The sequence below is a fragment of the Sorex fumeus genome, unplaced genomic scaffold (assembly GCF_029834395.1).
Source record: "Sorex fumeus unplaced genomic scaffold, SorFum_2.1 ptg000128l, whole genome shotgun sequence".
NCBI lineage: Eukaryota > Metazoa > Chordata > Mammalia > Eulipotyphla > Soricidae > Sorex > Sorex fumeus.
The window spans coordinates 9,779,926-10,356,641 of record NW_026606185.1 but is presented as its reverse complement, the minus strand read 5'-3'; the positions used below and the strand labels follow the sequence as shown (position 1 = coordinate 10,356,641).

Genomic DNA, 576,716 nt, shown 5'->3' with positions numbered 1-576,716 from the left:
CTGGTGGGACTTTATGGGGTAGGGAAAAATCCAATGCCATAACAAAATGAGGGGTTCTATGAGCAGAAGCTTCCTCAAAGAAAACAGACAAATGGCCAAAAAGCATATGAAAAGATGTTCTACATCACTTATCATCAGGGAAATGAAAATCAAAACCACTTTGAGGTATCCCGACACACGAGTGAGATGGCAACAACATAAAAATCAGACACAACCAGAGTTGGCATGAATTTATTGCTGGTGCAAGTGTTAACTGGTTGAGCCTTTTTGTAAAAGATTATGAATATGTTTCAGAAGGTAGGAATTGAGTTTGCATATGTCCCAGAAATTCCACTTCTTGACATCTACCCTAAATACCCAAAAACTCAACACAGAAATAACATTTTCATTCCTTTGATTGTTGCAGCACTATTCTCATTAGCCAAAATCTGGATATAACCAGTTTTCATGAACAGTTGACTAGATAAACTCTAGTACATATATACAGTACAATACTACTTGACTTAAAGGATGGAATCTGGAAATTTTCTGCAATATGGTTTTATCTGAATAGTATCATGCTGAAGGAAGTTAGAAAGGTCAGATAGACACAGAATGATGTATTTATATGTGGAATATAAAGAAAAAATGGAGAAAATGTCTGAGGAAGCAATAGTAATGAATATCTGATCTTCAATAGGAAACTTACCACGAGATTATGGGATGGGGGCATGGTAAGGCGGATTGAAGAGAACCCTGGTATAATGGTGGAGGGAAGCAGACACTCTGATGGAGGTTGTAGTGCTGGAATGATATACTTATGAAACCATACCAATAACAGTTTTGTAAATCATGTTTCCTAAAACAATTTCTTAAAAGAACTATTCATTAAATTCTTTACCAGAAACTCATTCAAATTCCCTTAAGTAAAAAATTGTGCTTTAGTTTTTGTCTTTCATAATGAATAATGAAGAGTATCTTGCGATATAAAGACAGAGAGGCATCCAAGCTATCAGAACCTGTAACTAGAAGGGAGGTCCAATTTGAGACCAATCAGAAACATAGACTTCCTTGCCCATCTTTAGCAGGCCATGTAGTCTGACCTATACCTCAAAATGTCTCCCTCATTTTTGAACCATGCAGAATGTCTGGCCCTTTTCTGGCATGGATATGACCAAATATGATTAACTTGGACTCAGTTTGTATAGCAAAGAAAATATTAAGTAACAATTCCAAATTGGGAATAAAAATCAAACTGACCTACATGGGTTAGCAAGCAAATTGTGCCCAGAAAACACGGGACTTACTGATATAAAGTGTCTTAATCAGTGTGTGTGTGTGTGTGTGTGTGTGTGTGTGTGTGTATGTTGGCAGGGAGGATGCCATATGGACTGCCAATAACTATCAAATATAGATTGCATTTAGTAACTTCAATGCACTGTCCACTGTATCACTGTCCTCCCATTGTTCATCAATTTGCTCAAGCGGGCACCAGTAATGTCTCCACTGTGAGACTTGTTGCTGTTTTTGGCATATCAAATATGCCATGGGGAGCTTGCCAGGCATTGCCGTGCGGGCGGGATACTCTTGATAGCTTGCTGAGCTCTCCAAGAGGGACGGAGGAACCCCGGTCGACCTCGTGCAAGGCAAATGCCCTACCTGCTGTGCTATCGCTCAGCCCAGTAACTTCAATAGCTTATAGTAATTAACAAATTTTTCCTTGCAACTCCACATAAGAAAGAACAGCTCTGAAATACGGGGGGAGAAATCACTTATAGACTTTTCCTTATTCTCTGATATTCTCTACTTTTGTTAGAAATTCAACTTAATAGGTGAGAAAATATTAAATGGCCCAAGGCCCTCTCTGATTATGGGCAATATTAGTCCACAAATATTAGATGATCATATGGATATGTTTAAAAATCATGATTTAGATCACTGAGGGATGCCTAGATACAGACTTACACTTTACACTAAGCCTACACCCAGGTGTGTCTCTGACCTCAAGAAAACTTATGCAAGAAGGTGAGGACAGCTGACCATGCCTGCCCCTTAGGAAGAAAGTACAAAATCCCCAATACTCTCTATCCCTCTTATTTGTAAAAGTTAATTTCATGATTTCATGGAAGCATTATTATGTATAATACTTGCTGGAGCGATAGCACAGCGGGTAGGGCGTTCGCCTTACAAGCGGCCAACATGGCCGACCCGAGTTCGATTCCTCTGCCCCTCTCGGAGAGCCCGGCAAGCTACCGAGAGTATTCGATATGCCAGACACAGTAACAACAAAGTCTCCAATGGAGACGTTACTGGGCCCGCTCGAGCAAATCGACGATCAACGGGAGGGCCTTTACCTTTACCTTTACCTTTACCTTTACCTTTACTTATGTAACTGGACTATGAAGTCATATTTATGTCTAGGTTTTATTAGCATCTTAACTCAACAAATACATTGTCTTAATCTCTTTGGTATGTTTATTTTTTAAAGTAGCCTCTTAGTTTACAAGAAGAAGATATTTGTTTCTCTCAATTCTGGGAACTAAAGGTTTATGATCAAATGCCAACATAGTTAGGTGAGAGTTCACTTCAAAGTTTCAAAATTCTAATAGAATGTTCACATAGCAGGAAGTCTCTGGAGCCTTTTTAATCATGTAATGCCATTTGTAGATATGGCCTTTGGAAGATGCTGAAGTCATGAGGCTAGCATTTTCTGTCATCACAGGCTGTAAGTCTTTGTATCACATTGATGCTCCAACTTAATTACTCAATCAATGCCTAGAGACCTCATTTAAAATAACATTATACTTGGCATTATGGTTGTGAATTTTAGGGGAACACAAGCATTTAGAGCAGAGCATTGACTTATGAAGAAATTCCTAAATTCTTTAGGAATTTCAATGTAATTCATCTCTTCCTCTATTTAGTGTTTACCATCATGATGGCATTAGATTTTATTTGTAATCCTCATTTAATATTGGAATTCTGGAATAACAGTCTTTGTTATATCTTGATATCTGGGTCTCATTAATAATGTACATAATACATATATACACACATATATGTATAGACACACATGCCCACAAATTCTTACACATATATATTCACATGCCCTATTCACATACAACTGTGTGCATACCCACACACGTGCATTCACAAACACTGGCCATTACACAAAACAGTAAAAAATTATTGCCTCAGGGTAATGGGATATCATTAACTGTTGATATGAATCAATGGATAAAACACCCAACTTTCTTGTTCCACAGGGTGATAGAAAAGTGTGAAGAAAAAGTGTCATGTCAACATAGTTGGAAATGATCACTCTGGATAGGAACTGTGTGCTCAAAGTAGGTAAATAAACAAACATGATAACCCTTCAGTATCTGTGTTAAATACTGTAGTGTCCAGAAAGAGAAAGAGAAAGAGTGGGAGAGAGGGAAAGAAAGGAAAGTGTCTATCAGAGAGCCAGAAAGGCAGGCTGGGCAGGAGGTAGGGTAGCAGAAGGGTCATTAGTGGTGGGAAATGGATGGAGGGATGGATATTGGATCATTGTATGACCGAAACCTGATCATGAACAGCTTTGTAACTGTGTATCTCAATTGAAAAAAAAATGCAATTAAAAAAAAATCGGAGAGCCCGGCAAGCTACCGAGAGTATTCGATATGCCAGACACAGTAACAACAAAAAAATGAGAAAAGAAAAAATGTCATGTCATTTCTCAGAGGTGTCTTAAGATTAATCTCTGGCTTAATAACCTGCTTATTGATACACAATGTTATCTTCTTTCCGTCATAATTTGTCATATCCATTACCAGGATTTTCTGACACCATCTTCATATGCATCCCTTTTTTATGGTGAATTTCTATAGAAACACAGTGTAACACAAGAAGTAATGAGAACTTTAAATTATATGATTAAACAGAATCAGACTTTATAACAAGCTCAAGAAATCTGAAACTTAATTGTAGTCCTCAGTATCTGACTTCCTGAGGATAACGGGAAATGGGTTCCAGCTGAGTATCATCTTCTTCGAGGAGAGTTCACTTGAGAATACCTAGTGGTGTGGTACTGATGGGGAGCAAGGTGTGTCACTATTCATTTCTCACATTCATGAGGACTGGAAATATATCAGTAAGGTTTGGGAAGTTTAAGTTACAAATGAGAACCCACTTTCTGCTCAGAACCTTCTAGTTGTATTCTTATTTTGAAGAAGAGTTCTGATATCTCTCTGTTTTTCTATTCTAGGTCACTAATTTTATTATAGGGTTCCCACTTTCAAAACCTAACCTAAACCTTTGTCATATAGTTTTTATCTCCTAACATTATGGGAGATAAGAGTCTCAACTTTAGAATTTGGTAGATCATTTAGTCTATAACCTATATTTTGTTAGTTTGTTTTAAATTTTTATACCCTTTTCATTTATCACTTAACCATGTTTTGAGGTGCTGTTTGCCACTATTTGAAGCAATTATGCTACATATTCAATTTTTAATTGTATCAACTCATTTCTTCAGGGCCATCAACCATTCTAGTGATGTGTCTTGAGAAAAGACAGGCTGTACTCCGAGAAAGTCCAAAAAAATTGAAAGAAGGGTGGACCAGAAAGATAAAATCAAAGGTCTGTTGATAGCTAGTCTGGATGTCTCTTACTGTTAGGGTTTCATCTTTAAATTCTAAAGGGGCAGTTCTCAAAGAAACTTGCTACTTGATAGACACGCAAAGTATTGAATCCCATCAACCTACTTCAGCAGAAATTCTTGAGTTGGTATGTGCAGTGCCTGTTTAGCTGAGCCTTCTGAGAAATGTGACAATATGCATTCTTCAGACAACATACAACGATGTGAGAATCTCTCATTAAGATTGAGTGAATTCTGGGGTCCTCATGGATATACATTTTTAGGTCTGGATATGCGGGATCACACAAACTATGATGACATGCCTGTTTGTCGTCTGCCTTGAGAGTTTTCACTAAAGTCTTGAGTCTTAGTTTTCTAGAAAATTGAACCTTTGATTGATATTCTAAACAGAGTGTTTTTTAAAATTCCTATATTTTTAGAGTATTTTTTCACAGAAAATTTGAGCAGGAGACACAGAGAATTCCAAAATAGTCTGTCCCGCCCCATGACTTAACCCCACTATAATTATCCTGCATCACAGTAAAGTTTTACATATAGACCATGAACTTTACACTGAGGAAATCATTACTCTAAGTCTATACTTACTCATATTTTACTCATGGTTATATGTCCTATGGGTTTTGACAAATACATACGCATATGTGTCCACCATTATATTATCAGAAAATCATTTACCTGTCTAAAAATTTTGAGTGCTCTTTCTTCCCTCAATTACCCCTTATCCTCTGGCAAGTCCTGATCATTTTTATTGTCTCTAGTTTCACCTTTTTCAAAATATCATGCAGTTGTGATCATGAAGTGTAACAATTTTTCAGATTTTCTTCTTTTATGTTAATATGAATTTAAGTTTCCTTCATGCTTTTATATTGCTTGGTAACTCATTTCTTTTTAGAGCTAAATAATATTCCATTGTCTGGATGTATCAAAATATTTTACTTACTTATTTTTAACATGTTTTTATTTTAATCATCACTAGTTAAAGAGTTACAAAGTTATTAATTATTGTTTCAGGCACACACTGTTCCCATACCCAACCTTTCAGAAGTGTCCACTTCCCTCCATCCCGGCCCCCATCTTCCAGCCTGCCTCTAGAGCACGTACTTCTTCTCCTACTCTATACAGTCATTGTATTGTAGGGTTTTTGTGTTGCCTTATGAAGTTTCTTTATCTCCCATACATCAGAGAGATCATTCTATGTCTGTTCCTCTCCCGCTCGCTAACTTCGCTCTATGTGATTCTCACCATATCCATCCCTGCAGCAGGAAATTGAATGGCTTTGCGTTTTCCTACTGCCAAGTAGCATTCCATTGTGCATAGTTTCTTTATTCAGTCATTCATTTTTGGACATTTGTGTTGTTTCCAGATTTTGACTATTGTGACTAATACTCCAATGAGCATAGGCGTGCAAATATCTATTCTGGATTGTGCTTTTGGACACTTGGGATATATTCCAAGGACTGGGATTACTGGGTTTTATGGAATCTCTGCCTGCTCCCAGCAGTCCGGCAGACCTCCATTACCTCCACTATCTCTACTACCCAGGCACAGATGCCCTCCAGGATGCTTTCCAGACCACGCGGCCGCAACCACATCATAATACACTTAATACAAATTACGGCACAATATTTGAATGCGTTGAAATATGGTTTGAAGCATGGGAACACCTGTAAGCATGATTAGAGGCCACACTAAAAGCCTCTCTCCCTCTCAGAGAGCCTGGCAAGCTACTGAGAGTGTTCCGCCCACATGGCAGAGCCTGGCAACCTATTCGTGGTGTATTCAATAGGTCAAAACCAGTAAATACAATGGGTCCCATTCTACTGACCCTGAAAGAGGCACCAATATGGCAGCGTTAAGAAGGATGAGGAAGGAGAGGCTCATAAAATCTCAGGGCCGACCTAGGCTGCCAAAACAAAGAAAGACAAAAATGACTGTCTGTACTTTCAATGCACGAATGATGGCATCGGATGCATCCAATGAGGACCAGATGGTGCAAGTGCGAAAGATCAATTATGACATTATTAGTCTAACTGAGATGAGAAGACGTCAATCACATCACGCCGTTTTCGACACTGGAGAAGAACTCTTCCTCGGAACATGCGACAAAAGAGGTGTCAGTGGTGTCGGTGTCCTTGTCAACACAAACTTGGCCATATACATTGATTCATTCGAATGCCTAACAAACCAAATTGGATGATTACACTTGAATAGATGTGGCTCACTGCCGGCAGTTTCTATCTTCGTTGTCTATGCACCAACATCCAATTATGATGAAGGAGAAATTGAGAAGTTCTACATGGAGCTGGAGAAGTTCTATAAAGAAGACCACACCTTCTACAAGATCATTGTCAGTGATTTTAATGTCAAGATAGGACCGAGAAGATCAGCCGAAGAACTCCATATCGGGACCCATGACCTAGAATGGAATGAACAGGATGAGACACTGTCTGAGTTCATCTTGTTGACCAAGACCATCCATGATAATTCACAATTCCAGAAGGCGAAATCTAAACATTGGACATGGGAGTCTCCTGGTGGATGGTTCCACAATGAAACTGACCACATCATATTCAATTGCCGGTCTTTCCTGACTGATGTCGTTGTTGTCCCAAAATTCCAAAATTCCACCTTTCCCTTCGTGCAAAATTCTACTTCACAGAGTAGGAAGAAAGGGCTGCAAAGTTTAAGAATAGAACTCCCAGAATGACCACCAACTAAGGAGCTCTTTGGCACTATTGCAGCAACATGGGAAGATGCCATCGTTGACAACATTGATGAGGAATACAATCGACTTTTTCAACACTGCTATGAGTGTGCAAGGAACGCCGAGAGAGATAGCCCCAAAAAGATGACTGTCTTCGAAAACTATCAAGCTCATTTGCCATCGTGGCTTGGCACAAGCCTCAGGCAACCACAAGCAAATGTCCGAGCTCACAAAGCAGTGCAGAGAAGCAATAAAAGAAGACCTCAAAAGAGAAGAGCAGCAATGCTGGCAGATGCGGCAGAAACTGGGAAAAGAATTCGCAACGCTTGCCTGTCCTTCGCCAACTACAAGACCGAGATGACTGCCCTCCGACATCCTGATGGATCTAACACATCTTCCAGAAAGGCAATGAAGATTATCCATGACTTCTACTCCGATCTCTTTGATAGCCACATCCACCTGTCCACATACCAATATCCACAGGATAGATATGTCATTCCAACATTCTCCCTTCCGAAATCTGACACACCGTTTCGTCAGTAAAGAAGTGAATAGCACCTGACCCAGACAAGGTCAGACCTGAACACCTGAAGAACCTGCCGAAAGTACTTATCAATACACTGGCTCAGCTCTTCACACACTACCTGTCTGAATGCAAGGTTCCGTCCCAGTGGAAAACCAGCAGGACTGTACTACTGTACAATAAGGGAAACATCCATGACATAGGCAACTATCTGCCCAATCTGCCTATTATCTTTCATCTATAAGCTGTTCACTCGAGTCATCCAAAATATAATTGAAAGAACACTAGATGAAGGACAACCATGCAAGCAAGCCGGGTTCCAAAAAGGATTCAGCACAATCGACCATATCTACACGATAACCAAGGTCATTGAGGTATCTCAGGAGTTCAAGATGCCGCTCTGTCTAACGTTAATTGATTTAAAGAAGGCCTTTGATTCTGTTGAGACAGAAGCAGTCATCTAGGCCCTAGCCAAACAGGGCGTTCAAAGTCAATACATCAGGATCCTCCACGAGCTGTATTGCGGATTCACTACCAGGATCTCACCATTCTACAGGGAGGTGATCATTGACCTCAAGAGAGGGGTTCGGCAGGGTGATACCATTTCACCGAAACTCTTCAGTGCCATCTTCAAGAACTTCATGCGATAACTGGAATGGGAAGAAATGGGATTGAAGATAGACGGTCAGCAACTACACCACCTCCGCTTCACTGATGACATTGTTCTTATAACACCAAGTATCAGCCAAGTGGCACAAATGCTGGCCGACTTCAACCATGAGTGTGGAAAGGTCATACTACAGCTGAATCTAACACAGACAATGTTTATGAGAAATGTTCTTCTTCCTGACATTCCATTCACTCTCAATGAGACAAACATCTCCAAATGCAACAGTTATGTGTACCTAGGTTAAGAAGCCAACATTACGAATGACCTGGTACCTGAGTTGCACAGGAGGAAGAGAGTGGCTTGGAACGCCTTCACGAACATCGAAGAAATAGCTAAGAGGACAAAGAACCTCCGGCTCTGGGCACATCTCTTCAATTCCACTGTTCTTCCTGCATTAACATACGCCTCAGAGACCTGGGCCCTATGAAAACAGGATGAGAATGCTATTCGGGTCTCCCAAAGAGGAATGGAAAGAACTATGCTTGGAGTAACCCGCTTCACTCAAATGAAAGAATCCGGAGTTCCAACCTTCGTCGATGGTCAAGAATCAGGGACACTATCTCGTTTGCCAAGGCATCGAAAATCAGATGGGCTGGACACGTAATGAGATTTGGAGACAACTGCTGGACTAGAGCCGTTACCGACTGGATTCCATGGAACATCAAAAGACCACGTGGCCACCCACCTACAAGATGGTCAGACTTCTTTGTCAAAACCCTGAACAATCTTTGTGTTCCTAGAACGAGCAGATGCCATTGGACTACATTCGCACTAGACAGGGATGAATGGAGATGTTGCTGGCGCCCGCTCGAGCTAATTGATGAGTAACGGGATGTCAAGTGATCAAGTGATGGAATCTCAATTGCTAGTTTTTTGAGAAATGACCATATTAGCTTCCAAAATGGCTGGATCATTTACTTACTGAAGGACTTATTGTTTGCTTCCAAGTTTATACAATTATGTATAAAATTTGGTATAAACATTCATGTGCAACACCCAAAAGGAGAGAGAGAACAAAAGGGAATGCCCTGCCACAGAGGCAGGGTGGGATGGGGGGGGTGGGAGGGATATTATCCATGGTGGTGGAAAGTGGGCACTGATGGAGGGATGGGTATTTGATCATTGTATAATCGAAACCCAAGCACAAAAAATTGTAAATCTACAACTGTACTTCATGGTGTTTCACTAATAAAAAGAAAAAAAAGAAAAATAAATAAATAAATAAAATTCAAGTGCAGTGGGCTGGAACGATAGCACGGCAGGTAGGGCGTTTGCCTTGCAAGCAGCCAACATAGCAGACTTGAGTTTGATTCCTCCACCCCTCTTGGAAAGCCCAGCAAGCTACCGAGAGTATCTTGCCCGCACGGCAAAGCCTGGTAAGCTTACCCGTGACGTATTCGATATGTCAAACACAGTAACAATTGTCACAATGGAGACGTTACTGGGCCCGCTAGAGCAAATCGATGAACAATGGGAGGACAGTGTCCATGACAGTGCAGTATTTTGTTTTTACATGTGCAGTATTTAGTTTTCATCTAACTTAGAATAATACCATACACAATTTCTGAGTCATAAAATATGCTTAGTTTTGTTTTTCTTCCAAAGCATATCATTTTGCGCTTTATTAGCAAGGAATCGCTGAGCGATAGCACAGCGGGTAGGGCGTTCGCCTTACAAGCAGCCAACATGGCCGACCCGAGTTCGATTCCTCCGCCCCTCTCGGAGAGCCCGGCAAGCTACCGAGAGTATTTGATATGCCAAACACAGTAACAACAAAGTCTCCAATGGAGACGTTACTGGGCCCGCTCGAGCAAATCGACGATCAACGGGAGGGCCTTTACCTTTACCTTTACCTAGCAAGGAATGAGTCTCTGTTGTTCCCCACCTTCACCATAATTGGTGGTGTTCCAAATTTAGGTTACTCTAATATGTGTAAAGTGGTATCTCACTATTTCATTAACTTTCAATTCCCTAATGACATATTATGTTTAGTGTCTCTTTATTATGCTCACTTACCATCTGTAGTTCTTCTTTAGAAAGGTATCTGTACTCCCATACTTTTTATTCTGTTAGTAATAAAGTTTTCACAGAAGGAAATTTCATTTAAGAAGGTCTGTATGGAATTATTGTAATATTTACTTGTTGTTCATTTGCATCCATGTTTTCCAAAACTAAAATTACACACAATTTTAGAAAACTAAATTAAAAATGAGCTCTTATTTGTCACTGACAATCTATTTGGTTATTGCTTTATACTCTATTAATTAAATTGTTAACCATGTTTTCACTTTACTTTCATCCTGAACTCCTGATGAAAGCTGTAAATTATATTTTATTTATTTTAATTAGTAAGTTTTAGCATTAGTTCTATTTTTTAGGTATGAGAGAATGTAAGCCATTGGATTGTAATGCACCCATACAAGCATCTTTCACTCTCCAAAATACTTTTTAATCACTTTTTAACTTAAGTTCTGCTTTCCCAAAGAGAAACATGTGGTGTTTCAACTTTTTAAAAAATGAAACCTACGAAAAGTTTCCAAATTTTTAATTTTATACTTATGTTCAACTTCACCAACTAGATGAGGAATATACATTTTATTTTTATTTTTTATGTAGGAGTACTGCTATTTATTCAGCCACTGATTAGCTGATTGAATTGGGCATGAACTCCACCTTACTTTTTTTTCATTTTTTATAATTTTATTTATTGAAACACCATGAGAGCAGTTACAAAGCTTTCAGGTTTAAGTCTCGGTCATAACAATGAAACACCCGTACCTTCACCAATGCCCATTCTCCACCACCAAAAACCCCAGTATACCCACATTCCACATCCTCCCCCTACCTGTGGGGACAGATGATTTCCACATTCCTCTCTCTATCTATACTTTGATTACATTCAATATTTTGACACCAGACCCACTATTATTGTTTGGGATTTTACCCCCACACTCAGATATGCTGAAAAGTTAACAGTAAACAATTTGTTTTCTATTGCTGGTTATGAATAAATAACATAGGATATCGCGTGGCTGCAGTAGTGGCTGCGTGATTTTGAAATTCCAAAATTTTAACACTTAAATCTGGAGGGATTTCTGCCAAAATCTGCTGGGTTCCAAGATTTGTTCCTGAGTCTCTAGGATCATGGCTGTTAAGTAGCTTGATCAGGAGGCAGCGGCGACTCGGGGTCTCTTTGGGATAGGGAGGAAAGGGCTGGTTCTACCCCCATCCCGTGAGGCCCTGCGTGTTTCATCACTGAGGGCCCAAACCTGACTGCCCAATGGTCTCTGGAGGATGGTGGTCACTGAGCCACCTAGGGGGAGGAGGTGGAGGAACAACACCCTTTCCCTCCTGGGATGACTTGGCAACAGAAATGTATTGCAGGGTCCGGACGCATTTCTGCCAAAAGCTGCTGGGTTTTGAGATTTGTTTCTGAGTCTCTGGGATCATGGCCATTAAATTGCTTGATCAGGAGCCAGAGAGGCCGTTCATGGGCAGCAACTCGGGGTCACCGGGCCGCCAGGGGGAACAGGTCAAGGCACAAAACCTATTCCCACCTGGGGTGGCCCCAAGCCAGTAACCTACTGTAGGAACAGGACGCATTTCTGCCAAAAGCCGTTGGGTTCTGAGATTCGTTTCTGAGTTTCTGGCATCATAGCCATTAAGCGGCTTGATCATAAGGCAGAGAGGCCCTTTGTGGGTGGTGACCTGGGATCTCGTTGGGGTGGGGTGGAAAGGGCCGGCTCCACTCCCACCTCACGAGGCCCCATGTGTCTCGTCACTGCGGGCCCAAACCTGACTGTCCAATGGCCTCTGGAAGATGGCGCTCACCAAGCCGCCTAGGAGGAGCAGTCGGAGGGACAGAATCCTTCCTCCCCTGGGGTGGCCTGATGACAGTAACCTACTGCAGCATCCAGATGCATTTCTGCCAAAAGCCGCTGGGTTTCAAGATTTGTTTCTGAGTCTCTGGGATCATAGCCATTAAACAGCTTGATCAGGAGCCAGAGAGACCGTTCAGGGCAGCAACTCGGGGTCTCATTGGGATGGGGAGGAAAGGGCCAGCTCCACTCACATCCCATGAGGCCCTGTGTGTCTCATCACTCAGAGCCCAAACCTGACTGTCCAATGGCCTCTGGCAGATGGCAGCCACCAAGCTGCCAAGGGGAAGCAGGTGGAGCACCCTTTTCCCCCTGGGGTGACCTGGTGACAGTAACCTACTGTGGGGTCTGGACGCATTTCTGTCAAAAGCCACTGGGTTTTGAGATTTCTTTATGAGTCTCTGGGATCATGGCCGTTAAGCAGCTTGATCAGGAGCCAGAGAGGCCGTTCGTGGGCAGTGACCTGGGATCTCCTTGGGGTGGGGAGAAAAGGGCCAGCAATACCACCATCCCATGAGGCCCCGCGTATCTCATCACTGTGGGCCCAAACCTGACTGTCCAGTGGCCTCTGGAGGATGGCGGTCACCAGGCTGCCAGGAGGAACAGGTCAAGTCTCGAAACCCATTCCCACCTTGGGTGGCCTGGCTCTAGTAACCTACTACAGGGACTAGATGCATTTTTGGCAAAAGCTGTTGGGTTTCAAGATTTGTTTCTGAGTCTCTGGGATCATCACCGTTAAGCAGTTTGATCAGGAACCAAAGAGGCCATGCCTCTAATTATATAGCTGAGCTGGAGGTGGTTTGTGGGTGTGTCTCCCACATACCTAACTTTTGGCCTTTTACTTTCTTGGTAAACTTTGCCCCAAGTTTTTGGGGTCTGGTCAAAGGCACAGCAGCAATTTTGGGGTATCTGGAAGTCTGAAGGCATCATCAGGCTGCTGATGCACTCACCTCACAGGTACAGATTGACCTGCTGGCAGCACCATACCCCCTTACATTTCATTATAAAATGAAAATGGAATTTTTAAAATTTATTTATTTTTAAATTTTGAGGTTCCAGGTGGTGCTCAGGAGATCCAGGGGCCTATTCTCCAACACTGTTTCCTGCATTCAGTGCAAGGACCACAGAATATGATACAATCTGGTCCCTACCAGTGACGATGTTGAGAAATTGGAACTCTCATATATAGAGAAAACTCATATATATCAAGGTAGGAATTTAAACTGATTCTGTTGCTATAGGAAATTGTTTGGAAATTCCTCAAGAAGTAAATAAATTGGGGCTAATGACCTAATACAGCAGAGAGGACACTTCCCTTACATGTGATTGATTTAGATTTGATCCCCTCCACCACATATGTCCCCTGAATAGCCCAGAATAGTTTCCTGAGCTCTGAGCCAGAAATAACCCCTGAACACTGCCAGTGTGGTTCTCCAACAAAGAAGAATTAACACATAACTAATTAATTTTATAGGTAAGTATATAAAAGTATACATTTATACATCCCCTTATCTGTAGGGGCTATCTTCCAAGATTGGGGATGTCTGAAGCTCTATATAAATTTTTTCCCCTGTATTTGCATACCTATAATAATGTTTATTTTTAATTAAGCATAGTAAGAGATTAATAAAAATATCAAATAATAAATAGAACAAAAGTTATAATAATGCATCGTAATCAAAATTATGTAAGGGCATTTTATATATCTCTCTTCTCTCCTCAAAGTGTCTTATTATGTGCTATATTTTCAGGCTGAGATTGAGTACAGTATACAGAACTTAAAGAGGGCACAACAGTTTTTACTACAATCTGCTAGTATCAAACAGAATATAGAAACAATCTAAATTTTCAAGATTTTAATATGAAATAAATAGATTAAATATCCATAAAATGGATTACATTTCAACTACAAGAGGAAACAAAATTCTAATACATGCTACAACATAGATGAACTACACATACACACACACCACACTGTGCTAAGTGAAAAAAAATCAGACATAATATCATGTATTGAATAGCTCCATTTGTATGAAATATCTAGAGTAGGTCAGTCAGTCAAGATAGAAAGCAGGTTAGGAGTTCTTGGGGGCTGTGCAGGAGTCGACAGGAATGGGAGTGACTGTTCAATGGGTACAGGGCTTCCTGTCGGGGTGATGAAAAAGTTCTGGAAATAGTGGTAATATTGCACAACATTGTGAATGTTCTTACTGCCACTGAATTGTGCACTTCAGCTATGATGTAATTTCTATTTTATGCATACTCTGCTACAACATTTAAAAAAAAGACAGATTCTTCAAACACTCCATTTAAATCTGTTTTTGTTAGACAATTTTATATTAGGTACTACAGCTTCCATTCTGGAAAAAATATTTTTCTGTGTTTTAGGATTTTCTGTAAGAGCATGGAGTTACAATGTTTCTCAGCTAATGTTCTTAAGAATTTTTTTTATGTGGTTGAAATTATGTTTTTCTTTCTTTTACCCTTTTTTTTAATGTGGTTGAAATTATGTTTTTCTTTCTTTTACCCTTTTTTTATGACATCTTATTGTCTTATTCCTACTTTGGACAAACTTGCAGGCTATCGAATGTAGCCTGTCCACAGGGCAGAGTCTGGCAAACTCCCCGTGGCGTACCAAATATGCCAAATACCAGTAACAATGATGGGTCTCATTCTCCTAAATAGCCTTGAATATAATCTCAGGGCTAGGATTAAAGAGATGTTACTGGGGCCTGCTCGAAGCAATCGACGAATAACAGGATGATGAAATGAAATGAATGAAAATTTCTTTTACCCAGTTATTTTAGTCCCCATAAGTGTGTGTTATGTAATTGGGCTCAAGATACGGAATGAATTCATTGTAAATGATTTTGAAGACTTAAGTATCTTTTAAAACTTCAAATGTGGGTTTTTTTTATTTTGATGCATTCCATTTTTCCCCTGTAAATTTAAGAATTAGTTCATTAAAATTCCTTCACCCAATATTTTTACTCATATATTTCTTAGAATTAAATTACTTTTTTCAAGATATTTTTCTTTTTTATATACTTTTTCTCTTAAGAATGCATCAATTATCATATAGTTTCCAATATAAGTTTAACCCAACTTGAATTCTTCTTAACACTTATTATTCTATGAAGCAAATAAATAAGTTACATCAATTACACTTTTAAAATGTGTGTGATTTCCATTAGTGATATAAGTTATTGCTAGTAAATTTTAATATAATACAGTCATAGACTATGTAAAATTATAAAAAATCTTTCCACTACAGGTGACACTTATACTGAATAAAACTCTACTTGATATAATATGTAAAATACCTATTAAATGTTTAAAACTACCTTGTAATTAGAATTTTTATTTAACAATGGATAAAGAATAGAATGCCATCTCAGAAAATAGACATATATCATAAACCTTAACTTATTCAAAATATTCTCATTTCTTTGAGCATATGTACTTGTTATCTTGTTTGACTTATTTTAAAATTTCAATTCTAAAAATCTATTTTAAAGCAAAATATAAGGAGACATGCACACTAATTTCTTAAGCATTTTTTATTTTATACTTAAAGTTAAAAAGTAAAAGTTCTTACACATTTTATGTTTAAAAATTAAATTCATATCTATATGTGACATTAAAGTGTCCTCTAAACAGTCCATTGATATCACCAGTGAATCCCAGTTTTTCTTAATGATCATCTCTGAGCTGAAATAGTCACGGTGTATTTATTTGAAATTTCAGTTTCTAAACTTTGATAAACTTGAAGGAATTTTTATATTTGGTGATCTTTCATATTAATTTTTGTACTAATTGTATAATTAAGTCATTTGTCCATTGTGCAATTTTTTAATCCATAAGAGCCCTTTGTATAGTAGCAATTGAACCCTTTTCTCATAGACTCCACAGAGACTCATTTGTACTGAAATAAATCTCTTTGTTCATTTTGTACCTTTCTTTTAAAATATCACAAGGTGTTAGAGAGAAAGTATAGTGGCAAAGCACTTTTCTGGCACATGGAAGACTCAGTTTTGGTCTCCAGTATCCCATACAGTCCTCCAAGCACCCTCAGAGGCATTCACTCCCTGAGTGTAGAGCCAGGAGAAAACCCTGATCATTGCTGGATGTTCCATCTGCCAAAAAAAAAAAATCACAAAGAAGATTGTAAGTATAAATGAATAAATCAAAAATAATCATATAATAAACCCACATCTAACCATCACCCAACACAAACAGTTAGTAAATCTTTTAGTAATTGTCAAGTCTTCTTGACATCCTCTTTTTCTTCAAAAATAAATTATAGAGGCTAGAGCGATAGCACAGCAGGTAGGGCATTTGCCTTGCAAGCAGCCAACCTGAGTTCAATTCCCAGCATCTCATATGGTCCCCTGAGCACCGCCAGGAGTAATTCCTGAGTGCAAAGCCAGGAGTAACTCCTGTGTATTGCCGGGTGTGGCCCAAAAAGAAAAAAAAATTACAGAAATTTTCCAATATAATGAATCCACAGTTAACCATCATCAATATCAGCAACCTGGTCCCATGTGTTAACTGACCATTTTATTTGTTGTTGCTCTTATCGCTGCTTTGTTGGCATAATTTAAAGCATATCCATTTTATTCTTAAATACATTAATAAACATCTCTAATTAACAAAGACATTATGATACATAGCCATGTATCATGTTTTTCACGTCATGTTTTTCAACTTATCTCTTTTAATACTAAGAACATTTTATCTGGCATTTTAAACCTTTTGGAATGTTACAGGTACATTTGAAAGGCCTCTTCCTCCCCCCAGGTAATTTTCTTTAGGTTGCTTTTTTTATCTAGAAAATCTTTTTCTCATAGCTTCTTTAACACATTTCTACAAGTGTATCAGATTTTCTTTTTTACAAAGAAGTTTAGCTTTATGGAGACATTCTGTACGGATACATTATATTCTTTCTCAAATATCAGTTGGAACATCAGAAGTCTTCAAATCTAAGAAACTTATTATCGTTTTAATTTTTATTGCCTTTCTTCAGATTAATAGTTCCAATCTTAAATATTGTGTTTGCTGGATCTCGGCTCTTCCTGTTAATTTTCCATGTTGTAGGCATTTACATAGTCATTGGGGGGAAGTTATGGGTTTTCCCCAAAGCATTTCCCACTTACAGAGATTATCTAACAGCAGGGTTCAGGATTTCCCCAAAATCAATACACTTATTTCAGTCTAATATTAACTCATCTTCCCTAAATCTTCCATTGCTTATGTAGTAAGTATCTATTCCCGAAAGTCATGCTCTTCACCAGGTGTCTCATATTTTACCCAGTAGGGCTTTCTAAAGGAAACTCTACCAGCAGCAAGAAATATCTAATATCTCTTTTAAGGGCATTGAAAGTCAGTTGGATACTTACCTCCAACACACATCTGTTTCACTTATGTTTCAGGCTAGGAGAATTTTTAATATTTCCACTCCTACTCACATAACCCTACAGCCCAGCATTTCATATTTGGCCAAACGAGTTTAATCACAATAAGGTAGTAAACGACAACACTACTGGTTGTCTTTGTGCATGCTTCATGATAGATTGGTTCTAAATGATTTTAGTAGAGCTGTTTTCTAAAAAGACAGGTTGATATATTTAGAGCTAACCCGGTAGACTTTTGGAACTACTGGAAAGCAAGCAGAGCCTTTCCCCTAAAGTGGTCATAGAGAATATCTTGTCAACTATCATCATCTGCTAAATTTAAAACCCAAGTTTAGGATAATGGACTGAATGATTTGCCAAAGGTTAGAGATAAAAGTATGACCTTAACCAGGATTCCAGGTTCTTTCTATTGGACACTCTCCCTCTATCAACAACCCAAACTATCCGGTGAGTTACCCCAATCCTACCAAAGCTCAGGAGGACAACAATGACCCTTTGAAACATTTTCTGTTATGGAAGAGTTTCAGATCAAATCAGAGGGGTTGTTACTGTCAAACTATTTCAAGTGACAAGACTATAACTTGCTTAATTGAAAGTTTCATTACATTCAATTCCAAACTCCTCATCATGGACATCAGATAAACAGAATTATATATGACTATGTTGGTTGACTTAAAGTCTATCATAAGAAAGTGGAATGCTGTGAATATGATTAAGATAAAATATTTATATTATAAGAATCTAACCTTGGTGTCCTCTGGACATCCCAATGCAATGTTTCTAACCATTCTCCCCTTGACCTTAGTCCTTAAAGCACTTGGTCCTTTGTCTGTGAAAGACAACAGGATCGGATCTTTAAGTGAAGAAATAAATAGTAAGTACTTATTCACGTTTTCTGCTGCTATGTCTCATATTTGACAATCTTACACTCACCAATTTGACAGTCTGCTTTCACTAATCCATATGCATATAAGGTGTATATTACCCCCATGTCTACGAGATTCTCACTTAGCCAACGACATCTGTCTTTGAACTGTCACGAACTGCTAGAATGATTCTTTTTCTTTTGTGGTGTCAATTCCTCTTTCTGTCATTATTAACCTTGTTAAATACCCTCTTCCCTCCCCTTATGAAAGGCATGAACTGAGTGCTAAGTTTCAAACATACCCCCTTAACACATCCAGATGGGGAGAAAAAAGCACATCCCGCTATCTACTTAATCAAACATCTACTTTCACTCCATCAACGGGGAGTAGGCCCTTTTGTACATTTAACAAATTCAAGCAATTTAGCAACTGGGTTAAAGTCTATGTAAAGTACTTCAACAACATGGGAAATAAAGACACTGGTCTTCTGTCTTAGAATTGGTTAATGGAAGATGTGAAGTCTCAAAACGCGCACAACAGTGGGTTCTTACAGAGCTGCCTAATGCACTGCTGGGAAAACCTTGAGAAGTTTTCCATCACAGGGGGGGAGGTAAGTTGACAGTTTTTGCCTTTGCTGTCAGTTCCACTGTGGGAGGCTCCTAAATTTATTATACCTAGGAAATGAGTCTGGTGCAAACCTATCCTGGAAGAAGCATAGAAGCAAGACATGCAGTAGGATATTCTTGCATTCTGAATTTCTACTACAAAGACAGAGGCCGAATTTTGGCAACTTCATAATCAGTGACCATGAACCACTAATCTAACTCAAGGGAGGCAGAGCAAGTGAACAGTCCTGTTTGTCTTTCTACATGAATTAGCTTTCCAAGTTTTAACTAAAATAAATATTCAGAATTAAATATAATTATCATAGTGGAGTAGCAATATTTTCCACTGGCATTAAAATGCCCATAATGTGCTTTCTGCTGAACAATCAGAATGCTCAATACTACCTGTTATAAGATGAGATGAGTTTACTTGGGTTACCAAGAAACAGTTTTTTCTAACTCCTTACTTCTTGAGCCCCTTTTACCTCAGCTTCCTTATCCACAAAATAAGATAATAAGGAAATCTAATTTTCTAGGGAAAATATTAATGATCATTTTTTTTACTAATAGACTCAAAAATCTACGAAAATAGAAATCATTGAGTAAAGTGCACACCATATGCTGCTGCTCTAGATGCCTGGATGTCTTGCTAAAACCAACAGGAGTTCTAGGAATATACAAAAAATATGTGCTCAGATAGATGGGTCCAGAGTCTTTGGTGGAGACTATTGAAGCACTGAATAGTAGAGTGGCAACTACTAAATGTATGATTATCGACCGCTGCACTCGGATTTGCTCTGAGAGGACTGCTACATCAGGAGTCGAGCTCAAAGGCATCAATCATTTGGTGCAACACTCTGTCTCTCACAGCTTAATGGTATTGGAATCCAAAGGGCTGAGAGCTGCCCTCAGAAGTGAACAAAAGCTCTTCATAGACTGGAGGAGTAATAGCAAGATAGAACTTTTACTTCACAAATGCTCATTGAATGATAGAATAATTAAGCTATCATGTAGATTCCATTGATCTGTAAATTTATTTTATAAAACAACATATACACATCTTTTATGGAACCATATTCCTGGGTTTTTCTCTGAAGTTAGTCACTTTTCTTGTATCATTTGATGACTATGCACTATATCCCCCATTATTCTAGGTTGTCTTACAAACATATTCCCTATTTCAATTTGTACCAAATAATGGGATTTTCATCCTGGATCTTCTCTTTGCAAAGTAGCCTTTGCTTTCATCTTTAAATAAAGACAATGTTATTTCTTTTCCCAAAATTGTGGGTAATTCAACACAATATATTGAAAACATGCTTCTTGGCAGAAATGTTTATGAGATATAATCATAGAAAATAAAGGAATGGTATAATGAGAAATAAACCCTTCAGTTTAATTGCAAAGCACTGTTAAAGCTAAAGAAAATTGTGTATTTGAGCTCTGAAGTGGAAATAAAGTTACCAGGTTCTGAGAGGCACATCATAGAAAATGAGTTCTTTTTCTTCATTAGAAAAGAAGATCTGAAAGTAATAAAATATTATGAGTAAATATTAAAAGAATATATGACTATTGGACTGTGATAAGTTGCAGAATACATTATATATTTAAGTAAATTCTAAATTACAAACTTAAAACTAATGCCTGATCTTCCTCAATAATAAGCTGATGTGTTATGATACAGTGAAAAAAAAATGGTGTCAATTCATAGGATAATTATTCTTTGCAACCAGGAAAGGATTGTAGAAAAGTATACTATGATTCTGAGATTTTCTGTTTTAAAGGTGTTTGTTTGCTTTTTAGAAATATGAAAATGAACTGAATACTATAAAGTATGAACTAAATTGTTGCCTTTCTTATACACCAAAGAAAAAAGAAGGAACAGTGTCACTTCTACTTGTTGGAAAGTGACTCCAGGAAGAGACATAGTAGCTTCCACTGATCAGGTAAGAAAATCACAGTTCCTCTGCAGACTAGAAATATATGGCAGCTGGTTGTTCCTCTAATATTATATAAAGAAACATTTTTTCTGATTCATAAAAGTCAGATAAACCTGTCAAAAGCAGTGACTCATATATGGAAGTATATATGTTGAATGTTTTAGACATTGTTTCAGACACTGAAATCCCTGACATTTCTCTACACTCTTGGAGAGTAAGCAAAAACGAGTTTTAAAAAAGGTAAAATACATACAGTACATCAAAAGATGACCAGTGCTGTGAAAAATGTCAAAAAAGGGAAAGCAGGAGAGTTTGGGCAGGAGCACATGTTGCAATTTGTGAAGTGATCAATGATGGTCTCTGAACGAAAGTGACATTTGAGACTTCAAATTGGCAAGGATCAGATCTTCAGGAGTCCAGGGGAAAGTCAGTTGAGTGAGAAAGTTCAGAACTCTTTATTAGGGGTAAAACATACTAATAGTAACAGGATTGGAACAAAAAAAAAAGGAGTAATTGGGCACACAAAATAATGAGAAAAAAGACATAAAGAAAAGAAAACTGCAGGTCCTCTATAGGACCCTATCTGATACCCAGAGAGAGCTGGTATATATCCAGAAAAGAAGCAGCACCACTTAACTTGGTTTTCTTCTAGTGCTTCCTGAGTTTCTATGAGGCACCAAAAAGAAGGGAGAATAAAAAGTCCTACCGTATCTAGGTGAAAGGAATGATAGTTTGGACCAATGTCTTGGTAGCAGAAGGGAGCAAGATGGATCATGAATACCTCTTAGCAACAGAATCAAAAGGAAATTTGGGGACAGTGAGAGAAAGAGAGACTTCCAAGCTTCCCCAGGATTTGACCCCAGCAATTTCTGGTTGTTGATGAGATGAAAGTGACAAGTAACTGCCATGAAATAGCTTGGCAGGAGGATTGAGGTTCAGTTTGCAGACATGGTAAGTAGCAGAATTCCTTCTACTTATCCTAAGAACCAAGGAGCTGGAAACATTTTTAGAGAAATATCTTGCTCCGACATACAAGTATAGGATGACTCTGTCTGGGTCTTGATCTGGTGAACTCCAGCAGAAGATTCATATGAAATGTTTGTGATAGATTTTGTGAATGTTAAAGCACTAGGTAAATTCCCCAATACCTTGAGATAACTCTCCCTAATTCTTCTTAGATAAAGAAATCATTTATTTGCAGCCTAGCCAAGAGTAGTGCTGTGAACATTCGTAAACATCTCTTAGATACTCTTCCACCTGCTTTCTTCTGGATACCAGCTTATAGGAATCTTCTTAAGAACTCTAGTCACCAGAAGAAAGTAGGATCAAACACTTATTACAGGTATTCTAAGTAAAGATATATATTCATACTCTCATTTCATCTTTATGCTTTATCCGTAAAGCGAATTTATTTTTCCTGAGGTAGGAATAATAAGATGATGCTCAGAGTTGTGAAGTAACATAACTAACTTTCTATAGTGACCATTGCAAAACACTGGAATACACATACCTCGAAGTTTAGGACTCCAAATATGACTCTCACCGTTCAACTCCCTCTCCAAGACTATTCCACATACTCTAATGACTTGGATGGAAAATATTTTCAATTTACTAACACATATAAAAGAAAGTTGTTACAACAGTTCAAAAATTACTAGACCATATTTTTTTTGTTTTTCGTATATTGAAAAAGGCACTTTTTAACCAAAATCTTTTCTAAATGCCCCGATCCAATTCTTCTATCAAGAGAAATACTGCCAAGATTGTCAACTTGGACTTAGGGGAAGTAAAAACAAATGAAAAAATAAACTGGAGAGGTCCACTTTTCTACCAATTGGAGTAACATGAAACAACTTTGGAGGACTCATAGTTCTCTCCTGTCTGGGCAGAGTCTGGGCATGAAGGAACTACACAAACTAGTCCTAGCCCAGCCACTTAGAACCGGACTATTTCAAAATATCCAATAGTCATACCATACTTAACATCTGCTAGGAATATGTCTGTGTGTTACATACTCTAACTCCTAAGTATTTAAATTGTGGATTGTGACCCCCACATGTGGTCATATAACTGAAGGTGGGATTGCCAAGAATATAATGACAGTAAAATTTTTCTAAACATGGCAATGATCAAAAATCTATTCAAAATAAAAACTATTATAAACTTGAATTTAAGGTGTTTTCTTGCACTGCTCACTCAGTTTGCATTCTTCTGGTTGAAAAAAAAATGAAATGAAAATGTTTAAGAAATTCCATGCTAGCTTTTTCCCCTCTAGGGAAACTTGTTTTCTCTTTTGAATAACGCTCCCCTCTGTGTCTTTGTCTCTATCTTTCTCAGTCTCTCTCTCTCTCTCTCTCTCTGTTTCTCTCTCTCTGTTTCCTGCTCCTCCTTACATGTATCTAACTACATGTTAGATTTATATAAAACTACTTTACTAGTACTTAGAGAGAGATGGCTTTAGGAGCTGGCCTTGCATGTGACCAACCCTGGTTTGATTCCCAGCACCTCATATGGTCCCCCTGAGAACTGCCAGGAGTCATCTCTGAGCACAGAGCCAGAAGTAAGCTATGAGTAGAGCCAAATTTAGCCACAAAGTAAAATAAAACAAAACAAATTTCTTTGCTTCATTTTTAAAAATCTTCTATAATTCATTCAAACTATATACACTTTTGAGGGAGGTATTGTTTTTTCTTTAGTGCAGTAGCATTTTCAGTCACTTGCACTCTATTTTACAGAAGGAGAAACTGAGGCATAAGCACTTGAAACTTGCCAGATCTGCCACTCTAGAGTTGACCTCAAGATTAATTTTCTCTCCTGATGTAAGCAGCCTTTTAAATTTTTTAAATTTAAGAGCTATGATTTACCAAGTTCTTGGTAGTTGAGGCTTAGGCATTTAATATCTCAACACCAATTCCACCACCAGTGTTCCCATGCTCCCTCCTGACTTCCCACTTCTACCTTTGGTTGGCCCCTTGACATTTCAAAGTTTAATCGTTATAGTTTAGCCCTCATGTTTTCAGTGTTGATGAATCTATATTTTGGATGTATAGCTACACTATTCTCTCAATTTACCAGTAGACACGAGGCCTCTGATCCCTATATCTCCATTATTTTCTTTTCTTGTCTTCCTTCTCCTATCAATTTCTTTCCTTTCTGAGTGTTGTGTCCATTATGATGTTTGGGCAACAAAGCCCGTCTTTGCTGCCTATTTATTTAAATGATAGATATGGTCTAATATTGTCCTTCCAGACTGGATACAGAATGAGTTATTACTAAAGAATTTTTGTGTATCTTCAATTGAATATTATGCAACTGCAAGGAATGATAATATCGTGCAATGCTAAAATTTGGAACTGGAAGATATGTTGAGTGACAGAAGCCAGAAGAAAGACAAATGCAGTGTGATCTCACTTATCTGCGGTATATAAAATAACTAGATGAAAAAGCACATTATAGTAAAGGAGGGATGCCTAGATTACATCCAAAACACAGACTCAACAACACTGAAAACCTGATATCTAAGCTGCAACCACAGGGATTTGTAATGTGCCTGTTAAGTTGCCAGGAGAATGGGGCAGGATGAGGGGATCAGGGGTGGAAGGGGAAGGACATGGGGTAGGGATAAAATATTCGGGAACATTGTTAGAAGGAAGATGGCATGGGTTCTGGGGTTGGTATTGGAATAATATATATCTAAACTCAACTATCAATAACTTTATAAATCATAGATCTTTAAATAATAATATTCTTAAAATTTTTAGAAAAAGAATTAGTGTGTCTGTTTAATTATCTTTTGAGGAAAATATGTTAACACTCCACTGCCATCACTACCAATGTAGAGAAGATACAGTTTTCCTTACACTGACCCTACATTATATTTTCCTTTGTCCCTTCAGATGTTCACAGAATATTTTGCCATTCTGACACTGCAAGCAACTGCCCAATGGCTTGCCCTTTTGAACTCTACAAAGCTTTGAATCTTAATTTAAGAAAATACATGTGAATTGCTTCTACCTCACTAGTTAGGAGTCCATGAAAGGATAATATCATATTTACATTCAATTGGAACTACTTGTTTCTTATATTCTAAGCATAATGGCGGACTCTCATTGAATATGTGCAGGTTGAATAAATGAGTGAATACATGCCACAATGAAATTTTATTCCTTCAAAATGATTCAGTTCTATTCCTACACAGCAGAATCCATGAAAGGTTAATATCTTCTTACTTTCTTATTTATTTTTATCTGTTTATGTAAAATCAACATCCAAAGTATTTTTTTAAAAAATTATAAGAAAGCTTTTGGGCTAAATGTATGTTCTCCAACTTTATGTTCTCTACATCACTGTTTATCAGTGTCTTGTAAACACATGGAAATGATAACAGTTTGGCATTTTTCAGAATCTAAGTATTTTCTTCTTACAAATACGAGAAGAATCATCGTGAACAATTTATTATAAAATGGGAGATTTTGGTATGTCAGCTGAAGCACATCTTTGGGGCAAAATATATAGGAAGAGGTGAATGAACAAAAAGCTATTGAATTTCAGTGGCTTTCAAACCCAGGAGCCTCTGCTGCTCCATGGAGGAAAAGCAGCCTCTGGGGCTCTCGAAGACTTCACAAGGGTTTTATCCATCCACCACTTCTGCATGGAGAATCTGGGTAGCCTGACTCCCTGTATAGCTTCCACTCTTTTCTCAAAGCTGTATTCTGCTCCTTTGCCTCCTTAAGTAGGTAGGAGCCAAAGTCTATTCACACAAAGACCCAACCTGAAAGAATAAACCCCAGGAGAAAGATCAAGAACTGTGCTCAAGTCAGAAACAGATCATCTTCAAAAGCAGCAGAAGCAGAAGCAGTCAATTTTGAAAGCTAGAAAAAAGAAATCAAAGAATTAGGGTCTGTACTACAAAAGTTTCATCCAGCTTTTAAGTCTTTCTCCTCCTTTTGGCTTTTCAAAAGAAAGTACTTTATTATTTCAACACTTTAAAATGGAATCTTTTATAAAATCCTTGCATTATCTAAAAACATACTTGGAACACAGATATAGTACAATGGTAAAGGCACTTAGTTACATGTGGCCATCTCTAGTTTAATCACCAACACCATGTGTTGATTGCCAGAACCCTGATTTGATTCCAAGACTACCATCCAGGGTGACCTCTGAGCACAGATCCAAAAGTAAATTTTAAGGACCACCAGGCATGGCCCAAATTCTCCTCCCCAAATATTCTTCTTGTTTTACAACTACTAGAGGAAAATAACGATGTTAATTTGGTTGCTGTTTAACAAATTATTTCAATGGATTAAAATGCAGTTATCTCGTGGCAGAGCCTGACAAGCTCCCCATGGCATATTCAATATGCCAAAAACAGTAACAATAATGGGTCTCATTCCCCTGACTCTGCAAGTGCCTTCAATATGGCACCATTGGGAAGGACGAGTAAGGAGAGGCTGCTAAAATCTCAGGGCTAGGACGAATGGAGACGTTACTGGCTCCTGGCCAAGTAAATCGATGAACAAGGGGATGACAGTGATATAGTGATACAGTGAAAATTCAGTTATAATGTAATTATAATGAATTAAAATGCAATTATAATTCACAATCCTCAATTTCATCTAATTCTACCAATAGTATTGTAGATATGTACAATAGATGGTAAAGTGAAGCTCAGAAAAGTTACATAACTTTCTAAGACACACAATACTAGTAAGAAATTAAACTATTAAATAAGACCAGAGTGTTAGTATAGCAGGTAGGGTGTTTGCTTTGTATGAAGCCAACCCAGATTAGATCCTTGATCTAAAGACCACAATCACCAGCAAGACACACACACACACACACACACACACACATATATACATATATATATTTGGGCCACACCAACTTCAAACTGTACTACAAAACTGTAATAATTTAAACAGCATCGTCTTGGAATAAAGATACACCCTCAAATCAGGTGTATAGAGTTGAATATACTGACACAGACCCTCAAATATGTGATTACTTAATATTTGATAAAGGAGCAAGAAATATGAAGTGGAGCAATAAAAACATCTTAAACAAGTGCAGGGGAAACTGGGCAGCTAAAGGAAAGAAAATGAACTCAGACTTCTTTTTAAACCCAAGCACAAAAGTCAGATTAAAATAGATTAAAGACCTCAAAATCATTCCCAAATCCATAACGTACTTAGAGGAAAGTATAGGCAGAACCCTCCATGACATTGAAGCTAAAGGCATCATCAAAGATGAAGCACCACTGATCAAGAAAGTGGAAGCGAAGATAAACAAATGGGACTACATTAACGTAAGAAGCTTCTACACCGCAGAAGAAACAATGACCAAGATAGAAAGACAGCCCATGAATGGGAAAAATTATTTATCCACTTCCCATCTAATAATGGGTTATTATCAAAGATACCTAAGGCACAGGTAGAACTTTACAAGAAAAAAATCCAACCCTGTTAAAAAAAAATGAGGAGAAGAAATAAACAGAAAGTTGCTCAAAGAAGAAATTTAAATGGTGAAAAGGTTCATGAAAAATGCTCTACATCACTAATCATCATGAGGATGCAAATCAAACAACAATGAGATATCATCTCACACCACAGAGATTGGCACACATGAAAAAGAATAAGAACAACCACTAATGGCTCAGATGTGGGGAGAAAAGGACTCTCATTCATTGATGTTGGGAATGCTCATTGGGCCAACATTTTTGGAAAACAAAATGATCATCACTCAAAAAACTAGAAATTGAGCCAGCAATGTGACCCATTGTGATCCATGTGACCCAGCAATACCACTGGGAATATACCCTGATGGCCCAAAAGCACACTGCAGAAAAAAATCTGCACTTCTATTTTCATTTTTTTTCAATAAGAATAGCCAGAATCTGGAAACAATCCAAGTGCCCAAGGACAGATAAACTATGGGAACCTGCACAATGGAATACTATACAGCCACCAAGAAAAATGAAGTCATGAAATTTTCTTATAAGTGCATGGGAAAGGAGAGTATCATGCTGACTCAAATAAGCATGGTTGAAAAATTAAGTCAAAAGGAGAAGAACAGGCATAAAATGATTGCTCTCCTTTGTGGGATATTAAAAAAAAAGATTGTATTTAATGGTCTTGGCCGTTGATGGGATTACATGGTGCCGGGGGCAGTTGGTGGGTGTAACGCCTACATACTGGGAAGATGGGGCATTTGGGTGGAGGAGGCCCCAGTCCCAATCCAAGCAGGTTTGGAGATCTACGCCCTGGGTCCCGCACACCTGGGTTCCTCTGCCGGCTTCTTCATGTGGGAGGCTCATCCGAATGGCGCCGTATAATACCATCAACTGCCAAGACCCAGAGACTACAAAACCCTGCTCCCAGAAGAGAAAAGTGCAGAGTCTCCTGCATCCATGCCTGGCTGTCCTCACCAGGGCCCCTTGGAGGAGGGTGGGTTGAGTTTCCCTCCCCACCCCGAGCAGAACCCCAGCAGCTGAAGACCTCCAGTTCCAGCCACAGCCATGCTTAAGACCACTCTCCACACGTTTGGACGAGCCTCATGCATGAAGGAACCGGCAGAGGAACCGGCAGGACCAGTTGCATAGATCTCCAAGCCTCCTCGGATTTGGACTGGGGCCTCCTCCACCCAGATCCCCCATCTTCCAGTATGTAGGCATTACACCCACCAATGCCTCCGGCGCCATGTAATCCCATCAACGGCCAAGACCCAGCAACTATAAAACCCTGCTCCAGGAAGCACGTGGCCACATTTGCAGCTGTACGACATCTTATTATCTTACTCTGGAGAACCTGACAGGCTACCAAAAGTATCCTGCCCACATGGCAGAGTCTGGCAAACTCCCCGTGGCATATTCAATATGCCAAAAACCAGTAACAATGATGGGTCTCATTCTCCTGACCCAGAAAGAGCCTCAAATGTGGCACTTTTTAAAATCTCGGGGCTAGGACGAAGGAGACGTTACTGGGGCCTGCTCAAGGCAATTGTTGAACAACAGGATGACAGTGATACAGTGATTTAATGGTCATGATCCAGAGACTCACAAATAAAACTTAGAAGAGATCAACAGGCTGCAGAGATGCTTTCAGACCCCGTGCCAGTCTGTCTCAGCAAGGGCACCCCAGAGGGGCAGGTGAGCCCACCACATGCCCTAACAGCAGCACAGCAGTCAAAAATCTCCATAACCCAACTGCCACCATGTTGACAGCTGATCTCCACAGGCTTGGGACAGCCACATCCATTAGTTGAAAACTTAGTAATCTCCAGACTCTCACGGAGTCAGGAATGGGTGGCTTTCCCCCATCTCTTTGTTCTTCCAGTAGCCTGGCAGTCATGCCCACAAACTACCTCTGTCACCATATATACTCACTAATAGCCATGATCCAGAGACTCAAAAATAAATCTTGGAATACAGCAACACACTGCAGAGATTCCTTGGGACCCCAAAGTCACCATACAGTTAAAATTTAACTCCGGTTCTATCACTCTCTTCAAAATTTTAGAAATCCTGAAGCAACATTTTATACTCTATATCACTGATGTGCCAGGAGTAGCACAACATATTGAATGGACTGTAAAATAAAGGCAATTGATCTGGATCAAAAAAAATATTAGCACAAAAGTCTCAACCTGTAACAACATGTTATGTTATACTCTTATACAAGTGCTTAATGATTCCAGGGTGAGATAGAACAATCTTCACACACTTTCTTCTAAGGAAATTTTTGAATAATTTTTAGCAGATTATTCATAACAAGCAAAACAAAATAAATTATTTAGGGCCTGCTATTGGGTCAGGCTTGGATGGTGGTTAGAAAATTCAAAATAATGGTGGTAAGAAGATGCAATGGTGGTGGGATTGGTGTTGGACTATTGAATGTAATAAATTATTATTAACAACTTTATGAAAATAAATTTAAATTAAAAAAAAACAGAGAATGAGATGAATACCGATGGAGATAGTAGAAACAAGGGTTAGGAAGATTAGTCCATGGTTGGAAGTGCTGTCTCAAGTGCTAGAGATAGAAGGAATTGGTGTACATTCTAGATAAGAATGGAGTGCTGAAAGTAGGTAAAGGAACAAACATGATAACTCCTCAGCACCTGTATTATGAAACATAACGCCCAAAAGGAGTGATAGAGAGAGAGGAAGAGAGATAGAGACAAAGAGAGAGAGAGAGAGAGAGAAAGAGAGAAAGAGAGAAAGAGAGAGAGAGAGAGAGAGAGAGAGAGAGAGAGAGAGAAGTGCCTGCCATAGACGCAGACTCGGGTGGAGGCTGGAGGCTGGCGAAAGGGAAACTGGGGACATTGGTAATGGGAAACGTACACAGCTGGAGGTATGGGTCTTGGAACATTGTATGACTGAAACCCAACCATGAACAACCTTGTAACAGTATACCTCATGGTTATCTGATGGTTATTAAAAAAAAATAGATTGGGGGCCAGAGAGATAGTACAGCAGATAGAACACTCACTTGCCTTGCATGCAGTAGACTCATCTTTAATCCCTGACACCACATATGTCCCCTGATCCTGCCATAAGTGATCTCTGAGTGCAGAGCAAGGATTGTGACCCTCAAAACTAAAATAAATATACAAAATCAAACTATCAACTATATCACTTCACACTGAACGTAAGTTTTACTCTGTAGAACTCACTTTCTCTTTAGGTCCCTTCCAGTTTCTGCTAAAACAGAAGTTTTGGTAGCCTACTCCCTTACTGAATGAGGTGAGCTCTGAGTGAGATCTTTGAGTATTCTATAGGAGCTCTTTATTTTTTGATAATGTTAACAATCATCATCTGAATAAGCTTTATTTTATACATAACATAACTAAAACAAAAACTGAATGACTTTAGTTGTATAGTTTTATTTTACTGAGAGCTTTAAAAACTTTTTTTTGCTTTATGGGTCACACCTGGTGATGCACAGGGGTTACTCCTCGCTCTGCACTCAGGAGTTACTCCTGGCAGTGCTCAGGGGACCATATAGGATGCTGGGAATCGAACCTGGGTCAGCCGCGTGCAAGGCAAATGCCCTACCCGCTGTGCCCCAGAGCTTTAAAAATTTTTATAGGGGCCACAGTGAGCAGTGCTTGGGAACTCTGTGGTGCTTGATTTTAATTCGGGCCTCACATATCTCAGGCACATTTCTCGGAACTCCAAAACTTAAACCATGCTCCTTGCCCTATATTTTATTTTCTGACGAAAGGTATCACATATGCTACCATTTTCCTTGCAAGGCTTTCCCTTCAATATAAGTCTATTGATTTTTGTTTTTGTTTGTCTGTGGCCATACTTGACTGTGCTCAGGGATTACTCCTGGCTTTGTGTTCAAGGATCTCTTCTGGTAGGATCAGGTGACCATATGTGGTGCTGAGGATTATACCTGGGTATGACATGTGCATGGCCAGTGAGAGGTAATGGGGAAATAGCGGGCAAAGATCTCAGGTAATTGGTAATGTGGGCGGTGGTTTAGTTATGTATTCAGACCACCAACTCAACAACAATGAAAACACACAATCAAAACTACAACCAGCATTGGGAAAATTGGAGGCAATGGTGGAGGGAAGGTGTAATGGTGGTGAGATTGGTGTTGAACTACTGAATGCCTGCAATAAATAATCATGCATCACTTTTAAACTACAGTGTGTATATAAAGTTTAGGGAGGAAATTTAGATATGTAGGTCTTACGCCAAACACAGTAACAACAAAGTCTCCAATGGAGACGTTACTGGACCCGCTCCAGCAAATCGATGATCAACGGGAGGGCCTTTACCTACCTTTACCTAGGTCTTACTTATCCCATGTAGCACTGTAGCACTGTCCTCCCGTTGTTCATCGATTTGCTCAAGCGGGCACTAGTAACGTCTCATAACAAATTGTGGGACTTGTTGTTACTGTTTTTGGCATGTTGAATACATCACAGGGAACTTTCCAGGCTTTGCTGTGTGAGTGAGATACTAGTAGCTTGCTGGACTCTCTGAGAGGGGCAGAGGAATCAAATCCAGTAGTCTGTGTGCAAGGCAAACACCCTACCTGCTGTGCTATCGCTCCAGCCCTATCCCATGTATCCCATGTAAACTTCAAAATATATAAAGTAGAATTGCTTTAAAAGCTTTATTAATGACAGATGAAGCATGATTATTACCATAATAAAATCCAAGTATAAAATAAAATTTAATGTAATATATTTTATATTCCAGAGTTGAAAACATATATGTGTAAATGAGAATAGTCCGATAGATAGCACAGCGGTAGGGCATTTGCTTTGCACGCAGCCAACATGGCCAACCTGAGTTCAATTCCTCCGCCCCTCTCAGAGAGCCCGGCAAGCTACCAAGAGTATCTCGCCCGCATGGCAGAGCCTGGCAAGCTCCCCGTGATGTATTCGATATGCCAAACACAGTAACAACAAAGTCTCCAATGGAGACGTTACTGGGCCTGCTCGAGCAAATCGATGATCAACGGGAGGGCCTTTACCTTATTAAATCGTTTAAATTTTCTTATATGCATAGGTCAAAATCAGATAGTAATCACAAATTAGCTCTTACTGATTTAATTTCTGATCATTCTATTTGCCATTTCTTTAAGTTTTGTTGGAAGCAGTCAATTTATTATGTGCCAAAGGGGACACATAGGGATTGGGAGGGAGACTGGGGATATTAGTGGAGAGAGGTCACACGAGCAATGCTGAAACACTAAATGCTCAAAACAATTGTATATTGGACGCTTTGTAAATCATGCTGTTTTTAATAAAAATTCACGATCATGGTCCTCCCATTGTTCATCGATTTGCTCAAGCAAGCCGAGTAACATTGTGAGACTTGTTACTGTGTTTGGCATATCGAATACGTCACGGGTAGCTTGCCAGGCTTTGCCGTGTGGGCGAGATACTCTCGGTAACTTGCTGGACTCTCTGAGAGGGACAGAGGAATCGAACTCAGGTCGGCCATGTTTGCTGCGTGCAAGGCAAATGCCCTACCCACTGTGCTATTGCTCCAGTCTTAATAAAAATTAACTTTAAAAAAAGGAATTAAAATGTTTGAAAGCTTCTTTGCTGTTCTTCATGGAAATAAAACCTGGATCAACCATTAAAAATAAACAAACCCTACAATCACCAAACTTTTTTATGTGCCCATCAATGTAGCATGCTGGTGGAAGGGACCGGGGTGGGGTCTGGGAGGGAACATCGGAACACTGGTGGAAACTAGCTCTCTAGTTTTCTAGGATTGTTGCTAGAACATTATATACATTATATACCTCAACTCTCAATAACTTTGAAAATCACGATTTTTTAAACAAAAATATTACTTAAAAGAAAGAAGAAACATTCAGGAACCAAGTCAAATTCATACAAGTCTAAATTTTCTGACCTTTCCTTATACTGATGCTCAGTCCTTGATTTTCATTCCCCTGGTGCCAACACCCATTTAAAGAGAGAATTTGGGGCAAAGAGTACTGGGTGCATCTAATAACCAGTGGTGTCACATGACTCAACTATATTTTGATATATCGTTATTTTGAACAACTATATATTTAAAAACTATAAATCTTCTTTGGACTTTGTACCTTATGTTTATTGCTTCAATCATTCTGACAAGAATAAAGAGTAAAGAATAAAGCAGCATCTACTGCCCCACCATACATACACACACACGCATACACACACACACACTTAATTTATTTTTCCATTTTTTTATTGAATCACCGTGAGGTACAGTTACAAAACTTTCATGTTTGAGATTCAGTCAAACAATGATCAAACACCCATCCCTCTACCAGTGTACACTTTCCACCACCAATGTCCCCAGTATCTCTCCTGTCCCCCCCGCCTCTATGTCAGACAATTTCCTTCTTACTCTCTCTCTCTACTTGGGGGCATTATGGTTTGCAATACAGATACTGAAAGGTTATCACATTTGGTCCTTTATCTACTTTCAGCACACATCTCCCATCCCGGATGATCCCTCCAACCACCATTGACTTAGTGATCCCTTCTCTATTCCAGCTGCCTTCTCCCCCAGCTTATGAGACAGGCTTCCCATGGAGCAATCTTCCTGTCCCTTGTGTCTACTGTCATTGGGTGTCAGTCTAATATTATGTTAATTTACATTCCAAGATGAGTGCAGGAATTCTATGTCTGTCCCTCTCTTTCTGACTCTTTAGAGACACTTTATTTCAACACCATGGTTTTCAAAGTTGTTCATGATGTTTTGTTATAGGCTTTCAATATTCCAAAACCAGGCCCACCACCAAAAATTTTCATTAAGTTGCCCATGGTACTACAGATAAGGAAAGTAACGAACCTTCTCTGGTGTTTAACCCAGGAGTTAACTACCTCACATTCAGAATAACAGAATGTCTGAGTGTGAGGAGTGGGGTGTAGGAGCTGGGTTCAGGAAGAGTTGGGCAGATTCTGTTTGTGGTTCACAGGGGTTAGAAGAACGTCCTCCCAGGAGAGCGAGGCGAAGCGAACCAACTGACCTTCTGGGTCTGCCCACAGCCTCCCAAGCCTTCCCTGGCAGCTGCCTTTCATGGCCACGCTGAGCTGTCCGAAAGTGGCACATCTTGCCTGCTCCCTTGCAGACTGCTCTCTCCACCTGGAAGGCTGACAGCCTCCTCCCATAGAGGGCCACAATACCCTTTCTCCTACCCAGGCGCGTCATCCTGCCTTCCTTTGAGTTCCCTGAAGAACTTATCTGTTCCACTAACAGGGGCCCTGGTGCTTTTTCTGTGTCGCAGCGCCTTACAGGGACCAAGGCCCTTTCCCGCAGTCCTTGTCCAGCTCCCTTCAGGGATCCATGCTGACCCCTTGCACTGGGGCTCCCTCTTCTCAGAGTGAGTACTCTCAGGGCCCTCTCAGGTGGGCCTGGCTGATGCGCGATGGGTCCCTGCTGGCGTGCCCCATCCCCGCTCCCCGGAGTGCGCGGGTCGCGGTGCTCAACCCCTGGCAGCCGTGCCCGCTTCTCCTGCGACCGCGCTCCCACGCTCGCGGGATGGAACGCGCGATCCTAACTTCTGCGAGTAGGTGGGAGGGAGGGAAGGCGAGAGGTATTCCATTGGTTGTCTGGGAAAATGCACTGCACCTTCCCTCTGTGCGGAGAGCCAACTTCACCCACAACCCGGGCCACCGCGGAGCCCGCGAGCCCCGCGGCTTCGGTCCCCTGGCGCTGGGCGGGCGTGGGTGGCTCCCGAGCTGTCCCGTGCGCCCCCGCCGCGGCGGCGGCCGGGCCTGAGAGTGACCTGGCCGGACGGCGGGGTCCCTCGGGGCCGCCAGCACCGTGGCCTGCCCCGGGCCGCCGAGGGTTAAGCGCGGAGCACTGAGCGGAGAGCGATGCGGGCGCGGGACGGGGCGGGGGTGGGCGCGGCTGTCCCCCGCGACGTGCCGGCGGGTCCGGCCGGGGCGCGGGGCGCGGGCGGGGGTCAGCGGCTGGGGGACGCGTGGCCGCTACCCGGCCCGAGAGCCGCCGAGGGGACGCGCGGGCGCAGGGGCCGCTCGGGAGCGAGGCGGCGGGTCGGAGCCGCGGGCGGGGCGGCGGGAAACGGGGAAGCGCGCGGGGCGCAACTTGAGGAAGTCATTGTGCAAGGGCCGCGGCCGGGCGCGCTGACAGGTGCCCGCGGGCCGCTCCCGCCGCGCACAGCCCGGGGGCCCCAGCGCCTCGCGCCCCGCGCCCAGAGTCCCCGCCCCGCCGAGCGCCCCGAGCCCGGCCCCGTCGCACGCACAGCCCGGGTGCCGCCAACGCCCGCGCCCGGTGCCGGCGACGCCCCAGCCCGGTGCCCGCCCGCTCCCCGAGCCCGGCCCCGCCAGCGCCCCGAGTCCCAGCGCCCGCCGGCGCCCCGCGCGCCCCGAGGCTGCTCTTCGCACCTACGGAGCAAGCTGAGCCCCCAACGCGCGACGCGCCGAGCCACGTGAGTGTGTCTAGATCGAGTTTCAGCGGGAAAGTCGGGCGCCGGCGGGTGCGGGAAGGGGCTCGGCCGCTGGTGCGCACGGACGCGCCCCCCAAGCCGGGCACGGCGCCCTCGCCCCAGCCCCGCGGACGGGCGCGGAGCTCACAGGGGAGAGCTGCCGGCTCCTGCCGGGGATGCGCAGTTCCCTCCCCAACTCGCCTTCTGCAAAGTCGGACCCCGGCGTGGCAAAGTTGGCGGCGCTCTGGCTGGAGGCGGTTCTGGCTCTCGGCTACCCAGCCCCGGGGTGCTAAGGCGGCGGTTCACTTGTGGCTGTGTCTGATACGTGATTTTCAAACTGGCAAGGAGCGTTGGTGATTCCTGAAGTTCGGAAGGTGTGCTTAATTTTCCCTCTTCTAATTTGGAGGCAGAGTAGGGGGCGAGAGATTGAATAGGGTCTGATGAGCACGCTGCGCTTGCCGCGCAGGCTTCTTTCTTTTGAGGTCCCTTGCCCAGGGCGAGCGTTGGCGAGGCGCGGCTCTGCACGGTGCAGGCGCAAAGCTCCCACCCGCATCCCGACTTCGCAGCTCAGCCTCCAGGAACCTGGCTTTAAACTTGGAGACGAAATGGTGTGAAGAAATCACTGCTTACTAGTCCTGTCCGTCTCCATTAGAAAAGAAAAATCTCGTGTATGTTAGAGATAACTCATATGTATAGTATCCATAATGGACAGTTAAATCATTTTAAGGATTTAAAATATTAATTCAAGGAGTAATTCGCATTGGTTATGAGTTGAAAGGAGAAAAAATCTCCAGGAAGCAGTTAGAACTTTTGGAGGTTACCTTTTTGTTGATAGATACTTCTTTGATGAGGTTAACTCATCTTTTATATGGGATTTTATCAGTAATGATTGAAGTGTTATTTGTATTGTGTCAGAATTTTTTCAGCACCAATAAAATTATTTGGTGCAAGATTAAAAGTGTCAAAAATCTATGCGAGGAAGATTGCCTGCCTATATCATAGGATATGTGGGATATTAAGAATAATTTGTACATTAAGTATAAAAATAATGATGTCACATTTTCAAATCCTATGCAATTCTGGTTTGCTATAGTGTATCTGGCTTCAGAATTTTCCACAAACATCTCTGCTCATACCTCTTTCACATGGAAAAATGTGTTTTCCAATCTTGAAATCCTTAGAAGCTAAACAACAAGACATTTTCTTGAGTTATGTCTTTATTTTTAATTTCCCTTTTGTTTTTGAGGATAGTTGAAGGCAGGAGTTTCAGAAAATCTACCGTTCTTGTTCACTTAATTCGTCAGTGTTTTAAGTAAAGTGCTACATCTTGCAGAGACTGCATCCTCTGAAATTCCGGAGCACTTTGGTAATAATAAATAGTCCAATATGTTCTCACAGGGTGAGTTCAGAAGCTCTGCAAGTAGAAATGTGCATGTGTTATACCTGACCCTTTGGATAAATTTGTCTGCAGTGTCCTAACCATTTTCCTTCATGAAAAATTAAGATTTGAGTAAATTTCCTAACCCTGAGACTTGAATGCTAGCAGTATCTGAGGCTTCTCTGTTTCAGTCACTTAACAAAGACTTAGAGTTTGAGGACACTGTTTCTTTGGTTTGGGGATTTTTCCTCCCAGGACTTCGTGTTGAGTCAACACCAAGTTATGTTTGGTCAACATCTTATCAATATAAATTTATCAATATAAATTTGAAGTATGAGAAAACCTTGTGTATGAACCTATTATCACCATGTAAACTATGCTAAGAATTCATCGCCCAGCCCCACATACACACATCATGTGTAGCCCTCAAATTTATGTGAGTATTAGTTAGATATGAGAAATGACATGAACATCCATATGACCAGAGCATGAATATAGCACTGAGACAGGTATATGGACAAAGAGGGTAAAGGGTTCTACATCAAACACCCAAGCAAAGTAAGAGAGTCCCTTATTTTTGCTTGTTACCTTTTACTAAAGAAATGAATTTTCCTATTTATAGTGATGACTTTGAGTCTCCATACATATTAGGAAACTGCTGTCATTCCAGAATTATATGTAAGGATTTACATATATTTAGTGGTTTAGTGGCATTTTGGTAATTTTCCCTTTCTAGAACTAAGCTTTGATTATGAAATTATTTCTGTAAGTGTTGATTTCTGTTACTTTATTCCAAAGGACATTCACAAGAATTTTTATTCCGGGGACTGTAATTCTTGTCTTTAATCAGGAGATCTACTGGTTAGCAGATCTGGGCTACTACTAACCAACCCTCCTGCTTTACATGTAAACATCATTCTTTGCTGTCTCTCTACACACTCATATTCCCAGAAAACTCAGACAGGTATACATAATCATTTCGTTTCAGAGGAGAAAGCATGACATTTTAAAGTGCCTAAGTGACCCAGTCTTTCAGTTTCTAAGAGAACTGTTGGTCCAGTTTACACCCTGAGACAGATAATTGTGTTTTGCGCAAAACAGGCCCATGTGTATGTGTGGTCCAGGTGTAAGGCACGTTGGATTTCAGTGGATCACTATCACAAATGTTTAGATTAGGAGAGAAAACAGGAACAGGGTTTTGAGGAACATTGCACCCCAGCCTGCACTGGGACAATAGCAAAACTACTCTTATTGTGTTGACGAGACACTGACACTGGGTTCTCCATGTAGTTCCATGGCCTTTGGGGTTTGGGTTTTTTTTTTTCTGAATTTGAAGAATGATTTCACATCTCTGGATATCTTCCTGCATTATCTTGTTACCCTGTAATATCTATTGTTAGTAATCCTTCTATTTTCAGAGCGACAGTTTCAGCAGGTTTAATTTTAGTGGGTTTATAGTTTTTAAATGTTTGATAATGTTCTAAGACATTGGAAAACATCACAAGTGAGTGTTGCTGAAGTGTCGCAAACACTTCTGAAGCCTACAAATGCCTAACCGAGCAAGCGTGGCCATAAGTGTCTAAATGAAGTTGATTTTGTGGAAGGCCCACCCTGCTGGAGCAGGTGGTTACACTGAGAGAAGAGCCTGCAGAGAAGGCAGCGAGGCTGAAGCCACAGGCCATTGCTGAATCATTTTAGTTGACTTCTTTTGTCATATTTTACTGTAATAAATAGGTGAGTGATCTGTTTTCCATGAACCACCTGTGAAATTCTTTTTTTAATGGTGAAACCCAGTCCAAGCCTAGAGGCCACTTGTCTCCCCTCCAGCCTCTGCCCTGTCTCCCGTCCAGCCCCTGCCTTGTCTCCCCTCCAGCCCCTGACCTGTCTTCCCTCAAACCCCCACCCTGTCTCCCCATTAGCCCCCACCCTGTTTCCCTTCTCCCATGGCCATTTTTGCCTTTGGGGAACTCACAATTCCTGTTGACTAAGAGAGCTCCCTCTGCCACCACAAGACTGTCAAATCAGACGTCTTAATAATCTCTGAACCCGTTTTGGTCAGGACAGGAAACACACGCTCCCTTCCTGCCTCTGTTGTCCTGAGAGAACACTCTCTTCCCTCCATTTTTGCATATTTGGCAAATGGTTCCACCTTGCTCCCCGCCTTGTGGAGTGTGAAGGAGCCAGCTATTGTAGAGTCGCTTCCAGGTGCCTGAGTAAGGAGCCCCCAAGCACCAGCTCTCAAGAGCCCAGTGCTCCAGGTCAGAGTTGGTGTAGAAAGGCGTGTGGGAGGTGCAGACTCACTGGTGAGTGTTGCACTGTTTCTTTGCTGTGCTTGCAGAGCTGGGAATAACCTGTGGGCTTCTCTTCCCAGGGCTGTACCCTGGCACCTGCTGGCCCCATCCTGCCGGATGTCTCAGGTGATGGAGAGTACCATCAAGCTCCATTTGCACACTTTGCTTTCAGCTTGTCCCATGCTCCATTTCCTGATGGCTTGGGGGCTTGGGGTCATGGCTTAAGGAATTGCTTAAAATGGGCCCTAATTAGTGGGAAAATGCCTTCTTCATATTTTCTCATTCAAGTGTGCAATGATTCATTTTTCTTCAGCAATCAGCTTAGTGTTAAAGCAAATCTGACTGTCTTCCTGCCATTTTCGCGCCAAAACTGAATTAAAATGGAGGTGCCCTGTACGACTCAGAGCATTACAAGGCAACACAATATAAAGGTGGCCCAAGTTGATTCATTGATTCCTCATCCCTGTCTCTGTCTCTCTATCTCTCTGTGTCTCAGTCTCTGTCTCTGTCTCTCTCTCTCTCTCTCTCTCTCTCTCTCTCTCTCTCTCTCTCTCTCTTTCTCTCTCCTCCCCCCTTGTTTTTACTCTCCTCTTGTCTTTTTTCTGTCTTCCTTTTTTATTTGTAAAGTTTTTCCAGAGACTAAACAACAAAGATGGTATACAATATTCTTTAATGGCCTTATACATACTAAAAGACATTTTAGTGCTCCAGTTTTTTAAATCACATACCAAAATTGATGTGCCAGAGCGTTTTCTGGCAGTTTGAAACTGTTTGTATTCGAGCAGTATGGGCTTGGATATGAGTCCTTTTCTAAAGCTATGAGTTCCACTATGAAGATCAATATGTCCATTTTTGGTAATTTTTTTTAAATATCAGATTTTCACTAACAAATCCAAACAAATGAACTGGCATATAAGATTTCCCATAAGCAAGTGGGAAAATGTTTAATTTAGAATCTCTAGGAGAAATGAAAATGAGGAATTGATCTTTTATAAGCTTACTTCTGTGGCACTCTGAAATGTCCTCCAGGCCTTTAATGGAACCCAGAAAGCCATTGGCCCCCTGTTGAGAGCCCCACTTCTAGTCTGAAAAGTGACCTTTTCCTACTTCTCTGTGCCTTTTTGTAGAGAAGAAAATTAAGGTGATATTCAGAAGATACACAGGAAAATCATTGACAAATTGTGTATTCCACTTCACTAAAATCATAAAGCTAATTCTCTCAAATTTTTATGATAAAGCAACTAGTTATCATTTTGAATATTTGTGAATTTTCTAGAACTTTTCTATGTGTGTTTTACCATTTCTCTCTGAGATTGTATATGTTTCCTTCAATTTAAAGGTTTTTAAGTTTAATGAGTGTCAGATAAGGCTTTTTATAAAGGAAATGTAATTTGCTTTAACTAAACAATACAGAGTAAAATGTTGGAAGTAAATAATTTAAACCCATTTAAAGGTCACAAAGAAACTTAACTTTTTGGTTTATAAAATTATTTTTCTATGTTTTCATAGATATGAGCATTTTTGGAAAGATTATAAATAAAAGACAGGCTTATTTCTATAGTCCTACAAATGAGGAAGTTGTAAGCTGCTTTGAGGTTCTACTAATGACATCCCCTGTCTCTCCCTGTTTATGCATGAGGACAGTGTAGGCTAAAGGTTGTGAGTTACAGAGTCTGTTCCAAGCAATCCTCATTGAGCCTGATTTCCACTCCAAGTCACATTCATGAGATATTTTTCTATGTTCCACAGTTTGGGGCACTTACATCTTCAGAAAAATCAAAAGCAGGATTATAGGATAGTTAGTGATAAACAGTTATCACAGAATAAAATGGAAACATAACATTTTTTGCTAATTGTATTCAATAAAAATGTCATAATATCAAGCAATATTCTTTTCTGTAATCATTTGAGTCTTTTCTTGGTAGCAATTATTGCTGTGAAATAATAGATATTCCTATTCTTCTCTGTGCTCTTCTCAGACACAGCTTAATTTAACTTCATTTGAAGATGGGATGAAAAAGGTAAAACTATTAAGAGATCCAGCTATGATTTAAAGAGCCTAATTTTTCAAATCCACAGTATACACATTCTGTATACTGTGAGCAGAGTTTAAAAAGATGAACAGGGATGATCCTTCAGTAATCTCTAAAAAGCTACCTCACATTAATAGATCAGAACTAATAAATATGTGGGTATTATAAACAGAACTGATTTTAGAATGAAGATCCTCCGGGGAGAATTTATAGTTAGCCTGGAACCCATGTTATCTTGTAGTGGGGAGTCAGAGAGAGCTCTCAAACAGTCTGAACCTCTTTATTCTGGAACTGGACTAAAACACCACATTCCATTTTGAAGTTTGAACCAAAGTTCCCATTTCTGTTTTAGTGGGTAAGAGGTAAATAGCTACCTGGGAAGCATGTGCCTGCTCTCAAACACATTTTTTTTCTCTCTTGCTTGTATCCCTGCCACCTAGGCAGTAGGCTTTTCTCTAAAAGAAATGAAAAGGGAAAAACTTGACTGTCCTAAAACAATGTCCTCACTGGGCAAATCAACAACAGCTTTCATTGACTGTTTATAAGTATCTTTATAAAATGTATAAAGAAATGGAGACTTTTGTGAGGATTTAAATAGTTTTATTTTCTTTGATTCAAATTAAATACAGCTTTTAACGAAGACTCTTTCACTGTTAAGTATAAGCTAAATAGTCTTATAAAAACATTAAATGTTCTTTGTTTTTAATATAGGTATCCAAGTGGATTTTCCACTACAAGTGATTTTCATTTTGAATTTTAACATATCTGCATAAAAGAATCTACTGGTTTGTTAAGATAACTTACTGCTAAGAAGAGAAGACAAGATTCTGTATTCTTTTTAACATGTATTGCCTCATTCAGTTAAAAGAGAGAACTTTTGCAACTTTTTTTTAAAACTTAGGGAAAATACTTTGGTAATAGGAACACAAATGTGCACCTGACATTGCACTGTCTTAAGTTTATAATTCTAATTAGTGATAAGACATCAGTACTTTTGGAACTATCTGTGGAAAACATTCTTTACTGCCAGTTCTTGCATTTTTTTTAATGTAGGTCTCATTAAAGTTGTATATAGTTTTGTTGTTGGCCATGCATGATGTCTTATAAAATTTGGATTCAGGAAGAAGTTAAATTAAACATATAGTATTTTAATTAAGTGATGAAGTGTAAAATGTCACTTATGTTTGAAGTTACTTAGTAAGTGGCATAGGATGAGAGTCCGTGTGAGGAAAAGTCTTGTAACAGCATATGTGGCTTTTGAGTGTGTGTGTATTTCTCCCAGAGCTGCTGAATGAATAGCAGTCACTTGTAGTATGGAAGCTGAAAGAATATTAGCATAAGTCTTCCCTAAGAAGCTTCTCCTCTACACGTGAGAGGTGGAGGTTAGATAAGAGAATGTAAATGGACTAGGCCTTGCCAAAACATTTCCTGGGCCACTTTGAATACAGTTCTCAACTTGTTAAGAACAACCTGGATACAGAAAAGTGTCTCCCAGCTACATGTTATCTCTTTAAAAACATCCAATGACTTAAATAACTTGTCTTTTCTACCTCAGTTGGAGATGTATGGCACTACTATGACATTCAGAAATACTACTGTGATTCTTTTCCTTCTGTTTTGAATACTTCTTTGCTAAGAATGTTTTTAAACCACACGGTTTCACCTTTATTTTGCAAAGGCTGCCTCTATTCCCTTTGACCCTTCCTCTTTTGCATATATCAGTTCCTACCCATGGAAAAAAAATATGTGCAGACAGAATTGCATATCTGAACTAATTTGCCCCCCAAAAGAAGGTTCCAGTAGAACACACAGCTGGAGGCATTTTTTGTGACTCAGTTAAATATGTGGGTTTGGGGGCGTTGACAGGAGGGTGTAGGATCCAAACTGAATTTTCTGCTGTCCTGTCCAAATCGTATTTTTCATATTATTTGAGCCACTAATATGTTGTAGAGTAATGAAACTATGTAGATTGGCAGCTAATTTTTGAAGAATGAAAATACTTAGGAATGAAGTATGAGTACTCTTAAGATTTTATGTTCTCCCAACCTCTTTTGTCAAGTCATTAGGAAGACTTAGAGCTTCCCCTGATTAGACACAGACCAGGCTTGATTTCCATAGCTTTCTCTTGGAACATTTCTTTTTCCTAAGGTGCAGTGTAATTCATGTGATAGATCTCCAAACTAAAAAAATAAATTGGTCAATAAATAAAATCTGCCAGCCTAAGATGAAATGATAGCCCTCTCAGCAGGAAAAATGAGCTAAGGTATTTTTTTTAATTTTTTATTTTTTATTTATTTTTTTTGCCTTCTGGGTAATACCCGGCAATGCACAGGGGTTACTCCTGGATCTGCACTCAGGAATTACCCCTGGCAGTGCTCAAGGGACCATATGGGATGCTGGGAATTGAACCCAGGTCGGCCACGTGCAAGGCAAATGCCCTACCCGCTGTGCTATTGCTCCAGTCCCAAGCTAAGGTTTTTAAATAGGTTATAGGCATGACTTGTATTTGCCCTACTCAAAAGTCACTGTCATTGAGTACATAAGGAAATTACTGTAAACATAACTACACACACACGTAAATACCCAGAATTTTGCTCTATTGTAAAGTTTGATAATGAACTTTTCCTTAATTGCAGAGGAATGTGTGATTTCTGTAAAGCATATTTCATGTGCATGTCTTTTTTATTGTTCCCTTGAAGTGAAGGTATACTGGACTCTGAAATTCTGACATGTAAGGACAGGATGACAGACATCATTGTGGGACCTCCGTTGTTCATATCTCAACTCCACTGTGTGGTTGTGTAAATTGGAAAGCTAATTCTTTCTTAGCTCAGTTTTTCATCCATAAAAATAGGAATAGTATTTATTTCACATATAGTAATATTAATAATACAGGATACACATCTTACAAATAGGTATAGAATGCATTGTACACAAAATGAAAATATCAAATAATTTTATTTGCTGGGGAAGGGCATTCATGGCTCTGTGAAACTTAGAGATTCCCTTTAAAAATGTCAGATACATGATAGGTTATATAAAGTTTTCTATAAAGTTCTTCTTACTTTTAAACTGTCTTAGAAAATAATCTACATTATATCAGGAATGGGGAGTAACTTATTTTTTTTTAAGGATAGTATTATATTGTTCAAACATAGAGAACACAGAGTTTTAAAGCTTGTAAAAGTATCCCATGCTTTTGAATGAACTAATTCTGAGTGTCCTTCAATGGTTCATTACGGTATTTTTGGCATGCTGTTTGCTTAACAGTTCCTTAATAGCTACTGCTTTGTCTGGCTTGAAAAGCAATCAAACAATGCTTCTTGTCAGGCATCTGTGTCTAAATTCTGGTTTCATTCATACAGATTCTCATTTTCATGGAAGAACCACAATATTTCAGAGCAAATGCTTTAGGGAAAAGGGGTCTTTCTCAGAGAGAAAAAAAGGAATATGGGGAATTTACTGACACTCCCCCCCCCCCCCCCCCGTGCCCTTAACCTTCTCACAGCCCCACTGGATCCTGGGCTCTCTGGTGTATTCTCCAGGTCACACACTCACTGGCAGTAGGAATAAGGGCAATGCCTGTATAGGTCTGCCCAGGCTCCCCACTAGGGAGCTACATCTGTCCTGCGCTGTTGGGTGCTTATCCACAGGACACAGGTGGGTCCATTCCCATAATTAACTGAAAGAAAAAAAGAAGGCAGGGTCAGGTATGGTGTTTTTAGACTATCACTACCTGGCAGGATGTCCCAAGGTTCCAATGTTCCGGAACAAGAAGGGAGTAGAAATTTTCTTGGTCTTGGCCCTTCACCAGAGGTGCTGTGGGTCTGCTCTGCTCTTGTTGGTTCATTTTTTTTTGCTTGATCTTCAATTTTCCCTGCTCTTTGAAGTCATTGATATGCTAACTCCATTGAAATGGACTTAGGAAAATTCTGTTTAACTAGGTTTGGTCTGAAGAACTAAAAAGAGACACAGAGAAGGAGAGGCAAGCGAGGAGAGTCAGATGGTGCTGAGGGGGGAGGTGCAGACAGGAGGTGATGCAGAGTCTGTCCCTTCCAGATGGGTGAGAGTCTGGGAGCAGAAGCTGCTGTACTTTAGGATCACAGGTTTAGGCCCTTGTTGAGGGATGGCCATTGACTGTCTGTCAAGTTGGCCCTCACTTATCTCTGCATCTATTTCCCCTTGTGCAAGATTCAGAACTGCTTGCTCCAGAGAAACAATAAAAGCATTCACATTTATAAAAACTGCACAGGGAAAATTTGTCTTAATGTTATATTTTCTACTATTGATAGTTTGAATTCTGTCCTGAATTTATGTTGTCCCTATACAGAGAAGAGACTTTCTGTGTTTCTGTGAAAAGGGATTCTGATTTCTTTCTTGAAAAATTTCTGGTATTAGTTTTCCTTCAGGTGACAGTTGACAAAAGCAGTTTATTGATTCACTTTGGGGTTGATCTCTTACTAATTGCAAGCTCCTTTGCTGCAAAACTCAATTCAACCCTGAATTCCATCTTCCATTTGGCACTACTTTCTGCTTCAGTGTGGGAGAACAGAGTCCAGTAAGTTCTAGCTAAAATAAATACAAGTTTTTGGTAGCACATGTGTAATGGGATAAGATGGTTTCCCAGGCCCCTTTGGAGATTTCCAATGCTGCCCTTTTCAAGCTCTGCCTTTGGAAGGTGCATTTCCTCAGTTTCTCATTACTGAGTTATTATTTCAGTCTTTAACTACAATTAAAGTCTCGTGGAGAAAACAGTGGAAGAAAGAAATAAAAGTTACTCCTTTTATCATCCTGAGCTGTAGATTAGGAATTTTGAGGAGTTTAAGGGAGCCCCATGTTACAGACAAGAAAGGTCATGGAATTCATAGGGCTTCATCCACACTGAAAATATCCATGCTGGCTTTATTCCTAGCTCTTTAAGAATATTAAAAATTGGTCACAGCAATTTCACTCGATACATGCCCAAGTGAAAACTCTGGTATCAGTAGGATTCCCGGAAGTGTGTCTGAGTGGGGCTGATCACCTAACAAAGTCCTTAGTGATATTGGTAGGAAAATAGCTATAGACAGTTAGTACCAATGTATAAAAACTTTCTTCACACAAATCCAGAGTCCTCTGGCCCCATGTTGCTGCTCTGTACAATAGCACTAGCCTGCCCAGTGAACAGGCTGGTTCCAGGAAAATCCTCACCCAATTCCCTTCTTTCAGTCCCTGTCCAGAGTGAGGGCTGTGCTGCACAGCAAGCCTCACTCATGGGCAAAGGTCCTCGGCTTCTTTCTGTGCAGGGTCTGAAGCTCTGGGAAGGAGCACCAATCTGTTCCATACCCTGCAGTGTTTTGGTGAAAGACATTTCTGAGATTGAATAAAGCACAAACTCTAAAATGAAGATGTTGAATCTATTTGTAAAATAAATGTGTGTTGTAGTAAATCAAAAGCATTTATAATAGTACACTTACAATATTCTTAGTAACTCATTTTTGACTTAAAGATAAAGGAAAAACTTGTGGATGGAGATGAACACATGCACACACATGAATATTTTAATTACCATAAAGTGAAGATAGTATGGATGTTTTCTTCTACATATTTTTAAAATATTAAGAAATATTTATATGAAAAATATTCAAAATGAACAGTAGCATAAAAGTTTTTTATCCAAGTAGTATTTGTTGTAAAATTATTTGAGTCCTGCTGTATATCTAATAAATACATTTTAGGATTTTTAAAATTATCACAAAAAATACTGCATCAATATTCAGAAAACAGAATCACACATCAAAGCTGCACATATTTCTCTCATTTGAGTGCATCTTATTTCCTTATAATAATTTTGACTGTTTCCAAAGCATTACACATTTCTGTCTTTTTCATAGTTAAAGGCTCTGAGACTGGGTACACTGCTCTGATTCTGTGTTTGCTTTAAGCTGCTTTGTCAGTCCTTGCCTGCCTGTGAACCCTTGCTCCTGGGTGTGAGACAATGTGAGTAACAGAAAGAGCAGTTTTTCTGCCACCCCAGTCACTGACTGTAAACCACACATCAGTCGTGAAAATTTATGTCCCAACTCACACTAGAGAGGTGGCTTTCAGAGAGGTTTGCAGACCTTTCACCATCCACATAAACTGACAGTCATCTGTGTCTTCTTCATAACTAATGCCCATTTTACTGAAGTTAAAATACATATTTCATAGGCAAAAAGTGATTGTCTACATATATATGACCTTTTCCTACAAGGCTTTAAAACTCTGGTTGAAGAGGGCAAGAACTCTCTGAGCCCTCCCTCAGTGTCCAGATATCTCAGGCCTACATGTCTGAACCAGCGGTAGACGAATCCCCCACAGGGAAGCAAAGTGTTTGGGTTTAATGGTTGGTTCAGTCAGGTTAGAGAAGGATCCCATCTAGAAGTTTTCTGCCAAGCTTAACTTAATAAATATTGCTGAGGTCACCTTCTGGTGGCCACACATTTCCCATGCACAGAGTTCCCCCGACGTCCTTTATTGGAGACACCTGTAACTTTCAAGGTATAGGCCAGGACCCCAACTACTAGGCAAACACAGCCTCTGCCTGATTCTGTGGGCATCTCTCTGGGGTTGTGATAGTGGGCACTGATGTGCAGAGAATTTACTGTCCCACTCACGGGCAAACCTTTCCAGTTGCTTTGCTCTTTTTCTCCCATTCTGAGGAGCCAACCAAAAGAAGAAGTTTTGAGGCCTCTCCTGGACTTGTTCTGCTGCTATCACGAGCTTGACTTTTTTCTGTGTAAGAGCACTGGAAAAGTCTGAGAAAAGGCTCCAAAGAGTGGGGGACAAAGACAGAAGCACCCGCATTACCCATCTGCCAGGCTGGAGGTGTATTCATTATTGATGGAGGTAGTGCAGTTGCTGCTCATATATGCAGCCCTGCCTGGGTAAATGAGACATTCTTCAGCAAATTGCTTCGTTTTTTGATTGCTGATTGTACGCGTGTCACCAAGCTGACTCAAGGTTCATCGATGCATGCTCAGTAAATTAGAAAGAACATAACTATGGATCAGCCAAGAGAATGAATTCTGTGCCTACAATGACCCAGGGCCATTTAATTTTCTGCTTAATTTTGTTGCAGTCAGTTTGCATTTTGGGTTATTATGCAGTAGGAAATTAACAATAAATAACAAATTTGGTCCTCCTGTGCTTGTAATGATATTTTTATAAATCTTTGTAATGCTGTTTTTAAAAGGATCAAGGTCTGTGCCAGTCTGATACTCCAGCAAGTATGTAGAAAGGAAAATGCATTATTCTCGCTAGATAACATTGTTGTTAAATAGCATAAGGTTTCTTTAACTCTCTCTTTCTCTCTCCTATCTCATTAGCCATTTGCTTTAAACTAAAATTCCTTCCTCTCTTTTTCAGATAACCTGAGGACAATGAATGCTGAGGAAGGTCAAGATTTGTCCCAAGTTTCAGGTGAGAACATTTTAAGATGACCTACTTGGGCAGTGGGGGAGGGGTGGCTCCTGAGGACTGTCTGTTGTAATCCAGCAATTAGGTGCCCATTTTTACATTCATGGGGAGAAATAAAAAGGTCTGTCCTGCAAAAGGGAAAACCAAGGTAGAACTTACATTATCCTTTAACTTCAACTCTTAAATTTTCCCAATTTGAGAATCTGAACAGAAAAATCTCAAAGATAAAATTGGCTTCACTATTAAATATGAAATAAACTTGCAGAGAATTAAGTATATGTACTACTCATGGGGGTAGAGGGTTATCTTCTCTAAATCCCAAATGCATGCCAACAATTGTGTTTAAAATAAAAAGAGGGAACAAGAGGGAGTTTGGAAGGAAGGAGGGAGAAAGGAGAAAGGAGTTTCAGAAGCATAGTTTGGGGACTCAGTTTAACATTTTTAGAATGTTTATTAAGCTTAGTTTTTTTGGTTCTTGAATTTTGTAATCTGCAGGAAATTTTTTTTAGGTAAGCTTTGATGGAACCTTTCATCCTAGCAATTGTTTGTATTTGCTTCAGCCAGCCACTTTAGGGTCTTTCAGCCCAGAACTCTCCAACCTGAAGCTGTTGGCTTGATGTTCAAGTGGTGTGGACCAAGCCTACAAAAATGACTCCAACTTCCCTGCTATTTTTTTCATCCTCTTTAAATTTTTATTCTTTCTTTGTTTAGCACCACAATAAGTTTTACTATGACTTTTGGAGAGGGTGATAGAATTGCCAATAAATCACTATAGCACTGTAGCACTGTCCTCCCATTGTTCATCAATTTGGTTGAGTGGGCCCAGTAATGTCTCCATTGTGAGACTTGCTGTTACTTTGTTTGGTGTATAGAATATGTCACAGGTAGCTTGCCAGGTTTTGCTGTGCAGGCGAGATACTCTCGGTAGCTTGCCGGGCTCTCTAAGAGGGGTGGAGGAATCAAAACCCGGGTCAGCTGGGCCAGCTACATGCAAGGCAAATGCCCTACTGCTGTGCTATTGCTCCAAAACTACACCAATAAATCAAGGCCTCTAATTTTCCTTCCCTGTCTTGAGCATAGCACAGTTAGTAGGGCGTCTGCCTTGCATGTGGCCAATCTGGGTTCAATTCCTCCATCCCTCTCAGAGAGCCTGGCAAGCTACCAAGAGTGTCCCGCGCGCAAGGCAAAGCCTGGCAAGCTACCCGTGATGTATTCGATATGCCAAACACAGTAACAACAAGTCTCACAGTGGAGATGTTACTGGTCCCCGCTCAAGCAAATCGATGAACAGCAAGAGGACAGTGCTACAGTGCTATTAAGCTTAGAAACAGCAGTGTTTCCCTTCAAATATATTAATTAAGACTTATTGGATGTTGCCCTTCTCACCAGGGAGAGTAGAAGTACAATAGGAAATGGCAGAAGACAAGGCCTTGGGATGCATCACGGACTATCCCATTGAGCAACAGGGGAAGGATGACCCTCCACTGTGTGTAGGAAGATCTCCACAGCTCCCCTGTGCAGGACAGTCAGGAGACAGACCCCCTGCTGTGGGCTGTTGGGCTTTAGTATATAACACCTGGCGGTTTTTAGACTCCTGTTCCATGAGGCTAGACTCTGGGTGAGCATGTCTTTCCTTTGACCTCTGGGCCCCCTGCTCATCACTGATGCAACTGTCCCCACTTGTTTTCAAGTTTTTATTGAGCCATGATGTTCCTAAGTCAGATCACGTAATAGAGACCAGGCCTGAGAGTGGCAGCTGGTACTTGGTTGCCACTCATTGGAGAGTGTGTTGGAGAACTACTCAAATTTCATCAGAAGGAGACCAACCTACAGTTGCACCCATATCCTTCCTCCCCTGCCCAAGATTCTGTTAAAAAGTTCAAAAGTTTGAATTTGACTCCTGAATTCGAAGAACAAGCAAAAGATCAGATTTTCAACTGTGTCATTTACATTTGAAGCCATTTAGTCCTAAAACCATTTAGGCAGGACCTTTGGTGGAAGTGAAAAATCTATCAGCAAGTTTGATATTACCTATACTAATGAAAGTCTACATTTAAAATGTATTGAAGAAGTTGATCCTAAAGATACTCTCACAAATGCAGAGTATTTAATCAGAGATTCTCTGAAGCACTGGCACCTGAAAACTTTGATATATCCATCCTTTTTTTCATCCAGTGCCTAAAAATGATGATAGTAATAACGAAAATAATGCTTAAAAATAAACATGATAGGAATAGTATGAAAAGGTGTCAAAAAAATACAAATACAAAAGAAAGGTTTTTTAGGATGGTGTGCAAAGTATTCTGTTTTTTAAAATGCCTGCAAATCACACACTTTCTATATGCTTGTGTATACATCTAGGAAAATTATAGAATAATTTATAAATCGATGAACAATGGGAGGACAGTGTTTTGTTTTTGTTTTTCTATAAATTATATATATCTGTCATTGTCCTCCCATTAATCATGGATTTGCTCAAATGGGCACCAGTAACATCTCCATTGTGAGACTTGTTGTTACAGTTTTTGGCATATTGAATACATCACGGGTAGCTTTCCAGGCTTTGCCTTGCGAGCTGAGTACTCTCTGTAGCTTGGTGAGTTCTCCGAGAGGGGTGGAGGAATCGAACCCGGATCAGCTGCGTATAAAGTGAATGCCCTACCTGCTATGCTATCGCTCTATAATATAATAATAATAATAAAATCTATCAGTTTGTGATCTTTACTCTTGATCCTAATAGCAATACTGAATGCCTTCACTTAGGCAGGCCTTTCTAAAATGTTTTGTCTGAAGAACAGCTGGTCAGTTTTCTTATTCTATACCATGGTAACAAAAACAACAAAAGCCCGAGGCTGAGTTATAGTATAGTGGGTACATTGCCTTGTATGTGACCAACCTGGGTTGATCTCCAGAGTCCTTTATGGTCCCCTGAACACCACCAAGAGTAATTCCTGAGTGCAGAGACAGAAGTAAACCCTGAGCAACGCTGGATATAGCACCGACATCCTCCCAAAAAAGTCTCATTTTCTTCTCATATTTGTTTTCTTGACATTATGCTACACATTCCATTTGTTCCAGGAGCTGGATGTTTAGAGGAAATGATAGTGTTGTAGAGGTTTTGACATGAGGGGATGACAAGAAAGCAGATGTATTACATGTGACTTTCTTAAAAAGAAAAACCCTTGGGTTTGAAATGATGTAAGATTTGGTCTGAATTTTAGTTGGTAAACACTTAGCAAAGGAAATTATATTTTTAAAACACTAACAGCGCTTTGGGGTTTATGTGGGGTGGGGAGGGGCTTATAGGGTAGAGATTATACCCTGCTGTGCTCAGGGCTTTTCCTGGTTGTGCTCATGATACTATATACAGAGGCATAGTTCAAGTCATGCCAGGTAAGTGTGCTATCTCTCGAGCCCTAGTTCTTTTGATTTATGTTAAACGTGGAATATTTTAAATAGTGATTAAAGCATTTAGAGAATAGTGACATATTTACTGAAAATTTGAGGTTTTTTCTATTTCTTAGAATTTTATTGCAACTTCAGTTAAAACAAAGATAATTACATTTTTATATCCAAAATTATTAGTTATGGAATAAGGTTGGCCATTTAGACAAATAGGTGTTGATGTTCTTGATATGAATGTGAACAATTCTGAGGAACATGTTACTGACTCCTATATTCTCATGAAATTATTCAGTTCTATGTTTTTTCCACAGGAAAGAAAACATTAGCTTTCTAAGTTTAACCCTAGGAAATTGACAACTATTTAAGCAAAACATGCTCTAGGGTCAAAGAGAAAGTATAGGGGTCAAAACAATAGTGCAGTGGATAGGGTGCTTGCCTGACTTGCGGCCAACCTGGGCTCAATCCCCAGTGTCCCATATGATCCCCAGGACCCTAAAAGAAGTGATCTTTGAGCTCAGGCCAGGAATAAGACTAAAGCAACACTGGTGTGGCCAAAAGAGAGAGAGAGACAGAGAGACAAAGACAGAGAGAGAAACTGCAGAGATTAAGGTGTTCGCCTTGCACATAGTCAACCCAAATTCAATCCCTGCATGGCACCACATATGGCACCCTGAGCACTCCCAACAGTGATTTCTGAGCACAGAATCAGGAGTAAGCCCTGAACACAGCCAGGCCCAAATACTCCCTCGAAAAGCATGTTCTGTTATCAGCAATTTTATAGTCAACCTTATGTAAAATTACTTTCAAAAACAAAAACAATTATAATTCCAGCTTTTTTTATGAATGACATGATTATTTCTTCCCTGGAATTTATACTAAATGTGATCTGGACTTCAGTTTATACAATCTTGCTGATAACAGACCGTATTAAATGCTTAGTGATCTGTCTTTACTTAAAATATTGTTGAATGTGGAAAATGTTGTTGAATAGGCTTGGAGGAAGGTCTCCAAAACAACATAAACTTTTCTTTAGGGAACATCTCATTAACTCCTTTGGTAAAATAGTTTTTTCTTTTCTTAATGAAGATTGCCAAAAGACGATCTTAACAAACTGTATTATATATATATATGTAATATATATATATGTATATAGTACACATATATATACACATTAGATCCTTAGTTAGCTTTTTAAAATTTTTTAAAGTAGACAAAAACCATAACTGTTGATACAATTCTAGAGTTGAAATGTATTAGAAGATAAATCTCCAATATTAAAATTGATAAGCTTAAAAAATCAGTTTTGATGTGAAAATTGTTATATCTCACCACGTGGTTGTTACAGTTTTGTCTAAGGATTTACTAAGTTATTTATCGCAGCTGACCCATCTGTGTTATTGTTTGGTTTGCTTTCTAAGGTAAGGATTGGCCTAGGATAGAATAGAAGATGCAAGAGTTGAGGTCTGTATCAGCAGTAGGGTTACCTTTCATCATAACTATAGAAACTGACAGTTTTCCTTGCCTGAGATACTGTAGTCTCATTTGCAAAGTGTGAGACTTGTGCTTTTGGATTCTCTGGCTCTTATAGCCCTGTAGCTAATGGCACCATTTTTTCCCCCTTGGGAGTAGGGATGCTTCTCTCAAGTGATGCTAAGAAATTGCACCTTCTCCCCCACGGAAATTTTTTGTTTTGTATGACAGGCACTAATGGGGCAATGCTTTTGGTGTTCAAGGTTTATTCCTGACTTTGTGCTTAGGGATCACTCCTGCCAGTGTTTGGGAGAGCATAAGTCCAGAGATCAAACCCTGGTCAACTGCATGCCAAGCAACAGCATGGCTCTTGGCAATTCAAAGTCAAGTAGGTGGCAATTCAAAGTCAAGTAGGCTAATGATGCACTGTGAGAGTCTTCCTTTACAGTGCTACTCAGATCCTGTGGTGCTATAGATTACCTGGGCCACCCTGCAGTGCTCAGAGGATTCTAGAGTCATACCCTGTGGTGCTTTGTGCTTTGGGGGATATGCCTCATGATACCAGGAATCTAACCAGATTAGCTGCATTCTCACGAAAGACATGAACCATAACCCCTATAGTCTATCTCTAGTGCTATATAATGACTGTTTCTTAATGATGTTTATAATATTTTCAGAACATCAGAATAATAAATAGGCTCTGTTAAAAAGATGTTTAGTGAAATTAGGCTCATTTGTATTGAAATATCAACAAAAATACTAGTTTCTCTAGTTAATCATGGTTAAGTACTTTATGGAATACTTTTTATTTGTCAAAGACTCCTCTAAGCACTTTTCTTATTTAAACTTGATAAGACTCCAATGAATAAGGTAGAATTGCCATCTTTGTTTGTGGGTCTATAGATTCAATAGAGTTTCAAAACCTGATTCTGAGTCCCCAGGGTTGACTTACTTCACTTGGATACTAGATTGCAAACTTCTCCATTACTCTATGGAGTTGAAATTTTGTATTCTAATTTCTGTTTGGTTCCAGAAATTATGTTCACCTGGTTACCTAAGATTTTGTATAATAAAACTCATATATTTGGAAAGATGTAAAATTACAGAAGTCTATTGCATGAATTATAAACTAATTAAAATTATTTTATTGCTGCTGAAAAGCCAATTATATACTTTTCTCATCTAATTTGTCAAAATATTTCTCATTAGGTAATAGTTTACTTGAAACATAGACATTCAGTAAATTGCATATTAGCAAAAGATTTGTTTCATTTCTCAAAATAAATGAAATTATATTATACCTCCCCTTTAAATACTTTATTTCTTGCCATTTACAACTCTGTGTGTTTATGTGCCATTGTATAAGCACTTAGCGAAAATATGAGCATTGATGTTATACATGTTTCTGTAGTACATTATAGTTTACAAAACAGTCTCATGAACTCATTTAGCTTATCAGCATTCAGACATATCATTATTTTATCTTATCTAAATAATAACTTTATGAGATAAGTAATAATCATGATCTTAAGCCTAATTTTGCTGTTGAGGTAAGAATCTTTAAGGAATTACTTTTTTCAAATTCCCTAAAAATATTACTTTTTCAAAATGCCTATCAGCCTTATATTAGTCAAACTGTAAATGGACTTGAATCAACTAATTTTCAGATGCAGTGTGTTAATAACTCTGTTTGTTTTATATTTAAAATGATTACCAAGAAAAATTTGTTTAGAATCAGCATGAAAAGATATTTTTGCTTCTCGTGAAGATTTTTTACCTAACAGTATATTTTATTGTGGAAAACTCCAGTAATGAAAATACCTGAGGGTCATTGGATACAAAACTTATGGGAATGATTTCAGCTTCTTAATCACAGCTGCCACTTCGAAAACTCTGGGGGCTTTTAGGCAAATCAGATGACTCTTAAAAACCATCGCTGAGTGAAGGTAAGCAAGACTGCCTTACAATGGAGCCCTTGGAGAGAACAGGAATAGATCTAACTTTGCTCTTTTCCAGTTCTGACTTCTTTCTAGATGCCACTGAACATGCCGAGGTTGATTTCGTATTCTCCTTTCTCCCCATGTGTTTCTTCTGCATAGAGAGTGCCTATTGATCAATCTCACCCATGGTATTTTAGCACCATAACCCCTGCTGCTTTCATTATTCCCTCTTCTCCCCCACATGGGACATTATAAAGTGAGATACGAGATGAAGGACACTGGTGAGCCAGCATTTAGTCCAGGCAGCCCTGACATGCTGGGGTACTATTAAGGAGCATGTTCATTATTAAAAGGATCAACAGTTTTTAGTTGACTTTGCACTCTGAAAAATATACCTGATAATTTCTAAGCAATCAAGGGTTATTTGGGTATATTTTGGCATGAATTCAGAAGAGTAGTATTATTTCATGGAAGTCTTGAGTCTTTGTGGTTCTCCCTGAGCAGTATACCATGGTGTTTAGATACGTTCAAGAGAGTTGTGTAGTACTGCAAAGTCATTATAAGCAAAATAACAATAATATAATGTGCTAATAAAGCTTAGCAGCAGCTCAAATTTTTATCCTATAATAATTGCCACTAGCTGGTTGATTACAATGATTCACCATTCCATGTTCATTTAATCCTAAATGTATGAACAAGATAGGTTCAACACTCATTTCTATGGAAGGTATTCTAGAAAGTAAGCAGTCTGGGACTTTGATCCATGATTCTTACCTCTCTACACAGAAAGATAGTTTTAATTGTTGAAGTTCTCTATATGATTATTCTAACTAAAATGATGAAAGTGACCATGTCTTTGGTCCTTAAAATGTGAAAATACTTATTAGTCATCATTAAAAATACAGATTAATGAATTGCTTACTTATGTCCTTGTTTCTTTTATTCAGAGTTTCCCTCCCTTATAAATTAGGTGAAAATAGTTAAATATTTACTTATTGATACTCTAAGCTCTTCTATTTAGGGCCATGAAAGCATTGCTGCTATAAAGGCTTGGATGAAACATGAGCACTTTAATCAATTTCTCTCTGCCCTTTTGTTTTTCCTTGAGAAATTCTTATAATCCTACATCATTGTCTTTAACTATTTATCTTGTATTGGCTATCCAAATATACCCAATAATGTTCTTTCTGAAGATATGCCAGTGGTAATTAAGCTGGAATAACGAACTGCAATGTCTGTTTCCTAGAGAACGCGAATATTCCCTAAAGCTTTACCTGGTGTCTGTGCAGGTTCTATTTTAAAGTATTCCAGTAAGAGTTATTTCATACATTGGAGATCCTTTTTTTCTGGTCTCGCCAATTCTCTGAAGTACTAATATTGCTCCTACAGGTAGTTCATTAAAAAAAAAAAAAAACTTGAAAATTCTATTGTGCCATGTTTTCTTGTACTTTCCTGACTATTTAAATTTTCTCCCTCAAGTCTGGGTTTGTCTGTGGGAAAATCCTTTGCCCGTTAATCAAGGTGCAAACCCAGCCCTCAAGCATGCATCTCAGACTTAATTGATTCTCTGTTAATCTTCCTTTACATTCTTATTCTTAACTGTTATTCCACCATAGCCTGAATGAGTCATTTGCTTCGACTGGGACCTCCCCAGCTATTTCTTGCATGTATTTTACACCTCCTACCTCAATTTTCAGGCATATCTGGAAGGGTAGAAGGTTGTGGGTTTTTTTTTTGGGGGGGGGGGTTGTTCCAAAGAGAGAGCTTTCGATCAGCCATGTATTCTCACTAAAATTTTCAAAGTGGTAGTATTTTTTTATTGTGAGAGACTTAATTTTCTGTTGTTGGTGGTGGGGTGGGGGGCACACTTTTTGGTGCATACAATTTACTTTTGGCTCTGCATTCAAGTACTACTCCTACTGGGTTCAAGGGACTGTATGGGATGCCGGGGATCAAACCCAGGTCAGCCATGTGCAAACCAAGCTCCCTACCTGCAGTACTATCTATCCAGTGCTGGATACACTTAATTCTAATTCAGTCTAATTGTGCAGAAGACATATTAAAATTCACAATATTATTGAAAACTTCTACTTTGTGAAGTTGAATTTAAGTTGTTTTAAGGTTTTTTATTTACTACAGTTAAAAAAGTTATAATGGTGTTAGGTAATTTAAGTAGCAATTATAGTAAGGTTAAATTTTAAAGTGTTAAAATTTATGACATTCAGACCAGAGAGCTGATACAAGCAGATAGGGAAATTGCCTTGGGTCTTCTTCCTCTGTCTTTCCCTCCTCCTTCTGTTTCATAATTGGATTGTATTCCAGTTTTTATGAATTCTATTGTATTTTATTTTCATACTTCAAAGATATGAATCCTGTTGTTTGAGTATCTCCTGATGTGAGGAGCGAATTGTGTTCTGGTATTACCCGTTTATTTTTTGACCCACCTTTCTGATTCCACCAATTTGAATCAGCTTAAAACAACTAGAAAAACATTCCTTGGCTCCTGAAAGCAAAATGAACAAAATGAGGGTGCTTAGAATGACCATTCTGATAATGAAAAATCAGGTAAGTATGAGGGTGTAATATGATGAAAACTTCAGGAAGATAATTGGGGCAGCTATATAATGGAAGCATTTGGCATACTGTCATGAAGAGTTATATAATATGCAGATGCCTTTTGACCCTACCATAAACCTTCTGGAAATGTATTTATTCTGGTGATCATTAAGAAATGTGCAGAGGATTAGCTGGTAGGATATTCCCCAGAGTGTTTAACAACAACAACAATAGTAATAATAATATTGAAAACAAGATAGGTCAAAATTAAAAGGGTACAAATGCATACTATGTACCCAAACAGTGGAGTATTACATAGATATTGTAAATTAAGTGCTAGCAATATGATTACATGTCAGGGAATGAAATTTGCAAGAATGCAAAAAAGCTTGTTTATTTTGATTGAAAAATATATATTATCACATACTATCTATGTTTATTTGAACGTAATGATCTTAATAGTGGTTCTCTAGGATTATAGTCTATTTTTAATGTTTTCATTATGTATCTACTCTCTTTTTTTAAATAAAATATTGTGTTAGTTGGGCTGCAGCAATAGCAGAGCAGGTAGGGCTCTTGCCTTGCACGCAGCTGACCTGAGCCGATCCCGGTTCAATTCCTCTACCCATCTCAGAGAGCCCAGCAAGCTACCAAGACTATATCGCCCACAAAGTAAGCCTGGCAAGCTAACCTTGACGTATTCGATATGCCAAAACCAGTAACAAGTCTCACAATGGAGATGTTACTGGTGTCCGCTCGAGCAAATCAGTGAACAACGGGAGGACAGTGCTATAGTGCTATTGTGGTAATTATATTCCTTTGTAAAAAGGAGACTATTGGAACTGGAATAGTGGTACAAGGTATAAGGCTTGCACTCAACCAATCATGGTTCAATTGCTGGCAATGCAGATGGTCCCCTGAGCACCTCCAAAAGTGACTCTTGAACAAAAACTCAGGAGTAAGCCCAGCCCACAGCTGAATGTGGCCCAAAAAAAGAAATAGGGGAATAAATTTTAAACCCTACACGGAGGCAATAATTCAATCCAGTAACTTCCTCATGTACTCTTCTCAAAGTCTGCAAGGGCTCTCTGTTGCCCTGCCCCCAGCCACAGAGACTCATGCTTCTTCTTGTCTCCTCAGGGAAAGAAAGTCCTCCAGTAAGTGATACTCCAGATGATGGTGATGAGCCCATGCCTATCCCTGAAGACCTTTCCACCACATCTGGAGGACCACAGAACACCAAGAGTGAGAGAGGAGTGGGTGAGTTGGGTCTGACAATCAGACAGTTGACCATATGTGTGTTCGTATTAACTCTTTGTCTCTATATCCTTCCAAAGAGACTGATCATATGACATGTCTCATGCTGTCTGGCTTGCTTTCAACCTCATGTTAAGGAAATTTGGATTAAAGATGAGCAAAAGGGAATCTTCATGTATGAAGAAGGAAAAACACTCATGGATTAACCCTACTGGGAGATCCACTCGTAGAGCAAATAACAGCTGAAGAATATGATGCCACAAGGGAATTGTTGCTATCTCTGTCCTCAGTTCTCAGTTTCCTTGAAGGAACTTCAAATTGCTTTGGCAAATAAGGCTGTTTCTCTTTAGAGCTTTAGGTTAGAAGAATTCTCTCATCTCCATTTTACATGTAAAATTTCACTTTAATTTTTATAAATTGGAATATTTTAATGTTAAAAATACACAGATAATATTAGAATATCCTTATCTGATTTTTCCACAAAAGGTTGTTGAAGAAGTTTCCATTCTTTTCCCTGGATAACATGCTTGTTCCTTAGACCAACCTCTTCATTGTAAGAAAGAAGCAAAGGCCCAGAAAATTTTGTAGAATTACTCAAAATCAAATAGCAGAGTCATAATTAGACTCAATTTCTTATTCAAATACTAGTTTTTACTGCCATTATATCTTGTTCTTGTGAGAGAAAAAAAGTGAAAGATTAAAATATCTATTTTATCTTAAAAATTTTTTAAACCTGATATATGGAAAAACACTTTCACAAAGATTACCATAAAGGATATACACGTAGAAATGAAATAAAATGGATTACATCATGATTGGTTACATATGCCCTCACAGCCAACAGAGCAATGTCTGCAAAATTTTTTGAGTTAAGAAAAACATCACATTGCTTCTTTCAATAGGACATACAAATGTAATAACTAAGAACAATATGCTGTTGTCTATATGTGTGTTAGAAACTAAGTAGTCTTTATGTACAAATATATTTTAAATTTAGCTACAGTGTATAAGCAGACAATAAATGAGGTTCCAGCCATTTGATTTAGATGAACAAAGAAACAAAGACATTCATAAATCATTTTCTTTATTAGAAAATGTTACTATAAATGGAAGAGTAGATGGAAAATAAACACAACAGTGAGCTAGCCTCTCCTTTCTACATTTTTCAGGATTTTTTTCAAAGGTATCACACAAAAGAGTATGCTTTGTTGTTGTGCATTTGTTTTTGAGATTGATTTCTATCTTCTGTAAGAGATACTGGTTTAATACACTTAGTATTGCTACAATGTTCCTTCAAAACACACATAAATCAAAAGTAAATGTAAGCAAAAGCATTAGGCCAATGACAACTCATATGTAAGAGAAATACCAGAAATAATAAAATATCCAGCTAATCTATATTGTCACACATGTTTTGTCTCTGGTATGTATGCTGTTCTTACCCTTTCACACATGAACGAATACCTGTTCATATTAATTGGACACAGAGGAAAGGTTTAGGAACCAAAAACTACTGGAGGTCTTGCATGTATGTATCCACTGGCATTTAAATATCAACTGAAAACTCACACATCAAAATTAGGACTCATGGTGATTGCAGGGAAACCAAGGAGTTCTCCCTGATACCTTACAGCTATACAGTCTTCAGTCATTTCCCTCTAACATCTTTAGAGAACTGAAAGTGGAGCTTATTCCTGGAGAGTAAAGAACAATTCAGAGTTCACAACTGTTATTATAAATGCCTTCACAGCCTCCTGTATTTATCATCCCCTGTGCACTTTCTATTGTGGTTATGACTCTTTGTTAGAGGTCACCACACTCCTGATGGTCATTTCCAACTGGCCTTCAAACTTTGTTCTAGTTGCAGTTTACAACTTCTCTTCCTAACACAAACCAGGTCAGGTGTCACTGTGGAAAAGAGGAAAGTTAGTAATTTCTCCAGGGTCTGTTCCCAATGGTCTTCTCACATGTGATACGATTTTCATTCTGTTTCTCCTGCTAAGGGAAAGTTTATAAAGAAAAAGTTCAGTGTTGTAAAATTCAAAAACCCCATCAATCTCATTACTTACTTTGTTTATTTGTCATGGCAATTGTTGCCATAGCCATTTGACAGACAGGGAAAGCCACTAAAGTCAAACAGAAGCTTTACAGCTCTCAGGTGAGGGCTAAAAGCCAAGGGGCTGCTCTTCGAAACAGAAGCAAGAACTAAAAATGACATTATGACACCAGAGCAAAAGGGGGAGGAGGTAGGAGTAGAAAGTCAGTGAACAAGTTGGTCTTAAAAACCAAAAGCAGGAAGAGGCACAAATAGGATCAGTGACTCTTCGTGGCCAGCAAGGTTTAGATATATCCTTGATAGTTCTTAAGGAAATAATCTAGCGTTGAAATGAGTGATAGATTATTTATTCATTCACAATCTTTATCATCAAACCAATTAAGTGTGTATTAGAAGAAAATATAGTGTAATAGCAGTATTATCAGATGAAAGCAAAAGAAATACATTTGAAATTACATTTCCTCAGCTACATGGGAAGGAGTCAAAAGAGCAAGAGTGTCAGGGGCAGAACACAGGAAGTGAAAAAGAGCTCCTCCCTGCACAAAAGCACTGGAGCAAGAAGAGGAAGTTGCTGGAGGAGGCAGGACAGAAACACAGTAGTTAAGGAGGGGTAAAGGTAGAGCCGGCCAGCCTGGGAAGATGCCTCTGAGACATGGAGGCGCCAAATCCACACTCCCTCTCTGCTTTGTGTTTAGAATTCTCATTCACTTTTACTCCTCTGCGCGTCAATTTCTTCTTTCTAAAGTGGCAGTTAGAATAAAGCTCATCTCAGAATGTCTTCAGGGGTTTTACTAAGTATCCGACAGCCAAAGCAGTGGTTTCACATCTCACTGCTTGCTGTAGCCAAGGTTGAAAGGACACTCTAGTAGACAATTACTAGAATTTTTCTCATGAGTGAAAACAAACATTACAGAGAAACAGATATCAGAGAAATAAGTCCAATTTGGACCTAGCACTATTTGGACTCCATTATATTCCAGGTCTAAATAAGAGGAAATGAATTTAAAGCCCAGCTTGAAGAATCCTAGTTAGACATGCAGGGTAACTTTTTAAAAATCTAATAGTCACTCATTCTTCTTAAGTAGTCTCTCTAAAAATGAGAGAAATTTTGCATCTCTGAAGTGGTTGTGTCTGAAACTGCTTGAAGCAGAGGATGTACTTGGTGACCTCTTAAGGCAACCCCAAATTTACTCACTCAACCACTGCACGCATATAGACAGTGGAAAATAATTTGAGATTTCTACTGACAATTGTTGACCAGGATCTCTTAAAAGTGAGGTGGAGGGGGGAATAGGGTTGTTTGTTTATTTGTTTGATAGCAACTATGTCAGAATAGGTAAGCCTCTAATGAAAAAAAAAAAAGGTCCTTTGTACAAATTAAAGTCTAGAAGCTTCTTTTCAGTTGCTTTGTTCCTGTAGTCAATGATATTTACATTTCTTCTTTCCTTCTACCTTGATTATTTACCCATTACCATGTTGATCTCCCTTCACCTATTTGTATTTCCATAACCTACAGTTGACCAAGGCTCCTAAACTTCTAACACACTACTGATGAACAAAGGAGATATGTCTTCCACCCTATGTGAGAGGCTGTAGCTGGAGGGTCAGCTAGTCTCAGACATGAGACAAGTGACAATAATAGAGAAATCCCCTCCCCTATGAGTAGGGTCCTTATATAGTTCTCTCCTTCTGGAGGTAGCTGGAGATAGTAGAAACAAAGTAGCAGAAACCAAAGATAGAAAAGAAGGATGAGAGGCAATAAAATGAGATGACCACATTAGTGGGAAAGGGCCACAAACTTAGGGGTTGAATGGGATAAATGGGTTTTCAATAAGAGTGGAGGACTGAATTTGACAGTTTGGTTACACAAGCACAAAGGATGAAGTTGGATCAGGAAAGCCAAAAGAATGTGACTTTTGTGGTCTTAGAGGAGCCTTAGCAAATGAACTTACAGTGAAAACCACTTTCTACAGATGTAGTGCAAGGCACAAGGCAGAGTAAAGGTTTGTGTGAATTGGAGCATGTAAAGTGGTGATGTACACATAGTATATGCTTTTTTCAGACCTATATGGCCCCTGCCAAACCTGAGAAGTTATACCATTGTGTATAACTTCTCACAACTTGGAGATGCAAAATTTCTCTCATTTTTAGAGAGACTACTTAAGAAGAATGAGTGACTATTAGATTTTTAAAAAGTTACCCTGCATGTCTAACTAGGATTCTTCAAGCTGGGCTTTAAATTCATTTCCTCTTATTTAGACCTGGAATATAATGGAGTCCAATGGGTGGGTTTTACTAGAATTTAGTTACAAGAGTCCAATGGGTGGGTTTTACTAGAATTTAGTTACAAGATCTCACAAGTTGTGCTTAGAAGACATAGTTCTACACTGCCAGCATACTTTTCTCAAATTTGAGTTCGCACCTTAGGACTTTTCTCTTTAATAGATTGACCAACATGTGTTTCACCCTGACCAAAAAAAAAAAGAAGAAAAGAAAAAAGAAAAGAAAAGAAACAGAAAAATATCTATATTTCTCTTTCTCCCTCTTTCTTTCTCTCATTCTCTAATCTCTCTCATACACACATACACACACAGAGAGAGAAAGAGACAGAGACAGAGGGAGAGAGAGAATACAAGAAAATGAGTAGGTGTATAAAAACTTATTTTTTTCTCTTTTATCCAAAGCAACATTTCTCTACTGTCATCGATTGGGAGATTAAAATTTAAGAGGATTCACATATTTATGTCTGTTTTATTTAGGAGTCATACCTGATGGTGCCCAGGGTTTACTCCTGGCTCTCCTCAGGAATCATCCCTGGTAGTGCTTAGGTATATGGTGCTAGATATCAGCCGTGAACAAGGCAAGCCTTAAGCCCTGTGCAGTCTTTTCTACCCAGTTTACATATTTTTAAGTCTCACCTTCATTTTAGATGTTAGGCACAATACCAAGACAGTCCTGAGCATGGGCTGTCAAGTTCTCCACAGCCTGAGAGGGAAGTGTTTCAGGATGGAAAGAGAAAGCAGTGGCTTTGGTCTAATTGGAGGTTGGGCAGCAACCTTTTGAGCACGGATGCTAAGCTGCTTATCTAATCAGCAGTTAGAGGAAGTTGTCTTTATCTGTGAAATGCATCTCTTTTGAAAGATAAACCCCATGTTAGCTGGGGAGGAATATTATCTAGCAGCATCTGAGCAGTAGCTGCAGTTGAGCTCAGATCTGTTCAGAGGGGATATGTGTAAGAGACAAAGAGCGAATACAGTTTGCTAAGAATCAAGTGGTTGGGTGACTTTGTTTTCAGAGGTTTTTGTTGTTGTTGTTCTTTCCCTATAAAGAATAATTTGGATTCTTTTTTACCTTTATGCTGAAGTTTCTCTGTTTTTCATAGTTGAAGTTATGTATAGTAGTTTTGGTGATCAGGTTTTCTGTTTGTTTTTTATTTATTATGCAAGTCACTGTTTTCAATAACACTGTCCTGTGAAGACAGAGTTAATGCGACCATGACACATCCATTCAAAACAAGTTGATTTCTGTTGTAAAATAATAATTGTTTTTAGGTATCCCAAACATAAGACATAACATTAAAAATATATTTTGCCTACCATCTAAGTGTTTTAAGTTTTAAAGAATAGTTCATAGCTTCCAATTTAAAAGTATTGTATTGCCTCTACTTTGTAGGTTAATAACAATTAGAAAGTCATAGTCTGTATAGAACCCCATGCTGAGAAAGCAAGTTAAAATAGTGATTTCATGTTGTATTAGGTGAGACAATTGGAATAAAACTCAATTGTACAAGTGTGATATAGACATATGCTGCACAGAGTAAAGAACATTCCTAAAGAACATAACTAAACCTGGTGTTTGTGTGTGTATGTGTGTGTGTGATATCTGTGGTATAAGTGTGCATTTAGAAGATGTGGTATGTATATATATTTTTAGTTTGTGAGCTTGATGTATGTAGGAGTAATTTTCTGTATCTTTGGTATATGTGTGCATACTTAATAAACATGCCTGATGTATGTCTGTACATATAGAGAAATGTGTGCATGCATGTGTGCCATGTACGCTATTCATATATGTGTCATGCATAGGCCTCTGTGGTTTTTATTACTGTGTCCATGTATACATGTATGATGTGCATGGTGTCTGTGTGTATATGTGTATGCAGGTGTCTGTGTAGTATATGTTAGTGTGGCATAAGTATGTATGGATGCGGATATGTGTTGTGTGTGCAAATGAACACAAGTGTGTGTGATGTTTTGTCATTGACCAGAGACTATAACTGCCCTGAAGAAGACTTTTGCTTAGAATCAGGCTTCAAAGTGTCACTAACAATTTGGTACCCTAGCTTGCTAGTCCTGCAGACCGTTCTGTCCCTAAGAGATGACTTACTTACTGTCACTATAGTACATGAAAAACACCAATAAGTGTGAATTACAAGAATGATTCCTAAGAAACATGCACATGCAGCGAATAGAAGTTGGTTGGTCAGCAAGACCAATAGTGTCTCAACAAACATTAGGTTCTCACCAACCACAGGAAGACTAGCTGCATAGGTCAGCCAAAGCAAGATGGTGGAGAAACCTCATGCAGGCTTGGTGAGGGTATACCATCCCTCAGGAGAGTAGTTTGCAAGGGAATGTGGATTCTACCCTTTCTGTCAAGAAAGATCCAGTATGTTAGTAACTGCTTATGTGGGGCTGAAGCATGGTTGTGTGATGAAAGCATCTTTGCCTTAACCCTCCCCTCCCCACGGCCCCTGCTAGTATCACTTTAGGACTTAAACAAATAACTTTGATGATGATTTAGTTATTTATTCATATGTTGGATTCTTAAACTCTAATTTAGGAAATTCTAGTAATTAACATAAATTGATAGACCCTTGGCTGAGTCAGACAGTCAAGACCTTAGAGCTAAAGGTTTGAGACTGGTGGATGAATAACCACCATTCAAAGCAAAATTTACTTACAAGAACTTTGAGTTTTTTTCCGAGAATGTAGAAGAGGAAGGATTGTTCCTAGCTGGATTGGGAAGTTGGGAGAAGGCAATGGGGGAAGGACAGCTTGGCTGAAGTTTGAGGAGGAGTGTGACAAATAAATCATATTTAAACTCAGGGAAAGAGCTATCAGTAGATAGAAAGAACCTCTCCCCCCCCAAAAAAGGACTTGGAGGAGAGTCTTCCTCATGTTTTAACCTAAAGAATTATCCTTCAGATCTGTATAGTGCTGACAGTTCATTCTGGTGACAGTTAACAGGGAGAGTGTTCCTTATCTCTGCCTGTACTGGGAGGTGGAACTAGGAAATATCCCTTGTGGTAAATTCCTATCTATTAATATCTATTACTTACTAGTTGGGCACTTTAAATCAGAGGATTACCTTCTAGTAAGTGGGGCAACAATAAGTTTGTTGAACAAAATGGGAAGTATATAATGAGTTTTGTTGAACATAAACTCTAAAAAAATGTTCATAGCTGGAAAGGCAAAACTTGTAAGAATTCAAAAGAGTGTGTTCTAGCTGTTTTATGATGTCAGCTAGGAAGAACAAGGAAGCATCCCAGACCTTGAGGGATAAATAAATGTGATTGTCTAGTGAAAAAAAAAAGATAGAAATAAAGTGTTTAATTTGGATAAAATCTCAAAAAAAAAGGCAGTGAATTGAGGCAAAATGGGAAATGAAAACAGAAGATATTAAAGAAAGGCAACTTCAGGACTCAGGAGTGTATTTTCTCCAGGTGGTACAATATGGTTGTGGCTCAGGTTGTAGTGTAGAACAAGAGTGATCAGTAAGACCAAGAAAATAACACTGTGGCTGATAGAAAAATTAGGCATGAAAAAGTGCTAGAAGCAGATTGAATGGGTTAGGAAAGAATTTCCTGGTTGATATTTATAAGGGCAGTATATGCAACAATGTTTGAAGACTAATAGGAAGACACAACTTAAGAGAAAGTTTTTAAATATAAAAACCTAGGTGGTATCCCAGAAAACTGTCTTAGCTTTCCAGAAGTTGGGCATGGGAGCTCTATCTTGACAATTCTCCCACCTGGAATAACTCCCAGCCTGAATGTTCCTCTTTCTCAAGGTCTACTCAGACTTCACATGAAAGATACCATTTTTACCCTACAACCTAAAATAACACTGCCTTTGTCTCTGTTCTCATCCTGTATGTCACCATTTACACAGAAAATCACTGTCACTGTCACTGTCCTCCCGTTGTTCATCGATTTGCTCAAGCGGGACCAGTAACGTCTCCATTGTGACAATTGTTACTGTGTTTGGCATATCGAATACATCATGGGCAGCTTTCCAGGCTTTGCCATGCGGGCGAGATACTCTCAGTAACTTACCGGGCTCTCTGAGAGGGGCAGAAGAATCCAACTCGGGTCAGCCATGTTGTCCGCTTGCAAAGCAAATGCCCTGTCCGCTGTGCTATCGCTCCAGCCCACACAGAAAATATTCCCCTTAAATGAACTTATCACCATTCCTCTAACACCAGTAGCTGGGCATACTCAGCTTTTCAAGACATATGTACATCAAAAACAAAGTACTGGATGGATGGATGGATGGATGGATGGATGGATGGATGGATGGATGGATAAAATTTTTGGTGGGAAAACTGGTAAGAAAATAGAACTTTGAAGGGAATATAAATTTTAGGTTCATCTTTGAGATTCCTATAAAACATATTCTTAATTGTAAAAATTGGTATTTAGGCGTAGAGCTCTTTATTTACTGAGACTGTTATCCCATTGTGAGATATTTAGCCACCCAAGTCAGAATTTGTCCCAAAAATGTCTCCATATAATTCCCACGTGAGAATCCTGTTTGAAGCCCTACCATTTAATCTGATCATTTTCATCCTTACCTGGTTCAGTGTATCCTGCTCATGAGAGCCTTCAGAACAGGTAATTTGGGGCTCACAATTTGAAACTGTTTTAAAATATGCACAGTAGTGCTCAAGAACCTGATGTATGAATTAAAAGAACAGAAACACCTGTGGAAAAACTGAACTAGAAAAAGTGGAAAAACTAAAGTTTTTTCAATGACACTTCATTTCTCCAAAAGTAACTTTTGAAAATAATTTCGAAAAGTTAATTATTTTGATAAAAAGGAACCAATATTATTTTCAGTTTATTCTAAAAATTAAATTTAGGAACATATAATACTTGATTATTTTATAAAATTGATGAATCATATATGTATATCAAGTTAAAAATAATATATCAGACAATATATCAATTAAGTTAGATAAACAATTAGATAAACAATTTATCAGTCATTAGAAAAAAAACATTTTGGTACCAAAGTTTATAGTTCCAGTTCTGTTTTCTGCTTTGTCCCACCTGTGTTAAAAGAATTGTTCTGTGTATAAAACAACCAATTGATATTTTGTTAACTTTCCTTCTACATGGGGTTTCAGAAAACAATGGGGAAAAAAGGCTTTGAGCTGTGGTTGCCAGTTGCCACCTGTGCTCCTATCTGGTTAGGACATTTTCTGATTTGGGAAGTGTAAATATAACCCAGAAAAAAAAGCTTCCCCTCCTTTTTATGCAAAAGCAGAAAGAGCAGAGCCCTAACCATTGCCCTAAAAAATTTTCCTCAGAACTAAATAATGTGAAGGTAGATGGAAACCCTCAACTAGAAGTTGCCCTCTCTTCTAAAGTGTGGTTAGGTCTGATAAGCCTCATATTCCTCAAGTTCTCATCAGGAACAGCAATTTGCTACTGACTATCTGCTCAAAATTCTTAATGCTCTCTCTGTTAGGACCTTGGAGGTAACAGAAACTTACAGGGAACATAAAAGTGTGTTTGAGTTCATGGTGTGCTGGAGCCAGCAAGGGTCACCCGTATTTACATGTCCAGAAAGGCTACTAGATTCTTGATCAACTCTTGGCATCTTGAAGTCAACCTTAGTTGGAAGATTTACTCCACAGAAATCAGCATAATGCTGAAAAGTTGGGGTTTTGGAGTTTTATTTTTGACAATTGGTTTTTTTACTGCACCTCACTGGCCTAAGAAAAGTTTTAAAATCTTTTCAACCACAATAAAATTTGAAGGAAGGGGTTATTATGTGAATATTGCACACAGCTCTGGGGAAGATTGTGGGCAATAAGGGGTAAATATAGGTTGTCTGTCCAAGTGACTCTTTGCTGTTGGTATGACTTTAAAAATAAGGTAGAATATTATAGTGTTGAGGGCTCACACTTCATTAGGAAATCATTAGAAAATGATTCTGTATTTTATTTATGAGATACTTTTTATTACTATTGTTATTTTGGCTTAAAGAACTCTTTTTGGTTTAATGAACTTTAAAATGCAAAATATGGTCTGCATTACACTAACATATTAGAGTGATTTTTCAGAAAGTCATCAGATATCTTATATCCTTCAAAACATGGGATTGAACAGGTCTTCTCAAAGTATTTTTTAGGTTTGGGATTAAATACAACTTTCAGGTTTTTGTGTCAGTGTCGGAGTGACCTCTTAATTATCCTCATGTATGCTGTAGTTTCGTTTCTCAGCGGGGATTTAGTGATAATCCAGGAACTGGGGAATCCAAAGGCAGAGTGGAATGCCATGTTCCATGTTTCTTCTTCAAAGCACCTGAAACTTGCAGAAACCTGATTAACCCAAGAGCCATGTGGCACTTTCAGGAGTTGAGCTGCAAAAAGTCTCAGCACAGAGGGCCCCTTGCCAGGAGGGCACTTCCCCTACCAGGGAAGTGGCTGCAGGCTGTCAATTTCCACTGAAGTCACCCCGGCAGGATTCCGGTGAAGCCCTGAACATCCGGTGTCTTTCCCCACCACATTGGTTGATCAATGGAAAACCACCAACCTGGGGTCCTTGCTACAGTTACCGGGCTCTTAGCAAATCAGCCATTTTCCTTTTAAGACAAAAGCTTGCCACATGAAAAGTAAAATCCTGTTGAAATGAGGGGAAAATGAACTTTTAATATAAATCCAGAGGCCATTGAATGACTAGTTTTATTTTTATTCTTAGAATCTGGCGGCAAATACTTTCACAATATCTCTATACTCTGGTTAAACCTGCAGTATTCGGCAATTAAATTGTTCCTGTAGAACATTCCCAGAATGCTTCTATTGGCTTCTAAAGCTTCTATCTGCTCCCACCAGAATATTAAATAATGACAATTATCTATTACCCAGAACAATGACCCCCTCTGTAATCTTAGTGTTTCAGTTGAAACAGTTTTGACTGAAATTCATGTTCAGTAGTAAATACTGTCATTTTAAGTGAAGCAGTTATAACCCCAAGAAAAATTATTTTGTCATTATAAATATGGCATTTACAACTTTTTTAAGTTGTATTTACTATTATTAACATATGGTATCATTACTAAAATTTTATTTTTACTTTTAGAGCTCAAGGTGATAAAAATTCTGTTTCCACATTTGCTTTACCCTTTTCACTCAGAAATTATTTGTTATTATTGATTAAATACCTCCTGAAAAGAAATCCTTTAAAGCAGCCTGCTCTGTATGTGTGCAGACACTCTCTAAAATCTTTCCAGTAGGTCCTAGGAATATGACATTTGCTTCTCAAGAAACATGCCAGCCTTGATTAGGGACAGAGGTTTCATAGATGAATGATAGCTAGCATTTCTGGAACATGTTGTGAAATATGGGACTCAAAAGTTCCTAGGTAGCATTGTCCAGTGAAGTTATAATGAGTTTCCATATATCATTTTTCTGGCAGCCACAGTCAATAAGAAAAATAGCACAGAAGGAATTCATTTTCATATATTTTGCTATTTATGAAAATATTAGCATATATACCCAAAATATTATTGTTTAGACTATTGTTAAACAGTATTATTAAACAATATTGAGAATTTTGTCTTTTTTTACTGAGTTTTCTTTTTAATCCAGTGTGTATTTTGTACTTTAAACACATCACAGTTTGGATTAAATCCATTTCATGGACTCAGTAGCTATGTGTGACTATATATATGTATATATGTATTTATGTGTGTGACACACATGTATAGTTCTCTACAGGAGTGTAATTTTATATTTTGGAAAATATTTTTAAATTAATTCTTGCTGAAATTTATCACCTCTCCAATTATCTATCAACTCTCTAAAGTTGCTTTTATGTCATTCTTCTCCAAACGTTTTCTTAATTGTTATCAAAAGTTAATGCAAAAATTTATTATTAGTTATTCCATTTGGGGTCACATATTATTTAGAAAAACTAGGTACAGCCCAAAATGTATACATGTAGGAGGATGGAGTGATAGAACAGCAGGGAGGGCTCTTGCCTTGTAGGAATCTGACCAGCTTCAACCCCTGACATCCCATATGGTCACCTGAGCACCACCAGGAGTAATTCACGAGTGCAGAGCCAGGAGTAATTCCTGAGAATCTCTGGGTATGTGACCCCCCAAAAACAGAGTGCATGTGAAAAATCAGTTTTCCAAAAGCATGGTAATTAAATACTTCAATACATCATGTTTGGATTTAGCTTTTATCTTTTAATTTAAATCTCATATGCTCTTTATTATCATTTGAGGGAGTTATAAATCTTTTAGAGACTTGTTGAATGAAGCAATTGCCTTATAGCCACAATGTAAATTAATGTAAGGGAAATGTAAGGGAAGGAGGTGTGGGAACTAGAAGAACCAGTCTTTAAAACTCTACACCAATTTTACTGCAAAAAATAAATAAATAAATAAATAAATAAATAGTGGAGATGCAGCATCTTGTTAACTTCCTAAAAGATGCTGCTGCAACCTGATGAAGCAATGGGCAGAGGTGATGAAGGAAAGGCTTTTTAAATTTTTTTCATAGTGCAAAAGAGATGTAGCAAGCTACCCAAACAGCAGCCTGACAGAACAAACATGTTTCACATCAGCACCCACGTCCCACAAGCCCATGCAGTGGACACTTACCACTTGATCCAGTTTCATTGTGTACACCCCAGAACTCAACCTTCCTGTGTGAAGGACACAGCGTGCTTACCAACTGGTGCTCTTGCGTTTCAGGAGACAGCATGTGCTTAGGTTGCGGCTACGTTTCCTGAGCACTCTGTGACCCAGAGACGCAAATCCAGCAGCACAACTCAGGTTGTGCTCTTAACAGCCTTTGATCTTTCCCCTTTTGCTCCCTCTGTATTTCCTTCTTTTCTTTGCTTCTTTCTCTCCCCTTGTCTCTCCCCATTTTTATTCCTTTTAATTCTTCATTCTTATTTTTCTTATTTTTCCTTTTCTTTTTCCCCTCATTTACTCCTTTGTCTCTCCCGTCCATTTTTCCTTCTTTCCTCTCTTCCGCCTTTGTGCCTTAATTTCCTGCTTACTATTTGTTTTTCTTTTACCACTGCTTTTGATAGTTTTATCAAGATTATTTTATTTGGGTTCATGAAATAATGACTAAAGCCATTTTCCACCAAACAGGCTATTTTAGGAGACAAGATTTCCTAGATCCTACATACCTGTGTTTTGAGTAAAAGTAGTGGTGTAGCTGACAGTGACACAATGAAGTAACAACTCCTGTGGTTTTGATAATTGGGAACTTAATTAGATAGGGATTACCTGGCTCAGAAGTTGTTGATAAATAGAATTACTTCTTTACACAAAATGTTTGCATCAGAGTTTTGGGAAAAGGTCATGGTGAAAAGGTTTCTGCCTCTATCTCTAAGGCTCAGTGTATTGTTTTAAGGGTAGAGTGGTCAGAATCAATGCACTGGACAGTGTGGAACCTCTATCCTTGAACAAAGCATTGAATTGACCTGAAAATACTATTTTTTTTGTTCAGAATGTAATTGTAAGATATTAAGCATTGTTTTCTGGTATGACTTTCTAAATTTTTCATAATGAAACAAACCTGAAGGATATGAGTCCAGTTGTTCACAGTTCAATCTTTACCCAATCTGTGCTCTGGCAAATCTATTCTACAGCTCAAAACATTTACCTCAGACCATCTGAGCACATTTAGAAATTGCTAACTCATGCATGATCACCAAAAGGTAAAATCAGTGTTTTTTCTAGAGAACTAGAATGCATTCATCTAACATTTGTATGTAAACTACCCTGGAGGAATGTTGGATGTTTGTATCTGAACTTGAGATACAGGCAGTAACTAAACCTTCTCCTTCTTTGGCTTCTTCATTATATAGTATAATATGGGGAAAGCAGAAATATAAAGAACATCCTCATTAACATACTTTTGAATAGTTTTGAATTATGAGGGTACACTTACACAATAATTTTTTAAATTTTTATCTTCAGTTCTGCACTCAACTCGGGTGTTCAGTGGTTGATCCCATGGATGAATCTGCTTATAGGGAGGCAGGGCCAACTCCAATTTATTTTTGATTTGGCAGGGTGAGATGAGGAGGATTTTGTGCTCCTATTTCCCCTGATGTTCAGATATAAAGTGCATTGAAAAAATACTCTGTTATTTTTATAAGAATAACTATAGGAAGAGATAAAAACATATCGGGATAGAGTTAAAAGTCCAAAGATTCAGCCATCAGAATAAAATAGCACAGGAGAAAAGGGAGCAATATTTAGACAGCTAAGGAGAAAAGTAAAATCATCTAAAAATCAAATCAGGGAACCAGAGAGAGAGAGAGTACAGAAGCTTGCCTGGCATGTGACCGATGCATGGTACCTCGAACCTGCCAAAAGTGATTTCTGAGTCAGAGCCAGTAAGTCCTGAGCACAGCAGGGAGTCATCCCAAAATTTTAAAAAATAGTAAATCATGGTGGTAGGACTGTTGAAACATTGAATGGTTAAAGCTCAACTACAAGTAACTTTGTAAACTATGATGTCCTAATAAAAATAATTTTTTAAACAAAAAAAAATAGTAAATCAAATATAGATGGAAAAAATAATGGAAATGAGTATTTTTAGTTTTCCTGTAAAAATGGGAACCTCTTCATTCTCGAGTTAATTTTAGGTCACCTCTTGATCTTTCTCTCTTCTTTTTTCTTATCTTTGTCTTTTCCTAACCCTTAAGGAAACAAATAATCCAAAGTAATTGCACCCTGGTATCTCAGGAATTATAGTATGTCCTGCATTAAATTATTTTTAAATTTTATTATTATTTTTAAATTTTCAAAAACATGCTATGAATTTTTTCCTATGAAGTCCTATAAACTGAGATGAAATCAAATTATTGATGACATGTTGCTCAAAATTATATTGCCTTCAAAGGTTAATAACAGAATCACAAGCCCTACTAGATGCGGTGGGGAATCGAGTATAGGAACAAGTTCCCTCTTGTTCCTAATAGATGCATATACTGCAAGTAACCAAAGAACTACACTCTTCAGTTGGAAGCGAAGTAGCTCATACAGTTTGGGAGTGGTATCAACATTTCAGAATGCAGGAGAAGATAGTGGAGATGGCAGTTGAGCTAGTTTTGCAGAATCAATCAATTAAACCAAAATTTGTTTTATTTTGTTTTGTTTTGCTTTTTGGGTCACACCCGGCGATGCACAGGGGTTACTCCTGGCTCTGCACTCAGAAATCACTCCTGGCGGTGCTCAGGGGACCATATGGGATGCTGGGAATCGAACCTGGGTCAGCTGTGTGCAAGGCAAATGCTCTACCCACTGTGCTATCTCTCCAGCCCCCAGACCAAAATTTGTTAAACAACTACTTTATCCAGCCATCCTACTAGCAAGGGATGACTAAAAAAGATGTTTCAGAGGTCAGAGAGTTTGCTTGATCTTTGGATAGAGAAAAGATACAGGTGATCAAAGACAAAAATAGTGAAGAGAGAACATACAGAATACATTTTCTTTCTGTCCCATGGACAACTCTGTGTTTTTGAACATCTGTTTGTTTTAATTAAACCAACATTTAGTTTGATGCCTTAAGATGCATGGCTGGTTCTTAATAAATGTGGACTAAATTATCACTATTTCATTCCCCTGAAATATTAACTGGTTCTTCTGTCTCCATTTGAATGAAACAAGTAAAACTTAGGAAACCTAATGGTGTTGACACCTTCCTTTATCACTAACATCTATATCAGCCGTACACATTTTGTTTGATTAATGCTATGTTGTCACTGTAAGGGTAAATAAAAATCCCAAGTTCATAGAACATCCCAGATGCAATGCCAGTGAGAATCACTATCCCTAACACTCAGTATTCTAGGCAGATTATGGACCAGTTTGGAAGCCTAATAAGACAGCCTGCTTTAGTTTGCAGACACACTGGTTATTTAGAGAAGTCTAAATAACATGCATTATTTAGAATATCTTCATAGCCATCTGCAATATAAGTACCTTCCCTTAAGTATGACAATCCTTCATGTCATTGTAATAGTTATACCCGTTCTCTAAAAGTCTTCTCCTCATGTTTCTATTCCTTTTATAAACAATGAAATGAACATGGCAATGCACTTGTTTTTCTCCTCCTTACTCCTCTCTCACTTAAACACTGTTCAGTGGACCCAGATGTCTCCTAAAATATCACACCCCAGGTATCTCAATTTGTCTTGGAAGGGGGAGTGAATAAAGCAGAATAACTCAACCCTACCTCTGAAGGAACCAGGCTTCTTAATATACCTTCCCTCTCACATATTATAGAAGATAAACTGTCTAAACTAACTCTAATCCCAAGGATTCACCACTGTTATTTTATAAAAGCATGGATATTTAATATCCATGTAAGTTCCTGCACTTTTGACTTTATCTAATATTCTAGTTCTGTAGAGTAAGAATAGACTAAGAATAGAGTCTTTTCTCGACTCCTCCAGATGTATCTCATCCTTGCCATGTCTTAGACCTGTGTCACCACGACCCATTTTCACTGTTAGCTAAGGACTCAGGCATTGGTTTCTCAGTGGTCTCTTAAAAAGTAGCCCTCCTCAGCTGGTCTTTTTGCCTTTGTTATTTGGATCTCAGGATACACTCTAGAAATCATCATTGTCAACATTGGTATACTGTGTTTCATTTCAACCCATTAGATAGACATTCCTTCTTTGGCGATGTTTATTTCCACAGCAACTTCAAGAAGTGGCTGACTAAAAACATGGCCTTGAGGTCATTTAATTTTTGAGGTCCGCAGTCTCACTGTTGGTACAAACATGTGCAAAGACAACCAGTGTCTGATGGTTTATCAGGATCTCTTATTAAAGTCAATGTCTTACTTTTAATCATTGAAAACAAAGTTTTAGCAAGTTTCATAAAAGGAGTAAATCTTAGATCACGGATAAGAGTTAAAGCAGAAAAATTTGATTCCACTGCTTGGAAATCACTTCAGTTCCGATTTATTCTGGGTGAAGTTATTTTGCAAGGAGGTATTTCCATTCAGTTGGGAATTTTTTGGTTTTTTTTTGTTTGTTTGTTTGTTTGTTTTTTGCCTTTTTGGGTAACATGCCACGGTGCTCAGGGATTAATCCTGCCTCTGCACTCAGGAATTATTCCTGGCATAGCCCTTTGCCCAGGGACTATATGGGATTCTGGAGGTCAAACCCAGAATAGCCGCGTGCAAGACAAAAGCCTTACCCATTGTTCTATCACTCTGACCCTCCATTCAATTTTTAACTGAATTTATTATTCACATTTGTGAGTAAAGATTATCTTTACCCAACTCAGCTCATTCTTCCAATCCACAATTATCAGAATTTGGGTGCCAGAGTGATAGTACAGGGGGTAAGGTATTTGCCTTGCACTTGGTCAACCTGGATTCAATTCCTTGCATTCCCAAGCACTACCAGGAGTGATCCCTGAATGCAGAGACAAGAGTCATCTCTGAACACCACTGAGAGTGATCCCTGTCTCAAAAAAAAAAAAAAAAAAACCAAAGCATCGCCAAAGCATTTCAAACCTCTCACTCTACAAAAATAAGAAAACCTGAGCTATCAGAATTCACTATAAGTATCAAGTGAGTCTTATAATTTCATGAATCATTTAAGTACAAGTGCTTGACAATAGATATGGAGAGAATTCTTAGAAAGCTTAGTAAGAAGGAAATCAAAATAGAAATATGTTTTACAGTAATAATCTGCAGGAATTTTTCTCTGTGACAATTTGTGTTATACTTATGATTTTTGCTTCCCTTCATTCTCCTTTTGCATACTTTGGATCAGGAAGATTGCATCTCTAGATCCACAGAGAAATGAGAAGCATTTTATTGTAATTTAAGTGTTATATATTTTTTATTTTAATTGGAAATAATAATAAAAATTATGTTATTTTCAGGGTCATTTCCAAGAGAATTCCCATTTCAAAGAAACTTAGCCTGTTGGTTTCTCATCACTCAGTCATGCCTTCCAAAAAGCTAAATAGGAGATTAGAAAAAAACCGCATTACATGAGTTAGTCAGAAAAAATTATTAGTTCTTTGCTGACACTAATAGTGACATAGCTAACTTAGCAGAAGTCATAGAAAAACATGAAATCTTGTTGAGAAAGAAAAATAACATTTTAAATAAGTTATTTAAAATTTTTCCTACAAATTAGCTGTTAGCAAAATTCTCATTTTAAAAATAAGAATTTTGGATATATACAGTGAGAAACAGTTATTTTGGGCACATTCTTTGAGGTAAAACACCTCTGTGAGGTGCTGTTTCCTCTTTACTGTGGTAGCAAAATTAGAACAAGAGAGCAGCATTCTTTAAACAATGGACATCATTTGTAGCAGCTACCAAGATGCCATGCACTGAAAACTTAGCTCAACAACCATTTTGTTTTGTGAATGAACTAATGGAGTTGCTATGCCAGATGTTACTAAAAGCAGATACCTCTTGTGTAGAAGAATAAATAGATCTTAAGATAGGACCAAAAAAAATCAATGAGTGAATTGTTATTTTTTGTCATTTATTTATTTAATTTACTTACAACCCATGTAAGAAAATATACCAAAATCATATGCTAATGATGTGAAGAGCCTGTGAAAATAGGCTTACCACCAAAGAGACAGAAACAAAGTTCACTTGTCCTGGCAACATGATTTATCTAATTAGTTCTCAATAGTGTGGTTTGAATAAATATTTCTCTCTCTGTTTTTTACAGATGAGAAACTTTCCTAGCACATAACCAGCCTCCGCCACTTTAGAAGAGGCAGTAGAGTTGTTGCCCACCTTCTTGGGTGCATAGTTGATTATAATGAGGTTAATTAACCAATCTTTAAACTAGTCCATACGATGTATATATATTTTTATATATATACATATATATATATGAACCCAGGTTTTCTGATTCTAAGTCTCCTGTTAGATGTCACCATTTTGCATTTTAACCCTGTATGTCTATAATCTTTGTTATCATCCAAGGCGAAGAACATACTAAAAATACTGATATTCGAAATGATACTAGAAAACTGGTAGAAAAATATTTTCAAGATGTATACCAAGTCCAACTCTTCCTGTGTCTTAATTGAACATGTAATGAGAAGAGAAATAAGGAGCTTAGCAGACACAGCCCAGGTCTTCCCAGTGAGGAAGGATTTAACCAGACTACTGGGGAAGTCTAAAGAAAACAAAGCAAACAGAAGTGGAATCTGTTCTGTAGGAATCGTGTAGGCTTTTTAAAAGACATGACATATAATCTCCTTAAGAATCGTAGAATTTGGGGGAGTATTAGATAGTATGAACAAAATTTTTACATTGGTTTCTGTGGGGGCAAGAAAAAGATTTGGGGAAATCTGATGTCAGTGAATGTCACTGTAGGCATTCCTCAGATGCCTATGAATGATGTGAGGAGTTATTACACAACGACCACTAGTTTGAAGAGTTTCTTCTTCTTTATCCTCCTCTCCCACCTCTTCCTCTTCCTCCTCCTCTTACTCCTCCTCCTCCTCCCCTTTCTCCTTCTTCTTCTCTCTTTTGGGCTACACCCAGTGGCGCGTAGACCTTACTCCTGGCTCTGTACTCAGAAACTACTGCTGGCAGGACTCAGGGGGCCATATGGGAGCCTGGGCATGGAATCAGATTGGCTGTGTGTAAGTAAGTTCCCTACCAACTCTACTATCCTAAAGCATTTCTTCTTATTTAAGAAAAATTAATTACAGTTTGAGAAAAACAGTTTAAGTAATGTTTAAGATTATAGTATTGATATACATTTACCACATCCCATTACTACCAATATTTGAAGCATTTCTCCTATTACCTTTTGTAATAGAACATTCAACATATCTCCCTAAATGGAAATCTTATCACATATAGGTCATTAAACCTAATCTTTTCATTCATATTAAAGGATCTGTGAGTAATGAACATTGGATATTCCATACAAAGTTTGAGTCAAGGCTTTGGCAATAAAGGGAGTCTTATTTTTCTACTTTATTCAGAAATGTCATTTGAAAATACCACACTTATGCAGCCTAATCAAAATCAGTTGTGATGGGAAATATGCATATGATGTAATAATGAGCAGCTGTAGCTTTGGGATGATTCCTGACACCAGGCAGACCTAGGTTGCAATTCTTATGGGCAGCCATGTGGCTTTGAGCCAGCTCCCTTCCCAAGGCAATTGCACCAGTAGGACCATGGGTGGAAATCCTATGGATACGTATCATAATGAACCCAAATGACATTCCCTGTACTGTTTCTCAGTAAGGTGTTCTTCACCACTGTTGCCATCTTTGAGGCTACAAATGCCTGGTGTTTTTGAGGCTCATCTAGGAACTGAGTATCCTGAACCGATTAGATTTTTATACACATCAGTAGTTCATGAATGATCCTCCCTGCCCCCACCTGAATTTGAGAGTATTCAATTGCAAATGATTTTTTTCAGCTGGATAGAGAATTCTCAGGAAGGACTTGAGGCAGGTGGATAGAAGATAGATAAATTGGGTTCTGATAGTAGGTTGCATCAATAGACTTTGCCGGTGGCCTAACATCATGAACAAATAACTGCCTCCTTCTTTACCGTTAGAAATGTGTCACTGAAGTGTGAAAATATTTATGCTGTTAGATTTCCCATCATTTTCTGTTCTTTCATTCCCTCTCATTTGCATTGGTTACTCATAAATGGAGATCTTTGGTATGATTTGTACAACCGTTCTGTGAGCTGATCTGTAAAACGAAATCTCCTGACAAACTAAGCAGTTGGTGCCACTTTGTCCCGACATGCTGGTTTCAGTGGTTAGCTCAAAGACAGTGCCACAGTGGGTCTTGCCTGGGTCACCCCAGATTAGCAAGTAGATAACAGTGTGGGCTTCTAACTTAAAGACCTGCTTGAAAAAGCACTAGTTGTGCTTTTAATATAAATTCATTGTCTTAGCACAATGCCTTTAGTTGTTAAATTCAATCTGTGTGAATATAATCAACCAATTTAAACTTTCCAAATTTTAATTGAGTTCATTGAGATATTCACATCATAGTGACCATCATGACTTTTCTCTTAATATGTATTAAAAGGGCTGCTAGCTCTTTTTTATACAGAAGAGGGATGGACTTAGCCATATACTAGTTTTAAATTTTAAAACATTATTATCTATACAAGAAATCATATACCTTAGTAACCTTGATAAACTAACTTTTGCATGAGTATACTTTCAAGGTTGAAACACATTTTATTTCATCATTTCCTAGAAGGGGCACTGAATTTACCCATTTCCTGTTTTTAATCTCAAAATGTTGTGTATTTCCTCCAGATCTTCTTTCCTGGCACTAGGACCCTGGAAACGACTGACTATAAACCCTTTACCTTTACCTATAGTACATGAACAGTGCACAGAATTATAATCATATCCACAAAATCTTTGCACAGAAATGAAATTATAATGAAAAATTTGCTATCTCAATCATGTATGAAATCATTCCACAATCTGGTCAATGAGTCATTCATTGCAGCAAAGGTTGCTTGAGACCCTCTGATACCTGTGGCTGCAGCTGGGGCTGAAATTAGGTTCAGCATTCAGTTGATAATTCATGTCGGATGCCATCTTACCAATATCTTTATGTGAGAAGAGGGCTTGTCTTTTAAATTCTAAGCTTTCAGATGAATATTCTTTTCTAGAATCTTCTGGAACCTCTGAGATTCTTTTAAGAATGTGTAGGAGGGGGCTGGAGCAATAACACAGCAGATAGGGCATTTGCCTTGCATACAGCGCACCCAGGTTCAATTCCCAGTATCCCACATGGTCCCCCGAGCACTGCCAGGAGTAATTCCTAAATGCATGAGCCAGTAGTAACCCTGTGCATTGCTGGGTGTGACCCAAAAAGAAAACAAAAAGAATGTGTAGGAAATATTTCACCTTTTCTTCTGAGCTCAACTAAAGACTAACTCTAACACTGCAGAGAGATCATGTGTGAGCAAACATTGTGTAGGTTATAACCCCTTTAATAGGATGGATTGATTATCAGTTCATTGCTCATTACCTCAGTAAATATTCTATATGCCTCCAGCACAGTAGGGATATTGCATGCTATGCTAGATTGTGCATCCTGCTAGAGAGGCATACATAGTCCTCCCGCAGCCAAAACGTACACATTTGCCTGACTTTTCCTGAACTTTCAGAAAAAAAAAATAGTGGATATAATAAGTTTATTGTTGTTCCATAATGACCCTGGATTCAAAATTTTATTAATCTGTTTGGATAATATTTTCAGTCTCTTCCTATACCTTCAAATTTTCAACATATATTCTTCTGTATAAGAAGAAAGAATCATTTAATTATTCTTACTAGTGTGTAAGGTAAGGACACAGAGCTCCCAACAGCATCCAGGGAATCACCCATGAGTAAACTTGTGAATTTTAGTTCAGAGGTTTTTTACTTCTGTTTAGGTTGGTTGCCTCAGAGGTCAGTTTTACTTTCTTTCTCGTGCTTGACTTATTGCCACCAGTTGGTGCAGATGAATGTACAACTTCTGAGTAAATATAATGTCAATGGATCAGCCAAAGATGCTCTTGATTTTTCCCATTTACGTTTCAGTTTATCAGTTAAGAATGGCACCAAGTACAGATTTTAAATCTCCTTGATCTTTTTTTTAATCTCATTGATCTTTATTCAGATTTTCAATTTAAATTTTTATTGTCTTTTATTATGTAAACCTGAAGATTCCAAGTTGTTTGGGCAGATATATTTTATCAGTGCTTAGTTAGAAATTTTCTTTTAATTTTTTTTTTTACTTTTATAATGTAAAATGTGATGTGAGGGCTTGAATCATGTGAGCTACATCCACTGAACTATATCTCCAGCTCTGAAAAAATGGCTTGCAGGCATGACACACATGTATGAATAACATATGTATGAATATCTTATCTTGTGGAAGGTAAAATCTTCTGAGTGTTTTTCGTGGTGTTTGTTTTTCCTCTTAAATATATATTTAATTCTATACTTTGTTTTCTAAAAATAAAATATATTTATCATAAGCAAGATTATGGCTTCCTTACTAATATCTTTTGATGGAGTTTCATCATAAAGACCGAATTGGAAGAATGGGAGATAAAAGGTCAACAGGATTAATTGGTGGTTATGCCAGCCCTGATCAAGAGTTTTGCATAATTTGCAGTTCCACTTTTCCCAGACTTAAATGACACTGAGCAAAAGAAAAAAAATGATAAGGAGAGAGGAAGATGGGGAAGAGTAGTCACGGATGATACCAAGTCCTTCAATCCTACCAGCTACCACTCTCCCTTTGGAACTACTCAGAAGACCCCGATGTATGGCCCATCTGTCAGGAATGTCTTTGGGCATTTATCTATCCTCAGTATTTGTACTTGAAGCTTAATTTCTTCAATAATTGATTGAAAGTTATTGAGTGAAGTAGAAAAGAAAGTTTTTCATGTTCCTGTCTGGAGCCACCAGTGCAGAGTCTGGCCATCAGAGCTGGTCTAGCAATGGAGACACAGAGGTCAGAGGTATCAGGGCTCTTATGATCCCTGCTATCTCTGCCTGAGGGTGTGAGGAGCAGAGCAAAGTCAATTTGGCTTATACTTCAGTGCTTGTGAGTTTATGAAATGCCTCTTTATTACCAAATCCCCAGATCTACAAACAAGCTACTAAAAGGTCGTGTACTAAAATATCAGCTTTTTTCATGCATTTCTCCCTATATCTCTTACAAAGTATAAGATTATACAGTTCCTTGATCCAGTATGTCCCAAAACCAGGGATCCATGACTATATTAAAATTGTCTATGACAAAATAATTAAATGACAGAATCTTCACACAGTGCTAATTTGTGACTACGTCTGTGTGTATCTACAACACGATAACAAACACTAATGTTACATTTTGAACATGCTAAGAGCTTCTTGGCCTGTTCTTCCTCCTGTGGAAGGGCTAGTGTGACCCTCTGCTCCTGCCTCCAGCCTTGCTGCCTTCTCAAGCAAATCAACATGCATTGAGAGCAGACCTTCACTTATATTAAAAGCTACTTTTGGGAGACAGGGCATGGATAGGGGAGGAAGGGAAAGAGAAATTTAGAGCGAAGGCACACAGCCACTGCTACCGCTGATTCAAGGGTGTGGCAGGGGGACGAGCTGGGATCTATACCATAGAGCCCCCTAGGTTGCAGGGTGTAATCGTCCATGACCAAACACTCCCTAGTACTTGTACCTTTGCACTGACCACACTTGAGCAGAATCCTGCTTATGGTCTTAAAACCCAAGTTGCAACTTCTGGGAATGTATCCCGAGGGTGAAAAAAAGCACATCTTCACCTGCATGTTTATTGCAGCACTGTTCACAATAGCCAGAATCAGGAAACAACCCAAGTGCCCAAGAACCGACAGCTGGTTGAAGAAACTTTGGTTCATCTACACAATGGAATACTATACAGCTGTTAGGAATGATGAAGTCATGAAATTTGCTTATAAGTGGATAGTCATAGAGAGTATCATGCTAAGTGAAATGAGTCAGAAAGAGAGGGACAGATATAGAAGGACTGCACTCATTTGTGGAATATAAAATAACATAATATGAGACTGACACCCAAGGACAGTAGACACGAGGGCCAGGAAGATTGCACCATGTTTGGAAACCTGCCTCATGAGCTGGAGTAGAAGGCAGCTGGAATAGAGAGGAGATCACTAAGTAAATGATGGTTGAAGAGATTACTTGGGATAGGAGATGTGTGCTGAAAGTAGATAAGAGAGCAAATGTGATAGTCTCTCAGTATCTGTATTACAAACCATAATTCCTTAAAGTAGAGAGAGGGTATGGGGGAAATTGTCTGCCATAGAGCAGGGAGAGTTGGGATGGGGGGGGGGGGGGGGACTGGAGCCATTTGTGGTGGAATATGTGCACTGGTGAAGAGATGGGTATTTGATCATTTTATGACTGAAATTCTAACATTAAAGATTTTTTTAACTGCATCTCATGGTGATTTAATTAAAAAAAACAGGTTGCAGAGGGACAGAAAGTGTCTAACTTACAGCTGCTACACACATGGTGGGGATGGGATTCATAAGCAGGTCAGTGAGAAAGAAAAGGGCTTTGTTCTTATGTAGTTTGTTTAAGTAAGAAAAAAAGTCAACGTTCAGAAATGAAAAGCCAACTATTCAAAGGACTGTAAGTAAGTACTCAGACATTGTGGAATCCTAACAAGAGTATCTCGCCCGCACGGCAAAGCCTGGCAAACTACCTGTGACGTATTCAATATGCCAAAAAACAGTAACAACAAGTCTCACAATTTGTTGTGAGGCGTTACTGGTGCCTGCTTGAGCAAATTGATGAACAATGGGAGGACAGTGCTACAGTGACAGTGTTCTTCTTTTCTGCCTAATCAGCTGGTTCAGTCTCTCTCCTCTCAGGTTGAAGGCCAGTGCCAAGTGGTCAGTTTGCAGTGACTCAATGACAGAAAGCAATGCACTCCAAGTGAAGTGCCATGAGCTCATTAGATTTTTATATAAGCATGGTAGGAATTCCTGGAATAGCCAGTGTTTCTTTTGGCAAATAAGGAAGAGGGAGAATGAACCACTAACCATACAACATGCAGTTGTCAAGAACTTTCCATCTGAATTCAGAGACCCCAGAGCTCCCTCTGGGCCAGGCCGGAAGGTCTCCTTCACTGGGCCCTGGCCCTGCCCTGTGTCTGTGAAAGTGCTAGATAAGGTTATTTTCCTAAGCACCCCAGAGTCCCCAGTGGCTGCCTAGACTCAGCCCTGCTGCTGTTATCTCCACCAACAGAAAATGCTGCTTGCCCGTTACCTCAGTGTCTTTTTTGTTTTTCCCTAGATTTCAGGTTTTTCCCTCTTGGCCTGTTTTTGTGTTTTAAAAAAATTGCTATCTGGAAGTCCCAAAGATCATCTACGTGAATGAATGAACCTTTTTCTGCTCCATTTGCTCTTTTGTCTGAGCCCAAATTTAAAATTCTTACTAAAATGCAAGGAAATTTTACCATATTTATTTACTCTGGATTTCTAAAACAAGAGAAAAGTAACAAAATGATTTCTTAGAATTCTCAGGAATTTCAGAATCTTGTACCACTCAGACATACTGATCGCTTGGGCTTCTACCTCTCCTCACCTGCATCGCTGAGTCTAGGTGTGTCCTCCAGTGGGTTGAAAACTAAGCACTGGTTCCCACTCTTCAGTTAAATTGGAAGAAAGATAGAAAGAAAGAAAGAAAGAAAGAAAGAAAGAAAGAAAGAAAGAAAGAAAGAAAGAAAGAGTATATAAGAGGATATGTGTACATGTGTGAGCATGTATATATCACAGGGTTTCATGTCAGTAGGTGTGAGAATCTTGTATATGCATTTACAAGTATGGGGTGTATGTTTCCCTATGTGTGCTACCATGTGTTCACGTGTTAGTATATCCATTTGCATGGCTGTGTATATGTGTATGTGTTAGTGTACTTTTTGTCTGTGTGACTCTGCTATGTGAATATCTCATGTATATTTATGTTAATGTGTGTATGTTGTGACAATGTGTGTGAGTGTGTCTCTGAGAGTGTGCATCTGTGTGTCCTGTGAAAGTGTGAGTGTGTGTACATCTGAGTGAGAGCATGCTTGTGTGTGTGTGCTAAGCCACCAGTGCAATTCCTTACTCTTGCTTCCCTTTCTGTCACTTCTCCATAATTCTTTGTATTTCGGTTGGGCTGCAGTCTCACAGTGGCTTCCTCTTTTCCTGCATTCCTATATTTCATTATTCGTCTTGTTCCTCTTCTTGAGCTTTTAAACACAGCCAGAAGGATGTGGAAACCCAGTTACAGTATGACACACAAGCTATAGTGTCACAATCACTGTGGACCCTGTCTCCTGCAGGCATCTGGAGAAGGAGGAAGATGGATGTGTGGAGAGGGAAGAGAATGGAATGCAGAAGTGAGGCTCTGGAAACCCATATTCTGGCAAGAACAGGACCATTTTCCTCTAAAGCCCGGATTTTCCCACTAAGGGCCCAGTGTAGACTGAATAGCAAAATCTCCAAGACTGTGTGTATGAAGTCAGCTGCTGTTACTTCAGAAGTGGGGTCTTCAAGGTGACTGCTTCTCAAGTGTGAACCTTAATCCTCCCTTTCCCTAGACCAGTGTCACAGAGCCCCCTTTTCAGGTATCAGAATGGTCTCCTCTTAGTCTCCCTTCTGAGGCAAAATCCAGGATCCCCCGACAAGCTCAGATTCCCTTTGATGATGTGATTCCCTTCAATAGGACTGAAGTTTTACTGAATACATTTCTCCTCCTGCCCTAAAGGCCACTCTATCTGTAGTCAGAGACTGTTTTCCTGCCTTCCTTTATCTTGTAACGTCCTGAGGGCTTTAGAGCCACACGTGTGCAATCCTGAAGTAGAAGTCACTCCTTGGATCATGTGTAATATGGTTTGTTGATGAGCCTCATTTCATAAACTCGTTAGCTGCTAGAATGAACTGGAAGCAAAAGTTGGCTCATCCCTAGCAGAATGGTTATTGGAATCTAGTCCATTAGATCCCTTCTGATTTTAAAATCCTAATTTCAGCCAATAAGTCTCATTTAGTTTTCAAATATGTGTGAAATTTGTGACAGTCAGGAATGACAAGGGGTGACAGAATAAGCGTTGGACTCTTTTAGGTCTTACTCCCTGCTTTGTGTGGTCCTTGTAGATGACCTTGGCCAGTTCATTAACCGCTCTAAACCTTGCTGTTATCATTTATGAAGATCTTTCCCTACAATACTCCTTTTCCCTATAAGACTCCTTAAAGAATGAAAAAGTGGGACCAGATATATAGCACAGAATATACAGCCCTTGCCTTGCAGGAGACCTACCTGAGTTCAGTCCCATATGGTCTCCTGAGCCCCACTACATGTGATCCCTAAGTATAGAGTTAGCTCTAGCACTGCCAGGAGTGACCCTCAATTATTTACAATAGTGACAATGACAACAACAACAAATTATAATTAAAAGTGGAGTGGAAAGATAGACCAATAGTCTGGGTATCAATGCTTTGCACATCCCTGGCACTGTGTGGACCCCAGAGCACTACAGAGACCAAACCCCAAGCACAGAGCTGTGTGTAGAAACTTGCCTTGCATGTGGTATAGACTTCCAGGAGTACAGAACCCCCAAAATTTATTTATAGAATGATAAAAAGAGAATGTGCAGAAAGAATTTATTGTTTTAGCTGGTACTATAACAGCTGATATACACTGTATTAGAGCTTTTAAGGCTGCCTAGATGTGACATAGATATCAACACTTAATAGCCTAGATTTCATATAAGAAGAGTGCAGGATGTAGACTTGCCTATTTCACATGTTTCCCAGTAAGTCATGAATCATAACACTAGAGAGAGTTTGCTAGAGAAAGAGAAGATTCTCCTTATTTCAGAGAAATCATGCTTAAGTGAAGAACAGGTCACTTTTTTTTCAGGACAGCACTTTTTGAGATGCTACGATCCTAATAAACAGTTGATGTCTGCTAGAAACAAAAAAATAGGTGTTTGTAGGTTCTTCCCAGATGTTGTTATATTTGACAGAAGTTGGGAAGTTCAGAGACTGCTGAGTAAAGACGGAAACTCAGAAGAAGGCTTGGAATGGAGTAGAAGATGTATTTCCGGGCTTCTGCTCTGGGACTGATATACCCTGATCCTCTCCGTGTTTTATAGCACAAATTCTGGAGCAACACATGGGATCTCTCAGGTCCCAGAGCTTCTCAGAGTTACAGAGTTAATGAACACCTCTTTCTTTCTGAATCCATGCGCTACTCCTAGTGATCTGAGCTTCTGCCCCAAAACCTGCATTCCAGAGCTTTTGTGTGAGGACTGCTGAAATAACTAATACTTAGCAGTACTACTATAAATCAGGAAATAATGAAATTGAGAGACAGGAAGACAAAGACAGAGAAATGGAAACAGAAAGAAAGAGAAAGGGACTAGTAAGAGCGAAAATTGTTTAAAGAGTTCCTTAAAAAAGAAAAGAGTTTAAGGAATTTCTTAAAATGCACCTGTAAGGATAGAGGCATCTAGCCAACTTTGTTTCCGTCCCTGGCACTACATATGGTCCCCTGAGTTCTACCAAGCATTATTCCTGGGCACAGAACCAGAATTAGCCCCTGAGCACTGCATGTTGTAGTCTAACCTCTTCAAATAAATAAAAAATGCAAAGTATTCATAGTTGCTTTTACAGTTAGGCAATGCATTCACCCTAAATACTAAAGATCTTAGATCAGAAAGAGCTCAACGGGTTGAGCCATGCTTTGCATGCAGGAGGCTTGGGTTCTGGAATGACTGCCTAAGTAGAGAGCAGCAGCAACCCCACACACTGCATGTGTGGCTCCCAACCAATGGTTAAAGTAGCCACGTCACCTGCCTAGGCTTCCTCACAGCCTCTGTGAGTTGTCAGGATATAGAACGTAGTGTGAGGCCACAACCTTCCCAGAAGTGCCCTCAGTTAAGAAATAAGTGAACATAAACTTCATCATGACCCAGTATGATGAGAGCCTGTCTGAGCCCCACTGCCCCAGTCATCTGGAACTAGTCACAGACTAAGGAGGGGCCAGTGATTATCTGCTCAACTGTATAACCTCCCTTTGTCTCATATAAGCCGCTGGGGGTGGAATCTCTACCTTCCCTCCTCCCCACATCCCTACCGTACTCTGAGAAGCCTTTATAAATACTGACCAGGAAGATGAATGATTGTCATTTACACATGCAACCGTCACATGCATCAGTGCACATGCATACACACAAAGCATACAGGCCATGTATGCACACTGCCACACACACACCAGTGCACAGGCATGAACACATACCATCACACACAGCAATGCACATGGACACACACAAAGTACACAGGCCACATTTTGTTTTCAGCTACTGCTCACAAACTGTCTTTTCTCATTTGCTGACAGCCCAGCCAGGTCATAAATATACCAAGAAATCTGCTTTCTGCTCTTTCCCCTGAATTCGTTCCTTGTACTTGTGGCATCTCTGCGAGGTGACTTTTTAATGGAGACCTGAAGGACTGGAAATGTAGGAATAGAGACTTTGTTGTCACCATGTGGAATCATCACTGAGCCTTGCTGAAGTCTCCACATAATGGGAACAAGAACACTGTCCCTTGGAGGTCAGCCCACCTGGCTATAGATTTTTCTCCTGTGGTCTCAGAGACAAGAGCTCATAAGACCAGAGTTTATTTTCCTGACTTGTCTTTTTCTGTGCTGAGTCATCTTTTGCTTGGAATTCAAAGGGACCCTTTGAACTTATGGAAGGGAGGGACAACAGGGGCCCACCCTCCATGTGTCCTGGGGGAGATTGTTTTATCTCTGGACTCCCTGACACCAAACCCAGGCTCCTGGGATCTTTGGGGTTTGACGCAAAGCCAACTGTGGGGACAGGCAGGAATAGAATATGCAGACAAGACCTGGATTGCTGGCGCAAGGCAAGAGCATGACCCTCTCTTGCAAGAGGGTCATGCCACACTGCCACACTGCCAAAAGGAGCAGCATGACCAGTGACTCCTGGTTGTCACAGGGCACACACAGCAACACTCTGCATAGTACACCCTAGTCACTCAGAAGACCCTGTGACCTCCTTAGAGCTTCTTTTGTCAAATTCCAGTTGACACTGGCAATGACAGTTCACTGTGGCTTTGTAAGAATATACTGCCAGGAAACCACATGCAAATTGTATGTGTGTAGTCACATCAGTAAAGCACATGCCCAGACAGGTGAGGGTTCCCTGGCAAGGTAGCCCCTGCTGTAGACATACCCGCCGCTGCTTGGCTCTGGCATCCAGATGCCCTCACTGCCCCTTTTTCTCTCTCAGTATTCTCTGATGGCCATCTGTCCCCAGGGGGAGACTGCCTGATCTGTCCTTGGACAGGTACCTGCTGTTCCAGAAATATCTGTGTGAAGTGCAGTCTGGGTTACAATAGAATTTTCTGCTTACCTATATGATTTGTCATATATTTCTCTGGAATAATATTTGGAATTAAAAATAAAATATAATTTAATTTTTCTCCTATATGCAGGACTCACATTACTCCAGCCCTCCAGTATAAGCTGTTTCTGAATTGTCATTACTTATCCAACCATCTTCCTTTCTTTGCTTGTTCTCTGAAAATATTCCTTATCTTCTTTCTTTCTGAGTATTGGACTAAGATTTCTCACTATTTTTATTAAGTTTTTATTTTTTTTAATTTTCCTGAATTTTTAGAATATAGAAGCTTGAGTTGAATTTTAGAAAATGTATTATGGTACTTATATATGGTTTTATCTTTATACTAGGAAAATATCTTTTTAAAATGAGGTTCTTTTCATCAAAAATATGAAAAGTTGAGGGGTAGGGTAGTGAGAGAGACTAGACACAGTGATGGAGGAATGAATGCTGATAGTCTGTTGGTACATGCTGTATTTCTGGAACATTAATATTGACAGTATTGTAAAATCATGGCGCCTTAATGTAAATCATGTTGCCTTAATTGTATAATATGCATATACGTGAGTGCATAAGAAAGCAAGGACTTAACCTTCAGAAAATAACCTTAACCAATTTTTAAACTTCTTGACAATTCCAGCCCAAATTCAAACTGTAGCAAAATGCCTAAGAGAGAAATTGAGAAAAATTACTACAAGTGACTTCAAAAACAATGACTTGAATATAATTTCATATGGGGGCAGAGAGATAGTCCAATGGGTAAGGCATTTGCCTTGCGTTCTGCCAACCTGGGTTTGATCCCCGGGTGGTCTCACACCACCAGGAGTGATTCTCGAGTGTAGAGCCAGGAGTAACTCTTGAGTATCTCCAGATGTGGCCCAAAAGTAAAACAAAATTTAAAAATTAAAATAAAAGTTTCATAAATAGAATCAGCATTGTTCCACCTCCTCATTTTCGGTTGTGTTCCTAAGAAAAGTCTGCTTATCTATTGCTTTTTGAAAAATTGTAGACTTATCAATCAGAGATTTGTCTCCCTTTACTTAGTTCATCATGAATAATTAAAATTATATTAAGAAAACATAAACAAAATTGGACAGGCCCTCAGGATCATGAGGGTCAGAAACTGATTTATTCCAACCTGTTCATGGATAGTCAGTTTAGTTCTATACATTGTCTACTCTTAAGGCAGATCTCACAGTTGTGATTTCAAATAAAACCAAGTTGACTTTATTTTTTTTTCTGTCACAAATCAACAAAAATTTCCCCAGGACATGATGGTTAACCTGAAAGTAACCTGTCAACAATTGAGCATCCAGTTAACAAATTGCTGAAATATAATGAAACACATACAGGGAATTCAGAGGACTTATTTGAAAAGAAAACCAACCCCCAAATGCTTGGCTGAGTGTGCCAATGAGTGAGAACTGGCAATAATAATGATTTTCCTGCATTAACTTGATCTCAATGCACCAAGTTTCTGGACCTCACTCAGTCAGCATAGAAAATGCAGTCCATTTTGCCATATACTTTTCAATATATCACTTAAAGTATTTCTGAAAATGTTCAACTACTATGACTGTGTTTAGAAAGTAAAAATAAAACACACATCAATTCAGTGCATGTTTTACTTTCTATATAATGAGTCTTATATAGAACTACAAGAGCAAGAGAAGAACTTAACTATTGGTAGGTCACAATTCTTCATTCTGGACTCCAGACTCATATTGAATTCCAGAGCTGATTATGTTTTTCAAGCATTTGGGAATAGAGATAGCAGGACCACATTAATCTAAAGCAAAACTTCTCGAAGTTAGTTGACCTACTGCCCCTGTTCCAGAAAAAAAAAAATCACTCAGCATCTCCTTTATAAATTTTAAGTGAACGAAAAAAAGTGTCCTCCAATTGCACCCCAGGTTATTACTCCTCCCCAACATTCTTCTTGCACCCCCAAACATGTCATACCACCCAATTTGGGAAATACTGGGAAGGTTTGGTTTCGACAGGATGTTCCAAGGACCACCCTGTATGATGCACCATTCTGGGAGAGGTGGAAATAAACTGCTATCTGAGCAGGGGAGTGAATTGAGCTTGAATGGGATTTTCCCTGTCTCCATACAGGAGATGGAGATATGCCATAACTAGTAATACATTTTAAACTGCACTGATGTTAGTTGGCAAATAATTTCATGCCGCACTGAATGAAAATCACAGGGTATGTATAAATAGGATATAGCTCGGCATCCTTGCATTTTTTTCTGTAAGATTCCTCCATTTGATTATATAAATAGCATTGCTTGTTGAGAGCTTTGCTGTGAGGGGATTTTTGACTCAGAACATGTCATTTTTACCTGATCGTAACAGTCACAGTGAAAAAATTCAAAGTGATGCAACCCAGTAAGAGGAGTCTAGAGAAAATCACCCTAAGGTAATGGGCAAATGCAGTGAGAGGGAGAGTAGAATGCATTTGCAGGCTCAGGCAAGAAGTGCTGAAAGCATTAGGGGCTGACTGGGAAGATGCACTGGGCAAGGTAGCCACAGCGGCAGGTAGTTGAGAACAGATATGCTGGGTGTGGTGCATGGAAAATACAAAGAAAGAAGTCTCTAAAGAATGAGATTTGGGTTGTGGTGACTGGAAGTAGAGAAATCCAGATGAAGATCTATGCTTCACTGGCACCTGTGGAGTGGAAAGCAGAAAGAAGTAGTGAGAAAGTAATGATATGAATGTTAAAAGATGTTGATCTAGTCAGAAAGAGAGGGACAGACATAGAAGAACTGCACTCATTTTTGGAATATAAAATAACATGATACTGACACCTAAGGACAGTAGACACAAGGGCCAGGAATATTGCTTCATAGTTGGAAGCCTGTTTCCTGAGCTGGGGAAGAAGGCAGCTGGAATAGAGAAGGGATCACTAAGTCAATGGTGGTTGGAGGAATCACTTGGGATGGGAGATGTGTGCTGAAAGTAGATAAAGAACTAAACGTGATAGCCTCTCAGTATCTATATTGCAAACCATAGTGCCCCAAAGTAGAGAGAGGGTATGGGGGAAATTGTTTGCCATAGAGGCGGGGTGGGGGGGAGTGGAATACTGGGGACATTGGTGGTGGAAAATGTGTACTAGTGGAGGGATGGGTGTTCCATCGTTGTATGACCAGAACTCAAACATGAAAGCTTTGTAACTATATCTCACAGTGATTCAATAAAAAAAAAGATGATCATAATTTGACCAGAGGGAAGAAAGGCATGGCCCAGGTAGAGCTTCACACCTGAAAGGCATGTTTTCTTTCATAGACACTTAATGTATCCCTAGGCACATGGCATTTCACTAAGGCCAGCAGGATTTAGAGATAATTTAAACCACTGTAACTATACCAAGGATCATAAAATCTGAAGAACTGGTGGAGTAGGAAGGTGCAAATAGAACAGAAGCAGCAGCTCTCGTGTAACATCTTCCACCAGTGCTCCTTGGCTCTGTGACTGTAGATCAGCGTAGTTTGCAGATACGGAAGAGGGGACCAGATGCTTCCCTCGACCCCTGACCCACCCCTAGTAGGAAACAAGCAGAACTAAGGTCATATCACTGCTGGAGAAACTAGCTCTGTACTGAATAGGTACCAAGTCCAGATCTTTGTCAATTCTCCCATACTGAGACACTTCTGGATAGACATTTGTTCTTTGGTGCGGGGAGGGTGAGTGGGGACAGGGGACAGGATACATCCAGAAGTGTTTAGAGCTTACTTCTAGTTTTGCACTCATGAGCTCAGGGATCAATCCCGTTAGGGCTTGAGAACTCTCTTGGTGCTGGGGATTAAACCCAGGTCAGCCGTGTACAAGACAGTTACCCTGCAAACTCTACTGTCACTCTGGCACTGCAGATCCTTGTTCTTAAACAATCCTCTAACTTAGGGAACTTTTGTTAATACAGGGAAGGTAATATCTAATCTAAAAATAATATTCTGACCATTCACTTCAAGACAGTGCTGTTTCAGAAGAGCATGATTTTAAAAATACAGATAAGAGTCATACTATAGTATATTTCTGAATTTTCCTGAAAATATAAATCTGAATGTGTTTACTCTCACCAGAAAAGTGTCAGAGTCATTTTCTCCTTCTGACATTGAAAATCTTATGGATGTTTCCACCTTTCCCTAAGGTAGCAACAGCATGAGTTTATATGTTCATTATGAGTTTATATGTGTTAATTATATCAACTAAATGCAAAACAAGTGTAGTTTCTGTCTTTTCAGGTTTTTTCTTTCTAGAAAATTTATCATTTGGTAGTCTGGATAGAATTCAGTATCAGAGGGGTTCACAATATTTTATGTGAAAACGTTACCAGATATTTGCTCTTGTTTATAAGAATGTTTTATGTTTAGAAAACTTGACAAGATATGGAAATACTCTTCTACCAGTACCCTTCTGTAGAAAAATGACTTGAAATATAAGATGGATTTACTAAAGTGAAGTTGAGTCTGAGAGTCAGTTCCACAGCTTAACTGCGCCCGTTTCAGAAAACAAAGTCTGTATATACAAGCAGAGCTGTGATAGGACACAGCAGGTATTCACCTGAATGTTTCTCCAGATGAATAAGAAGAGAGGTTCTTGTGAACCTGTCAGACCCCTGGCACTGAGGCTCTGGGAGTCCAGGTGCTCTCAGAAACTGCCAGTGTCACTGTGCATGAGGAAGGACAGGATTGTAGGTCCACACAGTGGGTAGCACCAGGAAGGACACACTTTCCAAATCATTGGTTGGCAATCATTTTGTTGTTTTGGGGCACTCTGTTGGTACATGCACTGTAACTCCAATGTAGGGTGTGTGTGTGTGTGTGTGTGTGTGTGTGTGTCTGTGTCTGTGTCTGTGTCTGTGTCTGTGTCTGTGTGTGAGCGTGCACGCACGCGTGCGTGCGCCCATGCACTTGCTCACATGCATGCACATCAACAACTTTCATAATTCGGGTTACATGAACATAGCTACAGTTCACACATGCTTACACAAATACTGACATAGAACACTACAAGCACTTCAGAAGTATAAAGAGAAAACTGCTTTTTAAAGACACGTGCTGCACAGCAGAATGTGGAATACTGGTTGCAGCCTTAGATTTCTACATTTTCATGCTAACAATGAAAAAAAATTGCCTTTTAGAACCACTTTGCCCTCATCTCCTTATTAGACAATGGCTCTACCTCATAGGCTCATAGAAACACAGTGAGGGTGAATGGTAATTGATAGAAAGACCTTTACAAGTGACTGGAATTCACAAAACTTCCCAAGAGTGACTTCCATGGGTGCTAAATTGAATAGAACAGAATAGTATACGTTACACCAGGCCAAAGTGTGTCTTCACCTTTTTCCGTTTTGCATATAAAATGATATATTTTCCTTTTTCTGAAGTCAGAAGTTGATCTGTGCCTGAGCAAGAGTATAATTTTACTCAATTCAGCATTCTTAGAGGGGAGTAAAGTCATTCTGTAGGTGTAGCTTTGTTTCATTTTTTTTAACTTTGCAGTTTTTTAGGAATCAAATAGGACTAAATTCTAAGTTATACCAAGCACAAAACTCATTTTCTTTAAAATTATTATGTGTTTCATTTACTGATGTAATTTTTATAATGAGTGGTAGTTATTAAATGGAAAGCATTCTGACAAAAAAAATTCAAGGCTTACACTTGGATTATTCACGATCTGCACAGAACTGAGCTTAGTACCAGTAAAACAGTTTTTAGATTTATCTTTTTCACTTCCAGACCAATGGCCCCTTCTTTCAACTGTTTGCCAGCGAACATGAAGACAGTGGTTAGGAGGCTCAATTCCAATTGTCAAATTCCAAATCAGCATATCAGTCATAGCCAAACTCCAAGTCAGCAGGATCTTAGGGTAAGGTCACTTAGTCAGAAAATATGATAGTGTATCACCTATAGCAATGTCCCCTTTTAAAAACAATAATGCTAACTTTAAAGCATCTTTGATATTCTTCATATCTGTGTGGCCCCACACCAAGTCACTGGGGAGAGGCTGTGACTCCAGCGGTGGTCACCAAGCATAAGCACCAGGTCCCTGAGGAAAGCTGCTTTGATCAGGACACACAATGGTGACTTTCTTCCTTAGAGTTAGATGACCACAAAATGACAGAAGACTAAGGAATTGTTATGAAGAAATTAAGCTAGTTGCTCCTAGTCACATCTTAGAAGTTTTCCCATCATCGCAATAGTTCAATAAAATTTTTATGGGGAAAAAGGACGGTCTGTGGTCAGATAAGTTTGAAAATACTTTTAAGAAAATTTGGTAAGTCAGTTTCCTGCAGAACATCATAACCTTTTTCTGTGCTAATACTAATTCAGTAGTTCATGCAATAAGTTTGATTCAACAACTACACTGTATACATCACTCCTAGAGTCCCTGGATTCCACTGCTGAAGAGAAAAACGTGTCGTTCCCTATGTGCATGGCTGTCTACTGTCCTCAAACATGTTACACTTTGGGAAGCTCTGGCCTATTACACAGAATAGGAATTACAGATTTGGTACAAGAAAAATATATGAAATCAACTCACAGGAAAGCACACCAAAAATGGCAGCTTATTTTTTAGTCAGGGAAACACTGATTTTCTCCAATGAGTTACATGAATGTGTTCTAATCCTCTACGACCTTTCCTAAGAGAAAAACTGAATCAAGAATGTTGGCTCTGCCATCGGCCCATTGGAAAACACAGCACATTGTGATGTGATAGTCCTTCTAGGGGAACCCCCAACAAGAACTGTCTCTGCCAATTCTGCTGATGTTCTCACAGTTCCAGAATACTTTAGGTCACTACCCCTAAGGTGTTTCACATACCAGGGGTCACTACAGAATACTCCATGTGATGAATTGCCTCAAGCTCAGACCTCTGGGCATTGCAGAAGTGTGTCAGTACTCCACAACTTTTAGTTGCCTTGGGGGTTGAATATAGGCAGATATATAGATAAAGAATAGTTTTAAGCAATAAGACTTTTTAAAAATAATTCTTTCTTTTGAACTCTTGCTGTGTCTCTCAAATATATCACAACCTAGCTTTCTTTTCCTTCTTTATTGCAGTTACATATGGGGCTGATGGCTTTAGGGATTTTCATGCAATAATTCCCAAATCTTTCTCTCGTAAGTATATGCTTTGCTTCTAGAAAATGGAAACATGGTTTTTAGAACCTCTTTTATATGCAGTTTATGTAGTAAAATATTGCATGATTCTTTGCCTCCTTCCTTCATACTTATAAGCATGAGAAAAACTAATTGTTGACCATTTTATTTGATAAACATCCATCATCAGAAATATCATTACCATAGTAAGCCTATAAGTAAGGTTTCATACTGTTAAACAATGTTCTGAAGAGCGAGCATGCCACTGCAGTAGCAAAAGAGCAAAAGTAAGGTAGAATCAACAATGGTATTAATGGAATTGTAATTCTGGTTTCATTATTAATGTGATCATTTCCTTTTTATTGAATATCATGAAAAATTTCCAGATTCAGTCATCATTAAACACTTAACACATTTTTAAATTGTTTCACAATTTAGTAAGTCAACATATTCTCCTGTTGTTCTAAAATATTAATTTCAGAACTGAGAAGAGAAAACTCACAGGCGTCAAGGCCGTTGGTCCATAGCACCTGCTGTCTGAGCAGACACACTTACTGCTTTGACTTCCTGATGAGTTGTTAAACTTAAAGTAGAGTGAATTTTATTTTTTAAGGTTCTGAGAGATGATAAACGATAAGTGTATTTGGGCAGCTTCATTAGAGAAGTATTTCAAAGAATGGAAAGTGCTTTTTAAAAATGTACGGATAGTTGAATATTTGATGTGATGCAAGTTGGTAGCTCATCTTAGAACTTAAGTTTTCAGAACCTGAATTAGCAAATTCTTTAATATTACAAGGCAACAGAAAACAGGCTGTATGCATTAATGTTGCAGTAATTACTTGTATAGATTCTAACTTTAAAAGTGCCAGTAACAGTTAAAGATAAATTTCTGATATTCTGGTTATCAAATGACTTAGATGCTTAGCATTTAGTATTTAGCATAATAATCCCCTTCCTTTCAGCCAAGATTGCCATTTTAGTGTGTAAAAGCTGTCAAGACCATTCTTTACTAAGCATCTTGATTCAACTTTGAAAAAAAATCTTATTTTTATAAAATATATACATATGCATTATATGTGTTTATGTATGTATGTACTTATATTACTGTTTAAAATATTAAAGAATGAGAACAGAAATATTTGTTTTAGATGAACAATCTCATGTTGAGAAATCAAATGCACTTATGAGTTATGCATTGTAAGACATATTCTCAAATGAGAAAATGTTTAGGTTCCACAAAACTACGATTTTCAGACAAATCTTTTGGCGAAGATGTTGGTATACAAAAATTGCATATAAAGATATTTGGAGATTTTATAAGACAAATGATGTATCTTTGAAACACTTAATATTACATAAATAGGTTCACGGGTATTAATCACATGCACACAATTGCCAAGTAACCAAATTATAAATAAAGTATAAATATCCCCTCCTTTTAGAAATGGCTATTGATCCTGAGGCCCTCCCACGGAGTGGGGGACAAGGGGTAGGGAGGGGGGGGGGAAGAGACAAGTAACCAAACTGTACTGGGCCAACATTACCACCTAGTGGTCATGGTAAGAATTGCCCTCATTCTTCATCACTTTTTTTCCTTCAAAATTGAAAACGTTTGTTACTTAGGTAAAATACAGAAAGTATAGCTATGCTTGTAAAATTCCCTCTTTTTTCATCTTCTTCCCCTTTTCTCTCTCCCTAACTTCACTTAAAAATTAAAATATAAAATAAGATAAATATTTCTAATTACTTGTGTTCACTAAAAGAATTAAATAATGTAAGCTATAATAATTGGTTTAATTAATCTTTAAAATATTTGAAGTCTTTATAAATTTTTGGAGAAACTTCTCCATCTCAATTTTTTATTTAGTTACCCTATTTAAAATATATCTGAACTATTTTAATTCCACTTCATTTTACTTATTTTATCTAATTGAGGAATTCCTTTTCCTCTTTACTTAGTTTACTTTACTGCTTTAATTTACAGTACTGAGCTTCATAACCTCATATGGCTTAACTAATACTACAATGATTATTAATAAATATCCTTCCAGTGAGAAAATTCAATCTGAATCCTAAAAATTTACTTTACTAGGAAATATAAAGCTACACTCTAAAAAAAATTTTAAGGATGCATAACTCATTTGTAAGGTACAGACTGCTAGTATACATTATACCTATGCATTAAAACGTTTCAATCATTCATGAGTGTGTGCAATGCTTGGCAACAGATAAGTCTCCTGGTTTATTGTCCTTTGAATTCCCTGGATTCTCCAGCTCTATCACAGCTAAACTAGTGTATATGCTGGAGTTCACTACACATTCAGGAGTCTGGATCTCTATTAGGACTGCACATATATGGCTTCTGAAGAAACTGGAACAAGAAGATCTTAATTTTTTTCTAGTTTAACCGGCATTTTCAGGGTTTAGGTACTTCTATTCTTAATAAAAGACACATTTATTAAATAATAACATTGTCCATTAGCTCTCAGTAGTCGGTGAGAAAGCCATGGGCCAGGCTGCTGAGCCAGAGGTAGGTAGAAAAGCTCGCAGACTCCACTTCATCGTCTATATTTAATCAGCTCAATTCAGAATCTTATTCTGAGTTCAACATTTCTGAAGGGTGGGAGGGATGAAGCTACAAAATATTTATAAATATGGTCTCTATATGAAGGAGGGCATAACATTTCATATAAACAATATCCCAACTAAGCAGTTCCTGCCCCAAAAACATGGAGCAGAAGAGAGTTAGAAATCCAGAGAGAAGTCCACACGACCAACATAAGGCCTTGGTAGCTTCCCATGGGGATATCCCAGGGGAAGGATCAAAGTCCAATAAATGCAAATTATAAGGGGACTGATGAGTTCGTGATTTTGATGTTAGGTGATCTGTTTTATTTTAGGAGTGTCAGTTACCAAGAAAGGCGTTACTCAGTGACATTTTTAATGTAATAAAGCAGGAGTTTTGCATATCCTCAAGTAGATTTCAAAGCAAAGGAATATGAAGGAAGCAAACAGGAAAGGGGTAGTTCAAATAAGTGACACTTACCCATACCCAAGCTCTTCTGTCATTAGCTGAAGCAATCACTTGATGCCATTAACTCTGCAGGACTATAGGATTTAAATAAGGGCCCACAGCAGACACATCCCAGAGTTTACCATAACTGGTGTAAACATAACCTGTGATCCCCAGAGACCTCACAGGGCCAAATATCCCTCTTGGAGAAACCTCTGCTCCCTTCTTCACTCTTAATTGTCTATCATAACAGTACCAGTGCTTCCAGAAGCTCCTCTGAGCTTGTTCTCAGCCTTGTTGTCTGCTTCAGGCATACCCAGTGTCCTCCATTTTCCCTGCAAATATGGTCTCAGTTCCCCACCAACATCTATTCTCCTGACACATTCCAGATTTTACTGGCCCTTGAAAAGACATGTAACTTGGCCAGTGCAGGGTTGCAACCTGACCACTTAAACTTTAGTCTCACAGAACCCAACCCCAGACTACCTCTTCTGTTTTTAACTTCCTCTGGTCAGCATCACTAATCAATTCTACTGTGAACTAAAACCAAGAGTTCACTATTCAAATATATGTCCTTTAAATGTAACTATTTGCACTTACGTAGGCCTCACATTTATGTTTATAATATATGAACTTTGAGGTCCAGTGTTTGTGACTTAAGGTAGTTTCATGTCCTGATTTCCTCATCTGTAAAATAAGTGTATTTCCTGTGTTGTTTTTTTCACTTACAGTGAGACACCCACACCCACACCCACCCACACCCACCCACACCCACCACACACCCCACTTTATGTGTACCTCACTTCCTGAAAATGAGCGGGAGTCTTTCAGGTTCCTTTATGCAAACACCACCTTCTTGGCATTTGTTCCTTGGAAATGAGAACCATTCCCCATATTTAGGGAACATTCACTCATACTGGACTTAATATGCCCAGGGCTGATGTTGTTACCCATTTTATCTTACCCTGATCACTGAGATCATTACCTCCCTCTCTTAGTCTTTCAGACCTTCCTGCTGGAATGTGTCCTATGGTGCCAGCAAGAATCTAGCTCTAAAACAATGACCATGCAGCATTTGCTTTGGGGATGTTATCTGTCAAGATTCCATGATTTAACTCAAGTTTCTTGACCTTGTCTCTATGATCTGAGGTATCGTCTGCTTCTTTCTTGTCAGAAACCTAGAATATAACCTAATTCTGCATTTGATCCTTTGTGCTCTACCTTTTCTGGCTCTAAAAACTTCTATTTATTCTACCTGGGGATGCAGTCACCTCAAGGTAATAGGCTCAAGTGCATTTTGATGAATTGATTGTGCCCCCAATGGTGCTTTGTTACAGTTCTTAGATAAAACATCACAAGGCCTAACTGTCTCATCTTCAAGAACTACTAGCTAAGTTAGTGACTGGTGTTAGGTCTCCTGTTATGAAGGTGGCTATAGCATCCAAGTCAGCAACCTACCACGTCTTACCCCTGTCATGCTGGATCTCTACAAGATGCTGCTAAAAGGGTGCATGTCATGTATTAGAAACCTCATGACCTTCCCCTGTTGAACTGTCCTTCCTTCTGCTCCTCAGCAAAAAGGATTCACACAGGCATCTATACAAGCCTTCAAGCAGGTTAGAAAAATTGCAAAATTACCTGCCTTCTTTAGTAGTTATATAAACAAATTCAAGTGTCTAACTGATAAACACTAATATTCCATGTGTTTTTGAGAAAAAAGTATTTCATTATCTTTAGCTTCTTTCCTGTGAAATTATGAAACTGAGTGAGAGGAGGAGCATGCCAAGGAGAGTATCCTGCTGGTGTTCCCCTGTGTGGTTTTCTTTTCCCACCCAGGGTGCCCTTGGCCCTTCACTGCAGCTGTGTCTCACTACCAACAGTGATGCTTCATTCCACTGTGGTCCATCATGGCCCTAATTTAAAAAAAAATAACTCCCAGAAGAAAGCGTTCTGAGATTTTCGAGACCTTACTGTCAGAGCATTAAACTGTTTCCAGAGCATTGTGGTGCAGAAACAAGTAAGCAGAGAGGTCCTAGAAAATTAGCTTCTACTCAGAGAAATCAATGGCACACGTCGAAGGGTGATTTCAGGGCAGAGAGGTCAGGAAACATCCTGGTCTCATGGTGCTTTGATCTTCCTTGCCTGACATCTTTTCTGTACTTCCATGCTGGTGGGTATAGGGTCTCTTGTCTCTGGTCGTGTGAAAAGGTCAGAAAGGGGCTGCTGAGATGCAAGGGCCTTCTGGGACTGTGGCCTTCAGAATCCTGCAGGGAAAAGCATTGGAGAATCATCCTGACCAGATCTTTCATTCTTGCATAATGTTGGAATGTGATAGGAAGGAGATAGATACTTCCTAATGTCTAGGTTCTCAAAGTTCACAGTGAGGGCTGAAATTCATGTTCAGGCATCTTTTCTATTCACATTTAAGTCTTTTCTCTGAAGGGCTAAGTAACAGGAGCTCCTTGCACTATAAACAGTCATGAGTGCAGGCATCAGAACCTACCAGGCTCCACCTATTTGGCAGCTGAGTTAGGGTAAGCAAATGATTCCACCACTCTGTGCTTGAATTTCTTCAGCTTTAAAATATGACAGTAGTAGCATCTCCTTTATAGGATTGTCCTGACAGGTAAATGCTATAATTCAAGCTAAATGCTACAAGTCAAGACCTGGTACATGATAATTACCATAAACATAATTGGGGTGATATTTAGACCCCCCTCCGCCCCCTCTACAAAAATCACACCTCTAGAGGGTAGGTGCTTCTATTTCCTCTTGCTATTCCAAGCCACAGTCCTAATCTAACTTCTCACATACTCTCAGCTAAATCCCCTGTTATGCTAATATTAATAGATTCCATTTTAACAGAAGGATAAACTAACACACTCAGCAGTTAGCTGGCCTGCATAAAAGGGCACTTAGGAAGAGTCGAACTAATATTCTAAACTAGGGATTTTTCTTTTAGAATCTGGGTTCTAGTCTTCAAATAAAAAGAAATGTATTAAATAAAATAAATTGGCATCAAGTGCTCCTAACTGTTTAGTTGCATTAGACTTGAGTGTGCATTAGCATGTCCTGGAGGATTCATGGAGACAGAGTGCTGAGCCTACTCCCACAGCCTGTAGTATGGTAATCCTGTAGTGTACTGGAGTGCTTTGCTGATGCTAATGCTGTCGGTTCTGGGAGGTCACTTTGAGAGTCCCTCACTCAAAAGATCAGATATTCTGGGATGGTGATGCCATTTGCCTCATTTATTATTTTACTGGGCAGAATTTTTCTACCCATTTTATTTTCCATAGAAAATGTGATGAAAGTGAGGGATCTTTCAGTACATATGCTGATCCCAGCATTAAATTCTTCTACTTATACTCAGGACAGTGTTTCAGAAAAGTATAGAATTTACAGAGGGAAAAACATTCAAATGATATAATTACCCTAAATGTGACATAAAAGAAACAATAGTGCAAAGTAGATTGTAATAATCTAATTAACACTAGTTTTTATCTCTACCCTTCCATCTCACACATGGATTTCTCTTTGCACACCTAGATTCCTTACATTCATCAAATTTTATAAGATTTCAGCATTGTAAAATTATATAACAAATCATATACTTAGCTAGCTTTAGGAAGTTTTATTATCATTATGAAATAAGGATTTAGGATGATTATGGACCAGACAAGGAAATAAAATTATATCAGCTAATCAGATAATTAACATGTTTTTTATTCATTTTGTCCAAAATTTTATTAATAAAGATGATAATTGCATTATAAATAAGAGGAGTGACCCATGTTTGATAATCACTGGAGGGCTTTATGCTCTGGAGCTGGTAGGGAGTCTGTACTCACTTCCAATACAGGTCTTCACCTGTCAGACACCCCCTCCCCCCTTCAGCCTATCCAGAGGTGCCACAAGGCAATGATTGTGAAGCCTTTGACCTCTGGCTAGAGTGAGTACCTGACACAATGTGAGAATAAGTTATTCATTCATTCCCATACATTGCCATTCAGAACTACATAGAGCAACCTCAATTCTTTCTGCTCCCAAAGCCCCAGAGGCCTAAAGATGTTGGGCTGCTGTTCACCTGGTACATGTACAATACTCAGAGTCTTCAAACAGAAGCTCTTTGTTTCTATTTGGTTGTCTTTTTGCTGCTGTGTTGTTTTGTTTTGTTTTTGCATTGACACTGAGTGGCACCCTGTATTGTTTCTTTCAGCCAGTAATGTTAAAATAGAGACTCAGAGTGATGAAGAGAATGGGCGTGCCTGTGAAATGAATGGGGAAGAATGTGCTGAGGATTTACGAATGCTTGATGCCTCAGGAGAGAAAATGAATGGCTCCCACAGTGGCCAAGGCAGCAAAACTTTGTCAGGAGCTGGAGGCATCCGACTTCCTAACGGCAAACTAAAGTGTGATATCTGTGGGATAATTTGCATCGGTCCCAATGTGCTCATGGTCCACAAAAGAAGCCATACTGGTAAGGACTGGTGTAGATTTTCCTTTCATGGCCTAGAAAAGGTCGTGGAGTGTTGCAGGAGAAATCTTGTCTTAGTTGATGTTCTAAGTATGTTTCAGGAAAACTGGCAATTCAGTTCTTATTTTGCAACACCATGGAAAAGCACTTCTGAAATGCATAGATTTGATCCTAAAAGTTAAGGCAACGTACAGAAAGGAAAACTTTGCCTCAAAGTTTGAAAGTTCCATCTAGGGCCTGAGGTTAAGCTTTTCTAAAAGCAGTGGCTGCATCATTTGGCATGTGCCTGTGGGTCTCACCCTGAAAAAGACAAGACAAACAAAGCAAAAAGACAATGATCCACAAAATGACTTCCACCAAGAATCCATGAGGAAAGTACACATTATTTTTGAGCATTCAAACTAACAAGGCTTGATTTTAGAAACTTAGGTGAGTGATTGAATTAGATGAAAATTTAATCTTTAAGAAAAAAGTTTAGATCAGTTTACAAATAGCTTGCCCTCTATAAGTGAGGCCATACAAAATTGTTTGATTGCCACTAGTTTATTTTGTATTAGTCAAGAACATAGTAAAGAAGCTTCCTTATAAAAGCTTTCTTATTAGATGATATTTTGAAGGTTTTTTAAAGTACTCATTTGTATCAAAGAAATGAAGACAATCTGTGTCCAAATACAGATGCTCATACATGCTGGGGTGGGGGAGGGGTGAGGAATAAGGATGTCCATTCTCTTCATGAACCCTGGCGAGTGACCAGTTACCTACTTCTCCACCAAAGCTGTCATTGCTAATGGCAATATAGATATTCAGATATTTTATTTGAAATAAAATATTAATGGGATGCATTTTACCTTTAAATGTATGCATGAGGTATCTTTAGAACTGAACAGAAAATTTTCTGCTGCCCAAGGTGGACAAAATTAAATTCACCAACTAACTATCACTGAAAGTTTGAACATAAACAACATAAACCATGAAAACCCTGGGCTTCTCTGTTGCATGAGAGGTGGTGTCAGTGTCATAAGGTCAGTGTTGACCACTACATTTACAGGGAAACTAAACAAGCAGATGAAAGCAGACTTTGTAAATTGAATTATATTTTATAAGCTACCTCAGAAAACGAAGGAAGGAAACATTCACATCACAGCCTAGTCTGATCTACACTTAGAGCCAAACGAGTATGTGATGATCAGCACTAAGCACAAATTGACCAAAAATTATTTAGCAAGAAAAACTGAATGTGGGGGTTAGAGTGATAGCACAGTGGGGAGGGCATTTGCCTTGCATGCAGCCAACCCAGGTTCAATTCCCAGCATCCTATATGGCCTCCCAAGCACGTCCATGGGTAATTCTTTTTTTATATAATTTATTTATTTATTGAATCACTGTGGGAAAAGTTACAAAGCTTTCAGGTTTAGGTCTCAGTCATGCAAATATCAAATATATTTCCCTTTACCAATACTTATTTTTTACCACGAAGAACCCCTATAAAACCCCACCCCCCACCCCTCCCAATGCCTGTGAGGCAGATGAATTCTAGTTAACAATCTATCTACTTTGACTAGATTCATTGTTTCGATAAAAGATACACCATTATTATTTAGAGTTTATCCCCCCCCCCCACCCAAATCAGACATGCTGAAAAAGCGTTGTGAAATGATTTGTTTTCTACAGCTGGGTTCAAGAATTAAATGTTGTTACGTGGCCGCAATAGCGGCTGCGCGGTTTTGGATTTCTGCTATTTTACTTATTAACTCCATGGGTAATTCTTGAGTGCAGAGACAGGAATAACCTCTGAGCATCGCCGGATATGACCCAAAAAGAAAAAAAAAAGAGAGAAACTGAATGAGGGTCCAGAGAGTTAGTACTGCAGGTACAGAATTTGCCTTGTGTATGTCCAACTTGGGTTTGTTCTCCAACACTACACATGGTCCCTTGAACCGTGCCATGAGTGATATCTGAGAGCTAGAACAATACTACCGTGGTTAGGGCATTTGCCTTGCATGTGGCTGACCTAGGTTCAATCCCTGGCATCCCATATGCTCCCCCAAGCAATTCCAGGAGTAATTCCTAAGTGCAGGCCCTAGGAGGAACCCTTGCACACCTCCAGGTGTAACTCCATACCCCCCCAAAAAGGAATGATATCTGAGAGCAGAGCCAGAAATAATCCCTTCAGCATCACACCACTGACTATGGCCCACAAAGAAAAGCAAACAACAAAAAACTGGATTGTCAGGAAATAACAGACTTTTGTGTGTAGTTCTTATGTTTGAAACAAGAATGTTTAAAAAATTATACCATACATTTCCAATACAAATGGAAAACCACAAAATATGCCTACTTTAAATAATCCTTCATTCTCAAAAAAAAATTACTTATGCAATTAAGCAAACATTGTTTTCCCTAATGTGCCCCTTGATCTTCAAATCATCCAGTGAAATAAATCGTATCACAATCCAGCCCTAAGTAAAGCTTGCAGGAGGATTGTCACGTTCTCCCCTTATATAATGAAGTGAAAATTAAAGTGGAGGTAGGAAGCCTTGTGATGGACACTTAACAAAATATGCCCAGACCCATGTTAATATATTCCTGATGGAGGGAGAGACCTCACAAATGAATAACTTTCCTGCTAATTCATGTAAAGCCTGACTATACAGGGAAAATTCTCTTAAATAAATATTTGATAAATGAATCAAATTCTGGCATACTAAATTGCCAAAATATAATGACTGCCTGCCCTGATAAAAAGAATAATTACATTTAATGAATGAACCTGCTAAGCACAGATATGCAGAGTGTAACCTGCAGTTTGCTGCTTACTCCTCCTCATAAATAGCAGCTCAATACCCAGTACATACCATATGCTGAGTTCTGAATTACAGAACGGGGAAATTCCAGAAAAATGATACACTCACCATCCTTTTTATAGTTCCTGCTTTGACTTTTATTTTATTTTTTAAAAACACCTAAAACAAATGAATTCATAAACTCTCTTCATAATGAATTTCCCCTTTCCTAAATGCAAAGAATGACAGGCAGAGACAGAAAAACACTGATCAACCACCAAAACTGATAACTGCTCATGCTAGCTAGTCTTCAGCTTGCTGGAATCTAGGTGCAATAAGTTCAAAAGCGCTTCCCTGAATTCTTTAAAGTTTACAATGTTTCTGCAGCAGTTTTTTCCAGACTTGAAGTGCATATAAATCACTCTGAGAACCTATAAAAATGCAGCTTCTAATTCAGATCCCAGAAAATAGGTGGGTGATAGAGCACAGACCCCTGATTCATTAATTGGTTGCTTTGGTATGACAAGGAACAAGGACTTCTCCTGACTGGAATTCCCACTTCTTCTTTGGCCATTTCCAGATACAATTTCCCACTGGTAGAAACCTAAATTATTCCTATGTCACCAGCTCAATGAGATATGATTAGCATAATTTTCTCAGCAATTAATTGACATCACCATTTACTTGCCTATCTTTGCTGCTCAGTTTTATATTTTAATTTACAGATTAATGAGATATCCAGGGTTAATGTGAGAATTAGAGAAGATGCTGGTATGGAAGAAGCATTATAAGAAATGAGATTTTTTTAACAATAATTTCAAAGAAAAGAGACTCATTCTTTCAAACTCCCTGTGATGTCTGACCTTTAGAGTTAAGTTTAAAACTTCATTTTGAATAAATAGTAATTAAAATCCTTATCCCTAAAAAAGAAATGCAATATCAGAACCTTGATCTTAGCTATAATAGGCAATCTACTGACCAAGAGAAGGAAGACAGGAGGAGGCAGGTGAGTGGAGTGACCAGCACAAACACACTGAGCACTTGGGCATCACGCTCCTTCTCCTGCTGACACCCCCAGAGGCCAACACTGTCTCAAGTTCAACATTCTGCATTGCACTTCAGAGGATACTCTCTTCCAGATCCTGTGTTGCATAGGCAATCAGAAACAGATAGCTAGATCTCCAGGAATGCTTGTCAGCTAAGAAACTGACACAGAGGATGCAGGAGAGCCACTTAGGTAGACTCCAGTGAGAAAAAATGTCTCCCTACCTTTCCTACCCGGCCTGTTCCAAGGACAGAGAGCATGCTTATCAAGACCTGTGCTTTTCCGTCCCTGGATTGAGATGACTCTTCTATAGAGAGTATTACTGTGCTACAACCTTCCATAGAAGAGTTCCGACTCCTTTTTGAGCACAAAGGTGCTACACTGATGGCTGGTGTTGAGTTGTATCAGAGCACATGTATGTGGCACGAGTGTCACATATACTATCATAAGCATTTCTGTGATAGGCAGTCAGATCTCCTAGCTGACCCAACAGCCTGTGGGCATGACATGTCCAAATTGGAACTGTAACTGAAACACATTTCATTTCACTCTGCCAGAGCCCCTACACAAAACTTTATTGCAGTTCATTCCCCTCTTGGCCGGATACTCTCACAAATATGTGTGTTGTGAAGATCCTGAATGTATTTAATAGACAAATTATCTCACACATTTCTCAGGCCTGCTGGCTACCAGTTAATTTAATTTCCTGATCCAGTGTGAGCTCAAAGATTCCATGGCTGGTTTTGCCATCATCCTCCGCCTCACTTAAATGATTTAAGATCCTTTCTTTGCCCCACCAGGTTTAGTCCCAATAGAGATTTTGGATAGCCTTTTGTACATCCTTGTTAGTATCAGGGTGCCCCGTTAGTCTTTAATAGAATATCATGGTTTCAGTTTTCAATAGTAACACATCTGTTTTGCCCACTTGAAAAAATATGCGATGACATTCATTAAATCCAGATGCAAAAAGACACTTTTGGATTTAATTGTGTGTGATTTTAGCAGTACCAGGTATGCTCCTTCTTAATTGCTTTGTCTTGTTTGCCAAAATTACATTAATAAATTGGGAAATTTGTTAAATATATACTTTAAGACAGTCTTTTTTCCTAGGAAAAATGTTGCTCTGATCTCAGCATCAAAGATTATGGTGACATAGAAATTTTTTAAGAAAAAAATAAAAACTTGTCCTCAAAAGAGCTTTAATATTTACTTAAACATATTTACTCTCATAAGTGTGGTTTAAATTAAATGTTCACCAGTTTAAATCCAAGACCTATGACTACTCAGCAGCATATTTATTTTACTTATATTCTCATATATCCCTTTTGTTAGATCCAGAATATAGAGATTTGAACTGCCACATAGAGCAGAGGGTCAGATGTTTCTTAGACAAATCGAATAATATCACTCCAGAAAGATTTCCCAACAAATCTAAATTACATCTCTTAGAGTATTTTTCCTGAAAATATAATATCTCCCATGGCTATAGATAAATAATATCATAAAGATTTTAGAATTTATGAGAACCAAAAGCAATAAATATCAATGCAGCTCTGATTTTTATGCCCTGGGGGATTTGGGACTTTTCTTTGGACAATATAGAGAGCTTCCTCACAGTTTCTTAACTTCCATTTTATTCAATCTTTCTCCTCTCTCTCTCTCTCTCTCTCTCTCTCTCTCTCTCTCTCCCTCACAGTCTCTGTCTGTCTCTTTCCTGATTTGCCTGCTTAGGGACAGACAGGTAATGGAGAAGAAACTGAAAGGGAAAATACAGGGAAAATGTAAATGAAAAGAAGTTATTATAACTGTTATAATGAAGTGCCTTTCATTTAAATATAAGAATGTAACGCTGAAATGAACTTGTGATCCTGAAATGCATTTTTAATGAGTTTCCTTTTTATTTTGCTGCTTCAGTGGCATATTTTAAAGACCCTTTGAAAAAAGCCACATTAAAAACCCCACCAAATGCCACAACACGCAAAATTGGATATTGGTTTATTCCAAAACTGCTGATCAGGAAGAGTGGCTCTTCATCACAAAATGTTGCAGTCACTTTATTTAAATGAGTTTGAATTTGCATTGTGATGTGCCATTCTGATTTAGGGAAAAAAATTAGATTTTCAGATCAAATTGACCCAACCAGTGAAGCGTTAAGGAGCTGGCAGGTTTAGTCTGAAAGCCTCATGTTCTATCAAACCTGCAGCCGGTGGAAGTCAACGGGCCCCTGTGAGAAACAACTTTCTTGTCCTCCTCTTGTCCCTGAGCTGAGTTCTTTTCTCACCGCCTTTCCTCTCATCCTTCTTGCAGGAGAACGGCCTTTCCAGTGCAACCAGTGTGGGGCCTCTTTCACTCAGAAAGGCAACCTGCTACGGCACATCAAATTACATTCTGGGGAGAAGCCTTTCAAGTGCCACCTCTGCAACTATGCTTGTCGCAGAAGAGATGCCCTCACTGGCCACCTGAGGACACACTCTGGTAGGTCCTCCACATGCAGACCAAGGCTGAGGGGCAAGGAGTCATTTTGATGCTGCAGGGTCTCAAGGATTTTCATGTGTACAAATGTGTGTATGTGTGTGTGACTTTGTTAGCTGGCCTCGTCCTAGGGCAAAGCCTGTCATTAAACCTGGCCATCACTGTCTTTAGTCCCCTTTAACACCCCTTATATTTTCTTATGTCTCAGTAAATCAGAGACGGGAAACACACATACACACCCTCCTCCGTCACACACGCACATATGCACACAAAGTTACACCTGAGGTAGGAAGAGTGCTTCAAAGAGGCTTCCCCTCCCATTTTGTCAGGTAGGAATATTTTCAATATCCCATTATCAGCTATGCTGATAATTCCCAGAGTGTCCCAATTCATTTTATTATGTAATTGTTAAGTCAGATTTATTTAGTATAATTGCAATCATTGGAATGGATTTCTTCACAAAGATGACCGTCATAGGTGTTCCCAAATGTAAATCTCACACCAGAAGCCAGGCAAGGCCAATGTGAAGCTACTACTGGATTGTGTATTTTCCTGAGCATTGCTGTCTTAGAGGAGTTAAGGCTTAAATTATTAATTAGCTTGAATGCTTATACCAGATTTTCTGTCCTTTGAGAAACTTTCCTTAAAGAACAGAGGAACCCCAGATTCTCTTCTGGGGATCTTCAGAGACATCAGTGAGAGCCTGATGTGCAAATATACACAACACCCAATGGGGTTACTTGAAGTGGCAACTTCAGGTACAGTGTATGTCTGTTCCCTGCCCTCAGTTATCTCTTTTCCAAAGATTCTAGACTCTTCTGAGCTGGATAATGTGAAAGTAGGATTCTCCAGAACTCCAAGTATAGTTCTTCTCACTTACCTCCAGCAACAAATGAAGAGAAACCTCCACAAGAGAAGGGACATTGAGTGCTTGGAAAAATATTTCCTTGAGCTCATAATCTCTCCCAGATATCATAAGCCTTTTCCTTCTATTCATGTATCTGTTTTCTGAGCACATCAAGAACCCCTGTCCCACCAGGGGAACGAGTGCAAAGTAGCAATGACCCTGTCACAAGTGTAATAGCATGAGTGTCTGAGAGAATACATAGTGAGGTGACACTCTGTGACAGGCATAAGGAAAGTTTTGAGTCGGGCCAAATGGTGAGTTTCTCTAGTTTATCTTTAGAGGAGTCCCATATGACATGTGGTTCAGTAAACACTCCCAGAAAGCAGGGAGAGGCCTGTTGAAGGAAGTGTTGTGAAATGCCTGCCTTTAAGCTGGTAGAACTTCAGGTGTACTAGAAGTCAGGAGGCTATGTGATTTGAATGGAATTCTTGAAATCAAGAAATGATGAAAAGTTGAGGAGTCACTCTTCTCATAGAATGGGTAGAAGGTAGGGTGACAATGTTACCTGTGCCTGGATCTTCCTATCAGGGCCACGACACATGCCTGGGCTGGAAGGGCTTTGCTGCAGGGGTTAGAGAGAACAGGAGTTTTCCTGAAAGTTGTATGGTGACAACATAACTATAAGCACTTTTTCATGCAAACATGTGTCAATAATAAGGGCCATGTCTTGTCACACTAGAGGTTAAGTGCTGTGGAAAATCTAGGTATATCTAGATAACAGCTATGCCTCAGGTGATCTGAGTACAGTGTCTAACATGCTTTCTAGGCAAAGGAAGCCCTATCTGCATCATATATATGGAGAAAAGTAAACATTACTGAAATGGCAGTGGCACGTAACTGAGGTTGGGAAGAAGCACATCTTCCCAAGTAGGCAGAAAACACAATGACTTATCCTTAGTTTAATAATAACTATGTCATTGTCATCCCTGGATCCCTTGGGTTGGCAACAGGCTTACTCGTTCTTAAAACATAAAGCAATAAAACATAAAGCAAACATTTCTTTCCTTTCTGAACTTAGGGCAGTACTCAGTACTGTTTTACATTTTTTATTTAAATAACCGTGATTTGATACATTATTGATAGTTGAGTTTTAGGCATATAAAATTTCAATACCATTCCCACCACTGCATCAACTTTCTTCCACCAGTCTTCCTATACCCCACCCCCTACACACATACACACACACAAACACACACACACACACACACACACACACACACACACACACACACACCATCCCACCCCCAGTCCCTCCTGCCACGTTGATAGGCACATTACAAAGTCCTGTGGTTGCAACTCAAATCTCATATTTTCAGTGTTGTTATTCTGGCTTGGTGAATGATCTCACTCAGCCTGAGTGTGTCTTCTTCTATACGGCTAAGTAATAACTTTAGAACACACACACACACACACACACACATATATATATCAGGTAGTAGACTTTGGATATTTTGTTTTCTACTATGGATCCACAAACCAGCAAGTGGATAATACTTTAATGAAGAAAACTATATATGATCCACAAATGATTGGTCATTTTACTGGGAATATCTTAAAGTGCCATGTGGCACTTAAAAAATCAATTATCTAGGTTCTGCAAGATGACCTTATTATAATTAAATAAAGACAGACCTCATCCTTTGTCTAAAAGTGCATGTGGACTCACATTCTTTTCCACTATGGGCTGGGTATCCCCCTCTCCCATTTTCATGAAAACATAACCAGAAACTTCTAGGCTCCTCTAACAGCTGGTGGTGGCCTGAGGCTCCAAGTATCATATGTTCTGGTTCTGTAGCTCTGTAATTGGTTACATAGTGATAATTAGGGGGACTGGGTGGTCTGATATAGTGAAGAAGCAGCTCCTCTTCTCTTCATTGCTTTCTTTGTAAGTTGCAAGAATAACTAGAAACTTTCTTTCCTAGAGAATACTAGACTTTCTTCACATTATACTTTGCTTCCATTTATTACAGTAAATGTTTTTCTTAGATACAGAGAGTTAAAATCATATACTCAGAATAAGATATGTTATATGTACTGGAATTTGTTAAAGTTAAAGCTTTTCTGGGATTGGACATTGAGTAGTTTTCTATATTGCATTGCGTTTAGAAAAAGTCATACTTACTAAAATGTTTAATATTAGGCAACGGTATATTTCCACATTACTCAAAAGTGTTAAGGATACAATATTTTATAAAGATGAGGTAAAAATCCCTTTTGTCTATATTAAACATTTCAGAAATAAAATTTTAAATATAATATTGATTTTCTTGAACCATGCCTCTTTAAACTATGTCCACTTTAAAAAGAGATTAATCAATATAAACTTTGGTTGAAATTCAGCATCCGTTTTGAGGTAATATTGGTTTTTATGGTAATGCTTTCAAATATATGAAATATTACAAGAGAAAAAATTTAAAACTCTGTACTCTTTTGGTGAAACTTTATATTCTTACCTAAGGAAATTTAAATCTTTACCTAAGTAATTGAAGATGCCTTGTCTTCTTCATCTAGTAAAATGCTCTCTACTAAAGACTTTTAAATTAATCATGCTGTTAATTGTCTTACTCTTCTTTTTTGAAAATACTACTCAGTGAAATTAGGGAAAAGCTAAAATCATTTTGTAGGATTGCACTGTCCAATGTCCAGCAATCATTAACCATATGAGGTATTAGAATTTTAATCAATTAGAATTAAAATCAACTTTTTATATTAACATCCTCAGTGACACTTGTCATACACAAGCCTTGCTTCTATCTCAGATTTGCTCACCATCCATATTATAACACTTTATAAAACTGTCTCAGTCTGTTCACCATTCTCATTAAGATACAATACAGCACTGCAGTGGTCATTCCCTGTAGTTAAAGGACCAAAATCAGAGACTTTAGAAGGGAGAAGGTGGTACACAGTATGGTAGGAAATTTAAATGAAATAAGAATCACAGGAGTTCCTTGTACAATCAAGAAAAAAATACGGAACATTAACATTTTCAAACTCAGTCATTTTATCCAAATCCATAAACTTCAAGCTCTCAAGAGTAGAGCCATATTTTTTTTAACATTGTGTAATAGTTGTATTGCATGCCTTCCCATTACACATAAGACCAACATTTAATTAGGGTCTTGAACTCAATTGTGTTTTCTGCAGTTGGTAAACCTCACAAATGTGGATATTGTGGCCGAAGCTATAAGCAGCGAAGCTCTTTAGAGGAACATAAAGAGCGTTGCCACAACTACTTGCAAAGCATGGGCCTTCCGGGCACGCTGTACCAAGGTAAGCCTGAGATCAGGAGGCAGGCCTGTCCAGGCTGTGCCTCCCCAGCACGTGTGAAGGGCCCTGTGACAGTTCTGTGAGTGGGGACGTTGGGGATGGCAGGGAGCTACTGACCACAAAAATTCTCTATATTTCACTAGAGACACATGTTATTCCCAACTTTTAGAGTCATAGCTAGTCTGGCAGAGAAAACTTGGGTACCTAATCATTGTATAACTGAAACCCAAGCACAAAAATTTGTAAGTTTACAACTGTACCTCATGGTGTTTCACTAATAAAAATTTTAAAAAATAATAAAATAAAATAAATTTAAAAAAAAAAATTCCTCGCTTAGGCTGGAGCACAGTGGGGAGGGCATTTGCCTTGCACGTAGCCAACCCGGATTTACTTCCCAGCATCTCATGTGGTCCCTGAGCACCACCAGGAGTAATTCCTGAGTGCAGAGCCAGGAGTAACTCCTGTGCATCGCAGGTTTGGCCCAAAAAGCAAAAAAAATAAAAAATTCTCTCTTGAAATCTGGAGAATCTTCCTAAAATAGGAGTAGCCCTTGAAAGTTCAGAGGCCTTCTGGAGGTTTTTTCTCTTAACAAAATTGTTGATTGCTTTTGTGTGTATGTGCTTAGTAGTTAGAATCAGATATAAAATGTTGTTTTAAAGACTTTTTCTCCTAAAGTTGATCAGGTCTGAGCTTGGCTGTGTTTTCTGTCATCAGTTTTGGTGCTGGAACATGGGAGAGGGAACTTGTTGTAAGACTGACAAGTAATAGCAGTGAGGCTGTCCCAAGTTTGAGGGAAGAACACTCTTCTCACGTGCTTTGATGCTTTGTTTCTTACTGCATCTCAAGACAGCACTTAACCCTAATCCCCTAATCTCAGATAATGCAAAGTGAAAAATGTATCTTTACAACTTTAGAGGACATAAGAAATATACTAATAGGTCAACTGAAACTAATCTTTTTATGTGGTACAAGCACAAAAAGTCATCGCGGGGCTAAGAAATAGAACAAAGTTAAATAAATAGTGGAGATTTTTTCCAGTCCCATTCTGTAATTGGCTATTTATATAACAATGCCTATATCATTACATATATCATAATACATATGTTAACTATGGCCTGTGGTCCGAATCCATTTAAAATATTAGCTTATTTCTCTCCATGATTAATAATTAGGAATACAAAATGATGGCTGTCATTCTTCTGCAGTAAGTTGGAGGTATTTGAAGTACCAAAGAAATGGTAAAGAGCTAATGGAAAGTCTTATAAGAATATATCTGGAATTCAGAGAGCGGCCAGTATTCCTAGGCAGAGATTATTAGTCACTTAGCTCTGCTCTACCAGGATGTGTCAAAGCCTGGCTTTCTGCGAGGCTCTCGCTTCTGTCCTTCCTTCAGACCAGTCCCCATCATTGTCTAGGTACTCATAAGATCTCCTAGTTTTCCTGTCCATCATTTAAGATTATGTAAAAATAGAGGTGTAGTTTATACATTGTGGCAAAGATATATTTTAATGTGACTTGTCTGAGTCAAAAACTTTTTGGTCATCTGTTTTAACTTCCTTAGGGGAAAAGTAAGTTTCCCTTGGGCATCATTTAGAAAACTTTTGTTACCAGCTTATATGAAAAGAAATATTTCAAAGGGCAGATCTCCAGGATCTGGGGAAAGAAGCTTGTTTGCATCTCTTGCTTGAATGTCTCTTCTTAGTGTGCTGGTGATCTGATGGGAAAGAAACCTTCCTGATTGTGCATAAGAAACAAGACCTAGACATAGCATCCTCTGTTCAGGGAAGAAGATAGATTGGGAACTGAGTAATCTTATAGGTCAAAAGTATAATCAGTGTACTTATATTTATTGATTTTGTGTGTATATTCTTCATACAAAACAGTGAATGAATATTTACTTTTGTCCACTTACTAAAAAGCCCAGATGTGCAATGTTAAAATCTACTTATACCAGTGGAACTAACAGATTGTAGTATATATATATATATATATATATATATATACATATATATATATATATATTTGGCTTTTTGGTCACACCCAGCGATGCCCAGGAGTTACTCCTAGCTCTGCACTCAGGAATCACTCCTGGCGGCGCTCAGGGGACCATATGGGATGCTGGGACTCGAATCCCGGTTGGCCGCGTGCAAGGCAAACGCCCTACCCGCTGTGCTATTGCTCCAGCCCCTGTAGTATATATTTTCAAAGTGACTTTCATAATAGTACTTTGAAATATAAAATACTTAGAAATAAGCATGACAGGTGATATTCCAGAAATAATAAAGAAAACTACCAAACCATTCTAAGACAAGAAAGGAAACTTCATTCTTCAAGGAAGATTGAAGGGGGAGAGAATCTGGATAATTGAATGTTCTTCCAAATAAAGGCACGATTTTAGCATCAAATTAATATGCAAAAGCTACTGATATTTGGAATACATGACAAAATATATGGAAAAATAGATTACAGAAGTGATGTTTTTAAAAGTAGAGATAACTATTGATATATTAAAAATTAGCTATAACAAGTAATTATGAAGAATAAATAACAAGTAATCAAAATGAAAGAATGGGGGATGGAGAGATAGTACAGTGGATAAGGCACTTGCTTGGATGCTACTGACCTAGGTTCAATCCCTGGCACCTGATATAGTCTCCCCAGCCCCACCTGGAGTGTTCTCCATGCCCAGAGCCAGGAGAAAGCCACGAGTATGGCCAGGCACGGCCCCAAAACAAAAACAAAACAAAATGGAAGAATACCTTCCAGAGATCTACATAAAGCAGCATATCATATAGGAAACCTATTGTAGTAAACTTTAAAATTACTTCATAACTTGTGTTGCAAAAATTGATTAGTTAATTGGAATATAATCAATATACATTTTTTAGTTCCTTATACATTAGGATAAATTTGGAGGATCTTTGTGCAATATAATTTTTGAGAACCAGCCATAAGTTCTACACTATATATAAAACTACTCAGGATATAGAGGTGAATTATTTGTTATAGAAAATATAATATCAAAAAATATAAATTCAGCAGAAAATACCTCCTTTATCAGCCTTTACCTCCATATTCACAAACATTCTGCTACAGGTGCTATTCAGCTTTTAGAATTTTCCATGTGTTTGAGGATAAGAAAGTCTGGGTTGCTCCCCACCCCAACATTCCCAGGATTTCCTATAGCATCTTAGCAGTCACATTTCTTTCTGTTTTGCCATTTGCTCTGCAACGAATGAAGTTTGCTCTAAGATCATTTCTAGCGTTCAGAGATCATTGATTCTCAGAGGCCGGTTGTTAGGACTGACTGAATTAATGGACTTGGGTGTACTTTGAAAACTGAGGAGGGCTTGTCAAAGCAACACAATTACTTAATCTCAGTCCAGTTTCCAGTGACAGAGGTATGACTTGTTTCTTTGGACTCTGCAGCTAGTGTGGGGAGAGCAGTTATCATTAGCAGATGATCCATCTTTGGCATTGCTGTGTTCAGCCTCTGTTTGACAGCATTTCTGGGAAGATTAGAAATAATCTCTACAAAGGGCCTGGTTCTTGTAGGTGCTTAACAAATGTCAGATTTAGCACTAAATTGACGGACGGGACTGAATCTTTTTACCATAAGATTTTCTAAACTGGCCTTTCTGATTGTCTTTGACTTTAGTCACTAAAGAAGAAACTAATCACAGTGAAATGGCAGAAGACTTGTGCAAGATGGGGTCAGAGAGATCCCTTGTGCTGGACAGACTAGCAAGTAACGTCGCCAAACGTAAGAGCTCTATGCCTCAGAAATTTGTTGGTAAGAGTTAAACGTTTGCTGTCTATTAAAAAACAACTCTGTGGGGTTTTAGAATCAGGTGGTAGTTTGTTCAGGATTCACGGTTATTCACGGTCCTCCCATTATTCATCAATTTTCTTGAGTGGGCCCAGTAACATCTCCATTATAAGACTTGTTGTTACTATGTTTGGCATACCGAATACGTCACGGGGAGCTTGCCAGGCTTTGCCGTGTGGGCGAGATACTCTCGGTAGCTTGCCAGGCTCTCCGAGAGGGGTGGAGGAATCGAATTCGGGTCGGCCATGTTGGCTGCGTGCAAGGCAAATGCCCTACCAGCTATGCTATCGCTCCAACCCTTGTTAAGGATACAAGGAAGAAAATATATTAATTTTTAGGGAGCAAAAATCGGTAAGTTCAACATTTCCTAAATAAATTGGGATTATTCCAGTAGGTTTATTTAAAATATTAAATCTGAAATCCAGAGGGATAATACCGAGATTAAAGCATATGCCTTATATGTGGCCTATGCCAGTTCAGTACCCAGAACCACGTGGTCCCCCAAGCATCAATGGGTGCAGTCCTAGAAGCCCCCAAGCTCTTCCAGGGCCACCCAAATAATAACAAGTACCACAGGACATACGAGCAGCACCATAACTTTATTTTTTTTTATTAATGAGGCATCATGAGGTACAGTTGTAGACTTACAAACTTTTGTGCTTGGGTTTCAGTTATACAATGATCAAGTACCCATCCCTCCACCAGTGCCCATTTTCCACCACAAATGATGACAGTAGCCCTTCCACCCCTCCACCTCATCCCCCACCCCCACCCCACCCCACCTCTGTGGCAGGGCATTCCCTTTTGCTCTCTCTTTCCTTTAGAGTGTTGTGGTTTGCAATAGAAGTATTGAGTGGCCATTGTGTTTGGTCTATAGTCTATTTTCAGCACGCATCTTGCATCCCATGCGAATTCTCCAAACATCTTTTACTTGGTGTTCCCTTCTCTATCTGAGCTGCTTTACCCCCATTATGTGCTGCCAGCTTCCAAGCCGTGGAGCAGATCTCCTGGTACTTATCTCAACTATTCTTGGGTGTTCGTCTCCCATTCTGTTACTTTATATTCCCCAAATGATGCAGTCTTTCTATGTTTGTCCCTCTCTTTCTGGCTCATTTCACTTAGCATGATACTTTCCATGTAGAACCACTTATATCTAAATTTCATGACTTCATCTTTTCTAACAGCAGCATAGTATTCCATTGTGTAGATGTAGATGTACCAAAGTTTCTTTAACCAGTCATCTGTTCTTGAGCACTCGGGTTTTTTCCAAATTTTGGCTATTGTGAACAGTGCAGCAATGAACATACAAGTGCAGATGTCATTTCGACTGCACTTTTTTGCCTCTCCGGGATATATTTCCAGAGTAGTATTTCTGGGTCAAATGGGAGCTCAATTTCTAAGTTTTTGAGAACCGTCCATGCTGTTTTCCAAAAGGGCTGAACCAGTCGGCTTTCCCACCAGCAGTGAAAGAGGGTCCCTTTCTCGCCACATCCATGCCAACAACAGTTGCTTTTGTTCTTTTGTATGTGTGCCTGTCTCTGTGGTGTGAGATGATATTTCACTGTTGTTTTGATCTGCATCTCCCTGATGATTAGTGATGTAGAGCATTTTCTCATGTGCCTTTTAGCCATTCAGATTTCTTTTTTGAGAAAGTTTCTGTTCATTTTGTCACCCCATTTTTTGATGGGGTTGGATGTTATCTTCTTGTGGAGTTCAACCAGTGGTTTGTATATCCTTGACATCAACCCCTTATCAGATGGGTTTTGAGTGAATATCCTTTCCCATTCTGTAGACTGTCTTTGTATTTTGGTCACTGTTTCTTTTGAGGTGCAGAAGCTTCTTAGTTTAAGATAGTCCCATTTATGTATCTCTGTTTTCACTTGCTTGGCCAGTGGAGTGTCATCGTTGAAGATACTGTTAGTTTCAATGTCGTGTAGGTTTTTGCCAACCTTGTCTTCAATGTAATTTTGAATTCCGGTCTAATGCTGAGGTCTTTATTTTATTTTTATCTTTTATACATGGTGTTAGGTAGAAATCTGAGCCCATTTTTTGCATGTAGCTGTCCAGTTTTGCCAACACAATTTCTTGGTAGAGGTTTTAGGGTTCTCTAAGTATAGGATCATATCATCTGCAAATAGTGACAGCTTGATTTCTTCCTTTTCTACCTGAATGCCCTTAATATCTTTTTCTTGCCTAACCGCTATTGCAAGTATTTCCAGTACTATATTGAACAGCGAGCACCACAACTTTAGGACCTTGCTTTAAATCACCTTGCTCCACATCACATTCCTTTCTCCCTCATCAAAGATTAGCTGATCATATATTTGGGGGGGGGGGGGGTGTCAGTATATTCAACCCTGTTCGATTGGTCTGTGGCTCTGCCTTTGTTCCAGTACCATGCTGTTTTAATTATTACTGCTTTGTAGTGGACTTTGAACTTAGGGAGGTTGATTCCTCCCATTTTTCTTTTTCCCAAGAATTGCTTTAGCTATTCATGGGGGCTTATTGTTCCATATGAATCTCAGGAGTGTTTGCTCCATTTCTTTGAAGAATGTTATGGGTATCCTTATAGGGATCGCATTGAATTTGTACAATGCTTTGGGGAGTATTGCCATTTTAACAATGTTAATTCTCCTGATACTTGAAAAGGGGATATCTCTCCATTTCCTCGCGTCCTCTTTTATTTCCTGAAATAGCATTTTGTAGTTTTCTTTTTACAGGTCTTTTACATCCTCAGTTAAGCTAATTCCTAGGTACTTGATTTTCTGAGGCACGATTGTGAATGGGATTGTTTTTTTTATGTCACTTTCCTCTCTCTCATTATTTATGTATAGGAAAGCCATCAACTTTTAGGTATTGATTTTATAGCCTGCAAATTTACTGTACAAGTCTATTGTTTCTAGGAGTTTCTTGGTAGAGGTTTTAGGGTTCTCTAAGTATAGGATCATATCATCTGCAAATAGTGACAGCTTGATTTCTTCCTTTTCTACCTGAATGCCCTTAATATCTTTTTCTTGCCTAACCGCTATTGCAAGTACTTCCAGTACTATATTGAAGAGCGAGCACCACAACTTTAGGACCTTGCTTTAAATCACCAGTCTGGGTTGGCTGAAAATCCCTGGGAAGGGCTCCTGGGTCTCCTGAGCACAGAGGCCAAAAAATTACAAATAAAAAAAATTCTCTCCAGACATATTTATTAAACATCATTCTGCTGCTCTGGGCATCTGTAACATTTGCTGTGGGTAATCCCTGGATTTCTGGGGAAGGCTGGGTCGGTGGATGCAGAGTGATGAGTGGGACCTGACCCTGTAGATGATCCCCATCATAATGAGAAATATCTAAGACTTAGATTATTTGCCTTCATGTGAAGCTCATAACACTCTCATTTGGGTTACTTTAAAGATCTAAAAAGCGAGACAGGGGGGATGGGGGGATGGGGGTGGGAGGGATATTATCCATGGTGGTGGAAAATGGGCACTGGTGGAGGGATGGGTATCTGATCATTGTATAATTGAAACCAAAGCACAAAAAATTGTAAATCTACAACTTTAAAAAAAATAAAATAAAATAAAGGGGAAAAAAAAAAAAAAAAAAAAAAGATCTAAAAAGCAGGATTACATTACAGAACAAATAGCTCCAGAGACTTGGATAGTGAAGGCACACAGCTACAATTGGTACTTTAACCATTTCCTATATGTCAGGGATAAAAGGAAGATTAAGGTGACACTTTCTACTGAAAGCTTATGTCAAGGGTAGTTGATAGACAAGTGTGCCAATAACCATCATAAAAGTCAAATACTGTTAAGTGCAAGAAGAGTAACTGTATAGGTGTAAAGTGAAAATTGACTAAGTATAGGGACCTGAAAGTATCAGTAACATTAACACTTTTAATTTGATAAAATTACTTGACCTTTCTAAGCCTTGCTTGCATTTTTTTTTATCTTATAGGAGTTTGTGAATATAAATTAATACTAAGGATATAAGAACATTTAGAAACTCTTCTCTATAGGCCAATTATTAGCAGGGGAAAGGGTAATGTCCAGGGCAGGGAATAATGAGGTCATTTCTAAGACAAGGACTTGGTGAGGTGACTGTCTGAGGTAGACTTTAAGGGAGGAATAAAATGTTAGCCCAATGGAATGGTGGGGGAAAAGATAAGTGTTCTATGCAGATAGATAAAAATGAAGAGAAATAGTGATACTTGTGATGCTAGAAAAGGATGTGTAGGATTTGATCAAGGAGACTGGTCTGTTCTGTTTGGAACTAACTCTTGTACTCACAGGAAAGCAGCAAAAATAATCTTGGTGTGTTTGGTCTTGGAATTAATAGCCTTTTCATGACAAGGTTAAAGATGTATCCTTAATTAAGTATGACGAGGGAAGCATATTTTAATCAAGCAAAACCTTGTGGGAAAAGAGACCAAATGCCAAAAATTGATTGGAAAAGGTAGAGGTATGGGCAGTAAAGAGAAAAGTGGAGGTATGGAGGTAAAGGAGAGATGCAGCATTAGTGCAAGAACCTCATTGATGGAAGTTCACTAGTTCTGGTGAAGACAATATAATATGCATATTAGTTTTGGAATAAAACTATTTCTGGATTAATCTGCTATTTTTCAAGGACCTTTTGGTCTTTGGGAAACTGAAAAATTCTTGTTGGGAGAAAAGATGGATCTGTAAAGGGGTTTCTGGTTAAAATAGCAGGGAGAGGAGAGGACAGAAGAGAAGCCAAGTTGGGTGGACCCCAGCCCCATTCCTAAAGCTTAAGATATACTCAATTTTGACATGGTGTCATTAATATTTGTCTTAGGCTGGGGGTTGGGAGAGATGGTGGAAGAATAAAAGTAATTTTTAGGACCACTGTTTGGAAACGCTGTGTGGGAGTCACCCACATACATGTGAGTATTTTGACTATGTAAGGGAGAATAATTTCCATTTCCTCCACAAGGCAGGACTGCAGCCATGATCATAGAGTAAGCTATTAGTGGTCAGATTTCAAGTAGCACATGCTGAGGTGGAAAAGCAGTCTAGCTCCCTCCCTCAATAGATGCTGGGGGTAGAGAAATTTGCTTGGGTAGGCCAAGAGAGATTAAATGAAGTTGAAGCAGCAAGTAAATCCAAGAATTTAGTTATTAGTCATTGGTCTAGGTAAGACAGGTGCAACTTCCTCCTTCACTTTAGTAAACTGGAGAATGCTACGTACTTTGGTCAATGAGTATGTGCAGCCTGCTCTAGATTTTGGAAACATCAGAACAAATGAGGCAGTCACATCAAGTAAAAGCAAAATTTAGGTGTTGCCTTGAGTTTTAGATCCTTCTGTGTAAAAAATAAATCTGATCAACTCAAAGTAGAATTAAGAAATCCATTGGGGAGCGCTAGGACATACTGAAAAAGTATAACAAAAAGAGTTGGACAGACGTAGCAGAGTTTTGAAAAAAGCTGTATTTAGAAAAGATATAAGGTGTGATACATAAGTGATGGTGTTTCCTGCAGGATTTTGGCACTTTATTTCTAAAAGACTATCTCTTCTTGCCCTTATATGCCCACTATATCCTCACTTCCATTTGATTGGACTTCTATTTGATGGGCTTTCTCAGTCAGCCAATACTATCTCTCATACTTTCTTCATTCCTAAAATTAAAAAGGAAATGCATCTGAAGGTCTTCCAACCTTTAGATTTTGAGTTTATTCTTTGTGCAGATTCAGAAAGTGTGTAAGAATATTAGTATCATTCTTGATATGATATTTTTGATATGTATCATTATCATAATGGATCCATGCTGATGGATGAAAGAGCTCTAGGTTCGGGGGCTGGAGCAATAGCACAGCGGATAGGGCATCTGCCTTGCACACGGCCAACCCGGGTTTGATTCCCAGCATCCCATATGGTCCCCTGAGCACCACCAGGGGTGATTCCTGAGTGCAGAACCAGGAGTAACCCCTGTGCATTGCCAGGTGTGACCCAAAAAGAAAAAAAAAGAGCTCTAGGTTCACATGCAAGAGACCTCAATTTAAGGCTTAGCTCAGGTATTGTTGGTAACCTGGAGCATGAATTCCTTGTCCCATCTGTTAAAGAGATATGAACTACCTCCTGTACTGCCTTCTTCCCAGGGTTGTTCAGAGGATAAAGAGGTAGGTGATGGTTTGGCAGTATCACAACACAGCACCTTAAAATGTATGGTAGTTTTATTTCAATGTTGAATTTTACTTGGAATTGCAAATATTTTGCTTTATTTTATAGGCAATCTCTGATTTGAATTTTTTCAACTAAGTTTGTCATGGGTTTAAATGGCCATCAATCTCCTTCACCTTTATGTCATCAAAAATCTCAAAAGTTCTTTCTTTCATTTTTTTACACTGGTGCTGGGATCAGTGTTGGAACATTGCATGTCTAAAACTCAACTATGAGTAACTTTATGTATTATGGTGCTTTAACCAAATTAAAGAAAAAAATTTAATAATAAAGAATTTTATTTTTTAAACTTTTTTATTGAATCACTATAAGATAGACCCCTACAAAACTATTCATGATTGGATTTCAGTCATACAGCATTCTAACACCCATCCCTCCACTTTGTACATTTCCCAGTACCAGCGTCCCCAGGTTCCCTCCTATCATCACTCCCCACCCCCACCCTTGCCTCTATGGCAGATTCTTTTCTTCTCTCTCTCTCTCTCTCTCTCTCTCTCTCTCTCTCTCTCTCTCTCTCTCTCTCTCTCCTTCTCTCTTCTCTCTTCTCTCTTCTCTCTTCTCTCTTCTCTCTTCTCTCTCTCTCTCTCTCTCTCTCTCTCTCTCTCTCTCTCTCTCTCTCTCTCTCTCTCCCCCCTTTATGGCATTTATGCAGTACTGATACTGAAAGGTTATCAAGAATATCCCTTTACCTACTTTTAACACTCGGTTTTTGACCAGCATGATCATGCCCAGCTATTATTTTCATACAGGTCTCCTGTATCTTACCGACCCTCAGCCCCACACACTGGTGATTATATCCAACCACTGATCAGTTCTCCTAACCCCTGTTTTCCGTAGCCATGGATTTCTACTATATATATTTTTATATACCACAAATGAATGCAGTCATTCTATATCTGTCCCTCTCCTTCAGACTCATTTCAGTCAGCATGACACTCTTCATGTCTATCAATTTATAGGCAAATTTCATTACTTCGTTTTTTCTAGCAGCTGCATTGTATTTCATTGTGTAAATGTGCCATAGTTTCTTTATAATTCATCTGTTCTTGGTCATTCAGGTTGTTTCCAGATTCTGGCTATGATGAATAGTACTGCAACGAACATAGAAGTGCAGATGGTGTTTCTGCTGTGTGGTTTTGGTCCCTAGGGTGTACTCCCAGAAATGGTATTGCTGGGTCAAATAGGAACTCAATTTCTAGTTTTTTGAGACTCTCCATATTGTTTTACAAAAAGGCTGTACCAATCAACATTCCCACCAACAGTGAAGGAGAGTCCCTTTCTCCCCACATCCATGCTAACACTGATAGCATTTGTTCTTTTGGATATGTGCCAGAATCTGGTATGATATGATATCTCATTGTTGTTTTGATCTGCATCTCCCTGATGACTATTGATGAAGAGCATTTTTCATGTGCCTTTGGCCTTTCAAATTTCTTCTTCGATAAAGTTCCTGTTCATTTCATTGCCCCATTTTCTTATGGGATTGGATGTTATTTTTCTCATAAAGTTCAGTCATTCTCATGTATATCTTTGAGTACATCTAAAATTAGAAGTGTTAACTAACATGTATTAGTCTTGAGATTCCCTTTTGTTTTCTTCATTTCTTAGAAGTCCTCTCTTTTTTTTTTATAAGCACATCTTTTATCGCATCAACAACTATTACTCTTAGGGGTATGAGTTGTTCTTATGCGGGATAATTTGTCTTCTACATCCATTAGCATTGTTTTACTAGTTTTTCTTCTAGTGCTGGATACTTTTAGTCCACGTGTTAATTCTGTAATAATATCAAGTAAGACCTTATTTTGTTGACTGGAGTCTGAAATCTTTTTCAGCTCATTCTGGAACTTTAGTATGCTGTCTTTTAGTATATTTTTACTCCATGTTACAAAGCAATTATGAGACATTTAATCTTCCTTGAATTAATATTTTTTTCCTAATATGTGCTTATTGGTCTCTGTGTTACTTCCTTTCTTCTCCTGCTTTGCAAGAAAATATTTTCTCAGTAACCATGACATTTCTTTGATCCTGCTTGTTCTACTTTGGCTGATATAACTTGATTGACATTTCAACTTTCTTCCCACTGTATCTGAGACTTTTTTTCCTATGAGAGCTCTCCACTTTTCTAAATCCTGAAAGAATGCCAAGGATGGGCGATGGGGGATGGGAGGAGGAGCAAATCAGGTAAGGCAAAATGTAGTCTTTGTTAAAGACTTCTCTTTACTCTCTCAGCATACTGTAGAATTTGGTTGCGGGGGAAAAAACAGTTATCAGTGTGCCTGGTTGGAGAGTGCTTCCCAGCCCCTTGGAAGAATACTCTAGAACTTTAGGCTACCTCTTGCAGCACTCAGCATCTAGGACTTTTCCTGCCAGACAGCCAATTTCACTAAACACTTCTGCAGTATTACTTGGTTCTCTTTAGCAGACCTTTCTGCTGCTTTTTAATAAGAAGTGAAAAAAAGACACTTATTGGAATTGATGAAAAAATTAGTAAATTGGGGTCTGAGTAATAGTACAGTGGGTAGGCCATTTGCCTTGCATGCAGCTGACCCAGTTTCTATCCCCAGCTTCTTATATGGTTCTCCGAGCTCTGTCAGGGGTGATTCCTGAATGCAGAGTCAGGAGTAACCCATGAGCATCACCATGTGTGACCCAAAAAGCAAAAAAAAAAAGAGTAAATTACAGAAAATGTAAAGGATTTATTGGTTCATATTGAAGGCTTTGAAAGTGAGATTAATAGTTGAGATTTGCCTTATGTCTCATGCCAGAATTTTCTTTTCTGAGTTATCAATTTTTTAAATATGTATTTCACTAGAATATGTGACCTTTTTGTTAGCTGGCACCAAGGTAAAATTTACAGGTTTTTATTCTCACTTTATGAAGTTTAAGGAAAGACAAATTCTGTATCCACTGACAGTATCCACTTTCAGCATGTGACAATATAATATATTACACTTTTTTCTCCATCCATTTGTTACTGGTTCCAAGTTTTTTTAAACAACTGCCTTCAGTAGTTACTTGGGAAATCATGGACCCAGGGCATTAGGGGGAATGGATGGTCAGGTGGGAAAATAACATTTTGGTTACTGTAAGTGCTTTGTATTTATTAGAATTGGCCACCCTTCCCCTTCCTGCTTCCAAGTTTGATTGAGGGATATACAGGGGTACAAGCCAGGGCAGAGTCATTCTTTTGAGGGGTGAATGAAACAAAACATGTTCTTTTTTGTTTGTTTTTGGTTTTTATTTCTGGCTCCTTGCCCAGGGATCACTCCTGGTGGTGCTCATTGGTGTGAAGGATCAAACCCAGGCCGGCTACTCACAAAATAAGCGCCTTACCTATTGTACTATCCCTCTGGTCCCTCCAACACAAAAGCATATAGTTTCTGTGTTCTCTCTAGTTTCTTCTTTCTAAAACTTAATGGAGGGAAACACCACTTCTGTGTTGACCCCTGCCATTCAGTTTGCAAAGAGATTTTCCTCTGTTCAGTTGCCCTGAAGGGCGTGACTATAATCTAAGTATCACATTGTTTAATTATCAGAACATGTGCCATTTCTGATACAAGGAGATTAAAATGAATGAAGTCAGGCCGTTAGATGATAACAATCTACTACAAGGTTCAGAGTGTAAGAACCATGGGATTTACTTATTTTAGTACAGTTATCAGTGGTCACTATATTTTTTAAGGAAAGGGCAATTAAATTTATAAACTGTGAATTTTTTTTCTTCTGTTCTTACTAAGAACTAGAGAAGTGATGTCAGCCTGGGAGAAATGTGTTCCTCCACTTAAATAGATGCTGAGGAGAGCCACAAGTGATTCCTTTCCCTATGTTCTTCTCCTGTGAATGAGAAGGGAACTTTCACCTATCAGTTTTCCTTTGAACAAAGCATCACTAGGTTTAACCTGACCTGTTGAGAGAATGTTGCCCAGACCCAGGACCCTCACCCTGCCTCCACAGCCCCTCATCTTTCTCCTCTCTGTGTTTTTGAGGTTGTTTTATTTTGTTTTGTTTGCTGCTCTCAGTGCTAGGACCCAAAATTCCACTCACCTACTATATTTTCGTAGGTCAGCAAGTCTTGTAACACTCTGGTATAAAACGATCTCTATCTTTGTGGGAAGAGTTCTCTATCTTCTCAGGCTGGAATGCATTCTTTGTATGATCATACTCTAGTGTCTGTCTTCTCTGTTGGCTGCAGAGTCTATGTTGTTGGGCCCATTTGTACTTGTGAAGCAAGTCAGTGTCATAGTCCTGACAATGACTATGTTAATTCATGAATTTTCTACTTAAGCCAGAGACCATGAATTTAAAAACAGCATAGAGCAAATGCATCTTCAAGGAAACTTGCTTAATTTCTTTGTGAAAATATTTACTTAAAAGGTATTTATGAGAAGTCAAAAGCTTTCTCAATTTTCACCTTTCTCGGGGCAAGAATTTGCTGCTCTTACAAACCCAGGCACCAGCTTATGAATCTCTGAGGCAAAGCTAACTTGCTAGCTTGGGAATTATTGATGTTCAGTAAACTTTTGAATCCATATCTTTATCCCATGTAGTTCCCTTATTTTATTCCCAACTCTTCCCATTTATCTCTATAGCAAACAGTCCTGTGCTGCTAAAGTTTAAAAGTGAGCGCCATTTGAGAAAGTATATGGAGAATGACTTTTAAGTCTAAATATTTATTTTACCCTCACTGCTAGTTGAAGTCCTCTCATTTTATTATAAATTATACAGTTGACCACTGAACAACTTTGAAATCAGAAGCAAATGACCCCCATCCCAATTGCAAATTAGAGTATAATTTAAAGTTGATCCCTTCCATATCCATGAGTCTTTTATCTTCTGATTCAACAAGCTAACCAACAGACACCTGCATTGAATCTGTGAATGCAGACAGAAAAGAATTGCAATTAAGTGGACCCTGAATGTTAAAATGTACGTTGTTTAAGAACCTACTGTATATAGTATGCCTGTATGTTCATTTTATTTTATTCTAAAGTATCAGTGTCACAAATTAAAATATTACATATCTCAAATAAGCATTGTATACAATATTGTGAATAATATAATAATGCAACTTAAATAAATGTATGATATATGATAAATGTAAATAAATATATGATAAATTATGCAGTTATTATAAATTACTTACAAAAATACAGAATTTAACATTAATCTTTAATTAAATGTGATAATGTTGAAATATAAAATAATTTGGTTTAGTTCACTTGAGTAAATGCATTTAAGTTGACCTTTTCCATGTTTCTTACTATTTATTTATTCAAACAAATTTCTTTAAATGCTCACCCTGGGAAGATCCCCAGGTGAGGCACCATAGGCATATAGACTATTTGGCTTCCTGATTTAAGAGGTGTTCATGTTTCATGTCTGCTGAATGTTTCAACATCTAAAATACCCTGAACTTAGGTGCCCTTCCCCACTTGGTGTTCATGTCTTCTGTTGTTCCCATGTGCATAGGTAATCATGTCACACTGATTTCTACTTCTCATAGGGGACAAGTGCCTCCTAGACATGCCCTATGATGGCAGTGCCAGCTATGAGAAGGAGAATGAGCTCATGCAAACCCATGTGATGGACCAAGCCATCAATAATGCCATCAGCTACCTGGGAGCGGAGTCTCTGCGTCCACTGGTACAGACACCGCCTGGAAGCTCCGAGGTGGTCCCGGTTATCAGTCCAATATATCAGCTCCACAAGTCCCACACAGAGGGTCCTCCACGTACCAACCACTCAGCCCAGGACAGCGCTGTGGAAAATCTGCTGCTTCTCTCCAAAACCAAATCAGTGTCTTCTGAAAGAGAAGTGTCCCCCAGCAATAGTTGCCAAGACTCAACAGACACCGAGAGTAATAACGAGGAGCAGCGAAGTGGCCTCATCTACCTGACCAACCCTCATTCCCGCAATGGCCTGTCTATCAAGGAGGAGCACCAGGCCTATGAGATGCTACGGGCAGCCTCTGACGGCTCCCAGGATGCCTTGCGAGTGATCGGCATGAGTGGGGAGCAGATGAAAGTGTACAAATGTGAACACTGCAGGGTGCTCTTCCTGGACCATGTCATGTACACCATCCATATGGGTTGCCATGGTTTCCGAGATCCTTTTGAGTGCAACATGTGTGGCTACCACAGCCAGGACAGGTATGAATTCTCTTCCCACATTACCCGAGGGGAACATCGCTTCCACATGAGCTAAACTCCCCTGTGCTTCATAGACCGCCAAGAAAAGCACAAACAGATGCTGCCTGCCATCGGCCTGAGTACAGACTGAACACTGGATGAGAGCCTTGTGCTTTAATTTTTAGGTGGTTTTCATTTTATTTTGTTTTGTTTATTTGTTTTGTGTTTGATTTTCTTTTGAAAACAAGGAAATTTTTATGGTTAGATGGTAAGTGATATTTGGAACCGTTTCAAATGGCCTTTACTTGATGTTTCTATCGACTGCTATCTGAAATTCCCTCACTTAGCTAGCAAGCATCCCACCATTTTATGAGAGTGTTATAATCAAGACAAAACCTAGGAAAGAATGAGCCAGCCCCTGTACTGAGCAGAGAATTCACACACCTGGGCAGATGTGGGTGGAACCCCTCAGCAGGCTGGGACACTATGTAGAGAGCCCGTGCCAGACTTCATGTATCATGTTAATCTATTATGTATAGTGAAACAAACTATTGGGGGGAAACTATATAGGATCCACTAAATAAAGTAGGTGGGGAATCTTTACAACTTGATCCCAGTTTAGAAACCACTTGAATATTGCTCAAGTGGCTTCACTTTCCTACTATCGGTGGAAAAAGTTTATCTATACCTAAAGATGTCTATTTCCTCTTCTTCATCTCCGTTTCTTCTTCATCTCTTTAATGACCCAAAAGTCTATCACTACATTTCCAACAACAATTCTGTAATTCGGATCTTAATTTCTTCTCAAATGGTAAAACTCCTCAGAAGCCAAAGGTTTAGTCCAAATTCCTTATTCATTTCTTTTTTAAATTTATATTTTTTTATGTTTTCTTTCTCTGAGATTTTCTACTTACCTCAGGAAGACTGTTGCCTGCAAATCCTAGTCCTCATTTTTCTAAGAACATGATTGCTTAGTAGTTGCAGGCCTGTATTTCTGACTGTAGATAAACTTGTTTCTCTATCTTCACTGTGTATTATTCTTGTTTCAAAAACAAAAATGAAAACATTCAGGATAACCATTAATTTCCCAATTAAAAATTACAACTAGAGAGGCCAGCAGATTCTAATACATCGCACCTGTTTTAAACTCAACTTTCAAAGAAAGAGATTAAAACTCTACCATAAGGATAAGGCAGCATCCATATGTCTGCACATAAATAGGACTCTTGACCCCATGTCTTTTGTCACTGGGAGAATTGTAGATTTTTGGTTTATCATGTGGCAAAATCTTCACCAACACATCCCATTCCACTCCCAGGTCTGTTAGGGAAGAAGCAGGTGGTATTAGAGTTGAGAGCACTGCCCCATTGATTGGGGCATCCAGAGTCTCTTCAAGGCCTTACTAACCAACCAGAAAAAATCTCCCTTCATGTTAAGTATGATAATCCCAAACAGAGAATAGTTTACAATTTCAGTTATCATAGAACATGTCTTTTCTGAAACTTTCTGAGGTTAATATGAACATACAGGGAATATCATACACAAGTACCATCTGATAAATACCATCTTTGAACAACTAACAGTTCATAACTTAGATATTTTCTTGTAAGAACTTTCTGTTGCATTGTGGAAGACTTAGCAACATCCCTGGTTACTCTCCCTACATGCCACTTAGCATCCTCAATTAATAATAAAAGATATCTTTAGAATTTTTCAAGTATCCCCTGAGGTTTAATTACCCCCACTTGAGAACTCCTGCTCTAAATGAATTCTAAAACAGTCAAGGATTTGGGAAGCTTACCAGAGATAAACACACTAGAAGTATCATACTGATAGCAGTCTCTGAGGAGACCAATAAGTATATACTTCACTGAAATTATTATAAATTCTATAATTTGTTCTTTAGTCTTCACAAACATATTGTTCATATACATTCAAGTTTTGTTGAAAGTATGTAGTTTTTTAAAATATTCTTGAGTCATGGATTTCTGTGCTTACAGATGATATGGCATTTTGAAATTAGAAATAAATGAAATTATAATGATTTAGGCAGTGGCATATGGATGCACCAAATAAAGGAACAAAGAGAGAAGTGGGTCTATTCACGGATGTAGCTCAATATGCAGTTACAGAGACAGTAACACATTCAAGGTGAGAAACTGCTTAGATTGCGACTGGGCTCGCTTTTTTTTTTTTTTTGCCTACCCTATTCTTTCCATCCTGCAGAGTCAATTGTTTGAAAGGAGATATTTTTCTGAGTGGCTCCATATAAAACTTAACTATAAAGAACTATAAACTTAACTTAAAACTTAACTATAAAGAACTATAAATAGTGGCGTGGGGATTCTTTTCTAAAATTCTTTCCCTTCTACCTGCCATTTGGAGCCAATATAATTATAACACGTATTTTATTGTTTTATAACACCATTTTTTAAGCTATTGTATTTAAAGTAAGGTTTCATATATGGCAACAATTAGTGAAATTATGTTTGAGGCCATGTCCTGTACCAAAAGCTGATCATGGTTTTCTTCTAGATGGTAAAAGTATTTTTGCATGACCTCACTTTTTTTGTTCTGTTGTATTGTTCTCTCGTCTGACAGTGTGTGTGTCATGAGAACTACTGTATACTGAAGTCTGCCTAGGTTTCATGCCTTATTGTTTTTAAAATAAGTACCACAAAATTGTGTGCTATGAGTAGCAGATTTATCTGTGGAATACAACGAGAAATCCCTCTTTAGCATCTCTCTAATTTTTCCATCACCCACCTTCCCTGGATGCAAGAAGTCTGGACACGTCCTTCTACCCAAGACCCTTCTGTTTATGTACCATAAATACATGTACCATAAAATGTATGTACCATAAATCTGGGCTGCCTAGTTAAAGAGTTACTAAAAAGAGTTGTGTTACTATTACTTTATCTCCCAAGGATGTCCTACTACCAGTCACTTCAGATAATAGCTTATTTCATCTCCAAATTAGAGGCTACAAATTATGGAGATGTGGGTTTTCTGTTTTATTTTTTAATTTATCTTGTTTTGTTCTTTATTTTGTTTTGTATTTCCAAAGCAAAATCATGATGAAATGGACTTACTTAGACAAGTCATGAAACAAATATGTTTTCCTCTTCTTCAGTTCCTAAGTTACAGCAATAATTAAGACACAACTTTATTTGAAGCCTAGTATCTCACATTCAGTTCAATGTGTGTATGGGTTTTTTTTACCTTTAAATGAAACCAAACCAGAATTATTTAAAATGTACAGTCACCAGGAAGACAAGCACGTTGGTCGCATTCACTGTGAACACTTGTAACCAGATCTTAATATGCAATATGTTTCCAATTCTTTCTACCACTTTTTTACAATGCTATGTGGAGTGATTCTTAGGGTCCAATCTGTTTCTATACAATGTACCATTAAGTCTTCAGTTACTTTTTCGGCAAATACATGGGCGGGATTGTAAATGAAAAATAATGCAGTTGTATATCCAAACTCGTTGGTGATGATGATAAATTATTTCTGTTTAGCTGTGAACAAGGGTGTGCCCCTTGAGGAATATAGTATCCTTTTGTACTCATTTTGAAATGCTTCTTCTGTAGTGATAGAACAAATAAATGCTATAAACAATCTGTCTGACCTATCCGGTGCTACTCACCTTAATGTAAAAGGAATGATAATGAGTTATACTCCTGGGGGCTTCTGTAACATGAGGAGGGAAACTCTGATGCTCATGACTAAATCACTGAAAGGCTCACAGTCAGAGAGATCAAAGGTAAGCCCAGAGACAAGCAGCACAAATAAGACTCATATGTTATCATATGTACATTGGGTACCTAGGAGGTTCAGTCCACTGGCTTCCTCCTGGCAGAGTAATGCTGGGCTCACAGGACTCAGTTTCAGTGTTTGACTTCAAGGTGTGATTATGAGTGTCAGTGGAGGTAGTTGGCAAAAATAAATCACTCCTGCATCAGAAGGGGCGTACAAAGGGCTAAATCACCTTCCTTATATGTGCGAAACCCTAATTTCCATTCCCTGAATCACATGGCTCCCAAAAAATGCTTCTAGAGAGAATAAGGACAGGGGTCATCCTGATGGTGTTGAGCACCAGAGTTTGAGTAGCACTGCATCACCAGGTTTGAGTACTGAGCCATCCAATCAACTGGACTGAGTGTCACTAGGAGTGGCCCCAGCTCTCCTGATCATTGCTTGAGAGCCTCCTCTCCTTACTTCCACCAAAAAAGACTTTACCAATTCTTTAGGATACATGCACAAAACCAAGAAGCAAATAGTTGGATAGTACAGAGATAGTGGTAGAACTCACTGTCCACCAGCCTCATGGTCACATTGCAAAGTGGCACAGTCAGGCCATGTAAGAAGGACCGGAACCACAGACACTCCCTGTGTGGAAATTCTCTGAGCCTTTGGAAGAGTAGCAGAACATCCTATGGGTTTAGATCTAATAATCAGAGGAATAAAGTTTCTATAGTACATTTGATTCAAAAGAGGCAAAACTTCTCAAGATTTTAGGGAACATCTCTTCACTCTAGGCTTGGTTTCTGCTTTCACAAACTTCCACAATATTGATGTTCACATTGTCTTTTAAAGTATGCCACCTCATATTATATACATATATATTTATCTTCCTAATATGACCAGTGTCTACATTTTGCAAGCAGCAGACTCGGTCTCATTTTTTAATTAAATTTCTTTTATTGAATCACCATGAGCTACACCATCACAAAGCTTTTCATGATAGGGTTTCAATCAAATAATGTTCCAACACTCATTCTCTCCACCAGTGTATACGTTTTCCACCACCAATGTCCCAGTTTTCCTCCTGCCACCACCGCCCTCCCAGCCTACCTCTATGGCAGGCACATTTCTTCTCTCTCTCTCTCTTTCTCTCTCTCTCTCTCTCTCTCTCTCTCTCTCCTTTTGGGCATTATTTTGGGTTTGCAATACAGGCACTGAGAGGTTACAATGTTTTTTTAACATTTTAACATTTTCACAGGTGTGAAAGGTCACAAAAAGGGAAGCAAGAGAAAAGAACTTGAATCTCCACTAGAACACACTGTCCATGAGCTTAGGTTTACCATTGCCACTCAATCCTAAGTATCAGAAGAGTAAGTCACGCTTATGCTTACTATGATCTGAATATATTTGTGTGCCCCCATCCAACTCATAAGTGGGCTTATTAAACCCCAGGATGATGGTTGTTAGGAAGCAGGGCCATCAAGATATAACTGGTTGACAAGTGTGGAACTTACAATGAAAGAAGATGCCTAAGTAGACCTCCCTTTCACTTGAGCTGTGTGATGGACTCAGTGAAGTCTGCAGCCAGGAAGGTCCTAAAAAGCCAGAGCAATACTACAGGAGGTAGGGTGCATACCGATAACCTGGGTTTGATCTCTGACATCCAAATTGTTCCTGAGCCCTTAGGAGTGATCTCTAAGCACAGATTCAGGAGAAGGCCCTGAACACTGACAGATGTTGCCCCCAAAAAGAAAACAAACAAACAAAGAGTGTTCACCCAACCAGGCTCTCAATGTCCAGCCTCTATAGAACTCTAGCGTCTAGAACTAGAGAAACAAATATCTGTTGTTCATAAGCCTCCCTCTCCCTGATATTTTGCAACTGCAGCCCAATGCATTAAGACAATGTTCAATAAATCTGTTTTTATGTAATCATATATTTTAACCATATTAACTGTACAAGATATAGTTAAAATTTCTTATAGATTCATGGAATGTCTTTCTACTTCCTTCTGCTTTAACCATATGCTGTACAGTGGGCTGGACCAATATAGCACAACAGGTAGGGCACTTGCCTTGCATGTGGCCAACGCTGGTTTGAGTCCTATGCCCCTCTCGGAGAGCCTGGAAAGCTACTGAGAATATCTTGCCTGCACAGCAGAGCCTAGCAAGCTCCCCGTGATGTATTCAATATGCCAAAAACAGTAACAACCAGTCTCACTATGGAGACATTACTGGTGCCCGCTCAAGCAAATCGATGAACAATGGGAAGACAGTGCTACAGTGTGCTACAATCATGTATTTTAGATTATTAACTTCATTTGTACATGAAGGAATAATGAGATGCTGGCCCAAATATCAGATTTTGTTTGTGCCACAAATAAGAAAAGGGAAGATGTCAATAACTTGGAGAAAGAAGCTTGGTTTTGTTTAAGCAGTTGCATGAGGAGAATAGGCAGTCTGTACAGGAAAGCTGTGATCTATGAAGGCTCCTAAGGAGAATAGCAGAGGGGAAGAAGAGAAAACAAATGTGGAACAACAGAAGAAAGGGAAGGAGGGCAGACAGTGTAATATTGTGATTTATAGGGAGTATGCATTGGGGATAACTTAGACTCTGAAAAATGCAGTGGTTGCCAGAAAGAAATGGAAAGAGTTGGGGAAGTTATGGGTATATGCACCAAATTTGATAGTGACAGCATTAGAATTTTAATGGTGCAGATGGTGAGACTTAAGCACATATAAATGTATGAAGCCATACCACTAAATTTTATAATATTGTAAATTAATGGAGAATTGACAAGAATCCATTAAAAATAAGTATGTAATATAATACAGGTTTCAAGATCTGTAATTTAATTTAACACCTGTATATATTATGATCACCACCAAAGTCAACACTTTTATTCCTCTCAAGATACATATAAATATGTGATGCACATACATTATATATATACATATGTATATATATATATATATATATAGAGAGAGAGAGAGAGAGAGAGAGAGAGAATCGCCCAAATGATAAAACTATCTGCAATTATTTGAATCGGGTGGCTTTGCAAAGACTGGGGGCTGATTTCCAAGAAAGTCAATTACATAATAAGAGGGTTGGAACTTCTGATCCTATCCCCAAACTTCCGGGAAGTGAGAAGCAGTTGATCGAAACTTTAATAGCCAATAAGTTCATCAATTGTCCATAAATAATAAAACATCCATATAATACCCAAGGGATGAGCTTTCTGAGAGAGTCCTAACTGATGAATGCAAGGTAATTGGAAGAATGTCTCCCCTGAAATATGTATAGAAGCTCCAATACCCATCCTCATTTCTTGAATGTGTCTCTTTCGCCTGACTGTTTCTGATTTTGTCCTCTAATAGTAAGCTAGTCAGTAGAATGTTCCTCTGAGTTCTAAGAGTCATTCAAGAAAATTCAACCAGAGGCAGAAGCGATAAGAATCTATGATTATAGTCAATTAGTTAGAAACACAGGCAACACCCTGCCTGGGCTTGTGACTTGGCATCTGAGAAGGGTGACAGTGTTACGAGATTGAGTTGATAAATTATAGAATCTGCTGTAGTCTCTCAGAGTGTCACAGTTGGTTGAATTTCCAAAATACTGTTAGTGTCTGAGAATGACTTAAACAGAAACCTCTATATACTCACATTAGAATTGGGCAGAGATGCCTAGATTTTCTCTTTGCCAAAGTAAACCCCTGTTTCAGCTGGAAGAATGAGAAGTCATTGACTGTCTTGAAAAACGATAGTGGTTTTCAGAAAGACTCTTCAGAAGACTGGCAAAGGGGTGTAAGGGATGTCATTTATACTAAACTTTTTTGCATCAAAGTATAGTAGAAATGACATCTACACTTATATGTTCTTTGCAGCACTGTTTACAATAGCCAAAATCTGGAAAAAATCCCAAGTGCCCAAGAACAGATGACTGGTTAAAGAAACTTTGGTACATCTACACAATGGAATACTATGCAGCTGTTAGAAAAAATGAAGTCATGAAATTTTCATATAGGTGGATCAACATGGAGAGTATCATGTTAAGTGAAATGAGTCAGGAAGAGAGAGACAGACATAGAAAGATCACAGTCATTTGAGGAATATAAAGTAACAGAATGGGAGACTAACACCCAAGAATAGTATTGATAAGTAACAGAAGGATCACTCCACACCTTAGAAGCCGGTCTCACATGCTAGGGGAAAAGACAGCTCAGATAGAGAAGGGACCACCAAGTAAATGGTGTTAGGAGGACCTGCTCGGGATGGGAGATGTGGGCTGAAATTAGACTATAGATCAAACATGGTGACCACTTAATACCTCTATTGCAAACCACAAAACCCAAAAAGAGAGAGAGCAAGAGGAAATGCCCTGCTACAGAGGTGGGGTAGGGTGGGTGGGAGGGGGTGGGGGTGGTGGGAGGGATGTTGGGACCATTAGTGGTGGGAAATGGGCACTGGTGGAGGGATGGGTACTTGATCATTGTATGACTGAAATGCAAACACTAAAGTTTGTAAGACTGTAACTGTACCTTATGGTGATTGGAGCGATAGCACAGCGGGTAGGGCGTTCGCCTTACAAGCGGCCAACATGGCCGACCCGAGTTCGATTCCTCTGCCCCTCTCGGAGAGCCCGGCAAGCTACCAAGAGTATTCGATATGCCAGACACAGTAACAACAAAGTCTCCAATGGAGACGTTACTGGGCCCGCTCGAGCAAATAAAAAATAAATAAATAAATATCAGTGACAGAAAAGGGGGATTAAGGGATATGATGAGTCACATTGGGTTCAGTCCTAAGAGAAGAGCTGGCAAAAAAAAAAAAAAATATATATATATATAGGAAATTCAAGGCACCATAGTCCCAATCTCAAGTGTAGCCTAAGGTTTTAAAAATATCATTTTTCACTGTAATTTTTAGAAATAAAAAACAGCATCAAATTATTAAGTCCCTTTGCATTTTCTGAGATTAAGGCCAAAAACAGAAATAACTTGAGCTCTTTCTCTGATAACTGAATCCATCTGGAACCAGTGGTTGCCCTAAGGGATCAGTTACTCAATGCTCCCCTGCCCAAGGAGACAGCCTCATACCTTCCTCTTCTTGGCAACAAGCTCAGCAGATGGGCTGCGGCCACTTGGTGAGCTGGCATGACGGGAAGCAAATGCACCCACCATGTCCCTGTGCACAACTGGGAACCAGTCACTTGGAGAGAAAATTTGCATAATAAGGATAATTTGGTACCCAAACTGTCCCCTGAAGTGAACTATATGGATCTTGGTATAGTTAACAAATTTCACTTCTTCTTTCCCATGTTTTGTCAAACCAACTAGACATGATATTGAGGGTGTGAATTGTCCAAAGATACTTTGTTTTTCCCTTTATGGGTCAGTCCCTGCCTCTTCTCTCACCGTTCTTCCATGTCCCTAACCCTCAAGCTCATACCAGGGTTCTTTGCCTGTTTTGCCACCAAACATGCATGCTATGTTAAACTGCTGCTCACCTCTCTTTCAGTTGCACTGCCTCAAGGCTCATGGGGGTGTTCCAATCCCTCCAAATACGACAGTCTTAGGCAGTAGCATCTACTGGGGCACCTGCTACAGCTTCCTCCTCACCACTATTGTGACTACTTCCTGTGGGCCAGGGCGGGCCCTGCCCCAGGGTGAAGAGGGACTGTGGTTCCCCTTTCAGGATCTCCTTCTTCTGGGTATTGCCCTATCTCTCTTTGTCCACACCCAGACGCACCTCTCTAAGCATTCCTGCTTAAAATGACTTTTATCATTCCATGACTAAAATGATTATATCTGTTGATACAAAATTATATATATGTACATATGTATGTATATATATATATATATGTATATATGAGCTCAGGAAATTCTACTCCTACTTCCATAATCTCCTGAGTCCAGAGAATTGGGACTATAGTCAAGCACACACTCTTCAAAAGAACTGACCAATGTTCTCTCCAGCCTCTTTCCAATATTCAGGTCATTTTTGATTTCCAGATTCCCATACATCTTGGGATCTTCTGGGTCTGGAATGTACCTCCTCCCTCAATTGAATGCTAAATTAGTCACATGACAGTACTGAACACCTATACTAATTTTTGAAGCTACCTTTTAAATATAAAGACACATAGAAATTTAAAAAATCAATAGTGTTCCAGGGACAAAACTTTGCATATATATATATATATATATATATATATATATACATATCCATGCATATATTGTCACTGTCACTGTCACTGTCCTCCCGTTGTTTATCGATTTGCTCGAGCAGGCCCAGTAACGTCTCCATTGGAGACTTTGTTGTTACTTTGTTTGGCATATCAAATAATGTCATGGGTAGCTTGCCAGGCTCTGCCATGCAGGCAAGATACTCTCGGTAGCTTGCCGGGCTCTCCAAGAGGGGCGGAAGAATCGAACTTGGGTTGGCCATGTTGGCTGCATGCAAGGCAAATGCCCTACCGCTGTGCTATTGCCATGCATATATATACATATATATATATGTATGTGTGTGTGTGTATATATATATATCACTGAATCATTGACACCAAGATAACATATGTGTCGTTGTGTGCTCATGCCCAAGATAACACGCATGTGGTTGTGCGCTCACTCACTTACTCACTTGGGCTCTGTGCTTGCAAGGAGGTATGCACCCCCTTTTTGAGACACAGTGTGTGGACTTAACCTGGTCTTGACCCTGAGAGATCACAGACTCTATTGCAATACCAGGACCATGAGGAACATGCTCCACAATTGTGGGCAGCACCACTTACTTATACCATAGCCTCATGCTTATAAGCTGTTTGACACTGAGACATCCAAAGGCCAAAATCAGGAATTCTAGGGTTTGAAACTGAGTGCATTCTTCACGTTGAAGGCATGAGTTTGATCTTCAGTATCTCATAGTCCTCTGAGCATCACCACGAAAAACCCCAAGTGTAAAAAACTAAACACGCTGAAGCTTGTTTGTCCATGGGCTCTCTGGACGGCTTTGTCTCACCGCCCGCATTCGGTGCTCTTGAGCCGCTGTGTGTGGCCTGGATCGGGACAGCTGTTGGCCAAGGCAGACGAAGGAAGAGACGAGGACCAGGCTGGTTGGTCTTAGTAGCAGTTTATTCCAATCCTCTCTTCATTCACTCATGTCTCCCTCTGCCTCTCTCTCCAACTCTCTTGCCTCCTACTCCCTTGAAGTTTGGAGGGCTCACACTGCACCCAGTCAGGTAGCCAAATCAACATAAGAAAGCCCTTCCTGAGGGCCCACCTAAAAGGTATTCTAAAGCCCTTCCTGACTGCCCAAGGGCAAAATACCTCCTTTCTCTTTTCCTCAGTCCAATAACTATCAACATATCAATACTAGCAATTTTTGTATGGACACAGTAAGAAATAACATTGAGACTTGTAGGACAGCTCTCCCCGGAACATCTTGCCACAGACTCAAACTACAGCTCTCAGGCCAGATTAATCATTTCTAACCATAGCAGGGTCCATATCTAGATAATACTTTTTGGATCATGACTGCATTTGTCCATGCCCAAGCTTTTTTAACTTATAGTTAAGCATTATGGCGCTTTGGCCAGGCCCATCTCGATGCCAGGGTAGCACATAACTTACCACTTGCCCTGGTTCCATCCAGTCCCTTGTTGGAACCCTGATTTTGGAGGCGCTAGGAAATAAAGGCAGCTGAGACTTAGGTGAGAGAACAGATGCCCAGGAGAGAAATATCACTGAGAGTCTCATTACAAAAGCACACTAGCATATACTGTCTTCTTGTGTCCATACAAAAATGAGATGGCTCTGAATAGACTATGCAAAGGACTTCGGGAGAAGAGAAAAACAATATTTGCACAAAGAAGTTAAAAATAAACACAGAGGAATGGGAGCACTGTGATGGGAGCAACCCAATAAACCTAAACTACCTGAGGCTATGCAGGAAGGACAAAACAGTGTTATCCTACACCCAAGAACAGAGCCAGTAGCAGTGTTCAAGCAGAATAAATCAGGAATAAATCAATATAAAACAATAAATAAAATAGAATATTCTTTTTAAAAGAAAGTTAAGGAATGGAGAATAATAAACTATGCCAATACTAAACCCTCCAAAAATCAGAAATACCTGTATTAGTCCCAGATAAAGTTTACCTCAGAGCAGGGATTGTTATCAGACATAAAGAAATAATACAATAACAAAAAATGAGTCCATTTTCAAATAAGACATAACAATCCTTAACGTGTATGCACCAACAGCAGAGCATCAAAATATTTAAGGACAAAGATGATATACTGAAAGAATATATAGATGAACTCATTATTACAGTTGAAGACTTCAACAACACCCCCTTTAGGAAATAGGCAGATTCGACAGGCAGAAAATCAGTTACAACTTAGTGAAACTGAAACAGAAGAAGTCATTTTTGGGTGGTAAAAGGGGCAAGTGAACCTTAGGCAGAGAGTGTAATTGTTGGACCAGAGTATGGAAAAAGAGTACACTGAGGGCTATGCTTACACACCTGACACACACAGTCTTAGGAGGATTCTATGCCAAGACATAGGCCCCCTGAGGGAGGACCAGCAAGATGAGGCATTTATGATTAACCTCAGAGGATAATCTCAGTATCTGTGCTAACAAAAGGGTGTGGGAGGTGTGGGGGTGAAGGGGGATGTTGAATGAAAAACGAGTCCAGTACAAGTTCTCCTGAATGACAGCTACTGAATGGCAGCTTTAGTCTCTTTGCAGGAAGGGTGGAGATGGGTGTGAACATAAATTCAGGTAGTGAAACTAAGGCCAGAGAAGCAGAGACTTTTTCAAGTTCACAGAGAAACATCCTTGAGCACATTTTCTACATCACATAATACAGACTACAAAACCAGGGATTGAGGCAAGATGGTTGAGGAGATTCAAAATGTCCTCCTATAAGTTAGCATTTGAAGGGTTCAAAAGTATAATATTTAATATTACCACAATTAATTTCCATAAATGAATTTAACCTTAAAACTCCATTCTCCCTTTTTATCAGTATCTAGGAAGAGAAATACCTACAGCATAGGGTCATAGAAGTAGTAACAGTCCTGGGTGTCAGGGAAGAGCTACTGTCTCCTGGCACTGTCTGGTGGTAGTAAACTGACTTGCTCCATTGGTCTGAGCACAGAATCTGGGAGCACTGACTGGAATGGCCTTCCTATGATCCCACACACCAGACTGGGGGTCCTAGTAGTATTTATCTCTCATGTTACTCTCTCTCACCCCACTGAGCCATTAGATATGGGACCTGGTTGAAAACAGAGACTTGTCACAGCAATATAGTGGATATCACACATTCTGGGAGCTCAGTAGAGTTGAGAACACAGGCCCCTTTCTTCAGAGCCTTCTCCTGCTACCCCCAGACCCAATTGGTGTCTAAAAGCCTTTCCACAAGAGCAAAACTGTCTCAGGCCATATGACTATAATTAGGGGTCTCAGAGCTAAGATTTTATGTATTGAAGCATGCTTGGAGTACGAAAAATAGTATAGTAGGTAGGGCACTTGCCTTGCATGCATCTGACTTGGGTTTGATCTCAGACATCCCATATGGTCCTCAAGTCAGCCAGGAGTGATCCTTGAATTCAGAGCTAGGAATAGCTGGATGTGGCCAAACAATAAGTAAGAAAAGAGCCCTAAGACTCAGTATCTTTTTTTTTTCACTTGAGGGACACACCCAGCAGTACTCAGGGGTCACTTTTAGCTCTGTGCTTGGGGGATGCACTTGACAGTGCTCTGAAGACCTAGAAGTGCCAGGATCAAACCTAGTCTACAAGGTCGGCATCAAGGCAAAATGCTAATGTCAAACCAGAATGTTTACCAGCACATAATAGGTGTTCAATAAGCATTTATAAATGGTGTTGACCCCTCACTTGCTCTTTTCAATATCAGGTTTTCTTTGGATATATTCCTTTAATATGAAACATTCCCATAGGATAGGTTTTGATACATAATGAATGTGAGTCTTCAGTTCTGTCCTGCCATTGAAGATGTAGCAAATGATTGCACTGGAAATACCAGCTTTCTCCAGCATTTCCAGTGGTGACTGGTTTTAAAAAGTGTTTCTCCAAGTCTCTGGACCCAGAAATAACAGAGACCTTACCTTGAGGTTGAGTCAGCATTTTCCATGGGTATCCCTGTTAAAAAAGACACAGAAAATAATACACAAAGCTTTATGTACACAAAATCCTATTACAAAGGCGTGATTATCCTTACATTTTGGAAAGAATGTGAAAGCAGCTCAGAGAATCACCTGCCTCATCTTTTGTTAATACATGTGCTGAGATTGTCCTCTGGGGTTAAGCATGCAAACCTCCTCTTGCTGGCCTATGTCCTGGTATCCAGAGGCCCTGAGAATCCTCACAGGACTGTGTGTGTATGGTGTGTAAGCACAGTCCTCTTCACTGTACTTCTTTTCCATACTCACTGTACTCTCCTCCTAAAATTACTTGGACTTCCCAGACTCCATGTCTTTATACACCTCAAATCTAAGTGGACTCCAAGATAAAATATATAGTAGTTGAAAGATGCATACTATTCCTGAGTCCAATTCTCCTTCTTGATTGCTTGCAGCATCCTTGTCCGTTCTGTAATAAGGTGGAACTTACTTCAAAATATTTGTTTCTTTCCCCAAATAGAAGCTTAGGTAATCTTTCCGTAATTGGGCAATACCAACTTCCATTCCCTGGTAGGGGTTGAGAGGTTGGAATAATCCAAGGGGTCGTTAGTATCCTCGGGTGTAACTGGAGCAAGGAAGGGGGGAATTTTCTATTTGTTCACTTAAGATAAAATTCCAGAGCGGTGTCAGCTAACATTTTTTAAAGGGGGAAGTAAACCAAATAAATTTGGGAAACCTTGCTTAGTACAATGTTGTTTTACACAAAATATTCATTAGTCACACCTGGTTATTTAAAGTCATTAAAAGTGAATGAGACTTCCAGATACCCCAAAATTGCTGCTGTGCCTTTGGCCAGACCCCAAAAACTTGGGGCAAAGTTTACCAAGAAGTAAACAGCCAAAAGTTTGGTATGTGGGCGACACACCCACAAACCACCTCCGGCTCAGCTATATAATTGGAGGCATGGCCTTTCTGGTTCCTGACTGAACTGCTTAATGGCCTTGATCCCAGAGACTCAGAAACAAATCTTGAAACCCAATGGCTTTTGGCAGAAACGCATCTAGTCCCTGAGTAGGTTACTGTCACGGGACCACCCCAGGGGGAAAAGGGTGCTGTCCCTCCGCCTGCTCCCCCTTGGCGGCTCGGTGGCCACCATTCTCCAGAGGCCACTGGACAGGTTTATCCCGCAGTGACAAGATCCGCTGGGCCTCATGGTATGGGGGTGGAGCTGACCCTTTCCTCCCCATCCCAATGAGACCCCGAGTCATCTGCCCCACAGGTAGGGGCAGGGTATGGGATGGGGGTAAACTGGGGTTTTTGGTTGTGGAGAATGGACACTGGTGAAAGTATGGGTGTTTCATTGTATGACCGAGACTTAAACCCGAAAGCTTTGTAACTGCTCTCATGGTGATTCAATAAATAAAATTATTGTGAATGAAAAGAGCATTCAGTATTTCCATAACAATATCCCCAAACTTGTTATTCATTAAGCCATGTGCAACAGTAACCACAATATTGGACAGTGCAAAAAAGAGGTGTCCTCACTGCCACATGAGAGAGCAAATTAGACTTGCTTTCCCCTAACGCTCAATGTCTAGCACAAGTCCTTACATAGAGGGTCCCGGGCAAATATTAATTCCCTCAATAAGTAAACCAAATGCTCCTAGTTTGTTCCTGACAAAGTCTGCCCTGGAGTACTGAATCCCGAAGGCTGCCTTCCATATTCAAATTATGCAGCAATTTTCACTTCCTCTTTGGGGATCTGGCCTTTCCCTCTGCAGAAAGGAGACTACATTTGCCTGAAGACATATATATTTCATAAAGCAGAGCCACTGGACAAGTAAAGGTGCAGACAGGGACAGGGATTTCTTTTCCCTCAGAACTGGAGACCCAAGGCTATCTGAGGCTTCTTATCTGATTCTCATAAGGCTGAAACCTGGCTGGGCTTTCCGGTTACCTCCAGTCCCCTCCAGGAAATAGCAACCTGCAAAATAGAAACTGTGAGATGCAGAGCAGGAGGGTGGGATTTCCAGCAAGTAGGGCAGAGCTTGCTACATCCTGCTGATAGATTGTGCAGGATCAGGCTCCTCTCTGGAGTAAAAGAGGAAAAGAAGACAAATCACTTTCCTCTTGCTTCTGCTTCTACTAAATAAAATGCTTGCCTAATTTCCTTTGCAGTTAAAGAAATGTTCCTTGTGAAAGTTCTATTTCCACACATTCACACAATGTTCAGATTCCGGGACCCTAGGAGGATCTTCCCTTTGCCAGGTTCCCCATCTCCCTGGAGTTCAACTCCTGGCATCAATTGGCTTGAGGACAAATGACAACTCAAATCATCTGATTCTTTCTTCAGAGGAGCCTCCTGGTTCCCACTTGCTCCCTGGGCCCAACACAGTCCAACTCTAAAAAGTTCCATATAAGGACTGGGGATCTCCCATACAACCACAACCGTAACAGACCAGGTACATGTAGTGAAAATCCAGGCAGTTCTTTACACCCCTGTGTGTTGAGTGGGGACCTATATAGGAATACTCTTTTAAAAAAGAAGACAGCAAAGGGGTGTGTGAGAGTATAATGAAGAGGAGGATGAGGAGGAGGGCGAGAAGGAATGAGAGGAAAGAAAGAGAAAAGAAAGAAAGAAAGAAAGAAAGAAAGAAAGAAAGAAAGAAAGAAAGAGAGGGAGGGAGGAAGGGGGAGGGAGGGAGGCAGGGAAAGAAAGAAAGAAAGAAAGAAAGAAAGAAAGAAAGAAAGAAAGAAAGAAAGAAAGAAAGAAAGAAAGAGAGAGAAAGAAAGAACAGAAGGAAGGAAGGAAGGAAGGAAGGAAGGAAGGAAGGAAGGAAGGAAGGAAGGAAGGAAAATGAATGAACTGGCTCCAAGTTTTTCCAAAAACAAAACTTTTAACTAATCAGTAATTTTCCTGGTCAGTATTAGTGAAGAAATCTTCATGATTAAACAAATAAGTCAAAGTGGTTTTGCCTGAAATAATCTACTTTTCAATTGCTCATGACCTGTCTCATCCTTTTTACCATAATCTTCCATTTTGTGCAACACTTTGCAGTAACTTATACTTGCTAGAATGAAAGCTGTCCAATTCATAAATTATTTAATTTAGGTCTTTAGAATAGATTAGAGTTTTGTCATTTAACATAACTCAGTTTTACCAAAATCCTGTAAAAACAGAGTAAAAGAAGGTGGATTAAAAGAGATAATATCTGTGCATAAAGTATTTATAAATGTATCTATTCCGTAATTAAAGTAGGACCAAGGATCTTTCCGCGTATAGTTATCTCTTTACTCAAAACTCAGAAATACTCTGAAAGTTCAAAGAAATCCAGAAAGCATGCAGACTACATTTCCCCCAAATATTTTTCCACCTGACCCAGGAAAGAACTTTAAAAGAAATCAGGTTCTTTTGTGTTTTTTTTTTTGCTTTTGTTTTCTCATATATAGAAGCATAAGTGGGTCAATTCTATAGACTCATAAGAGTTGACCCACTTACGCATCTTCCAGCAAGAAATGCAGTACTTTTAAAATATATCCAAAAATTAAAAAAAAACCAAATAGATATTTTAATAAAATTTATTGAAACTCTGCTAACATCTATGGGGAAAAAAAGGGGTACCAAATTCAAGGGGATGTACATACCCAGGAGAGGACCTTCGGGAGCTGAGAAGTCAAGAGAAGCTTGCCACCTAGTGGTAAGCACAAACAATTAACCTTTATTGGATCAGAAAATTGAAGCGATCCTCTTCGCTGCTTACAAGAGACACACTGGAACTATCATGATATACACAAGATTAGGAAAAAAAATCATTCAGGCAAGTAGTAGTCTTCAAAAGATTGGCATGAGGCCAGAGAGATAGTATAGAGGGTAAAGCGCTTGCAAGACTGACTGGCCTGGGTTTGATTCACACTACCCCAGCCCCACCAGCTGTGATCCCTGAGTGTAGAGCCAGAAGTAAGCCCTGAACATAGACAAATGTGGACCAAAAAAAAATTTTTAAATTTTAGAGTCTGGATGATCATAGTTATAACAGACAAAACAAAACGTTAATAAAAGACATTGATGGACATTATTAATTCTCAATGGATCTACACATCAGACGTAACACATTAAAATATATGTACCAAATGAAGAATCAAATATATAGTCACCAATAACAGGCCTAAAGAAAGTTATGATCAGTAAAACAATAATAGATGATTTTAATATCCCTTCTCATTACTAAATAGATCAACCAGACCCCCGCAATAAGAACATATTAGCCTTTAAATTAAAAAATGGGAAAAATTTGTCTGTGTGTGTGTGTGTGTGTGTGTGTGTGTGTTCCTCCAAAATCTGAGTATATATTCTTCTCCAGTGCACAAGTCTATCCAGAGCAAACAAACATTCTGGGACATAAAATAAGTGTGTCAAAAGTCAAGAAAACAGGAATCAGGGCTGGAGCAATAGCACAGCAGTTCCTCCGAGCACCGCAAGGAATAATTCCTGAGTGCAGCATCAGGGGTAACACCTGTGCAAAAATTTGTCAGGTGTGACCCAAAAAGGAAAAAAAAAAAAGAAAACAGGAATCATATCCCAAACCTGATGACCACTTAGTACCCATATTGTGAATCATAGCATCCAAAAGGAGCACTGTAGCACTGTCCTCCCGTTGTTCATCGATTTGCTCAAGCGGGCCCAGTAATGTCTCCATCGTGAGGCTTGTTGTTACTGTGTTTGGCATATTGAATACATCACGGGGAGCTTGCCAGGTTTTGCCGTGCGGGCGAGATACTCTCAGTAGCTTGCCGGGCTCTCTGAGAGGGGCGGAGGAATTGAACCTGGGCAGACCAGGTCAGTCACATGCAAGGCAAACTCCCTACCCGCTGTGCTATCGCTCCAGCCCACATTAACATCAGTAATTAAAAAAATAAAGTGTGTCCCAGGGTGGGGAGACCTTACAAAGGCACTTTGACGTGTACACAGAAGCCCTAGGTTTGATCCCCAGCACTCCATGAGCCTATGTCAGGAGTAGCCCTAGAGCAGTGCTGGGTACATTCACAAAACAAAACTACAAAATATATCCAAAAGGAGAATTTTGAAGTGGGGGGTGGAATGGGGTGGGAGGGATACTCGGAACATTGGTGGTGGAGAATGGGCACTGGTGGAAGGATGGGCACTTGATAATTGTATAACTGAAATGTAATCACAAAAATTTGTAAATCTGTAACTGTATCTCATGGTGATTTATTTAAAAAATACCAAGAAACTGACATATGCAATAATATGAATGAATTAAAAAAAAATTCAGGAATCACATGAAGCTGTGTTGCATCTGCTCCACTGCATCTGGCCTCCCATTTCTCTCATATCAGGTCTGAGGGAACCCAGGATATGCTCTAATTTTGACCCTGGGACCCTGAACTTTGCCCCTAAATTCTAGGGTAAGCTTCTTCTTCCCCAAACTGAATCCCAGAGAACTATCATGCACACGAAAAAAGGCCAGTTCAGCACTTAGCATGAACCATAAAAGAAAGAAGCCTCAGAAACAGAAAAGTTATCATGGCCAGAGAACGAAAGCTGTCCTGGGAAGCACCTTAGAGAGTGGCTTTTGCCCTTATGTGACACCAGACCAAAAGACACCTTTTCACCTCCCCAGGAAGCTTTTAAACTAGGTCCTGATCCATAGCTCTAAGAGCACAACAGACACGACCGGGAAGCACTAAGACCCAACAACCTCCACGAGTAAAGGGAAATTCTACAAGCAACAGTCAGTTCTACAGCCTCCCTAACAGGGACTTAAGAGACTCCATGATGGAGATGTTTAATAGGTTCAAAGAGACAATACTACAGACCACCAATAACGGCAAGGATGATGGGAGGGGAGTGAGAAGGCTGCAATCAGAAGTGATGGTTACTTCCAGGAGGTCTGCTCCACGGCTTGGAAACCAGCCTCACACGCTGGGGAAAAGGCAGCTTAGATAGAGAAGGGAATATCAAGTAAAGGATGTTGGGAGGACCCATTCAGGTTGAAAGATGCATGCCAAAACTATAGACGGAACACAATGGCCACTCAACACCTCTATTGCAAACTACAACACCCAAAAGGAGAGAGAACAAAAGGGAATGCCCTGTCACAGAGGTGGTGTGGGGTTGGAGGAGCCGTGGTGGGAAGGATATTGGAAACATTGGTGGAGGAGAATGGGCACTGGTGGAGGGATGGGAAAATGATTATTGTATGACTGAAATATGAAAGTTCGTAAGTTTGTGACTACCACACAGTGATTTACTAATAAAATTTTCTTTAAAAAAAGAAGTCATGGTCATTTGTAAAACTTTCCATTCAAAAAGCAAGCAACCCCATCAAAAAATGGTGAGAAAATATAGAAACTACCCTCCTTAAAGAAGTCCTACAGATGGCTAATAACTAAATGAAAAAAATTGTCACTTCTCTTTGGGGAAATTCAAAGAAAAACAACAATTGCTATCACCTCATTCCAGTGAAATTGAGACATAAAAAAGAACAAAATAACTCAAGCTGGTGCAAATTGGGATAAAGAAACACTTATACATTTATCCACTTATCCACTGCTTATGAGAATATTGACTGGTTCAACTTCTGGAAAATAACATGGACACTTTTCAAAAAATTAATCTTTAATATTCTATATTACTCAGTCATTTCAATTCTTGCATCTACCCCAAGACTCAAAAACAATATTTTCAAAGTATAGGTGTGCAATATTTTTAAAATATAGATTCCTTGAAGTCCTATTCACAGTAAGCAAGATCTGGATATAATTCAAGTGGCCAGGAATAGATAACTAGATAAAAAATTGTTGAATACACAATGGAATATTATTCAGTCATAAAAAATTAAACCTTGCAGTTTGCCAATACATGGATGGAACTAGAAGGTATCATGATGAAGTCAGTTAGAAGGAGAGAGAAAGATAGCGACTGTTATCTCAGATGTGGGATATAAAGAAATATGGTAATAGAATGGCATAAAACTAAAGGCAATGGAATATGAGAGTTCTGGAGAACTGAGCTTACCAATAGAAGCAGTGGGTGGGGGGGGGGAGACTTGAGACATTGGTGGAGGGAAGCAGACACTCTGGGGGTGGGGATGGTATTGGAATTCTGTATGCATGAAACTACAATGAAAAGTATTGTAAATCACAGTGCCTCCATAAAAATAAAAATAAAATAAATCATATCAAGTGTCTTCTCAAACCATAGTTCTTTGAGAGTGGAAATAAATAAATCACAAGAATAAAACAGAATGAAATAAGAGAGCACTTACACCAGGTCTTTATTTCAAACCCCAATACTGCATGACCCCGTGAGCACCGCTGGGTGTAGTCCTGGAGGCCCTGGAGCTGGGATAGTCATAGTGATCCCCAAAAATGCAGGGCCTGGGTAAGTCTGCATCCTCAGACCCTGGGTCTGAATTTCCAATACGTGAAGAATAATCAAGACACTCTGAGCATCCTTTCCAAAAACAGAAAAAGAAAGCAGGAGGAAACTCAAGCTCTTAAAAACTAAACAACTGTTGTACAACCACTGAGTCAAAGAGAAAATCAAAAAAGAAGAGATTCCTAGAAACAAATGATAATGAAGACACAAGCTAGCAGAATATTTAAGACAGAGCAAAACTACACTACGTGGGAAGTTCATTAGAAATAAAGACTTTTATCAGAAACAAACAAGTGGAGGGTCACTTGGGTGTGTCAAGGACTCTGAACCTCATCATGCACCATTACCTCTGTGCTATGACTGGATTATTTCTCTTGCTACTATTTATTATGTGTTTTACACTTTCTTCCATTCATTTACTATTCTTTTCTTTTATCACTTCATTATTTCTGGGTTACCTGAACTGAGGAAGCCACTGACCACCTCTTAAACCCAGGACACAACCCCTATAGGCTCCAAATGATAAAGCTGGCCTATTTCATCATCAAGATCAATATTTCCACCCCTTCAACATCACCAATTATATGGGTTGTTGATTTTTATATCTTGCCTCAAATATTTCCATAACAACCATCAACCCAAATGGGAATATTAAATGCTGACTTTCATGACTATTGAAGGAGCATTCTAAGGGTACAGAAATTGTAAAATTATCATATTATCAGGACTAATAGTTTGCTGGAAAAATACTAAAACAGATCATATCTCAGATAATTGAGAATCTGAAGCTCAAATCACAGCACCCTAAAATATTTAAGAATCATGGAGAAACAAAAGAATTCACCTGCTCTGGTAGACAGGGACACTTGATCACTTGATGACTTGATTTTCCGTTAATCATCGATTTGCTTGAGCTTGTTTGGAGCGATAGCACAGCGGGTAGGGCGTTCGCCTTACACGCGGCCAACATGGCCGACCCAAGTTCGATTCCTCCACCCCTCTCGGAGAGCCCGGCAAGCTACCGAGAGTATTCGATATGCCAGACACAGTAACAACAAAATCTCCAATGGAGACGTTACTGGGCCCGCTCGAGCAAATCGACGATCAACGGGAGGGCCTTTACCTTTACCTTTACCATCGATTTGCTTAAGCAGGCACCAGTAACGTCTCCATTTGTCCCTGTCGCGTGCTAGTGTAGCCCAATGATGTCTGTTTGTTCTAAGATCACGAAGAGCCTCAAAATGATCATTCAGGGTCTTGACGAAGAAGTCTGACCATCTTGTAGGTGGGCGGCCACAAGGTCTTTTGACGTCCCATGGAATCCAGTTGGTAACAGCCCTAGTCTAGCAGTCGTCTTCAAATCTCATTACGTGTCCAGCCCATCTGATTTTCGACGCCTTGGCAAAAGAGATAGCATCCCTGATTTTTGATCGTCGATGGAGGTCGGAACTCCAGATTCTTTCTCTCATTTGAGTGAAAGGTGATACTCCAAGCATAGCTCTTTCATAGACAGGGACACTAGTGCCGGAAAATCATTACTTCAAGTTAAACCTCATCCCTCGTCAATAAAGGATTTAAATCAATGCTTCATTCAATGACCATGGAAATAAAGCAATCACTGAAAGAAACATTCAACCACCTCAAAAATGAATTGATCCATGATTTTAAAGTCATACAAATGGAATTGAAGGAGTTAAAATTACAATAGCAAGCCACAGAAACAGAATTTAACAGATGAGGACGAAAACAGTGATACTGAAGACAAAATACCATAATGAAGCAATAAAAGAAAAGAATAGTAAACGAATGGAATAAAGAATAAAACACATCATAAATAATAGCAAAAGGAATAATACAGGTATCATAGGAATACTAGAGAAAGAGGAAAAAGCGAAAGGGGAAGAAGGACTGGTGGAAGAAATAGAACTTTCCTGATCTTTGGAGATAGTCACCTACACAAATTCAAACAACATTCATCAAGAACCTAGAAAAGTCAATAATAAAGTTTGTATGGAATGAGAAGAGACCACGAATAGGCAAAGCCATATTGAAAAGTAAGAAATTGGGAAGCATTTTATTACCTAATTTGGAACTGCATGGTACTGGAATAAATATAGGCTTTCTGATCAGTGGATCAGAATCAAATATCCAAGAATAAAATCTCATATATATGGACAGTTAATTTTTGGTAAAAGAGCTGACAACATGAAATGGATTAAAGATATCCTCTTCAACAAATGGTGCTGGGGAAACTGGATAACTACATGTAAGAAATTAAAGCCAGAACCACATCTCATACCTTATGTAAAAGTGTATTGAAAATGGATCAAAGACCTTGAGATTGGTTGAACTGAAAAATATAAAGAACACTGAGAGAAATATGGGCAAAATACTCCAAGATTTGGACCTCAAGGTGTCTTCAGTCATCTGACACCGCTGGCAAAGACCACAAAATCATAAATTAACAAATAGGACTACATCAGATTAGAGTTTTTGTATGGCAAAAGAAACATGAGCTAAAACAAAAAACAACTATTTTAATGGGGGAAAAATATTCACATCCAACACATCAGATAAGAAGTTGATATCCAGGATATATGAAGTACTTTTATTTATAGTCTCTGACTATAAAATCCAGATCCCGGACGAGAACAGTGCAGTCTTCTGCCCCCGCGCCTCGGTGTTCCTTCCCGGAGTCCCTTGGAGGGGAGCGGGTTGAGCTTTCCTCCCCGCCCCGACCAGGGCTCTGGCAGCGGAAGACCTCCAGGACCAGCCACCACCATGCTGAGACCACTCTCCGCACACATGAAGGTACTGGCAGAGGGACAAAGCCACGCGGGTTCCGGGGCCGAGACCTCCAAGCCTACTCGAATTGGAGTCGAGCATCTTCCACCCAGATCCTCCAAATTCCAGTAGGCGGGGGTCACACCCACCACCTGGCCCCCTGGCACCGTGTAATCCCATCAGCGGCCAAGACTCAGAGACTATAAAATCCAGATCCCAGAACCGCGCGGCCACATTCGCGGCCGCGCGACATCTTATCAGAACTTTTTTTTTATGACATCTTATTGTCTCATTCCTACTTTGGACAAACTTGCAGGCTATCGAATGTAGCCTGCCCACAGGGCAGAGTCTGGCAAACTCCCCGTGGCGTACCAAATATGCCAAATACCAGTAACAATGATGGGTCTCATTCTCCTAAATAGCCTTGAATATAATCTCAGGGCTAGGATGAAAGAGACGTTACTGGGGCCTGCTCGAGGCAATCGACGAATAACAGGATGATGAAATGAAAATGAAAAAAATGAAGTACTTAGAAAGATCAACAACACAACAAAAATTCAGAAACACTATCAAAAAAATGGGAAGAAGAAATGATTTGACAAAGCTTGGAGGAAGATGGGCAAAAATAGCCAATACACTGGAAAAAAGTACTCAGCATCACTTATCAGTAACAAATTCAAACCAAGACTATGATATCTATACCCTCACACTCTTGAGAATGGGACATATCAAAAATAATAGGAACAACATGTGCTGGCAGGAATGTGGTAAAAAAAAGAAACTCTCATTCACGGATGATGGGAATGTTGTTTGGTACATCCCGTTTGGAAAATAGTATGGAGAGTTCTCTCTCAGTAAACTTAGACTTGAACTGCCATATGACCCAGCAATTCTGCTTGGGGGCACCTACACCCAGGACTTAAAAGCAGTTTTTCAAAAGGACACATGCGCACCATTATTCATTGCTAAACTACAGCAACTAGTACATGGAATCAAACTAGGTGCCCAGCAACAGATGAATGGTTTATGAAAATATGGTATATATACACAATGGAATACTATGCAGCTTCAAGGAACAATGAAATCATTAATGTGCTGCAATATGGTTGGAACTGGAAGATAACATATTGAGTGCAGTAAGCCAGAAAAAGGCAGACCAACAGATGATGAGCTCATTTTTCTGTGTTATATAGAATAACTGAATGAAGAAATGTAGTAAAGAGAGGATGCCCAGATCACCCTTGGCCCAGAGCTTACGGAGGAGTGGGACAGAGAAAGAAAGAAATCAAGATGAGAAGGAAGGAAAGGGAAGAGATGGGGAATAGGTATCATGGCTTTAGTTATACTGATAATGTGGGAGATTAGTATAGTTATAATTCTAAAGTACAGACCCAACAACACCAAAAGAATGAGGTCTAAGCTGCAACCACCAAACTTTGCAATGTGCCTGTTCAGGAGTAGGGGAGGAGAAAAGGAGTATTGAGACTCTGATGGAGGAAAGTTGACATAGATGGTGGGATTGGTGTTGAAATATTACATGCCTAAAATTCAACTATTACTATGGTTTATAAACCATACTTCTTTAATTAAAAAAATTTAATTTTAATAATTTTTTTAAAAGTAAAAGAAACAAGGGGTCTGGAGTGGTAGTACAGGGGTAGGTTACTTGTTTTGCATCTGGTCAGCTCACATTTGATCTCTGGCACCCCATATGGTCTCCTGAGCAATCCAGGAGTGATCTGAACACAGAACCAGGAGTAAACCCTGAGTGCTTCTGTGTGTGGCCGCAAAACCAAAGTTAAAAATAGAAAGAGAGAAAGGAAAATAAGCAGGAAGTGTCTTTACCAGTAGGTCAAGCTGGTACAGGTCCACATTCATAGCACATCAGGTGTAAGCATTTATTCTTGTGTTTAATGTGCTTAACTGTTGATTTCTGTCTTATTTCACTTAAAAATCTTTTGAAATAATCTTAAATATTTAAGAGGAGAAAAATTATTTGTCCCCATATCAAATATGCAAGAACTTTTCTTTCTCATTATCCTTCTTTCTTATTTTTTCTTCTCCTTCCTTCATTTCCCCAAAACCATAAAGCTATCTTCATTTTAACAATTTAAATTGTTTAAAATGTAAATAAACAAAAAAGAGAGTGTCCCAAATTATCCAACCCCATCGATAAAATGGAAAAAAGAGGTGAATAAGTGCTTCCTCAAATAAAAAATTGAAATGCAAAAAGCATATGAAAACATTATCTATATCACCAATCATCAGGGAATTGCAAATCAAAATAACAATGATATCTCACCTTATACCAAGGAGTCTGTGCTAATCACAAAGAATAACAACAATCAGTATTAACATGGATAGAAGGGAAAAGGTACCCTTCCTTCCTTCCTTCCTTCCTTCCTTCCTTCCTTCCTTCCTTCTTTCCTTCCTTCCTTCCTCACTCCCTCCCTCCCTCACTCCCACCTCCCTCACTTCTTTTCTTCATTCTTTTCTCATTTCTCAAAAACCATCTTTCCACATATACCAGAAAACGCAGCATCCCACACCCCCAACACACACAGTTGTGTTCGGGGCTTACTTTGGCTCTGCACTCAGGGATTATTCCTGGAAGTTTCGAGGTTCATATGAGATCCAGAAGTGGAAATCTGGTCAGCTGCATACAAGACAAATACAGCTCTTTTAAAAAATTCATTTGAAACTAAATATAAATTTTAAAGCATGTTTAAAAGAGAGGGCTGGAGCGATAGCACAGCAATAGGGCATTTGCCTTAAAAGCGGCCAAACCAAGTTCGATTCCTCTGCCCCTCTCAGAGAGCCCGGCAAGCTACCGAGAGTATCTCGCCTGCACGGCAGAGCCTGGCAAGCTACCCATGACGTATTCGATATGCCAAACACAGTAACAACAAGTCTCATGATGGAGACGTTACTGGGCCCGCTTGAGCAAATCGATGAACAACGGGAGGACCGTGACTGTGACCATTTAAAAGAGAGATATACATACATACATACATACATACACACATACATACATACATACAAATCGGACGATTGCACTTGAATAGATGTGGCTCACTGCCAGCAGTTTCTATCTTCGCTGTCTATGTACCAACATCCAATTATGATGAAAAAGAAATTGAAAAGTTCTAAATGGAGCTGGAGAAGTTCTATAAAGAAGACCACACCTTCTACAAGATCATTGTTGGTGATTTTAATGCCAAGATAGGACTGAGAAGATCAGCTGAAGAACTCCACATTGGGACCCATGGCCTAGAATGGAACGAATAGGGTGAGAGACTGTCCGAGTTCATCATGTCGACCAAGACCATCCATGGTAACTCACAGTTCCAGAAGGCTGAATCTAAATGTTGGACTTGGGCGTCTCTTGGTGGATGGTTCCACAATGAAATAGACCACATCATATTCAATCGACGGTTTTGACTGACCGATGTTGCTGTTGTCCCAAAATTCCAAACAGGATCAGACCACCATCTCCTTTGTGCAAAATTCTACTTCATGAAGCGGGGAGAAAGGGCTGCAAAGTTTAAGAAGAGAACTCCCAGAATGACCACAACTGGGAGCTCTTTGGCTCTATTGCAGCAACATAGGAAGATGCCATTGTTGACAACATTGACGAGGAATATGATCGACTGGTTCAGCACCTCCATGATTGTGCGAGGAACGCCAAGAGAGAGATAGCCACAAAAAATACCTGTCTTCGAAAACTCTTGAGCTTATTCCCCAATGTGGCTTGGTGCAAGCCTCAGGCAACCACAAGCGAATGTCCGATCTCACAAAGCAGTGCAGAGAGGCGATAAAGGAAGACCTCAAAGAGAGAAGAGCAGCAGTGCTTGCAGATGCAGCAGAAGCTGGGAAAAGCATTCGCAATGCCTGCCTGTCCTTCGCCAACTACAAGACCAAAATGATTGCCCTCCGATGTTCTGATGGATCTATCACATCTTCCAGAAGGGCAATAGAGATGATTATTCATGACATCTATATGGATCTCTTCGATAGTCACGTCCACCTGCCCACATACCAAATTCCACAGGATGGATATGTGGTTCCCAACGTTCTCCATTCCGAAATCCGACACGCCATTCTGTTGGTAAAGAAGGGAAAAGCACCTGGCCTAGACAGTCAGACCCGAACACCTGAAGAACCTGTCATCTGTACTAATCGATATACTGGCTCAGCTCTTCACATGCTATCTGTCTGAATGCAAGGTTCCATCCCAATGAAAAAACAGCAGGACTGTACTACTGTACAAGAAGGGAGACATCCACGACATTGGCAACTATCGCCCAATCTGACTATTGTCTGTCATCTACAAGATGTTTACTTGAGTCATTCTGAATAGAATTGGCAGAACAATAGATGAAGGACAACCATGCATGCAAGCCAGGTTCCGCAAAGGATTCAGCACGATGGACCATATCCACCAATAACCAAGCTCATTGAGGTTTCTCGGGAGTTCAAGATGTTGCTCTGTCTAACATTCATTGATTTAAAGAAGGCCTTTGATTGTGTTGAGATGAAAATGGTCATCAAAGCCTTAGCCAAACAGGGTGTTAAAACTCAATACATCAGGATCCTCCATGAGCTGTATTACAGATTCACTACCAAGATCTCACCATTCTACAAAGAAGTGATCATCTATGTCAAGAGAGGGGTTCGGCAGGGTGATATCATTTCACTGAAATTTTTCAATGCCACCCTCGAAAACGTCATGTGATGACTGGAATGTGAAGGAATGGGAGTGAAGATAGATGCTCAGCAACTACACCACCTCCGCTTTGCTGATGACATTGTTTTAATAACACCAAACATTAGTCAAGCGGAACAAATGCTGGCTGACTTCGACTGTGAGTGTGGAAACGTCAGACTACAGCTGAATCTTACGAAGACAATGTTTATGAGAAACAGTCTCGTTCCTGATGCCCCATTCGCTCTCAACGGAACGACCATCTCCGAATGCAACAGCTATGTGTACCTAGGTCGAGAAGTCAACATGACAAATGACCTGGCACCTGAGCTGTGCAGGAGGAAGAGAGCGTCTTGGAACGCCTTCAAGAATGTGTAAAAATAGCTAAGAGGACGAAGAAACTCCGGCTCCAGGCACATCTCTTTGATTCCACTGTTCTTCCTGCATTAACATACGCCTCAGAGACCTGGGCCCTATGCAAACAGAATGAGAACGCTATTCGGGTCTCCCAAAGAGAAATCAGAAGAGCTATGCTTGGAATATCACATTTCACTCAAATGAGATAAAGAATCCGGAGTTCCGACCTCCGTCGACGATCAAGAATCAGGGACGCTGTCTCGTTTGCCAAGGTGTCAAAAATCAGATGGGCTGGTCACGTAATGAGATTTAAAGACAACTGCTGGACTAGAGCTGTTACCTACTGGATTCCACAGGATGTCAAAAGACCGTGTGGCCGTCCACCTACCAGATGGTCAGACTTCTTCATCAAGATCATGAATGATCAGTTTGCGGCTCTTCGTGTTCCTAGAGCGAACAGACGCCATTGGGCTACACTAGGACACGGCAGGGACAAATGGAGACATTACTGGCACCTGCTCGAGCAAATCGATGATTAACAGAAAGTCAAGTGATCAAGTGATGCTTGGAGTATCACGCTTCACTCAAATGAGAGAAAGAATCTGGAGTTCCGAGCTTCATCGATGGTCAAGAATCAAGGTTTCTGTCTCATTTTCTGAGGCGTCAAAAAATCAGATGGGCCGGACATGTAATGAGATTTGGAGATGACCACTGGACTAGAGCCGTTACCGACTGCATTACATGGGACGTCAGAAGATCGTGTGGCCACCCACCTACAAGATGGTCAGACTTCTTCATCAAAACCCTGAATGATTGGTTTGAGGCTCTTTGTGTTCCTAGAATGAGCAGGCGCCTTTGGGCTACACTAGCATGCAACAGGGACAAATGGAGACTTACTGGCACCCACTCGAGCAAATCGATGAGTAATGGGATGTCAAATGATCAAGTGATGCATACATATAGTTTAATATTCTAGGATCCTCTGACCAGTTCCAGTGATTTTCATCAATTGAGAATGGCGAGTGATCACTTAAGTGATAAGTGACCCTTGAGCTGTTCAGAGGCTAGACAAATATCCAGAGGCTAGGTAAATAAGTATCAGGTTGATTGATAACAACAACAAAAAGATTATTAATAAGATTTCCATTTTCTATTAATAATATCTCTATTTTCTATAAATATGGAGAGACAAAAAATGCCCTATTAACTCCTAAACCGGGCATCAGATTCTTTTTTTTAATAAAATTTAGTCACAATAAAATTACAAAGATATTCACATCTAAATTTCAGGCATATGGCCATCTCAGCACATTAACGGCCTTGATCCAGAGACTCAGCAGTGAATTCCAAAAGACAGAAGCTCGCTAGAGATCTCTCCTGACCCCGTGTGGAGCCGTTTTCATCAGGATACCTCAGATGGAGCAGGTGTGCTCTCTCTGCCCACTCCAGATGAACCTCTGGTAACCATAAATTTCCAAAAGAAAAACCCAGGTACATGGGACCAGGAACTGAAGACTCCAGGCCACATGGCAGCGGTGGGGAAGAGCCATCCCTTCCCATCTCCCTGTCTGCTCGAGGTCCTGTATGTCACACCCACGAACTGCCTGCAGGCGACATTTAAGAGTGTCATCGGCCTTGATGCAGAGAATCACAAATGGATCTCAAAATGGATAACCCCCCTACAGAGATATCTCTGGATCCCAATCATCAGCAATAGGAAACAAATTATCTAATGATGTCTTTTTGACAAGTTCAATTGATGGGGAAAATTCCAAATAATAATGGTTGTTTTATGTCATAATATTAAATATGATCAACATAGAGAAAGAGTAAAGTGGAAATCTGTCACACAGGCAAGGGGAGAGTTGGGAGGGCGGTATACTGATATTTCACTGTATCACTATATCACAGTCATCACTGTTCATCAATTTACTCCAGCAGACACCAGTAACATCTCCATTCATCCCAGCCCTGAGATTTTAGCAGCCTCTCCTTACTTGTCTTTCCCAATGCTGCTGTATTGAAGACTCTTTCAGGGTCAGGGGAATGAGACCCGTTATTGTTACTGTTTTTGGCATATTGAATACACCATGGAGAGCTTGCCAGACTCTTTCACGTGGGCAGGACACTCTCAGTAGCTTACTGGGCTCTCCGAGAGGTATTTTACATATATATATATATATAATGGAAAATGGGTAGGGAGTGTCTTATGATGTGTCACACAGCTGCAAAAGTAGCCGCACATTTCAGGAATATGTTTCTCATATGTGAGGCTCAGTCCGAACATGTGGAAAGCGGCCTGGAGTGTGATGGCATTTGGGTAGTGTAGGTCAGCTGCCAGGGCTGGGTCCCTTGGGGTGGGGAGGATTCTCACCTGCCCTCCTCCGGGGCATCCTGAGATGAAAGCAGCCTGGCACAGAGTCCAGTGTCATGGTTATGGGGGCCTTATTTTATGCTCCCTTCCGGGAAAAGCAGCCATGAGTTCTGGAGGGTGGCCAAGAAGGGGCTTATCTGGCGACGGCAAATATTTCACTATGAGCGTTAATAAGAAACTAGGTTGCTACTACTTTAGGAAAATCCCTTGATTACCATAAACAAAGTAGTCACAAGTTCTGCTTTTATATATAACGTTAGAAGATTTCTGACACTATAAAACAAGACTGCTCCCTTTTCGAGTTCATAATAAGATGTTCTCCAGACTGGAGAGGTAGTGTGCGGGCTAAGAGGCACTTGCAGATGACACAGGTTCAATCCCTGGCCCTCCATCTGGTTGCTCTGAACTGTTCCAGAAGTGACCCCTTAGTGCAGATCCAGGAGTTAGCCCTAAGCACCTCCAGGTGTGGCTTGAAAACCAAAATAATACTGATAATAAAAATATGCACTGTCCTGTCCTCCCATTGTTCATCAATTTGCTCGAGCAGGCCCAGTAACATCTCCATTGGAGACTTTGTTGTTACTGTGTTTGGCATATCGAATATATCACGGGTAGCTTGCCAGGCTCTGCTGTGCGGGCGAGATACTCTCGGTAGCTTGCTGGGCTCTCCAAGAGGGGCAGAGGAATTGAACTCGGGTCGGCCATGTTGGCTGCATGCAATGCAAACGCCCTACTGCTGTGCTATCGCTCCAGCCTGATAATAAAAATAAAAATAATAAAAATAATGATGTAGTGCTGGGGCTGGGTCCCTTAGGGTAGGGAGGGATCTCACCTGCTCCCCTCCGAAGCACCCCAAGTGAAACAGCCTGGCGCAGTCCGGCAGCATGCTTATGGTGTCATGCTATGCTCCCTTCCAGGAGAGAAGGACATGGAGTGCATAATCTAATAAAATCAACATAAGGCAAAAAATCATATGACATGGAATATATATTTTTATAATAATTCGGAAGAAGATGAATATGTGGAAAATGAAAAACAGTATAACCCAAGGAGACAAACTATGTGCCTTAAAAAGTCAGAGACAGCCACGCTACTCACCATCCTGTGCATTTAGGTTGGACAATTTGAAAACACACCCGAGAGCAATGTCTCATCCCTTCAGACAGTGTTCTTCTTTACAAGGATCAGCATCTACTTTGAAGACCTCAGAAATGCTTTTGTCCCCTTCAGTGACAGCCAAGAGGACAAACAGAGGCTCTTTGTCCTCAGGCACCAGCATAATAAGCTTTTCCATAAACTCCCTGCTAGCCAGTTCTCTGGGGAACTTGAATGCGGCAACTGATGATCCAGAGAACAAAAAATCCTCATCTACCAAGGCGGATTTCATAGCCAGTATCTTCACCAGCCTCTTGAATGGCAGGTCCCAGTTGCCTGACAAAAATTACCCTGAGCTCAATAATAACCAGTATTGTCAAAGCAATAGCAACAGCAGGAGCATCCTGACCAGCCAGCTGAGCCCACTCAGCACCACGACAGAGGAGCACAGCAGCACCATCCTCCCACCCACCTACACTGGATTTTCTTCTTTTTCAGCAAGATTCCTGAGCTATCTATCCCTTCGTTTCAGTCTAAATATGTTCATTACTAAGTCCTTGCCACTCTGGCGAAAACTGTTCCACTCATGCACACAATTTCTTCATCAGGATGAGCATTGCAGATGGGAGGCAACTGCTTGCTGGAAGAATCTCTCTCCTTTTTAAGCTTAAGTTAAAGGGAGCACTAAGATAAGACCTTCAAGAGACTTGAAACCAGAGAACTTTAGCTAATAACTACTAGAAATACACTGAAACTATGTCTTATGGAGATGTCAACACTTTTAAAGACAGTTTTAACATTGAAGTTGGTATTTTGAATGATTGTTTTAAATGTATTTCAGGAATACATTTGTTACTACATTTACATGTATATTATGTATGTATTGTGAACTTTAAATGACTATTTTGGTAAATTTATAAATACATAAAATGATGTAAAAGCTGGATTCTATTTTCACTTATATTTTCTTGCTATTTACTACCAAAATTTGTATTGTGAACTTTAGTCCGCTTTTATCTATGATGAATGAATAGATGACTCTTCTGTATTAAGAAAAAGGGCAAAAGTTTTTAGAAAGTGATTTCTATGTTCCTGCTACTAATATTACAGGTCAGTTTATTCTTTGGGAAAATCATCTAGTTCAGAACATTTGTGCAAATTTATCTTGAGCAGGAGTGTATTAATTTGACATAGTTGATTTAGACCATTTCCTTTCCCTTTGTTTTTGTTGCTGAGCCATTTATGTTTGTAGCCAAGGGGGCTTTCACTAAATTTAACATCCAGTGGAAAATCAGAACTCTCTAAATATTGCCGTGAGCAGCATGGTTCATCTTGAAATGACTCCTCATTCCAAATACATTCACCTACTCTCCTTCCAGAAGAGTTCTTACACAATGAGAATATCTGATTCTGCTCCGAGGTTGTTGCCTGTAATCACATTTAGTCTGGCTCAAATTTTCAATCAGTGAAGAGAAAAAGATGAAAACGTTGCTGCTCACTAGTTCTCTCTATTAAAGAAGATATGATTAAAGCAGATTACCGGGGGTATGGTGCCGCCAGTAGGTCAGTCTGTACCTGTGAGGTGAGTGCATAAGCAGTCTGATGGTGCCTTTAGACTTCCAGATACCCCAAAATTGCTGCTGTGCCTTTGGCCAGACCCCAAAAACTTGGGGCAAAGTTTACCAAGAAAGTAAACAGCCAAAAGTTAGGTATGTGGGAGACACACCAACAAACCACCTCCGGCTCAGCTATATAATTGGAGGCATGGCCTCTCTGCTTAATGGCCATGATCCAAGAGACTCAAAAACAAATCTCGAAATCCAACGGTTTTTGGCAGAAATGTTTTCAGTCCCTGCAGTAGGTTACTGTCGCCGGGCTTCCCCAGGAGGATAGGGTGCTCTCCCTCCGCCTGCTTCCCCTTAACAGCTCTGTGACCGCCACCCTCCAGAGGCCATTGGACAGTCAGGTTTGGGCCCCCCGCAGTGAAAAGACACGTGGGGCCTCACGGGATGGGGGTGGAGCCGGCCCTTTCTTCCCCCTCCCAACGAGATCCCAAGTCGCCGCCCATGAACGGCCTTTCTGGCTCCTGATCAAGCTACTTAATGGCCATGATCCCAGAAACTCAGGAACAAATCTTGGAAGCCAGCAGATTTTGGCAGAAATCCCTCCATATTTAAGTGTAAACATTTCGGAATTTCAAAATCGCGCAGCCACTACTGCAGCCACGCAACATCATATGTTATTCTTAACCAGCAATAGAAAACAAATTGTCTACTGTTGCCTTCTCGGCAGATCTGAGTGTTGGAATAAAATCCCAAATAAAAATGTGGGTCTGGTGTCAAAATATTGAATGTGATCAAAGTAATGTGGAAATCATCTGCCCCACAGGTAGGGGGAGGGTGTGGGATGGGGATATACTGGGGGTTTTGGTGGTGGAGAATGGGCACTGGTGAAAGTATGGGTGTTTTATTGTATGACCGAGACTTAAACCCAAAAGCTTTGTAACTGCTCTCATGGTGATTCAATAAATAAAATTATAAAAATTTTTTAAAAAAGTAAGGTGGTGTTCATACTCAATTCAATCAGCTAATCAGTGGCTGAATAAATAGCAGTACTCATACATTTTAAAAAAGCAGATTACAAGCCCTAGACATACAAACTAGCACATCAGAAACTAACAGAGGTGAAGGGACTCCTTCCACAGGTACTCAGCCCTTTCACTGAGTGTACATTCAGGTTTAGGCCTCTAGAAGCCTGGAGGCTTTTCGTGGAGAGTCTCAGATCCTGATTTTCCTCCTTAAATTTAGCCAGTTACAGTTTAAAACATTCAACCATGAGTTTTTTGTAAAGTATTTATGAGGAAGACGTACCCTGAGATTTTTATGAATGCCCCAGCAAAACATCTTGTCCACATTTTACATTTTTAAATGGCATTTGAATGAATGTTTGACTCAGGTCGGTTACCTTAACCTTCAATAACTACAGTACCAAATAATTGCACTAAACACATGAAAAATAAATTGCATATTTTAAGCAGCAAAAATTAAAACAGAGAATTAAGTTGTAGGCCTTTTCTAAAACTGAAATTGCAAAATATTTTATTACAAGATACTGTAAAAGAGATTGGCTAATTGTACAGGAAGATAAAACTATTTTTTTAAATTATCAGTAAAAGGTAATCCAGATGACATTTTAGAAGTGGGGGAAAGGGAATCATCTTGACAGTTTGAGTATTGACAGTTTGAGTTCTACAAACACTAGTTTGTGTGCAGCTATTAAAATGAATGTAAAGGGGCTGGAGCAATAGCACAGTGAGTAGGGCATTTGCCTTGCATGCAGCTGACCTAGGTTCGATTCCCAGCATCCCATATGGTCCCCCGAGCACTGCCAGGAGTATGCCAGGAGTAATTCCTGAGTGCATGAACCAGGAGTAATTCCTGTGCATCACCAGGTGTGACCCAAAAAGCAAAAAAAAAAAAAAAAGTAAAATTGACTACTGTAAATTTTCTATTATTGTGTGTACATAAGTCATATGTATTTGCATGTGCATGTCTTAATATTATTTATACATATATGGGTACATAAGCAAACCAAGAAATGTATGTATCTAATATAGAAAATATATAGCAAAATAATTCTACTTGCAACAATATTGTTTGACATGTATTTTGTTATGGATAGTTTACCTTCCAAAAGATATTTTGTTCTATTTTAAGATGTAGAAGAATACAGTGCTAATAAATAATAAAAGTTTTATTCAATTAAAAAATACAATGACATACTCCTCACTTCCATTAGAGTTCTTAGTGGCAGTGTCAATTCTGTATCTCTAATAATTGTCTTCCAGGGTTATCTACACTGTCTCTATGTCTCTCTATGCCCCACATTAAGATATTTGAAAGAGCAGCAATCCTTTTCCAGATATCAAAGTTCATATTATTTACAACTGCTACAGAGTAAATTGCCATAAACTTAGCAGCTCTAAATGACAGTGTCTGTAGGTCCAGCATCTAAACACTTTCAACCTAAAATGCAAATGTTAACTGGGCATTCATATGGATTTTTGTCGTTTACTTTGGGGACACATCTGGTTTTTGTCAGATGCTATTCCTGGCTTGGTGCTCAGCATCACTTTTGGCAGTGATCAAACCTGGACTCTAGAACAAAAATAAATCTTTCTAGGGCAATATAAAGTAATCTTGCCTCTACTGAAAGTAGCCTTTCTCAACTATAAAGTGATGACAAACATACATTTGATGAATTAAAAAAAATCCACTTCAAGATAGTAACTACTTTCATATAACTACTTTCATACAAGTCACCTTTTTTCTGAGCTACTTAAAGCCTCACATTATACTTGTTAACTCAAGCCTGATATGTTGCTGAGAGTACTGCTACTGTTAGTTATTTAAAGCACCCTATTCAAAGGCTGCAGTTCAAATATTGCTTAGCAACAACCAGTTACACAATTTCCTGATACACTAATTAAGAGCTTCTAAAATGTTGATTTTGAGCTCTTCTGAAAGAGCTTCTGAATCAACTATCCTGCTGACAAACATTGTATGAATCAATTATACATCCTATCAAAATGCTGATGCTGAATGCTGGAAGTGAGAGTGGGGTCCAGTGATCATGGAGGCAGTTCATATTCCCTAAAAAATCAGGTGCTGAAGAAATTACAATGTAAAATTATACTTGCTAAGAAAATTAGCTTCCTATTTTAATCAACCCATACTCTCATTGTAAGAATTTTCTTGACACACAACAATCTAACTTCTATCTAGTCTGACATTTTGAACTATTGAGTGAAGGCTAGTACACCTATTCAGTGGGAGATTTTATGATCCTGGAGAATTTGGAGCACTGTAGAACTTGATTGTATTTTATTATTGTTTTCTGACAACTGTGTCTGTAGTCTCTGTCAGAGAAATGATTTGCTAGAGACAGAGAGAAAACAAAAATATTGAGAGTTGAAGATTTGTGTATATTTTATTATCTTTTTCTATGATCTGTATTTTTCAATTCTTCAATAAGCACATGTTATAAGAGCTAAATGAGGTAATATATTATTCTAAACTAAGATGGTTCTGACAGTTAGAAATGAGAGCATTTGCAAAAGGAATTTCAATTAGAAATTTACCGTGGAGATTCATAAGGAAAACTTAAATCTCCAAGTGTTCACAAAGGTAACTTTTCTTAATTTTAGTTAGGGCTGGAGCGATAGCACAGCGGGTAGGGCGTTCACCTTACAAGCGGCCAACATGGCTGACCCGAGTTTGATTCCTCTGCCCCTCTCGGAGAGCCCGGCAAGCTACCAAGAGTACTCGATATGCCAAACACAGAAACAACAAAGTCTCCAATGGAGACGTTACTGGGCCTGCTCGAGCAAATCGACGATCAACGGGAGGGCCTTTACCTTTATTTTCAAAATACATTAAAGGGGTCAGATAAACATCTCAGTGGCTTAGAATATCTGCCCTGCAAGTCACAAATTCAATCCCCAGTGCTGCCACATATGTTAAGTATAATCCTGACACCTCTGCTGGGTAGCCTGGCAGCTCTACTGCCTCTATCCCCAGCACCACAAGCAATTTCTGGCCTTTCACAGTCAGATTGTCTATAAGCATCACAAAGAGGTATGACCTCTGATAAATACCACAACCAAAAGATCCATAAGCATCATGGTCAGGAAGTAGAATTCCTGTCAAGCATGGGTATGAACACCACAGTAAGCTTTGGAAGCAAGGCAACTTTTGAATAACAAGTAAAGAGTGCAACACCCAGTGAGTACATGTGCAAGCTTCACAATGGAAAGATCACAGACCTTGGTGAGCACTGCTGTGTGTTAGTCCTGAAAAGCAAAATATTTAACCCCTATCATTCAAACAACATCAACAATAGCGAAGAGAAGGGAGAGCTGGGAAGGATTTTTTTTTTTTAATGACATTTAAACAGGAGAGTGGCATAAACAGAATGATCTCTTCCAGATGTGGGATATAAAGAAAAATGCTAAAATTTAAAAATAACTCAAGAATGCTCAAAGGCAACAGAAACTGAAAACTGTTCCCTAATAGGAAGCTTGTCACAGGAAGGTGGGAGGAAGGTCATTGGGACAATTGTGGAGGGAAGTGAATGCTCTGGTGAAGGGCGTGGTGCTGGAATGGCTCATATATGAAACCCAACTAATAACAGTTTTGTAGACCATGGTGCCCAAAATAAAATTTAAAAAGCAATGACATTAAAACACTGCTCCACCATGCAAATGAGGAATCAAAGATAATGCTTAAAAAAAATCTGGCAAATACATGGAAGAAAGGAAGAGAAAGCAGAAGAAAGAAAAGAATGAAAAACTGTTGTACCTTGTATGGAGCATATTCTCAATAGTTTCAAATGTGTATTTCTCATTTGTGTCTTGCCATGACTTTCAAGTATGCAATAATGAAGCTCAAGGAGGTAGTTGGGAGGGCTGGAATGCATGTTCTGCGTGTAGGAGTCCAGCTCTGGTGCTTTACAGTCCCTGAGAGCAGAGCTCTCCACTCTCTCATACTCTGCCAGATAATAGCTGAGCACCACTAGATGTGATATCACACTCATATGCAGAAAAAAAAAAGCCAACGGAAGGACAGGGATCATTAAAAAGAGATAAAGAACATAAAGATTTCTTAAATTCTATTATCAAGAATTTTATTCTCTATAATTTTTCTTCCAAAGGGCAGGTTTCTATTATTTTACTTTTGGAACATAGGCCTTTACATACTTCTTTATGTTGTTGGAGTTTTTCTCATACAAAATCCAGCTTTGTGCAATGTATTTTCTCCTGATTAAGGTTGATTAGTAATTTTGAAGGAACTTATACTTGAAGCTGATAATAGCGTTTATTAAGTTACTGTAGCACTGCACTGCACTGTCCTCCCGTTGTTCAATGATTTGCTCAAGCGGGCCCAGTAATGTCTCCATTGTGAGACTTGTTGTTACTGTGTTTAGCATATTGAATACGTCACAGGTAGCTTGCCAGGCTTTGCCGTGCGGGCAAAATACTCTCAGTAGCTTGCCGGGCTCTCTGAGAGGAGCAGAGACTTGAACCTGGCTCGGTCGGGCCGGCGCCTTGCAAGGCAAACGCCCTACCACTGCGCTATCACTCTACTTACTAGGGAATTTATTTCTTTACTTTAAAAAGTCATACTTTATCTAGAAAATTATAAGTCATGTGTCTTAGATAAAGTAGTATAGTTAAGAAATCCATGTTTCTTAAAATAACTGTCCATTACTTGAATCCTATTGGGTAGAATTAAGTATGACTAAAATTTTTAAGAGAGCCAAAAGTAATATAAGTTTAGCTTACCTTTCAGTTCCCTTTTTTAATCTGTTGTGGAGGCTGCAAATTAAACCAGACTTGCTTCTTACTTAATGACATTGCTCAATAAACCAAGAATCACCAAGCTGGAAGGTATCAGATCCTTTTGAGGATACCTGGGTGGAGCTCACAGTCACTTGCCCTTTTATGTGGTAGCAAAGTCAGAACTCTCTCTGCAATCCTCACCACCCACCAAAAAAAACTGTGGGGGGAGGGGAGGCTGAATGGAACCACTGACTGACCTTTGGCATCCAAAGAGGCATTTGAGCCAAAGAAGATTAGGGAATTCCATTCACAACAGTTAGGTACTATATTATACAAGGATTGTGCACAGTAGATTATGTAGAATCTAGGAACTGAAAGAGAGAATTAGAAAGAGCCTTTGAAATTAATTATACACCAGGATTGAGTTTTTCCAAGATGCTAAAATGGCTTAGAAAAAACAATTTTGTTTTCATTTCTATGTATACAATTGCAGATTGAAGATCATGTGCATTTTCCATTCTAATTTGGCTGCTTGAAAAGAATAAATAATGAACTACTGACATATTTATTTTGCATCTACTAAACTTATCCATTAAAGTAGATTTATCTGCACCATTTCCCTTAAATTGCAATCATGCCCTAGTTTTACAGCAATTTTCTGTATTTTGTGAAATTATGTCTACATAGTTTATCATACATTTGAGGTTGCATTGTTCCACTGGGTCAGAAGCATACGTGTGGTCATGCCATTTTTTCTAGATGTGAGAGTTGAACATTACCTCTATCCTAAACTCCAATAAGATGAAATGTGGCTCCTATATTCACGGATATAATGGTATGTATATAAGTTTTTTTGCTAAAATATTCCTTCATAAAATGGGTTTCTAGGTATTCAGTTTCTTAACATGAAGATAAAATCTGTATTTCCCTCACAGCTCCTATTTAAAGCAATTTTGATGACTTTGCTCAATTTAGAATGACTATTGAATAAATGACTATTGCTTTGGATTCTGATTCTGAAGAGTTTGCTACTAAATATAATTTTATGCATGTGTAAAACATGGAGTCTTTTCACTTATATTTTTTAAGATTTATCTTTTGTTTGTTCATCAACTGAGAGGAATTTATAATAGATTTTTTCAAATTTTAGTTTTGATATCTCTACACTTTCTAACAAATGTAGACTCATGACTTTAAAATCTACCATTTTATTGTTATTAAATGATTTGAAAATACCATTTTATAGCATTTGCAAATATTACAAAAAGAGAGCTCATTCTTGTTGCCAGCAGTCAAAAGAACTATATTGTGTATGTAAAGTCAAATGGAACAATTCCAATTCTCTCTCAACAATAACTGAAGTGGTGAGTTCCCTAATTTGTTATCGTACATCCTTCTGAAACTTGTTTCCATTCCTTTGCATGAATATGTGTGTATGTATATATACCCATATATATTATTGCAAAACATTTTTTCATTGACCAGCAGAGCTAGGCTCTTTCCATTAATGTAGTATATCGTCTACTCAATTTCTTTCTTTTTTTTTTCTCACTGTTAGGAGCACATCTAGCAATGCTAGGGTGGGAATAAGAACCAAGAAGTATGATCTTGTCTTTTACTGATTGACCTGGGGGACATCAGGACCACACAGTCCATGAGGGCCACCATGATCATACCTTGTCATGCTTGGGACAGAGGAGAAAATCAATACTAGGAATTAACCGTAGGTCCTCACATATGTTAAGTGTGTGCACCACAACTTTGAGCCAATTCCCTAGCTCTCATATTCTTGATTCTTAATTACCTGTATAATTTTTAAATGCTTTTATAAAAGTTCATGAAACAGGACTGACTAATCAGTACTGGGATATTTGGGGCTCTCAGTGAATTAATTTGTAGTATTGTTTCCTAGAAGTAGAATAATTTTTGGTCTACATCAAATTATCTTCCAGGGAAATTAGAAGTACCTGTACTTCTCCCCCCCCACACCACACACACACACACACACATACACACACACACACACACACACACACACACACACACACACACTATGGTCCAAATGCCCCACTCTGCAAATCCTTGTCAACACTGCACCAGATAGAATTAAAATTACTTTTTACTGAATATATGCTTTTTTGTCTCACATTTTGATGTTTTTAGTTATATGTGTATCGGTAACATATGGTAAAAAGCAGCATTATTTTATCTACATAAAATAATTTTCCTCATACAGTTAATTGCTACTCCCTCTTCTGTTGGGACTCCTGGTCCCAACTCCCACTCAACTTTCCTGAAATGTTTTCCTCCATTACTTTATTTTCCTCATTTGTGTTTTTCTTCGGATAATATCACTGAATCAAGCACTTTTGTTTGTTGGGAGGTGGGTGCAACCAGCATTGCTCAGGGCTAATTCTGGCTATGTAAGGATTAAGGATATACTAGTACTGTCAGAAATCAAAGCAGTCAGCCAAGTGCAGGTAAGTACCTTGCCTTAATCCCTGTACCCCCTTCCCCCTTCTTTATTTCCTTACATTTTTTAGAAGCTATTTTTCTCTTTAATTGAATTGATTGAGTTTTGTTTGATATTTTTTCTCTCATGGCCTCGGATTTTTGAGCTCACTTCTGATCTAAATCCTATTTCTATTGTATAAATCATTTGCTCTTGCATGAGACATATATAAACGTGTATATGTTAGTATGAATGTTACAGTGTGCTCATGGTCTTGTCCTCAGGCAGTCAAGATTGAAAACAGTCTAAGACAAGATGGACAAATTCAGCAAAAGCTATATTTGAGAAAAAGAAGGAAAAGGTAGAAAACCTGGGGAAGGGGGCATCCTTAAAAAGCCCCGGGTACTTGGAAAGTTTTGTTTTGTTTTGTGTGTCTCTGCTCAGATGGGTGAGCCTTCTGCACTGGGTGTAAGACATGGGAAAATAGTGGGATGTTTGGAACAATTATCTTCTGTATATCCTGAGCCCATTCAGGAATTTTCCTCTGGGACCATTTTCCCGCTTCTAATCTCACCCTGTCTCTTTTATTCCCAGTCTTATGTAGTTAAATCATTATTACTGATATTACTATTTGTTATTTTTGTTTCAGGGGAAGCAATGTGATTGGTGGTGGTTTGGGGCCACATCCAGCGTGCTCAGAGTTTACTCCTGGCTCTGTGCTCAAGGATCACTTCTCACAAGGCTCAGGAAACACAATGAGGTGTTGGGAATTGAACTGGGGTTGGCTGAGTGCAAAGCAACTTGCCCAGGTTGCCACTATACTGACTTCCGAGTCATAATCTCTTTTATTTATGGGGAATTGGTTCACAGTCCTTTTCAGGCTGGGTTTGGCTCCTGCCAACAGAGAGCAAGACTGTTTGCCAAATGGAGCCTGGAGAGCAGGAAGCAAAACAAAGATGTTTTAAATTCTAATGTTTCTCTTACCAGTTTACCTTAGAAGGTCAAGATTCCAAATCCCATGTCACAGCCTGGAGCCCTTCCCAGAACCAGGAAACAATAAAAGCTCCTAGAAGAATTGCTGTGCTGAGTAACCTGTGTTGCTGTTTTTGAGGTTGGTCAGGTTTCTCCGTGATTGCTTTCCTTACAAACTGTAGAAATAAACAAGTTTTTCACAAGTCCCAGCACTGCCCACTAATTCTTTACATGTCACAAAACAAGAGGTCATTTTCCTGCTAACATACACACACAGACACAGACACATACACAGATACAGACATACACACATATACTATTTTATATACATATAAAACTTAACTCAAATGGATCATATATAGTTATAATATACATATATTTATATATCATACATAAATAAACATTACATGTGAATCAGTCAGTACTGACTCAAAGGAGAGATTTTGTATGAAACATTTGATTATCATTCATTAATATTCAGCATCATCTATCTCAAATAATAAGCAGAAAGTAAAGTTATGACACAGTAAGTTAAAGTACAGTGTTAAACACACTGAAATTTCACAATTCAATATCGACAATTTTAGAAACAGATAAAACTGAAAATTTATGTCAATAATAGCATGATTTCAATCATTTCTACTTTTGTTATTTCAAGAATTTAAATTTTTCTCTCTCAATATGTAATATTTCTAAATTACATAGAGATGAAATATCACTTATCTTTCTCCCTGCGTTTTCTTGCAGGGCAAGTTATTCCTGTCATCTAAGTCATGTGGTATAAATAATATTATAGAATTATGTTAGAGAAAAAGTTAAGTACATTAAAGAATCAGTGGCCAAATTTGTGATACCTTTGGGGCAATTAAGTGAAAGGTGGTGAGGAACATAAGTCCATCTTGTCCCACTCAGTTCACTAATTCCATTACCAGTCAGATTCTCAATTATAACTGAAAAGGTTAGAAATAAAATTCTCTTCCCCTACAGTGCTACATGTGCAATGTAAAGATTTAAGGAAAAATGTTGAACATAATTATAAGCATGGACACTGATAAAAGAATCTCTGGACTCACTCTGTCCAGTGTGACAACCATCTGTGACTGTCCAGCACTTTCCTGTCGTCACTTGACACTTGAGTGAGAGATGGAGTGAATGCAAACTCCACAGTGGACTTTAAGAAGTCAGTGTGAAAAAAATGTCAAATACCTTCTAAATAAATGTAGCACCAACTATAGATTGGAATGCTAATCACTGAGGTATCAATTTCACCTCTCTTTTATTACTTTTCAATGCTGCTGCAGGGCAATTTTAAGTTATTGATGCAGTTACGACCATGTATCTCCTGAAAAGCCTTGTTCTGGATGGCCTGACTAACTCAGAGGATGAGAGTCTGGAGAAATTGACTACTCAAAGGAAGAGTGAAGGAAGGGTAACTAATACTTCTTGGCAGAGCTCATCTGTCACTTATAAGAGAAGTCCTAAGCTGTCCATGTTCCTATGGTGGGGAGTGGAATTGGAGCTAACAACCAGTGCTTAGGGAGTCCTCAGGGCTCACTCCCCAGCGTTACTCGGTTGCCAGCTAGCAGTCTGGTGCTAGGGCTGGGGAATTCTATCCTACAGTGTGGTCACCACCAGGATTATGCTAGTGTATTTGGAGTCCTCCTGGGTTACACCAGCAGTGCTCAAGAGGTGATGTGGTGCTGGAGATGAATAGTACAGGTCCACTCTATTATGCCCACATCCCCTTGTCTTGTCCCTTGACTCTTACATCTACTGAGTAGATTCTCCTCCATTCAGATGAGATATGTCTTTATCATTTTCTTGCGACACCTATAATTCTGCTTGGAAACAATAATGATTGCCTCAGGCTTGCTTATTAGAATTCCATTCCCAGGATTTCAGCAGGCTACAGCATACTGTCGTCATGAGACAGATTGCTCAAAGGTGACTTTCCTGGCACAACAGCACCGTCCACATTACTGTTAACTATTAGCATAGCTTCCCAATTCATCATATGGTCCAAAAATGGGACGTGTCTGAGATCCTAACTCTAGATTTATTTAACTGTGGCAACGTATTATTCCTGTCACCTAAATACTCAGAGCTTTGTAATTTTACACCAAACATTTTACACTGTATGTTATTTAAAATGCTGATTTTCTTTTTCTCTTATCTGGAGTAACATTTCAGTTTCCTGATAATATTTTCCTTTAAGAAAAAAAGAAAGGAAAAAAGGAAAAAAGGCATTATATTTGTTTTCTTTACTCTCCTAAGAGCTTCTTAGAGGAACCCCTGGGTTCAAGCTTCTGTGTCTTGCACTGCCACTCATTCATCAGCCATGATCATTATTTCAATGCCTCTATTGATGGGAGAAAAACGGGGACGTTAGTGGAGAGAATGTCACACTGGTGGTGCTGGAACACCAAATGCCTGAAACAAATGTATTACAAACAACTTTGTAAATCATGGTGTTTTTAATTAAAAAAAAAAATTCAGGTCTTCTCTAGTAACATTAAGACTTAACCAGAGGGGCCATAGAGATAGTAGGTAGAATAGTAGGTAGAGTGTTTGCCTTGCAAGTGGTCAAATTAGGTTTGATACCTGGCACCCTATATGGTACTCCGAGCCCCACCAGGAGTGATCCCTGAGCACAGTGCCAGGAGTCAGCCCTGAGCATCACTGGGTGTGACCTAAAAACAAACAAAAAAGAACCAACCATAAAATATGCCAAGAACCCTTAAAAAATGTAATTATAGTGAACAAGAACTGAGTGTTAAAAGTAGGTAAAGGGATATTCTTTTTTAAAAAATTTATTTTCATAAAGTTGTTCACAATAATGGATTATATTCAATATTTAGACACCAGTCCCACCACCATTACACCTTCCCACCACCATTATTTTGAATTTTCTTCCCACCATTCGAACCTGCCAAAAAGGCAGATGCTAGATAATTTATTTTGTATTGCTTGTTATGAATAGCATAACATTTCATGCAGCCACAAGTGCAGCTGCGTGCTCCTGGAATTCTAAAATTTTAGCTAATTAGGGTCTGAGGTACCCCGGTGAATTTGGCCTGACTTAAAGTCCGGAGGCATCTCTCCAGCGAACTGCTTGATTCTGAGATTCTTTTATGTGTCTCTGGATCATGGCCATTAAGGAGCTCAAATAGCTGCTGGAGGCAGTTTGTGGGTGTGATCTCCAGGGTCCCATAGGGATGAAGAGTTGAGAAGGACTGGCTCATCCCTACCCCTTGAGACCTGGAGTTTGCCATCACTTTAACTTGCGTGCCTCTCTTTGGATTCTATAAATTGGAGGTCACCAGGATTCTTAGGAGGCAGGTGGAGGGATGATGCCTGCTCCCATCTGAAGCACCCCAGTGAAATCGGCCTGGTTTAAAGTCTGGAGGCATCTGCAGTGAGAGGTTCAGTTCAAGATTCTTTTGTGTGTCTCTGAAATGAGACTTTCTTTTTCTCTCCTTTCCTATGCAATGGCCAGCAGCCATAACATATGAGCATGGACTCTTAAAAGTAAATATTGTGAGTATAATAGAACTATTAAAACACATTAAGATATGAGTTTTGAAAAAAGTAGAGCCCCATTTTTTGAGAAAAGCAAAGTTTTAAATAACCCTTTCTGTCTTTGTCATTATGCACTCTTATTCACGCCAGTAATTCTTATACACAGTCCTACATAATGATTTGATTTTCAAGAGGATTTATTATTTAATTTTTATTTATTTATTTTTTATTAGTGAATCACCGTGAGGTACATATTTACAAATTTACATAGTTACAAACTTTTGTGCTTGCATTTCAGTCATACAATGATCGAGTACCCATCCCTCCATTAGTGCCCATTCTCCACCACCAATGATCCCAGTATCCCTTTCACCACCCCACCCCATCCCCACCTCCCCACCTCGCCTCTGTGGCAGGGCATTCCTCTTTTTTCTCTCATTTTGGGTGTTGTATTTTGCTATAGAGGAATTGAGTGGCCATTGTATTTGATCTATAGTCTACATTTGGCACACATCTTCCAACCTGAGCGCGTCCTCCAAACACCAGGTAAAGGAATATTCTTGAAAACCTTTCAGTATCAATATTGCAAACCACAATGCTCAAAAGGAGAGGAGGGGAGTAAAAGGGGGAGAGAGGGAAGGGGAAGAGAGGAGAGAGAGAGAGAGACAGAGACAGAGACAGAGACAGAGACAGAGACAGAGGAAAAGTGCTTGCTATAAAAGCATGAAAGGGGTGAGAAGAGAACCTGTGGACACTGGTACTGGGAAATGTACATTGGTGGAGGGATGGGTGTTGGAATACTGTATGACTGAAATCCAATCATAAACAGCTTTATAAATGTCTCACAGTGATTCAATAAAAAAGTTAATTTTTTAAAATTTAAAACACATAAAAATGATTAGCAGGTGTTTTCTGATTAAAATAAAAATTTATTATAGTAAACTATATTTTATTATAAGTCAATATTTATCAGTTAATATTTACCAAATAGATTTTTACATAGTAAGCTTTTATATAACTATATTTGTTATTGGAACTATTATTGTATCTATTTTTATGGACCTGTATAAAAAATTAAGTGCTTCTCTGATGATCTGAGCTACCCTAATGATTAGTTTGAATAAAAATTCAGGATGTTATTCCAGAGTCTACTAAATTTTTCTGTCACACCTGGTGGTACTCAAGGCAGAAGCTAGCTCAGTGTTTGGAGTCACACTCAGCAGTACTTCAGGTACATTAAATGGTTACTCTCCAGCATACAAAATGTGCACACTGTCTCTCCAGGTCCCAGAATCTGCATTCTTGTTATTTATTTATTACTTTGGGGTCACACCCGGAGGTGCTTAGGGCTTACTTGTGGTGGAGGGCTCAGGAGATTGATATATGTGGTGCTTGGGATTGAACCCAGGTTGGCCACGAGTAAGCCCAGTGCCCTACAAGCTGTACTATCTCTCCATCACCCCTGTGAGCTGGAGTTTTAATTTTTGTTTTGGTGGGCCACATCCAGCAATGCTCAGGGTTTACTTCTGGCTCTGCACTCAGGAATTCCACTTGGTGGTGCCCGTGGGACCATATGGGATGCCTGAGAATGAACCCAGTTTGGCCATGTGCAAGGCAAATGCTACGCTCTCCCCTCTGTACTATCGCTCTGGCCACAGAGTATACTTTCGTGTTTTTTTTTAATTTCAAATTTTATTTTATTTTTATAAAGTTGTTCACAATGATTTATTACATTCAATATTCCAACAGCAATCCCACTACCATTACACCAAACCCACCACCATTATTTCAAATATTCCTTATCACCCCCAAATCTGGGTCAGGCGTGTGCAAAGCAAATGCCTTACCCGCTGTGCTATCGCTCCAGTGATTCCTGAGTGCAAAGTCAGGAGTAACCCCTGTTGCATCGCTGGAGCGATAGCACAGCGGGTAAGGCATTTGCTTTGCACACGCCTGACCCAGATTTGATTCCCAGCATCCCATATGGTCCCCCAAGCACCATCAGGAATAATTCCTGAGTGCAAGAGCTAGGAGTAAGCCCTGTGCATTGTCTGATGTGACTCAAAAAGAAAAAAAAATAAATATTTTTCTCTCTTTTTCCACTTAAATATACGTGATCATTTTTGAGCATGTTGTGGTCTTAAAAGATATTTTAGTCCCACAATGAATGATCTTGGATTGTGAACAGTCCTATTATTTTCTAGTGTTTAGTGCTATTTGAAATTTTAGTGACACAGTTTTATAAATTGGCCACTTAGTTGTTTGTTTTCTGTCTTTCTCTTTTCCTCCCAACACACTCTTTACAAAATTAAGGAATTTCACCTCCTATAATGGTTAATATCCTATCAGTTTGACTAGATTGAGGGATGATCATATAACTAGTAAAATGTTATTTTGGGGTATTTCTGGGAGTGCTAGGAGTGCTACTGGGTGAGATTAGTATTTGAAGGAGAGAATTGAGGGAAAGATATTAAATCCCTCAGAGGGCCTGAATAAATACAGGTTCTCTGAATTCAATTCTTCATAGGTCTGAGTCAGTCTGTTTCTTGGCAGGCTGTTATCAAGCCCTGTCAGTGGAAAGGTCCCTACATCACAGAGCTTCAAAGTCATATCAAAGTCATTCACAAAAAAAAAAATATATATACTTGGAATCTAACTTTCTGTCACATCTAACATCTGTGTCTTCTACTTTCCTTCTTCTCTAATTATCCAGGGAACATTCTTTACTTTTTTTCTCACATGTAATTAGATAAGGTCTGCATAAATAATCTAGAATACCCTCTGTATTCCTATTTTAGGACTTTTCACTATCTTATAGCTGCAAAGTTCTTCCCCAGCAATGCCTAAATTAGTGTTTGATTAATAAACAGGGGTAAGAATTTTGGAGTGCAGCTTTAGAACTCTGCCCGCCACACCTAAATGGAAAGAGGGAAAGAAAAGTAAAAAAAAAAAAAAAAAAAGGAAGGAAGGCAGGAAGGGAGGAAGAGAGGGAGAGAGGAAGGGAGGGAGAATGATTGAAGTAAAATTAAAATTGACTCTCAGATAGAATCTGGATTTTATTTTCATTTTCATTAGAATCTACTAGAGGATTTTTAATGAAGTAATATCACAAAATAAACAGTTAGGGCAAAAGAGAAAGCACAGATGTAAGAAATTTGTCTTTCAGCTGACCTGACCTTGATCCCCAGTACCACATATAGTTGCCTGAGCTGCCAGAAGTGATCCCTGAACACAAAGCCATATATAAGCCCAGAGAAGAGACAGGTATGCAACCCCCCCAGCACAAGCAAAACACAGTCTCAGTACAATAAGTAAAGGAAACTTCTTTACCAGTTGTCTCTTACACAGACCACTGGGTTATTAGATAGCAAGCAATATGACAAGTGTGGACGTGAATTATTCCATGCGCTTACAGCATGTATGCATATATATATATATATATATATATATATATATTGCACCCAGTCACAACTTTAGATGCATGTCTGAGCTATGTCGAAAGAAGATGAAACTTGCCTATGTTTGGCTAGTCAGAGTAGACTTGGATCCCTCAGACTCATTAGTTACAGACACAGATAACACAGCAGGTTGCAGGACTCCAGACCCTGCCATTAATAGCACCACAGTCCACTGTACACTTACTCAGACGTGCTGCCAAACTGAAAACTGCATTCCTTATGCTTTTTATTTTCTGAAAAGATTCATGTATTTCAAAGTGTATATTGGGCACAGCGGGTAAGGGCATTAGCCTTGCACACGGCCGACCTGTGTTCAATTTCCAGCATCCCATATGGTCCCCTGAGCACTGCCAGGAGGAATTCCTGAGTGCATGAGCCAGGAGTAACCGCTGCGCATTGCTGGATGTGACCCAAAAAAGAAAAAAGAAAAAAAGAAAAAAATCAAAGTATATATTATGCTAACTTAACTCCTGACCATGTCTATTCCTCACGTTTTCACAGTTTTGTTACCACTTAAATGGGTATATTGTTTGGGGGGACCTAGCCTTTAGTTCATCTGACAATTATTAAGCACTTTTCAAACTGACAATCAACTTCTGAAAATTGGTGGCAGAACGTTAAAACCATGATATTAAGGATTACCTAATACAACATGTCCACTTGCTAGCTAAGAAATCAGAATGTAGTACTGTCACTGTAGCACTGTCCTCCCATTATTCATTCATTTGCTCAAGCGGGCCCAGTAGCGTCTCCATTGAGACTTGTTGTTACTGTGTTTGGCATATTGAATGTATCACAGGTAGCTTGCCAGGCTTTGATACTCTTGGTGCTTGCCGGACTCTTTGAGAGGGGCAGAGGAATCGAACCCCAGTCGCCCAGGTCAGCCGCTTGCAAGGCAAAAGCCCTACTGCTGTGCTATCGCTCCAGTCCCAAGAAATCAGAATATAAGGGATCAAATACAAGCAGTTCAGTACTAGTAATTTTCTGATATTCTTCAATTTTCTCTATATTTTGTGCTAAGTAAAAGTACTATCTGAGAAGTAGAGTTAAAGTGGTTGGCTACATCTCATCAATTTTCATGACTCACTACCCTTCAGTTTTTGGCTAGGGTAGACATTTAAATAGCTGTTCCACCTGACTCACTCGCCAACAAACTGTGGTCAAAAACTAGAGATCAAAAGATAAACCCTGATTTCCCCTGCCCCCCTGCCTCTTTGCCAGAGATCTGTATAGAATCCTATCAGTCTAATCTATGATGATAAGTTGTATGTAGAATGTCCCTTAAAAGCACAGGGACAGAATATTGAACGTAATGAAAAGTTATACTCAGTGACCAAGAGAAAACTGATAGTTCTTTTGAATTAATTTACTCCACTGAGACCAAGATAAATGTTGATGGATTACTATCTATGAGATAAAAGTACCACAAATAATGTTAATTAGGTAACCATGTGAAATAGCTTAAAACAAGTCTTTAATGCTATGAAAACAGAATGGATTACTGGGAAACCTGAACTTTCAACTTCTCTTTTTTTTTTTTTTTTTGCTTTTTGGGTCACACTCGGAAATGCACAGGGGTTACTCCTGGCTCTGCACTCAGGAATTACTCCGGGTGGTGCCCGGGGGACCATATGGGATGTTGGGAATCAAACCCGGGTTGGCTGTGTGCAAGGCAAACTCCCTACCCACTGTGCTATCACTCCAGCCTCTCAACTTCTCTTTTAACTACTTAATTCTCACACATATAGACCAGGGTTTCCCAAGGTGGGGGATGCTGCCCACTAAGGGGAGTATCTAAGGAATCCAGGGCAGTTGCAGTGCCACTGTGGTGGGGTGCTGCTGTTTCCTCACTGAAATCACTAAAATAAGGTGATTCACGGGAGAGCACTGAGTCAAGTTGGTTTTTTTTTTCTTTTTCTGAAAAGGAGACAGCAGGCCAAATAACTCTGGAACCTCAGGTATATTTTTATTTTAGAATTGATATTAAACAATCAAGTGGTGTGGAGTCACAACTTGTAAATGACAGAACCCAAAAGATCCACTTGTTCCCAAGCCCATGATCTTTATGCAATTCCATTTTGTCAATTTATGCATAGAGGCAGAGTTGCCATTTTATAGTAGAGAAATGAACTGAACTTTCAAAAGAATGGAGGAAAAGAGAAGTATGTAATGAAATTACAAAAAAAATATTAAGTATGTTGTGAACTATAATTAGGTATGTAACAGAAACACTTTAAAACCTGATGTGTGTATTCCTACAAAAAAATTAAGTCTTTCAAAGACAAAAAAAAAAGTTAGTGTTCATTTTCTTAGAGAGAAAATTAAATCCAGATTATCAAAACAAATTAAAAGATATTCATAATGCATAATTCAAATATAGAAAGCTCAAACCTGAGTCTCAGAAAATTTCCTATCCAACTGCCTCTGAAGCACTCAAAAATACTTTTTAGGGAGATGTAGAAACTACCTTGATTTGAATTTTCTTCTTGACAGTCTTTTTTTTAAGCCTTTTAGGTAAAACCATTGTGATGATTCAATGTTTTGACAAACAGCTTCACCTTCACCACCACCTAAATATGCAAGACAGTTTACTACTCTGTGTCATCCCATAATTTGATCCCTGTGCCCCCTCCATGGCTTGATAATGTACATCCTGCATTCAAAAGTCAAGTATGTGTCCTCAGTAGATATTGTATAATACTGATTGTTCCTTTTAGAGGTTAAGACTCTTAAATACAGCAGGAAAATTTTACAGTTGTACTTACACTGTTCATGAACAGTGCCCATAAGGTTTTTCCCTCTTGGACTAAACATACACTATATAATTAGTGGGCCTGGAGTTCAGTATGGAAAGCAACAGCTGCTGTTGAGATATAGTGATGAACATTCTTTATAAATAAAAAGCAACAAGGACTGAAATACATGTACTGTGGAAAATCTTAAGGCTTTAAAACATATAACTCAAAATGAAAGACAAGTAGTTTAATATCCAAATTCTAAGAGACAATGAGATATTTCAAGGGGAAACAAAGTTATAAAAGATATTCCCTGCTTTTTATTTTTGCAGTGCCTAAGATTGAACCAACTACACTGAACCACATTACTGGCCCCCAAAGTTGTAAAAGAAAAGCCTTGGAACAGGCACAAAAATAGAAAGTAGACCAAGAACAAAAACTAAAATATATAAATTCACATATATAAATTCATCTTATTCATCTGTTATTTCTATTCATTCTTATTCATGTTATTTCCAAGAGAAAAGTTAGAATTTAATGTTTTCAAAATAAAACAACCTACAAAAAGTCAAGGATTTGTCTACATTGTCCATCAACAGCAATAACACTAGGATTCAGTGATTTTTTTTTAATAAAGAATTACAAAAAAGAATACTATCAATAATAGCTTAATGTTGGCATGTTAAAGATGCTGTGCTTCAGTGCAAATGGGGAAATCTACATATGCAATACTAAAGGACTATTTTAACCCCATTCCAAAACGTTCAAAATGTTCTTGATCTTTATTTTATTTTGGGTTTTTTTTTTTTGGTCACATCCAGCAATGCTGAGGCTACTCCCAGCTCTGCAGTTAGGAATTACCCCTGGTGGTGCTTGGGGGACCATATGGGATGCCAGGGATCAAACCCAGGTCAGTCGCATGCTAGGAAAATGCCCTCCTCGATGGACTATCACTTCGGTCCCTATTCATGATCTTTTAGATAAGAATTTTAGGGAGCACCAAATAAAGGGTGTTTGGAGGATCCTCCCAGGAGGGGAGATACATGTTGAAAGTAGACTATGGACTGAATATGATTGCCACTCAATGCCTCTCTTGCAGACCACAACACCCAAAAGGAGAGAGAGAACAAAAGGGAATGCCCTGCCACAGAGGCAGGGCGGGATGGGGGGATGGGTGTGGGAGGGATAATGGGATCCATGGTGGTGGAAAATGGGCACTGGTGGAGGGATGGGTACTTGATCATTGAATAATCGAAACCCAAGCACAAAACTTTGTAAATCTACAACTGTACCTCATGGTGTTCCACTAATAAAAAGAAAAAGAATTTTGCTCAAAATATTAGCAAACCAACACCTCTGTTCTAGACACAGTGAGTCCTGTCTCTGGGGCCCAGTTCTGAGCCAACTTCACCGGGGCACTTCAGATGGAGCAGGTGCGCTCCCCCCACCTGCTCCAGATGAAGCTCCAGCAACCCGGGAGCTTCCACAAGCAAGGCCCAGGTATGAGGGTTCCAGAACTGACTCCAGGCCACAAGGTGGTGACAGAGGAGTCAGGCAGTCCCTCTCCAGAACCCTGCCTGCTTGGGATCCTGGCTGTCACACCCACAATCTGCTTCTGGGCACTATTTCAGCTCACCAATGATACTGGTCCAGGGATTCCCAATTGAATCCCAAAATGTAGCACCCTACAGAGATGTCTCTGGACCCCAACCGTTTACAATCTTAGAATTCCAGAAGCACAACCTCTCATGATATTCACAATAAACAATTTCATTTCATTTCATTTCATCATCCTGTTATTCGTCGATTGCCTCGAGCAGGCCCCAATAACGTCTCTTTCATCCTAACCCTGAGATTATATTCAAGGCTCTTTAGGAGAATGAGACCCATCATTGTTACTGGTATTTGGCATATTTGGTACGCCACGGGGAGTTTGCCAGACTCTGCCCTGCGGGCAGGCTACATTCGATAGCCTGCAAGTTTGTCCAAAGTAGGAATGAGATAATAAGATGTCATAAAAAGATGTTCTGATAAGATGTCGTGCGGCCGCAAATACGGCCGCGTGGTTCCGGGAGATGGATTTTATAGTCTGAGTCTTGGCCGTTAATGGGATTACACGGCGCCAGGGGGCCAGGTGGTGGGTGTGACCCCACCTACTGGAATTTGGAGGATCTGGGTGGAGGATTCTCGACTCCAATCCGAGTAGGCTGGGAGATCTCGCCCCTGGAACCCGCGTGGATTTGTCCCTCTGCCAGTACCTTCATGTGTGCGGAGAGTGGTCTCAGCATGGTGGTGGCTGGTCCTGGAGGTCTTCGGCTGCCAGAGCCCTGGTCGGGGCGGGGAGGAAAGCTCAACCCACTCCCCTCCAACGGGCCCCAGCGAGGAACAGCCAGGCGCGGGGGCAGAAGACAATAAACAATAGAAAATATATTATCTAGCATCTGCCCTTGGCAGGCAGCTAGAATGGTGGTGGAAAAATTCGAGCAAACTATAATGCCCAAAAGTAGAGAGTATGGGGGAAATTGTCTGCCACAGAGGCAGGGGGAGGGCTGTTATGGGGGTGGGGGGGATTGTGGGGACATTATTGTATCACTATCATCCCATTGTTCATCAATTTGCTTGAGCGGGCGCCAGTAATGTCTCCATTTGTCCCAGCCCTGAGATTTTAGCAGCCTCTCCTTACTCGTCCTTCCCAACAGTGCCGTAATGGAGGCTTTTTCAGGGTCAGGGGAATGAGATCTGTTATTGTTACTGTTTTTGGCATATCGAATATACCATGGTGAGCTTGCCAGGCTCTGCCATGTGGGCAGGATACTCTCGGTAGCTTGCCGAGCTCTCAAAGAGGGACAGAGAATGTATATGAGAATACAAGCAAGTATGTTAAAAGCAAACACATGTGCTGCTTTAGGTATATTAGTGGGCAAGACTATAAGGGGTGAAGACAGCCTATTTCAGGGGCAGGAGATTCTGTATCACTCTCTTCAGGGAGCGGAGCTTTGTTTTATAGTCTCTGGATCTCGGCCATTGATGGGATTACATGGTGCAGGAGGTAGTTTGTGGTTGTGACTGGCAAGCTATTGGAAAATGGGGGATTTGGATGGAGGAGGCACAGTCCTGATTCGAGCAGGCTTGGAGATCTCAGCCCCAGGTCCCGCATACCTGGGTTCCTCTGCTGGCTCCTTCATGCGCGAGACTTGTCTGAGCATGTGGAGAGTGGTCTTGAGCATGGCTGTGGCTAGGTTCTGGAGGTTTTAGTTGCAGGGGTTCTGCTTGGGGCGGAGAGGGAAACTCAACCCGTCCCCCCTCCGAGGGGCCCCGGTGAAGACAGCCTCGCATGGGGGCAGGAGATTCTGTGGGGACATTGGTGGTGGAAAATGTGTAATGGTAGAGGGATGGGTCTTCCATCATCATGTATGGCTGAAGCTCAAACATGAAAGTTTTGTAACTGTATCACGGTGATTCAATTAAAAAAATTTTTTGCTCAAGTCGTGATATATATATATATATATATACATAATACATACATATATAGACCCAGATTCACACACGTTATCTTTATCACTATTGCATTCAACTTTTACTATAGCAAATAAAAGATAAATCACCTGTCTAGCCTTAAATGTCCCCTAACAGAGGACCAACAGACCATTGCACAACTGAAATAAAGGTATTCTGACAAAGGAAGGTGGTACGTGATGCTAATGTGGGAAATATACTTAACGAAAAAAAGCAGATTATAAAAGGGAATGCAGAGCACAATCCTACTCCTGTATAAAATATTTGAAAAATAAAAACGTAATGACCCACTATAAAATTTTCATTAAAAAAATTTTATTTTTGAAAGAGGATGTGATGTTAGTATTAATGTTAAACATCACTTAACCACTGAACAAAAACAATACTCATCACCGTTCATATCATATAAAGTTTTGAACTTTGTATCTGATGCTAGATTACACTTGCTATTTCTGAATATATTTTATTAGCCCCGTTTACCGCCCCTCTCAGAGAGCCGGGCAAGCTACCGAGAGTATCTTGCCCACCTGGCAAAACCTGGCAAGCTCCCTGTAACATATTCGATATGCCAAACACAGTAACGACAAGTCTCACAATGGAGACGTTACTGGGCCCACTCGAGCAAAATTGATGAACAACGGGAGCACAGTGCTACAGTGCTACATCCCCGTTTAAGGAGAAAACTAAGATAATCAAGACTAGAATGAGTAAAAACTGGCACTTTCACTCTAGGTTTTGATAAGTCTTAAATTTATTCAAACAGTAAGTACAAAGAATAATAGGGTCATCACAAGAAACTCAATGAAAATAAATAAGATATCTTCATTTACAAATAATTCTTTTAATGTTCCATTTGAGCTGATTATTCACATTCTGCAATTAGACAAGCTCTCATAGAAACTAAAAATTTCTCATTGCATGTGAATAGGTTTATTATCAGATAACTGGAAGAAAGCTTACCTTAACAAAGGTGCTGCAATATTTAACCCTTTGTTATAGTATGTCATTATGAGGTATCAAATTGACAGAATACACAAAATACAACGAAGTTTTTCTTTTTAAAAGGTAGAAAAGACTGCACCAAAAAGATAACATCTTTGAATTTCAAGTATCCCAATTTACTTCCCACAGCCATAAGTTTTGTTCCAGTTTTCAAAAAGTTCTAGATCTTTTGGAGACACAGATGGCCGCACAGTTCTAAAAGCATTTTCAAAATCAATATAAGCTATTGGTCGAACTTGATCTGGTGTTATTGTGGCAATGTCAGTAGTCTGTAAGCTCCGAATGGGACCAAGGGAGGCCTCTCTACACAACTGGGTCATATCAGCTCCAGAGAACCCATTAGACTGCTGTACAATGAGCTCAACTTCCTCTTCCTGGAGGCAACACTGCTCCTTGGACATCAAATTAATTACTATCTGTTTCCTGGCTGAAGCTTCTGGGAGGGGAATATAAAGCCTTTTCACCAACCTTCTGCGGGCAGCCTCATCAATTTCTTGTGGCCGATTAGTTGCTCCCACCACTAGAATACGATCTTCAGAAGACGTGGTGGCTCCATCTAACTGAACTAAAAATTCAGTTTTTATCCTTCTAGAAGATTCATGTTCACCATCTCCTCGTTGAGACAACAGGGAATCAATTTCATCAATAAATATCACAGCTGGTTGCTGACACCGTGCAACAGCAAACAATGCACGAACCATTTTCTCTCCCTCACCAACCCATTTAGAAGTCAGAGAGGAAGCAGAGATACTAAAGAATGTTGCCCCAGACTGACTAGCAATGCACTTGCCAATTAGAGTCTTACCAGTTCCAGGAGGACCAAAGAGTAGAATCCCTTTGGGAGGTCCTCGTAAACCAGTAAAAATATCTGGCCTCATCATAGGCCACACAACTATCTCCTTTATTGTAGCTTTGGCAAATTCTACTCCTGCAATATCTTCCCAATTAACTGGCGGTCCATGATCCATAATCTCATTCATAATAAGTTCAATCATCTTTGGTTCTAAGTTCTTCAGACGCTCATCACTTGGCTGCACCAGTTCTACAGATCCTGTGCTGCAAGGCTTGCACTGCATCCCCCCGTTCTGCTCCCCCCCATCTTGCTTAGGTATAGGAGGAACAAACTTCCCAAATATCCCTCGGGATCTACTAGCCCCCAGAGACTTTTTTATTCCACCATATGAAGACCTTATTGTATGCTGGGGTTGGTGTAATTTTTTCTGTTGCTCTATCCATAGTTGCTCTTTTGCAGTTTTAAAAGCAGACAGGTTGCTGTCCTCCCTCTGGCTATTATCTTCTGTTTTACTAAGAACCTTAGGCACTGGGGTAGAAAGGGCATCAATGATACCAGAGCCATAAAAAGCTTTTCTTTTCTGTGAATTTTCACAGTCCAAAGGAAAACAAGACTCACTTGGTAAGTACATATTTAGTCCTACATCGGCTTTTGAAGAGCTCTTATTTTCCTTTTTGATATTTCCAAATAGTGGTGTGGCATGGAGTTTTGCAGTGCGTGGCTCACCAGAAGGTTTTGAAAATGCAAGACAGGTCTTAGTGGCATCAGTCACAATAGGTAGCTGGACATTCTGAGGGCACATAACAGGACTATTATTCTCTGGGAGGCCTGGGATCCTATTTGTATAGTGATCTGAGTTAGATAATGTACCATTCTCCCTAGTACTGCCACAAACACTATGTTGAGGAACATCAAAGACAGCAGTCTCTTTATGAATCACTATGGACGCATCTGCAGATGCCAGGAGAGTATCTCTGCCTCTCTTGCCAGCCTGCATCATTTCCTGCACAGCATTCATTTTGAAGACATTTTGTACTGACAATGCAGATTGCCACTTTTCACTGTCAGTTTGCTGAGATCTTGCTAAACATAAAATGTTTTCTGCATAGTTATTCAAACCAGTTCCAACATTGTCAGAATCAATAATTGCAGAGTACTTTTCTGCGTATTTCTTGAAAAGTGTGGAAGCACAGACCTGGGAGATCTCGGAGTTTGCCCAAGCGTACTGAATGCGCAGTATCTGTGCTCGGTATGCATCAGCATTCTGTCCAGGTGTACACACACCGGATGTAATTGAAAAGTAATTCTTCTGCCATTCACTCAGGTGCACAGATTTAGAGTCGGAGGCCTGCATTTTAGAGGACCTATAATAAACGACAAAAGTGAAAGAATAGATATGAAGAAAACAAAGATGCACTTTAAACATAGCTCTTATAGTTTATTTGGAGGTGCTGGTGAGTAGACACAGAGCCTTATGTACATGAAGCACAGAGTCTACCACTGAGCTTTATCCACGACTAGATGTAATTGTTTGGGGGCCTTGGAGGTGGGAAACAGGTGCCTTCCAAAGCATGCTTAAGAAGTCTGGGGCGCCAACAATGATTTTGAAACTGGCAATTCATTGCAACGATTCAAGTAAGCTGTAGTGCTGGTCTCTGTGATGCCAAATTACCCAGGCCATCCTAGCCGTGCTAAGATGTCCAGGTTCACACCCTGAAATGCATGAAAGACTCAAGGGCTGCACCAAGTGAACCTAGGGGACCATGTTGTTTCAGGGATAAAACTATAGTTGGCCACATATAAGCCATGTGCTCTAAATATATGCTTGTCCAAAAGTACTTTTATGATGTGAACTTGTAGGAATATAATATTTACATGGGAACTATCTAGTTACACACAGACTTTCATGACCGAAGATATGATTTAAGCTAACTTAATAATCTTGGCTATTAAGTTATTTGGTATAGGCTAAACTACCATTATCCCTACAAAAATTTTATCTGCGAACAAGGAAAACATTCATAAAGTTTAAATGGAAAAGTAAAAGTAAAGTAGCACAGCGGGTAGGACGTACACCTTACAAGCGGCCAACATGGCCAACCCGAGTTCGATTCCTCCGCCCCTCTTAGAGAGCCCGGCAAGCTACCGAGAGTATTCGATATGCCAGACACAGTAACAAATGGAAAAGTAATAAAAAAAATACAGAACAGAATTAGAGACAAATAAAACCAACCAACCAGGGAGTTAAATCTGGTCTAAGAAATATTAGATGATTTTTCAAAAAAAATTTTTTAGTGAAGCAAAATAGTTTTTCCTGAAAGAAATTCAGGAAATTGTTAGGGGAGACAATGAGAAAGAGGTATTATATCCAAGAGAGAACATGGGCTGTAGAAAAAGCCTAGATGAAAGATCTTAAGCAAAAATTTTAGTATCAGCGAGCCTTGAGTTTTCTATTCTGCAGTGAGAGAAAACCACTTCTATGAATGAAGTCAAATAATAAATTAAAAATACTTTAAAAACCAGTGCACAAATATGAAAAATAGGCAGAAAGAATTAAGAAATTTACTTGGGATCATAAAGTTCACTTGGCGATAGAGCCAGAAATCATAACACAATTTCAGTTCTTGCTATACACTTCAGTGTATGAAATAACCCTACTACAAATGCTAGAGTAGCATGGAGGATTATTATAAACAACTATCAAATAAACATGTTTCTAAGAACTTATTTGTGAATGAGCATTCAATAGAGGATGCTCAAGAGTCTCTCAAAAGTTCCTAATTTCACATGAAGCATTGAAATTGGAATTGTTATAAAATAAGAAATATATGAACAAGTGTGCTAGCAAAGAAGTTCTTGTTTTATTTTACATTTCTCCTCTCAAGTTATTGTTATGGCCTCCTTGGTCTAAATCAAAATTATTTTAACATAATTACAGATTAATATATCATATTGCTTTGCTAGATATTTAGAACTTCTCTCAGTTCTTAAAAAAATTTAAACTTTTATTTTCATTGAATCAGTAAGATATAGTTACAAAGTTGTTAACGATACTGCGTTTCAATCATATAATGTTCCAACACCTATCCCTTCACTAGTGGTACATTTCCTACAACCAATGTCCAGTTTTCCTCCTGCCCACTGCCCTTTTCTTCTCTGTCACCTCTTGATAAATGAACTAAAGTTCAACAAGGAAATACTTTTTTTGAGGGAAGAAATGGAAGAGAGGGAGATAACAGATATAAGTATGGCTTCTCATCCACCCAAAAGCTGAATATATATTCTTCTCCAGTGCACATGGGATATTCTACAAGATAGACTACATGCTGGACAACAAAACATACCTCCATAAAAAAATCAAGAGGATAGAAAGTGTATCTTTTCAGATTATGATGCAATGAAAAAAGAAGTCAATCAGACACAGAAATGGAGAATCAAATCAAACACTTGTAAATTAAACATCTCACTATTGAACAACCAGTGGTTTAGAGAGGAAATCAAAACATTCCTGAAAACAAATGAGAATGATGAAGACATGAGCTACCAGAACTTGTGCAATATAGCAAAAACAGTGTTAAGAAGAAAGAAGAAGAAAGGTCCCACACAAATAAATTAACTTCACAACCTAAGAACTTGGAAAATGACAATCAAAAGAAGCCCAAACCAGGCAGGAAGAAGGAAATAATAAAACTTTGAGCAGAAATCAGCGAGCTCGAAGCAAAAAAAAAAAAAAAAAAAAATCCAAAAGATCAATGAAACCGGGAGGTGGTTCTTTAGGAGAGAGAGAGACAGACAGACAGACAGAGAGACAGAGAGAGACAGAGACAGAGAGAGAGAGAGACAGAGAGACAGAGATAGGGACAGAGACACAGAGAGAGACAAAGACAGAACCCTAATAAACCAAATCAGAAATGAAAAGGCGGACATCACAACAGAAACCACAAAAATTCAAAAGATCATCAGATTACTTTGAGAAGCTGTATGCCATAAAAACAAGAGAACCTTGAAGAAATGGATAAATTCCTGGATTCCTTATAAACTCTCAGGACTGAACCAAGATTTGGAATACCTGAACAGACTTACCACTATCAAGGAAACTGAAATGGTAATCAAAAGTCTTCCCCAAAACAAAAGCCCAGACAGGGAGGATTCACTTGTAAATTCTTCGAAACCTTTAGAGAAGACCTATCTTTGATCCTTTTCAAGCTTTTCCAGGAATTGAAACAGAAACACTCCCAAACAGTTTCTATGAGGCAAGTATCACCATGACACCAAAAGTAGACTTAGACTTAGAATTTTAAGGATAGCCCTAATGAACACTTGCAAGGAGCCTCAAAAAAATACTCTAGCGGGCCCAGTAACATCTCCATTGGAGACTTTGTTGTTACTGTGTTTGGCATATCGAATACTCTCGGTAGCTTGCCGGGCTCTCCAAGAGGGGCGGAGGAATCGAACTCGGGTCAGCCATGTTGGCCGCTTGTAAGGCAAACACCCTACCGCTGTGCTACTAGCAAATAGAATCTGACTCACCAAAAAGATCATACACCATGACTAAGTAGGATTCGACCCCCCCCATTCAAGAATAGTTTAACATGTGCAAGTTAATCAACATATCAATAAAAGATAAAAACTGTATGATCATATCAATAGACACAGAGAAAGCATTTATTACAAGATCAAGCACTCACTCACCATAAAAACTCTCAACAAAATGAAGTTGATGTAACTTTCCTCAATATAGTCAAAGTCATCTACCACAAGTATAATTCTCCATTGGGAAATACTGAGAGCCTTCCCTCTAAGATCAGGAACAAGGATGCCTACTCTCACCACTTCTATTCAATAAGTACTTGCCATAATAGTCAGGGAAGAAAAAGATATCAAGGGCATCCAGGTAGGTAAAGAACTCAAGCAATCACTATTTGTAGATGACATGGCTGGAGCGATAGCACAGCAGGTAAGGCGTATGCCTTGCAAGCGGCCAATATGGCCGACCGAGTTTGATTCCTCCGCCCCTCTCGGAGAGCCCGGCAAGCTACCGAGAGTATCTCGTCCGCATGGCAAAGCCTGGCAAGCTCCCCGTGACGTATTCAATATGCCAAACACAGTAACAAGTCTCACGATGGAGATGTTACTGGGCCCGCTCGAGCAAATCGATGAATAACGGGAGGACCGTGACCATGATGACACTATACTTAGAAAACCTTAAAGACTATTTTTTAAAAAGCTACTAGAAATAATAGGTTTGTAAAAAGGAAGTTTACAAAATCAATACCCCAAAGTTCTCAGCTTTCCTCTATACAAGTAATAAATAATTCCATTCACAACTGTGCCTCAGAAAATCAAGTGCCTCGAAATCAGCTTAACTAAAGAGTACATAAACAAAGAAAACTAGAAAACACTACTTCAAAAAATAAAGGAGGACACCAGGCAATAGAGACACATCCACTGGTCATGGATCAGGAGGATTAACATGGCCAAAATGGCAATACTCCCCAAAGCATTATACAGATTCAATGTGATCCCTATAAGGATACCATTGAACATTCTTCAAAGAAATATACAAAACACTCCTGAAAATTCATATGGAACAATAAACTCCCACAGATAGCTAAAGCAATCCTTGGGGAAAAGATGGGTGGCATCACCTTCTCCAACTTCAAGCTGTACTACAAAGCAATAGTAATTAAAACAGCATGGTACTGGAATAGAAACAGAGCTGCAGACCAATGGAACAAAGTTGAATATTCTGTGGCAGACTCTCAAACATATGATCACTTATCTTTGATAAAGGAGCAAGAAATGTGAAGTGGAGCAGGGAAAGCCTCTTCAACAAATGATGCTGGGAAAACTGTACAGCTACTTGCAAAAAAATGACCTCGGACCTCTCTCTAATATCGGGCACAAAAATCAGATCAAAATGGATTAAAGACCTCAATATCAGACCTGAATCCATAAGGTACATGGAGGAAAATGTAGGAAGGACCTGCCCTCCTATGACATGGGAAGCTGAAGGCATCTTAGAGATGAAACACTGCTAACCAAGCAATTGGAAGCGAAGATATACAAATGAGACTACATTAAGCTAAGAAGCTTCTGCACCTCAAAAGAAATGATAATCATAATAGAGACATTTCACAGAATGAAAAAAATTATTTACCCAATACCCATCAGAGAAGGGATATGTATCCAACATACATAAGACACTGGTAGAACTTCACAAGAAAAAGAAAATCCAACCCCCTCAAAAAATGGGGAGAAGAAATGAACAGAAACTTCCTCAAAGAAGAAATACAAAGGACAAAAGGGTAAGCAAATCAAAACAACAATGAGATATCATCTCACACCACAGAGACTGGGACACATCAAGAAGAACAAGAATAACCAGTGCTGGCTTGGATGCAGTGAACTCTCATTCATTGCTGGTGGAAAGGCTGACTGGGTCCAGACTTCTGGGAAAACAATGTGGGCATTTCTCAAAAAAAAACCCTAGAAATTGAGTTTCCATTAGACCCAGTAATACCACCTTGGAGAACATACCATGGGGGGGGGCGGGGGGGAGGTGTGTCTAAAAAACATGCCAGAAAAGCCATCTATATACTTCTATGTTCATTGCAGCACTATTCACAATAGCCAGAATCTGGAAACAACACAAGTGACCAAGAATAGATGATTGGTTAAAGAAACTATGAAACATCTACACAATGAAATACTATGCAGCTACCAGGAAAGATGAAGTCGTAAAATTAGCTTATAAATTGATGACATAGATAGTATTAGGCTGAGTAAAATGAATCAGGAGAGAGATAAACATGAATGATTGGACTCATTTGAGGGATAGAAAAAAAAACATAGTATGAGACTAATATCCAAGGGCAGTAGAAACAAGGGCCAGGAGGATTGGTTCATTGTTGGAAGCAGGCTTCAAGTGCTGTGGGAGATGGCGATTAAGATAGAGAAGGGATCATTATGACAATGACAGGTTTGAAATGATCACTCTGAATAATAATGCATGATAACCTCTCAGTACCTGTATTGCAAATGCCCAAAAAGAGAGAGAAAAGAAGAAAAGTGACTGCCATAGAGGAAGGAGGTGGTGATAGGAGGAAAACTGGAGACATTGGTGATTGGAAATGTTGGAGGAATGGGTGTTGACAAACTGTATGACTGAAACCCAATGATGAACAATTTTGTACCTATCTCACAGTGATTTTTTCAACTAAATAAATAAATCCTATACAAATAATGAAAATGGAGTAAATACTCAACCCGAAGCTATAAAATGTGCAACCTGAAGCTATAAAATATTTAAGAGAAAATATAGTTAATATGCTTCTTTCTGGACATTGGTCTGATGTCCTTGGGAACCACCAATAGCAAAAGAAACAAAAGCAAAAACAACTGGAATTACATCAAATTAAAAGGCTTCTGTACAGCAGAAGCAGCTATCATGAAAATGAAAAGACTATCTACTAAACAAATTAAAATATTCACACTCAACGTCCAATAAGAATTAAAATCCAAGATAAAGAACTTGTACAACAACAAAAGTAACCCAATCAAAAATGGGCTGAAGGGGCCATGAGAGATAGTATAGAATTAAGGTGCATGCCTTGCCGACAATCTGGTTTGATCCCCAGCACCACTTACAGAGTATAGCTAGGTCTGACCCATGAGGAATGGTTCTGGAAGCCGTTAAGCACTATTGAAGTGGCCTGGGTGATTCCTGGCATGGCAGAGCCAAAGCAACACCATATTCTCAGGCCTTTGCATTTACAAGCTGGCATGCTTGGCTAAGAATCACTGGAAGGAGGCCACCTTGCCTCCTGAGCACTGCTAGGAAACCAACTTTACCCTACCACAAAACAATTATAGTGGGCAAAAGATCTGAATAGGCACTTCTTCAAAGAAGACATATAGATTAATCGAAGACATTTAAAAAATGCTCACTGGTTATTATTATTAGGAAATTTTAAGCCAAAACCACAAGGCAATTCACACCTTGAGATGGTTTACATTAGAAAAACAAAATACAAGTGTGAAAACAAAGTAGTCTTTATACAAAGGAACCCTAAAATACACTGCATACTGTTGGTGGGACTGTGAGTTATGCCAGCCACAATGGAGCAGTATGGAAGCTCCCCGAATGATTAAAAATAGAAGTACCATATGATCCAGCAATCACACTTCTAGGTACCTGAAGAATTTGATCACACTAATTCAAAATTATCTGAGCACTATGTTTACTGAAGTATTCACGAGTTAATATATGGAAGCATTCTAAATATTAAAAACTGAATCAAGATGTGATAAATACATATATTACACACATGGAATACTCCTCAAATACTTTTTAAAAAGAAATCTGCTATTTGCAGATTTGGCCTTGACGTGAAGATGCCAAGTGAAATAGGTTAGAAATATAAATATGTATGACTGCACTCATAGGAGAAAGAAATAAGCAAATGAATTGATAACAACCTCATTTTTCTTACTCTTACAACAAATGATCTTAACTTGAAGGAAAGAAAGAGGTAGAACAGGTAAAAGAGGTTGGTTAAAGGCAAATGGTTAGCAGCTAAGTGTGAACGGTGTATATTGGATACACACTCAATGAGATGTGAACTCCAAAGATACACATTTTTCAAAAAGTTCTAATAGTCACATTAAAAAAAAATTAAAGCTTTGTATTTCACACAATGCCCAACAAAAATTGTGCCACTGTAGGATTGTAGGTGCCTGCTTAAAAATCTTAGTTGAAAAAGAGTCACTTAAGACTGAGATTCAGGGGCTGGAGCGATACACAGCAGGTAGGCCGATTGCCTTGAACTCGGCCCACCAAGGTTCGAATCCCAGAATTCCATATGGTCCTGTGAGCTTCGCCAGGAGTCATTCCTGAGTGCATGAGCCAGGAGTAACCCCTGCGCATTGCCCGGTATGACCCAAAAAGCAAAAAAAAAAAAAAAAAAAGCTGAGAGAACCTAATCTGCTTACAGTTATTACTATTACTTCAAATTACACAACAGAACTAGAATTGAAATCCTCTGATGGCAAGAGAAAGTGTTTCGACCCAATCTATTACTTTAACTCAATCTTTTATGCAATACCAGAAAAAAGAAAATTAAAATGATGACTTAGAAAACATCACATTTTCACACCCCTAATAACACGCTCTTTCTTCCCGTGCCTCCGTCCCACGTCATCTGAGCCCCGGCTCCGCTCCCAATAACTCTCCTCCCACCCGGGTTTCCCTCAGTCCTCCCCTCACGCGCCTCCAGCCTTCCTCACAATCCGATCGCTCGGCAAATGCCAACCTGGAAAGCTGCGCCTGTCTGGCTAGGGCTCATCAAAGACACAGCCCATCTGGCCTTCCCTGGGCTCTAACTACCGTGGACAGTGAGCGTTGGCGTGTGATCAGCAGTCACGACTTTGTCTGGGCCGTTTTCTGCCCGTTAGGACTTGGCACTCGGCTGCGGCGGGCCGGAGCTGCGTTCTCCCTCAGGAGGGCTGCGCGGGAGAGAGAGGCAGGATAGGGCGCGCCGTTCGCCTCCCTCCGGGGCTCGGCGCGCGCGAGGTGACGACCCGGCGGGGCGCGCTGAGAAGAGCAGGCGGGTCACTGCGGGCGCTTCCTTCAGGGGCTCGGCGCGTGGAGACTCCCAGCCGGCCGGGCGCCGTACCCTGACGTGCCCCGGCTTCCTAGGCGCACGCACCCACTCGCCTCGGAGCGGGCGTCCCAGGGCCACCCCGGAACCCCTGTCCAAGCAGCTCAGGCTGGAGCCTCAACCCGACCGTCCCAACCTCCTGCCACCGACCTGGAGCTTCCGAAAATCGCGGGGAAAGTCTTGCGCCTGCGCGGAGCTGCGGCCCCGCCTCTACGTGCGGCGCGCGGCGTGCGGCGTGCGTGAGGGAGCGCCGTGGGGCGGGGCCGAGATTCGGCTCGCGCGATAAGACGGGCGAGCGGGACTTGGCGTGAGGGCGCCGCGCTCGAGTCGTTTCCCTGGTACGCTCGGGCGGCAGCGGGCTTTGCGTCTCCTCTCCAATCTCTCCTAGAGGAGGTTCCACGCGCGCGGGGAGCTGAGGGGGCTCGTCGGCCCGCGTTCCGCCTAAGTAGGAGTGTAAACTAGGGCGCGTGAGGTAGGACCGTGAACCAGGACGCGGGAGCCAGGGCGCGTGAGTAGGACGCGGGAGCTAGGATGTATGAGGTAGGACGGTGAACTAGGATGCGGGAGCTAGATCGCACCTGGTCGCCCGGACAGGTGTAGGCGCGGGGCAGGTAGCGGTCACTGGCCACAGCGCTGTCTTGCCCACGGCCACTCAGGCTCCTTAAGGCTCCCCTACACGTGCCTTTCCCTGAGCGTACACTGCTTCTGGACAGTTGACTGGAAAACTCTGGCTCACTCTCTTTTGTTACCTTAGATTTTGATGTGCAGAAGGACCGTGCTCAGGTCATTTGATGGAGTGCTGCTTTCCTGATGAAAACCCAGAATTCGCCTCTGTCAGTGACTGTCACGATGACGCACAGTGAGCAGTCTAGAGCAGTCTAGCATTTGGCAGGTTCGTGTCTAAGGATACAACGTAAGCATGTCCTACATTCTCACATGGTGTCTCTTACCTGGATACGGAGTGCAAAGATTGGCAACAGGAGAACGTTTATGAAAAACTAACCAAAAATTAGAGGTGTTTCTGGTCAGTGCTGCATTGCCAGTGTTACATTTTCTGGTAAAAAGATGGTTGCAAGTGAAGGTTTAGACATTTAATCTTTCCATTCTGCTCCCCATGGATTTTCCTTCCTGAGCTAGTCATTCTTTGTGACAGTGTACTCAGTGCTCCAAGGAACAGAGCCGCAAACAACCATGTTAAAGTATGGTTTTCCCGGAGTGTGTCTCTACTGGAAAAAAGATCCCATCTTCCAGAAATCCTCAGCAGCCTTTCTCTAGCTCTTCCAGCTCCCTTGCTCCTCTAATTGTCTCTTTCTGAGAAAGTGAATGATTGGTGCAGGTAATGACTATTAAATAATATAGGACATTTTTTTTTTTTAATTTATTTATTTATTGAATCACTGTGGGAAAAGTTACAGAGCTTTCGGGTTTAGGTCTCAGTCATGTAGATACCGAACACATTTCCCTTTACCAATACTCATTTTTAACCCCGAACCCCAATAGACCCCCACCTCCCACCCCTCCCAATTCTTATGAGGCAGATGAGTTCTAGTTAATACTCTATCTACTTTGACTAGATAGATTATTTCGATAGAAGATGCACAATTATTGTTTAGAGTTTACGACCCACCCCCCCGCCCAATCAGACATGCTGAAACAGCGTTGTGAAATGATTTGCTTTCTAGAACTTGGTTTAAGAACAAAATGATGTCGCGCGGCCGCTATCGCGGCCGCGCGGTTTTGAATTTCTGCTATTTTACTTATTGACCCTGGAAGAATTTCTATTAAAAGTTAGCTAGTTAAGAGATTGATTTCTGTGCCCTGGAGTCGTGGCCGTGCCGGAGAGCCGCTCGTGGGGGGCAGCCGGCGACCTCGGTGGGGCGTGGGGGACGGCCCACAAAGCCCCCCTTCCCATGAGGTCCCCGCCGCTTCCCCGAGCCCGGCTCAAACCCGCTTTCCACAAGGCTCCCGTGCGGCCGCCATCTTTCTTTCCAGAGAGGAGCGGGCGGGCCGGTCAACGCCCTTCCCCCTCCGGGCAGGCTTGGTGGCGCGCATCAACACAAGTCCATTTACTTTTCTGCTCCAAGCGGCTGGTTCTCTGTGCTAAGTCCTTGTGCCTCCGGGGCCGTGGCCGTGCCGGAGAGCCGCTCGTGGGGGGCAGCCGGCGACCCCGGTGGGGCGTGGGGGACGGCCCACAAAGCCCCCCTTCCCATGAGGTCCCCGCCGCTTCCCTGAGCCCGGCTCAAACCCGCTTTCCACAAGGCTCCCGTGCGGCCGCCATCTTTCTTTCCAGAGAGGAGCGGGCGGGCCGGTCAACGCCCTTCCCCCTCCGGGCAGGCTTGGTGGCGCGCATCAACACAAGTCCATTTGCTTTTCTGCTCCAAGCGGCTGGTTCTCTGTGCTAAGTCCTTGTGCCTCCGGGGCCGTGGCCGTGCCGGAGAGCCGCTCGTGGGGAGCAGCCGGCGACCTCGGTGGGGCGTGGGGGACGGCCCACAAAGCCCCCCTTCCCATGAGGTCCCCGCCGCTTCCCCGAGCCCGGCTCAAACCCGCTTTCCACAAGGCTCCCGTGCGGCCGCCATCTTTCTTTCCAGAGAGGAGCGGGCGGGCCGGTCAACGCCCTTCCCCCTCCGGGCAGGCTTGGTGGTGCGCATCAACACAAGTCCATTTGCTTTTCTGCTCCAAGCGGCTGGTTCTCTGTGCTAAGTCCTTGTGCCTCCGGGGCCGTGGCCGTGCCGGAGAGCCGCTCGTGGGGGGCAGCCGGCGACCTCGGTGGGGCGTGGGGGACGGCCCACAAAGCCCCCCTTCCCATGAGGTCCCCGCCGCTTCCCCGAGCCCGGCTCAAACCCGCTTTCCACAAGGCTCCCGTGCGGCCGCCATCTTTCTTTCCAGAGAGGAGCGGGCGGGCCGGTCAACGCCCTTCCCCCTCCGGGCAGGCTTGGTGGCGCGCATCAACACAAGTCCATTTGCTTTTCTGCTCCAAGCGGCTGGTTCTCTGTGCTAAGTCCTTGTGCCTCCGGGGCCGTGGCCGTGCCGGAGAGCCGCTCGTGGGGGGCAGCCGGCGACCTCGGTGGGGCGTGGAATATAGGACATTTAAATGCAAGACAAATATGAGGCAAACAATTTTGAAGACCCTACTTTGGAGTTTTAAAATAGGCCCAAAAAGAAGGAATGGCACAACACATTTTAAAAATAGGAAAGAATTACATGAAAACAACTTACAATTCATTGCCTGATTCAAATACTAGACCCTTTCCTATATTTATTCTTTATTGTTTTGTTTTGGAGGAAACACCCAACAGTACTCAGAACTTAATCCTCACTCAGGTCAGCGATCACTCCTTGTGGAGTTTAAGGGATCGTATAATTTTTTTTAATTTTATAATTTTTTTGTGTTTAACAGCCATGCACTCATTTCTCATCAAATTACCTTATGTGATCAGTCACTGGTTTGTCATATTTTGTTTGTTTATAAATTTTGTAAATTATTTATAAGCTACCGAGAGTATTCGATATGCCAGACACAGTAACAACAAAGTCTCCAATGGAGATGTTACTGGGCCTGCTCGAGCAAATCGATGATCAACGGGAGGGCCTTTACTTACTTTACTTTTACTTGTGTTTTTCCTAAAGACTAATCTCCTCTCACGTAATTGCATTGCATTTCTTTCATCTTGCTCAGAATGGCAAGAGTATCTCGTGGTAGTTGAATAGTATTCCATTATTTCACTGTCAACTGTCCTCCCGTTGTTCATCGATTTGCTCGAGCGGACCCAGTAACGTCTCCATCGTGAGACTTTGTTGTTACTGTGTTTGGCATATCGAATATGTCACGGGGAGCTTGCCAGGCTTTGCCGGGCGGGCTAGATACTCTCGGTAGCTTGCTGGGCTCTCTGAGAGGGGCGGAGGAATCGAACTCGGGTCGGCCATGTTGGCTGCGTGCAAGGCAAACGCCCTACCTGCTGTGCTATCGCTCATGATCCAATCATCTATGTAAGGACACTGAAGTTTCTTCAATATCTTACCCACTGTAAACAGTGATGTTACAAACATTGAGGTTAATATTACTTTTTGTGTTGTTGTTACCATGTTCAATAAGAGTCCCAATGACCCAAGATTCCCTCCCTCTCACCACCATGTGAATTCCTACATTTTTTCATAATTCCTGGTGCTTTGTGGGAATTATGGATGGAACTGTTGAGTTCTGAGAAGCAATCCAGTGTTACTCCATAGGCTAGGACCAATGACTACCATTTCTGGCAGCCATCAGTATCTTGTGATGATTTCTTACGTGCTTTTAAGATCAATCTGGTGCCTGCAAATTTGATTTATGAGTACAGAGTTGACAATGGGGAATTTTGTGGCACCCATGCCCTATCATGATCTAGCTGGCCAGGATGCTGGCCTTAAGGTTCACAGTTGCTGGTGTCTGGCAGTAGATATAGTCTAACAGTTCACCCAGTTTGGGCAGTGACAGAAGGTTGTAGCTGTGTGTACTGAATCATATCTGTTCAAGAAGATGATCTTCACAGCTATGGGGAATTGTTCAAATTTGCCAGTACCACTTTCAGACTTGCTGCTCCTAACCAGGCCTGGCAGGTGGGGCTCAGTTCTGGTTGTCTGCTACCTTTAGTGCCTCTGAGATAATTTACTTTTAATTACAGTAGCCTGGGGACAACTGCACCCTGCTCATGCTGCCCCACTCAGGGGTCTCAGAACTATTTCCAGTGATACTCAGCCTACCCCATGGTTCAGTCAACTGATGTCAACTGGTGTCCACAGTTCTGGGGACACCAGTTCACACTTAGCAGTGCTGGTGGTGAGTAGGAAGTGCCAGAGATTGAACTTGAGGCTTCACATATGTAAGTCATGTGCTCCATGTCATAAATGAGCCCATTGGTTCCTTTATGATGACACGTGGTCCTCCATGTCTTAAAATGGGAATGAATCTATTTGGACCTTAATGATTTGAACACTATTTCAAACTTTTTGCAGTGTGGAGCTACATCCAGGTTGATCTAAAATGGGAGTTCCATTTGTATGAAAGTTTTTTTGTTGGTTTTGTCTTTTTGTTTTTGTTTTGGGACCATTCCTAGTGGTGCTCAAACTTTATTCCTGGCTATAGAGGTCACCCCTGGTAGGCTCAGGGAACCACATGGAGTGCAGGGGATTGAACCTGGGTCAGCAACATGCAAGGCAAATGCCCTACTCACTCAAGTTTCAGAGAGAAGAAATTCCAGATTTCCTAGGTGTCACACAATACAAATTTTATATTTTGTATTTTCCCTGGTACCAGTTCAGTGCTGCTAAATTCCTGGATGTGTTTGGTTGAAAGCATTTTCTTAAGTCCCAAGAAGGTATTCTTGATGCTCCTAGATGGCATCAGGAAGAGTTCTGAACACCACAAAAACCAAGGAAGAAGTAGAAATTTGGCACTTTCTGAATCAGTCCTACTATCAACCAGGGGAGAAGGGAGTGTAGAGGATAAAGTGATTTAATCAAGTGTGCTTCTGTGATGGAAATTCCATAGTATACAGCGGGACTTGAATATCATCAAGTCAATGCAGTGAGATCCTGGGAGGGCAGTGATTTTGAAGATGACTGAAAAGCACCCCCCTTCCACAGACCTTGCCCCATGCTTCTCTTCTACTTGATTGTTTCTTCGTGATGAACCAGTAAACATAAGCAAAGCAAAAAGGTCCTGAGGAGAGAGTCATGGTCATCTCCAATTTAAAGTCGCTTGGTCAGAAGTCTCAAACCTAGGACTTGCAGCTGTTATCTGAAGTAAAAGCAGTTTTGTAGCACTCAGCCCTTAATGTCTGTAATATAACACAAACTTTAGACAAATGGTGTCAGTTACTGGGGGGAGAAGTGTTTTCAGACACTCCTTATTGGTGCCAGCACATAATAATGCCCATCTTATGGAGATCATAAGGGTATCAATAAGTAAGCACGTTCCTCCTTTTATCAGATGTTGATTATTTCCAGATTCCTCTGGAATTTTTCCAGTAATAACTGAAAGCCATTTTTGAGAGATATTAGGGGTCAGTATAAGTCCATGTCTAGTCTAGGGCAGACTGTGCTCTATGGACTGAATCATGACCTACACTGAACATATGTTTTATAAAGAAGCAATGGGTTGGCATGGATTAATATAATTTCATGCACCTTTAATGGTTTCCCCAGATTGGACTATTTGGGGATTGTCTGGGTTGGAATCAAGAGCCAAGATTCTCCTCGGAGGTGAATATGCTTTTTTCTAAAGATAATAATTGTCTTTATTGCCAATGATCTTAAGAAATGATCCATCTGAGGGAAGACAATTTGGCAGCATATATGAGTAGGCAAGAGTAGGGATTCTAGAGTCAGACTTATTTCTGGTATCAGTTCAACAATTAGTGCTATGAACTTGCATTTTCATAGTGAACCACTTCGTGTCTTTTTTCATCAGTAAAATAGGACTATAATTGAGATTTCTGAAGTAAGTTGGTATTTTAAAAACATTTAAGTCAGTGTCTGACACCTGAATATGTTTGCTAGGTACATGTGGAGGTGGTGCTTCTTCCTGCTTTGAGGCCAGGTGATTGTGGTCTTATACTATATTATGAATGTGATTGGTGATGTTAGGAGATTGAGAGAACTGTATAAACCAAATAGGTTTTTCTCTTTGGGGGTCTATAGCCAGGAGTCCCAGACTCTCTACTAAATATGATATTTTCTGGATCGGGGCGGGGGGGATTATCTCTTTAATAAATCCCTGCTCTGTCAGCTCTGTGCATGAATTCTTGCAGCCACACCATAGTCATCTTGCTTCACAGTCTCCTCACTCTCATTTCTCAAAGTATTGTGATGTATATGGCTAGAGGGAGGTGGTACTCCAAAACGCTGAAGGTGGGCAGTAGTGACTTTGGTGATTCTTCTTGCTGTCTTTGCAGCAATATTAAGGCTATACTCAGATACAAACACTTTATATACACATATATATATACTTTATATATCTATACAAACACTTTATGTATACTTTATATATATATACAAACACTTTATATATATCACTTGATCACTTGATCTCCCGTTATTAATCGAATTACTTGAGCGGGCGCCAGTAATGTCTCCATTCATCCCTGTTGCGTGCTAGCGTAGCCCAATGGCATCTGTTCATTCTAGGAACATGCAGAGCCTCAAACCGATCATTCAGGGTCTTGACGAAGAAGTCTGACCATCTTGTAGGTGGGCGTCCACGTGATCTTTTGATGTCCCATGGAATCCAATCTGTAATGGCTCTAGTCCAGCGGTTGTCTGTAAACCTCATTACGTGTCCAGCCCATCTGATTTTTGATGCCTTGGCAAATGAGACAGCGTCCCTGATTCTTGAGCGTTGACGGAGATCAGAACTTCGGATTCTGTCTCTCATTTGAGTGAATCGTGATATTCCAAGCATAGCTCTTTCGATTCCTTTTTGAGAGACCCGAATAGCATTTTCATCCTGTTTACGTAGGGCCCAGGTCTCTGAGGCATATGTTAATGCAGGAAGAACAGTGGAATCAAAGAGATGTGCCTGGAGCCGGAGTTTCTTCGTCCTCTTAGCTATTTTTACACATTCTTGAAGGCGTTCCAAGCCGCTCTCTTCCTCCTGCGCAGCTCGGGTGCCAGGTCATTTGTCATGTTGACTTCTCGACCTAGGTACACATAGCTGTTGTATTTGGAGATGGTCGTTCCGTTGAGAGTGAATGGGGCATCAGGAACGAGGCTGTTTCTCATAAACATTGTCTTCGTAAGGTTCAGCTGTAGTCCTACCTTTCCACACTCACGGTCAAAGTCGTTCAGCATTTGTGCCGCTTGGCTGATGTTTGGTGTTATTAAAACAATGTCATCAGCAAAGCGGAGGTGGTATAGTTGCTGACCATCTATCTTCACTCTCATTCCTTCCCATTCCAGTCATCGCATGATGTTTTCGAGGGTGGCTCTGAAGAGTTTCGGTGAAATGGTATCACCCTGCCGAACCCCTCTCTTGACATCAATGATTACTTCTTTGTAGAATGGTGAGATCCTGGTAGTGAATCCATAATAAAGCTCACGAAGTATCCTGATGTATTGAGTTTGTACGCCCTGATTGGCTAGGGCTTCTATGATCGCTTCCGTCTCAACAGAATCAAAGGCTTTCTTTAAATCAATGAATGTTAGACAGAGCGGCATTTTGAACTCCTAGGAAACCTCAATGAGCGTAGTAATCGTGTGGATATGGTCGATGGTACTGAATCCTTTTCGGAATCCGACTTGTTCACATGGTTGTCCTTCATCTAGTGTTCTGCCAATCCTATTTAGGATGACTCGAGTGAACAGTTTGTAGATGACAGACAATAGGCAGATTGGGCGATAGTTGCCAATGTCGTGGATGTCTCCCTTGTACAGTAGTACAGTCCTGCTGGTTTTCCACTGGGATGGAACCTTGCATTCAGACAGGTAGCATGTGAAGAGCCGAGCCAGTGTATTGATGAGTACTGATGGTAAGTTCTTCAGGTGTTTAGGTCTGATCTTGTCTGGGCCAGGTGCTCTTTGTTCCTTTACCAACGAGATGGCATGTTGGATTTCGGAAGAGAGGACATTGGGAACAACATATCCATCATGCGGAATGTGGTATGTGGGCAAATGGACGTGGCTATTAAAGAGATCTGAGTAGAAGTCATGAATAATCTTCTCCATTGCCCTTCTGGAAGATGTGATAGCTCCATCAGGATGTCGGAGGGCAGTCATCTTGGTCTTGTAGTTGGTGAAGGACAGACAGGCATTACAAATGCTTTTCCCGGCTTCTGCCACATCTACCAGCACCGCTGCTCTCCTGTCTTTGAGGTCATCCTTGATGGCTTCTCTGCATTGTTTTGCCAGCTCGGAAGTTCGCTTGCGATTGCCTGAGGCATGTGCCAAGCCACTTTGGCAAATAAGTTCAAGAGTGTTCGAAGAAAGGCGGTTTTTTGTGGTTATATCTGTCGTGGCATTCCTTGCACAATCATGGAGGTGCTGAGTCATTTGATGTTGTCAATGACGGCATTTTCCCATGTTGCTGCAACAGAGCCAAAGAGCTCCCAGTTGGTGGTCGTTCTGGGAGTTCTCTTCTTAAACTTTGCATTTTTTTCTCCTCGTTCTGTGAGGTAGAATTTTGCACGAAGGAGACGGTGGTCTGATCCCGTTTGGAATTTTGGGACAACAGCAACATCGGTTAGGCAAAACCGCCAATTGAATATGATGTGGTCTGTTTCATTGTGGAACCGTCCACCGGGAGACTCCCATGTCCAACGTTTAGATTCAGCCTTTTGGAACTGTGAGTTACCATGGAAGGTCTTGGTTAACATGATGAACTCAGACAGTCTCTCACCCTAGTATTCTAGGCCATGGGCCCCGATGTGGAGTTCATCGGCTGATCTTTTTGGTCCTATCTTGGCATTAAAATCATTGACAATGATCTTGTAGAAGGTATGATCTTCTTTATAGAACTTCTCCAATAATATATATATATTATTGGATTATTGGGCTGGAGCTATAGCACAACGGGTAAGGTGTTTGCCTTGCAAGTGGCCAACATGGCCAACCCGAATTCGATTCCTCCGCACCTCTCGGAGAGCCCAGCAAGCTACCGAGAGTATCTCGCCCACATGGCAAAGCCTGGCAAGCTCCCCCTGATGTATTCGATATGCCAAACACAGTAACAATTGTCACAATGGAGATGTTACTGAGCCCGCTCGAGCAAATCAGTGAACAACGGGAGGACAGTGACAGTGATATATTTTATTGAATCACCGTGAAATATAGTTATAAGCTTTCATGTTTGAGTTACAGTCACACAATGATCAAACACCCATCCCTCCACCAGTGCACATTCCCCATCACCAATATCCCCAGTATTCCCCCCCTCTTTCCCACCCTCCCACTGCCTCTATGGAAAACAATATTCCCCATACTTTCTCTCTACTTTTGGGCATATGGTTTATAATACAGATACTGAGAGGTTATGTTTGGTCCTTTATCTACTTTCAGCACACCTCTCTCATCCTGACCAATTCTTCCAACCATCATTTTCTTAGTGATCCCTTCTCTATTCCAGCTGCCTTCTCCACCCTCATGAGGCAGGTTTTCAACTATGGAGAAATCTTCCTGGCCCTTGTATCTACTTTCCTTGGGTGTCAGTCTCATGTTAGATACACTTTCAATGTCTATTTAGGCAATCTCAACTTCCACAGTTATTTAAGTGTTCATTGTTCTACAGCTCCCTACATGGTACCCCCAGTGGTTCCCAATGGACTATTCTTTGTCCCCATGCCATTAGTATTATTGTTTACATTGAGAGCTTTCTAACTAATTCATGGCACTACAAGCCAGATAGACTTATAAGGAATTCAAGGCTCTGCAGGTTACTGTCATTCCCATCAAACCAGTAGACCCAGACTCTGGTTGTGTCTTCATTCTGAATTTATTCCTTTAAGTTAGAGTCATCTCCAAGTAACAATTGCTTATGATTAATGCTTCCTAAATAATGCCTGATATATACTGAGAAGTCAGTAAAGCAACTATTAAGGTCACAGGTATAATTTCAAGTGTAATTATAGACTGAACTAGGAAATATTTCTCTAAGACTTTCATACCACTAACAAGCACAAAATACAACTTTTAATCAGCAGAAATTCACAACAAAATAATATAAAAAACTATTAAATACTGGTATTAACTTTTCATACAGGAGGCAATATTCCTTTATTGATGAGGAACTGAACAGATGCAATCACTTTTGGATGGTTTTAGAGAAAGAAACAGACACATGTAGGGTTGGTCACATGGAATCAGGGTGAGATTCGTTTTCATGTCATTCCGTTTTCCAATATGTATCTTTTAAACTTTTGGTCTCTATAGGGGAAAAGTAACAAACATGTATCTGTATTAGAAAAATTAAAGAATCAAGTTTTAATACTTTTATGGTGTTGTAATTTATAAAAATATATTTGTTCTTTCACAGTTTGATTAATAACTCATAAAATCATTGGAATATCCTAAGTAGTGAAATGTATCTATTTTTGTCTCAGTGAGGTTAAACTACCTAAAGATGGGGAACCTTCCATTCTAGCTTTAGACCTCCAGGTAGGGGAGAGGAGCAAGAGGCTGAATCTTCCAGTGGCCAGTTTATTAATAATGATACTGTAATGAAATCTCCATGTAAAACTGAAAAGATGGGTTCAGAGAGATTCCAGTTTTGTGAATGTGTAGATTTATGGTGAGTGGCTGTGGAGAGGACGTGAGCCCTCCATGCCCTTTTCCCTGTGATTTGTCATATGCATCTCTTCCATTGAACTGTTATATACAATTAACATAATAAACGAATGATATACTAAGTATGATGTTTCCCCGAGTTTGCTGAGCCACTCTGACAGATGATTCAAACCAAAAGGAAGGGTTCGTGGAGACCTCAAATTGCCTGTTAGTCAAAAGCATAGGTGACAACCTGGACTTGGCATTGGTGTGTGAAGTTGTGTGGTGGGTGGGAGGGAGAAGAAGGGCAGTCTTTTGGGACTTATCCTGATTCTATTTGGGTGGATTGTCAGGACTGAATTGAATTGTAGGACACCTCTCTGCTGTCCATAGCATTGTTCATTGGTGTTCTGACCTCAGTGACCGAAAATAATACTTCTCATTTCAATGCACAGGATTATACTGTTCCCCAGTGAGACACAGATACCATGCTTCTCTTATAGCACATTTTTATAAATTAGAATCTCTAGCTAGTTTCTACTCTGTGGAAAATGGAAATATTTTTCTTTCTCTTAGAGATGTGACTACATGAATTTGGTGTAATTACCCCAGATAAGCACAAGTAAAGTTTACATTAGCTAATCTAGTACAAACAATTATATATGCATGCATTTCTATTATACATTTAAAACATATTAATACTATTTTTGCCTTTGTATTTGGTATGTATGATTTTTGAACATTGTGACTTCTATCAAAAACATGCCTTACATTTTGATAATTTTTAATGCTACTGTATTTTGCCACGGGTACATGGAAATAAATCTGCATATGATATAGCTGCATAAATGTTCATGTAAATTGTGCATCTGATACAATTTTGCTTTGTATGGATCTCCCCACTCTCATACTTATCCTTGTCTTAGAGCAGTGGCATTGTGTGAAAATAAAAGTTTCTCTCAGTGCCTTGTGGAGATGTTTATAATATTGTCTTAGAGTTGGCTTTACACAGGGTGGGAACCCTCAGCTTAAGAGCAGTGGACCTTTTACAAAGCTTAGAGGAGGAAAGAATGTCTTTCTAGGAAAACTTCAGCGGAGGTGTCTAACATTGGTTAGAAGCCATGAATTGGCTTCTTATAAATAAGTGTATCATTTTAACTTAAAATTTATTTTTGCACCACACCCAGCAGTATTTAAGACTTACTCCTGACGTTTCTCAGGGATCACTCCTAGTGGTGCTCAGAAGAACATATGGGGTGTTAGAGATCAAAACCAGGTCAGCCATGTGTGAGGCAAGCACCCTTCCCATTGTCCCTCTCCCCAACTCCATGGTCTTTAATTTTTTTTCTTGAGGAAGCTGGTATTTCAGATGTTCACAGTTATTAAGGACAAAGAAGTTAACCCTGTTAGTAAAATCAACTGATCAGATATAGACATTGAGCTCTTACATCTTCCATAGGTTATGATAGGTGGGAAATTGGAATGAAAAGGGACAGACATGAGAAATGATTACAAATATCCATAGTCCCTGACCCCCAAATGAGGCAAAAGAGAAAGAAGGTAGACATTATTTCTTTCCCTTTTTTTGGTTAGGTCGTATCTTGTACTCAGGCATTACTCAGGAATTACTCATGGCAGTGCTCAGGGGACTATATGAGACAGGGACTCAAATCCAGGTTAGCCATGTGCAAGGCAAGAGCCTTACTCGGAAAAGCCCCTGAAGGTAGATATTCTTGAAATAATTTGATTAAAAGAATTTTGAGATTATTGTGGTAAAATTGACATCATTTTCCAACTCTCCCTTATCAGTAACCCTACCTTGTTAGCAGGTGTTTCTTACAAGTTTACACTGCTGACTTCGAGGTAGGGCACATCTTTAGCAACCACAAGAAGCTCTGTGGCATACACATTGCTTTTTTTTCCTGCACCAGCAGGAATCATAAGCATCTGTTGCATGAAATTCTTTTTGTAAAGTTTTTACTCTTCATTTTCCTGGGTAAACATATAAGGTTGTTGTGACAGTAAGCTCCCTCTTAAACACATCGATAAAGAAATGAGATAAAGAACGGTAAAGATATGAGATATGAGGATGGATTGCACAGATACACGATTGATCATTTTTTGATTCCCCATCTCAAAGAATACAGTATACAAATATATCTAGGAATTTAAAGGATCATTATGATGTATCATTTTCCTACATCTACAGACTAACAGGGATATAGCTTGATCTTTTTGCCAAAGGAAATTTATCCTGTAACATTCAGTGCAACTCACCTGCTGCCCCTGGCTCATTTTCCCTCCATCTCTGCCCCCAGAACTTCAGTGGCTAGTGCTCTTATGTGCTCCCAGGCAAGGTGTACATGGGCAGACTCCACAGTACGGGAACAAATGGCAAACCGCAGAACAAACTTGTCTCTGAGGTTAGAGGGGACCAGGTGGATCTTTTTGGCGTTGTTAATTCTCTGCAGAAGAGCTTCATTCAGTTTGTTGGATCCCTAAAGGAACAGAGAGAAGGGCTGTGCTCAGGTTTTGGAAGATTCAGTCAGTCGGCTAATGAAGTGAGACCTGGGTTTGGCAGTTCTGCCAGGCATTGGTAGAAGACACAGCAGCACTTTTCACCTAGACACTTGTATAGAAAGTAGTCACAAGAGACTGCAGCTTCTCCAGATAGGACAATGTCTTCATGTTCAAATATGCTTTAAAAAAAAAAAACTTATGGTCTTGAACACTTTGGTGCTATATAGGTGAGGTAACTAGATAACTATATCTTGGTGGGGCATGAGCGGGGCAGGGGCATATGTGGTACCAGGGATTAAACCCATGTCAACCACATGCAAGGTAAGAATCCTCCAAGCTATACTGTCATTTTGGCCCCAGATAACTGCATTTTAAAGAGAATATGCTTTCTACGGAGGTGGGGTCACTGTCACTGTCATTGGCCTCCTGTCGTTCATCAATTTTGCTCGAGCGGGCCCAGTAACATTGTGAGACTTGTTACTGTGTTTGGCATATCGAATACGTCACTGGTAGCTTGCCAGGCTTTGCCGTGGGGGCGAGATACTCTCGGTAGCTTGCTGGGCTCTCTGAGAGGGGCAGAGAAATCGAACTCGGGTCGGCCATGTTGGCTGTGTGCAAGGCAAACGCCCTACGGTACGGAGAGGAAAAGAACCTTTGGTCATTGATGAAGGGATGCTGGCTCTGGTGGTATGCTTGGAGTTGTAACATTGATTCTGTTACTAAAGCTTCATAAATCACAGTGCCTAAATAAACAGTTTTTAAAAAATGGGTTCTTCTAAAGTCTGAGTTGTGGTGGTGTTTTTTTAAGGCAGTTCCTAGAAATGTTATCTACATATAGGAACATAAATGGCAGAACTGAGGTTTCTAATGCCATCAGTGAAGGGGCCTCAGAGATCCAAATCTCAACATAGCAAATGAAGTATGATAGTTTATAACTAGAATCAGGGAAACTGCTCACAAAATAGGCCCAAGGTCTCATATGGGCCTCCCTTTGAAGAGAGCAGCCTATCGAGGACAGAGCCCACCCCTTTCCCTGTCAGGGATGCCAATTCCTCAGGCTATTCATTCTCTATACTGCTTTCTGTCCTTTTCTTACACACAATGATTCCATCCGTTGTCAGCCACAAAGTTGAAGTAAAAGAGGGCTGACAACTGTTTACAATAGCTAGAATCTGGAAAAAACCTGAGTGCCCGAGAAAAGATGACTGGTTAAAGAAACTTTGGTACATCTACACAATGGAGTACTATTTAGCTTTTAGAAAAGATGAAGTCATGAAATGTACATGCAAATAGTACTACATGGAAAGTATCATGCTAAGCGAAATGAGTCAGAAAGAAAGGAACAGACAAAGAAAGATTGCATTCATCTGGGGAACATAAAGTAACAAAACAGGAGACTAACACCCAAGAATAGCTGAGATAAGTACCAGGAGATTTATTCCATGGCTTGGAGGCTAGCCGCACACGCTAGGGGAAAAGGCAGCTCAGATAGAGAAGGGAGCACTGAATAAAGAGTGTTGGGAGGATCCTCCCAGGATGGGAGATGCATGCTGAAAGTAGACTATAGACCAAACATGACTGCCACTCAGTGCCTCTTTTGCAAACCCAAAAGGAGAGAACAAAATGGTATGCCCTGCCACGGGTGGGTGGGGGGGGAATACTGGGATCAGTGGTGGTGGAGAATGGACACTGGTGGAGGGATGGGTACTCGATCATTGTATAACTGAAACCCAAGCACAAAAACTTGTAAGTCCACAACTGTACCTCATGGTGTTTCATTAATAAAAATTTAAATAAATAAATAAACAACAACAAAAAAAAGAGGGCTGACAGGTGCAGCCTTGCATCCTTGATAATGTAACCCATACAGGACTGAACTGTTCTGGTTTTCACTCTGTCCTGAGAATGGAGACAAGGAGAGGAAAAAGAAGAACCCAGTTTGACCCAGACACAAACAGATTTTAGAATCTGACCCATTCATATTCACCTAGCCTCTTGCTATGGAGCTCCCATTGGTCTCACATAGATAGCCTGAATGGTAATTCTACCAGAAAATTACTTCAGAAACTGGTCCATCCACCCGGAAAGACATTCTCCTATTACAGGTGGATGATAAAGAAGAATATGCTACAAAGGAAAGATAGCTACCATAGAGATTTATTATAAAAAGAAACACTTGATAAATATTAAATGTAGAAAATAGTTTTTAAAAAAACTTCCTTCTTATTCCAAATATATTTAATATATTTTATATTTGAGGCAAAACTTTGTGACATTTTCTGTATCCTGAAACATCAGTAAAGAATGCTTCAGTCAGCTTAATCATTGGCTGAATAAATAGCAGTACTCCTACATTTAAAAAAAAAAAATGGTAGTAGACTGAAAAAGAAAATAGAGGTAAGATGCCAGAGAAGATGGTCTTAGTATGAGATGTGAATATGGAAAAGAATGAAAAAGGGGAGGGAGAGAGAGAGGGAGGGGGAGAAAGAGTAGAAGAAGGAAAATAGGTGCAGAATGAAACAACGGGACAGGTTGGGGTGAAGATACAGTGACAGGAAGGCAGTTATGAGATAGTAATAGTATATAGTACTGTTATGCTTTAAGTCAAGTGATATTTCTCTCTGTATTGGGAGTGGTGGTGATGAATGGGACAAAGAAAATTATGACAAGATAAAATTTTAAAACTTCATAGAAATATCCTGAATTTAGGAGTATGATTGAACCTGACAAAGAAGAATAAAGACCATATGCATAGGCAGGTTTGGTCACCATTGATTATGGTGAAAATTATATATAAAATATACAAAATATAATCTTGATAACAAAGTCTTCAACAGAAAGCAGAAAACTTCATAGAAATAGCCTGAACTTAGGAGTATGATTGAACCTGACACAGAAGAATAAAGACCATATGCATAGGTGGGTTTGGTCACCATTGATTATGGTGAAAATTATATATAATATATACAAAATATAATCTTGATGACATTATGCTAAGTGAAAGAAGCCAGTCACAAAAGTCAGTATACTGATAATTTCATTACTAAATGTTCATAACAGTCTTCAACAGAAAGCAGATCAATAACATCTAAGTGACAGATGACTATGATGTGTGAGGGCTTTTATTGAAGGATGGGGTGTTTCCAAATTCATTGCTATAAAAGCTGGGGTAGATACTAAAGTAATTCTAAGTGAAGAAAGTGGTTGGCAAATGATACCCCAATTAAACTAGTAAAATGTGAAAATCAAAATCCTACAAAGGCTAAGCATAATGAAGACACCAAAGTTGACTGGTGCCATGTTTGTTACCCCCCAGTATCTGGAGTAATGTCAGGATAGTTCCACATGTTGCCAAGTACATGTGCTCACAGATCATCTCTGAGTATGATCTCACGGTTCCTCTTTCCCATATCTGTGTTTCCCCCATCGCCTTGTCAGAGCTCTACGATCAGCTGCTTCCAGACTTCCATGACTGGTTCAAATCTCTAGAATCACAAAGAAGCATGTGGTAAGAGAAGCCACATGTCATAACTATGCAGCTGAGCCATGCCTATCTTTCTTCTTGAAATTAAATAGGAACCTGTGGAAAGGGGACATGAAAAGTTAGCTCAAGAGTTACTAGGGCATTAGATTGTCCTCCAGCCTCAAGGGGTCTGTGTCCTCCATCTTGTGGGGCCTTCTGAGAAACTTGGTCATGGATTGCAGTAAAATGGCTTATATCACCAGTGGGTCTAAGGCCAGCACCCTTGTCAGAGGGCAAACACACTTGTCCTTGCCACAGCCACAGCCCATCTTAACCATGTGTGTGTCTACCAACAACCTTGAGGAGAAGTAGGAAGGCATGCTAAAGTGCAGTCCTGGTCAGCTAGGGTCCTAGGCTGGCATTTTTTCAGCATCTCCCAGATGATGTTAACTGTCATCACACTTGGGGATGACACTATGGGAAGTGGTGCTACAGTCAGGCCAGTCCTTAGAGCAACCTATGCAGGTACATAGGGATGGAGATACTGGTGAGTGTCTTAGACCCAAAGGGGTCACACAAACCAGAATTCACAGCTTATGACCAAGGAAGAAAAAAATTCATGGAGAACTGTGTGCAGGTAGGATATAGTTGGTAGTAGGTGGTATGAACAGACTGAGGTGTGATTTAATTGAGTGCCTTGAACACAAAGTTCATGTTCCTCTCTGTCACATTTGAAGAAAAGAAAACAAGAATATTGGAATAAACTTGAACATACCCTGAGCCGAAAGCAGACCAACCCCAGAGTGACTTCCGCACAAATTTCAAAACGAGGATCCTGCTGCACCAGAGACTCAAACTCGTGAGACAGCTGGACATGCTTGAAGGGAAAGAGAGAAACTGTAAGGCTCTTCTCACCACTTAACCACCGAGGTGATTTTCCTTAGATGACATATTTATAATTCATTTACATTGTCTTAGCTACTTTCTTCAAGTGATTTTGTCTCCTGTTCACACACAGGTTTAAAAAAAATCATTCTGGGGAAAATTTCATTCTCTTCAGAAAAACACCAGCCATATATTTCTAGGCTGTTTTTTATCCTACCCCAACAATCTTTCATCGTTTTTGAAATAAACACTGAAGAGGGATTTAAACATTCTGTTGATATGGCTTTTAACTTTGCTGTAGGCTCCTGGTGAGTGCAGTGTGGTTCACCACTGAGTAATCCTCACACAATAGGGGAAATTCACTTATGCCCAGTTTGCAGATAAGAATACTGAGGATTTGATCTGCTGCAAACGCCTAACACCTAACCTTCAGTTCTACAGTTGTCATGGTTGTTATTCCACAGCTTTTGCACCAAGAGGTGTGAATCATGTCACATTCAAGAATTGCCTGTCATAGAATAAACCATCATATTTGATTTTTAAATGTTTGTGGAGCTCAGAAGCATCCAACTAGAGGTCTGAGAAAAATCTCTACAGCTTAGGTGCACATCTTGCTCTTCTAAATACAGACATCCAGCATAGTGCTGTCACTTGGAAGTGCTCAAGAACTATTTGAGTGGTAGTACTTGCTAAGAATGAAAAAACACACAAGCTGGTCCTAGTCATGTAATATGCTTATATCCACTAGAGGGCGCCAAAGAATTCAGGCTCACAATGGTTCCCCACAAGAGCCCAGATATCTACATCTGCCTGGGAAGATATAGCTCTTCAGGTGTGCATTGTTATCCTTTAACTTCCTGGGAAGCCAAAACAGAAACCTGCTCATGGTTATGTGGGGTAGTTTTAATTTTTTTATTTACTTATTTTTGATTTGGAGGTCACACCCAGTGGTGCCCAGGGCTACCGGGCAAACGCCTTACCAGCTGTACTATTTCTCTAGTCCTCAACATGGCACAGATTGGTTTTTTTTTTTTTTTTTTTTTTTTTTTTTTGCTTTTTGGGTCACACCCAGCGACGCTCAGGGGTTACTCCTGGCTCATGCACTCAGGAATTGCTCCTGGCAGCGCTCGGAGGACCATATGGGATGCTGGGAATCGAACCTGTGTTGGCCATGTTGGCTGCGTGCAAGGCAAAGCCCTACCCGCTGTGCTATCGCTCCAGCCCCACAGATTGTTTTTAATATAATAAAAGAAAGTTTTGTGGTGGAGCTTGAGGAGGTTGGAGGTTCTCAAATTTTAACCCTCATATCCTAGCTACTGAATTCACCTGTTAAAATAGGTTGCTTTAGCACTCTTTACAATAGCCAGAATCTGGAAAAAACCTGAGTGCCTGAGAACAGATGATTGGTTAAAGAAACTTTGGTACATTTACACGATGGAGTACTATGTAGCTGTTAGAAAAGATGAAGTTATGAAATTTACATACAAGTGGTACTACATGGAAAGTATCATGTTAAGCGAAATGAGTCAGAAAGAGCGGGATAGACACAGAAAGATTGCATTCATCTGGGGAACATAAAGCAACAAAACGGGAGACTAACACCCAGGAATGGCTGAGATTAGTACCAGGAATTTTGCTCCATGACTTGAAGGCCAGCCACACATGCTAGGTGAAAAGGAAGCTCAGATAAAAAAGAGCACCAAATAAAGGGTGTTGTGAGGACCCTCTCAGGGTGGGAGAAGCATGCCGAAAGTAGTCTATAGACCAAACATGATTGCCACTCAATGCCTCTCTTGCAAAACACAGTACCCAAAAGAAGAGAGAGAGAACAAGGGGGAATGCCCTGCCACAGAGGCAGGGTGGGACGGGGCAGTTGGGGGTTGGGAGGGATGCTGGGACCCGTGGTGGTGGAGGATGGGCACTGGTGGAGGGATGGGTACTTGATCATTGTATAACTGAAACCCAAGCACAAAAATTTATAGTCTATAACTGTACCTCGTGGTGTTTCACTAATAAAAAAATAAAAATAAATTTAAAAAATAGGTTGCTTTAACTGCCCAGGAGGAGGTAGATTGCACAAGCAAGTTCTGCGAGTTAGGGGGCTTGTTTGAGGAACATGGGGCTGGCATGCTTGACATCCATTCCCACCCAAAGTTGCTTTCCTTTTTGTGGAAAACAGTTTTTTCATTCGTTCCACTGTTTTTCATTGTTGACTCGCCCTAGTTGTCTGTGAGACGTGACTAAAGTGCTAGCGATGCATTTTCTTTACTGGATGGTTTCCCACAGGGTACAGCTTTCATGGAATCATCTACAAAATCATCAAGGTGCACTGACCATCTTAGAGATATGCTACTCTCAATAGCCTAGGATGTCCTCTATCATACATTTGATTACTAATGCATCCTAGTTCATTTCTAAAGCCCCTAAATCCTTGATATTCCCTAGATAAATAATGAAAACAAAGTTACCTTGCGGATATAGGCTTGCAGTCCCTTGACTCCATACATCCTAAACACAAACCACATTTTCAAAGAGCGGAATCTTCGACCCAGCGGTAACTGCCAGTGCTGAAATAAAATCCAAAATGGTGTGTCAGGGAGGAATGTTTTAGAGCCTTTACCTCCTCGGTCCGCCTGTTTCTTCTGGAAGCAGCCAATCATCGGGAAGCTGCCTGCTCCAGCTGCCGTGTTTGGCCTTTGACAGCAAAACTGACAGTGCAGTGCAGAGTGTGGACTACAAGAGGCCTTCACTGCAGAGATCTGCATGGGAGTGGGGCCTCCCAAATCCTTCTCTGGCTCCAGGGTTGAGGAATAAAGGAGTGGAATACTGGTGTTTAACTTCATATATTTTTGTGTCCTGAACAATTTTCTAGAGGAGTATTGATTCTTCTTTTGCCCTACCTGCTGACAGCCCAGACATGGCACATGGACCCTCTCACTGGACAAGACATCTGTTACCACCAAAATAGTTCTCAAATAAGCTTGACCTCTTCCCCAGTTTTTTTTCTGAACCCATAAGGTGACTTCACTCTGCAGTCTACGAGACTGCTTTGTGCTTGTTAATGTACTAGCATAAGTAAGAACAGAGAAGAATGATGTATGGGGAAAAACACTGAAACAGTTTGGATTCAGTGTAGAAACTGCTTCTGACTTTTATATTTATTTTTATATATTTTCTGCTTGGGGGTGGCACCTAATAGCTGGAGGCTACTTCTAGGTTGGCTTCGTGCTTGGGAGCAGCCCTCAGAGCTGCTTGGGGGACTATGTGGTGCTGGGAATTGAACCTGGGACTCAGCATGCAAAGCACACATTCAGCCCTCTGATTTATTCCTCTGGTCACTTTCTGTCATATAGCAGCTCATAAAGAAAGCTCACTTTCTGTTCTCTGGGTCTCTCTCTGGAGAACAGGGTTGAGATGGTAGGTTTTCATTAGTGCAGGAGATGATGCCATATAATGGTCCAGCAATGCCCAGGCTATCTGCACTAGAGGGCCTGCCCTCTAGTGGAATGGTAGGTGAGTAATGGTTAGTGATGAATGCATCAACAGCATCCACTTATGACTTCAGTTCAAGCTCCAAAATATATTGCAACAAGACATCAATACAGGTCACCTCCATTTACACCAAGAACTGAGTTAGGCAAAGTCACATCATTCTATCTTTCCAAAGCAGGGATTAGTAGTCTTATTTTCTTTTACTTTATTTTAGTTTTTTGCTTTTGCAGTGCCAGAGTTAGAACTCATGACTTAACACATAGAGGTCATGGACTCTGCTGCTAAGCCACACTCAGCCTGACCTTTGTATGAGAGAAGACAGGCATGTGGAGCTAAGGGATTTGACAAGTTCTCAGTCTTGGCACTGAGTTTTTTGTTTTGTTTTATTTTTTTGTCTTTTATTGTTGTGCAATTTATTGTTGTCTTTTATTTTCCAAGTTGTTAAGGGAGCTTCTTAAAATTTACTAGTCTATTTTTAATATTTAAAAAAATGTTACTTTGGGATCTAGAAGAAATAACACAGTGGCTTACAGCTCCTTCATATGTCATGAGTTTAAACCCCTAGTGTCCCACATACACAGAGCATGGTCCTGGAAGTTCTACTGTTTTCACCTGCAGCTCTGCTCTCTTTGATCTTTGGTGTTGCAAGTGACTTCCTGAAACATACAGATAGGCAAGTGTAACCAACAACAACAAAAAAATGGATATAATAACTAGCACACAGATGGGTGAGTGCCAGGGTCAGGAAGTGACCAATTAGGGAGCATATATTTAATAAACCCAGGAAAGTACCACAGTCATAACTCACATGCCTCAGCTAAACCTGTGCCCACCCCCCAACAAACATGTGTGCAAGCCCTGCAACTTAAGGCATGAAGTCTGAAGTGAGCTCTACAGCCAAGTGTGCAAACACCAAAATCTGATGTGTAATCTAAAAGCTAAGACAGGGCCCAGTTCTGCAGTGCATTATCACAAACCTGGAGCTCTAACGGAGCGTTCTCCCACTTACCCTGTAGTCAGTGATCAGCCCTGGGAAAGTTAAAGAAAACGAAGAAACCATTAGACATGTTTGTTGAGGCCTTCTCCCTGCATCCTTCCCACATCATCCCCTGAGCTACATAAGACCAGTGAGGGCAAGGGCTGGGGCATCTCCCTGATAATCTGTTCAAGAGCAGCCCCTGGAGCAGGATGCCCTGAATTCAAATGGAAGCTACAAAATTGCAAATTATTCCTATTGTTTCAATCTCTACTAATATATCTGCAGCAAAATATGAGATTTTCCAGTTTCATTTAACCTGGAAAATCAGCCCTTACGAGTGTGTAAAGCCATTATCATTCATGTATGGAAAAGTGATTTGTGATATAAAAAGTGGTTAGGATATACAAGAAGTTGTGGTATATGTACAGAGTGGAATACTATACCACCCTAAGAAAGAAAGAAATCATGTAATTTGCCACAACATGGATGGAACTAGAGAATCTCATGGATAGTGAAGTCAGAAGGAAAGAGATAGATACAGAATGATCTCCCTCCTGTGTGGAACATAAAGATACACAGCAAGGTGGCAATAAAGGCACAGAGGTACCCTAATGGAAGAACTGACCCACATAATTGAGTTGGGAGATGAAAGGGAGGAGAACTGGGCCTATGGGGGCAGTGGAGGATGTACATCAGCAGTGGGGATGCATCGCTGCAAACCATCAATGGCAATTCTGTAAATCATAGAACCTCAATTGTAAAAGTTTTTAAGTGTCAGAACATTGCAAATAATAATAAACTGCAGATGGTATTTGTTTTCATACTATGAACTCTTACTTTTCTGGCACAGAGGAGACATAAGTGAGCATCTGTTGAATTCCTTACATCTGTTGAATTCTGCATCATCCAGAATTCAGTGAAAGTGGCTGGTTTGCATTTTGAAATCCCCTCATATCCTCATCAGTAAATTCCAGGCTTGTGTGGGGGAAGTACTCTGTGTGAAAAATCTCACACTATGAGGTTTCCACATGGTGACATTGGTTAAGTAACCACGTGGAGTTGCCAAGATAAGCTGCAGCCTGTTTTAGGCATCTGACCCAGTTAACATAATTCAGATAAGATCGTCTGAGGCTTGAATGTGTTTCCCACTACCCAGGTAAGTGGTTTTAGTGTGGCCATAGCAAGCCTTTGCTTGAGCAACTGAATCAGTGGTCTAGTTAAAGCAACCATCCTTCCGAATGACTTTCCACCATAGGTAGCTGCTTTCTCATTATACTTGCAAGAAAATGTAAAGTCTGCCATCTGAATAGATGAAAACAGGCCTCTTCTCCATTAGGATCACGCTATAGAGAGATGGTCAAACACTCAAAGACATTTTGCCAGGTTCAACTTCTGAGTTCCTGAGTGATGCTAAGGGAGAAACCCAGACTCCCCCTGCCAGGGTCAACTGCAGCCAGTGTTCTCTGCTTTCCATCACACAGAATGGAGTCAAACATCAGCACTAGAGTCACCGAAATTAACCTGGCAGTATTCACAGGTAACAAGAGAAACAGGATAACATCATCCAAAACATACTTGGCTTGTAATAGACCTTCAGGGAGAATTTGTTGAAAATGCAGATGACACTGTTAATGAAGACAAATGAACGACCTTTCCTTTCTGGTTTGTACCACTATACTGACAGAGTAACCACTGGTCATACGTGATTATTCAAATTTTATTGAATAGAAATCTTGTTGGAAACTAAGTTCTTAAGTTAGACTGAACATATTTCAAGTGTTCAGGAATAGCATCTGACTTAATGCCAAGTAGGAACAGCACAGAACAGAAAACATTGTAGAAGTTCTAGTAGATAATGCACATAGAAATGTAAATAAAAAGATTCAGACTAAATCATGACCAAACAACATAATTATTGAAAGAGAGCTTCTGTATGGGCTGGCTGGAAAGCTGGGTTTGGTTGGATGCTTCTTTGCATAACTGTTTACTTATTTGTGTGTGTGTGTGTGTGTGTGTGTGTGTGTGTGTGTGTGTGTGTGTGTAGGAAGTGAGGATGTTGGGGATCAGACCAGGCCTCATACGTGTAATACAGATGTACTGACAGTGAGCTATATCCCTGGCCCCAAGAGTTTAGACTTAATATAAATACCAAAGTCCAGAGATGATGGTCTACTGTGGATTATGTAACATATTCTTATACCCAAAAAGTATTTACAATTATACTAAATATATTTGGGATGAGAAGCTTCTACATCTGCAAATGGAAGATAATAAAAAAAAAACCAAGACTGGTAAGAAATACAACAGCATATTAATACTTATGTTTGGATGGCAGGTCATGGAAACTTTTGAACTCATTGTTTAATCTTTACTATTTTCAAAACGTGATGTTTTCATCACTTAATCACTTAACTTCCCGTTAGTCATTGATTTGCTAGAGCAGGCGCCAGTAACGTCTCCATTTGTCCCTGTCGCGTGCTAGTGTAGCCCAATGGCATCTGTTCGCTCTGGGAACATGAAGAGCCTCAAACCGATCGTTCATGATCTTGATGAAGAAGTCTGACCATCTGGTAGGTGGGCGGCCACATGGTCTTTTGACATCTTGTGGGATCCAGTAGGTAACAGCTCTAGTCCAGCAGTCGTCTTTAAATCTCATACGTGACCAGCCCATCTTATTTTTGACACCTTGGCAAACGAGACAGCGTCACTGATTCTTGATCATCGACGGATGTCAGAACTCCGGATTCTTTCTCTCATTTGAGTGAAACGTGATATTCCAAGCATAGCTCTTTCAATTCCTCTTTGGGAGACCCGAATAGCATTTTCATCCTGTTTACGTAGGGCCCAGGTCTCTGAGGCATATGTTAATGCAGGAAGAACAGTGGAATCAAAGAGATGTGCCCGGAGCCGGAGGTTCTTTGTCCTCTTAGCTATTTCTTCAACGTTCTTGAAGGCATTCCAAGCCACTCTCTTCCTCCTGCGCAGCTCGGGTGCCAGGTCATTTGTCATGTTGACTTCTCGACCTAGGTACACATGGCTGTTGCATTTGGAGATGGTCATTCCGTTGAGAGCAAATGGGGCATCAGGAACAAGGCTGTTTCTCATAAACATTGTCTTCATAAGATTCAGCTGTAGTCCTACCTTTCCACACTCACGGTCAAAGTTGGCCAGCATTTGTGCCGCTTGGCTGATGTTTGGTGTTATTAAAACAATGTCATCAGCAAAGCGGAGGTGGTGTAGTTGCCGACCATCTATCTTCACTCCCATTCCTTCCCATTCCGGTCGTCGCATGATGTTCTCGAGGGTGGCACTGAAGAGTTTCGGTGAAATGGTATCACCCTGCCGAACCCCTCTCTTGACATCAATGATTACTTCTTTGTAGAATGGTGAGATCCTGGTAGTGAATCCACAATACAGCTCACAGAGGATCTTGATGTATTGGGCTTGAATGCCCTGATTGGCTAGGGCTTTAATGACCGCTTCCGTCTCAACAGAATCAAAGGCCTTCTTTAAATCAATGAACGTTAAATAGAGCGGCATCTTGAACTCCCGAGAAACCTCAATGAGCTTGGTTATCGTATGGATATGGTCGATGGTGCTGAATCCTTTGCAGAACCCAGCGTGCTCGCATGGTTGTCCTTCATCTAGTGTTCTGCCATTCCTATTTAGGATGACTCGAGCGAACAACTTGTAGATGACAGACAATAGGCAGATTGGGCAATAGTTGCCAATGTCATGGATGTCTCCCTTCTTGAACAGTAGTATGGTCCTGCTGGTTTTCCATTGGGACGGAACCTTGTATTCAGACAGGTAGCGTGTAAAGAGCCGAGCCAGTGTATTGATGAGTACTGATGGCAGGTTCTTCAGGTATTCAGGTCTGACCTTGTCTGGGCCGGGTGCTGTTCATTTCTTTACTGACGAAATGGCGTGTCGGATTTTGGAAGGGAGAATATTGGGAATGACATATCCATCCTGTGGAATTTGGTATGTCGGCAAGTGGACATGGCTATCGAAGAGATTTGAGTAGAAGTCATGGATAATTTTCTCCATTGCCATTCTGGAGGATGTGATGGATCCATCAGGACGTCGGAGGGCAGTCATCTTGGTCTTATAGTTGGCGAAGGACAGGCGGGCGTTACAAATACTTTCCCCGGCTTTTGCCACATCTACCAGCACTTCTGCTCTTCTCTCTTTGAGGTCTTCCTTGATCGCATCTCTGCACTGCTTTGAGAGCTCGGACGTTAGCTTGCGGTTGCCTGAGGCATGCGCCAAACCACGTTGGTGAATAAGCTCAAGAGTTTTCGAAGACAGGTGTTTTTTTGTGGCTATCTCTCTCAGAGTTCCTCACACAATCATGGAGGTGCTGAACCAGTAGAACGTATTCCTCATCAATGTTGTCAACAATGGCATCTTCCCATGTTGCCGCAATAGTGCCAAAGAGCTCCCAGTTGGCGGTCGTTCTGGGAGTTCTCTTTTTAAACTTTGCAGCCCTTTCTCCCCGCTCTGTGAAGTAGAATTTTGCACGAAGGAGACGGTGGTCCGATCCCGTTTGGAATTTTGGGACAACAGAGCAACATCGGTCAGGCAAAACCGTCAATTGAATATGATGTGGTCTATTTCGTTGTGGAATCGTCCACCGGGAGACTCCCATGTTCAACGTTAGATTCTGCCTTCTGGAACTGTGAGTCACCATGAATGGTCTTGGTCGACATGATGTTTTTATAGTGTAATAATATCTGTGTTTTGGTTATTATATGTCACCTGTATCATTACAGAAAGAAATCCTGAGCTTAGGTTTCTGGATGTGGGGAGAGGGGACAATGTCCATTGCCTCATCGTTTCTCACTGCTGCTTCTACTCCAGTCACTATTAAGAAAACAATGCTATTGTCCATACAGGGCCTGATTCCCCATCAATACACTGAGTGTTTATTGCTAAATTTCCCTGAGTTTATGGTTCTGAGGACTTTTATCCAAGGACACAAAATGCAGCCCATTAGAAACTCTGACAGCTTTTCCTTCCCTTCTGGACCACAAGTCTGGGATCAGTACTAGTGGCGTAAGGGCTTGTAGTGAATAAAGTGTGTGTCTCCAAGGTTTGGGGGAGACTGCCCAGCAGGAGGGTAGATGAGGACACAAAAACAGTGCCAGAGAAAGTCTGCTCATCTCACTCTTTTCCATATACACTTAATTTTTATCAGGATCTAAACTGAGCCTCTGGTACAGAGCGTTTAGAGACACTCCAGACTTTATCAGTACAAGGAGATTCTCAGAAACACCTGGTGCCAGCCTCAGGTATGCCTTGGGGCCTGCCCTGAGGGACTAACTAACAGAGGGCCTACAAGGCAGGAGACCTACTACCAGAGAGAATGGCTTGAGGGAAGAGACCTTTAAGACCTTTAACTTTCATTTTTTTTATTAAAACACCATGATTTACATATTCTTAGTTAAGTTCTAGGCACTGTGTTCCAGCACCAATCCCACCACCAGTGTCCCAGGCTCCCTCCCTCCCTCCCCTCCATGACAGACACTTTGTCAGGTTGGGGGCTGTGCTTTGGCTTTCTTGAGGAGACTGCAGACTGGTATCTTCCAGTGAAATCCCTGCTTTTCCCCAGCCCCACCCATCCTCTGCGGGTTCCTGCTGTCCAGACCAGCTGGGAGTGCATAGCCCCCACAGAGGCAGCCCTCTTCTCATCACAGCGCTTCTCAGGCCACCCCAGATCAGTCTGTCCTATCCAACCAGATTTGCAGGCAGGTGCTGAGTAAACCAGAGAGAACGGGTTTCCAAATCATTGACAACCTCATGCAGTTTCTTTCCACACTTCACACATACACCATCTAGTGAGTATATTCGCACTCTATCCCTTTTGTGTTACAGGGATGAACAAAGGGAAATTCTTAGGAAAACACCAGGGAAGGCACAATGGGAGGGACCCTATGCAGGTGGAAACCAGTATGGATGAGTGCCACACAGCCCCTGCACTTCTGGGGAGGGGGTGTCCAAGATTCTACCCTGAGCCCTTCCCGGGGTCACAAGAGGCCTTTCCTTTGGGAGCTGGACACCCAGTCCCTACATGAAGTTTGCCTGCAATAGAACTCTTCTCTAGCTCCCTGACTCTTCAAATGTAGCTCTGATGAGAACAAAAAGGACTCAGAGTGCAAAGAGCAAAACTGATGGCTTACCTGAATCTTGGTGGCTGTGCTTCAAGTAGAGGGGGTCCAGTTTAAAGGCTCCAGTTAAATCTGTTCTCTTTTTCACCCTGATTTGGACAAAAAAGAAGAAAGTTTAATAGGAGGCTGGGAAGAATCCTGAGAGCTTGGGCCTAGCACACTGGCCAAGGCCCTTCCTGACCTCTGTCTTGCATGCACTACCACTGCCACCTCACTGGACAAAGGGTGATATCCAGGACTTGGCAGAACCCTAAGAGATAGTTTGGAGTCTAGAGCTCATGCTTTGAAAGAGGGAGTCCTGGCACCCAAGCATCACCAGGAGTGATCCTTGAGCACCATGCTGGAAGAACCCAGAAAACTACAAGGTGTTATCCTCCCCCCTCAAACAAACCAAATAATTGGTCTTTATCCTGGGTTCCCCTTGGAATAGCACCACTGATTTAAAAAAATGTTTCTCACACGTAATATGATGACGTGCTTTAGTCTAGATAGTTTTAGAATGAGGTTAGGGGCCAGAAAAACGAAGTTGATTAGAATGGTGGGCTTTTGAGCATTCCCTCCTAACCTGGGAGAAAGTAAGGGTGGAAAAGGAGATCGTGTTCACTGCCAGTTACTGATGAATTAATTATATTTATGTGATATAACCTTTATTACAAAACAAAAACAAACACAAAAAACCAAGCCCAGAAAGACAGGGCTCAGAGAGCCGTGGGGTTGTTGAGTATATCAAGGTGCACACCTAGCGGAGAGAATGTGTCCCTCCACATCACTGTCTTGTGCTCCTTCCATTTGCTTCTTTATTTGCATCTTTTAAAGTAAACTGCCAGTACACAAATTGATCCTGGTCAGCAGATTTCAAAGGACTGAAGACTAATGAAGTAGTTAGTGTAAGGAAAGCACTTTCCTAGGCTCTGTGCATTGCTCTAGTGATTACTGTATGTGAAAAAGTTGGAGGAGCATGGGAACCTCTGACTTTATAACTAAGTTGTACAGATCCTTAGAGGGATGTACTGCTTCAAGCGAGGGTTTGATGTGGGGGATTGCACCATTAAGGGACTGTCAGCATTGAACTCTGTTGTGGGACTCCTATGGTATCTGGAGCTGATGAATTAGTGTTGGAAGGATAAATATACATTTCCAGAACTTGTATGCACCTGCCCCAGTAGACACTGCAAGTACATGCATATAAACAAAGGGCATGGTGAGAGGACATATCCTAAGATGTGGATGCTGTCCCCAGAGCTCGGTCCTTTTAACCTGTATGTCACACAGAACATGCAGGATGATAGTTACTCATCACAATTCTGCTCAAACTCTCCTTTGGACTAGAATTTGGAGTCTAGGCAATTATGGTAATTGCCTCTCTGCCTCGTTTGGCAGCATGAACTCTATCTCAAGGCAATTTTGTGGCAAATAGAAAATCCCTGGGGATAAATTAGAAAAGAAATGTCCATCTAACTATAGCTTGAGCTTAAAAGTAAATATAATGTGAAAGGCCCTAAAAGATAAAACTCAGTGAGCATGAAATAAGGAGTCCAGCATATGACTTATTAGTAAGTGTGGAGGGGAAGAGTAGATTTATTTATTTCTTCAAAGAGTTAAAACACAGACAACATCCATGAGCAGTAATAAGTTGTCTTGTATTTTCTCTTTAACATAAAGTTCTTCTGCTTTATAATGGTTGGCACTGATATGTACGTGCAGCCATTTTAGTGCGTCCTGGGTTGATATGAGGAAGAACTGGAGGAATAGTTTTCAGTTTCTCTGTATCTGGACAGCTCTGAACCCAGTCTTAGAGAGAGGGGGGACAAAGAGCAAGTAAAACTTGAAGATATTTATTGCTCTCAGTAAATGAAGTTCCCACTTCACTTCCATCTGACTGTAAGCAATGTCCCTTGAGTCTTTTTTTACACTAAAAATATTATGTAGAATTAATGCTTTGTTAATACTGAACTCATCTGTGACCTGATACAGTTTGGTAGAGTTTACTATTAGAAGAATTTGGATTTTCCTGTTGAGTCAAAATTTAACTATCAGCATACGATCTTTATTAGGTATGTGATTGCTGTGTTTTCTATTTAATTTTGAGTTAATTGTTGTTACACATGTTATGAGATTATTGAGTATGTATTGAGTATGAAAAGTAGTGAATTGAAGGCAATTTGGGGCAAGATGTAATTCAGAGTATTTTCTTACTAGTTTAAAATTTTCTGTTTTATCTGTGGTTATAACATTTTTCTGTTTCTGATAGAGTTCACCTAGGCCTTTTAAAATTCTGTCCAAGTTTCAATAGATCATCTATTTTATTAGGTAGTTTAAGGACCAACATCTGACTGTATTAATAGATTCTGCTTGCCTCTCTTTTCTATTGCATTACTATATCTTCATATTTGTTCCTTCCCATATAGCCTTGGGAAGTCTATTTTGTTGCTATTTTCAAGCTTACTTTAGCTCATTCTGTTCTGTGGTATGTCTTTCTATTGCAGTCTTCTCTCTACTGCTTTACTCTGCACAGTTTCTGTTGCAGCTTTATATTTAGTTAGTTCTTGGTACTTCTAATATTTTTTGATATTTCTAATATTTAAATACTTTCAGTAATACTTTCCAAGTTGACCTTGAGCTCCAGTGGATCCATGGAAGTCTGTTTTCAATATTCAAATACTAGTTATATTTTCCTTGTAAAGTTTGATACTATAAAGAGAAAGACTATTAAGCCTGGCAAACAAATGGTTCTATATGCATGGATATGTAAACTCTCTTGTTCTCCCCCTCTCCATATCAGACACTGGGATTTATAGTAAGAACAATCTCTCTGTATCAACAGACATTTTCCTGGGGATAACACTGAAGGAGGAGGAAGGGGTGTTCAGTGTTATGTTGAAAGCATGACTTTTTAAGTCTTCTTTTAAAATCATTTGCAATGCTTCCTGTGGCTCTCTAATTGAGTTCATACCACCTCTAGGTGCTACCAGCAGCAAGTATGGATTTCAACTACTAAAAAGTACAAAGACAAAGTGAAAAAAACAGACACATGGAAAATTGTGCATTAATACTTTAAAATAAGTCACAGAATAAAGCCTTATCACAATCAGAGTGATATTTCAATCGAGTCTTTTTATAATTACAATGATTAGGAATATTCCAACGTAGTGCGATTTTTTTAAAGGAGAGGAAATGTAACAGAAGTATACAAAAATCTGTAAAACTATTTAAGATAGAATTTTTTTTATTTGAAAAAACCAGTCTTCTTTTTTAAAGATAGATATAGCTTATTCTTGGTGTATGACAGACTTGCAACTTTCTTTAGAGAATATCAGTTATTAAAGAGACATTTGGATCTGAGAAAATGGATTAAGTCTACATATAAAAGATAAATATCAAATGCACAATGAAAAGCTTATAAAAAGAATAATGAAATCATTATGAGATATTTTATGTGCTTGTAATAATTGCAAATTTTAGAAACTTCAATTATCTTCTCCATTTCAATATTGAGATAATATAACCAATTATGGACTAACCATTTGGTAAAATTTCATTAAGCTAAAAGATGCGCTTCTTATGTTAAGAAATAGAAAAACAGTCAGTGAAGGGAATCCTTAAAATCCATTTATACTTTGTATCCAATAGTCGACTATTTTGGGATCATTCATATAACTGCAATAAATCCTGACTAACAAAATGTATATTTTTGAGTCCATGGATATTCATAATAGTGTAAAATAACCTCTGAGTTGGTTCTCAGATTTCTTCTTTTCCACTATCCCATAGACATACCAGAAACCAAGCAGGACCACAAACACTTAGCACACATACAGATCTATGGGTAGAGAAGCAGTCTCCTTGCAAACAAGAGGAGAATGCTATGGTTTATCCGTTCATATTATTCAGGCTGTTAGGTTATACTCTTCTGGGCAAAAAACTCAGGATTTTTTTAACATTCAACTTATGGAAAATATGGAATTAGTTGCAATTTAGATAAAAGTGGAAATAGAATTGAAGCTTGATTTAAGACAACAACAACAAAAACATGCTCTGGTTTCTTGTGTATTTATATGGAACAATTCCCATGTATATTTCTAAATTTATTCTTTCATTTGCATATATGTTTAGAAGATAAATATGGCTTTAGGTGTATGCATTCTCAGTCTGCATCATATGAGATTTGTGATTCTATACCTGGCTATTTTTACACCGTACTAATTTTTAAAACTTTGCTCTTGTTGCTATTGAATGTTGAATCTGTGGTACTGGTATGGGTAGTGTCCATAGGAAAATCCACGAAACATCTCATTATCCAGCTACCTTCTCCATAAAATCACATGTCAGTAAAGTTATCATGTGATATGACATATGAGAAAGTAAATGCTACCTAACATCAGAAACACAGTATGAAGTATATGAAAGTGTATATCAGTTGATACATAGAAAGCTTTTACTAGATCCAAGTTCCACGCATGATAAGAACCCTCAACAAAATAGAAGAGGAAGGACGTTCCTCAAGATAGTAATGGTCATCTATTATAAATACATATTGTGATTCATTCTTAATGGTGAAACCGAAAGTATTTCTTGGATATCAGACTCAAGACAAGGATGTACTCATATGCAATATGCATTCTTTATGCACTCTTTCCACTTTATGCAATATAGTATTGGAAGTCCTACCAACAGAAATTAGGCAAGATGAAGAACTCAAAAATATATAAATTAGAAAAGAATAAGTCAAGCTAACACTATTTGAAGAAGGTATGATAATGTACATACAACACCCTAAATAGTTCCCTAACAGGCTCCTAGAAACAATGACCCAGTACAGAAAAATGACCGGCTACAGAGTCAACATACAAAAATGCATTGCATTCTATATGCAAATAATGAACTAGAGGAGAAAGCAATCAAAGGGTCTCTTTTATTTAAAATACTGTCCAAAACATCAAGTACCAGAGATTCAATTCAGCAAAAGATGTAAGACATCTATATTTCAAAAACTATGTCATTTAAGAAATAGAAGAAAATGGAAAATTATAGATGTTCATGAACTAGAAGTTCATATGTCAAAATGACAATTCTACCTAGATTATTATATAGATTCAAAGCAATCCCCATCCAAATTCAGATAACAATCTTTAAGTATTTAGAATAGTCGGTAACAAATTTTGCATGGAATCATAAGACACCCCAAATAACCAACACCATACTGAGAAATGAGAAATTGGGAAATATCTCTTTATCTTACTTGAAACTACACCAGAAAGGTGTACTGATCAAAACATCATGGTACTGGAATAAGGATAAGATCTCTTGTGTGCTGAAAGTAGATAATGGACCAAATATGATAAGTATCTCAGTATTTGTATTGCAAATCATAATGCCAAAAAGAAGAGAGAGAGTATGGGGAATATTGTCTGCCATGGAGGCAGGGGGAGGGTGGGAAAGGGGGGGTAAACAGGGGATATTGGTGGTGGGGAATGTGCAATGGTGGAGGGGTGGGTGTTTGGTCATTGTATGATTGTAACCCAAACTTGAAAGCTTGTAATTCTCTCACGGAGATTCAATAAAATTTAAAAAAGAAAACAGCAACAAAAAGGATAAGATCTCTGACCAGTTGGCTAGCATTGAATACCCAAAGACAAATCCCAGGTCTATGGCCAACTAATTTTCACTGGGGAGCTGGGTACATAAAGTGGAGTGAAGATAACCTCTTCAACTAATGGTGCTGGGAAAACTGGATAATCAAATTTTTTTTAAATGAAGAAACTTAATTCATATCACACATCTTCCACAAAAGTCAACTCAAAGTGTATCAAAAGCCTTGAAATTAGACCAGAATCTATAAAGTACATTGATGAAAGTAGTGGCAAAATGCCCATAGATTTGGATCTCAAAGATATTTTCAGTGATAGGCTTCTATTGGCAAAGGCAACAAAATCAAAAATAAATAACTGGAACTACATCATATTAAAAAGGGATTTTTGGTTAAAAAAAAACCACAATCTAAAACTAAAAGACATCCAATTGATTGGGAAAAATATTTGCACTGAACACATCAAATAAAGGGTTATATCCAAGAGATATAAAGAATCTTTAAGAAAAGATTAAGTACAATAAAAAGAAAAAACTATCAAAATGTGTGAAGATAAATGGACAATAAGGCACATGAAAAAGTCCTTATCATCACTTATCAAGGAAATCCAAATCAAGACAATAATGACTTATCATTTCACAACACAGTGTATATAAAAACAAACAAAAACTACTGAACAATCTGTGCCGGCAGGGATGTAATAAAAAATGGAGCTCTCATTCATTTCTGGTGGGAATGTTGTCTGTATTTTCCCATATGGAAAGCAATATGGAGATTTCTGAGTAAAGGTAGAGTTGCCATATGACCCAGAAATTCCATTTCTTGGTATCTACTCCCCAGAACACAAAAACATTCATTCAAAAGGATATATTAACACCATTTTTTTATTGCAACACTTAGCACAGTAGATAGTCTATGGAATCAATCTAGACAGGTGAGTATATAATAAAGATCCTGTATATATACACAATGGAATGCTATGAAGCTGCAAGAAAGGATGAAATTATGCAATTTGTTGCAACTCAGGTGGAAATAGAAAATATGTTAAGCAAAGTAAGTCAGAAGAAAGACAAGCACTGGATAGTCTAACTTATCCGTGGTATCTAAAAGAATAGGTACCTAATAGAAAAGCAGGACAAGGGAGTGGAAGGAAAATACCTAAATTATCCCAGTCCTTTGATTATATAACTGAGAACAAGGAAAGAAATAACCAGAATTACTGATGAGCAGCTAAAATCACTCAAGGAACCAGGTGCTCATACCAGTCTGACTCAAGGATTTTGTCTGAGGCCAGCAAGCCTATGCAGTGTCGCAAAACAAAACAGGTCTTGTGCAGGCCTGCTCACATCTACCAACTGTGGACAATATAATGGCCTAAAACTATTAATTCATTAGAAAGATATACATATGCTGTGGGTGGAGATGTATGTATAAAGTTTCATGTACAAGTGGATTCTTAAAACAAATCTCAATTGACAAGTACCACCCATACCGAGCGATCTTTTAGAAACTTTCAGTTTTGAATTTGTGGCAGGGCACTGCCTTAGGTTGATAGCTCAGGCCCTCACCTCATGCAGCCTCTGGAAAATGCCACTTCACATGAAAGGCTTTACTGAATCTTGATGTTGCCAATAAGGATAAGACAACAGATGCATGGACCAATGGAGACATCTCCTGGCACTTCTGCTCTGTCTTTCACCTCCTGTGTCCCCACTGGAGGGAACACTACCTCACATCATAGATTCAAATCTGCACTAATTCTCAAGCTTACTTTATATTTTACATATTGGAGATGCTGTGCCATGTCTGGGACTCCTAGAAAGCAAAGACACAGCATCAGTTCTCAGTTCCATGGAATTAAAAATCAAACAGTTTCCAATTAATCATAACACTTCATCCAGTCATTGTTCTCATCTAGATGGCTATTTCCTCACCATCAACCCTGAGTGGCTACTCCTGTTCTGGATTCTGGACAGAGAAATGCAGGCCTAGAGCACAAGAAGGTATTCTATGAGCAGAACTAAAGGTGTCCCTGCAAAATAAGAAAGCAACAAATTCTCTGATATAAAACAATGAAGAAAAAATAGGCAAGGGATATTTGAGTATGAAAAGTATAAGCAAAAGAAAAAATATAATTAAAATAATTAAATGAACAAATAATGTCAACAATAAAGATTATAGAGCATGGGAGATAGAACCTAAGCTAGAGTGCATATACATGACCCCAGTTCAATCCCCAGCACCCTGAGCATTCTTGAGTATAGCCTTTGAGGCCTATAAGTACTGAGAACTACAAGTTGTGAATCCAGTCATCTGTAAGCACTATTTGGATGGTGTGGTGGTCCTCAGCACTCCATTCTCAGACCTTAGCACTGAAGTGCCAGCTCATTTGGCCAAGAATTGCTGGGGATGGCTCATGGATCCTCTGGGGACAGCTATGGAGTGCATCTGACTCCCAAGCAAAGTAAGCAAAAGTATAGGGTTCTCAATAAGCTGATCTAATTTAAGTACCTACATACATATTTTCCTTATGACTTTAGCTAGTCTTTGTTTTTTACAAAACATGTGATGCTTAAATATTTTTAAAATTCTTTTGCTTTGTTTGGGGTCACATCCAATGATTCTCAAGGCTTACTTCTAACCCTGTGCTCACGGATTACTCCTGGCAAGTTTGGTGTACCATATATGGCATCAGGGACTGAACCCTGGTCAGCTGCATATATGATAAGTGCCTTATCTGCTGTACTTTCTCTGGCCCCATATTCTTCCAAATTGTTATGATCACTACTACAAGTAATTTAAATTATCTTGAAATTCCTATATTGAAGTTCTAATTCAAAACCTTAAAAAGTGGCTATATTTAGAGAGTGTCTTTAACTAGGTCATAAGTTAAAATGGGGTCCTATGTTTGATACCTAACCCAACAAAATTTATGAACTGATTGGAAAAGTAGATGACAACATGGGCAGACACAGAGATGACAGCTTCAGAGAAGACAGTCACCAGCAGACAAAGGAAAGAGACTTCAAAACAAATCAGCCTTGAAGGACACCTTGATGCAAGGCTGTAAACCCATCCTAATTCTACTTTTCCTCCATCTCTTCCATACATTACCTGCCCTTTAGCATGTTTTCCTTACAGGTTGGTTCTAGAGCTAAACACAGGATGCCCGGAAAACTTCTCTGAGACAGGTCTAGCAGCCTGGTTTTGTCACATCTCCGAAATGTCTTGTTACAGCCTCAGTCACACCTTTGTGGAGTCACGTGAGGGTTCCTGAAAGGCTACAATCTGCCTGCATCCCCAACAGATTTGAGATAGCAAGTTTTTCCTTAGCCCTATTCATTGGCTTTTTCTGGATAAAGAACTAGAGGTTACATTTGGTTACATTCATCCTCATCTTCTCTTCATATTCTATTCTAGATCAGTGCCTATATTACTCTGAGCACCTGAAAGCTTCCACTTGCATCTGGAAGGGGAGACAGCAATGTGGGTGTCCTCCATGCAGATGTGCTTTGGGGTAATGACTCGCATTACATAAAGGGAGTCTGAATAGACAGTGACCATTACCTCTAACATTCTCACTCACTGGGGGACCCCACTGTGGGGTGGCCAGGATCACCTAGGTCCCTGCATGGAATAGGGGAACAATTAGGATTAAGACTTCATACTTGCCCAGGCTGCTTCCTAGATCACAGGCCCTTTCTAGGGTCTCCAACAGCAGACAGAGCTATCAGAATCACCTCAATTTCGGTAGGCAGTTTCAGGGTTTGTACTCACAATTTTGCACTTAGTGCCTAAAGACACTAAGCCCTCTCTGTGCCTGTAAACATCTATTTTTTCAAATTTTATCAAAGTAATTAATATCAGGGCTGGAGCGATAGCACAGCAGGTAGGGCATTTGCCTTGCACGCAGCCAACATGGCCGACCTGAATTCGATTACTCCGCCCCTCTCGGAGAGCCTGGCAAGCTACCAAGAGTATCTCGCCCACATGGAAAAGCCTGGCAAGCTACCCTTGACGTACTCGATATGCTAAACACAGTAACAACCAAGTCTCATAATGGAGACATTACTGGGCCCACTCAAGAAAAATCAATGAACAATGGGAGGACAATGACAGCGACAGAATTTTAATATCAGGGCGTGGACTGAGTCCCAGCGGTCATCACTGCCAGTGGGACTGCAGCTCCCTAGTCATTATCACCCGCCTTCAACAGTCCCAGAGTGATTTTGCAGCTTTCTATGCCCAATACCTCTCTGGCAAGCAGAGTACCACAGCTGCTGTGTGACTCTTAGAAGGGAACTAGTGACCCCAACACAAAACAAAGACACACCAGGACACCTCCTGGTTCTATGATGAGGTCCCCACCTAGGGCCAGATATCTGTCCTCCAACTCCAGTACAGTCTTTTTCATTGACCAAACTCTGCAACTGAATGGAATTACATTCAAACTTAATGAAAGTTTGAGAACGCATATTAAGCAACTGTTTAAATTGAAAAATATTCCACTTGAGGTAATACAGATAACAGTCACAAGAACATAGTGATTTAGAATAAACCACTATTCTAAAGAACAGTGAGGACAAATTGATATTTCAAGAGGAGGAAACTTACCACATAGCAGAACAGTCAAAATTCACCAACAGCCACTTGTGGGGATTAAAATTAAATGAATCTGCAAACTGTCAAGGAAGAATGACAATAACAAAAAGATACTTTAGTTATTAATAGCAGGTATAAAACTATCTCTGATGCATAATAATGAACAATGCATTTTCTCAAATGAAACAAAGTTATCTATACAGAAGAAAAAAAGTGAACCAAAAGTGAAGATGGTGCATGAGAGTGACTGGAGAAGTCTGGACCCTGGAATGTAGTAAAGCTGAGCCCTGACTTGTCTGAACCCCTTTATATGTAAAATTTTCAAGATGGAATATCTAATCATCCTTCCTGAAATATGAATTCAATGTACAAAGAATATATTTTAGAATCAGAAAATCACAGTTCATACCTAGCTCAATTTCTTGTTCCCTATTCAGTAGAATAGGAATATTTGCTTTGTGGATAAGTTGTATAAAATTGCTGCACATATTCTCAGCCTACTTTCTGACAAGGACAAAAGATTCGGTGTGAATGCTCTAAGTTGCTGGTCTGTGGTGGATTAGATCAGTAGGGTAAAATCTCCAGGTATTTGTAGAATAAAATCGTGACTGCTGATGTCCCATGGCTCAAGGATAAGTGGGAGGTCTGGCAAGAGTGCTCATCAAATACAACCGGACAACAGTCAATGGATGGTCAGGTTGTCCTACGCCTGGACGGTCCCTGATTACTGTGGATCAATTATATAATTTTTTACTTTCCAGTTGTTTATGATACATATCTTGCAAGAAATTGGTTATTTCTAAAAACTGAGGGAACGATAGTTATAAAATATTTCATAGACCCAAACAGTACAATTTCTAGGGATTGCAAATATGATTTAATGTTTTGATTATAACAGCTACTTGGTAGTTTCAAGTAGAATATGAATAATTTTGTGTGACTTCAATTTCTGAAAGTTTGAAAATCTGAGCATAGAATATTAGTAATAGCATCATACTTTTTGAAGAAAAGTAAATTTCTGAATTTTTCCAATTAAAAATGAAAAGAAGGAGGAGGAGGAGGAGGAGCAGGGTGAGCAGGGGAGGAGGAGGGGAGGAGAGGAGGAGGAGGAGGAAGAGAAAAAAGGAAAGAAGAAAGAAGGAGGAGGAGGAAGAAGAAGAGGAAGAAGAAGAGGAAGAAATTCCAGAGCAACCTAACAAGAATTTGCCGAGCTCAATTCTGTTCATCTGTCAGATGATGCCTACACCATTAGCAGCTTGAAGCTCCTTGACTCTTTATTTCTTTTACCTCTTTGTTGTATTATGTTTTGGGGCCACACCTGACAGTTCTCAGTTCCTAGCACTGAATTCAGGGATCACTCCTGGTGGGTTCGTGGACCATATAGGTGCCCGTGATACAAACCAGCTAGCCATGTGCGAGGCAAACTCCCTGCCCTCTTGTATATCTGTCTGGCTCCATTTCCTTGACTATGCTATTATTGGTATTCTATGTCTCACGTTTTCAAATTTCCAGAAATTGAAATTATACAAAATTATCCATGTCCTATTTGGAAATACCACAGTAATTGTAATAATCAGAATATTGAATCATATTTGCAGTACCTAGAAATTGTACTGTTGGGTCTATAAAATATTTTATACCTGTCATACCCTAAGTTTTTAGAACTAACCAATTTTTTGCAAGATATGCATCTAGGAAAGTAAAGATTATGGGATGGATCCACAGTAATCAGGGATCATCCATTTTCATCTGTTTGGTTTAATTCTTTTTAAAAATAATAATATACCTACCAACAGCTTTTCCCATTTTTCGAAATATTTTCTTCTTACGGGCTGGAGCGATAGCACAGCGGGTAGGGCGTTCGCCTTACAAGCGGCCAACATGGCCGACCCGAGTTCGATTCCTCCGCCCCTCTCGGAGAGCCCGGCAAGCTACCGAGAGTATTCGATATGCCAAACACAGTAACAACAAAGTCTCCAATGGAGACGTTACTGGGCCCGCTCGAGCAAATCGACGATCAACGGGAGGGCCTTTACCTTTACCTTACCTTTTCTTCTTACACTATCAATAGTACAATAGTATTATCAATAGTACAACAGATAGGAGACTTGACTTGCATGCGACTGACCTGGATTTGATCCCCAGCACCCCATATGGTCCCCCAAGATTGCATGAGTAATCCCTCAGCATAGAACCAGAAGTAAACCCTGAGAGCACTAACAGGTATGGTCCAAAACCTAAAAAATATTTTATTTACTTTCGTATGATATCAAACATTGTGTTCCTAACATATTGTTGGGAGTTGGTAGTAGCAAACAATTGGCTATCTAGCTTCATGCATCAATTTTAAGAACCACCATGTTTTCAAGCAGGAAACAAGGGATTTCATTTAGCAAAGGTGACTGAGATTAACTGTATGCTGTGCTCGTGAGGCTCAGGCTTCAACATCCCCCCCCCACACACACACACACACAAACCAGAAAGACAACTCTATGTTCAGTGAGTTGCCATAGTGCTGAGCTCTTACATTTTTCAAAATGACTCTTTGGTTTATCCTGACAGTCTAGCAATAAGCCACAGGAATAAATGAAGCTAAAATTAAGAACAAGTCTGGCTGAATCTCTTGAAAAAGTTTTTTGCTTTGGTTTTTGGGCCATAGTAGTACTCTGGGGCTACTCCTGACTCAGTGCTTGGAACCTTTTCCTACCAGAGTTCAAGCTATTTCTCTGATACTTAAGGGGAACTTTAAGATGTTCTCAAGTGCTGTTCTCTTCTTCTCTATGCATTCAAGAGGCAGGAAGAAAACAAGACTAGAGAGGGTAACAGTTGGAGGTGGGAAGAGAACAAACACGATGCCCATTTGGTCAGACGATGGCAACCTTGAGTCAACCTGTCCTGGGCAGCAGCTTCATTTCCTTCCAGGTTTCAATAAAAGTAATTTTGAGAAAGAGACAGGAAATTACAAAAAGAACGAGTGTTTGCTGATAAAAGGGAACAAAAGGTTAAAGAAGAACTTTGTTTGCTAGAAATTTTATTAAATCTCTCCTAGAGGGCTAATCTGTTTAAACTTCTTTCATTACCTAACTGTGATATTTTCCTTCTGCTGACAAAGAGAAAAAAGGTTCTTATCTCTAGGGCAGGGCTATAACAGGATATTGCAATACCCTTATCTGACCAGCTGAGCAGCAAGGCCCTTCATTAGGCAAGGAAAGAGTCAGTAATAATAAAAGAAGAATGGAAAGAACTCATTGTTTGGTATGAAATCCTGTCTGCTGATGATATAATCTCCTTTAGTGCTCACTGCAGAAGCCTGAAAATTGGAGTCCCCCTACGAAAGATGAAACCCAGTGGTATAGGTTTATGAGGAATAAATTAGTAGTAGGAAAAGCACATGAAATCCTAAACCTGATAGTTAGAATGTAGCATCTAGCCTTACCAAGCCTTGTGAGAGGGATGGGATGCTTCCCTTCTTCCCTTGGTCTGCAGGGATAAACATTCCTGGTAGTGTGTAGCATCTCCGTAACTATCTATCTATCTATCTATCTATCTATCTATCTATCTATCTATATATATATGTGTGTGTGTGTGTGTGTGTGTGTGTGAAGGTGTGTGTGTGTAAACATATGTTTATGTCTGTGATACAGAGATTTATTCTTTATCAGTACCAAACACAAACACCCACACAGAAGTCAGAAGCTGGAGTATTAACATCAACATCCAATTTTTAGAATTTTTCTCAACTATACTCTTCTCAGTATTTGTGGAAGCCTTCGAAAATGTCTGTATATATATATATATATATATATATATATATATATATCAATGGATCAGAGAGATAGCCCAGTGAGAAATGCTTGCCACTATTTTTAAGTTGCCTTGCATGTAGCCAACGTGCATTTGAACCCTGGCACTGCATATATTCTCCAAGCACTGCTAGGAATGATCCCTGAGAAGAGTGCTAGATGTAAGCCATGAATAAAGCTGTATGCAACTCAAAAACCAAACAACAAAAACAGAAGTATACCAAAACAGATCTAAGCTGTACTGTGTATTCAGAGATTCAAGTAATTATTGAACAAACAAGTGGCTAAATGAATCAATTTAACAGAAATATAAATCAGACTACAACCTAATTAGTAAAAAAAAAACAGTGATTATTCTTTTTCAAACATGGGAGAATTTGTATTCTATATTGCTGACTCATTTTTCTGATATTGCAGCATTATGAAGATTCAAATTAGTAATTTGGAAATCTATTGTTAAGCATACCATGAGAAGAGAGAGAAGTTTTGAGTGACAGATTCTCCAGAGAAAACATAATCACAGCATTTAATGTATGCACAATTCCAACTATACAGCTTACGCCAGACACTATTTTTAAGCTCCTTAAATATGATTAGTTCCTTACAATAATAGCCTCTGAAAAGAGGGATCATTACAGAATTCATTTTTGTAAGGTGCAGAGAGGATGCTTAACCTGCCCAAGGGGACACAGTCAAGCCCAGGGTAATGCTGGATTTGAACAATCAGTTGAATTTGAGATTGAGGACTGAGCTCTCAATTCTTGCATTGCAGATGCACAAGGTCTCATCAGACCCTCCCATCCCCACCCAAATAGAAAACCCAATATTCGGCCTGCATTAAGTCCTGGCCTCTCTGTCAAGGTCAGCCTCTCTGACCTTTTGCATTTACATCAGGGTTCCTGACAAGGAAGAATTCTTGGCCTTGGAGCTGCAATCAGTGGTGTAAAGGGTAGAGTGTTGACTTCCCATTTTCAGACCTCTGATTGAATAATCACCTCCTCAGAGTGCTTAACAAGGAATGTCTTAGTTTGACAATACTGTGCAGAGGTAGAATATTAGTTGAAATATTTGATTGCTTTTTCTCAAAAGAAGTAAGTAATTTAGTGGGCATTGCAGACAACCTCTTACACATTTTGGAAGTGCCATCAGATATTTAAATGAGTTAAGGCTGTCATATTGATTACATTTAAATATCTTCTTTGTTGCATGGTCAGAACATAACTATCAGACAGAGTCAAATTATATAGAATTGCAAGCCTAAATTGCCCTTTAAATTATCCTTTAATCTAAAATGCATTGAGATTTAATCTTGTTCCTAAATATATTTCCAGTTTCATAAGCTAAAATCTATCTTATAGTGCTAGCTAGTCCCAGAATTTGAGCAAATTGGAAAACAGCGTCAAGTATTAAGAGCTAGACTGTATAGCCAGTTTTCAGGATGTTCTAAGGAAGTATAGTATTCAATGATCACTGGAATTGATGTGGAAAAAACTTGCTAAAATAAGTCACAAAGGTGAGTTGACATGAACCATTGAATTGAATACACATACTTATGAGAGTCAATGATAACATAATAATAGCATATAGACAAAAAATAACAAAATCCAATTGTATTAAAGACCAAATATTGCACCCACCTCTACTCCATTCAGAAGATGCCGGAACTCAGGACAGATGAAGGAGCTGCCTGCATAAGCAGCATCAATGTGCAGCCATAGATTCTCCTGGTTACCTAGTGTTCAGAGGGACAGTGAGTCCTCAAATAGTTTACCTCGTCAATTAGCTCTGATAGCTAAATTTATCCTATCCCAGTGTCCTATCACATCAATGGTATTTATTGGCTCTGAATGCTTAAGCAGTGTCTATCCTCAGAAGGCCACAAAGCTGAGGGTAGACTTTGCAGACCGAGGTTCCACAGGGGTGCCTGGAATTTGTGGAATTCAGTGAATTTGTAGAAAGTTAGAAGAAATAGAAAAATTGTACATCTTGATTTTTAAGGCTGGTGTACCTGCTTAGGATGACTCCAAGTAACCGGTATCTCCAACACCAGGCTATCTCTCCATAATACTAATCCAGTTACCCTATCTGTCTTTGTCTTGCCCTTTTTTGCCCCCCATCTGAATTTCCTCCCACCTCTCTCTGCTAACCATCCTGAAGTCCTTCCCACAAGCACCATGGAGGAGGTTCAGTAGAGAATGCACAGGATTCTATTTGCCTGACTCAGTCCCCATGTAATGAAGGTCTTTTATTTTATAGTCTGAATTATCCTCAACTCCTTTTGTGAATAGGATGTTTACTTCCCAAATATATTAGGACCATATTTTTGGGGAAAGTGGCATGGTTTACCATTTATGCGTACTTCCACAAAAGATACTGCATGATAGACATACAATAAGAGACTGCTGTCTGAAGTATAAAAAGAACTCATATAACTCAAAAGAAAGAATATAAAAGTGCCAACAACAACAACAAAAATGGTCAGGGGATTTTAACAGACCTTCTCCAAAGAGGACATAAAGATGACTTACATAGAGCTGGAGCGATAGCACAGCGGCAGGGCATTTGCCTTGCACGCAGCCAACATGGCCGACCCGAGTTCGATTCCTCCGCCCCTCTCAGAGAGCCCGGCAAGCTACCGATCGGTATCTCACCCGCACAGCGATATGCCAAACACAGTAACAACAAAGTCTCTAATGGAGACGTTATTGGGCCCGCTGGAGCAAATCGATGATCAACGGGAGGGCCTTTATCTTTACCTTACCTTTACATATGAAAAGATGTTCAAAGAAATGCAAATGAAAAACACATTGAAATGCTTCTTCACAGCTGTGAGAATGACTTACATTCAAAAAGTAACTTCTAAAACATAAGCAAAACCCTTCACAACATTGAAGCCAAAGGCATCTTCAAAGATGAAATGCTACTGACCAAGCAAGTGGAAGCAAAGATTAACAAACGGGACTACATTAAACTAAGTAGCTTCTATACCTCAAAAGAAACAGTGATCAAGATACAAAGAGAGCCCATGGAATGGGAAAAAACGATTCACTCAATACCCTTCAGATACACTGTAGCACTGTCCTCCCATTGTTCATCGATTTGCTTGAGCGGACAACAGTAATGTCTCCATTGTGAGACTTGTTGTTTCTGTGTTTGGCATATCAAATATGTTACTGGTAGCTTGCCAGACTTTGCCATGCAGGTGCAATACTCTTGGTAGCTTAATATCAAAGATATACAAAGCACTGGTAGAATTATACAAGAAAAAAAGCATCAAACCTCATAAAAAATGGGGAGAAGAAATGAATAGAAACTTCCTCAAAGAAGAAATTCAAATGGTCAGCAGGCACATGAAAAAAATTCTCTTCATCACTAATTATCAGAGAGACACAAATCAAACAAACAGTGATATATCATATCATACCACAGATAGAACACATCCAAAAGAATAAGAATGACAGTGCTGGCTCAGATGAGGGGAGAAAGTGACTCTAATTCATTGTTGGTGGGAATACCAAGTGGCCCAGCGTTTGAGTTCCCATTTGCCATTTGACCCAGAAATATCACTTCTGGGAATATACCCTGGGGGTCCAAAAACACACAGCAGAAACACATCTGCACTTCTATGTTCACTGCAGCACTATTCACAATAGCCAGAATCTGGGAACAATTTGAGTGCCCAAGAACAGACAAATGGATAAAGAAACCATGGTATATCTACAAAATGGAATACTAGGCAGCTGTTAGAAAGAATGAAATAATGAAATCTTCTTATAAATGAATGGACATGGAGAGTATCATGCTGAGTGAAATGAGTTGGAGAGGAACAGACAGAATGACCACATTCATTTGTGGGAAACAAAAAATAGTATGAGACTAATAACTAAGGCCAGAGAAAACAGGGGCCATGAAAACAGGTCAGTGGTTGGAATATACTGCCAAGTGTGTGGGGAGCAGAGGGTAATTAAGATAGAGAAGGGACTGGAATGACAATAATAGCTGGAAATGATCATGCTGGACAAGAACTGAGTATTAAAAGTAGGTAAAGGAATATATACAACAACCTTTCCGTATCTATATTGCAAACCACAGTGCAAGAGAGAGAAAGAGAGAGAGAGAGAGAGAGAGAGAGAGAAGTGCCTGCCATAGGGGTGGGGTGGGGGGGCTGATGGAAGGGCAACTGGGGACACTGGTACTGGGAAATTACACTGGTGGAGGGATGGATGTCAAAACACTGTATGACTGAAACCTAATCATGAGCAGCTTTGTAGGGTCTATCTCACAGTGATTCAATAAAAAAATTCTTAAAAATTGAAAAAATAATAAAATTTAAATGAATCCTGAGTGCACAATCAGCAATGAGCCCTGAGCACCTCCAGTGTGGCCCCAAAACAAACAAAAAGAACTCACTTTCAAAGGAAATCCATAAGGTTTAGCAACAGATTATTAAATAATACTCTATAGGCCAGAAATTAATGGGGAGATCCAGTAAAGAAGCTGAATGAAGGGAACATCTTACCAAGAATACTTTATCCAACAAGATTATCACTCCATGCATGACTTTGTGACTGAGAACTCTGGGTTCAATGGGACCGGAACTGGAGATCCCCTGCCCGTATCTCCCTGTCTCCAGCAACTCAGCAGTCATACCCATAAGCTACCCCTGGCTGGTGCCAGATAATCTCATCATCAGCAACCATCCAGTTTGCATGTCCATCTCTCCCGGAAGGGAGCATAATATGACACCATAACCATGCCACCAGACCCCACACCAGGCTGTTTCACTCAGGCGCCCGGGGGGGAGGGGGTGGGGGGAACCTGCCCCACCCCCAGCGACCCAACCCCAGCAACCAGAAACCTCCAGAACTCAACCATTGCCATACTCACAGCCATTCTCCACTTGCTCGGGCCGAATTTCACCCACAAGTGAATTTTCCTAGACTGCACAGCCACATTTGCGACCACACAATACTTAATAGGACACATGCTACCCCTACTCCAAGAGGGCTGCACCACATTTGATGGGATTCAACTAGTTGTAGGAGGCAACTAACCTTAGAGGGAAATATATGATTTCAGTTCTGCTTTGGGGCAGGGATTGGGGTTTGGGATGGAAACACAAAATATGGTGGTGGGAAGGTATAATGGTGGTGGGATTGGTGTTTGAATATTAAATGTAATCAAATATTGTGAACTACTTTATAAAATAAAAAAATTTTTAAAAAAGATTGTCACCCCAATATGGAACAATGATACAAAATTTCTTGGACAAGCAATAGTTTAGGAAATTCACAACCTAAAAACTAGTTTTAAAGGAAGAATTAAAGAAGTTTATTGGTTTTTTTTATGACTTTGGGGACACAATGGTGATGATCAGGAATTACTCTTGGCTCTGGACTCAGGAATCACTCCTGACAGTGCTCAGGAGATTATATGGGATTCCAGGGATCTGACCCAGGTGTGCATGTGGAAGGGAAGAGCCTTACCTATATTATCTATCTGGTCCCGAAGGAACGTCTTTATTTTTTTAATTAAAAAATTTTTTAACTGAATAAGTGATATACCTGTTACAAAGTTGTACACGATTGTGTTCAGTCATATGATGTTCAAGACCCATCCTTTCACTAGTGTACATTTCCTACAACCAATGTCCCCAGTTTCCCTTGCCTCCCTCCACCTGCCTCTATGGCAGACTCTTCTCTCTCTCTCTCTCTCTCTCTCTCTCTCTCTTCCTCCTTCTCTCTCTCCTCTTTCTCTCCTCTTTATTTTTTGGGAGGGACTTATGGTTTGCAATACAGATAATGAAAGGTTATCATGTATATCCCTTTATCTACTTTCAACACTCAGAGGAACTTCTTTAAAAGTCAAGACAAATTTCACAATGATTTACAAAATTAATTACAAAATTAATTTACAAAATTACATTTACAAAATGATGCAATAAATTCTTTAATCTCAATATAATAGCTCAAAGTCAATAAACAACTTACTAGTCAAAAACAGAGTGTCAGTCTGGATCAGAAGCCTGAATCCATCATTCTGCTGTCAAGAAGAGACACACCTGAACAGTCACGGTAAGCATGGACTCAGATAGAAAGGAGACTAGAAAATAATTCTATAGGCTGACAATTCCTTCAGAGAGGCTCCCATTGTTCATTGATTTGCTCGAGCTGGCCTAGTAACGTCTCCATTTTGAGACTTGTTGTTACTGTGTTTGGCATATTGAATACATCACAGGTAGCTTGCCAGGCTTTGCCGTGTGGGTGAGATATTCTCGGTAGCTTCCCGGGCTCTCTGAGAGGGGTGGAGGAATTGAACCCAGCTTGGCCGGGCTGGCTGCACGCAAGGCAAATGCTCTACCGCTGTGCTATCACTCCAGCCCAGAGACGCTAGAGTGGCCATAATTAAATCAGACAACGTGGACTACTTCAAATTTAAAAAAACAGGGAGGATCATTTCCAAGGATAAATACAATAAGAACTCACACTCCTAAACATATGAAGGTCCATAAAAGTATTTAAAACAACTGGTAACTCACAGGAAGAAAGACACTAACAGTAACATGATTAATAGTAGACTTTAATACTCTTCTTTTACTGCTAGACAGATCATCTGGGGAAAAGAAACTTAAGGAAACAATGACCCTAAAGGAACAATTAGAAGATCTGAGCATAGCAGACATATTGAGGTTAGCCAGAAGAGGGATAGAAATAGAATGATCTCTCAGGTCTTTGCTATTTTGGGGGAAAAAAAAAACATGGTAGGGGAATGACAGGTGGACAAAGGAAAAGGAAAGTGAGAACTGGTTTCCACTACGAAGTTTACCACAGGACAGTTTAAAAGGGTGGGGAAGATGCATACCGGGATGAAGGTGGAGGGAAATAGACACTCTGGTGGAGGGTGTGGTACTTGAATGTTTATATATGAAACCATGCCAATAATACTTTTATAAACAGTAGTGCTTAAAATTCAAAAGAAAATGAAAAGAAAAAATGAGACTACATTAAACTAAAAAGCTTCTATACCTCAAAAGAAATGATGAACAATAAAAAGATAACATAGATGTAGGAAGCATTTTCCCACCATTCATTTGACAAAGGTTGTCCTCCAACATATGTAAAGCATTGACAGAACTTTACAAGTGAGAAACAACAACCTAAAAGATATCACTAACATGTTGTTAAAATGTGGGTGATGTGAGCTTTGGTATATATATCTGAAATTATGTATATATGCATATAATATATATTTCCTTCTATGATTTGTTGCCTACTATCTGAACACCCATCAAACGTGGTATGGTAATTATCATATAGAATGCCTTAATGGCTCCTGCCAAAATAGAACAATCTTCACACTGTTTTCTATATGAACATTTTTGTAAGCATGTTCAGCATTTCTTCATAACAGACAATACAAAATATATTATTTCGGTTGTGTTTTGGGACAGGGATTGGGGTTTGGGATGGAAACATCCTGAATTTGGTGGTGGGAAGGTATAATGGTGGTGGGATTGGTGTTTGATATTGAATGTAATCACACGTTGTGAACTAACTTATAAAATTTTTAAAAAAGTAATGTGGAGTTCATGCCCAATTCAATCACCTTAATCAGTGGCTAAAAAACAGCAGTGATCCTACATATATATATATGTATATATAGATATATATATAGATATATCTATATATATTACCTAAATAAAAATGTAGGGGGAGATTAACAGAAACTTACTCAAAGAAGACATACAGGAATATGGGGGTGGAAGGGAATTCTGCATCATTTATTGTCAGTGAGTGAAAATTAAAACAACAATAAGATATCATCTCACTGGTGAGACTGGCATTCATCACAAAGAACAAAAACAACTGATGTGGATGTGGAGGTAAAGACATTCTCATTCACTATTGGTGGGAATGTCAATTGGCTCTGCATTTTTGGAAAACAATATGGACACTTCTCAACTAGGAATTGAACCAGTATAATCCAGTAATTCCACTTCTTGGCATTTACCTCAAGATAGAAAAACTCTTGTCACATAGGGGGTGGGGGTAGGCTGGAGAGTACAGTTAGGACAGAGAAGGGACCACTATGACAATAAGAGTTGGAAATGACCACTCTGGAAAAGAGCTAAATGCTGAAAAGAGCTAACATGATATGCTTGATAATTCTTTAGTAACAGTATTGTAAGTTACAGTATCTGCTATAGAGGCAGGCTGGTGGTGAGTGGGAAGGAACCTGAGGACACTTGCGGTTGGCGGGTAATGTGTTCTGGTGAAAGGATGGGTGTTGAAACATTGTATGACTGAAACTCAGTCATGAACAATTTTATAATTATTTCATGGTTATTCATAGAAAAAGAAAATAATCAAATGTTAAAAAAAGACAATGGTGAAATATTATGGCCACTTTGGTAGTTTGCAATAACTCTATATCATAACTTAGAATGGTAATACTGCTGTAACCATTTTATTGTTGCTTACGTTACAATAAAAGTTTTGGAAAGTGTGCTGTATGTATCAATGGGTTATTATAAAAGATATAATATAAAAAACAACAGAAACAACAAACACTGTCCTCCTGTTGCTCATCATTTGCTTCAGATTGCCCAGTAATGACTCCATTTTGAGACTTATTGTTACTGTGTTTGTCATATGTGCAGGCAAGATACCCTCAGTAGCTTTCCGGGCTCTCCAAGAGGAGCGGAAGAATCAAACCAGACACAGCTGGGCTGGCTGCGCGCAAGGCAAATGCCCTGCCACTGTGCTATCACTCCAGCCCATAAAAAGATATATAGAAAAAGATATAAAACTATAAAAAAGGTAAAATTCTATCACGTGGTTAGGGACATAACTCAGTGAGCTGACTGTGTACTTTGCATGTGGGGCCCGGGCTTCTAACCCTAGCACAATCAGGAGTAACCCCAGAGCACCACTGGGTGTGGCCGGAAAAAAAAACAAAACAAAGTTTTGTAATTTTCAGGAAAATGTGAGGAACTCAAGGGGATTATGTAAAACAAAATAAATCAGAAAGGAAAAAGTTATTTATTGGATTATCGCATCTATGAATACAAAATTGATATACAGACAAAAAAAATATGCCTGTTGGCATTCACAACATAACTGAGGTTACCTGAGGGCAGGAAGGTGAGTGGTGGGAGAAATGGTGTGGGGTGGGGGGGCGGGTAGAAGAAAAGTTGGTCAGTATGATTCGTAATATTGGTAAATAAATAAAGAGTATACTCCCTCACTTTGGTTATATCTGGCTCAACTCCTGCCTCTCACTGTCAGTAGACACATGGCCTCATTTACCTCCTCTAATTTCCTTATCCTCACAGGATAAGAGACAAAAATAGTACCTGTAACTTGAGGGATAAATTGGGAAATGCTCATAATATGCCAAGCATGACTAGCACGGAGTTAGAGAGAAATCAATGTGATCACCTGCCTTGGCTACGAGCACTTAGTCATAAATCCACAGTCCAAGATCTGTAAGCACAGAGAGCTCAGCCTCAGGGTTCTTCCTTCCAGGTGGGGAGGTGGGACAGGCTGACCAGTCAGGAGTCAGGATATGGAAGCTCCAAGTTTCCAGGCCTATCCCCCTAAAAGCTGTAACTGCAGACACTTGTGCTTTTCTCTGAATCCCTCTGTTAGATTAATGAATGTACATGTTTGAGAACCTCTGCACTTGGAATTGCTATCATAAGCCTGTGCAGTGTTAGAGACGCTATATCACTACAAACTGTTTGGGGAGACAAAACTCCCACAAAAAGAATATGTAGACAAATATAAAGAATGGCTTTGGCGTATGTCTTCTTTCCACAGGAGCTAAGAGCTGTGAATACAGCCCTATATCCATCTCTAGTGTGCGTTCTCAGCACTGAGAACTGCCATCGAACCCCTCAGAATATTGATGAGGTCTCAGGGAGTCAGCAGATGCCCAGGTCTGCGACCTGAGCTCAGGACTTGTGTTCTCCCTGAGGAAGTATACCCAACACTGAGGCAAACACACCTTCGCCTGGAGCTTTTGGCACATCAGGGGCAAAGGCGAGCTCCTACAGGGGTACAGGATGGTAGCAATCACACCCTGGAACCCCGATGTGTGCACCTCTCCCCATCCTGTTCCTACTGGGCAGTTCCCTATACCCCTTCTATGCCTTCAAGGTTCTCTCCAGTTGCTCCTACATCCCCACCTCCACCTGCATGCCTCGAGCTATGTGCTTTCTTGGTGTCATCCACTTCTCAGTAAAACCTTCCAGGAATTTACAAGAATTTCAGTCTTGAAGAAGACTTACTTCTTCTCAGTCCAAGAAGACCCACTAAAATAGTATCCTTGATGAACTGTTTTAGGAAAAACTAAGTAGAAAATGTTTTACCTAAAGCAGCAATTTGGAAAAACCATCTCCTGATACACCTTCTTAAGTCATGGCAAATTTCTTCTCTGAATTAAAAAATGCTTATTACTTGGAGCAGAAAACTGAACGGACTATGCATTAATCCAGGCCATCATGTCTGTCCGGAGGGGAAAAGGTGTTGCCCCAGTCGCCTTCTCCTCTCTGGAAAGAAAGATGGCGGCCGCATGGGAGCCTTGTGGACAGCAGGTATGAGCCGGGGGAGTGGGGGCGACTAAAACCTCATGGAAAGGGCGGCGTTTCGGTCCGCCCTTCACGCCCTACTGAGGCCACCAGTTGCCCCCCACTAGCGGCTCTCCAGCACAGCCACAACTCCAGAGCACAGAAACCAATTTCTTAACTATCTGACTTTCAGTAGAAATACTTCCAGGGTCAATAAGTAAAATAGTAGAAATCCAAAACCAACATTTAATTCTTGAACCCAGCCGTAGAAAGCAAATCACTTCACAATGCTTTTTCAGCATGTCTGATTTGGGGGGGGGGGTAAACTCTAAATAATAGTGGTGAATCTTTTATTGAAACAATGAATCTAATCAAAGCAGATAGAGTTAACTAGAATTCATCTGCCCCACAGGGACTGGGAGGGGTGGGGGGTGGGGTTTTATTGGGGTTCTTCATGGTAAAAAATAAGTATTGGTAAAGGGAAATGTGTTTGATATTTGCATGACTGAGACCTAAACCTGAAAGCTTTGTAACCTTTCCCACGGTGACTCAATAAATAAATAAATAAAAAAGAAAAAAATGCTTATTATAATAATCATAAACAAGATCACTATGTTTATTCTGATCATCATAAACAAGATCCACTATGAGTATTCTAATTATCATAAACAAGATTTGCCAGGCTCTCAGAACAGTCCTGTTTAAAGTGGAAGAACCATAAACAAATGGAGTAATATAGGAGGGAAAATAGTCATCAAAAGGTGCTTTCCTAATTGTGAAGGCCCTACCCATAATTATTACAGTGCCAAGAGTAATATATATATGGTTATAAAAAGTAAACTCCAGTAAACACCTGCACCTTATTGTTATACATTATTAATATAAGATATTGTTATATGCCATTGGTAGTAAACATTGGGATGGTTTTGGCATTTGTTCACAGTGATTTACTCAGTCAAACCTGAACTTTCGTGTTTGTCACCAAACAGAACACACACCTAGCTCTGGCTGGAGTCCCTAGGTCTTGGGGTAGAGGGAGCTGCAGAGTAACGGGACAGCTGAGTTCTCCTTCGAGGTCATCAATTCAAGATGCCACCCTCTGGCTGTCACGTCCCTGGCCTAGCAAGAGGTCAGCCCTGGCTCTTGGGACCAGGACGTGTGGCTTCTGACCTGCAGCAGACCTCGGTCTCTAAATCCAGCAGTCTGGGGATTAAGTCAACCGTCCACTGTCTGGGACAGCCAGTTCCCAGTCTGACATCTGAGTCAGAGGGGATGCCAAGCTGTTGGCCTGCTGATCAGAAGCCAACACAGTGGCCACAGTCCTGAACTGGTCAGCTGGTGCCTTCTTCCTGTCAGACACAATCACCTTTAGTCAGTTGTTTTTATAGTCAATTGCATAGAGGGCAGAGATGGTGGAGCAAACACCTGTGCAAATGAGCAAGTCTATATCCAGCTTCTTGGCACCATGGCTTGCCTTCCTTCATCCTCCACAATGATGGACTCTCTTCTTATTATTAATTTTTTATTGATTGAACTTCTGTGATTTACAAGGCTGTTCTAGGTTGTTTCCCATGAATAGCATTCTAACAATACACCCATCACCAGTACACCTATCTCCTTTTCCCAAAGACTGCATTGCCCCTCTGATCCAACACACCCCTCCACCCTTCCACCCTGACTTAATTGTGTGGATTAATTAGTTCTTCAATTGAGTTGCTTTTGAGCCCCTGTTTCCACCTTGCTGTGTATCATTAGGTCTCACATATGAGTGAGATTAACCTGCATCTATCCATCTGTCTTTCTGTCTGACTTCCTTCAGCATGGTACCCGCTAATTCCAACTCTGTTTCTGAAAACTACATGATGTGCTTTTTGCTTTGTATTTTTCCTGCCATTTCTAATCCTCCAAAGAAGTGTTTCACAACCTTTTTCTCATCATGGATCCCTTCTGACTGTGTTACCTTCCTATGGGCTCCTGTCCTACTAATTGGCATCCTAGTTACATGCCATGCTCTCCCATTTTTGGAATTTTTACCTTTGGTCCCCTTGTAATATCCTGGGGGCCACAAGGGGGCTACATGGTTCCAGCTGGAAAATGTTTTCAGGAATCTAAGGAATTGCACTGCAGAAATAATATCTCAGTCCCCAATGCTGCTGCCCTTCCCACTCTCCAGCTGGGGAAAAGAAGCTCAGGATGAGAACACATGACTTTAAACAGGGAGCTCCAGCACAACTGCTGTGACCCCAGCCAAGCCCAACCTTCGGAAAGGTGAGAAAGTGCTCAGGAGAGGAGATGTGGCAGTGAGCCAAGGCTGAGCAGTGACCATGAGACGTGGCAAAAGCCATAAAGCCACAGTCTAGGGGTCTAGCCAGCCCTCTCATGACACTTGCCACCTTTGTCTCTGAATCCTGTTTTCTGATAGGAAACCTAAGTTCCATGACAAGTGAAAGAGAAAATGAAGTAGCCCCCACAGAAAATAATACTCTTCTTTGGAGAAGCACCCCCACTTTTTATGGTGTGGTGGATCAAACCTCAGACCTCACATAGGCAAGGCTGAGCTACATTTCTAGCCTAACGCCCTATTTAAGGGGGCATTGGTTTGTTTCACCTCTTCAAGTAAGGTGTCTTAGGTTTTTAGTGATTTAAAAGGGCTAAATTAAAAAAAGACACTAGAGATTTACTTCTAACATTGATGGTTCTCATGAACTGCATCTGCATGATCTCCAGGGAAGAACTTGTGGTAAGAATTTGTTCTTGGGACTGAAATGATAGTACAGTGGATAGGGAACTTGTCTTGTACATGGCCAACCTGGGCTGGATCCCCAAGACCCCTGAGTCCACCAGGGGGGATCCCTGAATTCATAGTTAGGAGTTAGCCCTGAGCACAACCAGGTGGGTCCAAAAACAAGAAAAGAAAAACAAAACAAAACAAAACAAAAAATGAATCTCTTTCCAATGAACCAAACTGGTCCTGCAATTTTATATCACTGCTCTTTTAGGGGGAACATTCTTTTCCTTATGACTAGTATGAGCAGCTCAGCTCTGTGGGCCAAATTCTGAGTTTGTGGGGTACAAGTGAATTGTGTTTGTGTTATTACAAATACAACAATAAAACATAATGCTGTGTTAACATATTTTATCACAATGTAATTATATGTTTAATTATAGTTAATATATTCGAGGAGGAGAGAACAGATAGGAAAGTCTGCTAAATTCCTTTTATTATGAGAATATCTTCCCAAAAATGTTCCAAGTCAGGTACTTACAGAGAGGGCCCACTTCTAGGAGATTGTCAAATGAGCAGCAGGAAGTTGTACCCAGTGTAGCTACCACCTGCAGAGTAAGAGTAAACCTTTTATAAAATTTCTAGCTTTTAGTCACTTAATAATACCTCCACATACCACCGCCAACCCAGATCAAGCCCAGGGCCTTCCTTGTACCTGGAACTCAATGAGTCTATGTTAAGTCAATGCTTTTCAGTCATTGGTCCACAGACCTACAGCCCTATCGCAGTGGTTATTAGCCTCTGGTCTTCAGACATAATTTGCAAGTGCTGAATGTTTTTTAAAATCCCTGGATAATTAGATAATGACATTTTATGAATGCATATTGAGTCTCTGGTGAAAGTATGCTAGATTGAGAGAAATAGATTTGCTGACTGGAAAAGAAGGACCAAAGTTAACCTGTGCCCAAGGATAGAAAGAGACGACATTGTCTCTGTCATTAATAATGTTAGGTGACTTTGAAGGACCATGGGATGATTTACTGTCTTATTGTTGCTTGTAATTTATTTTCCTAAATTACTGAGTATCTTAAGAATAACATATTTGTTCAGTAATTCTTTAAATTACATCTATTTTCCTATCAAGGGCATCCAGATAGGAAAGGAAGAGGTCAAGCTATTGGTATTTGTGAATGACATGATACTATACTTAAAAAATCCTAAAGACTCTACAAAAAAGCTCCTAGAAACAATAGTTTTGTATAGTAAAGTGACAGGCTACAAAACCAACACTCAAAAGTCCATGGCTTTCCCATATACAATAATGAAAGAGAGAAAAGAGATATTGAAAAAACAATTCCATTCACATTAGTACCTCACAAAATCAAGTGCCTCAGAATCAGCTTAACTAAAGAGGGGAGGACCTACACACACACACACACACACACACACACACAACTACAAAGCACTGCTTTAAGAAATAAAAGAGAACACCAAGAAATAGATACACATCCCCTGCTCTTGGATCAGGAGGATCAACATGGTCAAAATGGCTATACTCCCCAAAGCATTGTACAGATTCAGTGTGGTCCCTATAAGGATATCCATGACATTCTTCAAAGAAATACACAAAACTCCTGAAATTCATATGGAACAATGAAACCCTACAGATAGCTAAAGTAATCTTTGGGAAAAAAGAAGATGGGTGGCATCACCTTCCCCTCCCTCAAAATGTACTACAAAGCAGCAGTAATGAAAACAGCATAGTATTGGGCTAAAAACAGACCTGCAGACCAATGGAACAGAGTTGAATATTCTATCACAGACTCAAATATATGATCACTTGGGCTGGAGCAATAGCACAGCGGTAGGGCGTTTGCCTTACAAGCGGCCAACATGGCCGACCAGAGTTCAATTCCTCCGCCACTCTTGGAGAGCCCGGCAAGCTACGAGAGTATCTCGCCTGCACGGCAGAGCCTGGCAAGCTCCCCGTGACGTATTCAATATGCCAAACACAGTAACAACAAAGTCTCCAATGGAGACGTTACTGGGCCTGCTCGAGCAAATCGAAGAACAACGGGAGGACCTTTACCTTTACCTTTATCTTTAATTTTTGATAAAGGAGCAAGAACTGTGAAGTGGAGCAAGGAAAGCCTCTTCAACAAATGGTATTGGGAAGACTGGACAGCTACTTGCAAAAAATAAGTAAATAAAATGATTTCAGACCTCTCTCTAACACCAGGCAAAAAAGTCAGATCAAAGTGGATTAAAGACCTCAATGTCATACCTGAATCCATAAGGTACATAGAGGAAAATGTAGGCAGAACCCTCCATGACATTGAAGCTAAAGGCATCTTTAAGGATGAAACACCACTGTCCAAGGAAGTAGAAACAAACATAAACAAATGGGACTACATTAAACTAAAAGTTTCTGCACCTCAAAAGAAAGTGACCAGGTGACCGAAATACAGAAAGAGCCCAATGAATGGAAAAAATTATTTACCCAATAAGCATCAGATAAGGTGTTAGTAACCAGGATATACAAGACATTAGTAGAATTACACAAGAAAAAAACCTCCAACTCCATAAAAAAAATGGGGGAAAGAAATGAACAAAATTGTCCTCAAAAGAAATGCAAATGGTCAAAAGGCACATAAAAAATGCTCTACATCACTAATCACTAACATGAAAATCAAATCAACAATAAGATATCATCTTACACCACAGAGACTGACACACATCAAAAAAAGAACAAGAAGAACCAGTGCTGGCATGGATATAGGCACAAAGTGACTCTCTTTCATTGTTGGTGGGAATGCTGACTGGTCTAGCCTTTCTGGAAAACAATGTGAGAATTCCTTCAAAGACTAGAAATTGAGATTCCATATCACCCAGAAATACCGCTTCCAGAATATATGCCAAGGGTGCAAAAAAGCACAGTAGAAAGGACATCTGCACTTGTATGTTCATTGCAGCACTCTTCACAATAGCCAGAATCTGGAAACAACCTGAGTGCCTGAGAAAAGACGACTGGTTAAAGAAACTTCGGTACATAAGAGAGAGAAAAGAAAAGGGAATGCCCTGCCACAGAGGCAGGGTGGGATGGGGGGAATGGGGGTGAGTGGGTGGGAGGGATACTGGGATCCATGGTGGTGGGAAATGGGCACTGGTGGAGGGATGGGTATTTGATCGTTATATAATTGAAACCCAAGCACAAAAATTTGTAAGTCTACAACTGTACCTCATGGTGTCTCACTAATAAAAACTTTAAAAAAAAACTTTGGTACATCTATACAATGGAATACTATGCAGTTATTAAGAAAGATGAAGTCATGAAATTTGCTTATAAGTGGATGGACATGGAGAGTATCATGCTAAGAGAAATGAGTCAGAAAGAGAGGGACAGACATAGAAGGACTGCACTCATTTGTGGAATATAAAATAACATAATATGAGACTAACACCCAAGGACAGTAGAGACAAGGACCAAGTAGGCTCTGTGGTTGGAAGCCTACTTCAAGAGCTGAGGCAGAAGGCATTTGGGATAGCGAAGGAATCACTAAGTCAATGATGGTTGGAGGGATCACTCGGTATGACAGATATGTGCTGAAAGTAGACAAAGGACCAAACCTGATAGCCTCTCAATATCTTTATTGCAAATCATAATGCTCAAAAGTAGAGAGAGTAAGAAGGAAATTGTCCTCCATATAGGCAGGGGGTGGGGATGGGTGGGGGAGTGGAGGATACTGGTGACATTGGTGACAGGGACATTGGTGGTGGAAAATGTAACTGGTGGAGGAATGGGTGTTCAATTATTGTATGACTGAAAATCATGAAAGCTTTTCAACTATATCTCACAGTGATTCAATAATTTAAAAATTACATCTATTTTCCTCTAATGCAATAAGTTGTTTTTAGAAAAACATGTTAAAATTATTTTTCATATATTCATATGCATACAGAGAATAACTAAAATGAGTTTCATCAAATGCTAATTCTATTTTTGAAGCTATTTATATTTTTACCTTCTACTATGTTTTTGTTTCAAGTGTTGGGGATTGCATATATGGACGTGGTGCACTGACCATTGCACACTTAACGTTGTTGCTGGGGATTACAAGTAACCTGGATCTCCTTGAAGTGTAGAGCAGTGCCAAGGTTTGAACTCATGACGTCCAGCAGGGAAGGCAAGGGCACTACCATTGAGCTATGTCCAGGGCACCTAACTTGTTCCTTAAATGAGATTTTGGTTAACATCAAATTTTATTCTTATATTCTTAGTGTGATTATTACAGAAATTGCCATTTCTGTAAAATAATAAAACCCTACTTGGTTTTGGGTGTGGCTCAGTAGAGAGTAATGGGTAATGCTCTCTGAATATTCACTCTGTGTAGGCTTGTAACTACTCCTGTTTTCGAGTTGATTAAAGTGAGACCCCAGAGGAAGGTCTGGGAACAAAACAGGGGAGGCTCCAACTAGCTGTAAGTCCAGGTATGGACAGATACATCCAGCCAGTTACAAATTGCAGTGCCCTGGCATAAATGATACATTCCAGCGCCCCAAGTCCTTTATAGCTTAAGAGGAAGGCCACAGGGAGCCAGGATTTCATGGATGATGTGCCAGGCTGGCAAGCAGGCAGGGCACAGTGTTCTAGATGGTGACAAATAAACTTATCCTAATTCTCAAGCCACTTTAAAGCCCAGCACCTGCTCCACTCTGAATTCTGACTGCCCAGATCTGCTTAGTGACGCTAACCTGATTTCAGATGCTCTGCAGAGGCGTAATCACATTTGTGCAGGGGGAGAGTGGGAGGGAACACAAGGGTTGTGCAAGATCATCATCTCACAGAGCTCCTGGCCTTTTTGCCATCTGAGGCAGAGCTTCTTCCCCATCCTTCCTACCCATGACAAATAACAGATAGACAGACAGACAGCTACGCCCACAGGCACTTCCTTTGGCATATCAAGCTGTCTTTGGGAAAGGCATACTCTCATGAGGAAGAAATAAAATTTATTTCAGCCCCAGGAAATTTGTTCAAATTTACCCGATTTAAGTCTCCCACATGTGCATCTAGCTCTCTCCCCAACCTGGTAATCACTGATTTTCATTAAGGAATCATGATTTACAAAGTATTATTATTCTTTACATTTGCAGTGCTACTTCACTTTGAGGGTTCTGCATGAATATAAAGAAGAGTCTTCATTTCAGAACGGTGCATATAGGTATTATGTACATACATAACTGTAACAATAGTCTCATGTTTCAGTATGAATAACTGGGCAGTCAATAATCATAGGATGTTTCTTCCCACTTATGAATAATCTCTATCTCTAGTTTTAAGTCCCCTGACTGCCCATCCAAGATAACAAATCAACTGCATATCCTGGAATATTCTAGAACCTCTCTACTGTTGCATACTGGTGTTTCAGTACTCTCTTTTCCAAAATGAGGCATCTGGTATCTGCCTGTCTCTGGGCCACATCTGTGTGATCCCTCAGAAACAGCTGTTTCTGTTTCTTCCAAAATTTCGATCACTCCCTGTCCATGTTCTATTACCCTTCTCATCAAGTAGAGCAAAGATTGGAGAATGTATTATCTTCCTACAGGGTCATTTCATGAAAAATAAAAAGCGATTCCAACTGCTCACAAATTGTAGTGATCATTATGTGGTGATCAAAAGGAAACTAATCCTTCATACATTCACAGAAGCACAGGGAAAGTCTCTCTCCTTCCAAATATAGGAGTGGCCCATGTCTTGGCAGAATATCACAAACGTTCCAAATATTTCCTGGAGTGTTGGGATTGAGAGCAAAGTTTCATTGGGTTCTTCATCCTCCTTTCAGAAAACTGCAATAGAATATGCATGACTCCCAAACAGATTCTATGAAGCCCATATCTCTCTAATACCAAAAGGAAACAAAGACACCACAAGAAAAGAAAACTACAGGCCAATATCCCTGATGAACACGGATGCGAAGATTCTCAACAAAATACTAGCCAATAAAATTCAACAATTCATCAAAAAGATCATACATCATGACCAAGTGGGATTTATCCCAGGGATGCAAGGATGGTTCAACATTCGGAAATCAATCAACATAATCCATCATATCAACAAAAGAAAAGATAAAAATCATGTGATCATATCAATAGATGCAGAGAAAGCATTTGACAAGATCCAGCACCCATTCATGATGAAAACCCTTGCCAAAATGGGGATAGAGGGGACTTTCCTCAATATAGTTAAAGCAAACTATCACAAACCTATAGCAAACATCATCCTCAATGGGGAAAAACTGAGACCCTTCCCCCTAAGGTCAGGGATGAGACAAGGATGCCCACTCTCTCCACTACTGTTCAATATAGTACTGGAAGTACTTGCAATAGCGATTAGGCAAGAAAAAGATATTAAGGGCATCCAGATAGGGAAAGAAGAAATTAAGCTCTCACTATTCGCAGATGATATGATACTATACTTAGAGAACCCCAAAACCTCTGCCAAGAAACTCCTAGAAACAATAGGCTTGTATAGTAAAGTGGCAGGCTATAAAATCAATACCCAAAAATCCATGGCTTTCCTATACGCAAATAGTGAAAGAGAAGAAAGTGACATGAAGAAAACAATCCCATTCACAATTGTGCCCCAGAAAATCAAGTACCTAGGAATCAGCTTAACTAAGGAAGTAAAGGACCTGTACAAAGAAAACTACAAAATGCTACTTCAGGAAATAAAAGCTGACATGAGGAAATGGAAAAATATCCCCTGTTCATGGATGGGCAGAATCAACATTGTTAAAATGGCAATACTCCCCAAAGCACTGTACAAATTCAATGCAATCCCTATAAGGATACCCATGATATTCTTCAAAGAAATGGAGCAAACACTCCTGAAATTTATATGGAACAATAAGCCCCCAAAAATAGCTAAAGCAATTCTTGGGAAAAAGAAAATGAGAGGAATCAACCTCCCTAATTTCAAACTCTACTACAAGGCAGTAATAATTAAAACAGCATGGTACTGGAACAAAGGCAGAGCTGCAGACCAATGGAACAGAGTTGAATATACTGACATTTCCTCCCAAACATATAATCATCTAATCTTTGATAAGGGGGCAAGAAAAGTGAAATGGAGCAGGGAAAGCCTCTTTAATAAACCGTGCTGGCAAAACTGGACAGCTACATGCAAAAAAGTGGGCTCAGATCTCTGCCTAACGCCATGCACAAAAGTAAGATCGAAATGGATTTATGACCTCAACATCAGACCAGAATCCATAATGTTTATTGAAGACAAAGTTGGCAAAACTCTCCATGATATTGAAGCTAATGGTATCTTCAAAGATGTCACGCCACTGGCCGAGCAAGTGAAAACAGAGATAGACAAATGAGACTATCTTAAACTAAGAAGCTTCTGCACCTCAAAAGAAACAGTAACCAAAATACAAAGACAGCCTACAGAATGGAAAAGGATATTCACCAAATACACATCCGACAAGGGGTTGATATCAAGGATATACAAGGTACTGGTTGAACTCCACAAGAAAAAATCACCCAACCCCATCAAAAAATGGGGCAAGGAAATGAACAGAAACTTCCGCAAAGAAGAAATCCGAATGGCAAAAAGGCACATGAGAAAATGCTCTACATCACTAATCATCAGAGAGCTGCAGATCAAAACAGCAATGAGATATCATTTCACAACACAGAGACTGGCCCACATCCACAAGAACAAAAGCAACCGGTACTGGCGCAAATGTGGCAAGAAAGGGACCCTCCTTCACTGCTGGTGGGAATGCCGGCTGGTCCAACCCTTTTGGAAAACAGTGTGGACGATTCTCAAAAAATTAGAATTTGATCTCCCATTTGACCCAGCTATAGCACTCCTGGGAGTATATCCCAGAGAGGCAAAAAGGTATAGTCGAAGTGACATCTGCAATTGTTTGTTCATTGCAGCACTCTTTACAATAGCCAGAATCTGGAAAAAACCTGAGTGCCCAAAACAGATGACTGGTTAAAGAAACTTTGGTACATTTACACAATGTAGTACTATGTAGCTGTTAGAAAAGATGAAGTTATGAAATTTACATACAAGTGGTACTACATGGAAAGTATCATGTTAAGCGAACTGAGGCAGAAAGAGCAGGATAGACACAGAAAGATTGCATTCATCTTGGGAACATAAAGCAACAAAACGGGAGACTAACACCCAGGAATGGCTGAGATTAGTACCAGGAATTTTGCTCCATGACTTGAAGGCCAGCCACATGTGCTAGGTGAAAAGGAAGCTCAGATAGAGAAGAGAGCACCAAATAAAGGGTGTTGTGAGGACCCTCCCAGGGTGGGAGAAGCATGCTAAAAGTAGTCTATAGACCAAACATGATTGCCACTCAATGCCTCTGTTGCAAAACACAGTACCCAAAAGAAGAGAGAGAGAACAAAAGGGAATGCCCTGCCACAGAGGCAGGGTGGGACGGGGGGATGGGGGGGTGGGGGGATGCTGGGACCCGTGGTGGTGGAGGATGGGCACTGGTGGAGGGATGGGTACTTGATCATTGTATAACTGAAACACAAGTGCAAAAATTTATAAGTCTATAACTGTAAAAAAAAATAGATTTGCATGACCCCCTTGGTGTGTTATAAACCTGTTCCTAAGAAAGTCTCAAATTATCTCCTCTGAGTAAAAAAAAGTATGGTATCTCCCATCCTCATGTTTTTATGCAGCACCCAGACTTCTCTACATGGGACTTCACTTGTTTTCTTTTGGGGAATTTGGGGTGGGGTGGGGCACACACCAACAGTGCACATGGGCACATGGGTTTACTCAAAACTCACTCTGAGCAGTGCTCAGAGAACCATATGGGATGCTGGGGATCAACCCAAGTCGGCCACATACAAGGCAAGTGCCTTACCAGTTGTACTATTTCTCCTGTCATTATTGTATTTTCTTGCAGGTTTTCTTTAACTCCAGATTCTCCTCCTCAGTTTTCTTCACAGGCTCCTTTCTCTTTACCCATCGTAAAATGCATCCACCACCCCCACCTCAAACTGCTTCTCTGCTTCCTTTCCCTTGGTTTATAATCCTCCAAGTCCATTGTCCCATAGGGAGATCAAGACTTCCCTGAGACCTGTCCTCCCTGAGATCACTTCTCAGGGAAGTGATTAGTACTCACTTGGATTAAATTTGACTGTTCAGTTAATGTCATCTAGTTCTTGAGGACCCATCATTAGGTAGATGTTGGGCATGTAATAGGCGCTTAATGAACATTTTTGTCAAATGAGTAGATTAATATATGAACATAAATTTTTTCATATTCCATCATGATAAATTTTAAAATATAACTTTTGGGAAAATCTGGGGTCTGTTGCTAAGATCATGCTTAACTTCTGCTGGAAAACTCACTAGTGAAGATCATAAAACCCTCCCCAAACAGTGTCCCAACAAAGTCCTGGTCTGCCCTGAAGAACTCAGAAACATTGTTTCACTTTGAAGTTCTTATAAATACAAGGGTACAAATTAGTAAATAAATAAAATCTGTTTTCTAATATCTCTGAAGAAATTTATAAATTTATAAATATTATTATTTATAAGATAATTTGGGAAGCAAAAATGCACACTTTCCCTGAGCAGTGTTTCAGCAATCATATGATAGGGCATCAAGGGAAGTGCCAGGCGTGGGGAATTTAGAGCCCCTTATGACCTCAGTACAGGTGTTCACACACTGTGGGAGATACATTAAAGTCCAAAATCCTGAGGATTTGGGGTATTGTGCCACCAGCAGGTCAACCTGTACCTGTGAGGCAAGTGCATCAGCAGCCTGATGGTGCCTTCAGACTTCTAGATACCCAAAAATTGTTTCTGTGCCAGACCCCAACCACTTGGGACCAGCTTTACCAAGAAAGTAAACGGCCAAAAGTTAGGTATGGGGGAGACACACCCACAAACCACCTCCAGCTCAGCTATATAATTGGAGGCAAGGCCTCTCTGGTTCCTGATCAAACGGCCATGATCCCAGAGACTCAGAAACAAATCTCAAAACCCAGCAGCTTTTTGCAGAAATGTGCCTGGTCCCTGCAGTAGGTTACCGGCGCCAGGCCACCCCAGGGGGGAAAGGGTGCTGTCCCTGCACCTGCTCCCCCTTGGTGGCTTGGTGGACGCCATCCTCCAGGCGCCATTGGACAGTCAGGGCCCACAGTGATGAGACATGTAGGGCCTCACGGGATGGGGGTGGAGCCAGTCCTCTCCTCCCGGCCCCAACAAGACAGCTTCTCTGGCTCCTGATCAAGCTGCTTAACGGCCATGATCCAAGAGATTCAGAAACAAGTCTTGGAACCCAGTGACTTTAAGCAGAAATGCATCCAGTCTCTGCAGTAGGTTACTGGTGCCAGGCCACCCCAGGTGGAAATAGGTTTCATGCCTTGGCCTGTTCCCCCTGGTGACTTGGTGGCTGCTGTCCTCCAGAGGCCATTGGGCAGTCAGGTTTGGGCCTGCAGTGACGAGACGTGTGAGGCCTCATGGGATGGGGTGGAGCCGGCCCTTTTCTCCCCGCCCCAACGAGACCCCAATTTGCCAGCCACAAACGGACTCTGTGGCTCCTGATCAAGCTGCTTAACGGCCATGATCCCAGAGACTCAGGAACAAGTCTTGAAACCCAGCCACATTTAGCAGAAATCCCTCCAGATTTAATTGTTAAAATTTCAGAATTCCAAAATCACGTGGCCACTACTGCAGCCACACAACATCATATGTTATTCATAATCAGCAATAGTAAACAAATTGTCTACAGTTGCCTTTTCAGCAGATCTGAGTGTTGGGGTAAAATCCCAAATAATAATGGTGGGTCTGGTGTTGAAATATTGAATATAATCAAAGTAGAGAGAGAGTAATGTGGAAATCATCTACCCCACAGGTAGAGGAAGGGTGTGGGATGGGGGGTATACTGCAGTTTTTGGTGGTGGAAAATGGGCACTGGTGAAGGGACAGGTGTTTCATCATTGTATGACTGAGACTTAAACCTGAAAGCTTTGTAACTGCTCTCATTGTGATCCAATAAATAAATTTATATAAAGAAAAAAAAAGTAAGGTGGAGTTCATGCCCAATACAATCATCCTAATCAATGGCTGAATAAATAGCAATACTCCTACATTAAAATAAAAGAAAAAAATTCGAAGGATAAGTAAATTTGGCAACATAGTAGTCCTTGGACACTCAGGAATTAAAACTCTTTGGTCACCATGGCCCAAGACTTGGAACTAGGCACAAAGTACCACTGAAAACACTCAAAATCTACTACCTCAATCATCCCACAGGCCGTTAGAATTTGGTGCCTACCAAAAGAAAACTGTGACTGCACACCCCTGGTCATCATCAAAACCTTATCAGTCATAGTGCATTGGTATAATAGGGCAGCTTCAATTTTGGATATCTGGTTGCAGCACAGGTCCACTCAAGCTCAGTGTCACTCTGCAGCACTGCACAACCAAATATCACCCATGTCTACAGTACTGAGGCACTATAATCACTCTCAGATGTTGGCTAACATAAATTCCCTACTACCTATAAAGGTGAATTTGTTGCTACTGCTATTATTGGGTGCTTGTGACCACAATCCCCAGTCTATGCCCAAGTCTACTAAACTTTGAAACAATTGTCACTTCTAAACCCAGTAATTGAGTCTTGGGTTTGGTTCTTTTGCTGCTATACACCACACAAGCTCAACAGTTGTCCACACAAATTCAGAGACAGATTCACTTCCTAGAATTTGTGACAATGAACCTCTGATTGCTGTCTAGAATGATTTGTGTTGGTTCTTCACCCTTAGATGTTATGAAGAACATGGAATAATAAGAATTAAACAGAGAAATTCACCTATACTAATAGAAGAAGGAAAAGATTTTCATATGCACATCAGAATTTTTAAACTCCAAATTGAGGGGCTGGAGCAATAGCATAGCGGGTTCGATTCCTAGCATCCTGTATGGTCCCCTGATCACTGCCAGGAGTAATTCCTGAATACAGAGCCAGGAGTGACCTCTGTGCATGGCTGGGTGTGACCCAAAAAGCAAAAAACAACAATTTTAAAATAAGGAAACTAATAAAACATAAACTGAATATAAACTTGGAAATTATGAGAGAAAACATGAGAAATATTTTGGTTTTTTTAGTACAGCAGTTGAATTAAAAATATTTAAACAGGTTTCAACAGAACAATGGATAAAGATGAAGACTGAATAAATGAGCTTGAGGATAAGGTAAACTATCAAAAACAGATCAGAAAAAATTAATGTTTTAAAATGAAGAAAATATGAGAGGGACAAACAGAATGATCTTTCTCATATTAAGGATATAAAGAAAAATAACGAATGCCCAAAGAATATGAAAATGAAGAACATTAGAACTGGTATTCAGTAGGAAACATGTCACTTGGGAGTCCAAGGAGTAGGACAAGGAGGGGGCAATGAATCTGATACAGGGAAGCATTTAACCAGGAGGAGGAGGTGGTGCTGAAAGGTGGTAAAGTGTTACACGTGAAAGCTTATCTGCAACCATACTATAAACCACAGAGCAAAAACTTCTTTTAAAAACAATGTCCATCGATTCTCAAAAAATTCGAAATTGAACTCCCATTTGACCCAGCAATACCACTCCTGGGAATATATCCCAGAGAGGCAAAAAAGTATAGTCGAAGTGACATCTGCAATTGTTTGTTCATTGCAACACTCTTTACAATAGCCAGAATCTGGAAGTAAGCTGAGTGCCCAAGAACAGATGACTGGTTAAAGAAACTTTGGTACATTTACACAATGGAGTACTATGTTAGAAAAGACGAAGTCATGAAATTTACATACAAGTGGTACTACATGGAAAGTATCATGTTAAGCGAAATGAGTCAGAAAGAGAGGGATAGACATAAAACGATTGCATTCATCTGGGGAACATAAAGGAGAATAACAATCAAGAATGGCCGAGATTAGTAACAGGAATTTTGCTCCATGGCTTGGAGGCCAGCAACACATGCTAGGGGAAAAGGGAGCTCAGATAGAGAAGGGAGCACCAAATAAAGGGTGTTGGGAGAATCCTCCCAGGATGGGAGAAGCATGCTGAAAGTAGACTATAGACCAAGCATGATTGCCACTCATTGCCTCTTTTGCAAACCACAACACCCAATAGGAGAGAGAACAAAAGGGAATGCCCTGCCACAGAGGCAGAGTGGGATGGGGGTGGGGGGTGGGGGGTGGGGGGTGGGAGGGATACTGGGATCCATGGTGGTGGGAAATGGGCACTGGTGGAGGGATGGGTATTTGATCATTGTATAATTGAAACTCAAGCACAAAAAATTTGTAAGTCTACAACTGTACCTCATGGTGTCTCACTAATAAAAATTAAAAATAAATAAATAAATATTTAACCCTAAATAAATAAAAACGATGTCCATTATGGTGGAGCAAGCACCCATCCAAACAAAGCCTCAGCAGCCACTCACTCCTACATTCCAGAATCGCTGCAGTACCCCTGGTCAAACTCCATCACCTAAGGACTGAGCCTAACAGAGAAATTAACCAGCTGAAAACTCAGATACACGAGTCCCTGTAACTGAAAATTCCAGGATTTTTTGTAATCAGAATGGGCTACTTCCCACACCGATCTTTGCTTCTGGAAGCCCTGGAAGTCATGACATATCCCAAAGCCACCACTTACTGTACTGCCCAGTTAAATATTCTGTATTTCCTAGAGCAACATCTCCAAATTCTACAACACTGACAACCCAGTAGTAGCACACCAGGTTGGATGGGATGTAATGTAGAAGCCAATCAATCACCACTAACAAAAATATTAACACAGAAGGCTTAATTTGTAACATCTTAGTAATCCTTTATACAAAGACTTAATGTCTCTTCTGTGAGATACACTATTTTCATTAATTTTCTCCTAAGGAAATATTTTTGATCATTTTGTGAGCCATTTATTAGTACTAATACCTGTAACTATCATTATGAACAACTTTGTAAACCACAGTGTTTAAATAAAGTGTGTATGAGGTGGTGATGGGTATTTTACACATGTAGTCCTTTCCTGGGCTGGAGACTTCCTCTAAGTGAGGCAAGACTGGCACATTAGGTTTACCTAATGGTTCACCACATGAGAAGAGTTCCAGCACCTGGTCTACCACCCAGCAGACATGAGCATCTGGATCTACACAGTTGTGTGCAACTAGTACAGAAGAACTTACAAAGAAAGGAATCAGGCCAGCAGCCTTGTCTCTCTCGACAGCCTCCCTCAGCGCAGAGGAGCGCATAGCAAACTTGTCATCTGAAGGGACAGTCTTTAACTTCACTCCACCAATTAATCCAGCTCTTTCCACTGAGGAATGTGCCTGGGGAGAGAGGGATGTTAGAGTCACAAATACTGTTCCACTTAGCCATCCAGACCCTGCAGAAGGCGTCCACTGCTTCAACCTCAGAAAACAGATGCTCAGAAGAAAAATCTTTCTAACTCAAAGAGTCAAAGTGCCAATTATTGGACAAACAAGATATATGATCTATATTAAATTATATGATTAAACTATAAAAAAGAAAACTATTGCCATTTGCACCAAAATTGAAGGAACTTGGAGCATTATGTGAAACTAGTAATCTAAGTATAAAAGTGTTGAATACTATAGACTGTATGTGTAATGTAAGAAAGCAAAGTTGATGAATGAACAAAAAAAGTAAGAAAAAGTTATTGAGTATTGAAAACAAACTGCAGTTACCAGCAGATGGAGATGGTGGGTGGTAGAAAAAGGGTAAGGGGTCCAAGAAAACTCTTGTGTGATGAAAGAAGCCAATAGCCTGGACCCATCCTGAATGACAGACTTGTCATTTCTTAGGGATTTTCAAAAACAACGACTCTCTTCAAAGTCACATCCCTCTGGTCTAAACACACCATTGCTATTTCTTGCTTTCTTGCTTGACTCTCCTCATGGCTATTGAATTTTCTAGTGAGAAGCACAGGCTTGGAGTCTTAGGAGCTCGTGTGAACACTAGGTTCCTGCTTTTCCCTTGTGTCTCTGAAAGAGGTGAGCCCCTATTAATGCATATTCTGAGCTCAAGTGTGGGTGTGTTTGGAGGCTGAGAACCGCCTCCCCAGACTGGCTAACTCTTTCCTTTTCAACTTGAAGAAAGTTGAGAATTCCCACCACACTGAATATTTTCACTTACTGCAGAAAATGACTGTTCAGTGACTCCTAAAGATGTGTGCTTGGATTTGCAATGACACAACATAGTTCCATTAGGGATTTGATTTGCTCCAATATGAACCAGACATTCATATCTGAGGCCTGGCCCCACTCACCTGATCTGATGAATAGGCCACCAGCTTCTCCATGATGGCCCCTGCTGTCAGCTCTGGCGAGGCGGCCTGCAGGCGGCGTATCACTTTGGTCCGAGCAGCCAGCAGGGCCACCAAAGTGGCTTCACTGGCACTTCCCTAAATCAAAGAAAGGAGTGAGTGAGCTCCACCATCAAACAGAGGAGTCAGCATTGAAACTAGATGGAGGCAGTTTCCTGCATTGTCATATTCTTCTTAAAGGATGAATCTGAAACTGTAAACATCTGAATCCCTTTGATGCCCCTTTAGCGCTCATGATTATTTTAGCATTATTTGGTCTATTTTAGGTAATATGCAGGATTTCTGAATACTTAGTGTGTATCAGGCACTGTAAGATCTTCTTCATACACATTTTCTATTCAATTTTCAGAGTTTGACCTAGAAGCTACTATTCCTACATCAGAGGAGAAAGGGTTCCTGTATACCAGCACCTAAGCCCAGCATTATGTGCAAAACTACTTGGACAGAGAAATATATCTTTAGGGGAGTACTGACCTTGAGACACAGAAATTGCCTTTGAATATTTCCATTCATCACTAAAATTAAGGATTTCTCCCTGTGTTCTCCTTAAATTTATATGATAAAGCCCTAATTCCAATATCTCTAAATGTAATTGTAATAAGAGATGACATTTTTAAAGTAATTAAGTTAAAATGTGGTCTGAAAGTAGTTTCTATCCCATTCTGATTGGTATCCTTATAAGAAAAAATTTTAAAAATACTTATGTACACACAATATCAGAAAGGCTGTGTGAGGGTATAAAAAGAAAGTGGTCAGGAGGGTACTCAAGAGAAACCAATCCTGTCTGCACTTTAATCTTAGATTTCCAGCATCTGGATGCAAGAAAAAATTAATTTATTTTTTCTAGTAATTATACCTTCTAGTAGTATTTATACCTTATACTGTGGTATTTTATTACTGCAGCCCTGACAAATACATATAACGAATGTTAACAAAGTAGGCATTCTTGGCAAATAGCTTAATTAGTTTTGTAAGGTACTAAAAAGGAGTGCAAAATTCATTCCTCTGGAGTTTGGAGTGGGAGAAAGTATGCAAATTCAGGAGTTACTCTATTACTCATTAAATCTGCAAAATAATCCTACTGTAAAACTGTACCATCATTTGGTGGGAAAATGTTTGTTCAGAGAAGTTAACTGACTTGCCCCACATCTGCAGTCAGTAAGCAGTCTAGATAGGAGAGAGCACTTCTCTGGTGGCAAACTTGCATGCTTACAAAGCTACTTCCCTTTTCTCCTGCTCTAATGACTGAGATGCTAGTAAATCCTGTGTGAGACATTCCACTAACTGAGTATTATTTACATTAGAAATAAAAAATAAAGGAAGGTGGATTTTGTTGTTAACAAGAGACTTAAGATTTAGAGGTTTATAAAAAAAATACTATAAAATAATTAGAGGTCAACCTACTTTATTTCATTCTCTTTTCATTGATCCTAATTTTACCATTTATTTTACCATTTTAAATAGAATGGAACAAACAGGGTTGAGAGACTGTCTGAGTTCATCATGTCAACTAAGACCATCCATGCTAACTCACAGTTCCAGAAGGCCAAATCTAATTCCCCGTTGGACATGGGAGTTTCCCAGTGGACGAATCCACAACGAAATTGACCACATCATATTCAATCAATGGTTTTGCCTGACTGATGTCACTGCTGTCCCCAAATTCCAAACGGGATCATACCACCATCTCCTTCGTGCAAAATTCTACTTCACGGAGTGGGGAGAAAGGGCTGCAAAGTTTAAGAAGAGAACTCCCAGAACAACCACCAACTGGGAGCTCTTTGGTACTATTGTGGCAACATGGGAAGATGCTGTCATTGACAACATTGATAAAGAATATGATTGACTGGTTCAGCACCTCCACGATTGTGCGAGGAATCCCAAGAGAGAGATAGCCACAAAAAGACACCTGTCTTCAAAAACTCTCAAGCTCATTCGCCAACGTGGCTTGGCGCGAGCCTTGGACAACCACAAGAAAATGTCTGAGCTCGCAAAGCAGCACAGAGCAATAAAGGAAGACTTCAAAGAGAGAAGAGCAACAGTGTTGGCTGATGTGGCAGAAGCCAGGCAAAGCACTTGCAACGCCCACCTGTCCTTCGCCAACTACAAGACCAAGATGACTGCCCTCCGACATCCTGATGGATCTATCACATCTTCCAGAAGGGCAATGGAGAAGATTATCCATGACTTCTACTCGGATCTCTTCCATAGCCATGTCCACCTGCCCACATACCAAATTCCGCAGGATGGATATGTCATTCCCAACACACCATTTCATCGGTAAAGAAGCGAACAGCACCCTGCCCAGACAAGGTCAGACTGGAACACCTGAAGAACCTGCCATCAGTACTCATCAATACACTGGCTCGACTCTTCATACACTACCTGTCTGAATGCAAGGTTCCATCCCAGTGGAAAACCAGCAGGACTGTTCTACTATACAAGAAGGGAGACATCCATGACATTGGCAACTATTGCCTGATCTGCCTGTTGTCTGTCATCTACAAGCTGTTCACTCGAATCATCCTGAATAGGATTGGCAGAACACTAGATGAAGGTCAACCATGCAAGCAAGCCGGTTTCTGAAAAGGATTCAGCACGATCAACCATATCCACACAGTAACCAAGATCTTTGAGGTTTCTCGGGAGTTCAAGATGTTGCTCTGTCTAACGTTCATTGATTTAAAGAAGGCCTTTGATTCTATTGAGACAGAAGTAGTCATCAAAGCCTTAGCCAAACAGAGTGTTCAAACTCAATACATCAGGATCCTCTGTGAGCTGTATTACCGATTCACTACCAGGATCTCACCATTCTACAAGGAAGTGATCATCCACGTCAAGAGAGGGGTTCGGCAAGGTGATACCATTTCACTGAAACTCTTCAGTGCCACTCTCGAGACCGTCATTCAACGACTGGAATGGGAAAGAATGGGAGTGAAGATAGACAGTTGGCAACTACACCACTTCCGCTTCACTGATGACATTGTTTTAATAACACCAAACATCAGCCAAGTGGCACAAATGCTGGCCAACTTTGACAGTGAGTGTGGAAAGGTCAACTGCAGCTGAACTCATAAAGACAATGTTCATGAGAAATGGTCTCTTTCCTGACATTCCATTCGCTCTCAACGGAACAAACATCTCTGAATGCAAAAGTTATGTGTATCTAGGTCGAGAACTCAACATGACTAATGACCTGGAACCTGAGTTGCGCAGGAGGAAGAGAGTGGCATGGAATGCCTTCAAGAGCATCGAAGAAATAGCTAAGAGGATGAAGAAACTCCAGCTCCGGGCACATCTCTTCGATTCCACTGTTCTTCCTGCATTAACATACGCCTCAGAGACCTGGGCCCTATGAAAACAGGATAAGAACGCTATTTGGGTCTCCCAAAGAGGAATCGAAAGAGCTATGCTTGGAGTATCACGCTTCACTCAAGTGAGAGAAGGAATCCGGAATTCCGACCTCTGTTGACGATCAAGAATCAGGGATGCTGTCTTATTTGTCAAGGCATCAAAAATCAGATGTGCTGAACAAGTAATGAGATTTGAGACAACCGCTGGACTAAAGCCATTACTGACTGGATTCCACAGGATGTCAAAAGATCGTGTGGCCGCCCACCTACGAGATGGTCAAATTTCTTTGTCAAGACCTTGAACAATTGGTTTGAGGCTCTTCGTGTTCCTGGAGTGAGAGATGCCGTTGGGCTACACTGGTATGCGACAGGGTCAAATGGAGACATTACTGGTGCCCACTTGAGCAAATTGATGAGTAACGGGATGTCAAGTGATCAAGTGATTTTACCATTTTAATGCTTTTCTGGTAAACCAACTCATATATTTTGGTGAAAGGGGCAGAATTAAAGATAAATTCATAGTTCTGTTGCCATGGTTCATCAACTCAAACAAATAAACACCGTCCTCCCATTGTTCATCGATTTGTTCAAGCAGGCCCAGTAACGTCTCCATTTTGAGACTTGTTGTTACTGTGTTTGGCATATTGAATACGTCAAGGGTAGCTTGCCAGACTTTGCTGTGCGGGCGAGATACTCTAGGTAGCTTGTGGGGCTCTTCAAGAGGGGTGGAGAAATTGAACCCGGCTCTGCCAGACTGGCTGCGCACAAGGCAAATGCCCTACCGCTGTGCTATCGCACTCAAATACACACATTTATAATCTTGCTTAAGCTTCTAAAATGAGCTTTACATTCATTTAACAATGATTTTGGATTTAGCTTGGGGTCACGTGATTTTGGTTATGGTAGAGCTGATGTAATCATGCTGTGTCTCCTATGTTGCATGTGTGCTATGCATCTGTCAGCGGCTTCATTCTTTCTCTTTAAAGTAGAGCAGCAACAATAATCCAGTGAAGGGTATTGATGTAGGCAGGCAGATAGGGAAGGTCCCCTCCTCAGGTGATGGCAGTAAATTTCCTAGGAAATAATAGCTCTGAAGTTGTGAAAGCCAACCTTGCAGAAAACAGGAACTAAAAGGCCTGATAAGACCCTTACCTGGTACCAGCAACAGATCCAGAAAAGTTCCAGCAGAAACAAAAGGTCAGGAAAGGAACTTCAAAGAAGACCACCACCACTCCCAACCCTACACCCCTTGACAATCTCCTTAGCAATGGACTTTTACCTAGGAAGAAGACCCATATGGAGGCAGGTTGGAAAAACCCTATAAAAGTCACCATGAACAAAGGAAGGGTGGGCATATGCTGCCTGAATCTATATGCTGCTTATGACCATATGGCCAAGCACATGTGACTCTCCAGCATATGTGTCACCTGCATCTCCTCTCTTGAGATGTGTGCTTTCATGGTCTCATGACTAATGTTGGGATGTGTGTACGGGCTATTTCCGTCCTTGCAGAAGCCCAGGTTCTCTCCTGAGCACATTATTCTCCACTCTCTCCCATTTTTTTCTCCCTCCTTCCCTTCAAAACCTCCATATAAAATCTATTTTACTTCACTGCTTGTCTACTCTCCTGGTGGTGAGGACTATATGGGATGCTGGGGATCGAATCCAAGTTGGCTGCTTGTGAGGCAAGTGCCTTACCTGCTGTGCTATGGCTCCAGCCCCAGAATAAGGATTTGTTTGATAGCCACACTCAGCGATGCTCAGGGCTTACTTCTGGCTCTGCACTCAGGGATAGCTCCTGGCAGGGTTTTGGGGACCATATAGAATATCAGGGATTGAACCTGAGTCAGTCACATGCAAGGCTGCTGCATTACTGCCCACTTTTTAATTTTATTTTTGCTTTTTGAGTCACGCCCTGAGATGCTCCAAGGTTACTCCTGGCTCTGCACTCAGGAATTGCTCCTGGCATTGCTTGGGGGGACCATATGGGATGCCAGGGGCTCAATCAATGAACCTAGGTCGGCTGCATGTAAGGCAAACACCATCCCCGCTGTACTATCGCTCCAGCTCCAATACATTTATTTGTTTATTTTGAGTCAGAAGTGACTCTGGGCATTTATCGAAGGCTTGAACACCACCACCATCACCACCATCACCAGCCCCTCAAAAGTGAATGGGCCAGAGAGAGAATATGGCATTTACCTTACATCAAGGGCTGGAGCGATAGCACAATGGGTAGCACGTTTTGCCTTGCACGCAGCTGACCCGGGTTCAATTCCTCCAGCCCTCTGGGAGAGCCCAGCAAGCTACCGAGAGTTATCTCACCCACATGGAAAAGCCTGGCAAGCTACCCATGATGTATTCAATATGCCAAACACAGTAACAAGTCTCACAACGGAGACATTACTGGGCCTGCTCTAACAAATCAATGAACAACAGGAGGACAGTGCTACAGGACAGTACTTGTCTACTCTTGAAATTCTTTTCTGCAAGATGAAACAAGACCCCAGAAAACCAGGGTTCCAAGTGGCAGTGACAGTCTTTCTCCTCTCTGCTTCACATAAGCCACCTGTGGGGCTCACCAACATCAGTATCATGCTGAGTGAAATAAGGTAGATGCAGAAGGACAAAAAAAGGATGATCACACTTATCTGTGGTAGATAGATGAACAAGAGGGACGGAAAATATGAATCGATAATAAACCTGAGACTGGGACCTCAGAGACCCTAGAGTGCTGGGTTAAGGGAGAAGTGGGGGATCTGCGGAGGGTTGCAGCACATGGGAGGTGCTGAGGGGAAACCATAACCATCAACAAATAATGGGGGCAGAGGTGGGAAGGTGAGCACTGGAGAGGAGTGGACAGAGGGCAGCGGTAAGAGTCCAGGGCTCTTTGGTGGGGGGGGGCAGTATATTTGGGCATCAATACAAGAAACTTGGGAAAAACAAGATATTCAGAAAAGGTAAATTTGCTGATTCTGAGAGTTTGCTTTCTCAGCCATCATTCATGTAGGCGCGTCTATTCCTCTCAAACACCTGCTCTCTGAGACCCAGGCTCCTGCCGCCACCCCCACCCAAGTCCCCTCATACACACAAACACCCATTCTTCTCTGAGTCACACTCAGACTAATGGCTGTGAATCACCACCCTAATTTATTATGGGTTTTCTTTGGGGCTTTTTCTAAGCCCTGAAAAAAAGCTCTCATTCTTCAGTCACAAAAGCAGTCTTTTGGGGAAAAAAAGTGCCTAATGAAATGAATTGTCTGTTGAGCATGCAGAACTCAGTGGCTTGAAGCAGCGTCCGTGGCTTGCGTGAGTGGAACATGAGGACAGTGGACTTCCTCTGGGAAGGGAGACGAGCCTAGGCACATAGGGCCTGGGTGCTCATGTTCAGAGCAGAACCAGCACCTTCCGCTTTATTGAACAGACAAAGGTTGCCATGGTGAGCCCATTGAGAGGGAGGAGGAGACCGATTCTGTGACCAGAAATGTCTTTTCATTTCCTGGGTTTTCAAGTGTCACACCAGACAGAGTGAGAAATTGGCTTTTCTTCCATGAGAGCTTTTAAACCCAATTAAGAGACCATTTTCACAGCCCTGTTTGTCCAACTCAAAGAGCAATTTGCCATTTGACTTAATTGTCCCTGTGCCTGACGCCCAGGAACTGTCATTAGGGCCCTGAGGCTCTGCATCTGCCATCTCAGCCCCGAGGCTGTAACCCATCAGGTGCTCTTGGTGTCTCACACTTTGTCGCTTTGTTGCTGAGAAGACTACCTTCCTGTCCCAGAGCTCCTCACATCCGGGCCCCTCCTCACAGCTCTGTTCTTCCTTTCTCTTACATTTTCTCTTGCTCTTTTGACAAAGGTCTCTTGCTCTGACGGCAGCCAGACAGTGCTTCTGTAAGATCAGGAGCCTGGGAAGGCGCCTAACCTCATCCCAGATAAGGTTCCACTACCACAGCTCGTCCCTCGAGTTTGGAGGCTGTGGCAAGGCTGCAGAAGGTAGCAAGTCAATTCCTGAGGTAGTGTGTAGGTGACACTCTGGGCTCTCAGCCACATCCTCCCAGGACTATTCCTATGGACACAGCTAATTACTCTGCTTTCTTGTTCTGCAGAGGAACCAAGAGACTGCATTCAGACCTCTTTTGATGCCGGCTGTTGCAAGGAAGAAGAACCCTGGGCTGCCCAGGCCTTCTTGCCTTACCTGAATCACTCCACCTCCTTCTCCAGCTTTCCCAGCTAAAAATTCCTCCGGCAGCTGCAGCATCTTTCCCAGCCAGTCCATCATCACAGTCTCCAGCTCTGTGCAGGCTGGACTTGCAGCCTATGATGAAAGGAGCGAGTTTAGGAACCAACCACATGCTACCTACCCTAGCAGCCTACACTTGAGAGAAAAAAGCCATCTCCGAAGGTCTGTTTCTGTGGTGAAGGAGACACAAGCTCTCCCATCACAGCATTCAAGAAACAGAGGCAGCAGTAGGAGCTACACCCACCCACAGGGCACAACACAGAGCATCCACACCCTGGAAGACCTAAGGCATTTCAGTGGGGACAGAAAGTAGCAAAGAACTTGGAGCATGTGAGATTCCCTTCTCCTCTGACCCAGGGCACAAAGGAGCAACCAGCGGCTTGAGGAGTTCCTGTATGAGGGCAGCCTCGCTGGTGCTCCGACATAGGCCTCCCTCTATGACTCGGGAGGCTGCCATCTGGGCATCGGAAAGATGCTGCGTTTCCTCCCAGCCTGCTACCCTTAAGGGGCCTGAGCAGGGGCCAGAACCTTTCAGCTGGAGGCCCCTTTGAGAGCTGACCAAAGGTACGTTCTTCCTGCTCTGTGCTTTGACTGTCAGGTCCATGGAGGGCTCAAGCATGCATCTGTGCAGGGATGCCAAGACACTCATCCCCTGTAGACAGAGCTTGGACCAGTGCCAGGCTCTTGGGGTCTGCAGCTCTTTGATCCTCAGGGAGTCCTCAGCAGCCCTGCAGGCCGGCTGACCCCATGGGCCTTCGGAAGGGCTGCAGAGGCAGGCTCTCCCTTCAGAAGCCTCACAGCCAAGGGCCAGAGGGGATGCAGCTCTGGAGAAGAGAGGCTGGTTCTGGGCATTCTAGGAAATCTGACGCTCACACTCACTGTGTGGGCGCAGAGCTGGGGGTTGGGAAACTGAAAAGCCCGATTCTCTGCTTTCCTCTGCTGGCACAGACACCCGGTACAAACATCCCTCACCTCCACCTGTCTTGTGCCTGTAGCATTTTTGTGCCTGCACTTGTGTCCAGTAGGGGATGCTCTAGCATCCCCCCTCCGCCCCCACACTCTCCTGTACCTGTGTCCAGTGAAGGATGGCTGGAGTATGCCCCCCTCCTCATTCTCTCCTGCACCTCCTGCGTTCAGCAGGGGATGGCCCAATCATGCCCCTCCACACTCTCTCCTGCACTTACCTCCAGCAGGGGAAGACCCAAGCATGCCCCTCCCACTCTCTTTTGCACTTGGCGTCCAGTGGGACAACCCCAAGCATGCCCCCATTCCCCAACTCTCTCTAACTCCTTCTCATGGCTCTTCAAGCTGATTTGTCTTTCCAAAGACTGAAACTGTCTCTACTGTCTGAGCTGACCATCACTGTGGCTGGGCCCACACCCCCTTGTCTCAGTCAAACCCACTCAGAAGAAGTGGGTTTTAGACAGCATGGATTCCCTGGGATTCTGCATGTAAAACTCTCTGCACTTCCTCTTCTGATCCTACAGGACAGGCTGCTGATTTGCCATGAGCTCCATCCAGAGAGGACTCAAACCCTCAACTCCAGGTGGACTTACAGAGGTACTCAAAAGGCCAGGGGACTCTCTGTGCAGGTCAGCTCATGGCACTCTCAGTAGGAAATCAAGGGCTTTCTCACCGCTAGGCAGTGGGACACGAGAACCTTGTCTTGACCAATCCCATTCTGACAAAAAGCCCTGTACTTCCTGTCAGAAATCAAGGTCTCCACAGCCATGGGGACAACAAGGCACCCCTCTAAGCCTGAGAGAAACCAGTCTGTCCCCAGAAAGAACAGACACCAGATGATAAATGTCAAGTTCCCCTGAAGCGACAGGGTGACTTGAGCAGCTGACCTAAATGAGATCCTCTGTAAGAGCTCATCAAGGACAATGCGCTTCAGCTGGAGCTGCACTCAGCAGCAGGAACCGGAAGGTCACTGAGGCCACACAGGTCATTCTTGCTGTTTCCGCAGTGGGTAGACAGTATCCGATAGAGAAGCAGCTCAGCCACTGTAGCAAAATCTGTGGCTGCTCACAGTGAGTCCTTCTGGAGTTGCTAGCCGCAACTTTCCTCCTACAATTCCTGACACACATGCCCCTTCCCAAACCAACAGGGGTCAATGCAGCAGGCAGCATGAAGAGGCCACAGTGGGTGGCAAGCTCAGGCCTCTCAGCGGGCTGATCCATTCAGTTCCAAGGCACAGGGTGCTAACTTTGGGGTCATGACTGGTTTCATTCAGGCTAAGTGCTTCTAATAAAACAATATCACAGCAGGATTGCCTTGGGATGTTTGCACTTTTTCAAACAACACGTTATATTTCCCACAATTTTAAATGTTAATTCCCTTATGAGACACATCTCCAGGGCTGAATTCGCCTTTTATCCATGTGGCACTGTCCCTAGCTCACATCCTATGAAGAGAGGTACTATGTCCCCATCAAGGGCACCCAGGCCCCTCCGCCCCCCAGCCCCCGCCAATACTCACCCAGGAGAAGCCAATGCAGCCAATAGCCCCGCACAGCATGTCTGCAAGCATGGCCGGGTAGGAACTGGCCGTGGGAAAGTAAGCAAAGAAGTAGGGGCTGTGCCAGTGGGTCACCTGTGAAGAGAGGGAGAAGTTGCCAGAGTTCTAGGAAAGCCAATTCTTACTTCTGACAAAACAGTTACGTGTGTAAAGAACAATGTTGAAGATACTTCCCCTCCTGGTGGGAGGGTGTCCAGGGGGGTTGTTCTTTCTCCACAATGGTCATAAGTACTCATTTCAGGCCGAGGGGGCTGGACAGTCTCACCCACTGTCTCCCTTCACACTGCACCATGCCCTCCTGCTGGGAGCTACGTGTGTATTGAACCTCCTATCTAGCATGACAGACACCAAGCTCCTGGCCACCTCGGCACCACTAGCCTCTCTCAGAGCTCCTGCCTCATGATCTTTAGCGGCTGGAGAAATGTTCTGCCCTTAGTCATGTTCTCAGTATGAGGCAGAATGCAAAATTTAATTCCTGGAGAACCTAATTACTGAAGCTTGATGATCTGGGATCTTAGAGATAGTGTAGGGGTGAGGCACTTGCCATGCATGTGGCCAACCCTGGACAGAATTCCTGGCACCATCAGAGCCCCCTGAGCACTCCAGAAGTTACTTCAGAGCTAGGAATAGACCCTGAGCACCACCATGGAGTAATCCCCTAAAATTTCATTGTTTAAGAAGAGACCCACATATTTTGAAGGGTTCCCTATAGCCCAAAGTACTGATGCAATCAGCAGGATTTATGAGCTCCTGGGGCACCACTGCAGGCATAGCCAATACTGAGAGCAAGGGCAGGGAAGGCCCTTTAGAAAACACGGATACTCACAGATGCTGCTGGCGCCCCAGAAATAGAGAGGTGCACATGTGTTAGCGTCCCAGGGAGGTCTGTGGAGGTGTGGGGTGGGGGTGGGAGAGAGGCAGTTGAGGGTTAGGTAAAAGACAGCTGCTATCTCAGCAAGGTGGTGGGACACAGAAGGTGAGGGCCAGGTAGAGACTAGAAGGCTACATAAAGCAGCCAGTGGTAGGGTCAAGGCAATTAGGAAGGATATGCTCAGGATGCAGAGTGTAGACACTCTGAGAGGGGCCTGAAAAGCATTGTGTTTATCATGAGAAGCAAGATAACTTTTGGGTCAAATACTAAAGAATGACCTACAATGTTAATACATTCCTCTTTATGCAAATGCTCCCATACAGCAATTTCCCACATTTCCATGGAGAAAGGGGCCCACAGTAATGAGTGTTCTGTGAATCTGCTCCTCCTCTCGCCTCAGGCACAGGGTTGCCTGACCCTCTTGCAAGGACCTGTACACAAGAGCAGATTCTGCTCCTGTTCTGTAGGTGCCCAAGAGCTTTCCTACCTTCTCTCTGCTCAGAGACCCCCCTGAACTCCCTGCCCAAGGGCTCCCCACCTCAGACACCCTCCCCAAGGGGCTCCTGACTCAGACACCTTGACCAAACTGGGCAATTCCCAGCACTGCTCTGAATCTAATAGAGTGAGAAGATTGTCAGTTCTGACCTAGACATAAGGTCTGTCTCCTTAGATTCACATCTAACCCTTGCCTTCTGATCTAGTGTTGTTTGAAGTCGGGCATTTGGCAGGAAGTTAAGAGGTCTGAGGGCCAGAGACTCTACAGGAAGATCAGACTCTGGAAGAAGAGTGGAGTAGCATCTTCTAATAGACCAGGGGAGAATCCCCACTAGAGGCTCATCTACAAGCCCCTGATTTTGGGTGAGGAGTTTCTGTTGTCTTGGTGAGGCAGCCTGTGGCATCCTTCAGGCAGGCAGAGCAGACAGGGTACCAGAAATCCTGACATTTAGCCACACCTGCCTCAAGAGGGGTTGGTATTGCATGGCAGAGTGTGTTTGTAGAGCCTCGAAGATAACCAGAAGCTTTTCCTCTCTTAGAGAAAATGTCAAGGGAAACTCTCCAGGGAAGGCAGAATGGCAATAACCTGGTGAGAAATCCCTGAATTGTGCAACTGACCAGTGAGGTCTGCCCTGCGCAGTGGCTCTGACCTGGATCCCAGGTCACAAACTTTCAAACTTTCAGGCATTCTGTTAGAAAAAAGAGGGCAAAAACCAAAAACAGAAAGGAAAAAAAAGAGGCAATGAGATTAGAACACAAGATCTCTCCCCACCCCAATAAGGCACATGCTTTTCAGTGAATTTCTTGCAGTGTAAACAATAACTGTAGCAAGTTTCCTTTGAAAGAGAATTATCTACCCCACTTCACCCACCACCTGCCCTCCCCAGGGGCTGTCTCTGAAGAAGACTTCTCCCAGGCTCCTCAGTGTCCCAAATGCTGAGCTGCTCCTCACTGGTCTCAGAGACCTGCTTCAAGGGGAACCTGCAGGTAGCAACTGTACAACAACCTGCTTTCAAGTCAAATAAATTTTCAGGGAAAGCCTCTTATCCCTCGGAGCCATACCTCATAGGCTGAAAACTGGCTCCGTTGCTTACTAACCATGACTTATCCGCTCTGATTTAGCAACTTACCCTCTCGAGATCTCAGTTTCCTCTTCTGTACAATGGAAATTATATTAATTTCACCCAATGTGTTGTCCTGAGAACTGAAATGTCCAGTGCTCAGTAGGTGCCACATTCACCTCAGCCCTCCCGGTCTCCAACCAGAATGCAGACTCACCCCGGGCATGATTATCTTCTCCACATCCTTAATGATATCCTCAAATGTGTCAGGCTCCTGGGGGGCAGAGGCAGGAATCAGGGGCCGCAAGTAGCCAGGCTCCACATCAGGGTACACCTGGCGCTCCTCAATGCCCTCCATGTAGTCAGCCACATAGTCAACCATCTCCTTCCCTCTCCTTCGGAACTCACTTGCATTCATGGTGACCGGGCTTTGTCAAAGAGAGAGCTGCATAGAATGAGAAAAAAACAGACCATCTGGGATATATGGCAGCCTCGGACATGACGTGGGGTTATGCCCATTTCAGAGCTTTCTGGAAGGCAAAAAGCCAAAATTACAGACATATGCAAAACACACAACAGTCACAAAATAAATGCACAATAAATGCTAGTTTATTCACACAAATTCATATTTTGCACTGTTTTATAATAAACTGTTTAAAGGAATGCTAGTTTATTGACACAAATTCATATTTACATTTTGCACTGTTTTATAATAAACTGTTTAAAGGAAAGCACTTTCACCTTGTTTTTTTTTTTTAAACACTTTCTTGCTGTTACATATGCGGAATTGGAGAGTATCATGCTGAATGAATTCAGTCAGGAGAGGGACTCATTCAGAATGACCTCTCTCAAATATGGGATATAAAGAAGCAAAGCAAGGGAATGAAGTGATCCAAAGCAACAGAATCTCTGAACTGGTCTGCAGAACTCAGCTTACCACAGTGGAGAAACAGGGAGGAAGAGGGGAGAGGGAGCGTGAGGAGAGATCCTGAGACAATGGTGGAGGAAAATGGACATGGTGGGAGGGAATGCTGAAAGTTTGGAGTCTTTTCATTGACAGCAGTGCAAATTAAAAAATAAAATAAAAAAATTTTACAGAGATAGTTTAATGTTTGAAATAACACGGCTAAATATATTTCTAGAACTATTTTTATATTAAATTATTCTCTCAGAGGGAACTATAAATACGTGCATTTTGCCATATAATCACCAATACAGGGTTTGAGTGATGATTTTAAGCTTTGTCGGCTGAAAGGCATTAATGATTCCATTCAACTTAACTTAAATCTCTTTGCCATTTTGATTTTTTTCTTTATCTTTTGTTTTTGTTTTTTGGCCACACCCAGCAATGCTCAGTAATGCTCCTGGAAGTCCTCGGGAGATAATGAGGGATGCCAGGGCTTGATCCATGGTTGGCTGCATATAAGCACCCTACCTGCTGTACTAAAAATCCCCAGACTCCTGATTTTTCCTTTGATGAATTGTTTGTTCACTTCACTTATTTCCACTAAGGTCTTAGATATTTTCTTAATTACAACAATCCTAATATCTTGACCATTATTTTTGGGACATATTTTTCAAACATTTTCTCATTTCTGTTTGATTTCATTTTACTTATTTTATTACAGCCTATAATAATTTTAACCTTGTTCTTTGTGATTTGAACTTTGAGAGAGAGTATTTTTTAAAGTCTTTGAAAGTAAATATTCAGTAGACATTTTTCATATTGAGGGGCAGCCTGTGATAGGTACAATCTTACGAAACTGTGAGGAACAGTATAAAAACTAGGAGATATTCACAATAATTCATTACATTTAATGGCTGGTATCAGCCATTCTTCTCCAGAAAGAGTGAATTAGAACGTATGACCAAAACATGTCACCTCTAGAGATACAAACAAAACAAACAAACAAAAAATCAGACAGATCTATACCAACCTGCCCTAGCTCAGAATAAATATTCTATGTTAAACTTTGATATCTGATTATTAGTTTCAAGTCATTCTATTTACTTGTCAATTATTTTCCACAAAGGTCTTGCATGTAGGTTCTTAGTGCAAAACCACAGGGACACTTGCTTTCATTTTGTACCTGTTTAATATTTCCTGCCTGTTCCAGAGCAAATATTGACTGGAAGATGTAGACAATGATAAAAGTGAATGCCTGGGGCCCTTACAGGCCTTTGAAACAGCTTTTATTTACATTATTTGATCCAGCATCAGCCAGCAGCTGCACACCCTGGTACTTTATGTGCAGACCATGCTTTTCTGTATTTACCTGGTGAGCCGGCTCAGCCCTGGACTTTTCACTCAACATATTATTTCAGGCACGGCTCCAGACTGACATGTTCACAAAGACTAAACTCCTACCCCCAGACCCCTCCTGACTGGCAGGGTGGCTATTTGTGTTTTTGCCATTTATTATTCTACTCATTCTGTACCAACTGTGGTCTTCTCCAAGCAGACTCCTTCACTCTTTAAATTTACTTTCTCAGGACCAACCACTGACACAGTAAGCAATGCAAATATACACTGAATAAGAAATGAGAAAATGAAATCATACATGAAGGCAAAAAAAGGAAAAATTTTTGATCATCCAGACATAGATTTCTGAAATAGATTGTGTTAGAATTTCCACTGCACTTTTGAGATGGCAAAAAAAAAAGTCACTAAATAAAAAGCTGACATCTTATTGTCTTATTCCTACTTTGGACACACTTGCAGGCTATCGAATGTAGCCTGCCCACAGGGCAGAGTCTGGCAAACTCCCCGTGGCGTACCAAATATGCCAAATACCAGTAACAATGATGGGTCTCATTCTCCTAAATAGCCTTGAATATAATCTCAGGGCTAGGATGAAAGAGACGTTACTGGGGCCTGCTCGAGGCAATCGACGAATAACAGGATGATGAAATGAAAATGAAATGAAATGAAATAAAAAGCTATGGGAAATGACAATGGCCTTCCTGAATAGATATGTTTTGTTTTGCCTTGTTTTTGTCTCTGTTTTGGGGTCGCACACGGTGATGCTCTGGATTTGCAATTAGGCATCACTCACTGCTGGGCTCTGGGGACCATATGGGGTGCTGCTCTGTAAGGCATACTCCCTGAGGCTGCACTATCTCTGCTGCCTCCCTTTTAGGTCTCAGTCAAGCCTGGCCCATGCTCCAGGCTTCTCACTGACAGTGGTAGCAGTGGGTCTCAGTATTTGTTCGTTCATGATTTCCAGGTTCTTCAATATTTTCGAGAATTAAAATATTGAGTCATAAAGATGCTCTGTCTTAGAGTTGAAAGTTGAAAAGTTTATTGGAAAGTAGGAGAAAGTAAAAAAAACTACCCGGGTAGGAAGGAACTTAGTATAGGACTAAGTTAAAAAGGAGTTTTGTGTAGGTCCTTTTATTTTTATATATTTTGTTTGACTTTTATAAAGCTGTTCACAATAATTCATTACATTTAATATTCAAACACCAATCCCACCACTATTGCACCATCCTACCACTGTATTTCAAACGTTTCCACCCCAAATTCCAAATTGTGCCCCCAAAGCAAAACTGAAACAATTAATTTTGTATCGTTCATTATGAATAATCTGCTAAAAATGGTCCAATAAAGTTTCCTTAGGGGAAAGTGTGTGAAGATTGTTGTATTTCATCCTCGAGTCATTAAGCCCTTGTATGTGCTATTCTTGGTATGTCAGTGTAGAGTATGAGAAGTCTCTCCAGGAATTCTAAAATTTAGAATGATTATACAGCAGATTCACTCATGGGTGAGGCTTGTTCGAGCCTGTGGAGGGTGGTCACGAGCATGGTGGTGATTGAGTTCTGAAGGTTTTCGGCTGCTGGGGAGGCTCTGTGGGGGCGGAAAGTAAAACTCACCTGCCCTCTCTGAGTTGTCCCGGAGAAGACAGTGTGTAGGCTCTTTTAAAGACTCCTTGCATTTCTTGTCAATTGGCAAGTGTTTACAGAGGATGCGGGGAAGTTGCAGGGATGTTTGGTTCATCAAAATCCCTCCAGGTATTGCCCATTATCTCATTCTCCCTGTCAGCTGAGACTTCATGGCAGTGTTATGGTTCTGGGAAATTCCAGAAACCCTAAGACAGGACTTTGGGATGAATTGTGCATTAAGTCAGATCAACAGGGGAGAAATAGATCTGCTGGCAAGGGGAAACCAAAGGTTTCCTCTTTCATCACTAATGTAGTTTTCTCAGTCTAGACTCTGGATATTCCCTCCTTGGACAGAGGTTTCCTCTGGCATTCATTTCCCAAGGTATGATAGATATGGAAATATCTTCCTCCCTCGACTCCTAGAGTCTAGCCTCTGCTATAGCTATTTAATTGGTTCCTAACACAACCCTAGATGATGATTACTGGTATAGGGATGGGTGAGTTGAGCTCCACAGGACCCTGCTGCAGAGCTACTGTGGAGGCTCTACCTCACTGACAGGACCAACCACATTAGACGTTGGAGTGTCCAGGGAGTTAGGTTCTCTTGGAGGCCATGACCATAGGTGCTTTGGATCTGCCTGTCAGTCTGTCCTGTATATAGGTACAATCTACCATGTTCTGTTTTAAACCCCTGGGAATCTAGAGAGCTCACTCAACATGTTATGGTGTATTTTTCTATATAGATAAAAAGGAAATCATTTATGTCTTTATATTATTACAGGAAAAAGTGACTTATAACTTGTAATAAAAAAAAAGTCCTGGGGCTGGAGTGATAGCACAGTGGGTAGGGCGTTTGCCTTGCACACGGCTGACCCGGGTTCAATTCCCAGCATCCCATATGGTTCCCCGAGCACTGCCAGGAGTGATTCCTGAGTGCAGAGCCAGGAGTAACCCCTGAGCATCACCCAAAAAGCAAAACAAACAAACAAACAAACAAACAAAAACAAGTCCTTTCTACAGGACTGTGATGTACTGTCTCTTTCCTCCCTCAAGCATGCATCAATCCACGTACAAGATTAATCTAATTTGTTGTCATCTAAATAGACTGGCTGCAGACTGTCAGAATACTGAAATATAATTGAGAACTCAGAAATAAACTCTATAATACATGAACAACTAATTCATAACAAATGAGTTAGGTGCATTAAGTGAAGAAAAGAAAAGCTTTTCTACAAATGGTCCTAGGAAAACTTGTAGGCACATGCAAAAGAAACAAAATTGAACCCCTACGTCCCACCATATACAAGTTGAACTCAAGCTGAATCAAAGGTCTAAGTATTAGAAAAAATCTGCAAAATATGCCATATATGATAGGATATGACTCTTCATCTTTTTATTATTTATTTTTTTAATTTTTAAGAAGTTTAATTGGAGATACACTTAAAACTTGCATATTACATTTCAGTCACACAATGCTCGAGCACCCATCCCTCCACCAGTGCACATTTTCCACCACCACTGTTCCCAGTGTCCCACCTGCCACTCCCACCCAACCCCAGCCCCTGTCTCTGGCAGATACAATTCATCTTTCTCTCTAATTTTGGGCATATGGTTTGTAATTCAGATACTAAGAGGTCATTGTGTTTGGACCTTGGTCTACTTTCAGCACACATCTCCCATCTCAGGCAATCCATTCAATCATCATTTACTTAGTGGTTCCTTCTCCATCCCAACTGCCTTTTCCCCCAGCATGTCGGGTTGGCTCCCAAACTATGGCGTAATTCTCTTGGCCCTTAGCTTTACTGTCCTTAGGTGTCAGTCTCATCTTATGCTACTTTATATTCCACATATGAGTGCAGTCATTCTGTGTCTGTTCCTCTCTTTCTGACTAATTTCGCTTTGGGGCTTTTTAAATGATTCAACTCCATTTTCAAAGTAAAGATGTCAAGAATAAATAAATGGAATTACATCAACCAAAAAATCTTTTCACTGTGAAAAAAAGGCTAAAAAGATACCCAACTGAATAGGAGAAAGTATTCATCTAGTATATCTGACAAAAAAATATCCAAGATATACAAATGATTACAAAACAAAACTAAAAGTAATGTTGTATGCATCAGAAACTGGGAAGAGGATCTGAACACCATTTCCTCAAAGAAAGCATACAGATGGTCAACAGGCATATGAAAAAGTGTTCATCATTACTAATTACCAGGTAGATGAAAGTAAGAATAAAAATGAAATTTCACCTTTTGTCACTGAGAATGACCTACATCAAACAGTGTGGAATTAATCAGTGTTGGTAATGAGATAGTGGTGAGAAAGGAACCCTAATTTGCTATTGGTTGGAATGCTGTCTGGTTCAGCCTTTCTGGGAAACAGTATGGAAACTTCTCAAAAAAATAAAAGTAGAACTCTTATATGAACCAGTGATTTCACTCCTTTGCATGTTTCCCAAGAACACATAAATATTAATTTTAAAAAATTCACACCTGTTTTTATTGCAGCATTATTTATAATAATAAAGATCAGAAACAACCTAAATGCTTAACAACAAAAAACTAAATAGATAAATAGTAGTGTATGTACATAATTACATACTAGAAACACAAAGAAAAGATGAATGTCCCCCTTTGATACAACTTCGACTAAACCAGAGAGTGTCATGTTAAGTGAAATAAGCAAGATGGAGGACAAAAGCCAATAATCTCATACGTATGTGGTATCTATAAAAAAAACAAAGATATGGACTGGACAAAGTATAATGAAAACAAACCCTTGGACTCTTAACAATATAAATGAATCAAATGATTTGTAGGCCAGGGGTGAAAGTATGATTCATCATATGCAAATAAATTAATGTAGTACATATCAACAAAAGATAAAGTAAAGGTAAAGGCCCTCCCGTTGATCATCGATTTGCTCAAGCGGGCCCAGTAACGTCTCCATTGGAGACTTTGTTGTTACTGTATCTGGCATATCGAATACTCTCTGTAGCTTGCCGGGCTCTCCGAGAGGGGCGGAGGAATCGAACTCGGGTTGGCCATGTTGGCTGCTTGTAAGGCGAACGCCCTACCGCTGTGCTATCGCTCCATATCAACAAAAGAAAATATCAAATTCATATGATTATATTAATCAACACTGAGGAAACTTTTGACAAAATTCAATATCCACTCATTATTACAAAACATAACACTACTTTCATCAAGATAGTAATGTTCATTTACAACAAATCCACATCCAACATCATATTCAATGGTGAAAGAATAAAAAGCCTTCCCCCTGGGACTGAGCATAAGGCTATGATATCCAATTTCTCCACAATTATTTAGTATAGTCTTGGAAATCTCTACTGTGGCAACCAGGAAAGATAAAGAATCAAAGACTTTCACAAAGGAAAAGAAAAAGTAAGAATTTTACTATTTGTGGTAACATGTATATAAAATAATTATAAAATAATTGAAATGATAAAACCATGGAGTTTTCTGCAACCTGGATAGAACTAGACAGTATTGCATTCAGTGAAGTAAGTCACAGGAGAAGGGCGAATATTGTTTTTTTTTAAAATTTTTATTAGTGAGACACCATGAGGTACAGTTGTAGACTTACAAATTTTTGTGCTTGGGTTTCAATTATACAATGATCAAATACCCATCCCTCCACCAGTGCCCATTTCCCACCACCACGGATCCCAGTATCCCTCCCACTCCCCATCCCCCCATCCCACCCTGCCTCTGTGGCAGGGCATTCCCTTTTGTTCTCTCTCTTCTATTGGGTGTTGTGGTTTGCAAAAGAGGCAATGAATGGCAATCATGTTTGGTCTATAGTCTACTTTCAGCATGCTTCTCCCATCCTGGGAGAATCCTCCCAACACCCTTTATTTGGTGCTCCCTTCTCTATCTGAGCTCCCTTTTCCCCTAGCATGTGTGGCTGGCCTCCAAGCCATGGAGTAAAATTCCTGATACTAATCTCAGCCATTCTTTTTTTTTTTAATTTTTATTGGTGAAACACCATGAGGTACATTTGTAGATCCACAAATTTTTGTGCTTGGGTCTCGACTATACAATGATCAAACACTTATCCCTCCACCAGAGCCCATTTCCACCACCATGGATATTATCCCTCCCATCCCCATCCCCCCATCCCACCCTGCCTCTGTGGCAGGGCATTCCCTTTTGTTCTCTCTCTCTCCTTTTGGGTGTTGTGGTCTGCAAAAGAGGCATTCAGTGGCAAACATGTTCAGTCCATAGTCTACTTTCAACATGCATCTCCCCTCCTGGGAGGATCCTCCAAACACCCTTTATTTGGTGTTCCCTTCTCTATCTGAGCTGTCCTTTCCCATAGAACACCCGGCTGGCCTCTAAGCTATGGAGTAATCCTCCTGGTGCTGATCTCAGCTATTCTTGGGTATTAATCTCATATTTTGTTACTTTATATCCCCCAGATGAATGCAATCTTTCTATGTCTATCTTTCTCTTTCTGACTCATTTCGCTTAGCATGATACTTTCCATGTTGTACCACTTGTATGTAAATTTCATGACTTCATCTTTTCTAAGAGCTACATAGTACTCCATTGTGTAGATGTACCAAAGTTTCTTTAACCAGTCATCTGTTCTTGGGCACTCAGGTTTCTTCCAGTTTCTGGCAATCTCGGCCACTCTTGGGTGTTAGTCTCCTATTTTGTTACTTTATGTTCCCCAGATGAATGCAATCTTTCTGTCTATTCCTCTCTTTCTGACTCATTTCGCTTAACATGATACTTTCCATGTAGTACCACTTGTACGTAAATTTCATAACTTCGTCTTTTCTAACAACTACATAGTACTCCATTGTGTAAATGTACCAAAGTTTCTTTAACCAGTCATCTGTTCTCGGGCATTCAGGTTTTTTCCAGAGAAGGGCAAATATTGGATGTTCTCAGTTACCTGTGTTATAAAAGACAGTTGTCCAGGCTGTCACAGAGTCAGGAATGGGGGACCTCCCCCCATTCTCCTGTTCTTCCAGGAGCCTGGTAGCCATGCCCATGAACTACCTCTAGTACCATATAAGCTCATTAACTGCCATGATCCAGAGACTCATAATTTAACTCAAAAATTTAACTCCAGCTGTATCTCCCCATTCAGATTTTAGAATTCCTGGACATTTCATATTCTACATCACTGATATACCAGGAGTAGCACATCACATTGGGTGGGATATAAAGTAGAATGCAACCAATCTCTATTAAGAAAATATTAGAATACAAGACTCAATTCCTAACAACATTTTATTAATCTCTTATATAAGGGGTTAATAGCTCCAGTGTAACATACAACAATCTTCACAGACTTTCTTCTAAGGAAATCTCTTTTTTTGATCATTTTTAGCAAATTGTTTATAACAAGCAATACATTATTTAGTAATAAATTATTTAGAGCCTGATATTAGGGCAGGCTTGGGTGGTAGTTGGGAAAATTGGAAATAATGGTTCTGCAAAGTTGTAATGGTGATGGGATTGGTGTTGGAACAGTGAATGTAATAAATCATCGTGAACAACTTTATAAAAATAAAGGTAAAGGGCCCTCCCGTTGATCGTCGATTTGCTCGAGTGGGCCCAGTAACGTCTCCATTGGAGACTTTGTTGTTACTGTGTCTGGCATATCGAATACTCTTGGTAGCTTGCCGGGCTCTCCGAGAGGGGCGGAGGAATCGAACTTGGGTTGGCCATGTTGGCCGCGTGTAAGGCAAACGCCCTACCCGCTGTGCTATCGCTCCAGCCCCTGGAGCTGGAGCGATAGCACAGTGGTAGGGTGTTCGCCTATAAAAATAAAATTAGATTTAAAAAAGAAACATCAGTTGGAAGTATCAAACAATGGCAAAAGCACTGGGTTACATAAAAGGTAAAGCCAAGGAAGTAGAAGAGTAGAAGGAGGGAGCTGAGGAGGCCAACTGGTGATAACTTGAGGGTATTGGTCAAGAGTCTTGGACATGTTGGTGATAAAAAGGTGAATTAATTACACACACGAAAACCATAAGAGTCTATACTAATTTAAGCATGTGACCAAAACTATAGTAAGTAAATTTATTTTACAAAATTAATTTTGCTAAGAAAATGGAATGAGGAACCAAAGGGAGAAAGAAACTTGGGTTACTGGATAGATGGACACTGACATTGGTGGTTGATTTGAAGTTAGAAGATTAAATATCAAAACTCCATTATTAACAATTTTTTAAAATCATGGTGAATAACTATGAAAAATTTTAAAAATAAAATATTCTCCTCTTGGGGTTTTTGGAAGAGACTCCAGATAGTACATAAGAACTTCATGGGTTTGCTGAAACTTGATAAATTATAGGATAAATGAAGAGGTTGAAGAAGAGAGCTCTCTATACTTTCTACTCTATTTATCAATAAAGTTAGACACTATTAAAATACCTATTTGGATCAGTCCTCCTTGTTCTCATTTCTGCTGTCCTTGGGTATTAGTTTCATACCGGTCTATAGATGGAAGCTTATCATAAGTGGTAGGGGCAGGGTTGAGGGCACTTAGGACAGAGAAGGGGACCACTATGACAATGATAGTTGGAAATGATCACTCTGGCAAGAACTGAGTGCTGAAAGGACGAAAAGGGACAAATATGATGACTTTTCAGTACCTGAGTGCCTGCCATAGAGTTGGACTAGGGGTCTTGGGAGGGGAAACGGGACATTGGTAGTGGAAAATGTACAATGGTGGAGGGACAGGTGTTAAAACAATGTATGAATGAAATCCAATCATGACCTTTTAGCTATGTATCTCACAGAGATTGAACACAAAAATAAATAAAGTATCGAATTGATTAAAAATATTTTTATTAAGCCACCATGATTTACAAGGATATTAATAGTTGAGTTTCAGGCATACAAGTTCTAGCACCAGTACCACCGCCAGTGTCAACTTCCCTTATCAATCTTCCCAGTTTTCTTCCCAGCAGCCCAGCTGCGTCATTGTCAGACACATGTTTAAGTTTGGTTGTTGTTGTTTGGAATTTTGTTTGGGGGAGGTGGGACCCACACTTGGTGATTTACACTGGGCTCTTTGCTCAGGGATTACGCCTGACTCTGCTCTCAGTGATTACTTCTGGTGCTGCTCAGAGGACTAAACGGGATGCCAGCAATCAAACCTGGGTCAATCTTGTACAAGGCAAGTGCCCTACCCCATTCTACAATTGTTCTGGCCCTGACTATTATAGTCTGATCTTGTTCTTTCAGTTTTGTGGCTCTGTGACTTAGATATATAGTTATAAAATTCTCTGCCCCACCAACATACCTGAGGCTCCTGACTACTAATCCTGCTACCTCTTCTCTCCTTCTTACCCCTGCTCAATTTCTTTCCTTGCCTGTCCTTCCCAGACACCAGGGTCAAGTGTGTTGTTGGACACCCAGGTTGATTTTGTAGCTCAGTTACTGTACTAAGTGCTGAGATGAATAATGGTGTGCATATGTCCTTTTGAGTGAATCTTTTTTGTGTACTGGGGTAGATACTCAGAAATGGGACTGCTGTTTCCATGGCAGCTCATTTCTTACTTTTCTAAGAAATCTCCACACTGAGAGGAAAGAAATCAAGTGTGAGGAGAGGGAGGGGAGAGATATTTGAGAAGCGGCAGGGGGCAAGGGTCAAGGTATATTTGAGGTGATACAGAATAATAGAACTAAATATCCAAACCACTGACCCAACAACACCAAAATCATGAGACCCAAATTTTAACAACTAAACTTAAAATGGTGCCTGTCAAGATGATAGGAGTGGGGGTAGAGCGAGAAGTAGGAAAGGGAACCTGGGAACTCTGATGGAGGAAAGTCACAGGGGCGACAGGATTGGGGCTGAAAAACTGTATTTTTAAACTTTGTAAATCACTGTGCTTTGATAAAATTTAAAAAAAAAAAACTTCATACTGTTTCCCATAGATATTGAACCAGAGGACATTCTCACAAGCAGTGGATGAGGGTTCCTTTTTGCACTGTGGACCTGCCAAGAGAGATTGTTCTTAATTTGTTTGATTTGTGCCATTCTCACTGGTATGAGATAATATCTCATCGTCATTCTGATTCAGAGTTCCTTAATAATAAGTGACGATGAGCACTTTTTCATATGCTTTCTTCAGAGAAATACCTATTCATTTTCTCTCCCCATTTTTATGTGGTGAGATGGAGCGATAGCACCGCAGGTAGGGCATTTACCTTGCATGCGGCCTACCCAGTCGGCCCAAGTTCAATTCCTCCACCTCTCTCAGAGAGCCTGGCAAGCTACAGAGAGTATCTTGCCACAGAGCAAAGCTACCCATAACATATTCGATATGCCAGACACAGTAGCAAGTCTCACAAAGTTACCGGGCTCGCTCAAGCAAATTGATGAACAACGGGAGGACAATGCTACAGTGCTATTTTTATGTAGTCCGGGGATTTCTTGGCTGTTGATCTTTGTGAGCACTTTATATATTTTGCATAGTAACCATTATCTGGTTATCTGATGTCTTGAGTGCAAATGCATTCTCCCACTTAATTGAGTGTCTTTTAACTTAAGCCCATGTTTCTTTTGCCATACATGAACTCTTGAGTTTGATGTAGGCGCATTTTTTATTCTGTTGCCCTAACCAATGATTTTTTTAAAAAATAAAAATTAAATGCATTCACTGAACAAATATAGCAATTTTTTAAAGCTCCTTCCTTTTCTCATATGAAGGGAAGAAACTCTTAAAGCCACCTTCTTTTCACATTTTTATCCACATTTCTCTTCAATGGCATGGAAACCCAGATATTTACAAAACTGAATCATATTGTTTCACAACTATTGCTTCTTTTCAATGCCTTTGACACAGACCCTAAGTGCCTATCCTTCATCCTCTTGGGAAGGGTGGGATAATAATTAACCACAGCTGATAATACTAGGGGCTACTCCTGGCTACCCTTGGGGAAACCATACAGTGCCAGCAAAGAATTAAAGTCTCTCACATGCAAAGTATATACTAAAGCCTTACCAACCCTTCTCAGGATCTTGTAAAAAGTTCATAGTCACAGCAGTGACAGGAGCAGAGGTTTAAAATTCAGTTTTTGCCCAGAAATATTTTTCTTACAGACCTTGATTCCTTACCACCATTCATGCTTCATCCCACTCTTTTCCAATATGGGTCATGCCTGAAGATATTATATCAGTAATGTTCTTAACCTTGAGTTTTAAAAGCTACAAGAAGAAACTTCATAGGAAAGACTGATTTTCACAGAAACATCTGTAGGTGATTTTGGTGTGTGTGTGTGGGGGGGGGGGGGGGGGTGGATTGTGTACCAGAAGAGAAATGGATTCTGGATTCAGACTTCAGTATTGGTGTCTGTGTTCCTGGCTTATCGTCTGGGTGTTAAGACTGAGGAAAGTGAATGAAGCTGTGAGCCTCCATGTTGCGCCATATATGGGAGGGGTGGCGTGTGGGGTTCTGGAGCCGGGTTCTGCCCTTGGGTAAAGCTGTGGCTATGTGAAGGAGATGAGGCACTCAGCAGTGGGTAGCTCCCTCCTCCAACATAGCCCCCCAGGGGTATAATTCTACCTAGAGCCAAGGGTCTCAGCAGTCAGGAGGGGGAAACAGGATCAGAGTCCCAGAGGCAGGCTATCTTAACTTCTTCCATGCTCTATTATGTCTGTCTGCACCCCATTACTCTGGTGAGGACTCCCACACAGGGAGGGATGAAGGCCCTTCACAGCGGTGAAGCTGCTTGGTAACAAATAAAAGGCAGTCCTTTCTGCAGGCACTTTGCCCCTTATGCCAAAGTGCCCCCTGTTGTACTTGAAATAATTCCACAGCAAGCACTTCCTGATGTAGGCAGGCAGGTAGATAGAAAAGTGCCCCTATGGCAAAGAAGTACCTAGGATATAATAAAACCACCTCACCCTAAGGCCATAGGGGTCCACCTCGTGAGCACAGGAACTAAGGTCTGCTAAGACCCTCACTTCATACAGTAGCAGACCCAGAGGAGGCTGGACCCCCTCTGAGACAAGCTCCAGCAGGAAGAAAAGGTCAGGAATTTCAAAGAAGGCCATTGATCACTCCCAACTCAATCCACTTGGCAACCACCCTAGCAATACACTCTCACCTAGCTAGAAAGCCCCGTGTGGGGCAGCTTAGAAAAACCCTATGAAAGCTACCTGGAACAAAAGAAAGGCATGCATATGCTTCCCGAGTCCAAGTGCTGCTTGTACCCATGTGGCCGAGTACTTGTGCCTGAGCAAAAGTGTCACTCACCTCTCCCCTCTTGAGATGGGTACGGGGGCTCTCTCCACCTGTGGAGAAGCTCACATTCTCTCTTGAGCATGTTATTCTCTCCCACTTTGTCTCCCTCCTTCCCTTTCCTAAAAACCCTCCACATAAAATCTATTTTTACTTCAGTGCTTGTCTATTCATGAAATTCTTTTCTGTGAGACAGGAGGAAGTACCTGGAAACCCTGGGTAAGGTCTGGGACTGACTTTCCTTTCCTGCAAAGAGCAATTCGTCACTCGGACCTGAGTCTGTGGCTCCCCAAGAAATTGAGTGGTAGAAGACCAAGCGGACATCAGGTGTGGCATGACAGCCCCCTGGTGGGGCAGGGGTGCTCTGGCTTGCAGCACAGGGTCTCATTGCAGACTTTATCAGTTCTAGCTTTCCTACGCTGTCCCAGGGTAAAACCCTGATGGTTGTTTTTCACTCATTTAATTACTTTTGTATAAATTGGAGTGCTCATGATGGAATTTCTGAAAATAGGGATTCTCATGGCTTCAGAAAATTGTCAACAATTATATTCACTTCTAATTCAAGCTGTGGGCATGTTACTGACTTGTCGGCACTATCATCCCATTCACAAAGAAGGCTGGGTCCAGGGGTGGGGCCATTGCCTCACCAGCACCTGACTTCTGACCTGCCACTCTCCTAATGCTCTGGGCTCAAACACACACACCACAAACTGAAAAGCTTTGATGAGATTAGCACTGTAGCACTGTTTCACTGTCCTCCCATTGCTTTATGGATTTGCTCGAGCGGGCACCAATAACATCTTCATTGTGAGACTTGTTACTGTTTTTGTCATATCGAATAAGTCACTGGTGGCTTGCCAGGTTTTGCCGTGCAGGTGGCATACTCTCAGTAGCTTGCCAGGCTCTCCGAGTGGGGTGGAGGAATCAAACCTGGGTCGGCTTCATGCAAGTTAAACGCCCTACCCACTGTGCTATTGCTCTAGCCCTTTGATGAGATTAAGAGTTAACAAATGTTGAGGAAAGCATGGCTAATCCTTTATTGTAGACACTTTCAAAAACAGTTTATCCCTGAGCCCCCTGAAGGGTTTTTCTGAATGCCCCAAAGTCTTCTTAAAGCAATTCCTCTGTGCTTCCTCAGTCCCCCATTACCTGCTCTCCATTTTATTCGGGAGACAGGCCCCAGCTCTGTGTGCCAGTGGCGCCACAGATCATTCTCCTTCCATCTTCAATGGAAAATCCATCAGATTTCTAAGCTTCACATAGATTTTTTTCTCTCCCCCCCCCACCCCTCCCCACGGGAATCATTGTATTATTAGTGAGAAAGTTTGAAAATTTTTGAAAAAACAGACATAAAAACATTGTAAGTTTTATATTACAGTAGGAATATGTTTTATTCACCTTATTATTCAGTTCTCAGACCAAGAGGGTTCCTACCATGTTTTTAAGACAAAGATTTGGTAATATTAATTAACTATTGAACAAGATTCATTTTGAATGCCTGATATCATTTTGGCTAAGAAGAGATCAAGGATGATGGATTTGTGTGTGTGTGTGTGTGTGTGTGTGAGAGAGAGAGAGAGAGAGAGAGAGAGACAGAGAGAGAGACAGAGAAAGAGAGAGAGGGAGGGAGGGAGGGGCAGGGTCAATAGAAATGCTTACTTGTGATTGCTATTAGAAATCAATTTCAGGGAAAATATTAATATAAAGACATTAATATATAATTAATTTCAGGTCAAATGTACCTCTACATGCTTTCAGAATTCTTGCAACTTTTTAATTGGTATCTGTTTAGTGATTACCCAATAGAAATAGTGACTATCTTATAAAATATAAAACTTTAAATATTTTATAGCCACTTGTGTTTGTCCTATTATGTAATTATCATGAGCATGCATTTCTTGCAATGCTCCTGTTTTGGGCCCCTGCCTCCTCTGTTTGCCTTTTGCCTCAATTCATTTCTGAAGAGAGTACAAGATCATTTATATTGTTGACACTTCAAATATGTAAATTCTCTTAACTATCTGCCTTTTTTTTCGAGTGGGGGGAGGGATTTTAAAAAAATTCAAGCATAGTGATTTACAGTTATTCCTAGTTGAGTTTTAGATGTACAATATTACATCAATGCTTCCCTGCACCAATGTTCTCAGGGTTGCTCCCACCTCTGTGCCCCAAATCCCCTCAGCCTGCCCTCTTCACAGGCACCTCTCTAGATTTGACTGTTAAAGTTTGGGTCTGCTGACGCTGTTGTTTGGGTATTTGGTGCTGTCATTCCTACCCCACCTTGGTACCTGGGTGCCCTGCCACATCTGAGAGAAGTGCCCTATCTCCCCTGGGGACTGAGCAGCCGAGCTGACTGCAGAGTGTCTCACGCCCTCTCCCCAGCTTGGTCTGTGTACTCTGCAGTCTCAGTTTCTTTACTACTGCAGTGTTTGTCCGAGACTGCCAGTGGGGACCCAGGGGGAGCAGAAAGAACAGTTTGGGGATCTGATCTTGAGACTGAAGCCTGGGGCATGAGGCAGGAGGTGACTTGGTGGCTTCTCTAGTCCGTTTCCTTCTATGTAAAGGGGCAACTGAGATTCTGCAAGCAGAAGGCAATTATACTATCAAGCTATGTCTGGCATGGTAATTTTGCCTGTTTGTTTGGAGTCCATGCCAGTGCTAAGGGGCTACTCCTGGCTCTGTGCTCAGGGGTCACCTGCAGCAGGGTCCAGGGGACCATTCTGTGCCCTGAATGGCTCAGGGATCAGATAGATAAAGCTTGTATTCACCCCTCTGAGCAAATTCCCTGAAACTAGCATTTTATATTTTATTTATTTATTTTGGTTTTTTGGGTCATACCCAGCAATGCACAGGGGTTACTCCTGGCTCTGTACTCAGATGATGGGGGCTATGTGCTATGGGCTATAATGCTAGGTTGGCCATGTGCAAGGCAAATGCTCTACCTGCTGTGCTATTGCTCCAGCCCTTATATTTATTTTTATTAATTTAATTTAGTTTTAATTTGATTGTAGTTTTAGGGATTGACCAGTGCTTCATACCTGCCAGGTCTCTTATCCTAGCTCTAGTGTTTGTTTTCATTGGTGTTTTAATGGAAAGGTTGAAGCTTCTCCTGACAGGTAAGTCACCTGGCTGTGAGTAGAACACCAGGGAACCAGAGAAAGGGTCTACACAGGCAGGGCTCAAACTTCAGTGAGAGTCCCTTTCCTAAAGGGAAATAGCAAAAAAGTTGCCACCGCTGTATTTCATTCCTTCCCTACTTAATAATTAGTGCTCCATCTAAGTATTTTCCTGGTTGGCAATTTTGTCTGTACAGGGTAAGTGAAGAATGAACGAATGCCATGAATTTCTGCGTCCTCCCATAGGAAAATGCTACTAGTTCTTCTCCCATCCCAATTGTGTTCTGATGGAATATAAAGCTGACCAAATTTTATAGCCTAGTCACTTCAAAAGAACGGGGGTGGGGGTGGGGGGGAATGATGTTAGACTTGTTGAGATTATCTTGAAATTTACTCTTGATCTAAAACATTTCAAATATAATTATATCAGAACCTCTATTTGGTGCCTTCTAATCACTTCTTCCTAACAATACCACCTGTCATTTGCTATATTGCATCTGCAGAATGACAGGACTATGTGACATGGCACACAGTCACCCTTATTGATTTCTAATTAAGGATTTCACCATATTCTTAGACTCCATCCACCTCCCCCCATGCCTCTCTGAGATGACTGGTTTCCTGTGCAAACGGCATAATACCTCAGAGCCATGGTGTCCAGTTGCTGTTTTCCTATTGAATTTATTCCTCAAAGCTGTCAATTTTCCTGGGGCCAGAGAGATAGTACTGTGGGTAGGGTGTTTGCCTTGCACACGGTGAACCCCAGTTTGATCCTGGGCACCTTATACCATCTCCTGAACCCACCAGGAAACTTCTCAGTACAGAGCCAGGAGAAAGACCTGAGCATCATAGGGGGATAGGGCGTGGCATCCCCTCCCCCATCATGTCAATTTCCCTTTGGAAATGAAAGTGTTTCATACTTCCTTTGCATGCTGACAGGTTTCTTCCCTCTCCCCCTTCCCTGTTCCCCCAAAATGCTACAAAAATATCATCTTTCTCAAGCATGGTAAGTATGAAGCTCCCCTATCCATTTTCGCTCATTCAAATCGGATCAGTTCATTGTTGTTATTCTAAGAAGTTTTAATAAGAACCATTCCGTAATTATAATTTTAACTTTCCTCCACTTTTTTAATTTAATTTTTTTAATATTACCCTAGAAGAAACTTTTTCTTAGAGGGGAAAGTACTCTTTTTAAAGCTTTAAAGTACTGCTTTTTCACAGATCTCTACCATCTGCCTTTCTATAGACATAGACATTAAATTATTTTTTATTGATTGCTTCTTTCAGAGCAACCCTAATATCTATATGTGTATGTATATGTCACATGCTGACTTACCCTCATTATAGACACAGCATCTGCCGTGGTGCATCTATGTAGTATACACTCATACACACTTTGGACAGGTCCATTTTTCCCTACATAGAAACTCTGTGGTAAATATTGACTCCTCAATTCACTACTCCTTGAGCACAGTTGCTGGTTTAATTATGCTTTGCTAACAAGCTGTCATCAGAGATGCCCTGAGTCAAATCTTGAGGACATGTTGGCACTCAAATGCCACACCCTATTGCCTAAAAAACCCAAAGAAATCATCTTTGTTCAACCTTCTGAGCCTGTGTAAGACGGAGTCCTTGTGACACCCTCAGCAGCCACTGTTTGAATCTCAAACTTCACCAAAGCCCAAAGAGATGAGGACCAGAGAGTTTTAATATACCCAGGTGAGTCCATACAAGCTGGGAAAATAATGGCAGTGAGAATCTTGATGTGAGGACAGCCTCCTCGCCAACACCCAAGGGAGGGCATCCAGGCACACCTGACGTGGCTGAGGGTAGAAGCCCCCACATTGCAGTGGAGACTCTGATGAGGACTGAGAGGCAGAGTCTAGCTCCAGGGTGTGGTAGGACTCTGCCCCTTGCTCATTGCAGGAGCAGGTGGGGTTGTTCCAGAGGAGAGTGCCGAGCCCCACCTGCGCTCAGCCCGGGAAAGTAGCCCTGGAGGCTTCTGAGCCCTCTTCCCAGGAACCAGTGTAAGCACTTTATCTCTAGGTACTCTACAAAAGCAAAATGGCAATATTCTGCTGTTAGAGATGGCGAATGGCTCAGGGAAGCAGGTGACTGCTTCAAGTCCCCACAGCCCACATGTGATTCCATAGACATTCTGCCATATTTGGAATGTAAGACTGGCTCCTTCTGACACAAGGGCTCCAATATGTTCTTTGCCCCTAGGGGTCTTCCATCCACCTCTCTGAGACCATTTGCTTGGCTCCTGCCCTAAATGCCTTGAGTATCTTTTTCCAGGCATGCCTATGAACATCAGACAAACATCAGGTCATGTCTTCTAAAATAGCATCTTTTTCTAGAACCTTCCTTGCTATTATCACTGGACTAAAATGAAGTTTCTAAGACTACCGGGTAAAAATATTCCAAATCATTAACATGTTGAAATTGACCAGTGGATATAAAGAAACGGTTTTTAACACATATTTGGATCAAACTGACTGGGCAGAGGAACACTCTTTGTACAGAAAAAATGAAAGAGAGAGATTCGCACCATTCTCTTTTAAAAGCAGATTTTAACACTACTGCAACTCCCTACATTGTAATAATTTAATTCAAAACATGCAGACACTGTTTGTCTTTCCCGTCTCCACGGTCCTAGGATGCTGCTCTCTTTGCCAGACTTCACAGCTCCCCCAAGCAAAGATTCTGTTTCTATAGGCACCCCTGAAAACTGCGAGAGGCCAGGTTTTATGCTTTAATTATCCGCTTTGCTTTCAGTTCTCTGTGGAAGGGTAATTGCTGCTGGTCCAAATGAAAAAATCAATTGTAAGAAACCTGGCTCTGGAAACATTTACAAGAGAAATTGACGGAGAGGAAACAAACAGATCACCGCTTGAGTTCCCCTTGGAGATGAAGAACACAGCCATGCCCGGCATGGCGAAGCGTGAGGTAGCATCCCTGACCTCTCCTGCTCTCACCTGTTGGTGAACCATTCATCACATAGCTCCCTGGGGCCAGAATGACAGTGCTGCCGGTAAGGCTTTGCCTTCACACTGCTGACTTGGGTTCGATCCCTGGCACCCCAGAGGGTTCCCTGAGACACCCCAGGAGTGATGACTCAGTGTAGAACTAGGAATATGGTCCCACAACAAAGCAAAAAGGCAAAATCAGTAATAATGTAACTCCCAGGTATAGAGCACCTTCTCTGTGTGTGTCCAGGGAGGATGGTAAAGGCGAGTATCACGGCGATGGTATGAAGATGCTGTTGTTCTCTGCATCCCTTGCAAACTGGGGTTTGTTCCCCAACAGCCTCACCCACCTTTTCCACTTCCTCTCACAGCTTCCCTTGGCTCTAGCTAGATGTACCCTGAGTCTACTGGAAAGTCATTTCTACTCTGCTACACTGCTGTAATGTTTCTGAGGACATAGCTAAAAAACCATCACAAGTTTGAGTTAGAAAGTGATTTTGATTTGCACCTATTTCCTAAAAGAATTTTTCCACCGCGCTTCCCTTAGCAAACAGAAGCAAACAGTCTCAGCAAGAGAAAAACCAACCTCTGGAATCAACAGGCAAACCTCTCACCTCCAAGCCTGAACTCAACAGGCAAACCTCTCACCTCACAGCATCTAGTCGGGGCTCCCCAGCAAGCCTGATCCTCAGCCGACAGGGACAAAGAACAATACTCACGGGTGGCCCAGGGCTGTGTGATCTCTGTCCCTGCTCTCTCTCCTCGGTGACAGTTAAAAGGCACAGAGGATGTGATTGCCATTTATGTAGACACTGTCCGCCTTCCCAAAGCCAATCAGAACAGCTTGCTTCCTTCTTCACCCAGCGGGCTGCCTCTCCCTCCACCCCTGCCGCCAGCAGCCTGCTCCCACCGCCCAACAGGAGGGCTGCTAGGGCACAGCAGGGCTGAGGAGACAGAGAAGCTGGAAGTCGAGGGTCCAGAAATTCAGGAAAAAGAGCCTATGTTCTCAGTGGGCTATGTGGATGCCAGGTACAGACCAGTCCTACTGGAGACTGAAGTCCAGAACTACAATCAATTCTCTGCACTTATTACATTCTCTGATGAGTATTAATAATTTGCTAGTTCAGCTGGATTTTAGCACAATGATATGATCTATAAATTGTAAGAATGTTGCCCTTTGCCCCCCTGATCCAGGGACTGAACCTAGGATCTCATATTGCAAAGTATGTCTGCATTACTGAGCCACATCTCTAGCTCATGGTCCATTTATTTTAATTTCATTTTCCTTAAAAAATTGTTGTTGGGCCATATCTGGCGGTACTCAGGGCCCGTGCATGGCAAGCACCCCATCAGCTCTACTATCTTTTGGCCCTTATTTATTTTTCTTGTTTTGTCATACTGTCTAGACTTGTGCTGGCTGACTACACATCCATGATACACTTGCTACTGTGCCACGCCGGCAACGGCGTCGCCCATGTAGCAACATGCTGCAAGGGGGCTCAGGCAAGGGCCTGGGTCCCTGGGAATGGGAGGTTCGCGACCCACGGGTCTATGCCTCCGGCAGCCCCCTTTCTCTGTTTTCTAGGAGCCTCTGACATGCAGTCTTCACTTGCCATTCTGTGGGAATAAGAGCCTGCTTGTTAGATATCTGGATTTAACTTTTGGCCTTGGAAAGATGCTTGCTAGTAGAGTTAATATTAGTTTTTGTAAAGTCCTGATTTTTATATACCTGCTAGTAAAGTGGAGTTAATATTAGCTTTTGTAAAGTCCTGATTTTTTTTAGTTTATGGGTAAGCGTTTTTAGGGAAATAAAAGCTTAAATGTCAGTAAAAGCAGACAATAAAGGAATTATAAGGACCATAATATTTCACTCAGATATTTTATTGGAACAAGCGGATCTTCTGCCCTAATCTTAAAACAGAACGTGTACATGCCCCTTGATGTCTTGGGAACATGACCCATGGTCTGATGTAATGTGTGCTTTGCCACGTTGTTTCTGTAACTGTATAAGAAGAAGAACTCTGGATGCAATAAACCGCAGCAGCACTCAGCCTCTCTTGTGTTGGTGTCTGTCTGTCCAACGCGCCGAATCTCCTGCTTTCCTGTGCACCTTCGCCTGGTCTCCCCTCTGCGGCACTACTGAGTTTTTAAATATAACCAGTGCAACAGAGGAAATAGTGCTTAATTTCATCACTGAAGTATGAATCTAAAAACCGAAACTGTACAAAAATTTTTTTTGTATAAAATTTTAGCATATTTCATTTGATTTGTTTAACTCAATAAACCAATCCTATTAGAATGAAATACATGTCTGTCCTTGAGTGTTGCCCCTAGCATGCCTGGCACCTAGTCTGCATGTGACTGACACTGTTCGAAGCCTCCAGAACATTGTGAGGCAGCAGCAAAGGGAAAGAATACTCTAATCTGAATTCAAAAGCAGTGTCTCAAATTTATCTCTATTGAAAGTGCAGTTTTATTGAAAATTCTTATAGAATTGGTTTTTTTATTCCTATTTTTTTAAAAAAGAGTTTAATTTCATCAGTTAAATTCTGCATCAGGAGGAACTCATATGGTTTTATTTCACTAAATTACTAGTATTTTTTTGTAGTCATTTTATGCTTGGGATAAAACTATGATGTATCAGCATCAGAAGGGGAGATTTGGGGCAACACCTGAGGGTGTTAAGAGGCTGCTCCTGACTCAGCTCAGCTGGTGTTGAGGGACCATATGTGACACCATGGATAGAACCAGGACTGGCCATGTGCAAAGCAAGTGCCTTAACTCCTGTACAGCTGTCATTCTATGCTTTAACACTTTGTAACATAAATTTTGTCATTATTATATGAGCAAAGTTGCATTTATACAGTTTTAGTGTCAGATTTGATTTGTTAAACTGATTTGAGAAAAAATCCTTCAAAAAGTTCTCTGAAACAGTTTTTTTGGGACTCAGATTTTATGGAGATTTGAAAATATGCAGTCATAAGAGTATTTATTGGAAATCATACATAAAAGTTATTACCTCTTTCCACATATTTGGGTGAATTAAAAATATTTCTCTCACTCTTTAAACCCAATTTGATCTTATTTCATCAAAAATTTAAACTTAATGGTAAGTTTTTTTTTCATAATAAACTCATTATACACTAGCTCGCTGAGATAACAACGATCCTCTCTTTGTGACACTATTATTGATTTATTTCCCATGACTTTTGTCTATAGCTAATATTGTCAAAACTGTGAGTACAGTACCAGTCATAAAAATAGTCCAGTAGTGTATGATTTTGATGATTCTTCTGAATCCATCATTTTTCTCTAATTCCTGATCTTGATCCCTGTTATTGCCTGTATTCGATTTTTTTAATTTATTTACTCAGGTATAACTCCTCGAGGGCATGGAATATGGAAGAATGAACCTGGGTTGACTGCATGTAAGGCAAATGCACTACTTGGCCTATATCCAACTATCTTTAGGTTTATTTTGTTACTATTTTCCAAACATCTTTAATTGAGCAATAGCTTCACTAATTTTGGGCCTTCAATTTTCTATTTAAAAACCATTTAATATTTTATATTTTTTACGCACTGTTTTCTTTTTCCATCTCACATGCTTTATATTTTAAGTGCTTTTTATTGAGGCACCAGGATTCACAATATTAATCATACTTTTCATGCATATATCATTATAGAATCACATTTATCCAGTCAATCCCACCCTTCATGCACTGCTTTCAATGTCTCAACTTTTTTAATGTGACATTTTTCAGTATGATATTATTTAATATTTTCATTTGATTCATTAACTGTGTAGCTTTACAAAACAATTTTACATATAGAAAGCAGTGCTTGTTTAATTTTTTAAAATCCTAATTTAATTTTCTTTAGCTGTAATTTGGGCGATTTTTATGTGATAGCAATTTCCTGATAATGTTCGCACTTACATTATATGTGCTACATCCTCAGCTTTTGTAAATCTTTAATATTCACTTGGGAAAAAATGTGTTCCCTAATTATTGAGTAGTCCCACACGTCCAACAAACCAACTGTTATGCACACTTAGAAAACTTTTATAAACACTTACAGATTTTGATCTTGATATATTTCTAGTTTCCTATAATTATTGAAGATATATTAAAGTGATGCACTATGATGACAAATTCATGGATTCCTTCCCTCGGTTGTGCTAATATTTGTCTTCTATATTTAAGACTCTTCTATCATTAGTTGTATATTTGTTTAAAATTGTGTTATCTACTTGGTGGATTGAAACGCTCCATCACTTTTATGGCAATGAATGATTTCATAGAATACTGCAATGTTCTTGTTAAAATGTGGGTACAGCTGTTTTTCCCTACAGTTCAGCATTTTTGAGTTTTTTCACCTGCCAGGGAGAGTGAAGATGAGAATGACATCATAGCACATTACCGCTTCTTCACAGACTACTTAGTGGTGGTCTAAGTCTGGTGGGTATGGTTTAGCGTTGACGCTGCACCAACACTTTCTGACTTTGAAATAGCACAAACACTCTCTGTGAGTCCACCAGAGTGACAGCTCTGTGGAGTACCTCTGTTCTATATCTTTTCCAACTAAACAGACTGAATTCCACAATGAACTGCTCAGGAATAATAGTCCCCTAGTCATGAACCCATTGCACTGAATCTCTAAGCAAGGCCAAAGACATTCAAAGTTTTGTGGATGGATTCTTATCAGGGAACTGCAGATCTGGGAGCTCTGGACCTCCAATAGTTGACCTGCTTCTGCCCTCTAATTCCCCCTTAGAAACTAGAACCTTTCACCCTTTGTACAGCCACATACTTCCACTTCCCAAGTGTGAGCTGGAGCTTCCTTTGCCATTTCTCACCCCCTTACCCCTGTCCCCTCCTGATCAAGAGCCCTGCCCTTCTGTCTAAAGTCTTTGGAAACTACTCCCTGATCTCCAAAGAATTCTAGTAAGTCCTTGATGAGATACTTAGTATAGTGTCTGGGACATAATATGTATTTTAAGAATATAATTCTTGTCCTTAAGTTGTAAGGAAGTAGGTGACAGACATTGGAGAAAGAACATTTTAAGTGCTTATGTCATGATTACTAGCTGTGAGCTCATATAACATGTTCTTCAATTCTTCTCAATTTTCTCATTTGTGGAATAGGAAACAATCAAAGATCAAGAGTGTGGATCCCAACAAACACTAAACACTCCAAAGTTAATGGTTTATCTCACACTCCGTGGAGAAGCGACAATGTCTATTCAAAATCGTATCTTCTAAATTAGAATGATGAATTAGCAAAGACCTTTAATTTCCTCCAGTTGGTATACAGAGTATACATAGTATACTCTGACTTACCTCTAAGTGGGCTATACCATTTGTCAATGAAGAGAACCCTGCCCAGAGTTGCAGAGGTAATGAAGATAAGAGAAGGGTCGATATTTTAAAATTATCACCCATGTGCTGATATTTCCCATAGATTTTTCTTTTTTTTGGTTTTTGGGTCACACCCGACCTTGCACAGGGGTTACTCCTGGCTCATGAACTCAGGAGTTACTCCTGGCGGTGCTCGGGGGGACCAGATGGGATGCTGGGAATTGAACCCAGGTTGGCCGTGTGCAAGGCAAACACCTTACTCGCTGTGCTATTGCTTCAGCCCTTCCCATAGATTTTTATGTGCTTCAATCTGCACAAAAGATTGACAAGGCTGGCACTTATTGAAATCTTCCTTACATGGAGGAAGAAGTGGAAGCTCAGGAAAATGGAGTCTGTTCTGGTGGTAAGTATTTGGGAGAAGCTGAGTTCCGGCATATCCTGGTTTTGCTACCAAGAAGTTATAAAACCATTGCCAGCACCTCCTGGCCACACACTGGAGCTTACCATGTGAGTCAGTCTCAATCCCTTGCACAGAAAGCTGCTCCTGCTGGATGCAGTGGGGAGAAGGTGGTGGGCCAGTGACAGTCTCCATTGCCAGAGTGAGTTAACCTCTGGCACAGCTTCAGTGCTGAGAGACTGAGAGTCAAAGTACAAGTGTTTCCATTCCCGTCATAACAATTTGCTAAAGCATAAAACTGGGACTTACTTGCTGGAAATTCTAACTCCGTGCAGGCCTATTCCCCTCAGGAGACTCTGGCGCTAGGACTGAAGCAACTGTGGAGAAGCAGCCGGAGCCTTAATGTTCTGACAGGGTTCTCTTCCTGTACCCTTTCTCCTGCACTTGCATCTTCAGCTTCAAATGCAGTTAAACATTAATTTTGATAGTGCTAAAGGTCACGGAAATCTTAAGGCAGTGCTACAGGAATTTGATTATCCCTGGTGCACCAGAGAAAGCTTTTTTAAAACTGATTTTTTATTGAAGTTCTTGGATTTCTAACACTGCTAATTGTACTTTTCATGCACACATCTTTCCAACACGACACACATCACTAGTTTTTACTGGGGTACTGGGATTGACAATACTGTTAATCACAGTTTTTTCATGTAGACATCATTTCAACACCAGCCCATCACCAGTCAGCCTGTTCGCTCCACTAGTGTCCTAAGGGCCCTTCCCAAACCCCCACCCATACAAAGTTAGTTCAATAGACAAAATTTTCAATTCCACTAACTTTGACCATTTGTTTTGCTTTTACTATGTTTCTTCCCCACTGGCCCCATCATCCCAACTAGGAGATCTCTCTCTCTCTCTCTCTCTCTCTCTCTCTCTCTCTCTTGGAATTCTTCATGTAGTGAAATTAATAGAACTTTCTTTTTATGTAGTGACACCTACATAAATAGAGATCACCTTAAATTGTAAATATTTCTTTTTAAAAAGTTAAAATCTTTTTTTAGAGACATAAACTTAAACAATGAATGGAGAACTGTTTTTTTTTTTAAGAGCCTTTTTGTCTCACCACAATACTTAGCAACTTGGAGCTATTACTTCTACTCAGATGGCCAGTAGCTGTAATTCAACCTCCTTTCCATGCATCAAGTTTTCCTTATTCCAATGCTTCCGCCTCATTAGGTGATTCCATAAATATCCCCTCTACACACTGGGAATCTGCCTTGGTGATGTTCTCTATCTTTTCAGTCAGCCCACAAGCATTCAGTATGTATCAGCTTCTTTATTCTCAACCCTTTGAAATGACAATTAAAATGCAGAGAACAATATTGAGGATGGGGGAGGGTTTAAGATAGGTATGCTGGGGAGCAGTGACCACAACGTAGAGTAGCACTGAACTGTAACACTGTCCTCCCGTTGTTCATCGATTTGCTTGAGCGGGCACCAATAACGTCTCCATTGTGAGACTCGTTGTTACTGTTTTTGGCATATCAAACATGCCACTGGGAGCTTGCCAGGCTCTGCCGTGTAGGCAGGATACTCTGGGTAGCTTGCCAGGCTCTCCGAGAGGGACAGAGGAATTGAACCTGGGTCAGCCTCATGCAAGATAAACACCCTACTCGCTGTGCTATCACTCCAGCCCATTGAGGATGGGAACTTGACAAATTCCTAGAAAAACTAAAGATAATAAAAATGTATGTGCATAGAAGACTATGTGGACACGAGAAATCTGATGAGGGTTTGGGAATTGGTCTTCCTGGTGCCTGCGTGCCCAGTGCGGGACTCAGCAGGTGCTAAGGGCCTGGGGCAGGGAGATGAGTTCTAGACAGTTTCCCAGCAAGGGAGGGCGGTGTCTCTAACCAGGGCTTGACAGACTGGATCTTGGGAGGCCTATGGGTCTCTGGGAATGAACGTAGGGACACACTCAGGATTCACAGGAGACAAGAGAGTGACTGAGGAGACTCTAGGAGGAGAGAAAAATCAAAAGAGAAATGGCTGTGGGACTGTGCTGCAGCTGTGGGGGTCAGGGTGGTGGGAAGCCTCTGTGTGGCTGGACTGCAGAGGAGAAATGTCAGGAAATGAGATTTTCCTGGAAAAGCCACTTTGTTTAGGGGCTGGCAAGAAAAGCAATTCTGTGGGTTTTTTTTTTCCAAGTTTTTTTTTTATTTAATTAAGATTCAGATTATCAATTCTTTTCTTTCTTAGATGTTACAGCTAAGAAGTCACTGACAAATCCTACATGCATTTATATATATGTATGTATATTTGTATATACATACATATATATTGTTTGGGACTTTTTCTTCTAGGAGTTTCAATATTTAGGTCTCTGATTCATTTTAAGTTTTGTAAAGGGTAGAAAATTTGTGTCTAGCCTGATGCTTTTATAAGTGCATATCCACTTGTTTTTGTACCACCTCCTTAAGACTCTCTCCTAGCCATTGTACTGCTTTTGCTCCTTTGTCAAAAAACAGTTGATGACTCTAAAATCTCTACTCAGCCCCATTATTTTTTCAGTGCTTTCATTAGCATTACCTTGTCCTGAATACTCCATCTTTACACTGGTTGCTGTCAGTTCTCCAACTTTTTTCTCCAACTCAGTGTTTTTCAAATCAATGTTCTCAATCGATTGATAGGTCATGAAATCAGCTTAGACTGTCTCGTGACCAAAAACTACAGAATAAGAGCAGACTAAGAAAACGTTTTTGTTGTTGGTTTTAGGTATTTGGGTCACATCCAGAAATGCCTAGGGCTTACTCTTGGCTCTGTGCTCAGGAACCACTCCTGGAAAGCTTGGGGGAGCCATATGGGATGCCGGGGATTGAGCCTGGGTTAGCCGCATGCAAGACAATGCCCTATCTGCTGTACTATTACTGCGGCCAGCCTTTTGTCATAAACCACCAGTTTATGACTATGGGGTCACAATACAATATAGCTTGCATACAGTAGATTTCAATCAAAGAATTCAAAAGCCAATATGGACACTTTCAGAAAATCAAAAAGGGGTCAAAACTTGTAGAATAAGAAAGTAAGGATTAAACAATGATTACAGAAAGTAGGAGGTGGCAAGTCTTACTAGAAACTTACTAGATCCCGGATTTCTTTTTCATTTAAGAAGTAATATTCTGATTGCATTCATCTGGGGAATATAAAGTAGCAAAATAGGAGACTAACACCAAGAATAACTGAGATAAGTACTAGGAGGTTCACTCCATGGCTTGGAGGCCAGCTGCACATGCTAGGGTAAAAGGCAGCTCAGACAGAGAAGGGAGCACCAAATAAAGGGTGTTGGGAGGATTCCTCCCAGGATGGGAGATGCTTGGTGAAAGTAGACTCTAGACTGAATATGACTGCCACTCAATGCCTCTTTTGCAAACCACAGCACCCCAAAGGAGAGAGAAAACAAAAGGGAATGCCCTGCCACAGGGCACAGGGGTGAGGTGGGATGGGGGGCTGGGTGGGAGGGATACTGGAGTACTGGAGGTGGAGAATGGGCACTGGTGGAGGGATGGGTTCTCAATAATTGTATAACTGAAACCCAAGCACAAAAAATTGTAAGTCTACAACTGTACCTCATGGTGTTTCACTAATAAAAATTTAAAAAGAAGCAATACTCTGTCCTTTATTATTTGTAATGCTTTGTCTCTGAGTTTCTTGCTTCCAATTCCATTATTATTATTATTTTTAAAATTCAGGAGTGATTAGAACTCTGTCTGGGCAGGGTGATGGGGAGTTACTGACATACCAAATGGGAATAGACCCCTGTGGAGGGGGGCTGTTGTCTGAGTGCTTCTGTCAACTGAATTTGATACAGGATCAAAGACAAAGTGATCCGCTCATCTACTTTTAAACTAATTAAGCTAATGTGCTTCAGTTACACGGCACATGTATTCTCCTGTTTGTGCCTCCCTTGGAAGATGAATAGAGTTAGTTTCATGGTCCTGCTTGGCCAGTGAGAGAGGGTCAAGATAGAAAAGGCTGGCGGGTTGGGGTGTGCGTGTTGGGAAGAGGGAAACCTGGGGCCACAAAAAGCATCCTTTGTGGAAAGCTCTGATCACAGGTTCCACTGGACAGTGTAGGCAGTGAAAGGAGTTCAGAGGGAGTCAGTGCAGATTCCTGATGCAGAGCCTGGAAAGGAGTCCAGGTAGAGACCTGGGGGGCTTGGGTCCTGAACAAGCCTAGCGATTGGTTCCCTTCCTTTCATGAGGGCTGGGGTGCTTGAGGTGTGTGGAAATTGCTGTCAGAGCAGGCCCTGCACTGCCTCCATTATCAGGTGGCAGCAGGTCCCAAGCACTGAGGTCCTTTGCTGCTGTGCAGATTATGCCAGCACTCTGTTCTGAGGCTGCTTTCATCACAGTTGAATGCAATCCTAAGCCTTTCCAATCTCAATCTTCCATTACCACCAAATGGAGAAGCTAAATTTCCTGATGTCTTGAAGAGGTGGTCACATGGCTGCTTAAACTAGTTTAGGCTATGTGGTTTGCTTTTGATACACCGACCTCATCTTGCAACACTGCAGTGCCCAAGAGTCTCATTAGTGTCTGTTACTTCCAGTCCACATGATCATTCCTACCCATTCACTCCAACACATTCTTAGCTTGGCACCCTCTGTTCTGTGGCCCAGGGCCAAAGGTTTGTTATCCCTACTTCCTTGTTTTGTCCTGTATGCCACAGATGAGAGATTATCCGACATGTGTCCTGTTTCTGTTGACTTATCTGCTTAACATGATACCTTCCAGTTCTATCAAACTTGCAGCAAACTTTATTTTTATTAATCACTGTGAGATACAATTATAAGCTTTCATGTTTGAGTTACAATCGTACAATGATCAAACATCCATCTCTCCACCAGTGGACATTCTCCACCACCAACGTTACCCATACATGACCCCTTTTCAACCCTCCCCTTGCCTCCATGGCAGACAATTTCCCCCATATTCTCTCTCTCCTTTTGGGTATTATGGTTTGTAATATAGATACTGAGAGGTTATCATGTCTGGTCCTTTATCTACTTTCAGCACACATCTCCCATTCTGATTGATCCCTCCAACCCATCATTGTCTTAGTGATCCTGTCTCTATTTCAGCTGCTTTCTCCCTCAGCTCATGAGGCAGACAGCAAACTATTTGATCATTTCTTGTGACTCCATATTATTTCACTGTATATATTACACCTTCTTTATCCACTTGTTTGTTGGACATCTGAGTTGTTTTCATAGCCTGGCTATTATACTAAGCACTAAGTTAGCGTACTTGTGCATCTTCTTGAATTAATGTTTTTGGGTTCTGAGGGTAAATACCTAAAAGTGGATAGTTGGGCCAAACAGAAGTGCTTTTTTAAAAAAGAAATATCCATATTGTATATATATTTTTCCCATTGAGCCTGAACCCAAGTACATTCCCACCAATGGTGAATGAGGGTTCCTTTTACCCTATATCCCTGTCAACACCTGAGGTTTACCATTTTCTTTTTTTTCAATATATGCCATTCTCAATGGTGTGAAGTGATATCATAAATGACAAAGACTTTTTAGTATGTCTATAGGCCACCCCTATGTCCTTTTCTTCTTCTCCCCATTTTTCAAATGCGATTAATAGGTTTTTAGTTGCTGAGCTGTACTTTTATGCATTTTTGGCATTACTCCATCTAATGTATTGCGTGCATATATATTCTCCCATTCAGTTATGTATCTTTATTTTGTCCAGAGTTTCTTTTGGCCATTCAAGAATTATTATTATTATTATTATTATTATTATTATTATTATTTCCTCCGCCCCTCTCGGAGAGCCCAGCAAGATACCGAAAGTATCTCGCCCACACGGCAGAGCCTGGCAAGCTACCCGTGACGTACTTGATATGCCAAACACAGTAACAAGAAGTCTCATGATGGAGACATTACTGGGCCCGCTCGAGCAAATCGATGAACAACGGGAGGACCGTGATATTATTATTATCATTATTATTGCTTTTTGGGTCACACCCGGCGATGCTCAGGGGTTACTCCTGGCTCATGCACTCAGGAATTACTCCTGGTAGTGCTCGGGGGACGATACGGGATGCTGGAAATCAAACCCGGGTCGGTTGCATGCAAGGCAAATGCCCTTCCCACTGTTCAATCGCTCCAGTCCTTAAGAATCATTTTTAAGTCAATGAGTTTTCTCCAAACACTTTTTTTTTTTGCTTTTTGGGTCACACCTGGCGATGCACAGGGGTTACTCCTGGCTCATGCACTCATAATTACTCCTGGCAGTGCTCAGGGGACCATATGGAATGCTGTGAATCGAACCTGGGTCGGTCACGTGCAAGGCAAATGCCCTACCCACTGTACTATCACTCCAGCCCCTCTCCATATACTCTCATCCTATTCATCTCCCTAATTTTTATGTTGCTAATTTCTGTTTCATGTCCCTTCCTACTGCAGTGGGAAGACATGAAACTTTTCTGAGTTTCCTGAGTTGTTTGTTAAATTCCTGAGATCTTTGAAAGAAATTGCAGGAAGAAGCCAACTGAGGCTCTGGGACCCCAGTGGGAGCAGAGCAACAGTGCTGGTGAGTCTGCAAATATGGCAGGCTGGAAGAAGAATCCATGTTTCAGCGGCTCAGTTAAGTTCCTACCAAATGGAAAGAGGCATGATATTAATATTCAAAATTATTTCCAAAGGTTCTTAGTGGCTGGCTAGCTGGAGTGTCTTACAATTTATAAAGAGTCAAGACAAGCAATGGAAAATGAAGAACACTGTATTCATGTTTATTTCTAATTACAAGAAACAGAACATCAGTCCCTTATTTGTACAAAAATACCGGAAAGATTACAATTAAGTACACAAGTCAAAGAGTTATGTACAGAATAAAGCAAAGCACATGGAATAAAGGTTTTGTCTCTGAAGTTAATACCTTCTGCATTTCCTGAAAATGTTTACATGGTCACAGTGGCGATGCTGTGATGTTATAAACCCCGCACTGAAAGGACACACTGATTGGTCAAACTATCAGGTATTAAGTGCAGATACGAGACAAAACATCTAGACTGAGGCACATGTTTCTTCAAAGTGTAGCAAACAAAATAAATGTTCTGGAACTCTGATCTCTAAGGTCACAGAGCTCACCTATGCAACTCCAATACCTAAAATATTTGGTGTCTTTCTTCTCAACGTATTTTAGACTGTTGGAGTTTTCACTTGAAAGAAAATCACAGGCAAACGATTAAAAATAAAGTCAACAGGCTCCAAAATGACCCTGAGCTGTCCCGTTTACATTCATATCATTTAAATACAAAAATAAAAGTCGAATGTCCTTCAGCCCCTGGTTGGCTGGGCTGGAAACCTGCACCCTCGAGGGACTGGCTGTTTCCGGTGGAATTCCCAGCTGCCCATCTCGAGGGCAGCAGCAGGGGTTATGGAAACTGCTAGGAAGTTTACACTCTCAAGCAATTCACTTCAGCTGGAAGGTACAAAACACTACATCAAACCAGCTACATATAAAACTGTGAGTCAGAGTCAATCTTTTGTTCTATTAAATAAAATGCATATCTATAAATATAAAATACTGCAATACTAGCTGTCTATTGGAGAGGCAGGAGAGTCTCATCTCACTGGTGGAGACTGATGTATGTAAACAGAAAAAAGAAATCAGAGGTCTTCTTTATTTTATTTTTCTTAAGGTTTTACTTCCGACCAGTGAGGACAAAAATGATTTAACAGTGTCTCTGAACCATCAGTCCCCAAGACAAGTTCAGTGAAAGCATGCTAGGTGTGAACTCAAGAATGACCTACTATTCAACGGTTTCAAAGATTAACTGGCTATGAAAGAAGAAAATGCAATTAAATTTTTGTGGTTAAAAACAAGTTCTACTAAAAATTCTTCATTTGTATAAGTAGACATTTCATGAAACTCAACTAGTGTGGTCTGTAAACTAAAATACAGTGTCTCTATACCTAGATATAACTTGCCGCAGAGATGTAGCACTAAGCCTGGTATGAGGGTTCTACACCACGTGGAAGCTCCTTGGGGGGGTACTGCAGTGGGTGGAAACTGAGGCAGTCTGGTGGTTAGCACACCTCCAGGGCACACCTTAAGGACTGCAATCTCAGAAAGAGATACCATTTCTCGTCATTGTAGGTATGCTTATAAAGAGAGCCCTTTCTGCCCTGCAGGGATGCAAGGCAAACCTGTCCAATTCTCATGCCTGGGGACTCAGCTAATGGGACAGGGCAGCGGTTCTGGGGAGAGTTCAGGCCCCATCTAACTCAGCTCCTTGAGCAGGAAGCAGTATTGTGTTCACACAAGTCTTCAATGTCCACACGGCTGTGAGGTACTTGTGATTGTAAACCAAACAGAGGAGGAGCCTTGGCTGCCTCACATCCACTGGCCTACAGGGGTTTTCAGCAGGACAGAGGTCATCAAGCAAAGACCATTTGAGACAAGGCTGTGGCTGTGCCCTTTTCATCTTTATCACCATAGAAACCCATGGGGCACTGCAGAGAGCTGAGCAACCAGATGCCACTTCTGATATTTTTAGGTTCTTTAGTCCCCTGAGGGAGAGTAGCTGTGAAAGGACTCATACCCCTGTAGGGAAAGGCAGTGACAGTTCCAGAACGGGCAACGCAGCATGGCGTCCACGTCATAGGAAGTGGACACTGTGTGCAGCTCCAGAAGGCTGGTCTGCATCGCACCAGAGCAAGGTCACTCAGCCCTGTCATATTGTGAACAGTGAAGAAATGTTTCCAAAAGAAATCAAGTCTCCTAAATGGTGGAAGACAAGACATAAAAATAGTATAGGACATCTGTGCATACAAAACTGACAGACTGATCACTTGATGGGCCACACAACGTGCCAAATACCTACCACAGGTGACACCTTTTTCTTTAAAGGAGCGCTTCAAGTATACTGGGAAGAACTGGGGGTGCTTCATTATTTGGGAGCTGAGTCTACCCACGTGACCTACAGAGGGTGGGAATCACCCTCTGCAAAGACTTGGGGGCCCCTGTTCAATTTCTTAAGGCTGCCACTCTTTTGCCTTGTATGTGCTGAAAGGCCACACCCCTCCTACCATAGGCTGAATACAATATTAAAAACTAAGAAGGAGTGCAAAAAAGTGATCAATACAAAAAAGTAAACATATCAGTTTTAATTGTCAAGATTATTCCAGGGCAATAGTTCTTTTCCAATGACTCTCTCTGATTCTTGTTCCTACGCAGCCCAGCCAAGATGATCATTCCAGTTTAGTTTCAAATTTGCGCTTGCTCTTTCTTGTCCTCCCTGATTTGGTCAGCAGAGAGGAAGCAATCTCGCTGGATCAAAAGCAGCAAGTCATTGTCAGGTCCAACAAACTAGTAAAATCTTGGTCGGTTGGCACCGAATGAACCACTCTTCCTCCAATTCTGAAGGTGTAGAATAGATGCATGTTCTCTCCTTCATTCCAGTGTCAACTTTCTCCAGTATTCAGCCAAGAGTGAATCTGAGGTCATAAGGCCACGCGAATGCAGTGGTGCTTGAGTTTGCAAGGCAACACTCCTTTGTTTAGCTGGTAAAAGTCAACAAGCTGGATCAAGTCAGAGAATTTGGTATTCCCATCATCAAGGCTGAAAAACACTTGCCCATCATCCTCGCACTGGAGAGACATAAGAATTCCTGTCATGTTAGATGCCACACTTCAGGGAGCACAATAGAACTCACAATCAGAGTTAGCTCTATCTCTGCCTATAACTGGTTTCTAATGATTCCATGAGGGGTTAACAAGGTTAGCTACAAGGCAGTAAGGGATGGGAAAGATGAGGTCAAAGAAAGAAGTGTTTGTGCCGGGGCACTGCTCAGTTACTCAGGACTACCAAGCAAGCTATTCTCCATTTCTTAAAGTGCTGGCTCCCTTTGCACTTGAGGTTGACCAGATGGCCTTAGAGTATCCATGCAGACAGCACAGTCCACGGAAGAGTGAGGTGGTCCAGTTAACCTTTGAGTGTCCACGCATACAGATGGGCCTGAAGAAAAAGTATGAAACTCTGGATCCTAACTGTAATCCTAGCATGGGGGAATTTCTTCAGCCACACCACCTCCCCAATTATATTTTGCCTATTATGAAGCAAATGCTAGATTTCTATAAGAATCTAACCTTCCTTGGATCTGGAGGATTTGGTATCTATTTATATTCAAGTGAAAGCACTCTATAATATCTACCAGAAAGAATTCTATTCCTAACATCTAATTTAACACAATGAATTTTAAATTCCATCACTTTAATACAAAGCAGAGTGGGAGAGTCACGTGGAGAAGAGCAGCTCTGAATCTGTCAAGTAATAAACTTGATCCTACCAGAATCACAGGCACCTCACATGGTCATTTTGGGGCCCAGAAACCAGTCTTGTGCTGTAAGCTTTAAACTATAGTCCTTAAAGTACACCCAGGACTGGGGTGATTTAGGGATAATGAAATTACATATGTATGCCCACCATCTAGTAGTACTTTTCAAGACTATAAGAGAATGAAAACATCAGTGTGAAGAAGAAAATGCAATGCAGAAACCTATACAGTCATGAATAAAGAACTTTTTCTCCAAAACCAATTTATAGGTTTATATACAGTCTTTTGTGGGGCATGGGAAGCCTGTTGGCAGACCAAACTTTATTCTTCATCCTGGTTCATGGGAATCCCTTAGAGCTGTGGTTGCGACACTCAAATGCAGTAGGTGGCTGGTTGGCCACAGATGCTGCTCAGCAGGGGGTTCTCTAAGTTCACAGAAGTGATTGAGGAGCCCTCTCAGTCTGCTGTGTGTACTTCCTGTCAGAGCCTCTTTCTTGAGGCCGTCAGCTGAGGTGCTGTGCTCAAGCACCTTTGGGAAACGCCAGGTCTGCTACTGAGCCCTAAGTCTATTGAGACAGATGCACTCAGAGTATCAAGACTTCTCAGACCTTCATTTTGTGAATCAACTTTCTGAGGGGCAATAATCTGGCTACCTTATTTCAGGAGATTACCTCCAGGATTTGGGTCCCACAAGAAACAGTTTATTAAGGACTTACCAATTCACTAAGAAAACATTTAAGATTTATTTGGTATCTCTTATTCCCAACTAAACACTGAATTCTTGGAGACAACTCCCCCCTTAATATCCAAACTACAACTAGAAATCTGAACTTACAAGGCACCAAAGAAAGTGTTTAGTTTGATAATAATTAACCATACTTCAAGAAAAACACTGCTATGATCTAATACATTTGATAGTGATGTTTTGGGAACCTTTCAAAGGTCGAATCTGTTTTCTAATTCAGGGATGAAGGTGAAGGAGCAGTGCTTCTGTTTGGGAGGTTATGTAATCACTGGTCAGTTGTCTAAACCTTTTTGTCTCAATTTCGCACAAACCACTTTAATCACACATTTCCACACAGAAGGCAAGTGACCAACAGTCAAACTCACTGTCTGATACCTGTTTTCATCATAGGAATAAAGTTCCAACAGTTGAAACTACTGTACAGAAATTATATTCATAGCAGCTATGAAGTCATAACAGTTGGATCTGCTATACAATGCCTTTCTTCTTAATGCTGAAGGATAAAGTCACAAGAGTCAATGCTATTCTCTGCCTGTCTTTCTAGCTGACCAGGCATACTCCTGCCCTGGCTTCTGGCTACACTGCCCATCTACATCACATGACCTTGCTCTTCCCAGAAGCTGCAATCACATAGCACAATACTTCCATTTTCAGTACTACTTCAAGGGAAACACTGCTCCCAATTTTAAATAACAAACCTCTCAAGATATTCTTTAACCTACCTCATCTAAGAGCTTGGAACTGCCAATTATTTAATAACCTAGAGTCATGTAATTTATCTTTTTAAAACTTCAAAAAAAATCAGGGGCTCTGAGGCAGAGATTCAGGAGGTAAAGTGCTTACCTTGCACGCAGCTGCTCTGGGGAGCTCTATGTTCCCTATACCACATATTGTCCCCTGAGCACTGAGTCAGGAATAGCCTCTGAGTACTGTGTGGTGTGGTTCTAGCCCTCCTTCCCCAGGAAGCATGTTAGTATAAAGATACCAATACGTACAGGCAGGATCTGGAAGTTTTTAATCTTCTGGTGATGACACAGTGTGAGTACAAATGCCTTTGGATTACTCTGACTGTCACGAAGTAGAAAAAGTCTGTGGAGGGAAAAGAATTTGACTGTAAATGCAAAATGTAGACAACATATATGTATATATATTTATATATACGTGCATATATATGTCTATATATGCATATTACATACATGAGACAGGCTAAAGCACACTTTCTCAGTGTGACTATGACGGGAGCTCCTTCCTTGGAGACAGGTGACAGAGAGGACTGTCATCCCCACTAAGAGTCCCCATAGACTCTGTGCAGCTCTGCTGGAACCAGTGCTAGAGTGGAAGTACAATGAAGCTGGATTGCTTTGTGACAAAACATTAAAGAATGATAATTTCAAAAAGGAGCTTGGCTTAAGTGCAATTCACGGGGACATAATGGTGTTATAACAAATGAATTGCTAAAGAAGGGAGAAAACAAAAAGTTCTTCCTTAAAACAGGTTAAACAAATAGAAAGGGAAGGAGGGAACAGAAAACCATCGGTGGCAGATTGCCAAAAATTCCCATTGGAAAGAAGTTTTCAAGGGGTGCCAACAACAGCACAGCTGGATAGTAAATGGGCTACTTTCAACTGTCTCTTAGTACCTTTCCCTTGGTATTATTACAAAGAGAAAAATAGTAACTTCATAATAAAGACACTGTTGTACGCCTTCTCCTTCATGTGCTCAAGTCAACCTAGTGCATCGGGTACCTAGGGAGGTACCTGACCTACACTGGCAGGACCTGGGGGCTCCTGCCAAAAGTGTGCAAATGAAGTCTTTCCTGGACAGACAGATTCACGCCAATGACACTTATGGACAAAGGAAGACAAAAATGACAGAAACACACTGGCAGAGAGACTATCAAATTCTCATTTGCATGAAGGCTTATATTTGGTAAAATTGGACTAAATGGGCACTTTAGAAGCTAGAATTCATTAATGCTAAGTTTCCAAATTTATCATAGTACTGTGTTTATTATTTCTCTGCTCAGAGAAATTCTGTGCTGAAATACTGTTGAAGAATAACATAATTCCAAATGGGTCAGAAAAAAAAGGGTTGGGAGGAGGTGGAGTGACAGTACAGCAGATAGGGTGCTGGTCTTGCATGTGTATGACCCAGATTTGATCTCCAACACTCCATATGGTCCTCTAAGTGCCACCAGAAGTGATCCCTAAGCACAGAGCCAGGAGTAAGTCCTGGCACCAAAGAGTGTTGCCCAAAAGCCAGAAAAAAATGAAGTGTGGGTATATGGGTAAGAAGGCTAGAAGCAGAAATATTAAATATATCCACAATGTTCACAACGGTAATACATGGGTAAAATATATACCAGAATTTATTATATTATTCTTGTGAATTTCCTATAATTTGAATTGTTTCAAAATTTAAAGAACTGCAGAGAAGGAAAGAATGATGCTTCAGTTTAGAGTGGTCAACTCAGTCTACTGAGAATATCAATTGCATCCTCTGGTTGACAGGAGCTGAAGTTCACTGCTGCCATCCGCTGTCCAGCGAAGGGGATGTTTTTCATTGCCAGGGAAAAAATGGGATGTTCCCAAGGTAAAGATGAGTTCCAGTGGAATCCATACAACTTTTGCACCAATCTACACTGAAGCATCATTCAGCTGACCCATCACAGTTGAAGCCTGGCTTGGGAGCTCTGTTTTGGGTCCTTCAGGGTGTCAGGCTTGTGACAGAACAGCATCCTCTCTGCCCAACTGGAGGAAATTTCAAATCATTCAAGTTTCAAGCAGTTTACTGCAAGTGGAGGACCCAGAATCACAGAGGGTGTGGTGGCTGAGGTGGGATGGCAGGAAGGCTTGTGGGACTATGAAAAATATTGCAGGGCATGGAGAGGTATGAAATCTGGCCTGGTTGTTTGAGTGCGGTGACGCTGAAGATTTATGTCTCTTGAAGAGATTATTTTCCAGGTTCAGGATGGATTGTGGGTGGCAAGAGGAGAAGAAAGAAGGGAAGGGGCTCAGTGCTCTGTATGAATCCCTACAAAATCAATGGGGTATGTATGCATGTGTGTGCGCGCGCGTGCGCACACACACACACACACACACACACACACACACACACACACACAGAACCACCTGCATGAGACCTGCCTGTAATGGGCACTAGGAATAGTCCTTCAGGTTTATTTCTGACAAGCTCTCTCTTTTTCACTCTCTCTTCATATGGAATTTGAGGTCAAAGATATAAAAAAGCATGCTCTACAATAGCTGTTACTTTATAACTGCCTTTCAAAGTTGTTTTCACTGTTAATTCTCTAAACTGGCTTTCCTTTATATCTACAGAGAATGATAAAGATTAGAAATTGATTATTTAATTTATCTCATTTTCCAAGCACAGTTTCTCTATAAATACAGGAATAGAGAAAGATGTGGTATGTTATGATGGCACATGAACTGGTCCTATCATCATAATTTTTATTTTTGTCAGAGTTGTAGCAGTCAAACATCAAGACTGAAACCTAGGCAGCTAGGACCCTTGGGAGAAACTCCTATTTAGAGGCAATGCAGATACCACAAGGAGAACTTATTTAGGCAGGAAATGCTCATATCCTTATCAAAAACCTGAAAAGAATCCCTTCCAACTGAAGAAAGAAAGTAGAAAGAAAAATACTACTAAAATATGATTGAAAAACAGAAGCTAATAGCACGGCAGGTAAGGTGCTTGCCTGGAATGCAACCATATGAGATTCCATCTTCGGCATCTCATATAGTTCCCTCTCACCCCAAGCACTACCAGGGTGATCTCTGAGCATCACTGGATGTGCCCCACCACCAGAAAAAAAAAGCAGCTGAAGGGATTCAGTTGCTTCATGTAATGAAGGAGGAGGCAGTGCTGAAAGGGGTCAAGTGACATGCATGATACCCTATCAGTAACAGTACTGTAAACCACAGTGCTGAAGAGGGAAGAAATAAAAAATGTGCTTGCCATATGGCAAGGTGGGGTGTGGTGGGAGGGAAGTAGGGGACACTGGTGAAGGGATTGACACTTGAACACTGTACGCCTGAAACTCAGTCATGAATAACATTATACCCTTGCAATTTACAGTGATTAAAAAGAAAAATTCAGTGGGCTGAGTGAGCTGGCCCACTGCGACCCTTTAATCTGAAGTGTCTCTAGGCCTTCCCCAGGCCTCACTAGGGAAGCTTCACCAATGCACATGCACCTTTTCCTCTGGCTGGCATGCAAACATTTCTACTCAAAGATGCACAGGTGTCCTATCTGCCCTGCATCCCAAGGAGCACACTAACGGCCAACGGACAGTATGGTTGGTAGTGATGCTACTAGAACATTTCAGTAAAATCTGTACTGGAAGCCTACATTCAAAGTTCCAAGAGACACCCACACACCCACACCCACACCCACCCCTAAGTACCAAAAAGAAGGTACCAAAAGAACTATTTCTTACAGTTTGGAAGTAAACATTCTTGTTTCTAGTGTGTTAAAGAAACTCTGTGATAAATAAAGTGGCAGGTCAAAGTATTATCTGGATAGACATATGAAGGAAAATAAGATCTATTCTCTACTATGGGTAAGTAAATATGATGAAAACACAAAGAATAAAGGAAAGGAGGGAAGTTATGGAAGGAAGAAAAGGAAGAAAGGGAGGAAGGGAACGAGGGTGAAATAAACAATATAAGTTTCTAAGATATGATAATGATAAAATGATACATATAAAACTCAATATTAAAAACTTTTGTATCTGATTTCAAGCATGCGCATGCGTGCACATGCGCACACACAGAGTAGAAGTCAAAAGATAAAACCAAATTACAAACAAAAAAAAAGATGTTTGCAAATGGAAAGAAAAATAAATACTCTAAAATGACAGATTTGGAACACTGAGGAAAAGAAATAATAGCTCAGGCCCAGATGAGCTCCTAGGTGAGAGGGGACATCTGTGTCTTTACAAGTGTGCCGGCAGTGGGACTCAACTGTGACCAAACGCATAAACCTTTCTCCCCCAGGTACACCGGTGGTGTGGGGCACAGTCTCCTGGTGGCAGCCACCTGGCTACCAGTTAATCTCCCCTTTCATAGTGCACTGAACCCTTGTTTCAGTCTCCTTTACCAAACTCTTACAAGGGCAGTCTGGATACCCGAAGCACATCTGGCCAATATTTCACTAGTCTACCCCAATCAAAATACTCCCAAATAAATCCCAAATAAATCAATAAAATTAAAAAAATGTGATTTAATAAAATTAAAAAAAAAGAAAACACATTTGAATAGTCAGAGAAAACAGACTCAAAGTCAAAGGATGGCAAGCAGTTCTTTAAGTAAAACTCTGTCAAAAAGGCTGGATAGCTATACTAGTATTTGAAAACAAAGATTTTGGGCTGGAAAAGATAAGAAGGAACAGCAAAGGCCATTTCTTAATAATCAAGAGATATGTACATCAAAAAGACATTATACTCTAAACATATATGCACCCAATGAGGGGCCAGCAAATACTTAAAACAACTGCTAATAGACTTCACGGAGGACATTGGTAGGAACACAATAATAGTCAGAGACTTCAACACTGCCTTGTCACCTCTTGATAGATCAATGAAACTAAAACTCAGCAAGGAAGTACTGGATCTGAAGAAAGAAATGAAAGAGATAGGCTAGTAGATATACACAGGGATTTTCATGCCCCCCAAACCAAAAACACATTCTTCTCCTATGCACATGACATTTTCCAAGATAGAACACATGCTAGATCATAAAACAGAATTAAGAAGACAGTAATTGTATCAACCATCTTTTCTGATCACGATACACTGAAAATAGAAGTTAAAAACACACAGAAAGGGAGAATCAAATCAAAGACCCAGAAATTAGACAGTTCACTGCTGAACAACAAATGGGTTAGAGAGGAAATGAAAATATTCCTGGAAACAAATGAGAATGAGGACACAAGCTACCAGAACCTGTGGGACACAGATAAAGCAGTGTTAAGAGGAAAGTTTATAGCTCTAAAAACATTCATCAGGAAGGAAGGAAGGGCCCACATAAAAAACTTGACTTCTCAGCTTAAGATCTTAGAAAATGACCAAGAAAGGGAGCCCAAATCAGGCAAGAGGAAAGAAATAATAAAACCTAGACCAGAAATCAATGAGCTGGAATCCCAAAAATACAATCCAAAAGATCAATGAAACCAAGATCTAGTTCTTTGAAAAAATAAACAAGATCAATAAACAACTAGCAAGATTCACAAAGAGAGAGAGAAAGAGAGAAAGAGAGAGAGCACCCTAGTAAACTGAATCAGAAATGAAAAGAGGGACATCACAACAGAAACCACAGAAATTCAAAAGACCATCAGAGAGTACTTTGATAGTCTGTATGCCACAAAACAAGAGAAAAATGAATACATGGAGAAGAAATGGATAAGTTCCTGGATTCCTATAACCTCCCAAGGCTGAACCAAGGAGACTTGGAATACCAGAAAAAACCTATCATTATCGAGGAAATTGAAATGGTAATCAAAAGTCTTTCCAAAAACAAATGTCCAGGTCCAGATGGATTTACTAGAGAATTCTTCCAAACCTATAAAGAGGACTTACTGCCAGTCCTTTTCAAGCTTTTCCAGGAAATTGGAGAAACAGAATCATCCCCAAACAGCTTCTATGAGACACATGTAACCCTGGTACCACAAGCAGAGACTCCACAAAAAAAGAAAATTCCAGGATGGTATCCCTGATGAACACAGATGCAAAAATCCTCAACAAAGTATTAGCAAATAGAATCCAATGACTCATCACAAAGATTATATACCATGACCAAGTGGGATTCATCCCAGGGATGCAAGGATGTTTTAACATTTGAAAGTCAATAAACATAATCATATCAATAAAATAAAAGATAAAAAAGTGAAAATATCAATAGATGCAGAAAAATCATTTGACAAGATCTAGCACCCGTTCATGATGAAAATTCTCAACGAAACGGGAGTTGAAGAACTTTGCTTAATGTATACCACAAAGTCATATACCACAAGCCCATGGCAAGCATTATTCTCAATAGGAAAAAATTAAAAGCCTTTCTTCTAATATTAGGGACAATACAAGAATGATCACTCTTGCCATTTCTATTTAATATAGTACTGGAAGTACACTTGCCATAGCAATTAGAGAAGAAAAAATATTAAAGGCATCCAGATAGGAAAGGAAGAAGCCAAGCTATCACTATTTGAAGATGACATGATACTATACTTAGAAAACCCAAAAGCCTCTACCAAAAAGCTCCTAGAAACAATAGATTTATATAATAAAGTGACAGTTTAAAAATTAATACCAATAGCCTATGGCTTTCCTATATGCAAATGATGAAAGAGAAGACAGTGATGTTAAAAAAAATCCTGTTCATAATCATGCCTCAGAAAATCAAGTACTTTGGAATTTGCTTAACTAAGAAGGTAAAGGACCTATTCAAGGAAAACTACAAAACACTACTTCAAGAAATAAAAGAGGATGCAAGAAAATGGAAACACATCCGCTGCTCATAGATTGGGAGGATTAACACTGTCAAAATGGCAATACTCCTCAAAGCATTATACAGATTCAGTGTGGTCCCTGTGAGAATTCCCATGAAATTTTTTCAAAGAAATTGATCAAACACTCCTGAAATTCATATGGAACAATAAACCTCCACGAATAGCTAAAGCCATACTTGGAAAAAGAAGATGAAAGGTATTACTTTCTCCAACTTCAAACCATACTACAAAGCTGCAGTGATTAAAACAGCATGGTATTGGAATAAAGACGTGCAGACCAATGGAACAGATTTGAATATCCTGACACACACCCTCAAATATAGGATCATTTAGTCTTTTATAAAGGAGCAAGGAATGTGAAGTGAAGCAAAAAGTACATATTTTTTTAAACAATGTTTAACACCTCTTTAAAAAAAGATGCTGGAAAAAAGTGGACAGCTACATATAAAAAAAAAAAAAAACTCACACCTCTATCTAACATCATGCACAAAAGTCAGATCAAGACGGATTATAGACCTCAACTTTAGACACGAGTCCATAAGGTACATGGAAGAAAATGTAGGCTAAACACTCCACAATATTGAAACTAAAATGTATCTTCAAAGATGAAATGTCACTAACCACTAAGCCTGGCTCTATGGCAGGCACTCTCTGTCTCTCTCTCTGTCTCTCTCTATCTCTCTCTGTCTCTCTCTGGATCTGTCTCTCTCGCTTTCTCTCTCTCTCTCTCCCTCCCTCTCTCCCTCCGTTGGTCCTCTCTCTCTCCTTCTGGCACTATAGTCGGCAACACAGATACTGAGAGGTGTTTGTTCCTTTACCTATTTTCAGCACGAAGTTCCTATCCAGAGTGATCATTTTCAACTACCTTTGTCATAATGGTCCCTTCTCTGGGAGAGCTGCCTTCTCCCCCAGCACTTAAGGCAGGCTTCCAACCACAGACTGATCCTCCTTGCCCTTAAGAAGGGTTAAGCACATTAAGCATTTTTTATATTTGACCAAGGAGTGCAGTCATTCTATGCCTGTGCTTCTTCTGACTCATTTCATTCAGAATGCTGCTCTCCATTTCCATCCATTTATAAGTGAATTTTATAACTTAAAATTTTATAATCTTACTAAAAGCTTCCACCTGTCTAAGCCCACTGTTTATTTTATCCCAAATAACAACTTGAAAAATATTAATGCTGATAGTAATTTAGCAAGATTACTGAATTTATATTTCTTTTTAAAAATTTATATTTCATAAAATCCTTTTGATTATTTAGGAATATTCTGGGCAATTAAACATAAACTTAAAGTAATTCTTTGTATTCTCTAATGTATTTTAGTTCATTTATTTCAGTCTTAAAAATAATAAATGAATTTGATTTATTTTCTCATCACTTTAATACTACTTTTTAAATTATATGACTCATTTCCATGGTTCTAGTTCTAGTCTAGTCAAAAATATGAAAAAACTAGTATCTCCTATCAGGATACTATCGGGATTACTTTTCCTGGAAATAGGTGGAAATCCCTATCGGGATACTATCGGGATTATTTTTCCTGGAAATAGGTGAAATGTTTATCCTTCTGTTTCTCTCTTGAAATAGAAGTAAAGCTTTGTTTATCCTTCTGTTTCTCTCTTGAAATAGAAGTAAAGCTTATTTGTTTCTATTTCTGCCCATCCTTACACAAAAGTAGAAACAAGTGGTTTGCAACCTCAAGAGTTTGTGAAATCTGAAATCTGAAATCTGCCCTTATACTCCAGGTTGGTAGCCGATTTAATGACCCAGGAGCTGAACCTGAGACTTATCCGGGGGTGGTGGTTAAGATAAGTCTCCAGAAACAGTTGCCAAATCTTTAAACCTTTAAAGGCTTTAAGTGCGTTAGGTGTACCAGTCCAGATGGTCTGAATACCGCTTTCTGGCTGCAGCATTGTCCTTAGAGTTGCTTCTAGAAGATGGGAAGGTCAGACAGGATAGGCCACTGGCCCAGGTCATGCTGTCACATACTGCGCGGTCTTCTCCTCCACTGAGGCAAGACTGGGGGGGTCACCAGTGGCCTCAGCTCTCTCCTGCAGTGCACTGAAATCTGTGCATTCAGCACTCTAGACAGCTGCTCTGCAGGGCATTTGCTCATGGCTTTCAGGCTGTGTGCCAGCATTTTCTGGCTTCATAACTGCATGATTCTCCTGGCATTCTTTTGAGGATTGCAGGAGCAAAGAATGACCCAGTGCAAAGAATTAACAGATTCAGTGATGGGATGTATGACCACATAGTGAACCCCGAGTTCACTATGAGTGAGAGCATGTTAAGCTGAGAGTGAAGTTGCACTTTGCATCAGAAAGGGGACACAAGCCTTATGTCTTTAAAGGTGCTTACCTCAGGCAAAAAAGGCACATAAGAAAATGCTGTACATCACTAATCATCAGGGAGATGCGGATCAAAACAATAATGAGATAACATCTCACACCACAGAAACTGGCCCATATCCAAAAGAACAAAAGCAACCAGTGTTGGCGTGGATGTGGGGAGAAAGGGGACCCTCCACTGATGGTGCGAATGCCAACTGGTTCAGCCCTTTTGGAAAACAGTATGGATGATTCTCAAAAAATTAGAAACTGAGTTCCCATTTGACCCAGTAATACCACTCGTGGGGATATATCCCGGAGAGGCAAAAAAGCATAGTTGAAATGGCATCTGCACTTGTATGTTCATTGCTGCACTGTTCACAATAGCCAAAATTTGGAAAAAACTCGAGTTCCCAAGAAACTTTAGTACATCTACGCAATGGAATACTATGCAGCAGTTAGAAAGGATTAAGTCATGAAATTTGCAAACAAGTGGTTCTACATGGAAAGTATCATGCTAAGTGAAATGAGACAGAAAGAGGGACAGACATAGAAAGATTACACTCAGCTGGGGAATATAAAGTAACAGAATGGGAGATGAACACTCAATGCATCTGTCACACAAGATCAAATGCTGTCAGTGCTTGGTCCAAATAAGTCACTCAAGAAGTAATAGGAAAGTCCAGTGATTAACAAGAGGCAAAAGGAAGGGAGGGAGGAAGGGAGGGTGGGGATAGTAGAAAAAAGGTATGAATAAATGTGGATTATTATACTCTTCTCTCATGCAAATTTGACAATTTCTATAATGAAGCTTTTTAAAAAAGGTCAAATGAATTGAGTTCAGCAGCTCTCTGGGAGTGTGTTTCAGATGCATCTGATGGAACTCATCCAGAGCAGCATAGAATTAGAGTTTCTCTGTTCCCACATTCCTGCCAGCATTTAGGTTTCCATTCTAGCCATCTGAAGTATAGAAACTTCACTGTTGTTGCGATTTGCATTCCCTTATGATCAATCAGTCCCAGAGAACATTTTTCAGGATCTAAGGGTGAGGAGAGTGGGAGATATTGGAATAAAGGGCAAGGGATCCAGGCATTCTGGTGCTGGCCAAGGTATAGTGGACCTCCACCTTGGTTGGATGCTAAAAAAAAAAATCATTTGAAAAGGAAATGGAGGGGCCTGGGGATGAAAGCAGAACGTGTCCAAGATCACAGCAAGTTCAGCAGCGCTGGGCTGTGGTAACTACCTCTGCATAGCCGGAGCCCAGCCCTGGCGTGCTAAGGGGAAGCAGCCACTTGCTACGGTCCCCGAATGCAAACAAATGTGATGCAAAGGTGGCTAGGGCAATGTGTGAGCCCCGATCTCTTATCTCTCCTGATCTGGTACCCTGGGATAGCTCCAGCAAATATCCCAGGCAAGGCTGTTGGACGTGTGCCACTGGGTGAAGCCTTGGTGGCTCACAAACACACACACACACACACACACACACACACACACACACACACACACCCTCAAAACCACATATACACATATATCTGTCTTATTCATCAAGACTAGCTGTGTTCCTTGTTCAAAATCTCATCAGAGGTAGAAAATAATTGTAGGCTGTGTTGTCAAAAATGGAATGTAATTTCTTTTCTACCAAATTTGAGCTATGCCAGCTTGTACAACTCTGATATCTCCAAACCAAATTGCCTCTTCTTTCATGTGAGGCTTTAAAGCTTGCCTCACTTGCCTCCTCCAGCACGCACCCACCCCCTCCCCCTGCAAACTGCTCCCCCCGCCGCCCCCGGTAGCCCACCAGTGAACAAGCACCCCCCAGCAATTCCCAACACAGCACTTACCCATCGACCAGCCCCTGCTGCTTAACGATTCTGTGTGCCTCTTCCCTGGAGATCCTACCGTGGAACCAGTGCTGAGTCTTGTGAATCACTGTGGAAGAAAAGAGGAGAAGCATATTGGTCCCTGTGCAGAGGGGTCCTTGGAATCTACTGCTGACCTGCCAACAGTGGGGCCCCAAATCCCATGGTCACACCTGTCACCGCTCAGGAAGTACTGGGAGTTGTGTGCATCGTCTACATAAAGAGAGCAAGCCCAAATGTGTTTACCTGTGCTTAAGGTAGAAGGGTGGAGGGGACTTTGGCTACTTAGGATATTCATCCGCGTGCTTCGCTTCTGCAAAAGAAATCCCCATGTTAGCACTACAGATAGCAGACTGACACCCCACAAGTCACCAACACAAACTCATGCCTCAGGGTAGCAGGTTGGGGTAGTGGGAGATAAATTTCCCAAGACGACAGGCCCTAAAGATGATGGAGCTGCCCGAGTCCCTTTCCTGATGACATGGGACAGAAGCTCATGACTGACAGTTGTCAGAAACAGAAATGAGAGCTGTGGGGACAGCTTAAGTAGTGGAGTCATGCCTGTCATTCATGAGGTGATGCCTAAACCGGCCCCCCATGTGCCACTGGGTGAAGCCTTGGTGGCTCACAAATATTTCAGAGTGGGCACTGATGGCCCAGTGCCACAGAGCCTGAATAAGCCAAGCCTGGAACCATTAGGTCACACTGCCAGGTCAAGCATTGCCAGGAACACTGCAAAAGTTCCCAAACCCACAGGGAGCCTCTACAGAACAACCAAACGTGCAGAAAAGTGTCTTTGAGCAATCTGAATGGTCCCAGTGATAAACAGACACTGGCTCATACAGAAGATACATAATGAAATGCTGAAACTGCATAGTGGAGAAGAGGATGAGCTTTCCATAAACTCAGAAGATCTCCAATGCTAGTTACTATACAGCATCAGTGCTTGGATCCACTCACATAGAAGCTGAAATATATTTTTCGAGCCGGAGCTGAGGGTTTGTGTTTCTTAAACTTTCTTAAAATCTAAAAGCTTGTTTGGATGTTGGGTAACATTATTTCTGGCTAGAGACTGAGAGTAAGAGAGTGAAAAATGCAGAGACTGTCCAAAGCTACTGGCTGAGCTGTGGTGTGGATGCTGGCTGTCTAGGCCCCACCAGACAAAGCGTCTGAGGGTTGACACTCAGCAGCAGGAGGCCGCGTCAGTCACTCTCTCCTGCTCCCTCTGCAGAGAGTCTGTGGGACGAGGCAGTATGCACAGCTGAGTGTGGGGATGTGGTTTCCTGCAGGAGAGCTCAGATGCCCGTATTCCTTCCCCCTGCCCCCCCACTCCCCCTTGCCAGCATCCACAGAGACAGTCATCCGGGTAACAGAGCTGCCGCCTGGGCAGGCCTGTCGTGGTCTAGGGCCACATCTCACCCTCCAGGCATGGCCTTCTTCCAGGGCTGCGCTCTGAGCTTCCGCTGGATTCTCAATCACTCTTCCTGTCTGGCCGGAGAAATCCATGGCCACCAGGGAGTTCTCCGAGACACTGCGCTGGAAAGGAGAGACATGGTGTTCTTATGATGTCCTTGCAAGCCACTGCAGCAGACAGGGGATTCTGAGAGAAAATAGTCGTAAAGTCTGGAGGAACAGCTGGAAAGTGCCCTTACTGTGTATTGCAACTAGGTTCAAGTTGGAAATGCAGTGACTGAAGACTCTTTAGCTAAAGATGGCTTTGGATTATTTCAAGAATAAGAAACCGGCCAATTACTTCAGTTTCCAAAACTGTGGAACTGAGACTACAAATGCTGGCAGGATGTGGGTCCTGTGGTCCTTCTCATGGACAGCAACTTGTGCTAAAACACATCGGAAGCAGAAATGTCGAACCCAGGTCTCTCTAGGCATCTGGTTCTTCAACACACCATGGCCTAATATTACATCTCAAAGGAAAAGACTCTAGTGGAATTCTGTTGGAGAGGATGGTGTTTCTGAACCTTCAGGAAGAACAGTACATCCTAGCAAGCAGATGCCAGGTCACCCTCGGGCCAAAGTGTGGGTGGAGAATCGTCCCAGCTCTACAGACCCTGGAGCACCAGGAACGTGTGGCTGCATTGATGGCCATGCAAAACCTCCAGATTCCCCAGCACTGCAGGCCAGCAGGAGCACACCAAACTAGATGGGAAGGTAGCGTGGAAGTCAACCAAGCTCCTTAAACAGAAACAATAAGAGGCTCAACTGGCAGCAACAAGCTTAGTCAGCCCTTAGACAATGCTTTAATAACTCCACCGTGAGACAGAACAATTCTCACAAATTTTCTTCTACTGAAAAGATAATGGTAATTCTGTCTGCCATTTTGTTGTAACATGTAGTATGAAATACTGATTTAGTGCCTGCCAAGAGATCAGGCTTCGGGGGTGGGTAGGAGACTGAGATAATGGTGGGTGTAGGTCACACCGTGTGATGGGTGTTGGGACACTAAATGCCTGAAACAACTGTTTTCTGAACGACTTTATAAACCACAAATCTTATAAATATTTTTTAAAAAAAGAACATAGAGGATGAATTATAATCGCTAAATCCATATTAAGGACTCAAACAAAATGGTCAAGAGCATAAGGATTTCATGGCTAAAAGGGACAAAAGCCAAAAATGAGCAAGGTGGCTCCTTAGCAGAACCTCTAGCAGCCACTGGAGTTCCTGAGTCCGTGGGGGTGGCGCAGGGATGCGGAGGAAGGCGGGCATGGGAATCTGCCCCAGATGGTATACTAGATGGCATACTAAACCCCCACAGTGGTCCCTCTGAAATACACACGTTCTTTCAGCTTCCTCGGGCGAATGCACATGGATGTAGTGGCGAGACTGCAGATTTACTTACCACCGGGGCTGAGAAGGGGGAGCCAGGGGGTCTCCTCTGCTGCGGGATTCTGTAGTTCTGGTAAAGGAGCATTCCATACTGAGGAAGAAAGTCAGAGTCAGTGACAAGGGCGCAGCGCTGGCACACCCATGGGGACCAAATGACAATAGCCTGCTGGCGACCTCCTGGGCTACAGAACAAGCACCCAGCACAGCACTCTCAGCTCTATCAAAACTGCCTGGGCAGAGCGGACAGCAGGTGATTGGTCGTACAGGGGTTCTAGGTGTACAGAGGAATGAACAGGACAGAAAGAAGACTAATGAAAAACCAGGAATATCAATGAATATTATTAAATGCTGCCAAGACCTTCTACGACTGAATTCTTTCCATTTTATGAAACTTGTACACTTACCTTCATTTCACAAATGGAACTGAATCTAGATAAGGGAAGTTTCTTTAGTTTCTTTAGGTTGTTAAGTTTAGCATGCATGATCCCACTGTATGCAGCTGTATGCAGTCCATTCCCATACCAGTGCTCCTAAGCTCCTGACCAACTCAGCCACTGTGTTTTCATTATTTGTTTGTTCTGTTTTGTTTTGTTTCTACTCTGACAATAAAGCCTAAGGGTTCTGCAAATTGGGTACTTTCAACACCCCAATTACATTTCTTAATGATCCACTCAAACCACATGAAAAAGATTTAAAAAAGTATCAGAAAGAGACAACAAAAGCCAAGAGGATTGTGTCTTCCTCCTCATTTCCCATTATGGAATGTAAATTCGGTTCCAGCTCTAGGTTCTACAGTTGGCACTTATTTCTACATAAAACAAAAGGCTGAAAACCTCTAATTTAGGTACAACCGCACTTTCATGAGATTAGAATGAAAACAAAAGAAATACTTAAGAAGTCACAGAATCAAGAATCAAAAGACCCTACCCCATAGGCACACCATGGAAAGAATGGCAAAACCAGGAAAAGTTAAAAGCAGATGAGAAAACACACAATACCTCCCCAGAAGCAATGGCAGGACTCTGATGGCTTTTTATAGAAACAATGAGAGTTAGAGGATGATGGGCTGGGTGACCGTCAGAAAGAAATAACTACCAGGGATCTTCTAATCAGTGAAGAGTTACTTCCCAAAAAATGAAGTCAAAGGAGATTTTATCAGCAGCAAGCCAACACTAAATAACTGCTCAGGGCAGTTCTGGATAAGGAGGGAAATACAATATTAGCAAAGAATTAAGTGTACATATGGTGGTAGGAGTGACAATAAAAGTTGATACAATATAATTTTAAAAAGCCAAGTGGCTTAAAATATGTAAAGGTAAAGGTAAAGGCCCTCCCGTTGATCGTCGATTTGCTCGAGCGGGCCCAGTAACGTCTCCATTGGAGACTTTGTTGTTACTGTGTCTGGCATATCAAATACTCTCGGTAGCTTGCCGGGCTCTCCGAGAGGGGCGGAGGAATCGATATTCACAAAGGGGTGATGAGATGAGCATCTGTATATGTGCACCCAGAAGATGGTGGAAGTGCTAAATCATGAGATTTTACTAAGTTAAACATGTGCCTACAATCTCTAAGGTAGCCACTATAAATGGCCAAAGAGTGCATATACAATAGGTAACAGGGGCTCAAAATAAAGATATTTTATGGAGAGGGGCTGAGGAGAGAACAAGAGACAGGGGAGAGAAGGGGCGGGGCGGGGCAGAGCTGAGAGCCAACAGTAAGTGGTCAACTTAGCACTAACTAACCCCAAGGCACGGCCATGGTGAAGTCACTGATTTATGATGATTACTCCAACTACACAATGAAGATAATCATAACTAAAATAATTATACTTATAAAAGAGGGAAGCTCTGAACATAAAATGCAAAAAAAAGAGGTAAACAAAGACAAAAAGAGAAAAATCATACATGCCCTAAATGAAAACTGCTAAACAAACTGATGATGCTGGACAAGCTGGATTAGGAACATTATCAGCAGAAAAGCATACTGAGACAATACATACAAAGTTTAAAACTATGCAATAATAGCACATGTGTATGCATAGCACTGTTGTCCCACTGTTCATCGATTTGCTCCAGTGGGCACCAGTAATGTCTCCATTGTGAGACTTGCTACTGTGTTTGGCATATCAAATACGCCACAGGTAGCTTGCCAGGCTCTGTCATGCAGGTGGGACACTCTTGGTAGCTTGCAGGGCCCTCCAAGAGGGACAGTGGAATCGAACCCAGGTTGGCCGCATGCAAGGCAAACGTCCTACCTGCTGTGCTATTGCTCCAGCCCCTCTGTGTTATTGTTCTAGCCACATTTGTAAGCATATACAGATATATCATGTAACTATACACACACTACTTATAGATCTATGGAGACATCTATCATTCTGCCCTGGGAGGGAGACTGTGAGCCTGTGAAATGTTCAGTGGAGTAAGAATCTGCTGGCTCCTGGGTCCCAGCAGGTCACGTGGTCCCCGGCTACGGGCTGGTGCTGCTTGGAGCTGTCTCTACTCATCTCTCGCAGTCTGCCTGCCCTCCAGGGTCTGGAGAACAGCACTCACTATGTGGCTGGGCCCCAGAAGAATGATGGACACCAGCAGTCAAGGAAACTTCTCTGCTTGGCAGGACTCTGTGTTCTGCTGAAGGGCAAGCGGGAGATAAAGGCGATTCACATGACCCCGACAGAGGAATGCCAGGTGCCCAGTGCCGGGCCTTGGGGGAACTTCCCTGAGGCTACTGTAATCCTGCAGCTGTCTTTCACTCATTGCTACACCTAGTTCTCAGGGGTTACTTCTGATGGTTTGTTTTCTGGGCCACACCTGACAGTGCTCAGGGATCACTCCCAGCACTTGGGGAGCATATGTGGTGACAAGGAAGGGACCCCAGTTGGCTGTATGCAAGGCCCTTCAGCCACGCTGGGGATCAGAGCCTGCATTACCACCTGCCACAAAGTTTTCTAATCCTTGAAGCCACTTCTTGGCACCATTAATCTGTCTCCTTTTACTGTGTGCTGGCCGAGTCGAGCTCTGAATCTTTGTAATGAATGAGGGAAACTGCAGTTGGTCTTGAGCACATAAAGAAAACCCTGTGTATATAGATATATTTTTTTTCATCCTTTAGGCTTAACTGCAACTTTTTAACATTCTGAAAGTGGTAGGTGGCTGATTTTGAGTCATTTTTTTTCTAATCAAGATATTTGGTTTATACATTTTACATTAGTTGCAACTTGTCAATTTTTATAATTATTCAACTCAAAAAAATTTCAGGTTTTCTTCTGTACTGCTCTTGGGCTTACTCCTGGTTGTGTGCTGAGGAACCACTCCTGGGCTGGGGGACCAGATGTGGTGCTGGGGATGGAAACTGGATTGGCGGTGTGTACAGTAAGCACATTACCCACTGTACCCCACCCCTGGTGCTGGCCGTTCCTCTTTTGTACTCTAAAAATATTGCATTCAATCGCCCTTTCCCTTTGGTGGTGATGTGGCTGTGGTCCTGGCTCCAGTGCTTGTGGACGGTTAGATGCAGCTCATACCCTACTCTGGTGCCTATTGCGACAAGCACACCCTTTCCTGCTGGTTCTGTGACACACTGTCTCAAGTCTCCTGCTGCTCCCATGCTCCCTGGGGCTGCTCACATTTCTCCGTTAGTGCTGCTGAGGGCTGGACTCCATCCTGGTGCGCATGCAGAGGTCAAAGGCAGCAGCTCAACAGGCAGAGTCACTAGGCTCGTGCCTGGACAGGCAAGGTGTGGGGGCCGTTCTCACCAGGCAAGGCAGGCACCTCACACTTAGGCTCCCTCCTGCATCCACTCTTCATCACGTTTATATACCAGCCCACTACTCCCATCATGGACAGGAAAAATAAATGGTTTTAGGGTCATTCTCAGTTATGCTAGGATTACTTGGGGGATCATATGTGGTGCTGGGGATCAAACCTAGGTCAACTGCCTCCAAGGCAAGCGCCCTACCCACTGTTCTATCTCTCTTGTCCCTACTATATTTTATTTTGTTTACTTTATACTTTCTTCTGGTGATTCAAAGAAAGATGACAACAGAAGAATGTTCTGTATTTTTGTTTTGCAAAGCTTCTCATTTCTTATTCACATCCAATTGAATGTGATATTCCCACAAAATGAGGAAAAAGGTGGCAGCTGTTGTTTTGCTTCTGTTGGTAAGAGAGTGCACACATGTTTCCACATTAAGCAAAGTGGCAGCTTTTAGAACAAAGTCAATGTTTGCCAAGTTAAACAAACCCCTCCACTCCGCTTCAAGATGGTACACTAACATAAGTAACAGAAACAGGCCAATTCCTTTACCTTGGAACTAATCAAGCATTTAATCATTATGCTCTTCAGGGAGAGAAGATATAAATTTATTTTTGAGCAAAGATAGCACAATAGCTTAGGGTCACTGCTAAGCGAATGGTCTGCACTCCTGGGCTCGGCACAGGAGCAGACTGGCTGAAGATGTGCTGTAGTGGGGGAGCTGAGCAGGGAGCTCTGCAGTATGGAGGTACTGAAAGGGAATCCCAGTGATCTGCATATCGGGGGGCAAGGCCCACTTTCATGGTTTTGTTTTGGGGCCACTCCTGGCAGTGTCCAAAGCCAGTGTCCTGACTTTGCACTGGGGGATCACTCCCGGTGGGCATGAGGGCTCTATGGGGAGCCCGGAACTCCACCTAGATCAGGAACATGCAAACATCTTACCTACTGTGCTGTCCCTTTGGCTTCCCCAACGTCCACTTAAGACGCCAGGTGTGACCAGATCCTCCGAGGGCAATGTACCCCAGAAGTCCTGTGCAGGCAGGGTTCGCATTCCAAACCACTTCAGAACAGAGAGCTGTTCTGACGGCCATACATGCGTGGTCTGAACAAATATTTAAACTACACAGTGCATGGTAACCACTGGACAGCCTGCCAAAAGTTTCTCCTTCTTCATTTCCGGCCAAGCAGGGAATCACATGTTCCTGGTGTCTGTGGCTGGGAGGGGTGTATGCCCAGTCCGGCCTCGTGACTGGGAACAGAGCCTGGATGTCATGTCCCCTAACTGTGGCTGTGCCCACCTGGCCTCCCCTCCCTCCCTATCTCACTAGAGACTAGCACCCAGGAAGCGGCAGCTTCACCAGCTGGTGCCCAGCATAATCAGGGAGGCTTTACCGTTACAGCTGCTAAGATTGGGAATTATTTGCAATCAATGACAATCGTCTTCACCACATAATTTGTAAAAAATTTTCATCTGTTCCACGTATTAATGAGTTTTCTTGGGGAAAAAGGAGGAAAAAACTGAGAAGCACTATATTTGAGAATATCTAAAAAAAGGTGTTGGTGGAGTTCATGCCCAATTCAATCAGCTGATCAGTGGCTGAATAAATAGCAGTACTCCTACATAAAAATAAAAATAAAGGTGTAAATCAGTAATTTTCATACTTCTATAGTTTACGAGAGAATAAATGTGGGGAAAGCAGTCTTTGCATGTTATAAAAACTTGGCAGTTAATTTTCCAAATAAGACCATTAATATATAAACCCCAAATTAACCAAGATCCTGCCTCTTAGAACAGATGCATTTAAAGAAGAGGAAACTGCAAGAGTTAGAAAAGAGGACCCATCAGATAAAAGGATGGATTCTTCTCCAAGCACAAGACCAGAGTTCTGGAAAGCGTCCTGTAGTGACTGGCTCCACTCTGCCGAGGAGCAGGACAAGGCTGTCCAGACCTGCAGCCATCAGGACCCCGAGGCAGCCTTGGCAGTGAAGTGCCTGAGGGGCGGATCCCTTGGGAGCACTCCCTCTGCCTTTGCCCTCCACCCCTACCCCCTCTCTGGATGACACGTGACGCTGTAGGAGGGCACCTGGCCTGAGACTCCACTCTGCACAACCTCTCCACCCCCACCTCCAGCCAATGGTGACACTCCTCCCTGAAGCACTGGGCACCCCCTTCCCTCCAGACACACAAGTATTTGTCTCGACAGTGTCTGTGCAGGAGGCCCAATTTTCTCCTTGGACAAAGGTCTTGCTGAATTGCCTTTTTATTGCCTTTCCAAAGTCAGGTTGTTTAGGACGGAAGCCAGGGTCTGCTCTAGACTCCTGCAGCAGTAATGCAGCACCCCCCTCTGGGAACAGCCTGAGAGAACCTGACAGCATTCCTCTAGAGGCTTAAGGTAAAGGGAAGTGCTTCGGGGACAGCAGAGAATGGATATCTACAAAGCTGTGTAATAAACATTAGGAAAGTGAGAAATGAAAGCAGGTATTACCTGCTAGCTTCATTCCCTGAGAGCGTCTAGAAAGCTGAGCTCCACCATGCTCAAGCTTTGAGTTAATGTATGCTCAAGCTAAGAGTTAATTATTTTTAAAGTAACTGTAGCTGAAGGACGAGAGAGAGAGAGAGAGAGAGAGAGAGAGAGAGAGAGAGAGAGAGAGAGAGATGAAAGGATGGAGCACATGCCTAGCATGCATGAGACCCTGAGTTTGATCCCTGACACCATGGCCACCTGCCTCCTTCTTGAGCACTGTCACAGACAGCCCTGGTGGCCCCAAGCACTGCCAGGTCCAAGTATACCCCCACCCCAATAAAAGAACAGCAAAGAAAGCACCCTTGTGCTGTCACTTAAAAGGAAAAAAATGACAAAGATGAATTAAAATCCAGTTGCTCCTCTGGAAAAAAAAAAAAGCAATGGGATTTTTCCACAATCTGAAGCCTGAGGTTCTACTTTACCACCACCCACCACATGGAAACAACACGGGGTATAAGGATAGTAGGAAGCTGAACATTAGGCTGATGCTGGCCATGGCATGAAGAATGATCTGTGTTCTTGTAGATAAGCACATGACTGTGGCTAGAGCACCCGCAGGGCTAGAGCGGAGAGGCAGGTCACCCCTGCATTCCTGACACCCATACAACGGGAATGCAGGGCAGCGCCTGCTCTGTGCTGGCAAAACCCACCGTGAGACGGAAGGCCAGGGCTCTCGGGGGTTCAGCAGACCCGGCTGCCCAGAGCCCCTCAGGACATCCTCAGGATGAGTCCACATTTCCCAGACACCCCAAACATAGAAGGGATCAGATGTCAGAAAAGAAAGACCTAAGCCAGACAGCGGGCCTCAGGGGGCTTCTGCTCTTACTCACGTCCTGAGCATCAAGCAGTTGCTGATCCCGTTCCTAATAAAGCCCCCAAGGCCGGACAGTCTCCTGGATCAGACAAGTTTAGTTTGGACAATGGGAGATATAAACGTGCCATAGAGCAGGAAACATCAATAGGTGACCATGTCTTTAATGTTATAAACTTGCTTTCTGATGGCTTAATGCCCTATGCCATAGTTATGGAAATGCTCCAGTCTTTGTCTCATTTGTTTTTCATTTTTAAAATCTCAATTTGAAATTGAGATTTCTATAGTTTACAATTCTTTTAGTAGCGATTTCTTATGCACATAATTCTAACAACACACCCATCAATAGTGCTCTCTTCCTTCTCCCAAGGAGCCCCGCACTCTCCCGTTGGTCATGAAGATCAGCTCTCCTACTAGGCTGCCTTTGGCCCTCTGCTGGTCACCTGTGGGCATCTTAAAGTCCCACACACTCGAGAGATGACTCTGCATCTGCCCCTTTCCTTTCCACAGACTCTATTCTGTGACAGTTCCTTCCCTGTTCCTGTGAATGGCATGATTCTGTTCTCTCTTAGAGCTACACAGCATTCCATTGTGCATGACACCATGGCTCTGATCCAGTCAGCACTAACTGAGCACTATTCTTTATGAGAGTAGAGGACAGCACTGTGATGAGAGCTGGGGAAGGTGACGTGCAGAGACCCTTGTCAGAGCTGGTAATGCCAGCTCGCTGGGCCACTGGGAGGCCTGCAACCATTGAGGCAGGACAGAGCTGAAGGTGCAGCCTGATAGGATGCCGCAAAGCAGGAGGCCTGAGGAAGGGGCAGGGAACCAGGCAAGACCCAAGAAAGCATCATGTCCAGGATTACAGACATAACTGGGCAGAGAATGGGCCAGGCAGGCCCCTTGGTTCCCATTGGTGCTTGCCAAGAGGAGGCTGAAGCCAAACTGAAGCTGTGCTCCCATCTCAGAAAGGCCTCCCCACTGCAGTGCTCAGGAAAAAGGGGCAAGCTTGCTTCCAAGGTTCACCCTAGAATAACCCCCAGTGCTCCCCAATATACACACAAAACTGCTCCCCCATTCTGGAGTCAGTTGGGGGAAGAGCAGCACACACACCATCGTCTACAACGCATGCTCTTCTCTGGCCAAGACTAAGGTGCCATCACGGGGAAGGATTGACCCTTGGAAAGCTGCAAGGAGTTTTTTTGCCTGACAGTTTGCCTGCCTTCTCAGGGAGTGATGAGAGATGCAGAGACAGCAGAATACTGTCATCACAGTCCACTCAGGACCAACCAAGTCCTGGTGCCTGGTGCTGGCCACTACGATGGTCATTAGATTCAGGCTCCTGTTTAGAAAAGGAGCTTTAGGATATAAGAAAATCGGCTCACGGAATGCAAGGTGCGACATGCACAGTGGCTATGGGGAAGCGGAACCGCGTACAGAAGTGGGTGGGGTCTGCCTTCCAATGGCTGGCGGGGCAGCTAGAAATGAGGTCCTGGAAACAAAATTCTGGACCCTGCCACATACTAGTTGCCAAACGAAGTATGCACATGGGCATAACATGCATGTTACAAAGCTTCCGCGAGGAGATGAAGCTGCAGGTGTAAAGGGAGGAAGAACACCTGCCCACAGCAGAGTCCAACACTGTTCATGATATTCCACAGTATATCAGCTAATGGTCATGCCCATCATCATCACCAGCTCTACTCTCGTCCCTTTCTTAGACTGTTCTTGTTAAACAACAGCAGAAAGAAGATACCCACCCACTTTTACTCAGGAAATACTTGCTAGGATCTTGTCAACTAGATTTACTATGTGTTGTCCGAAATAATAAAATGTGCAGTTCCCTACAGCATGCTACCCCTTTTCTTTTCTGATTTTTTCCAAGAGACTGTGTATTTGCAGATAAAAAAAAAAAAAACTTCACACATATACATTTCCCTACCCACAGTCCCCTGGTTTGCATGGCTGCTTTCCACGACAGATCCTGAATTTTCTCCTATATTTCAGTATTGACACATACAACACAAATATGAATGTGTATTTCAATTCCAACACACAGCATCTTTTCTATATATGTTATACACAATTTTTGTTTCCTTTGGCGGGGAGAGTGTGGCCCCTAAGTAGTGCTCAGGTAAATCTTTTACTGTGAAATCATGAAGCTTTCTTTCTAATCCTTTTTCACTTTATCTATGGCAGAAATCAAAGCAAGCTTCTGGGTCAGGGGCATGCGGTCAGCCTGTCTGTCCCTACAGTCTGGCCATGGCATCTCCAGGGAAGCTCTGGGCTTAGCCTCCACCTACCCACCAGACCACCCTTTTCTATGACTACATCCTGAATCTCTGACTAGCTTCAAGTTTCAGCGAGACTGACAGGGGAAGAGGGGACGCGTTTCTGCAGGTTTCCTAGACCAGGCCCGTGTCTGCCACCCTGATCATCTCTGCCCCAATTCCAGATTTCAGCTGTGTCCGTCCTGGTCATGTAACTTGCTACGTGCAAGAACTTTACACACAACCAGAACGTCAGCTTGTGGTAAGATTGTGCCAAACCATTTTTTTGAGGCAATCGAACATATTTTACTTCATGCTCCCAGTCAACAAAGGCAATAACTAAGAAATTGTCACCCAAGAGCACTATCCCATACAAGGCTCCATGCAACGGACTTTGCTCAGACCTTACTGTCAGAAGACACTCTCCCCCTTGGGCCCCCAGTAAGTGATACAGTTGGTGATATTCATCTCATAATACTGTCTTTTCAGGAAACAGGTCTGAAGCTTGCCATGAGACTAACTAAGGCTCCTGAGGAGAATGATGCTGGCTTATTTGTCTACTCCATCCCTCATCTCCCAAGTGCTGATCCTTGCTGGTGTTTGGAATATTCCCTGATAATGTTGGTGGGCATAGCGGGTGTGGGGAGCTTCTAGCATCGAGCGAGGAGGCTGGGGACGCCCACCCCAAGCTAAACGCAGTGATGCTGAGGTAGGAAGTGCCTCTGTCCCTGGCTGTACGGCCGTGCATGCAGCCAGCCTGGGGATGCAGGTTTACCCTGTTCCCTGAGCATCGCCAGGAGTGACTCCTTAGTACAGACCCTGAGATGAGCCCTGAGAGCAGCTGGGAGTGTCCCACTCCCACCCATCACAGAGAGTGGATGACGATGGCCAATCCATGTGGCCATGGGGCGGGACGAGGTACCTTGATGAGTCTGAAGGCTGTCAGCCAGCAGGTTCGGCCCTGCTCGTCCTCCGCACACAGCAGTCGCATCTCTTTCATTTCACTCCTGACCTTGTTAGGCTGCAAAGAGTGAGGAAAGGCCCATCAGGCTCACACAGAGGCTTACACAGGCTCAAGCTAACGAGGGCTGTAACCGATAGACTGGATGATCTGACACTGAAAGGCAAGGACAGGTGCCACCCTAGGGACTGCCCCATCCTCCCGGCCAACCAGGAAATAGGCCTGTGCTGTGTCACATGTCTGCTTGTGGTGAAGAATCAGTCATCTGATGGAGGTGGGTTTATCCGACAAGAGCAGACTCAGTGATGGCCTGAGCTTAGCTGGTGCTCACCCTGGGTCTTTGACCCAGAGAGCTCTAGGCAGACAGCTGGCCTGCTGCCACCCACCTTGGGCTCTGCAGGAAGACAGTGGGTGGCTCAGGGCTCCCCTGTGAAGGCCAGCTAGAGGGGGCAGCAGGAGCTGTGGGGGGATGAGGCCGTACACCCTGGGTCTATCTCCAGCCCCTTAGCCTTGGGGCCTCTCACCTGTCACCCTAAGAAGCATTGCTGTGTGATGGAGTGTGACATTATGATAAGGTGTGTGCCCCTGAGGCCTCGCCTCTTTGGGAGACAGGCTGAACTGGCCCAGATAGTCTAGTGACTCCCCGGCAGCAACGAAAGTGCTAGAGTGGACTCACTTTCTGCCCTGTGCACACCTGCGAAAGCTAAGATGAGGGAGGTATAAGCCTCAGCAGTGCAACTGGTGTGAGGTGATGATCAAAAACTGACTAAAACGAGGACAAAGATCACCAAAGTTCACTAGAGGGGAAGATAGTTCTTCCCCTCGGCAGGGATGCATATGCATGCCTGTGTGCACACGTGAGCATGCCTGAGTCTACACTACACTGGTGTACATGTGAGCACGCCTGAGTCTACACTACACTGGTGTGTGTACACGTGAGCATGCCTGAGTCTATGCTACACTGGTTTGTGCAAACGTGAGCATGCCCGAGTCTACGCTACACTGGTGTACATGTGAGCACACTTGAGTCTACACTACACTGGTGTGTGTACATGAGAGTACACCTGAGTCTATGCTACACTGGTTTGTGCACACGTGAGCACGCCTGAGTCTATGCTACACTGGTGTGTGCACCCACGTGGTGCGAGTTCTGTCTCATGTTGTCTGCACAGAGAGTGTTGGGTGAGGCCTGGGGGTCCTCGGATGGGCACTACACACCAGACTCTAACTATCCTCTGCTCTGTACCCCTGGAATTCTGGGTCACCTGAAGACCCGCATACCCAAGCATGCTAAACACAATTTTACAACAACGAATGTGTGCCAATGTTAGACATTTGTTATCTTAAAAAAAATAATAAAGAAAAAGAAATAACATAGTGCCATTTGCTGAAATGATCCCGAAGTCCCCAGCGGATGTGTGCAGTGAGCCAAGCCCTCTGGCCCGATTGGAGCTGGTACCTTTATGCACAAGCCGAACTCTGTGGGGGCCCCATACTGCTTCTTCCCAGCAATCAGGGAGAAGATGCTGCTGTCCTCCAAGTCTGCAAACAACTGCAGGTGTCGGGGTTCCTGGAATGGGGAGTCAGATTTACTCATGAGAACTTCCAGAGCAAAGTCCTGACAGGGCGGTCACTAGCTGTGCTTCTGATGCATCCCTGCACTCAGGGCGGAAATATGAAGCAAAAAGGAGTGAAGTCCAGCTGGTGCTGCCCTACTCTCGGACACAGACCTTGACTCCTCTGCTCTTACAGTCGAATCCCACTCCTCTGTGAGACATCCCGAGAAGGCCAGGAGAGAGCCTGCCACTCTCAGGTCCAGGTGGAGAGTGTGCAGTTCATGCAGCATGCAGCCCTTTGCCAGGCGGCACACTTGGCACCCACTGGGCCTTCAAGGACAATCAACAGCATGGCTCACTCTGTCTCCACTCTGGCCACCCCCAGCGCCTGTTCTGTGCTGCAGATGTCTTGGGCTCAGGATCTCTGAGGCCAGTGACGAAGCCATGATTCAGCCCTGGAGCCAGGGATGTGCCCATACAGACTGTCGCTCAGAAGCCCTCCGCCCACACAGTAGGGGGAATCGCTGACACGTCACAGAGCATCACCGAGTCAGCATTCGTGCCTGGCTCCCACCTAGATTCCTTCTTCCGGCAAGGGAAAAAAGAGAGCCGAGCTTTCAGAAGGTGAAGGCACGGTAGAAGCAGCTGTGTGGGCTCGCCCCGAGGCCTCTGAGGAAAGCGAGGGAGCAAGCGCAAAGGCCCCGAAGCAGCCGAGAACCCTCCCGGGAGGCCTGAGCTGTTTCCACTGTGCCTACCCTCCTGTCATCCCAGACATAGGTGAACCTGCTCCTTATTTCAGTGAATAGCCATGATAATCTATATTAGACTGGCATTCGAATGGCAATAATCTCTCCAATATACTTGGATTGAACCTGGACCCGGATTCCAAAGTAAGGAAATGAAGTCAGTGTTTCTCGGGGGTTCTGCCAACTCCTCACAGCCTGCGCGGGAAGCCCTGTGAGGAGAGCTGCAGTGCTCCCCATCCGAGGGAGGCTAGAAGAACAACCCATCTACATTTACCTGTTACTTGGTTAGTCCTGTAATTATCATGTCTCTGGAGGAGTCTAAGATGGACTTTAAAAAAAGGCGAGTGTTCACTTACAAGTCCAAAGCCAGTGAGGCTGGAGACAGACAGGGCTTACAGTAAGGTCCAGTGTGCAGATGACTTGGGACTCATCCCCATATGGTCCTGCAAGTTTGGCCAAAGGTGATCTCAGAGCAGAGAGTAAGCCCTGAGCCCTGCTGGGTGTGGTCCCTAAATCAAAACAACACCTGAATCCACAAAATGGGTGATGGTGGGCTTTGATACTCACCTTTGAAGACCCCTTTGTGGAGCAGTAAAGGCCTGATCTGCGCAAACACACATACAACTTTTTCCATGATTTCCTTCCCAGCTCTTTCACATACAAAAACCCTTGAATTTCAGGACAACTGCTGGAGTTCAGAAAATTCTGTTGAAGAATAAATTCTGAAAGTCAGACTTTTCTGAGACAGTATAATCACAGCAGACAGGATTCACATTGTTGATGCTTTCTGAATATTCAAAAACCTTATTTTGGTCAGAGTTTTCAAATAATGTCACTTATCCCAACTCTTAAAAATCACATAAATGTGGCACTGCAGAGACTGCTTAATATTCAGACAGTGGCAAACACACATGACTTTTTAACACTGTTGAAAGAAGGGTTACACAGCTTGCCTTTTATTCTAGTTTCCTATTTCCTCTAAAGTGTTCATTGTGGTTGTCTGAGTGAGGACCAGAGGAAGCCCAGTAGACCCTGAGCAAGAACCTGTGTTTAATTAAGTGCCATCTCTAGCCTGGTGCCTGCCGGCTAGAAGGGGTAGTGTCAACGTGTGCTCCCGGAGGACAGAGGTGGCAGGTGGGGGCAGTGAGCCTAACAGTGTCCTGCCACGGGGCTGGCAGTGGACACCGCTGCCTCACCAGGTGGCCTGGGGACAAAGCAGTGCAGAGCTGATCTGTCCCTCCAGGCCCTGTGGCGACTTGCACTACGAGTAGGCTGACCAGGGAGCTGTGTCCAAGCAGGCTGCTGAAAGGCACTGGCCCATTGAGACCACCGTGCAGGTGCCCAGACTGATGGGCTCCACCCAGGTGTGGGGGCACAGCGCAAACACGTGCCCCCATCAGGAGGGCCAACAGGCCAGGCCACCCAGATGGCCAGGGCAGAGCTGAGCGTCTCCTCTCTCAGACGCCAGCTGCAGTGAGCGTGCTGATGCCTCCCACAGCACATGCAGGCAGGCCTGGAGGAGGTGCAGGAGGCGCAGGGAGGGTGAGTCTGCAGCGCAGAAAAGACTGGTCATTCATTCGGGACTCTTCCCAGGGAGGGCAGTGTGGCTAGGGGACCTTTCCTGGTTCTGGGAACAGAGCTCAGGAAGTGGGGATCAGAAGACAGACGTCCTTATTTTCTTTTGCAAGGATTTAACAGAAACCCTTTATTATAAGCTGGGCTCAAAGTTTCTACATTAGCGTCCCAGCACAGAGCCTGGCTGGGGCCCGGAGGTGACAGGGATATGATGAGCTGCAGGTCCTCCTGTCCTCTTGCCACAGCCTGCAGAGTGGGGCTGGCTACTCTGAGGTGCAGGTGAGCTGACCCCGAGTAACCCTGTATGCCAGGCAAAAACTCTTCCGATTACTCTCAACTTTACTGAAAACCAAAGCTCTCTGGTGGTTAAAGGCACAACAAATGCAAGTTTCCCATGCTGTCTCCAATCCAGTGCATGAGGATTTCTCCCCCGAAGCCCTGGCGGAATGCAGGCGGGCCCCATACCTGCAGAAGCTGGTTCTGGCTGCCATTGGATTGCTGGCACCAAGTCACCATCTGCTCTGGGAAGAAATTCTAAGGAAATGGAGAAACAGAGACATTAAAGATACACTTTCAAGTGGGGGAAGTCATCTGTATAGTGCGCATGTGAGGGCTACGGCCATTCTGAATGTATGATTATGCACAACTGCACATAAAATGATGGCCTCTTTTTAAAATATTATTTATATTTTTAAGATTCTTTTTTAAAAAAATTTTTATTAGTGAAACATCATGAGGTACAGTTGTAGACTTACATATTTTTGTCCTTGGGTTTCAGTTATACAGTGATCAAATACCCACCCTTCTACCAGTGCCCATTCTCCACTACCAATGATCCCAGTATCCTTCCCACCCCCCACCCCCCCATGCCATCCCGCCTCTCTGGCAGGGCATTCCCTTTTGCTCTCTCTCTCTCTCCTTTTGGGTGCTGTGGTTTTCAAAAGAGGCATTGAGTGGCAATCATGTTCGGTCTATAGTCTACTTTCAGCATGCATGCATCTCCCATCCTGGGAGGATCCTCCCAACACACTTTACTTGGTAATCCTTTCTCTATCTGCGCTGCCTTTTCCCCTAGCATGTGCGGCTGGTCTCCAAGCCATGGAGTAAACCTCCTGGTACTTATCTCGGCTATTCAAAATGATTGCTTCTTTACCCCCTGTTCACAATAGAGATGACTATTCCAGAAGGTTCTCATCAAAACCGGAAATGCTGGATTCCAGTTTGGCTTACGAGGTTCCTACCTTCCTGCTGCACCATGACAAAAAGGGGCAGCCCCAGTGAGGACTGGTCACCTGGGCAGAGGATGTGAGACAGGGTCCCTGAGAATAAAGGGTGAGCACAGCAGCATGAGGAAGTCTTTTGTGGTGTGTTGCCCTGAATCAGCTTTCTCATTTCCTAATTTCAAATAAAAACTAAGTTATCAGAGCCGGAGCAGGACTCAGGGAGAGTTGACAGAAACCAAAACCCAAGGAAGTTCGCTTGGCACACGGGGTAAGGCTGCTCTACTCATTCTTCCACCAACAATCACAACATAACATGTGCTATTTGCAGATGATGCTATTAATAATGTAATAATATAATCTTAGCTATCTGTGGCTCTTATTCTACTGAGTGTGGGCCCAATTGTTTTTCAATTTAACTGAGGAAGTTCAAAAGAGCTGAGAAATCCAGGCATCTCCTCCATCTTATGACTTAGGGCTAAAGCTTCATTCTCACTGTTACTGTAGAGGAAGAAAGTATTACAAAGACAATTAAGTATGGGAAACGAGTTTTAAGCAAGGGTCACTAAATTAAAGAAGAATATATATTCTCTAACCCATCTGCTATTCCCTACATCTCTATCAATTACTTTATAACCTGCTATTACTAAATATTACAATGTTCCAGGAGTTCTATATCCCAAACACAAAGAAAGGACTCACCATCGGGTTTTTGAAAAACTCATATTTTGCATAATTCTTCCGGAATAAGAATTTACTTTCATTTCCCATAGTACTTTCCACTTGAGCCACCAGCTCATGGTCTTCCAAACACCTTTCTGCGAGAAAAATAAACTCAATGCAAACAGACAGAACTACAAGGCGGTTCTATAAGGAGTTACAAACCCTGGTTGGCTGGGCCCTTTCGACACTGCAGCGAAGTCGAGATGAAGGGAGGATGGTCCTCCCTGCAATGCAGAGCGTGGCCCAGGCAGAGGCTGAGGAGACACAGCTGGCGTGGACAAACTATGAAGAAGAGTACATGAGGAAGGACCCAGGAGCATTATTTTGCCGTTACAGAATGTTACCTTTTGGAATGAGCATGGATACAAATGACCAGAGGGAAGACCTGAGAGAGGAGTAGGCCAGGAACCTCTGGCCAGGGACCTCGCACAGAGCTGAGTGACATGGACCAATTAGGCCGGGACCAGTTACCACCACACAGGAACTGAGGCCCACAGGAACCAGATCCCGCAATGTTCTCCCGTGGATTCAGCACGGGTGGAAACAGACATTACGGAGCATCTGTCCACACACGTGTGCAGGTGCATCTACGCATCCACGGAAGACATGTGCGCGCACACGGCAGCAGGCATGCCCGGAGCACAGCAGCGAGTGGCAGGGCGTCTGCGGGTAGAGGGCTCCCGGCCCTGAGCCCAGAGGGGTCTGAGGCATTGCTCTCTGCTCTGTGCTGCCATGTTCCCTCATGATCATGGGGGCACCGGCTATCCTACACGGCGAGCTCAGCACACGCTCCCCAAGCAGCTCCCAACGAGGCAGCATGACGGCAGAGAAGAGCTGCCGCAGCACCAACACAAGATGAACGTGTGGCTGCAGAGCCTCCCACCACGCCCAGATGAGACGCCCAGAGCCAGCGATGAAGCAGAGTGGCCTGAGGGCTTCACGCCGTCCAAGGGAGACTGACCCAGGGCGTTGGAGTGAGACCGAGCAACCTGGGAGCAGATACAGGCCTTCCTGGACTCTTGGAATTTCCCTGGACACAGAATGCCTTCCCATCTCCAATTAGACTCTTATCCTGTCTTTTCATTTTCTGTTCCCTCTGTAAAAAAATCACGCAGTGAGGGGACCTGGTTGGTGCCACGGTGGCCACACCCAGAGAGACTCGGGGGGCAGGTGGTGCTACGGACCAAACTTGGGCCCCATATACAGACCCTGTGAGTCACCTCCCCAGTCCCTGCCGAATGAAAATGTTCAATTCTGTACAACAGCAGGTCACTGGCTGAAAGCTATTTTCTGTATGACAGGAACCGTGACCGAGCACAGGCCGGGGAGTCCTCTGAATGGCCCTTCCCCCCTTGAAGGCCCCAGGGAAGTTGCACATAGCAGCATTGACAGAGAGCCGATGACAGCGGGCAGAGGGTTGCAAGTAGCCATTGCCCCACTGGCCAGTGCAGGGCACCAAGACTCTGGGAGCAGAAGCTGCTCAACAGATCCCTGCCCAGACCCAGACTTGAGAAATGGCCATGGGCAGCAGCGGGCACGTCCATGTTGCACCCCTCCCCCACCAGCACATCAATGCCAAGCCTTCTGTTCTGGCTCTGAGCCCCTCCAGGGTTGGAAAGGCAGATTCAAACACTATGAGTGGTTGCAGTGGACTCCCATGAAACAGAAATGTCAGTTTCACCACGGGGTCCCAAAGGGGCTTTCGGTATGAATGGGAGTGGACAAGGATCCTGGGAAGGTCACTGTATTTTACAAGTTTAGGAAACTAAGTTCAGAATTTATGCTACCATAGCACAGCGGCAGGGCGTTTTCCTTGCACACAGCCAACATGGCCGACTCGAGTTCGATTCCTGGGCTGACTCGAGTTCTATTCTTCCGCCCCTCTTGGAGAGCCCGGCAAGCTACTGAGAGTATCTCGCCTGCATGGCAGAGCCTGGCAAGCTACTCGTGACATATTCGATATGCCAAATACAGTAACAACAAAGTCTCACAATGGAGACGTTACTGGGCCCGCTCGAGAACTCTGCCTTAAAAAAAAAAAAAACTTTTAGAAGAAGATGACTCTGAGTGGCCAATCTTCCTCCTGTGCCTTAACATGGGCACTGACCCCAGAATTCAGAAGCCAGCCAGGGGCCCCTAACTGGCTGGAGAGACGGCCTTGCCCGATCCTGCTGGCCCCTTCCAGCCCAATGCCCGCACTGGTTTGCACTGCCTTGTCCAGACAACAGTACTGGCCGGTGAGGACCAATAACAGCTGAGGGCTTCCCTCGGCCACCAGAGCACGTCACCATGGTAGGGACACAGACAAGGTTCCAGTGCTGCTAGCACTGACTCCCCTTGTCTTCCTGAGGCTGGCGGGGCAGTGGCCTGCAGCGTCATCAGATGCAGCACGTGGGAGTGAGGTGAGAGAGGAAGTCCTCAGGCCAGCTTCCTCCTCACACCTTCTGCAGCTGGTGTTGGGGCGTGGGCAAGAGGTGGTCACACCTGAGTCCCAGAAGCTCAGAGAAGACTGTGTGGTCGCTGAGCTTGAGAGAGGTTCTGAATGTCCCTGCAGCTGCCCGAGGCGGGGCTGGACTGGCCGCAGTCTGTCTATCCACTCCGCCTGCTGCTGTGCACTTCCCGGCCTCTAAAAGGGCCTTTAAAAGGGCATCTCTTCGGGTGCTGACGGCTGTGACTTTTTACCCAAGAGAAGTCCTGGCTACAGTGAGCCTTCCAGCACAGTCTAAGGGGAGATGTAGCGACATTTTCCAAAATGGTACCCATTCTAAGTCCACCAGCAGAAGTGATAGCTGGGGGGTGCCTTGGGCAAGGGCAGTGTAGCATTGCTGAGAGGTTGGCCGCAAACACTGAGCCCCAAATCTCTGACAACAGGAACTCGCTGACCAGGAAGAGATGAGAGGAAGGGCCACACCCCGGGGGACCAGTGCTGGAGCAGGGACGCCATGAGGATTATGAAAAGAGACAGAAATCAGCAAGAAAATGCATGTGGCCAAGGGGTAGGCTGCTTTGTAGGCTGGGAGCCTCCACTGTCCTCCATGTACAGTATTCCCTGCTAGAACCGTAGTCACCCAAGGGGAATAACAGCCTTCTGGGAGGTGTCGGTCTCCCTACCTATATGGCTGGGCTCGGGACATACTGAGGGGGCAGGCACCTTTTCCACGGGGAGCATCTTACAGAGCGGAGAGAGCAGAGGTGCCTCCGCTCAGCGCCAGCACGCGGGCTTGAGTCGCCCCAGATACCACTTGTCCTTCTTTGTCTGTCAAGCCCCCAGCAGGCCGTTCTCTGAGACGCAGCCCCAGCAATCACCAAATGTGATCATGCCAAAGCCTCATCACAGAGTGCCAAGGGCCCTGCTGCCCTGGCCTGCTGCTGGCCAGACACAGCACTAAGAAGATGCAGGAGGTGCCTTTGGGTCAGAGCGTGGCACTGCCAGGAGCCTGAATGCTGGCACGTCCCGCCTGCAGTGGGCCAGCAGCAGCACGGACGCCTCTGGGAGCTGCAGATGCCTCCGTCTTGTCAAGTCACCTAAGAAGGTTCATGGGAACCGTCACCTTTCTCATATCATCATTCATTTCTATGTGTAGTCAGGGCTTATTATTTTCATGGCAATCTCAGCAGTGAACTTATGCTTGAACCCTGAGTTCTGACACTAAGGGCAGACTGGGCATGCTGTCCAGGCTGGCTCGCTCCATCTGCAGTTCTGGGAGTTGTGCAATTCTTCGCCTTTGCTGCCCCACGAATGCAAAACCATTGTTACCTTTGGCCCAATTCTCCAGCCTCCTGGCAGGTCCCACTAGCACCTTGAACACAGGACACAGATAGTGCCTTTCTAAAAGGATGTATCAGTGGCAACGAAAAGTGGCCCTGAGAAGGAACAGCCAACTGTGCCTGCGGGCCCCAGGACCGAGCCTTGGGACCATCACAAGGATCCCTCAGGCAGTCGATGTGCTCCAATAACAAGGACTCATGTGGAAAGGCAAGGTCTCTGAAAGGTGCCCCAAAGCATGCCTGCATATAGCACAAAGGAGCTGTACTTCAATCTCCCCACAAGGGGGCGTTCGACAACCAAATGCACGCAAAATAACGGCAAAAGCAGAATTTTTATCTAAACAGCAACTCAGCCCATTTTTAAAGAAGTTAGGACAGGTTTGAGAGACCGCGGAGATAGAACTGGAGGTAAAGTGCCTGACTTGCTTGCGGCTTGTTCTGGTCTATCCCAAACATTGCGGGTGCCTGGATAGCCCACCCTGCCAAGAGACAGGGCTGAGTCAGGAGGGCTAAAAGTGGCTCTCTCGGAGCTGAGGAAGGTTTGGTCGCTGACAGCAGAGGAAGGCGGGCCCTTGAGCTTCTAAAATCCTGGGAAACACTCTATAAAACCAAGCTATCAGGAAATGCGCCAAGTTAGTGCCCCAGAAACAGGCACTGGTGGGGAAAAAAAAGTGAGGAACAACGTCCCCCAGCCAGCGTGCCATCCATCGGAAAAGTTGGCTTCACTAACTTGTCAAACAGGATCCAATATCTGATTCACAAAGTATTTTTTCCTTCATAATTTCATTGCACCCCTCCTTTTATTTTTCCTTAATTTGACTTTATAGTCAGCACTGTTTTCCTTAGGGTATAATATACCTTTGAGTAAGGGACACAGGCACCTTATAACTAAAAAATATGGTGTGTGCAGGCACTTCTTTGTACATTCTCAGAATAAGCTGTCTTTACACAGAACAAGGGGACAAGGGAAGGAAACTTTTGAAAGAGGAGGATGCCTGGATCACCCTTGGCCCCGGGGACATGGAAAGGCAGGGCAGAGAAGGAAAGAAATCCAGAGGGGAAGGAACAGAAGGGAAGCAGCTGGGAGCAGGGTCTGGGGAGCTGAGTACAGGGGTGCATGGGAGCAGGGTCGGGAGAGCTGAGGGCACAGGGGTGCAGGGGAGCAGGGTCAGGGGAGCTAAGTACAGGGGTGCAGTGGAGCAGGGTCAGAGGGAGCTAAGTGCACAGGGGTGCAGGGGAGTGGGTCAGGGGTCCCAAGTATAGGGGGTACAGGGGAGTGGTGTGACTGAATATCCAAGCCAGGGGCCAGCACCACTGGAAACAAGAATCCACTCCAACAGTCCATTCTGTTTGAGGGCCATGAAGGGGCAGGCTGGAGGCCGGGCTGGACAGGAGGGGCCTGGGACCCTAACGTGGGGCTGGTGTGGAACACAGCCTGAGTCCCAGTGACGAATGACCCTGCACATCATGGGGCTTTAATAATACTCAAAGAAAGAAGAATACACTGTCCTTCAAATGTCTGATCACTTCCAAAAATTAATATGATTTACATATGTGACCCAAGAATTCAGACTGAATCAAAATTCAAATTGTCCCTGACTGCATATTAAATTTTCTGTGCATCTACCCATGTATAATTATATTGGTGTTTTCTCTCTGCTTAAGTCTCTCTCATAGTTCAAACATAAAAGGATCATGTTTTTGAATGGGCTTTCAATAATATTTACATTTGGAATATGTGTGCCGAGACTTATTACAAATCTAATGACACCTATGTATGCACATGCTCATGTACACATTAAGGTATGTGTATGAGCACACGTATGTACGTGTACATAGGTCTGTATATCTACACACATGTGAATATACCACACTTCAGAGTTCCTATTAAACTGGTTATTTAATCTCTAAGTTACTTATGAGTCAACATGTTCTTCTGGTGGCGCTCTCAGACCCCTGTCAAATCCCTCTATGAATGTCCCCACCTGGGCCTGCCAAGATAGTGTCCCTGTCACTGCAGTGTGACACCAGCGTCTGCTGAGCGGCCAAAGTGGGGAAGAGATGGGGCTGCTGAGTCCTGATGCTCGCTTCCTCCAAACACAAAGCATCAGAAAACAAAGGGCGATGGCTGGACGCCAGCACACACTGTGCTCTAAGCACTGAAGCTCAGTGGCCACTGGGTCCGTGAGAGAACGCTAGCTGAACAAATACTCCAGACTGAAAGATTTAACTTACATTTCTTATCTTCCCCAACGCTTCTGTGGAAACTTTCGAAGGACAGGAAGAAGTTTGCAGAGTGTAAAGTCTTACACTCTTTCAAGACGTGCAAGAGAGAGCGTGTGAAAGAGCCACTAACTAATAAAAATACCTCATTTTAACAAGCGTACTGTGGTGGGGACAGGGAGAGGACACAGGTAAAGGTGTGGTATGGAATATCGGATGTGTCAATCATTGAAAGCATTATAAATCTAGGTGTGAAAATAAAGTTATAAATATTAGGAGAATATAATTAACATTTAACATCTGGGGAAAAAAAGAAAACTATCTGTTCTTTCCTATGCACCTTTGGATTTGCAAGCACCACACATTACACAACAATAACTCATGCAAAAGTTTAGAAAGTTTCTTTTCCTAAAACAGACCATCTAAGAGAAAAAAGCCCACAATAACCAAAGCCTGAACAAAGTTCTGAAAATATAACACACTACAAAATGTTTCTTGTTCTTCGCCCAGTTTTCTCAGCTCCCTCCCTCCCCACTCCCAGGGGAGAGACATGAAGCTGAAGAGAAGCTGAGAGCTGTTTTCTGGGCCACCTGGGCCCCATCCCCCTGCCCCACATTCAGCACAATCAGATCTCCCCGGTGATTCACAGCAAGAGGCTTCCCTGGAGCTGAGCCCCAGGCCATGCCCAGCAGCCCCACCCAACAGCCACCCACGCTGCAGCAGGGGTGACGGGAGAGGGTAGAGGGTAGAGGGAGAGGGTGAGCTGGGCTGGCAGCAGGGTTTCTGCTGACTGCAGACCCGACGTCCTACCTAGCCCCAGGTGCGGGTGGTGCTCCACCAGGGTCCAACTGTTGTCATTCACACAGTGGCTTTTGTACACCAGCACCTCGCACAGATCCCTGGCTGTCATGTCGGCTAGAATCTCCACCACTTTGCTCGTCCCATCTTCACTAAAGACTTTCACATCCTGCAACACAGAAAAGGGAGACTATTAGAGGTGTGACTGGAGAATTTAGAAATAAAGACAGGCAAAGGCACGCATTAAAGGTACAAACAGCAGGGCAAGATCCAGCAGTGCGGCAGGGAACTGGCCATTCCTGCTGCCAACCCTTGGACACGGCAGAGCCTGACGGTCAGAGGGACTCTCTCAATGCAACCAGGACTCTCCACAGGCACAGAGTGCAGGGAGCCAGAGCACAGTGTGTGAGCAGACTTCATCCTGCTGCTGGACACAGGCTGGGGAACTTGGTACTACAAGGGCAAGAAGAAAGGGTCAGGAATTCTAACTTGGCGGTGCCGCCTGCCCCCTCGCTCCTCCCTCCCCCGCAGGACTCTGGGGTCAGTGCGGAAACAGCACCCACCATCATCACACCGTCATACCCTCCCACACCTGGCCTGCACCTGGGTTTGGAAGAAGCTGAGAAAAGTTCCCCATGCATGTACTTGAAACATCAAATCACACAAGGCAGGGCCCAAGAAGACACTGTCACAAACACTGAGACCCCTGTTCACTACATACCCACCAGCAAGCTGCATGTGCCAATGAAGGAAAGGGGGAGGAGGAATCCAAGGTTCACGAAAAACTCTGCGGCAGCTACAACACCCGCAGGAATGCGACCTCAGGGGAATGTGAGCTGCTGTTCAAAGCTTACCTCAATGGCATGGACAGAGCAGTCGGAGGAGCACAAGGGCATTTTAAATCAGAACTGCCTTTGGAAAGGGACTCGCCCCTGGCAGGCCGAGCCCCTCAGGCTGACCGAGTGCTGGCAGGCCATGTGGACTGGGTCCTGGCAGGCGGATACTCCAGTCTAGGTAGTGAAGTGGCCACCAATCAGGTCCCTCCCTGAGCCTGATGCAATTGTCCCCCCTCCCCCCCAAGTTCTCACTTTAATGGAACGGCCAGAAGTGATAATACCACCACACACCACAGACCAACAAGCCAGGCGATCCAGCCTGATGCCACCCTGTGGTCCTTAGCTGCCAGGTGTCTGAGGGATCTCCAGGCTGGCAATGCCTGGCGTCAGTGGTAACGGGCAGGCTGCACCCACACATGGACTTCTCCGCTCGATTTCTGCCCAGAGGAGAGTCTAGTCTCCAGATGGGGGTCCACATGCCGGCCTGCGCTGTCAGGCCTTCAGGTCCATCCCCTCTCCTCCCCGGGAGCTGGATACGCACTGAGAACCTGAATTCAGCTCAGATCCAAATCCAATTTTTCAGGAATGTGCATTTAACACAGTGAAAGAAAACACTTTTATAAAACCGATGAACTATTTGTATGTGGTGGCTATTACTGACTTGTTACATCTCTATCTTACAGATTAAAAGAAACTTTTTATAAACAAAGGTATTAACATAAGAGAAAAAATTGAAAACACCAGTGGATTCATACATAACATATGAATTCCTCATAAACACGCTACCCCACCCCCACCGTGTCGTCTGTACCAGGGTACACGTACAACTACCGAAGTCAGCATGCAGCTAATTTTACCTTCTCCTTCTTCCCAATGCACTGGCCTGCTATTGTAATAATATCATCTTCTCTCGAAAATACAACGCATGTTTAGTGTGTTTCCCCTCCCACCAAGTATGTGATTGTCCCTTTTCCTACCCCAAGTCACCTATGATGCCAGTTTCTCAATCACCTTTTCAGTCCCCATGCGTTTTCCACTAAACTCACCCCTCACTTTCCTGCTGGCCTGGGGCCCGCTGCTCCCGCCCGGGTCTATATATAGTCTCAGCATCATGGGCTCAGATGTGCTTTGTCATAAGGCCACTGCGCTCACATTCCTAGAGCAAGTCCTGGCAGGCCCCGCAGGGAGGAAGGGGCAGCCTGCGGGCGGCCACGGCCACAGCTCACACACTCAAGAGGCTCATGCTCATCACAGTCCCTTGCACCGTGGGCCCAGATTTCTCACCCCCCCGCCCCGCCCCCGCCAGCTCCCTCTGAATACTCTCCAGGGGCTGCTGACCACACAAAACAAAGCTCCAAGACGGAAAACCAAAATAGCACCAGCCAGCCATCTCCAGCTGGGTCCCTGCATGCAGACGATTGCCTTGGCGATGCACACCACACCACAGGTGCCGAGGCACGGCGCACAGCACTCTGCCTGCAAGTCCCAGATGTGCTCTGCGCCACTCCATCTAGACTTTTGGTGACTGCTTGGGCAGCGTTGGGAACTCATTCTGGAAGTGAGTAAAGATTCACATCTCAGCCTTCCATCAGGGAGCCAGAGAGACAAACTGAGGCAGCGGTGCAGAATCTGCACAGCCTTGGTGGTGTCAAGTCTGGCCCCTGGCACCACCAGCTGCAGCTCTGTAGGGTTCCAGGCACCACTGGGGAATGGCTTTCGTGGTCCCAGCAGACCTGAACTGTCCAACCTGGAGGCACGGCATTGCCACACAGGTAGATCTGAGCGGGCTGTCCCCTTGCCCAGCTTCCCCTGCCAGGAGCTCCCTAGGAGCCGCCGAAGTCACCCACCTCAGAATAAGGCGTACAAATCAAACAGAGAATTCGGCAGTTTGATCTTTTCAGAAAACATCTCCCCTCACTCTGCAGAGGCCCCTCAGAGACAATGGCTTCCGACCAGCTGTGAGATAGCTGAGGCTCCGATAAACCATGAAGTCTGAAGGTTGCCTCACATGAGCCACTGGGTCAGTCAGTCACCTTTCGGCTCTGCTGAAAGGAGCTGAGCTCAGGGTTTAACTGCTCTCCTGTCTATAGGGCTGCTTTCCCAAAAAGAAATCCAATATGCTTTAGTCCTTTCATTTTTCCAAATACAAAGGGCTCTGATTAAGTCAGTGAAATCAAGAGATTGCTTTGAAATGAGGAACAGTGTTTCTCTTTTATCAATGAGCTAGAAGTCTGTTAGGGACAGACATTTAGCGGGAAAACGTTAGAAATGAACTAGAGGTCTTTTCTGAAGAACAAGGTCTTACCTTACCTATGTAAAATCCTATGTAAAATAAAATCCTATGTAAGCTACCTTATCTATGTAAAATAGGTGAAGCAATAGCACAACAGGTAGGGCATTTGCCTTGCATGCAGCCAACCCGGGTTTGATTCCTCCATCTGTCTTGGAGAGCCCTTCAAGCTACCTAGATATCCTGCCCGCACCGCAGAGCCTGGCAAGCTCCTCGTGGCATATTTGATATGCCAAAAACAGTAACAACAAATTTCACATTGGAGATGTTACTGGTGCCTGATGAGCAAATCGATGAACAACGGGAGGACAGTGCTACAGTGCTATGTAAAATCCTGTGGAGGAGTGGGGTGCCGCTTATTGTAATGTGATTCTGGCTTCCTGGTGCAGGGGACCTTTGAGGCTTCACAGCAGCATTTTTCAGCCTTTAAGCCTGAAGAACGATGGGCTGGTTCAGCAGCAGACAATAGATGGGCAGTTCAAGATCACTGCTCTGATGAACCTCCTTAATTCACAATATAGGAAAAAGTATGCTTCCCCAAATAAGTTAAAGTTTGAAAAAGGCCTTTACCTTTACCTTTGAAAAAGGCAATGCAAGAGCTAGTGATCTAACCTCTTAGACCTACAGTCTTTGGGTCACACCTAGTGATGCTCAGGAGTCACTCCTGGTGGGGTCATTGATTACCATACAGGGTGCCAGGGGTTGCACGCGCAGCAAATGCCCTCCTGCTGTACTATACTGTTCCCTTTTACTAAACACTACATAATTCCTCCATAATTATTTCAGTTCTCTGCCCCGAGCAGAGTCCCAACAGCTTGAAGACCCCCGGGACCCAGACACAACCATGCTGAGACCACACTCCACACACTTGGGCGAGCCTCACGCATGAAGGAACCGGCAGAGGAACCCAAGTGTGCGGGATGCGGGGCTGAGATCTCCAAGCCTGCTCGGTTCGGGATTGGGCCTCCTCCACCCAGATTCGCCATCTTCCAGTGGCTAGACAGTTACACCTACCAATTGCCATGTAACCCCATCAACGGCCAGGATCCAAAGACTATAAAACTAAGCTGCTGGAAGTGCACGACCTCTTATTCTCTAGTTCTCGCTCTCAGAGAACCGGGCAGGCTACTGAGAGTATCATGCCCGCATATATGCCTGACTGGGAACACCTGTAAAGGTGATTAGAGGCTTCCCCAAAAGCCTCTATCCCTTTCAGTGAGGCCGACAAGCTACCAAGAGTATCCTGCCGGCACGGCAGAGGCTGGCAAGCTACCCGTGGGGTACTCGGTATGCCAAAAAACAGTAACAATGATGGTCTTCATTCCCCTGACCCTGAAAGAGCCCTCAATATGTCATCAGGCTACACTAGCACGAGATAGGAACGAATGGAGACATTACTGGTGCCCACTCGAGCAAATCGATGAACAACGGGATGATAGTGATAGTGATAGTGAATTATTTCAGTTCATAGGCAGAAGACCAGTTGAGCTCGGTTAGTTTGGATAAAAACAAAGTAAGTAAACCCTGCTAAGTTGTTTTCAAGTGTTCTCTAACTCTAAGGTGCTGACTTGGAGATTTAAGGCATGCTATCTGTAGATGCTACACACACACACACACACACACACACACACACACACTCACACACACACCACCGCCATTACCACATAATCATCTTGTCACTTATACTGGCTCATATTTACACTTCTGTATAAAGAAGAACAACTTGATCATAAGCAATTGATTTCAAGGTTCTCAGTGAGGACTACAGATATTTTAAGTCCTCACAACTCCCTTTTAAAGGAATTAGAGTTCTAGAAACAACATTAACTTTCAGAACAGTTGTGGAAGGTGAAGTGTGGTTCAGAGCCTGCTGAGGGTTCCCAGCTGACCGGCTCCTTCTGCCTGCGGAGGCAGCTAAAAAATTCTACCCACCAGCAGCCTGCAACCACCAACCTTTGCATCAAACAAAAGACCTCAACAGAAAGACCTATTCAGATTCAATCAAATTTTTAAGTTTCTAGGATGGTTCAGTATACCCCATTATTTTGAGGGAAAAAAAGCTATTTTTTAAAAGTAACCCATGTTGCAGAAAAGTCAAGGCGATTTGAAGAAGACCTCCTTTGGTAGAATAAAGATGGGCAATGAACCAGCTCCTAGAGGACGAGTGCAGGTTCCTTGGTTGCTCTGGATCCTATTTTCCTCAGGACATGGAAGTGACCTCCTGCAGCCTGTGGGCTTCTCCAGCGCTTTCCGCCGGGTCTCTCCTAGTCTAGCTCCCTCTTCTGAGCTTCTGGAAAGCGTGTCTGGGTATGCTGTTAGCCCCGCCCTCCTCACACATCGGATCTGCACTGATCTCTGACTCTCTCCTCCCCACCTGCCCTCTGAGCCAGTGTCACACTTGCTTCCAGAACCAGTGTCATGGCCGAGTCAGGAGAGGCACGCAGACAGACACACATCTCTGTTCAAAATACTTGCGAGTGTGACCAGGTGCTCTATCCTCAGGCTCCTGGCATATCAAGGTCATGTTTGAGTGCTTGGAAGGGTGATTAATCCAGCACAATACAGAAAAAAGACTTTAACCAGATAAAAGTATGCTTACCCAGATAAGTTAAAGTTTGAAAAAGGCAATGCAAGAGCTGGTAATCTAACCTCTTAGACCTACAGTCTTTGGGTCACACCCAGTGATGCTCAGGAGTCACTCCTGGTGGGGTCATTGGTTACCATACAGGGTGCCAGGGGTTGCACGCGCAGCAAATGCCCTCCTGCTATACTGTCCCTTTGCTGTAGGCAGGCAGGCAGATAGGGAAGGCCCCCTCTCAAGGCAATGGCAAAGATCTCCTGGGAAAAGTTAGCCCCAAAGTTGCCTATTAGACCCTCAACAGAAAAGCAGGAAAAAGCAGAACTGAAGCCTGATAAGACTCTCAGCAGAAAACAGGAAAACAAAACAAAACAAAAAAGAAACAGGAACAAGACCCCGAGGAGGCTGGACCCCTATAGAAATGAGGAACTTCAGCAAAGAGAATGACACAATTAAGGACCTGAAAGAGATTCACCAGAAACTTCAAAGCTGCTCCTTTCATACAATACCTCATCAATTCCCACCTCTGTCAGAAAACTCCAGACTAAGGCGTCCTTAAGAACATACATATAAAGACAGGTCCTATAGGCCGTTTCAAGGCTTCCAGGTCTTTGGGGAAGCCCGTGTTCTCCTTTGAGTGTGTTACTCTCTCTCCTTCACTTCAAACCTCCAAATAAAATGTTTTATTTCACTGCTTGTTTTGCCCGCTTGGCAAAGCCTGGCAAGCTCCCCGTAACGTATTCGATATGCCAAACACAGTAATAAGAAGTCTCATGATGGAGACGTTACTGGGCCCGCTTGAGCAAATCAATGAACAACGAGAGGACCGTGACTGTGACCACTGCTTGTCTACTTCTGAAATTCTTTTCTGCAAGGTGAGACAAAAACCCCGAAAACCCTGGGTCAGGCCTGGGACTGGTTTCTCCTTTCCTGCAAGGAGCAACTCCTCACTCCAGCCTGAGTCCGCAGCTCCTGCAGCTCCCGAGAAATTGGGTGGTGGGGGTCAACTCCATGACTGGCAAACCAAGTGGACTTCAGGTGTGGCCTAGCGGCCACCTGGCAAAACTAGCAGGGCTCAGGCCCTTACTGAGCAGGGCGCATCACAGATTTTCCCAGTTCTAGTCTTCCCAGCGGGTCTCGGGGGGCAGAGGTGGATGGGGAGAAGGTGACTGTCTTTCTCCTCCCTGCTTCACATAAGTCACCAATGGGGCCCACTGATACAAACTTCAGTTCCTAGACCTACATTTAAGTTGCAGATTTTAAATGACTTCAGACACTATTTTGCTGAGAAACTAAAAATGTCCTTCTACTTGGGAAACGCAGTGAAGGCTCAGCAAAACAAACAAACAAACAAACAAACAAAAAAAACAGTGTTGCCAGGCATAGCCCTGAGCCCTCTGAGGCCAGGATTTACCACAACAGAAACGCGTGGCTAGTGGTGTGGCCAGACAACAAAGTGCGCGCTGAGCGCCACATCCAATAGGCGCTCAAGAAGGGGAGGGAAAAGGAATGTTAGTGTTTTTGCAGGGGGATCACATGATGCTATACCCTGTGATGCTCAGGGCTTATTCCTGGCTCTGTACTCAGCCATCACTCCTGGTGGTGCCAGTGATGGAACCAAAGTCGGCTGTGGTTGTAAGGCAAGTGCCTCACCATCTCTCTGACCCAGGAAAGGAGTTTTATGGCAATAAACTAGCTTCAAATTATTGAAAGAAGAGGATAATACTGTGAGTACATCCAAACATGTATGTGTTTATTTCGAGTCATGCACTATTTAATGACATTTTGGTCAATGATGGACAATACATGACAGTGGGTCCCAGAAGGCTGCATAGGCCAGGTTAGCTACACTCTGATGTCCCACAGGGATGAACTGTGGGAATATGACAGGATATGACAGGACTGACTCCAGACGGGCACATGCTGCTAGCCATAGCTGTGGCTGAGCTCGTGTCCCGCGCAGGGCTGTGATGCAGAGAGCCCTGGGCCCAGAGCCGCGGCAAGCCCACTCCCTACTCCCTTCTTGTAGGTGCATCGGGCATGGTAGGGAGGGGACCCAGCCCTCCTGCCCAGTGCCACAGGCAGGGAGACTGGGGAAGGGCCCCCACAAACTGGCAATGACATTTCTGGGATGTCCAACACAATTCAATACAGAACAGAATTCAGTCAAGTACAGGAGATGTCAACGCTATCCTTTCAGAGGAGATAACTAATGCTCACTGCTTAAAGAACAAACCCAATGATCTCTTCAGTGCTCCACTAAACTCTACACCAACAGGCCTTGGTGAGCCACTGCCCCCTCACACCCCAAGCCACCAGGCCATGGGCCCTGCCAGCTTGTTTCATTCTGACCTTTTTCTCTCAAGCTCCTTGGCTGACTATGCTTAGAAGAGCCTCCACCTATTCTGGAAATTTTACATAGAAATTGGGGCTTCAACATATCAATGAGCTAGATGAATTCCCTAGGTGCAAATCAGAGTTCTGGATAACTGGATGGCTAAGACAGCAGAAAACCAAAAAACTCCATCTTTAGAAGTACTGAGAACAGTATCTTTAGTAAATAGAAAGCCAATGTCAAGTTCTACAACATTCTTTAAGCTTCTGGTATCTGGAGCCACTGTCTGAGGGAAGTAGGTCTGCTCAGCTGCCTAGGGCGAGACAGTTCGCCCACTGCAGGGACTCTGGACACCCCTGGGGAACTGATGCCTGCTCAGACGCTAATAACTCCAGCCCAAATGGAGAAGTCTACACATCTGTCCTAGCCCCTTGAGAAAGATGCTTCAGTAGGAAGATCTGATAAGAAGACGAAAACACTGAGAACTCAAAGTTCTTCTGCATGACAATGCCTGGGCCGATTTCTCTCAGCACAGAGAACTGTAAGCCAAGGCAGTTTGGAGAAAAGGCAACTGTCACGCCTTCCTGAGTTGCCGCCCCTCTCTCCTGCCCCGCCCCCCCAATCTGGAGAAGCCCATGGTCTCTCTCAAAGTTGTCTTTTTCTTTCTAATACAATATGTCTGCATCACTGTTTTCTCTTGAAATCTGTTCCTACAAGAATGATCAGTAAACCTGAGAAACCCAGGTAAGACTTAGGGCTGACTTCTCTTCTCCTATTAGAAGCAGAATCTGCGGGAAAGAAAGATGGCGGCCGCACGGGAGCCTTGTGGACAGCAGGTTTGAGCCGGGGTTGGCGGGAGTGGCAGGGACCTCATGGGAAGGGGGGCTTTGTGGGCCGTCCCCCACACCCCACCGAGGTCGCCAGCTGCCCCCCACGAGCGGCTCTCCGGCATGGCCACGACTCCAGGGCACAGAAACCAATCTCTTAACTATCTAACTTTTAATAGAAATTCTTCCAGGGTCAATAAGTAAAATAGCAGAAATTCAAAACCGCGCGGCCGCGGTTTATTCTTAAACCAAGTTGTAGAAAGCAAATCATTTCACAACACTGTTTCAGCATATCTGATTGTGGGGGGTGGGTCGTAAACTCTAAACAATAATTGTGCATCTTCCATCGAAACAATCTATCTAGTCAAAGTAGACAGAGTATTAACTAGAACTCATCTGCCTCACAAGAATTGGGAGGGGTGGGAGGTGGGGGTCTATTGGGGTTCGGGGTTAAAAATAAGTATTGGTAAAGGGAAATGTGTTTGATATTTACATGACTGAGACCTAAACCTGAAAGCTCTGTAACTTTTCCCACAGTGATTCAATAAATAAATAAATTATTTAAAAAAAAAAAAAAGCAGAATCTGCTGGAACCCGAGACCGGAATCAGTGGCAGGGACCACTTCCCAGGCTACAGGGACCAAGTGGTCTTGGAAGCCACCTGCACGCCCCTTTGGGGGGCTGTCAGTGTCAGGGGGGTCCCTGGGAGGGCATGTGAGGGTGACCTGTCATGAGGGGAACCAGAAGGAAGCCTTCCTTACCTGCCACCTGCTGTGCACACTGGAGATGAAACAGTGTCCAGTCTCCGCCCCAGCGCAACAGCATGGAAAGGGACAGCCTCCCTGTCTGGCCCCATCCTGGGCCTCCTCCCACCTTGAGCCTCGCCTTTCCAGATTGCCTGTCTGGTTCCCACCATTTCCCTTCTGTCTCTGGTTACCAATCTTTGGTGGTATAGAGAAAAAAGTTGTGCACATTGACAGGAGGACTGTGGTATCCACGCTGGCAGGGTCATGTGCAGATTCCTGCCCCTCAGGCACTGTGGAGCCGCTGGGGGGGGGGGGGGGGAGGGGCAGGTGGTGAGCAACAGCGCCCTCTCGAGGCCAGAACTGCCCACTCAGGGGCGCCCCTGCCCAACAGTGACAGTCATACTCTCTTCATTATAGCAGTTGAGCATCAAAACCCCACCTGCATACACTGAAAACCAACTTGCAAGTGAGAAAATACTGAAATAGAGCATCTAAAAGTTAGGTTTAGAGGAATAAAAATTCAACTACAACACAAATTACAAAGATTTCTTTTCTGGATTCTTGAACAATAGGTGGCTACAGATTCCAATAACAAGTAATCTGTAAGTAAACCTGGACTTAGTCAAGAATATAATGACGAGGTTGGCGCTGCCTTTAAGAAAACGCAGGCCTGGTTCTGATACAACAGGGCTGGGAGGGTGGAGCTCTGGGTGTATCTAGTCTGTCACTTTCAATCTTGGCCCTAGAGCAGCGGCTGGGAAATGCAGCCAGAAAAAGGAAGGCCTGTGGTGGCCGGCTAGGAGCCCTCAGGGCCTGCTGAGGCGTATGAGGGGCGCAGGGACCTGGCTCACAAGCAGGAGGCACAGGCTGGAGACAGGAAAGGTAGGACAAGAGGGCAGGGGACCATTAGGGCAAGTCCGGGAAAGACACAGGGACAAGATTTCAGCCGGGAAAGTGCACACTGGGGCCCTGTGCATCACATGAGGTAAGACGGGTGATACCCATGGATGGGACAGCATGCTGGGTGAGTGACGCCATCACAGGGAGAGAAGACCTGCACACGAAAGAGGGACCTGCGCCCACCCACGAAACTACAATAAACCGACTTCCCACCACCCAAGCTCTGTGTATAAATCACTTGTACAGGAAAATCCACTTTTAGGCCAACAGTTTCCTCATGCTCCATCTGCTTAAGGACCTTGCTCATATTTTGAGATCAAGGACTAAATCTTAAGAATGTTTTCCTTGGGATAAAGTGCATGGACGCTGAGCACAAAAAAAGGACAAATACTTAGCACACTGTGCTAGGCCAATATGCTTAGGGGTATTTCATTTCTTTTGAAAGGAGAAACTGAGAATCGTGTGGAGATCTTAAAAGAAGGAAGTAGGGAGCTGCTTCTTCCACCCCAGAAATTGAGCACTTGGGGTAGTGGTCCACAGAGACAAAGATGAACTTCTGAGGAAGGCAGACAGCCCAGAGTCTCAGAGCCGAAGCCCGCAGCTGGAGGGGCCACACACGCCCTCCCATCCTCAGCTGCCTTGCTCTGTCTAGTCTCAGGTTTTTAAATATGCTGATACTTGCTGAAAAAAAAAAAGTCTACATGTTCGGAGGCATATTTTGAACTTTGAACAAGGCCTTTCTTCATCAAGAAAATTTTGGGGAGTGGAAAGCAACCTAGCCATTGTGGACCTGGGGGTGCAGGTGGGATGGTTCAGTGACTGGGCCACGCAGTGTCTGGGGCCACCAGGCTCACCCTGATAACAGTCACGACAAAAAGAAGATGCTATCCTGAAAAAATACCACATGTACAGCAACACTGAGAAACTTGGCAGCATAGTTTTTCTTCTGCACTTCCTAAGGAGAGTAATGTCAGGATTACTCTCTGTCTGTCAGAAGTTAACAGTCAGAAGTCTTCTGTCAGTCAGAAGTTAACAAGGTCCACGTGCCAGCACCAAATGCCCCCCGACTTGATTCAGCTTCACTTGTCCAATGAACATCCTTCTATAAACGACAGCAAAGGTCTTCTGGGCACAGGATCCATTCAGGACCAAGAGCCGCAGTGGTTCTGTCTCCTCTCTAAGTCTCCTTCATCCAGACGGTCCCTCAGAGTGGGTTATGGTTGCTGTTGTTTACCTCCAAGACTTGAACAACTTCTAGCCAGAACTAGTTCTGCTGACATGTGCTCATGCTCTGTTTAAGCACCAGGAAAAAGGCACCCTCTCCCCTGGAATCCATTCCGGCAGTGTCATGTGGCTCCAGGCAATTCCCAAGGACATCAGAGGTCCCTGCCAGCATCTCCCCTGATACAAGTTAGTTCTCAAACAAGACAGAACTCTGCCCTCGGAGCTGCTCCTGTGTCCTGTGACACGCCACTCCCTCCGCTGCTTCAGCACTTCCTGGGCCAGGAGGACGGAATGGACTCTAAGCCAGGATCCCTGCACTTTGGCAAACACATTTAATATCTGTTTACTCCCCCCTTCTCTTCCCTTTGCTCGAGTTGTGAGAGGTCATGCACTCTGGGTCGTGAAGCTTGCCGGGGGCTGCACGCTTTAGCTGCGGTGCCAACCCTAAGCTGCTGATGGCCCATGGGACCCGTGTGCTTGCCTGAGGGGCCACGCTCACACTCTGTGGAACGGCAGAGTTTTGAGTCTCACTCTTCTGAGGCAGGTGCTTACCCCTAAGCTACAGCCCTGGCTTTCACACCCACTGTGAAAGCAGGAAAAAATGGCCTGTGGTAGGGATCCATGAATCAGGAGAACAAAACTATTAGGTTCTATAGAGTTTGCTCCGACCTGCCCAGCTCTCTTTATCTCCAGCCTTCCTGTCCGAGTCCTCCCCGGCTGGGGCTCGGTGCGAGGCACCTCTTGCTGGCAGCGGTCCCACATGAGAGCCAGGTGAGCCTCTGGCCTATCTGCTTCTTGGGCAGCTTTCTCTATCCCCAAGAGCAAGCTTCTGGAAGGTACTAGGTCCTGCCTCTGAGAGCCCTCGCTCATCCTGACCCACTTGGCACCATCTCCCTGGCCCTGGGAATCTCCCTAAAGAGCTGGAGCCCCTGTTTCTGGAACAGTCTCAGTCCTCAAGCTCAATGAGCAGATCTCGTCATCTGCCCTTTGATGGCACTGTGGGGGAGAGCTTTTCCTGAACGTCAGACTATGTGTGCTGCCGAACCACGGGGGAGTCCGGGGAGGCGGTGTCCCCGAGAACTGGGCAGTGCTTATCCAGGTCAGGGCCTACAGGCTGCACGAGCTGCTCAGACTTCCTGTGGTGATGCAGGTGGACGAGGCCTCTGCTTCCTCTCTGGAAATGGTCTGGGAGCTGGCAAAGGCGGGTGGCACTGGGGTCTCAGGCTCTCAAAGTCACGCATCCTGGATAAGCCCCCCTCAGCGATCCTGTCAGACTGCAGGTCCCACGAGACGGGTGACAGCAGTAGCTCTGACCTCACTCTTCCAGCCTTGCATGTCACTTTTCACACAGAGACCTGCTCTCATATGCCACAGACAGAGCTAAGCTGCCTCCAGAGCCACGGACATGGGTCTAGAACACCTTCCTCCTCTGTTCTGTGCTCAGGGCAAGGCACAGCGACTTACTTTGCTACGCCGTCTCTGTGGTCGGAGAGAGAGCATGAAGCAGCTACCTGCTAATATAGCTGAGGAGGAATCAGAGTATGTGCTCAATCCAATTAGAAGGACCAGGTAGGACAGGGCCAAGTGGGCCTCCAGGCAGGAAACAGCAGGTGTCGGGGTTCCCAGCCAACTCTCACAGGAAGGGCATGAATGATACCTGGTTGGGATGGTTCTGGCTAAGAGTTTGCATGCAGAAGCCTGGAAACTTACTCAAGTGTTCCTGAATAATAAGCCGCCATGAATCCACTCTGAAGCACAACAGCGAGCTCTACCTAGGAACCTGAGTCCTAGGCTGACCCCCAAAAGAAGTTCAGGATGGGACCAGCTTGGCCTCTGAGCATTTCAGGAGCATTAGTGACACCACGTCAGTGATGCAACCAGGACAGATGATGTCCAAGGGACAGCAAGGGAAGACCAAATGAATGAGGCCCGTGGCAGAAGACGAGGGTGCCGAGTGGTTATCCCGGGGCTACAAGGATGAAACAAGGCCAGAAGGGGCCATGGGTAGGAAAGACCGAGAAACACTGATTACAGCCCTCACAACTGAGAAATCAGGCAGCCACGGCAAAGCATCCAAGTGTGGTCTAGAGAATTACCCAGATTACACCATCCACTACAGTCCTCTTTAGAAGACTATGTGAGAAGCACAGGAAGAACTTATGGAATATTGAATCAATGGAAAAGTTCCTAAACTGATGTATACTGACTGATACCAGAGGACTGGAAATTACACCAAACAGTGGACTGAGACAACTGAGGTTTGTCTTTTAGTATTTCTCAATATTGTCTGTGTGAAGTTCAGTGAGAAGTTCAAAGGTGAGAGCAGAGGTCAACCGAATATTCCAAGGTTCAATAACCACACATCGCTTTATGCTCCTTAGTGTAACTGAGTGTGTTCCCAATGCTGAGACAGCCACATCCTCTTCCTCCTCTCTGATATCATACTGAAGAGAATGGGAAAGAGCTCCAAGGAAGAGCGATAAGGAAAGCCTGTCAAGGCACCACAGGGGGGAAAGAAGGTCACTCTCCTTTACTGGAGAGAGGGGTGTGCAGGTAGTCACAAAGCTAGTGCTGGACAGGCAACTCCTGTGTGACCTACTCAAGATTCTGCTTCTTGAAGCAGTGAACTGGTAACAGGTAACATGGGGCTGCTAGAAGTGACTCCATTTAGCGTGGTGACCTCGTGTCAATACAGGGGTGTAGAGGGGAGACCTGCCCTATCTTCTGAGCTCAGGGTTCTCCTGAGACTGACGAGCCCCAGGTCCTGGTTTCTGTGAAAAGGCAAGGACCCTCAGTTTTGATCCAAGGGAATCTCTGCTTTGAGAACAGTGAGGTAGTTACCTGGGAGCATGGGGGAGAAGGAAACAACTCACCACAAGTACCGGTTCCCTACTTGCTCCAAGAATCCCTTCTAGATGGGCAATGTGGGTGTTCTCTTCTGTAGAAACTGCTGGTAAGAAAGGAAGTGGGAGTCCAACACAAGAGAATAGAAAACCTAAGAAGCCAAGGGCTGACAGTGGTGTGGAGGGCAGAGAAAACTCAGAGCCCACAGGATGATCAGCTGTCCCTCAGCCAGTGAACACCAGCTCCAATCACAGTGGAGCACTGTGGGAATGAGGAAGAAGGAGAGGGCGGGGAGGGGGAGGGAATTGGATGAGAGTAGAGGGAAAGGGGAGAGAACGGGAAGAGAGAAGAGGGGAAGGAGAGCAGGAAAGAGAAGCAAGATAAGGAGAGAGAAGGGGAAGGGAGGGGGGAGGAGAGTGGAAAGGAATGGAAGGAAGGTGGCTGATGATGCAGCTCTCTAGGGCAGGGACCTGCTCATGTGTCTTCCACAGACTTTGTGCTGGGAAAGCCACAAGGGACTCTGGACTGCAGCTACCTCAGTCCCCACTGAGAGACTGCACACTCTCTGGGTCGTGGGGCCTGAGGTCCCTGGGTGCCCCCTGTGGGCAGAGCAGCAACAGTGCTCTGGATTGGTGCCAGAGGCCCTCAGCATGACGGAAGCCTTAGAGGCCCAAACTGTGGGTATCTGACTCGAGGGCTCCATGGGAGACGAGTGGGACAATCTGGGGGATGGGCAGACGGGCTAGATAGCGGGCAGTGCAGCTGAGGGAGAGTGCCAGGTGCTTCTGTAGGTACAGAAGAGGCAGGCCTCTCGCCTCCTCCACAGCAATCAGCAAGACCCAGTGAAGGCCCAGGAAGACCCAATTCCGATCACTCACTAAGTGGATGTGCAGAACTCTATGCAAGAAGGTAATTAAGTTCCTGAAAGTTAATTTTTAAAATGCAGGGAGTAGAGCTAGAGCTAGGTGGGATTAAGACAGCCTGTATGCCCGTTAATAGCAGGATTACAGTTCGTGACTAATTGTTTCTGGGGAATGAGTCAGCGTGGAGTTACAGGAACATCTTCACGGTTGAACGGATGCCGACTGAGTGGCCCTGGGGCCTGCAGAGCCTCCAGAGGGTGGAAAGAGACCAGGCTGCTCCCGCCTCCCGCCTGCCTCATAGAGGGGACCGCATCGGCATCCTGTGGGAAGCAGCACCGGGGGCGGCCTTCAGCTCCCCCCATGCCTCAGGGTCAGCGCCTCTCCATGAGTGAGCAGGGCTAGACACATGGTCACAGGCCCTCCCCCAGGAAGTTAGTTATCCTTCCACTCATGTCTGTCTGCAAGGGCCCTGCTCTCCGGGGGCCAAGGGAACAGGAGGCAACCAGAGATCCGGAGTGCAGGGGCCCAGCTCCGAGGACACAATGATGGTCTTTGAGAGGCTCAGATGGAGTGTCTGTCACTTCTGTAATCGCTCCTAGTGGCAGCCAGCGATCCTGAGAACTGGGTTCAAAAGGGCCTCACCCACAGAAAGGTGCAGCAGAGGAGGGGCTCACCCAACCCTTTGCTTCTGCTTCCACCTCTACCTCTTCTGTGCAGCACGTGGACGCTCTGGACAGGACTGGGCAGGGCCCACCGCCAAATAGCAGCTGTGCGTAGAAGCAAGCAGGGTGTCCCTGAGAATTCCAATGGACTGGACCTGGCAAAGGGATCCCGCTCACTTGCAGACTTTCATGGTCTCTTTCTAGAAAGCAGAGAATGGATCCTGAACACTCCCTGGTGAGTAACATAGGTAAGACCCTGGAAAGAACCTGACCTGGCGTGAGCTTACACTGCCCAGTCTGCGGCCACTCCAGAGGCTCACCTGTCTATTTCCACAGCAAGTTTGCTTCAAGGGCCGCGCGTTGCCCAAGGACAGGTGAGGGGCCAGGGAAGGGCTGGGCAGGACTATGCTGCAGCCCTTTCCAGGGCACCTGCAGCAGCGCCTGCACCGGGGCCCCAACAAACCCCACCACCAGGCTCCAGAAAAGAGCTGTTCCTCACCTGGGTAAGTTATATACTGCTGGAACATTCCAGGTGACCCCAGATCTGCAGCACTTTGCAGCATCCCCTCTTCCCACCTCCCCACCCACCACAGGCCCCTCTCTGGAGTCCAACGGCCCATGCTGAGTCTGGCTCACAGCGGCAGGGGCTGAAGACAGAACCTGGCACAGTGCCACGCTGAGCACAGCTCCCCTGGCCAGGGCGGAGAGCGCACCTGCTCTTCTGGGGAAGCACTGAGCCCCTGACTCGGAAGAAGTGTCTCCACCAAGCCGCCCTTCCTTTTCAGAGCAGCACAGTTCCACGTATACCTGCTCCTGCCCGCCCACAGCTGCCACTGCAGAAGACTAATGAAATCCAACTTATTGTAGCTTTTCGTGGATTTGGGCTGTTTCCCCTTATGAAATTCTCTGAATCCTGGTTCCTGGGATGTATCATTGAGCATCCACTCTGCCAGGCACTGGGACAGCAAATCAAATAGGCTCACCGGCAGACAGGTTTGCAAGCTGTCTGCAAGTTGGCTTAAGAAAACTGAAGGGCCAGAGAGAGAGCTCAGTGGGTAGGGCACTTGTCTAGCATGCAGCAACTTGGGTTCAGTCCCTGGCACCTCTCTATCCCCCACACCGCAGCACAGTTAGGAGCGATGCCTGAGCTCAGAGCCAGGAGTAAGCACACTGGGTGTGCACACATCCCCAACCCCCATTTTTTTTTAATTTAAAGAAAAAGAAAAGAAAACTGGAACTCTTACAGATTGGGGAGAGTTTCTATTTTAAAGGTGTGAGTGAATCCTGATTTCCCATAAAATGTCCAAAGACCTGGAAATATGGGCCCAGACTCTATGGCCTCATTTCATGGATCCTGCAAATGCTCCCTGGGTTATGCTCCCGGAACCCTGCGGCCACATTTGCGGCCATGTGACATCTTATTTTCTAGGTCTTATTCTGGAGAACCTAAAAGCATCCATCCCCCACGGCAGAGTCTGGCTACCAAAAGCATCCATCCCCCACGGCAGAGTCTGGCAAACTCCCCATGGCATATTCAATATGCCAAACACCAGTAACAATGATGGGTCACATTCTCCTGACCCTGAAAGAGCCTCAAATGTGGCACTTTGTAAAATCTCAGGGCTAGGATGAAGGAGATGTTACTGGGGCCTGCTCGAGGCAATCGATGACAGTGATACTCTATGGCCTTGTTCCATGGATCCTGCAAATGCTCCCTGGGTGATGCCTCTTACCAGCCGGCTCCCAAGGCTCTAAGCAGAAGAGAGCATGGCTGGCCAGGCTGCCTGCCCTGGGCCCGACACTGCCTCTGCTCTCACTTAGCTGGCCCGGCCTGGGTGCAGCCCTCAGTCCTCATCTAGCTCCCAGACCACCCCAAGCCCAGGGGATGTGCCACCTCCACAGGGCCCTGCAGTGACCCAGGATGCACACCCTCTACCCAGGTCTGTCCAGAGTCACGGCCTGGTGTAGGCCAAGAACCACATGACACTCTCCAGCTGGTGGACTCTGGGGGTTCGCCTGGTGTTTCAGACAGAGGTCAGGTCCTTCAGCCTCTGGCAGGACTTGTCCAGAGACCAGCACAGAGGACGTGGGGATACGTGCCACAGGAACCCCAGGCCTCAGTTATGACACCTTGACAGGGAGAGTCCAACATCCCATGGGCCTGGCCCCTGGGGACAGTGTTCCCAGCACGGCCCTGGCCCCTGCAGACAGCACTGGATGCAGCACTCACACAAGCACCCTTTCCTTCTGCTATCTAACCAGCCACTGTGAAGTTTGGAAAGCCTGTGCTGAACTACAAAAACTCACTTTTCTGATACTAATTTAATGTATTCTCAGAAAAAATTATTCCTCAGTGGTCCGGAGCAATATACAGCAGATAGGGTGTTTGCATTGTACACGGCTGATCCAGGTTTGGTCCCTGTACCCCGGAGGGTCCCCCAAGCCTGTCAGCAGTGACCTCTGAGTGCAAAGGTAGGAATCAGCCATGAACACCAGCAGGTGATACCCAAGAACAAAACAAAAAATATTATCCTTCAGAAATAAACTGTGTTTCTGGCAAATAAGTGATGACATGTATTCAACAAAAGATTAAACTATTAGCTAAATCACCCTTTCATAAGTGGTGGGAGGATGCTCTTCACAGGGCTGTACCTGCAGATGAGTCAGCATTGTGTCTAAAATAGTCCAGGAACCTCGCACACATGCTGAGTGTAGTCGCCTGCACTCAGGGTGGGGGAAAGTCACTCTACCTCCTCTTGTAGAGGGCCGCCCTCGTGCCCATTCCCCCAGATAGGCCTGAGTCCAGACAACCCATGGTCACTGCAGAACAGCCACAAATGCTTCAATTATTAGCAAGCCAAACAGTGCTACCAGAAAGGCCTCATAAGACAGAACATGCTGCAAGCCCGAGAAGCCTCAGTCACAGACTGAAGACCCCAAGGTACACGTGCACTGGGGGAGGCAGCTCTCAGGCCTGCTTTGGAGTGTCCAGGTATAAAGGTTTTTCATGATTATGAAACTTTTAGAAGCTTCTGCAAGTCACTGAGTCAACCATGGGTGGCTGTGCAGGGCCCAGAGCCTGGGAAGCTCAGGAGAAGCCCAAGGCAGGAAGCTTCGGAGCCCGCGCACATGGGCACCCTGGAGCCTCCACTGTCCCAGGAGGAGCTGCTGGGAGGGCAAAAGGCAATCCAGAGGAGAGGAGAGAGTTCCAGAAGGTCCCGGGGTCTTGAGTACTGAACGCCTCCTCCGCAGCCCACAGCTTTCCTCTCCCCACTCCTGTACTGCTGGGAGCCCCGAAAGGTTTGCCACACTCTTCCCCCAGAGACAGCATTCTCACTGGGGTCTGCACAGGCAGGGGCCCACAGGGCATGTTCATGCTACCAAGTTCCACAGTCCCTGAAGGCTCCCCAGTGAACACATACACGCACATATGCACGCGTGCGCGCGCATGGCTGCCTGTGACTTTGCATGCAAAGAAAAGAAACCGCTGGCTTCTTCCTCCTTCAAGAAAGTGGAAAAGCAAGTGCAAGACCCTGCTGGCAGCAGCTGCCACAGGGTGGGGGGCATGGCGCCCACCCAGAGTGGCCTGGTGAACACGACAGCCACGTGACAAATGGAAGGTGAAGACCAAAGGTCAGACGCCGGGCCCAAGAGACAGTTTAGAGGACTCAGCGTGCAGAAGGCGGCCCAGAGTCAGTTTTTGGTATCACATGATCCCCCGAACATGGCTGGGAAGAGCGCAGGCCCCCAGCACTGCTGAGATGCATGGACTGAGAAATGGCCCCAATGCCGTGAAAACGAGAGAAGCACAGCTCTGAGCAGTTAGTGCTCAGTGGAGTTTCTCTGGGCCTGAATATCAGCATGGGGCAGGAGAGGCAGATGCCGACAGAGTCAGACTCTGAGACCCAGTGCAGGCGGGATTCTGGGTTTCCTGATTCTGCCTACACAAAGGACAGTACGTGGGCCTGCAGGTCCCTGTTCCGGCAGAACACAGTGAGGCCAGCCAGATAAGATTTTCACAGTCTTATTTTAGGATGGCAGCTTCAGAAATAGCTCAGTGACCAATCCACAGACAGCTTGTCTGGACCCTGGAAGCAGAAGGTCAGAGGGAGGCAGACGACCCACACGGACGTCAGGCATGTGATGAAGGGCTTCTGGCCCTGAGGCAGGGACACTTGCCTCACCTCTAGGGGCTGCTGGACAGCGTGGCCCGCAGCCTGTTCTAGAGGTGGAGGTGTGACGTCAGGATGGAGACACGGCTAGGAGGCGGATGCTTAGAGGAAAGTCTCTGTCCCAAAAAGCGCAGACCCCGTGTGGCACAGAGCAGGTAGGCTGCGGAGAAGCCTGGTGTAAACCACACATGAGGTGGGCAAGCGTGGGGGATGCAAAGGGAGCAGGAGAATCAGTTCTGGGCATTCGAGAAAGAACGCTATGCAATAGAAATATGGGAAGGATCCAGGAAGCAGCTAGTTTAACGTGGCTGAAATGACGGGAGCTGGATTCTGACTTCAGTTCCCACCTCAGCCCTGGTTTTCATCCAGGTCACACTTTGCCTTGCCACTCCCATCAGGTCATTCACCCTGCACTGACAGATTCTCTTCAAAGCCAGAAATGTGCCACAGAAACTCTTCTACCTACACTGCACTCAAGTCCAGTGGCCTGAGAAAAACACGTCCCTTCCGGTTCATCACTCATCATTCAGCATTAGTAAGTAAAATGGGTTCTGGTACTGATTCCCACACGGGGGAAGAGGGATGTCTCAACACACCTGCCAAAAACTCTCAGACACAAAGAGGGTCACCGGACATTCAGCCCAGCCCAGCGCAAGCCACGAGGAGCAGCTCTGCCCCAATCTCACATCCGACGCTAAGTCCAACCCGTGTTGTGACCTGTGTTTTCTACCTCCTCTGAAAATAAATCTGAAATTTTCAAGACCCTTCTTCAGATGTGACTGACCTGCACTCAGGGGTGCTATACTAAATCACAGGTTTATTATGAAAAGTGATCATGAAGGAGAAGCCAGTTGGGAGAGACGCAGAATGGGGGATGAAGGAAAACACAGCTCTCCTACGCCCTCTGCTGGTGTAGCAGCCTCCAGGCCGGCGCAGGTCTGGGTCATCTCCAGGCAAGTCCTGCTGTACTTTACAGAGGGGCACTGCCCTTAGTGACGCATTCCACCTAGAGTGTCACTCCCTCCCGCTAGGGGAGGTTTAGCAGCAATCCAAAAGCCACCCCTTAAACACAACAAAAACCATCTTTAGGGCTTTCAATGCTTAGAAACTATAAATATTTTGGAAGTTGTGAGTCAGAAACCATGAACTCATGACCAATATATACTTTTCATCACAAATTTGGGTAATGGGGATGATGAGCTGTGGAATGTTTTCTGGGAACCAATAAAATTCATATGTAAGTAGTGAGTCATAGTCTGATACAATTTTTGGTATTTTTTCTTATAAAATACAGATATACCATGGAATTCTGCACAATAAATTAGAAAGCTGCATAAAGCAATAAGTAGCAAGAGAATTAAGAATCACATAATCTCCTTTCTTTCCTCAGAGTCCTGAGTTAGCTTGTCTGTCCGGGAGCCCAGCCAAGCAAGGCCAGGCGCCTAGGGGAATGAGCTCACCTGTTTCGCAGCAGCCTGGCCGGGAGGAAGGGAGCTGGGGGTGAGCACAGGGGGGCTCCCAGGGTCACAGAGCTCAGGGAAAGGGTTGGGGATGGCCGGCAAAGAGGAGGTTCGAAACTGCTGGTCTTCTTCTTGCAGGCGCCTGGAATAGAGAGAAAGACATGTCCAAATCTCCCAGTCACTGAGGGGTACAGCTTACACTCCGAGAACTGCCCCAGGGACCTGTTCATTGGAGGCCCATTCACAACTGCTCAAGATTAGATGCAAACCTGACGTCCGTTCTATAGAAATAAATAAAAGGTACCCTATTCACACAACGAAATATTGTCCAGCCTTAAGATAGAAAGAAATCCTCACTTGATATTCAAGAACTTGAGGCCTTTATGCTCAGTAACATCAACCAGACACAAACTGACAAATCTTGTATGGTCCCACTTCTTTCTAACAAGTACGGTAACTAGTCCAATCCATAGAAAATAGAATGGCAGATCCCAGGGAGTGGAGTATGATGGAGAGTTAATTTAATGGACATAGAATTTCAGTTTTGCCAGGTTAAAGATTTCTAGAGTGGGACTAAAGAGATAGTACAGCTGATAAGGTGCTTGATTTGACTCAGCCAAACTGGGTTCAATGACCAGCATTCTATATGGTCTCCTGAGCACTGTTGGGAGTGATCACTGAGCACAGACCTAGGAGTTAGCCTCAGGCACTGCTGGATGTGGCTTAAGAACAAAATATAAAAATATTATAGAAATGTTTTCAACAATAATCTGATAATATGAAATACCATGTAACTATAGTATACATGGTTGAAATGGGAAATGAACTTGTGCTGTGCTACTTTACCACAACAAAAAGTTTTAAAAAAGAATTTAGATTCTTTCATTCACAAAATATCTAGAGGCAAGATGCCCAGTCATCATAATTCATGTACTTGGAGGATCAGAGCGATAGCACAGCAGGTAGGGCGTTTGCCTTGCACGTGGCTGACCTCAGTTCAATCCCCAGCATCCCGTTTGATCCCTAAGCACCACCAGGAGTAATTCCTGAGTGTAGGGCCAGAAGGACCCGTGAGCATAGCCAGGTATGGACCCCGAAAAAGCAAAGGGCAGAAAAACCTATCCCCCCAAACATGCAAAAATACAACTACTTGACATTTTCTCTAAATAATTAACCAGTTCTGTTCAACCAGTAGTTGATAAGTTAAGAGCTTTTGAGAAAAAAACATATTTCTATTAAAATTTTTATTGAGTTTTTGTCTGGGGCTCATAGCAGGTAGTGCTCAGGGACTTATTCCTTGCTCTTAACTCAGTGATCACTTCTGGCGGGCTCTGGGGACAAGGTACTGGGGATCAAACCTGGGCTGACTGCATGCAGGGCAAAGTCCCGACCTACTGTACCTCTCAAGCCCCCAAATTACTATTTACCAGTGACTGAAACATTTACCCTACACATGGATATAGTTAAGTGTCTCCATATGCTCTCATCTTTACTGTGGAATGAATGCATTTATGCGCAAAGGTTGTGGACAATAGATTATTGGAAATAAATACTTTAGTGATCCTCCCTGGAGCACAAAAGCCTGTGTTTGTCACTTCAAAAATATCCCACTGTCCCCGCTCATAGCATTGAAAGCCACTCGTGAATCTGTACCCTTATCTCCTCACAGACATCCTATCTTCCTTTTCCCAAGAATGCATATCACCTGTCATACAACTAAGAAAACCAAACATGGGACGACAAATCAGATGCAGTGATAAAAATAAAAGAAATATCAAGTTCAACATGGAAGCATAAACAATGCAAAATGCTTTATGTTTTCTCTTCTGTGGGGAGAAACATTTGCTGGCAGGTTTCTATACAGACCCCTAGAGCTTTCTAAGAGATCCTACTCCTGTCAAAGAATGAAACCACAAGTACAGGAGAAGTAATCAGACTTGTGAAATTCAGGCAGAGAGTGTGCAGAATAATTAGAGCCCACCCAAAGGTGCTTGGGGAGGCTCAGGACCACTTATGACAGTGCTCAGGGGCCACTAGATGGTCCCAGTGGAGCTTGGAGGTCACGAGGTCCACACTCTGGGTAGTTCAGGAGGTATGTGGGGACCAGGACTGTACAAGTCAGGCATACATTTACCACTCCAGCTATTCCACGGGCCCAAAAGGCCTAACACTGAGAAGTCTCTTGCTCAGGCCAGGGAGGGCGTGTTCAGCAGCAAAGCACATGCAAGGCATGCAAGACATCAGGAAGGAAAACCTAATGGAAAGAATGAACTGTGGGTGATCGAGATCTACTGATGTGAGTTTATCAGCTTATAATGAATGTACCACTGCTGAGGACACTGCTACTAGAAAACTGTGCATATGTAGGGACAGGAGTTATGTGGGAAACTCCATCTTCTTTATGCTGAGTCTAGAACAGTTTTTTAAACAGTCCTCAAAAGAAAAAAGTGTCATGGCCTGAGACCGCTCAAAGGGCTGACGCATGTGTTGTGTGTTGGAGGCTCCCAGGGAGAGCCCTGGCATCCCAGGGTCCCATAAGCGTGTCTTGGTGGCTCCCCCAGCAGCACAGCGCCAGGCTGAGTCCAGATGGGAGACTCTCGGCGTCTGTGGCCGGGCTATGGAGCCTTGCTTCACTGACCCACACAGCTCTCCTAGTGCCATCGGGCAGGGCAGCTGCTCCTGATCATTGCAGCATCAAGCCAGGCACCAAGTCTGCCCCAGCACCGCAGCTCAGCCTGCCACGGCTCCCGCTCACAGCGGAGGTTCAGGCCGCACCTGACAGCGAGGATGTGCACGGGCTGGGAGCGCTGCACCTTCGGCCGGGGGGACGCCAGTGGGAGGCAGGGCCTGGCTCCTGCCGGCAGCCGGCTGCGGGCCTGCGGGCTCTGCAGAAGGGGCACCGTCTCTGACTGCATGCTACAGGCGGAGTACAGGCTCTCCATGGATGCATTCATGTCATTCACCAGGGCTTCCAGGTCCACGTCATCCTCTGGACATAGAAAGGCAAAAGCAGAAAGTCAGAAAAATCAAATGAAACACTTTAGTAACAAGAGAGCACTTTAATATCTAAGTTTTATCTATAATGCAAACTCACCGTTTAATATAGCTGAGGTCTGAAAAGAACAACTGAGAACAGTATAAACGTGTGCAGACCTATATGTGGTCTTCATTAATATCTGCTGACATTTCTGGAGCAGTTCAAGAATGACAGTCCAGCCCCCTAAAGAGACTCCCCTCCCCCCTCCCCCCCCCCCACCCCCACACACACACACATCTCTGCTTGACTCTCTCTGGGACGAGCAGCCTCAGCTGCACTCAAGGCCAGTGGACCTAGGTCAGTTGTGAACAGTGAGTGCGGATCAGTCCAATTCTGAGTTCCCTTAAAGAGAGATTAAAAAAAACCAACAGTACAGAGACTGCAGAGATCGAGCGACGTGCTATGTGCCTGCAGTACAGACTTGGCATGAGGAGGCCTAGCACTGCTAGTGCTGGGAGTAGCCTCTGTACACTGGGTGTGGCCCCAAAGCAAAAACAAGCCAGGGAACAAAATGAAACAAAGACAAGAACAGAGCCCAACACGAACAGCGCTTCTGCCACTAAGGCCTCTGAGCGGAGCCAGCATTGCCCAAAGCCCCAGAGATAAGCTGCCAGGGCTACTGACAGCTCCTCGGCTCCACACGCCTCACCTCTGCCCCCTGCTGGCCCAAGAGCCAGGAACACCAGGGTAACAGACAGAGCGCCAGAGAATGACCAAAAAAACAAAACAAAACAAAACAAAACAGAGAAATGTGTATGCAGCCCAAGGGGAACTAGGTCAGGTCTTCTAGAGTTCTGGATAGGTGATTCTTAGTCAGAACTAGCACTTCCGTTTGGAAAAGCGGAGCACTTCCCATTACTTTGATGGCATGAAGACTGCCAGGCCCCAAGAATGAGGGAATTGAACCCTGAGATTTTGGGTCTCTAGCTCTGTCTCACCTGCCTTTTCTCTGAGGAGTCCTGACTGATACACATCGGGGCTGCAACTCAGACCCCAGCATTTCGAGGTGTGGGAGGGAGGGCCAAAGGGAGGGAAGGAGATAAACTCAAACTGGACCCATGGAGCTCAGTTTCCTCTCTTGGGTCTAGCTGTACCCGGCAGGAGGAATCTGTGAAGCTTTTCTACACCCTACAATAACTTTGTTTAACATCTATGTTCATGGAAGCACTCAGTCCTATAGCCAGAATATGGAAACAACTCAAGTATCCAACTACAGCTGAATGGATGAGGGGCTGTGGCACATATACACCACAGAATACTACGCAGCTGCAAGAAAAGATGCAATCATGCAATTTGCTAAAATAGAAGGGCATCAGCACTGTAGCACAGTCCTGTAGTACCGTCCTCCCATTATTCATCGAAGGGCATCAGACTGAATAAAATTAATTAGAAGAGGTACAGACACAGAATGATCTCTGTCATGTGGGATATAATGATACATTATAAGGGAGTAACAAACTGCCAGACATCAGAAGGTGAGAGCTGGTCTATAGAACTGTGCTTGGGGTTGGAGGCACAGTGTAGGGAAACAGGGAGGAGAACGGATGGAAATGGGGAGGAGAATGCAGGGCTAGGGAGGAGGATGGAGAGGGTCTTTGGGATACTGAGGAAAGAAGCAGGCACTGGGGGTGGGGGTGATGCGTAGAACTATCATGAGTAGTATAAATTATGGTACCACAATTAAAAACTAATCAACATAAAACAACTAAGCTTAAGTCAGTTTGACTTTATTTCCCTGATTTTTTTACTCCTATTACTTGTATCAATGTGTGGATAATACAAACTCTTGTTTTCCCTGTGTTTCACGTCTTTTTACTAAGCCCAAATGCTGGAGAGTCATATTAATGCAGTCCTTTCAAAGTCACGTAACTCATAGTCTCATTTCTCATCTGGCTGTCTCTAACTGGTAGTTATTTAACAAACAGAGGCTCAGGGCCCCAAAGTGTCTGGCGTTCACCCTACCCAAGCCAGATGGGAATGCAGACAGGATGCAGGAATACTTACTGACATCATACCACCCTCCTATTGCTGCCTCTGAGCCTGGAAAAAAGGTTCCAGGTCTTTGATTCTGGTTTCTACAATTCTCAAGTGGACTGAAAGCAGAGGTACCATGCTGTGGGCCCTGTGAGGGGGAGGCCGTTACCTGCTCTTTAGCAGAGATGCTGTGGGCTCTGGGAGGAGAAGGAGGCGATTATCTGCTCTGTAACAGAGGTACCACACCATGGGCTCTGGGAGGAGGCTGTTACCTGCTTGTAACAGAGGAACCATGCCGCGGGCTCTGGGAGGAAGAGGCCGTTACCCACTCTCTAGCAGAAGTACCATGCCGTGGGCTCTGGGAGGAGGCTCTACCTACTCTCTAGCACAGGTACCATGCTGTTGGATAATACTGGGTTGTCCTTGCTCCTCTGTCAGGGAGCTTAAGGTTTATTGAGCCACTTCCACAACAGTGCAACTGAAGCACGCCCAATTCCATCACATCAAGATCCTCCGTGAGCTATATTGCTAATTCACTACCAGGATCTCACCATTCTACAAAGAAGCAATCACTGATGTCAAGAGAGGGGTTCGGCAGGGTGATACTATTTCACCAAAACTCTTCAGTGCCACCCTCGAGAACATCATGCGACGACTGGAATGGGAAGGAATGGGAGTGAAGATAGATGGTTGGCAACTACACCACCTCCGCTTTGCTGATGACATTGTTTTAATAACACCAAACATCAGCCAAGGGGCACAAATGCTGGCCAACTTTGACCGTGAGTGTGGAAAGGTAGGACTATAGCTGAATCTTACGAAGACAATGTTTATGAGAAACAGCCTCGTTCCTGATGCCCCATTCGCTCTTATCGGGACGACCATCTCTGAATGCAATAGCTATGTATACCTAGGTCGAGAAGTCAACATGACAAATGACCTGGCACCCGAGCTGCGCAGGAGCAAGAGAGCGGCTTGGAATGCCTTCAAGAACATCGAAGAAATAGCTAAGAGGACAAAGAACCTCCGGCTCTGGGCATATCTCTTTGATTCCACTGTTCTTCCTGCATTAACATATGCCTCAGAGACCTGGGCCCTACGCAAACAGGATGAGAACGCTATTCAGGTCTCCCAAAGAAGAATTGAAAGAGCTATGCTTGGAATATCACGTTTCACTCAAATGAGAGAAAGAATCCGGAGTTCTGACATCCGTCGACGATCAAGAATCAGGGACGCTGTCTCATTTGCCAAGGTGTCAAAAATCAGATGGGCTGGTCACGTAATGAGATTTAAAGACGACCGCTGGACTAGAGCTGTTACCGACTGGATTCCACGGGATGTCAAAAGAACGCATGGCCGCCCACCTACCAGATGGTCAGACTTCTTCATCAAGATCATGAACGATTGGTTTGAGGCTCTTCATGTTCCCAGAGCGAACAGATGCCATTGGGCTACACTAGCACGCGACAGGGACAAATGGAGACATTACTGGCGCTCGCTTGAGCAAATCGACGGCTAACGGGAAGTGATTAAGTGACTAATAATCCTATATTGCTTTTCTCTTTTCTTTATATCATTTACATGGTTTATTTAGCAATGTCCTTTTTGTATAGACACAGGAAGACAGCTGATGCTATGCTATGAAACATGGGAGTTAATTGACTCCTAAATAATATTTACTCCTGGGCATCCATATTTACTTGGCTTAAGCCTCAGTTGCCCTTAGTTCCTAGCACTCTAAGAGCAGGATTCCGAAGAGGGACTGGATGGACCAAGGGCAAGCTGTAAGCTACACTGGCACTGAAATGGGCCAGGCCAAGCACCATAATACTTAACTATAAGAGCATGGTCATGGAACAAACTCTGTCATGACCCAAAAAACAAGTAATTGAGTAAGGACCCTACTGGGGTTAGGAAAGACTAACCTGGCCTGAGGACTGTCGTCTGGAATATATAGTGAGATGTCCCCAGGAAGAGCAAAACTTTAAGTTTAATATAGATCTTACTGTTCACACAAAATGACATTGCTAGAAATAATATAAGAAGTAAATTTACTATGAGTTTAAATGGATTACTAGCTGAGGAAAGGAGAAAGCAATATACCCTGGATGGAATCCCGCCCTTGAGCAGATCTCCTAGTAAGCTGGAGTAATCTGCTCAAATGAGATTTTGTCTTTGAGTTAATATCCTGAAGGAGAGGCTTTACATCTCTTTGTTGTTATGATAATGTTCAAGCCCACCTTTGTATCCCCACCCTTCATGATTTCTATATAACTATTCTGGTAAGGGGTAAAGGGAACTAGATGCTGACAAGGAGATGTTGAAGATACTGGGGACTAGATGTTGGGGACAAGAAAGTCAGGTCAAGATGCTGAGGACTAGACACTGGAGACTAGATACTGGGGATGAGAAGGATGACAATGAGATGCTGAAGATGAGGAGGAAAACTGAGACTTTAAAGGAGGCTCTGGGACTAGAAGGAGAACCAGATGAGACGATGACTGGAAGTAGAGGACTATGAGGCAATATCAAGACAAGGAAGAAGAGATAACGAAGGAGAGGAATTGTTACAAGGAGACTTGTATGACAGAACTCTGATGATCAAAACTACAATTATGACTGCGCCTAAGGGGAGAGATGGGACTGCAGGGCGGGGGCGGGGGGGAGGAGAGAGAAATAAACTGTCTACAGACCATCTTAGAGCCGGTTCCTGTTTCTCCAGTCCCCCATCTTCCGCCTGGGGAGGCGGCTCTCTGCCACTGAACGCTTGAGTTCTGCGTGTCCTGCGTGCAGGCCATTGCACATCGCTGTGGGCTCTGAGGAGGAGGCTGTAACCTGCTCTGCTGTAGAGGTACCATGTTGTGGGCTCTGTGAGGTGAAGCTCTTATCTATGTTCTAGAAAAGTCCTGGAATGTGGGAACCACACTGTAAAGGGCTACTTATTAGCTCCATTTCATTCCTTACAAAACAATATAAAATAGGGCCACTTAGTCTGGATGGCCTGCTAAATCCCACTGGAATTAACAAACTAGGTAACATACAGATACCAAGAAGCAAATCGTGAATTTGAAAAAAATGTTTGTAACTACTGATTTTATCTCAAGAAATAAGTTCAAAGATCTTTCCAGAAACCTTGCTTGCTTCCCTGCCTCCCCTGACTGCACCCCCCAACAAATACAGAACACCCCCAATTTCCCTACACACAGACACACTCCTCCAATGCCTCAATGCCTTCAAAGAGTTTCTCTGGTCTCAAGGAAAGAATCTAACAGGACAAGAAAAAGCAAGGACAAAAACAAAGTTTGGAAGCAGAAGGGTATTAAAGGGTGTTGCGAAGTGGGAGACGCAGAGGTGGGGTGCAGAGAGAAGGGCTGCGGGGTGGTCAGTGCTAAGCACAGGTCAGGGTGTCTTTGGAAGACTGATTAGGGGCAGGGTGTAGTCTGGGAAGACTTCGGTACAGAGAGGGCCAGGACTCCCGCCTACTTTAGTCCTGAATAACAGTGCTGGAAGATTCCTGAGGAGACCTTGAGGAGCAAGGGTTGGGGCAGGGGGATTTTCGGAAATGACACCCTGACTCTGGTGGTCAAAGGAAGAGGGAAACAAAGGACAGGAGGCTGCTGAGAAGCAGCGAGAAGACACCAGGCCCTGCCAGCACTAAGAGCTCAGCCGGGAGGGAGAGGCGGGGAAAGGAGGGGTGAATCAGGGAAGGGAGCAGGAAACGAACCCTTCCTGTGCCCTGGCTCCGTGGGGACTGTGTTTCTGACATGGTGTGGGGAAGAAGAGAAGAACGACACTGCCATGCGCAAGTAATGAGCAGTGAAATACCACAAAGGACCAAAGTGGTGAATGAGCAACTTAACAGCTGCCATGCACTGAACAGTAAACACTTCCCCGAGATCACCAGAGTCAGGAGGGAAACTCTTACTCAGAGTTGGGTGGGAGCGGGGGGAGTAAATGAGACAAAGGGGAATTAATGAAGAACAGGCAGAACAGAAACCAAGACCCCTCAAATGGATTGTATGTACGTGCACGGTGCCCTCATGTAGGCAAGTCCTTGGGCATAGGATGAAAGGATGAAAACTGGATAATGGTTGTCCACAGAGAGACAGCTGCTCAGGCAGAGACTTCAGCTATTTGAGATATCAAATAGTCTTTCAAAGGAAGATTATACTGGAGCTGACATATTTGAGGCTTTCACCAGTGTGGGACTGGATCCATGGCAATCCTTACAATGCTCCTCATCTGCTATATTCATATTTGGCTGGTACCGAAAAGTTGTTTAGATGCTATAAACAAGTACAAACAGTAACCTAACCAATCATTTTAACAATTCAATATATATAGTGGGGGGAGTTGCACCTAGAAGTGCTCAGGGTTTACTCCTGGCTCTGTGCTCAGGAATCACTCCTAGCAAAGCTCAGGGAATCACTGGTAATGCCAAGACTGAACCTAGGTCAGCTATGTGCAAGGCAAGTACCTCCCCCACTGTACTATCTCTCTGGCTCACAGCTCAATAATTCCATCCCAGCTGGCCATTTCAGAATCATTCTATGTACATACCAAGTTAATTGCACATACCAAATGTACTGCCACTAGCAACCTGACCTTCAGTCCTGTACTCTGGGGCCTGGACACTCCCAGGCAGTTAAAGGGCACCCTCCCGGGCAGTGGTCCTTACTGGTTTAAAGGCCAGTCGTGACACTGCTTTCTTCCCACTTCAGAGATCAAAAGAGAAAATTGTGTTCCTGCTGACAGACTTCTTCCAAGAAAATGCAATGCTCTGATTCCCAAGGGTGCCATTTCACTTGAATCAGTTTCCAGAACCCTGGCTGGGGGGTGGCACGCACGGTCTGCTTCCTTCTTTCTGCTCCTTCTCTGGACAACCAGAGCATTACTGGGTCTCCAGAGCTGGTTTATAAGAATGCAAAGCAATTTCAATATTTTTTTAAAGTGAATCTAAGTGTGAACTGGGTGACAAGATAGAAATGCAATGTAGCACTGTAGCACTGTCCTCCCATTGTTCATCGATTTGCTTGAGCGGTCACCAGTAACATCCTACAACAAATTGTGAGACTTGTTGTTAGTGTTTTTGGCATATCAAATAAAATCGTGGGTAGCTTGCCAGGCTTTGCTGTGCGGGCGAGATACTCTCAGTAGCTTGTCGGGCTCTCCAAGAATGGCAGAGGAATCGAACCCGGTTTGGCTGCGTGTAAGGCAAACGCCCTACAGCTGTGCTATCACTCCAGCCCAGAAATGCAATGTAAGGCGTTAAAATGTTTTAATTCTCCTCTTAGGTGGGCTATTTATGAAATTACTCTCTGCTTTAATAAGTTTCACTGTCACTGTCCTCCCATTGTTCATCGATTTGCTCAAGCGGGCCCAGTAACATCTCCATTTTGAGACTTGTTGTTACTGTGTTTGGCATATTGAATATGTCAGGGTAGCTTGCCAGGTTTTGCTGAGGGCATGATACTCTCAGTAGCTTGCCGGGCTCTCCGAGAGGGGTGGAGGAATCAAACCCGGCTCGGCTGGGCTGGCTGCATGCAAGGCAAATGCCCTACTGCTGTGCTATCGCTTCAGCCCAACTTTCACTGTGAATCTGTTAAAGCAAATCAGTTGACTAACTTTACTTTGTAGGTCACAATTTTCACGAATCAGCTCAACCACTACCTCAAAGCTGCTTATTTTCCACTGCCCTTGAGCAAAACCCAAAAACCAAACATTTTTAATCACCAGGTATCAAACTCAGAGCCTAATACCTACAAGATAGGTAATTTTACCTCTGAGCTAATAGTGAGCACCCCCACTCCCACCCATCCGGAATAAAAAAACCTTTTAAAATTTTAAAAGTCTATTCCAGGATAAACTTTAAAATTTCCTGTGGGGTCAATTAGCATTTTATCTGTTTAGGTAACAAAATACCTTTGTGCTATGTAATTTTTAAATAATTTTATTCTTTATTATATAAAATTATTATTCCCAAAAACTAAAAAGAATTTTACATGACTGATTCTAAAGGACACATCATAAGACACTCCCTACCCATTTTCCATAATTATCACACCATATTTGATGGGGTTCAGACAGTAGGCAACATATCATAGATGGAAATTTTATATATATGCCTTTCAGAGAGCCTGGCAAGCTCCCTGTGGCGTACTCGATATGCCAAAAACAATAACAATAATGGGTCTCATTCCCCTGACCCTGAAAAAGCCTCCAATACAGCAGTTTCAGTGGGAAAGACGAATAAGGAGAGACTGCTAAAATCTCAGGGCTGGGACGAATGGAGATGTTACTGGTGCCCACTAGAGTAAATCGATGAACAAGGGGATGACAGTGACAGTGACAGTGATTCTGAAGGAAGCACTTCCCCACATTCTATAACAAAATTTTGGGGCTGGGGGGTGGGGGAGCGGGGAAGGAGCAGCAAGCAGTGCTCAGGGGCTCCTCCTGAGTCAGGGCTCTGGGGTACAGAAATGAAAGCAAGGTCAGCCCCAGGCAAGGCAAGGTACACAATTCCTGAACAGGCTCTCGGCCTCACAGCCAGCCTTTCCTGTGAGTCTTACTCCACTAAGACATTCCAGTTCCTGCAAATACTCCCCAGGTTCCTGTTCCATGAGACTTTCTGACAGATGCAGTGACTGTGTAAATTCATGGGGTTCAACCTGCCCAGTGGTGAGAATCTATCTGCAGGGTCTTATGAGTGGAAGGATAAAATAAACAGGGCACTAACAAAGCAGATGTTTCAGGATATGAATGCTAAGATTAACTTCCTATTCTGGGCTAACTTGATGCTAAAATATTTGCCAGGAGACCGCCCTTCTAAAGAAATATGGAAAGTAAAGGGCCAACTATTCTAAACATCGAATTTCACTTCACACAGATTGATGAGGATATGGTTACTACACAAATATAGGTCAGACAACACAGCTATAAATCAAGTTATTAATAGCTATTTTCCTTCCTTAAATAACCTGACCCAAGGCTGGTACTGACTTCTGTCCAGTGTCTGAATAGCTCATCTGATCTCAAATTCACAAGCATACCTACTCTCACTGTCAGGCTACCTTTGTTCTAAAATAGACACAAACATAGTCAAACACATTCCTGTTTGACTCATAGATTAATCTGGATGAATAACACATAAATCAAGACTCCAAGAGGTGGCCTATCAAGCAGCCTCCTGCAGGCCAGGGAAAGGTGGGTCCATAGAACTGACTGTCCTGACACCGCCCACACCCTGCCCAGGTCTGCTGCCCACCGAATGTCTTCTCTGATCAACGGCAAAGCTGACACTACACTCAGAGAAATGCTACCTATGCGAGGTGCTCAGACAGACCATTAATTAGCACTGTCTTTTCTTCACAAACCCAAGGAAGCATCCGTACAGAGGGAACGTTTCCCAGTTCCCACTTTTCATACAAGTCACATTTTTATATGAAAAATTTAATTGTTTTTGAAAACTATTAATTTACCCCCATCACTAAAAAAAAATTCTTATTTATTTTTTAACTGAATCACAGTGAGAAACAGTTACAAAGTAGCTTGTGATTACACTTGAGTCATATCATGTTCTAACACACCTGTCCTTTCGACAGTGTACTTTTCCACCACTGATGCCCTTACTTTCTCTTCCTGCCCCCTCCACCAGTCCTCCCCACCATGGAAGCCCTTTTTTCTCTCTCTCCCCTCCCCTGCCCCCTTTCTCTCTCTCCCTCCACCCCCTTTTGGGCATTATGGTTTGTAATACAGATACGGAAGGGTTATCATGTATATATCATATATATGTATATATACACATATATATATATATCTCTCCCTTTACCTACTTTCAACACTCTGTTCTTATCTGGGGTGATCATTTCCAACTATTACTGTCATACTGGTCCCTTCTCTATCCTATTCTAACATAAAGAAATTATGGTACACCTGCACAGTGGAATACCATGCAGCTGTTAGGAAAAATGAAGTCAGAAATTTGTTTATAAATGAATGGACATGGAGAGTATCATGCCGAGTGGAATGAGTCAGAAGGAGAGGGACAGATATAGAATGAGTGCATTCATTTGTGGGATATATAAAAAAAATAGTATGAGACTAATATTTAAAGCCAGGGAAAACATGGCCCAGGAGGACCGGTCAATGGTTAGAAGCTACCACAAGTGTGTGTGTGTGTGTGTGTGTGTGTGTGGTGGGGGGGGGGCGCAGAGGAAAGTTAGGAAAGTCACATTTTTAAGTAAAGATGACAGTGAGACAGAATGGACTTACAATGCCGAAACATTAGGGTAATGAATTAAGAGTAGATTTTATGCCTGACAAAAAAAGTCGATGTATTTGTAGAGGTGACGATTCATTCATCATTCATTCATCATCCTGTTATTCATCGATTGCCTCGAGCAGGCCCCAGTAACGTCTCTTTCATCCTAGCCCTGAGATTATATTCAAGGCTATTTAGGAGAATGAGACCCATCATTGTTACTGGTATTTGGCATATTTGGTACGCCACGGGGAGTTTGCCAGACTCTGCCCTGTGGGCAGGCTACATTCGATAGCCTGCAAGTTTGTCCAAAGTAGGAATGAGACAATAAGATGTCATAAAAAAAGTTCTGATAAGATGTGGTGACGATAGAAGAAATATTTTGGTCTTTCTCCTGAGTGTGCAGCTCCTGAAATCTTTTTAATTTCCAAGAAATCAGGAGTAGTGGGAGCGACTTTTAGTATAGTATCTGGTCTTTGTTGTTACTCCAGAAATAGTTACAAAGCTATTATTAAGGTGAAAGGAGTTTCCTTTGTTATTCATAACAAGCCCCTTTCAACCACATCAGAGTTGCAGAAAGTGAGGTACTTTTTTTTTAAAAATTTTTATTAGTGAAACACCATGAGGTACAGTTGTAGACTTACAAGTTTTTGTGCTTGGGTTTCAGTTATACAATGATCGAGTACGCATCCCTCAACCAGTGCCCATTCTCCACCACCACTAATCCCAGTATCCCTCCCCCCCCTCTCCATCCCCCCATCCCACCCTGCCTCTGTGGCAGGGCATTCTCTTGCTCTCTCTCTCTCTCTCTCTCTCTCTCTCTCTCTCTCTCTCTCTCTCTCTCTCTCTCTCCCGTCCCCTCTCCTTTTGGATGCCGTGGTTTGCAAAAGAGACATTGAGTGGCAATCATGTTCGGTCTATAGTGTATTTTCAGCATGCATCTCCCATCCTGGGCGGATCTTCCCAGCATCCTTTATTTGGTGCGCCCTTCTCTCTCTGAGCTGCCTTTACCCCTAGAGTGTGCGGCTGGCCTCCAAGCCATGGAGTAAACCTCCTGGTATTTATCTCGGCTATTCTTGGGTGTTAGTCTCCTATTTTGTTACTTTATGTTCCCCAGATGAATGTAATCTTTCTATGTCTGTCCCTCTCTTTCTGACTCATTTCACTTAGCATGATGCTTTCCACGTAGTACCACTTGTATGTAAATTTCATGACTTCATCTTTTCTAACAGCTACATAGTTCTCCATTGTGTAGATGTACCAAAGTTTCTTTAACCAGTCATCTGTTCTTAGGCACTCAGGTTTTTTCCAGATTCTGGCTATTGTAAATAGTGCTGCAACGAACAAACAAGTGCAGATGTCTCTTCAACTATACTTTTTTGCCTCTAAGTGAGGTACTTTTTGGAGAGCAGCCAGATAAACACAGAAAGGGACTGGTCGCCAGGAGCCCAGCCATATGATTGGAGGGCTGGAATGTCCAATTCTAGTCAACCTCGGAGAAGAGGGGAGGGTTGGGCACTGCGTTACTGCCATCATATGTGAACATGTCACACAGCTGCATGCTGGGAGAGAAGCCAACCTGGGCAGGATAAGAAAGCCACTTCCCACACTGCCACGATATCACTCCCATGGGGCTGTTCCCAAGCTATGTCCTTTAGAATCAATATAAGAGTAACGTAGTTCATTTGTTCTTTTAAGTACAATTTTGTACCTCCTTTCCTACTGGTCAAAAGTGAATTGGACTCCCTAGAATTAAGGAAGCAAAACCAAAGAAACAAGAAAAAACACACAATTAATAAGGAGGCTTATTTTCAGAATGTGACAACTTCTTTCTGAGAACATTTACTGGTAAGAAATCCTAAAAATCTGGCTGGACAGGACTGGAGCATAGAGACTGCACAGTGAGCCCCTCCTGATGTTTCCCTCTTTATCACAGATAAGGAAGGAAGGAAGGAAGGAAGGAAGGAAGGAAGGAAGGAAGGAAGGGAGGGAGGGAGGGGAGAAGAAGAGAGAGGTAGAGAAGAAAAAGAAAAAGACGACAACAATTCTCCATCATTTTCTATATGTCCCTTGTACGACTGTGTGTGCACACTGTCTGCTTCTTAACTACGCATACTCAACTCAATGTTCCTGTCAGAGATGTGCATGAATTTTCCCTGGAAAAGTCCTAAGCCTAGACAGACTGTCATGTCACCTTAGCCCTACTAAATAAAGTCAGGGACAACTCGTCCCTTTTCTAAAACTGTGCTTTCCAACTTTCAAGCTGTCTCCTTGCCAATAACAACCTTCGTTTTCCATTCAGTTTTTTGGTTCTTTGTTTGTTTTTTAATAAAACCATTATCCAGTTAAATTGACCCTTAGTTATGTAGGTTGCCAAGCAAGAGATCCAATGGGGCAGAGTGTCAGGATGTGAACTCAAATGTAGGCTGTTGGTGTTGGTTTCCCAGTTGATGTTGGAAAGCCGCTTGGTGTGGAGAAAAGCTCTAAGTACTCTGTAGCACTGTAGCAATGTCCTCCCGTTGTTCATTGATTTGCTCGAGTGGGCACCAGTAACATCTCACAACAAATTGTGGGACTTATTGTTACTGTTTTTGGCATATTGAATACGTCACGGGGAGCTTGCCAGGCTTTGCCATGCAGGTGAGATACTCTCGGTAGCTTGCTGGCCATGTCGGCCGCGTGCAAGGCAAATGCCTACTCTCTGTGCTATCACTCTAAGTACTCATACTTTTGAAATACAGAAATTTTCAGTTTGAGAAGATAAAGAATTTTTATTATAATATAGTATCTAAAAAGTTACAAATAGATATGAAAGGTCAAAGGTCTTAGACATTTCTGTTTAGCAAGAACTAAAAATTCAGCCACAAAAGTGTTTAATCTTAAACTATGTACCACCGGTAAGTTTTTTTTTTTAAGCCTAAGTTTAAACAATTTAAATTTTGTGCAAATATAACTCAACATTCTGTTGAATTATACGATAGAATGTTGTGTTATATTTGTACCACTCCTAGGCAATCCAATTACATGAACTTAATTTTTGGTATAAAGATGTCTGGACATAAGTAAGCAAAAGGTCATCAGATATTACAGGATTCCTTTCTATTCTTATTCATGTTTGGATATTCAGCAAATATAAGAGCAAGTTACCTAAATGGAACTCAAATGTGAATTGTAATTCATGTCATAAAAAAGCTCAATGCTTTATTTCAATCAAAGTCAACAGTTTGGGACAAGAAAGTAAAAACATTCTAGAATTAGTAAATTTAGCACCTGCAAATAAATAAACATCACACTGGGGTTAAACATCTGAAACTTCTGACTTTTAGTATTTTCCAGAAAAACTTCACTTTTCCAACTCTGGTGGAAAATGGCATCATCCCCTATTTCACCCAATCCCTACAGACAAGAGAAACTGTCATTTTCTATGTCTGTTAACTGAGAGAATGTGCAGCAAACTGAGTAACAATCTATTAAGAGTTTGGACCAGACTTTTCTCCCCACTACAACATACATCTGAGGAGGAGCGCCACAATCCCACTATTTGATAATTTCATTGACATTCCTTTAAGCATCATTGAACCAAGTAAGATAAAATAAACTGTTTTTTTGTTTTCTTTTTCCTTTTTGGGTGACACCCAGTGATGCTCAGCGGTTACTCCTGGCTCTGCACTCAGGAATTACCCCTGGTGGTGCTCAGGGGACCATATGGGATGCTGGGAATCGAACCTGGGTTGGCTGCATGCAAGGCAAACACCCTACCCACTCTGCTATCGCTTGTTATATGCCTGTCAAGGGGGCAAGCTGGAGGGTGGGAGAGAACCTGGGAACATTCGTGGAAGGAAAGGGACATGTGTGGTGGGATTGGTATTGGAACATTGTGGAAGGAAAGGGACATAGGTGGTGGGATTGTCGTTGGAGCATTTTATGGTTAAAACAACCTCATTATGAACAATTTTGCAAATCACAGTGTCTTACTAAAAATCTTTTAAAAATTAAGAGAAACAAACTTCAAATCCTCCTTAGGCAAGCAAAGTCCAAAGAAGCAGCAGTTTACTGTGCTATCCAGGACCCTGATGACCTCACCCAGGGCTTGATATCTGAGCTGTGAGTCCATATGCAACCTGATAGCCATGAGCAACTACAATCACGAAGGGCTTACTTAACATGTGCCCCTCTGTCTCACGCTGCTAATGAGCTTAAGCCTCAAAATAATGATCCGAGATAGATAATATACTTATTTCGCAGTGAGACAGAAAATTCACTGCTCAACGGCTCAAAGTGCCCCATCTGCAGGCGAGAAGACCCTGATTAGAAGTTGGATCTCTTTTCTTTCAAAGAGGTAATCTTGTTTTGTTGAAAGGAAGGTGTACTCAGCCATGCCCGCTCTGAGGAACTGTGCTCCCGTACGCCACGCCCCAAACAGCACCCTGCCTTGACACGCTTGCAGTGACTGAAGCAGAGGGCCTGGGGGCAGAGCCACCCATCCCTGCCCACCATTAAGTCTTAATTAAGCAATAGTTTTCCTAAAACTCAGAACTCTGTGAACACCCCCAAATACATGGAGACTGACATCATGGTCACGCATGTTTTCTGGTGTACATATGAGAAATGGAAATCTAATGAGAATAGCAGCAGATCAAATTAACCTAGGAAACTAAGTTCTATCAAATAAGCAGTACCTTATAAAACAACATCATGCAGAGTCTCACAACTGACACATTTTATGGCAGCCAAGTCACTGCTACAAAATGCTAGTTTAAACTACAGAAACAAAATATGGATTTTTCACAGCTCATGTTCTTTGTGGATTATTTTTTGCAGCAGAGAGACTCAAGCATGTTTTTAGTGGCCCCCTGCAACATTCAGTGTTTCACACCAAGGGGCTAGGACAGTCATACAGCAGATGCCCTATGCGGCACCTCCCTCTGACCAGGCCAGGGCCAGGAAGAGGCCCCTGTGCCTCCAACCCCTGCGCACCTATGCCACGGCAGTGAGCCCCCCTCCCTTTTTTTAAAACTAGAAACCACAAACTTAAAAAGTGGAGGCTGTTCCTGTATCAGAATGATCGTGAGCCTCTACATCTCTGTACCTGAGTCAAGTGCTCAAGAAATGTTAAGAATCTTTTTGTAAGCATTCAATAGAGAAGACCAATGAGCAGATATTCTGTCTCTAGATGATAAAAAAATAAATGACTCAATTCCTAATGAGACCCCAGAGCCTAACAAAAATGGTAGCCAAGGTTGAGAGTGTGTCCCATCACACAAGATACTTGACTGAATGCCAAGTTGGAGTTCTGGGCACAGTTGTTACTAGACTCTGGGTAGCCTGACAACAGTCTCTGCAAAATATCTTCAGTTATCCATTAATAAATGCTCTTGGGTGAGGTGGGGGTAAGTGCAGGGAAAGGCCTACTCTTCCATCTGCCTGCAGGTCTCTTGTTGATGCTTCAGCTCTCAAGGGTTGGCTTCTTGGTGGGAAAAGAAGGAAATTCAGCAAGGAAAGCAAGACCCTCGGCATCGCCAAGGCCAAGCTCTCTCCCAGGGACTGTCTTGTTTGGGGAGTGTGTTCTGTGGATTCTGGATTCATCCTAGGGATCCAGCAGGCTCTTTAGCCAGTGCAAACACAGCCAGTGCTAACAGAAATTCAACCTAGCCTGGTGTCCTCAAACTAAGCAAATAACCACACTCAATGGCATCATGTAAAGTAGTGTTTTTTAAACATTCTGGACTCACAGAATGTTTTATGTTTTACAATGCTTTCTTTATTTTAGTTCACAGGTTTTAAATTTTCTACAGGGAACATGTAATACTATAAAAAGAAATGGATATTCACACTTGAAATAACTCTGAAGCTCTGAAGAAAGATGACCAAATGAACAGGATTTCAGTACAGGACATGGTTTCTGTTCTTATCAACCAACATCTAGTTTCCAGCCCCATCAGAAGGGGAAAAAAGCAAAAATCAGATATACTGATCAATATTTTTTAAGTAAGTTTACCAATATTCAGGATCTTCAATAATCAGACTAAGATTTAAGGTTCAACTAGGTTTTCCCTTTTTATTTTTATTTTTTTTATTTTATTTTTTTGCTTTTTGGGTCACAACCGGTGATGTTCAGGGGTTACTCCTGGCTCTGTACTCAGGAATCACTCCTGGTGGTGCTCAGGGGACCATGTGGGATGCTGGGAATCAAACCCGGGTCAACTGCGTGCAAGGCAAATGCCCCACCTGCTGTGCTATATCACTCCAGCCCCAGTTTTCCATTTTTAAAATAGCAAAGCCAAGTATACACCCTCCCCCAAATGGAAAGACTCAGAGTTATTTGCCTACCCACTGTAAATACATTTACAACAGGTGAAAGCAACAAATGTCCATTAATGGATGAACAGACAAACGTGGTTTAGCCAGACAACAGAATTTGACTCCTTTTTGAAATTGAAAAAGATGTGCATCACAACCATGCACGCCCTGGATGAACTTAGAAGCTATTCTGTTAAGTGAAATAAGCCAGGGACTAAAATATCGTGTGGTCCCACTTCTATGAGGTCCTTAAAATAGTCACACCAAGACAGAAATAGAATGGTGGGTGCTGGAGTGGGAGAAAGGGATGGGGGAAGAGGCCCCTGCTTCAGAGGAATGAGTCTCAGTTTCGCAGTGACAGAAGCCGGGAGACAGGGACAATTGCAGGTATCTCCCATCACAAAACGTCTGCTGAAGTCTGTGTTGGATCTGTTTTATGGAAGGAGTAAGTAGAGGTAAAGGAGGAGAGGAGAAGGAAAGAAGAGAAGGAAGAGGGAAAGGAAGCGGGAGGTAGTAGTAGAAGCAGAAGCAAGGAATAGTAAGCAGCAGCAACCAGGAAAGCAGCTGAACATGTCAAGTATGTATCAAACAGGAGCACATAAGCTCTCTGGCGGGTCTGCTGGGGTGCAGACGATGTCTTCTAAGGCAGCAAGCGCCAGCCACAATGCTGCACATGGAGCTTTTTCCATGTCCAGCAGCATGTGGCCAGGCTGCGAGGGGCCCAGATGCTGAGGGGAGGCATTCTCAGGCAGTGAGGCTGGGCTGGATTTCTGTCCTGACAAATTCCTCATTGTTGGTGCTGGGGCTGTGTGACAGCTGGCCAGAGAGACAGCAGCCCTCGGGGGAAAGGCCTGTAATGAAGGCCAGGGCAGAGCTCGGAGTCCAGTGCAGAGAGGAACCCTGGCAGTTGGACACCACCATCTACCTCCACATGACCTTCTCCACAAGACACACCACCAGCCGGGGAGCTAATGGCAGGTCATTCCGGACTCTGCTTTCAATAAGCTTGATTCAATGACTCTGTATTTAAATAGCTGCAGATTAATTACATCAATGGGGGGGGGGGAGGGAAACCACTTATTGGGCTTACTAATTTCCAGATATTGAAATTAAAAGCTAGGATCTGATGGCAAGGGATATCACCTACCATAAAATTTCCTCTGCTCTGGATTTTTCTGCTTCTGGAAGCACACAGACATTACCCATGTTTCCTTCTGTTGTTTTTATTTATTTATTTATTTTTGGTCTGGGAGTCCCACCTGGTAGTTTTCAGGGCTTATTTGTGGCTCTGTGCTCAGGGGGCCATACATGGTGTTGGGGATCAAACTCAAGTGAGCCACATGCAAAGTAAACACCTACACCCCACAGTACTATTGCTCTGGCCCCTCCTCAGGTCTTTAAGACTATTTCTATACTGCGCCATAAGCACAAAAAGCCATTTTCCACTCCCTAAACATTAGAGTGTGACAGGCAAGGACCTGGGACCTACTAAGTGACCAAATAAGCGATATTCAAAGCAGATTCAGCTGTGCAATCTGTCTCTGTGCAACCTCTGTCTGTACTGGGGGGGCGGTTACCGGGTAAATCCTAAGAAACACAGCTACAAAACAGCACACAAAAAAGGCAAAAGATTAACTGCATCTTTCTTATGTCCCCCTTAGCAATTTAATGTTTCCTGTCAGCCTTCTGAATTCAATCCCTAAATACTCTATTACATCAGGTAGAAACCTGGATGTGAGAAGCTACATAAATAACTTGTCGTTCTGGAAGGTTCTCATTTTCCATCAACCTGAAAAAATATTAGTCCAAGAACACTGGAATTGAAGAGGGAAAATTCTGCTGAAGTCCAAAATTCTGCCACTTGCTGGCACTGTGCTCCCAGAAAGGCAACATTTTACAAGTAAATGAGACACCAGGAGCCTTTATTTACCCATTCAACATTAACACTCCATGGTTTCATGAATTTAATTCCATAAATTTAAAATCCATTCATGCGGGCAATCTTTTTTCTTCACTCAGAACAACGACATATCTGAGATGTTAAAAGCTCAGAAAAGAATCTCTGCTACCTGAATGCAATGAAGTCTTAGGTAGTAAGCTTTGGACATGGGTCACACTGCTAAATATAAAGAAGCAGGGAAAGACAGAGAAGTTCTTTTACTATCTCTGGAAAAATAATCACCCCCTACAAAGAAATCATAATGTGTACTGGGACAGTGGCCTGAGATGACCACCTCCTGTCAGAAACCGAGTATGTTCCTTAAGGGAAAGGACACTTGCAGCCCTCGACTGTGTGCTGTGAGGGGTCAGAGAGGTACAGCAGGTGAGTGGCAGGACACCACACATGCAGCGTGAGTCTTTAGATGAAAGCAACCCTGGTAGTGTCTGGGAAATGCAGAAACAGAAAAGTATCCCAGAGGATAGAACTGTCCCCGGATAGTTTTGCTCAGTGGTTGGCAGGAGGATTTTAAAACAAGATGTCTGTTTACAGGCAAAACAGTCAAGGAATGGGCATTCAACTCTCTGAAGAGCCCAATTTCTAATATATCAGGATGTGAAAAGTCATTCCAGGAGAAAAGTAGTAAGCTATTCCAAGAAATGGCACATCTCCCAGAACTGAGGTGCCGGGGGAGAGAAGCTGGCTTTCCAGGATACAGGGCCATGGGGTGTAGCCAGAGAAACCAGGCACTGGATGAGACAAGAGAAGCCAGGAGTCTAGACCTGCCTCATCTTATTCAGAAGAGGCTTCAGTTTAAGCTCTGGTCCTTATCAGGAGCTACCCAGAAGCCACAGCTCTGGGCTGAGCTGCTGGGAGAGCCCCAACCAGCCCCACCCAAACGACAGGAAGGGCAGCCCAAGCAGAGTGGCACCTCTGAACAGTGGCCTGGAAGGAGATGCCTGAGACAGTTACTCAGACGCTGGTCTGGAGGGACATGCTAGTGTTCTAGGAACGAGGCCAGAAGGACATCTGCAGGGGCCCAGGGGGCAGGGGGGAGGCGATCTCAGATTTCCAAAGATTCAGTTATGCTCCACCTATGAACAGCCAGGATCAACAACAGCTGCCGTTTCTCAGGTCCCCACCAAGCATCAGTTCCACCACAAAGCCCACAGCTTAAGCCATTTAGAATCTTTTGACTGAACTAACCAAATGGGAAGCTCCACAGATTCAGCGATGCAGCTGTGGGACACTCAGCACCGAACCGTGGACCCGGGTACAGCCAACTCCACAGTGCCACACGACGCTACTCCCCTGTAACATGTTCTTTTAACTTTCTCTTTACAGACCATTCTTTGTCAACAAACTAGTTTCTAGAAGAGTGGGAGTTTCAACTTGTTCACATTTACTCTATCTCCTCACCTCATGCCTCGAATGCAACAGGTACATTAGCAGCAGGCACAGAAGATGAAGATACTGGCCTCCACAAATCAGTCAAGTTGCAAAATGTTCCAGATAGGCAGTGAGGCCAAGTTCTTAAATTTTGTAGAATTGTCAGGTTCCAGTCTTTTTCTGTTCTCTTTTTAAAAAATTTTTGTTAGTGAAATACCATGAGGTACAGTTTAGACTTACAAATATTTGTGCTTGGGTTTCAGTTATACAATGATCGAGTACCCATCCCTCCACCAGTGCCCATTCTCCACCACCACTAGTGCCAGTATCCCTCCCATGCCCCACTGGCCCCATCCCACCCTGCCTCTGTGGCAGGGCATTCCCTTTTGTTCTCTCTCTCCTTTTGGGTGCTGTGGTTTGCAAAAGAGGCATTGAGTGACAATTATGTTCGGTCTATAGTCTACTTTCAGCATGCACTCCCACGCTGGAAGGATCCTCCCAAGACCTTTTATTTGGTGCTCCCTTCTCTATCTGAGCTGCCTTTCCCCCCTACCATGTGTGGCTGGCCTCCAAGCCATGGAGTAAACCTCCTGGTACTTATCATGGCTATTCTTGGGTGTTAGTCTCCTATTTTGTTTATGTTCCCCAGATGAATGCAATCTTTCTCTGTCTGTCCCTCTTTTTCTAACTCATTTCAGTTGGCAAGATACTTTCCATGTAGTACCACTTGTATGTAAATTTCATGAATTCATCTTTTCTAACAGCTACATAGTACTCCATTGTGTAGATGTAAAGAAACCAAAGTTTCTTTAACCAGTCATCTGTTCTTAGGCACTCAGGTTTTTTCCAAATTCTAGCTATTGTAAACAGTGCTGCAATGAACAAACAAGTGCAGATATCACTTCAACTATACCTTTTTGCCTCTCTGGGATATATTCCTAGGAGTGGCATTGCTGGGTCAAATGGGAGCTCAATTTCTAATTTTTTGAGAATCATCCATACTGTTTCCCAAAAGGGCTGAACCATTCGGCATTCCCACCAGCAATGAAGGAGGAAATATATGGAACGCTTCACGAATTTGCGTGCCATCCTTGCGCAGGGGCCATGCTAATCTTTTCTGTTATCGTTCCAATTTTAGTATATGTGCTGCATGTGGAAGTGGGGGGCTGCTCCTCCTCCCCAGAGAGGGAGAAGTTACCCACTCACTGAGCACACCTGCCTCCCTGGGCCAGGGCGGGGCTTCCTGCTGAGCCCCATGTCAAGGAAGTGCTTTTCAGACCTTGCCACCCGTCACTGAGATGAAACGCTCTGGCTTTTGTTTCTGTACTGCTCTTTGTGGCCTTTCTTTCCAACAGTGAGCCAGACTCAGAGTTTGGTGGGTATCCGTAGACACTAGGCTGGACCTTTCCTACAGGGAGCAGGAGAGGGTGTGAAATGTTCCTGACCTCTCCTCAGACGTGGAAAACCAAACACCTCTCTGAGACATCTGCCCCTCCAGGAGGTAAGAGGATCACCTGGGAACGTCCCAACATGCAGTACGCATCTGCTCACAGCTAGGGCAAGACTGCTGAGAGGCCTGGAGTGAGGACAGACCCACGGCATTAGCCATAGCAGGCAGAGCGAACTGATAGCGTGGAAACGCCTTCAGAAGCCCGCTCTGCCCTGACGGGCCGAGGGCCGTATGGCAACTTTTCCACATGGAAAATCTCTAGCAATATACTTTTCTTGGTGAAGAAATTTTAAATTATGTTAAGGAAAAGAAGGTAATTTAGGTTAAAACAAAACCCACATTAGATTTTAAAAGCTATGATATTCCTGTCTTGTACCTCAGGGAATCCTTTTATTACTGATCTTAATGAAATTATTTACATTACTGACACTAATAAGAGACCAACATGTCACTTATAAAAACTGCTGTGTCCTTTGAGCCTCAGGCATGTGCCTGGAGCAGCCTAAATAAGCAAGAGCTATTTCTTAAACAAACGAATGAATGAATGAATGAATAGAAAACTAGAGAGCAAGATGCTGATAAGCAAATGTACCAAAACAGGATCGCTGGTGCTCCCTCTCCTGTACATGAGCATTCACAGGGAATGTGCAACACGACTGCAGTCCAACTGATGACCAACCATGGGGAGAGTGGAGAGGCTGGGAGTAATTCTGGGAGTGGAGAGGAGAGGAAAGGAGGAGAGGGGAGGGGAGAGGAGAAGGGAGGAGAGGGGAGGAGAGGGGAGGGGAGGGGGGAGGGGGAAGGAGGGAGAGGGTTGGGTGGAGTTCTGGAGCTGAGAGGAGAGGGCTGGAGAGGGTGGAATTCTGGGAGTGGAGAGGAGAGGAAAGGAGAAAAGAGAGGGGGAGAGATAGGGAGGGGACAGGTGAGGGAGGTGGGAGGGAGGAAGGGAAGGGGGGAGGGGAAGGGCTGGGTGGAGTTCTGGAGTTGAATGGAGAGTGTAGCCGAGAAAGCAAGACTTTGGAGTGGTTGCAGCTTGGAACACTATGAAATTTGGAACTTGGCACAAGTCCTGCCCTGAATGAAGTCAGGAAGGTGAGGTGTGGGAAGAAGCAGATGGAGCGTGGCTGGTTCCCATTCTCAAAAAGACCTGAAGGGTCAGTGGCAAAGAACCCAGGGATAGGGAGTCACACCCAAGCCGCGTGGTGACAGCAAGGATCCCACTAAGCGGCTGTTTTCAGACAAAAAAATTCAGTTCTGAGAGCCAAATTCTCAGTGTGAACCTGAAAATTCCAGTCTGGAAAGAAAAGTTTGGATAACACAGGAAGAGAGCCCCTCCAGCTGTTTCCTATTCTTAAGGCAGAACGTGTATTACAAACTACATTTGTATGTAAAGAATTACAGATATTTTTTCCTCCCAGATTCTTGAAACTCAACTGTAATAATAGACATTTTGACATGGGAGAGACGGGGGTTATCCTAATGTTCACTCACTCCACCCGCTGAGGACATTTGAGAAGACTGAAGAAAAAGAACCAGAACAAAACAATCTTTTTCCCCTTTCTTTGTCTTGGAGCCACACCCAGGGGTTCTCGGGGGTCACTCTTGGCGGGGCTCAAAGGACCACATGTGGTACTGGGGATTGAATCGCGGTTTGACGTACCATGGCAGCGCCCATGCACTATACTATGGTTCCAGCCCCCAGAACAATCTGTCCGGATTCATTTCAACTTCCCTAACAGCTGGCATTCTTTACTAATTTTGATCTTTTCCAGTTGGCAAACAGACTGTACAATAGTATACTAAAATAGTTCTATTCCACTCTATACTCTGTTCTCTACTCTCACAATATTACCAGAAAGAAACACGTTCACTAAACACACTTCTGCAGTCACAACTGAAGCTGACAAGTGACTGTAGTTTAGAGAAAATGCTAAAGGCAGAGAAAAGTGAAGCTGGGTTTGAAGCACCGTCAGGCCCAGGGTCGGACGGATATCCTGGGTCCCAAGGCCAAGTAGAGAGCTGCTGTCTCTGTGGGACCCCAGCGGCTCCCCAGGATTCCAAGTCCAGGGCAATGTTCTGAAAAGATTTGACCATGTGATACATGCCTTTTCTACACAAATGTAGCCATGAAGATATTCACAGGCAAAGACCCTGGCAACTTGCATATGTGGACTTAGAGCTTCAGCGCCTTTACTCACCAATTCTCCTCTAAGAGGCATGGGCTCAGCTGGTAAGGAAAAGTAAAACTTCTAAAATTCACAGAAACCTTACCTAAAATCTCCTGTCCCCAAAATACTGTCAATTAAGCTAAATGTGGAATCACAAAATTTTTGACTAATTCCACTGTTTAGCATGCATCTGAAAGAATTAAAAGCAGAACTCCCAGATATGTGTGTTCACCCATGTAACTGCAACAACAGTCACAATAACCCGGAGTGGAAGAAACCAAGGCCGATAGGCAGAGTGAGGAACAGAGCATGCTACATCTGCAGAGTATTATCCAGTCACGAAGTGCAGTCTGATATATGCTACAGCTATAATGAAGACTGAAAACATACTACGTAAAATAAGCCACATACGAAAGAAAAATAGTCTATGATTCCATTTACATGTAACTAAGAAAGACAAATTCATAGAGACAGAGAGTAGAACAGAGGTTACCGGAAGCTTGGATATTATTGCTCAATGGGCAAAGCATCTTTATTCAGCAGGATAAAAACATTTTTTTTCCCAAATACTACATACTGATGATAATTATAGAATACTGTGAATGAAATTAATTTCTAAATTATGTACATAAAGTGGTTAAAATTGTAACTTTATATTATGCATATTTTACCACAATAAAAATATTTTTTTAATGTCAAGAGTAACCCCAGCTATTATAAAGTTACACACTTGCAAAGGAACATGCATCCCTTCCTACAGTGTATACTAAAAAATGTGTGAGGCATTTTAGCAACTGTCACGTAAAATAAACTGCTTACATTAGGGACTAGATTTCTTTAAAAAAAAATAATGGAGAGCAATAAATCCTCTTTGCCAGACAGAACAGGTCAAGGAAAGTCACAGCTAATCTTGTATTTTATGTATCAGATCCCTTGCAAAGAACCAGGCCATTCTAAATCAGGTGCACAATGCAAACCTGCAGCTTAAACAGCTGACAAATGAGAACGCAACAAAGATCAGCATTTTTCTTTCTAGTCCCAAGGTATCTTGTCTAGAAGATCCCCAACAAGGATTGTGGCTGAGCACAGGCCAGTAGGGCAAGGCCCAGGGAGGCAGGGAGTTGTGTCCACAGGGGACCCATAGGTACCTACGGGCCACGGAGATTCTGGCCTGGACAGTGAAACAACTTTCAACTTATAAGCCTTTGTATGGCCTAGCAACTTCTCATAATGCTAAGTAATCTAGCTAAACTTACTCACAGGTGACTTTTCAATTTTCATCTTTACTATAAGCAGGATGGATTTCTTTTTGTAGATTGTACCTGCTTCCTATAGTATATGAGTAGGACTGGATTTTAAATCTTGGTATCACACTCTATCTGCTAGCTTGAAGACTTGCCCTGATTTAAAACACTTTTATCTGTGCAGATTTCTGATTTGAATAATCAAATCTTTTGCTTCTGAGCAGAAATTTTATTTCTTCCTTGTAATATCTGCTCCTTACCTTGTCTGATACACTAGGCTACAATTCCTAGTGACAGATGGCAGTCTGGAAGAATTTCTAATTTTTGTGTACATGACTAAAACTTCCCCCATTATGTTTGATGATGGCGACCATACATTTTTTTTAAATTTTTAAAAAATTTTTTATTAGTGAGACATCATGAGGTACAGTTGTAGACTTACAAATTTTTGTGCTTGGGTTTCAATTATACAATGATCAAATACCCATCCCTCCACAAGTGCCCATTTCCCACCACCATGGATCCCAGTATCCCTCCCACCCCCCATTCCCCCCATCCCACCCTGCCTCTATGGCAGGGCATTCCCTTTTGTTCTCTCTCTCTTATTGGGTGTTGTGGTTTGCAAAAGAGGCAATGGATGACAATCATGTTTTGTCTATAGTCTACTTTCAGCATGCTTCTCCCATCCTGGGAGGATCCTCCCAACACTCTTTATTTGGTGTTTCCTTCTCTATCTGAACTCCCTTTTCCCCTAGCATGTGTGGTTGGCCCTGGAAAAAACCTGAGTGCCTGAGAACAGATGACTGGTTAAAGAAACTTTGGTACATTTACACAATGGAGTACTATGTAGCTGTTAGAAAAGACGAAGTCATGAAATTTACATACAAGTGGTACTACATGGAAAGTATCATGTTAAGCGAAATGACTCAGAAAGAAAGGGATGGATAGACATAGAAAGATTGCATTCATCTGGAGAACATAAAATGACCATACATTTTTGACAAATACACTTATGCCAGTTAAGAAGTTTAATTTTAGTTCAGGCTAAGAACTTTGTTACTTTTTTTGGTATTATTATTTTTGGGGAGCCATAGCACAGCAGTAGGGTGTTTGCCTTGCGCGCAGCTGGCCCACCGAGCTGGGTTTGATTCCTCCACCCCTCTTGGAGAGCCCGGCAAGCTTCCGAGAGTATCTCGCCCACATGGCAAAGCCTGGCAAGCTACCCATGACGTACTCAATATGCCAAAACACAGAAACAACAAGTCTCACGATGGAGATGTTACTGGGCCCGCTTGAGCAAATCATTGAACAAAAGGAGGACAGTGCATTCTTTTTTTTTTTTTTTTGTATTAAATCTGGAGTTCTGACCTCTGTCGATGATCAAGAATTAGGGACACTGTCTCGGTTGCCAAGGCATCGAAAATCAGATGGGCTGGACATCTAATGCGATTTGAAGACTAGACTAGAGCCGTTACTGACTGGATTCCATGGGACGTCAAAAGATCACATGGCCGACCACCTACAAGTTGGTCAGACTTCTTTGTCAAGACCCTGAAAGGTTTGAGGCTCTTCCTGTTTCAGGAGAGAGGAGATGCCACTGGGCCACACTAGCACACAACAGGGATGAATGGAGACGTTACTGGCGCCCACTCAAGTAAATTGATGATTAATGGGATGTCAAGTGATCAAGTGATTAAGTGTATTATATGGACAATGACTATATTAAATGCTCTTATGTCTGATAAGATAAACATTTTTATTCCCTATTATCTGTCTGGGTTGTTTTGCCAGTTTGTTTATGAACTCATCTATAAATAATATCCTGGATGTTTCCAGTTTGGGTAATTGAAAAGCTTCTATAAACAACAATGAGTGGAATTTTATGTGGACCTAAGTTTTCAATTTCACTGGGCCAAAGCCAAGGAGTCTGATTGCTGAAGCACCAGGTGGGGAGGAGGGTGATCAGTGTGGAAAGCAGCCTCCCTGCCGAACACCCCACGGTAACAAGTCCCCGTCACACATGGCTCAGCACACTGTGGTGCCACTGGGTTCTTATATTCTGGCAGTACTGACTCATTTCCCTCCTATCTCCACACTGACGGGCAGCAGGAGCGCAGTTTTCCTGTTCTGTCTTGTCAGCACTCTCGTGTGAGTTGTCCGTGAGCCTCTTCTCCCTGTGGTTTCTCCCTGCTTGCTGCAGCTGACTGGATCAAGGATGGCTCTGGAGTTATTTTTTCCCAATGTACTGAAATTTTATCAGTTCAATAATTTCGGATCATACTTTTTATAATTATTTCCTTGTACATTTCTTATTTCATTTTTGCTTTTGTAATTTTATTCTTTTAAGATTTAGAAATTGTCTTAAATGTCGTATTTAACATTATGTAATCTTTAACTGACAGTAAATTCCTTTTATATTCAATTCTAAATAATTAACGTTTTCATTATTATTTCCTCTTTAACCCATGAGTGAAATAAGGATGAATTTGAAAATTTCCACACGTGTTTACATGTTTTGTTTTGACTTTTTCTGCTGACTTCTGATTTAATCACACTAGGTCAAAGAACATGGCTTGCATGAAGTGGATTGCTTAAAATTACTGCAACCTTCTGTACACAGGCAACATTTTTAAAAGTTACACTGATTTTAGAAAACAATAAAAAATCTCTGCTAGGTATGAGAGTCTCTTCACTACTGGAAGCTGTTAAGACTATAAATATACCTGGCTTTAAATCTTTATCTACTAGGTTGAAGCATAAAGATTATAGAGATACTAGTTTAGTAAATTATAGTCAAATATTCTGAATACTTAATTACACATTTTTCTAAGATGTTTTGTCAAAGTACACATTTTCCCCAAGTTATTTTACATTTTATTTCTAAGTGGCGATGATTTAACCTCTCAGTGAATCACTCCCATCTTCAAATTATACATAGTCTGGGTATCCTATTATTCTAAGTCAACCTTATCTGAACGATTCATATGGAATAAAGCTCAAGACATTATATTCATTATTTTGCACACTTTCATTTCTTAAAACTTCACCTCATATTCACATTTCTTCTTCCTAAAGTAAAACTTTCAATAATCACCTTAGTGAGAATTTCTGTTAACATATTTTCTCAATTCTTTAAAGTTTTCTTTAGCTTCCCCTGGTAAGTGATATGCTGGTATAAAGTTCTAATGAACAGTTGTTCTGACTTTGGAACACCAGCATTACCAAGCATTCTGGCATTTGCCGAGCTAACGCCAGTTCCCAGTTCAGTGACTGTTACTATGGTAAGAAATCTGTTTTCTCCCTTCAGATTTCCTCTTTGTTGTTTTCTTGACCCAAGCTAAATGCCTTTAAATGTGGATTGACTTTCATTTTTCCTTTCAGTTTTTTGGGCACAGTTTGGGTGCGTGTCTTTCTTCAGTATTGGTCAATTCTCTGTCAGCATCTCCTCCAAACAACCCCCTTTAATTCCATCCATCCTCCTCTCCTCTTGATTATGTAAGTGTGTGTATCTAATGCCTTGTCTGTATTTTTCCACTTCTCTCTATGCTGTGGCCAAGGAGCTCGAGTCATTATACTGAATCTAGCTTTTTTCCCCCCTCAAAATGCCAGTAACAACATCATAGAAATGTCGATATCCACCATTTCTAGGGGACTCTTTCTCACTTCACCTGTTGCTACTACTTCCTATTATTTCTCACCTTCCTCTATGAACATTACTGCTCCATTCATCCCCTTGAGCAACACACACACACACACACACACACACACACACACTCTGGACTCCTAAGTCTTTGAACTGATTTTTTACCAAATATGGACTCAATGGTCCCCTGCTGGTACTGGTAGCTCCACTACCCAGGAGGAGAGTACTTAAAGCAAGTGGGTGCATTGCCTTGAGGGCTTATTTGGGAATGTTGTGCTTTGTTCTTCCTTCCCACCATCCTCCAGTTGCCCCTCAAGTGAGGTGGACAGGCTGCTGTCTCACTGAAATCTGAAAGACTGAGCCAGGGCCAGGTGACCCAGATGGGTGAGTCCCAGCTGTGTCAACTATCCCCAGTGCCTGGCCATGGGTACACAGATACTATTCCCCAGTGTCCTCAGGAGCAAAGGGGCATTACTCCAGCTCCTGGGTAGACCCAGTCAGTAAGACCCTACTCTGAGTTGCCAACCACTGTCGGACTTTTGGTCTACAGCCTTGGGGGGAAAGGAAGCAGCCACTATTTGTTACCTCGGGGCGAAGACTATGTCCGTGGAGTTATAAGTGCTGGAGGGAAGGCAGCTGGCATCATACACATCAAGTACCAATTGGAACAGACTTCGGTGTGAAGACTGTTCACGCATTCCGTCAAGCCCTGTTTATGTGCTGATCTACCTTCGATACCCACTTCAATTTCCTGTCTAACAGAGAACACCTCACTCAATCACTTTTGTCTAATAAATAGCATGCCCCATCTTCTGTACCCCAAATCTCCCCCAGTAACACTACTTGGGTTTCACATCTAGGGAATATCTGAACATACAACATAAAGAAAGAGATGAACTTCCTAAAGGACTTTCATTGCAATTTTTCCCTTCTGATTAAAAGTACTAAAATACAAAAGTATTAACAAATCTTCATATGAACACCAATGCCCCAAACTTAAATTATTTTAGTTTTTAAAGAGGTCATTTATAAGCAGTAATGTATAGGAAGTTTAAGTTTTCTTTTGTTTCTATTGCAGTCACACCTGGAGGTGTTCCGGGCTTACTTCTGGTTTTGTGCTCAGGAATCATTCCTCGCAATGCCATACACGATACCAAGGGTCAAAACTGTCTCAGTCACATGCAAGGTAAGTGCCCTAATTGCTGCACTATCTCTCCAGCCCTAAGTTTAAGTTTCATAAGTTTTAAAGTCAGTTAATAAGAAACCGGTTTTCTTTCCCTTGTCTCATAGTATTGAAAGCTTTTGAATACGGAAACCCCTGGCTCATGAACATTCCACATCTTCAAAGATGACTGCTCTTGGTTAGACTCCCAGGGGTTAGTTTTTGGTTTCTGTCTTTTTGATTTTGGGCCACACCCAGTAATGCTCAAGGCAGTGCTTCCTTCTGGCTCTGCGCCCAGGAATCACTCAGGGGACCATGTGGGATGCCAGGGATTGTACCCAGGTTGGCCACATGCAAGGCCAATCTGGGTACCCACTGTATTATTGTTCCAGCCTCTTCCCAGGTTTTATTTTTATTAAATGTCATTCTCTTAGTCACTAAACCATTTTAAAAGTCTGATTATTCTAACTCCTTTTACTTTTGTTACATAAACTCTCTAGTAACCCAAACATTCAGTCACCCAGTCACCTCTGGTTCTGTCTCTTAGCCCATTTCCTTTCCTTCCCTACAGTTCTCCGAGCACTGCCAGCACAAAACCAGGAGTACCCTAACAACTGCTGAGTAGAGCCCCAAAACCAACAACAAAGGGTAGACTAATTAATCAGTAGACCTAATTAATCAACCCTGGCATCCACTGGAGTCCCTGGCTTTTCTCTATTATCCTGACCTTATGAATAAATAATCGAAGGAATCCTAGAAGAGCAGTAAAATGAGGAGTAGTTTCATGCAAAATTGCTTAAGTGCAAATGGAAAAGTTCAAGTCAGGAGGTGGTGGTGGTTGGGGAGGCCAGGCCAGGAGGCGGTGGTGGTCAGTAGTCAAGGGAAGGCCATGCAAGGAGGTGGTCAGTGGTCAGGGGAGGCCACCTTGGGCAGCATCATTTCTTTTTCCTTCCTTTCTAGAATTTGTCTTCCTTAAAGGGGAACAGCAGGTCAAGGTTAGAATCTTACCAACCTCAGCCACCCAGAACAGTTTCTGGGGCTGGAGGTCCGGGCACAACTGCCTGGCTAGGTTAACAACAATGCAGTCTGCAGGGTCCTGTGCTTCCTGTCATCCCTTACCTGGATGGCTTGCCACACGGTCTGGCGGGGCTTGAGATTCTGGTCCTGTCAGGTCACCGGAAGCGGGGGGCGAGGTCTGCTCCACCTGTTCCTGAGGGAGAAAGAGAGGCAGGGGGCCTGTCAGAGAAGCATTTCATGTGTCTACACCCACCAATCCTGACAGCACTATCTCCCTCATTCTTTGTTTCAACTGACTTAGTAAATCTTTAAATGAGAGCTTCTTTAAAAGACTGTATAAGGAGAAAGTACATCACAAAGGACAGGACGCCTGGAAAGGGCAAATAAAGAAAAGTTCCTTCTATGTTTTGACTTATGTTGCTTTCCTGAATAGCATCTCAAAAGCAGTAATTCTGTACTGCTCCAGTGGCTAGAAAAAATTAGCATTCCATGATACATGTGCATTTTTTTTTCAGTAGCAGATAATCAAGCTTTAGGTAGATTCAGACCTGGTATAGAAAAATTCAAGGAATATCTGACAACTGGGCCCCCTCCACAAATTATAAAGAACTCAGTAGCCTTTCTTAAGACATACCAAAGACAATTTTAGGCAAAAGGCAAAACAGCAATACAAGTCCACAACTCTAGAAAACTACCATCATGGAATTATAAGAATTCAATGAAAAATATTTTAAAACTGTCACTGTCATCCTGTTAATCATCCATTTGCTCGAGCGGGTGCCAGTAGCATCTCCATTTGTCCCAGCCCTGAGATTTTAGCAACGTAAACTCTATGCTCTCTCTTCGCAAATGTGGCACACCAGCTGGATATTCTTGGGCATAATGGTGACACGCTTGGCATGGATGATGCAAAAGCTGGTGTCCTCAAAGAGCCCCACCAGGTATGCCTCGCACACCTCCCGCGGCGCTATGACAGTCAAGCTCTGGGAGCGCAGGTTGGTCTTGAAGTCCTGCATGATCTCGCACACCAGCCACTGGAACAGCAGCTTGCGGATGAGCAGCTTGGTGGGCTTCTGGTTGCGGTGAGTTTCGCGCATTGCCACAGTGTCGGGCCGGTAGCAGTTCGGCTTCTTCACACCACCCATGGCTGGTGCACTCTTGAGGGCTGCCTTGGTGGCCAGTTGCTTGCAGGGCGCCTTCCCGCCCCTTGACATGTGCACTGTCTGCTTAGTACAAGTCCTCTCATTCTTCCCAACTCAGCTGGAGACTCCTTCAGGGTTAGGGAAATGAGACCCATTTTTGCTACTGTTGGTGGCATATTTAGTACATCACGGGTAGCTTGCCAGGCTCTGCCGTGCGGGTGGGATACCCTCAGTAGCGTGCCAGGCTCTCTGTGGGTGGGGGGAGGGGAGAACTGGAGGCTTTGGGGACAATCTCTAATCATCCCTGCAGGTGTTCCCAGTCTACGGAATGTAAGCTCCTGGTGACCTGCCTGCTGTAAACAATTTGCACACTGATAACAAGCACCTAGCTGCATCTCCGGACAGCGCCTGGGGCATCTGTGACCTCAGGTTGATCTCCTTGAGGTGGATGGAGTGCACTTGGAGTTTGCTGAATAGCTGACAAAGCAAGACCCCATTGCATAGGGTCTGTGCCAGGTCGAACACCTGTGCCGAATCCCAAGCCATTTGATGGTTGGTGGAAAGCATCCTGTAGTGGATAAGCCATTGTGGGTGCTACTGTCACTGTTCCATGCTTAATGGTGTTGTGACTTGGCCCGGCCGGAGAAGGCGGTGACGCTGCGGCTGCCGCAGTTCTTCCTCGCCCTGCCGATGCCATTCTGTTTTAATCCCGCAAAGCAGTCGGTGATGTCCAACAGGAATCATGCGCAGATTTCCAGCAGGAATCATACGATTAGCATGCCTGGTGTGCTGAGTCGCACATCACCAGAGTGAGATGAGATAGTGAGCCAGGTTCGGGAGACCGTGAGGGGTTCAGCCAGTGTCTTGCCTCCAACTTTAAAATATGGGGCTTTAAGTACAATTGTGCTTTGAACCAAAAGTTACCAAATGGGGTAGAGATATGTCAATTTTCTCTTACATAGTAAGGAAATCATTGAATTTTGCTTTGCTTTGGGGCCAGACGCAACAGAGATCGGGGCTGACTCCTGGCTCTGCACTCAGGGATCACTCAAGTTAGGCACAGGGGACCACACAAGGTGCTGAGATGGAACTCAGGTCAGCAGTGTGCAAGGCAAATGCCCTATAACTCCGCCCACAGGAGTCATTGAATTTTTATAATGTACATCTATTATCTCTCACATTAGAAACATTTCAGAACTATCCCAAAGTATAGGGTTTGCAAGTAGATCTGTTATTATTAACATTGATAATTCACTGCCCCAAATAAAGTACTTAGTTTGGACAACCTCTTGCCTAATCTACAGGGGAAGTCTGGTTACTTCAAACTACATGTGGAGTACTTCACATTCCTCAGTGTTGGGGAGGATGATAATCTTCCTCGACCCTCCTAGGTCTATACAGCTGGAAAATAATAAAGCGATTAGTAAGAGAAAGCCAACATACAGGAAAATAGAACTTCTCATAGGGGTGACTCACAGAGGTTCTATAGTCTCCATAAAGGGGGCAATTAATTTAAGAGGGAAAAACAGAACAAAGAAATATGCCATTTTAGGGAGCAAGGGGATTTCGCACCAAGAGTCTGAAGCCTGGAGAGGACCATGTGAATGGGCCCGGGGGGGGGGGGGGGGCGGGGGGGGGCGGCTGCCCCCACTTCCTCACCACCACACAAAAGACCTGTTTCCTCTTTCCAAGGGGAGAGAAAATAAAGCAAAAAACAAAAACAAAATCATTCTTAGAGTTCTGTCTTTTAACTTACTTTCATTCTTGTCCTCGGCATGGGTTCAGAAACCTGCACTGCCTGGCTGACACGGGAGCCGTGAGCACCCTCCTAGCACCCAGCAGTTCCAGGACAGGCAGAGGCAGAGCTGCTGCCGACCACCCATCAACCTGAGAGAGTGCACGGACTCAGTGAGTGCCTGACTGCCTGATGCTCCCACCAAGAGCCTTCTCCGGAGAGAGCACTCATGGGGGTGCAGGAAACTGCCTGTATGAAGCTGGTGTGTGCCTGGTCACTGCTACATGGGCTCAGCAGGGGGTGCAGCCATGCTGATCATTCACAGCCACCCCTTAGGAGACAATGGGGCTCACTGGAAAGCATGGGGGGCGCGTGGGGAGGGTGCTCTGAGTGTTTTTCACATGCTTCCTTCTTTAAAAAGTGACTTTTTTTTTTCAATCACAAAACTCCTTGATAGTGAAGAAAACTGTAAAGAAATAAAAATATAGTATGGGAGAAAATAAACAGAAAATCTACAATCTTGGGCATAGAAAGGGCCAGGGAGGCCTGATTCAGCTGGAATAGGCTGCCCCAGAGCCTGCACAGCCATTATTCCAAACCACATTCTGCTGCTGCCACAAGAAGGATAAACAACAAACCCTGAGCAGACCCAGATGTCCCAGACATCCTCTACAATAAAGATTTTATGACCAAGTGCTTACATTTCTCAAACTCAGATAGCATCTGACCATAGGTAATGGTGCCCTAAATGCATAAAATTCACTTTACTACCTCTTGTCTCTACCCAAAGATGTTAGAAAATCACCAGATACCCACTTCTAAAACAAGCACTTGGCTACAGAATGATTAATATGCTCTGGCATGCTCTGCTCTCCAAGTGAGCTAAGCAGCCAGGAGAATGGAACTTTCTGACCATACTCTCTAAGCCGCCTTTCATGGCATGGATAAGCTGTAACCTACTCTCAGGAGAACAGGTGACAGCTGACCAGACTGGAAATAAAGCTGCTTTGTTATCAACTTTTTCTCATCGGGGTGGTTAGTCTCCCCATTGACAGAACCACTCTGTCTCTACTCCATACAAAGATGTCCAACTTTCAGGCTCTGGCATGGAATTTTGGGGAAAAAAAGTGGGGGAAATGAGGTTTATATAAAGTTCAAGTGCATATATGTTTGAATCAGACAATACAAGTAACCCTCATAAAACTGGAATCACATTCATATGACACATGAATGCATATATTCTTTTTAATTTTGCTTTTTTTGGAGGGGGCCCCTATGCAGCTGTGCCAGGGCTTCTTTCTGGTTTTGTGTTCAGTGATCACTCCTAACAATGCCAGGAATCAAACCCGGGTCCATCACATGCATGTAAGTGCCTTCCCTGCGATACTGTCTCTCCAGCCCTGTAATGTATCTTTAATTTTGCATAATGTTTTAATTTGAATTTTTAAAAAACTTTTTTACTGAGGTTCTGAAATATATCTTTCAGCTTCCCTTGACAACAAATTTTATCCGCAGGTTAGATGAGTGGGTATACTCATGACTAACCCATCAAGTGGGGAGACCACAAAATTTCTACAATCAATACACTACAAGTAAATGTACAGTAAAGATGGTTGAGAATATAAGTTCTGATTGGACAGAGAAGGGAGACTGGCTTAAAGAATATGCAGGTGAGAGGCAAGAACCTCATTCAGATAGTGAATAAATCTGAGGATCAAGCCAGTCCACAGATGCCCCTTCCAAGCCACCACAGAATTGGTGAAAACTGCTAAATTTCAGCAGGTCTTCTGCGTCCACGCCATCTTGTCTAGGTTCTGTCATTCCACAATCAATGTTTCTCTAACCAATTATTATTATAGCTGTCTGCATGGTTTGGGGAACAACTAGCGGTGCTTGGGGCTTACTCCGGCTCTGTGTTCAGAGGACCCCTGCAGTGTCAGGGATTTGAGTCGAGGTGCAAGTGCCTTGCCCCTGGACCATCTCTTTAGCACCCGAATATTAACCTTTTTCCTAAATTAAAAAAAAAAGCCCACAAATTTTGGAAATACAAAGTAAACTCCAAGTAAAATTTTGGAAACACAAATCAGATATAAGTATAAAAATAGTCTAAATCCTTTGACAGCAAGGCAACAAAATGTAATGCATGTGACACTGTTCTCATGCAGAGCTGAACATTTTAAAAGTCATTTGGGATACACAATTTGGGGGCTTCTGTTTCCAAGTGACATTACAAGAGATTTTAGTGCTTTAGTGATTTTCTTTTTTCAGATCTAAACTACACTAGTAGACCCTTCCAGTTATTAGCAAACCTCAGATACTAATTTTACTCTCTTGTAAATTAAACATAGTCCACATTTCTGATGATTTGCTTTGAATCTCTAGAAACTGATTAACTATGCTAAAGGTTATGTACATTTTTTAAAATAGTTTAAATATTTACTGTCAAACTCTTCTTCACCCAGTTTACCCTTCCACCCAAAATAGACGCAAAACTCCTGTTGCATAATCTCTAAAGCAGCCAGGATTGTGACTGGCTATTTTGTGGAACTTTCTTGCCAGTCCCAGGGGTAAGTAGCAGCCTGACCCCGAGGTTTTCACTTGCAGGTCTTAAAGACAGAGGTGGAACAATAGTTCAGATACTTCGATGCTGTTTGTCTTTCTTCTTTTGGTTTATCCTTGACAGTATGGCTACACACTGGTGCTGAAGGGTACAGGAGGGCTTTGCAATCAAATATCTATGCATGCAACATGGCCTCACAAGGAACTGAGGACATGGGCCAGTGACTGCTAAGGGATCAGGCATGAAGCTAATGTGAAGTTTAAGGTGGGAAGCATCCCATAAAAGGTGGTTTTTTGATGCTTTTGACCCTCACAGACACTTGGTGTGCTTCTTCATCCTTATAGGCTTTTTACAGGAAATCAAGTTAGGCCCATAGCTCTAGTCAGTATTTTCACCACATTTATCTTTATATTTAACGACATTATTAGTTTACATCAGCCTAACTCAGTGTAGTCAAGTTTATCACACTTTTCTTTTTGGTTCTTTATTTTGATCACTTGATCATTTGACTTCCCGTTAATCATCGATTTGCTCGAGTGGGCACTTAGTAACATCTCCATTCATCCCTGTCACATGCTAGTGTAGCCCAATGGCGTCTGTTGGTTCTAGGAACACAAAGAGCCTCAAACCAATCGTTCAGGGTCTTGACGAAGAAGTCTGACCATCTGGTAGGTGGGCGGCCACGCAGTCTTTTGATGTCCCATGGAATCCAGCCGGTAACGGCTCTAGTCCAGAGGTCGTCTCCAAATCTCATTATGTGTCCAGCCCATCTGATATTTGACACCTTGGCAAACGAGACAGCATCACTGATTCTTGACCGCCGACAGAGGTCGGAACTCAGGATTCTTTTTAGGCTTAATATTTGCCTTTTGCCCTTTATGAAAAAATCAGAAAAGCATCCACAATCTTTTCTGATTTCTCTTTCACTGTAATTTCAATCTTGTCACTGTTTCATGTACCTGGCATTTATTTTGCTGAACAGTAATAATTAAGACTATAAATTAAACCCTTTCCACAAATGGCTGACCATTTCAACAAGGTCCATTTGTCAATCAATATTCCCTTCTCCTGATTAGGAAGGTTACCTCTGTCACACACTGCTCAGCTACCAATTCATGGTTCCAGAGATAAATCCTTCCTGGGCCAATGTCCCATTTTCCATTCTTATGGTTTGCCAAAACCCTCATCAACAGCAATAGATATGCCTTTGAGCTTCTTTTCCAAAAGCTCCTCAGTCATTTTCTTTCAAGTTTGACATTCTTTGGGGCTGGGTGGGAGGGAGCATATCCAGCAGTACTCAGGGGTTACTTCTGACTGCATCAGGAATCACTCTTGCTTGTGCTCAGGGGATATGGGATGCTGGGGACTGAACCCAGGTCAGTCACGTATAAGACAAACACCCTACCTACTGCACTTTGCTACTGCTCCAGTCCTTTCCAAGTTCAGTTTTTAAAAATTTCAAAATTTGCTTTATTAAAATTCCTTATGTATAATAAAACAAAAACACTGTCCTCCCGTTGTTCATCGATTTGCAAGAGCAGGCCCAGTAACATCTCCATTTTGAAACTTGTTGTTACTATGTTTGGCATATTGAATACAGCATGGGGAGCATGCCAGGCTTTGCCATGTGGGCAAGATACTCTTGCTAGCTTGCCAGGCTCTCCTAGAGGGGCGGAGGAATCGAACCCGGCTTGGCCAGGCTGGCTGTGCACAAGGCAAATGCCCTACTGCTGTGCTATCACTCCAGCCCTCATGTAAAATACTCATATATAATGTGCAATTGAATACTGACAATGGATAATCTGATGGAAATCAAATTACACAAACATGAGGTTCCGCTAAAATTCCACATATTTCAAGAACATGTGGTGCACTGGTCAGACGGGCTTCTGCAGATAAATAAGGGAGTGAGTGGGTGCTTTCTTTTCACAGGCAAGGCTGAACCTAGTCACCAATATCACCTGCCTGCAGCTTTCCCCAAGATGCCCTCTTAGAAGCAAGGAAGAAAACCAGACCCCACTGAGATGTCTATTAAGAAGATACCCTGATTTATTCATTTGTTTATTTGATTTTGTCCTTCCCTTTTCACTGTCAGGAAGCCTGCAGTTGGCCTGCCTGGCTGACACTTTATTTAGCTCTGGTACCCGCTGGCACTTCACACTCAGCTGTGGGGCTCCCTAAGGTGGCGCACTCAGTAGTGCTGTTCACTTGTTCATGCATGAAAGACCCACGTCAAAAAAGAAACAGAAAGAAGCTTCAGACAGGATTTTTATTTCCTTAGAACCCAAGGAAGGTTTAACAGTGAAAAAAAAAAAAAGACATTTTTTAACTAATGCCAAAACACCTAGTCAGAAAGGGGAAAGTTCACCATGGCACTGGCAAGAAGCTGCTAACAGGGCTGGAAGGCTTGGGGCCATGCCAGGCATGCTTCAAACTGTTGGCTCTCAGTCAAGTGGGCACTAGCCCCCAGGACATGAGGCTGAAGCTGGTCTCTACTGACCTGGCCCCCTACTGCTGGTTTCTGTTGACCGGGGAGGGCGTTGTCCTTTCCCAGGTGGATGGGCCAGGAGGGTGGCACTGCAAAGGCCCTCTTCCACACAGGGCACGCTGGGAGGGGGGAAGCTGCCAGAACCATCCCTGCTTGCACCGGTGGCCACCAGTGGGAGGGCAGAGACTCCATTCCCCCCAACCCAAGCCCCACAGGCTCATGGTGTTTTAGGGATGCTCAGAGTCTCCAGGCTCTTCAGGCACTCACAGATGTGACCTGTGGTAACTGACTCCCTCTGCTCCCATGGAACTGTCCTAGTCTGGGGCCACAAAGGTGACCTCCCAACCAACCAGCCCTTCAGGCTCTGGCAGGGCTCAATGACAGGGGACAGACAAGAGCAAGGAGCAAGTAGGGACAAAATCACCAGCTCATAGAGCTGCTTCTCTACAAACTTCTTTTCTGAGTCATACACACACACTGCAGAGAGCACCCAAAGGCTCAAGGCTTGCTCCTTCAGGGCCAGCTCTAGCTCGGTGAAGAGGCTTCTTCTGAGCTCTCCAAGCTGCAGGGACAGACCCTCAGGTTCCAGAGCCACCCGCACAGAGTTGTGGCCACCGTGGCTTCCTTGCTGGGGCTCAGGGGACTCCCAGGACTGCATTCTGAGGCCTCTCCTGAGGGGAGCACTCTTCCTGAGTGTTGGCCCCGTTGGAGAGGAAGGAAGACCCCCTAAGCCCTTGCACCTGCCCAATCTGGAATACAGGGATTGGGCTAACTGACAAAGAACGCGCAGAACTGAGCTGTGAGCCCCTCGTTCCTAACGGTCACGCCTAGCCCTCAAAACCTCCTGCTGGCTGCTGGCCCAGATGCATGCAAGCCCCTACCCCTGGGTTCACATACTGGGAAGCAAAGAGTCTTGTTTGTGTTTCAACTTTTTTGTACCGAGATTCTGTGGTTTACAATACTGTTGACAATGGCTTCCCATGTGCATAATCCTGACCCCACACACACCTCCATCACCCCTCCTGACATGCCTTTCAACATGCCCTGTCCCTCGTCCAGGGGAACCAGAAGGTCACAATTAGGGAGCATCACAAAGGGCGGCTGCCAGGGCACCCCTTCTCCCTCCAGAATCAGTTCTGGCCTCTTTCTCCTCCACACCCTACCCTCCGAATCTCTGCCAAACCAGGACCAGGAGACTGCTGAGGGACTCCCAAGAACATGAAGCTCTAGAAGAGAAAGAATGACCTGAGGAATGTCACCAGCTACACCTCCAACTGGCCAAGGTTTGAACTTCTGGAGTAAGTTACTGACACAGAGTCTAAAAAGCCCCAAAGGACCAAACTCTCAAGATCAGAAAATGGTCACTGGGCAGTCTGAGCCATCACCATATCCACAGTGAAAGATGGCGCATCTGGGAAAGCGGCAGCTCTTCGCACAAGCCAGGAGTGGGACAGGAAGCACACCGCTGCAGGGAGCAAAGCAAGCACAGCCTGCAGCAGACCGACTGCCCCGCCTGCCGGCTCATCTCGTATCTGTGGTTAACGTTTTGTATTCTGTGCTTCCTGGGGCAGAATGGCGGTTTCTTAGGCTGATGAGGCTCCTGAGAGACTCATAGCAAACTGCCATAAAGGTAACTCAGAAACTTGGCTCCACCTGTTTTTCTTTACTGTTTTGTTTTGCTTTGTTTTATGGCCATACCCAGTAGTAGTCAGGGCTTGCTCCTGCCTCAGTACTCAGGTATTACTCCTCGTGGGGTCCAGGGGACCATATGGGGTGCCAGAGTTGTGGGCAAGGCAAGCATCTTACTGTACTCCAGCTCCAAGGCTTCACCTACATTCAAGCCTGAGAAAAGAGAAAGAAAACACTCCTGAATCAGTCCTCACTCTCAAGGGGTAAGAGGACTGCCTTTTACTTATGTGACATTAACAGATGGTATTGACCAGCATCAAAGAACCTAGAATACCTCTGATCAATAGAAAATCTCTTCTTAACTGAAGAGACCAAGGGGCTGGAGAGACAGCACAGCAGGTAGGACAACTGCCTTGTACACAGCCAATCTGGGTCTGAGCCCCCCACGCTCTTCTAGGAGTGATCCCTGGGCAGAGAGCCAGGAGTCCCAAAGTAAAACAAACAAAAAGGCCAAGCTGAGGATGGGCGCTACTATACCAGAGTCACTGAGTCTTCCCATAGAACCCCACACCCTGACACCTAGAACTGCTCCCAAGTGTGTTGATTCTTGACACTGGAAACTAAGTAGCATGTGATTACCTCACTCAAAATTTAACTTGAATTGTGTGCACCTGAGGCAGAGAAGCATCAATTTCCATTTTTTTGCCAGGGGGAGGGGAGTTATCTAGACTTTTTTAAAAAATAGATTTATTGAGATAGAATGAATCTAAGTCTACAACCCAATAAATGTCAATATAATTACAGATTTACACAGCCATCACAAATTTAATTTAGAACATTTCCACTACCCTACCTAAAAAACCTCATGTCCAGAGCCTATCAATCTTGAAAAATGGTATTCCCAAAATAATCCCAAGTCAATATTGCTCCCATCTTTTCCACCTGGCACATCTCAGACTAAAGGTGAAGAATACAGGCTCTAGAATTTCTACAAAACAAGCTAAGTGACCTTCGGAACACACTTAAAAAATGTATGTCATCTCATAAGACAGTTCCTGTGTGACAGGCACATAAAGTGCTGGCCAGTCAATGTTGGCCACTGTTTCATGGTTGCCTCTTGTGCCATCATCTCTCCCTCCCTTACATCCCCTCCCTCACCAAAGCCTGTGTCCACTATCAGCTTTTCCTTCCCTACCACCTCCTCCTCCTGCACCAGCTCAGCCCTCCAGAGCTGTCCAAACACTCAGGGAAGAAAAATCCATGGTAGTCTCATAATGACACGGTGGTTTTCAACTGCCAGTTCATAGACTAACAGACCTACAAGTGAAAACCAGTGATGCAAGAGAAGGTCTCCCAACGTGTTAAACACATCTGCAGCAGGTATATCCCAGCCCTGTTGTTCTCCATCAATAGCCAGGCCTCCCCACACCAGAGGATCTCTGAGGGAGAAAGCATCCTTTGATAAGGCGACAGGACACTTGACACAGTCATGGGGCCAGCATGCTAGCAGGAGGAGCCACAAAGAGCAGGACAGGAGGCTCCTTAGCAGCACTCCTTGTTTCCCACTGACCATCAGCTTTTTTTTTTTTACCCAGATTACCCAGGTTTTTACTCAGATTTTCACCTGGGACCCAATGTTACCCAGGTCTACTGCCCTTGGGAAAGGGGAAGCAACAGAGACCAAAACAGATGCACGAAGTAACGTAACAGCAGTAAGCAGTTAAAATGAAATGAGGGCATGGGAGCAATTTTCAAGTACACTACAAACTCCCAGATGGAATAAAGTGCATTCAGATTTGGGTCCTGAAAAGTGGGAACAATCATGGCTCTATGCTGAGGCAAGTGGAGGAAATGGCACCGTTTCCTCCCAGGTGATTCTTTCTCCAGTACCTTATCCACTGTCCCGTCACAGAAGGTAAATGCTGAGCTCCAGGAAGTCCCAACGGATCAGACTAAAATGCCACCAATGGTTTGAGCTGCTAGCAAAAGCAACCAAACCGGAGAGCCACATACACCTCAATAAAACGGAGCAAATGCATAAGCCCTAATTAACAAAGGGCGATGCAACAAGCTGAGCATAGCCTGGAAGCTGGAGGCAGTTCAGTCTCCGCCCAGTTTCTGGCCACAATCCCTTAGCATCTCCTTCCTTCCCCAGCAGACACATGAAATCACAGCAACCAGCAAATCCAACCCTTCCGTTCAAAAGACCCCCTCCTCCCCCAGCACCTGACCCCTCTAACACAAGCCAAGGCACCAACCATAGCTGTCAGAAAGATCTGTCAGGGACACACTCTGAGCACATCTAGTCCTAGTCAGCAGAAAAGAACAGGCAACTCCGCCCTGAACTTCCTCAACAACAATCACAGGATCTGGAAAGGTTCTCACTGTCCTGATGACCAGGAAAAGGCCCTCGATCTGGACATCATGGAACCCTCCACGGGGCACGTCTCACCTATCCATCCCTGGGGCAGGCAGAGGGCAGAAAGGCAAGGGATTATGAAGCCGTGAATCTGAAGTGGGCGAGGGACACTTGATCTCACCAGAATGCCACACCTGGGCCAGGAAGTATAAGTTCACCAGAGGGCAGATACAAAATGGAGCAGAGAACCAGGGAGCAGCTCCAAGAGTGTGCTGAAGGGAATGGGCACAGGGCATCCCCACAGTGTCATATGAACAAGTGCTCAGGAAAAACCCAAATGAGTAGCACAGCACCAAAGTATAAGCAACCCACCAGCGTAAGCAACAGACCCAAGGGCTGTTCATCCCCGAGATGGGACCCGGGCACCATTCAACAGGAGGACAGCGGTTACTAGATCCGACGTAGTTCACAAGAAACTGTCCCATCTGGCCTGGGAGTCACGTGTTCATAAGCTGCCAGTGTGATATTCTATGAACTGACATCACGCTGCTTTTTCCTCATCTATGAAGACTTTCAGTTATGGGACCTCTGCATTGCTTTTGCCTCCAAAGTTGATTCCACAGACGACAGGTAGGAAAAAGGTTATAAGGCTAATCCACTTCTAGAAAAAACTCTAATATTATGAGAGACTAGGTGCTCTCTGGTCAAGAACCAAGAATATCTTGGAGTCTCAAGGGCTGGACATAACTCTCTCCTTGAATGCAGATGGTTTTCCTATACTGCACAAAGAGGCATTACAGAACAGGATTCCTGTCAGAGTAAAAAAGCAAGAGAAAAAAGCCCTCCATAGGCCCACAGGGGCTGGAGCTAAAGTACCATGGGAAAGGTGCTTGCTCTACATGCCGACTGACTGAGGTTCAATCATCAGCATCCCATACAGTACCCCGAGTCCTTGAGTATGCAGCTAGGAATAAACCCTCAACACCACCAAGGGTGAGGGTACCCAAAAACAAACAGAAAGAAAGAAGCCTCCCCAAAGTCACTTGTTGCCCATGCTTCCCCATCATTAACAAGGCAAAGGAGTCTAGCGTGCTAGGCAGTGCTTCCCAGGAGATAAGATTCAGGGTTCAGGGAAGGGTGAGCAAAGGCAGAGGGGCAGGAGTTCTGTGGTAATGGCAGAGCATCTGACACACTTCCATCTGCATTTGCCCAGTCCATGCCTATAAGGAGGTGCCCAAGGCCTGGAAAGAACCACAGAGGGAAACAGGAAAGAAAATCTCCATCATTCACATGGGGTGAGGAAAGATCAAGCTTCCACACCAGAATAGGCCCTTCCTCAGATGTGGCACACTGACTCAAGGTCTCAGAAGGGTTGTGTCTACAGAGTGAGGGTAAATTAGACGAGACCAAAGCAATTCCATGCCCACCTAGTAAAGCTGAAAGGCAAGCTACATACAACATAATACCTAGGATATAGAACCAACCTAGGCATAGTATGTATAGATAGATAGATAGATAGATAGATAGATAGATAGACAGACAGACAGATAAAGTGAAATACTATGCAGTTGTAAGGAATGATGATATCATAAACGTTGTTGTTGTTGCAACTCAGATGGAATTGGAGGATTTCTTCTTTCCTGAAGAAGGTCAAATGCACAACAATTTTACTTATATGTGGTATATAGAGTAACATGGCAAGGGAATGCAAGGTATCAAAATGGAGGAAAATCTTGGTCCTAGATTATAGTAGAGAAGACCAAGAAAGGACAGAAAAGGAGGGAGAAGTTAGAAGTTGACACAAGGTACTGGAGGTGGGGGTAAAGGTAAAGTATCTGTATATATCTAAACCACAGAGTTGACAACACTGAAACAAGATCAAACACTAAAAATTAATTCTGACAATGTGCCTTTTGAGGAGCCAGGCTGGGTGGCAGGAATTGGAACATTGTATGCCTGAAAATCTAGCATGGGTACAATTGTAAACCATGGTACCTAAATTAAAATTTAAAAAAAATTAAGGAACAGTAATAAAAGCAAGCTGCAAACAGGAATCTAATCATTTCAAGAGGCCAAACTGCTGTCATAACAAATTTTCCAAATAAAGGAATTTAGACACCACCCCAGGGGGAAAAAAAGTCAGGACTCAACCATGTAAAACTCAGTGTCTGGCACACAATCAAAAACTACCAGAAAAGAAAATGAAAATAAGATATATAATGACAAGAGAAACTGACCAGGAGAAATTGACCAAGGAAGTGTCAAAGATGACAGAACTAGAACACAGGCATATTAACACATTTAAAATAATAAACCCAATCCAAGAGTTAAAGAAGCTTCTGCAGCCTTCTGCGATGGAAAAAATGACGCTACTAGCAGGACTCTGCAGACACAATCCACCCACACCCTGTTGGCCCTTCACTCAAGCACCAAGCATCTGCAGCACCACAGCCTGGAGCGCCCCTCTTTACTGTGAGAGCTCCATAGAGACAAGAGGAAATCAAGCACAAATGAGCTTCCCTTGCATCCTGGATGATCTGGTTTGAAACACCAATACTGAAAGGTAAGATGGAAGTAGAAGCAGAAAGATTTTCTCACAAAACAGACTTGTTTCTTTCCCAGACCCAAGGGAGATGCCCTCCTTTGTTAAAGCTGGGCACTTCCTGTGTGTACTGGTGGGGAGGGGTTCCAGTTCTTTCAGGCTGTGCATACTCAGACACACCAGAGCAGCACACAAGAGTACCTGATGAAGGCTGAGAAAAATGCAGTTACTATAGCCTCAGGCACTGGCCTTTGTCACAGAAGATCCAGCTGCCAGACAGAAAGATTCCAATCCTGTCCCCCAGAGGAGTCACATGGAGAGCAGATGCAGCAGTGGGTGTGTGCCTGGGGCCTGGCCGCAAGCCACATCTTCACAGACCACAGATCTAAAGCGCACTGGCCTGGGGAAGCCACAGTTCTGGGAACAAAATCTTCCTCTTTCTGCCATCCAAAGTTACAGAACATCTCTTCACCAAGAAGAAGACTACCAAACAGCCTGGGGCCCTGGTCCTTCATTCGTCCGTTGCCATAGGGCAGCCAGGGGAACAGTTCTTGACCACCAAATGCTTGAGTCTCGTGTGCCCATGCCTTTCCTATGGAGACTCACAAAAGACTAATCTCAGTTTCTAGAAACATCTCTCTCCTTTCTCCTCTCCCAGCTACTGAGCAAGGCTGAAAACCTTCATAGAACTTTCCTGTATCACAGCAAGTTCAGGAGAATCCAGCATCATGTGGCCAAAGATTGGAAATCCATATTCAGGAGAAGAAAAGTCAGATCTTTGGTTGCTTTCCAAAATCACTACCCAAAATAAACACCACAGAAAATTCAGGAGATAAGTTCAACTTCAGGTTTACTTTTTTTCCTTTAAGATCTCACTTTTAAAGATCTTTCCTTTAAGATCTCTATTTTCATTAATAATCTTTTTGTTAATGTTTTTGTATTGATCTTCATAAAATACATCACTATACTCTGGATAGAGGATTCTTTGTAGAGTATAGAAGATAAAAAATTTTAAAAGTACTCTACAGCCATACCACCTTAAAAGTGCCTGATTTCATCTGAACAGTACCATTAGCCACATCCAGGGTATCCCTCAAACATGCATAAATAATGAACATGTTCTTAGAAAACTGCCACAGAAGTGTTTGCTGCACGACAAAGACCGAATCAGGGCGTACAGACAGTCCTCTGTGCCAGGGCTCCTAATTGCCAGGGCCTAAATGTACCACTTGACAAATGAGGTGACACGGTCCAAGGGCATTCTCTGCCCATACTGGGTAGTCAGCTATGGCCCCTTGTGCTGAAAAGAGGGAGAAGAAAAAAAAATCACACACCAGCACAGTAACAATGAAAGTACTCAGTATACTTTTATTACATTTTGTACACACTGTAAATATAGGAATATAAAAATATAATTTAATTGCAAAAAACCAAATACCTAATGAAATTAAAGCATGTAAAAGGTCAAGTAGTTACCTTTTACACGTAGTTGCAACTGTTCTACTTTTTTACAGTCAATGAATTTACCACTTATTACTGTGCATCAACGTCCTGTGCTTGACAGCTTAAGCGCCTGCATAGAACCCAACCTGTGGGCCCTTGGAGCAGAAATACAGAAACACTCCCACCCCAAATCTCGCACTCACCACATAGCCAACCTCCCACGTGGGAAGGAGAGGACTTTGGGCAAGTCCTTCACAGGAAACCCACATGTATCGGTTGTTTCATCCATGATCGGCTAAAGCAATTCTTGCAGGAAAAAACACGAGAGGCATCACTTTCTGCAATTTCGAACTGAACTACAAAGTGGTAATAATTAAAACAACATGGTACTGGAATAAAGATTGATCCGTGGTTGGTTGGAATAGAATTGAATATCATTACAGACACCCTCAAATATATCATCATTTAATCTTTGATGAGGGAGCAAGAAATATGAAATGGAGCAAGGAAAGCCTCTTTTAAAAATGGTACTGGCAAAACTGGGCAGCTACATGCAAAAAAAAAAAATGGCTCCAGACCCTTACCTAACACCAGGCACAAAATTCGTATCAAAGTGGATTAAAGACCTCAACATCAAACCAGAATCCATAAAGTACATGGAAGAAAACGTCAGCAAAACCCTCCACAACACTGAAGCGAAAGGTATCTTCAAAGAAAAAAATGCCACTGACCAAGCAAGTGGAGAAAGAGATAAACAAATGGTACTATCTTAAACTAAGACGCTTCTGCACCTCAAAAGAAACAAAGGATACAGACAGTCTACAGAATGAGAAAGAATATTCAACCAATAACCTTCTGATAAGGAGTTAATATCAAAGCTATACAAGGCACTGGTTGAACTCTACAAGAAGAAAACATTCAATCCCATCAGAAATTGGGGTGATGAAATGAACAGAAACTTTCTCAATCTTCGAAGAAATTTGAATGGCCAAAAAGCACATGAAAAATTGCTCTTCACCAATCATCAAGGAACTACAGTTCAAAACAGTGAGATATCATCTCACGCCACAGAGACTGGCACGCATCCAAAAGAAAAAAAGCAACCAGTGTTGACAAGGATGTGGGGAGAAAGGGACTCCTCTTCACTGTTGGTGGGTATGCCAACTAATCCAGCCCTTTTGGAAAACAACATGGATGTTTCTCAAAATACTAGAAATTGAGCTCCCATTTGACACAGCAATATCACTTCTGGGAAGATACCCTGGGGGCCCAAACACACGCAGCAAAAACACCATCTGCACTCCTATATTTATGCAGCACTATCCGCAATAGGCCGGGTCTGGAAACAACCTGAGAGCCCAACAACAGATGAATGGATACAAAAAAAATGGCGCACCTACACAACGGAATACTATACAGCTGTTAGGAAAGATGGTCATGAAATTTGCTTATGAATGGGTGGACATGGAAGGTATCATGCTAAGTGTAATGAGTCAGAAGGAGAGAGTCAGATATAGAATGACTGCATTTATTTACAGGGGCTAGGAGCACTGGTCAATGGTTTGAACTAACCACTAGCGTGTGTGGGGCTGAGGGTATGTAAAACAGAGAATAGACCAGTATTACAATAATAGCTGAGAATGATCATGCTGGACAATATCTGAGAGTTAAAAGTAGGTAAAGGGATAGTCTTGATAACCTCTTAGTATCAATATTACACATGAGGGGGGGAGGGAGGGAAGGAGGCAGAGAGAGAGGGAAGGAGGGAGGAGTGGAAGGAGGAAGAGAGGAAAAGCGCCTGCCACAGAGGGCAGGGGGCTGGGGTTAAATGGAGAGGACCAAGGGACACTGGTGCTAGGAAATATGCACTGGTGTAAGGATGGGTGTTGGAATACTATATGACTGAAATCCAGTCATGAATAGCTTTGTACGGATCAAAATAAATAAATAAAAATAAAAAATAAAGTCATTCTTTGGCTAAAATGATTAATGGATACTCTGACCCAGATAGATCACAGGAGACAACCCAGGGCTGTCAGTTCCACAGGAAGCGAAAATGCCAGTGCTTTCCCTTTCACAGGGGCAAGGAGACAGAATAATGGCACCATGGAAAAATGCTAGACATCAGGACCCAGGGAAGACTCCTCGGGGTGAGAACCCCCAAGTCAGACAGCAACATGGCCCTGCTGGTGCTAAGGCCAGGGGCGCAAGGACCCCAGTCCCACGTCACACCTGAGGGGTCTGAGATTCCCCGAGGACGTGCCTCCTTCAGTCCTAGAGTTCAACGGTCACGTGCAAGAGAAATGGGCAGGGGTCAGAGATTCACATTGCAACCAGGTAGATCAAAAACCTTTCCAACTCGGACCAAGGGGGAGACCTTTAGCTGTTTCAGAGAGCCAGGCCCCGTGCTGCCTGTTCAGCACCCTTTCTCCACCCACCACGGGGCCCCGAGACGCAAGGCCCACACAGGATCCACGCCGACCACAGCCACCTGGCCCTAACCCCAGTGCAGGATGGGAAAGGTCTACTGTGCCCAGAGCCTCCAAGAACCTGCGCTGGCAGAACACAAGCCTCTCTTCCTCTCCCATCCGCCAGTCGGCGCCCTGCTGGAGGCTCCCGGAGTCCAGACAGCAAAGTCCAACACACGGGGGACCCCCGAGAGCACACACCCCTAAGCCGAGGTCCGCAGCACCCCCTCCGGCGGCGGCACACACAGGAGGGACCAGAGTGGACAGAGCGATCCCGCCCCCTCTCGGCCTCCCCGGGGGAAGCAAGGCTTCCCGCGTGCATAATCCTGACACGAGTGGGGGGGGGGGGCGGCAATTACGGGGGCGTGGCCCAGAATGATCCCATCTGCGCACGCACACACACGCGGGCCAATCCGAGCCCCGACCACCAACATGACGCCCCGACGCCGGGACGCTGCCCAACGGGACCCTCCCCCACTTGGAAGGAGGAGGCGGGCCACGGTAGGCAAACAGCGATCACTCTCAGCACGCCCCCCCCGCACCCCCATCAGCTCCGGGGGATGACGGGGAACCCTCCCGGCAGAGCGCAGAGCGGGAAAGGGTGGGTTCTGCTACCCGTGGTGGACAGTGCAGGAGAGGAGGGGCAGCGGCTGGGGAGCCGGTCCCCCAAAGGCACCCTCTCAGTGGTCCCCCAAAGGCTCTTCTCCGCCAAGGGGCCGTTGCCCCGACCTGGGCCCGCTACCCAGCTCTTCGGGCTCTCCGACAAGAGTTGGGGGATCTGTGGTAGTGGTCCGAAGCGGGGCAAACCGAAACTGAGCATCCGCGAGCTAGTCCTCGGTGTGCCGGGCCCGCGGGGGCTCGCCGCCTCTCCACAGCGCCCGGCGAACGGCCCCGGCCCGCCGGGACGGGAAACTAACTTCCACCCCCGTGGCGGGACAAGAGGGGCGGAAACCCCTGACTGAGCGAGAGAGAGCCCCTGAGGGGGCCGCCGCGTCTCCCCCGGCCCGGACAATGGCAACAGCACCACAGTTAATGGCACGCCTCCGAGCTCGAACTGGAAAACGCCAGGCAACGGCGGCCGCAAGGGGGAGACGGCAGGCGAAACCCGCAACAAGATGACCGGCTTGACACCCCCAAGGCCAATGCCACCTACCCAGGAACCTGTGAAGGGAAGGATTGCAAAGCTAGGTGACAGGGAAACAACACCAACCGCCACCCAATGGGCACACTCGAGCTTCAACCAGCCAGGACAGCCGCCAGCGTGGACAGTTCAAAGAACCCGATGAAACATCCCCCTCTCAGTCAACCCACATCACAACAGGCACGCTACCCGCCCTGCTCACAGCAGGGCCCTCTGACTGATCACCCCCCTTCAAAAAAAGCTTGGTGGGGGCAGGGGTCAGCTGCTCCAGAGGCACAGTGAGACCAGTGGACAGGCACGACCTGCATCAGGGGAGAGCAGCCACCCCGGTATTGCTGGGTTAGACAATAAGGAGAGGCTGCTGAAATCTCAGGGCTGGGATTTGGAGAACATTACTGGCTCCTCCTCGAGGAAATTGGTTAACAATGGAATGACAGTGATACAGTCATACAGTGATGTTCAACCTGAACTCAATCTCTATTACAGTACCCCATGAGGTCCCCCGAGCACTACCAGGAGTGCCCCCTGAATAAAGAGCCAGTAGTCAGTCCTGAATACCACTGGGTGGTAAAGTCAAAAATAAATAAATAAATATAAAAAATAGGGGGCTAGAGCAATAGCACAGCAGGTAAGGCATTTGCCTTGCACTCGGTCAACATGAGTTCAATTTCCAGCATCCCACATGGTCCCCTGAGCACTGCCAGGAAAGTGATTCCTGAGAATAGAGCCGGGGTAACCACTGAGCATTGCCGGGTGTGACTAAAAAAAGTTAAAAAAATAAAGTCATTCTTTGTCTAAAATGATTAACGGATACTCTGGCCCAGATAGATCACAGGAGACAACCCAGGGCTGTCAGTCAGTTCCACAGGAAATGAAAATGCCAGAGCCTTCCCTTTCACAGGGGCGAGGAGACGGAATAATGGCAACATGGGAAAATGCCAGATATCAGGACCCAGGAAGACTCCTCCGGGTGAGGAGTTGTCTGTGCTAACAAGGGGTAAGAACCCCCAAGTCAGAGAGCAAGATGGCCCTGCTGGAGCTAAGGCCAGGGGCACAAGGACCCCAGTCCCACGTCACACCTGAGGGGTCTGGAAATGCCCCAAGAACGTGCCTCCTTCAGTCCTAGAGTTCAACTGTCACCGTGTAAGAGAAATGGGCAGGGGTTAGAGATTCACACTGTGACCAGGGAGATCAAAAACCTTTTCAACTCTGAACAAGGGGGAGACCTTTAGCCTCTGCAAAGAGCCAGACCCTGTGGTACCTTGTTGGGCACCCTTCCTCCACCCACCACGGGGCCCAGAGAGGCAAGGCCCACGCAGAGTCCATTCCGATCACCGCCACCTGTCCCCAGCCCCAGCATGGGGCGGGAATGGGCGACAGCGCCCAGCGCCTCCAAGAACCTGCGCGGGTCGAACACAAGCCTCTCCTCCTCCTCTCCCTTACGCCAGTCGGCGCCCTGCTGGAGGCTCCCGGCACCCAGGAGGCAACTCCCATCACTCGGGACCACCGAGAGCACACACCGCGAAGCCCAGGTCCATGGCACCCCCTCCAGCAGCGGCACGCATGGGGGAAAGGGAGCGGAAAGAGTGACCCCTCCCCCAAAGGAAGCTCGGCTCCCGCAGGGCAGAGGGGGCGGCTACGGGAGGCGTGGAGGGCCCAGAATGATCCCCAGACCTACACACCCCCTTTCTCCGATCACACACACGGGCCAATCCGAGACCCGACCACGGACCTGACGCCCCGACGCCAGGATTCTGCCCAACGTGGGATCCTCCCCCACCCAGAAGGGGGGAGGCGGGCTGCGGCTGGCAAAGAGGAACCTCGCTCTGCACTCCCCAATCCGGGGGATAAGGACGGACCCTCCCCGCAGAGCACAGAGCAGGGCGGGGCGGGCTCTGCTACCCCTGGAATCAGCACAGGAGAGGAAGGGCAGCGGCTGGGGAGCCGGGCCCCAAAGACACCCTCTAAATCTCTAGACAAGGCGTTTCTCCGACCTGGGCCAGCTAGCCCACCTCGGGCTCCCCGACACGAGTTGTGGGGTCTGCCCCCGTAGTGGTCCGAAGCGGGGCCAAACCGAAACTGAGCGTCCGCGATCTGCTCCGTGGTGCGCCGGGCCCGCGGGGGCTCGCCTCCTCTCCACAGAGCCCGGCGAACGGCCCCGGTCCGCCAGGACGGGAGACAAACTATCACCCCGGCAACGGGGCAAGAGGGGAGGAACACCCCGAAAGAGGGAGAGAGAGCCCCTGAGGGTGTGCCGCGTCTCCCAGGGCCCAGAACGGCAACCCACCACCGCTGCTTGCAGGCCCGCGAGCTCCAGCAGGTTAACGTGAGGCTCTGGGCTGGCCGCAAGGGGGAGACGGCGGGCGAAGCTGTGAGAAGATAACAGGCTTGATTCCCCCAAGGCCAAGGGCACTGAATGAGGAGTCAGGAAGGGAAGAACTGCAAAGCCAGGAGACAGGGGACATGACCTCGAAGAGCACCACCCACGGGCAGACTCGCACTTCACCCAGAAACCACTACCACCAGCGTGGACAGGTCAGAGCATGTACCGCGATGAACTATCCCCCCCTCATAGAGCCAACCCGACAGATGTTATCAGCGCCAACCACAACATGCCACCACCCCTCACTGCAGGGATATCCGACAGACCCCCGCCCAAAGGAGGCCAAGTGGGGAGGGGGTCAGCCGCTCCAATGGCACAGGGGGACCTGTGAGAAGTCAAGCCACTGCTGCTATTGCCAGATAAGAGTGTAAGGTGAGGCTGCTGAAATCTCAGGGTCTGGATGAATGGAGAACGTTACTGGTGTCTGCTCGAGGAAATCGACGAACAGGATGACAGTGATACAGTCAGACAATGATGTTCAAACTGGACTCAATCTCTATTACAGTACCCCATGGGGTCCCCCAAGCACTAGCAGGAGTGCTCCCTGAATAAGGAGCCAGTAGTCAGTCCTGTAGTGCCACTGGATGGTAAGGGTCAAAATAAAAAAAAATAGGAGGCTTTATTGATAGCACGGTGTTTGGGCATTTGCCTTGCACATGGCCAAGTTGGGTTCGATTCCCAGCGTCCCATATGGTCCCCTGAGCACTGCCAAGAGAGTGATTCCTGAGGGCAGAGCCAGGGGTAATCCCCTGAGCATTGCCGGATATGACCCAAAAAACAAAAAAAATTTTTTTAATAAAAAAAATTTTAAAAAGGGGCTGGAGCAATAGCAGTGTGTAGAGCATGTGCCTTGCATGCGGCCAAAAATGGTTCCATTCCCAGCATCCCATATGATGACCAAGCACCGCCAGCGGTGATTCCTGAGTGCAGAGCCAGGAGTAACCCTCGTTCATCATGGGGTGTGATACAAAAAGCAATAAAATTAAATTTAAAAAATAAAAAATAAAGTTATTCTTTGGCTAAAATGATTAATGGATACTCTGGCCCAGATAGATCACAGGAGACAACCCAGGGCTGTCAATAAGTTCCACAGGAAACGAAAATGCCAGAGACTTCCCTTTCACAGGGACAAGGAGACAGAATAACGGCAACATGGGGAAATGCTCGACATCAGGACCTACAAAAGACTCCTCCGGGTGAGGAGTTGTCTGTGCTAACAAGGGGTAAGAAGCCCCAAGTCAGAGAGCAAGATGGCCCTGCTGGAGCTAAGGCCAGGAGCGAAAGGACCCCAGTCCCACGTCAGACCTGAGGGGTCTGGAAATTCCCCGAAGACGTGCCTCCTTCAGTCCTAGAGTTCAGCTGTCACCGTGCAAGAGAAATGGGCAGGGGTCAGAGATTCACAATGTGACCAGGGAGATCAAAAACCTTTTCAACTCGGACCAAGGGGAGACCTTCAGCCTCTGCAGAGAGCCAGACCCTGTGCTACCTTGTTGGGAACCCCTCCTCCACCCACCATAGGACCCCGAGAGGCAAGGCCCACGCAGGGTCCACGCCGACCACCGCCACCAGTCCCCAGCCCCAGCGCATTGCGGGAATGGTCCACAGCTCCCAGAGGCCTTAGGAACACTCGCGGGCTGAACACATGCCTCTCCTCTCCCATCCGCCAGTCGGCGCCCTGCTGGAGGCTCCGGGAACCCGGAAGACAACTCTCAACACTTGGGGACCTCTGACAGCACACACCCTACAAGCCGAGTTCTGCGGCACCCCCTCTGGTGCCGGCACACAGGGGGACGGGAGCAGACAGCGCGACCCCCCATGGGAAGCACTGCTCCCGTGGGGCGGGCGGGCAGGGCAGTTATGGGGGCATGGTGGACCCAGAATGATCCGCGATGCGCACACCTGTTTCTCCGACCGCACATGCGTGCCAATCCAAGCGCGACCACCAAAACCACAGCCCAACGTCAGGACACAGGCTCGGTTCAAAGGGACTCTCCAGGACCCAGAAGAGGCGGGGCGGGCCGCAGAGGGAAAGAGGCAGCGCGCTCCACAACGGGCGGGCAGCGCAGGAGAAGAGCAGCAGCGGCTGGGGAGCCGGTCCCCCAAAGGCACCCTCTCAATCTCTAGACAAGGATTTTCTCTGCCGAACGGATGTTGTCCCGACCTGGGCCAGCTACCCCGCTTCGGGCTCCACGACTCGAGTTGTGGGGTCTGCCCCATAGTGGTCCGAAGCGGGACCAAACCGAAACTGAGCGTCCGCGATCTGCTCAGTGGTGCGCCGGACCCGCGGGGGCTCGCCGCCTCTCCACAGCGCCCAGCGAACGGCCGCGGCCCGCCGAGAAGGGGGGCCAACTTCCACCCTCGCAACGGGGCAAGAGGGGCAGAAACCCCTGACCGAGCGAGAGAGAGCCCCTGAGGGTGTGCCGCGTCTCCCAGGGCCCAGAAAATGGCAACCCGCCACCGCTGCTTGCAGGCCCGCGAGCTCCAGCGGGTTAACGTGAGGCTCTGGGCTGGCCGCAAGGGGGCGACGGCGGGCGAAGCCGTGAGAAGATAACAGGCTTGATTCCCCCAAGGCCAATGGCACTGAATGAGGAGTCAGGAAGGGAAGAACTGCAAAGCCAGGAGACAGGGGACATGACCTCGAAGAGCACCACCCAACGGGCAGACTCGCACTTCACCTGGGAACCACCACCGCCAGCGTGGACAGGTCAGAGCAGGACCCCCGATGAACTATCCCCCCCTCATGGAGCCAACCCGACAGATGTTGTCACCGCCAACCACAACATGCCACCACCCCTCAGTGCAGGGATATCCGACAGACCCCCCCAAAGGAGGCCAAGTGGGGATGGGGTCGGCCGCTCCAATGGCACAGGGAGACCTGTGTGCAGTCAAGCTACTGCTGCTATTGCCGGATAAGAGTGTAAGGAGATGCTGCTGATATCTCAGGGTCTGGATGAATGGAGAACTTTACTGGTGCCTGCTAAAGGAAATTGATGAACAACAGGATGACAGTGATACAGTCAGACAGTGATGTTCAACCTGGACTCAATCTCTATTACAGTACCCCATGGGGTCCCCCAAGCACTACCAGGAGTGCTCCCTGAATAAAGAGGCACTAATCAGACCTGAGTAACACTGGGTGGTAAGGGTCAAAATAAAAAAAAAAGGGGGCTTTAGTGATAACACGGTGTTTGGGCATTTGCCTTGCACATGGCCAAGTCGGGTTCGATTCCCAGCATCCTATATGGTCCACTGAGCACTGCCAGGAGAGTGATTCCTGAGGGCAGAGCCAGGGGTAATCCCCTGAGCATTGCCGGATATGACACAAAAAGCAAAAAAAAAATTTTAATAAAAAAAATTTTAAAAAGGGGCTGGAGCAATAGCACAGCGTGTAGGCCATGTGCCTTGCATGTGGCCAACAAGGGTTCCATTCCCAGAATCCCATATGATGACCAAGCACCGCCAGGGGTGATTCCTGAGTGCAGACCCAGGAGTAACCCCCGTTCATCGTGGGGTGTGATCCAAAAAGCAATAAATTAAATTAAAAAAATAAAAAATGAAGTCATTCTTTGGCTAAAATGACTAATGGATACTTTGGTCCAGATAGATAACAGAAGACAACCCAGGGCTGTCAATAATTTCAAGGAAGCGAAAATGCCAGAGACTATCCTTTCACAGGGGCAAGGAGACAGAATAACGGCAACATGGGAAAATGCCAGATATCAGGACCCAGGAAGACTCCTCGGGGTGAGGAGGTGTCTGTGGTAACAAGAGGTAAGAACCCCCAAGTCAGACAGCAAGATGGCCCTGCTGGTGCTAAGGGCAGGAGCGAAAGGACCCCAGTCCCACATCACACCTGAGGGGTCTGGAAATGCCCCGAGGACGTGCCTCCTACAGTCCTAGAGTTCAACTGTCACCGTGCAAGAGAAATGGGCAGGGGTCAGAGATTCACAATGTGACCAGGGAGATCGAAAACCTTTTCAACTCAGACCAAGGGGGAGACCTTCAGCCTCTGCAAAGAGCCAGACCCTGTGCTACCTTATTGGGCACCCTTCCTCCACCCACCACAGGACCCCGAGAGGCAAGGCCCACGCAGGGTCCACGCCGACCACCGCCACCAGTCCCCAGCCCCAGCGCAGTGCGGGAATGGTCCACAGCTCCCAGAGGCCTTAGGAACCCTCGCGGGCTGAACACATGCCTCTCCTCTCCCATCCGCCAGTCGGCGCCCTGCTGGAGGCTCCGGGAACCCGGAAGACAACTCCTATCACTTGGGGACCTCTGAGAGCACACACCCTACAAGCCGAGTTCTGCGGCACCCCCTCTGGTGCCGGCACACAGGGGGATGGGAGCAGACAGCGCGACCCCCCATGGGAAGCACTGCTCCCGTGGGGCGGGCGGGCAGGGCAGTTATGGGGGCATGGTGGACCCAGAATGATCCGCGATCCGCACACCCGTTTCTCCGACCGCACACGCGTGCCAATCCAAGCGAGACCACCAACACCACACCCCGACGTCAGAACACAGGCTCGGTTCAAAGGGACCCTCTCAGACCCAGAAGAGGCGGGGCGGGCTGCAGAGGGTAAGAGCCAGCGCGCTCCACAAAGGGCGGGCAGCGCAGGAGAGGAGCAGCAGCGGCTGGGGAGCCGGTCCCCCAAAGGCACCCTCTCAATCTCTAAAGAAGGCGTTTCTCCGCCGTAAGGGTGTTGTCCCGACCTGAACCAGCTACCCCGCTTCGAGCTCCCCGACACGAGTTGGGGGATCTGCCCCGTAGTGGTCCGAAGCGGGGCCAAACCGAAACTGAGCGTCCGCGATCTGCTCCGTGGTGCGCCGGGCCCGCGGGGGCTCGCCTCCTCTCCACAGAGTCCGGCGAACGGCCCCGGTCCGCCAGGACGGAAGACAAACTATCACCCCCGCAACTGGGCAAGAGGGGCAGAACACCCCGAAAGAGGGAGAGAGAGCCCCTGAAGGTGTGCCGCGTCTCCCAGGGCCCAGAAAATGGCAACCCGCCACCGCTGCTTGCAGGCCCGCGAGCTCCAGCGGGTTAACGTGAGGCTCTGGGCTGGCCGCAAGGGGGCGACGGCGGGCGAAGCCGTGAGAAGGTAACAGGCTTGATTCCCCCAAGGCCAATGGCACTGAATGAGGAGTCAGGAAGGGAAGAACTGCAAAGCCAGGAGACAGGAGACATGACCTCGAAGAGCACCACCCAACGGGCAGACTCGCACTTCACCTGGGAACCACCACCGCCAGCATGGACAGGTCAGAGCAAGACCCGCGATGAACTATCCCCCCCTCTGGAGCCAACCCGACAGATGTTGTCACCGCCAACCACAACATGCCACCACCCCTCAGTGCAGGGATATCCGACAGACCCACCCCCCAAAGGAGGCCAAGTGGGGATGGGGTCGGCCGCTCCAATGGCACAGGGAGACCTGTGTGCAGTCAAGCTACTGCTGCTATTGCTGGATAAGAGTGTAAGGAGATGCTGCTGAAATCTCAGGGTCTGGATGAATGGAGAACGTCACTGGTGCCTGCTAAAGGAAATTGATGAACAACAGGATGACAGTGATACAGTCAGACAGTGATGTTCAACCTGGACTCAATCTCTATTACAGTACCCCATGGGGTCCCCCAAGCACTACCAGGAGTGCTCCCTGAATAAAGAGGCACTAATCAGTCCTGAGTAACACTGGATGGTAAGGGTCAAAATAAAAAAAATAGGGGGCTTTAGTGATAACATGGTGTTTGGGCATTTGCCTTGCATGTGGCCAAGTAGGGTTCGATTCCCAGCATCCCATATGGTCCACTGAGCACTGCCAGGAGAGTGATTCCTGAGGGCAGAGCCAGGGGTAATCCCCTGAGCATTGCCGGATATGACCCAAAATGCAAAAAAAAAATTTTTTTTTAATAAAAAAAAATTTTAAAAAGGGGCTGGAGCAATAGCACAGCGTGTAGGGCATGTGCCTTGCATGCGGCCAACAAGGGTTCCATTCCCAGCATCCCATATGATGACCAAGGACCGCCAGGGGTGATTCCTGAGTGCAGACCCAGGAGTAACCCCCGTTCATCATTGGGTGTGATCCAAAAAGCAATAAAATTAAATTAAAAAAATAAAAAATGAAGTCATTCTTTGGCTAAAATGACTAATGGATACTTTGGTCCAGATAGATAACAGAAGACAACCCAGGGCTGTCAATAATTTCAAGGAAGCGAAAATGCCAGAGACTATCCTTTCACAGGGGCAAGGAGACAGAATAACGGCAACATGGGAAACTGCCAGATATCAGGACCCAGGAAGACTCCTCGGGGTGAGGAGGTGTCTGTGGTAACAAGAGGAAAGAACCCCCAAGTCAGAGAGCAAGATGGCCCTGCTGGTGCTAAGGCCAGGAGTGCAAGGACCCCAGTCCCACATCACACCTGAGGGGTCTGGAAATGCCCCGAGGACGTGCCTCCTTCAGTCCTAGAGTTCAACTGTCACCGTGCAAGAGAAATGGGCAGGGGTCAGAGATTCACAATGTCACCAGGGAGATCGAAAACCTTTTCAACTCGGACCAAGGGGGAGACCTTCAGCCTCTGCAAAGAGCCAGACCCTGTGCTACCTTATTGGGTACCCTTCCTCCACCCACCACAGGACCCCGAGAGGCAAGGCCCACGCAGGGTCCACGCCGACCACCGCCACCAGTCCCCAGCCCCAGCGCAGGGCGGGAATGGTCCACAGCTCCCAGAGGCCTTAGGAACCCTCGCGGGCTGAACACATGCCTCTCCTCTCCCATCCGCCAGTCGGCGCCCTGCTGGAGGCTCCGGGAACCCGGAAGACAACTCCTATCACTTGGGGACCGCTGAGAGCACACACCCTACAAGCCGTGTTCTGCGGCACCCCCTCTGGTGCCGGCACACAGGGGTACGGGAGCAGACAGCGCGACCCGCCATGGGAAGCACTGCTCCCGTGGAGCGGGCGGGCAGGGCGGTTACGGTAGCGTGGTGGGCCCAGAATGATCCGCGATCCGACCGCACACGCGTGCCAATCCAAGCGAGACCACCAACACCACACCCCGACGTCAGGACACAGGCTCGGTTCAAAGGGACCCTCCCAGACCCAGAAGAGGCGGGGCGGGCCGCAGAGGGTAAGAGCTAGCGCGCTCCACAAAGGGCGGGCAGCGCAGGAGAGGAGCGGCAGCGGCTGGGGAGCCGGTCACACAAAAGCACCCTCTCAATCTCTAAAGAAGGCGTTTCTCCGCCGTAAGGGTGTTGGCCCGACCTGGGCCAGCTACCCCGCTTCGGGCTCCCCAACACAAGTTGGGGGTCTGCCCCGTAGTGGTCCGAAGCGGGGCCAAACCGAAAGTGAGCGTCTGTGATCTGCTCCGTGGTGCGCCGGGCCCGCGGGGGCTCGCCTCCTCTCCACAGCGCCCCGCCAACGGCCCCGGCCCGCCGGGAAGGGAGACTGACTTCCACCTTCACGATGGGGCAAGAGGGGCGGAAACCCCTGACCGAGCGAGAGAGAGCCCCTGAGGGTGTCGCCGCGTCTCCCAGGGCGCAGAAATGGCAACCCGCCACAGCTACTTGCAGGCCCGCGAGCTCCAGCGGGTTAACGCGAGGCTCCGGGCAGACCGCAAGGGGGCGACGGCAGGCGACCCCGCAAGAAGATAACTAGCTCGATCCCCCCCAAGGCCAATGGTACTGAATGAGGATCCGGGAAGGGAAGAACTGCAAAGCCAGGTGATGGGGGAAGCAATGTCAAAGACAACCACCCACAGGCAGACTCGCGCTTCACCCTGTAACCACCACCGCCAGCGCGGACAGGTCAGATGCGTGATGAAATATGAGCGATGAAATATCCCCCTTCTCGATTGCCCTGCCACAGAGGCAGGGGCGAATGGGGGGATGGGGGTGGGGGGATATTATCCATGGTGGTGGAAAATGGGCACTGGTGGAGGGATGGGTATCTGATCATTGTATAATCGAAACCCAAGCACAAAAAATTGTAAATCTACAACTGTACCTCATGGTGTTTCACTAATAAAAAAAAAAGAAAGAAATATCCCCCTTCTCATAGAGCCAACCCGACAGACGTCACCACCACCAAGTACAAAACGCCACCACTCCTCACCGCAGGGACATCCGACTGACCCCCCCACCCCCCAAAAGGAGGCCAAGCGAGTAGAGGGTCGGCTGCTCCAGAGGCACAGACGGACATGTGAGCAGTCAAGCCACTGCTGCTATTGCAGGATAAGAGTGTAAGGAGAGGCTGCTGAAATCTCAGGGTCTGGATGAATGGAGATGTTACTGGTGCCTGCTCCAGTAAATCAACGAACAACAGGATGACTGATACAGTCATACAGTGATGTTCAATCTGGACTCAATCTCTATTACAGTACCCCATGGGGTCCCCCAAGCACTACCAGGAGTGCTCCCTGAATAAAGAGACAGTAGTCAGTCCTGAGTGTCACTGGGTAGTAAGGGTAAAATAAAAAAAAATAAAAAATAGGGGGCTTTAGCGACAGCACAGTGTTTGGACATTTGCCTTGCACATGGCCAACTCAGGTTCCATTCCCAGCATTCCATATGGTCCCCTGAGCACTGCCAGGAGAGTGATTCCTGATGGCAGAGCCAGGGGTAATCCCCTGAGCATTGCCAGATACGAAACAAAAAGCAAAAAAAAATTTTTAATTAAAAAATAAAAAAATAGGGGCTGGAGCAATTGCACAGTGTGTAGGGCGTTTGCCTTGCATGCGGCCAACAAGGGTTCGATTCCCAGCATTCCATATGGTCCCCAAGCACCGCCAGGGGTGATTCCTGAGTGCAGAGCCATGAGTAACCCCCGTTCATCATGGGGTGTGATCCAAAAAGCAATAAAATTAAATTAAAAAAATGAAGTCATTCTTTGGCTAAAATGAATAATGAATACTCCGGCCCAGATAGATAACAGAAGACAACCCAGGGCTGTCAATAAGTTCAAGGAAGCGAAAATCCCAGAGCCTTCCCTTTCACAGGGGCAAGAAACTGAATAACTGAAACATGAGAAAATGCTAGATATCAGGACCCAGAGAAGACTCCTCCTCGGGGTGAGGAGGTGTCTGTGCTAACAAGAGGTAAGAACCCCCAAGTCAGAGACCAAGACGGCCCTGCTCGAGCTAAGGCCAGGGGTGCAAGGATGTCAATCCCGCATCACACCTGAGCGGGCTGGCAGTGCTCGGAGAACGACCCTCCTTCAGTCCTAGAGTTCAACTGTCACCATGCAAGAGAAATTGGCAGGGGTACAGAGATTCACATTGCGGCCAGGTAGATCAAAAACCTTTCCAAGTCGGACCAAGGGGGAGATCTTCAGCCGCTTCAGAGAGCCAGGCCCCGTGATGCCTTCTGGGCACCCTTTCTCCACCCACCAAGGGGCCAGGAGGCAAGGCCCACACAGGGTCCACGCGGACCACCGCCACCAGTCCCCAGCCCCAGCGCAGGGCGGGAATGGTTGGACAGCTCCCACCGGCCTTAGGAACCCGCGCGGGCTGAACACATGCCTCTCTTCTCCCATCCGCCAGTCGGCGCCCTGCTGGAGGCTCCGGGAACCCGGAAGACAACGCCTATCACTTGGGGACCGCTGAGAGCACACACCCTACAAGCCGTGTTCTGCAGCACCCCCTCTGGTGCCGGCACACAGAGGGACGGGAGCAGACAGCGCGACCCCCCATGGGAAGCACTGCTCCCGTGGAGCGGGCGGGTGGGGCGGTTACGGGGGCGTGGTGGGCCCAGAATGATCCGCGATCCGACCGCACACGCGTGCCAATCCAAGCGCGACCACCAACACCACACCCCTACGTCAGGACACAGGCTCGGTTCAAAGGGACCCTCCCAGACCCAGAAGAGGCGGGGCGGGCCGCAGAGGTAAAGAGCCAGCGCGCTCCACAAAGGGCGGGCAGCGCAGGAGAGGAGCGGCAGCGGCTGGGGAGCCGGTCCCCCAAAGGCACCCTCTCAAAATCTAGACAAGGCGTTTCTCTGCTGAGGGGTATCGCCCCGACCTTGGCAAGCTACCCCGCCTCGGGCTCCCCGACACAAGTTGGGGGTCTGCCCCGTAGTGGTCCGAAGCGGGGCCAAACCGAAAGTGAGCGTCAGCGATCTGCTCTGTGGTGCGCCGGGCCCGCGGGGGTTCGCCGCCTCTGCACAGCGCCAGGCGAACGGCCCGGCCCGCCGGGAAGGGAGACCGACTTCCACCTTCGCAATGGGGCAAGAGGGGCGGAAACCCCTGACCAAGCAAGAGAGAGCCCCTGAGGGTGTCGCCGCGTCTCCCAGGGCGCAGAAATGGCAATCCGCCACAGCTACTTGCAGGCCCGCGAGCTCCAGCGGGTTAACGCGAGGTTCCGGGCAGACCGCAAGGGGGCGACGGCGGCGACCCCGCAAGAAGGTAACTAGCTCGATCCCCCCCAAGGCCAATGGTACTGAATGAGGATCCGGGAAGGGAAGAACTGCAACGCCAGGTGATGGGGGAAGCAATGTCGAAGACAACCACCCACAGGCAGACTCGCGCTTCACCCTGTAACCACCACCGCCAGAGCGGACAGGTCAGATGCGTGATGAAATATGCGCGATGAAATATCCCCCTTCTCATAGAGCCAACCCAACAGACGTCGCCACCACCAAGTACAGAATGCCACCACTCCTCACCGCAGGGACATCCGACTGACCCCCGCCCCCAAAGGAGGCCAAGCGGGTAGAGGGTCGGCTGCTCCAGAGGCACAGACGGACATGTGAGCAGTCAAGCCACTGCTGCTATTGCGGGATAAGAGTGTAAGGAGAGGCTGCTGAAATCTCAGGGTCTGGATGAATGGAGACGTTACTGGTGCCTGCTCCAGTAAATCAACGAACAACAGGATGACTGATACAGTCATACAGTGATGTTCAATCTGGACTCAATCTCTATTACAGTACCCCATGAGGTCCCCCAAGCACTACCAGGAGTGCTCCCTGAATAAAGAGACAGTAGTCAGTCCTGAGTGTCACTGGGTAGTAAGGGTCAAAATAAAAAAAAAATAAAAAATAGGGGGCTTTAGCGACAGCACAATGTTTGGACATTTTCCTTGCACATGGCCAACTCAGGTTCGATTCCCTGCATTCCATATGGTCCCCTGAGCACTGCCAGGAGAGTGATTCCTGAGGGCAGAGCCAGGGGTAATCCCCTGAGCATTGCCAGATATGACACAAAAAGCAAAAAAATTTTTTTAATTAAAAAATAAAAAAAATAGGGGCTGGAGCAATAGCACAGTGTGTAGGGCGTTTGCCTTGCATGCGGCCAACAAGGGTTCGATTCCCAGCATTCCATATGGTCCCCAAGCACCGCCAGGGGTGATTCCTGAGTGCAGAGCCATGAGTAACCCCCGTTCATCATGGGGTGTGATCCAAAAAGCAATAAAATTAAATTAAAAAAATAAAGTCATTCTTTGGCTAAAATGAATAATGATACTCCGGCCCAGATAGATAACAGAAGACAACCCAGGGCAGTCAATAAGTTCCAGGAAGTGAAAATCCCAGAGCCTTCCCTTTCACAGGGGCAAGAAACTGAATAACTGAAACATGAGAAAATGCTAGATATCAGGACCCAGAGAAGACTCCTCCTTGGGGTGAGGAGGTGTCTGTGCTAACAAGAGGTAAGAACCCCCAAGTCAGAGACCAAGACGGCCCTGCTCGAGCTAAGGACAGGGGTTCAAGGATGCCAGTCCCGCATCACACCTGAGCAGGCTGGCAGTGCTCGGAGAACGACCCTCCTTCAGTCCTAGAGTTCAACTGTCACCATGCAAGAGAAATTGGCAGGGGTACAGAGATTCACATTGCGGCCAGGTAGATCAAAAACCTTTCCAAGTCGGACCAAGGGGGAGACCTTTAGCTGCTTCAGAGAGCCAGGCCCCGTGATGTCTTCTGGGCACCCTTTCTCCACCCACCAAGGGGCTGGGAGGCAAGGCCCACACAGGGTCCACGCCGACCACCGCCACCAGTCCCCAGCCTCAGCGCAGGGCAGGAATGGTTGGACAGCTCCCACAGGCCTTAGGAACCCGCGCGGGCTGAACACATGCCTCTCCTCTCCATCCGCCAGTCGGCGCCCTGCTGGAGGCTCCGGGAACCCGGAAGACAACTCTCAACACTTGGGGACCTCTGAGAGCACACACCCTACAAGCCGAGTTCTGCGGCACCCCCTCTGGTGCCGGCACACAGGGGGATGGGAGCAGACAGCGCGACCCCCCATGGGAAGCACTGCTCCCGTGGGGCGGGCGGGCGGGGCGGTTACGGGGGCGTGGCGGGTCCAGAATGATCCGCGATCCGCACACCCGTTTCTCCGACCGCACACGCGTGCCAATCCAAGCGAGACCACCAACACCACACCCCGACGTCAGGACACAGGCTCGGTTCAAAGGGACCCTCCCAGACCCAGAAGAGGCGGGGCGGGCCGCAGAGGGTAAGAGCCAGCGCGCTCCACAACGGGCGGGCAGCGCAGGAGAGGAGCGGCAGCGGCTGGGGAGCCGATCCCCAAAAGGCACCCTCTCAATCTCTAAAGAAGGCGTTTCTCCGCCGTAAGGGTGTTGTCCCGACCTGGACCAGCTACCCCGCTTCGGGCTCCCCGACACGAGTTGGGGGATCTGCCCTGTAGTGGTCCGAAGCGGGGCCAAACCGAAAGTGAGCGTCTGCGATCTGCTCCGTGGTGCGCCGGGCCCGCGGGGGCTCGCCTCCTCTCCACAGCGCCCGGCGAACGGCCGCGATCCGCCGGGATGGGAGACCGACTTCCACCCTCGCAACGGGGCAAGAGGGGCGGAAACCCCTGACCGAGCGAGAGAGAGCCCCTGAGGGTTTGCCGCGTCTCCCAGGGCCCAGAAAATGGCAATCCGCCACAGCTACTTGCAGGCCCGCGAGCTCCAGCGGGTTAACGCGAGGCTCCGGGCAGACCGCAAGGGGGCGACGGCGGGCGACCCCGCAAGAAGATAACTAGCTCGATCCCCCCAAGGCCAATGGTACTGAATGAGGAGCTGGGAAGGGAAGAATTGCAAAGCCACTTAACAGGGGAAATGATTTCGAAGACCACCACTCAAGGGCAGACTCACACTTCACCCAGGAACCACCACCGCCAGCGTGGACAGGTCAGACATGCAATGAACTATCCCTCCTCTCATAGAGCTAACCCGACAGATGTCGTCACCGCCATCCACAACATGCCACCACCCCTCACCGCAGGTATACTCGACTGACCCTCCCCCCCAAAGGAGGCCAAGCGGGGAAGGGGTTGGCAGCTCCAGAGGCACAGGGGGAACTGTGAGAAGTCAAGCCACTGCTGCTATTGCGGAATAAGAGTGTAAGGAGAGGCTGCTGAAATCTCAGGGTCTGGATGAATGCAGACATTACTGGTGCCTGCTCCAGTAAATCAATGACCAACAGGATGACAGTGGTACAGTCAGACAGTGATGTTCAACCTGGACTCAATCTCTATTATAGTACCCCATGGGGTCCCCCAAGCACTACCAGGAGTGCTCCCTGAATAAGGAGCCAGTAGTCAGTCCTGCAGTGCCACTGGGTGGTAAGGGTCAAAATAAATAAATAAAAATAAAAAATAGGGGGCTTTAGCGATAGCACAGCGGGTAGGGCATTTACCTTCCATGTGGACAACCTGGGTTTGATTCCCAGCATTCCATATGTTCCCCTCAGCACTACCAGGAGAACGATTTCTGAGTGCAGAGCCAGGGGTAACCCCTGAGCATTGCCAGGTGTGACCCCAAAAGCAAAATAAAGTTAAATAAATTTAAAAAGTCATTCTTTGGCAAAAATGATTAATGGATACTCCGGCCCAGATAAATCACAGGAGACAACCCAGGGCTGTCAGTTCCAGAGGAAGTGAAAATGCCAGTGCCTTCCCTTTCATATGGGCAAGGAGACAAAATAACTGCATCATGGGAAAATGCTAGACATCAGAACCTAGGGAAGACTCCTCAGGTGAGGAGGTGTCCGTGTTAACAAGAGGTAAGAACCCCCAAGTTAGACAGCAAGATGGCCCTGCTGGAACTAAGGCTAGGGACGCAAGGACTCCAGTCCTTTGTCACACCTGAAGGGGCTGGCAGTGCTCTGAGGACTTGCCTTCCTTCAGTCCTAGAGTTCAACTGTCACCATGCAAGAGAAATGGGCAGGGGTCAGAGATTCACAATTCAACCAGGTAGATCAAAAACCTTTCCAACTTGGATCAAGGGGGAACACCTTCAGCCACCTGTAGAGAGACAGGTCCCATCTGCCTGCTTGGCACCCTTCCTCCACCCACCACGGGGTCCAGAGAGGCAAGGCCCACACAGGATCCAAGACGACCACTGCCATCCAGCCGCAGCCCTAGTGAAGGGTGTGAAACGTTGAAGGCGCCCAGAGTTTCCTCAAACCCAAGCGGGCAGAACACAAGTCTAACCTCCTCTCCCATCAGCCAGGCCAAGCCCTGCCAGAGGTTCCTGTAATGCTGATGGCAATGTCTGTCACTCAGGAGACCCCCAAGAGCACACACCCCAAAGCCAAGATCCACAGCACCCCCTCAGGCTGCAGCACACCCAGGGGGACTGGAGCGGACAGACCTACCCCACCAAGGGAAGCACGGCTCCCGCAGGGCGGGGGAGCGGAGCTTACAGGGGCGTAGCGTGCCCAGAAAGATCCCAGACCCTATTTCTCCGAAAACACACGCAGGCCAATTCAAGCCCTGAACACCTACTTGATGCCCTGACGCCTGAACGCTGCCCGGGGCCACGGTAAGCCAAGAGGGTGCACGCTTGGCACCCTCACGTCTGTGGGGGATGAAGGCGGACCCTCCCCACAGAGCGCAGAGCGGGGAAGGACGGGCTCTGCTACCCATGGCAGACAGCGCAGGAGAGGACCGGCAGCGGCTGAGGAGCCGGTCCCTCAAAGGCACCCTCTCAATCGCTAGACAAGGGGTTTCTCCGCTGAGGGGGAGTCACCCCAACCTGGGCCAGCTACCCTACCTCGGGCTCCCCGACACAAGTTGGGGGTCTGCCCTGTAGTGGTCCGAAGCGGGGCCAAACCGAAACTAAGCGTCGGCGATCTGCTCCGCGGTGCGCCGGGCCCGCGGAGGCTCGCCGCCTCTCCACAGCGCCCGGCGAACGGCCCCGGCCCGCCGGGACGGGAGACCGACTTCTACCCCCGCGACGGGACAAGAGGAACGGAAACCCCCGACAGAGCAAGAGAGAGAAACAGAGGGGGCCGCGTCTCCCAGGGCCCGGACAATGGTAACCCGCCGCAGCAGCTCGCAAGCCCGCGAGCTCGAGCCGGTTAAGGCGAGACACGGGGCGAGCCGCAAGGGGGCGACGGCGGGCGACCCCGCGACGAGATGACAGCCTGAACCCCCCCACCCCACCCCCCCAGGGACTAAGCCACCGACCGAGGAGCCTGGGAAGGGAAAGACAGCAAAGCCAGATGACAGGGGAAGGAGGCCGACCACGACCACCACCACCGAACGGGCAGACTCGAGCTTCACCGGGCCACAACCGCGCCAGCGCGAACAGGTCAGACACGCGACGAAACATCCCGTCTCGCTCATAGTCAACCCGACCGATGTCACCACCACAACACGCCCCCTCCCACCGACAGGGAAGACTCCTTGGGGCGAGGAGGAGTCTGTGCTAACAAGAGGTAGGAACCCCCAAGTCAGAGAGCAAGATGGCCCTGCTGGAGCTAAGGCCAGGAGCGCAAAGACGCAAGTCCCGCGTCACACCAGGCAGTGCTCCGAGGACGCGCCTCCTTCAGTCGTAGGTAGGGTTCAACTATCACCGTGCAAGAGAAATGGGCAGGGGTCAGAGATTCACGTTGCAACCAGGTAGATCAAAAATCTTTCCAACTCGGACCTTTAGCCGCTGCAGAGAGCCAGGCGCCCTGCTGCCGGCTGGGCACCCTTCCTCCACCAACCCCCTCCCAGAGGGTCCACGCCGACCATCGCCACCCGGCCGCCGCCCCAGTGCGGGGCAGGAAAGGTCGAAGGCGACCAGAGCCTCCGCAAACCCGCGTGGGCAGAAAACAAGACTCTCCTCTCCCATTCGCCCGTCCTTGCCCTGCCAGAGGCTTCCGCAATCGGGACGGCAAAGTCCGCCACTCGGGAGACCCCCGAGAGCACATGGGGTGAAGCCTAGATCCGCAGCACCTCCTCCGGATGCGGCACACACAGGGGGGCTGGAGCAGACAGAGCGACGACCCCACCCCACCCGCCACCCCCGCCTGAAGCACAGCGCCCTCGGGGTAGGGGGGCGGTTACGGGGGGGGGGGGCATGGTGGGCCCATAACGATCCCAGACCCGCATGCCCTGTTTCTCCAATCACACACGTGGGCCAATCTGAGCCCCAACTACCAACGTAACACCGGGACCCTCCCCCTCCCAGAAGCGGGGAGGCGGGCCGCAGTCGGCAAAGTGACTTCGCTCAGCACCCCCCAGCTCCGGGGGATGAAGGCGGAACCTCCCCGCTGAACACAGAGCAGAGCTCTGCTACCCACGGTGCACAGTGCAGGAGAGGAGGGGCAGCGGCTGGGAAGCCGGTCCCCGAAAGGGACCCTCTCAATCGTCCCCCAAAGGCTCTTCTCCGCCAAGGGGCCATTGCCCGGACCTGGGCCCGCTACCCCGCTCTTCGGGCTCCCAGACACGAGTTGGGGAATCTGCCGTAGTGGTCCGAAGCAGGGCAAACCGAAACTGAGCGTCCGCGAACTGCTCCGTGGTGCGCCGGGTCCGCGGGGGCTCGCCGCTTCTCCACAGCGCCCGGCGAACTGCCCTGGTCCGCCAGGACGGGAGACCGACTTCCACCCGCCGCGACGGGGCAAGAGGGGCGGAAACCGCCGAAAGAGTGAGAGAGAGAGACCCTGAGGAGGCCACTGCGTCTCCCAGGGCCCGGACAATGACAACGCGCCACCGCAGCTTGCAGGCTCGCAAGCTCGAGCTGCAAAACGCGAGGCAACAGGCGGGCAGCAAGGGGGTGGGTGATGGCGGCGACCCTGTGAAGAGATGACCGGCTCGACCCCCCAAGGCCAATGTCACCTAATGAGATGCCAGGAAAGGGAAGGATGGCAGAACCAGGTGACGGGGAAAAGAAGCCGACCACCACCACTGAACAGGAAGACTCAAGCTTCACCAGTCAACGACTACCGCCAGTGCGGACAGGTCAGATGCCCGCAACGAAATATCCTCTCTCGTTGAGTCAACCCGACAGATGTCGCCACCACCAACCCCCACCAAAGCACACCACTCCCTCCCCTCCCAACCTCTGACCGACCCCTTCACCCCCCTCCCCAAATATAACCAAAGGGAAAAATAGTGAAGAAGGCCAGAGAAGGCCAACAGGTACATGAAGAAAAAAACCATCATAATAAGGCAATTGTGAATTAAAACCACAACACAGTATCACCTCACACCTCTGAGAATATCTTTTGTGAGGAGAAAAAAGAAAACCTTTGTATATTGTTGGTGGGAAATTTGTGCAACCTTCATCAAAAACAGCATGAGGGTTCATTCCTCAAAAATTTTAAAAGCAGATCTATCTCAGAATGTAGCAATTATACTCAAGGTAAGTTATCATTCCAAAGAATATAAAAGCACCAATTTGAAAAGATACGTACATTTCTATGCTCACTGTGGAACTATTTACAATAACAAAGATAAGGAATCACTCCAAGTCCCATGGATGACTATAATATAAAGACAGTAGGAATATTGCTCCGTTGTAGAAAGAAGATACATTTATCATTTAAGATAATCTGAATAGAATTTAAAGGAATTAGGCCAAGCAAAATAAGTCAGAAGAAGAATAAAAACAAAGTAATTTCACCTATCTGTGGTTCGTGAAGAAGCAGAGCAATGACACAGATGAGTTTCTAACAGCTGTGCCGTGATAGGAGAAAAGGAGGAAGAGAACCAACAGAATTGTGGCAATTCTTTTCAGATGAAGGTCTTATCAGCTTCATTGGTCTCATTAAAAAAAATGTTTCAAATGATCCTTTCATAGCCTAACTATAATAAGTGAAAGCTACCATCTACAAATTTCTGCAAGAAAAGTTAATCCAGTGATAGGATCCCTTGCCAAAATATAGACATGTAAGACTGAAAACAGAATAGTCATAGAAATGCTCGTTGGCTATCCAAACAACACTAACAGACTCTGGAAATGTCTAGAAATCTGAGACTGATCCTGAAAACCAAGATTATATGTAATGATAACCCTAAAGTTCATCTTTTGACAAAGCCAAAAGATGGAGGATGGAGGCAAGCAAAGTCTCCCGTTCATGCCCTTGTCCAAATAGAGACATGGGGAGGCCCATCTGGACAATGGGAATAAAGCAGGAAGTCACCAACTTTCCCATTACTACTTACCTGTGCTGATACAGCTTGAATGCAGTCACAGGCGAGAGATAAAGGAACAAGTCTGTGCCATTAAGCTTTGTACTGCATTTGCCACCACCATGCCAAGAAGGATCAAGTTCTCCACCCAGTTGGCTCCGGGTACAGAAAGAAATAAGGTAAAAATTTCTCCTATGGATTTTCCCTTCTACCAATTTTTTTTTTTGGTTTCAGAAACATTATCATTATTCACAATTATCTCTTTTGCCACACTGAGCTCCTCCAGAGGAATCAGAGGTCCCTTGAATTTGTCCTTCATATGCAAAGCTGGGCACTGACAAAGCAATCAGCAGTTAGGTGACTGCTACCTGAGGAATACAGGTGACAACCAAGGATTAAGCATTCAAGATGTGGATGGGACCCTGAAGGGTGACTTGCATACATCCAGTCACCACACAACACCAACACCAACAGGAAAGACAAGGTACATAAAAGCTGGCTGATTCCCCAAGGCCACAGATATTTTCAGGAGCCAGCCTAAGTCTAAAAGTGAATTATTTGTTCCTTACTCCATCACTCCAAGCACACACCAACCTGATGCCTCCATCACTAAAGCCTGGAGTGGGATAATTAAACGCACAAAATAATTTTGGTACTTCTGTGTACATCAAAAATGTGACATCCATACTTTCTTCTACGGAAATTTTTTGGGATCATTTTTAGTGAATTATTTATAACAAGCAATACAAAATAAATTATCTAGGTCCTGCTTTGAAGGCAAGGGTTGGGGATCGGGTGGAAACATTGGAAATATAATGGTAGGAAAGTGTAATGGTGGTGGGATTGGTGTTGGAATATTAAATGTAATAAATAATCACTGTGAACAACTTTAAAAATAAAATAAAATGCGACATATAATTTACGGTACCTCTAATTCAGTCACAAAATACAAATATTTGTGAATAACTTTTAAATAAAAAGTTATTTGTATGAAGATGATCTTAAGATTTTTTCTTTAAAAAGAACTTAAGAGATTTAGCTAACTGCCACAACTGCACATTGCTCCTGACTGGAATTTATCATAAATCAATTGATTTTCTGAGAAATTCTGGAGAAGACATGCTACCAAGTCTAGCAGCTAGATTTTTACACAACTTAGAGAAAACCTTCCAAAGCAACTGAGCAGTATCACTGTACGTTTCACCAAAAATGGCCAAGATGGCTGGGAACCACCCCATTCATATACCTTCCCAAATTAACTGCCTTAGGAAACCAGGCAGCAATTATGACTGGCCAGAGTTAGACACTACCATTAACTGAAGCTTCTGCCATTTCTGTGGATCAACAAAAGTAAAACATTATTAGTGGGACACAAAGGGACATAAAGAGATTTTGTGTCATTATTCTCCCTCATGCCAAATTTGACCTTCAGGTTTGCTATAACCAACTGCATGATGACACCAGTGGGGAAGGTTTCACTTGTAGGCCTTGAACTACAGCCTGTCAGGTCCCAGTAGATAAGCCTGCCAGATGCAAATAACCAATATTAAGCTGCCACATCAGAATCGGACCTAGAACCAGGAAAAAAGAGCATGGAACTTCACTCAAGAGACAGAGGCAAACACACCTCTCTGATAACAAGACAATCTCACACACAAAAATCTTTTAATCATACATAAGAATGTTTTGATCTAGGAGTAATGAATCAATTCTAAGTAAACATACACTTCGGGGCCAAATTTTTCATAGTAACTTCCTGACGTACTGTCACACCCAAGTCCCCAAGTCCATCTAATGGTTCTAAGTACCACTTTCTGTCCCCAAGGTTTCTTTCAGGAAGAACGACCATGGTGTGGACAACAAAAAACAAACACAAAACAGAAGAAAATAAACACATAAGAGGCAGGTGCAAACCACCTGACCCAGTAAACAGACTTCACTAGCAAACTTCACAATTCTACTAAGAATGTTAGCTTTGTTTCAAAATTAATGGTCATAATAAATGGTATTTCTAATTAACCTTCATTCTTTCTTTAAAGATTTGTTTTACTTTGACAACAAAAACTTAATGCCATTTTTCTGCAACCGTAAGGCCACAGGCAATTTCTCATCATGGTAACTAAAAATGAGACTTCATTTTAGTTATTAATGAAGGAAAAACAAGCTCTGAAGAGAGCAAAAGCAGATCAAGCATAGATAATACAGAATAACTTCAAAATGAGAGAATTCAGCGCAAAGGGCGGTGTCCCGGAGCAAGATGGTGCACGTGATTTGAAGGATAAAGGTCAACAAGGAGATTAAATCCCAAGAACCAATGACTACTCCTTCAAAGGTTTCTCTCTACACTGTAAAATCTGCTTCAGATGATGAAGGAAATTTGCAGTGAGAACTTCTCTGGCCATTCATGAGAATGAGCTAATGAAACAGCAGAGCACAAGGATAGACTGTTGCCCAACAGAATCCAACCTGATGCAACTGATGTGGGAACACACCCAATCCAAAGGGGGACAACTAGGCCAAGAGGCTCCATGCTCACAAAACCCTTTCCTTCCCACATTCTTGCATGTAAGTTCACATCTCTGATCGAAATTTCCATATTCACCATCATCCCACTCTGCCTTCTAGACCTAGCAAGTAGCAACAGGGGACCTGGTTCATTCCAAACAACTCCCCAACACCAAAAGGTAAGTCTGTGTTACAATACAATGTAAAACTTGTCCAATATTATATAAGACCTGCAAAGCAACACATAGAAAACTATACAGGCTGTGCAATGTTCTTACTACTATAAGACCTGTCCACAATCCTACTCAAGCATTTTTCCAGTGACCTGCCAGAAATCGATGACTGGTGGGTGTTAACTACCTCTGGCCATGACCCACTCTCGGTCAATACATTTGTGCAGAATCAGGCACCCATACCTGGTAGTACGGATGGTGCAAAAAGGAGTCTGGGCCACCAGCTAAAGCCATCGGTTCCTTCTTGCCTTCTTCAAATTATATTTACTGCACCACAGCACCTGGAATAAAGACAGACTATAAGAAACTAAACTAGAACAAAATCTACCACAAAGCTTGTCCAAGGGCAGCCGGCCAGTTACCCTTGGAGTCCCTGTAAGTCTGGTTCAAATGTCTGCTCCAGAGGCAGCGCTGCCCTCTGAACACAAAAGACAGTCAACAACTCTGGAACCCTGAGCAGCTCGGTGGTCTTGGGGTCAGTAGAACAAAGGTCCTCAAAGGGGTGGGACTGCTGTCATCAACACCCTGAATGTCTCTGCCACGTTTTTACCAGAAACTACGCACCTCCTCTTCCTCACGGCAGTCTGTAGATTTAATTACACTAGGGAGAATATGGATTTAGCCTATTTTAAAGAAGTGTTCAAGGGGTGAGTATGTGTATGTTTGGGGGGAGGGAGGCAGTCCCAGAGCAGGCACCCTTCCTAAGGGCACCACCGCCAGCATGTATTGATATTGATCCAATATTCTTGTTGCAGATCACTTCATAATTGCTCTCCCCTCTCGGGCAAAAGAAAATAAAAGAATATACACAGAGTGATTCTCCCCTCCCCCTACTCCTCCACAAGCTTTAGGGAATCTGAGCTGAACGAAGCACACCCTGGCCTTCACAGGAGCCTCCAATGGGAAGCAGAGAGGCAAGTCTTTCCCTGTTCCTACTGTGGTACAAACCACATTCCAGGTACCCACAAAGCCATCTCTGTGTGTTTCAGAGTGGACTCTGGCAAAGGCCCAGCCCAAGTTCCCTGCTGAAGCAGAGAGCCAGGATGGACTTAGAAGAGGGCATCCAAACCAGCAGTTTGGCCAGAACCTGGAGGGATCACCTCTTTGGCTTTGCAGGCCCCCCAAAAAGTGCTTGGCCTAACTCCCCATAGACAAGAGGTGGCCTCTGAGGTGAATGTCTCTGAGACCTGTCCTCCTCCCTTCCAACCCGCTGGCAGGGCCACAAGCTTCAGACTCCGCCCCACAATCGCATGAGTCCACTCCACTTCATAAAACAAATATATTTACATATACAGGTATATGCTGTCTCACTGGAAAATGTGAATTGACACACCCCAAACCATTTGTTGCAAGATCCAGGAACGACCATGAGGCTTTCCACCGCCCCCCACCTATCACAGCCATAGCTCTGCCTCAGCCACCGCAGACTCATGCCCTTCTCCAAACAGCCCTTCCATTGAGCTTTCTAACTTGCAGAAGGGTTCGTGGAATCCTGCTCCTCCCTTCTGTCCAAAGAACACTTCCTTCGGGTCCTCTGTGACCCCCACCTTGTGCCCTCAAGCTCTCTCCTGCTATGATCTGCCTTTGCCCTGGCTTCCTGAGTACTGCATGCTGCTTCTATGGAACTCTTACAGGCATTCGACATAAGGAAAAACATACTGTTCTCCCTGCTGTTGGGTGTCAAGAGTATCATTTAAATACTCCTTTCAGGGAAAACCCAAATATCACATTTTTGCTATCAATTTTTCTAACTGAGATTGCTTCTCGGCCTGAGAATGTACATCCCACAAGCCTTCTTAAACAGATTCCTTCCGGTGAGAGAATTCTAGTCACTTAGGTAAAAAAATAAAACATCAAACCATATTCAATGATGAAACAAGACTTAGAATTATTCGTTTGACAAGTATATACTATTACCTTGGAAACACACACACACACACACACACACACACACACACACACACACAAAGCTAATAAATTAGGCAAGGCAAGAGGATACAGAAACAACTATGCTTCCATATACCAGCAGCAAATTAAGAGAACAGCACTAAGAGTAGTAAAATAATGAGTAAATTTATCTGAAAAGGCAAAAGACTTGTATGCTGAAAACCAAAAAAAAAGGTTGCTTTGAATATGTAAATAAGATTTAAACTTTTTAAAATCCTGTGTTCTTAGAATGAAATATTTAATAGCTAGCATTTAATACTACTAAAAGTAATCTAGATTCAGTGTACTCCCTGCCATGTCTCACAGAAATAGTTAACAGCTTTATTAAAATTTATATAGGACACCAAGTAGTCTGCCCACACAGACACACAAAACCCTTGAAAAGAACAAAGTTGGAAAACTCAAATTTCCTGATTTCAAAAGTTGTTATAAAGCCATGGTAATGAAGACACAGTAGGGTTGACATGAGTGAGAACAGATAGATAAACGAAATAAGTAGAATAGATGTCCATTAATAAACCCTCCATACATATAAACACACACAGGTTGGATCTACTATATAGATCCAACCCTCCCATACTGGATCTATATGGTAGTTCCAATACCAGATAAACCAATGAGAAAAAGACACTATCTCAACAAGTGATTCTAGAAAGCTGGACTCTTACCTTAAACCATAAGTAAATTTAAAAAACAGGTAAGACTAAAAAGAGCTACAACTCTTAACATTCTTAGAAGAGGGGACAAGAGCAATAACACAGTGGGAAGACAATTGCCTTGCATGAAACAGACTGGATTTGCTGCCAAGCACCTGGTACAGTCACTCAAAGTATGCACAGAACGAATTCTGAGCACAGTGAGGAGTGTGCGCTGAACATCAGCAGCTGTGACCTAAAAACACAAAAAAGACTCTTAGAAGAAAACATAACAGAAAAATTTTATGACAGATTTTGAATGACTGCAATATCCAGAATATGATACCGAAGCACAGCTACAAAAAATAAATTGGAGGGCTGAAGCAATAGCACAGCGGGTAGGGCGTTTGTCTTGCACACAGCCGACCCGGGTTCGATAGCCAGCAACCCACATGGTTCCCTGAGCACCGCTAGGAGTAATTCCTGAGTGCAGAGCCAGGAGTAACCCCTGTGCATCGCCAGGTGTGACCCCCCCAAAAAATTGGATATAATCAAAACTTAAAACTTATGTGTTCAAAGATACGACCAAGAATTAAAAACATTTATTACAGAAATAGGGGGGGAAAAAAAACAAAAAACAACTTGCAGCCCAAATAGCAAATAATGTCTAATAAGGGACTAATAGAAACAACATAAAAAAAGAAAAACAACTAAAAACAAAAAAAAAATGAAAACATGAAAGGACCTGACAGATTTTTCTACAAAGAATATATATATAAGTGGGCAAGTGTCATATGAAAAGATCATTAGTATAACTGGTTATTGGGAAAACACAAATTAAACCACAAGATGCCACAAAAAATAATAGTGGTGAGAAAGTGGAGAAACTGAAACCCTCATGCATTGTTGGTAAGAAAGTAAAATGCTGCAGCCTTTATGAAAAATGGTATGAAAACTTAAAACACACTCACATAGAATTAACATATGTTCCATCAATGCATGTCTTGGCATATTCCAAAAGAATAAAAAAGTAGAGACTCAAATAAATACAAAGCACAAGTGTTCATTACTAGATGAATAAATAAGCAAACTGGAGTATATACATAAAAAAAGTTTTATTCATCCTGAAGGAATGAATTTTTTATATATGTTACCTCATAGATGAAACTTAGAAGGGCCAGAGCAATAGTACAGCGGGTAAGGCATTTGCTTTGCATGAGGCTGACCCGGGTTCGATTCCCAGCATCCCATATGGTCCCCAGAGCACTGTCAGGAGTAATTCCTGAGTGCATAGCCAGAAGTAACCCCTATGCATCACCAGGTGGGACCCAAAAAAGCAAAAAATAAAATAATAAGATATTATGGAGCAATTCCTGGCCACAACAAGTATGACAAATTAGTACAAATTCACAGACAATCCATATACAAATTCACAATATCAACAAGCAGTACAGGAAAATTCTTGGCCAAACAAGAAGGTAGACACCACTAGAGATTATGAAACAGTGAAAAATTGTCTAATGGGTAGAGAAATTCAGTTGGGAATGATGAAAAAGTTTTGGAAAGAACAGAAATACTTAATAACACTAGGAATGTAATTTATTCCACTGAATTACACAATTAAAAAATAACTGTTTTACTCCAACTTTTTTAAAAAAGGATATTTAAAATTTGGCTATTCACTGTGTTTTAGTGAATTCCCTTTAATAAAACTAATAACTTGCACAAAATATTTTCAGTACAGTCGAGAGATTTTGCAGAATTTCTTGGGATAATGAAACTTAAAGATAAATAAAACAGTGATTTCAAACACCATTTTGTACATTCCAGCTTGTTAAACCACTTTTTAAATAATACTTTCTTAATCCTGCCTGTCCCTTCCTTTACAGTGTTCCAATGTTTGTTTCATCTGGACCAGGGTGGCCCTTCCCAGCTCTGCATATTTCAGCTGTCTGGGAAGGGATGTGAAACACACCATCCAAATCTGACAAACTCATTTCTGACAAAAGGCAAAACACTCATTATTCATGTTGTTCTAGGGCATAAGACCCTGGATAAATCCTCAACAAAGTCTTACATCAAAATGTCCTGTGCTACTTTTACATGCTCCAAGAAGGACTAGGGAACAGTTTTACTAGCATTGCAGCTTTTTATCTATAATAATTATATATATATAGCTTTCTATCTATAGTTTGTAAATGTTAATGAGAATAAAAAGATTCTTTATACATAAATTCTCATTAACAGTTATAAAGTGAATAGAAAATATGGCATTTAACAGTTTTTTTTCTCCCTTTAATTATGGGGCTTTTTGAGAAGTTTGACTTGCTAGGTTGGTTTCTCATATCCTATGAGTTTGAAGGGTTATCCCTCCTTCGTAAGAATGACATTATAAATAATGTACTGAAGGCTGTCCATTATAATTGTCTCCTGAACTTGCGACGAAAATTTAAATAATCTTCATCATAAAGCTGCATCTCATCTTAAAGTTCTTTATTAGAACAGAGTCGAGAAATAGTTCAAAGTCAAAAGTTTGCTAATTCTAAAGTCAACATTTTTCTTACTAATGTTGCTATTTATACTTCTAGATCCAGAAGTTGTACTTGAATGGGCCTTTACTCTTTTCGTGTTGTATTTAATTTTTTCCTCAGACTTTTAATTTGTCCTAGTTACCAAAAAAAAAAAAAAACCACCAACTGTCATAAACCTGGAAAAATTTATGTACCCAAGAATACTTTTTTCAGAAAATCACATAGGAACTGGAATGGTTGGAAGAGTAGGTGGGTAGCATACAAGCAACTACACAGTATGTTTGTTGTGGATTTAAGCTACACAACACCCTCTCCCATAGGAGAATGATTAGCGACTTTGGTCAAAGCCACAGCTATGATGCCTGCAGACACAGCATGGCCTCTCCTCCATCGCAGTCATGGTCGTACAGTCAGAACATTGCTCAGGCCTGCTATTTGTGACACTGTTCTCTATTTTCCTTTACAGAAGAAGTCAATGATGAACATCTTTTTCTGTCCCACCTGAACCCACGGCACAGCAATACATCACAGCCCACCATCTGAAAAGAGGGTCCGGGCTGGGATGGCCTTATAGCGCAGCTTCCACCCACTCTTGCTGCACAGAAACATCAGTCCCGCCGCAATCCAAGAACAGTCCTGACTGGCTCAGACACTTGCAGCCTCCTCTCAGGCCCAGTTTCATCCCTACTCTTCCTGGAAGAATCAGCCATTCACCAGAGACTTTGCCATACGCTTAGGAAAATCTAGCAGTTCCTGGACCCTTTGAAGGCCCACACTGTAATCAATGGACACTGCAACTGTGAATTCAAAACGTGCCCTTCACACTACTGGGTAAGTCAGACCCCTCCACATATTCAGTTTGGATTTCCCAGAATGTGTATCACACCCCCCCCACACACACACACACTTTGCCCCCAGAGTCCCTCCGTCCCAGGATGACAGACAGCACTGCCTGTGGAGCCTGCCACTGTGCCCAGGGTTCACTCACTGCCCAGCCCCCACCTTAAGGCCACAATCACAGCACCTGACATCAGTACTACTTTACTGTCTGAAGGAACTAAAGATCCTTTCTCATTCAAGAACTGTTTTCCTTGTAACACCCAAAACAGTACAGAGTAGGGTGTGAAAACAAATCTGTAGAATAAGCATCAAAACCTGTTTCAAAATTATATACAGGATTGAGGAGACAGCGCAGCAAGACAGACAGGGGTCTTGCAAACATGGACGCAGACCCAGTTCCAACTTCACTTCAGTATCTGATCCCTGTGCATTGCTGACTGCTGAGCAAGCAGTAAGCCCTGGTTACCGTCCAGGGTGTCTCCAAAACAAAAAAACAAGTTAAATATAATGGCAATCACTTTACTTGTCAGCAAAAGATCATTCTTCTGTCCAGACAGAATAACTTAAACTTAAATCAATACCCCTTTAATGGTTTTAATTTGTTACTCTTTTCTTCACTGGGCCTGGCACTTGGGGGGAAAAGTGCTCTACTGCCGGCTACAGCCTCAGCATCCATCAACCCAAACTTAACCAATTTGTTTGCTTTAGGCCCACAGGCAGCAGTGCCCAGCGCTTCCTCCCAGTTTGTATTCAGGGGACAGTATCTCAGAGGGCCATTTGGGGTGCCAGAATCAAACCCAGGTCAACTGGCATGTAAAGCAAGCACTCTACATGCTGGATTATCTCTCCAGCTCCAAGTTAATAATTTTTAAAGGGAAAATACCAAAAATATTAAATCAGAGAGAGAAGTTTCTGCCTTTCTTAATTAAAATGTCCAAACCCATAGTGAGCACATGTACCAGTCCCACAAATAACCAGCAAGCACAACATTGGAAAATGGAAAAGAAGGAGAAAACAGAAAACAAATACTAACGAAAGAAAAAGTTAACATCTTAAATCACTGCAACCACCAGGCCCTTATGCTCTTTATTTTTGAAAAATTCAAGTGAGGTGTCCAGGGAGATAGCCTGAGGGCGAGAGCACCCTCCCCACCCCCAGCCCGGGGGCAGCTGAGACACTGCCAGCACCAGTGAGGCAGCAGCATGCTGGAGAGATCTCTCCACTGCCAAAAGGGCTTCCTGTCACCTGCCCTCTTCCCTTTCTTTTCACTTCTCTTAAATAAAATCTCCTCAGAATGACAAAAAAAAAAAAAAGGAAGCTAACTGAACAATGTCAAACATAGTAAGATTCTCACTTGTAGAACTGAAAACAGTATTTGATTTTAAATCACAATAAAAAATAAGAAATTTAAAATACTTTGAACATTGGAGGAAAATAAATGAAGTTATTCAGAGGACAAATGACATTTAAGAGGACAGCTAGACAGCTAGAGAAAGAAGAGACAAGTTGGATTAAGATTAAAGGTTAATTTAAAAAAAGATGTAAAAACAAAATACAAACTCAAAACCCAATAGAATTAGTGATGGCAATAATGCCCTAGTAAAAATATCCCCCCTCCCCCCCACATACACACTGGCAAAAGAATCTGAAAGCATTTATTTATCTTCTATTTTAAAAAAGACTTCATAATACAAGTTTTGCAGCATTGAAAAATGATTCTTCTTTGCATTTCATTAAAAATTTCCCATTAAAAGCACCACTAAATTGTGTTGCTTACATATCACCACAGCCATTTATTTTCTTTCTATATGAAAACATTGGTTCTTTTTTTTTCCAAAAAAAAATTTCTTTAGTTTTTGCTGTCAATATCAACATGTATTTTTTTTACAATTTTCTTAAATTAGTGGAACACCATAAGGTATACAAACTTTTATACTTGGGTTTCAGTTATACAATGATCAAGTACCCATACCTCAACCCTTGCCCTTTCTCCACCACCAATGATCCCAGTAGCCCACCCACCCCTCCCATCCCCCCTCACCCGGCCTCTGTGGCAGGCAATCCCTTTTGCGCTCTCTTTCCTTTAGGGTGTTGTAGTTTGCAATAGAGGTAATGAGTAGCCATCATGTTCGTTCTATAGTCTACTTTCAGCACACATCTCGCTTCCCGAGTGAGTCCTCAAAACATCCTTTACTTAATGTTCCCTTCTCTATCTGAGCTGCCTTTTCCCCCAGCATGTGCTGCAGGCTTCCAAGCTGTACAGCAGACCTCCTGGTACTTACCTCAACTATTCTTGGGTGTTCGACTACCATTCTGTTACTTTATATTCCCCAGATGAGTGCAGTCTTTCTGTGTCTGTCCCTCTCTTTCTGGCTCATTTCACTTAGCATGATACTTTCCAAGTAGAACCACCAAGTAAAATTTAAGGCAAAGAAACACTAATCCAAATCTGAAAAACCTGACACAATGATAAAAAGTATAACTGATTGAAAACAAAAATAGTTCTTCATTCTCCAAATAACAAATACAATAAATAAATTTTTAATTATAAAAATATTCTATACACCAGTTAATGTTTGTTTGTTTTTAGCATGAAACAACAAACAAAAATTCTAAGGTCTTTAAAAAGGAATTGAGATATGTCATTAGATACTTCGGCAAAGTCAAGACAGCACATTCCAAATGAGATCAAAAGAACACATGTGTTAGTATGAGGTCAAATTCATGCATATTTAAAGTCAGCATTGCAAGCATTTACAAACACCTGTGAAATGAGTACTTTAGACTAAAGGTCTCAAGACCCAAATGTTCTCCTGGGGTTCCATGAAGACAGAGAGCAGGGTTTGAGAGTCTAGGACTGGCAGGGCCAAGGTACCTGGGGTAGCACTCGATGCCAAAGCAACCCAGAGACACACCAGAATTGGGAATCCATCCGTACATTAGAAACAAAAGCCTCAGCCACCTGTGTGAGTTTCCAAAGAAAGAGTGGGATCATGGGACTAGAACATTTAGTGTTCCCTGGGCCGGCTCACAGCGACAGATGAGGGATCAGAGAACTGAGAAAAAGGGCCTGGACCCCAGGCCGGTCAGTAGACAGTTTATTTCTCTCTCCTCCTCAACATAGTCCAATCTCTCCCTTACAAGACAATCATATCTGTAGTTTTGCTCATAGCCCCAGTCATCACAGTTCCATCATCCAGAATAGATGTCAAAGTCCTCTCCTTTGTTGTATTCCCCCTCTTTCCCTTAAAGCATAGTTATATAGAAATCATGAAGGGTGGGGTACACTTAGGTGGGGTTGAATATTGTCATAACAACAAACAGAGGTAAAGCGACTCATTCAAGGGAAGTTCTAGGGGATTAACTCAAGGGCAAAAATCTCATCTGAGGATTCAGCATTCCAGATTACTAGGTGATCCACTCAAGGGCGGGATTCCATCCACAGAGTATTGCTTTCTCCTTTCCTCACTAGTAATCTATGTAAACAATCATAGTAAATTTACTTCTTATAATATTTCTAATGATGTCATTTTGTATGAACACAGTAAGTGATAAGCTTAAAGGTTGGCTCTGCCAGGAGACTTCTCAATATATATTCCAGACAACAGACTAACAGGCCAGGTTAGTCTTTGCTAACACCATTAGGTTCCTTATTCGGTTACTTCTTTTTGGGTCATAACAGAGTTTGTTCCACGACCGTGCTCTTAACTTATTCTACTTATGGTGCTAAGTTTGTCCCCTTTCATTGCCAGGGTAGCTTACAGCTTGCCCTGGGTCCATCCAGTCCCTTTGTCAGGACCCTATTTTTGGAGTGCTAGGAACTAAGGGCAATTGAGGCTTAAGTGAAGTAAATATGATGGATACCCAAGAGTAAATATTATTTGGAGTCAATTAACTCCCATGTTACAAAGCGTAGTATGAACTGTCTTCCTGTGTCTATATAAACCGTGCAAATGTCATAAAGGAGGATAAAAAGCAATATATGATCATCAGTGCTTGATGGAATTGGGTATGCCTCAAGAACGCTGTTGTGGGAGTAACTCAATAAACCTAAGCTCCCTGCGGGAGGATCAAGGACAACCCAATGTTATCCAACAAACTAGATTTAAAAACAAATTCTGGACTAAATTCAATGCCCCAAGAAGATTAAATATAGCCTGGACGATCAGGATAGTCACACCATAGTGTATAAAAAACTATCAAAGGAAATGAGAAATAATAGAAGGAAACTGATGTCACCCTTGTCTGCAAAATGAATACCACTAATCTATCCTTAAACCAGGAGGAAGATGGTCAAAAAAAACTCAGAAAGCAAAGCACAAAGTTTATGAAAACCCAGGAAATATCAAAGACATTATAAACATAATCAAGGAAAATACCAATATGCAAATTTTAACAGAAAATGACTTTTCAAATTTTGTGCTACTAAAGCACTATGAGTTACACAGTCACTCATAGTTGGTACACAGTGTTCCATCACTATCTCTGCCACCAGTGTCAACTTCCCTCCACCAGTGTTCTAGGTTCCCTCTCTTACACCCCACCCCCAGTCCCAATCTGCCATCTTGACAGACTCCTTTTAAGTTTGGTTATTAAAATGTGGGTCTCATGATTTCTACAACAGGACAGAAAAACATTCATTAAAAAGGACATATGTGCACCATTATTCACAGCAGCACTCAGTACAATTACTAAGATTCAGAATCAGCCTAGATGTCCAACAAACAGATCAATGGAACATGTACATAATGGAATATTATGTAGCTGTAAAGAAAGTAACTTTTAATCCCATGGTAATTTTATGGACATTGGTAAATAAACAGCTTTAGAAATAAAATAATTACTTTTATTAAAATATAAACCAAAATTAGAGTAAGAAGTAGAAAACCTGCGGCCAGAATGATAGTACCGGAGATAAAGAACTTGCCTTCCTTGCCTCCAACCCTGGTTTGATCCTTGTTACCATATGGCTGCTTGATAACCACCAGAGGTCATTCCTAAACACACAAACAGAATAAGAACAGCCCCTGAGCACTGCCTAGTGTGACCCAAACCCCATTCCCTCCAAAATCTTTTGGAATTTCAAAGTATTGGGGTTGAATACAGAGGGTGGGGCACTTGTCTTGCACACAGCTAACACAAGTTTGATCCATAGCAATGCATATGGTCTCCCAAGTCATGCCAGGAATGAACACTGAGCACAGAACTAGGAATAAATCCTGAGAAGAACCAGGTATGGCCTCAAAACCAAAGGCAAAAAGTGGTATATAGCTATATATCCAAAACACAGACTCTACAACACTGAAAATAAAAAATATGAACTACAACTACTGGAACTTTGTAATGTGCCTGTCAAGCTGGTGGGTGATGATGGGGCAGAGAGGGGTTGGGAAGGGAATATGGGAACCCTGGTAGAGGAAAACTGATACTGGTGTTAAAATATTATAGGTCTAAAACTGCACTATCAGTAACTTTGTAAATCAAAGCCTTTAATTGGAAAAAAGAAAAAAGTAAAAAGAAATAAATAAGCAAAAGAACGGAAGATGAAATAAAGTTTAAAACTACTACTCCTTAGGGTCAGGGATGTAGCTCAGTAGGAGAATAACAATCTCATGTGTGTGAGGCCCTAGGTTCAATCCCAAGTACCGCAAAATAAAATCGCCCTTTTATCCTAAAATTCCCACCCCACATAAAGGCAAGGACTTGAATGCTCTTAATATCCATTACTCCAATTTGTTAATGGACAAAATATGATTCCCAAGTACTTGCTTAGGTTAGGCACTGGGCTAAGTGGGTATACATATTTGAATGCGTGCATACACACGCTCAATACACACTATTCTTACACAATTTCCACATTAACAAGAGGAAATAAAGTGCCATGGTGATGATTCCGGAGCTAGCATTGGGCTGGTTTGAAAAAAAGAAACAGATGGAGCTTAATCTAGAAATCCACACTCTTGAACAGAATGCAGTCTGTGGGTTTCATATTATAGTCCTTGGGAAGATCAGGTATCAACTTGGACATGTAAAAATTCACATTCTTTAGCCACATCCTAAGAAAGAAAAGTAGAAACTTGAGGTGGGTGTCCAGTCCTATCACGGGCTTAAGTAGGAGAGGCTGACAAAGCCCCCAACTCTAAGCTCATGGAAGCCTTCCAATCACCAGGTGCTCAGGTCACACGCTGCTCCAAAGAAAGTAACACCTCAATGTGTCAGGGAGGGTGTTTGAAGCTCCTCTCTCTTTGGGTGTTTCTGAAACTGAAAACCAATACACTCATCTGCTTCTTCTTCCTTATAAAAATATGGTATTTACGGGGGGGGGGGGGTGCAAATAGGATGAAAACTGCAATAAAGCTTTGAAGCATCTTATTTTCTGGGGAGGGGAGATTCCTTAATACTTGATCATTCAAGGGTATTTTTTAAAAAACTAGAAATTGAACTTTCATATGACCTAGCAATACTAATTCTGGGAATATATCCTGAGGGTACAAAAAAAGCACAGCCTCAAGATTCATATATTTTGACACAGCAACAAAGAAGAAAACTGGCTGGAGGGCCCCACAGCTCCCAGAGAATGCTCTGGGCCCCAAACAGAGCTGATATCACCGGGAGGTCCCAGATGAGGTAGGTGCTGCCGTCCCGCCTTCTCCAGATGGAATCCTGGTGACCATGAGCCTCTACAAGCATGGCCCTGGCATGCGGGTACCAGGACATTTTTTCCAAACCACGCGGCCGTATAAGCGGCCACACGACATTTCCTTATATGCAAAGAGATCAATGGAAAGTAAATCATCCAACATTTCTCCCTGAAAATCAGACTTGAATGATGGTGGGAAAATCTGAGCAAAAGATAATACCCAACCGAAATGCATTTGTGTATTTAACCATGTTGCTATGCTACCCTGGGAGGGGAAGAGTGTCTGTCCCTCTGCCTGTCTTCCTCTGTGGCGGCGACATGGTGTCCTGCATTTTTTAGAGCCTAATGAACAGCCAGGTACGTGAGTGCAATGACGAGGCACGTGGGGCTTCGTGGGATGGGGGGATGGAATTGGCCCTGCTCCTCACCATTACATTGCTCCAGGTTGCCACACTCAAATGCCTCCTCCGGCTTCTGACCGACCATGAACCCAGAGGTACAAATACTAATCTCAGAACCCAGGGGCTTCTGGCAGTAATCCCTCTAGGTTTTTTACTAAAATATTAGAATTCCAAATTCACGTGGTCACTATTGAGGCCACACAACATCATATGCTCTTCATAATCAACCTTAGGAAACAAATTTTCTAATGATGTCTTTGTGGCAGGTCTGAATGTTGGGGAAAATTCCAAATAACAGTGGTGGGTCTTATGTCGTAATATTGAATGTGATCAACGGAGAGAGAGAGAGAGAGAGAGAGAGAGAGAGAGAGAGAGAGAGAGAGAGAGAGAGTGAGAGTGTAAAGTGGAAATCTGCCACACAGGGGGGAGGTGGGTGGGAAGGGGGGTATACTTGGGTTCTTGGTGGTGGAAAATGTGCACTGGTGAAGGGACGGGTGTTTGATCATTGTATGACCTACCGAGACTTGAACTGAAAGGTTTTGTTACTGTTCTCATGGTGATTCAACAAATAAAGGTAAAAAGGTAAAGGCCCTCCCGTTGATCATCGAATTGCTCAAGCGGGCCCAGTAACATCTCCATTGGAGACTTTGTTGTTACTGTGTCTGGTATATTGAATACTCTTGGTAGCTTGCCGGGCTCTCTGAGAGGGGCGGAGGAATCGAACTCGGGTCGGCCATGTTGGCTGCGTGCAAGGCAAATGCCCTACCCGCTGGAGTGATTCAACAAATAAATTTTAAAAAAGATTCATATATTTTATATAACAATTTCAAGTGACGATGTAGGGCTTTTCAACTCATGGATCCAAATAGCCTATTGATCTTGCTACTCCCTCACTAGTACTTTTCAGGCCACATCTGCTCTCAGAAATCAAAAAGGAACATCTACCTATTCCTTGAATCCAGTCAAAATGTCTCTGGCTTATGAGATTAATTAAATCCGGAAGTCCCAGAAATCTCCCCTAGAGCCCAATACCCATGCTCCACAGGGCAGCCACAGAACTACACATCCTTGGGACAAACCAGGGTAAGAAAGTATTTGGCAAAATGTCCAAGATAGCCAGAAGCATCTTATTAGAGGGTGTTTCCTTCACTATTCACATATGAAACATATTAGAAAAAGTGAAATGAGTTGCCAACATTGGATAAGAAACTGTACAACAAAAAACCCCAAGTTTCTTCCCTGCTCTCTTCTTGTTTCTGCTTACTGGGTGCACCCAGGACACATCCACCATCACTCTCTTCACATCTCTATTCTAAGGTGAAGAACACTTAGCCAGTGAGAAGCACTCACAGGGCAACACATATAAAAGCACCAGAATGTTAGGCTTAGAGAAATAGTACAGCAGGTAGGGTGCTCATGCAGCTGAGTCCTTTCCACAGCACCCATTATGGGCCCCCGAACACTACCAACTTCACAAGAACTGAGGGGACTACTTTAAGACAGAAAAATGTCACACACAAACCCAACTTTCCCAGAAACATGGCACAAAACTCCATGGTGATAATATCACTGAACATCAATGCCCTAAATGTACCAATTAAGAGACACAGAGCGGCAGGATGAATTAGAAAACTGAATCCCATCTTCTGCTGTCTAAACGACACATTTGGAGGGCAAGGCCAAAAACAGACTCAAATGTTGGAACACAATTATTTCAAGCAAACAAACTCCACACAAAGGCTGGAGCGGCCATACTATTATCAGACAACACTTGACTTCAGGACTGAAAAAGTTCTAAGAGACAGAGGATCATTTCTTAATGATCAAGGGATCTGTACATCAGGAGAACTCACAGTCCTGAACAGAAATTTAATGAGGGACCAACAAAATACTTAAAACAACTGCTGACACACTTAAAAGAAGACAATGACAGCAACACAATAGTAGCTGCGGACTTCACACTGCTCTATCACCACTTAAGAGAACAACTAGACTAATACTTGCAAGGAAATACTGGATTGAAGGAAAAGGGATTGATGAAAGAGAAGGGCTCAGTAGACATATACAGGGCTTTTAGCTCCCACAAAGCCAAATCCTCAATTTTTTTCAATCACACTGGGCATCTCCATGAGAGACCATATGCTGGGCCATTAAAAAAAAAAAAAAAAGAAAGGAACTGAGTTTCTGACTCCTTCCTGGGAAATCAAAAACCACTTCTAGGCAGGAATAATGGCAAAGGGTCCCGTGGAGAAATGATCCTCCCCACCTGAGCATGGTAAAAGAACAAAGAGAACCAAAGTAGAGTTAGCTGGCCTTTCCCCCTCCACAATCTTTCCCCCTCCATACTTAGCCACAGGGAGCCAAGTCTCTCCCTGCAAGGAAGGCAGTGGCTCTGTAGGGTTTAAGAGGGTGGAGAAGGAACTGAACTCCTACCCAAAGTGACAAAGACCTAAAAGGTCAGACTCCTCTTGCTGCCAGATGGTGCCAACAGGTCTAGCAGGCAGCTACCCACAAGGAGACCCCTGGGTGTATCTCAATGTTAAAACAGCCTGTGAAGACTGAGCATATTTAAATATTACACACACCCATCATGTCCAGAACACAACTAAAATTCCCTGCTCATGCCCTTGCCAATAATAATGCCCACACACCAATGCCTCAGACCAGATCTGTGTGACAGCGAGGTCAGATCAGTCCTGTATTGTGACTCTGTCAGAGGGACGATCCCTGAAGCCCACAGAGCAGAGGAATGAGTCTCAGAAATATCAGCATACTGACCACTCTCTCTTCCTTCCATCTTGGCTGACTGACTGGGACTCTGCATCAGTGAATGCATTAAATCGCAGACCCATCTGAGCACAATATAGCAGCTATTAAACAGACATTTAGCGAGATCCTGCCTTGTGCAAGGTGTCCTGATGGTACGTGTTGTCAGGGGGCACTGGTCAGACACTGGAACCCTATTTTCCAGTACAACCAGGTGAGGGAGACTTGAATTAGGTGGAACACCCAAAATGTCGCAAAAATCAGCAACATGGTGACACACTGAACACAGGAGAGAATGGGAGGAGACTTTCAGGACAGAGTGGATAGAAGAGACATAGTCCGCAGGGAGGAAAGGTGAAAGGCAGACAGAAATGAAAGGGTTGGGACAGCATGCTGTTACAGAAGCCAAAAAGAAAAAAAGAAAACACGAAGACAAAAGGAACATATGAAGTCAAAGTATAGAAGAGCACTTCCTTAAAAACTACCTATAGGTAGGCTGGGGATAAGGCTCAAGAGGAAGTGGGAGGGAGAGGAAGAGAGAGGGAGAGGGCATGGGGGTGGGGAGGGGGGAGAGAGAGAGAGAGAGAGAGAAAGAGAGAGAGAGAGAGAAGTGCCTGCCATAGAGATAGGCTTAGGGGGAGGGTGGTGGGAGGGAACCTGGGGAGTGGGAAATGTACACTGGCGGAGGGATGGGTGCTGGGACACTGTATGACTGAAACTGCCCATGATCATCTTTGTACCTGTGTATCTCACGGTGACTCAAGAAAAATTGTTTTTTTAATTTTTAATAGTTTAAAAAATAATAGAGTAAAGCTCATGTCTGAATTTAATGCCTGACAACCCCCCCCAATAAAAAGGTAAAAAAAGGTAAAGGCCCTCCCGTTGATCGTTGATTTGCTCGAGCGGGCCCAGTAACGTCTCCATTGGAGACTTGGTTGTTACTGTGTCTGGCATATCGAATACTCTCGGTAGCTTGCCGGGCTCTCCGAGATAAAGGCCCTCCCGTTGATCGTCGATTTGCTCGAGCGGGCCCAGTAACGTCTCCATTGGAGACTTTGTTGTTACTGTGTCTGGCATATCGAATACTCTCGGTAGCTTGCCGGGCTCTCCGAGAGGGGCGGAGGAATCGAACTCGGGTCGGCCATGTTGGCCGCTTATAAGGCGAACGCCCTACCCGCTGTGCTATCGCTGGAGCGATAGCACAGCGGGTAGGGCGTTTGCCTTGCAAGTGGCCAACATGGACAACCCGAGTTCGATTCCTCCGCCCCTCTCGGAGAGCCCGGCAAGCTACCGAGAGTATTCGATATGCCAGACACAGTAACAACAAAGTCTCCAATGGAGACGTTACTGGGCCCGCTCGAGCAAATCGACGATCAACGGGAGGGCCTTTACCTTTACCCCCAATAAAAATGATGAATAAATGTATCCATAGTGAACATAAGGGTCAAATAGCTGGGTACACAATCATGCCTCCTGCCCCAAGAAACTGGCAGGCAAAACTCAAGCCATTCTTCAGAATGACTTTAAGCACTTTCCTCTCAACTCTGCTGTCCATGGGAAAGAACCGTTGATTCGTTAACTCTGGCCAGGGCCATGGACCTGCAGACTGGCTTTCCAGAAGTGAGTCTACCTTAACTCTTCTCTTGGAGAAGCATTTCATGGTGACCCCAAGGAAGAGAGCCCAGTGCTGGGTTCCCAGGCACCCCCACTTGGCACTGAGAAGGGCCCCAGGTCTCTGCTAGTTTGAGGTTCATGGTTAGAAGCAGTGAGTGTGTCCTCAGGCGGGGTGACTGCTTCTCTGACGGAAGCACTGGCTCCTCTGGGGAAGGAGGACAGCAAGAGCCAGACCTGCCATCCCAGCTAAAGGACTGAGGCGCCCAAGGGGTGGAGGCACCCAGGAGCTTGATCGCACCCGACACCTGTCCTCTGGCACACACGCCTCACTATGTTTTCTGCATCATGTTCTCACGGTGAGTGGGGCCAAGGTCAGGAGCCAATGCCTGGCAACCGGGCACCGTTCTCAGACATGTGAGGCGGGAGACAGGAATCAGCCTTCTCCTGCGGACTCAGCTTCCTACAGTGTCTGCGGAAACCAGAAAGAGCCTTCTGTCACCTGCTCCTCTCTGTTTCTCATAAAGGGTTAAGGGCCCTTTATGAGAAACACACTGTGTCCCAATGACACAGCTTGGGCCACCAGGAAGACCGTGAGAGCATGAGGAGACAAGGCTCAGGAGAAATCAGTCCTCCGCAGCGAAACTGGGTGGGGGCAGCAGAACTGCAGCTCCTTCCAACTCCAGAGGATGTTCTTCAAACAAAGATTGTTAGCCACTGCCTTCCTTGCAGGAGAGGGTACAGGGAGAGACTTAGCTCCCTGTGGTACAGGAGGCAGAGTGTGGAGGGGGAAAGGCCAGCTAACTCCACTTTGGTTCTCTTTGTTTCTGAATAAGCCCATTTGTTGTTAGAACAACTTATTTTGAGTTCAACACAAGATCCAAGATAATTTGCTAGCACAAGGCTGAATTTCACCTATATATGCAAAGGCATTTTGGGGTGCCTGTCTCCACTTCTGAAATGACTGTACCTGAGAAGTATACAATTATGTCAGGTAAAACATTTCTAAAGCCTAGTTTAAGAAAAAGAAAATGAGTACGAGGGCCTCTGAAACAATACTGGGTCGGAAGATGAGAACTGTACTGTGAATCATTATAGCGTTGCCATACACTGTTGATTCATTTTAAATCTTTATTCCTTGAGAGCTTTCCAAACCCCTCTCCAGAGAATGTAACTTTCCTCAGTTCTGATTCAAATGCCTCTTGAACCACTTCCAAATGTGAACTTCAAGCACCAACCTTCAAATTTAAAATATATGCTTGGGAGGATGATCTTCATAATGGTTACAATAATCTGTAAAGAAAATGACATACAACTGCCTGCCAAGCTGGTCACTACCATGTTTACTAATATTTTAGGTCAGTGAATGTTGAACTTTATCACTGACAAAACAAAGAAATGATTTTAAAAAATCTATAGACTAGGGCTACAGTTTCCACTCATTGTTTACTGCGCCCTTTAAGATCCTACTCCATTTCCTGCCTCAAACCCCAGAACATTAAGCATGTGGGATTGGCGAGTGCAGGGGATCTGCAGAAAATGGAGCCTCTTCAGAGTGATCCCTGGAAATCAGAGCTCGCCATGTAGTTTCACAAGATACAAGCTGGGATGTAAAGGGTATGTAAGAACTGGAGCCAGAAATTATGTTACTTCCAAAATATTTCTCAAAGGGCCTCTTGATTTCTATTTAGTGTCTTCAATATCTTCCAAAATTCCTGAGCTAATATGAAGCTTTCCTTCTGTCTCACTTTCATACATTAAATATTTAGAGTAATAACAGCAACAACTATTTAGACACTCAACAAGCTTCAACTTCCAAAAATCTCAACTTATAAGCAAGGGATGAGGAGATGAGGCCTATGCCTTCTCAAAATGGGACAGAATCTTTTTAATTAGAAAGTGAAATTCAATATTAAGACTGGACTAGGTATTAGGACCACTGCACTTTCACCAAGTAAGAAGGAACACAGGAAAAGAAATTGAAGAACATGTGAATGAAACAGAATTGCAGTTTGAGATGGTGATTACAGAACTTCAGCATGCACTCCCAGACCTCCAGACAGCTTACAGCAGGACTGATCATTACAGTTGAAATCACACTTCGCTTTTTTTAGAAGCACCTTCAGACAGAATGACTATTCCTGCAAAGCCATACACTTTCCTGATAAAGAATTAGAAAACGAAGGCATTTATAAAACCCAAATAGAAACCTGGCTGAAGATAAGCCTAGGAATATGCCCATCAAGATGCCAGTATCACCCTTTCAAATCATCAAGCACTGAGAAACCATGCACCAACAACTCAGCAGCCAAGACTCGAGCCCAAGCCCAAGAAGGCCTTCCTCACGGCTGGCTCCACAGAGGCACTCAGGCGCCAGCACAGGAGAGCACTTCCAATAAAGGGCCTCTTGACTGCCTGCCAGTGCAGAAACAACCCAAAACATCTGAACTTAACTCAAACATAACCAAACTATTAAAAGGGTCTAGGCGTCACTTGGTTCAACAATCCCAAGATCCATCTCCCAAGAGCCACAAGTGCCCTGGAGAGATTATCCAAATGAGAGTGACCATGCCCACAGTGGCCCAGACGAGCCCCCAGAGTAAGGCAGAGCTCTCTCTAAAGCTGGAGTGGTGTCAAAAGGACAGGGAGAATGCATGTACCCGCAAAGAAAGAACCTTCCAGAAATGACCACAGTTACACACACCAGAGCCCTCCACCAAATGAAAATGAGAGATGCAGGAGAGCCAGAGAGAAAAAAATAAAGATCCCGAATGGGAAGATTAAACAAAATGACTTCAATTCTCAACAAACTTATAAGTTTAAAAATTTAAATCGGTTTTGCAAATGAAATGCATATCAACCTAAATTCTCTAACACTGACAAAATAAGACTGTCAGTCATGGGGCATTAAGGGAGAATGACTCTCATCACACAGAAACTATAAAGAAAAGTACTTAAAATGGCACGGTTGTGGTGAGGTACTGAAGCTAATGTTGGGTCTTCAAAGAAGAATATAGATTTTCATTAGCTCACAATGCATTATAATTAATACTAATATAATCTTGTATAATACAAGAATGTGTGTGGAGCCTGAATCCTCCAGTAGCTGATACAAAGGATTCATTAGCACAGACTCCCACCTAGCCTGCTTTTCCAAATGATCCCAAGGAAGATAAAGGTGACTTTTAAAGACCAAGTTACAAAGTAAGTGAATATGAGATGCATAATAAAACATGCTAATGTCAGCATCTCCTAATTAAGAACACTTACATATGATCAATTCTTTGAGAAAGATTATCTCATTTCTCAGTTGAAGAAACCGAGGCAGGAAAATGCACATACCTGCCATGGTCACACAGCTAACAGATGCAAGAGCCAGAATCAGATCAATGGATGCTTGTTTTTTGTTTATTTATCCATTTATTTTTGGCATGGCCAGGAATCTGGGTCCTCAGACATGAATGTTTGAATCTACCCCAACTGCTTTTGATTTTTTTAAATAAAATGTCATTTATATGATAAGGAAAGGGAAAGGAAAACTTTTAATATGGATTTGTAAAGATTCTTTTTACTTTTGTTCTTTCCACCACAGAAGTATGGAGCACATTTTAGCACTTTCTTTAGAGGGGAAAAAAGAAAACCTGCCAAAAGAACCTCAAATTTAAATCACAAAGGATAGTGAGGGAGGAAATCCCCTGCTGGCTTGTAACTGAAGATTTGAGGGATGCATTGTAATAAAAGAACCCTCTTAATCTGATAAAAAGGTATCTACCCGAAATTTCCACCAGGCCTTGCTCTATAATGAAGCAGCACCAACAATCTCCCAATTAAACTAGGATCCAGAAGCCCAAATTAAAGAATTAGCCACAACTGTTTTAGACAATATGGTAAGATAAGAACAGAAATGAGGTGTAACTGTGAACCAGAAAGAGATAAAAGACAGCATTATTTACAGATAAAATGCAATACCACCAGCTGAAAAACGGTCAGAATTCATGTGAGCGTGTAATTAGGTCTCACTCCCAGGATAACCCACTTGTCTTAGCCTCTCTGTACACCAGGCAGCACAACAGTTAGAAGCTTAATGATAAACGGCTTATTCTCAGAAGTAACAAAAATAACCTGATTAAGAAATATATACCAGATCCTTTTGAAGAAAATGAAAAACTTCTGGTGAGGAACTTGAAAAGAGACACACAGACAGGAACACTAACTACTTTCTAGGCCGAAAGTCCTCACGTTGCCAGAACGCCACATTCTCTCCCCCATTAGATAAGCCCAATTCCATTCGAAAAAATGACCAGAGGTCCAGAGGTGGCAAGGCTGGTCTGATCTGCATTACTGGAACAGCTAAAGGGCACAAAAGAACTTGGAAAGTGACAACATAAAAATGTCAGTGAAACCCAAGATACGACCTAAGATTCAGGGTACTTCCCAATGTCAGCCTTGGGCCCAGAACCTTTTTACCTACACACCTGACTACTTAGGAACACATTCACACATGCACAGACACAAGTCACACAAGGCCATTCTATGAATGTGTACCTGTGAAAAACAACCCCAGAGCAAACAGCAAATCCCTTCTCCTTGGGCTCCACTCACAGCTCACCCACCAACTCTAGAGGGAAGGGTGCATCCGTCCTCCGTCCCCCCTTCCTCCCCTCCCTCCCATGCAGCAAAGCCCAACCCTGGCCTTCCACACCTGCCAACAATATTTGGCCACATCTCCCTTCTTCCAATCAGCCCAGCTCGTCCCTGCTGTGAGAGCCAGAAAGCGCCTCAGAACTCACAATGGCTCCAGGCCTGCGTGCCATCACTCTGCTTCCCCTCCAGGCCCAAGGCACTGACTTCACCACAGCCGCTGCCAGGTCCTCAAACACTCCCTCACTGGGGGTCTTGCATGCCTCCTCTGGTCCCAGCTAGCCTCACCTTCCCTTCCCACTCTGCAAGACCCAATGACCCACAGCCTGGCCTTTCCTGTGCTTGGGTTCCTCCAGGGGCCCTACAGCCCACTGCGTCCCCACTTCTCACACAGGCCAGGCAGTCAAACTGAAGTCAAATCTGCTGTTCGAGACTGGGAAACATGCCCAGGGCAGAGCGGGAAGCCTCCCCAGAGCAGCCCAGGCGGGAGGCAGAAAGCGCACACACAGCTGCTTGGCAGAGTCACAGAGCAAGTCTTGACCTGAGCGAGGCAGTGACAGCTGCCCTCAGCCCAGCTCCTGTGCCTCAATTTCCTTAGCTATAAAATGGCAGTGTCCCCACCCTGCCCTCGTGCACTACTTAAATGATGCAATCCCCATACAATGTAGCTCACAGATATGGCAGAAGATACAGTTGACGAATGCTGGCCACTGAAACAAAGACCATGAATATGGTGAGATATGTATAAAAAAAAGGCGGGGGGATAACAAATACATGTATGTGTTCCTGTGTGTCCGTGAACTCCATGCAAAGGAGAGCTAGAGGAACATGGTACACAACACGTCCTGAAAAATATTCTAGAAATGTGTAAGAAAAAAAAGTAGACCACTTTAGTGCTCAAGCACTAAAACTTTAACCCAAAAACACTTGTTTAACACTTGTTTTGGGGTTAAAGTTAAAGCCCCTTAAGATCAGGATTGCTTCCCTCAATACCAAATAATCTCACTTGGATGCTTTGTCCTCACCCTGAAAACAGCCCATTATCTAAAGGAGCCAAGTGCCAGGACCAGCACTGTATGCACCTTTTGAATTTTCTATTTTAGAGATAATTACAATTCTTTCTTTCTTTCTCACACTCAATGTACAGAATAATTAACAATGGAGGGTTCTAGGTTTTCTGGAGAAATTACAGCAAGCACTGGTAAGAAAGAGTAACCCCTCAGTTCAGGAAAAGATTTCCATCGGATCAATGAAGACATGATAACCTAACAAAAGGCACCACAGTGGCCTTCGAGTGCTAGAAGAGGTGAGAACCAGCTGCTCTATCCACTCTGTGAGCAGTGTGGAGCTGGGCGATCTCTCCCTCAGCCCCATACCATCTGCCATGTGGCTGGATTCAGGAGCCAGGGCCCAGCTATACCCAGCAGGGCCTCCCGCTTCCACACACCTAAATGTGGAAACCAGTGAGTGAAACTGGACCTCATCATCCTTCTCAGTGCAGGGTAGGAGGCTCAAGAGTCGGCCTGCTTCTAACATCAGGCGCAGAGGGAGAGCTGGGCTGTGTGTCTGTGTTGGGGTAAGTATTCTGCTCTCCAAATTAAGAGCTCAGAGACTACACAGCAAATGTGTTCAGGTGGCTACCAAAAACTAGCTTGGTGGCTACCAAAAGCTAGCCTGGCACAGAGATAATTCTATAATGAATTACAATGCAGAGGAGAGGGCTGATTTGTCTCCTTTAAGCTAATCAAGTAAACCCACGGTGTTACAATGTGGATAAAACAATGTGGGAAGCCAAAAATAACCAGATTATGCAATTAATTCTGTCTTCACCTGGCTCTGGTAATTTACATGAAAAGAATGTAAAGCCTTTGTATTGCTGCCTCTTCCAATACCCAAAAGACCTCGACTTAGAACTACCCTGAATGAGAATATTTCCACCCCAGTTTCAAAAAGGCTTCTGCGCTGTGGGGGGCAGGGATATATGTTTGAACAATAACAGTTTCCTTCATTTTAAAGGCCCTGAATTCTAGCACAAACATCTGCACCAGAGAGAGAGAGAGAGAGAGAGAGAGAGAGAGAGAGAGAGAGAGAAGAGAAGAGAAGAGAAGAGAAGAGAAGAGAAGAGAAGAGAAGAGAAGAGAAGAGAAGAGAAGAGAAGAAAGAAGAGAAGAGAAGCCTTCTGCTGTAATGTGTGATTAACATTCTAAGGCTCTCATCAACCCAGAACTGGACAGCTGCATGGATTGTCTTACCTCCCTTCGTAATCACTTTATATCTCCTTGGTCTTCCATTAATTCACTCGACAAATATTTAGTGAGCAATCTGCTATGTTCCCACCCCTACCACAATCTACTTCAGAGCTATCTAGAATCTGGTCTGAAAACCCATTCTCCAAGTCCCCCAAAACAGAGATACAAGATGCCAGGAGTGTGATCAAATCTTGGTCAAGACCTCAAATGAAACTATAGAATGAGAGAGAAATTGTTTGTGCTATGTAGGACAAAACACTGCTAAAAGGCGCACACACATCAAAACACATGCTTAATGAACTTTCCTCAGGTGTCCAGATGGGACTCTCAGCTGTGTAGAATAACCCCCAGAGGAGACAAACCTAGACAATAGTTAACTTTTGTAAGATCGAAGCTAGCCATTGGTCACTGGCCGAAGTGCAAGACTTCACTGTATGGAAAGTTTACACCCCCCCCACCCCCCGAATGTAAGTAAGCAAGTCAGTCAGATAAGCAATGAGCCCCACCCCCGCTGGCTGAGGTTCAGACCTGGTAACTCCAACAAGTTACCGTGAAGCTTAGCACTGCACTTACTGCCCTCCTGTGAAAGGCCTTTGAGGGATGTGGCTGAAGTCCACAGCAGAGCTTCAGTGATGCCATCGAGGCCACCCAGGGTTCCATTAACGGGCTCTCCTCGTCTGGGAGAAAACTATCATCAGGCAACACCCCACCCTCAAATGGTCTTCTTGAAAGCTTACTACAGTTCAACTACGTCTTATTAGAATTTTATCATCTACCACAATTTTTTATGTCAAATGGTCAGCAAAAGTCCACAATCTCTCACCCGACAGGAAAGCAGGCTCAGGGGAGGTCTGAGAAGGAAGCTGCATTTCATTTCAACCCACACCACCTGCCTTCCTGCCCAGCTTCTCTCTGCAAACAGCATGAGTTCCTCGGCTTAACTCCACTGCCTTCCACTCCCCCTCCCCAACCCTGCTTGCTGGCTCTCAATAACTCACTGTGGCCTCTGAATACCCTTGGCTTCATGGTTTATTTGGGTTTTGTTTGTTTTTGTTTCTGGTGGGGGGCTTCTTGGAGCCACATCTGGTGGTGCTCAGAACTTACTCTGTGCTCTGTGCTCAGGCATCACTTCCATCAGTGCTCAAGGGACAATATGTGGAGCTAGAGATCAAAGGCTGGCTGTGTGCACAGCTCTGTACTCTGGCCCCAGTTTTATTTGTATGATACAATTAAAGAAGTAAGTATTTGGTCTCTGTTTAGGGTGCCTGGCACACAGTTCCTAACCTAAAACCTTTGGCCACTCAAGAACAGTAGCTTTTGTAAGCTAACAGATCACAGATCACTCAGGACCCTAAGTGACCAGCGTGGAGACCCACTGAGCACACTCCAGCCCCAGCAAGGGAGAGGGGCTAAAGATTCAGCCAATCACCAGGAGACAATGAGTCACACATGTCCAGATAATGAAATTCCCAGGCCCCTCACCCTCACCCTCCCCGCCAGCGACTGACAATATTTCATGTTTTGGAAACCCTCAGAGGTGCTGTCCTATCTGGAAAGGCCAAGGGGCTCCATGTTCAAGTCTCCATTCCTGCCCCAATCTCATTCTGTACATCCCTTTCTTACGATGTCCCTGAGTTGTGCCTTTATAATACACCGAGAAGTGTAATTAAAATAACTTCATGAGTTCTGTGAGCCATCCCTGACAATTCCGAACCCAGAAAACGGAACAGCAGAAATCCGCCATTCCCAGAGATTGCCCCTGAGGCAGAGCAGTCTGCCAGCAGCCTGGGGCCTCGGTTTGAACTTTTTTTTTTTTTAAATATTATCCTCTGGGGGCCACATCCAGTGGATACCAAGAACTGAACCTAGATGGGCTGCTTGCAAAGTCAGCCCCCTGCCCACTCCACTGTATCATCTCTGGCTCAGCCTGGCACTCTCTCAACTCTACTGACACCAACTCCAGGGAGTAGGCCAGAATCGAGTGAATTATAGCTCATCTACTTGGTATCACAAAGAAAACACCCACACATCTAGTGTCAGAAACACTGAGAATGAAGAGTTCGACCTGGCAGACAAAGCAAGGAGGTCCACAGCCAAGGCTGCCTCACGCTCCATCACTGTCCTTCCACAGTCATCCCTGGCCAGCTGGGCTCAGACAGCGCTGCACAGGGGCATCTCAACCTGTGAGGGCAATGGGGCACTGCTTGGTCTATCAGGGGAAAGCGAGTGATTGCTACACAGCCCATCTTACCCACCTCTCTTAGGTATTTGGGACAAGTACCACTTGTCCATCTCCATCCAGTTGGGATGTAGCAGCATCCTGACTACGAATTAGCCTTCTGCCAAACCCATAAATCAAACAGAATGAGTAGACAGAGGCCTACCCACTTCGAATGCTATCCTAAGGGAGGCAAAGAACCCTGTTTCAGCTCTTCTCCAGCTCTCAAATAATGAGGAGCAAGAAGGTGGGAAAGATCAGCCTCTCATTTGGAGTCCCGGCTACCTGTGCTGTCGGGCAGACACCACCCTCCAGCACAAGGCAGAACCACTTTCCCACAGAAGATGAGAGAGGCCCCACACTCTCTCCTGATTTAGGTTGGAATTTTCTGGAAGGTCATACAATGCAGAAGCAACTGAGGACCCAACTATCCCAAGTAACCTCACCTCAGAGGGACTGGCCAGAAATAACAAAACTTTGATCTTCTTGTGAATTTTTCTACTAGCTATTCTTCTTTTCAATCAAGTAGTTGTAGGTCTTCCCAAATGTTTACCAAAAAAATGAGTTTATTTTGTCCTGTGAATGTTTTAAAGTCTCTGCCCCACTTTTCAGTTGGCAAGTGTGAGTATCATAACCATGCGAAACCAAGTGTGAGAAGAGCAGCACCAATGCTGGGTCTGCAGGAGCGCAGGCGCAAACCTGAGCAGTCGCCCGCTTGGCTGCACAGGAAAGCAGCATCCCGAGAACGCATCTTGGAGACAGCTCCACTCAGAGAGCAGCTTCGCAAGATACATGACAGCATCTTAGAACGTTTCCCCTGGGCCACACAGTGAGAGCAGTGGAGGAGGGCGCTGAAGCGAACAAAATGGGGTCCTCACCTGAAAGGCTATGCCTGGAAATACTTCTCCTGGGACAGGTCCCAGTGGTGCCTGGATACATGGGACAGCTTCCTTCTTCTGTCTTTGAAAGCGATCAGTGGGAGTCAGGTAGAAACCTCATAGAACCAGCACTGGCTAGAGGCAGCAAGAAGCTGGTGGGACAGGACAGATGCAGGGCAAACAGATTCCCAGGGAACTCTCTAATGCTACCTGCCCTGTCCCAAGATCCAGGCCCAAAGCAACAGTTCAGGCATCTCAGTGCAAAGGTGACACAGGTGCCAAGACACAGGAAGTGCAGACCTGCTCAAGCCCAGCTGATCCTGGCTGCCTTCCATTCACAGACACAGGAGATCAGGAGGCCAAAGGCTGTGCCAACCACAGAATGGGGGCACCAAGTCCCCCAGAGCTTCTAGACAGGTCCCCTTACTTCCCTGGCTGCAGGATTACATGCCCAGACCTAAGCACATGCTTTGTGGAAAAAAAGAGGATCTATTTCTGACGTGAGAGGTGAGATTTACTCTTTCTAAATGTGGCACCTACCTCCATAGGACTGTAATTTTGATACAGTCAGTATAGACCAAGGGTAGAGGGAAACAACAGTCCCCTGAACACTCAATTTGTCCGTTAGAGGACTCAATATCTACCTCCAGAGGATTTTAACAAGCTAAATTTGTATGGTACTTGTGTACCCTTAAACCTGGTTCTGAATCAACAAGGCCAAAGCTGGACTGTCAGGGGTATACAAACAACTAGGGGGCCCTCTGGACACTTCATAGTGTTAAATCTACATCATTCTGACAATGAAAAAAAAAAAGTAAAATCATGAGAATCTTTATACACAATCAGCTCCAGTCTCCAAAGCCAGTTAAATATCCACACTTGGGCTGTAATGCTTCCAATGACCACCAAGTGAAAACAAAGGAATAGTGATTCTACCATACAGGGCAAAAGAATATAACCCAGTTCCAAATTCCACAGCTTCCTGATCAGGGGCAGGCCAACACCTGGCCCATGGACTGTATAAATTCTGTGACTAAGACAAGACAGTACACTTCTCACTGGTGGATTGCGGCCCTCTCCTGTATTGTTCTGACGGAAAATAATGTTATAAATGCTAGATGCCCAAATGGACCAAATAAAAGTTCCCCATCTCTGCTCTAGATCATTCTAATTGTCCTAAAATTGTCAAGAAGAGAGAAAGGAAATGTTACTTTATCTACCTTTTGCTAAGCAATACGAAATGAATTGACTAAAATTTCCCTTGAATATTTGCAAACTCAGAGAGCAAAGAATCGATATCCAGTGTTGGGACTTTTCCTCTTCGTCCACATGCCCCTTCATTCACACTGGGTAAGCTGCCAGAGGAAACACATCACCTCTCCCTTATTCCATCATGACACTACACTGGAAGTGTAGTTCTAACTCTTCCACGTATGCCCAGGACCCAATTAAGGTATACAAGGGGCTCTCATTTCCTCAGCCCCACAAGACATCAATTCTGGGAGACAGCACGAGACAGAGGAGAACATGACCACCATTCAGCCAGGTTCTTATTCAAGCAGATTTGGAGTAACCTGGAATAATAAACTACGGCTGCAATAACAAGAGCCCCATAACAACCCAGATAATAATCTTCTGTGCAAGATTCTTCAAAATATAATTTACTCTGTGAATATTGACATGTGAACACTATTCTTAAAGTCATGGACTTTAAGAAGAAAAGATTCTAAAGAAAGGACAAAGAAAGCTATAAAGACATAGAGACACAAAGATGTAACAAAATGGCAATAACAGTGCAAATGGTCCCTGATAGGTCAATTTATAAATATATAAAGCAAACATTGTCAGCTGCATTAGTGGCCAGAGTGATAGTACAGCAGGTAAGGCATTTGCCTTGTATGCAGCCAACCTGAGTTCAATCCCCGAAACCCCTTGCGGTCCCCCAGTCTTCCAAGAGTGATCACTGAGCAGAGTTAGTCAGGAATAAGCCCTGAGCATCACAGGGTATAGCCCCAATACCACCACTCTCCCGAACAAATAATAGTTGAGTTAATACTTCAGTTTCAAAAAGGAACATTTGAAAACTAGAGACAAAAACAGAATACATATTCTTCCAGGACACATGGAATATCCTTAAGGGCAGACCAAATGTTAGGTAACAAAAAAAGCCTTTTATATATGAAAAACAAAAAGCCAATTATGCTCAATAGTAACTGAGTAGGATTCTTTCCTTTGAAACGAGTAAGACTAGAATGTTTGCTTTTTCCACTTCTAGAACCACTATTAGAGGTTCTAGTCATAGCAACCAAATATAAAAAATAAATAGCTTCCAAATTGGACAGGAAAAACTAAAATTATTTCTATTCATAGACAATATCATCTTACTTGGAGAAAATCTAACACACACACACACACACACACACGCCATTGATAGACTCATTCAAGTTAGAGTATATAAAATCTGCATGCAAAAGTTAGTTGTGCAGTGCATATGCTGCTTGAGTCCACATACTACCAGCGTCCATGTGTTGCTGCTGAGCGCATGTGGTGCCCAAGCACATGTGTCACCCACATCTCCCCTCTTGAGATGTGTGCTCTCCTATTTTCATATCTAATGCCAGCATGTGTACCGGGCTCTCATCACTCTGGAGAAGCTCTTGTTCTCTCATGAGCGCATTATTACTCTGTCTCATACACTCCTCCTTCCTCAAAGTTTCCCAAAAAAATCTTTTACTTAAAAAAAAAAAGTTGTGCTTCTATACCCTACTAATGAATAATCTAAAATGAAAATTTAAAAAAAAATCCAGGGGCTGGAGCAATAGCACAGCTGGTAGGGCGTTTGCCTTGCACGCGGCCGACCCGGATTTGATTCCCAGCATCTCATATGGTCCCCTGAGAACCGCCAGGGATAATTCCTGAGTGCAGAGCCAGGAGTAACCCCTGTGCCTCGCCAGGAGTGACCCAAAAAGCAAAAAAAAAAAAAAAATCCATTTACAATAGTGTCAAGAACAATGAAATAATGACAAATATCCTAAGGCAAAAAGCGTGTACCCTAAAACTATAAAATGCTACTAAAGGAACAAAAAGACAATATAAAGAAAAATATGCACCTTGTAGCTCAGTGGTGAAGTGTTCACCCTGCACATTTTGAAACCCTGGGATCAATATCCAACACCACACACACACACACACACACACACACAACCCCCACCATCATCATCACCATCAACATCATCATCTTGTTCATGAAGCAGGACACTAAATACTGTTAGGTCAAAAACAATCTGCAGATTATGCGCAATCCTTATTAAAGGCAGACAAAGAAAAAAATCTGAAATTCATATGGACTCTCAAGGGGGCCTGAAGTCCAAAAAAAAATCTAGGAAAGGAAAACTAGGTTGGAAGACCAACATTTCCTGATTTCAAAACTCACCACTAGAGCAACAGTACAGAAGGGAGGGAGCTTGCCTTATACAAGGCCAACCCAGGTTCAATCCTAGCATTCCATATGGTACCCCAAGCACTGCCAGGAGTGATTCCTGAGTGCTAAACTAGGAATGACCACTGAGCATTTCCAGGTGTGGGGCCCCCCCCAAAAAAATGCTGTTTCTGACATATTTATGTCAGTACTAAAATTTTCTAACTCCCTTCAGGAGGAAATCTGAAAGTAAGAAGTGTATTTATATTATTTACTTTTTTGCTGAGTCAAACAAAACCATTCGATACCTACTGGCCCACTAATCTGAGTCTCTAGTCACTGTTTTCTCCTGTCTTAATTTAGCCTCTACCAGCCTTAGAATGATCAATGTCCACTCCACATGGCAAGAGAAAAGGAGAACATTTTTCCTGAATAAACCTGAATTAGCTTTATGGAAAGAATTCAGGTCTTGTAGGGTGTGGGATGGGTTAGGGCTCATGGGTCATTGCCAACCAGTAAATTCTTCGAAATATGAGTAAATACGGTACAGCACACCAATTCTGGACGTGGAGCATGGCCATGCCAACTGCTAGGCGTGTCTGTGTGTTGCCCTGGGTGGAGCTGGGTAAGCCCTGGGACTGAGCCAATGCTTTAAAGGCTGGTGAAAAATAGAACAAGAAGAGCCAAGCAACATTCCCTGCATCCCCCAGGCTCCATGGTCCAAAGAACTTAGACTGCCCTAAGCCACTCTTCGTCCTGCCCTTGACCTTCGAGTTAGGCAACGATTCTGGCATGAAGGCACTGCCAAATTTCCGACCCAACAACCAGAAGTCCAAGACGTTACACAGCCGAGCACACAGCCCAGCCCCTAAGCTGTGGGACTTGTGAACAAAGCATTACTTCTTAAGTGTACCTGGCTGCTTCCCCAAAATGTGGGATTCTAGGGCCCACGCCCAGAAAGGCGGTTTTACAGAAGGAAGCAAGGCCTCAGATACACGCTGACAAGATGCTCAGGAAAGCTGGTTCTTCTGATACATGCTTCCACTGGGTATGACCAGAGTAGAATACTCCCCTCTGGAAGGGAGCTCCCCAAGACACCCTTACCACAACACATACACAAACCCCAAAGATACTGTGGGACCACAAGGGTTGCGCACTGGTGAGTTCAAACTGTAGCAGAAATGTCACCACATTCCAGAATTCACAAGATGCAGTATTCCCGGAAAGTTCAGAAACCCAGTATTGAGCAAATAACTAAGCGATGGCTTAAAGCTCAAATAGTGAGAGCGAATCTTCAAACATACTAAGAATAATTCCCACTTTTATTCTACCAGTCTGGAATTTCCCTAACTCCTGAAAAAACAATACTGAAAGACCAAAGACTGTTACCCCTCTGACAGCAGTGACAGTACCTTCATCCTACCAGTAAGCACCCCACTTCCCCATTTCACTGCAGTCAGCCAACATCCCAACATCCCATACCACAATTAAGACATGCCAACAACCCGCATCTTAACTGTTTATCTGTGGTGTGCAGAGCTTGGTGCTATATGGGTTAGGAGAGAAAAAGCTCGATGTGCTCCCCATTTCCTGCCCAACTCCCTACACACAGAGAGGTGAGGATATATGCTCAAACACATATGGATACTACAAAACACACACAGCAAAGAAGCAAGACAAGCAATTCCACAGCCAGTCACTGTGACCAGAGTCCCTGAAGCTTAGTACTTGGGTCTTCTACCGTCAACCCTTTGCCAGTAGTCAACTGCTTTTGGCATTTGACAGAGAAGGTAGGAGCTCACCCTCCCCACTCCACTAGAAACCAGTGACCTCCTGCACAATAGCTGCCTGTGCTCCCCTATTAAGACCTCTACCAACACCCTAGCAGGGACGCCTTCCACCAAACACCCACAGATGGCCGCTGATCAAAGGAACAGTCAACATGTACAGGTGACGGGTTGTTCTGTACGGACAGGGCCAAGCATCCCACCTGCCTACAGAGCAGTCCGTGGGCACCAGCCAGGGTGCTGCTCACCATGAGCTTCATCTCTGCCACATCCTCATCACCGACTTGACTCTCCAAAGCACATCCATCCACAGAGGCAGGTATGAGCAAAAGACGCAACGTGACCAGAGGTGCTTCCCCTAGGCGTTTTTTTACGCCACACCAAGTCCAGGCTCCGAATAAGTGCAGACAGGCCTTCCCTACTAGCTTCTCAGCAGGAAAGGCCCAGTTTTCCTGTGTACCACTGTCTGTTTACCTGGTAGCTCCCACACCCTGGCCACCACCTGGCTGGGAGATAAGGACAGGTTGATTTGGTGCAGTTATGTCTTGTTACATATTAAACAAAAATGCTTACATAACATGCCCCACAGCTACCACAGAGACCTGGCAGGGAAGCAGAGCTTTAAGGACTGCCCGGAGGGAGAAAGGAATTTGCTGCCTGAGGCCTTTCCATCCTGGGGGATAAAGATGGCGAGAGCCACTCCCAGCACCCACATCTATACCCAGCTGCCTGCACCAACTGCTGTCACCTACACCAAGTATGGAAGACTAGACCCATTCATTTCACCCAACCCACAGGCTTTGGTATGGAAAAGCTGACCCCCAAGTACTGGGCACCATCGGACACAGCCCCCCACCCACAGGCTCTAACAGAGAAAAGCAGGCTGCCATTGCAGCAAGGCTTCGATAAAGCCTGAGGGCCCCCATAAGGGGATCCACTCCCAGCACTCCAAGTGGGTCATGAACTGTGCAGAGTCTCACCACCTCCCACCTCACTCCTCAGTCAAGAGGATGGCACTTTTCAGGGAGAAGGAGCTCGAGAAGGAGTGCAATGAGGGAACTCCAGTCCCAAAGCCTACAGCCCCACACGATGCAGTGATCCTCCAGCCCCCACTGAAGCCTCACATGCTGGATCCTATTTCAGAGTGATCCTGAGAGTTACCTTCCTCCCACAAAGGCCCTGCCTTCTTCTGAGGCCACTTTCACCCTAATAGGCAAGGACCTCAAAATTCTCCTACCACTGTGAACCCAAACAGAGCATTGGGATGGGATGTCGGGTGGAGATGCACTGGTCTCCCCTATTCTTTACCCCCAGCCAGAGGCCTGTGTGAGAGTCAAGGCCAGTTCAATCAGGTTTTACAGGCATTCACACATACAACCCAAAATATCAGAGCAAGAACATCAAGAGAGACTGTATCTTGAAGTCATGGGCATAAAGCTATTAGATGTCAAAGAGAAAGTGAAGTTTCATTTTAAGTGAGAGCAATGAAAACTACAAGTGTAAACATGGAACTCCTAGCACAGACTAGTTATTTTACATACATGCACCCACACATCTGAATATAAATGCTTATTAATACACACATACAGCCCCAGATCACAAAGGAGAAAAAAAAGAGCTGGCGATGCTCTGTTACTGGAACAGGGACCAGATGTGGCGAGCAGCCAATGCCATACTCATCTCTCAGAGAACGAGGAAGAGAAAAACTGCAAGCGGTAGAAATAGGGACGCTCAACTCTGCATAAGAAGTTTAGGCTGTATCCAAGCAGGAGATGTGTTGGAAAGCCCACATGGTACTGTGCTACAGTGCAAGGCAGCCATCACGCTACGTGTCCATCACACTGGGGTGTCTGTCTCACTCCCACCAGAAGAAGACAGACAAACTTTCGCCAACACCAGAGCTGCCCACACAGAGGAGAGGTACCAGTGCACTCCAGACATGTTCTGCGAAAATTTCAAACTTCATCACACAAAAGCAGGTATTGGCAGTCTGTAGAGACATCAGCCCGAACATGGAGTCACACTTGCTCACGGCCCAGGCTGGTGCCCACTGGCCAACGATGGGAGACCTTGTCTGTTCTCTGCTCAGAAATCTGTCAAGGATATTCCATTCTGAGGGCTGATGGAACATCACAGTGCATGTGACGTACCCTAACAGCTGCAAACTCAGGTTCTTTGTGATTGGGCTCTTTTTTTTCATTGTTTAATTTCTTTCCTCCCATTTTTCTCTTCTGTCTTCTCTGAGATATCTTTTACGGCTAGATAAATAGTACAAGTGGTTAAGTAACTTGCCTTGCATGCTGGCTTAAACCCTCAGCACCTAAACACTGCCAGGGAGAATTCTGAGCAGCACAGAGAGAGGAGAAAGTCCTGAGCAACACAGGATGTGGTCCAAAACAAAAAACAAAAACAAAAAAAAAAAGAAAGGATGGTAGGAAGGATTAAAAAAAAAAAAGGACAGTGCGAAGGATAAAATAAAAAAAGACGAATGTCTTTTGTTTACATGTTACTTTCCTAGATTAGTCCTCTAATAACCTTTTCTTATTAGAATAAGCATTCTAAGTTGTGAGATATCAATTTGACATTTTGGCCTTTCTATTGGATTTCACATTTCTATCTCCACTTCCAGGGGCCTTTTGGATTTTTTATTTTAATAGACCATTTTTAAAGCAGCTTTTGAGTCCATGCAAAACTGAGCAGAAAACAGATCTTTTATAGCCTCTAGCCCCTTTCTTCTCGAAGCCTCTGCCACTATCAACACCCAATCTCACTCCTGAGAGGGGTGGTCATTTCAGTCAGGCCTGACTTTAACAGAACATCACCCCAAACAATTTTTAATAGAAAATATTTTCATTCCTTGACACGTTTAAAAATCAAAGTGTCTTTTGCTTTTGTGCCTTTAATTGCTCTCCCCACGCTCTCCACGCAGTTTCTTCTCTCCAATTTTTGCTCTGATGATCCTCACATGGCCCTGGTGCTCCAACGTCTTCCAAGCTTCCAGCTGGCCACAGTGCTCCAATGTTGCCCAGTCTTTGCTGCTGCGCTCCAACGTCCTCCACGCGGGCTGTGGTTGTGTCCCAATGTCCTCCACGTGGGGTTGTGGCTACAGCATTCTGCCGTCCACACAGCCTGATGGCCGCAGTGTTCAGACATTCTCCACATGGCCCACAGCCCTGCGGCCCCGGTGTCCCCACGTCCTCCACAGCCCTGCAGCCGCGGCGTCCCAATGTCCTCCACAGCCCTGTGCCCGCCCCGTTCCAACGTCCTCCAAGCTTCCAGTAGAACTGTTTTACAGTCCTACAAACTTCCAGACAAGGAGAACAACAACAAACCACACAGGTTACGGACACAGAATCAAGAACCAAGCTGGCTTCATTCTCAACCATTTCCTGCATAAAAAGCACAGCAGCCTTCACATTTCTGAGGGAAACATGCTCCCGTTCAGAAGCCTATCCTCAAACTATTGGCACTGGAAGCACCAGGGCAATTTCAAACCACAAAGTCTCCAAAAGCTTGCATGAACCTCATTGTTGGGAACTATTAAATGTTGGGAGAAACTGGCAATGTCATGGTATATAACAGGAAGGTTAAGAGCATCTGCAGATGGTGGAGAAGAGAGATGGGATAATAACTGGAGCAAAGAACTAGAGGGCAACCAAGTCCAATGTGGACTAAAAGGCACATTAAAAATTATTTCCAGAAGCTAAAAAAATGGCAGAAAAACCATCATTTCTGAAAGGAAAATTTCAGGCTTATGTTTGTTTGAAGCAAGGGTGGGAAAACAGTGATAACTACATTAACTACTAAGCAAAAACAGCTCCAGAAGAAAACAAAACATCCTGTGAGGCAGAAAAAAAAAGGTATTCCAGTGTAAGCAGAAACTGCGTGTGTTAAGAAGGTGTGGACAGAGGGAAAACTCCTTACCTTCTCAGGAGGGAAAAAAATTAAAATGATCAAATTAAAACTAGGGAATAAGGGAGAATGAGGCAGGAGGCACAGAAATGCAATATGTTACATAAGCATCAACTTTGAACTACTGAAGGCAAATACTAAACACCGCCCGATCAGCCTGGCTACTTGGAGAGAATTATCTGACTCAGACACTTAGCACTCTGACTGAAAAATCAAACTAAATTAAAAGTAACCTGCACAGGAAAAATATATAAGAAACCCAGATAACACTTCAGAGGGACAAAAGTTGTTCGGTGGCCAGGATCACTGGAGGGCAGGGTCCACTGGGGAGGGTAAACCATGTCAGAAGCTGCTATGTTGATGGTGAATTCTTGGGCCCCAGGGCAGAGAGAACCAGGCCACTCCCCATTAGATGAGCCACACAGAAGTGACAGTCCATCCAGTCTCTTTCCCACTCCAAGTCTCTATCACAGCAGTAGAGGCCAGTTAAGGGCTCATGTTCTGAATTCTCTAGAAATACCCTGTGAGTTCAGAAGATCCGCAGTTCAGAAGAGATCAGGTATCCTAGGAAAAGCAAACTGGATGGAGCCTGTGCTGGCCCGGCAGAACATGAGGTAGTGGACAAGATCTTACTCAACCTCCCACTGATGGAGAAATATTCAGAGAGTGATACTGCCAAAGGATAAAAGCTGAAAAAGCAAGTAAACCAAAGATTCAGCTCCTCAGGAAAGAGCATTTACAGATGCTCAAAAAATATCTCAAGGGGATCTAAGTGGCTTGGAATGAGTGAGTTTGGCAGTGGTTGCTGTTGACTCCCACATGACAGAATAAGGGAAGGGTTTCACAGGATATCTTCAGTTACTCTTCATGGACTTTTTCAGACAGTCCCACTGATCTCCCTGAGTGACACCAAATTAGTTGTTCTATTTGTAGTGAAAGACAGATGAAGGTCTCAGCTGCCAAGTTCTTTTTGAGTTGCAGAGACAATATTGATACAATGCCAAGGGACCACATGGAGTGCTTTTTGAGTCCACCTTACCAGGTAAGATGTGCAGATGTGGCAGGAAATTCCAAAGGACTTCAGAGAGAAGCAGAAGGCCCATCAGAGCCACCTCAGACTGTCAAAACCAGCTGTCCACCTCAGTTCAATCCAGCCAGAAGCATCTGTAACCTCCAGAAACCGACTACTCTCAGAGGCCTGAAGAACTTACACACTGATCTGCTCTTAAGATCCGGAGTTCCTGTAAACGCAGCACGAAGTCGCACACAGGCCTCCTGGCTCTTGGTCTTTTTGACCAGAAACCAATTTCTGATCCCTGCTGTTCATTACCATGTGACTCACTGATTTGCAGCCTGGAACAGTATCTATCTTTGCTCTCCAAATGCAACCTTGGAGGAACACCAAACTCCTCTGTTGGCCACACACTGGTGAGGAGGCTTCTCACTCAGAGACTTGTGTGAGAAAGTTACGGCCAATTAGAGTTTTACACAACTGACACAATGCATGCATAGGCAAAATATGAAAGAGCAGGGACCCCCATTAAAGAACTCTAGAAAGCAGGATAAGCAAGCACACAGCTTACACTCAGACACTACGGGAGGCAGAGTCTTTGAGCTACCCCCAAGTGCCATCCTCTGTGCCAAGGTTCATAGAACTCCAAAGCATCAATTTCTCAGCTAAGGGCAACGCCCCTTTGACCCACACTTTACTGATGAGCTTGGTTAACCCAGCAGGCATACTGAATATGTCATGGCACAACCAGGGGTTCTGCTTCATTGGAATAATCAGTAATGACCACTGCCGTGGTGTGAAAAAACAAAATCAAAATGAAGGGAGCAGAATGCCAGGTAAGAGTTCCTGCCCAGCACCCACTCTCACAATGAATGCCAACCAATCACAGTTGAATTTGGATGGTTCCATCAAAATAACAAAATCCTCAAATTAAGGATAAGGGCAATCAAGAAAACTCTTCCCTAAATCTGTATGTAAACTCAATGACTGAAAATACGAAGGCTCTAGGTTTTCCAGTGACATTTACTCATGACCAATGCACTTTGTCCCAGATGCTTCCGTCAGGAACCCTGAAGCTAGGCTGAGGATCAGGGAAGCCATCCCCAGCTTTCAGAGATGGAGAGAATCTACAGAGGCTAGGAAGGCCTCACCCTTCCTCATACCCGATCTCTTCCCACAGCCAAAAAAAAAAAAAATATTCACACAGACAAACGTCCTTCCAGGAGAAAAGTCAGAATCACTCATGTCTGCCATGGGAGAGATTTGGGGTAAGTGATGACATGGCTGATTTTGTTACCATCTCAAAGGCAGCCCCAGCTTTCACCTTCCCTTATTAGGGAAGAGCTGTCAAGCTTGGAGACATGAAGCTTTACCTGCTTTAAACTTTCATAACCACCCTGGTGACCTCCAGGAACAAGACAAAGTCTATTCCTCAGGGACCTGTCCAGAAGCAAATCCCAGCCATAAGGGAGAGGGAAGCAGACAGACACAACTGCCCAGAAATATGCCACTCCAAACACCAATGCAACAGCAGTGGTCTGGGACATAAGATCAATCATGCACCCATAGGTCTGTGAGCATACAGACCCGATATAAGGTTTCCTCCTATGGCTTAAAGCGTCCAGTAGACCACACCTACTAAGGAGATGACCACCTTTACTTCCTTCATAATCTCCTATACCTAGTTATATTTTTCATTAGAGATCATTTTGAAATATGCCTATAAAAGTTTTATTTAAATTTTGAACATATGGGGCTGGAGCGATAATACAGCGGGGAGCGCACTTGCCTTGTACGTGGCTGACCCGGGTTCAATTCCCGGCATCCCATATGGTCCCCCAAGCACCACCAGGAGTGATTCCTGAGTGCAGAGCCAGGAGTAACCCCTGTGCATTGCTGGGTGTGACCCAAAAAAATTTTTTTAACATATGATTGCTTACTTACAAGCAAATATTTTCTCTTGGAGAGCCTAAACAATTCTGCATTAGTCTAAAACTGTAAAATGCTCAAGGTCCCAAATGGGACAAAACCACTGCAGTCAGCTGTGAGTTTGAAAAGCAGACCTCTAGTATACAATGTCACTGTGCCACTGAGCTTCCTCTGTGGTTTAATATAGGAAGAAATAGGGCCCTTAAATTACGTCACCTTTAACTCACTAGGCTTTACGAGATATACCAACCCAGAATTACTAGAGCTCTAAGATGAAACTGAAGACACAAGAGATGTCTTTGTTCAAACAGGAGTTTGGTATCTATATGTTAAAAGATCTCAGATCAGTCCAATCATCAAAATCAAAAGTCGAGTGTGGGGGCGACTAAAACCTCATGGGAAGGGGGGCGTTTCGGTCCGCCCTTCACGCCCTACCGAGGCCACCAGTTGCCCCCCACGAGCGGCTCTCCAGCACGGCCACGACTCCAGAACACAGAAACCAATTTCTTAACTATCTGACTTTCAGTAGAAATACTTCCAGGGTCAATAGGTAAAATAGCAGAAATCCAAAACCAACATTTAATTCTTGAACCCAGCTGTAGAAAGCAAATCACTTCACAATGCTTTTTCAGCGTGTCTGATTTGGGGGGGGGTAAACTCTAAATAATAGTGGTGAATCTTTTATTGAAACAATGAATCTAATCAAAGCAGATAGAGTGTTAACTAGAATTCATCTGCCTCACAGGGACGGGGAGGGGTGGGGGGTGGGTTTTTTTGGGGGTTCTTCATGGTAAAAAATAAGTATTGGTAAAAGGAAATGTGTTTGATATTTGCATGACTGAGACCTAAACCTGAAAGCTTTGTAACCTTTCCCACAGTGATTCAATAAATAAAAAAAAAAAAGTCGAGTTTAGTATCTTGATTCTGTCTTTGCTCTTCTCTCCTATAGTAGGCTGATAGGACATATCAATTATCATTGTTATAGCCAAAGCTGCCGTGGGTTCCAACCCCAGGGCCACTACCACACAAAGCCCTGGAGAAATCGCTGCCATAAAATTACAGAAGGTCTGGCTTCCTGGTTAACACAAAGGCATTTTGCCAGTCCACTGCTGCCCCCACACAGCACAACCCAGGGCAATACCCATCTTTATTTCTTTCAAAATCTCCCATATTTCAATAGCTAAGAATAACATGAAAGGTATGGATGGATTCGTTGAAACAGCATATTCAATGCCACAAATGATTTCTCCCCAAACAAATGTGCCATGAAGTATAAGATAACTGAGAGAAAATTCTGATAATGAACTGCAGGGGCCTGGATGGCTGGGGGCCACCAGGTTAAGGGATGCCCAACAAGCCTCTTGGCTCTCCTGGTGAGTGAGGGCACAGGAACTCGCCCCAGATCATTTCCCTTTCAGAGCAAGATGTTCTTGCGCAAAACCATAAAGCATATGGGTGGGAGAGCGGTCAAGTTGAGGCACTCAGGACAACTCTGTCATCTGCTGACTCCAGGCATGCCAACTCACCTCCTGGGCCTTGCCTTTCAGGGGAGCTGCAGAAGATGACAGGCAGTCAGGTTTCCCAACATGCCTCTAGCGCTACACTTCTCAGTGACAAAGGCACTCTGCTGGGCACTAACGGTCTGCTCCCTCCCTATGCTCTGGGGATTGGCCAGGTTCAGCACGGCTCTTTCAAATACTCCCAATAATGCTCAAATACTCTATGCAGTAATCTTAGAGTTTTGATTTCTGAGCAGAATAATCTCATCCTCGGAATCATTCCTGGAAACCTATTTGGTTTCAGGGCTTTTCTTTAACGAAATACTTCCTTAAAAGACTTCATCACCACCAAGTCCACCTATTTTTTTTCTTCCTGGAAAGAAAGAAGAGGACTCCAGCTCACCTCTTTCGAGAAGCTGCCAGTTTTGTGCTTAAACCCTCAGCAACGCCTGTTGCTGTGCCGACAACATATGTTCTTAGTAAACCGAAGTAAAAGTTAAATGGAGCACCATTTTTTGAAACTCAGGGGCTGCAAACAGCTGAATCAGCAATTTCAGAAACAAAGTGTTCTGGGCCTGGCCTTTTAAACAGCAGCAAAGAGAAAGTTGTGCAATAACGCATATTTACTCACTCACAAGCGCTACTTATTTTGGTCTTTTTCTCTGCATCTCTTCAATGAAAAAGAGTATAACATTTAACAATTCTTTCAGATGCATCATCCTAAAGATCCAGGCCTGCGGAAAAGTCACCTGTGGCTCCCCTACTTTTAGCTAACGGTCAGGTCGAGGCAAAGGACAAAGGCGACGGGAAAAGGAGAAAAGTAAAGAATACCCTAATTTCCATAATGCACGCGCCCGGGGCCTTAGCGGGCAGGCTTTTAGAGAGGATCAGCAAAGGCAGAGAGTTGCATCAGAAACCTCCTTCCGTGAACCGTCTGTTTCTTATCACCGTCGCCGGCTGGCAGGCTGGGCGGGGAGCCCTCGCCCCCTCAACTTGGTGCCGGGCCCCCTGCCGCGGGGAACCGAGTCAGCAGGCAGCAGAACCCGAGCCAGGCGGGTCCCACACGGAGCCACGCTGGGCTCTGGGCGCGTCCTGCCCGGTGCCCCGCGGAGCCGAGCTGCAGGGGCGCCCGGCCCCAGGCCTCAGTCCCGGGGGTGCAGCGCGGCCGTCCCGGGGGGAAGCTCAGCCGTCCCGCGGGAGCGCGGCCGTCCCGCCCCGGAGCCGCGGGGGAGGCGCCGCCCTTCCGCCCCGCGCCGCGCCGCGCCGCGCCCGCGCCCGCATCCCGGCCGGGCACACAATGCCGCGGCCGCCGCCCGCCCGCCCGCCCCGCCGGGCCGTACCTGCCGCGGGCCGCTCCCGGCCGCCTCCGCGTGGCCGCTGGCGACACTCGGCGACAGTCAGCGCAGCCGGGGCAGGCGCGGGCGTCGCTGCGCTGAGTCGGGGCGCGGGGGCGGCCTCCGAGCGCCCAGCCCGGCCGCGGCCTCTCGGCTCCCCGCCCCCGCGAGGGGCTTTAACGGCGCCGGCCCCGCCCGCCCGCCGCGGCCGCTCCTCCCCCGCGCCCGGCCCGGCGCAGGGCGTGGCGGCCCGAGCCGCCGTCCGGAAGGGCGCGAGCCCAGCGCCCGGACCCGGACGGGGCCGCGGCCTGCCCGCCCTCCCGCGCCGGCCGCCCGCGCCCCCCGCGCCCCCCGCGCCGCTCCGCTCGGCACGGGCAGGGGAGCCGGCAGGAGCGCCGGGCCCGGGGCTGCAGCAAGGCCGGCCGCGGGACGGAGCGGGACTGAGGCTAGGAACCCGCAAGTGCATGATTACGTCTGTGTGTCTGTGTGTCTGTGTGTGTGCGCAGCGTGCCTACCATCAAGATTGTGACATTAATGCAAGAACAGTGAAGTCAGAAGTGACAAGTGATTCTCCTTCTGGCCATTGTGGGCGGGGGATGCGTTCGCCTAACTCTGGAGCTGGTGCTCACAGCCCTGCTGCACACCAAGTCCAGTCCAGCTGGGAGAACTTCGCCGGAAAGTGCAGGGGAGGACTCATGCCTAGCTATTGTGCCAATGTCCGTTTTAGGTCGTTTCATGGCTCTGGCGCTCCCACTTCGGACAGATGCAATCAATGAAAGGTTATCCTGTCTTGTAACTGAAATAGTCTCAGCTGGTCCAAGCTCATGAAACCATAAGACGAGAATTTAAAGAATGACTTGACCCATCATGGGGGGAGGAGAGGGGGAAATATCACAAAGAACTCCTGTTGAGACAAAGGACTAGAGAAAATAAAATAAGGCAAGCTGAATTTTAGTCAATATTGTTGAAGTCTGCCCTTACCAATAAACACCTGCACAAACCAGAAAACCCAAATGACAGGTGTTTTCTGTAGGTGTTCGAAAAACATTTATACACAGTCATTGAAATGCTTTGTCCTTGCTTCTAATACATTGGTACATCTTTCCTGAGATAGGAGTATTATATAACAAAGTATACTTACAAATTCTTAAAATTACATTGCAGATTGGTCCGTTAATAAGATCCTTTATGGTATTTCCCTTCTATCACCAGATTCCATCTAAGGTCAGTAGTTACATGTAGCAGTCTCAAAATGTGGGCTTTCAAACATTACTGTTCCCTGAGAAGGGAGCACAATAAATGGCCCCAACTGTTTGCATGCTGACATCAAAACCCAGAATTCTTGTGACAGGCCTTCACCCCACATTTCTGGCTCTCCAGAGACATCTCTGCATGCCCCTCCTCTCTGGCAGGCTTGTCTGGGGCCGCTTGACAGTTCAAGTTCATGAATGTGTCATTCTGTGACTGTGGAAGCTGCAGCTGTCCCGTGCACTGTGACCCTGGCAGAGTCAGTCCTGTGTGCAGTGCCTTCCCCTGCTTGGAATTCCACATGCCCACTGCCCTCCTGCTCCCTTTGAACAGGCCAGAACCCTCGGTGAAATGCCACTGTGCAGTATTTGATTACTGGAGAACACAGCCTGTCAGGGTAAGGCTTAATGATTTTGTGTTCAGGCACTTAATGGAAGGGCAGTGTACTTACTGGCTGGGTCAGTGTCAGGATAAGACATAAGGATTTGCGATAGTAAGTAATTCAATTATCCAAACATAATGGGCATTAGGTGGTTTCTTCAGCTGAAAGAAGAGAAGCCAGTTGGGACCAGAGAGATAGCATGGTATCAGGTAAAGCCCCTGACCTGGGCTGCATTCCGGGTACTGTGTATAGTCCCCCAAGCACTATCAAGAGTGATGCTTGAACACAGAGCCAGAAGCAAGCCTTTAGCACTGCTGGTGTGGTCCCAAAATAATAATAAATAAAATTTAATTTTAAACATTTTAAGGAAATTAATTGACTTTACTATAATTACTAATGATTAATTTCTGCCTCCTCAGTGAACTGCAAGTGTGTAGAAAAGGCAACTTGTTGCTCAGTGGAGGGAGTATCTTACACCAAGAAGCCCTCAATAAGAAGTTATCAGGGAACACTCAGGAGTCACTACCATGCCTCTAGCCAGACTCCATTGCCATAGGACCAAGCCCCACAGAGAAATTGACCCCCAAAAAACTCAGGTTATAGCTATGTAACAATTATTCACTATTATCCAGTGATAATAAAAGTTATCAGTTTATCAGTAGGAGAAACGTACAGTTCTGGATACTGCCTCGACTCTTGCCTCAGCCATGACAACGGAATGAAGAGCAAAGTAAAGGAGGTGGAGAATGAACTGCCCTGACAAGAGGGAAGTTGCTCGCACTTCTTCCGTAACCAAGGCCAGTGTCACTGTCTGGCCCAGCATGCATCTCTTCACGTGGGAATCAAAGGGCAAATACAGACCAGTGGTCTGTAGCACTGAGGACCACCCAACTACCCCTCAGTTGGTAGCAGGATTGATCTGTAGTCCTGGTATGATCATAAACCTCATTGAACCCTAGAGGCTGTCTGAACTGCAGATCCCCGAGTTCACAATCATCAGCAGAGTTGATCCACCCAGAAATATTTACAATTACAAGAACAGACTGGCTTACTATGCACAGCACACATTAAGCTTTCCAATCACTGCAATTCTTTGGAGAATTGCTCGAAGAAGAAAAACACAAGCTTCCCTGAAGTACAAAGGCAGGGAAGCCTCGAGTGTTTGGGGAAAGGCTTCCTGGTGGTGGCAAGCAGAGTTCTGGCACACCTACTGTAGATAGTATGCTCAGCCCATTGGTACCTAAAGGAAAAGTGTGTATCTCAGTCAGCCAGTAAAGAATTGATACATTAAGTAGTTGGGTTTCTTCCTAGGTTGGTGGGCTGAGACTTGAGGCAGAAGGACATGGTGGCATTAGGAAGAAAAGTAACAAAAGTCAAACTGGGGTGGTCAGGAGGAACTACTTAACATGCTCATACTTTTTTATTTATCCCATAGTGATATATCAGTCCCTCCTGATGCTCAGCAAAGTACAAGTTCTTATAGTTCACCAACAATCAGCTTTCTTGGTTCCCACATACTATTTGATTTCTAGTGGTGGCTAACACATAACCCAAGGATTCTCACTGGAATTAGAAGGATGAACAAAGCGATGCATGCATCTGGGATTCAGAAGTACTGGAGGGAGCATCTGGATAGAGTCAGATCAGCTGTGAATACTGACATTGGAGGAAGGCACAAGTTAGTGCCCTTTCTCCCTTTGTGCCCTGTACCCATGGTACTCAGCTCTTATTTTAGATGTCCGTAGAAATATATTTTCTTACAATGTTTTAATATAAACTCACTTCTTACTTCAGTACCTTAAATCAAAATGACTTTACAACTCGAAACAGGAACTCCCTGAAGGTTTCTGGATTTTTTCCTTCTTATTTATTTTTAATTTAATTTAAAAGCCATGATTTACAAAGTTATTGATAGATGAGTTTTAGGCATACAATATACCAACACCAATCACACCACCAGTGTCACCTTCCCTCCACCAGAGTTTCCATGTACTGTCCTGTCTCCACTCTGTCCCCAGCAAGCCTCCTTTACCCCTACCCCATCTCACCCCCAACCCTGCCTGCCACCTTGACAGGCACATTTCAAAGTTTGGTGGTTGTAGATTACAGTGTTGTTGAGCAAGTGCTTTTCTATATATTTGAATACCACTCTCCTACATTACAAGTAAACCCAGGACCCTAACCCTTATTTCTGCATTACTTCCCATTCTCATCCTGCCCCTTATCCCCACAATTTCTTTTCTTCTCTGTCCTGCCTCTACTCTGGGATCAAGAATGATCTAGGCATCCACCCTTTTACATATTTTTTGTCCACTTATTCTATCTGCAACCCGTGTTTGTCTATTTCTTTTGACTTACTTCCTTGAGCATCAGATCTTCCAGTTCCAACCAAATTGTGGAAAACTGTATGATATTGGTCCTTGAAGCTGCATACGCATATGTGGATATGTATATATAATATATATATATCACATCTTCATAATCTGTTCATCTGTTTTTGAATGCTTAGATTGATTCCATGTCTTAGCTATTGTACTAAGAGCTGCAATGAATAATAGTGAAGGTTTCTGATGTCTGCTTTATTGAAATTTAACTTTTTTTTTCAGAAAAAAATATCACATGTGGAGTTCATGGGAAAGAATTGTATAATCCCAATGTGAGTGAAGACATAGAACCTTGACAGTGTCCCCTCATGTGCCCTTGCACTCCCATCCCCTACTCTTCTGCTTTCTGTTTTCCTGGTTTGATCTTTTCAAAATAGTCCCATGAATGGAATCACAGTGCGTAATCTCACTCCATATAATGCATTTGAGATACATCAGTGCTATGAATCAACAGTTTGTTTATTTTTCATGCTGATTACTATTTTATGTAGGACATTCTTAAATTTGTTCATCCATTTACTGACTGATAGAAATTTGGGTTAGTCCCAGTTTGGAACAATTATGAATAATATGGGTTGCACAAGTTTTTCTAGGAATTTAAGTTTTTTCATTTATCCTGGGTAATAACTAGGAATGAAATTGCTGGGTCACATGAAGTTGCTTAACCTTTCATGAAACTGCTTTCAAGACTGTACCATTTACACCTTTACCCAAAAAATGTGAATTTTCTAGTTGTTCTGTGTCTGGATCAATACTTGTATTGTCAATCTTTTATATTTACTATATTCTAATTGGTATACAATGTTATCTTGCTCTGATTTTATGTTTCCTTGTGAGGAATAGTAATATCGAGCACCATTTCATGCACTCACTTGCTGTGCACATAATTTCCTTCTGAAATATATATATCTGATGAGCTTTCTTTCTTTCTGTCTCTCCCTTCCTTCCTCCCTTCCTCCCTCCCTCCTTCCTTCTTTTCTCCCTTCCTTCCTTCCTTCCTTCCTCCCTTCCTTCCTTCCTTCCTTCCTTCCTTCCTTCCTTCCTTCCTTCCTTCCTCCCTTCCTCCCTTCCTTCCTTCCTCCCTTCCTCCCTTCCTTCCTTCCTTCCTTCCTTCCTCCCTCCCTCCCTCCTTCCTTCTTTTCTCCCTTCCTTCCTTCCTTCCTTCCTTCCTCCCTCCCTCCCTCCCTCCCTCCCTCCCTCCCTCCCTCTCTCTCTTTCTCTCTTTCTCTCTTTCTTTCTTTCTTTCTTTCTTTCTTTCTTTCTTTCTTTCTTTCTTTCTTTCTTCTTTGCCAGACCCAGTGATGCTCATGGCTTACTACTGGATTTATGCTCACAGATCAACTCCTGATGGGGTTCACGGGATCATATTGGGTCCCAGAGATCAAACTCAAGTAAGTCATGTGCAAGGAAGAGTCATTGGCCCCTGATGACTTTGTTATATTTGCAATATGATTAATAATGGTTTCTCATGGATATAACTCCAATAACACATCCATCACCAGTGTATTCATCTCCCTTCCCCAAGGAGCCCCCTTCACCCACCCTCCCAACTCAATTATCTGTGTGGGTTCCTCAGTTATATTTTCTTTGGATCTTTGTTGCTGCCTCGCTGTGTACCTTTAAGTCCCATATCTGAGAAAGATTATTCTGTATCTGTCCCTTTCTTTCTGACTGACTTCTCTCAGCATGATATCCTCTAATTCTATCCATGTTGGTACAAATTATAAGATTTTGTTATTTCTTACAACTGCATAGTATTCTATTGTGTTTATATACCACTACTTCTTTTTTTAATCTCTATTTTTATTAGAATAAAGCCAGTCATGAACAGTAGAAAAAACAACAAACATTTCTTATTTGCAAAATATTGTTAACTATTAACCACTACTTCTGACTCATTCATCTGTAGTTGGGCATTTGGATTGCTTCCATACTTTGGCTACTATACTAAGAACAGTGATGAACATAGTTGTACCTATCTCCCTTCCAATTAATGTTTTTGTGTTTGGAGAATAGATGCAAAGAAGGCATTTGGATGGCCAACAGGCATATAAAAAAGGCGTTCATCATCACTCATAATTAGAGAAATGCAAATAAAACCAAGATACAATTTTACACATATGATAATGGCACATATCAAAAGATGTGGCAATAACTAGTGTTGGCAGGGTTGTGAAGAGTAAGTGGGAATGTCATCTAGTTCAATGTCTGTGGAAAACAACACAAAGATTTATTTTTAAAAAGCAAGAATGGAACTCCCACATGACCATATGATTTTTAAAAATTGACTTGTTTGTACCTCCTTGTCACAAAGTGCTGAGACTTCTTCATATATCCTATATACCTATTATTTAATAAATGTCTTTAACAGAGATATATTCTGCCAGTCTTTTCTCTCTCTCTTTTTTTTTGTTTGGGGGTTATGCCCTGCCAGTGTTCAGGGGTTACTCCTAGTTCTGCACTCAAGAATTATTCCTGGTGATGCTAGGATGATCATATGGGAAACCTGGGATCAAACCTGAGTTGGCCACATATAAGGAAAGCACTCCATCTGCTGCACAACCTCTCCAGTTCCTCTTTTTCATTTTTAACAATGTCTTTAAATGAGCAGAAGTTTGAAATGTTGTATGTTAAAAATATAACCCATTTATCTTTATATGGTTTATTGCTTTTGTCCAAACTAAGAAATTCTTGACTAACCAAAGGCCTCACCAATTTCTGTGCATCCTTCCACCTATAATTTTTATGGATTTCATTCTTATATTTTCATCTATAATCCCATTTGCGTTAGTTTTTGTAGTCGATGTGAGATCAAGGTTTGGTGTGGTTTCATATAGCTGTCTGCCTGATCCTTGGGTCATTGGAAGGCATTAGAGGATCCCAGTGTTGTTATAGAAAGAGTGATCTGGATTCACTAAGCAGCCAAGATAGCAGCTGGAAATTTTTGTGGTGAGTAAGATGATAGGTTATGGCAGAGAGCATAAGGTGGCAAAGAGGTTGAAGTCCATCGCTTGGAGGACCTTGGGTGGGACTGGAGATCCTTTGTAGAGTTGGGGAGTGAGGATAGGTATGTTTCTGTATAAGGCAGTATATCATTTTGCAAACTCAGGCAATCTCATACTGTGCATTTGAATTGATTACAGCCAACTCATTTTTTATTGGCTTTGGGGTGAGGAGGAAGAAAAGGAATGGTCTGTATCATTGATTTTCACCCACAGATTGTACCAGTTCCATCAGTAGTTGTAAACCACTGACATAGATACAGGAAAGTGAGATGAGATATTATATATTTGGTACTTTTAACCTCTGTATTGAGGGAACAGATTCTGCAAGCAAGAAAGAAGATGACATGGAATAAGAGCCTTATGACCATGCAAAGCGGAGACACCCCTGCCCCACCTCCTACTTCAGAAATAGCTTCCTACTACTTCTAAACTAGGAATTTGGTTTCACTGAGTGAATTACAATTCTTAATCCAGATATTCAAATTCAGATATATTTCTAAAATGTGTGTTCCACTATTTTTTAAGTCAATCCAAGCTCTTAACTCCGAAGTTGATAAACCATTAACACACAAAATTTACATAATAAAATGTTTCCAATCTAACACGTTTAATAGTCTATTAATAAAAGTCTCAAAGCTAATAATAAGAATCTAAAATACTGAATTGATGAAAATGCCTTAGACTACTGAAGATCTAGTATGACTTCCAAGGGGTTTGAGGTTAGTGTAGTAAGGTTTAAGGCAACATTTTAAAGTTGATGTTTCAATTATTAAAACCAGAAACTACCTTCTCTAGCATGATCTTTCAAAGGAATGCTATAAACTATGTAAGACTACACAGAGCAGTTGATGCTGAAGCTAGACTGGATAGAGGATCCTACAACTGCTATTCACAATGATGTCCTAGCCTACGGGTCTGGACTGAGGGTTGGCATCCAACCCAGGCCTCATATTTCTGTTCCACGAGTGTAAATGTTTATTGGTGCATAAATGAGAATTGTGCCTATAACAATTTTCAAAAAATATTACTTATTCAGATATGCTTGTAACCCAGAGTTATTTAGAACTCATATCATTTTAAAAATGAGTGGCTATATTTGACAATTTCTAAGTGAAACTCAGTATTTTTTTCTACTCATTCTTTGACATTTTATTTGATCTTCTCTTCCTTTTATTTCTCCTTCATCCTCAAAACACATCTCACTTCTTAAGCGCCTGTTTTACAGTGGGTAGATAATAGGCGTATGATATGTATTTTCATTATATACAATGCCAGATGCCTTATTTCAGTTCTAGCAATTCATTTTGAGGAAAATATTATTATCTGAATCTTATAATCAAGGAAGCTGACTCGCAGAAGTGATGTCTCAAGGTTTCCAAACCAATTAATGACAGGGCTGATATTTGAAGCCACATTTGTCTAATCCAACTCTCCTCTGTTTCTTTTTGTTTTGTGTTTTTTTTTTGTTTGAGCCCACACTCAGAGATGCTCAGGGCCTACTCCTGACTCTATGCTCAGGGTTCACTCCTGGTGGGGCTAAGGGTTGGTGCCAGGGACAGAACCCAGTGCAGCCACATGCAAAACAAGCACCTTACCTGAGGTCTCTGGTCCTTCCTTCATTGTTTCTTGCCATTTGTCATTTATCATTTCCCATATACTCACAGGAAATCTAAAACTAAGTGTATAATCAAGTAGAATTTCTCTTGGGCAAAATTCTACAAGTTCAATATCAAAAAATTCTCCTTATTTTGGAAAAGGGTATGTATTTGGGATCATAGAAAGTTATCTTATATCTATTTAAGCTTGTGTTCTTCCATCCCATTCAGAAGAAGATGTTAGGTTCCTTATTGATTCAAATCTGATATTTTCACCTGCCTGCATTGCAACATTCCCATGTTTTTTTCCTAAAAACTTTACTGGAGACTTTACTGACTTAGGACTTCTGAATACCCAGAGTTCAGACAACACATGATAGGCAGAAAATGGGCAATAGGAAGAGCCATCCCTTGATAGAAAGAACAGAACTGAGGCCAACCAACTGCAACCACACAAGGGATTCAGAAGTCCACAAGAGGTGAGGTTTTGCAGGTGTGAGCCTGCATGACCAGGTGGCATCTGAGTGCCTATCACAGGGTGAGGGTTGTTGTGGGATGCATCCATGAAAAGAGTGCTCATGGTGAAGCATTTTTGGGTGGAATTGACAAAATCTTTCTTGCCACAGAGTGTGTGTTTTTAGATGTAATACAGGAAAAATTTAGGATGAAATTGATTAGCTTGTGTCTAAGTGCCCAGTGATGCCACCTTGTGATCATCACCTGTAGGCTCCTTAGGATGTAGAATGGGCACAGTACTATCCTTTTTCTTGCTGCAACATCTCTTCAACCAACCCCTTTCCCCATCTGGAATGTGGGGGAATAATAACACGCAGGTCACAGATGATGTCTGAGTACTTGAGTCAATATACACACAGATGCTCAGTAGTACCTGCCATCTTTAAACTTCAGGAATTACACATCCAAGTGATTAATTATAAACTTGGGGGAACTCGCAACCTCCAGGGTCACAGTTCTGCATACTTGTCCTGCCAGAAGGATGCAGCACTGCTGGGAGGAGAGACTTTGCAGCACTGCTGGGAGGAGAGACACAGAATAAATGCCCAGTGAAGCAGAGAACAACACCAAGGAGAGCACCAGTCAATCTTCTGTGAGCACAGCCTAGTCTGGTCCCACCCAGTTACGTTGATGTGTCCTTCCAAGGGCCAGGGAGGGCAGGCTGCACCCTCTAATCTTACAGATCCCCTATCGCCAGGGAAGGTGGAGTGGGGTTGGGAGGGGACACTCCTGAATACAACTGAAGACAGAAAAGGATAAGAAAAAAAAAGGATAAATATGGCACTAATCATCTCTTTTTACATCCTCTTTTAAATACCTTTCATTTAATTACAATTTCCCATATATTAGCAATTTTACAAAATGTTAAAAAATACCTCAAATGTTAACTGTTTCCAAAACTTTTGTCTTTTCCGCGTGGTTATGGTTGTGTTTTACTTCTTCACATGCTCAGATGCAGTTTTGCATCCTGCTCTGCTCTGAGCTCCCAGACACACCTCTCTACGAAGGGGTATGGCCACAAGCTCCACTTGTGACTAGACCTACAGTAAATGGCTCTGTACAAGCTTCTAATTTAAACAAACAAGTAAACAAACATTCCTGTCATGTATCTTGAGAACTTAACTGATGGCCTTCCCTATTTCTGTTAGTACTGAGAAGGAAGGGTGTTTACTAAGTCACCGCGGACAAAGGGCTGTTCCTGCGTGAGAAGGTGGCCTTAGTATGGTGGTGGTCGTGGAGGTCACTCCCGGGAGTTGTTCAGCCTGCCCATGATTGCACTGGATGAGAACAGGTCCACTCAGGGGTCCCTGCTGTCTGGTGTCTGACCTGGTGTGGTCCTAGTGACCGCCATCCTCCTCCATTAGTTGCTTCACTGAGCTGCCCTTGCAATGGGTCCTGAACTGGAAAAATGAACTTTTGTCATTGGCCAGGTAGCCTGGGGAGGATCTTTACTAGTAGGAGACATTTGCCTTGGAAGAATCTGGTCTGCTACTTTGGTATCCAATGTCATACCATCAAGTCATCTGGTCTTTGCATGCAGGAGTGGCAAGGATGAAGCATCCTACAGATACACCAGCACATGGTGCCTGAACATCAGGCTTGTGACCAGCGTCTGCCTCAACAAACATAGCCGGCCAGAAAGCTACCTCAGCTTGCCCCTTCAGCACTGCTAACAGTGATGAGAACTGAGTCAGAAGAGGTCTAGAGCAGGCCTTGGATGAGAGTATGAGCTCGCTCCCTGACCCCCCACTTTCCATGCTTGGGCAGCCTCACCTTGCAACTGCTTCTGGGGCCACAGACTCATCTTTTTGTTAGAGCCTCAGAGTTCTTCAATACTTCCCTGAAAGACATACTCCTAATTTCAGCATTTTTCAAAGCTCGTATTTTTTGGGGGCGGCTCTGAAGCTGTTGGTGAAGAGAAAAAAACATGTATGTTGGAGATTTTTAAAAAGCACCCCCTTAGAGCACATTCACTTTTTCAGGACTCCAAGTGCATTCCCAGATACAGACTTTTTAGAGTAAAATTGCCTTTGGTAGCCATTGAACCAAGAACTATATTCTCACTCATATCAGAATGTTATGTGCACTGTACCACTCATGATATTGGCTCCTGGTAGAAACAGCTCATGGTGGTAAAAAAAGGGACTCTTTGGTGAGTTAAGAGTGAATTAGCTTTATTCTGAGGTACTTATAATCTCTCAGTGTTTTTCTTATTTCAAGATTTGGCTAGTTCATTTCGTTAACATACTTCTTGCACACAGACGTGGGTGTTAGTTTCTGCCAAGACTTGGTGCCTCCTCTCTGCCATAGCTGGTAAGAATAAGAGTAGTCTGGACCACAGTAGTCAATCAGAAGCTGTGGGTGATTCACAATCCACCTGAGAGACTTAGCACCCTCGCTTTTCACTGCATCTGCTTGAGAAATTTGGAGGGTGACATAGTTTTCAGAGAGGATAGCTGATAAAAACAAAGTTGATAAACTTACTCACTTGTATGTGAGTAAGCAGTGGAAACCAAACAAAAGGGCCAGGAACATGGGGGGCTGCTGAGAGGTCAAGTACCCCACACAAAAGTAGTGAGCTAAGGGTGTGAGGAGTGGGAGTAATGGCTAGTCCCTGGATCTGTTTCTCTGTGGCAACTTCGTAGTTTGGGTAAGCAAATTAACAAGCATTGTCATTTGTAAGAAAGGCACTAATGCTACCTTTGTTTAAATCTTACTTTGTTCTACTTGCTTAATATTGGCAAAATATTTAACTTCTCTGAATCCACGCAAGGGCACACTCAGGAAACTTCAGCTATAAGTTTTTGCACTCTCAACCACATCATACTATTCTCACTAATATTCTTCCAGTGTTTTGGGGGCAGCCACACTTTATATGCTTGAGGGACTGTGGTGCTGGAGATTAAATTTATGGCTTCTGCAAGCAAAACATGCACTTCAGTCATTAGAGTCTCTGTCTGGTCTTAATCAAATTATTTTATTTTCATAATTCTTTAGTTATCCAGATTCAAGTATACTGAATGCATGGAAGGACTCTTTTTTTTTTTTTTAGTTTCTTGAACCACAGTGAACCACCGTGAGATAGTTACAAGCTTTCATGTTTGGGTTACAATCACACAATGACCAAACACCCATCCCTCCACCAGTGCACATTCCCCACCACCAATATCCCCGGTATAGCCCCCCCCCCTTTCTTCACCCTCCCCCTGCCTCCATAGCAGGCAATATTCCCCATACTCTCTTTCTATTTTGGGGCATTATAGTTTTCAATACAGACACTGAGAGGTTATCATGTTTGGTCCATTATCTACTTTCAGCACACATCTCCAATCCCGACCGGTTCCTCAAGCCATCATTTTCTCAGTGATCCCTTCTCTATTCTAGCTGCTTTATCCTCTTTGCTCATGAGGCAGGCTGTATGGAAGGGTTTTATATACTGCAAAGCACTGCTTGGAACAGATTTTTTCAGATTCATCACCTAGTCAGATTAGCATTACTGGAGAATTAGCCCTACTCTATCCTGTACTACAGAGTCCAGAATCCCAGTAAAGGGGATTCTGATGGAAATCATCCCTAGATTTTTGTGTGGGTATCACATGTGGAAGCACCAAGTGCTTATTCTTTGCTCTGTGCTCAGGTACTGCTGAAGGGGATCACACAACAATCTGAGGTATCTGGGATCTAACATGGATCAACGTGCTCAAGGTAAGTGCATCACTCACTCTACTATCTCTGACCTGAGAGTTTAAAAAGAGAAAGAACAAAAGTGCCTGCCATGGAGACAGACTGGGGCAGAGTGGGGCATGGGGGTTAGTGGGGAGGGTGGCAGGTGGGAAGCTGGGAACATGGATAAAGGGAAATGTACACTGGTGAAGGGATGGGTATTGGACCATTGTATGACTGAAGCCCGATCATGAACAACCTTGTAATTGTATCTCATGGTGATTCAGTAAAAGAAAGAAAGAAAGAAAGAAAGAAAGAAAGAAAGAAAGAAAGAAGAAAGAAAGAAAGATGAAAAGAGATGTATTTTCTTTTCGGTGGGGATTTTGAAATTTCTAGATTAAATTTAATTACTTTTATTTTTTGCTCGATGTAAAAATGACCAGGGGCAATTTCTAAAATCTAGTTCTCGATCCTCTTTTACCAAACTGTGGACTCATGCGCCCCACAAGAAAGAAAGACAACAAATGTATATGTAACCAACTTTATGAGATGATAATATGAATAAAAATCCATCAACAAAGAGGTCATTTCCTATGTTTGGGGTTGTGTTTCACTGTTACAACACATACCTTGCCCATGTGAGGTTCTGGGTAGGAATCCTTCACATCAAAACAACCAGTCAGCTTGCAGTAAGCTACTAGAGCTAAATTTTCTGGACTCATGGCAACGCCCAGGTTAGGAAGGGTTTCCCTACAGACCAGTAAAATTGGAACCCATGGCACTGAGCTCACAACTTTAAGTTCCCAGAGACCACTGTCCTTCAGTGATAAAGTGTCACTCCTGGAACATAGGGCTTGCCTTCTCTCTCAGGCTATCTATAGAAATTGGCAGGATAAATATACACTTGCAGCCTTGGGATCCCTTACCAAGTCACAGGCCTTAGGGTTCTGACCAGAGAACTAGGAACACCATCCATTATATCCTCTTTGCCATGCAGAAGGAGCTTGTCCTGATACCCTAGCCACGAGCTCTCTTTGACTCACAGTGAGTTTCAGAGGACCCTTTAAACTTAAAGGTCTCAAACTGGAGAGATATTGCAGTGAATTATTATAACAAGATAGCACGCTTGCCTTGCATGCAGCCTCTGTAGGTCTGTAGGTCTGTAGGTCCCTGCTACTGTATAGCATCACATCACCCAAGCACCACCAGGAGTGAAACCTGAACACAGATCCAGGAGTAAGCTCTGTGCACTGTTGTGACCAAACAAACAAACAAACAATAAATGTGAGTCACTTGAGCCACACAGCTACAAGATAGTAAAAAAAGTATCCACTGAATAGCTTCTTTTATGTCAAATATCCTGTCTCACCTTGATTGTCATTCTATGGTGACATGCCTGGGACCCAGCAGACATAGATAGACCAGGGGCCAAGTCCCACTCATTATCCCATACCACGAGCACTTTTCTCTGCTGTAGTGTGGTGCCCTCTCATCTCTGAAGCCTGCTAGAAAAATCCGGAAACTACACTCAGATGATCTTTTAGTCTTGAACCCATCCATGCCAGCATTTACTATAGGACATTTCTTGAGGGCCTTGTAGGAAGATGTTGTATTGAAGGTGGCATGCTACCAAGTCGCACAATCTAAGATTTTTCTTGCTGGATCTTGAATTTCCCTCTGAACTCTGGGCTTTACCATGCCTTGAAATTCTCCAAATGCTTCAAAGTCTGAAACATCTTTGTTTGTATTTTAACACTGACTTTCCAGGGAGTTTTTTTAAACCAGAAAAATAAAAACCTTTATATATATTCCACCATATGTATTTCCTTAATTCTTGGTATGACACAGATTTCCCTTCTGAGCAAGCATCATGTTGTTCTATAAATCTCTTGGTGGAAATAGCTTTCAAAGTTTCATTGAGAAGTTTTATTTGCCTTTCATTTTGAAAGGTGTGTTTTTTGTAGACATGGAATTCTACACATTTGGGGGGGAGGTTGTTGGCCATTTTGAAGACTACATGTTTCTGTAATGCTGGGTTATCTATATCAAATGCCCCCACTTTTTTTTCTCTTTCTGTTTTGAAGAGCTTTCATTTATCATTTTTTAAAGCAATAATATTATGTTGTGCTTTCCTAATAGTTTTCTTCAGAACCCAGGAGTGGCACAACACACTAACTTTAGGTTACTTGTAGTTGGGTTTTTTGAAATTCTTGAGTATGTGGCTTTCTAGTCTTTAGTAGATTCAGAGAAACTTCCAGTCATTGTTTCTTCAAATATTTCTCTCTCCCCACAACTCAATGACTTCAATTACTCCAATATTGGACTTGTGGAGTTGATCTTGCTTTGCTGTCTTTTGACTTCTGTTTTATTTAGATAGGTTCTGCTGCTGTGGTTTCAGAATCATTAGCCCTCTCTTCCACGGAGGCTGAATTGTTGTCTCATCCTCAGCTTCTTATCTCTAGAATTTCATGTAGGCCTTTTAATTTTGTTTGTTTCTCTCCCCTGTGTGAGATTGAAATCACCTCGGTATAGTGCAACCCTGAGGACTAGGACATCATGCTTACCCTGGTGTTTTCTAAGCCACAGCCAGGCTCTTCTAACTGGGGATCACAAAGAGAGGGACTGTCCTGGTCATCTCAACACACAGGTTTAAAATCATGATCTTTGTGATTCTGAGCAAGCTGAGGGCATTGAGCCATCTTCTGGGGCCCTTAATGAAGGCTCTTTAAAATGTCTTCTGTACCTCTGCTTAACATGCCCACACTTGTTTTATATTAAATGTGGTTTTAATAACTATTAACTCCTAGAATTCTTATGTCTCATTCTTTCATCTGTGTCCTTATTAATTTGCTCCTACTACTTAATTTTGCCTTTTTTAATGGGATGTATTTGTTGGTTCTTTGCATGAGTGATAGCTATTGAATGTGGACTTAATGAACTATGTTTTTGTGTGCTAGATTTTTAAAAATGTGTGTTTGTTTTGTGTTCTGTGATACCATTAAAGTACTTAGAGAGAGATTTATTTTAGATTTTCAAGCAACAGTATCTTCAATCACCAGGCCATAGATCAGTGATAATCTGCAGGTGTAGAAAGGTTGAAAACAATTGTTCTATCTTCTTGGTCATAACTGCCAGTGAACAGGTGTCAGTCTTCAGGTGTAAAAAGACTGTAGAATGCTGATTGTGAGTAACTGCCTTGCCAGTATAAGATTGCCAGTTAAATCTCTGGTGCTACTGCAAGCAAGCACTGAGCACTAATCTGGTTAACCTGCAATGCCTAGCACCACAAGCTATTTCCAGAGGCAGACATGTATAACTCTGTGTGTGTGTGTGTGTGTGTGTGTGCCATGCACACCACAATCTTTAGTGAAGAACAACCTTCAGTGAGCGCCAGTGCCAAATGTTCAACCTCACAAATGTGTACTACCCCTAAAGAGGGCAACTAAACTAGGAGCTGCACAGCTAGGAACTGTCAACTTTGGTTGTCACACCATAAAGAGTAAAGAAAAGTGGGGGAGAGAAGAAAGGAAGAAAAGAAGAAAGGAAGAAAAAAGAAAGGAAGGAAAGAAGGAGAAAAAGAAAAAAGAGAAAAAAGAGAAAAAGGAATATAAAAAGAAAGTGAGAAGAAAGAAAAATTAGAAAGAAAGAAAGAAAGAAAGAAAGAAAGAGCAAGAGAAATAAAAGGATGAAAGGGAGAAAGGAAGGAAGGAGAGAGAGAAGAAAGGAAGATAAGATGGAAAGAAGGAAGAGTTTCTCATGATCCCCTACTCAGTTTTGTTTAGTTTGCTGGAGCTGAAGTTCACAGAACTCAGAAAAAAATTATTCAGTGGATTTGAATTTACTCTAAAGGAACAGCCTGATGAAAGAGTACATGGGGGAAACCAGGTGGAGGATGGGGAAAGACATGTCTGGAAAAGGCCATGGAACTGATGTCCCCTCTCTGGGCTAGAATGTCTTCACCAATCTAGGAACTTCCCAAAGCTCCTTTTTTCTATTATTGCCTTTTTATTATACGAAAGTTTTATTACATAGCCATTACTGTTTAACTCATTGGCCATTTGTCATTTATTCAATCTCTAGTTTCTTTCCCCTCCCAAGAAATTATATTGGTTTTCCTGGCAACAAGTCATCCTCAGGTCCTTTCCAAAGAATTACTTCATTAACATAATGAGAGACACTAACCAAGCAAATGGAAATAAATATAAACAAATGGGACTACATTAAACTAAGAAGCTTCTACACCTCAAAAGAAGCAGTGAGTAAGATACAAAGACAGCCCACAAGTTGGGAAAAATTGTTTACTCAATACCTATCTGATATTGAAATATTCAAGATATGTAAGGCACTGGTAGAACATTACAAGAAAAATACATCCAATCCCATCAAAAAATGGGGAAAAGAAATAAACAGAAACTTTCTCAAGAAACACAAATGGCCAAAAGATACATGAAAAAAATGCTCTACATTGCTAATCATCAGGGAGATGCAAATCAAAACAACAATGAGACATTAACTCAAAGGAGAATAAAGAAAAAGGACAAACTGTGAAGTAGTGCCTATTAGCTAGAGAAAATCAGTTCTTTACAACAGTGTCCTTAAAACAGTGTCATAGGTAATCATTTTACAATATGTATACTCATATACTTCATCACTTTGTGCACCTTAAACTTATACAGTATTGTATGTCAATTATGTCAAATAAAATGGGGGGATAACAAAAAAATTAAAAAAGAAAGAATTTTTATAAATCATTAAGTAAGTAAAGTAAGTAAAGGCCCTCCCGTTGATCATCGATTTGCTCGAGCGGGCCCAGTAACGTCTCCATTGGAGACTTTGTTGTTACTGTGTCTGGCATATCGAATACTCTCGGCAGCTTGCCAGGCTCTCCGAGAGGGGCGGAGGAATCGAACTCGGGTCGGCCATGTTGGCTGCGTGCAAGGCAAACACCCTACCCACTGTGCTATCGCTCCAGCCCATTATAAATCATGTTCCTTTGTGTCATAGTAACACCTTGATTCATTGAGACATTGGTGGGCACCCAGGTTTACATTGTGTAAGGTAGAGGGTAGAGACTGTGCAGAAGTGTTGTTTCAGATGTGGTTCCAAAGTGTGCCCGATATACTACCCAGTGCTTATGTGGATTGTTATAGCAGTGTCTTTGGGAAAGGTCCTTCTACTGTGAAAGATAAGTCATACCGGGACAGGGCCATCACGTCACTTCCAGATAGGGAAGAAACTCTCTTTGCTGACAGGGCAAACTATAGTTCTAAATAGGGACAAGCTATCCAACCGACAAACACCAAAAAAGGCGGTTTGTGCTAACAGGAGATGAGTAGGTCATGCTGCTACTATCCTGCCTCCAGTGGTGGTTGCACAGCTCATTAGAATTACGTTCCTCTTCATTTGTGGGTAGACTGATCCTTTAGTCCCTAACATCTTAAACTGCAGGTCATGATCTCATATGTAATCGCTTAATTGAATGTGGGGTCATAACAAAAAAATTGGCAACAGTAAAAGGTTTCTGAATGTGCAATAATCAAAAGCTCATTTAAATCACATGATAATGAATTTGAGGCATTTCTGTTCAACATCGCTATTTGCCCATGTTGCATTTCTTTGTTGAAAAGGGATTGCAGAAGGAAAAAGTTTAAGAAGCCCTGCTCTGCTCTGCCTAAGGTTAGTTTCTGACAGTACTTGGGATAAGCTATAGAAAAAGTTACTTTGGTCAAAATTATTATAAAGTAGACAAAAATTTATGAAGTCTATAATTTCAACCTGTATAACATAATTTGGATAAAGTTCTGCTGTCAAAGCACAATGGTGCATAAAAATTGGAGTGCTTCTGTCACTACTTCCCAGATTTGACCACGGGATTGCTAGGAATAAGATCCAGGAAGGTTAGGGGTATCTGTAGGTCACAGCCCTGGAGCAGAAGCTGCTGGAATTTGTTAAAATTTAGTGTGGAAGATTGACTCCTGTTATAAATATTGACCAAGTCGAAGTCAAAGTTATTACTTGTCTTCAGGAATAATGAATCTTGGTGTTCTCAGTGACTTAAGCCAATATGTGCTTTGCTACATAAATTTCAGATGAAGAGTTTCACAGAAGTTTGTGCGAATCTCTCCGTCGTGGCCCTCAGGGCCTCGTGGGAACAATTCCTGCTCATCTCCGTGGAAGGCACCAGTCATGTGACTCACATTGTGATTTTATATGTGAATGCAGCTGATTTTCTCAGAGGCATATATTCCAAAGTGTTGTTCTCTGCCTCTTTGTTAGTGACTCCTGGTAAAAAGAATCTAGATGTTCTTCCATGGAGAAGTTCTCCCAGAAGTTAGAAAAACAATTTTCATTTCAAGAAAAAAGATAGTTATTGTTTTGTTTTGCATAATGACTGATTCTAACAAAGTTTATAGGAAAAAAAAAAGAAGGAAAAGATCACAGACTCTAATGATGGGTGACAAATGGGGTCTGCTCCTCTGATTTGCTCCTGGATCCCCTTTAGTTTAATCCTTCTCTAGGCTTTCTCTAGTTATAGGAGAGGTTCAACCCTGCATTAGAGGAACAAGTACTTAGAACATGCAATGGTTCCCAAAGAATTGGTGAAGATGGGGATAAATGGCAAGGTTTCTGTTCTCAAAAGTTTCTCAGAAGTGAGGAGTGCTAGGGCGATGGTACAGTGGGGAGGGCGATTGCCTTGCATGCAGATGATCCACATTCAATTCCTGAAAGCCCCCCATGTGGTCCCCCAGCACCACCAGGAGTGCAGTGTTGAGTGCAGAGCCAGGAGTAACCCCTGAGCATCATCGGGTATGGCCCAAAAAAGAAAAAAAAAAGAATTGGGGAAACTCGGGCAGCTCCTCCCTGGTTCAGTGCATGCTGAGCTCCCCCACAGGGAAAAAAATGTTTCTCTCCAGGAAGTCCTAGAAGGTGGTAGCCTCCACCCGATAATCTGCTATCAGCACCAGTCATCACAATCTCCTCTCTAGAGAGAACCTGAAATTTGTGATTAGTAAGTATGTATGTGGACACGGGGAGGACTGTTTGCTGGCACATACCCTGGCAACCATCCCTATCACAGAATCTGTACCCTGATCCCTGGCACCAAATATCCTTATGAACCAAGTCTCTTCTTCCAGTGTGTTCTCAACATGGGAGCAAGGACACCTTTTATCTTTTAAGAGATCCATTACCCTATTGTGATCAATACTCTTGCTGCCATTGGCAGCCATATGTCTCTTAGGTGACTAATAAGACTAACATGCCACATGTTCTCTGGCTTATAGATTCTCTGCTCCCATCTTTCCCACCAGAGTCATGTAGCAATTATAAATTCTGCACTGATCTGTACTTGTGAATATTCCTAAGGAAAGGCTTGACTATGCCCTCTCTGGTATATCTCGTTGAATTATGGAACTCCTGGTAACTGGACCATTCTCTGTGCTACAGTTTTAGGACTCACCTTTTTTGCTTTGATGATCCATGATTTTCTACTGTAATATCATGGCTAATTATTGTGCTTAACAAAAAAATTAAGACAGAAAGACAAACACGACATGATTTTACTATGTGTACTATATGTAGAAACCAAATAAGTTAATCAACTAAAAAACAAAACAAAAAGGAAATGAAGCAAGGAAAGCAACTAGAGAGAAATAGAACAAAGGTCTGGCCTCCATTAGCCTCTGGATTTCATCTCTAGCACCACATAGTTTCCAGAGCATTGCTGCAGAAGCTTCCAAACAAACAGAAAGCAACAAAATAAAAAACCTTATCAGATTTTGAGACCAATAATTAATTATCAAAAAGGATGAGGGGAAGCAGTCTGTGTAAATGAAGTCAAAGTGATCTTTTGTGAAGAATAAAAAGATAGAATTGGACATTTAATCGGCCTGAACTATGCTGCCAAAATGAAGGTCTAAAATGATTGTCTGTACTTTCAATGCACGTACGCTGGCATCAAATGCATCCATCGAGGACCTGATGGTACAAGTGCAAAAGATCAAGTACGACATCATTGATCAGAATGAGACAAGAAGGCATCAACCACACCATGCCACTTTTGACACTGGGGAAGAACTGTTCCTTGGAACATCCAACAATAGAGGCATTGGTGGTGTTGTGTCCTCATCAACACAAACTTGGCCATGAACATTGATTCATTCGAAAGCCTAACATCCTGAAATGGATGCTTATGCTTAAATAGATGTGGCTCATTGCTGGCAGTTTCTATCTTCGTCGTCTACGCACCAAAATCCAACTACCATAAAAAAGAAATTGATAAGTTCTACATGGAGCTGGAGAAGTTCTATAAAGAAGACCACACCTTCTACAAGATCATTGTCAGTGATTTTAATGCCAAGATAGGACCAAGAAGATTGGACAAAGAACTCCATGTCAGGACCCATGGCCTAGAATGGAATGAACAGGGTGAGAGACTGAGTTCATCATGTCAGCCAAGACCATACATGGTAACACACAGTTCCAGAAGGCCAAATTGAAATGTTGGACATGGGAGTCTCCTGGTGGACAGTTCCGCAATGAAAATGACCACATCATATTCAATAGACAGCTTTGCCTGGCCGATGCCACTGTTGTACCAAAATTCCAAATGGAATTGGACCACCATCTCCTTCATGCAAAATTCTACTTCACAGAATGGGGATAAAAGGCTGTGATATTTAGAGAAGAAAACTCCCAGGATGACCACAAACTCAGAGCTCTTTGGCACTATTGTGGCAACATGGGAAGATGCTGTCGTTGACGACATCCACGAAGAATACAATCTACTGGTTCAGCACCTCCATGATTGTGCAAGGAATGCTGAAAGAGAGAAAGCCACAAAAAGACGCTTGTCTTCGGAAACTCTCGAGCTCGTTTGCCAACGTGGTTTGGCGCTAGCCTCAGGCAACCACAAGCTAACATTTGAGCTGGCAAAGCAGTGCTGAGAAGTGATAAAGGAAGACCTCAAAAAGAGAAGAGAAGAAATGCTGGCCGATGTGGCAGAAGCCAGGAAAAGCATTTGCACCACCCGCCTGTCCTTTGCCAACTATATGACCAAGATGACTGCCCTCCGACATCCTGATGGATCTATCATATCTTCCAGAAGGGCAATGGAGAAAATTATCCATGACAACTACTCAGATCTCTTGGATAGCCACGTCCACCTACCTACATACCAAATTCTGCAGGATGGATATGTCTTTCCCAACATTCTCCCTTCTGAAATCCCACATGCCATTTTGTCAGTAAAGAAGCGAACAGCACCTGGCCCAGACAAGGTCAGACATGAACACCTGAAGAATCTGCCATCAGTACTCATCAATACACTGGCTCAGATCTTCACATGCTACTTATCTGAATGAAAGGTTCCATTTCAATGGAAAACCAGCAGGACCGTTCTACTGTACAAGAAGGGAGACATCCATGACATTGGCAACTATCACCCAATCTGCCTGTTGTCTATTGTCTACAAGCTGTTCACTCGAGTCATCCTTAATAGGATTGGCAGAACTGTAGATGAAGGACAACCATGCGAGCAAGCCAGGTTCCGAAAAGAATTCAGCACAATCGACCATATCCACATGATAACCAAGCTCATTGAGGTTTCTCGGGAGTTCAAGATGTTGCTCTGTCTAACGTTCATTGATTTACAGAAGGCCTTTGATTCCATTGAGACTGAAGCAGTCATTAAAGACCTATCCAAATAGGGCGTTCAAACTCAATACATCAGGATCCTCCATGAGCTGTACTACAGATTCAGTACCAGGATCTCACCATTCTACAAAGAAGTGATAATCGACGTAAAGAGATTGAACAGGGTGATATTATTTCACCAAAACTCTTTGGTGCCATCCTCAAGAATGTCATGCGACGACTGGAATGGGAAGGAATGGGAGTGAAGACAGACAGTCAGCAACTACACCACCTCTGCTTCGCTGATGACATAGTTCTAATAACACCAAACATTAGCCAAGTGGCACAAATGCTGACTGACTTCGACCGTGAGTAGACTGCCGCTGAATCTCACAAAGACAATGTTCATGAAAAACGAACTCGTTCCTGATTTCTATTTGCTCTCAATGGAATGAACATCTCCAAATGCAGCAGCTATGTGTACCTAGGTCGAGAACTCAACATGACAAATGACCTGGCACCTAAGTGCACAGGAGTAAGAGAGCAGCGTGGAACACCTTCAAGAGAGCCAAAGAAATAGCTAAGAGCACGAAGAACCTCTGGCTCTGGGCACATCTTTTCGACTCCTCCATTCTCCCTACACTAACATACACCTCAGAGACCTGGGCCCTACAAAAACAAGATGAGAACGCTGTTCGGGTCACCCAAAGAGGATTTGAAAGAGCTATGCTTGGAGTATCACGCTTCACTCAAGTGAGAGAAAGAATTTGGAGTTCCAACCTTCATTGATGATCGAGAATCAGGGACTGTCTCGTTTACCAAGGTATCTAAAATCAGATGGGCTGGACATGTAATGCGATATTGAGACGACTGCTGGACTAGAGCCGTTACTGACTGGATTCCATGGTATGTCAAAAGAACACGTAGCTGCTCACCTGTGCGATGTTCAGACGTCTTCATCAAGACCCTGAACGGTCGGTTTGAAGCTCTTCGTGTTCCTGGAGCGAGCAGACACCATTGGGCTACACTAGCATGCGACAGGGATGAATGGAGATGTTGCTGGTGCCCACTCAAGAAAATCGATAAGTCTTGGGATGTCAAGTGATCAAGTGATTATTATTTTCCCCCTTTTTTTGATTCTCCATGAGATACAGTTATAAAGCTTTCACGTTTGAGCTTCGGTCATACACTCATCAAACACCCATCCCTTTACCAGTGCACATTTTCCACCACCAAAATCCCCAGTATTCCCCCACCCCACCAAACCCCAACCCCTGGTCCAACCCTTGCCCTGCCTGTGTGGCAGACAATTTCCCCCATATTCTCTCTCAGCTTTGGTTATATTCAATATTTTGATACCAGTCTCACCACCACTCAAACCTGCCGAAAAGGCAATGCTAGACAATTTGTTTTGTATTGCTTGCTATGGATAGAATATAATGTCCAGAAAATTCTGTGTCCTCTTCTGGAAGCTTTAGTTTATAGTCTCTGGATCTTGGCCATTGATGAGATTACATGGTGCCAGAGCCAGTTTTTGGGTTTGACTGCCAAGCTACTAGAAAACTGGGGAGCTGAGGGGAGGAGGCCTAGTCCCTATTTAAGCAGGCTTGGAGATATGTCATGGGTTCCTGCATGTCTGGGTTTTCTTGCCTATCTGCTTCCTGGTGAGGTTCATCCCATTTTGGGTGAGGCTCGTCCAGGCATGTGGAGAGTGGCCTTGGGCATGGCGGTGGTTGGGTTCTGAAGATTTTTGGCTGCTGGGGTTCTGCTTGGGGCAGGGTGGGAAACTCAACCCCTCCACCCCAGGTGCCCTGTTGAAGCAGCCTGGCACAGCGTCAGGATATTCTGTGGTGCTCTCTTCTGGGAGCTTTACTTTACGGTCTCTGGGTCTTGGCCACTAATGAGATTACATGGTGTCAGGGACAGTGTGTGTGTGTGTGTGTGTGTGTGTGTGTGTGTGTGTGTGTGTGTGTGTGTGTGTGACTGCCAAGCTACTGGAAAACTGGGGAGCTGGGAGGAGGAGGCCCAGTCCTGATCCAAGCGAGCCTGGAGCTCTCAGCCATGGCTTTCCGCCTACCTCTGTGCTATTGGCCCTAAGTGCATCTTTTGATCTCTTTCGAGATTTATGGGTCTCTGAAATAAGACCAATAAATGAGCTTATATAGCTGAGCCAGAGGCGGTTTGTGGGTGTGTCTCCCACATACCTAACTTTTGGCCATTTAATTTCTTAGTAAACTTGGCCCCGACTTGTTGGGGTCTAGCCAAAGGCACAGCAGTAATTTTGGGGTATCTGGAAGTCTGATGGCACCATCAGGCTGCTGATGCACTTACCTCACAGGTACAGGTTTACCTTATGGCAGCACCATACTCTTGTTGAAGTCATTTTGAATTAACCTTCATACACAATGTAGAAGAGAAAGAAATTTTAAAAACTATCCCATTCACTATTCTTTTTTTATTTTTATTTTATTTTTTATTTTATTATTATTTTTTAAATTTTTATTAGTTAAACACCATGAGGTACAGTTGTAGACTTACAAATTTTTTCTCTTCTTTTTTTATTAGTGAAACACCATGAGGTACAGTTAATAGACTTACAAATTTTTGTGCTTGGGTTTCAGTTATACAATGATCAAGTACCCATCTCTCCACCAGTGCCCATTCTCAACCACCACAGGTCTCAGCATTCATCCCACCCCCTGTCCCCCCATCCCACCCTGCCTCTGTGGCAGGGCATTCCCTTTTGTTCTCTCTCTCTCTCTTTCTCTCTCTCTCTCTCTCTCTCTCTCTCTCTCTCTCTCTCTCTCTCTCTCCTTTTGGGTCCTGTGGTTTGTAAGAGAGACATTGAGTGGCAATCATGTTTGGTCTATAGTCTACTTTCAGCATGCTTCTCCCATCCTGGGAGGATCCTCCCAACACCCTTTATTTGGTGCTCCCTTCTCTATCTGAACTTCCTTTTCCCCTAGCACATGTGGCTGACCTCCAAGTCATGGAGCAAAATTCCTGGTACTAATCTCGGCCACTCCTGGGTGTTAGTCTCCCATTTTGTTACTTTATGTTCCCCAGATGAATGCAATCTTTCTGTGTCTATCCTGTTCTTTCTGACTCATTTCGCTTAACATGATACTTTCCATGTAGTACCACTTGTATGTAAATTTCATGACTTCATCTTTTCTAACAGCTACATAGTACTCCATTGTGTAAATGTACCAGAGTTTCTTTAACCAGTCATCTGTTCTTGGGCACTCAGGTTTTTTCCAGATTCTGACTATTGTAAAGAGTGCTGCAATGAACAAACAAGTGCAGATGTCACTTCGACTATACTTTTTTGCCTCTCTGGGATATATTCCCAAGAGTGGTATTGCTGGGTCAAATCCCACTCACTATTCTTTAAAAAAAAACCTCCAATATCTTGAAATCAGTTTGATAAAGAAAGTTAAGTACCTATTCAGTGAAAATTATAAATCACTTTTGAAAGAAATATCAAAGACAATGAATTAGAGATATTTCTTGTTCATTGGTCAAAAAAAATGAACATTGTTAAAATGATCCTCTTACCAGTAATCTACATGTGCAAATAAGTTCTCATTAAAATTCCAATGGTCTTTATTGTGTTTCAGGAGGTTTGAGGGGGGGAGGAATGCCTGGTTCTGCACTCAAGAATTATTCCAGATAGTGCTCAGGGGAAGCTTATGGGATGCCGGGGATCGAACCTGGCCAGTCACATGCAAGGCAGCACCCTACCCACTGGGATTTCATCCCTGACATCTCATATGATCAGCAAGCATCACCAAGAGTAACGCCTGAGCATCACTGGGTGTGGCACATATTTAATCTCTTACTATCTAGATGACCTTTGTAGGTGTATGTATAAAATTATACCTTTAAGATTCCTCAGTCCCCCACACCCTGTCCTGTCAAGAGGGAAATATGTCCAATTTCAGGGTCTTCTGTGTTATAGATAAGTTATATATCAGTGGTAGAGGCCAGTTTACTGTCTGTCCCCGCCCCCCCCGCCCCAGCTATGTTAAGGGTGTCTTGCCCACTTTGCCTGTATCTTTTGTGAAAAGCAGTGTGTTAGTGTGTTAGCCATAAAGCACCTCTTAGAACAGTTTCACTTTTGGAGGCAAGAAATCTGGGATCAAAGTTTGGGCCAGTCTGGCTTCTGCACACCATAGGGGGAATCTGCTCTGGTTTTCTCGAGTGTCTGCTTTAGAATGTGTTGGTTCTTTGATGCTCCTCGGTGATGGCTGCTTGCCTGTCCACTGGGCCCTCTCTCTGTTCATGTTCTTCCTGTCCACACTCCTCTTTGATAAGGATGCTAGTCAATTTGAATTGAATCCTCTGTCAGTGTCCTTATCCTAATTTGACTACTTCTGTAAATACCTTCTTTCTGAAGTAGGGCCAGGATTTTATCCTCATTTTTTGGAGGACACAAATGATCCCACACAGAGACAACTATGACTAGATTGAAAAATAGGTGGATTTAGGGACTTTTCTCCTCCATCTCACTTTCCCATTGTTTTGCCCAGCAGTTAATGAGGAGGAAAGGAGAAGAAGCTATCATTGGTTCATGTCTGTGCAGTCCACATCCTTGCCCCTATGGGAATATGTTCTGTCTATACCCACATATCTGTTTTTCAGTCCAGAGTTGGTTCCTAGGATACACTGATGTGTTGATGTTAGAATCCAGAAGCAGAGGAGAGAGGGTCTTTCTCATTTCTGAACAAAAGTTTGTGAATGTATAACCTCAGGGATGGTCCTATGTGGCTGCCTGATGCTTGCTTCTCTCTCCAGCTATTTCCCAGCTCTGCATCTGTCCCCAGTGTTACTTTCCTTTCTGTAGTTTGCTGGGATAACACAATATGCTGCCAAATTTTAAATTCATTTCACCAAAAGTTATATGAGGTGACTTGAGGCTATTTTTTTCAACTAAAACTCCCAGTCCTCAAGTGGAGAAGGACAGGAAGCTACGGCTCATTGGTGGATGAGATGTTCAGGAAAGAGGCAGAGGTACCCTTACTCAGAGGCAGGAGTCTATTTCAGGGGTTGTTGCTACTTCTTTCTCAAGCATCCCAATACATAGTTGGTATTTTTCTTTGAGGATAAGTTTCTCCATGTTTTCATAGATAAGTTTCAGTGAGAAAAAGCTTTTTCTGTTCAGTATTATGTTCCTGCCCACGTCATTCTCAAATAAACAAGGAAAACCTTCAGCCCGTAGTCATCAGGTCAGGCAAATTATGAACTTCTAAGTGTGTGGCTTCTAAGTGGTACTTTCCCCTTGTATAATGAGTCTGAAGTTTGTGGCAAAGAATGACTTCAAAACTAGTGAATTCATGTCTAGAAAGAGAATTTTTATCACTCAGGTGCTTGCTGACTGATAAGAAAACTGACTGAAAAGGGAAACTATAATAGCAAGACTTGATGTTGTCAAAGTCAAAAGAGAAAAATCTGAGTATAGAATTCCATTCACATTTATAAATGTTTTATTATTATTGGAGTATCGATGTTTATGATTTTGGCATATGAAATTCCTGTATATTCCTTTACTTCACCAAAGACTCTCCAGACATCATCTTCATGTCCCTTCTTTTTCGTTCCATCTTTCAGCTCAACCTTTTCCTCACAAACCCATAACTCATTGATCTCATTTTTGTTGTCTGAGTCCAAGGGTTTATTTTCATTGACCATAATTCCTTTCCTTCCTTTACTTATATATTACATATTAATGAAATCATCTAACATTATGCATTATTAATGAGTGAGATTATCTGACACCCACTAGTTCTTTCCAAGTTGTTGCAAAAGGCAGAATCTTATCTTTTCTCATAGGTGAGTAATATTACATTGTGTTTATCCCTGACAGCACTGGTTGTTTCTTTAAATTTTATTAATTAATTAATTTTTTATTTAGTCACTATGAAATTGCAAAGTTATTCATTATTGGGTTTCAGGAACACGAATCCCTTGACCAGTTTCCACTTCCCTCCACCAATGCCCCCTTTCCAACCCTCATTTGCCTCCCATCCACCAGTCTACTTCAAGAGAGTTGTTTTTTAAAAATAATTTCTTTTGGATATATTACTTTCACTGGTATGAGGTGATATCTTGCTGTCATTTTTTCTGTGTTTCTCTGATAATCAGTGGTAGCACTGTAGCACTGTCCTCCCGTTGTTCATCGATTTGTTCGAGCAGGCCCAGTAACATCTCCATTGTGAGACTTCTTGTTACTGTGTTTGGCATATCAAATATACATGACAGGTAGCTTGCCAGGCTTTGGCATGCGGGCGAGACACTCTCGGTAGCTTGCCAGGCTCTCTGAGAGGGATGAAGGAATCAAACCCGGGTTGGCCATGTCAGCCGAGTGCAAGGCCCTACCGCTGTGCTATGGGAACCTTTATTCCAAGTCTGCTAACCACGTGTATGTCTTCTTTGAGGAAGTGTCTATTAGCTCCTCTCCTCATTTTTGGATGGTTTGTTTATTGTTTCATTTTGGGAGTGCTTTATATATCTTGGGTATTAGCCCTTTCTCAGATGTTTGGCATGAAAATATTTATTCCCATTTAATGGGTGTTTTAACTTCAGTCTTTTCTCCCAAAGAGCATAAACTTTGTAGTTTTATATAGGCCTACTTTTTATTCTTTTGATTTTTTTGGCCATAATTTAACTTTTAACCCTGTATTTGAAGCCAATGTTTCATGGTGTCAGAAACTGTGAGGCCTAGGAATGAAATTCAAAATTTAGAGCTGAATAGGGAGATGCTGATATCAAAACATCAGGATCTTATGTGTCAAATCCTCTGGCATATGCATATATTACTGTTACTTTCAGCTTACAATGAGAAAATCAACTGATTCTGACAGCAGGAAGTACTTATTATGGTATTTGAAAAAGATATTATAGGATGCTTGTTTGGAGGTTCTAGCAGGGGAGCGCAGGGCTGGAGCAATAGCACAGCGGGTAGGGCGTTCGCCTTACAAGCGGCCAACATGGCCGACCCGAGTTCGATTCCTCCGCCCCTCTCGGAGAGCCCGGCAAGCTACCAAGATTACTCGATATGCCAGACACAGTAGCAACAAAGTCTCCAATGGAGACGTTACTGGGCCCGCTCGAGCAAATCGACGATCAACGGGAGGGCCTTTACCTTTTACCTTTACCTATTATAGGATGCATGTAAGAAGTAGTCATGGTCCCATAAAAAAATTGCATGAAATGGGGAAGTTATAGTCCTTTAATTGGTAATCAGTGATTTAACCCATCTAGAATGCAGGGTAGGTGCAAGGCTACCTGGGAGAGCACAAGACTGTTTATGAACCTTCTGGCTGAAATTGTGGGACAAGTAGTAGCTGATAAAATTAGTTGTAGGATTTAGAAATAATTCTGTCAGTAATGTTGAGCATGTATGGAAGACATAGGATTCAAAGAGATCAATACCAGGCTGTTGCAGGAATTTAGTGAGTTATATTGGTATGATCTGGAGGAATAGTCTGAGCAGGGTTTTTATTCTGATTTTATAAAATGGGAATAACTAAACTAAGTTTCTATTTTTAAATGTTTACCCTACTGTTAATTTCAAATTGTTTTTAATAAAATTCTTAAATGCAGCAGCACAAGGTACATTGCAGATAGCAGAGATATTTTTCACAGCTTTTGTGGTGGATAACAATATATTTGATATTTTTCTAATTTAATGTGTGCTCTGCTGTATGATAAAACATGCAAGGCATCTGTGATCTGAAATTACTAATCTGAAAATCAGCAGCTCAAATGTTTCAGTCAATAAATATACAGAAGACAGTCAACATGAAACAACTCCTTCATGGGCTCTCTTCAAGGATGTCCAAGTTTACATCCACTACTTTTTTGGGCAATAGACTTCATACTTCAAGGAACCCCAAAATACTGTAATTCCAGACTGCTAATTACCACCCCACCCCAGAATTCTAACAGAAGTATTCCAGCAGGAAATTTCAAGACTGAAGTATGTGGAGCTTGGAGGGATTTTTATTTTTATTGCAGCATTTAGGGAATTGCTAAAGTGAAACATAGAGGTTTAGAGTTTCACTTGACAATCCAGACAGAATGGATGTGTGCAATGATCACTGAACAAGTCCAGTGACCAGCTGACAGAAAATATGCCTTTGTTCCTATCGGATAAAAGATTATTTAGTGAGAAAATATTTGTGCACGTTTGTACATATGGTTGTATGTGGACATTGTGAACACATTTGCATGTATAGACATGTATGAATATATGTGGGGGAGTGAATGGGTTGCATAAGTGTTCATGTATGCAGAGCCTGCTCTGTCCATAAAGGAAAAGATGGAGGTGCATGAGTAACATCACTGAAGATAGAGTCTTCATTTTTTTTAGCTGTTCCGATTTGTGGCAGAGAGTCTTAGAGTTACACTGAGAAGAGTTTCAGGCCAACTTGAGAGGAGTCACAGATCACTTAGTGATGACTGTCATAGTCAAAAAATACAAGTATAACACAACTGCTGCTTTGAAACATCTTTGATGATATATACACAACTATTCAGATTCTGAATCATTGAAGAGGAAAAAATATGAATGATGAGACTGAATAATGGAGTAAGATCCAGAAAAAGAGGTTCTGCTGAAATAATAGGATGACAAGGTTTTGTATAATGTTGGCTTGGTTTCTATGGTAGAGAAGCCATGTCATGGAATGTTTCATATAAAATGATGAGAAACTGAAGGGAATGAACAAGAGCTATGATGATAGGGAGTGCAAGTGACAACAGAGAGAAAACATGTTTCTGAAACTATGAAATTGAGCATAGATACAAGGCCAGAGGATTAAAAGAAAACAGTGACCAAAATACAAAGACAATCTACAGAATTTGAAAGGATATTCACCCAATACACATCTGAAAAGGAGTTGATATCAAGGATTTACAAAGTACTGGTTGAACTCCACAAGAAGAAAACATCCAACCCATCAAAAATGGGGCAACAAAATGAACAGAAACTTTCTCAAAGAAGAAATGTGAATGGCAAAAAGGCACCACAGAGACTGGCCCACATCCCAAAGAACAAAAGCAACTGGTGTTGGTGTGGATGTGGCGAGAAAGGGACCCTCCTCCACTGCTGGTAGGAATGCTGACTGGTTCAACCCTTTTGGAAAACAGTATGGACGATTCTCAAAAAATTAGAAATTGAGCTCCCATTTGACCCAGCAATACCACTCTTGGGAATATATCCCAGAGAGGCAAAAAATTATAGTCGAAGTGTCATCTGCACTTGTTTGTTCATTGCAGCACTGTTTACAATAGCCAGAATCTGGAAAAAACCTGAGTGCCCAAGAAAAGATGACTGGTTAAAGAAACTTTTGTACTCCATGGCTTGAAGGCCAGCTGCACATGCTAGGGAAAAGGCAGCTCAGATAGAAAAGGGAGCACCAAATAAAGAGTGTTGGAAGGATCCTCTCAGGATGGGAGATGCATGGTGAAAGTAGACTATTGAGCGAACATGACTGCCACTCAAGGCCTCTTTTGCAAACCACAGCACCCAAAAGAAAGGAGAGAGGGAACAAAAGGGAATGCCCTGCCACAGAGGCAGGGTGGGATGGGTGGGATGGGGGGTGGGAGGGATACTGGGATTCGTGGTGGTGGAAAATGGGCACTGGTGGAGGGATGGGTGTTTGATCATTGTATAATTGAAACCCAAGCACAAAAATTTGTAAGTCTACAACTGTACCTCATAGTGTTTCACTAATAAAAAATTTTGGAAAAGGAAACGAAGCACATTGTCACTGTCCTTCCATTGTTCATCAATTTCCTCGAACAGGCCCAGTAACATCTCCATTTTGAGACTTGTTACTGTGTTTGGCATATCGAATACTTCACGGGTAGCTTGCCAGGCTTTGCCATGGGGGCAAGATACTCTCAGTAGCTTGCCAGGTTCTCCGCGAGGGGCAGAGGAATCAAACTCGGGTCGGCCATGTTGGCTGCATGCATGGCACATGGTAGGTAATATATTTTTTAAAAAGTCAATAGAGTCTCTGAACTGCAGAATAACAAAAGCTGAGCAAATAATCAAGGAGCTCCAAGATGAGGAGAAACTACTAGGAAACTGCAGAAAAATAGACTCAACAGAATGAAAGGAACAGGATACAAGAGAACTATGGGATGAGATAAAGGTGAAAAATATAAGAATCACAGGAGTCCCTCAAGAACAGGAAGGAAAATGTGATGAAGAAATCATCAATAAGAATTTTTCAAAATTGAGAAGTACAGTCACCGAGATCCAAGAGCCCAGAAGAGTCCCAATGAGAATAGACTCAATTAGGAAAACTCTAAGACATATTATATTCAAAATGACAGAATACAAAATAGAGTCAGAATACTGAAAGCAGAAAAAAGGAATTGGTATACAGAGGAAATCCAATTAGAAGTATAGCAGATTTCTCAGATGAGATTCTATGAGCCAGAAAAATATGGAAGGATATAAAAAAAAAACCTCAACAAAATGAACACCTCACTAAGAATACTCTGTCTATCTAAATTATCATTCAGATTTGAGGGCACGATTCATGTATAGGCAACATCTTAGGGAAATCATAACATTGAAGCCAGTTTTGCAAGCAGTATTAAAAGAGTTTCTCCAAAGGACAGGACAAACTTCCTAATTGTGACATTGAGAATAGCACTCACACATGGTAGATATGGTTGTCCTCTATCAGATTAAGGTGGGTTAAAAATGCATCATCACAAATTGAATTTTAAATTTATTCTCTTATAATCCTATTTGTCATTGCTATAAGTTTTATTGACTAAGTAATATGAAATTAATTTGTTATATAGCTACTAAGAGTGTAGTATGGAGGTGTGAGAAATATTGGGGATATTAGTGGAGGGGAGGGAAAATTGGTGGAGTGATTGGTGTTGGAATGTTGTAGACTGAAAAAACTTATGAATAACTGTAAATCATGGTGTCTCAATAGATATTCCTCAAAAAATTAATAAAAATAAAATATTGCCATCCAAATACACAAGGAACTCTCCAATCTCAAAAACAAAAACAACTTGATAATAAAATGGATCCAAATCTTTAAGAGACACATCACCAAAATAGGATACAAATATTATCCTTCAGTTTCAGAGAAACGAAAATTAGGCCATGATGCTGATATGCAGCTATTAAAAAAATCAAAATTGAAAATACTGACAACACCAAATATTGAAGATGTGAAATCACAAAAAGCCTTACTCATTGCAAGTAGGATTGTAAAATGGCATAGCCACTTTGAAAAACTCTTTTCAATTTCTCACAAGCCTAAATATATTCTTACTTCCTTCTTTAGTGATTTTGTTCATTGGCATTTACCCAGTGTATTGAAGACATATGTCAATGCAAAAACCTAAACATGAATGTTTATAGCAGTTTTATTAATAATTATCCAAACTTGGAAACAACCAAGCTATTCTTAAGTAACTGAGCAAATAAACTGTCGTTCTTCAAGACAAATAATATTCATTCACAACAATAAATAAAATAAGATAACAATCCATGGAAGAATGAGGGAATCCTAAACACAAATCGAAACATTAAGAAAAATAAAGTGAAAAAAAACTTGAATTAAAACCTAAACAAAGGAAGCCAATCTGAAAAAGTTAGATTACCTGATTTCTTCTATAGGACATAATAAAAAATGCAAATTTAAGGAACAGTAGAAAGATCACTGGTTACTATTAGTTGGGCTGATGGCAGGAGGGATAAATAAGTGGAGTTCAGAGGATCTTTAGGTGGTGAAAACAGTCTATCTGATTTTGTAGTGATGGATACATCATTATCTTCTGTCTAAATCCATGGAACATACAATTACAAGAGCGCACCCTAATGTAGATCATGAACTTTGGGGATAATGAAGTATTAATATAAACTAAGAAATATATGATGTAGGTTCTCTAATTGTAACAAATGTACCACTCTGATGGAAGATGTGCAAGACTATGTGAGTATGGGTACTAGGGAAATTTCCGGTACCTTCCTTTCAATTTTGCTATTAACTTAAAGTTTCTCTTTAAAAATTCTTATGAAAACAAGACTTTAGAGATACCGCTGCCTTCTTTTATTTCAAGGTCCTCAACATGGAGAATTGTTGCATGATACTTTAAGTGTATGTTTTTGCCTGTGTGTGTACACATGCATGAGTCTAGAGTTAGTTTTAGGACCAAGAGTACGTCAAGTGTCGATGTTTGTCTCTGTTGCAATCATGATCTCCTGCCTTTTATTGAAAAGAAAATATAACACAAAAGCTAAGAGAATGCTTTAGTCAAATCATTGGGCTATGATTTTATATTTTATTTTAAGAATATTCTTTCTGTGGAACCTTGGGTAAGTTCACAGAATAGGTTCTTCTATATGACTTAGTTTTAGATTAAGTGGAATAATTTAAGTAAAGTCTTTAGCAATATGCCTGGCATGTTGTAAGTACTTATTCTCCTCCGTCCTTTGTAGATAAGAGATCTGTAAAAATTCTTCATCTCCTGCTTCCATTAAGTTTCCAATAGAAAACTAGGGTCTGACTTGCAAGATGGAATTCGGAATTGGTTGAGGGTTTTATTTCTCCTCGATTCAGAAGATGTATGAAATTCCTCCCATAGATATTGTGCACTGAAGAAATGTGCCAAAGCATGGTCTGTCAGAGTTAAAGTCAAAACTTTGGAGAGAAGTCAGTGCTAAGTACCAAGGAGTACACATCAAGATCTGAATATAAGAGCTGAGTTATAAGGTAAAAGAACCCAGCTTATGAACAGAAAGAAGAAATCATGAAATTTGCTGCCACATGGATGGATTTGAGAGTATCACTCTGAGAAAAGTTAGAATGAGAGGGCAGAGATAGAACGATCTTTCCCATATGCAGTAAAGAAACATAGTAAGGTAATAACAAATGCCCAAAAGCAACAGAAACTGATAATTGGTCTTTAGAAAATTAGCTTTCCATGGGGCAAAGAGGGTATAGGATGGTGCTGGCAGTGGGACAGTGGTGGAATGAAGCAGACACACCTATAGAAAGTGTGTTGCTAGAATGACTCATGTAAGAAACCCTACTGTTAACAGTATTATAAACAATGGAATCCAAAATTAAACAAAATTTTAAAAAGGAAAGAAAATGTAATGAAAGGAGCTTTTTAAAAATCTTTTATATTGAATCACCAAGAGATAGACCATTACAAAGTGGTTCATGATTAGATTTCAGAGATACAATATTCCAACACCCATCCCTTCACCATTTCCCAGCACGAGTGTCCCCCAGGTACCTTCCCATCACCCTTCCCCCCCCCCGCCTACCTCTATGACAGGTGCTTTTCTTCTCTCTTTCTCTCTCTCTCTGTCTCCTTTTGAACATTTTGGTCTGTAATATTGATGCTGAAAGGTTATCAAGAATATCCTTTTACCTACAGATCTTGTCCAGCGTGATCATTCCCAGCTATTATTGTCATACTGCTCTCTTCTCTTATTTTACCTAACCTGAGCCCCATGCATTTGTGGTTAGTTCCAACTATTGACAAGTCTTCCTAGCCCCTGTTTTCTTGGCCATGGATATTAGTTTTTTAATATATATGTACATATATATTATACACCACAAATGAACGCAGTCATTCTATATCTGTTCCTCTCTTTCTGACTCATTTCACTCAGCATAATACTCTCCATGTCTATCCATTTATAGGCAAATTTTATGACTTCATTTTTCCTAAAGGAAGGAGCTTATTTTAAAAAATAATTTAAGAAAAAATTTTGAATCACAGTGTCACCATGAGATACAGTTACAAAGCTTTCATGATGAGTTTCAGTCATACAATGTACCAGCACCCATCCCTTCACCAGTGTACTTTTTCCACCACCAGTATTTCCCACCAGTATCCCCTGTGTCCCTTCTGCCACCACCCCACCCCAGCCTGCCTCTATGCTCTATGGCAGGCACTTTTCTTCTCTCTCTCTCTCTGTCTCTGTCTCTGTCTCTCTCTCTCTCTCTCTCTCTCTCTCTGTCTCTCTCCTTTTGGGCATTATCGTTTGCAGTACCAATACTGAGAGAACATCATGTTTGTTGTTTGCTCACTTTCAGCACACGTCACCAATCCAGAGCAATCCCTTCCAACCATTATTGTCATAATACAATCTGAGCTGGTGTGGATGCTGGAGAGAAAGAGAATCTCATTAAATGTTGGTGGGAATGCCAACTAGTTCAACCTTTTTGGAATACAATGTGTGCAGCCTTTTGAAATACAATTCCTTACAAAATAGAAATTGAGCTTCCACATGACCCAACAATACCACTTCTGGAAGTATATTCCCAGGCTGCAAAAATACACAGCAGAAATAACATCTTCAAGTGTATATTCATTGCAGTGCTGTTCACAATAGCCAGAATCTGGAAACAATCTAAGTGCTCAAGAACAGATGACTGGTTAAAGAAGCTATAGTATACCTACACAATGAAATACTATACAGCTATTAGAAAAAATAAAGTCATGACATTTACTTATAAATGGATGGAAATGGAGAGTATAATGCTAAGTGAAATAAGTCAGAAGGTAAAGTTCTGACATAGAATGACTATGAATGACTGCAATTATTTGTGGGATATTAAAAAAAAGAAACAAAACTTAGTAGGAGACTAACACCCAAGGACAATAGAAACAAGGGTCAGAACTAATGGTCCACAACTAATTGGAAACTTGACTCAACGGCTAGGGGAGAGGATAGTTGGGACAGAGAAGGGACCATTAAAATAATTTTTTTATTGATAAAGATTCTGTGGGTTACAATACTGTCAATAATAATTTCTCACACTTATCACCAGCACCCCCATCTTCCTCTCCCAAGGACCCCCGCATCCCTTTCTTTCAATAGCCCCACCCCAACTCAATTTTAACTGTAATGTCATGGCCTAGTGGCACCTCTTTGACTTGTTAGTGAGACAGAATCATTTAATGCTGAGTTTTTATCTGCATGGTATAGGGCTAGGGTGTGTGAGGTAAGTCTGTCACAAAAATACACCCAAATATTGTATAATTGCACTTACACAAGTAATCTAAAATGGTCAATTCAGACAAACAGAGTGGAGTGATGGTGTCCAGGTGCTGGGAGGAAGAGGAGTTGCTGTTAATGATTGCAGTTTCTCTATAAAAAAAGATAAAGAAGTTTTAGAGATCACTGAGCATGTAATGAAAAATGCCATTTTACAGTAGAAGGGTAAATCTCATTTTAAATGTTGTTGTTGCAATGATTAAAAAAATATCCTAAAAGTTTATGGACAGAGTTCACACTAAAACCAAACAACAACAACAATAGCATAAACCAAAACTCAACAAAAATCAAAAATCAAACAGGAAAACAGTTCTAGGATCTCAGTATTGAGCACAGATTTAAATATCCATAGAAAAAAAGTACTAAGATCCACAAGGAATCTGAGAAAAACATGAGTTCATTAGGCTAGTATTAGGGAGACCACAGCTAATGTCTGAAGATTACAGAAATTCCCAAAGGCAATATGGGAAGTGCAGATAGAATGAAGCTGGAGGCGCCCAGGGCATGTGGTCAGTGGTGCTTATGAAGATGTACAACAAATAAGATAAACAAAGCTATGAACAATGAACTTGAAGAATTCTCCTCCTTCCTCTGTCTGGGCTTGGGGTAGTGCACTCTTGGTGCAGCATTTGCACTCATGCTCATTGCAGTTCGAGCGGTTTCTTTCATTTGCGGTGAGAAGCACATTTAGCTGCATCCTTCTCCAGGTGTCATGTGTTTTGTTGTACTACAGGGATCCCAAAGCACGGCACCTCCAGGATGAGTCTCAGTCACATGCTTGCAAGGCAGGCACTTTTGTGGCTATGCTAGTTCTAGGTTCCATTTATTTAATTAAACCATAAATTACTTTCATTATTTTTCTTTGGATGAGACTTCCTAAGCAGTACTCAGAGACCTCAGGACCCTACCAGTGCTTATCAGCTAATCTAGTTGGTGAGTTGATGTGAGGCCCTGAGGGTGCAGTGCTGTCTGTGTCCTGTGGTACAGGGGATACCTAACCCCAACCAGTTCTCAGGGAACACCAGAGCCATACTTGGTGAGTTTCTGGGATCAAATTTGGATCAGCTGCACTCTCTACCCTGCCCTCTCTCTTCCCCACATTTTTTATTTTTTAAAGGTCACCCATCACTGTGCTTAGGAGCAGAAGCAGCTTGGGGTCATCAGGGTCACACCCAGTGGTGCTCAGGAACCACTAAGATGCGCCCAGTTGCCAACCCCAGCTGGAGTGTGAGCTGGGGTAGAGTGTGAGAGTACTGATTATATTTCCCCAGGTGACACAGACAGCCATGCTCAGGGGTTACTCCTGAGAGTGCTCGGAGGACCCTATGGGATACCAGAGATCAAACTGGGGTTGGCCTTGTGCAAGACAAACACCCTCCCTGCTGGGCTATGGCTCTGACCCTTATGTTTTCTTCTTGACCTCCTATCTCTGCCTTGCTTCTGTAAATGTTTGAATCTGTGACCAGCATAGGAGGGAAATGGGTTATTTCAGATCCCCTCACATGAATCTAGGTGTGAGAATTTTATAGCAGCACTGAGTTTTTTGGGGGGGAAGCATGAAGGAATCCCAAAGTATCTCTTTGGTGCTACAGGGCTAAAAGTGAGTTGTTCTGTTACAATCTATAAGAAGGTGGGAGCTAGTGAGGTATACAGGACATATATCTTGGGGGGTCCTTTTTCAAAGGCTAATTCTAGAGCACAGTTTTTAAGATTATGGAAATCTTTAAGATTACTCCTGGCTGCACGGGAGCCTTGTGGACAGCAGGTTTGAGCCGGGGGTGGTGGGAGCGGCGGGGACCTCATGGGAAGGGGGGCGTAATGGGCCGTCCTTCACGCCCGACCGAGGTCGCCAGCTGCCCCCCACGAGCGGCTCTCCGGCACGGCCACGACTCCAGGGCACAGAAACTAATCTCTTAACTATCTAACTTTTAATAGAAATTCTTCCAGGGTCAATAAGTAAAATAGCAGAAATCCAAAACCGCAACAGTGGCCGCGCGACATCATTTTATTCTTAAGCCAAGTTGTAGAAAGCAAATCATTTCACAACGCTGTTTCAGCATGTCTGTTTGGGGGGGGGGGGGTCGTAAACTCTAAACAATAATTGTGCATCTTCTATCGAAACAATGTATCTAGTCAAAGTAGATAGAGTATTAACTAGAAAAAAAAATTACTCCTGGCTCTGAACTTGGGAATTACTCCTGGTGGTGCTCGAGTGACCATATGGGATGCCAGGGATTGAACCCAGGTCTGCCGCTTGCAGGGCAAGTGCCCTTAGTGCTTTGGTACTGCTTTGCCCCCCTTATTCTGACTTTCATTCCAACTGCTTATTATGAAAAAGTCCAACACAGAAAAGCTGAAATTATACTGTAAATGATCTCATATATATATATATACATACATATATATATATATATATATACAGATTCAATTGTTTTAAACAATTTCCCACATGCACTTTAATTCACTGATACACATGTCTGGAATATACACATGCATATATGAGTGTATATTCTGTATATGTGTATAAGTATTCGTATAATTTTATGTAGGAACAGGTGTCTAATTATATTTTCATGTACATTTGAATGTTTATATAAATATGTCTGTACATATGTGTGTATATATGTATTTTTATATTTTCCAAACCATTTGAAAGACTTTACAGATGTCAAGGAATTCCCTCTTTGGACACTTCAGCTGCACCATTGGAGAAGAGGGACAGTCTTCTATATGATACCATGTTTCAATATTCTCAAGAAAACTGGAAAAATTCCTAAATCTAATCAAACATATGATCCAGAGCTAATTATTTTTAATTATCTTTAAAATGTTTTCTATAGGAATTTTGATCAGCTCATTAATAAATGAACTAAAAATGTGTCCTAATTAACTTGCTGTTTTGTTGCTTATAGACTGACAATCAGTTCCATACGCTGTAGTATAATCACAAAGAAGATTGACGTGGGAGGAAAGTGATCATTTCTGATTTATCAGCTGTTGCTATGGGTTTTGAGGCCAGCAAACTGTGCTGGGCTAGAAAGAAAGTACAGAGGGTTGGGCACTTGTGTAGCATGCAGTCAGCCCAGGGTCAATCACTGGCACTGCATATGGTTGGCTGAGAACTGCCAGGCGTGATCCCTGAACACAGAGCCAGAACTGGTTGTGACTCTAACAACAAGAACAAACACCAAAAAAAAAAAAAAAACCCAAACAAACAAAACCCCAAATAGCCAAGGAAGTCCATGCTAAACATTGATATTTGGTTGTTACTGAAGGATCGGATAGTTGCTAAAATGTTGAGAGTGTATGATATCATCTTGTGATATTATTCCCAGTATCATCACCATTGATAAGCACCGTGATTACTTGTATCACAGTAAACACGTGTCTGGTAAAATTAGTAGTAGGAGTAAACACAAATGATGTGTTTGGTTAACTTTCTTACTGCAGTATTATGTAGTAAATAGAATTATCTTTATTTTTCTGTAAGGGAAACAGTCTCAGAGTGTTTAAGCAACCTGCCAGGTTATCCCCTCTACCATATTTGGGAACTGAGACTCTTGGGCTCTGCCTGATTCTTCAGTGCTTGCTTGTAAGTACTGTGCTGACCACGCACTGAATAGGTGGGCAACATAGCCAAGGACGGAAAGGATCTTGAACACAGGCAAGAAGTGGTCTTCAGATGGAACTTTGGAAGAAATTTAAGAAAATTCAACCAGAAATAATATTAAAGAACTTAAGGGAACAAAAATTTTCAAGAGTCAGGAATGGTACACATACATTTATTTCTGCCTTTATTTTGCAGATAGTCCTGAACATATATTTTCTAGGCACTGTGACTTATCTCCAAATAACATTGTTGCTAACAGGGCCTCTGTGGTAATAAGTAGAGACAAGTAAAGCATTGATTAAATTCCTGTATTGCAATTACAGTTGTATAAGTTCTAAGCTCTGCTGGCTGGGAAAGTGTAACCCAGGCAGCATCTCAGAGTTTGGTTCTAGTCTGGGTGGGAGGTGGGGAGGCGGCAAGGAGCCAGCATAAATTGGTTTAGAATGGGTTAGAGTGGAGAGAATTCCAAATTGAGGCCTAGATGCTTTTTGGAAAGGGAAAGAGATACAGAGTAGTTGACAGATGGGGGGAAATGGAGCCAACAAATTGTTTTTGGTTTGTTAAAATGGAGAGGTGGGCTGGAACAATAGCACAGTGGGTAGGGCATTTGCCTTGTATGCTGCTGACCCGGGTTCGATTCCCAGCACCCCATATGGTCCCCCAAGCACCACCAGGAGTAATTTCTCAGTGCAGAGCCAGGAGCAACCCCTGGGCATTGCTGGGGCTTGGTGTGACCCAAAAAGAAAAAAAAAGTGAGAGGCACTTTAGGCAACTTGAATAAAGATAAGATTCAGCAGGAAGACATGAATTATCAAGGTTAATAAGAAAGAGGGATAAAGAAAAGTGAGAGAAAACTAGTCTCTCACTAGTAGGGAAGGGAAGCAGAGCCCAAGTAGGTAGGGAAGGTCTCAGTAGGGAAGATCTCACCGAACATGCCCAGTATGCCTACAGTTCTGAAAGGAAATGAGAGGAGGGAAGGGCTGGTGTCCGTTGAGAAGGTAGGGTCTGCATGGAGTGGGGGTGTAATGTTTTGGAAAACATAGCATTGGTCTGGGTGTAAGCTAGGCCTTTACAGGAGGGTAGGGCATAGCGTTGGGGTCCAGTCTGGGAGACTGGAGTCACAGGATTTTTTTTCCATTTTTTATAATTTTATTTATTGAATCACCGCGAGAGCAGTTACAAAGCTTTCGGGTTTAAGTCTCGGTCATACAATGAAACACCTGTACTTTCACCAGTGCCCATTCTCCACCCTCAAAACCCCCAGTATACCCTTATCCTAAACCCTCCCCCTTCTTAAGGGGCAGATGATTTTCACATTACTCTCTCTCTACTTTGATTACATTCAATATTTTGACACCAGACCCACCATTATTATTTGGGATTTTACCCCAACACTCAGATCTTCTGAAAAGGTAACAGTAGACAATTTTTTTTCTATTTCTGGTTAAGAATAACATATGATGTCATGGGGCTGCAGTAGTGGTCACGCAATTTTGAAATTTTGAAATTTTAACAATTAAATCTGGAGGGATTTCTGCCAAAACCTGCTGGGTTCTGAGATTTGTTCCTGAGTCTCTTGGGTCATGGCTGTTAAGCAGCTTGATCAGGAGCCACAAAGGCCATTAATGGGCAGCGACTCGAGGTCTCATTGGGAAGGGGAGGAAAGGGCCGGCTCCACCCCCATCTCATGAGGCCCCACATGTCTCATCACTGAGAGCCCAAACCTAACTGTCCAATGGCCTCTAGAGGATGGCGGCCACCGAGCCGCCTAGGAGGAGCAGGTGGAGGGACAGCACCCTTTCCCCTGGAATGGCCTGGCCACAGTAACTACTGCGGGATCCGTGAAGTCACAGGATTTTGGGATGTGGGGTACACCATGCTACTCCCTGCTACTGTGGAGGGCATGTTGGTGGCTACATATTCAGTGGTACCTTCGTCTAGAGACAGACACTCAACAGAATATTAAGGACTTGGGACTGACATGATATTGGACATGGAGCAGTTCAAGAGACTGGCTGACTGCTAGCTAAGAAGGGACATATAGGGGGTGGGGTGAAGGCAAAATTTGTGACCTGAGACACATGGAGAGGGACAGGATTACATGGCCAGAAAAATCTGTGAGTAAGGACAGAAAACTTGGTGAGAAGGTGGCACGAAATTACCCAAGAGTTTTCCCTTGAGCCATTGGTAGAAATACAATGGTTCCAGGCTTCAAACGTGGAGTCCAAGAGAAGCCAGCAGGGTCCAGAGGGTTCTCTATGGATTACTAAGTGGCTGAGATGAAGGTCTGTGCATGACTGTGCATGACTCTTGGCTGCCATCACTCCCTCCTTCCCTGCAGGAGCACACACTTAAAAATGTATAAATAAGAGTTGGTCTGCTGCACCAGAGAGGCCAGAGGGCCTCCCACCTCCCTCTGTGGACCAGCATCTAGGGACCATCACAGTAACCAATACACCTAGGCTTAGTAGTGATGTGGTTATAATGCCTATACTCCATATGGGGAGCAAACCATTCACCCAGGAGTTAAAGCAACTGAGCTCCCTGGAGTACAAGGAAGGAGAACACAGAGGGGAGGTAAGTGGTAAGAGAAGGACCCGAGGTTACCACTTGATGTGTTTAATGGAATGCCATTCTGGTAAAAGCGATATTTCTGCTGAAATCGAGCCTGAGGCAGGAAGCAAGCTCTTGGCGGAAACCCTGTGATGTCAGATTCTGCATCGTTCAGAAGGGCTCTGAGGGATCAGCTCTCCAGAACAATGAATATAATCATAAATAAAAGCAGATGAATATACCCATGAAAGCAACAGAACTTGGGGTCATGGGATGGAGTAAGATTAGGACTGATGGCAGTCCTAATGGGGTGATGGCAGGGTCTGGGGTGGTGGCCTACTCTGGGAATTGAAGGGGCAGACTACGTGCCCTGCAGACTGAGTTTCTGTTGACAGAGACTTGATCTACCTGGTTGTTTCTGTGCTCACTTCCTCTGTCGAAATGTTCTTCTGGTTTCTATTTAGTCTTCATTCATTCATTCATTCATTTTTTTTAAGTTTTGCATCAAGGGGTGGGGATATGACTCAATGGCAAAAGTTCATTTATTTATTTACTTAAAATTAAATTTTTTATTTTATTGAATTACTTTGAGATACAGTTACAAGCTTTCATGTTTGAATTATAATCATACAATGATCAAACACCCATCTCTCCACCATTGCACATTCCCCACCACCAATCTCCCCAGTATACCTCCACCCTTTCCCACCCTCCCCTTGCCTCCATAATGCCCAAAAGTAGAGAGAGAGTATGGGGGAAATTGTCTGCCATGGAGGCAAAAGTTTAATCCTTGGTGCCACCGCAAGGAGCAGTAGTGAAGCTCTGCCAGCCCCGAGTCAGTTTCCAGCTCATTGCAGCCAGAAAACACAAGGAAGTGACACTGCATCTGGAAGTAGCACAGCTCCAAGGATGCAGGCACTGTGTCCCTGTGTGTGGAAATGGCAGTGTCCCCTGCATGCCCTAGACCCCACATGTGGGAGTGTGCCAGAATGAAGTGAGTGTGACCCCACATTGAAGAGTGCAGGCTAGTGGGGAGGGAATGAGAAAAAGTTCACTAAACACTATTTTATTTTAATTAATTTCTATTACGATGTCACAGTTCACATGGCATCTGGGTCATGATTTTATAGTTGCAGAATACGACATCAGTCCCTCTACCTCTGATTCTAGGGTTGCTCACCACTGTCCGGCAGTTCCTTCCTCTTCCTTTCACCCTCTCAGTTTCAGGTTCTATTGATATGTCTCAGACTTTGTTTCCATTTGATATTGTCTACTAACCTTAGTTTCTTTATACTCCATATGTGAGTAAGATCATCCGGTATTTATCTTTATGATTTATTTCACTCACTTGACACCCTCCCATTATGTTTAATTTCAGAAAATTGCAAAGTTTTATATCTTCTCAGAGCTGAGAAGTATTCCATTGTGAATAATATATACTAAAATTTATTTATCCATTGATCTATTGTTGGGTATCTGAGCTATTTTCAGATCTTAGCTATGGTAAACAGTGCTGTGGTGAACATAGGTGTACAAATGTCTTTTGAGATTAAAATTTCTGTTTTCTTCAGATAAATCCCCAGGAGTGGGAACACAGGTCATGTGGAAGTCCTATTAATGTTCTGAGGAATTTCCAGAACTCTTGGCAGAGAGAATGAACCATGCAACAGTTCTCCCCACAGTGGATGGGAGTTTTCCACCAGATCCTTGCCAACATTTTTTGTTTTCAGTCCTGTCTTTGAGAGACAATTGTCATTGGTGTAAGGCAGTACATCATTGTTACTTTAACTATTACTCAATTATGATGAACATTTTTTCACATTCCTTTTGGCCATCTATGTCCTCTTTACCTCCATCCACCATTATGCCTGTTAATCTCCTTTCTCCATTTTTTGATGGGGTTGTTTTCCTGTTTTGTTGGGTGATTTATATGTCTTAGATATTAACTCTATCTGATGGCACATGAAAAAATGCTCTGCATCACTAATTATTAGGTAGATGCCAGTTAAAACAAAATTAGATTGCATCTCATACCTATAAAGACTAGCACACATGGAAAGAACAAGAATAACTAGTGCTTGCATGGATGTGGTGAGAAAGGAACTCTCATTCATTGCTGGTGAGAATGTTTACTGGTTCAACCTTTCTGGAAAACAGTAGGGACATTCCTAAAAAAATCCAGGAATTGAGCTCCCTTTTGACCTAGCAACCCCACTTGTTTGAATATACCTCAGGGCCCAAAAACAGAATGGAGAATAGACACTGCACCCTTATGTTCCTGCAGCACTATCTACAATAGTCCAAATCTGCAAATGACCCAGGTGTTCAAGAGCAGATGACTTGAATAAAGAAGCTATGATACATATACACAGTGGAATGTTACTCAGCCATATGAAAAGATAAAGTATGAACTATACAGCTCCCTCCCTGTGCTGTAGAATGAAGTCAGAGTGAGAGAGACTGACACAGAATGACTTCTCTCATATGCAAGACCTAACGAAACATAATGGTAGAATAATGAATTCCCAGAGGCAGTGGAAACAAAGAGAACATGAGAACTGTTATTTAGTCAAAAACATGAACAAGGAAGGGGCAACTTCTATAATGAAGGGAAGTGATTAACCAGGAGAAGGAGATGGTGCTGAAAGATTGTAAAGTGTTATACATGAAACCTTAACAGCAACAGCTCTGTAAGCCACAATGCAAAAATTTATTTATTTATTTATTTATTTATTTTTAAGAAAACAAGCTCCTCTTGTTGAAGCAGACTGGTGGGTGAGAGGCAAATTGGGATGTTTGCCATCCACACATTGGTGAAGTGTGTGGTTACTGGAGAAGGGATTACTATTGAAACTTTGTATGCCTGAAACCCAATAATGAAAAACTTTAAAATTTTATGGTGACTAAATTAAAAAAGACAAGCAGTCTTGTCTGATCTGGGATGTCTGAGAGGGTGTGAGAATGGGGAGGGAATGTTGTAAGTGTATGTTGGTTTTTGTTTTGGTTTGAGGCCATACCCAACAATGGTTAGGGCTTACTCTGGCTCTGTACTCAGGAATTTCTCCTCATAGGTGCGGGGACGATATGGATGCTGGGTATGGAACCCTGGGCTGACTGCATGCAAGACAAGTGCCCTCTGTACTCTCTCTTGCCCTTAATAAGTGTATGTTGGGTGAAGCATGAGGTTCGTGAAAGTCTACTTGCTCCTCTCCAGAAAGTTTAGAACACTTCTCTGCCTGTGAGTTTTGGGAAGCAGGACCTGGTCAGGGTCTCACTCCCTAGTCTCTCTTTCTTGTTGAGGAATCAGTCCCAGTCACACCATTTATTGCATTACTCACTCTGGGCCCCACCTCAAGTTGGAAGGCAAAACGGATTGTGCCTTATTTGAGTTATTCTTACAGTTATTTTCATATGATTGACTGACATTTATGAATATATTTCAAAAACTATTGAATCAGTATTCAATACAAAGGAAAATGGTGGCAAAAAGAACGCTATATTAGAAGGATTTGGAGATTTTACAGTTCTGATCAAAAGAGAATTTCTGCCTTCAGAATTCTGAATCATTCCTCAGATGGTGTCTGGAGATGGCACTTTTGAGAGAGGCAAGGACACAGAGCATCGAAAAAGTCTTCAACTTTAGACCTAGAAGTTGTTCTAGAGGTGCTCTTATGATACTTGGAGATTTGGAAAGCAATTCTCTTAAATCGATTGTCCGAAGATCCTATTCTGCATGTCATCCTTCGAGTGACTTAGCTAAAAAAAAAAAATAGAGAGAGAGAGACATTTAAGAGGTGTGCTGAGTGGAGAGAAAGGAAGCAGTGTGTTTGGCCCTTAGAAGCACCCATTCATCATGTGAGCCCAAACTTCATGAGCATATCTGAGCCGAATCTCACCAGAGTCCCTTTCCCAATCCATAACACTGGGGACTTAAACCTCAACACACGAGTGTGGAAGTACACAAACGTTCAGTGTGTGTCTCCCTAGAAGGCTGGACCAGTTTTCCAGTTTTCTTCTTGGTGTCAGACATGAGGAGACACTCCAACTGTGATTATGTAAAAGTTTCTGTAATGTTCCTGCCTACCTGGGTGTCCTGATCTATTTCAGAACGTTAAATGGACTAGCACTTGTTTCACCTTAGCCTTTGAGGAACTGCTCTTTATACATCTCTCCTTTTGTGGCCATTCCCTGCTATCTTTTATCTGGAAAGGGATGTACTGGCCACACTTTGTATGCCTCAAGACATGACCTGAAGAAAAGTATTGCTATCCATGATCCTATCTAGAATCATGTTCTCTGCTCAAGAGATAAGCAGGGCGAATCCTACAATCTTCCCCATCCCATTTCTCTAGCCACCTCCAGAGACACAAACAGATAAGTATCTAGTACTCATGACCCTTGTAACCCTGATAACCTTATATGTCCTTGCCTTGGGGGGACCTGGGTCTCTTGCTGTGTCTAACTAGAGCAATCCTGGTTGTGTCCTCAAGCCCCTCTCTGAATACACCTTTCGCTTTTCATTTTTATCCAATTTTTCTGAGCAAAGGCATTTCTGTTTTCATGCCCAACCTATTTCTGAGTCTAAAGGTAAAGTATGTTCCTCCTTGCTAACTGTTTCTCAGTCACTTGTCCTTTCATCCTCCTCCCCAAGGCCCAGCCGGTTTGAAATCTGGTACCCTTACCTGTCTCCTCCTTCCAGATATGTATCCACAATCTTTTGTTTGTTTGTTTGTTTGTTTTTTGGGTCACACCTGGCAATGCACAGGGGTTAATCCTGGCTCTGCACTCAGGAATTCCTCCTGATGGTGCTCAGCGGACCATATGGGATGCTGGGAATCGAACCCAGGTCAGCCGTGTGCAAGGCAAATGCCCTTCCCTCTGTAATATTGCTCCAGCCCCTGTACCCACAATCTCTGATCTTAACTTTTTATAAGTAAAGGTAAAGGTAAAGGCCCTCCCGTTGATCGTCGATTTGCTCGAGCGGGCCCAGTAACGTCTCCATTGGAGACTTTGTTGTTACTGTGTCTGGCATATCCAATACTCTCGGTAGCTTGCCGGGCTCTCCGAGAGGGGCGGAGGAATCGAACTCAGGTTGGCCATGTTGGCCACTTGTAAGGCGAACGCCCTACCCGCTGTGCTATCGCTCCAGCTCTTTTATAAGTAGGTCCTGTTTTATTTTTAATAACTTTAAAAATAATAATTCCCTCTGCTCCACTTTCATCAGAATCTGCAAACCAGCCTTCAAGGATCTTGAAGCTACCTGGAAAACTACTTAGGTTCCTTACCTTTTACCCCTTCACTTCCAACAGAGTTTATCTTTTCATTTTTGTCTCGTGGGCCACTCCTAACAGGAGTTACTCCTGGCTAGCTGCACTCAGGAATTACTCCTGGGGGTGCTCAGGGTACCATATGAGATGCCAGGAAAAGAACCTGGGTCAGCCACATACAAGGTAAGTGCCCTATCTGCTGTATTATTGCTCCATCTGAATTATTAAAATTTAAACAAACTAAATGTTCATTTTGCCTTGGTCATCCATTCTCATTATCAATAGATTGATTGTACTATTTCCATAACAGCAAACTTCTGAGTTATCTTGTGTCCTTAATACTACTCCCTGTTCTTTAAATGTACTCTCCCATGTAAATGCTTGAACTCAGAAAGACATTTAATCTAGGGCCATTACCACTTGTGATTCATTGCCATTTTCTTTTCCTCCCTCTCAGCACATACCAATCTGTCGTTTGTTGTACAGGGTACTCAGCCATACCTCCTGTTTCTCCCTAGGTACATCTCAGTTCCCATTAATTCCTAAGATCCAGCCACATCAAAGACATCTAGCTTCTCTCTATCCTTCTGCGTGTCCAACTTTCCTGGTCTTTCCGAACAGCATGTAAGCCAATTGGTACTTACCTCATCTTATAAAAGGCTAGTCATTCCCTTTTGAGTGACCATAAAACACACTCTAGTTTATATTCCCTCCCATTGGCATTATATTCTCTCCTTATTCCTCAGACATAGAGTACCCCAGGGCTCATTCTTCCTGCTTGCCTTGGCTGAGTTCACACCCATTCATATAATCACCCATATTGACAGTTTCAGTCAAAAACTATCTGGATTTCCAGAATACTAGGTTCTCCTTTTCTTCATTTAAATTACAAACAAACAAACAAAAAGCAATGTGTGCCTCCTCTTCTACTAGTAACTAGTAACCACTAGTCACGTTTAATGGCTATCTGGTATCTCTAGTAGCTTGAGTCAAAAGCCTGGGAGTTAATGAGGTGGCATGGGAAAGAGTAAAGCCCACAGAGACTGGGATCACATTCTAGGTTTCTACTTGTGCTTGTACCCTGGATGGCTCTGAAAGCTCTTAATTGTAGGATAACTGCCTTGGGTTGAGAAGATCCCTATCTGACTGAGGGGGATGGAGTACCCAGAGAACAAACAGACAGGTCGCTCATTTTAGACAAACACATTGCTGGCATGACTAGCTGTTTGTGGTGCTATTGACATTGCAGGCTGTGGTGGAGACTTGGAGAAATAATCTTTCCCAGGCACATTGTCTGACAGGTCAGAGTGAAAGACGGACTGAAGGATAAAGAAAATGCCCAGGTATGAAGTTTTGGCACTTAACTTTGTGGGAACATGGATTCAAGGCTGATCAAACATTTGAGTGAGTGTGGAGAAGAAACTCCTGTTCTCCTGAGCCTAAATATCTCTGCAAAGATTGTCATCACCACATAATGACAGGGCCTCCAGTGCTGTCCTGGACTCTCAGCAGACACTTCCACCTTCCACAGTGTCTGTGTTCCATATAAAGTGGAGCATTTTTTGGGAGATATGAGTGAACACAGTGAAAGAGAGTTTTTCAGTGTTCCGAGTCTGTGGGAGTAGTTTCAGGGAGAATGCAGGGTCGTGAGAACAGCAGGTTTAAGAATACCTGTCCAGTATCTGTCCTGGGCTTTCCTGCAGCAGGAGCCAGTGCTTGGGGTGCTTCGTCTTCTCTCTCTACTCAGGAACATCCCTACAAGAGCCTTGAGGACTCCATCGCTCCTTCCTTAGGGCATTGAGAGCCCTCATGACAGTTTCCAGATCTTTTGAATGTCAACGAGCTCCTTCCTCCTTAGTTCAAGAATTCTTTGGGGAGGGTACCTGAGCTTCACTTAGCTGCCAAGTGAATGCTCTCTAACTATCCGGTCAGGCAGGGTGTCATACAATGCTTTCCAGTCAGGGACAGACATCTCTTTGTGCCTCCCCAAGGACCAGGTCTGTGCAAGTGAAATTAGAGCTAGGATGGGTCTTGCAGTGTTTGAAAAAGTGTATCATCTGCTTACTTTTTGTTGCTGTTGCTTGTTTCTCTATGTCAGGCTATCATAGACTACAATACAAGAGAGGTAGACCTTTTGGTTCTGAGTCTCGTGAATTGCATGAAGATAATATACCCAGTGTGGTCTCAGTGCACAGCCACATTTAACTGGGACCTGAAAGCAGATGACCCTCATAAAACCATAACTTAGATTCCCTCTCTTGTTTTCCTGTCAGATTGCTAGGATCTAGTGGAAAATCTTCTCTTCCCTCCCCTCCCTTTTACTCCCCTCTCCTCCTGTTCCCTCCCCTCCCCTCTCCTCCCCTCCTGTCCGCCTCTCTCTCTTTCCTTCTCTATCTTTGTTTTTGGGCACTGCAGTCTACAAACTGCTCTTAGTAGGATTTCACACAAGAATTACTCCAGCCCACCCTCCTCCTCGCACCTCCTACCATTATCCCACAGTCCCTTTCCTGCCCTCACTACTCAAGTGGCAAGCTTCTTGATCACTAGATCACTTGACTTCCCATTAATCGTCGATTTGCTCGAGTGGGCGCCAGTAACGTCTCCATTTGTCCCTGCGCGTGCTAGTGTAGCCCGATGGCGTCTGTTCACTCTAGGAACACGAAGAGCCTCAAACCGATCGTTCATGATCTTGATGAAGAAGTCTGACCATCTGGTAGGTGGGTGGCCTCGCGGTCTTTGGACATCCTGTGGAATCCAGTCGGTAACAACTCTAGTCCAGCAGTCATCTTTAAATCTCATTACGTGACCAGCCCATCTGATTTTCGACACCTTGGCAAACGAGACAGCGTCCCTGATTCTTGATCATCGACGGAGGTCGAAATCCGAATTCTTTCTCTTATTTGAGTGAAACGTGATATTCCAAGCATAGCTCTTTCAATTCCTCTTTGGGAGACCCGAATAGTGTTCTCATCCTGTTTGCGTAGGGCCCAGGTCTCTGTGGCATATGTTAATGCAGGAAGAACAGTGGAATCAAAGAGATGTGCCCGGAGCCGGAGGTTCTTCGTCCTTTTAGCTATTTCTTCGACGCTCTTGAAGGTGTTTCAAGCTGCTCTCTTCCTCTGGTGCAGCTCGGGTGCCAGGTCATTTGTCATGTTGACTTCTCTACCTAGGTACACATAGCTGTTGCATTCGGAGATGGTCATTCCATTGAGAGTGAATGGGGCGTCAGGAACGAGGCTGTTTCTCATAAACATTGTCTTCGTAAGATTCAGCTGTAGTCCGACCTTTCCACACTCACGGTCGAAGTTGGCCAGCATTTGTGCCGCTTGGCTGATGTTTGGTGTTATTAAAACAATGTCATCAGCAAAGCGGAGGTGGTGTAGTTGCCGACCATCTATCTTCACTCCCATTCCTTCCCATTCCAGTCGTCGCATGATGTTCTCGAGGGTGGCACTGAAGAGTTTCAGTGAAATGGTATCACTCTGCTGAACACCTCTCTTGACATCAATGATTACTTGTTTGTAGAATGGTGAGATCCTGGTAGTGAATCCGTAATACAGCTCACGGAGGATCTTGATGTATTGAGCTTGAATGCCCTGATTGGCTAGGGCTTCAATGACCGCTTCCGTCTCAACAGAATCAAAGGCCTTCTTTAAATCAATGAACGTTAGACAGAGCGGCATCTTGAACTCCCGAGAAACCTCAATGAGCTTGGTTATCGTGTGCATATGGTCGATGGTGCTGAATCCTTTGCGGAACCCAGCTTGCTCGCATGGCTGTCCTTCATCTAGTGTTCTGCCAATCCTGTTTAGGATGACTCGAGTGAACAACTTGTAGATGACAGACAATAGGCAGCTCAGGCGATAGTTGCCAATGTCATGGATGTCTCTCTTCTTAAACAGTAGTACAGTCCTGCTGGTTTTCCATTGGGACGAAATCTTGCATTCAGACAGGTAGCATGTGAAGAGCCGAGCCAGTGTATTGATGAGTACTGACGGCAGGTTCTTCAGGTGTTCAGGTCTGACCTTGTCTGGGCCGGGTGCTGTTCGTTTCTTTACTGACGAAATGGCGTGTCGGATTTCGAAAGGGAGAACATTGGGAACAACATATCCATCCTGTGGAATTTGGTATGTTGGCAAGTGGACATGGCTATCGAAGAAATTTGAGTAGAAGTCATGGATAATCTTCTCCATTGCCCTTCTGGAGGATGTGATAGATCCATCAGGATGTCGGAGGGCAGTCATCTTGGTCTTGGAGTTGGCGAAGGACAGGCGGGCATTACGAATACTTTTCCTGGCTTCTGCCGCATCTACCAACACTTCTGCTCTTCTCTATTTAAGGTCTTCCTTGATCACATCTATGCACTGCTTTGTGAGCTCGGACGTTCGCTTGTGGTTGCCTGAGGCATGCGCCAAACCACGCTGGCAAATAAGCTCAAGAGTTTTCGAAGATAGGCATTTTTTTTGTGGCTATCTCTCTTTTGGCGTTCATCGCACAATCATGGAGGTGCTGAACCAGTCGATCGTATTCCTCGTCAATGTTGTCAACAATGGCATCTTCCCATGTTGCCGCAATAGTGCCAAAGAGCTCCCAGTTGGTGGTCGTTTTGGGAGTTCTCTTTTTAAACTTTGCAACCCTTTCTCCCTGCTCTGTGAAGTAGAATTTTGCACGAAGGAGATAGTGGTCCTATCCCATTTGGAATTTTGGGACAACAGCAACATCGGTCAGGCAAAACCTTCGATTGAATATGATGTGGTCTATTTTGTTGTGGAATCGTCCACAGGGAGACTCCCACGTCCAACGTTTATATTCGGCCTTCTGGAACTGTGAGTTGCCATGGATGGTCTTGGTCGACATGATGAACTCAGACAGTCTCTCACCCTGTTCGTTCCATTCTAGGCCATGGGTCCTGATGTGATTTTCTTCAGCTGATCTTCTCGGTCCTATCTTGGCATTAAAATCACCCACAATGATCTTGTAGAAGGTGTGGTCTTCTTTATAGTACTTCTCCCAGCTCCATGTAGAACTTCTCAATTTCTCCATCTTAATGAGATGTTGGTGCGTAGACAAGGAAGATTGAAACTGGAGGCAGTGAGCCACATCTATTCAAATGTAAACGTCTGATTCGGGTTGTTAGGCATTCGAATTAATCAATGCTCATGGCCACGTTTGTGTTGACAAGGACACCGACGCCTCTGACACCTCTTTTATCGCATGTTCCGAGGAACAATTCTTCTCCAGTGTCGAAAACGGCATGATGAGATTGGTTCCTTCTTGTCTCGGTCGGACCAATAATGTCGTACTTGATCTTTCTCGCTTGTACCATCAGGTCCTTGATGGATGCATCTGATGCTAGCGTACGTGCATTGAAAGTACGACGATCATTTTTGTCTTCCTTCATTGTGGCAGCCTAGTTCAGCCTTGAGATTTTATCGGCCTCTCCTTTCTCATCCTTCTCAATCCAGCCATGTTGGTGACACCTTCAGGGTCAGGTGAATGAGACCCATTGTAATTACTGGTTTTGGCATATTGAATACACAACGGATAGCTTGCCAGGCTCTGCCGTGCAGGCAGAATATTTTTGAGGCTCTGCCGTGCAGGCAGAATACTTTTGGTAGCTTGCCAGGCTTTCCAAGAGGGATAGAGGATTTTTTGGGGGACCTCTAATCGCCCTCGTAGGTGTAACCATATTTAAACCCTATCAAATATCAAATGGTACGGCAATTCCGGAAGATGGTTATTTAGTGTCTTATAATGTGTCGCGTGGCCGCTTTGCGGCCGCGCAGGTCTGGAAAGCATCCTGGAGTGTGGTGGCGGCTAGGTAGTGGAGGTAGTAGGTAAGCTTCTTATGAAGATCAATTCTCAGTTTCTGTTTCCTTTGAGCATTTGTTATTCCCCTATTCTTTTTCTTCATATTACACATAAGAGAGATTATTCTATGTCTGCCCCTCTCCTCTGACTAACTTTACTCAGTATGATACTCTCCAGTTTCATCCATGTAGAAGCACATTTCATGATTCTGCTTTTTCTTATTACTGAGTAGTTTTTCACTGTATGCACTACAATTTCTTTTTCCACTTGGGTTGCTTCTATATATTTTTTTCTATTGTGAATAGTGTTGCAATGAAGTAGGTATGTGTATGGCTTTTCTAAGACTTTGGGTCTTTGGGCTATATTCCTAAAAATGGAATTCTTGGGTCATAAGGAAGCTCAATTCCTAGTTGTTTTTTTTTTTTTTGAGAAATGTCCATATTGTTTTCCAAAAAGATCGAACTACTAGCATTCCCACCTACAGTGAATGAGGGTCCCTTTTCCCACTTAGCCATGCTAGCACTGGTTGTTTTTGTCCCTTGTGATGTGTGTCAGTCTCAATGGTGCGAGATGATACCTCATTGTTGTTTTGATGTGTATTTACCTGAGCACTCATCTTGACGATATCTGTCTTGCTCCCCATTTCACCAAAGTCATCTATATCCCTTGACTAGGTACCCAGAAGTCAGGGGACCTGAAACATAACTCACAATCCACCACCATAACTTGCTTCTTTTGGAGGGATCCACCTCACTCATCTGCAACAATATGTTGAATGTGTAGAACCTCAGTATCTAAGGGAAACTTTATTCACACATTTTCAAACTTAATAAAGTTCAGGTAAGGTCATATTGGAGTAATATTACACTGAATTAACAAGTGTTCTCCCACCCCTCCATCAGAGCATCATAGGCTCAGGGAACTAGAGAAGAGATGATGTCAAACAAAAAGAAGAAAAGACTAATGGGAACAAAATTATGTGCCAAACAATGAAGAAGCACACAGATGTCAAGAACCATCCAAAGCTAGAAGGGACTTCAAACGCATTTATCTTCAGACCTCTGGAAAGTATCGGTGTGTTTACATTTTCATTTCAGACATTAAACCTCCTGAATTGTAAAGGAATATGTTTCTCTTGTTTAAGACATTTAACCAAGGACAAATTCCTGTGTGCCTAGGTTGCTTTCCTATGAGGTTATGATATGTGCTGATAAAAGGTTCTGTTGTGCTTCTATAAATATCCCTAGAAGCTAGAGTTTTGGAAACTGATATAGACCCCTTTCCCATCGCTTCCATAGACTCGTTTTGGAGTGTGTGTTTCTTGATCTTCTAGATATAAGTTCTGCTGTTTAGAAATCTTGGTTTTATATGGAAAGGTTTTGACAAGTTGAAGTACACAGCAAGGAATATATGGCATTGAAAAAAGCCACTTAGAGTCTGATGGTTTTGAAGGAAAGCAAGAACTTAGTATTCCTAAACTTACTGTTAGGAACTAGGACTAATGCACCCTGCATGCAGAGAGGGTGCGCCTACAATACAAGAGCTCCATTATGAGTATCGTGACCAAAGGGAGGGGAATTGACAAAGGTTTCTCTTCCTTCTGTTCTTCATACTGACTCAACTGAGACCTGGAGGTTCTCATTGCCAGAATATTAGTGCAGAACCAGGAGTAACCACTGTGCATCACCGGGTGTGACCCAAAAAGAAAAAAAAACTATACTTTGCATCCTCCAAAATGGCAAAATGTTCTGGGTGGTCTTTTGATTTTCTGGTTTCCGGTGTTTCAGACAGGCTTTGCCAGCAGGGGTATGGAAGCCATTTCATGTAAAGTTCTATGTAAAGTGACTCCTGCATTCTATATTAGTCATGCCTTTTCCCCCTGTACTCTGATGCCTGGACATGTGGGAGTTGCTGACTTGGAGACACTGCCTCTCAGGTGTTGACAATTCCTGGAAGTCCTAAGTGGCCTACATCAAGGCACATCTTCTGTAGGGAAAACAATCAGGGTCCAGACTTCCAGCTGATGCTATAGAGCTCAGAGGGTTGCAGGGACTTTGAGGTTCTTGCTCAACTTGAGGGGAGAGTCATTCAAATACTTATTCAATAAGGACCAGGAGATTCTAGATAGGAAATGACATAAGGCAACAGTTGAGGAAAATAACTACACAATACAATTTTAAGCAGGGAACCTAGTTATTGCCAGCAAAAGTACATAGTGAAGGTGATTACAGGCATTTTGGCGGTAAGATAACATTGGTTTGTCCTTTCTACCTTGCCACAGGGAGCTTAAGTTTATTGTGTTACACCATTCACAGTGCTCCCAAGGCTCTCCCATTCCTCTTTGTTTATCTTTAACTTCCCTCTGTTTTCTGCTTCCCCTATACATTAATCATCTTTATCCTCAAATCAGACCCTGTGACTTGTAAGGTCAGATCCTTCTAAAGACTCTGGGTTTTGTATTTGTAAGTGAAATATTGCTTTCCTTCTTCTCTTATGTCCTTTGCGTAGTTTACTTTAAATCAATGTCCTTTTTGTATAGATACAGGAAGACAATTAATGCTATGCTTTTGCAACTTGAGAGTTAACTGACTCCAAATAATATGTACTCCTGGGCATCTCTCATATTTACTCAAGTTAAGCCTCAGTTGCCCTTAGTTTCTATCATCCCCAAAACAGGGTCCAGACAAAGTGACTGGATAGACCCAGGCAAGCTTTGTGAGCTACCCTGGTATTGAAAAGGAACAGACCAAGTGCCATAATACTTAACTATAAATTAAGAGCACCATCATGGACAAATTCTGTCAGAATCCAAAGAGAAAAAACTGAATAAGGACCCTGCTGGTGTTAAGAAGGACTAATCTGACCTGAGAACTGTTGTAGGATAACAATTGATTTGTCCTTTCTCCCTTGCCACAAAGAACTTAGGTTTATCAGGTTACACCCATTACAGTGCTCCCAAGTCTCTCCCATTCCTTTGTTTATCTGTAACCACTTCTCTATGCTCTCTTCCCCAATCAGTTAATCAGCTTTTCCCCCTAATCAGACTCTGTTAATTTGTAAGGTCAGATCCTTCTAGGACACTGAACTTGTAAGTTAATATTGCCTTTCTCCTCTCCTTATATCTTATGAATAGTTTACTTTAAAGCAATGTCCTTTTTGTATAGATTCAGGAAGACAGTTAATATTATGCTTTGTAACTTAGGATTTAATTGGCTTTGAATATTGTTCACTCTCGGGCAACTGCTTTCTTGATTTAAACCTCAGTTGCCCTTACCAGGACGAGCTGTGAGCAACCCTGGCATCGAAATGGGCCAGACCAAAGTTCAATAATTCTTAACTATAAGTTAAAGTTAAGACCTTGATCATGGACAGATGCTGTCATGATCCAAAAGTAATGACAATACTAGGACCCTCCTAGGAATAGGAAAGACTATCTGGCCTGAGCACTATAGTCTGAAATCGAGATGGCCCTAGGAGAGCAATTCTATAAGCTTAATGTATTTCTTACTATGTCCATACAAAATGATTAATATTATGAATGCTTATATGTTTGTTGGACAAGGAGAGGAGAAACACACCCAGGAGATTCCCCTCTAGGGTGGGTCGACCTGCTAATGAGAATCTGTCTTAGAAGTGGCTTTCCCGGAGGGAACCCCTATTGATTGTGACCACATCTATGTGTAATTGTTTCCCCAACCCCTCATGCTGGGGGATATAATGAGACTGTAAGAGTGGGCTGGGGGAGGCAGAGGAGAGACAGGAGGGAATGAAGAGAGGATTGGAATAAACTATAACTAAGACCAATCAGCGTGGCTTTCGTTCCTTCCTTCACCTGCCCATTGCCATCGACCTCCCTGGAGTGGGGGAAACAGCCTAAGACTATCCGAACATGGGCGGGTGAGAGATAGAGAGCCACTGCTGCTGTCTTTTTGTGCTTACACATGACTGTAGACTGAGATCTATAGCAAGATGTACCTAGGAGAGACACCATATAAGCTTAGTATTATTCTCTTACTGTGTCCATACAAAATGACTAGAAAGATTATTAAGAAGTAAATCTTTTTTTAATTGAATCATCATGAGATATAGTTGTAAAGCTTTCATGTTTGAGTTTCAATCATACAATGATCAAACAACCATCTCTCCATCAGTACACATTCTCCACCACCAATGTCCCCAGTATACCCCCACTTTCCCACCCTCCCGGCCTCCATGACAGACAATTTCCCCCATACTCTTTCTCTTTTGGGGGCCATTATGGTTTGCAATAAATATACCAAGAGGTTATCACGGTTGGTCCTCTACCTTTCAGCACACGTCTAAGAAGTAAATCTAAGATGATTATTTATGGACTAAGGGAAGGCAAAGTATGTCCTTATATGAAATTCTGCCCTTGAGCTATCTCTTGGCAAGAGATCTTTGTATTAGAAGAGCTTCCCAGGAAGGAAGGGAAGGGCTTTACATATGTTGATTGTGCTATCTGACCTAGGTATAATTGCTGACCTTGACTAAGGCTGGGAGAGTGGGTATGGGGAGACTAGCATGAGGGACTGGAGGACATGAGAATGGAGGGCAATGTGAGACTGGAATGGGGTGCACAGTGAGATTGGAGCAAGCACCCAGAGAGAATGGAATAAACGGTGGGACTGAGATTGGAACCAATGGCAACTGATCACCAACCAGCCTGGCAGTCCTGTTTCCTCCTTCATGCATCTACCAGAGGTGGCTGCAAGCCGGGATGGGGAAGTAGTTCATGGCCACTGAATGCACGTGGTGAGAAAGCCCACACCACATAATACTGAATACACACTGGCGAGTGCCTGCATTGCACTATGCTGGGATGGTGAACTTCTGTATTATTAAGGGGTGTTGTTTCTGCTTGCATTAGCTGCAAGGCCCACACCTTGTTGAAGAGAAGTTATTGGTCAAGTGCACAAAGTCTCCTTTCCCCTTAAATGTGTACTTACTAGTCTAGTGTCTCCAAAGAAGGTTCCTAGAATGGTCATTTGCACTTAAGGATTTCTATGTATAAGCCCAAGAGGATTCTTTTCTTTCCCTTTAGACCCTAAAAATATCTCCTGGAGCTGTGGTCAGAAATGGAAGTGGGTAGTTCCAGGAGTTCGAGTGCAGCTGTGCAGGAGCTGTTAGGTCCATGCAGGGTGTGGCTAACCAAAGGTCAGCCCTTTAGCTCCATCCCACAACTGCCTTCTTTCATTAGCCATTGAGCTTCAGTATGTTACACAACCATAGAGCATAAGCCTCATAAGCAAGAGAACAAATAGGGCAGCCCATATACTCCAAACCCACAGAAACTAGTGACATTTCATCAATTTGTATTTCATGTGACAACAAAACTAAAAACTGCTGTGTTTTTCTTCTCTCTGCTCCTGGTTGGTACTAGTGGCTCCCTATTCTCACCTTCCTAGTCCTCCAATGCAGCCTTCTGCTTCTAGGAAACCATGAATAGAACTTGTGCCATGGACAGTCATTTCCATATCTGTGTGTCTCATTATCCTTGATTTGAACAAATCCTAGATATCCTTAAAATACCTTAATTAGCTTTTCTGCCCTGAGGGACAGAGGAGCACATGTATAATTAAAGTGAAAATAAGAAAATCACCATGTGTGAAATAGCCAGGCATTTCTATTGCATTTATAACTTATGAGCATAGTTGAAGGTTTTGTGCATAGGTGTAGGTTTGAGAAAAGTTCTATACTTAAAAAAAAAATTCTAACTACTATCCCTTTTCACTTCTGTGCTGATGCATGCTGACAGCTCCCTCAGCAGACTCTCCCACTGAGTTGTTTTTCTTTTCCGTTTTTGCTCAGAGCTTACTCCTGGCACTCAGAGCTTACTCCTGCACTCAGCAATAAATCCTAGTGGGGCTCAGGGGACTATTTGGGGTCCTGGGGATCAGACCTGGATTGCACAACAAAATCCTACTTGACAAGAAAAATCGTATCAGTCCAGGCCTGACTACGAGCTTCTTACAACATGGACAGACCCTGGTGCTATTAAAATATTGGCCCTGGCATCTCCCTGTGTTTATACCTTTCCTAGGTTTGGAAATTTGTCATTGCTGCTTGAATTTATGTCCCCGTTGCTCAGGTGCCATCTCTACTCCAAACCTTAATAAAATATGTTGCTGTGATTCTATATGTGAGATATGAGGAAAAGACTTTCAGTCCCAGAGTTGTGACATGCTAGAAGTTGTACTCACTCTTCAGGTGTGTAAAAGTTTGTCAAATTTTGTACAAAGTTTGTACTTTACTGAAAATGAAAATGAAGTCAGTTAGGGCTTCTATCAACCTACATTAAATGATGACTATTCCTTAAGACTTCTGTGTCATAAGTGTGTGTGCTTCCTGTACAAGAAAGTATGTTCCATAAGTAGCACCAACAATCTCATCAACATAAATTGGTGAAAATTTGGTTTAGCACACATGAATATATTCTTCCAGCAAATAAGCCTTTCAAAACTTTCTTGATGAACACCAGGAGAGAAAGCAGCTCATGAGTTAGTGTGACTGGACTATATATGACAGGGGCATTTGAATACTGCTGTCTTTTGCCAGAGAGCTTCTCATACTCATGCTAATTGTCATTGTTATTCATGTCAATATTTTGTTGGCTCCAGGAAAAACGAGGAAACAAATTCTGAAATTGGATGTGAAATTGACAAAAGTACCAAGGCACTTTGGCAGGTGCACTAATGGGACTTTCCAAAGGCTGTTTTTAAGCATAATCACTTGCCAAATTAGTCCTTTGAAAGGACATATCCTGAGGAAATGTTTCCAAGATCCACAGGGAGTGGCCTCAGTTGAGTTTTAGTAAATGAGAATTAATGCTTTAAAACAGTTGTTTTGGATTGCAAATAAACTAACATGCCAACAAAATAGAAATACCTTTTGATTTCTCTGTATGACTTTGACTATTTTATCCCTGGAAACAGAATTAGAATCTGACTATTTTAGTAAGTATTTTTTTCTGCAACCTCCTGATCTTGTGTGCTGGCCAAAACTCTCTTTGTTTCGGCTTTATGGTAACTAACTTTCTAACTTGTAAAAAGCACAACTCTAGTGGTCGAGAAACCTATAGCTCCCAATAGAAAACTTGGAATAGAAATCTTAAACTTGTAAAATCATGCTGCTAACATGTATTAGATTAAAAAATATTTTCTCTCAATTTTTGTGTTATCAATTTATTAAATATATTATTGCATATAGCACAGCAGGTAGGGTGTCTGCCTTGCACGCAGCCAACATGGCCGACCCGAGTTCGATTCCTCCGCCCCTCTCGGAGAGCCCGGCAAGCTACCGAGAGTATTCGATATGCCAGACACAGTAACAACAAAGTCTCAGTGGAGACGTTACTGGGCCCGCTCGAGCAAATCGATGATCAACGGGAGGGCCTTTACTTTACTTTACTTATTATTGCATATCATCATACTTTCTTGTCCACTGTCTTTACTCTTAGCCAAAGGGACATAGAACAAAAATTCTCCAATTGAAAGAGAATTTCATTCAGTGGAAATGAGTTATTTTTATTTTTGTTTTCATCAACCAATATCTTCAGGAAGTGTAATAGAAATGAACTATTGAAAAACAAAATAAAATAAGACACAAATAATTATGACTTCTATAGTTACATCAGTAGGATAACACTAGCTTTCAATAAATATAATTAATGCTAAATATGACTACAATCAGTCTCAAAATTTCTGAACACTTAAATTTATCTCCTTGAAATATGGGAAATGTGCCAACTTGCACCAACATCATTCCCTAGTGTGTACTTGGAGAATCCCATCAACTTCCCCTCGAAATAAAAGGCAATCTTTGCTCTGGACAAAGCCAATGATGCTATCATAGAAGCATTCAGTGTTCTCTGATTGGTCCTTTGTTGAAATAGGACAAATATGAGAAATGTTTACAGTACTAATCATGTCTCTGCCACTTGGGGCAAACTGCTGCCAGGGTCATTTTGGGGTTCTAAGGCTGGTTGCATTAAGCTGGTTGTGGTTCAGACTTGCACTTAGAAATTATTTTAAAAATTAAAAAATATTTTATTATTCCATTCCTTTTGTTGTTATAATGACCAGAGGTTGCAAATACACACACGCACACACATACACATACACATATACGAGTGTGTGTATGCACATATCTTGCTGTGTGGCTCATACATAACTGTGTATGGTGTTGTCAGACTTTGCAAATAAAGTTGTGATGCTTGAAAATATAGTTGTGGTGCTCACTGAATTTTTATTTTTATTTTTTTTGCAATTTTCTTAGTTTCAGTGCTTGTACAGGTGCTCCCTGGGACAAATATCTTTACTCGGGCACATAGGTAAGTTGTTGTGTTCACTGTGGTCATGGTAGAGCTCACACATCATCAGAAGGTACAATGCATGGCCATTATTGCAAAACCCACCCAAACTAATCTTGCAGTTCAGCTAGTGGGCCTGGTTGCAGGGAATAAGATGAACAAACAAACATAGATTTAATGACTTTATAACAAAATATTCAAATTTTTTTACTGTACTATTTTTTGATAATTCCATTAGACATTTTTTGTAACAATCAATATAAAGTAAATTATTTTGTGACTGTTAATGGGCAGACAATGGGGGTGGTTGGGAAAATGGGGAGGGAAGGTCACGGTGGTGGGATTGGTGTTGGAACATCAAATGCCTGTAATAACTGTTCTATAAAAACTTTATAAAAATAGTGTTTTAAAAAAAGAAAAATTGAAGAATATGAGTGTCAATTTGTAAGATTATGATTGAGACTAAATGCATGTTAGTGCTTATCTATGAATTGGTGGGGTGTCTCACCTCTAGCAACCTATCTCTATAAGTTACATAAATTTCAAAAAGTCACTTCAATTTACTTTCTCCTCAAAACTGGTAAAAACGACCCCCCATTTCCTCCTGGATTCAGACAATTTGCAAGTTATAATCAATATATTAAGGGATGTAATGAAGAAAAAAATCACAAACTTAGGGATCTAATTGGATTTATGAAATGATTCAGGGATCAGGAAATGTTCAATCCAAAAAGTAGGATGCTTGACAAAGGGAACCCCTAAAACCCAATCCTACAGTCTCCTACCACCTGACCATCTCTAATCCCTCACTGCAACCCTCTAACTTCTAATCCCAGTACTAAATGCATGCCAGGGTGTCTGCTAAAAGAAATTACTACACACACACACACACACACACACACACACACACACACACACTATGGAGGAAGGTTGAGAAGAGCATTCCTATTTCACAAACTCTATACTTATGTAACTCAAGCAAGTAACTAGCTGACAGTTTGGGACATACTCAAACAACATCTTGTAATTAGGAAAATAACTGAATAGCACATGTAGTATTGGTAGTCAATTTGTATTAGCAATCTGACAGATCGGTTGTTAAGTAACTGGGAATCTAAATCTCCACCATTAATACCCACAAAACTCAAAGAATAATGGGGAAACTAAGGAACTCAACAGCAGTGACAGATAAAGAGAAACCCAGGTAGGCCTCCAAGTCCACCAAAATGTTTGAGCCTGGTCAATGAGGACCTAAAATCAACACTCCATTGCACTAGCAGTGGAGATTAAGCAACCACTTACCAATGAAATTAAGCAATCAGTAGGTGAGAAATATAGCCAGTGCAAAGAACTTTTTCAGAACATAGATTTCATACAAATGAAAATGAAGGAGCTAATGAACATACTACCAAGTCATAGTAGCAGAATCTCACAAGTGGAGAACCTTATTGGTGAACCTGAAGATTTGATAGAGGCCAGCATTGATAAATAAGTTGAAATGGAAAAGAGAAACAAAAGAATGGGAGAAATATACAAAACTCAATGTACAAAGACAGGGAGAATAATCTATGAGTTCTACATATACCAGAAAGGGAAGGGGAAAAAGGAAAGGGGAAGAAAGGGTGGTGGGAGAAATCATAGCTGGAACTTCCCTGTTCTCTTTAGGGAGGCACATGCAGAGATTCAAGAGGCCAAAAGATTACCAAGCAAAAAGAGATCCAGAATGCAGGATAACACTGTTTTGTCTTTCCTGCATAGCATCAGGTAGTTTAGGTTTATTGGGTTGCTCCCATCACAGTGCTCCCATTCCTCTGTGTTTATTTGTAACTTCTTTCTTTGTGCTCTGTTGACTTGTCAATATTGTTTTTCTCTTCTCCCTAAGTTCTTTGCATAGTTTATCCAGAGCAATGTCCTTTTTGTACAGACACAAGAAGACATGCTTTTGTAATGTGACTCTCAGTAATATTTCCCTCCTGGGCATCTGTTCTTTCACCTAAGCCTCAACTGCCTTTACTTCCTAGCGCCCCCAAAAGCAGGGTCCCAACATGGGACTGGATGAAACTAGGGCAAGTGGTAAGCTATGTGCTACCCTGGCATTGAGATGGGCCTGGCCAAAGCGCCATAATGCTAAGCTATAAGTTAATAGCTTGGTCATGGACAAATGCTGTCATGACCCAAAAAGTAATAACTAGATTTGGACCCTGCTAGGGTTAGGAATGATTAATCTGGCCTGAGCGCTGTAGTCTGAGTCTGTGACAAGATGTTCCCAGGAGAGCTGCCCTACAAGTTTCAAAGTTATCTCTTACTCTGTCCATACAAAAATAGCTAGTCTTTCTTTCTTTCTTTCTTTCTTTCTTTCTTTCTTTCTTTCTTTCTTTCTTTCTTTTCTTTCTTTCTTTCTTAGTGAAACACCATGAGGTACAGTTTTAAACTTACAGATTTTTGTGCTTGGGTTCCAGTTATACAATGATTGAGTACCCATCCCTCCACCAGTGCTCATTCCCCAACTCCAATGCTCCAGGAATCCCTCCCACTCCCCAGCCCCCCATCACACCCCACCCATGTGTCAGGGCATTCCCTTTTGTTCTCTCTCTCCTTTTGGGTGTTGTGGTTTGCAAAAGAGGCATTGAGTGGCAATCATGTTTGGTCTATAGTCTATTTTCAGCATGCACCTCTCATCCTGGGAGTATCCTCCCAACACCCTTTATTTGGTACTCCCTTCTCTATCTGAGCTGCCTTCTCTCCCAGCATGTGCAGCTGGCCTCCAAGCCATGGAGTGAACCTCCTGGTACTTCTCTTGGCTATTCTTGAGTGTTAGTCTCCCAATTTGTTACTTTATATTCCCCAGATGAATGCAATCTTTCTTTCTTTGTCCCTCTCTTTCTGACTCATTTCACTTAGCATGATACTTTCTATGTAGTACCACTTTTATGTAAATTTCATGACTTCATCTTTTCTAACAGCTTCATAGTACTCCATTGTGTAGATGTACCAAAGTTTCTTTAACCAGTCATCTGTTCTCAGGCACTCATTTTTTTTTTCTCCCAGATGTTGACTATTGTGAATAGTGCAGCTATCAACATAGAGGTGCAGATGTCATCTCGACTGCACCTTTTTGCCTCTCTGGGATATATTTCCAGGAGTGGTATTGCTGGGTCAAATGGGAGTTCAATTTCTAACTTTTTGAGAATCGTACATACTGTTTTCCAAAAGGGCTAAACTATTCGGCATTCCCACCAGCAGTGAAGGAGGTGTGTCCCTTTCTGGCCACATCCATGCCAACACCAGTTGCTTTTGTTCTTTTGGATGTGGGCCAGTCTCTGTGGTGTGAGGTGATATCTCATTGTTGTTTTGATCTGCATCTCCCTGATAATTAGTGATGTAGAGCATTTTCTCATGTGCCTTTTAGCCATTCGGATTTCTTCTTTGGGAAAGTTTCTGTTCATTTCATCACCCCATTTTTTGATGGGGTTAGATGGTTTTTTCTTGTAGAGTTCAACCAGTGCTTTGTATATCCTTGATATCAACCCTTTATCAGATGGGTATTGGGTAAATATCTTTTTACATTCTGTAGATTGTCTTTGTATTCTGATTATTGTATCTTTTGAGGTGCAGAAGCTTCTTCATTTAAGATAGTCCCATTTGTTTATCTCTGTTTCCACTTGATTGGTCAGTGGAAGATTGAGTGTCATCTTTGAAGATACCATTAGCCTCAATATCCTGAAGGGTTTTGCTAACTAAAGAGGTAAAGGATCTCTACAATGAAAACTACAAAACACTACTCCATGAAATAAAAGAAGACGTGAGGAAATGAAAACATATTCCCTGCTCATGGATAGGAAGAATCAACATCGTCAAAATGGCAATACTCCCTAAAGTATTAAACAGATTCAACACTATCCCTATAAGGACACCCATGAAATTCTTCAAAGAAATAGATCAAGCACTCCTGAAATTCATATGGAACATCAAATGCCTACGAATAACTAAAGCAATTCTTGGGAAAAAGACACGGGGAGACATTAACCTCCCCAACCCTAACTACTACAAAGCGGTAATAATTAAAACAGCATGGTACTGGAACAAAGCCAGGGCTTCAGACCAATGGAACAGGGTGGAATATCCCTACACACAACCCCAAATGTATGAACATCTAATCTTTGATAAGGGAGCAAGAAATGTGAAGTGGAAAGCCTCTTCAACAAATGGTGCTGGCATAACTGGACAACTACATGCAAAGAAATGGGCTTAGACCTGGACCTAACACCACGCACAAAAGTAAGATAAAAATGGATTGAAGATCTCAATATCCGGCCAAAATCCATAAGATACATTGAAAAATAGCTAGTATTCATATGTTGATAGTTATTGGTCTGAGGAAAAGAGAAAAACACCTTAGGAGGTATTTTGCCCTTGGGCAGTCCGGAAGGGCTTTAGAATACCTTTTAGGTGGGCCCTCAGGAAGGGCTTTCTTATGTTGATTTTGCTACCTGACTGGGAGCAGTGTCAGTCCAGAGTGTGGGGGAGTTGGAGAGCAAGGGAGTTGGAGAGAGAGGGAGAGGGGAGACGGGAGTGAAGGAAGAGAGGATTGGAATAAACAGCTACTAAGATCAACCAGCGTGGCCCTCCTCTTTTCCTTTATCTGCCCTTGGCCAACAGCCGTCCCGATCCAGGCCACACACAGCGGCTCAAGAGCATCTAATGCGGGTGGTGAGACAGAGCCGTCCAGAGAGCCCGTGAACACACAACCTTCAGCGTGCATAGTTTTTTACACCATACAGAGTATTCAAACTGACAAAAACCAAAGAGAGAGATATGAACTTCTTAAAGCAGCGAGAGAGAAGAAAAACCTTAAATATAAAGTAAATAACAAGGATTACAACAGATCTCCCATAAACAATGGTGCAGGTGAGAAAAGAGTGAAATGGCATATTCAAATTATTGAATGAAAGAAACTTTCAACCTAGAGTTCATTACTGAGAAAAGCTCTGATTCAGATGGGAGGGAGGGATAAGGACATTCTCAAACAAGAGCCGGCAACATTTGTGATAACCACACTGACCCTGAATGAATTACTGAAAGACACTTATATAAACCAGATAGCCTAGTATAGAAGTCATGACCTTACAAAGTAAAATAGCAACACAGCATTTAATATCAATAATATCCCCGAATGTCAGTGAATAAACTCTCCCATTAAAAGCACAAAGTGGTGGGTTGGATCAGGAAAAAAATTTTTTTCATCTATTTGCTTTTTATAGGAAACCCAACTAAAATCACAGGCTAGACACAAGTTCAGAGTAAAAGGATAGGAAAAAAGCCAGTGGAAAACAAGAAAACAAAAGCTGGGACAACCGTACTTATGTACTTATGTCAGATCAAATTGCATTCAATCTAAAGAAACTAATTAGAGACACAGATGGACACTACTTATTGAACAAGGGAACAATAGACAAAGAAATACTAACTCTATTCAGGGCTGGAGAGAGAACACAGCAGGTAGGGTGTTTGCCTTGCACGTGGCCAAGCTAGGTTAGATTCCCAGCATCCCATATGGTCCCCTGAGCACCGCCAGGAGTAACTCCTGAGTGCTGAGCCAGGAGTAACCCCTGTGCATTGCCAGGTGTGACCCAAAAAGCAAAAAAAACAACAACAACAACAACAACAACAACAAAAAAACCTAACTATTCAATAGACGCACACACCAAATACCAAGTGAGCAAAGTTTGTATGGCTTTTGCTTATTAGCACTGTAGCACTGTTCTCCCATTGTTCATCGATTTGCTCAAGTGGGTCCAGTAACGTCTCCGTCGTGAGACTTGTTGTTACTGTGTTTGGCATATCCAATACGTCATGGGTAACTTGCCAGGCTTTGACGAATGGGTGAAATACTCTTCGTAGCTTGCCGGGCTCTCCGAGAGGGACAGAGGAATCTAACCCGGCTGGGCTGGGCTGAATGCACGCAAGGCAGCTGCCTTACCGTTGTGCGGGCCTGTTGCCTGGGCTACAAACTGAGGACTCAGTTCTTACTCCTTTGGCCCAGGAGAAAGTCCCCGGACCTCCAGCAGAGTGCCACGTGGGTGTGCACATCGACCTTCCCACGTGCACGTGCACGTCTCACAAATAACTCCGCCAAGAAGCGAGCCTGCCTGATCCGGGCAGAGGAGCTGAGAAGCGTGTGGCGGCGGGGGTCATCCATCAGCTTGCTTATTAAACCTAGAGAAACATGTGTATGGAAACACAGCAATGGGAGATGTCAACACTCCACTGTTGTCACAGGATAAGACTCACTAGACAAGAGACCAGTAAAGATATAAGAGCCCTACAAGAGAAACTAGAAGGTCTGGGACTAATGGTTTAATCAGGGCCTTTCATCCTCAAAAACCAAATAATCATTCTTCTTTATTGCACACTGGGCATTCTCCAGGCTAGATCACATTTTAGGACATAAGTCTAACGTACATAAATTCACAAACATAAGAATCATTATCAAGCATCCTATCAGAACACAATGCCACAGAGATAAAAATAATATTAAAAATTAAGCATAGAGGGGCTGGAGCAATAGCCTAGCGGGTAGGACGTTTGTCTTGCATGTGGCCGACCAGGGTTTGATTCCCAGCATCCCATATGGTCCCCTGAGCACCAACAGGGATAATTCCTGAGCGCAGAGCCAAGAGTAATCCCTGTGCATTGCCAGGTGTGACCCAAAAGGCAAAAAATTAAATAAATAAAAAATAAAAAAGTTAAAAAAAAATTAAGCATAGAGAGAAGTTGGGAAGAAACTGGAGACTGAACAGCATGCTGCTACATAACAGCATGATCAACGAGAAAGTCAAAGAAGAAATAAAAAGAATCCTTGTAACTACTGATAATGAAGAACAAGTTAACAGAATCTAGGGGACACAGCAAAAACGGAATTTAGGGGGAAAGTAACAACAGAGACCTACATAAGGAAAGAATTAAAAGATAAAATGAGCATCCTAAAGACACATCTTAAGTGTCGGGAGAACCAAAAACAAAGGAATTCAAAGACTAATAGAGGAAAAGAAATAATAAAAAACAGAGCAGAAATCAATATAGAAACTAAGAGCGAAATACAAAAAAATCAATGAAACCAGGAGCTGGTTCTTCAGAAGAATAAATAAGATAGACACAGTGTTGACTAGACTCACGAGTTAAAAAATAAAAAGTGCTCAAATAAATTGGATCAGAAATGAAAGGGGAGAAATTACAATAGAACACCTAGAAATTCAAGCCATTATAAAAATGTATTATGAACAACTTAACAACTGTTAAGCTGATGAACTTAGAAGAAATGGACAGATTCCTAAAAACATGCAATCTTCAAAAACTAAATGAGGAAAAAGTAGAAAATCTAAGCAAGAGGATTGAAACAGTAATTAAGAATCTCTCCAAGTATAAAAATTCTGGCCCATATGGGTTTACAACTAGTTATATCAAAACTTCAGGGAAGAATTACTGCTATTGATCCTTACACTTTTTCAAAATATTGAAGAAACAGGAAACCTTCCTAACACCTTCTATGAAGCTAACATTACACTGATACCCAAAGCTGATAGAGATGTTACCAAAACAGAAAATTTCAGACCAATTTCCTTGATTAACTCAATGAAAAATCCTCAACAAAATCTTAGCAAACAGAATTGCTTAACAAACAGCACATAAAAAATATCATACACCATGATCAAGTGGAATTAATCTCAGGCATTCAAGGATGGTCTAATATACACAAATCAATAAACAAAATACACTATATCAGTAATAGGAAAGGTAAAAGACATATGATCATTTCAACTAATACAGAGAAAGCTTTCAACAAGGTCCAACATTGAATTATGTAAAAACATCTTAATAAAATAGGGGTGAAAATAATATTCCTCAAGTTAACGAAGGTTATCTATTAAAAGCCCAAAGCCAATATTATTCTTTTTTTTCTTTTTTGGGTCATATCTGGCGATGCACAGGGGTTAGTCCTGGCTTTGCACTCAGATATTACTCCTGGTGGTGTTTGAGGGATCATATGGGATGCTGGCTCCAGCCCCAACAATATTATTCTTAGTGGTAAAAACTGAAATAATTCTCTCAAAGATCAGGCATAGGACTCTGTCTTATTGAACACTGTATTAGAAGTCTTGGCAACAGCAATCAGGAAAGAAAATAAAATAAAAGGGATAACAAAAATAGAGAGATTGTAAGAAGCAAATTATATACCATTGAGGCAGGGGGTGGGGTGAGTTGGGGGCAACTGGGAGAGGTACTGGGGACGTTGGTGGTGGAAAATGTACACTGGTGGAGGGATGGGTGTTCGATCATTGTAATACTGAAACTCAATCATGAAAGCTTTGTAACTATCCTAAGGTGATTCAATAAAAATAAAAAAAAAATTAAATGGCAACTGAAAAAATAAAGGGATAAAAAATGGAAAAGAGGAAGCCAAACTATCTCTGTTTGCAGAAGACATAAAGACATACAATGAAGACCCTCAAGAGTCCACCCAAAAGCTTCTAGAAACAATAAATCTGTACTACAAAGTGGCTGGCTACAAAGTCAATATACAAAAATTGTTTGCAATTTCTATATAAAAATAATGAATCAGCGGAGAAAGCAATCAAAGAGTCTATCCCATTTAAAATAGTGTCCAGGGGCTGGAGCAATAGCACAGTGAAGAAGTACTATCACTTGATCACATAATCACTTAATCCCCATTATTCATCGATTTACTTGAGCGGGTGCCAGTAACGTCTCCATTCATCCCGGTTGCGTGCTAGCATAGCCCAATGGTATCTGTTCGTTCTAGGAACATGCAGAACCTCAAACCTATCATTCAGTTTTGATGAAGAAGTCTGATGAAGAAGTCTGACCATCTTGTAGGTGGGCGTCCACGTGATCTTTTGATGTCCCGTGGAATCCAATCAGTAATGCCTCTAGTCCAGCAGTTGTCTGTAAACCTCATTACGTGTCCAGCCCATCTGATTTTTGATGCCTTGGCAAATGAGACAGCGTCCCTGATTCTTGAGCGTTGACGAAGATCAGAACTCCAATTCTATCTCTCATTTGAGTGAATCGTGATATTCCAAGCATAGCTCTTTCGATTCCTCTTTGAGAGACCCGAATAGCGTTTTCATCCTATTTTCGTAGGGTCCAGGTCTCTGAGGCGTATGTTAATGCAGGAAGAACAGTGGAATCAAAGAGATGTGCTCGTAGCTGGAGGTTCTTTGTCCTCTTAGTTATTTCTTCAATGCTCTTGAAGGCATTCCAAGCCGCTCTCTTCCTCCTGCCCAACTCAGGTGCCAGGTCATTCATCATGTTGATTTCTTGACCTAGGTATATATAACTGTTGCATTGGGAGATGGTGGTTCCGTTGAGAGCGAATGGAGCGTCAGGAACAAGGCTGTTTCTCATAAACATTGTCTTCGTAAGATTCAGCTGTAGTCCGACCATTCCACATTCACGATCAAAGTCGTTTAGCATTTGTGCCGCTTGGCTGATGTTTGGTGTTATTAGAACGATGTCATCAGCAAAGCGGAGGTGGTGTAGTTGCCGACCATCTATCTTCACTCCCATGCTCCCATTCCAGTCGTCGCATGATGTTTTCGAGGGTGGCACTGAAGAGTTTTGGTGAAATGGTATCACCCTGCCGAACCCCTCTCTTGATATGGATGATTACTTCTTTGTAGAATGGTGAGATCCTGGTAGTGAATCCGTAATACAGCTCACGAAGTATCCTGATGTATTGAGTTTGTACGCCCTGATTGGCTAGGGCTTCCATGACCGCTTCCATCTCAACAGAATCAAAGGCCTTCTTTAAATCAATGAACGTTAGACAGAGCGGCATCTTGAACTCCCGAGAAACCTCAATGAGCTTAGTAATCGTGTGGATATGGTCGATGGTACTGAATCCTTTTCGGAATCCGGCTTGTTCACATGGTTGTCCTTCATATAGTGTTCTACTAATCCTATTCAGGATGACTTGAGTGAACAGTTTGTAGATGATAGACAATAGGCAGATTGGGCGATAGTTGCCAATGTCGTGGATGTCTCCCTTCTTGAACAGTAGTACAGTCCTGCTGGTTTACCATTGGGATGGAACCTTGCATTCAGGCAGGTAGTGTGTGAAGAGCCGAGCCAGTGTATTGATGAGTACTGATGGAAAGTTCTTCAGGTGTTCAGGTCTGATCTTGTCTGGGCCAGGTGCTCTTTGTTTCTTTACTGACGAGATGGCATGTTGGATTTCGGAAGGGAGAACATTGGGAACGACATATCCATCATGTGGAATGTGGTATGTGGGCAAGTGGACGTGGCTATTAAAGAGATCTGAGTAGAAGTCATGAATAATCTTCTCCATTGCCCTTCTGGAAGATGTGATAGATCCATCATGATGTCATAGGGCAGTCATCTTGGTCTTGTAGTTGGTGAAGGACAGGCGGGCATTATGAATGCTTTTCCCAGCTTTTGCCACATCTACCAGTACTGCTGCTCTCCTGTTTTTGAGGTCATCCTTGATGGCTTCTCTGCATTGTTTTACCAGCTCGGATGTTCGCTTGTGGTTGCCTGAGGCATGTGTCAAGCCACGTTGGCGAATAAGTTCAAGAGTGTTCGAAGAAAGGCGGTTTTTTGTGGTTATCTCTCTCTTGGCATTCCTTGCACAATCATGGAGGTGCTGAATCATTCGATCGCATTCCTCATCAATGTTGTCAATGATGGCATCTTCCCATTTTGCCACAACAGAGCCAAAGAGCTCCCAGTTGGTGGTCGTTCTGGGAGTCCTCTTCTTAAACCTTGCATTCTTTTCTCCTCGTTCTGTGAGGTAGAATTTTGCACAAAGGAGACGGTGGTCTGATCCCGTTTGGAATTTTGGGACAACAGCAACATCAATTAGGCAAAACCACCGATTGAATATGATGTGGTCTATTTCATTGTGGAACCGTCCATCGGGAGACTCCCATGTCCAACGTTTAGATTCAGCCTTTTGGAACTGTGAGTTACCATGGAAGGTCTTGGTTGACATGATCAGCTTAGACAGTCTGTCACCCTGTTCGTTCCATTCTAGGCCATGGGTCCTGATGTGGAGTTCATCGGCTGATCTTCTTGGTCCTATCTTGGCATTAAAATCACCTACAATGATCTTGTAGAAGGTGTGGTCTTCTTTATAGAACTTCTCCAGCTCCATGTAGAACTTCTCAGTTTCTCTTTCACCATAACTGGATGTTGGTGCATAGACAACAAAGATAGAAACTGCCTGTAGTGAGCCACATCTATTCAAATGTAATCGTCCGATTCGGGTTCGAATGAATCAATGCTCGTGGCTAAGTTTGTGTTGACAAGGATACCGACACCACTGACGCCTCTTTTATCACATGTTCCAAGGAACAGTTCTTCTCCAGTGTCGAAAACGGCGTGATGTGATTGATGTCTTCTCGTTTCGGTCAGACCATGGATCGGAAGAATTAATGTGTCAACATGACTATCTTACCCAAAATACTATATGCAGTCAATGCAATCCCTACCCAAATTCAGACAACATTCTTCAAGAACTTTTAGCAATCTATTATAAATTTTGTATGTATCCCTCTCGGAGACCCTGGCAAGCTACCGAGAATATCCCACCTGCACGGCAGAGCCTGACAAGCTATCCGTGGCATATTCAATATGCCAAAACCAGAAAATACAATGGGTCTCATTCCTCTGATCCTGAAAGAGCCACCAATACAGCAGCATTAAGAAGGATGAGGAAGGTGAGGCTGATAAAATCTCAAGGCTGAACTAGGCTGCCAAAATGAAGAAGGACAAAATTGACTGTCTGTATTTTCAATGCACTTATGCAGGCATCAGATGCATCCATCGAGAACCTGATGGGGCAAGAGCAGAAGATCAAGTACGTCATCATTGGTCTGACCGAGATGAGAAGGCACCAATCACATCACGCTGTTTTCGACACTGGAGAAGAACTGTTCCTTGGAAATTGAGACAAAAGAGGATTTGGTGGTGTTAGTGTCCTTTTCAACATGAACTTGACCATGAGCATTGATTCATTCGAATGCCTAACAACCTGAAACAGATGCTTATGCTTAAATTGATGTGGCTCATTGCCATCAGTTTTTACCTTCATCGTCTATGCACCAACATCCAACTACGATGAAAAGGAAATTGATAAGTTCTACATGGAGCTGGAGAAGTTCTATAATGAAGACCATACCTTCTACAAGATCATTGTCGGTGATTTTAATTCCAAGATAGGACCGAGAAGATCAACCGAAGAACTCCACTTTGGGAACCAAGGCCTTGAATGGAATGAACAGGGTGAGAGACTGTCTGAGTTCATCATGTCGACCAAGATGATCCATGGTAACTCACAGTTCCAGAAGTCCAAATCTAAACGTTGGACATGGGAGTCTCCTGGTGGACGGTTCCACAATGAAATTGATCAAATCATATTCAATTGGCAGTTTTTCCTGACCAATGTCACTCTTGTCCCAAAATTCCAAATTTGATCAAACCACCATCTCCTTCATGCAAAATTCTACTTCACAGAGCAGGGAGAAAGGGCTGCAAAGTTTAAGAAGAGAATTCTCAGAAGGACCACCAACTGGGAGCTCTTTGGCACTACTTCTGTAACATGGGAAGATGCCATTGTTGACAACATTGACGAGGAATACGATCAACTGGTTCAGCACCTCCATGATTGTGTGAGGAACACGAAGAGAGAGATAGCCACAAAAAAAGCCTGCCTTCGAAAACCCTTGAGCTTATTCACCAGCGTGTCTTGATGCATGCCTCAGGCAACTGCAAGCGAACATCCGAGCTCAGAAAGCAGTGCAAAGATGCGATAAAGGAAGACCTCAAAGAGAGAAGAGCAGCAGTGCTGATAGATGCGGCAGAAGCCAGGAAAATCATTCGCAACACCCGCCTGAACTTCGCCAACTACAAGACCAAGATGACTGCCCTCTGACATCCTGATGGATCTCTCACATCTTCCAGAAGCTCAATGGAGAAGATTATTCATTACTTCTACTCACATCTCTTCGACAGACAATTTCACTTACCACATATCAAATTCTGCACGATGAATATGTCATTCCCAATGTTCTCCCTTATGAAATCCGACATGCCATTTCATCAGTAAAGAAGGAAAGAGCACCTGGCCCAGACAAGGTCAGTCTCGAACACCTGAAGAATCTGCAGTCAGTACTCATCAATACACTGCCTTGGCTCTTCACACGCTACCTGTCTGAATGCAAGGTTTCATCCCAATGGAAAACCAACAGGACTGTACTAATGTACAAGAAGGGAGACATCCACGACATTGGCAACTATGCCCGATCGGCCTGTTATCTGTCATCTACAAGCTGTTCACTCGAGTCATCCTGAATAGGATTGGCAGAACACTAGATGAAGGACAACCATGCGAGCAAACCGAGTTCTGAAAAGGGTTCAGCACAATCGACCATATCCACACAATAACCAAGCTCATTGAGGTTTCTCTGGAGTTCAAGATGTTGCTCTGTCTAATGTTCATTGATTTAAAGGTCTTTGCTTCTGTTGAGACTGATGTGGTCATCGAAGCCCTAGACAAACAGGGTGTTCAAACTCAATACATCAGGATCCTCCATGAGCTGTATTACGGATTCACTACCAGGATCTCACCATTTTAGAAAGAAGTGATCATTGATGTCAAGAGAGAGAGGTTCATCAGGGTGATACCATTTCACTGAAACTCTTCAGTGCCACCCTCAAGAACATCATGTGATGACTGGAATGGGAAGGAATGGGAGTGAAGATAGATGGTCGGCAAGTACACCACCATCCTCTTCGCTGATGACATTGTTCTAATAACACCAAACATCAGCCAAGTGGCACAAATGCTGGCCACCTTTGACTGTGAGTGTGGAAAGGTCAGACTACAGCTGAATCTCACAAAGACAATGTTTATGAGAAACGGTCTCATTCCTGACTTTCCATTTGCTCTTAGTGGAACAAACATCTCTGAATGCAACTGTTATGTGTACCTAGGGAGAGAAGTCAACATGACGAATAACCTGGCACCTGAGTTGCACAGGCAGAAGAGAGTGGCTTGGAATGCCTTCAAGAGTGTTGAAGAAATAGCTAAGAGGACAAAGAACCTGTGGCTCCGGGCACATCTCTTTGATTCCACTGTTCTTCCTGCATTAAC

The 576,716-nt window shown here is 42.7% G+C and overlaps 5 protein-coding genes and 1 pseudogene across 7 annotated transcripts; 2 read left to right on the top strand and 4 right to left on the bottom strand.

The window, feature by feature from the left end:
• Positions 1-36,470: 36,470 nt before the first annotated feature.
• On the top strand, positions 36,471-133,674 carry IKZF1 (IKAROS family zinc finger 1). Its single transcript, XM_056138150.1, has 8 exons — positions 36,471-36,513; positions 49,228-49,281; positions 59,790-59,909; positions 105,510-105,770; positions 111,903-112,070; positions 116,122-116,247; positions 119,903-120,037; positions 131,766-133,674. Exons 2-8 carry the CDS (start codon positions 49,242-49,244, stop codon positions 132,464-132,466), a joined length of 1,551 nt encoding a protein of 516 aa, XP_055994125.1. The 5' UTR covers positions 36,471-36,513; positions 49,228-49,241; the 3' UTR covers positions 132,467-133,674.
• Positions 133,675-164,925: 31,251 nt separating this feature from the next.
• LOC130045485 (dual specificity protein phosphatase CDC14A-like) lies at positions 164,926-165,672 on the top strand. The gene has a single exon (XM_056138417.1). The coding sequence runs from the start codon at positions 164,926-164,928 to the stop codon at positions 165,670-165,672; it is 747 nt and encodes a 248-aa protein (XP_055994392.1).
• Positions 165,673-190,028: 24,356 nt separating this feature from the next.
• On the bottom strand, positions 190,029-192,153 carry FIGNL1 (fidgetin like 1). Its single transcript, XM_056138224.1, has one exon. It carries the CDS (start codon positions 192,145-192,147, stop codon positions 190,117-190,119), a length of 2,031 nt encoding a protein of 676 aa, XP_055994199.1. The 5' UTR covers positions 192,148-192,153; the 3' UTR covers positions 190,029-190,116.
• Positions 192,154-210,384: 18,231 nt separating this feature from the next.
• Positions 210,385-310,804, bottom strand: DDC (dopa decarboxylase). Of its 3 annotated transcripts, none has more exons than XM_056137965.1 (15): positions 310,677-310,804; positions 284,624-284,851; positions 281,941-282,054; positions 279,415-279,534; positions 271,807-271,941; positions 270,704-270,847; positions 257,022-257,088; positions 244,823-244,917; positions 239,395-239,462; positions 229,206-229,282; positions 223,054-223,073; positions 221,021-221,119; positions 218,443-218,544; positions 213,962-214,182; positions 210,385-211,345 (listed from the first exon to the last, which is right to left on the bottom strand). In XM_056137965.1, exons 2-14 carry the CDS (start codon positions 284,822-284,824, stop codon positions 213,976-213,978), a joined length of 1,449 nt encoding a protein of 482 aa, XP_055993940.1. In that variant the 5' UTR covers positions 284,825-284,851; positions 310,677-310,804; the 3' UTR covers positions 210,385-211,345; positions 213,962-213,975. The 3 variants fall into 3 exon arrangements, with proteins under 3 accessions (XP_055993940.1, XP_055993943.1, XP_055993942.1); XM_056137968.1 differs by lacking the exon at positions 310,677-310,804 and adding an exon at positions 310,475-310,497; XM_056137967.1 differs by lacking the exon at positions 310,677-310,804 and adding an exon at positions 305,330-305,491.
• A 6,335-nt stretch (positions 310,805-317,139) lies between these two features.
• Positions 317,140-499,635, bottom strand: GRB10 (growth factor receptor bound protein 10). Its single transcript, XM_056137982.1, has 17 exons — positions 499,472-499,635; positions 457,401-457,498; positions 414,370-414,460; positions 383,460-383,673; positions 380,685-380,826; positions 358,960-359,116; positions 352,138-352,253; positions 350,681-350,749; positions 349,208-349,345; positions 347,798-347,908; positions 346,300-346,398; positions 336,035-336,112; positions 334,597-334,713; positions 333,424-333,490; positions 333,160-333,247; positions 322,455-322,548; positions 317,140-320,028 (listed from the first exon to the last, which is right to left on the bottom strand). Exons 2-17 carry the CDS (start codon positions 457,449-457,451, stop codon positions 319,882-319,884), a joined length of 1,779 nt encoding a protein of 592 aa, XP_055993957.1. The 5' UTR covers positions 457,452-457,498; positions 499,472-499,635; the 3' UTR covers positions 317,140-319,881.
• Positions 404,638-404,735, bottom strand: LOC130045558 (uncharacterized; annotated as a pseudogene).
• Positions 499,636-576,716: the final 77,081 nt, after the last annotated feature.

What these genes read in the sequence shown, in the direction of transcription:
- IKZF1 (XM_056138150.1), top strand. Translation starts at nt 49,242, where the DNA reads ATGAATGCTGAGGAAGGTCAAGATTTGTCCCAAGTTTCAG. An exon ending in AGATTTGTCCCAAGTTTCAG is followed by an intron (nt 49,282 to 59,789) that starts GTGAGAACATTT and finishes TTGTCTCCTCAG; the next exon opens with GGAAAGAAAGTCCTCCAGTA. An exon ending in CAAGAGTGAGAGAGGAGTGG is followed by an intron (nt 59,910 to 105,509) that starts GTGAGTTGGGTC and finishes TGTTTCTTTCAG; the next exon opens with CCAGTAATGTTAAAATAGAG.
- DDC (XM_056137965.1), bottom strand. Translation starts at nt 284,824, where the DNA reads ATGAATGCAAGTGAGTTCCGAAGGAGAGGGAAGGAGATGGTTGACTAT. An exon ending in AAGGAGGTGGAGTGATTCAG is followed by an intron (nt 271,942 to 279,414) that starts GTAAGGCAAGAA and finishes TCTTTGATTTAG; the next exon opens with GGAAGTGCCAGTGAAGCCAC. An exon ending in TGGCCTATTCATCAGATCAG is followed by an intron (nt 270,848 to 271,806) that starts GTGAGTGGGGCC and finishes CTCTCTCCCCAG; the next exon opens with GCACATTCCTCAGTGGAAAG.
- GRB10 (XM_056137982.1), bottom strand. Translation starts at nt 457,451, where the DNA reads ATGGCTTTAGCTGGTGGCCCAGACTCCTTTTTGCACCATCCGTACTAC. An exon ending in AGTTTTTCAAAAACCCGATG is followed by an intron (nt 350,750 to 352,137) that starts GTGAGTCCTTTC and finishes CCATTTCCTTAG; the next exon opens with AATTTCTTCCCAGAGCAGAT. An exon ending in AAAACTTCCAGATCCTGCCT is followed by an intron (nt 320,029 to 322,454) that starts GTACGTATTGGT and finishes ATGTCTCTCCAG; the next exon opens with TGCGAGGATGATGGGCAAGT.
- FIGNL1 (XM_056138224.1), bottom strand. Translation starts at nt 192,147, where the DNA reads ATGCAGGCCTCCGACTCTAAATCTGTGCACCTGAGTGAATGGCAGAAG.
- LOC130045485 (XM_056138417.1), top strand. Translation starts at nt 164,926, where the DNA reads ATGAATATGTGGAAAATGAAAAACAGTATAACCCAAGGAGACAAACTA.